This window comes from Eurosta solidaginis, chromosome 1 (genome assembly GCF_040869045.1).
Source record: "Eurosta solidaginis isolate ZX-2024a chromosome 1, ASM4086904v1, whole genome shotgun sequence".
Classification (NCBI taxonomy): Eukaryota; Metazoa; Arthropoda; class Insecta; order Diptera; family Tephritidae; genus Eurosta; species Eurosta solidaginis.
Window position 1 is genome coordinate 92,452,451 of NC_090319.1, and position 453,408 is coordinate 92,905,858.

The 453,408-nt window shown below is 37.6% G+C and overlaps 4 protein-coding genes, 2 long non-coding RNA genes and 2 pseudogenes across 13 annotated transcripts; 6 read left to right on the forward strand and 2 right to left on the reverse strand.

Annotated features, from left to right (window-relative positions):
• Positions 1–8,055: 8,055 nt before the first annotated feature.
• Positions 8,056–8,527, forward strand: LOC137236500 (uncharacterized). The gene is made up of 3 exons (XR_010948453.1): positions 8,056–8,129; positions 8,212–8,293; positions 8,385–8,527. It is a non-coding gene; the product is annotated as an uncharacterized lncRNA (long non-coding RNA).
• A 10,964-nt stretch (positions 8,528–19,491) lies between these two features.
• On the reverse strand, positions 19,492–280,019 carry spartin. Of its 6 annotated transcripts, XR_010948442.1 has the most exons (6): positions 243,125–243,246; positions 242,427–243,041; positions 238,912–239,849; positions 238,579–238,835; positions 22,810–23,005; positions 19,492–22,734 (listed from the first exon to the last, which is right to left on the reverse strand). XR_010948442.1 is itself a non-coding variant. In XM_067759130.1 (5 exons), exons 1-4 carry the CDS (start codon positions 243,149–243,151, stop codon positions 238,601–238,603), a joined length of 1,815 nt encoding a protein of 604 aa, XP_067615231.1. In that variant the 5' UTR covers positions 243,152–243,246; the 3' UTR covers positions 77,325–78,844; positions 238,579–238,600. The 6 variants fall into 6 exon arrangements, 5 of the variants coding, with proteins under 5 accessions (XP_067615231.1, XP_067615230.1, XP_067615229.1 ...); XM_067759130.1 differs by lacking the exons at positions 19,492–22,734; positions 22,810–23,005 and adding an exon at positions 77,325–78,844; XM_067759129.1 differs by lacking the exons at positions 19,492–22,734; positions 22,810–23,005 and adding an exon at positions 123,597–123,764.
• Positions 27,915–31,172, forward strand: LOC137236480 (uncharacterized). Its single transcript, XM_067759126.1, has 4 exons — positions 27,915–29,971; positions 30,030–30,283; positions 30,515–30,668; positions 30,732–31,172. Exons 1-4 carry the CDS (start codon positions 28,945–28,947, stop codon positions 30,848–30,850), a joined length of 1,554 nt encoding a protein of 517 aa, XP_067615227.1. The 5' UTR covers positions 27,915–28,944; the 3' UTR covers positions 30,851–31,172.
• On the forward strand, positions 124,483–128,366 carry LOC137236483 (uncharacterized). 2 transcript variants are annotated; one of them, XR_010948443.1, is made up of 3 exons: positions 124,483–124,688; positions 125,172–125,235; positions 128,039–128,366. It is a non-coding gene; the product is annotated as an uncharacterized lncRNA (long non-coding RNA). The 2 variants fall into 2 exon arrangements; XR_010948444.1 differs by having other exon boundaries at positions 124,483–124,684.
• On the forward strand, positions 216,035–218,449 carry LOC137237293 (uncharacterized; annotated as a pseudogene).
• Positions 218,457–227,542, forward strand: LOC137237301 (uncharacterized; annotated as a pseudogene).
• Positions 280,020–306,844: 26,825 nt separating the features above from the next.
• PIG-L (phosphatidylinositol glycan anchor biosynthesis class L) lies at positions 306,845–332,869 on the reverse strand. 2 transcript variants are annotated; one of them, XR_010948446.1, is made up of 5 exons: positions 331,963–332,860; positions 322,066–322,356; positions 321,726–321,819; positions 311,636–312,222; positions 306,845–307,555 (listed from the first exon to the last, which is right to left on the reverse strand). XR_010948446.1 is itself a non-coding variant. In XM_067759132.1 (5 exons), the coding sequence occupies exons 2-5, from the start codon at positions 332,420–332,422 to the stop codon at positions 312,039–312,041; spliced, it is 1,029 nt and encodes a 342-aa protein (XP_067615233.1). In that variant the 5' UTR covers positions 332,423–332,774; positions 332,842–332,869; the 3' UTR covers positions 306,845–312,038. The 2 variants fall into 2 exon arrangements, 1 of the variants encoding a protein (XP_067615233.1); XM_067759132.1 differs by having other exon boundaries at positions 306,845–312,222; positions 331,963–332,774; positions 332,842–332,869.
• Positions 332,870–351,732: 18,863 nt separating this feature from the next.
• Positions 351,733–435,756, forward strand: Pi4KIIalpha (phosphatidylinositol 4-kinase II alpha). The gene is made up of 8 exons (XM_067759135.1): positions 351,733–352,755; positions 355,628–356,600; positions 421,695–421,813; positions 424,430–424,560; positions 424,631–424,826; positions 424,906–425,574; positions 425,641–425,780; positions 430,328–435,756. Exons 1-8 carry the CDS (start codon positions 352,579–352,581, stop codon positions 430,404–430,406), a joined length of 2,484 nt encoding a protein of 827 aa, XP_067615236.1. The 5' UTR covers positions 351,733–352,578; the 3' UTR covers positions 430,407–435,756.
• The last annotated feature ends 17,652 nt before the right edge of the window (positions 435,757–453,408 follow it).

A 453,408-nucleotide genomic window follows, 5' to 3' on the forward strand; every position in this document is an offset into this window, starting at 1 on the left:
TTCGTTTCTGTTTGCTTTTTATTCTTTTTTTCAATTGGCTACATAAATTTCAAACTGACTGATGAAAAAAATACCCAAAAGGGACTATAGGGGATCAATTATACCCCAATGTGAACAAAAGAGGTCCATCGCAAACTGCTCTCTTCAGGGATATATCGCACGATTTTTTGCAGGGTACATATCAGTTCGTCTTAAAAGTATGTATGTATTTGATATAAAAAATCTATCATCAACTACGTTCCTTTGTGTTATAAAACACCTAGTTAGTATATAAAAATATACACACCTATACATATGTAACTCATCGTCATAAGACTTCCTGATTTTGGACATTTTTTTGTGGGCGTCGGACTGCTGTATGGTGAAAACTGGAAAAATATCATTGACGATGAATTGTGTCCAACAGGATATAAAAATGTAATTAAATGTGAGACCTTAAGAAAGCCGTTCGATTTTATCTATAGACTTAATATCTACATAGACAAGTACATTTATGCAATTCACAAAGGCTCTTATTGTCTTATGAAGTATTTTTTAACTACGACCCTTGTGAACACTACAATGAGTTCTATGTCGTATTTAAGTACATCCGTATGAAAACCCATGAGCAAAACGTATTAAAAAACCAACATTTTACTTTACTTTTCGTTGTTATTATTTACATTTTGTTACGAAAATGTATTTAAAATTTTTTAAAATTAATAAATAATTCGTTTGATAATAACTTGGGGCACTTGTATTGGAAAAATAACATCAAAGCACTTTTGAAACAGTATGAGTTCTTATGAATTGGCTAATTATTTTAATATAATTTTGCTCATCATTGACAATGCAATTTAAACTATTTGCAGAGGAACTCTTATATGCTTTGAGGTTTATTCGTTAACCCAAAAGGGGTTTATATGCAGAATTACATAAATTACCAAAAAAACTAACAGGCGAAGACGGAAGCATATTTGATCTTACGGGAATGGTATGCTACGAGGGTTCAGATTTCAAAAAGGGCCGGATGATATGGGCCATTATACGGCAATATGCCTAAGGGGTGGACAATATATACTTTACGATGATTTGCACGAAAAGGAGCAAAGGTTAGCCCAAACTTGTGCTTTATGTAAAAGTTAAATAAAACCATGAAATGTACCACTTAGTTAATTATTTGAGAGGTGAAGCACTACATTTATATGAAGTATGCCTCTTATCTACGGCAAATTTACGGCAAATTCACCTGCAAGAATTATTTTCCTAACTGGTGTCTAAGGTGGTTTTCGAAAAGTGGCACGCCAACTTCACATGAAGTTGGCGGTGCACCATAAAAAAAATTAGAATTTTCTTTTTCGAATTTATAAAATATCCCTCTTATCTACATCAAATTCGTATGTAAGAATTATTTTCTAATATTAAAAGGTAGCAGGATAGTAGTCCCTAAAAATTTAAGAAAGGAAATGTTAGGGTTGATTCATTTCAATCACATGAGAAAAGAAAAATGCAAACATAGGGCAAGAGAGATTCTGTTCTGGCCCTACATGAACAAAGAAATCGAAGAAATGGTAGATAATTGCGCTATTTGCAACAGGCACAGAAAGGCCAACGTCAAAGAATGTTAGGTGTAGACCCTTTTAACTATCAGGGTTCCGAATTTCTATTTACATGTAGAAGTTGCAAAGTTGAGGGACATGTCGAGCAGCTCAGTGATAGCTGTGTTAAAATCCCAGTTCGCAAGGTATGGAATACCATATACTGTATATTCAGCTTGGAAAAGTCGAAGTTTGCCAGGTACTGGGACTTCGCCTGGAAAACCTCCAGTGCAAAGTATTCACAATCAAATGGAATTGTAGAGAGACATATAGGCACAATCAACAGAATGTTTATGAAATGGATGAAAATCCAAGCAAGGATCCGAATCTGGCAATGTTAGAATACAGGAACACACCGATAGGCAAGGGCTTAAAATCTCCGAATGAGATCATGGTCGGCAGGAAGATTAGAGGACTTTTACCAAATAACAGAAGCCTTGAAAGAGAAAGTGAGAATAGAGAAACAAGAGAGAAATTGATTAAAATACAACTAAGGCAAAAAGAGCAATATGATAGGGGTGCACGTGAACGATTAAAAATAAATGATAAAATTCACGTAAAAAAAGAATTAATAAACCATTAGTTCCAGGTAGAATAAGCAATATTTGTAACAGACCCCGAACATATGAAGTAAGATTGGCAAATGGAAATAAGATAGAAAGAAATCGTAGACACCTATATGGTCCGATTGGTAGGAACAAAAATGAAAGTAATAAGCAAAATGTAGATCAAAAGGATAACACCTATGATCACAATAACGATAGGATGCAGCATGATGCTAACGATCCCATATATACAAACACTGAACATAGCTATCCTATCACCAACGCAAACGTATCGCACGGAGCGTATCATGCACAATACATGCGCACCGGTTCGGGTAGAGAGATAAGAAAACCTGACTATCTAGATGACTATGTCGAGTACTAAATCAAACTTAAGATTATAATGAAATTGTAAAACAACCAATTTAATTTAAGCTATTTCAGAGGGAAGATGTGACGGTTGTAATTAATGATAACTGCCAGCTCTATGTATTACATCGATATATTTACTATTACACTCATCTCTAGTATTATAGACATACATGTAAAACCATGACTTCAAATCGCGTGCTTTGAATAGAACAGACGTGTGATATTTGTGTCCTAGTGTGACTTCTTGGCGCCATTTGCATAAAATTCGAAGACTCTTGTGCTTTATTTCTTGAAGATGGATTCTGTCTTTCCTTTTTCAAAAAAATTTCTTTTTCGATTCATTTAAGGTTTTTTTAATAAAAAATTGTTTTCATTAAACTGCACATATTGGTAAGTATTTGCTGATATAGTAGTTGACTCTTTGTGGCTTTTTTTTATTTAAACTGTGTGTGAACTTCGTGGAAATCAGTGGTTTCGCGGCCATTTTGTAAAAAATGGGGACGCTTCGGCGTCAGGCATGGCAGGAGACGCCATGAAGGTTATAGAGGATAATTAAAAAAAGTGTTTGTTAGATCCGGGTCCTAGGAATGAATGGGAACCTAAGATGCGTAGACCCAAAGCAAGCAGATTAAAAGATGCAAATACGACTTTCAAAGCTCCACCAAGTAAAATCCCAAAAGAACTGCCGCCGATGCAAGGTGTTTTGATTCGTAGAAATACAACCAATACAACTAATAGCAATTTCGTTGTCGATTAAAGATTGACGGAATAAAAAAGGTGACAGCGTTGGGTAAAACATTTTTTTTTTTTTGAATCGGCCGTAGCGGCAAATGAATGTGTAAAAAATATAAAATTATTAGAAACGGGTGTTCTGCCCTTTACACCAAGGTCCGTCGTAGAAACCTATGGAGTCATACGGTTTATTCCAGAAGAATTTACAGAAGTAAAAATACGCAACAACTTAATCTCTGAGGTAAAGATTATGGGGGTATACAGAATCAAGCGAAGGGATAGAGATGATAAAGAGAAGTTTTGGGTTTGCTGGAGATGAGCTACCGGAAAATGTTCAGTTATGGTTTACGAACTGCAAAGTTCAACACTATTTTCCTCCTGCTAAACAATGCTATAATTGTGGAAGATTGGGACATACCAAAGCTAGTTGTAGGGCAAAGACAAGATGTATTTTGTGTGGATAAGAGGGTAACTGTGATCAGGGTTGCACTAATAAAAAATGTATATTGTGCGATGATCCAAATCATATGTCGTTAAACAAAAAGGTATGCCCAACGTGGCAAAAAGAAAAAAAGATTATTGAAGTGATGACCATAAAAAAGATAAGCAAAAAGGAGGCATATGATACATACACGCAAATCTACAGTCCTGAAAGACAAAATAAATTTGAAATATTAGCGAATTATTTCGAGACCCGAGAAATCAAGAACTCGGCTTCTCGAGTCTCGAAGTACTCGTAAGATGTATTAATGATGGGTCAAAAACCTTTTTTAGGACAACAAACCTAGCCATTGAGGGACCGTCCAGTGTGTTGGACTTACCTTTTCTCAGCTTTCAGGGTCATATCACATGGCAGTGTAAAAATTCCTTTGTAGGGGGAAGTCATCACTGTCCCATTGTGATAGATGTTAAAGATATTATGAAGAAGCCATATAAATTTGTTTCCAAAAATGTTTTATGTAAAAAAATGGGCGAGATCCAGGACATATGCAATGTTGATGACCTGTTTTATGCTTCTAAAGCTGCAAAAAAGAAGGCTTCAATGAATTTGGATGGGTTCCAACACACCCCTAAACCATGGTGGAGTAAGGAACTGGAAAAAAGTATAGACTTTTTAATGCTGCTAGAGGGAAGGCAAATAGAACAAACATGGTGGCGGATATGGAATATGCATGTTTACAGCAAGAGGATTGGAAAAAATCTGTCAAAGAGGCAAAGAGGGATAATTTCAATGAAGCTATCGAAAATTTGAATCAATCTCCAAATACTAAAAAAAAGCATGGTGCTTCATTAAAAATATGAAAAACTGTCAAAGGAGCTCCGAGTCACAATGGTGTGCTGAAAACAATTCCGACTATTTAGATTTCCTTAAACAGCAGGTAACAATACCGAATTCACCCACGGTTGAAGAGTTGTACACAAGGTTTGCGTTATGTCCGGAAACCCAACAAACTTCTTGCGAAATAGTGGAAAAAAACTACGAAGTCTTATAAGTGAAAAACAAGACACAGCGGGTGGTGATGACCATATAACGTACAAAATGTTGAAAATGTTGCCCTCGGACACAAGGACGGACCTTGAAAAAATTTTGCAACAACATATTAAAACAAACCAATTGTTGGATGAATGGCGTAAAATTAGAGTGGTGCCGATTCCCAAAAGGAACGGAAGTCTAGAGAACATTGAAAACTTTAGGCCTATCTCGCTTATTTCAGTTTTGGGTAAAAGTATGAATATGTGTGTTAAAGAAACATTGACACACTTAGAATCCAGGGAAATGATACCTGCCAGAAGTTTTGCATATAGAAAAAATAAGTCAGCACCGATGTGTCTGAATGAATGTTTACATGCAATTGAAACAACAAAAAGCAACAAAGACAAGGTTTTTGTATGTGTTCTGGATCTTTCCAAAGCATACAACTGCCAGATGACCCAGAAGCTTGGTTCGAGAAATTGGAATCAATTTTTCAAGTCAACAATATCAGAAGCGAAAATACAAAATTTCATTATGTTTTTGGTTATGCTCCACCTGAAGTCAATCCATAAACAACTAGTGTAAATAAAGAAACCATACCTGAGGGCAAAACCAAGTACTCGGTCCTACGTGAAAGATTCATTCAAGCTTTTTCTAGCTCCGACGAAACTACGCAAACTTTTCAAGGGTCAAATGTTGGGAAATCAACAACTCGGTCTTAAAATTTTTTTTTTTAGAACACCTGCCAGATTCCGTACGAGCCATTCTCGCTGTTAGCCCATCTGAAGACATCGACAGTTTGGCATTAATAGCCGACAAAATTATGGAAAATCAAGCCCCATCAAACGTCTTTGAAAGAAAACAAGGCCACCGTTCGTCATCGCCTAATACATTAAATAAATTGGTTGAAGATGTATCGGCTTTAACCAGCAAAGTTGAGGAACTTGCTTCTGCAGTCAAATCCATTCAAAGCTATCGTAAAAGTTCAAGAGCCCGCTGTAGGACCAGTGTAATAAGCAAGGAAAGGATACTGCTACTTCACGAAGATATAACGCATCAATCTGTTTCTTCCCCACAACAAGTTTGGCATCAAAGCCAAAAAGTGTATCAATCCATGTCTAATGGCTGAGGAAGTTACATCGGAAAACTAAAGAAACCATCACGCGTTCAGGCGGCACTTGGTGGAAAGCTACAAAACCGTCTGATAATAACTGACAAACGGTCCGGCTCAACGTTTCTTATAGATACCGGCGCTGAACTTTATCTTCTTCCGGCTTCATACTCAGTCAACCAGTCAACAGAACTCAAAGCAATTTCAAACTTTATGTGTGGACATTTCGTATCGCCGCTGTACTCTATGCAATTATAGCTGCTGATCTCCTTTCGCACTGCAACTTAATCATTGATCTTAAAGGCCAACTTCTCATTGACATGACTACTAAGCTAACGTCAAGAGGGGTCACTAGCCATACAGAGCAATTAAATATTTCTACAATCATCGATAGTAACGAGTTTATTAAAATTTTGAAAGGATTTTCCGGAATCACTGGTATATCGCGAAATCACGCACCTATCAAGTGTACAGTTGAGCATTCCATTCTGACTAAGGGTGCTCCTGTATTTCAACCAGCACGTCGACTCGATCCAGAGAAGTACAAGGCCGCCAAAGCCGAACTCGAATACTTAATGAAGCTGGGATGTATCCGACCCTCCAAAAGCCCATGGGCTAGTCCGATACATTTGGAAATCTGGAGATTGGACGGTGTGCTATGATTACAGATGGTTGAACAATGTCACTGTACCTGACAGATACTCAATACCCCATGCTCAGGACTTCACAAATAGTCTAAATGGGAAAACCATATTTTCAACACTGGACCTCGTACGAGCTTATCAGCAGATTCCAGTAGCTTAAGAAGATGTACCCAAAACTGCCTTTTTGAAAGTCTGGCCATGCCATTTGTTCTCCTTGGGGCAGCGCAAACATTTCAAAGGTAAATTGACATTTTTCGAGGATTACCTTTTGTTAAAACATACATCGATGACTTGTTAATTGCATCATCTTCAGCTGAAGAGCACAAACAACACATGACAGTGTTCCAACTTCTGCAAGACAATAATTTGAAAATCAATGTGGACAAATGCATTTTTGGAGCCAAAGAGGTAAAATTTTTAGGTTATAGCGTTTCCAGTGGGGGTATCACGCCTCTACCTGAGAAGGTGCAGGCAGTGCAAAGTTTTCCAAAACCTAAGACAGTGGTAGAGTTAAGGCGATTCGTAGGAATGATTAATTTTTACCACCGATCACTTCCGAAAGCAGCTATAGAGCAAGCCCCGCTCCACAAGTACTTGTCTGGTTCGCAAAAGAACGATCGAACGCCTACAGCTTGGACAACCGAGGCAGAATCTGCCTTTGAACAGTGTAAGGCCGGTTTATCTAGGGCGACACTTCTGGTGCATCCGTCGGCAGATGCAAAACTTCGCCCAATCACAGACGCCTCTGACACAGCGATGAGGGCGGTCGTCGAAAAACAAACGAAAGGTTCTACGTGGGAGCCATTTTCATTTTTTTTTCCAAAAAGTTCTCTCAAGCTCAATCAAGGTACAGCACCTATGATCGTGAGCTTACTGCAATTTACGAAAGCATAAAATATTTTCGGTATTACCTTGAAGGATGTAATTTTGCGATTCTCACTGACCATAAACCTTTAGTATATGCGTTCAAACAACGCATAGACAAAACATCAAATATGAAACGCGATATTGCTGGTTGGGCGCGTAATTGCACAGACTGTCAACAATCCAAAGTAAGCCGACATGTACAAAGGATACCGAACGTAATTCAGGCGCCAGATGGCCGTTTTGACCACGTGCCGCTCTGCCAAGGATACAGGTATTGTGTAACTTTTATTGATCGTTTTTCCAGGTGGCCAGAAGCGACACCCACAAAAGATCAAAGCGCAGACACCATCGCTACACGGAGAAAACTGTTGTGCATTATTAATGCACAAGCTGTTCATAACTATAAAATGTTTAGATACATTTTTGAATATGCAACTTTGCGCATAAATTATGCCTAATAATCAAAAATTCTGCACAATCTATTAAAATTGTGCATAAGTTATACCCAAAAAATGTGCACAGTTTGTGACCATTGTTCATAGCTTAATCATTTGAAAATCAAACACAATTGATCATAATATATGAACATTGTGCATAATATGTAACTATAAACAGTTATTGTTCCCAGTTGTGCCCATTTATGCATAGATTATGAACAATGCGTACACATGGATAATGAGTATGCATTAATTGCGACTTAGTTTCACTTGTGTTCTATGTGTCAAGAGTGCCGGTTTTTTCAAGTGTGTTTATATATCATTAATATTGTTTAGAAATATATAATTGTGCAAATTAAGAAAACCAGAGGTAAATGTTGAGTTATTATCATACATATATTATCACTGAAGTTATGACATTTAACGATGGTTTTTTTTTAATAACGAAATAGTGTACATACATTGAAGTGCTAAATATGGAAAACGTCGCATGTCAACAAAGCCGTGAATATATGTTTTCTACAAGTTTGGAAGGTATTAATTTGTATTTTAATTTAATTTGCTGTTATTTGTGCGATAGTTCAGAAATGTAGCATTCTGTTTAATTTTTTTCCTTTTAATTCAGATTTGTCAGGCGCTGACATTGTCGCTGTAAGAGAAGTAGACTCTGAATTTTTCAATCTATTAAATAAATATGGACTAGAAGAGTATTATTTGTCCTTAACAAATGCCAAAATAAATATCGACTGCTTCAAGGCCATGACAGAAGCTGACATTAAAGAGATTTTTAATGACGAAATTGGCACTCGCATAAAGTTTCGTGGTAGTCAATGAGTGGCGACTTGCAAATGTGAGAAAGCAAATTTTATATGAATTATAGTGTAATGTATTGAATTTTTTTAATCCCAGCAATTGGCCCCAATTTCAACATGTTGTTGTCAACGTACAGACCAATCTTCAGCTAGTGGCTCAATCAGTCAGTCGGACTCGATTTCTTCATTTTCAGAGTCGGGTAGCTCTACATACAAATTTGTATAACACTTTTTTCCTCTAAAAAAATATCGGATATATAACAAATTGTTAATATTTCAGAGTTTACAAAATTTCTTGGATTCCGCAGTTGGTATAAAAATTTGCGCTAATTACAACGCAAACAATGAATTGGGTGCATCAGACAGAGAGACTTTGATATCAAATATAGTCAGAGATCATTTAGAGAAAGACGTGCCCATGAATTATGCTATGTTCGATAATATAACAGGAGACATAGTAAAACGATTTGCATCAGAAAAAAAAGTACAAAACTAGGAAAAATACTTATACAACTGTTTGATCATATTTTATTGTTTACAGGATTATTATTTTCAAAAGGAAAAGCGGAACGGAAAACTGTACAACAAATACCGTTCGATGTCCAGAGCCTTCAGAAAATCTGGTTTTTTTAAAAAATATCTCCGCGTAAGAACAAATAATAAACTCGAATTGGAGAGTCGAGAAGTGAGTGCTATTTCGGTATCAGGGATCGATTCAGAAGATAAAATTTGGCTGAAAACAAGAAATTCGCATTGGGAGACGGTAGAATCGAAATGGAACTCCAGCTTTGCTCTTCGGCGCCAGGACATTAATATCCATCCGCTAAAATTTATACTTTCTGACTGGCCACTGTATGCGCATATTAACGGATATCGTTTGGTAGAAAATTTAAATTTATATAGGTAATATATAAATAAAAAGTTTATATTTTTATATTTAGATCGATATTGACTTCCATAATTTGTACCCGGAAAAGTAAAACTTATTTCTTAACAACTGGAATTCACTGAAGGATAATATCATAGCAGTATGCAAAAATATTGTTAAATTGCCAGCTGCTAAAAAAATTATAAATAATCTTCCAACAAACAAAGGTAAAATAACAATTTAAACTTATGAAATAAAGAACTAATTTAATTATAATTTTTTAATTTTCTTCCAGATTTAGAATTAATTGAAGTCTCGAAGGTGCTGGCAGTAATTTTTAAGCCTGTGGGAAGAAAAACAATTGAGAAACAGACGTGGAAGGTTAGCACAGGCGACGCTTGGAATTCCTTCGTCGTTGAAATAAACAGCGCTGCTGACATACAAAGCACTATAAACAAGCGCAAAGAATTTTGTGTGAGCAAGAACATAAATTTTCAACCATTTTTGATCATTCTTAAGGATCGAAATGATATCAGTTCATATCAATATGTTCTAATTGTGGAAAGTCTAGTTTATCTTTTTGCTGACGCTTTTAATGCTTTTGATATATATTTCAAGTGTTTTTTGTCTTCAACCTAGAATACCCGTTTGAAAACACAATTTTCTGGAACTTTGTTCAACATTTTTTTTATGATATACCAACCACTAAAATAAACTCACCAGAACTAGATATTTTCACACAGTTAAAACATAAATAATTTTAGAAAGAAATTTAAGTATTGTTGAAAAAAAAATTTATAATCATGAACTTCAACTGCTTTCTTTGCAATTCTTGCTTCAAGCAAGAAATCGATAGTTCTGTATTACATATATATAAAAAAAATCGAAGTACTTTAACGATGAAAAAAAGCGAATTTATTTTAATGCCTATAGAGCATCAAATTAAACTATTTTTTGAGCAAAAAAATGTTTTAAGAACGACTCTTAGCTACATAAATTCGTTAAGAAGTGTTAACGAAAATAAAATTACACATTTTGTGCAAGGTTCAGTATGGAATGATAATCTAACACATTTCGATCAAGGACAAATTTTTATACCAATAATTTTGTATTACGATGATATAGAAATGGGTAATGCCTTAGGAAGTCATCCTGAAAATCAATCCATTGCTGCATTTTACTATCATTTTCCGTCATTGCCTGAAAATTGTAATTCAGTAGATAATATCTTTGTTGCGATGCTAATGAAAACAGCTTATTTCAAAAAGTTTCCCCTCTCAAAAACTTTGACTCCATTCATTGACATAATGAGAACTTTAGAAAAGGGAATAGAGATAAATACAAAAGATGGAATTTTTAATGTTCATTTCGTAGTTGGACTTGTAATTGGCGATAACTTGGCGTTGAATAATCTTTTAGGATTTTCTGGATCTTTTAGCCATAATTTCAGTTGCAGAATATGTAAAATGTCTAAACTTGAGATGAATAATTCATTAGTAGAAAACAGTAGCCTTTTAAGAAATTTGGAAAATTATAATAAATATCTCCTTACAAATGATTATAGCAAAACTGGAGTAAAAACCAATTCACCATTAAATGATTTAACAATGTTCCATGTCACACAAAACTTGTATTCTGATTTTATGCATTGATTGATAGAAGGTTGTGTAAAATTCGGTTTAATAGAATCTCTAAAAAATTTTATATTAGAAAAAAATTTTTTTTCAATCAAATTGCTTACTAGCAATTGCTTATTAGCAAAAGCAATTGCTGAAAAGGCTATTGCTTGAACTAATAAGCAATTGCTAATTATTATATGAATAAGAATTTTAGGCACCGCTGCTTTTTCTACAAAGTTTAAGCTTTTACTTGAAGCTACACATATATATATGTTGAAACATTTTGGTAGATATCATTTACATCAGAAAGTGGCATAGAGCGGGTGTGACCATACGTGAAATCGATCATGTCGGACATTACCGAACTTTCGGAAAATGAGGAAGTCGATCAGCAACTCAATTTTGTAAGAGCACTAAAGGAACATAAGGTAATTTTTAACAAGTCACAAGTGCCGCAAATAAAAAATGAAAAGGAGTCTGCTTTACAAGCGCTAACTGCAAAATATGAAGTAATTTTCAATAACTCATTAACAACAAAGCAAGTAATGAAAAAAATTTCAAACATGAAAACAGAAGTGAAAAAAAAAATTTTGATTTATCACGCACTGGTAACAAGAGAATTTCTTACAAGCCTTGGGAAAAAATGCTCATCGATCTTTTGGATGCAGAAAAGGAGCCAGTGTTTGCGAAAATTCCAGGTAATAAACAAAAATTGGGAATTTTGAAATTTAGATTTTATTAACTTTATTGTTTCGTTTTTAGGTGCAAAATCCGCAGGAATTAACGAATTGTCATTACCTGAAAATCCTACTACCTCAAGTTCTGTGATGTCAAAGACAATACTGAAGCGTAAATCTTGCTCCTTGCCGGAAACAGATGAGACCAAAAATTTGAACAATTCCGAGTTGCAACGTTTAGTACTCCTTGAGCAACTGGAGCTGATACGGATCCAGAAACAGAGGGAAACTATGGAACTAGAAAAAGCCAAAAAAGAACTAGAAAAGGCTGAAGAACAGACAAGTGAAAAGAAAAATAAAGACTACGATTTTTTTTTAAATGAATTAATTTAAATAAATTAATTTTTGTTTGTACAAAGACTTTACTCACCTGTATCTAAGAAAGAGATCTCAAAAATGAATAAAAGTTTATTTAGTTATATTTGTTAAATTATTTATTTAATATATTTATATTAATTTTTATTTAACATTTTTGGTATACTGTTTTGTAGCCCAAACAATTATTAAATATTAGTAAATATTTCAAATTCCATCACAAAGTTGCTGCGTTAAAAGTTCTCGCTTTTGCAGACCCAATTGCCTCATCACGTTGTTATTCATAGGTTCGGATAGAACCTGTTCGAAGTAGTGGGGCTCTTCCGGCAGTTCAAAGGGTTAATCTTTTAAAAACTTTGCAATATTGTGCAAAACAATGCAACAAATTATAATTGAAGGGATTTTTTCAATCTTACTGCGAACTTTGTATTGCAAAATCGGAAACCTTGCTTTCAATTGTCCAAAACATCGTTCAATTACAACTCGTTCTCTGCAAAAAAATTTATTGTAGTGCCGCTGTTGAAGAGGTGTCATCAAAAAGGGAGATATACCATAACCATCATCTCCAAGAAGTAGCACGTTTTCTGATGAGTTTTGAAGTACATCATAAATGTCCGAATTTTAAAAAATCCTGCTGTCATGTACGGAGCCTGGCCACTGGCAATCTACACTTGTAAATATTTCTTTTTCATTACAAGTTGCCTGCACGTTTATGCTCGTAAAGCCCTTTCCGTTGACGTACTCGTTACCGAAAGCTTGTGATTTCGGAACTCGAACATGTGTGCAGTCTATCACTCCGATACAATTTGGAAAACAGTACACTTCCCTCCATCCATTTTTAGCAGCAATCATTTCCCCGCCAGACTTTGGAAATTGAATCCACACATGTGCCTTCTTTAAAACTTCACTCATTACTAAATTAAAAGTTTTGGATACTGTAGTTTGATGAGCTCCAACCTCTTCTGCTACGCTATTTTGATAGCCCGGATCGGAAATTGTGCGCAGGAAGATCTTCATCTTTTCAAATGCTGATAACGCACCTCCTCGTTTTTCGCAAGTTTCGTCCAAACAATAGGTGCTCCACCACTCTACGTTCTCACGATTTAATCGATATAGCTTCCGAAAGTCTTCATTATTACATTCCCTTCGCACATTATAGTGTTTTCTTATACGAATAGTCAAAAACTGCGCCATAGTTAAATGTTGCGCGAAGGAAAATCAAATAAAAACTAAATTACAAAAAATTTAGCATGGGGTAGAGCAGCCTTGAAAAATCGTAAGCAAATGCTACCTAAAAATACAAATGCTTTATTTATTCATTCGGAATTCAGGAATTGCTTATAGAAATAAGCAAATCCTAAATGAAAATAGCAATTGCTTTTAGAAATAGAAAATGCTTATAAAAAAAGCAATTTCTTGGATTTTTATTCATTGAAATTTAAGCAAAAGGTCAAAAAAAGCAATTGCTTTTTTTTATTCATCAGGGCCAATGTCTTAAATGACAAAATTAATACATTTGAATACGGTTCCACTGAGCTTCGAAGCAAGCCTCCTGGCAATATTAAATTAGAGCACTTAAAACAAAATAAACTTAATTTTTCAGCCAGAGAAACATTTTCTTTTTTGCGCTATTTTACTGTTTTCGTAGGCGAATTCGTTCCTCAAAAAAATAAAGTATGGCGGTATATTATCAAGTTGAAAGAGTTGATAGATTTTTTATTGAAAGATTCATTTAGTAACGCAGAACTTATAAGTTTGTCTTGCATTATATCTGAGCACCATAAAATGTATACGGATTGCTTTAAAACGAATTTAAAGCCAAAACACCATAACATAACACATTATTGCTCTATTATAAGAACAGTTGGCCCTTTGAAGGACTTATGGTGTATGAGACATGAAAGTAAAAACAAAATTTTAAAAGAATACTCCAAAGTTTCATATTCGAGAGTTAATTTAGAGCTATCAATAGCAAAAAAGTTCTGTGTAAAATTTTCAAATCAAATGCTTGTAAACAAGGATCCTTTCAATATCATTCAAATTAATAATATGAAAACAGTCACAACTCAAGAATATTCATTTAAACAATTACTACTACCATTCGAAACAAAAAAAGGACTAAATGTTTCAAATTCTATAAGTTACACAGGAACAATTTACAAAATTGGGTACTATATTTTTATGAAGCAGTGTGTTTATAGTATTGTCGATATAATTTTATTAGAAGACGGCATATATTTATTACTTAATGAATACCAAATTGAAAATTTTGATTTGCATTATTATGCTTATATTATTGGGGAAAGAACGGAAAATTATGTATTAAAATCCATTACAGATATTGAATTTCCTAAACCCTTTGAGCTTCATCCAATATTAAACACTAAACTATGTTTTATGATAAAAATTTTATAGAAATGTAAAAAAAATTAATGACTTTATAAATTATATAAAATGAACATGTTAATACTGAAGTATATGATTTATTTTATTTTAATATGTATATATATAATATTTGTTAGTAAGCAATTGTATTTTGAAATAAAGACATTTGAAAATAAAATGAAATTTTGTTTCTTTAATATTAGCAGGAAGTGTAAAATGTGTTCCTATTTGTTCACAATCTATGAAAGTGTTGTTCATAACCTATGCCCAGTTGTTCATAGTCTGTCCCAGTTGTTCAGAATATATGAAAATGCTGTCCATAATCTATGCCCAGTTGTTCATAGTCTTTTCCAGTTGTTCACAACCCATGAAAATGTTGTTCATAATCTATGCCCAGTTGTTCATAGTCTTTCCCAGTTGTTCCCAGTTTTGTTTCTTTAATATTAGCAGGAAGTGTAAAATGTGTTCCTATTTGTTCACAACCTATGAAAATGTTGTTCATAATCTATGCCCAGTTGTTCATAATATTTCCCAGTTGTTCAGAATCTATGAAAATGTTGTTCACAATCTATGCCCAGTTGTTCATAAAACATGTTCATAGTGCTGAACTTAAGTTATGAACAAGTGTGCATAGATTATGAACAACTGTTCTTGGTCATTTTTCGTGGACAATTTGTGCATAAGTTGTGCCCATACCGCATAGTTTCTGCACACAATTCTCTCCGTGTAGAGCATTCTATACTGGCTGGGTGTGCAGATTCGGCTCACCGAAATTATCAGGGTTAGCAGTTCGAGTCAGCTTTGTTCACTTCACTGCTCAAGTTTATTGGTACCCAACGTATTAGGACTACAGCTTATCACTCCGCGTCTAATGGTCTCATTGAGCGTTGGCACCGCTCCTTAAAATCGCCAATAATGTGTCATGAATCAAGGTTCAATTGGGTCGAATCTCTTCCAATGGTACTTCTGGGTCTTCGAACTTGTATACGAGAAGGGTTAAACGCATCTCCAGCCGAATATCTGTATGGCATGACATTACTGTAAGGATAAAATCCCCCAAACTAGCTTTTTATTCTTTCATCTAGCAACATCGCAATAGTGTCGCTCACAATGACGTATTTAATTATGAATACTACAAACAGAAAGAATAAAATACACCATAATACGTCATGAGCCATTGAAATATAGCATGTAAGAGAGAATACGATATATGTGGGGTGAAACATGAAAATGACGATTGGCAAGAGTGACATCGGCATTTTCATGTTTCACCGCCATCATTATAATTTTGGCAACTTGTAGCAGCGGACGCGTTCTTAAAATAAAGTAAAATTTATTTAAATATTAAATAAAACAAAAGTCTTTCTTCTGGTGCATAATGAAAACCTGGCGGAGAATGCCGCCACGTTAACCTCTTAATAAAGTTTGCTTAAAAATGGCCACAATCTGGAGGCGGCGCCCTCCAAGAACAATACACAGGTGATCGAGGGTGAGTTTAATGGGTCGGCTAGCGAAGCCGTACCTTATATTACGGGTTCCCGGAGAATTTTTCAGTCATGTCATCGCGCCTAATTCGCAGACGTTTCTCGGTGAATTTAAAAAAACATATGCGTGAGCTTAAACCGGTTCCAACAGCACATAACTACAAACGTAAACCATTTTGTTTCAAGGATTTGACGTCATGCACTCATGCTTTTCTTCGCAAGGAGAACACACGCTCTCTTGAAAGACCATACGAAGGGCCTTTTGCAGTCATTGGCCGACCTTCTGACCGTATTTATCAAATTTATCAGAATGGCAAATCTGTGAACGTTTCAGTTGAGCGACTCAAACCTGCTATTTGGAGCAAGTTGAACCAAACGAAACCTTTTCTAATCCAGCTACGCAAACACATACCGAGACAGCACCATATACAAAGCAATTAGCCAGCCGATTACGTGCTACGCGTCACCCATATGGTCGCCAAGCCTAAAAATTACCCACTGGAAGAAGCTACAGGCCTGCCAAAATACTGCTCTCAGAATTGCCGCGGGCTGTCTTCATATGTCCCCAGAACACCATCTGCATAATGAGGCGAGAATACTCCCCATCAGGGAGAGAAATGAGATGCTGACCAAACAGTTCCTGTTGTTCCCGGCACCTGAGAACCCAGCCGTATGAAGCGAAAAAACACAAGCAGGTCCTTGGTGAACTCCACAAACAGGCGTCGGACCTTTATGCCGGGAATTGCCCGGTGATCCCAGTACTCCAAGAAAAGTATCCAAAACTCGCGGAAGAGGAACGCATACTCCCCAGGGAAACGCGTGTCACTCTTGCTCAACTTCGTTCTGGATACTGTAACAGGTTAAACTCTTACCTATCCAGAATCAACCCCGACATACAAAATGTATGCCCCGCTTGCAATGTGTCCCCACATGACACCAACCATCTCTTTATTGTAATGTGGAACCAACGCCTCTAACACCCCCTTCCTTATGGTCCTCCCCTGTTGAAACAGCAAGTTTCCTTGGACTCCCGTTAGAGGATATTGATGACAATTTGTGATCGGTCGCGGCTGTTAGATGGGGCGAAGCATTGCTACAACAACAACAACAACCAGATAGTTTTGAGCAAGATTCATCACCGATGTTAACGGAACAAAATCATTCTGCTCTTCAACCAGTTGTGCAACCTCACAATCCTTACGCCGTTCGCAAGTACCATTGCTATGCCAAACCCAACAATTTGTTTTAGTTGAGGACCACAGCTATGCAAAGCAACAATCAACCAAACAGTCACAGGGTAATAATCCTACTGCAAAGAAAAAATCTGTAAAATTTTGTAAAATTAATATTAATTCTGTCAAATATTTTTCTATTTGAAAACTTTTCAATTTTTATTTTTCAATGTTCATACATACAGTAACCTTTGTAAAAATTGAAAGTTTAGGGGGGTGTCCTGTAGGTATTATCGATTCCTTTTCAATCTATTTGGTACGTTAAGTTGAATTTTATTTGTACTAGATTTTCTTGCGTTATCGAAAAGTTAGTTGGTGATCTCTCGATTTTGTGCAAAGGAGAAGTTTTAATTTGTATTGATTAAATATAGTATTTTATAAGAAATCAATGCATTCTTTTATTGTTAGGGAATAATTAACCCTACACGTGTGTATGTGCAACAACAAAGGTTTGCAGTAACATTCCGTGACATTGAAGAGACAATTAGGCCGTAAGATGGTAGTGAAAAAATACCAATTAAAATTTGGATAAACGAATTTGAAGAAGATGCAACACTTATGCAGTGGGATGATTTTCAGAAACTTATATTTGCAAAAAAACACTAAGAGGTATAGCAAAAGCTTATATAAATAGTGAAAGGGTTATTATTACGTGGGACAGTTTGAAAAAAGCTTTGTATGAAGAGTTCGAATCTTCGGTTAATAGTGCCATGCATAAGCAGTTAACAGAAAGGAAGATGAAAGAAAATGAAAACGTTCATGCATTTTTTATACAAATGAAAGAATTACCTGCCCGCAGCAATATCGAAGAAAGTGCGTTAATATCATATTTTATTGATGGCATTCAAGATTGAAGTGTAAATAAAGCAATTTTGTATGGCTCAGAAAATATACAACAGTTCAAAGAAAAGCTTAAGTGTTACGATATCACCAGTTCTATTCAATGTATATATAGCCAAGCTTCACGATTTAGAAGACAGTAACACTGACATTTTCCAATTTGCTGATGATTTTTTAATTATAGCAAGAGACAAAACTGCTGCAGGTGCATTAAATAGCCTTAGGAATAAAGTAGCAGAGTTTAGATCCAAATGCACACAATTGTGCCTTCATATAAATATTGAAAAACCCAGTTTTATGTATATGGCTAGGGGTAACTAACAAAAATTCGTTCAAACTTAATATAGGCGTTGACAGGATTAGACAAGTTGGTCAATTACAGTTTCTTGGAAGGATCAAAACTGCAGGTGTTATAATAAAAAAAATCACGTTCTGAAAATTAAAAAAGAAATTGTACCAGCTTCAAGAAACTGAAAGTGTGCGTGAATAATAGTATAAGAAGATGTATAGGTGTACCTCCAAAAGCGCCAGTACATTCGAAGTTTGCGCTTGCAGGTGAGTTGCCGCCGTTGTACAGGGCGGAATGGGTCACTGCAAAAGAATTAATAAATCAATGGTTTATTAACAGTCCGTTAAAGTCAAAGATTCAGTACGGACCGAATATAAATACAAGTTACAATGTAACTTACAATAAACACAAAACAATTTTTTATCAAATAAACACAAATGTAAAATTTGGTAAACATCCAAATTTGACAATCGAGAAATCAAAGCTTACCAGATCGAAGCAAAATTTCACAAATATTCAATTAATAGCCACTTACAGTGCCATAAAAGAAACACTGAGAAATGAAGATTTTTTCCTCCTAGCAACTCATGTCTCTTGTAGCAAGAACAGTGTAGGCTGGGCAGTTTATGATGTACAAAGAAATGTTTCCATTTTATTCAAAATATAAGAAAAGTTTACGTCAATGACAGGGGAGCTGATAGCGATACAAAAAGCAGTTCAATATGCAATAAAATGCAAAGAGGAAAATTGCCATTTTTCCCAGTTTATCAGCACTTAACAAAGAAGCAACAAATAACTACATTGTTGCTAACATACATAACACTTTATATAGAGAAAGGGCTTTATCGATAGAGTACGGATAATATGGGTTCCAAGTCATATTGGAAAGTCTTTCAGCGAAAAAGCAGATTTGACGGCTCGCACTGCTGTGACGATAGGTCAAAATATTTCTATGGAGCTAACGCCTTTTGAGGCGCAAATTAGGATTCAAAACTCGATATGGGAAAAGTGGGCGTTGAAATTTAAACAAATAAGTCAAATAAAAAAAAAAAAAAACAAAAAATATAAATAAACAAATATATACATATATGTATGTAAGTACATAATATGTATACAAAATAATATGTAAGTAAAGGCAAAACTATCCAGTTTCAAAATTTAATTTTTTATTTTGAGATTTTTTTTATACACAAATTGATGCACTTAATTCTCTACGTTTTTTTTAACATAAAAGGTCAAACCACAAAATATGACATAATCTGGCAACACACATTAAACATAAAAAAAAACCAGACTTCTTTCCACTTGTACATCTGAATGAATAAAGACGTAATCCTAAAAATACAACACCTGTATCTTATTGAATCCACAACAGTAATATTTTTCCACGTAAAAGTTGTCTTGCAAACTTCAGAGAGGTAGTCAGAACTGAGATCTCAGTTTAAGACGGCATATTAGCAACTATCATGTGAAAGAAGTGAGTTGCAATGTATGCAAACACAAGTTTAATGACATTCAAATGTTGATAACACATAAAGGTTTACAACATATACAACATAAACTATATTTTGTGATGTTTGTGCAATTAATATCGCAAAAAAACTGTGGTCATATCACATACGTACTGTAGCATTACTTGGAAATGGCCCTCATTCTGAATTCATTTACAATACAAAATACACACGCACTTGTAGAACACACAAAGAGCTAAATTTACCGACCCAAATATTTATGCATTCTCAGCGGGAGTTCACCAATGGGTTATTAATGCTTGCACATGCAATGCATATGCATTCACATTTGTCAACCCGTCACATTGACCAACACACTTATCGATCAGTCAATGGCCAATGTGACTGCCAAAATATTTATACGTATCTAACTGCATGTGTCCATAAATAGGTCACTATAGTAATAACATGCTGACTTAGCATATAGGCACTAGGAATGTAGGTACTTTTTAGTTTGTAAGTATTAGTGTAAATACGTATTTGTAATGTAAGAAATTTTGTATAAAAGAGAAAGCATTTTCAAATAAAGAATCAATAATTGTCAAACGCTAATACGGCCCATACACGACACAAAAGCCATGCGCAAATATAAAACGACGAAATTTGTGCAAAGGAGAATTTGGACATACACGGCTCAAAAACACTGCGCAATATTCATTTTTAAACTAGCGCAACAAACGAATCATGTGTTCTAATTGCATAAAGAAGGCAAGTGCGGCTTTACTTCTTTCGATTGCATTAAAAAGAAAGAAAAGAAAGCAAAAGGGTAAACGGATTTGGTCACAATTGTGGTATAAAAAACGAAATGTATTGGGACAGAAAAAATTACTTCGGGAACTTGAGTTTACGTCTCAACGTGACTTTAAAAATTATGTAAGAATGGATAAAGAAACATTTGAAGTACTTTTGTCTAAAGTAGCGCATCGAATTAATAAACGAGACACTGTGATGAGGAAAGCTATTCCTGCGCGTCATCGTTTAACTTTAACATTGCGTTTTTTGGCAAGCGGCAATAGTTTTGAGGACCTAAAATTCCTTACAGCAATTTCTCCACAAGCTATCGGCAAGATTGTAAGCGAGACTTGTGATGCTATAATAGAAGAGCTAAAAGACTACATAAAGGTATTTGTTACATATTTTAAACAATTAGTACATTTCAATCATCTTACAGTTGCCAACAAATGAAAACGAGTGGAAGATGGAAGCAAACGCCTTTAACCAGCGATGGAATTTTCCCCACTGCATCGGTGCGATTGCCGGCAAGCACGTTAACATAAAAAAACCACCTGGGTCGGGGTCGTTTTACTTTAATTATAAAAAGCATTTCTCTATTATTATGATGACTGTAGTAAACGCAAATTATGAATTTTTTATGGTCGATGTTGGTGCAAATGGAAGAGCTTCAGATGCTGGTTTATTTAGTCAAACCAAGTTTTTCAAGCAGCTTAAAGAAAATAAATTACGACTACCAAAACCTGAATTGCTTCCAGGATATAATGAAAAAATGCCATTTGTGTTTGTTGCTGACGACGCATTTCCACTAATGGAAAATATAATGAAACCTTTCGGCCACAACTCCCTCGAAAAGAGTGATATAATATTTAATTATAGGCTATCGCGCGCACGTGGATTGGTCGAAAATGTTTTCGGAATCTTGGTTTCGCGTTTTAGAATCCTTTTGAATACTTTAAATTTCTCGCCAGATAAATCCACAAAATTTGTTTTGGCGTGTTGTTATTTGCACAACTTCTTGCGTAAATCAAAATGTGAAACATATTTTACTGCTGAGCCCTGTTCAAATGTGGAAACCACAGAAGCTTTCGAAACACCTGGATCGTAAGAAAAGGGAGATGTCTTAGATTCTTTAAGTTCCACAGCAATTAGAAATGCATCCGCAAATGCAAAACATATGAGAAACAAATTTAGAATATATTTTAGTTCTGTTGGCACGGTTCCATGGCAAGATAAAGTGTATAATAAACTCGTAAACAAAAATGCCAATAGTAATAAGCAACTAATATAATATGTATTAACATTTGTATTTATGAGTCAAAATAAAAAAATGTATGAACCAACCAGTGGTTAATTATGAGTACCTCAAGTTCCCTTCCCTACCAGAAGTAGTTACCATAGCATCGTACGCCGGCGGGTGTACACAATGGTAACAGAAATAAAAAGGAAAAATAAAATTACTTTAGCGCAGGCAGTCGAAGTTATCTGAGTTTTTTTCTAATTGAAAACAGTTTAGATCCAGTACTCAGGGAACATTACCCAAAACTTGTGGAAGAGGAACGCATACTCCCCAGGGAAACACGAGTCACTCTGGCTCAACTTCGTTCTGGATACTGTAACAGGTTAAACTCTTACATATCCAGAATCAACCCCGACATACAAAATGTATGCCCCGCTTGCAATGTGTCCCCACATGACACCAACCATCTCTTTAATTGTAATGTGGAACCAACGCCTCTAACACCCCTTTCACTATGGTCCACCCCTGTCGAAAACTGTAACTTGGAATGCTTCATCTTCATGATAATCTGTATCTACAACAAATACATCAACCACTTTTTCTATAATATACTGTTCCTTTTGTAGTATATTTGTTAGTAGCAACGGACTAATTTTGATAAGTCCCAAACGCGCTGGACACACCGTAAGCGGAAATTCACGTTGTTCACCTGATGCTAATTTACCAATTGAAAACTCTGCAGCACCACTATAATCACAATTGAGTTCAAGTTGTGTTTCTAATTTGACGACTAAATCCATTGGACGTTCTGCAGTATTGGACAAACGACAAACAAACGTAAAAGCTTCACCTATTTTGACAATATTTTGTGCATCAATAACTTCGAGGCGCACATCTTTGTATTCAAAGGGCTGAAATATAAAACCAATGGTAAAATTAATATTGTTATTGAATCAACTATTTCAGTGTTCTTGATATGCACATACCAATCGTTGCAATTGACTCGTTTGCAAACGTCCTTTTTCGCCAAGATTCGAGCGCCATACAATATCTAATTTTCCAACAGTGTTCTCTAGTCGCAGGGTTTTAATGTATTAGATTGTAAATCGGCTTTAACAGTAACACCATCCACAGAATAGGTGGTGCAGTTATGCACACAAATGTAGCTAGCAAATGTTTCACCTGCAATAGAAAAAAGATCGCATTATCACCTACAAATGCTGCAGGACATCTGAAAATTTTACCTAAATATATGGAACCGAAAGATTGTGGCAATAAGATGAATTTTAGCTTTTTAGCGTTCTATTGCTGTAATCAGCACTCCTTATTTTCCACAGTGCTGGTAATTCACGATACAAGTAAAAAAACTGGCACCAGAAGCGTTTATTTTCCATTTTATTTATAATTACGCTTTTTCACTTTTATTGAATTCCTGGTACAAGCTAGATATGGTCTTTACGCCTTCGATAATAAAATTTTTAAGCGATGTTATGTTATCAGAAACCACAGGTAAACTGTATAACATTCACCACACACGAAGAAAAAAGCATGTGCAATTTTTGCAGCATGCGTAAATATCAAAATCGTTTTCATTTTAGCGCAGTTCTCTGCGCAAATAGCGCAAACACTGCACACACCGGGCAAATCCTTGTGCAAATTGGTAATTGGCACAAGGATACTTGTGCCGTGTAATTGGCGTATAAGCCACTCCGCGCGTTTTAATTACTTCATATTTCAGGACTAATACACACAAACAAAATGCTAGACAGGACTTCACTTCTAATTGTTGTAATATAACATTGTTATCCATAAATAAATTGAGAGATACGATTCCTATGGCAACACTGTGCACCTTTGCTTATTGTGAATTTGTGAATAAAGGCGTCTTCTTGGCAATCTACTCGACGTAGTAAGGCGTTCTTCTTATTTACTAAATAAATAAATACTTTTGCTTCAACATGTTATGGGACTTACTTATTCTGCGAAAATATAATAAAATATTTTATTAACAAGATAAATAAAGAAGTACTGTTGCGTTTTTTAGTGTTTTCTATTTACGGCCACGTGAAAATATATTTTTTGAGATTAAACCCTGCAAAAATCGTTGGATCATGTGGTCCACTGGAGTACTTATCATTATGCTCCACTGTAATGCAGCAAAGGACGAACTCATGTTTCTACAAGAACATATTATAAGCCGATCATTGCTCGTTTTTAACGATGGTAATCACTACACGATGTTTATTGGACTGTGAGTACTCCATGGATTACTCTGATGTAATGCGGAGCTGGTGTATATGGTCCAGTCATAGGAAGTCGCAATGTTAATTGGACCATATTTTTGTATGAATTGTGGTTAATTTTGGAGCACTCGGTTGGTCCATAGCGAGTACTCCATACATGCATGCATGGAGTACTTGCGATTTTTGCAGGGAATTTGCAATGGGTATTGACGAAATAGAAATGCTGAAGGGACGAGAAAATTATGATTCATGGAAATTTGCTGCAAAATCCCAACTTGTGCTTAAGGGTTACTGGCCATGCGTTGAGGGAACGGAGGGAGACTTCACTAAAAACCTGCATGCAATTTTAGCAATTGGACTGCTAATCGAAACATGTAATTATTCGTATGTGCAAAATTGTACGAAGGCAAAGGCAGCGTGGGATTCATTAGAAGCTGCATTTGAAGATAATAGCGGTTTACGTAGAATGGATCTACTAAAATATATAATGCGTTTAGAATTGAAATATTGTACATCACTGGAGGATTACGCCAACAAGATGATTTGCACTCAGCAAAAATTGGACAAATCTGGCACAAAATACCCGATGATATTGTTGCCCAGATTATGTTGAGTGGCTTGCCAGACGAATACGGTCCAATGGTTATGGCGCTTGCAAACAGTGGAAAAGCACTGACTACGGATTTGGTACGTACAAATTTGCTTCAAGAAATTAGACATGACCCAGCTGGCGGTGAAGCCATAGCACTTATTTCAAAGAAACACAAACATTTATCGTAAAAGTCAAATAAGAAGCGAACAGTTGTATATTTTTATTTGAGTGCAATGTAAAAGGGCATTATGTTAATAAATGTCCGACCAAATCTGTCAGGAACACACCTATCATCGGTTCAGGAACACACATACAATCGATTCACAATACACATTCCTATATATACATGTTACTGCACAACCACTTTATTATTGTACACACTTGAATATACATATTATTAAAGATTGTTCTAGGCACGAACTATAATAAAACACGTGCCTTCTCAATCGTTCTATTTTAATTAACAAAAGTAATTTGTACCAAAGTTAAGGTACATTACATGGTGCCGAAACCCGAATTAAAAATGCCAGAATCAGCAACTAATAGCGTAAAATAGGACCACAATATTAGACCACCAAAAAGTTTTGTCATCAACAATTACCAAAATGTGGCAAACGAGTGGAAATTGTGGCTTCAACAATTAGAGTGGTACGCGATCGCGACAGAACTGGATACTAAGAAACCAGAAGTGCAAGTCATTCAAATTTCCGACGATGACATTCAAGCAACGGATGCTGCTAGTCCATTAGCAATAGAAAGTAACTCTTATGAGCCATTAACCGTTCGAGAAGCGCTGGGTGGCGCAGATAGGAAAGAATGGCAGGATGCGATGACGCTTTAGCACAAAACGGTACTTGGGAGCTAACCGAACTGCCACCTGGAAAAAAAGCTATTGAATCCAAGTGGGTGTTCAAGGTGAACAAGAATTCAGATGGTGGTCAGCCGATACAAGGCACGTTTAGTAGCAAAAGGTTATTCGCAAGTTAGCGGCATCGAAAGAGGCCAAGTTTATGGCAATGGTAGCTGCCATACAAGACGCTCTTTGGTTAAGACGATTTGAAGCTGAACTATTTGTCGACGCATTAATTTCAATGCAACTATTGCGACAAGCAAGGAGCGATTAAACTAGCCTCAAACAACAATTATCACGCACGTACTAAACATATTGATGTCAAGAATTTTTTCATTCGTGAGAAACTTGCCGACAGCATAATTAAACTAAACTATGTAAGCGCAAATGAAATGATTGCGGATAATATGACTAAACCAGTAAACTATACAAAATTATCCAATTTTATTGAACAATATGGTTTAAACAAGAAATAGCTTTTAACAAATTTTTATGTATATTACTTATATTGTATACAATGCTGAATTGTTAAAATACTGTTACTGAACTTTTGTTTAATGATTTAAATTGAATGTTTTAATAATGAATTGAATCTCTAGTGAGGGTGTTGTAATATAACATTGCTATCCATAAATCATTTGAGAGATACAATTCATATGGCAACATTATGCACCTTTACTTATTGTGAGTTTTTGAATAAAGCCTTCTTCTTGGCAATCTACTCGACGTAGTAAGACGTTCTTCTTATTTACTAAGTAAATAAATACTTTTGCTTCAACACTTATGTTGAAAGCATTAAATCAGAGTTAAATAAGCGAATCGAAACATTTGTATTTGAAGATAATGCAAGAGGATTTGATTGTTCAACACTTTCTTGCAACAAAAAAAAGGAACTTTGTAAAATTTTAAGAGAAAAATTAACTCATTATCAAAACATTAAGTTTAATTGCGAGGTGTTTTGTAAATATATTTTGATTAAAGAAGTGTTTGATGGAATTGAAATCACATCAAACCAAAATGGTTTTACTTGACTCAACTTCTACGGAAAATGATATTGATCTGCTTTACGAGAACCAGTGTGCCATTTTATCTTCAAAAATGAGTGAATTTCACGAAAAAAATAGTGGTTGGTCACTTAATAAGAAATCACATCTAGAAGCGAAGCCTATTAAAGGCTCAAAATATATACCTTTACAACCAACAATTCAGAACAAACGTTCGTGTGTAAATATTCAAAACACAGATGAATACTGTTTCAAGTGGGCAATTATATCAGCTCTATATCCTAGAAGTTGTCACACAAATAGATGTTCATCATATGAAGTTGATGATATAAAAAAGATGTGATAGAACTGCGTAACAATATTACAATCAACTTCCAAAATCTAAATTTTCTACTTGCGGTTAAACAAATCAAAATATTTGAAGAGAACAATTCTGTCATTAGTGTCAACGTTTTCGGTCTGGATAATACCACTATAGTGGGCCAATATTATTTTACAAAAGAGGACCGAGAACATCATATAAATTTATTGTTGTTAGAGGACATTGACAACTTCCATTACGTTTGGATAAAGAACATTTCGAGGTAAGACACTAAAAAATCAAACTACTAACTAAATCAAACAAAATTCGTTAAAACAGTTTTTATTTTTATATAATTTAAGATTAATACTGTCATCCCTAGTTTTAAAATTCATTTCATTCCACTCATACATATATATTGTTCTCATTATTGTTCCATACTCACATTCATTTTACTCTGTACAACTCAAGCCAGTTTCATTTAAACTACCATTAAATATACACACTTAAATCTAATCGGTTGTCTGACAGAATTCAGAAGTGAGGTGATCTGTATTATACATACATACAGAAATAATTAATTACTTAAATATTGAAAATCGCGTTTAAAGTCGAAAATGGATTTAACAAAATTGAGTGTAGTGCAACTCAAGGCAGCTCTGGGTAAACTGGAGTTGAAAGTATCCGGTGTGGCATTACCACAATACAAGATGTTTGTATTCATGTACATGCCAGAATAAGTCCAGACTGTAAATGAATTTCACTTTTGACCACACACGAATGACTCAGCGGCACAGTCATAGCGGCATTGATAAGTTATATTGAACCCAGCGGGGAGCCGTATCCGTTTACAGTTGTTTAACCCATAAGCGTCACACTCACTAATATATTGATGCGTCATACCAAACTGCTCAAGCGGGAATTGTATTGACAATATGTAGGTCAATATAATAATTTGGTGACAAACCATTCCTCTCTATTGAGTCATGCACCTTTAGTATGTAAATATTAATGTAAGTATGTATATATGTATAGGTTACGAAATTTTGTATAAATAGTAATGAATTTCGTCAATAAAGAACAACTGATATCCAACGCGACTCATCAGCGTTCGTCTCTCAATCAGTTTTGTTTAACTTTCTTTACACCGGCAACAAGGTGGAGCTAATGCGACGCTTGCAGGAAGCCGACGCAGAAAAGGTAGCAGAGGTGGTTGGAGCAATCTTGGCAGATAATTTTACGGAGGAGGCAGCAGCAGCAGTGGTGGATGGTGAGAACAGTAGACTCAAGACACAGATAAGGGAGCAACAAGGCGTAGTGGAAGCCCTTAGTGCGGAGTTGAAAGCTCTTTGTACACGCACGTCCCCAAGCATGCCTGTCCATCCACAAGTCGCAAACAACGCACATTTACTTACGTCGCAGTCAACGCACATACCAACGCAAAACGCAGGCACAGCTTCGTTTCTAAATAATTCGCCATACAGCGCAGCAGCACAAGTACATGCGTCAATAGCATTCCAGCCAACGCCAGCGCAGAGTAACAGACAAGGTATTTCATCATCATATACCCAGAAGAAAAGTTGTCAAGCACTCCCAATAAGAAGGCATTAAAGAACAGCTTCCAAAAGAGAGCAATGCACGTTACCGCAGCGCTCCATAGTGATCGCTTCTTGTGCTCCTTCTTGAGAAGCGAGTTGATAAGGTGTGGAACAAAAAAAGCCGGCAAATGCTTTGTTTGTCTCAACAGTTACAGTTATGTATAACAGCACAAACTGAAAAGTGACGCGTCAATTTCAGCATTTATCATTATAAGTAAAATTTTTGTGACGAAAAGCCGCGTATTAATTTGTGTGGTGAGAAAATATTAATATAATTAAAAATGCATAAAAGAGGAACAAGTAGAAGTAACAAAAAACGAAAAATTGTGAAAGAAAAAAACAAATTAAGAGAATAACTTAAGAAAATCGAAGTAAATAGTGAAAGTGTGGAGTCTATCGAAGAAGTATGTAACAAAAGTGAAAATATAGTTTCCTACGAATTTAATATTTCTGCCGTAGATGCAGACAGACAGCCAGAGAGTCTAAATACTAAATTAAAAAACTTTTATTATGCTTTCAATCCCCCAAGGAATATGCTGAATGCCTTCTTAGGCATCTTAAATTCCGAGGGATTAATTGTGCCAATGACGCTCGCGGGGCTACTTAAAAGTACCAAGACGAAACCCATTATTAGAACTACAGCACCTGGAAAATATTTGCACATTGGGCTAGAGAAGCAGTTAAAAAAATTGCCACCATATGCGTTGCTTGGTTATGACGCAATCGTCCTCGATATAGATGTGGATGGATTGCCACTTTATAAAAGTAGCTCAGAAACTTTGTGGCCAATACTGGGAAGAGTTGTCAATATTTCAAAAATTGATGTGATTTTGATTGGAACGTATCTAGGTAAAAAAAAACCTTTCAATGTTGACACCTACCTTCACGACCTTACAATCGAAATTAAAGAATTGAAAGAACATGGGCTCATTTTGAATAGTAGGGAATTGAAAGTAGAGATAAGGGCATTCATATGCGATACACCGGCACGATCCTTCATGTGTGATATTATGGGTCATAATTCTTTAGTAGGCTGCTCTAAATGCTACCAGAAAGCAAAGCGGATCCATAACGTAACCACTTTCTCCACCACTGCGGCACGTTTGAGGACAGATGATGAATTTAGAGAAAGAAGACAACCGGAGTTTCATAAAGATTTTTATAGGTCTAGTCCGAGTGAACTGGAAAAGATTGGCATACAAATGATCACGCAGTTTCCGCTAGTGCCTATGCACTTATTGGACCTAGGCGTTACAAAAAGAATGCTTAATATCCTTCTGAATGGGATATCAAATTATAAGATCAGCGAAGAAAATAAAAGTTTGCTATCAACTAGGTTAATGTCGTTGGGTGCATACATTCCGAAAGATTTTCAGAGAAAACCTCGATCATTTGATGACATATGCCGATGGAAAGCCACAGAGTTTCGCCAATTTATTCTCTATACCGGACCAGTCGTACTGAAAAATATCATTCCTGTCGAAGTTTACAACGAGTTCTTATTGCTATTCGGATATAGATTGCTTTCAACACCTCACAATTTGGACTCAAATATTAATAGTAAGTATAAGTTTTCTACATAATATTTAAAAGATAATTACTTATTGACATTTTCTAGATATTGAATTAGAATTGAAGGCGTTAAAAGGTTTAGTAACTCAACAGAGTAACACCATTAAAACTTTAAAAGAAGACTTGTCCAATCGAGATGAAATTATTATAAAGGAATTAGCCTCTATCAATATATTTGTACGTGACATGGCATCTGAGAAGAAGGAAAATGCCGATATACTTCAAATCTTTCCTATTAAAAATATCGATGAGTTGCAGCGATTTGAAGATAATATACCTAACTTAGATGAACAAGCTTTGGTACGTTATATACTGATTGTAAATTCACGTAGATATCTTTATGTATTGCCGATTTAAAGTGTGGACCTGCTAAATATGAATTGTATGAATATAGTAAACTTTATTCGTTTTGTTTCGATCTTCTACAAATTCGACTTTTTCAGTTAGCAGGTTTCAACTCTAAGCCCCCATATCATAATGCTTTCTCTACATATGCTTAATATAACCAAACACCTTTTCTTCTGCTTTTAGCTTAATGCGATCAAAAAAATTATTCAAAGGGGAGGTATCGCAAAAAACCTACACCATTTATTAGGAAAGGACATTTTTCTTAATTTCAATTATGACGGGGTACAAACGAAACAAACGTTCAAACAATATATTAACATAAACGATATTTTATATAGTAAGTTGTAATAAAACTAATATTCAATCAAACTCTTTATTTGTCTTTTCTTTTAAATTGCAGAAGCTGTTTCTGAAGAAGTCGTAACAAAAGAAAACTTTATTTTCGAAATCAAAAAAGGCTTCAAAAATGCCAAGAACCGAGTACACAAGGCAACATGTCTAGCAAGAAAGCAAAAATAGTTTTTAAACAACAAATGCATATGTATATGTATGTATTACATTTCGTTTTGCGCTTAATTGATGTTTATTTAGACGTTTTTTAGTATATCAAATAACATAGCCTAATTGGTAAAAATGTTAAAAAAACACTTGAATGCAATCTTATTCTTATGTTCTTCTAAATGTATAAATACATATTTATTTAATATTAATTTCTACGTTTTTTTTCCGTATGGAATAACATATATGTTCATACATACATATAACATTTAATTTACGCTGAATTAATATTTAGTTTTACGTTTTTTTTCCTGTTGAACCAATAAACATGTGTACATACGTACGTAAGCACTCTAAATATTTAAATATTTCATTTATAAACTTATCCTTCGGAAGCGAAAAGGTAATGCCTTAGAACGACGCGTATATGGAGTGCTTGAGATGAACTCCTTCTATAAGACATTCCTCAGGAAGCGAGGCGGTAATGCCTTAGAACGAGGCGTATATGGAGTGTTTGAGACGAACTCCTTCTATAAGACATTCCTCAGGAAGCGAGGCGGTAATGCCTTAGAACGAGGCGTATATGGAGTGCTTGAGACGAACTGCTTCTAAAAGCCATTTCTTCGGAAGCGGGAAGGCAAGGGCTTGCAATTTGGCCCGTTTCATATAAAAAATAATTAAGGAATTCATCGAGATGGTAAGGCCCTCTAGACTCCGAAGAAGAGCTTCTGTAATTGCTTCTTACTCCTTCCTTTTTTACTGGGTACATATTCACCAGCACAAGCAATGGCACCAGCATCGTTTTGCACAAATCATGAGTACTTATACAAATATATTGCCACAATCACATGCATATGGGTCATTTTTTTACAAATCGAACAAATTTTGAGATTTCATAATTTTGATTCGGCTCAAACTTTTTTGAAGTTGCTCGCACGAAATAAGCAAATACCTGTATCAGGATTTCCTTGAAACATTTTTTTTTTCAGATATCTACATGTGCTCAGATTCGATGGGTACGCAAACTTGCCCACATTCAAAATGCTATATCTTTGGTTCCACTCGTCGTATCTTATTAATTTTTATTTTATTTTGAAGGTAACAATATTTACTTTATAACTGCGTTAAATATTTAATTTTATAAAATCAAAATAATGAATAAAAAATGAATTGCTTAAATAATTATTACATACTGTTTTCCCCCACGAATATTTTCGAAAAAATGTATATAATATGCGATACACTTTTATCTAAAAACCCTTTTTATTTTAAGTTGGACAATTTTGTGGTTCAAAAGATATTAACTCATTTCTGACCTGACCTCGAGCAACTTGCTTACATTTACTTGCAGCGGGTACGTGCTACAATTGTATACAACCAACGCCTGCCTGTGTATGCACGCATGGTGAACTTAACTGCAACATACATACATATATGTACTTGTAAATAAACCTAATAATCACTTAGCAGGTAGCTAGTTTTACGAAATTATTATTTATGTCAGAATAAGTATAAGCAGATGTAAGATTGTAAATAGAAAACAGAATTAAATTTTATTTCAATGTAGAAACATCGTTCATTTCCTTAATTCAGAAAGTTCTTGTTTTATTATTGCGTTTTTTAAATAAATATTATTAGGAAAATGCCGAAAGTTAAATGTTTTAATCCATTTGATTTGTCTCTGCACCCAAACAACAAAAAAAACTGATTGACGCTGGATATTTCTGTAACAAAAAAAGCGATGGAACAACGAATTTGCAACAAATGCCGACTGAAACTATCTAAAATCAACAAAGATAATGAGGTTTGTATATACTTGCACATATAATAATTGAATATACAAATTTAGAAACAATATATCTATTTATGGAACTCATATGTAAGACATTGGCAGCTGCCCTCATGTACACATATGGGTTTCCATATTTTAACTTCAATATTATTAAATTCGTCAAATATTAGGTACTTATCATACATTTATTCGTTTTTCCAGATGAAAGAATAAGATTATATTAATTTCAGCGAAGTACTCACTGAAACTGATAGCGACGCGAATTACGCTGCGGAATGTTCTACATCTGTATCATTGGAAAAAGACAGAGAATCAATGTTCGAGGGAACTAGTTTAATCAACAAAGGCTTAGAAATAATCGGAGTTTCACCAATTAAAAAAAAATGTTCATCAAAAACGCTATTAAACTGAAAAAAGGTTAGGCATCCTGCCTAAACATGCCGCCCTCTTGCGATACGCAACATCGTTTTCCACCAACGATCTCCGACCGCTGAAAAAGAACGAGAAAAAATGCCTTACAACTAAACTTAACCTAGATCGTGTATTCCGCCAACGTCGCCTATTACAGCATGCCACCTAAACAAGGAAGAAATGAACGGTTATGAAAAAGAGGTAAGTGAATATCTCTTGCCTTTTATTTAACACGCAATAAGTAGGGCTGACATATGTGGGAGGTTGGAAAGGACGCGATTCCAAGCGACCCATGAAATCATTACTATTTATTACTCTATTAATTAATCCACAGCGAGTATATATTTTTATACGGTAAAAGTATATCTGAATGAAACCACCAAGCATCTGAAATGCTTGTATAAAGTAAAAAGTCGATTGGGCTGGACGAAGAGGCCGAAGTCTCCGTCCCAGACTCACAAAAAATTTTTTTTTTTTTGGTTGGACGAAGAGGCGGAGGTCTCCGTTCCAGACTCGCAATTTTTTGGGGTTTGCCGGGTTGGACGAAGAGGCCGAGGTCTCCGTTCCAGCGTCTGACGCAACGTGTCGCTCTCAGGGCGACTGCTTATTTTTGTTCAACTAGGTGGGCAGGTGCTGGTGGCCGTGCGGTAGGTTGGGTTAAGTTTGTTCTCGCTATAGTGCGCGAAAACTACGCCAAAAATGCCTTTTGTGTGGCTGAAGTACTCGAAAATCTAAAGTCCTACTTGGCGGAAAATTTCTGACGTAAATTTTCAGATTTACGAAGCGTTCTCCACGACGGGTTCTATCTGCATGTACCCTTATGCGAAATGTTACGTTCAACCCTGTCGTATGGCTCTTTGTCAGTTAATAGCTGGTGTGGTGAGAATGAATATGTAGATTGTTTTTTCTCTTCATCGGCACTAATGACGTTTTGCTGGTTTTGTTGTGTGTACGTATGTAATGGGACTGCACGAGGCGTATGGATCAAAGAAAAAAGGGCCGATCCCGATTTTGTGTCTTGAGGGTTTTCGGTACCCGCATACACATTTTGTGCAGCACTACGTCGTGTGTGAAAGACAACGTATACAAACATCCATACATAATTATGCCAACGGTAAAGTACAAAAAAATGAACATTCAACCCGTGTAGAGAATGGAATTTTCAAATGAATTGAACTAAACGGTAAATAACTTTGCCGTTTTTTCATTCATTTCATTTTACGCGTGGCTGGAGTCAAAAGGGTAAGTGATAAAGTTTTGAATTAATTTCTATGGCTATTAATTACTTCTTTTACTTTTAGGTTCGGTTTACCAGAATAATTTTTGCATATTCTCACCAGTAAATTTTGCATAAAAGGTCAGTATTTGTTCCTCAATTCAATACTAATTGCAGTTCACATTCCACTTGAGAATTGGTGACTCCCCAAGTGGCTTGCATGAAGAAAAAAGAAACGATTATTCGCTGACTCATAAAATCGCCTGCAGGCAAGACGACCCGAAACTCCTCTCCAACTACCCTGCAAAAATCGTTGGATCACGTGGTCCACTGGAGTACTTACCATTATGCCCCACTGTAATGCAGCAATGGACGAACTCATGTTTCTACAAGAACATATTGTAAGCCGATCATTGCTCGTTTTTAACGATTGTAATCACTACACGATGTTTATTGGAATGTGGGTACTCCATGGATTACTCTGATGTAACGGAGTTGGAGTATATGATCCAGTCCTAGGACATCGCAATGTTAATTGGACCATATTTTTTGTATGAATTGTGGTTACATGAATACATGGAGTACTCGCGATTTTTGCAGGGTAGTGCTGAACGATTCCAGTAATCTAGATCGTACTATAAAACTGAAGTGTAACTTCTGCTATAATCGCCAAAAGGAGCTCACAGCAGGTAAGTGAATTTGGTTGATATGTATCAAAAAAAAAAAAAAACGAACCTCAACTCGTCGCCGGCTTCAGTGGCGATAGTTCTTCAGTATTAAGAATAATTACAATTAATTCATTCACATCAAGATGAAGGTGAAGTGACTACCTTTGGTGGTCGCACACTTATTAGTTGAATCAACCAATGCAAGATTTAAGCAGTGCCCGCCAATTACATGCACACTGTAACAAATTTATTTGCAAATCCTTTTATTTGCAACCTTCTGCTAAGTTCGAATCACTAAACTGTTGAATAAATAACTCCACTCTTCAGTAATGCAAAATGGCCTTTATTAAAGTACTTCAAAATAACACTTATGTTTCGCTTACTGATAACTTGCTTAACTCAAACTAACTCTACTATAGCCCGACAGATTGCGTGCTTAATCAAAACTGATTCTAGCGTCTCTATATATCGCTGCCTTTCATACTCTTTGATTTCCTCGTTCGCATCTTCTAGGCGCTTCCATTTCCAGAATCTACTAGTTTGCCATCAGCTATCAAATTTCTCAGCTGTAACTACAATTGCACGATTTTATAGCTTCTCTCATTGCATACTTTCGGGAGTATCTCAGATATATGCATGTGGTTGTGCGTTGCTCCTCAGCTGCGTATACGTACATATGTGTAGACATAATGATTGATTCGTTTATGTAGATACAAGTGACTGTCTGCTTTATTGTTGTTGTGACTTCATTTAATTAGCATCAAACTAGGGATGTGAGTATCACTTAGTGTCACTCATACTCGTCAACCTGCCCTCCACTTAAGTTTGATCGTCCCGATCAGACAAATCTCTCGATCTAGACGCTGCTAGCATCTCCAAATGTACCACTCTTCTACTCCGTGGTTTCCCAATGGTTTGTATGCGGTAGATGGTGTCACTGATCTTCTTCACAACTTTGTACGGGCCTTCCCAACTGCACCGAAATTTGGATGGAACACCTTTCCGCCGGTGAGGGTTGTATAACAGCACCAAATCTCCCGCCAAGTAACCTTCTGAATTATTGTTCTCATCGTACCTGTGTTTCATCATACTACTCATTACCCTGGTTCGTTCCTTCACACTCTGTTGTTTGGCCAATGAACTACTTCGTAGAGATTGCGCTTGACGGATTGGCTTCGCATAATCAGTATCGTTCCCACGTTTCACAACAGTGGTGCGCCCTGGCTTGAAACCACCCTTACATTAATTATGGAAAATTCCTTTAGTCGTTTTCGTGCGCCCCTTTGGTTCTGTCAATGCCAGTGGTTCTCTCGCAGGTATTTTTGATTTCGCTTTATTTGGCTCATTCGTTCCATCAACTTTTACCTTTGACTTTCGTGGTCTTCTTTGTCAACCCTTTCCCACCAGTACTCGATTACTGCTGAACCCCTTTTTTCAAACTGAAGTTAAGTGATATATCCTGGTTCTTATAGCGCATAATCTTTCTCCGCATATCGATCCTGATGTCATGGTCAACTAAGAAGTCCACTCCCAATATGACTTCATCAACAATCTCCGCCACAATGAATTTGTGTAGAAACATGACCTTTCCAATTAATACCTCACATACCACTTCTGTTGTTGTTGTTGTTGTAGCAATGCTCGCCCCACCTAATAGCCGCGACCGATCACAAATTGTAATCAATATCCTCTAACGGGAGTCCAAGGAAACTTGTCGTTTCAACAGGGGTGGACCATAAGGAAAGGGGTGTTAGAGGCGTTGGTTCCACATTACAATTAAAGAGATGGTTGGTGTCATGTGGGGACACATTGCAAGCGGGGCATACATTTTGTATGTCGGGGTTGATTCTGGATAGGTAAGAGTTTAACCTGTTACAGTATCCAGAACGAAGTTGAGCAAGAGTGACACGCGTTTCCCTGGGGAGTATGCGTTCCTCTTCCGCGAGTTCTGGATATTTTTCTTCAAGTACTGGATTCACCGGGCAATTCCCGACATAAAGGTCCGACGCCTGTCTATGGAGTTCACCAAGGACCTGCTTGTGTTTTTTCGCTTCATACGGCTGGGTTCTCAGGTGTCGTATTTCCTCAAAATGCTTACGGAGATGACTCCTTAGGCTCCTAGGCGGTGCTGGTTCGTCAATCAGATGTCTGTTGGGATGCCCAGGTTTCTGGGTATTCAACAGAAACTGTTTGGTCAGCATCTCATTTCTCTCCCTGATGGGGAGTATTCTCGCCTCATTATGCAGATGGTGTTCTGGGGACATAAGAAGACAGCCCGTGGCGATTCTGAGAGCAGTATTTTGGCAGGCCTGTAGTTTCTTCCAGTGGGTAGTTTTTAGGCTTGGCGACCATATGGGTGACGCGTAGCACGTAATCGGCTGGCTAATTGCTTTGTATGTGGTCATGAGCGTTTCTTTATCTTTTCCCCAGGTACTGCCAGCAAGGGATTTGAGGATTTTATTACGGCTCTGAATTCTCGGAACAATTGCGGTTGCGTGCGCACCAAAATGTAGATCCTGATCAAACGTCACTCCCAAGATCTTGGGGTGTAGGACAGTCGGTAGCGTAGTGCCATCGACGTGGATGTTCAATATGGTCGACATTTGGGGCGTCCATGTTGTAAATAAGGTCGCGGAAGATTTAGTCGGTGACAATGCCAGGTTTCGCGAGGCGAAAAAACTGGAGAGATCAGGGAGATAGCCGTTTATTTTATTGCATAGCTCATCGATCTCTGGGCCTGGGCCTGTGGCCATTATTGTGCAGTCATCGGCGTAGGAAACGATTGTGACTCCTTCCGGTGGTGAAGGTAGCTTAGATATGTAGAAATTAAACAAAAGTGGGGATAGGACACCACCCTGTGGCACCCCCTGTTTAATTCTCCTTGGTTTTGATGTTTCGTTTCTGAATTGCACCGATGCCTGCCGACCACCCAGATAATTTGCGGTCCACCTTTTAAGACATGGGGGAAGGGTAGACCCTTCCAGGTCTTGCAGTAATGAGCCATGGTTGACCGTATCAAAGGCTTTTGATAGGTCTAGCGCTACGAGTACTGTTCTATGGTGGGGGTATTGATTCAAACCGCAATTTATCTGGGTGCTAATGACATTTAGCGCGGAGGTAGTGCTATAAAGTTTTCTGAAGCCATGCTGATGAGGGGCTAGCTGCAACTGTGCTTGGAAATAAGGGAGAAAAATGGCTTCAAGCGTCTTTGCCACTGGCGATAGGAGAGATATCGGACGATATGACTCACCTACGTTAGCTGGTTTCCCAGGCTTTAGTAGCGGGACCACCTTGGCCATTTTCCATTTCTCGGGTATGGCAAAGGTGGAGAGAGACAGGTTGAAGACATGCGCTAAATATTTGAAACCCTCTTTCTCTAGGTTTTTAAGCATCGGCATGGCTATGCCGTCTGGGCCCACTGCTTTGGATGGTTTAGCGCGACCAATGGCGTCCTCAACCTCTCTAGCGGTGATGGTGATTGGTGACGCGCTGAATTTGTGTTTATGTGCGTGTCTATTGGCTCTCCGGCTATCTTTGTCGACCGTAGGATGCATTATATATTGTCGGCAGAAAGCGCTCGCGCATTATTCCGCATCCGACAGCACCTTATCGCCAAAGGCGATGGAAACTTTGTCTTTGTGCTTAGTCGGATTCGATAGGGACTTTACGGTGGACCAAAGTTTACCTACACCGGTAGAGAGGTTACAACCTCTTAGGTGCTCTTCCCATTTCGCCCGCTTGTGTTCGTCCACAAGCAATCTGATGCGTTGGTTTATATCCCTTATTTGGGGGTCGCCTGGATAAGCTGTGTTATAAGGTCGCGTTCCCTCGCTAAGCTCGCGGCCTCCGCCGGGAAGTGGGGCCGGATTTCGGGAATTCTCCCGGCGGGCATGAAATGTGCCGAGGCGGATTCAATGACCTTACGGAAGGCACGCTCCCCTTGGCGGGCATCAGTCGGGATAGGGAGGGCAGCAAAGCTGCTGTCTGTTGCAGATTTATATTCTTCCCACTTTCCTTTTTTGAAGTTTATGAAAGTGCGTTTTTCGGTGACGATGAAGTCGGCTGTACGCTCGAACGAAATAAGTATGGGCAGGTGGTCGGATGCCAATGTTACCATCGGCTGCCAGTTGACGCAGTTTACGAGTTCTGCGCTCACGATTGAGATATCTGGCGAGCTATGACAGCTTCCTACCATACGTGTGGGGGCGTCTCCGTTTATTGTGCAGAACGTCGTTTCTTCTATTTGATCCGCCAACATCTCACCCCTACTGTCCGCCCGCAAGTTTGAATGCCATAGGTCGTGATGGACATTGAAATCGCCTAAGATAATGCGATTGTTGCTAGTGAGTAAGGCCTCGATTTTAGGGCGGTATCCACTGGGGCAACAGGTGACAGGAGGGATGTAGATGTTGATGATTTCTAGATTTGCATGACCGGACAGATAGGCCTTGACGTTCTAAGACATTGTCCCTGCGGTCGATGCCAGGATCAAATATATGATATTGCACAGAGTGGTGTATAATAAACGCGAGGCCGCCTCCATTTCCGCTCTCGCGGTCCTTCCTGTGGACATTATACCCAGAGCAGGTCTGCAATGCAGATCTTGCTGTGAGTTTAGTCTCTTGAATCGCAGCAATGCGGATGTTGTGCCGCTTCATGAAATCGACTATCTCCGTAATCTTCCCAGTTAGTCCATTACAGTTTAACTGCAGAATTCTGAAGTGCATGAGGGGTGACGCCGCCACTCTAGGGGTAAGTGACGGGTGACTACGCCTAGGTTGTGGAAGGCCAGGACGCAATTACTGTTGTGGCCTTGGGACTGGGCGCCCTTGGGCAAGCATTGGGGTACCCGGATGATTTGGGTTTGCGACCTGGCAACATGGCGCGATGAAACCCGTCGAGGAGTTGCCGTCGCGGAGACCAGAACATCTAGGAAAGTGGCACCACCCAAGGCAGGAGCTGCATTGAGCGGATGTCGCAAACCTATATATTCTGTGCTGGCAGACGGTGCAAACGGAGGGAGGGACTAAGAGTCTGTTTCCCTGACCTGCACGATTGCTGCCAGAAAAGAGCGGGGCAGAAGAAGACGGGGGCAGGGGCTGATGCTCAGCATTGCTACCAGCTCTACTACGAAGGTAGTAGTTATGAGTGGTATCAGCTGTTTGAGTTGTTGGCGCCGTGGGGCGCGAGCAGCAGCGGGTACTTGTTGTGGCTTGCTGAGCAGCGAGGCTGCTGGAAGGTAGTGGAGGGGCACTTAGGCGTAGACTACGGGACGCCCTTGGGCGTGAGCAGCAAGGAGCCACAAAAGATTTATAAAAGTTACGTGGACGTCGGGTTTTGGGATCAAGCCCAGAACAACCTGTCCGATGCAACCATCCCTTGCACGAGACACACTGAACAGAGTATGACCGTCCTAAAAAGATTCTTTTCTGGCAAATGCAGCAAAACCATTTCCCAGGACCGGGGTCAGGAGACGGACCCGGATTGGGTTCGATACCTTCCCGGAGTAAGAGAATATGTAGCAGTCCTGCTGCAAGGAGCTGCTGGGAGGATGACAATTTGTGGGAGGGACGAAACAAATTAAATGGGGTCACACTGAAATGACAGTCCTTGGTCGGGAAAAATCCCGAGTCGCTCCGGTACATAGAACCGACTGCCTTGGGAAGCGACATACCACTTCTACTTGGACTTGGTTATACTCGCCAGTGACCGTACGCAACCTTGCTCCAGGTAACGGTTTTACTCTCCTGTTGACCAAGTCAGATCAGATTAAGGAATGAGATGCGCCCGTATCTACAGTCAGTACACGCCCCTTGCCATCCAGCTTTCCTTCGACTGCAAGACTGCTCGATTTTCTTCCAATTTTTGACACAGATATCACAGGACATTCAATAGCTGGGGCAAGTTTTCGTTCTTTACATATTACTCGCTCTTGCTCATCCCCACCAGCTTTGTTATTACGACCACCCATGCTGTTGAAACTACTAGGATCAAGATCGCAATGACGTACAATGTGACCGGGCTTCCCGCATTTGAAGCATTTGATAACTTTTTCACTCCGCTTTTGCGATCCTTTCAGCGCTCCAATATTGCGTCTACCTACTCTGGCCTTTCTACTTCCACACGGCGTGCTTTGAAAACTGGCTTACACAGAAGCGACGCTGTCTCCTGAATCAGAGCATGTGATATCGTTTCTGCGAAGGTTGGCTTTGGGTTTGCGTATGTAGCTCGCTTTGTTTCGACGTCCCGTATGCCATTTATAAAGCTCTGAATCTTTACCCTTTCAGTGTATTTCACGGGTGCGTCCGCATTTGCAAGATGTGCCAGCCTTTCAACATCCGACGCAAACTCTTGCAATGTTTCACCAGGCCTCTGGAAGCGGTTCAGTAACTCCATTTGGTATATCTGTCTCCTATGCCCAGTTCCGTATCGTCTTTCTAGAGCACCAATCAATGCTTCATAACAGTCCCGTTCGCCCTCTGGAATGGTTTGTAAAATCTCAGCTGCAGGCCGTTTCAATGCTATGAAAAGTGCAGCAACTTTATCTTCAGTATTCCAGTTGTTCGCTGCCGACGTCTTCTCAAATTGGAGCTTAAATACCTGGAAAGGAGCAGAACCATCAAACGTTGGCGATTTTACCTTCAGAGTAGGCGTTGACGTTATTGGACGGTTCAATTGTAACTCCTGAATACGATCTTTTAAAGCATCTATCTCGGTCTCCATTTTATCTTGTCGACCACTGAACCCTTCCTGAAACTGCGTTAGTTTCTCTTCCATACGCGATTCTAGTTGTGCAGAGATCTGCGATGATACCTGTGCTGAAATTTGTGTCGACATTTCTGATATACGTGCCTCTTGTGCTTCAATTTTAGATGTCATTTCTGACGACATTTCTGAGATACGTGTCTCCTGTGATTCAATCTTCGCTGTAATACGGTTCTCCTGCGATTCTAGTTGTTTTGCCATCTTGGATGGTTTGCGTGTCTCTTGCGATGCCAGTTGAGATGACATTTGTGACGACATTTCTGAAATGCGTGCCTCCATCTTGGATGTTAAACGTGTTTCCTGCGATTCCAGCTGAGATGCCACTGTCGATGTTTGAGCAGTTATTGCAGCCAATATCATGTTCAAGTCTGTGCTCGTAACTGTCTGCGATGTTTCGTTTTTCTCTTAAATTTTCGTTGTTGTCTCGTCGACATCAAGATGAGAGACATACTCTTCCACGTTAATTCCTTCTGCTTCCATTGTCTCTCGTAGTCGTGCCTGAAGTTCGAGTTCAATGCCGGTCGTATTCAATCCACGGCTCTCCAACACCTTCTTCAGTTGCTGGATCTTCAATTCACTAAACTTTGCCATGTCCTTGTGTCCTCTGGAGTTTATTCAACAATTCCTCTTCTGACACCAATTGTAACGAATTTACTTGCAAATTCTCTTTATTGCAACCTTCTGCTAAGTCCGAATCACTAAACTGTTGAATAAATAACTCCACTCTTCAGTAATGCAAAATGGCCTTTATTAAAGTACTTCAAAATAACACTTATATTTCGCTTACTGATAACTTGCTTAACTCAAACTAACTCTACTATAGCCCGACAGATTGCGTGCTTAATCAAAACTGATTCTATCACCTCTATCTGTCGCTGCCTTTTATACTCTTTCATTTCCTCGTTCACATCTTCTAGGCGCTTCCATTTCCAGAATCTACTAGTTGGCCATCAGCTATCAAATTTCTCAGCTGTAACTACAATTGCACGATTTTACAGCTTCTCTCATTGCATACTTTCGGGAGTATCTTAGATATATGCTATCAAATTTCTCAGCTGTAACTACAATTGCACGATTTAATAGCTTCTCTCATTGCATACTTTCGGGAGTATCTCAGATATATGCATGTGGTTGTGCGTTGCTTCTCAGCTGCGTATACGTACATATGTGTAGACATAATGATTGATTCGTTTATGTAGATACAAGTGACTGTCTGCTTTATTTTTGTTGTGACTTCATTTATTTAGCATCAAACTAGGGATGTGAGTATCACTTAGTGTCACTCATACTCGTCACAATACGTATAGATTTAAGTTAAACAAAGCCCGAGGGGACGATTTAATCTTGCCTTGGACAAGAAATAATTAAAACTCCATTGGCATTTTTGGTTGAAATGTATGGTAATGGTAATGGTATGATTAGTTTGAAACAGGCACTCGACCCATTTAACAGGCAACCAGTACTACAAGGATATTTGTTATTAATAATCAGCGTTTTGTCAAATCTCCATAGGGAATAGTGATTGTGATCGCGAAGAGGGGTTTGCAAATTAAGAAAGTGTAACCAAGTGATATGAACATAACGATACCCGCCGGGTAGCCTAGAATTTTGTGACAACAAGATATTTTTGGATGTGGGTGATTTGGAAATTTCGGGTGAGTGTGAACAGGAGTGGTTCACCGGTTATGTGTGTGTGAAACTTGTGACTTCTTATCATTTTTGGAGCCCCATTGTTTTTGTGCGGTATGGGTTTGCCATGGACGCCGGTGTCTCCCAACTCATGCAGATACTCGACCACGGCAGAAAACAATTTGTCTTGAATGTGCTCTTGGCTTGTAGGAGCAAGGCGTTGGCATTTTCAAATGCTTATTTTGCCGTGGAGTCTTATGCGAGGCCGATCAATTTGACCGACAGAGGTGATGAATATGGTGGCTGTTTGCATGATGGTGTTAACAGGTTTTTGTAAGGTGATTAACAAAACGGCTGTCAATTTCTACTAACATGTGACGCTGTAGGGGTTATTATATAATTTACATGGATTTTCATACATATGCCGGAGTAGCTTTAACATATCCCCCGAATATAAATACAACCGATGTGTACATAAATCAGGATATACTTCTAAGATTTTATTAGCATCATCAACCCTGTCATAACCGTTAAATGCGATTTATTATGACTTAGCTTCAAGCGTTTTTAGATCCAGAAGCTTGACTGCTGTCTAAATCATAATCATTTTCACCATGGCCTGTACATTTCTTGATAGCTAATGGGGTTTCAGGTCCATTATTGACAAGGCAACCTTCCATCTATTCAAAAAAAATAACGCTTCACTTTGCCTCCATAGTTCATAAGCATTCTGTGGCACCTATGCCTATTCAAATTTGAAGTGCATTTTCCATCGAATTTGTAAGCTTGATGAGTACTTTTCAAGACATTGGAATTATAAAGTTCCGAGCGGATTGCAATTGGCAAACTGTCAAAAATTCGATGCAGGTACGGATAGGAGCTTTCAATCTTCTGCACGATATTACCAAATATCCAACACATATGCTGTTGCAGGACACAACCGATGTTGTTTTGGAATTGGCACCCACTTTAGATGGCCACAAACGTTTGGTACAAAATGCTGCAAGACGTGCGTGTAGTACATGGTTCTTGGTGGGAGCAATTACTTAAATATGCATACCTTTCTGCACACAGCGTGGGAGAAAATTTGAATGTGCAGCTGAAGGGATGAATGCGTCCTAATTCATATTCTGTTTGTTTAGATTTATATACAACAAAAATTTGAATTTTCGACGCCGTGCCCTCTTTATCTACGACTATCGTTGTAAATCTATTTGCCCATTCCTCATAGGTGACAGATACGGACTTTCCGACCATGGAGATTCGTACTGAATGCGAGCGGGGGGGGGGGGGGGGGGGGGGGGATATGCTGTGGAGCGCATTGAGGCCAAGCGCATCCATAATGGGCGAACTGAATACCTCTTAAGGTGGGAGAATACCTGGGAGCCGAAGGAGAACCTGGCTTGCCCGGAGCTGGTCGCAGAATTTGAGCAGTCATAAGAAAAACTCAACTACTCCGCCGGTACAACTTGTTTATTTCCCTTTTCCTTTCTTTTTCTTCTTAAGTGGAACAAAAAAATGTTGGTGCGACGGGTTTCGATCGTGGGCTGGAATCCTCGGCAACCTTACGAGCCACTTTGACATCAGCAGGAGAAATACTGCTCATGATCCAGTGGAAAGGTGTCGATGAGGGTGAACTGGTGCCGGCTGAACGGGCAAATGTCGAATGTCCCCACTTAGTCATCCAATTTTACCAAGAGCGTCTAACATGGGAGTAAGTAGGGGTAAGGACAAAAATTTAAAACATATGAATTGTTATCATACTTTTTACCCCTGCTTCCCACAAGCCTCCCATGTGAGGAGCACTCGGAGGTATGAAATGCCATGCGAGAGTTTGATGGCTATATTTATTTATTGTGTCGTCCCTTGCTCCCCGCAGAAATGCCTTAAACTCAGATCGTAAAGATCACGAAGCTCCGACAAAGTTAGTACCATTGTCGGAGTAGACGTTTTTTTGGCATCCTCGTCTAGATACAAATCTGGCGAAAGCAGCAAGAAAGGACCCGGTACTGAGGTCGTTTGTCACTTCAAGATGAATAGCGTGCAGACTTTACAGTTCTGGATGACAGATTTTATGATGTTTTTAACACGCGGAATCCAGTACTGAGTGCGAATAAGGCGCAGCATCAGCTGGTTTTCTCCATGGAGGGAGATCTTATGCATAAATTCAACTAGGAGTCTGGTTAACTTACAGGTGTATCGAAGGATAATGGGGTGACGCTCATTGTAGGACATATCTTTGCATGCGCCAACCCTATAACCAGTTCTGATTATACCTTCAGTATCGATGAATGGGTTCAAGGGTAAAATCTCACTCTTCCCATGAATTAGTTTCCCTGACTTCAAATGTGGGTATTCTTCTTGATAATGTTGTCTTTGGCATATTGCTATCAATCGTTGTGTCGTTGTTTCTATTTCTTCAGGTGCTATTGAATGAGACTGCCTTTGAAAGAAACTTTAGTTTTTGGATGTGTTCTGCGGAAGAAACGAAAAATGTATGATATAACCCGCAACGCCCTTGAAAAGCCGGAGAACCTATCAAGGATGTTAGGGTTGTTATTTACTGACCTTGGATGAACCTCTACCCTCTCTTCCTCAATAGACGTGTTATATTCAGTGTATTCGGTGATTTCCTCTAACAGCACGGCTCCGCAAAGTTCCAAACGTGGAAGAGAAAGAGTTTTCACTGGGGCTACTCGGGTTTTCGCAAGTAGATTTATGCAGATGTCATCATCCGTTTTCACGCGCATGTAAACGGCTACCGCATAAGTCTTCTCGGATGCGTCACAAAATCCATGGATCTCGATGTCGGTTACTGGTGAAAAGTTGACCCATCTAGGTATCCTGATTTTATCGATCTCGTGGTATTGGTCGGTGAAGGTTTTCCATCGTTCCAGCGTACTGGTCGATACTGGTTCGTCCCAAGCGGTACCTTCTAACCATATACTCTGCATGAGTATTTTTGCCACAATTACCATTTGAGCCAACCAGCCTAAAGGGTCAAAAAGTTTGGCTATAGCGGATAGGATTGCTCGTTTGGTGATGTTTTCGCCACTCTCTAGGCTTCCTGCTTTGAAATAAAATACATCTGAGCGAGCGTTCCATCGTATCTGCTTTGGGGATGTCCCTTAGAATGTCCTCTGAATTGGATGTCCATTTGCGGAGTGGAAAACCCGCCGAGTGTATGACATGACTGGCTTTCATCTCTGGCTTTAATGGTCGATGTGATTGTATGTCCACCCGCTAATACGTCATCTACATATGTACATGCATTCTCGCAGTATGCTAGCCGCTGTAGGGTGTGCATTTGCTACGTCGTCCGCCAGTTGTAGGAGCGTTCTTATCGCGAGATATGGAGCGCAATTCACTCCGAAGGTAGCCGTCTTTAATTCGTAGAGACTAATAGGGTCATTCGGGGAAGTGGGATACACAATGCGTTGAAATTTGGTGTGATTTTCGTTCACCCAAATTTGTCGATACATCTTTTCGATGTCGCTATTGAAGACGAAACAGTATAGTCTCCATCGTAAGATTAATATGGGTAAATCCGCTTGTAGAACTGGGCCTGGGAGGAGTATGTCATTTAAACTAATGCCATTCGCCGTAGGGCTTGAGGCATTGAATACGACGCGTACCTTGGTAGTGGTACTTTCTGCTTTGGCACCACGCGGTGCAGGAAATAATTATCCGAATCGTCGGATGGGATATTGTTTTTTAATTTCCTCATATGTCCGAGCGTTTCATATTCAGACAACACTCGAACATACTCTTTACCTAAATCTGGGGTTTTTAATAGCCGCCCCTCATTCCGGAAGAATTGAGAGCCCTTCAGTGACGGTCCTAACTGAATATTATCAGGGTAATCCTGCCTGAATGGTAGCGCATCTGTATACCTCCCAGTTTCATCCCTTTTTGCTGTATTTTTAAATAATTGTTCCCAATACTTTTCCTCTTCATTTAATATATTATTTTTGGGCACAATTTCTAACTCCCAGAAAGCTTTTAGTTGGTTGTTTAACGCAACCTCATTGTAGAATGACATGATGCTCTTCGTTGGACTCGGTGCTTCGATTCGACCGGTTAATATCCAACCGAACACTGTCTCTTGGGCCAAAAGTGTGTTTAGTACATGCTTTTTCAGACCGCTCATTATAATTTGGGGATATATGTCTCCGCCAAGTACGAGATCTACGTCTTCGATGACGTAGAACCTCTTGTCTGCCAAAACTAAGTCTGGAAATACCTGCATAGTCATGGCATTGATATGGCAGGATGGAAGATTCCCAGTGAGTTTAGCTAGGGCCAGAACGGGTGTAGTTAGGCTGAAGCAGGGATCCACTGGCGAACGTAATTCAATGTTGGATGCTTTCATCTGAGCTGACCCCGCATTTGTGATGCCTGAAACCTGGGCATGCATTTTCCTTGCTGGCAAATTGATTCTAAGTTTCAGTCTTTCCGTTATTAAGGAACATTCAGACCCAGAATCAATTAATGTCCGCGCGGAGAAGTCGGTACCATTATGGTGAATGTGTACGCGAGCAGTTCCTAATAGCACACCTGTGCTGGAGTTGGTATGACAGGATTTTACATTCTGGGTCGTCGAAGAATATGGTTGCTCCTATTCCTGTCTTTTTCGCGCCTGTGCGAAGTTGACGGAATATTATCCGCGTCTTTGAAAGGATTGCGCACCGCAGTTTGCTGAAGTGTGGTGACGAGAGTGGCATTTGGAACAGTTGTAAGCACTGGTGCACCTCGTCTCTGTGTGTCCTGGGGATAAACTGTTTAGCCACTTGTGGACTTTGTGAATTTAATCCTTTCTACCGGGGTTAACTCGCAAAAGCGTGAACAGTTTCGTAGTCTGTGCTCAGGGGATATGCACATTTTACAAACTGATTTTGCTGTTTGCTTAGATACTTTTGTTTGAAAAGCACCAAGTGTTTTCGTAGGGGTTTCTGTCGATTGTCGCGATGCATTTGGTTTTTGCATTTTAGAAGTGACATGCCCTGTAAAGTCAGACACGGTTTCATGTGGCTGAAAACGGTTAGATAGTAATTTGTTCATATCCTCCCACTTGGATATGTCCGCTTTATGATCAATGCTCTGCTCGCATAGAGCCAACGTACTCTCAAGTAATTTTGTCGAGCATAAATAGGTTATAATCGCATCCAAATTTGAAACATCTATTTGATGGCTTTTTGGGGATGACAAACAATTACTTATGCCGCGCTGTAATGTTTTAGTAGAGCTGCCGCACTCGCTTTCTACCTTTTTTAAAATTAAACAAAATTTGAAGCTGTGAATTTACGAGAATCCGTTTATTCTCGTATCTCTCGCATAAGTATTTCCAGGCTGTCTCGTAGCCTTCATTTGTCAGGGGACATTTCTTGACGATGTCTTTTGCCTCCCCTTGGATTTTTTGGTTAAGGTGGAACAACTTTTCTACCGGGCTTAAGCGACTGTTGTTTCTGTTGATGGCCGTGAACAGGTCACGAAATGTTGACCAAGATAGGTAGTCGCCCCTGAATACCTCAGGCGGATGCTATGTTCCCGCGCGCGCTTTCCTTCGTGTCGAACCTCACTATCTTTTTCCTGCTTCAGTTTAGCTTCAAGTTCAGCCATATTGGACATGCATCGCAAGTATGCCGTTTTATGTTTGATCTTGACCGCTGAAATCTTTTTTGCTTCAAGCATGTCAGAGTCAAGTAACTCATCGAGGGCGGTCTCTGCTTTTGCCCACTTACCTTGCAACTCTTTTTGCTGTATTGCCCGAGTGTGTACTGTGTGCAGAGCCGCACTTATAGCCTCGAACTCGATTATTCGATCGGCCAATCTGATATAAGCTTCCATATTCATGCATGAAAAGTGGTGAGTGAATTAAACTGAGCGAATCACCCAACCAACAACAATTAAAATACGAGAAACTTTATAGATAATGTGTAACAAAATTTTTTTAAGAAAACTAGTGAAATTGAAGTGACGCGAAAAGAAAATGAAGCTTACCGCAATTGAATGGCGTGAAATTTTTTGTGAAAGTGAGGTTATGTGCACATCTTCTTTGTGCTGTGTCCGGAGAGCCTTGCCGGTGGTGGGGGGACAGACCAGGTGGTCACAAGGAATCTAAGACAACGTTAATGTTCCGCGTTTGCACTTATTTTTATTTTCGCCACTAAAATTGTTTACACTTTTCGCGATTACTCACAATCACTACGCGTGCAGCACTCAGAATATAGATTTTTTACACGATTATGTTTATTTTATTATAACCAAAAAAAAGTTGTGGCAAGAAATAGTTCACTTACTCTTATTTGGCGATTTGTGTTCTGGTGCTGATATGGCTAGATGACTTGCGGTGTTGCAGTTGGTTTGGCCGTAATGCTTGCTCAGTGTTTTTGACGCTGATATAAAATTTAACATAGCCTTCCAATTTTCCCGTGGTATAGCTAGAATTTCTCGTTATAATATGTATTTTTTATTGGGTAAATGTAAAATATACAGAGTAAGATATTACCTTTTCAATATGTGACTACGGCAGAGATCACTGGCGGCAGATGCGTGCAGGTTGGCGGTTAGAATCCAAGAGGCTGGTTGTATCGAAGGCGACAACCATTGACCCAAAAAATCCTCCGTTTCTGGGAGGGGAAGGGCACCCATACATAAACACCGACATGTATGTGCATGAGTGCTGACAAGAAGCACACACACTTGCATACACATGCATGTGGCGGTGATGGTGTGGGTGGCTCGAAATTAAATCTGGTATCGAGTTGCATTAGGGGGGGTCGCAATCAGATGCCGAAAAGTTAGGCATCCTGCCTAAACACCGATTAAATAATAGTCATACTCGAACACACCCACTTCAACTACTACTACCACACACACACCCACTGCAACTCCTACTAATACACGCAAACCCAGCCCTATTCCTTCCACTCGCACACTCACTGCAACTTATGCTCTCCCACCCCAATTCCAACTTCTCCCACTCGCACAACTACTCCAACACTTACTCTAATATCTTCAGTCCTACATGCATACTCCCACAAGCATTCCCACTGCAACTAATACTCACACCCACTCCATCTAATACTCTCACACTGCCACACCTTCTCCAACCTCTACCAATGAATATTAATTACAAAATTGTTTCAATAGAGTGTACTGAAAGCGGAGTCCTTAGCACAGTGTCAGGTTGTTCGGGAGTTCAAAGTCGCGATTAAAAAAGCGGAACAATCTGTTTTTCACATGAAGGGCGAAATCCGCGACAAAAATCTCGATGAGATGGCGAGCCTCTTTTCGATACAGTCAAAAACTGTGGTGACGGTCATCGAGGAAAAGCTACGCTTCCCCGAGTACGCCCTAGCTTTAACGACATACCTTGACAAAATAAAGGGGGTATCTGAAGACATCTCATATGTTCTGCGCTAGATTTTAACGGATGAACTTATGGAGGAATTCAATTGGGGAGGCAGGTGGGAAAGAAGGGCTTTATCGAATCTAACAATGTTTGATACAATTTTGCGAGGTAGGCATTAAACGAGATGGTATATATTTGATATTTGACCCCTAAACATATTTTTTTAAATTTTTATTAGACGTTTTTCAAAAGCAAGAAAATCAAGAATTCGAAAATTGTATAAGAAGGGCTGTTGAGCTAAGCCACTACAGAATGACCCAGAAAAAGTACGAAAAACGACCAAAATAAGAAATTTTAGATATTTAAAACCTAGTATATGCTTTATATGACTTCAGTTAGTTTATATGAATAGCTCTATAATATTATGTTTACAGCACGAACACGACAATAGTAGTGACAATTTTTATCAAATTTTGTAAATTAAATTTCTTTTATTTTTGATAATTTAAGGAAAAAATTCCTGGAATTTTTTAACTGAAACTATGCAAGCCAACCTCAAAAATCAACAATGAGAAATTTCACTAAAATTTTGAACTTTTTATTTATAATTTATTTAATAATTTGGGAAAAATTTAAACAACGTGACATCAGGACGGACAAGGCGACAGCTGTTTCGATTATACCTTGTAAATCTCTTCAAAGCCTTTTCTCCCGGGAGTGGGAGTCGAACTCGCACTCCTACGATAGTTGAAATTTTTTTTTTTATTTATAGTTTTGGGATTTTTTTTTTGAGTATTAAAGTACAATCAATTTTAGTCTAACAAAGTATAAGGTCTTTCAAAATTTGCATTGATTCTAGATCTTATAGTTTTATTTCTTTTTTTTTTTTGGAATTTTTCGGAAAAGGTTTTTGAGATTGGTTTGCATAGTTTCAGTTACACAATTCATCGAATTGTTTTCTTAAATTATCTAAAACAGAAAGAAATTTTGTTTACTAAATTTTATAAACATTGCCGCTGCTATTTCCGTGATAGCTGATTTATGTTCTATATTATATTCTGCATTATCGACATTTCCTAAAAGAGCAGTCGTAACTATACAGTTTGTTAAAAAAATATAATTATCGCACTGGCTTTTTACTCCAAGCATCAGTTAAAGGCGTTATAGGATGCGTTGATGGGACTCATGCCCGTTGTTACGGTCTGCTGCTACGGTATATGGCTGCGATCCACTTGGGAGCGTGTTCACGGGAACACACCTAGCGATGTGGCAAAGGTTGCGATGAAAAATATCGAAAAGGAAGGAAGAGACAGACCGGCGATCACTAGAAAAAATTTTTTCTTTTAGCATGAGGTTCCGGCCGTGGAAAAAGTGATCCAGCTCTCAATTTGCGACAAAATAAAACAAATACCCAAAAAACACGGACAACAACGGCCGCGGTCCCCTTTGCGTAAAGGCTTAAACGCATTGCAGCTGCAACGTGAAGTTACGTAATTTAACGACCCAGGAATATTCGCACTCGAATTCGCAACAATTGAACAAATAGGAAATATTGAACATTGGAAGCACAAGAACATCTGTACAAGCAGCCGTTTGCAAGGACGAAAGCCCAGTAGCAGGCATAAACGCAGAACAAAAATTCACACAAAATGCTCAGATTGCAAAGCTAAACACGCTTTTGCCACTTCTCCCACAACGTTTGTGCATAACTTAAACTTTCTTACGTCATTCTTGAGTTTCTGATTTCTTCCTGTGCTCCTATTAACTGCACGCTGCTTGCCGTTCAACGGAGACCCACATACTATCGAAACTCCCGTATTGAACAGTTTGGAATCTTCCATTTTTTTTTGCAATTTCCTGCGGACCATCACAATACAGGGTCAAGCGAATTACGAGAAGACTCGTAAACCAACACCTCCGCCTCCAGGGCCAGCAGTACGCGGCAGCGTAATACAACGGAAGCCGAATTTAGCGCCGAATCATTTCGAAGTTTCATTGCCACCAGGTACACTTGATCACCTCAGACCAAAGCGCAACCACCAACAACAGTGCCAACACCCACCTGCAACGACCACGACAACGGCAGAGCAATACGAAGGGCCTGCAACCTGACTTGGGTGAGTTCGTTCCAAACGAAAGTAATATTAATTACCAAACTAAACGCTTGCTCTTAGGCACAATAAATTAATTTTTAGATGATTACACTTTTTTTTCGGTAATACATTTATACTTAGAGTGTTTATAAGTTGTAACTAAACATTTAAATATGAATTTTAGTATTTAAGGAGCGGTGTTTTTTTTACTTTTAACACGCGCTCACAGTAACATTAACTTGTAGTTTCACTACATTAGGAATTGGTTTATATAGATGTATATAAAAGTAGTACATACATATAAAATTGTTGCACATTGTGGCGCGCGTAACGCATTTAGGATGCTACAGTCTTAACTCTACTAGAGCACAGTTCCAGTTGATTTATTTATTTACATACATTTGTTTTGCGTTTTCTTACTGCTAAATATTGTTGTTAAATTTGCCGAAAAGAAAAAAAGTTAGTAAATATGCTAAATCTTAGTACATTTTCACATTTCTAAAGCTTTCAAATATGAATTTTGTTCCGAATTCCCATTTCGGAAAGATTTGAACGAATTTCAACTAATTTTGGAAATGTTTAAAAGAATTTCAACTAATTTTAGAAATGTTTAAAAGAATTTCAACACATTTTGGAAAATGTTCGAATGCAGTTTATTGTAGCACATGCAAATGAAAATTTTAATCAGCTTGGAAACCTGCTGATATGAGAAAAGTATACTTAACTTAATTGAACACAATCTAATTAGATAATCGTAAATTAGGAAGTAGGAAACTAAAGTTGCAGATAGGTCGGAAATGAGAAAAGCAAAATTATTTAAGTTAATAAATTTAAACTGAAAGGAGGGAAAATAAGTAGAAACTTAAGTTTAAAATAGTTTAAAATAAGGCAGGTCTGACTATGTTAAACAAAGCCAAGGGTAGAGATAATTTTAATTAAAACTACCCTCACTTAACTGGATAAGAACGAAAGAAGGGGAGAATGAATTGAAATAAGGAGGAAATTTTTAATTAATAAGCAAAACTAGGGAAAGAGAAGAAAGGTATCAGTAGTTTTGCATTCGCTAGTTAGCGTGAACATCAAATATGGCTTTTTATTTCTATTGAGCCTTTGGCATATTTATACTTACCAGCAATTTGGATGGAAAAAGGTCAATTTTATTGAATTATTTTGAGGTTTTATTTTGAGGTTTTTATTGTTTAATAGGAACGTGTAGACAAAAATGTAAAATCACCGGTTAGGGTAACTTATAAACAAATGGAAAATGTTTCAATATTTTGTATTTTTATTGTTCCTATATCCTAGTAATGACGTGTGAATAAATTTTGTAATAAAATGGGAATGCTGACGTCACCATTTATTTAGAAGGCACTTAGGGAACCAGGTAAGGGGCCACCGAAATTTAGGTGCGTCGGTGGCCATGGTTATTTGAGGGTGGGACAAGCACCGGGCACGCAACAACACCCGCGGCGCCCCTATGTATATTCGGCCCTTTTATTTGTATTTTTATTTTTCAGCCTGTTTTTTTTCCGAGTTTGATTTTAACAGTTAGTAACCGGTCATCTCCGGCTCGGTAATTTTTTTTGCGTCAATTTCTTTTTGCGGTTAAATTTTATTTGAATTTTTAAATTTTGAATGTCAACGGTCTGTCCGTGACATTCGGTTCGGCCGGATGTTGTTTTATTTTGAATTTATAAGCGTTTTGAGTCGGTCTCTGCGCTTCTGTCGGTTTTTTTTGAATTTGACAGCTGCTGAGTTTGAAAGGCATGATAGGAACATTTCTCTGTTTATGGCGCAGGAACAGTAAGGTTGGCAAGGACCCGCCCCAGCCGACAATGACTAGCCACTGTGCACCAACACATCATGCCGACCGCCTTCCTTACTGCTTCCATTGTAAATGCGTGTCCATAACACCGTATTATATCCCCACCCGAAAATAAGCACTTTTATTATAACAGAAACAGGATTATTTCAGTTTAAATGTGTTATGTATGAAACGAGATGGCAGCGCCACGACAATCAATTTTTTATATATACATCTGGCAACTGTGTTGCCAGAACATTCTTTATCATTCTTTTTATTACTTTGTACTTTATCGATATAATTCGACGCATTAATTTTACAATGTAACAATTAACTCATTTTCATTAATTAAATAAACACTCATATATGTATAAAAGTGGTGTCAGAAGTGTATTTAAAAATGAGCCTTACACCGGAAGATTTAAAACAGTGTTGGATGCGCTAGCAGGAGTGATCCGAGGAGCTGTGGAGGAGGCTGCACAGAATGCTGCGGCAAATGCAAACGTAAATCGTTGGGTGTCACCGAAACTGCCACCGTTTAGTATTACAGAATACAAATCAGAAGATAAGTCCTAGATTGGGCATTACAGTTGAGCAAGGTCCCAGAAGCGGAACAGCACAAGTTCGTACGTGTACATATGGGGCAGAGCTTAATACAGCGCTTAGAATTCTTGTTAGCCCAAAAAATCCAGACTCGCTCAACTACAGCGAAATAAAAAATATCTTGACTCGCCATTTTGATGGCTGTAGAAATAAATATGCAGAAAGTATCAAGTTCCGGAAAAACAAACAAGAGAAGGGAGTGCCGATTTGCAAGTTCGCACTTCGGTTAAGAGAAGCGGCTGTAGACTGTGAGTATGGAGAATTCTTAGATAGAATGCTAGTAGAGCAATTTTTGTATGGGGTGGAATAACGAGTTATTTGTAATGAAGTTATTTTTTCAAGTCAAGCCAGGAAACTTTTGCTTCTGGGTAAAATACACTTTTCCGTTAAACAGACGCGATATGCGAAAACTAACGCACTAAAACTAGCAATTTCGGTTTTTGGTCGACGAAAAATAGCAACTTCGTTCAGGATTTAGAATTAAGGTTGGTATAGTATAAACCTAGTATCAGACCTGTAAAGAAAAAGTACCAGTACAAGTACAAGTGTCATTACCTCAGTACTTGGAAAAATGAGTGCAAGTATAAGTATCGAGGTACTTGTACCTGAATTGTTGAAGTACAAGTAAAGTACTTGTAAGTACTTTCGATGTACTTTGATAAGTATTGAACGGTTTTGAAGCGGACCAACCAGCACCCTTACGATCACCTAACTTTGACAAAATGGTTGAAGAAGAGTTTTACAGGTATCTTAATGATACATCAATAGATTTCAATATGCTTCAGAGTTATCCTCTTATGAAGGATGGATCTATCACTCAAAATGAATACGCCCTCAGCTTCCTCCGACCCAGTACAGCGTTTATTTTCCTTAGCAGGCATTGTTTATAGTCCTAAAAGGCAACCAATCACGGACTTTTCGTCTGAAAAGCTAGTACTAATGAAGGCAAACACAAAACTACTTTAATATTGTTAGCTGTTGTACAATTTATACTTATTTGATATGTAGTTTTACTTCTTGTTGCTTTCTAATATAAATTTTACTCATATTTTGATTTTCCATTTATGAATCAAACTGACATATTTTATCAGAAAAAGTCCTTTCGTGTACTTGGAAGTATTTCGTAAGTATATCTACTTGTACTTTCGGATTCAAAGTACAAGTACTGTAGTAATAATACTTTTTACTTAGATTTAAAGTAATTGAGTACTTATACTTTTTTTGTACTAGTACAAGTATGTACTCAGTACTTTACAGGTCTGCCTAGTATTATAATAGTTTAGGGTAACTGTATAACTTTGTGTATATGCAGTCAGCCTAAAGAATGTGCGGTGGCCTTATATTAAATACACACGATATCGATAACTTCTTACCATAATTAAAGGCACATTTTTATAGATATACATTTGCTTTAGAGAAAAGTTGTAACATACCTTTTGACAATAAAACGAGGTTAGCATACAATAAGCGTGTGCATTCTATATTCAAAATTATATCACTAACGGTATAAAAGTAACTCTAACAATAAGTTTATGTGCAAAACAGTTGGTGGTCTAATAAATAAAGCAAATGGCACTTTCGACAAACCAGAGAATAAAAAAAGTCGAGTTAACACGTTCGCCATTTAGCGTCACATATATGTGACGTGAAATTTTTTTATTTAAAAATATATACATATGTCGTACAATTATTAAAATGTACTGAGCTGTTATTTCATGAAAGTTTGTAGGAAGTAATTTTCTTGCATGTTTACTATCTGACAAGGTGTCAAATACATACGAAAGCTGCGGTTTGTGTATGGGCTAAGCCGCTTTTTTTAAATTTCGCTTTTTTAAAGGGTATTCCCCGAAGTTTTGCAATGTGTTGTTGTTTTAAAATGGAAAGATAAACGGGACGTACTCATGATATCTACAAAGCAGAATGCTGACATTATTAAAACAACATCGAAGAGAGAAGTAAGTATACTCAAACCGAACATGGTTCATGACTATAATAAAAATATGTCAGGTATCGATCGATCGGATAAAATGGTGTCGTATTGTGCGTGTCCCAGACGATCAATTCGCTGGTATATGAAGGTTATTTTTTCACCTAATAGATATATCGCTTTGAAATGCCTGCTGGATTTACAATAAAATAAATGTCGAAAATCCATTGACACTCCTGTCGTTTAGAGAAAAAGTTTTAAAAGCATATTTGGGTGAGCCTCCAAGACAAAGATTATCTGTTCGTGTAACAGTCAGTACATCTACTGCTGCTCATTTTCCAAATATGACCTCTTCAAGAAAACGATGTCGCCAGTGCAGTAAAAATAAAAAGAAGACCACAACTAAATACAGTTTGCAGAGACAAAGACGGTGATGTAATTGGATTATGCCCATATCTATGCTTTAGAGACTGGCATATCCAATAAAGTATACATATATAGAAAATGATTAAAATGTTTAATATATACTAAAAAAAATTCAGTTTATGTTTTATTGATAGAAATCGAGCTATTTAGTTACTCCCATATGTGATACAAGTACTTCCCAAAACTTATGACATTTATGTATGTCACAATTACGTGACACATAGTTTCTCTCAAGAAAATTTTTTAGAAAACTCATATCGTATTTATTTGACATATTATTTTTTGTTCGTGAGTTTGTTTTGAAAGCGCAAAAAATCAATGACTGGCGAACGTGTTATAAACAAAAGTTTTATTTTATCAGGTCAATCCGTAGAACACGTAGTATGAAGCACTAGCTTTTTATAGTAAGGATTTTGGTGAAAACAGAAATATACCATATGGCTGACATACATTCCAATATGAAAGACAAGCTAACGTAGACGCTAATAATTTGCAAACTACAGGTACAGTCGATAGTATTATACTGTATCCACGAAATTTTGGATGTATTTATTTTGTACTTGTTGAGTCTTCTTCATGCGAAGATCTAAGAGTGAAAAAGTCAAGAATGGCGTTACATAATCTAATTTAAAATAATAAAGTAAGGAATATTCAGCTAACATAGTTGGCAGTTAGAATTATCTTCAAAGTAAAAAATAGCCTCTTAAATAACAAAGAGAGAAAATGGTTTAAAATGCTTCATCCCATGCACTGCTTTGGGTTGCTTTAGATTCATTAGAGATATACCTTTGGAATTTTCGGAGATTACAATAAAGATAACACAATTTCTGCCATACCCATAAACTCTGTCATGCGGTTCATTTGGAAAAAAATACGACAGTCGCAAATGGGAACCCAATACTTCTTTAAAAATTAGTTTTTTGACTTGGCCATACGCAATGTAAGTCAAAAAAGCGCTGCTTAGCAGCAGACAAGATTACCTTTGTCAAGGCTATCCGTAAACTCTTCAGGAGACACGCCCTCGATACTTACTTTAATAATGATAATCACCTTAATATTTTGCCTTGGGGCGATGATGAGTTCCCTGCTCTCTCAAATTAAATCGAAAACCATAGAGATACGAGTTAAAAAAGTAAATAACAAAATTTGCAATGTTGGACATAATAATGCTGCCAAAAGATCAACGAGGGATGATGCCTGTTGGGTTCAAAACAAACTCCCATCATCATATAATAAAAACATAGTCATCACACCACTTCTATGCTGTATTCCCCAGCATACCTTAAAAACAAAGTTTCAGATTTAGAAAAAATAGTGTCTGAACTTTCCAACTTGTTTTCCAATAACACTTCTAATTCGTCGATTCGTGACTGGATCGGTGCAATTAAACAGCAATGAGATAACGTCAATTGTTGTCGACAAAATAAAAGTAGACATCTGGCACCACAATACTTTGGTACCATTTCTTGGCGGCCATCATAAATTCATATTCCATTGGATCATTCGATTTTGGCGCTAGACTAGAACAGACGCGTGCTTTTTGAACGGACAAATTTTACAAATTTGTGGTCTTAGCCAAGCAAAAAACTTGTTAAATCAGTGAAATTTAACTTAATTTAACTTTTTCTAAATACAGTTAACTAGCTAACTGTTGTGCTTTTATAATAAATTTTGTGGTGTAAAATTACCTACCTACACATGGAGGCAAGGCACACTGCAAAAAAAGAAAAAAGAGAAAGAGTAAAATCAGTGATAAATGCTCTAAAATAGGGCGGAATTTTCAGTCTGCTGTTAGTGCCACCTCTGCAGCTGCGCAAATCAATATGAAATCAAATATGTTAAATGCGATTAATGATGGAATGGGTGCAGTAGGTGGCATCACGGTTGCTGCGGAGGAGGCTGCTGGTACTGTCCCAGCTTTTGCTGCTCCGACTCCCTTTGCTACTTCTCCCGCTGTAGAGCAAATAAGGAAAAAAATTATGACCACGGCAAAGAAGGATCCATTTTTCTATGACTCCAATGACCAGGTAACCTTTATTGTATTTCTTGAAGTTCTACCGGATTCAAACGGTATTAGAAATATATTTTTTTCAAATTTATTTTTTATGGCTCTTATTGACGACCTCTCCCTTATTGGATTAAAAGATCTAACATCAATAGGCAATGATAGGGCTAAACTAATTTTTGATACAGCAACCAATGCAAACAACTTTATCAAAAATAATAATTTCGGGTCAAAAAACTTATCTGCGTACATTCCCAGATCACTCGTACATAAGTACGGTATCGGTAGGAGAGTCCCAGGGAAGTACACCGCTGACTTTATTATGAAAAATATTGAAAGCGAATACCCAATTGCGAAGATTAGTAGACTAACTAGGAAGAATGGTGACACCTACATATGTTGACACCACCTCGATAAATATACCTTTTAAAGACAACACAATTGCAAAGGAAGTAAAACTATGTAAGTACATACATATGTCAGGTAGATTATTTTGTCCCTGCCGTGAAACAGTGCATTTATACTTAAAGTGTAACTATTTCTATACCTAGGTTACTACTATACATATACTACTATTAATACTAATATTATAATCCAAGAAGTGCATAAGTAAACCAGGAAACCCTAGTTTAGTCATCGCATCGAAAGGTCATCACTCATTAAAAATAAAAGAAATCAGATTCATTCGTGAAGCCACAGTCCAAGTATTTGCATTTTCATATTATAACGGTGGGATGATAAAATGTATTCTCTGTGGTGCAACAAACCACGGTTCGCAAGAAAGACTTATCTTCCCCAGTCAAAACCAAAAGACAAGTCATTCAAAAAATCATGACAATTGAAAATTTATCTTTTAAAGAAATCAAAAACAAATATGGTTCCGAAAACAGATTTGTCCCTGCTAGAGACTGCTGCTGATGATTTCCCTGAAATTAATATTCAGGCTAACAGGAAGTTAAAAAAATTCTAACAAATCATTCGCAGGACGTAGTTCAAAAGCATCGTCGACTTCAAAAGGTCGCTTTTAAGAGGTGTAATACTCAACCAACCCTAAAAGATTTTCAAAGTTATTTTGATTGTAAACTAGTTTAAAATTTGTAATGTGCTTATATTTAATCTGTCATGTCACCCATTTTATTACACCATGCACTTCTGACAGATGGTAAATGTCACCTGCTGGCGGAAATGCAGCCAACTTCGTTTTTGCTCTGGGCCTTCTTCTTCCGGTGACAGCGAAACGCAGAGGTTGTTCAAATAAAATTAAAGCAAAAGAAATAAATCAAATCGTTTTAAATTAAAAGGAACAAATTGCATTCTCAGGTGTGGGGTGCTACCCTCTATTCGCATAAATAAATATTAGAAGAAAAACTCGAACCATTAAAAGAAAAAGTCACACGTTTTAATACATCAAGCGCATCGACAGTGGAGCAGAAATCTACAGGTACACAAAGAAAACCTAAGGTTTCTGAAAATAGCACCATCGTTGTACCTCCGCCTGCTCCTGGTGCTCCTGCTGCCTCTGCAATTTCATCGACCGCTATAACTAGTACTTTTGGCAATACATTGCCTGCTGCCACTACCTCTGCCCCTATGGCGCCTGTTGTCACCGCTGTTACTACATTTCCTGTTGTTACCGCTGCCTCCGCCCCTACATTGCCTTTTTTTAACGCTGTTGCTGCCACTACATTGCCTGTTGTTACTACTACTGCTGTACATCATAATTCACCCGCTGTTATGCTGTCCGATGCCTCTGGTGGGACCGTCGTAATGTCCAGTGAGAATACTAACAACGTTGCCTGGTATGGTTCCACTCAGCCTCATATGAATAAATCCGCTGCAAACTATGCCATAAGCCCAACTATTGCTTCTGATGTATCTGTTGGCCTTGAAGCCACACCATCAAGTGGAGAAATAAACCACCTTGGAGAGCAGTTAAGATTATTGAAGCTACGTAAAGAAGTAATGGAGCTCCAAGGTGTAGTCCAGCAATTGGAGTCTGGCCCGGTCGTGCGCATATGAAAGTACATCCATTTCGACGAACTTGATGCAGCAGTCCCGAAGTTTAGTGGCGAAAATCACTACGATATAAATCGGTGGTTTTTACAGTTTGAAGACTATGCTGATGCTAACAATTACAATGAAAGATATAAATACCTAGCATTGCGCCGATGCATGACTGGGACAGCGAAATAATTCGTTTTGAACCAATGCCTAACGGATTACTCCACGTTGAAGCTTTTATTATGTGCAATGTTCCGCCGTATTTGCTCTCGACAGGAGGTCTATTGCCAGCTATGGTTACGCAAACTAAAACCGTCAAAATCGAGTGTCAGTTATGTGGTGGCAATGCAATCAATCGCTGCCCAATCGGAGATAATGGAGCAGGAGTTGGTAGACATTATAGTGGACGGAATCCCAGACAGCAGCAACAATATAAGCATCTTGTATGGTGCTAATACTATAAGCGAACTCATACGCCAAATGGATCGTTACGAGCAACGTCGTCACAGCGTTGGTGTGCGCAAACCATTGAGCACAGAGGTATCAAATACCGCAGTAAAGGCAAGCACTACTGAAGATCTTTCCACTGTACGTTGTTTCAAATCCTCGCGATTCGGGCATTATCAGAGTGCCTGCCCAAAGCCGCAACGCCCAGCCGTTTCATGTTTTATTTGCCACCAACTAGGACATATGCATCGCAATTGTCCAAAAAAGAAAACCCAAACATCTCAAGTTGCAGCCGTATCCATGGATGACTATGTTCCTTTAGAATCTCAGCAAGAGGTAAGTGTGGCCTTTTACGATAAAAATCGGCTACTACAGGCCTGCCAAAATACTGCTCTCAGAATCGCCACGGGCTGTCTTCTTATGTCCCCAGAACACCATCTGCATAATGAGGCGAGAATACTCCCCATCAGGGACAGAAATGAGATGCTGACCAAACAGTTTCTGTTGAATACCCAGAAACCTGGGCATCCCAACAGACATCTGATTGACGAACCACCACCGCCTAGGGGCCTAAGGAGTCATCTCCGTAAGCATTTTGAGGAAATACGGCACCTGAGAACCCAGCCGTATGAAGCGGAAAAACACAAGCAGGTCCTTGGTGAACTCCATAAACAGGCGTCGGACCTTTATGTCGGGAATTGCCCGGTGAATCCAGTACTTGAAGAAAAATATCCAGAACTCGCAGAAGAGGAACGCATACTCCCCAGGGAAACGCGTGTCACTCTTGCTCAACTTCGTTCTGGATACTGTAATAGGTTAAACTCTTACCTATCCAGAATCAACCCCGACATACAAAATGTATGCCCTGCTTGCAATGTGTCCCCACATGACACCAACCATCTCTTTAATTGTAATGTGGAACCAACGCCTCTAACACCCCTTTCCTTATGGTCCACCCCTGTTGAAAGGGCAAGATTCCTTGGACTCCCGTTAGAGGATATTGATGAGAATTTGTGATCGGTCGCGGCTATTAGGTGGGGCGAGCATTGCTACAACAACAACAACAACGATAAAAATCGAAACAGATATACAGGTTTTCCAAATATCATCTCTCTTTTCGATTCCGGTAGCTCTATTAGCCTTATGCAAAGATCAGTTGCTGAAAAATTTGTTAAGCTGTCATTCCGGGCAAAGCCTACACAATTCGTTGGCGTTGGTAAAAGAAGGATATATTCTTTTGGCACAGCATTGTGTGCAATTCATTTTCGTAAAGTAATTGGAAACATTAATGTAATAATAGTTCCAGATGAAACTTTAACTCTTCCATTAATTCTTGGTCGAGATTTTTTGCGACAATTTAACATTAACTTAATACAATTAAATGAAATATCAAATGAATTTAATAAAAACGTAAAACAAAAGGTACCTTCTAGAAATACTGAATTAAATAAAGAAGATCCGAAAAAATATATATCTGATTCGATTATTAATAAATTTATTAATGGTGACTTAAGTGTTAAATTAGATGGTAATAAGCCTACATTAAGTGAAGTATATGACAGATGTGATCATAACAAACAGGACTCAAAAGAAATGGGCAATTACCTCTATGATATGACGGATCTGTTTGATTCAGCTGTGAAAGAGATAGGAGCAATAGATGAAAGCGTTTTTCAGTCGGAAATAGATATAGGGCCCAGTTTGGCTAAACGAGAAAGAGGGGTAGTAATAGAAGTGTTGTCTAGTGAATATTTATCGCCTACATCAATTGAAAAAAAAAACTATATGACTATAAAATGACAACACGAACAACGGATGATATACCTTTCTATGCTTTGCCAAGACGATTATCGTTTAAGGATAGGGAAGAGGTACAAAAGATCACTGATGATTTAATGAAACGCGAAATTATACGACCTAGTAACTCTCCTTGTGCTTCTGCGATTGTTCTGGTAAAAAAAAAAGAGTGGCGAAACTCGTATGTGCATCGATTACAGAGCTTTGAATAAGAAAACAGTACGCGACAATTTTCCATTGCCCCTAATAGACGATTGTATAGATTATATGTCGGGGAAAAAGTGGTTCACTCTCTTGGACTTGAAAGATGGGTTCAATCAGTTAGCAATGGATGAGGGATCTATTCCATTAACATATTTTGTCACACCACATGTGCAATTCGAGTACCTTAGAATGCCATTTGGGTTAAAGAATACACCGGCTAGTTTTCAGAGATTTGTCTATAACATCTTCCGAGACCTAATTGATTCAAAAAATCATTGTGTATATTGATGACATATTAATAGCGTCAAGTGATCTTGAAAGTCATATTAAGATCCTACGTAAAGTGCTTAGGACTTATGAAAAACATTTGGAACTTAAGCTTAGGAAGTGCAAGTTTTGCTACAACGTCATTGAGTATTTGGGTTATCAAGTTACTCCTTCAGGAATACAGCCTTCGAGGATCCATATTAAGGCATTTGCGAATTACCCAGTCCCAAAGAATCATAAAGAGCTCCGCTCTTGTATTGGTTTGTATTCTTATTTTCGAAAATTTGTCCCTTCTTTTTCTAAAATCGCTAAGCCACTCTTAGATTTACTACGCAAGGATGCTGAATTTAGGTTTTCAAGGGAATGTTTCAAGGCATTTGAGGAATTACGCAATATTTTAGTAAGTTCACCGCTGTTAGCAATATATGATCGCAAACGTGAAACACAACTTCATTGCGATGCAAGCAGTCAGGGCTTTGGTTCTATGCTTCTACAAAAGCAGGACGATGGGAAATTTCATCCAATAGCGTACTTTTCCAAAACAACGACACCAGCTGAGTCTAGATATCATAGCTTTGAGCTAGAAACCATATCAATCATTTATGCTCTCCGCAGATTTAGAATATATTTAGAAGGTGTGCCATTTAAAATCATAACAGATTGCAATTCACTCACTATGACCCTAAATCAGAAACAGATCAATCCAAGAATAGCTAGGTGGGCATTGGAGCTGGAAAATTTTGATTATTCTATTCAGCATCGGGTTGGAGCTAATCTGGGCCATGTAGACGCGTTAAGCCGGAGTCCGTTGTTGGAGAGAGAATACGATTCCATAAATTTCACTTCAAAATCCGACGAAGGCAATATTAGCAGTCGTCAGTATTCTCAACTTGTAGATTCGCAACCCTGGTCTGACGAAGTTGAAAGTGAGTTAGTGGCCGCTGTAGACTTGGATGATCTGGATGTTCAGATCCAAATTGCTCAGAACCGAGACGAGAAGCTTAGGGAGCTCATGACCAAACTGGAGAAAGAAGAAGTCATAGGGTATGAACTAGTGGACGGTTTAGTGTATAGGAGAATTGGCTAGAAGATTATGCTTTGTATACCTTCAGAGATGGAGGAAAATGTAATCCGCACAACTCACGAGAAATTTGGCCATTTAGGAACAGAGAAATGTTATAATCAAATACGCAAGACTTATTGGTTTGATGGTATTATAAGAATTGTCTTAAGTGTATTGTGTACTCTGCCCCAGCTCGTTCCAATGAGCATAACATGTTAAAAAAAAAAAAAACCAATACCATTTGACACCATTCACTTAGATCACTTCGGTCCCTTGCCAGCGATTAAATCAAAACGCAAACATATTTTAGTCGTGATTGACGCATTCACAAAATTTGTAAAATTATATCCGGTTAATTCCACGAACACAAAAGAAGTGTGCTGCTCACTAGATAACTATTTTTCTTACTATAGCCGCCCCAGACGTATCATAACTGACCGCGGAACTTGCTTTACGTCCCTCGAGTTTAGTGACTACTTATCGAAAAGAAATATAAGCCATGTGAAGCTCGCAGTAGCATCACCGCAGGCAAATGGACAGGTCGAGAGAATAAATCGTGTCCTCAAGACGATGTTGAGTAAACTTACTGAGTCCGTGGAAAACTCCGACTGGACTGCCAAGTTGCCTCAAATAGAATATGCTCTAAACAACAGTATTCATAGTACTACGAAAAACTCGCCTAACGTTTTACTCTTTGAGGTAAATCAAAGAGGTAGTATCGTGGATGAATTTACCGAATCTATGGAAGACAAACTAGTGGATGAAACCACTAGAGACCATGAGGAAAATAGGCAAAATGCACTTAGGAATATAGAATGTTCTCAAGAGTATAATTAATAATATTTTTTGAAACACAGTGTTCCGGCAAAAACCTATTCAGTAGGAGATTTTGTAGTCATTAGACACGTGGATACCACGGTAGGAACTAATAAGAAACTCGTTCAAAAGTATAGGGGCCCGTATGTTATACACAAAGTACTACCGAATGATCGTTATGTCATTAGGGATATAGATAACTGCCAGATGAGACATCTGCCATATGACGGCATTATTGAAGCTATGAAAATTCGTAAATGGTGCCTGCCTAATAACGACGAACAAGACCCACTTCAGTCACCAACTGCAACAGGTCACACAACCTCAGCTGATTGAGGTCAATCATTAAGTCAGATTGGCCAAGTTGTAATGTACTTATGTATATTTAATCTGTCATGTCACTCATTTTATTATACCATGCATTTCTGACAGATGGTAAATGTCACCTGCTGGCGGAAATGCACCCAACTTCGCTTTTGCTCCGGGGCCTTCTTCTTCCGGTGACAGCGAAACGCAGAGGTTGTTCAAATAAAAATAAAGCAAAAGAAATAAATCAAATCGTTTTAAATTAAAAGGAACAAATTGCAGATTAGTTTTGGTTTTATAATAGTTTAGAGTAACAGAGAATAAGAAAAGTCGTTAACAAGAATTTTTTTTATCACCGTCAGAGCGCCTACTATAAAACACTAGGTTTTTATAAAACCTCTCATTCAATCCAGAAAATTCCATAATAATGCACATCAGCAAAGGTCCAAATGAATATATTTCTATTCTCATAAATGGTACTTCTCCTTCTCAGGTAAATGAAGGTTCACTCCGCCATAAAGGACACCGGCAGAACCAAACATAACATTAAACTTTTCAAATATCTTACTAACGTCAAATCTGGTGTTCATCCACAAAAACTATTAAATATATACAAGTCACTCGTCATATCGAAAATAGAATAATCCAACAGTAAACAGCAAATTAAGCCAAACCATCAATCTATAAAATCTATTCTCTTTACATTCAGTTTCTAAGAAGATGCCTTATGTTAAGCTATCCACACCAATTCCAATTATGTATGCATTAGAAAACGAATTACAACCAGACGCGAGAACAACATGGCAACAACACCTGCCAAAGAACTCGTAAATATTTTGTCTTTAATGATAAAAAGCAAGCTCTTGTAAAGCTGTAAATCCAACATTGCGTAGCTCTTATGTAAATACAATGAACACATCCATGTAAATGCAACCATGTGTGCATGAAGAATAATGAATAAAGACGAAATGGGGAACTTCCGGTTAGGCAACCAAAATAATAAGCCGTGTTTCAATGAATTTGAAATTAATCTAAAAAGTATTATTCCATCTGCCACTAAATCTCGAAGGTGTGGGACCGATAACCCTTAGTAAATAAATAAGGCTAAATTTATTTAATTACCAAAATGGTTAATCCACGAATCGAGCTTGCAAATGCTCTTGTAATGGCACATGTGAACTGGCCTTAAGTTCACCAATCATCAATCACCACAACAAACATAAAACACAACCCTGCATCAGCTGGCGTTCCGATGGTCGAGCCGTGAGATGAGAGAAATGTTCACGGTTCGGCCATCTTGTTCAATTATACATTCGGATTTGAACTGAGAGGGTGTGCCGACAAAAATTGTATTTCATTGCGGGCTGCAATTCCCAATAAAAAATTCAACAAGTTTTTAAGTTCAATTTAAATAACCCAAAAGTGCGTATTTTATTGTTACAACGATATTTGAACGGTATGCAGCCTCCTGAATCCAGGAATCAGCCAGTTTGGCCACGCGCCACTTCAAGAAGGAAGCTACAGAAATTATAACACCAAATGAATGGTATGTAAGTATGTGTGTGTGTGTACCTACAGCACTGACTGACCTGAGGGACACCAGCTAAAAGATATTTAATCTTCACTTGCAAATAATAATGCAACACATGGCGACCGTGACAATGTGTCACAACTATTCAATATAGTTGAATTCATTTTCTTTAAACGTAGAAAATTTGGCAATCCACGTGCCCACATTACATTCTATATACATACCGGGTCCCAATAACGGACCCCTAATTCCCGTTACAAACACCACACGCCAACACGCACACAGGTAATGAATGAATGGTATGTAAGTTAAGTATGTGTGTGTGCGTGCCTACAGCACTGACTGGCCTGAGGGACACCAACTAAAATATATTTAATCTTCACTTGCAAATAATAATGCAATACATGGCGACCGTGACAATGTGTCACAACTATTCAATATAGTTGAATTCATTTTCTTTAAACGTAGAAAATTTGGCAATCCACGTGCCCACATTACATTCTATATACATACCGGGTCCCAATAACGGACCCCTAATTCCCGTTACAAACACCACACGCCAACACGCACACAGGCGAACACAACTTAAATACAAATTTCAATGCAATAAGGGTACATACGAAATAATGGGATGCGTTTCGAGCGAGATTGTGTAACTATAACTGCAGCTACAACGTGGACAAATTCCATTCGACAAATACTGGCAAAGGTGGTACACCTTGGAGGACGGCGCCGGAGCGCCAGGTGCGTTAGCAGAAAAGCTGTATGTATGAGTGTATGTATAAAGTAGGGTACATATGTAAATTTTTGCATGGAAATGGCCAAATTCATTTCATTAAAAAGATTCACGTTTTTTCAATACTGATTGTTCAATTTTGCCAAATTAAATTCCTTTTAACTAATTAAATTTAAAGTATATAGCATATACATTTTTTCGTTTTCCAATAATGCAAAATTTTTAAACCTTACGTATCATACATATATAAGCACATAAGTATACGCATATTTCGGTTGTCCTATAACTAAACATTTTTAAATCGCTTTCACATTTCTTGTACATTTTACATTATATATACATACAATACAAACTCGAACGCAATCACGTGTATTAACTTGCATGTGAAGACCCTAATGCATGATACCTTCCTTTGCATGGTAATTTCATATGTTTTCAGATGGCTTTTGCAAACGATACTTCTGGAATTTCGTAAGTTCAATCTTAACGTTTCTTTTTCCCTACCAGATACAATTAGGAAACCCTACCTCAGTTTAAATACAAATTCATATTTCATTAAACCGTTCATTTAGCCACAATTTCCAGATTGATATCCGCTATAACACTCCTTACAAATTCCTTATTAATTCCATCCTAATTGCTGACACACCTTATAAAACCCTTATTATATCATACATATTCAATTTACTTTATAAATCAATACATATGAGATTTTTTTTGAAATAAAGCGGTGGTTCCGTAAATAACCAAAGAGATTTTTTTTTTTGCGTAAACGGTGGTTCCGTGAAAAACCAATGAAATTTTTTAATCCCGGTGCGTCCGAGGACATTCATATTACAAGTTTGAAAAGATGCGATGCGCCCGTATCTATAAAAATAAAACCATACAATTTTAATAAAAACGGTGCGTCCGTAATAACACAAACACATTGAGATCTTTTTAATTAAGCGGTGCGTCCGTTATCAACAGCCAAGTCCTTTTTTTACCAAAATAAAATATTTTCCTTTGAAATCAAATTAAATTAATGTTAAGATCATATTACGTTGAAGTACCACGAGTCACTCTATGGTTTAGAATATTAAGATATATGAAGTACCCTGTTAGTAAAAGAAACAACTCTGATGAATTATATTAATTAGACAACCCACCCTGTGAAAAGCAACTCTGCAGCCGGATTTGGACAGCTGCCTTCTTTCCGGTTTGATCAAGAAGATAAATAACTGAGCTAGAAAATAAAATCAACGTTTTACTACTCAATCCTTTTTGCTTAAATTTGTTAAACTAGGGGAGATTAAAGCTTTCAGGTGTGGGGTTGGTATTCCACCAATCTCTTGCAGAAAAATATCGAAATAAATTGTTTGCGTACGAAAATATGCCTCTAACGCGTGGCTCAAGTAAGATGGATACGGCAAATAATTCTAATAAGACGCAATCCGCTGTTGCCTTGGTTACTATTGGAGTGAAGAAAATACCTACTGCTGAAAAACAAGTTTCTACAGGTGCCATCAATAAAACTGCCGCACTTGTCACTAATACGCAATTTGTACCAACGACGACCACTACCACCACCGCCAAATATGGTAGTATTACCACTGCTGTCGATAAAACCGCTGCTACTGCAACCATATCCAGTGTACCGGCTGCCATAGATAGTATCACCTCCGCACCAGTTGTTCTTGCTGCACTCGAAGAAACTATTGCTGCTGATGATCTTCCGAATGCTGAAAGTTTGATTGACGATGATATTGCTGTTTCTTCTAGCGCTGGTGTACATTTCACAGCTATAACCGATACAACTGTGTCCACTATGGCTAACTCACTTGATTCGATTGCCGTGTCCGCTGTCCCAGTTAATTTACTGACGAATACTCCATACAATGAGATGATGCAGCCTTTCGCTTCGCCCGAGTGTGTCGGTTCGTCCTTTGCTTCTGGTGAGGCTGAAAAACTAGAGGAGCAAATTAGAGTGTTGAAACTGAGGAGTGAGATGATTGAACTCCAAAACCGATTGCAGTATTTAGAAGATGACCACCAAGTATACGGAAGGAAGCACATCAATCTCGAAGAACTTGATTCAGCCGTTCCTAAATTCAATGGTGACAACCACTATGATGTAAACAGGTGGGTGATTCAATTTGAGGACTATATCGAAGCAAAAAAACTACAATGACAGAAGCAAGTGTTTGGCAATACGACGGTGTTTGATTGGAAAGGCCAAAGAATGCGTATTCAATCACGGTCTCGTTAAATATGCCGCTCTAAAATCCTTATTGCGTACAATGTTTCAGCGTACGACTACCAGACAAGAGGTCTATCGCCAGTTGCGGGCTCGCAAATTGAAGAGCTCGGAGTCGTGCATCAGCTATGCAGTGACCATGCAATCTATCGCATCCAAAGCTGACATTGAAGAGGGCGAATTGGTGGACATAATTATTGATAGCATCCAAGATAACAGCAACCAAATTGGAATATTGTATGGTGTAAAGACTATAATTGAACTCATCCGACTGATGGACCGTTATAAGCAACGAATATCAAGTGTGGCTAATAAACATGTTGCCACACCAATTGTCCGAAACGCACCACAAAAAAAGCTACCACCGCCGTTTCTAACGATCTAACCGCTGTCAGATGCTACAACTGTTCCCAATTTGGGCATTACCAGAGCAGCTGCCCAAAACCACCTAGGCCCTCAGGATCATGCTTCATTTGTGATCAATGGGTCACATTCACAATAATTGCCCGAAGAAACGAAATAGATCTGCTGTTGTTAGAGAAGTTTCCGAAAACATGCTGGATGAAGACGATTATGTAAACTTTAAACAAGCGGTAAGTGTGGCCTTTTGCAAACCAAATCCAGTTAGACTTACACGCTTTAGGGATATTTATTCTCTTTTTGATTCCGGTAGCCCAATTAGTTTGATACGAAAATCTTTAATTCCGCCTCATATTGCATTGTCAACTAAGTAACACCAACAAAGTTTATCGGTATTGGAAAACGAAGAATTTATTCGGTTGGCTCAATCTTATGTGAAATACGATTCCGAAATACAATAAAATACATTCCAGTAATAATAGTCCCAGATGGTACAATGAACACACCACTGATTCTTGGTCAAGATTTCATGAAAATTTCCAACATACATTTAATTAAAATTTATAAGCAGGCTGAAATTGAGAACAGCTGTATTGAAAATAAAAATGAATTGTCAAATTTAAGTTTTTATTCTAAAAATAAAACTAATAAACGTCATATTACTTCTAAAATAAAGCGTAGCGTCTCTGACTCGATGTTAATTAAATCGTTTGATGTTGATTGGAGTGAAAATTTGCGTGACTATAAAAATAACCGCGATGAAGTTATTGAAAGTGATCTTAATACGTCTTCGGTAAATGACAATAATGTAGATCTTGTAAGTAGTAAAGGAGGTGATAGCAATGGGAAATACGTTGATGCATTACGCGATCTCAATGCCATTGATTTCGCACCCGAATCTGATATAGACTTAGGACATCAGTTAGATAAGCAAAAACGAGAAGCGATAATGATTGTCGTAAGTAATTCGTACTTATCGCTTTCAGTTACCGAAAGAAACCCCTATGATTATAAACTGAAGATCCGTTTAACAGATGATACTCCTTTTTACTGTCTTACTAGACGATTATCGTTCCACCACAGAGCCGAAGTTGAAAGTATTACTAATGATTTTTTGAATAGGAATATTATACGGCCGAGTAACTCTCCTTATGCTTCCGCAATAGTTTTAGTAAAAAAAAAAGAATGGTGACACGCGCATGGGCGTCGACTATAGGGCTCTTAATAAAAAAAAAACAGTTCGCGATAATTTTCCGCTGCCCCTAATTGAGGATTGTATAGAATACATGTCTGGGAAAAGATGGTTTACCTTATTGGATTTAATCAACTGACCATGGATGAGGATTATATTCCTTTAACTTCATTCGTGAGTCCACATGGTCAGTTTGAATATATCCGAATGCCGTTCGGGTTGAATGCCCCAGCTAACTTCCAAAGGTTTATTTATAATACATTTCGTGATTTGATCGACTCAAAAGAGATTATAGTGTACATTGATGATATTTTGATCGCCTTTGCGAATTTTGAGTGTCATATCACTACAGTAGGTAAGGTGCTAAGGAGAATATATGAAAGGAATTTAAAACTTAAACTAAAGAAATGCAGGTTTGGACACGACAAAATAGAATACTTAGGATACGTAGTCACTCCTTCGGGAATACAACCCTCTGATGCTCACGTACGCGCAATAGCTAATTATCCGATTCCGAAGAATCAAAAGGAGCTCCGCTCCTGTATAGGCTTATTTGCATACTTCAGAAAGTTTGTTCCGTCCTTTTCAAGAATTGCTAAACCGCTGTTAGATCTGTTGCGCAAGGATGCGAAATTTGATTTAACGGATGATTGCCTGAACGCTTTCAAAGAGTTAAGAAGTCGGTTAATTGAATCCCCGGTGCTAGCCATATACGATCCTACGCGTGAAACAGAGCTGCATTGCGATGCTAGTAGCCATGGATTTGGATCTGTCCTTTTGCAAAAGCAGGACGATACGAATTTTCATCCAATTGCCTATTTTTCAAAAACAACTTCAGCAGCCGAATTCAAGTACCATAGTTTTGAATTAGAAACATTATCTATCATATACGACCTTAAAAGATTTAGAATTTATCTAGAAGGAATACAGTTTAAAATCATAACGGATTGCAATTCACTCACGATGACCCTCAACAAAAAGCAGGTTAACCCGCGAATAGCTCGATGGGCACTAGAACTCGACAATTTCAGTTACACTATTTAGCATCGGAAGGGGTTGAACCTTACTCATGCAGATGCATTAAGTCGTTACCCTTCGGAGGATGGAGAAACTTGTGCCGAGGGTACTTCGGAAAATAGAGGCTTGTTCGATGTAGATTCGGAGGATATTATGCTTGTTGGGGAGGATTATATATTACCGAGACCAAGCCTAGTAGAAGCTAATATGTTAAGGGAATCTTTGGATGAGCCTCCGGGTAACGCCAAATGCAATCTTGTGCTGCTGTGGATCCCGACGATTTGGATTTTCAGGTCCAAGCTACCCAAAGTAGGGACGCCGAATTGAAAAGGTTGGCAATAAAATTGGAAATGGAGGAGGTATCGGGCTATGAACTGGTGAATGGTCTGGTATTTCGTCGAATCGACCAAAAATTATTATTATGCGTACCGTTGGAGATGCAAGAGAACATAATCCGAATGGTACATGAGAAAATCGGTCACTTTGATGTAGGTAAATGTTACGATCAAATACGAAAACATTTCTGGTTTGATAAAATGAGGGACAAAATTTCCCGCTTTATTCAAAACTGCATAAAGTGTATTATATTTTTGGCACCCGCCCGATCTAATGAACACAATCTTTTCAACATTCCGAAGGCACCAATACCATTCGATAACATTCACTTAGACCACTTCGGCCCTCTACTAGCTATTAAGTCAAAACGTAAGCATATACTAGTAGCTATCGATGCATTTACTAAGTAAGTAAAGTTGTACCCTGTTAATTCTACTAGTACGAAAGAAGTCTGCTGTGCTTTAGAAAAATACTTTTCCTACTATAGTCGCCCACGGCGTATTATTACGGACCGAGGGACATGCTTTACTTCCTTAGATTTTGGTAATTTCCTTTTAAAGCGTAACATAGGTCATGTGAAGGTCGAAGCAGCTTCTCCGCAAGCGAACGGTCAGGTCGAAAGAGTGAACCGAATACTTAAGGCGATGCTAAGCAAACTCACTGAGTCTGCTGAACATCGTGATTGGGTTACTAAACTCCCCCAGGTGGAGTATGCCATCAACAACACTATTCACAGCGCAACTAGATATACGCCTAGCGAATTGCTGTTTAGTATGAGCCAACGTGGCTGTGTGGTGGACGAGTTGACTGAATTCCTAGAAGATAAGTAGTCGAACGATGGTCCTAGGAATCTAGTAAAAATGCGCGAAAATACAACCTAAATTACTTTCTTAAAAATAGCGTGCCAGCAAAACAATATTCGGTTGGTGACTTTGTAGTAATTAGACATGTTGACACATCTGTAGGAACAAATAAAAAGTTCATTCAGAAATATCGTGACCCTTACATAATATACAAGTCTTTACCGAATGATCGTTACGTGATTATAAATCAAAAATAAATGTAAGGCGCCATATTCTCCGAAGAGATCTAAGGCCGAGCTTCTCTTCCAATTTGCGTCGTGCTCCTCTTGATTTTCCCTACAAATTGGCCGGACGGGACCTATATGTTTTATGCCGACTCCGAACGGCATCTGCAAGGCAGATGAGTTTTCACTGAGAGCTTTTCATGGCAGAAATACACCCGGAGCGCTTGCCAAACACTGCCGGGGCGACCCCGCTTAGAAAAATTTTCTTCTAATTGAAAAACTTTATTTCTAAAATTTTGATGTTTCTTTGCCCGGGGTGTGAACCCAGTGCATACGGTGTGGTAGGCGGAGCACGTTACCATCACACCACGGTGGCCGCCACGTGATTAGGGACATTGAAAATTGTCAGTTGACACATCTACCCTATGATGGTGTTGTTGAATCTACAAAACTTCGGAAGTGAGTTTCGCCAATTCCAGAGAATGATCACCCGCTCCAGTCTTATCGCAAATAGGTCACACTGCCCAAACACCTAGCTGTAAGTCTTGACTGAGGCCAATCAAATTAGTCAGGATGGCCGAGCTGTAAAGATCATATTACGTTGATGTACCAGGAGTCACTCTATGGTTTAGAATAATAAGATATATGAAGTACCATGTTAGTAAAAGAAAAAACTCTGATGTATTATATTAATTAGACAAGTCACCATGTGAAAAGCAACCCTGCAGCCGGATTTGGAAAGAAGGCTTTCCGGTTTGATCAAGAAGAGGAGAAGACGAAAATAACGAAGCCAGAAAATAAAATCAACGTTTTACTACTCAATCCTTTTTGCTTAAATTTGTTAAACTAGGGGAGATTAAATTAAATTACTTCGATATGCATTCAATTTATCATTAAATATTCAGTCTTTCATTAAAAATTGCAGCTTTGCAAGTTAATAATAATAATTACACCGATTTTGCAAAACGCGCCGAGGATTTGTCTGATTTTCTAGAGCGTTCGCTCATTATCGAAGGGATTACTCAGGCCAAAGCCCATGAAAGTTTGACGATTGAACGCAAAAACAAGTTTAGTCAAATCAATCCTCGCTTCAACCAATTTTTCTGATTCCAAGGACGTAGTAGCCAAACTGATTGTAGAGCAATCAAATGAAATAAAAGAACGCCAAGTTTTAGCATTTAGGGCTCAGAACAATAACAATTTCAGAAATTTTCTAAGTAATAACCGAGGTCGAAATTTCCAAAATCAAAGTCGTAACTTTAACAGTTATAGACAAAATAGACCATCTTTTAGTAACAGCAACTATGGCAACAACTTCAATCGCGGCAATCAACGGCAAAATTTTCGTGCCGGAGGCGGAAATCGACATCAGTGTAATAATAATAATAGCAGCAATAGTCGTACTAGCAATAATAACGGTTCTAACACTTCCAACAACAGAAATAGAAATGCTAATGTCAGGGCTTTAAACGCGGAAGCCCCTCAGCAGCGAACACTGAGGGAGGAAGCGGCAGATTACTAACAGACTCTTAACAAAAATCTAATTATATATTTACTGTTTAAATTTAAATTTCTCTGACTTCATTCAAATTAACCTAAACGGTTCTAACAAACTTTGCACATTTCTTGTCGACACACAAGCCGACATCTCCTTAATCAAAATTTCTTGCATCAACAAAACTTCATCAGTTAATCATAATAATACAATTACTATAACGGGAGTTACTTCCGATACGGTTTCTACGCTAGGTACTTTTACAACCAAGCTACATTTTTCTAATTTTTTCATCAAACATACTAGCAGGAGAGCTGGTAAGCATTTTTGAGCAGGTATTTGAGGCACAATGAAAATTATGTACAATGCTTTTTTAATGGTATCTAAATATAGAAACGCAGAACTGGCTAAGGGGTGGCGGGGCTGAAACAAACCTTGAATATAACAAAACAATTAATTTTTGTATGCTAAAAATGTTTTTGAGGCACTTTGAAAATTAGATATGTTAAAATTTAATATTTGAAAAATATGAAAAGAAATAAGCCAGATTATTAGGTTGGGCCTAAAACTTTGCCAGGTCATTTTAAAATAATTTTTTTTTAGTTGAAAAAATGTTTTTGAGGCACTTTGAAAATTAGATATGTTAAAATTTAATATTTGAAAAATATAAAAAGAAATAAGCCAGATTATTAGGTTGGGCCTAAAACTTCGCCAGGCCATTGCAAAATAATTTTTTTTTTAAGTTGGAAAAAATATTCTTGAGGCACTTTGAAAATTAAATATGTTAAAATTTAATATTTGAAAAATATAAAAAGAAATAAGCCAGATTATTAGGTTGGGTCTAAAACTTTGCCAGGTCATTGCAAAATAATTTTTTTTTTTTAAATTGGAAAAAATATTCTTGAGGCACTTTGAAAATTAGATATGATAAAATTTAATATTTGAAAAATATAAAAAGAAATAAACCAGATTATTAGGTTTCGTCTAAAACTTTGCCAGGTCATTGCAAAATAATTTTTTTTTAAATTGGAAAAAATATTCTTGAGGCACTTTGAAAATTAAATATGTTAAAATTTAATATCTGAAAAATATAAGAAGAAATAAGCCAGATTATTTGGTGGGGTCTATTACTTTACCAGGTGATTGCAAAATAATTTTTTTTAATTAAAAAAATGTTTTTAAGGCACGTTGAAATTTTAATCAAATTGTTAAAAACTACTTTGCTTATTTATCACTTGGTAACAACATATAATATTTAACTTAGTTGTATTGGCTTACTAATTTCTGTCAGTGAATTAAAATATTGTAATAATTTTTCACAGTCGAAATTATACGTACATTGAAAACGATTTCGCTAACTCATAATTAAAATTATAGGCTAACGGAAAAAACAGCTATAGCAACGTAGGCCATCAGATGACTGCTGGGTTTAAAAGTTTGATGTGTATGTGCTTAATTTCTTATGTATAGTTAATATGTTTTTAAAATAAGTAATTACGTTGCATGTTAACTTAACTCTTTAGATTTCGAAGTACAGGTGTGATGATTTTAAAAATCTCAGATTGTGGATATGCTTTGAGGGCTGGGATTTGATAGCAGGGAATTTGGATTTTGGGTTAGTATAGTTGTGCGTTGGGCATGGAACATCCTGCAGTCGCTTAGGATGTGCTCGACATTAATTAGTGTGGTGCTATTGCAGTAGGGACATGTTTGAGATAAGTTGTTGTCGAATCTGTGCTGGTGTGTTAGTTTGGTGTGACCTAATCTGAGGTGAATGATTTTAGTTAGATCTAGTCTGTGCGGGTTATCTTTGTGGGCGAAGTTAAGGTATGTTTGGATGCATGGTTGTTTAACGGTCATGTTTTTATACCAGGCGGTTGTGTTGTGCATTTGTGATATGTGTATTTTAGTGAAGTGCGTTTTTATAAAGTTCTTGATGTCGTTGTGATTGTAATTTGCGGTCACAGTTAAAGGTGAGGAGGTAGCTTCTCTCGCTGTTTGGTCGGCAAATTCATTGCCAGGAATTTTAACGTGTCCTGGTATCCAGATAAGTTTCAGTCTAGGATGGAAGTCTATAAGAGTACTTCTGATCATGGAAGCATAGTGATTATGGTTATTTGTGTCGAGTGCTGAGAGTGAGTCGGTACAGACGGCGAAGTGTCCTCGTCTTTGTTTTGCTATGTTAAGGGCTTCTGCTATAGCGATTATTTCAGCTGTGAAAACTGAGGTGTAGTCCGTAAGGAGAGACGTTTTTAAGATTTCAGAAGAGGTTGTTATGCTGTAGGATACGCCACTGCGAGTTTTAGATCCGTCGGTATACAAAAATTTGTTGTTACCGAGTTTGCTTTGTATGTCAAGGAAACTACATCGGTATACTTCGGGGCGGTGGTTGATTTGTTGAATATACGAAAACTGGTATTTATGGATGTAGGATTTAAGAACCATGGCGGGCGTCTTTCTGCAGTAGTGTTTATCGGTAGAAATGGGATTCCTAAAAAAAATAAAAAAGATTGGGCTATATTAACAGTTTTATATAGTGCGGATTGTATTTTAGGAGCTGTTGTTGTTGTTGTTGTTGTAGCGATAAGGTTGCTCCCCGAAGGCTTTGGGGAGTGTTATCGATGTGATGGTCCTTTGCCGGATACAAATCCGGTACGCTCCGGTGCCATAGCACCATTAAGGTGCTAGCCCGACCATCTCGGGAACGATTTATGTGGCCACATTAAACCTTCAGGCCATTCCCTCCCTCCCTACCTCCAAGTTCCATGAGGAGCTTGGGGTCGCCAGAGCCTCGTCTGTTAGTGAAACAGGATTCGCCGCGGATAGGTGAGGTTGACAATTGGGTTTGGAGAAGCTATATATTGCGCTGGCAACCTGAAAGGTTGCGCTACACAGCCCCTTGAATCTGGTATTTTAGTCGCCTCTTACGACAGGCATACCTACCGCGGGTATATTCTGATCCCCTAACCCGCTGGGGCTATTTTAGGAGCTCGTTTGGCTTTATTGAGACGTTTGGTAATAGCAGAAATGGGACTATTTCTGTTATTTAGTATTTGCTTACTTAATTTTGCAATTGTTAAATCTCGGCGAATTTCTAGTGGTTTGATGTTGGCTTCGTGTAGTAGACTAGTCACTGGAGTAGTTCGAAAGGCACCTAACGAGGTTCGTATCGCCGAATGGTATATAGATTTAATTTTGTTTGTTTGAGATTTTGCGCTGTATCCATATAAAAATAGGGCGTAATCTATCTTCGACATAAGAAGGGCATTGACTACATTTATAAGTGTCGACGGGTTGGCATTGAATTTGTTGCTAGCCAGACATTTTATTATGTTGAGTCTCTTTGATAGTGATGCTTGCAGATTTTCTATGTGATTTAACCAAGTGTATCGATTGTTGACGAGTACACCTAAAATTTTTTAGGCTGTTACTGGTGTTAAAGTTAAAGTTATTGGCTATTAGTGTGCAAGTACAGTTTTTCTTCCGGCATATGTGGAGATGTTTGCACTTTTCTGTAGACAGGACTGCACCTGAGTAATTACACCAATTTTGAATGTCGCTAATTATATCACCAAGATTCACGACATGTTTTTGTTTTTGTTTAATTTGCGTATTATTTGGAAATCATCTGCATATGCACAGAACTCTACTTCTTTGTGAAGCGTGATAACGTCGCATTAGAAACAGTACGACTGAGAGGGGGGAGCCTTGTGGTATACCGTTATATAGGGGGCGGTTGTCTGAATATTGGTTGTTCACTTTGACTATTATTTTTCTATTTTCCATGTAGTGTATAATATAGTTGATGATTTTGTGACCAGCTCTCCATTCTACTAGTTGGTCGATGATGGTATGAATTCCCACATTGTCGAATGCTTTCGCGAAGTTGTTGTTGTTGTTGTAGCAATGCTCGCCCCACCTAATAGCAGCGACCGATCACAAATTGTCATCAATATCCTCTAACGGGAGTCCAAGGAAACTTGCCGTTTCAACAGGGGTGGACCATAAGGAAAGGGGTGTTAGAGGCGTTGGTTCCACATTACAATTAAAGAGATGGTTGGTGTCATGTGGGGACACATTGCAAGCGGGGCATACATTTTTTATGTCGGGGTTGTTTCTGGATAGGTAAGAGTTTAACCTGTTACAGTATCCAGAACGAAGTTGAGCAAGAGTGACACGCGTTTCCCTGGGGAGTATGCGTTCCTCTTCCGCGAGTTCTGGATATTTTTCTTCAAGTACTGGATTCACCGGGCGATTCCCTACATAAAGGTCCGACGCCTGTCTATGGAGTTCACCAAGGACCTGCTTGTGTTTTTTCGCTTCATACGGCTGGGTTCTCAAGTGCCGTATTTCCTCAAAATGCTTACGGAGATGACTCCTTAGGCCCCTAGGCGGTGCTGGTTCGTCAATCAGATGTCTGTTGGGATGCCCAGGTTTCTGGGTATTCAACAGAAACTGTTTGGTCAGCATCTCATTTCTCTCCCTGATGGGGAGTATTCTCGCCTCATTATGCAGATGGTGTTCTGGGGACATAAGAAGACAGCCCGTGGCGATTCTGAGAGCAGTATTTTGGCAGGCCTGTAGTTTCTTCCAGTGGGTAGTTTTTAGGCTTGGCGACCATATGGGTGACGCGTAGCACGTAATCGGCTGGCTAATTGCTTTGTATGTGGTCATGAGCGTTTCTTTATCTTTTCCCCAGGTACTGCCAGCAAGGGATTTGAGGATTTTATTACGGCTCTGAATTCTCGGAACAATTGCGGTTGCGTGCGCACCAAAATGTAGATCCTGATCAAACGTCACACCCAAGATTTTGGGGTGTAGGACAGTCGTTAGCGTAGTGCCATCGACGTGGATGTTCAATATGGTCGACATTTGGGGCGTCCATGTTGTAAATAAGGTCGCGGAAGATTTAGTCGGTGACAATGCCAGGTTTCGCGAGGCGAAAAAACTGGAGAGATCAGGGAGATAGCCGTTTATTTTATTGCATAGCTCATCGATCTCTGGGCCTGTGGCCATTATTGTGCAGTCATCGGCGTAGGAAACGATTGCGACTCCTTCCGGTGGTGAAGGTAGCTTAGATATGTAGAAATTAAACAAAAGTGGGGATAGGACACCACCCTGTGGCACCCCTTGTTTAATTCTCCTTGGTTTTGATGTTTCGTTTCTGAATTGCACCGATGCCTGCCGACCACCCAGATAATTTGCGGTCCACCTTTTAAGACATGGGGGAAGGGTAGACCCTTCCAGGTCTTGCAGTAATGAGCCATGGTTGACCGTATCAAAGCCTTTTGATAGGTCTAGCGCTACGAGTACTGTTCTATGGTGGGGGTATTGATTCAAACCGCAATTTATCTCGGTGCTAATGACATTTAGCGCGGAGGTAGTGCTATAGAGTTTTCTGAAGCCATGCTGATGAGGGGCAAGCTGCTAATGTGCTTGGAAATAAGGGAGCAAAATGGCTTCAAGCGTCTTTGCCACTGGCGATAGGAGAGATATCGGACGATATGACTCACCTACGTTAGCTGGTTTTCCAGGCTTTAGTAGCGGGACCACTTTGCCCATTTTCCATTTCTCGGGTATGGCAAAGGTGGAGAGAGACAGGTTGAAGACATGCGCTAAATATTTGAAACCCTCTTTCCCTAGGTTTTTAAGCATCGGCATGGCTATGCCGTCTGGGCCCACTGCTTTGGATGGTTTAGCGCGACCAATGGCGTCCTCAACCTCTCTAGCGGTGATGGTGATTGGTGACGCGCTGAATTTGTGTTTATGTGCGTGTCTATTGGCTCTCCGTCTATCTTTGTCGACCGTAGGATGCATTATATATAGTCGGCAGAAAGCGCTCGCGCATTTTTCCGCATCCGACAGCACCTTATCGCCAAAGGCGATGGAAACTTTGTCTTTGTGCTTAGTCGGATTCGATAGGGACTTTACGGTGGACCAAAGTTTACCTACACCGGTAGAGAGGTTACAACCTCTTAGGTGCTCTTTCCATTTCGCCCGCTTGTGTTCGTTCACAAGCAATCTGATGCGTTGGTTTATATCCCTTATTTGGGGGTCGCCTGGATCAAGCTGTCTTATAAGGTCGCGTTCCCTCGCTAAGCTCGCGGCCTCCGCCGGGAAGTGGGGCCGGATTTCGGGAATTCTCCCCGCAGGAATGAAATGTGCCGAGGCGGATTCAATGACCTTACGGAAGGCACGCTCCCCTTGGCGGGCATCAGTCGGGATAGGGAGGGCAGCAAAGCTGCTGTCTGTTGCAGATTTATATTCTTCCCACTTTCCTTTTTTGAAGTTTATGAAAGTGCGTTTTTCGGTGACGATGAAGTCGGCGGTACGCTCGAACGAAATAAGTATGGGCAGGTGGTCGGATGCCAATGTTACCATCGGCTGCCAGTTGACGCAGTTTACGAGTTCTGCGCTCACGATTGATATATCTGGCGAGCTATGACAGCTTCCTACCATACGTGTGGGGGCGTCTCCGTTTATTGTGCAGAATGTCGTTTCTTCTATTTGATGCGCCAACATCTCACCCCTACTGTCCGCCCGCAAGTTTGAATGCCATAGGTCGTGATGGGCATTGAAATCGCCTAAGATAATGCGATTGTTGCCAGTGAGTAAGGCCTCGATTTTAGGGCGGTATCCACTGGGGCAACAGGTGACAGGAGGGATGTAGATGTTGATGATTTCTAGATTTGCATCGCCTGACCTGACATACAGGCCTTGACGTTCTAAGACATTGTCCCTGCGGTTGATGCCAGGATCAAATATATGATATTGCACAGAGTGGTGTATAATAAACGCGAGGCCGCCTCCATTTCCGCTCTCGCGGTCCTTCCTGTGGACATTATATCCAGAGCAGGTCTGCAATGCAGATCTTGCTGTGAGTTTAGTCTCTTGAATCGCAGCAATGCGGATGTTGTGCCGCTTCATGAAATCGACTATCTCCGTAATCTTCCCAGTTAGTCCATTACAGTTTAACTGCAGAATTCTGAAGTGCATGAGGGGTGACGCCGCCACTCTAGGGGTAAGTGACGGGTGACTACGCCTAGGTTGTGGAAGGCCAGGACGCAATTGCTGTTGTGGCCTTGGGACTGGGCGCCCTTGGGCAAGCATTGGGGTACCCGGATGATTTAGGTTTGCGACCTGGCAACATGGCGCGATGAAACCCGTCGAGGGGTTGCCGTCGCGGAGACCAGAACATCTAGGAAAGTGGCACAACCCAAGGCAGGAACTGCATTGAGCGGATGTCGCAAACCTATATATTCTGTGCTGGCAGACGGTGCAAACGGAGGTAGGGACTAAGAGTCTGTTTCCCTGACCTGCACGATTGCTGCCAGAAAAGAGGGGGGGAGAAGAAGACGGGGGCAGGGGCTTATGCTCAGCATTGCTACCAGCTCTACTACGAAGGTAGTAGTTATGAGTGGTATCAGCTGTTTGATTTGTTGGCGCCGTGGGGCGCGAGCAGCAGCGGGTACTTGTTGTGGCTTGCTGAGCAGTGAGGTTGCTGGAAGGTAGTGGAGGGGCGCTTAGGCGTAGACTACGGGACGCCCTTGGGCGTGAGCAGCAAGGAGCCACAAAAGATTTATAAAAGTTACGTGGACGTCGGGTTTTGGGATCAAGCCCAGAACAACCTGTCCGATGCAACCATCCCTTGCACGAGACACACTGAACAGAGTGTGACCGTCCTAAAAAGATTCTTTTCTGGCAAATTCAGCAAAACCATTTCTCAGGACCGGGGTCAGGAGACGGACCCGGATTGGGTTCGATACCTTCCCGGAGTAAGAGAATATGTAGCAGTCCTGCTGCAAGGAGCTGCTGGGAGGATGACAATTTGTGGGAGGGACGAAACAAATTAAATGGGGTCACACTGAAATGACAGTCCTTGGTCGGGAAAAATCCCGAGTCGCTCCGGTACATAGAACCGACTGCCTTGGGAAGCGGCTTTCGCGAAGTCTAGCGAAAGTATTGAAATGTGGCCTTTTTTGGATAGGGTGCTTGTTATTTGGTGGTCCAGGTAGAGTAAGACGTCAGTTGTGGATTTGCCTTTTTTGAAGCCGAACTGTCGACTATTGAATAGGTTGCCCTTCGAAGCAAACCACCATAGTCTGTTGGCTATAATTTTGTCTAATAATTTTGAACAGCAGGGATTGAGTGATATGGGTCTGTAGGAAGCTATGTTAGTTTTGTTGCTATTTGGTTTTAATATAGGGATTATGGTACTATTTTTATACATCTGAGGGATATAGTTGTTAAAAATGTTGTTATATAGTTTTAAAAGTCTCAGTTTGACGGAATGGGCAGAGTTTTTAATCATGGGATATGATATTCTGTCGGATCCAGGAGTTTTCCCTTTTAGTTGGTTGAGTGCTGTTGTAAATTCGAGAAAGTTAATTTCTTTATTAATTATTTGGGTAGGCTCGCTGGTTTGTGTGGGACTTGTAGGAGGGAGAATGGTAATTCTAGATTTGGCTTGTAAAAAAGGCACCGGGTATTTTTCATCACTGGACAAGTTTGACCAGTATTTACAGAATTCGTTTGCCATTGCTGGCTGGTCTAAAATTTGCTGATCGGGGTTGTTGGCTGGGTTAATGCTATGTATGCTGTGGTGTGCCTTTAGTCCGCAAAATGTCTGGATGTTTTTCCAGATTTTGCCGGAGGACGACGTAGGGTTGATTTCAGAAGTAAATTGGTTTATTGATTTTCTTTTTTCTTTTTTAACTTCTCGTTTAAATATTGCGTTAGCTCTTTTGTAGTTCAATAAGTTTTGTTGTGCAATGTTACGTTTTAAGGTGTGCCAAAGTTGGTTTTTTGTTTTGCGTAGTTCTTGTAATTTTGAATTCCACCAGGGAACTTGTTGTTTGCGTGTGTATGTTGTCTGAGGGATGGATTAGTTGGCTGATTTTAAAAGGATCTTGTGTAGATTTCCTGCTTCTTGGTTAATGTTGTTGCTGATTGTTGTTTCGCTGTTGTGTTGGTCTGTGAGTGTTTGGTACAAGGGCCAGTTCGCTTTGTTCAAGTTGAATCGAGGTCTTTGTTATGCCAGCTGTTAAAGTCGCCTGCTGCTATGCATGCGGAATGGCAGTTGTGGAATACATCCTCAAGGTTTCTTAGATTGAAAGGTTTTTTTTGGTGGTATATATATAGAAAACACTGTGAATTTTACTTTCGAAAAGACTGTGGCAGCGACTGTACCAATTGCGCCGCGAATGTGTAGTGGGGTGTGTTGAATAGCCTTATGTATCAGAAGGGCGGTGCCACCGTATGAACTGCAGGAATTAGAAGCGTAGATATTGTAGTTAATTGGTATTGGTATATTCGAGACGGTTTGCAAATGTGTCTCTTGGAGTGCAATGATTGTTGGAGAATGAGTCTTTATTAGTATAAGGAGTTCGTTATAGTTATTGCTATAGCCTCGTATGTTCCATTGAATAAATTTTAATGACATGTGGTGAAAATATGGGACTTGGAGAGGGTTAAGGGTAATGGAGTGGGATATGTGTTTAGTTTCTTATAAATCTAACTAGCTTAAGTTAAAGTACCTCCATGTCGGAGGATTCTGTGCTATCGAAGTTGTGTGTATTGGTCTTTGATTTGTTATTCTTAAAACAATCATGAGTTTTCTGTTTTGCCTTGAGTTGCCTCTTTAGCCTATTTGAGGCGGTTCTCGGGAAAATTTGAGCGGCTTTTGGTGCGTTTTGAGTTATTTTATTTTTAATTGATTTTGTTGTTGACGGTTTACAGTCTTCGTTGGAGATTGTATGAATTGTTGGTTTGCTAGGCTTTGCGTTACTTGTGTCTCCCTGAGTAGTCGTTGATTGACAGGGTGTTGTGTTTTCGTTTTCGTATGTTATTTGATTGCGGCCAGCTGAATAGTTTGTGGTTTTTGCTTTAGTTGCTGATGCGTATGTAACGGAGTCGTGTTGATGGCGCTCGTAATAAATTTGTTTTGCTGTTTTGGTATCCACTCTTTGGAGTGTTTTAATGGCTTGTAATTCTTTTTGTGTGATGAATATTGGACAGCTTTTGTTGAGTACAAAGTGTTTAGTGTCGTACTGTTGGTGGTTTTCGCAGTTGAAGCAAACTGTTGTGTTGTTGCACTTTTCTTTGAGTTCTTCATTGGTATGAGCCATGAGACCACAGTTAATGCAACGCTTGGTGTTTTTACAAAACTTTGCGGTGTGTTCGAATTCCAAACAGTTTGTACAACGAAGTGGGAGAGGAATGTAGGGCCTTATGTTTATTGATTGGTAGCCAATATTGATGCGTTCGGGTAAGTTTATGGTGGAAAAAGTTAGGATTATAAAGCCTGTTTCCGTTAGGATGTCATTAGACTTCTTCATAATTTTTTTTGCTTCAATGACATTTTGTTGTTGGAGTTCGCTTTGAATTTCTTCTTCGCTTATTCCTCGGAGATCGTTAGAGTAAATGACACCTTTGCTAAAATTGAGCGATGTGTGCACACTAACCTCGACTCTTATATTTTCATTAATTGCTGATAGCTTAATAAGTTTCTCAGCTTCTTGTTGTGTTCTTGTTTTAACTAGAAGTGTACCGTTTCGAAGTTTTTTACAAGTTTCTATTTCTCCTCCACATACACTGTATATTGTTTTCTTTAATAGGAATGGTGACACATATGTTAAGGTTTGTTCGGAATCTATTCTGTTGATAATTAGATATTTAGGTCCGGGAGAGGCGATGTCTAATGTTTTCTCTTTGTTAGTTTGTATAAGCGGTTGGCTTCTTTTGATGCTCAATTGAGCATCAGGTGGTTCGTTCATTACTTTTATTTTTGTTTTGCTCAATTGTGAGCTTCTTTTTTGCTTTTATTAACAACCGTTTACAACAAGAGTGTGTGTGGTTCACGAGTAGAACAAGAGATAATCACTTTTACTTTTTGGAAGGTTGTCGCGATTAACACGGTGGTAGGTGTCGACCGATCAGTGGGATGTCTCGACAATGACTGTCATTGAAAACGAGTTTGTGTGTTTAGTATTCTTTCTACATTAATAAATCTCTGCTAACACAAATATTATTAATAATTTTAAAAAAATATTGTCAGAAAGAGTGTTTAGATGGGACTTTCTACCTGCCAGGTGTTCGTTATGCCTGCGTGTGAGTGTGAGTGAAATCGTATATCGGCAGCTCTCTGCGTCGAATAATGTTGGCTCTGGCGAATGCTCGTGATTTAAAGTTCCAATTCTGTTGGTAGTTGAAATTGTGGAGAAAAATTTTATGATTTTATGTCTAAAATTTTTTTAAAATAAATGTCATTTACAAACATCGAAATGGATAGCGAAAATTTAGTTTGTGTGATTTGTGGCAAAAGCAAAGATAAAGTTATCCCTTTTAATAAAAATAGCTTAAAAAAATGTTATGAAATATTGCTAATTCGGCAATTATATAAATTAAAATACAAAGACGTTGTTTTCCATTAAATCTTAACATCAAAGATGGGTATCATACACAGTGTCACAAAAATTTTTTTGCTGTAATGAAAAAATATTATGACAACACTCCAAGGGAATCAGACATACGTTAATCAAGTATTGTAATAATTAATATTTTTTTATAATCGTAATTCTTGATTTGTGTTGTTAAACACGTGAAACACTATGCTTCGTACATACTAGAAAACAAAAATCCTAAGAATTTAATATTTACATTACAAAGTTTTATTTATTGTTTTAATAATTTCTTTCGGTGGTTTCATGATTTTGTTAATTCATTTAAAAAAAGTTATTCAATTAAAGTTTTTTAATAGTAATAATAGTTTTAGACTTAAGCTAATAATCTGGCTTATTTCTTTTTATATTTTTCAAATATTAAATTTTTACATATTTAATTTTCAAAGTGCCTCAAGAATATTTTTTCCAATTAAAAAAAAAAACAAATTATTTTGCAATGACCTGGCAAAGTTTTAGGCCCAACCTAATAATCTGGCTTATTTCTTTTTATATTTTTCAAATATTAAATTTTAACATATCTAATTTTCAAAGTTCCTCAAAAACATTTTTAGCATGCAAAAATTAATTTTTTTGTTAAATTCAAGGGTTGTTTCAGCCCCGCCACCTCTTATCCAGTTCTGCGTTTCTATATTTAGATACCTTTAAAAAAGCATTGTACATAATTTTTATTGTGCCTCAAATACCTGCTCAGAAATGCTTACCAGCTCTTAGACTATACACTACACGTGGTAAATAACGATTTTAATATTCCGACAGACGGAAGATTTCTTAAAAGAAAACAAATGTAATATCAACTATAACTCAAATAGTATTTCTTTTTGGATAGGCAACGAAAAAATATCACTTCCAATCCTGCACGGACCGGAAGACGATACTTGCGTTATTCCACCTCGATGCGAAGTTTTTCGAATTTCTGATTTAAACAAATCACCAGAACCACTTTTCGTGGACTCACAAGAAATCACAGATGGTGTTTTTACAGCAAGATGTATCATAGATACAAGTAATCCTATTCTAAAAGCAATAAATACTACCAACAGCATAAAATATATAAAAAATTGTAACATCCGCACTGAACCTATTTCTAATTATAACGTTTATAACATCAACAAAACGTCAAAAGAAAATAATCGCATTAACGAGTTAAAGAGAATTTTAAAAAACCATATGCCTAAATACGCCGCAAGCAATTTACTAGACTTATGTTTAGAATATTCGGACATTTTTGCCCGTAACGATGACAAAATGACACTAAACAATTTCTACGAACAAAGATTAAGACTGAATGACACCACGCCGGTGTATATAAAAAAGTACCGCTTACCGCATTCGCAACGCGAAGAGATAAACAAACAGGTTAGCAAATTGTAAAACGATTTAATCGAAGAAAGTTATTCCAACTATAACAGTCCACTTATTATAGTTCAAAAAAAAGATACGAATGGGCAAAAGGCTTATAGGATGTGTGTAGATTTACGAGCGGTAAACAAAAAGCTCATCGCCGATAAATTCCCTCTCGCTAGAGTGGATGACATCCTTGATAACCTTGGCAGAGCGAAGTATTTTTCAACGCTAGATTTATTTTCCGGTTTTCATCAAATACCGTTACATCCCGACTCGCGAGATATAACATCCTTTAGTACCGATCGTGGATCATTAAGATGGAAAGTTTTACTTTTTGGCTTGAACATAGCGTCGAATTCATTCTCAAGAATGATGAATATAGATTTTTCTGGTATACCACCTAACGTAGCATTTTTATACGTTGACGACATTAACGTCATAGGTTGCAGCGAAGCGCATCATATTAAGAATTTATCACAAGTTTTCAGCACTTGTCGGAAATTTAACCTAAAATTAAATCCTAATAAATGCAATTTTCTTAGACCAGAAGTAACCTTTTTGGGTCACAAGTGTTCGGCAAAGGGCTTGTTGCCAGATTCGTCAAAAATTGAAGCAATTAATAAATATACAAAACCAACCGAAAAAGACGCTATGCGACGCTTCGTAGCATTTGCAAATTACTATCGAAGATTTATTCCTAATTTTGCTTCACTGGCAGCACCCTTAAATCGCTTGAATAGGAAAAAGATAGACTTTATTTGGGACAGTGCTTGTGAAAACGCATTTCAATCATTAAAATCCGCTTTAATGTCACCACATCTACTACAATATCCAGATTTCAAAAAACAGTTTTTAATTACAGTCGATGCGTCCAAAGCAGGTTGTGGTGCTATGCTCAGTCAAATCCATGAAGGTAACGACTTACCCATAGGCTTCGCGTCGAAATCAGTTAACAACGCAGAACAAAAGAAACCCATCTTGAGTTAGAGCTGCTAGCGATTTACTTTGCCATTAAGCATTTCAGGCCATATATTTACGGTACTCATTTTCTTGTTAAATCTGATCATAGGTGTTGAAATTATAGAATGTAGTTGCAAGATTAAATAGTATTTCCTACAGAGAACATATTTGGACCGAATAAGATGTATGTCACGCATGAGACAAATATGCATATACTCGCAACTATACATAAGCAACCATTTATTATTACATACATGAAATCAAATGTAACGAAAGTCTTTTAGTCCTCATTAAATGTTTCAACAGTACACAGGTGTTTTTTTTATTATACCGGACACTCGCGCAAATAGTCAGATTATTCTAACAATAGGCCACTTGTATATCTTTTTAATATGAAAGATCTAACATCGAAACTTGCGAGAATACGACTCGAGTTAGCAGAATACAATTTTGAAATAGAATACATTAAAGGAAAGTCAAAAGTTGGTGCCGATGCACTTTCACGTATCACTTTCAAGGAAATAAAGAGTCAACAAAAAACGTTTTGCCGGTACAAACTAGAGTGATGACAAAACAAAAAAACGACACAGACGTACAAAATAGCGATTAGACACAGAGAGTCCTTATAACGTAAAGGTTTACGACAAGTTTGCATACAAATACTCTAAAAAGGTTCCGCGTATCAGATCCATAATTTTTCACGATGATAAAAATAAAATTTCTAGAATACGTATCAGCGCGCATATGCGTCGTAAAAAGATCGAACTACTTAATATGGAGATTGCTAACGAAATAACAAACTTAGGAGAGTTACTTTTGAAGTTACAAGCAGTAGCTAACAAGCACCATATTAACAAAGTTGAATGGCCAAAAGATGATCTATTTTTCAAATATTGTACAATTTTAAACTTAAAACGATGCGGAAATAAAATTTTAAAAACATTAGAAATACTTCTTACAGACCCAGTCGAAAGCATAATAGACGACAATACAAAAATCAAAATCATGACAATTTATCACAATGACCCTATATCAGGCGGTCACTGCGGTGTTAAAAAGCTTTACGCGAAAATTCGTACTAAATACTATTGGAAAAGTATGACTCGCGACATTGCCAAATTTGTTAAGAATTTTCAACAATGTTTGTTGAACAAAGTCAAACCTAAAATCAAAGAAAATTTAGTACTGACTCCAACGCCGAGTAAACCATTTGATATAGTTGTTATTGATACAATCGGACCTTTAACACAATCAAGTTACGGTAACAAGTTCGCAGTTACCATTATATGCGATTTAAAAAAATACCTGGTAACAATAGCTGTGCCAGATAAAAGCGCCAAAACAATAGCTTCAACAATTTTCGAAAGTTTTATTTTGATATACCCATGAAATCCATCAAGTCAGATTTAGGTACCGAGTATAAGAATGAAATTCTTGCAGGACTTATGAAACTTTTAAATATCAAACACGACTTTTCAACAGCATATCATCACGAAACGGTAGGCTCAATAGAACGTAACCATAGGGTATTTAACGAATACCTACGGGCTTATCTTAATGATACATTTTCTGATTGGGATACATACTTATAGTATTTTACTTTCTTGCACAACACAACATCCAATACTGTGTTCGATAATAAATTCACTCCCTTTGAACTAACATTTGGTAGAAAACCAGTTTTACCAAATGAGCTAAAGAAAGAAACCATTGATCCAATATATAATATTGAGAATTACGCAAAAGAAGTAAAGTACCGCATGCAAAAAGAGCTCATAACTAAACATAAAGAACGTAATAAATTATATTACGACAGAAATACACGTCTTTCAAATATCGAAGTAAACGATATGGTTCTAATACAAAAAGAACCACGCAACATACATACATACAAGCATTTACGAGGGTCCACATGTAGTCGAACAAGTGGATGGCGTAAATGTAACAATCCTTGACAAAGAAACTAAAAAGCCAAAAACAATACACAAAAATAGATTACAAAAAGTAACTTAAAATCGTTTTTCGTTGTATATCATTGCATAAACACAAAAAGAAAAAAAAAGAAAAGTTTTGAATCTAAAATTTTCCTCATAAGCATTGCTACATACAAAGCAAACTTCATGAATTGTAAACAACCCTATACATAAGAACAAAAATAAAAATCAAAACTATTTTATAATTTTCATCGTTATTGTAACAAAACAAAAGATTCCTAAGGAAAACTAGAAATTAATGTACCAACACTTTAAACTAATGTACAAAGTACCTAGAAAAAAAAAACAGATTTGTCATACAAAATTTTCATATTAATCTATACTCAATATTTGTATACTGAAATACAAAAAAAAACCAACTACATTGTATAAATCGATTTAAGTAGTATAAAACTATACTAATTATACTAAATAAGGTTAACAACTAAATTACATAAGTTTAACAACCTTTGAAATTCATTGGAACACAAGTTGATGCCGGGTTAAATCTCTTTTATTCAAAATTATTTTGCATAAATGAACGAATTTAAAATTAAAAGGGAAGGAACATCCACTTATCAAAGTTAAATTCGTTCATCATTTCGCTACTCTGTGTCTTGAAAATGCACACTAAACTTCCTTAAAATTTTACCTAATAAATTGAGAAATTCTTCATTAAATTTTTCACTCTATTTTGGTCAAGAAGAAGCCGACAGACTTGATCACCCTTCCGACTTCTTCTTTGCCAAAGGAGGGTGATGTAATGGCACATGTGAACTGGCCTTAAGTTCACCAATCATCACTCACCACAACAAACATAAAACACAACCCTGACTCAGCTGGCGTTCCGATGGTCGAGCAGTGAGATGAGAGAAATGTTCACGATTCGGCCATCTTGTTCAATTATACATTCGGATTTGAACTGAGCGGTTGTGCCGACAAAAATTGTATTTCATTTCGGGCTGCAATTCCCAATCAAAAATTCAACAAGTTTTTAAGTTCAATGCAAATAACCCAAAAGTACGTGTTTTATTGTTACAACGATATTTGAACGGTATGCAGCCTCCTGAATCCAGGAATCAGCCAGTTTGGCCACGCGCCACTTCAAGAAGGAAGCTACAGAAATTATAACACCAAATGAATGGTATGTAAGTATGTGTGTGTGTGTACCTACAGCACTGACTGACCTGAGGGACACCAGCTAAAAGATATTTAATCTTCACTTGCAAATAATAATGCAACACACTCTCACCGAAGCAGGAGTGGAATTTCCACCATCAGCCACCACTCAACAGCTACGCAAACTACTACAAGGTGTCGTCCGAGTTGGATCAAACCACTGCTCTACCGCTCCAATAGATATTGCCGATAATTCTAAAACTGCCGCTGCCGAAAACACAGCTGGCTATTCTACCACCGATAATGGCACCGCTCCTAAAACTGCCGTTGCTGTTGCCACAGCCGTTCCGACTAGCAATGCTGACACCGCCAACGAACCAAATAAAGGCAACAACTAACGCCAAGATTTGCTGAGGAAGTTGTAGCCTTAAAGAAACGTCTCGAGATACTCACTCTAATGAAACATATAGAGGAACTTCAAAAACGAACTCCAATGAGGGGTACACGACATTTAGAATTTGGCGATATTGATTATGTGCTATAATTGCTCGCGAAGCGGGCACACAAAGCCCACTTGCCCATATCCATTACGCCCAGATGACTCATGTTTGGTGCTGGCGAATAGGCCACGACCATCGTTCTTGCCCGAATCCAGCGAAGATCCTGATCCGATGAGTTTCAACTTTTTGAGTATAACGCTTAAAGTAGATTTCGAATCAATATCTAATAGTGCTTTCTCTTTTTAACACCGGTAGTCCGGTTAGTTTTGTAAAGGAGTCACTGGTCCCAAAACAGCTGGTAAAGGGGCATGTTGGTACGATATCGAAATCTAAAGGCATTGGAGCTAAACATTTATTTTTAATTAAAAAAATAAAATGTAAAATTGAATTCATAAATAAAATAAATGAAATTTAATTAAATGTTATATCAGATGAATGCATGACTATACCAATTATATTGGGACGAGACTTTCTCCATTTATTTAACATTATATTAAGAAATATATCCTACTAAGGAATTATTAAAAATCAGAGGCAATGTTGAACCCATCATACATAATATTAATCGATTTGTAACTGGTTCAGATGCACATTCCGCCTTCACAAAGCTAAACAAAACTGTTGGTAAATATAACCAAAATGAAGCTATTGCCGATAACTTTCTAGAGTCTACTGACTCCCCTGCTACCAATTTACCTGACATTTTTAGCATTGTCATGAGAAATACATGACAAAAGCGACGTTAACATAGATCCTAACCTGCTAAAGCCCAATATGAAGCTTTGAAACAAATGATTGATTATGCCTACTGCACCTCTGACATAAAACCCGAGCCATTTATATATGAAATGAAAATCCATTTAACCGCTGACCTTCCCTTCCATTGTGCTCCGCGAAGACTCTCCTACTATCCAAGTGCAATCTATTATAGACGAGTTGCGCAAAGAGGCGATCATAAGACCCAGTGATTCTCCGTACACTTCCGCAATCGTATTGGTAAAAAAAGAAAAATACGAATGTGTGTCGACTATCGGGCACTAAACAAGTTAACCGTTAGGGATAATTACCCTGCAAAAATTGTTGGATTACGTGTTCCATTTTATTCTTGTTGGAGTACTCTAACAATACTCCTTTGCAATGGGTTTGCGGACCACCATCAGCCGATCATTGCTCGTGTTTTAACGACCGCGATCACGACACGATGACGATCGAACAGAGTTGCCAAAGGTAAAATATTGCATACAAATAACTGATAATAAAATTTTACTACGGCAACTCTGGCTTGGTCAGTGATAGCAGATGTAGGAAGTGCGGGTTGGAGGAGGAAACGATCGAGCACGTTCTGTGCTCGTGCCCTGCACTTGCCAGGCTAAGACTCCAGCTATTAGGAGTGATACAGCTGTCAGATCTAGAAGCAGCAAGTGGCTTAAGTCCTAGGAAGCTTCTAGTATTTGCCAAGAGGACGGAGTTATTTTATAACATAGGTCCTGGTTTTTAATAGGGTTTTTCAGTTTGGTCGTTAAAACAAACTTCTGGTAACACTACGGACTCAATCAGTCTATGTGAGGTCCTCATATTCAACCTACCTGCCTAACTCTGATAAAATGCAACCACGCAACTGGTTTTATGTATGTATACATACTATAGTATAGAGAAATATTCAAAGAGGAATTGTGTCGGAAAGAATTATCGGAATGAATTTAATTTAAGAGACGAACAATTTTATTGGTGAAAAATAAAATAATTATAACCAAATATATAAAGGTGAAATATGGAATACAGCGCACGTCACAAAAGACGTATTCAGAAAATGGAGGGAAAAGTTTGCGCGTAGATTGAAAAATGGAGAAAATGCGACGCTCCAAATTATGCCGCAGGATCAGAGCCCTGCAAAAATCGTTGGATCATGTGGTCCACTGGAGTACTTACCATTATACTCGACTGTAATGCAGCAATGGACAAACTCATGTTTCTACACGAACATATTGTAAGCCGATCATTGCTCGTTTTTAACGATTGTAGTCACTACACGATGTTTATTGGACTGTGGGTGCTCCATGGATTACTCTGATGTAATGCGGAGCGGGAGTATATGGTCCAGTCCTAGGACATCGCAATGTTAATTGGACCATATTTTTTGTATGAATTGTGCTTAATTTTGGAGCACTCGGTTGGTCCATAGCGAGTACTCCATACATGCATGCATGGGGTGCTCGCGATTTTTGCAGGGAGGTTATGGAATTGGTCAGCTCTCCTAGCATAGCACCAGAAGGCAATAATTTTTCGCCATCTTGGGAATTTAGTTTGGATGCATTTAGCATTTGCGTGAATAAAGAAACTAATATGATTTTTTTTTTTTAATTTTAAGCATATTAAAGTTATTGAATGTACAAGTAAATATTGTTGTTTACAGTAGCACATTTTTTTTTATTATTTTCGTTGTTCAAAAAGTTTTTAAAAATTTCTATAATTTTACTAAGAAAATCTTGTAGTCCAATCAATTTCAGACTAACAAAGTATAAGTTTTTCAAAATATGCATTTATATATATATGACTATTTTTTTTAAATGTTTTTCTTTGTTTTTATCAAAAGAACAAAACTTTACACTTCTTATAGTATACAAAGTTTTCGTTAAAATTTTTACATACTTCTCGCATTTTAGTATTTTACTTATTAAGTATGCATTTTAAAGTTAGTCCAGCTCACGTTAATACAGTAATTTAAAATACCTGTTTCTCCGTTTGGAAAGGAAGGCATTCCAAATTTAAACTAAAGTATATTTTCAATTAAAACTACAATTTTCTGCTTTCTTTTATGCAACCCGTTTGTATGACGTCAAACAATATTCTAATTTATTTAATTCTAATCATGCTTATTTATGCAGTTAATCGAAAGTATAAAAAAATTACCAACCAAATCATTATGGTACATTAATTAGACTTTTAAATTTACTGTCTTGCGTTTAATTCGTGTAATAACTGTGATTAATTGCAGAGGATTTCATACGACCGAAAAATATCGACGTACATACATATATATGAAATAATCAATTTCTATTAGTGAAAATCTAATAAGCCATAATAAAATAATGTTTTTGCTTATTTTACAATAAATAATTATTGACACATTTCGTCAGCACTACGGTATTTATTCAAATGGCTCTGCAACTTTTCTGCTGATGAAAATATTTTACCACAAATAACGCAGGACAGAACTTGTTTGCACTTAGCCAATTGTTTTGAGGGAGATGATTCTGAATCTGGCGAAGAATACCCCTTTTTCTTTATTTCAAACAAATTTTTTTGCTTTCTTAAACGCGGAGTTTTTAGTTTATCTTAAATCCGAATATGTAGCCCGAGTTTCACACTTTGATGATAGATGAATGGAATGAATCATGGTTACATGACCTTTCAATGATTCATAATATCCAAATGCCGCCGTGCAATAAAGACATTTATAAATATTTTCATCGTTTGAATCATGCTCATATTTAATATGCTCTTTGTATTCTTTTCTTTGCTTACATTCAAAATTACACTGCGAGCATATGAAACCCAAATCATTTTTAGATATAAGCTTTGCATTCATTTGATGAGGCGATAGGTTTTGCGTAGTAAGGAAAAAGTTGTCCATACTTTGTTTCTCGCTATAAATGTCAGCATTTGGTATTTCCCCCAATGTTGGGCCTAAACTTAATTTGCTACGCACTTTTTTTGTGACGTTTGAGATTATATTCGTTTTGTGCGTTTATTTAATGTTCTTCATCAGCTTGTGTATCCTGAAATTTTGGAAGTGTTGCTGGAAGATTTGCGCTTTTGTGTGCTTTGCCGTCTCTTCCTTTTTTCATCATGCTTACAAGCGATATGATTATCTAAGGCAGTTTTACGCACAAATCTAAGTGGACATTTTTTGCATTTGTAAATCTTAGCATCTTCCACAGAGTGTTTAATCTTTAAATGTGTTTCACCACTTGGGCGTCTGCAGATTCGTAGTCACATAAACTGCATTGGAATATGTCTGGCTCACTTGCTCTCTCCATCTGGTTATCATCTAAAAATGTGGCGTCTTAAAAAATTTCGCTTATTTCACTATCATTTATTGAGTTGTTATTTGATTGTTGTGTTTTCTGTCGCAGACGTGTCGGGCGTGGTTTATTGCCGTGTACACAATCTAAGTGAAATTTTATACCCATTAAACGTTGATATGATTTATTGCAATATGGACACTGATAAATGGGTGGATTTTTCAACTGATGCTTGGTGATTAGATGTCTTTTATACCATTTTGACTTGGTCGAAGTATATTCGCAATGTGTGCAAAAAAAAGTCCAATCCGAGAGCAGTGTATCTGAATTAAATTCTAAAAAAAAATGTTTAACGTCACAAAATCGCCACCATTATTATGTGATGATGTATTACTGATTCCGAAATCTTTTTCATTTTCTTCATCTATATGGTCCTTACGTCCACTCCTCCGGTTTTGCTTTGTTGGAGAACTAAATGCATCTTCGTCTTTCAGTATTACTACACGTAAACGTTTTAAGATTATTTCTGCTTGCAATAGGGCTAATGCACATTCGTTGCATATGAGAAAATTTGCCGGGAACACTACTGACTAAAGTTATGAGGAAGCTAATCAAACAAAAACTTTTTTTAATAATAACTACTTACTTGAACGGCTAATACATTTTTGACTACATTGAATAGCTCTGTATCAAGAATTTTAATTCCAAGTTTAAGTAACTTATTATTAAAATTTTTACATAAACTGCAAGCCATTATATTATAACCTTAATAAAAACATTAACTTTCTATTACGTAATGAAAAAATATGACAATATATTTTTTTGTTCAAAATTCAAAAAGCAAAGATTGCTTTAATTTCAACCATAGTAAACCAAATAGCGCAACTACCCTGCAGTCAAAAGCCAAAGTAGTCAGCGAACATCCTAGTTCATTGACTAGAATTTTGCGATGTTCATCATACTAGTCAGCTTTTGAGTAGTTCATTGACTATAATTTTGTGGTGTGATTCATACTAGTTTTTGTATGAGTAGTTAACTGACTAGAATTTCATGGCATTCATCGTATTAGTCAGTTTTAGAATAGTTTATTGACTATAACTTTGTGATGTTATTCATACTAGTCAGTATTTGAATGATTTAATCAACTAGAATTTGGTCCCAGACGGAATACCTATGCCGAAGCCAAAACACCTTGACCATGAGGGCATCTGCAGCCTCGCGCATTTTTTCTACTTATCGTTAAAAGTACTTGCCATTCAAAAATAACGGGGAATGGCAAGGATAAAACCCCTACCAAAAACCGGAAACCCAACCAGTATTTACCGATATTATCCCTTTAGTCAGTGACTCATTTAAACGAAAGTACATATCACTACTGAACTCCATTAACACTCATCATAGGACGGTGCTGGTGCTGCTTGGCCTGTCAACCACGACTGGCTCGTTCAAAAGCTTTTGATGCGGTCAACCACGGCACGTAAATGGAAGACCTAGAAGAGTCTCTCCTTCCCCCAAGTCTGTAAGTAAAATCAAACCAGAGAATTATTATACAAGGGGTGCCACTTTTGATTTACTTCTTCATATCACCACCAGAAGGAGTCACTATCGCTTCCTACGCCGATTACTGCAAAATAATGGCGACAGGTCCAGGCCTACAGATCGATGAGCTGTGCAACAGAATAAGCTACCTCCCTGATCTCTCCAGTTTTTTCGCCTCGTGAAACCTGGCATTATCACCGACTAAATCCTCCGCGACCTAATTTACAACTTGGACGACCCAAATGTCGACCATTTTGAACATCCACGTCGATGGCACTACGCTACCGACTGTCCTACACCCCAAAATCTTGGGTGTGACGTTTGATCAAGATCTATATTTTGGTGAGCATGTAGCCGCAATTGTACCGAAAATCCAGAGCCGTAATAAAATCCTCAAATCTCTTGCAGGCAGCACTTGGGGTAAAGATAAAGAAACGCCTTTTCATTTACAAAGCAATTGGCCGGCATGATATGCGTCCACGATATGGTCGCCAGGCTAAATAAAGGTTACTCACTGGAAGAAAATACAAGCCTTCCAAAATACTGCCCTCAGAACAACGGGCTGTCCTCTTATGTCCCTAGAACTCCATCTACACTATGAGTCGAGAGTACTCCCCATTAGGGAGAGAAATAAAATGCTAACCAAACAGTTTCTCTTAAATACCCATAAACCTGGGCATCCAAACAGACATCTGATTGATGAGACTACACCGCTCAGTGGCTATATCAGTAAGCATTATGAGGAAATACGGCACCTGAGAATACGGTCGTATGATGCAAAAAAGCACAAGCAGGTCCTAGGTGATATCCGCAAACAGCCGTCGGACCTCTATGCCAGGAGGTGCCAAATGCGGTACTCGAAGAAAAGTACTCAGAACTTGCAGAGGAGGAACGCGCTATCCGTAGGAAAACGTGCTTCACTCCAGCTCAACTTCAATCTGGATACTGTAACAGGATATATATTAACGTGGTATATTGTTTTTAATCTTATTAGTATTATATTAATAAGAAAAAAATTCGGGAAAACATCGAATATTGAAAAGGAAAAACTTGTGGCCTTTAATAAAGATACCAATTTATCAAAATGCCTTTTATGCGAAAAAGAGCTTAAAGGGTATATATTAGAAAACATTAAAAGACAGTACGAGGCCATACATAAACATAGCTTTGGTGAAGTGGAACCATCCACAAGTGCGAATAAGAACTCAAATCGTGTAAAATTAAATGAAACCGAGTTTGTAAAATGTTGTGTTGGACTGGTAACTGTAGAAAACATACTATTTCGAATTTTCGACGACGGACTATATTTTAAGCAAATGATTGCACCCTACGAAAAAAAGTTTAATTTTAATTTGAATTCTAAAAATATTGTTGAGCACGTGAACCTGCAGATAACATAAAAATATTTTGAAACACCACTTTTCCAAGAAAATGTTATCTTTAAAAATTGATATTGCTACAAGAATGGGAAAAAGTATATTGGGTATAAATATTCAATACATCAAAGATTTTAAAATTGTGATAAACACTATTGGTATGATACAACTGAAAAAGAGGCATACGGCACATTTCATAAAAGAGGAAATATTAAAATGCCTGCGGGAATATCAAATTGAACTGACACAAATTTATTCAACTATACCAGACAACGGGAGAAACATGATAAAAGTCTAACTACTCCAGCAGGAAATGTCAGACTTGCAAAATGATGAATTGGAGGTTCCTTCAGAAAACGAGGATGACGACTGCGAATCAGTACACGATCGCTTAAATTCAGTACTGGGTTATTTGGATGTGCTGCGCATACAATTCAACTTGCAGCTAGAGTTGCCATATGTCCCGTATTGGCCGGGACATCCCGTATTTTTCACATATTTTTTAAAGTGTCCCGTCGGGAAATGTTATGTCCCGACATTTTTACAATATCAAAATTAATAAATTATAATCTGCTACGAAACATGGCCATATTTGCGGGTTCGAATGTATTCAGGTCATTAGTATATTGCATGCAACTCTATAAAGAATTCATCCCTACTGTGGTTCTGTATATTGTCAATGTTTGACATTTCGCAGACTTAAATATTCATTTTGCAAGGCAAGCGTTGTGTTTTAAAAAAAACGTTTACAAAATGAATCCATAGAATATTGAATTCGCATTAAACACAGTAAACGTATTAATAGTTAGCCTGTTTAATAAAAATATTTGTTATAAATAAATGAGTTTAAAAAGTTTAGTTATTTTTAAAAATTATTTCGCCGAAATGAGCAACCCAAACAAATATGTAGGTGTTTCTTATTTTTCAAATGTCCCGGGAAATTTTTAAAAATCCCGGGAATTTCGCTCAATGTTGAAGTTTGCCCCGGGAACAGAGAAATAAAAATCTGGCAGCCCTACTTGCAGCTCATGATTCCTTCAAGCATATACAAGGAAAATTAGAAGATTGCAGAAAAATTGTGAAACTCCTAGGGCGAGCATTAGGCGTGGTCGTAGCTCTGTGGACATACGTATGCCACCTCTGGACATCACTCGCTGGAGCTCAACTATTGAAATGATGGAGTCCCTGTTGATTTTAAAAGATCATATACATAAATAGGAACGAGATCAAGTTTCCTGTTGACACTGAAATTGATTGGAGCTTTGTAGAAAGCTTTCTCAATGCATTCAAACCAATGGCGCAATGTACTAAGCAACTTCAAACTGAGCAATACATCATTGGTGATTTCTACAGAGATAGGCTAATATGTGAAGTAAAATTAAAAATAATGACTGGAAATGCTTTTACTGCCAAACTGTTAGAATATATGGAAAAGAGAAAAGAAATATTGCTGGACAACGTCACATTCCTTGCTGGTATATACCTCGTGTAATAAATATGATTATCATATATTTTATAGCTATGTTCAAATACCAAATGTAACTTAGCCCTAGCCAACTGCTTTATATTAACTAGCGTTATCGGTGATACATGTTTATCATCCCTAAAAAGAACGTTAGAATTTTATTCATTATCACAAGCACGCTTATGTAAGAAGGTTGTTGAAATAAAGTTGTCGTTTATAAAACTAATTATAACACAAGAATGGCATTCACTTTAAATTTGCGTTTACCACAACCGTTGGATTGCTCCGATTTAGCTAGAGAGTGGCCAAAATGGAAGCAAGCATTCATCATATACTTAATAGCACACAACAAAATGTCTGAATCTGAGCAAAATAAAATAGCTACATTTCTGTGGTTGATTGGCCACCGCGGAGTGGAAATATTTAACACATTATTCCCTAATAATGGGAGATGCGACAGTCTGTTCGGCAGCGTTGCTGAACAGGCAGAAAATCAAAACGGCGGTGGTGAAGGAAACACGCCACCTACAAATCAAATCATTCGTCCAATGGATAGTGTCATCAAAGCTTTTGACGAATTTTGTTTGCCAAAAAAAAAAAATACCACGATGGAAGCATTCAAGTTCAATTTAATATCGTAAAAAGAAAAACAACCATTTGCTGAATATGAAACTGCACTTCAAACACAAATGCAATTTTGTGAATTTGAATGTCAAAATTGTAAACCATCTTACGCTTATCGCATGCTGTTAGATCGAACGCTGCTTGTTGAGGTACTCCAGTACAAGCTCTTCGTTATTAGTAGTTAAAACGCATATTGTCATCCACGTATCTAGCATAAAATGACACGCCTAATATGGACTTCAGCTCCTGTATGTACTTTTCTTCCAGATTTTGCATGAAAACTTCCATAAGAATTGCTGATGTGGGGCTTCCCATTCCAAGACCATTTGTTTGTCTATGTATTTTATTGTTGAATGGAAAATAGCTTTGACGTAAAGTGGTTGTTAGCGTATTTGTGATTTGCAAACTTTTCACTTTGTTTTTTGTCGTCATCGGCATTCATGACAGAAAGTTACAACTAAAATTGCTTGACGCAAAACATGAATCGTTGTCATCAGTTATAGAGATATGCAAAATTTTTGAAGCGGCAGCAGAAGTTCAAATTAAATCTGTGGGGGAGAAACGTGAGATGGTTGCTGCAATTAAACAGCATTGCTGTAAATGATGTATATTGGAACGATTTTCCGTCATCCATTGTCAAATTTGGTTTTGAGACAAACCGGTTTCGGCGTTGTGCCATCATCAGTGTCGATTTTCGTTCTGATCTATTGTTGTCGTTTGTCCTGTATTTATAGTTCGTAGGTACATGAGCAGGTATTGTCAAAATTGATGCTTGTGTATATTTAGTTATGTGTATGTGCTGTGTGTTCATTCAGAACCGAGGGTGGTTTACTAATCGATTTGTTTACCAGCTTTATGGAATGTAAAGCTTTTATTATTATTTAATAAAAATTTTTATAAATTTTTTTATTATTTAATAAAACTGATGTACCCTGCAAAAATCGCGAGTACTCCATGCATGCATGTATGGAGTACTCGCTATGGACCAACCGAGTGCTCCAAAATTAACCACAATTCATACAAAAAACATGGTCCAATTAACATTGCGATGTCCTAGGACTGAACCATATACTCCAGCTCCGCATTACATCAGAGTAATCCATGGAGTACCCACAGTCCAATAAACATCGTGTAGTGCAGAGCCGGCCAAAAGTTGCACATTGTGCAATTTGAGTTCGTATTTTCACACAGACATTAACGATGTGCGATCACGATCGTTCGCTTTCGCTTGTCACTCACTAAAATCAACAGTGAATGCAAAAGGTAAAGTCCATGGTACTTTTTGGGCACATAATAAAAACAATATGATGCAATGTTAAAGTGACTTTTAATACGTTTTAGTTAGTATTATTAAGTTCCTTTGAACATACATATTAATATTCACAATTTAAATATTAATAATTAATTAATTATTAATAAATAATGACAATTTAATATAAGTAACTTTTTATACGTTCTACTTAGTTTTATTAATTTTTATACATTTTTTTTATTGAATAACTTTGTTTTGAAAATATATATTTCTATCTTTACATTTACTCTGTTTTGTAGTTCTTTCTTAATGAAAAAGTGATTTTTTTAAGTAAATTTTGCATTGAAGAAACACCATACCTTCTTTTATAAAAATTTTTATCTGCCTAGCTCGACCTCCACGTTCTTAGTTATATGAATATAAGTAAATATTGTTAGGATTAGCTTGAAATCAAATAACCAGAGTCGTTTTTAATTTCGAACTTCACAGTCCACATTTTCTTTTAGCACACTGTGGGGAGTTGTCACTCAATTTTTACACACACTTATGCAATTGTTTTAGAATTTGTGTGGCCGGCTCTGGCTTATGCATTTGTAGGCAATTTCGATTTCTCACGCGCGAGGAATGCCAAACACTCAATTTTAATTGAGCGATAAGTTGTTTGAGAGGTCGTATTTTGAGTGTTTTGAGCGTTCTCCGCACCCTGATATATTTCGAACATTTTACATGTGTCTGAATTGTCGGCGAATTTATTATCAGTATACAAAACAGTTCAGAACGGAAATACAATTGTTTTTAACAAAAACGGGTGTTCGATTTATGATCAAAATTTGGTAGAATTTGCGCATTGTAAGCCAGAAGGCGGTGTTTACAAATTAAAAACAACGGGTGAAGCATGCATGTTATCTTGCAAAGAACATAGTGATGCAATTACATGGCATCGGAGATTAGGCCATCTTAACTACGGAAGTTTATGTAAAATGCGTGTTGGCGTGGTCACTGGAATGCAATTTTCTAATCAAAAAATTGGATTGCCAAACTCGAGATATGCGCCGAGGGCTTAAGTTAAGCCAAAACCATAATACATTCTGACTTGGTAGGACCAATGGAAACAAAATCAATTGGAGGCGCAATGTACTTATTGTAGTGTATTAGTAATGGATTAATTTTATTAATTTTATTTAACTTTGTAAATTTATTACTTTGATTTTGTAACTTTCAATATGTATTCAAATGTTATTTTTCAATGTTGAATTGTATATATCAAAAAATTTTCATTCTTCCAAATTTGTTAAACAAAAAAAAGATTAAAAGATTTTAATAAAACTATAATCGAAATATTAAAAGAAAAAGAATTTTTCTTTGTAACTACAATTTGGCGATCCTGCCTGTACGCCTAAAAATGTGCTAATGTAAAATAATATAATTAATTAGTGCGCCTAAAATCAGGCAAAAGAACAGTGAAAAAAAAAAAAAACAAATATTAAATAATAATAAATGTACTATATATTGGTATATTTATATATAAATTGAACATTAACTTAATTTTCTCAGAATATTTTAAAATTATTAACTCCTTCTTGAGAGATTTTTAATTTTCATTAAATATGTATCATACAACACCACCCGACAGACATTTATCTACACTATCACATAATAGAAATGATTCACTTATTGACTCACAAGATCCTAATCTTCAAAATGATCTTGTAAATCCTTATGAGAATCAAAATAACATTGAGATTTTTCCACTTCGGTTAAGTTGCCTTAGTTTTGGACAAATTGTCCTGAAGCGTGGTTCATACACGCTGAAATGCAATTTAATAAGAAAAATATCAGTCAAGAAATAACCAAATATGACTATGTCATTACTGCACTTCCACAGGATGTCATTATGACAATTTTAGACTTCATTCAGAACCCTCCTGAAAATAATAAATCCTCTGCATTAAAGAAAATTTTATTTGAACGACATTCCTTGAAATAGAATGCCAAATTTGACAAGGTTTTATCAGATTCTGAGATGTGAGATCGTAAATCATCTGAATATTATCGGTGTTTGGTTGTTGTTGTTGTAGCAGTGCTTCGCCCCATCCAATAAGTGCGACCGATCACAAATTGTCATCAATATCCTCTAATGGAAGTCCAAGGAAACTTTATATCGGTGTTTGGTATTACTCTCTGGTACTAACTTCAGCCAAGAAGTTCTTAAGAAAGAGGAAACTGCCAAAGAATTTGAATGTAATTTTAGCTAGTTCAAATTCTAGTGATATAAACGAATTAATGAAATTAGCTGATAATATAGCGGAGGTAATCAATAAAAACGAAATCGCTTCTGTTAATAATTTTCAAAATTCAAAAAGCGAAAATACATTAATATCTAATTTGGTTCAAACGACTAGCCGTATGAGCAAAAATTTTGAAAAATTTTCTTTAGAATTATCAGAAATTAAGAAAGAATCAGAATTCAAAATTATTCAAGGTCTCGTTCTATAAGTAGGAATCGTTTTAGAATTCCTTCCAGATATAGATCCAATTCTCGTTAGAATCCAAATTGACTCTGTAAATATCACTATAAATTCGGGAACAGCGCTATAAAATGTGAACAACCAGCGACAAACAATCGAAATTTAGAAGTTTCAACTCGTCGTTTATTTATTTTTGACAAGGATAATAGGTTAAATTTTCTAATTTCCAGTGGTGCAGAAATTTCGGTACTTCTAGTTTCAAAATTTATAAGTAAAAAAATCTTCTGATATTATTTTGACAGCTGCTAATGGTACAACTATTTCTACATAGGGTAAAAGAACTTTTAATATTACTAGCTGAGGTTAAAACAGCGATAAATGCTACCCGGTCAAAATACGTAAATAACCCACGCATTTGTATCTCAAATAAGATGAAAATTTTCGAGGCAGCATGTAGGTCCATTATGTTTTATGGTGCGCAAGTCTGCAGTGTTGATAAGTTTTAGTGCGTAGAGAAACTCCTTCGCTTCTTTTTAAAAAAGTTAATTTTTTTACCAGCTAATACACCAAACTATATGTTACACCTTGAATCAGGTTTATCGTCGCTATTCAGTCACACCTTACGCATTCACATGCTTTACATTGCGCACTGTTTAAGTTTGGCAGCAAATAGACTGCCCGAAGTTGTAGCAGAGGAGACATTGAGACAGGGGTCGTACAGGGTCAAAAAGTGGAGAAACGTTTATGAAAGTGTCGACATGGTGCTGAATTTTCTTCCGCATCGCTTGATATGAGCATACCAATTTTACTAAAGAAATTAATTCAATAAGAGTTTGAAGACCATGCCGATAGTTCTTTTCAGTCGTTACATGATCTTTACTCCGACTTGCTCCCTATGTACTCTACCTATTTTAACGATGAGTATTCTGCGTACGCCATAAGTCTGATTTTCCGAGCAAGGGGTGGCTTGCTAAATCTTAATGCTCGATGTTTTAAAAATGATTTTTCCAAGAACTGTTCTATGTGCAATTTATGTGTAGCTGAAGACACCCATCATTTCATTGGGATATGCCCTATATATAAAGACATACAGTTTAATTGTTTTGGTGAGAAAGTTTTAGATCTGCAGAAGGTGGTAAATGTCCTTAAGGGTTATAACTATAACTCACTATTTGTTTATATAAGAAATTTTCTTAAGTATAGAGAATTTATTGTCAAAGAATTTTCCTAAATGAGTTGTTTAGTTATAAGTGATATTAAGACACACAACATTTATTGTTATTGTCTGGAATCTTTATTTATTTTTATATATTTATAGTTTTAATTCATTTTGCTTTACTTTTGTAATTACTAGTTGAAAGAAAATAAACAAATCACTACTCCTACTACTACTTTTAATATTAACTTAGGGTTAAAGGCGTGAACTTCCATTTACGTTTTTGATAGCCGATATCGCGAAACCAATCATAGGAGTTGATTTTTTTGTCTAAATATGGTCTACTAATCGATATAAGAAACAAACGTTTAGTTGACCCGTTGACGAGCCTTTCAGTCAACACCATCTCCCTTTTTAGGTTTTGTAATGTTCCTCTTCCGAAAATTTTATCAGTAGATAACAAATATTCAAAATTATTAAAAAATTGTCCATCATTGATATCTGAGCCAGATTAATCGAAACCAGTTAAGCATACTACGGTCCACAGACTTGTTACTGAAGGAAACCTTCCTTTTTCTAAGCACAGGCGCTTGAATCCAATTAAATTTAAAGTGGCCGAAACCGAGTTCGATTTTCTATTAAAAACTGGAGTTTGTAGACCCTCAAATACCTCAGTAATGCAAGGGAGATCATTTAGTACCAAAAAAAGGATGCTAACGACTGGCGACCTTGTGGTGATTTCCGTATATTGAATGTTATTACAGTACCTGATGGTTATCCTTTACCTCATATACATGATTTTAATATGAAATGATTTTCGAAACAAAAATATATTTTCTAAACTTGATTCAGTTAAAGCATATCATCAGATACCAATGGCCAAAAAGATATTTTCAAAACGGCAATAACAACACCTTTTGGTATGTTTGGATTAAGAAATTCATCACAAACCTTCCAGAGGCTTATTGACGAGATTGTTAACGGTCTAGATTTCGTATTTGCATACATTGATGACTTACTTATTGCGATTGAAAATGAGGAAGAACATTTAACACATCTACGTATACTTTTCGAACGACTATCCGAGTATGGGTTAAATATTAAACCTGCTAAATGTATTTTTGGTGTTAAAAATATTGACTTTTTAGGACACAATATTTCTAGTTCTGGAATTACCATCTGACGAGAAAACAGCAGCCATACGTAATTTTGAACGTCCGAAAACTATTAAACAGACTCACAAATTTCTAGGAATGGTAAACTATTACCATAGGTATATTCCAAATCTTGCTGAGTACACGAATATAATATATGATTCAATTAATAGAGCAAACAAAAACGCGATAAAACATTCATATGGGGCGATACATCAACTAAAAGCTTTGAATGTATTAAAGAAAAGTTTCCATCTAAGGTATTATTAAATCATTTTAATAAAGATGCAAAACTTTCTGTAAATGTTGATGCATCTAATACGGCAATTGGTGGTGTCATACAACAGCACTTTAATGGTACATCTGAGCCATTAGGTTTTTATTCGAAAAAAGCTTTCTCCACTGCAACTAATACTCAAACCCACTCCATCTAATACTCTCACACTGCCACCCCTTCTCCAACCCCTTCCACCGAATATTAATTACAAAATTTTTTCAATAGAGTGTACCAAAAGCGGAGTCCTTAGCACAGCGTCAGGTTTTTCGCGAGTGCAATGTTGCGATTAAAAAGGAGGAACAATCTGTTTGTCGCATAACTGGCGAAATCCGCGACAAAAATCTGGATGAGATTGCGAGCCTCTTTTCGACACAGTTAAAACTGTGGTGACGCTCGTGGAGGAAATGCTACGCGACCCCGAGTACACCCTAGCTTTAACGACATACCTTCACAAAATAACGGGGGTATCTCAAGACATCTCGTATGTTGTGCGCCAGATTTTTACGGATGAACTTATGGAGGAATTCAATTGGGGAATCAGTTGGGAAAGGAGGGCTTTATCGAATCTAACAATGTTTGATAAAATTTTGCGAGATAAGAATTAAACGAGATGGTATATATTTGATATTTGACCCCTAAAAATATTTTTTTTTATTTTTATTAGACGTTTTTCAAAAGCAAGAAAATCAAGAATTCGAAAATTGTATAAGAAGGGCTGTTGAGCTAAGCCACTACAGAATGACCCAGAAAAAGTACGAAAAACGACCAAAATAGCAAATTTTAGATATTTAAAACCTAATATATAGTTACATTATAACTTTATGTAAGCTTATACTTACTTAATTTAATCTTACTATCATATTTATTTTATCTATTAAGCTTACTCATATTTCAAAACTCTCTTTCATTACACCCACTATTTACATTCGTACATACATTACTTTCTCTTTTCTCAATAATTGTATTATCTAATTCGGTTTAAGATTTAAGTTACATATTTTTTGTATGATGAGTCAGTTAATGAAGTTCTTTGATACATGAAGACGTTTAACATTATTTCTGGCGCAGTCATAAGCGAAGCTAACGCACTGCAAATTAATTTAAAAAAACACATTAAATTTATGTGTAAATTTTAATAGAAGTAAAACTTTCGTTTTCATACATTTGATAACGCCACCGATGGCAAAATGAACACATAACGGGATAGAAATACCGTATACATAAATATACAGTAATTTACATATGACCATAAATCTTAATGATGAGGAGTTTTAAAAAAAATAAAAGAACAACAAAAAGTTAAATACACTTTGAACTGAAAATTCTATGCATATATAAGTGAACTTTAAACACAAGATAGATTAAATAACGCGCTATATTTCAGCGAAAATTCGTTTGCCGAAGTCACTAGTGAGAGTAATGCCTGAATAGCTTTAAATTCTTTTAAAAATGGTTTACACGAACCCGTAAAGAGTATAATAGTTAGCAGAAACCCGAAGAAGCATACGACATAATTAAATCAAACGGCGACTTAAAATATAAAAATCAGCAATTTAGTTTTCACAGATGCCAATATTCTAATAGAAACAATTTAGTACAGAGTGCAAGTAACATATCTAATTACGACAACCAACAACAACATAACAATACTAATAGAAATGAGCAGCAAGATCGTAACACAACGCAACAAATAATTCTTTACAGTCAAGGCAAACTGTTATCAGCAGCAATTATGCTAAACGAACGAAAGGTAATAGAATAAATTGTGAGGGCGAATTAACATGCCACAAATGCAAATAACATAGATACAGGCTAACAGCGAAACTAATGTCGAGAACATACGCTGGACCAACAGCCAGTAGCATTGCATATGTTGCTAAACATATTGTCACCAGCTGCAAATAACAGAATGAGACAAAAAAATAAGATTATTGAAATTGTATACGTTTGGTTATGTGTATATTCAAACTATTAGACTGTAATCGCGTGATTTTCTGTACCGAAAGAAGCAATGTACAGTCCGATTCGACCCAAAAACAAGTATAGAGGAAATTGGATAGTTCGAAAATAATCCCCCCTATTGCGAGTGTCGATCGGAATAGAATCGACAATTTGTCAAACTGTTACAGATAGAAATTAATATCAAATAGTTATGTACCGAGTACTTTAAACCTTTTCTTATATTCCTTAAAAATACGTACTTTATAAGCAACTCTGTTAATAGCCATTTTGTTTGTGCGCATCTGGTTCTTTCTTTGAAAAGAAACATTGGAAGGGCGCGAACAAGTAAGTCCTGAATTAATTCGATATAACCAATTTAATGTAATTAATGAATCCGTTTTTATCAGATATAAAAACATTACAAATAGTATTGTTACAAATATTCTCGTGCGTTTTATTCCAAAGTCTTGCCCTCTACAACATTCTTTTTATATTTGTTCATCGCGAATTGTACCGCATTCTATTTTATTTGCACTCGATGAAAAATTCATCACTAATAAAACAACAACATAGAACAAAAAAGCTTCCGAAGATATAATCTGCGCAACTATAAAAATACAATTATCGAAATGCCTAGTAGCAACGAAGTCAGTGACGACGAATCCAATCGCACAATTACACCATGCAAAAATGCCGAAGAAGAGCTTCGACAGCACGTAAAGCAACTGCAATTGGCGTTAGCTTCATCGGAGCAGGAAAAGGTCCACCTGCAAAATATAATTAGTAGCCTACAAAATGAAAATGTCCACAATGTCAGTAATGGACAAAGCACGGAAGCTGCATCCGCCAACATACCCGTCGTCAGCACAGTAGCTGACATAACCTCAACAACTGCCTCTTATGCCACTAGCTCGAAAAGCTCAACAATTTATAACACAATCACTTCAACGAATAATGCTGCCAGCGCTTACGTCAACAGCGCCGCCAATGGTATGTATGCAAATCAATATTCAATTTATTCACACGCCGCCCATGCCCTTGCATTTAACACCACTCATGCCAATGCTGGTATATGCCCAAACATTTTTGTCGCCTCATCCGGTAGTGCAGTTCAGTAAACACCGCCTAACACCACATTCGTCAATCCCACTTTCCCATACGTTGCCAATAACTCGAATCCTCCCTCAATAGCCACGCCATCAGTATACGCAGCTGGAACTCCTTACGTTTCCAGTCACGTTTCATCCATAAATCCAATTGTTAATTATAATCAGTTGCCAGCAAGCCTTGGGGTCCATCCACCCATACGCAAAGTACTCGATTTACCCGAATTCCATGGCTCGCCAGAAGAGTGGCCAATGTTTTCAGTAGCCTATAAGGAAGCCACTAGGTTATGTGCCTACACAGATTTGGAAAACTTGTTACGTCTACAGAAAGCGCTTAAAACTAAAGCGCGCCAACAAGTTGAATCACTTCTAATACATCCCGCGAATGTAAATAATGTAATAAGCACTTTGGAGCACCACTACGGGCGCCCAGAGTTACTCATTCGTAGCCAGATTGCAAAGGCACGTGCATACCCTACCATCAGTAGCATGAAGATATCTGACATTCTGAATTTCAGTACAATGGTTTCAAATTTAGCGGCTTTCCTTGAAAGTTCCGGCGCCGCCCCTCATTTAAACAATCCAATTTTATTGGATGAGTTACTGAGCAAGCTACCGTTTAGCAAAATAGAAGAGTGGACTCGCCACATACTAACTTTGCAGCAACCGTACCCATCTGTAAGAGATTTTGCGAACTGGCTTCAAACAGTTGCGTTGTATGTGTCAATGGCCACTGATGTTATGCCAGTGAAACAATCTTCTGCACATGAGCAATCGTTTACCAGAAATAAACTGCAAACAAGGCCAGTACTGTCTATAAACAAAGATGATAAAAAGTGTTCAATGTGTGCAGAAACCCACAATTTGTTTAAATGTCAAAAGTTTAAAGACGCTGAGTATTCGTGTCGATGGAATGTTGTGAAGAAAAACAATTTGTGTTTCTCTTGTTTGCAACCAGGCCATAATTTATATAGTTGCACAAAACGACGACAATGTGGAGTGCAAGGCTTGATAAATTCCACAACCGATTGTTGCACAAAGAAAATTCTAATAACAATACACATACAAATAATAAAGGCAAACAAGATAGCAAGCCAGTGGCCACGGTCAGTGAATTTCAAACTTCGCTGCATTCAGTTTATAAATCAGCTGACACAAAACAAACACTTCTGAAATATTTGCCTGTTAAATTAAAAGGGCCAAAGGGCGAAGTCACTGTAATTGCATTCATCGACGAAGGGGCGAAAATCTCATTGATAGAAGAAAGTATCGCAAACGCCATAGGAGTGAAGGGTAAAACTGACATGCTTCGCCTCAAATGTATAGGCAATCAAACGACGAGTGAACCATCGAAGAGAGTTTCATTTGAGATCGGCGATATTTTTTCAGAATCCACAAAATACCAAATGAGCGGTGTACAAACAACAACAAAAAATGTACTTGCACGAACAGTCTTTGCACTTAGGCGAATTTATACGTAAACACAAACAGCTTAGAGATAAAAATATTTTTGATTATTGCAATGCAGTTCCACAGTTATTGGTAGGCTTGCCACATACGCATTTAATTCGACCGACTAGCGTTTTAAATATTGATGAAGGTTTTGCGGCACATCAAACCAAATTAGGGTGGACAATTTTTGGATCAAATGAAGAAAGCGCTACTGATGTAATGGTGGGTCATGTAAACATTGAAGCAACAAATTTATATGAACTAAATCAGCAAATCGCCGAGTATTTCGTTGCTGATAATTTCGAAGTGAAATCAGTACCAATAGTCCGATCATATGCAGACATCCGAGCAGAAAAATTGCTCAGGGATACTACAAAATTTATAAACAATAGATACGAAACTGGCTTACTGTGGCGCAGTGATAATGTTAGCTTTCCGCAAAGCTTTGACACAGCTGTAAAGCGATTACAACAAGTCGAATCGAAAATGAATGCAGATGCCGAATATCGTGATTGGTATATACAAAAAATTGATGATTACGTTTACAAGGGTTATGCAAAAAAGTTATCAGTGTCTGAGATTGACAACGTTGATGATCGTACATGGTACTTGCCACACTTTGTAGCAACCAACCCAAACAAAGCAAATAAACGCCGTTTAGTTTTTGATGCTGCCGCAAAGATTAAAGACATGTCGCTAAATAGTGCTTTGTTGAAAGGTCCGTCTGAATACCAACCGAAATCATTGGTAAATATTTTATTTAATTTTCGACTACGAAAGGTAGCCGTATGTGGAGATATACGTGAAATGTTTCACATGGTATTGATTCGCGACGACGATCAAAATTCACAAGGTTTTCTATGGAGAGGAGGAAATTCTCTTCAGCCTCCAGATATATACATATGTAATGAGAGTTATGATATTTGGGTCAATTAGTTCGCCCTGTTCCGCCCAATACATTAAGAATCTAAACGCTGAAAGTTTTCGAGACATCTTTCCGAGGGCAGTCGAAGCTATCATTCAACGCCACTATGTCGACGACTATATGGATAGCTTCAACGACATTAAGGAAGCTATCGAGGTAACTAAGAAGGTGATAGAAATACACGCATGTGGGGGATTTGAACTGAGAAACGTAATCTCCAACTCTGAAGAGCTTATGCAATCTGTAGGGGACAGTTCAGCACCGCTTTCGCAAAGGGAAGTTAGCACCTGTAAGGGGGAAGGTACCACTGAAAAGGTACTTGGTATGCACTGGTGTCCGAAAAGAGACTACTTCTGTTCTAAGCTGTCGTTTGCTAGGGTACCAAAGGCGGTACTAGATGGTATGCGTAAACCCACAAAGGGGGAAATGCTTAGCGTATTAATGTCAATATTTGACCCTTTCGGTTTGCTTTGTAGCGCTATGGTTTCCGCTAAATTATTGCTACAACGGCTGTGGCAGCGGAACGTGGGTTGGCATGAGCATTATCAGTGATTTGCACCAGATGGCGCAACACTGAATAAATATAGTTGGTAAAAAGGAATAGAAGTAGCAAAATTTGCCAGTCAAACACACCACCGCTGTATAGCTAAATGGTTAGCGCAGCATGCCTAAAGCGTACTGATGATGAAGGCTTAGCACCCTTCGAAATGGATCTATCTGCGCAGCTATGGCAGGTTGTCTGAACAATTTTCTACTTACTATTCCAAAAACAAAATACAATTTTTCAAATTTAGAAAAATTAAAAAATAACAATAATTATCATTAGAAAAAAATTATTGTTCTGGCCTTGAGCTCGATTCGAACCTTGAATGATTTATCAATAGGCCGATAAAAACAAAAACAATTGTTAATAAACCATGAGCACTTGGGAATGTCAAACAAAGTAATTGACAATAAACAAAAATCCAGCATTATCAGTGATTTGCACCAGATGGCGCAACACTGAATAAATAAAGTTGGTAAAAAGGAATAGAAGTAGCAAAATTTGCCAGTCAAACACACCACCGCTGTATAGCTAAATGGTTAGCGCAGCATGCCTAAAGCGTACTGATGATGAAGGCTTAGCACCCTTCGAAATGGATCTATCTGCGCAGCTATGGCAGGTTGTCTGAACAATTTTCTACTTACTATTCCAAAAACAAAATACAATTTTTCAAATTTAGAAAAATTAAAAAATAACAATAATTATCATTAGAAAAAAATTATTGTTCTGGCCTTGAGCTCGATTCGAACCTTGAATGATTTATCAATAGGCCGATAAAAACAAAAACAATTGTTAATTTATTTTATTTCACTTTATTTTACTTTACTTTAATTTATTTTATTTCACTTTATTTAATTTAATTTTATTTTATTTTATTTTATTTTATTTCATTTTATTTTATTTTATTTTATTTTATTTCATTTCATTTCATTTTATTTTATTTTACCTTATTTATTTTATTTCGTTTTTTTTATTTTTTGTTTATTTATATTATTATTATTTTTTTTTATATATTATTTCTAGGTTGTCTTCAGAAGGAGGGATATGATCAGAAAACTTATGAAAACGATGTTCGCACTGCAATAAAGCTAGTAAAAGGACGCTACTTTAAAAAACAATGTATTATTAAAAAAAAAACAAGAAATTACAAGGTGATAAAAATATACGAGAAAACGTATGAATGAATAAATGTATATTTTTCTATTCAATAAAATTCAAATATTCTTAAAAAACTTATTTGGTATATTCAGCTCAACTTCGGTGACTTGGTAATTCGGTATTTGTTAACTGGATACATCGTTTAACTCCCGCTAAAATGAAATTTTAGTTAATATCGAATTTGTAAGTGCCGCACTTGAACTGAATACCCCTATTTTTATTTGGCATGTAAAGAAGTGAAATATACGCATTAATTTGGAATGCTTCTTGTAATGAACACCAATTCATACATGAATTCCTATACGAAACGGTAATGTGTCGCTTTGCCTTTTAAGCGACACATTACTTTCGTAGGACACGTGCTGTGTTAGGAGTCATGAATGCTGTAATGCGTACATAGTGCACGTGATAGATTACCTTATGCATTACCAAACATTACCATTTCCAACTGGGTATTTTAATACATCGGTATGTATATATGTGTGTGACAGGAGTTTGTATAATTAACCGGTGTTGGAGGGAAGTATAATTACATGGCGATCCTGCCAGGAGCACTATCTTAAATAGTTGAAACGATTTTAGTTAAACGTGGAAAATTGGTATTTTCAAAAAGAAAAAAACGGTAGTCCATGTGCCTACATTCCATTTCATATACATAACGGGTCCCAATAACGGGCCCCTAAGTCCTGTTATAAACACGCCACGCTAACACATACATGCGAATACAGTTTCAATACAACGTTCGCTGGCAATAAGGGTACATGCGAGTTAGTGCAACAGAAAATACACTACTGTACCGATAACATCATCCCATGTATGATATAGAATCAGTAGTTTACATAAAAAGTATGGTCCTCTTTAAACATTGTCTATCTATCTATTAACCATTATCAGAAACCAAAACATTGTAAGCAAAGATAAGATTTCTATTTAAACATAAACCAAATACAAACATAAACAAAACATAAACAAAACCAAATAAAATATTATCAGCGAACAAAAGATTCATATTCAACCATTGTAAGCATAGATAAGATTTCTACTTAAACATTATCAGCAAGATCCTTTTTTGAACATTATCAGCAGCCACTAAACAAAAGAAACCAGAGCATATAAATAGACGATTAAGCATAGAAATAAGTTAGTCTTCTATTACACTGAAGCATATGAACTTCAGTTTAGAATTCATTAAAGTACATATAGATACAAATAAAGTATATTGTTTTATTTAAAATCGAAAGTACATACTTAACTGGGGGCTCAATATGTGAATAAGTGAATAATAAAAGGAACTCCTAAAAAATCAAATTCCACACGTCCTGAAAAAGAGGACAAGGAGAACCAGAAAATAAAACTGGACCTCTTCCGCAAAAAACGATTACAAGTGTTTGACCAAAGCAGGGGAATCATTATGGAAGCAAGGTTAGTAACCTTGGAACAAGCTCATGCCGCTATAGAAGCACAATTAGCCCAGCTGCGGCAAGCGCAAGTACCTAATATCGAAGAATTCCAACCGATAAGTCCCAGGATAAACAATGCAAATGAAATAAATCTGAGACTATTCGAACGGCTACCAGTGTTCAACGGAGACACATCCAAATACAGGACATGGAGGGCAACCATTATATCAGCAATGAGTCCCATAGAAGCCTTTATTAATACCAAACCATATTACGATGCATTATTTATAATACGTCACACGAAGATCGAAGGAGAACCAGCAACTCTTCTACAGAATCATGGCACAGTGTTCCACTTACAAGCAATACTCAATCGCCTAGATTACAGCTACGCCGATACTAGAAGCTATAACGCCCTCATAGAGGAAATGAAAAGACAAATACAAGGAAAACAGACGCTATCCGAATTCCACAGCAAGATCTGTCAAATCTTTAATTTAGCAATGACTAAATGTGAAATTGATTACCCAGGGAATACTCACTCTCTACAGCAGGTCACAAAAGAAATGGCGATAGATTGCTTCCGCAATGGCATAAATGATGAATTTACTAAACACACATTATATGCAGCAAAACCAAGAGATTTAGAAAGTGCATACGCAATTGCCACGGAGATTCTTTATAAAAGGCAGAATAATCCGATACGACGAGAAGCGTATAACTACCCTAAACAGCCACAAAATGAAAGGAGGTATCAACCAGGAGTTCAACCTATTCCCCATATGGGAAGATCAAACCCGACACCAATGGACGTGGATACATCAATAGGAAGATTCCGGCAATCCACGAATAATCAGCATCAACAACAGCAATCGTATCAACAGAATCCTTTCAGAAACAACTATGAACGACAAAGAGCAGGATATGCACCTTTTAATCCCAATAGAGGAGAACCATTTAAACGAAACCACCAACCAACGTCATCAAGATATAATATAGTACCGCAGAAACTACAAAGGATCAATCAAATAACGGATAATAATAGTGATCAGTCATTAAAGGTAAATATAGATGAAAGTGAATTTGAAAATAGAGCTACTTTTTTAGACGAGTAAATAATCTGCCGTGTCTTCAGATTATTTTACATGATAATAAAAAACTTTTAGTTTTAATAGACACAGGCTCGACATTAAATTATATTAGGAAAAATATTCCAAATGGAAAGACCTTTCCAGTTAAACAATTTGTTAGTAGAACTCTGAATGGTTCAAACACAATAAACTCAGCTAAGAAGATAAGAATGCTAGGACAAGAATTAGTATTTTTTGAAATCGAAGAATTAAAAGAATTTGATATGATATTAGGAGAACAATCCTTGAGAGAAATGAAGGCTAAGATAGATCTGTTCGAATATAAAATGATGTATGTCAGGAGAACAGAGCAGAAGAAAAAAGAAATGGATGTCAGTCAAGTAAATTTCACAATAGATGAGAGCAAATATAAAAAAGAGGTTGAAGAAATTATGAGAATTAATGAGGAAACAAATCCTATTTTACCATTTACAACAACAATTGAAGCCACGATTCGCACTAAAACTGAAGAGCCAATATGGACGAAACAGTACCCTTACCCCTTTTCAGACAATAATTTCATAAATAAAGAAATAAATAAAATGCTAGAGAATAATATAATTAAACCCAGTAAGAGTCCCTATAACTCACCCGTTTGGACTGTACCAAAGAAAGGAACTGACGAGTTAGGAAACCCTAAGAGAAGAATGGTCATAGACTTCCAGAAATTGAATAGCGAAACCATTACCGATAGATATCCCATACCTGATGTCAACATGACAATACAGAATTTAGGTAAAGCAACTGTTTTTACAACCCTAGATTTGGAAGCAGGTTTCCATCAGATAAAAATCAAGGAGTCAGACACAGAAAAGACAGCCTTTAGCATAAACGGAGCAAAATATGAATTCTTAAGGCTGCCGTTTGGACTAAAGAATGCACCTTCAATATTTCAAAGATGCGTAGATGACATATTAAGAAATTACATAGGAAAATTCGTACATGTATATATAGACGATGTGTTAATATATTCATCCTCACATGATGAACATATGAAACACATAAGAATTGTTATAAATGCACTGCGTCAAGCAAATATGAAGATTTCATATTAAAAATCTCATTTTTTCAAAGACAGCACTGAATATTTAGGACATATTATTAAACATAACAGAATAACTGTAGACCCACAAAAAATTTAGACCATAAAAAACTACCCTGTGCCTATGAATCTGAAAGAATTAAGATCTTTTTAGGGCTAGCAGGATATTATAGAAAATTCATCAAAGACTACGCCAAGATTACCAAACCCCTAACATTGTTTTTAAGAGGAGAAAACGGTATCGTAAAGAAAAAGCAAAGTGAAAGAATGCAAATAAAATTAGATGAGGAAGCCATAAAAGCGACGAATATATTAAAAAAGGAATTACAGGCACAAGTCGAACTCTTTCAACCCGATTTCAATAAACCCTTTGATTTAACCACGGACGCAAGTAACTTTGCCATAGGAGCTGTGTTATCCCAAGGTAGAAATCCCATTTGCTTTATATCCAGAACACTAAGCGAGACGGAACAAAAATATAGCACAAACGAAAAAGAGTTATTAGCCATAATTTGGGCACTACAAAAACTCAGAAACTATTTATATGGACGATCAGACCTTACAATCTATACGGATCATCAGTCCTTAACCTACTCTATTTCAGAGAAGAACCCTAATAATAAACTAAAAAGGTGGAAAAACCAAATAGAAGAATACGGTGCCAAATTGGTATACAAACCAGGTTCTCAAAACATCGTTGCGGATGCACTAAGTCGGCAACAAATTAATCAATTAACCGACTCAGAATCGCAGCACTCTCAACTCAGCTCACCCACTGAAACCATAAGAAGGGTAGGCACTAGCTTAAACCATTTTAATAATCAAATTATTATCCAAACTAACAATGGATTAGTAAGAATAGAAAGTAAAAATATATTCGGAAAATTTAGACATACCATATACTTCACAACTATAGAACAATTGATAAGTGATATTAAAGGCGTACTACACCCAAACAATATTAACGCCATAATCACTACCGAAGAAATTCTATACAAAATAAAAACTACACTAGTACAAACTTTCCCAACCACTACTTTTGTAATAACAAATGCATTAGTCAGAGACATCACTGACGAAAATGAACAGAATGAGATAGTTGAACAAATACACAGAAGAGCACATAGAAATTATAGAAATAATATAAAAGAACTGTCTGAGAGCTATTACTGGCCTAACATGCGAGATATGGCAAAGAAGGCAGCACAAATATGTGAGATATGTAAAAAATGTAAATACGACAGACGTCCTAATAAATTACTTTACGGAAAAACACCAATACCAAATGAAGTAGGTACACATCTGCACATGGATACATTTTTTTTGGACAACCAAATATATATAACTACAGTAGATAGATACTCAAAATTCTGCTATATAAGAAAAATACCAGATAAGAAAAACTCATACATATATTTGAATGAAATACTATCCCAAATATTCCCATACGCAACGAACTTAACAACTGATAACGACCCGACATATGTTAATGTAGTAGCAAAATCCTTATACGATCGACTACATATACAGCACACAGCAGTGCCACCACAACATTCGACAACGAACGGTCAAGTAGAGCGGACGCACAGCACAATAGTGGAGCTAACTAACTTACTAGTAAAGGAAACCAAAGGTAAACACGAAGAGGTAATATTCGAAGCAGTACGACAGTACAATAAAACCATTCACTCGGTCACAGGACATAAACCCGAGGACGTTTTTTTCAACAGGGGAGGATACGACTATACAGTCATCAGAAACAGAATTCGTTATAAGCAAGAAAGAGATATCACCCAACAGAAGGCACCGAACAAACAAATTATTTACGAGAAAGGTGATATTATTTACGTTAAGAGAAGCCGAAGAAATAAAAAACACGATAGATTTATGAAAAAATAATTGAACAGGATAACGGTAAACCAGTCACAACAACTGATAAAAGAATAATACACAAAGATAACATCCGTACGAACTAGAAATGAATCTCACAATAATAATAATCTTGCTGTGCATAAACAGAATTAGTTCAGACACAAGTATTACAGACCTGAAAGGAAAAGATTATATATTAATAGAAACGAATCCAGCTTTTATATTTGATAGCTATGATTATTTATATCATATTACAAATTTAACTAGAATATTAACACCTTACCAAAATATATTAAACTCAAAATATAATTCAAATCCTGAAGTGAAAATATTACACCGAAAAACTGAAATATTAATAAAACAGATTAATCCAGTTAATAGATTTAAAAGAGGATTAAACGCTTTAGGGACAATATTAAAATGGATAACAGGTACACCAGACCACGATGATGAAGTAGAGATACAGACAAGAATCAATCAACTAATTGAGGGACACAATAAACAAAAAATAATAAATAGTAATTTCGAAAAAATGTTAAACAAATTAAACCCCAAGGATTTCTCTGAAAAATTAATACTCACAGAAGTCTACAATGAACTTAATACTCTCCTAACTACAATTAATTTAGCAAAAAATAACAACTTCCTGTCAACTTCATTGGACTTAGAAGAAATTACAGAAATCATTGCGAAAGAAAAAACAAATGTTTTAACCATAAATATTTTAGAATATGCAGAAATTAAAATTGTTAAATTCAAACAAAACTTTGTAACAGTTTACAAATACCCAAAAATCAAAGAAAAATGTGAACAATTCTACATCCACTCATTAGCTTCAAAAAAAGGAAAATTAGTTATGGATAAAAATATTGCTTTATGTAAAGGAAATCAATACGTAAGAATCAATAAATGTAAAGATTTTATAGATCAAACTATAAGTAAGCAGAATAAAAAGGACGGATGTACAATACAAATATTAGAGAAAAATAATGCTCAATGTAAAATGATAAAAGAAAAGAATCCACCCTTTATTAATTATGGTAACGGAAACATTATATTAGCGGATTGAATATATTAAACAACGAGATTTTAGATGGAGATTTTTCAATTTATTTCAAAACCAATATAACATTAAATAACGAAGTGTATATAAACATTAGGGAAACTATGGTAAAAATACTCCATAAAAAGCATAAAGAAAATCTAGATATATTAGAATACTTAGAATCTCAATCAGAATACAAGTTCAATAATCTAGACGAAATATTATCCATATTTGTACCAATTGAACAAAATCCAATCAAGACTACATTTATAACTATATTAATTATAACCCTATTAATCACAATAACCAAACTATTATTAGAATTTAGAGTAAGGAGAAGGAATATACTTTATCAAAGAGCACTAATAAAATGTCAAAAAGACCATGAAGAAAGAAAACAAAAATTACTAGAGTCCAAATTGTAAATGAGGACATTTAATTTTAAGAGGGAGGAGAGTTAGTGCAACAGAAAATACACTACTGTACCGATAACATCATCCCATGTATGATATAGAATCAGTAGTTTACATAAAAAGTATGGTCCTCTTTAAACATTGTCTATCTATATATTAACCATTATCAGAAATCAAAACATTGTAAGCAAAGATAAGATTTCTATTTAAACATAAACCAAATACAAACATAAACAAAACCAAATAAAATATTATCAGCGAACAAAAGATTCCTATTCAACCATTGTAAGCATAGATAAGATTTCTACTTAAACATTATCAGCAAGATCCTTGTTTGAACATTATCAGCAGCCACTAAACAAAAGAAACCAGAGCATATAAATAGACGATTAAGCATAGAAATAAGTTAGTCTTCTATTACACTGAAGCATATGAACTTCAGTTTAGAATTCATTAAAGTACATATAGATACAAATAAAGTATATTGTTTTATTTAAAATCGAAAGTACATACTTAACTTGCGCGTACATATGCAAATTATTGAATGCGTTTTGGTGAGTCCAAGTATTGTAAGCAGAACGTGCAGTAACATTTATCTGGCGGACTACAACAGTACAAACTGGCGTTTCTTCGGTGTGTCCAAGTATTATATGGCTTCAAATCGAGAATTGGTGCAACTATAACTGCAGCTGCAACGTGGAACATACATACATACATATAAGCACATAAGTATAGACATATTTCGGTTTTCCAATAATTTGACATTTCTAAATCGCTTTCAATAGTTTCCTAATTTTTCAAAACTTATATACTGTAAATTTTCCCAGCAAAAACTGCCTAACGCATTCACATATACAAATGCAAAATCTTCGGCTGTCATCTCCTCTACAACAAAAAAGTTTGTTCTGGCTATGGCGGAACTATGCCACGGTGACCGCTGATTTGTATTTTTTTAATGGGATTTGCTACATCAACTTCCGGCGCATTACGATTTTGACATTAGTCCATCGATTGACAAAAACAAAGTACGTGGAACTTTTATTTATGTTTGTAGCTATGTCACCATGCTACCATCTTGTATGGTTCCGCCATGGTTCTGGCTGAATGTCAGAGAGGGAAAGAGAGGTATCATTTTTGCATTATTGTCTAGCTAATGCGTTCCCACTCATTTGTTTTGCTTTCTTGCCAGATCAAAAAAAAATTATGTCACGCTGTCGGTATTGCCATGTTCGCTTTGTATAATAAACCAAAGTAACCGGTTATGCCAAAAAACCGTATGGAAGGTGATGTTTTACTTTAGGGTACAACTTCAAAAAACGCAAAAAAAATTTCGGGCACGTATTGGATGCAGCGTTTCGTTGTTATTATTGTTGATCCGATGCCAGAAAATAACCAATGTGTAATGCGTCATCAATGTTTGCAAAATTTTACTTATTTCAATCAACATTTTTAACTCCGCATTTTATCGTTTATGTGAAAAAATCCTGTAATAATTATATAATAAACCCAGGTGTTTGTACAAGACAGTAGAAAAAAATGTTGGAATCAGAGACGTATATCTGTAGAGAATAACCAAAGACGGACAGCAAGAGAAATTGTCAAGCTGGTGGTAGGTAATTCACCTCATTACCTACTTGAATATTAGCAGAAAACGCGGTATTTTCGTTGAAATTTCACAAAAAAAGTTAGTGAAAACCTTAAAAAATAGTTAAATTGTGTTTATTATATCAAAATAATAATTTTCTAGCGTTGGAATTGACGAATTTCATGTCACATTATTTTGACAGAAGCAATATTTTGAATTCCCGCTTTGGTATTATTGATACCGAGGTCAAAACGTGTATTTCGATACCGACTTTTTTACCCAAAGCCAATTTTTTGGTCGATTTTATGACGTTTAAACATCAATTGCTTTTTTACTTTGATTGAATCAAAGGGAAACGTAAAACTTAAAAAAATCTACCAAAAAATGTATTCGGGTGAAATGGTCATTAGCTGGATGTCAAACCCGGTTACTTTTAAAGACTCTTGCTTTACACGTATCTAAGTAAGAATTGACATCACTAATTTATATTGTGAAAATCTTTAAAAATTAGCTGCAGTAAATTGTGCGGACGAACAAAAAATTCGGGAAAAACACCTCAGAAGTGGAGAAAACAGGCAAGTAAACCTATAAATTTAATATTTGAGTGATTTAAAAATTGTATTTAGTGCCAAAATAAAAATGCGGTCATTTCGAAACGCCTTATTGAACGAAAAAAAAAATGTTGAGGTTAGTGCGGAAAAATATCCTAGGATAGGGGAATTTGCACGCGCAGGTGATGTAATTCCCGACGTTAGAAATGCGGAAAGTGTTGAAGTAGTGTCTTTGTTGCTCAGAGGGGAGCCGGGAAAGTGTTAGTTTGTGCAGTGAAAGAGAACAGCTTAATATAAGTGCGCCTCCAAACATAAATGCTACCTCTGTTGCGATTAAGCAGTGGGCAATAAGGAACAGCGTTTCACAGAACGCGGTGACTGATTTGTTGAAATCCTTGACAGGCGCTGGCATTAAGAACTTACCTCTTTGTGCCAAAACGCTTCTCGGAACAGGAAAAGAAAAAGTAGACATTCAGTCCATTCCAAGTGGTGAATTCATTTATGTTGGGATACAATCGCACTTTAATAAAAAGCATTTAAATTTTCTTGAGCTGATAGTGAAGTTGAAATAGATGTAGGCATTGATGGGCTTAGACTATATAAAATTTCCAATAAAGTTTTGTGGACAATTTTAGGCGCAATAGTCGGATATCCACAAGAAAGTCCTTTTATAATTGCGAGTTTTTGTGGGACTGAGAAGCCATGGAACATCAATGACTTCATGAAGGATTTTTGCGAGGAAGTGACTTTATTGCGAGAAGTAGGACTTAAAGTCGGTACAACTCAAGTCGTAAAGAACTTCAAAGTACGTTTATTCACTTGTGATTCGCCTGCTCGGTCTTTCGTAACTAGCACTCAAAGTCATAATGGTTATAGAGGCTGCCCCAAGTGTGTACAAGTAGGAAAACGTGACAAACGTCGAATGAGTTATTCAAAACAAGTTCATGAGTTGCGAACAAATTCCTTTTTTAAAGATAGACTTGATGTAGATCATCACAGCTTATCCTCTAGAGAACAACCAAATATTTTAGAAATACACGATTTCGGGATGGTGTCACAATTCCCTCTTGACCCAATGCACCTTATTGACTTGGGTGTAACGAAAAAACTGTTGTCATTATTTGTTCAGAAGGGAAATGTGACAAAAATGAATGAAAAAATTAATTTCGTCTCCACTATTATTCCTTCAGAGTTTGGTAGATCTTGCAGAAGTTTAGATGACCTCGGTAAATGGAAATCGACTGAATTCAGACAGTTCCTGTTATACTCAGGAATATTTGTTTTGAAGGATTGTATAGACCACGATATAAATCTATGTTGTAAGTTTTTTGTGTATATTTTAAAACTTCTGGAAAATTTGTAAACATTTTTGAAAAACTTTCAAACCTCTCAAATAAAAAATCTGAAAATAGGGGTTGCAGCCCATTCTTCTATTATAACAAGGTGCAAGTTTCATGTGGTTTAATAATCTCCATGAATTTTGACAATTTTTTTTTTTCAGAAATCATCCATTTTTATATATAAAATTGCGTTTTATGGCGGAAATGTCACAAAAAAATTCAAGGAGACTATTAAACCACTTGAAACTTGCTCCTTGTTATAATAGAAGAATGGGCTGCAACCCCTATTTTCAGATTTTTTATTTGAGAGGTTTGAAAGTTTTTCAAAAATGTTTACAAATTTTCCAGAAGTTTTAAAATATACACAAAAAACTTACAACATAGATTTATACCGATTTCAACTAAGATTTCTATGAGAAAAATATTGTAGTTAAAAGGAAATTATATAAATGTTTAAAACATGCATATTCTGGCGCGGTTATAAAAATGAAACAGAGTATATATGCACATTTCATACCGCACACTCACATTTTTGCATTAGATCCATGATAGATCTGCCATAATGGCACAAAGTCAATCACTGCGGGAATGCAAAGTGATTTTGGCGAAGCTACGACATTCTGTGGGCCGTTTGGTGGGAGAAGTCGAAAATACTATTCAAATCGAGATAGCGGCTCTATTGCCTATTTCCACTATAGACGCGTTACTTGATTTCGAAGACAAATTGAAGTCAAAAGAATATGCAAACGAAACGGTAGCTTTAGTAGACCTTTGTTGAATAAAATATTTAAAATTTTCAAAATTCACAGAAAATATATTTGTATAAAGTTAAAGGAGAAAATTCAACAATCGACCAGGTGTTCCGAAAAATAATTTCAGACGATGTCATAATTTTATTTAACCTAGACGGCAGAAAGCAAAAAAGAGCGGTTAATAAGTTGATGCTTGTTAACGAAATTTTATTTGGTATTTTTGTATGTTAAGATTCATATCGTCGGTTTTTGATGTAAGGCAGCTAAATTCGTTACTTTTTTGTAATCATTCCTTTAATTATTGTTGCCACTTGAAGGCGCTGTGTCCTGGAAGTAGTAACATAATTTCATCACATTTTGTGTAACTAACTTAATATTTAGTTTACTCTCAATATCATTTGTTTGTACACTCTAAGACGACGATATGTGCCTTATATATTATCCTTTTAATCACAATTCCATTCTCATATTTTTTCTTTCAGAAGTATACAGTACCGGGCATAGTGTTGGCACAGAATTTTTGCAGTTTTCATCAAGTTTTGCTTCCGTGAAAAATTATAATTAATATTAAGATATTACGTGTATATTGGCACATTTTTTTATAAACACGGGCGAAAATAATTTGAAAAAGCAAAACCTGGTGAATAGTGCAAAAAGTTCATTTTCCAATACTTATGTGTGGCACTGTATTTTATTATGAGTCTACTCTATTTCTTTCTTTATATATTTTTGTAGACGTATTTCAATTGGAAGGACGCCCTGCCTTTGACAAAGCCTTGAGAAAATGCATAGAACTGAGCCACAACAGGTGGCGACAAAAGCAATTATTTCTTCGCCGAGCTGCTGCCAACGAGTGAACGTTTCTTTCGTAAAGGCTTTAGACTAATTTATCATCAATTAATTACCTGTTTAACTTTATTATTTGTTTTCGTACTTGGCTTTAAAATGTTTGTTTTTTGAATGAATTAATTAATTTATAACCCATTTTATTAGTTGATAACTTAAATAATTAATTTCTTCATAATTCTAACGTAATTAATCAATTTTGACTTTCAAACCTTTTTAGTACCAAATTGCTATATATTTAAAACATAATGTAAATAATTTAACAGATTATTTATTAACTTTAATAATTTATTTATTAACTTTGAAAATGTAAACTTAATTTTACTATAATATTAAATATTGTTAATTTCATAAAAAATAGCTTAATCAATTAATCATCTTATCTCTGAAACTTTATTAAAAACCAAAGTGTAATTAATTATATTAACATTGAACGGTAAATTATAATTTGATTTTCATAATTAATCAACTAATTATATTATATTTTGAAGCTCAATTAAAATCTGTACTTGCAAACTATAAATAAAAATTTGAGTTTCATACTTGAATATTTTTAAAAATTCTTATTGAAAACTATTTTTAAAAATTATTATTGAAAACTATTTTTAAAAATTGTTATTGAAAACTAATAAATTCACACAAAGATAAGATAATTAATTTAACTAGCTTATAACTTCTAAAATATAAAATTTTTGATACGATGTCATAATTAATTACTTTTTATAAATATGACTTAATTAATTAAGTTGACTTGCACTTAATTATTAATTAACTTACGTTACAATTGGAAAGTATATCATAACTTATTTTAAATTTTTTTTAATTTTATTAATAACAACCCAATTAATTAAATATATTTTACCTAACTCTAATATATCGTATTTAATACTACGTTAAGTGCCAAAGATTAGACTTGTTAATAAACTAAGTAATGCTAACCGCATTTAAAAAAAAATTTCCTATAATTATTAAATCTTAATAACTACTAAACTATGAATTTAATAAAGTACTGTGCTATTTAAAATGTTCCTCCCTAACTGTCCATTTTCATCCAATTAACTTAATTTTTTTAATGTACTAAATATATAGAAATGCAAAAATTTATTAAAATATTGCTTTTATAATATAATAAAATAAAATATTCCTTTTTATATTTAATAAATTAAATACTAATCTTGTATTAAACGAAACAACAATTAATGATTTTAGTTATTACTTACTTTTCTTTATTATAACATTGTTTAGGCCACCAGCCTAAATATTTTTAAATTAACTTTTAGTTCACCCTAATACGGCCCGTATACTTAACCATTACCGGTAACTGTCCTTGCACAGCCGAGAACTAATTGAGTAGGGGAAAACTCGACGAAAGTTAGCAATCGGCGGGTGCCATGGACTCTTTCTTTCTTTTTCACTTTCACTTTTCTTTTGAACATCAGCAAGTGAGCTCCAGCAACCACACCGAAGGTAAGCATTCATTGTTTCAAGTGCGAATTCCAAACCATTAAATTAAAGTGATTTCCGAAATACTTCGTAATTTAATTTTTCCATTTACTTTGAATTATTGAATAAAGAAAGTTTGTTGTTAATTAGATTAGTGAAAGTGTTGGTTTTTAATAAGTCACTAACTAGTCCCTTTTCTTTTACATTTCTTTTTTGGTGTTACGTGCGAGCGAATCCCCATCGTCCCAAACCCCCATCGTAATCAAACATTATAACTTAATATAATAAAGAACAGAAATATATTACAAAATAAAATAATAATGTATTCCAAATTTTTAAATAAATATTAATTTTAATAAAAATTTTATGGTATAAAAAATTTAAGTGTTATTTTTTTCGTTATAGATGCGTTAGGACTATGGGATAAGTATAACAGCTAGATAATTTGTTATTTACTTCATTATATATGCATTAGGAATATCAGATAATTACAACAGCTAGATAATATGTTATTTATGCCATAACGCTAACGCATAGCTTTATGACATTCGTTGCTGTATAAATCATGTTATATATGGCATATGAATAGCATATTGAAAAGAGAAAAATATATGAACGCTTAATAGCAAAATTTAGTGAACATAAAAGAGAAGGCTGCTCACATGTATAGAAAAATATACGTCAGGATTTGTCACTGAGCCTTAACAAACTGATGGAAACTTTTTGAATTTCTCACGCATAGTTTTTGTAGCACTACGGATAGTTTAACGCATTATATATCAAGTAGCGTTCTAACTGGGTTATATTATATACATACATACAATACACACTCAAGCGCAATCACTTGTTTTAACTTGCATGTGAAGACCCTAATGCATGATACCCTCCCTTTGCATGAAAATTTCATACGTTTTTGCAGGTGACTTTTGCAAACGGTACTTCTGGAATTTCGTAAGTTCAATTTATTTATAAATATTTAAATCTTTACTTTACTTTTTCCATATCAGATATAATTAGGAAACCCTATCTCAGTTCAGTGTGTCCTTAACGTATACTACACTGACAGAAAATATGCATATAGTAAAAATTAATATTTTTTTACTTAATTGGCGTTTAAATGTGTTCGTGTTTAAAAATAATATGATCAGACAAAAGTTTAATACGTACGTATTTAAATCCTGTACAGAGAACCTTGAATCATAGATGTAAAGCTGCAGTTAAGCCGCAGTTACCCACGAACGCATGTACGTACAAAAACGTGTCAGCTGACACGACCTATCTTATGAATGTGCAATGTAAACGAAAACTCACCGACGTTCAAAGCACGTACGTAGCCCGGAACGTAGAAATCAAAACAATTTTGATTTTTTTCGTAAGAACGTGTCAGCTGATCGCTCTCTCACTAGACAAAGTTGCCTAGTAAACTTTTGTGCGCTAATTTTTGACCGTTTGCAGTTTTATGCAAAAACACCTAATTAAAGTTTGAAAAATTGTGGAAATAATTCGAAATAATTATGCAGATTATAAATATGTAATCTATTTATACTTATTTAATATTAATTCCAGCCTTTTACAACATCAGAAATTAAAATAGAAAAAGTTGATGTTTCCATAAGCATGCATTCAACCAGGTCGATGGCAACATTTTTTTTCGTTTCCACTACGTTCATAAATTTCGCTCAAATGTGTGTACGTACGGCATACGTATACGTACGTTACACGCGTCGGTGGGTAACTGCTGCTTAAGCATACCATATCATTTCCAGGTATTTAAGCTCCAATTTGAGAAGAAGAGCGAGAGCAAACAACTGGAATGCCGAAGATAAAGTTGCTGCATTGTTCGTAGCTTTAAAAGGACCAGCTGCTGAGATCTTGCAGACCATCCCAGAGTACGAACGTAACAGTTATGAAGCATTGATGGCTGCTGTAGAACGACGGTATGGAAGCGAACATAGGAAACAGATACATATATCAAATTGAGTTGCAAAATCGCTACCAGAAAGTGAATGAGACTTTGCAGGAGTTTGCGTCGGATGTCGAAAGGCTGGCCCATCTAGAAAATGTGGACGCACCCGTGGAATACACTGAGAGGGTAAAAATCCAGAGCTTCATAAATGGCATACGAGATGTGGAAACGAAACGAGCTACATATGCGAATCCAAAACTAACATTTGCTGAAACATTATCCCATGCACTGACCCAGGAAACAGCGTCACTGTTGAGTAAACCCGCATACAAAGCTCATCGCGTGGAAGTGGAAAGGCCAGATTGGGTGGACAAAATTTTGGAAGCTTTGAAAGGAACGCAGCAGAAGAACGATGGTACCGTCAAATGTTTTAAGTGTGGTAAGCCAGGGCACATTGCACGTTATTGCAGTACCAACCCTAACAGTTCCAACAATGTGGGTGGCCGTAAACGCAGAGCTGAAGGAGACTCGTATATATATATTGTAACGAATTTGCTCTTATTTGCAATCCTCTGCTAAGTTCGAATCACTAAACTGTTGAATAAATAACTCCAATATTGAATAATGGAAAAATGGCCTTTATTAAAGTACTTCACAATAACACTTATACTTTGCTACTCACTTATACTTTGCTACTCGCTGGCTTAATAACCAAACTGATTGATAACTCAAATCAAACTCTACTATTGGCCGCCAGATCGCGTGCTTAATCAAACTGATTGATAGTTCAACTCAAACTGAATTACAGCGCCTCTACATCTGTCGCCTTTTATACTCTTTAGTTTCCTCGTTCGCATTTTTCTAGAATCTACTAGCATTGTCCATGAGCTCTCAAACTTCTGAGCTATAACTAAAATTGCACAATTTTATACATCTTTTAGACGCTTCCAGAATCTACTAGCCCAGTAGCTCTCAAACTTCTCAGATATATGCATGTGTTAGTGCATTGACTCTCCGCTGCTCGTATACGTACTAGTGACGTGCATTATTACACTACAAAGTATTGTACAATGTAGTATAATTGATAAATACCTTGTATATGTTGTGCAAACGAAGAAGTTGTAAAGTAAATGTTGTGCTGTTGTCAAACAGATGGTTGTAGATGTTGTGTCGTTCTGGTTTGATCACTCTACACACAACATCGCATGTTCGTTCTACTATGTTGTATTGGGAACTACACAACATGCATTCATTTCTCTCTCTCATATACGCAAATACTTATTGTACTTATAGTGTGCTGGATCGTTGCAACGCGTGGCAAATTGTTTTGTGGAAAAGTAAAGTGTTTGTGGTAAAATTTCTGTGAAATTTTATATTATATTTGTGAAAAATGAATAACAATGACATTAAAGCTAAAATCCTGTCAGGTGTTTATAAAATAAATATAAAGCGAGGAAGAAGCAAAGTTTGGGATTATTTCGGCCATATTATTGACGATGGAAATAATGAAATCCCAAACTTTATTGCATGCAAAATATGCAATAGCGTTTACAAATACTCAAAGTATGCGCTGTCAAATATGTCGAAGCACAAGTGCTTCGTTGGAGCACAAAATGAAGAAGGAGTAATACAAGTTGAGGTGAATGGAGATACCAAGAAAAGATGCACAGAAGTTTTGGCAGAATGGGTGACGGGTGATATTCGCCCTTATGCGCTGGCTCAGGATCGTGGCCTTAAAGAATTTACCAAATTCATACTCGAGGTTGGACATAAACATGGATCTAATGTAAATGTGGAAAACCTCCTGCCGCACCCCACTACAATTTATAGAAATGTTGAGCAAAGGTTTAAAATACATTTTTCAATTTTAAAAACCGATGTAACAGCGGTAGCTGAGACTGGATATGCGCTAACAAGCGATATATGGACGGACAATTTCCTAAAAATGTCTTTCCTCGCCGTAACAATCCATTACATAAAGGACAGTTCATCGAAAAATAAGTTGCTTGGTATAAAATCCATGAAAGGCCTCGCTAATACAAGTAAGTTACTATATATTTAAGAATGCAAATGATAATAGAGCAAGTGTAGATATTTTATGAAAATTCATGTTTTTCGGGACATCATTAAAATATTTTTAAAAATATATTACACTGTGGAACATTTTTGATGTCATCGAGTACAAACTCCTTCTCGTGAGGAATTTCTTGAAGTTCTTATCGAAAGTAAACAAAACTCTATTTGGGTTTAGGCTATTTTATTTAAGAATATATTTCTTTATGTTTAAATACGCACCTCACCCCCCATATTTTTCATTAAAAACTAGCTCTATTAAAGACGAATACATAATAATTGAAAATATCATACAACTTACTCATTTACTATTATTAAATAGGTGCTAATATTAAAGAAAAGGTGGTTAGTTTGCTTTCCGAATTCAATTGTTCCTTAAACAGTAAGGTCGTAGTCGTGACTGACAGAGGAAGTAATATGATTGCTGCATTCAAAGAAGATAATAATATTCACTGCATTAGCCACTTGATTCACAACACTGTGGAAAAATGTATAAAGAAGACGCCGCAAATTGATGAACTCATTTCTTTATGTGCAAAGCTGGTAAAATATTTTAAAAAATCAGGCTTGAACGCAGAATTAGAGACATCTTTAAAAAGCTTTTGTACAACCCGATGGAATTCGGTATACTATACTATTTGCTCGATTGCTAAAAATTTTGCAGCCATTCAAGATAAATTATTAGAAAAGGATCTAGTAGAAAAATATAGTATCATAAAATTATACAATTTAGAGAATTTAATGAAAATTTTAAAGGTTTTCAAGGATGCCTCAGATGATCTTGAAGGTTCGCTATATCCAACTATACATTTAGTTTATGCGAATATAGAGCATTTGAAATCATCTCTTTCCATAGAAGACGATGATCCATCCCTAATAAAGGAATTTAAAATAAATTTACAGGAAACGATAACGTCCTTAATAGATCCAAATATCACAATGTACCACAAATTAGGATTATTTCTTTTCCCTCCTGCAAATAAATTAACCCAGTTCAGTTTAGATGAATCTGAGGAAATTATTAATTATTGTAAATCCCTTTTGACACCTTATGCAGACAATATTACTTTACCTGTAAATTCCACTGCAACAAATTCTTCCAGAATGTTTTCTTTATTTGGAAAGCACATAAGTCCTTCAGAAACAACTGCCAACTCAAGTGTTTCAGCAATTCATAGCGAAATATTAAAGTACAAAAACACTAATGTAACATTATATGATGACTTTAATATATTGCAGTGGTGGAATGAGCATAAAAATGAATTTCCTCTTTTGTTTACATTAAGTTGACGCATTCTAGCTATCCCTGCAAGTAGTGCACCCTCTGAAAGAGTATTTTCAATTGCTCGAACAATACTAACCGATAAAAGATCTCAAATGACAGCGAATTCAAAGTCATTTAATGAAATAATGTTTGTCAATATAAACTCAAAAGACTGATTAGACTATCATTTTTTTACGAATTTTATTTTAAGTTATTGACTAATTAATTAATATGAAAAAACAAATGTGTTACTTTTTTATATACAAAATATGTATCAAACTAATGTGAATCTTAGCGATTTATGAAATCAAGTTATATGTGTTATTTTTTGTTTGTTTATATGTACATTCAATGTACTACAATGTACTACATTGTGCAATGCACATACGTTTTTATATATTTTTATTAAAATGAAATACTTTTATTATATTATTTTATTATTACAGTTATTTATTAATTAATAACAAAATGTGATTTATGTTCCTTTTTTAATATTCGAAACATGTACCAATCTAAAGTGAATCAAAGCAATTTATGAAATCGAGTTATGTAAAATTTTTATTTATTTTTATGTTATGTTAAAATGAATACCTTTGAAAAATTAGTATTTTTTACTATTCACCTTTTCTGGTATAAATACAAAATTTTTCCATCCCAAAAACTAATAAATTTGTCTTTTTATTCTATTTTACTGCAGTCAGACAAAAATAGTATTCCACAAATACTCACAACATCTGTTTGAAATGAAATACTACTTTGTATTGTGCAACTTGTATGTAGTATTGTAAGTTGATACAACTCAACTTCACACAACCTACGAGAGTAGAGCACAACATCTACAAATACAACATAAATGAAAACACGCACTCAAACTTACTCAAAAACGAAATCATGACCAACTTGAACGATGTTGTGTACCAATGCACGTGTATAATACGTACATGGTACAAATATGTAGACGCAGTTATTGTTTCGTTTATGTAGATACATAATGATTGAATTATTGATGTGCATTCACGTCACTGCTTAGCATCGGCTTAGAGACGATAGCATCGCTCAGTGCTGCTAACATTCGTTACACTGCCCTCCACCTAAGTCTGATCGTCCCGATCAGACAAATCTCTCGATCTAAACGCTGCTAGCATCGCCAAATGCACCACTCTTCTACTCCGTGGTTTCTTAATGCTTTGTATGCGGTAGATGGTATCACTGATCTTCTTCACAACCTTGTACGGGCCTTCCCACATGCACCGAAATTTGGATGGAACACCTTTCCACCGGTGAGGGTTGTATAACAGTACCAAATCTCCCGCCAAGAAACCTTCCGAATTTTCTCTCGTTGTACCTGCGGTTCATCTTACTACTCATTATTCTCGATCGTTCCCTCGCACTCTGTTGTTTAGCCAATGAACTTCTTCGCAGAGCTTGCACTTGACAGATTGACTTTGCATCATCATTATCGTCTTGATGTTTCACAACAGTAGTGCGCGCTGGCTTGCATTCTTTCTGAAAAATTCTTTCAGTCGTTTTAGTGCGTTCATTAGGGTTTGTCGATGCCGGTCTTTTTCTCGCAGGTACTTTTAATTTCTCTTTATTTGGCCCATTCAATCCATCAACCTTTCCTTTTGACTTTCGTGGTCTTTGTCGAGCCTTCTCCACCATTACTCGATTACTACTGAACGCCTTCTCCAACTTGAAGCTAAGTGGTATATCCTTCTCTGCATATCGATCTTGATGTCATGGTCAACTAAGAAGTCCACTCCCAATATGACTTCTTCAACGATCTTCGCCCCAACGAATTTGTGATTTGTGACCTTTCCAATCAAGAATTCACATATCGCTTCTCCCTGGACTTGGTTGTACTCGCCAGTGACCCAGATGCCCCCGTATCTACAGTCAGTACACGTTCTTTACCATCCACATTCCCTCTGATTGTAAGACTGTTTGATTTCCTTCCAATCTGCGACACAGATATCACAGGACATTCAATAGCCGGGGCAAGTTTTCGTTCTTTACATCCGACACGCTCTTGCTCATTTCCGCCAGCTTTGCGTTTACGGCCACCCACATTGTTGGAACTATTAGGACCAAGATCGCAATGACGTGCAATGTGACCTGGGTTGCCGCACTTGAAACATTTAATAACTCCGGCATTCTTCTGTTGAGATCCCTTCAGTGCTTCCAAAATTGTGTCTACCCACTCTGGCCTTTCTACTTCCACACGGCGAGCTTTGAAAACTGGCTTACACAGAAGCGACCCTGTTTCCTGAATCAGAGCATGCGATACTGTTTCAGCAAATGTTAGTTTTGGATTCGCATATGTAGCCCGCTTCGTTTCCACATCTCGTATGCCATTTATAAAGCTCTGAATCTTTACCCTTTCAGTGTATTCTACGGGTGCATCCGCATTCGCTAAATGTGCTAGCCTTTCAATATTCGACGCAAACTCTTGCAATGTTTCATCAGGTCTCTGGAAGCGGTTCAGCAACTCCATTTGGTATATCTGTCTCCTATGCTCAGTTCCGTATCGTCTCTCTAGAGCAGCCATCAATGTTTCGTAGTTGTTCCGCTCTCCCTCGGGAATAGTCTGTAGGATTTCAGCAGCAAATACTTTCAATGCCACGAATAGTGCAGCAACTTTATCTTCCGCACTCCTGTTGTTCACTGCTGCGGTCTTCTCAAACTGTAGCTTAAAGACCTGGAAAGGAACGGAACCGTCGAAGGATGGTGTTTTTACCTTTGGATTACTCGCTGAAACTGCTGGACGATTTAGTTGTAACTGCTCGATACGTCTTCTCAAAGCATCCACCTCGGCCTCGATTTTATCCTGTCGACCACTGAAGCCTTCATGAAACTGGGTTAGTTTTTCTTCCATATGCGCTTCCAGTTTAGATGATATACGGGCTTCCTGCTCTTCTAGTTGTGTGGAGATCTGAGATAATATCTGTGCTGAAATGTGTGCTGACATTTCCGAAATACGCGTTTCTTGTGCTTCAATCTTTGATGTTATACGTGTCTCTTGGGATTCCATCTTAGATGTTATATCTGTCTTTTGCGATTCCAGTTGAGATGACATGTTGGTGGATATTTGTGATGACATTTCGGACATTTGTGCCGATATTGCAGCCAATATCATGTTCAAGTCTGTGTTCGCCATTGTCTGCGGTGTTTCATTTTTCTCCTCCAATTTTGTTGTCTCATCGCCATCAAGATGAAAGACATACCGGGTGGCTGATGAAAGCCGCTACCAAAAAAAAATTAAATAACTTTTTTTCTATTTAATGAATCTGGTAAATTTTTTTTTTATTTTGCAGATTGACTTTACATTTAACAAAAATGGATAACTGGGACACTGATACAAGAATTTCGATTGTCCGCCGCTATCACGCACTGGAGTCCGTAGTTTCGGTTCAAAGAGAGTATAGGCGCACGTTTGGTGGCAATCCTCCGAGCAGATGGACCATAATCAGACTTGTAAACAATTTTGCCGAGCATGGGGCAGTCAACAGAAGACCTTACCATCGAAACCCTTCAGTTCGAACGGAGGAAACAATCGCTGCTGTAGCTGCTGCCATACAAAACAATCCACGTGTTTCGACAAGAAGTTTATCTGCTCAAATGGGTGTAAGCAGACAGTCATTACAGTCAATTATGCACAAAGATTTGGACTTATTCCCATATAAAATTCAAATGGCCAACAAACTGAACGCTGCAGACTTGCCGATTCGCTTGGAATTTTGCCAGAAGATGCTTCAAATGGTCGAAGAGGATGGAAACATGTTGAACTGTCTTTTCATGTCTGGCGAGGCCCATTTCGATTTAAACGGCAACATAAACAAACAAAATTGTCGAATATGGAGTGCTTCCAACCCACAGATACTCCATGAGACGGAATTCCATCCACTTCGTGTCACAGTGTGGAGTGCAGTTTCATCACGCTGCATTATCGGGCCCTACTTCTTCGAAGAAAACGGTCACACCGTTGCGGTTACTGGAGACCGTTACTTGAGCATGTTGAGAGAGTTTTTCTATCCAGAATTACGCCGTATGAGAATTTCTTTCAACTCTGTGTGGTTTCAGCAAGATGGTGCAGGTCCTCACATAGCCCGACCTGTTATGACCGAATTGCGACGAAAATTTCCCAATAAGCTGATATCCAGAAACTCCACATTCCGTTGGCCACCCAGGTCGCCTGACCTTACTGCACCTGACTTTTTCTTGTGGGCTTTATTGCAAACAGGAAGTCTACGAAGCAAAACCAACAAATTTGAATGAACTAAGGCAATCCATTCGAGAAACAATTGCGGCTATTCCTGTCTCAACTCTCCAAGCAGTAATGAACAACTTTTTGGTAAGATGCCGCATATGCATCAACGAGCAGGGGGGGGGGGGGGGGGGGGGGCATTTAAAGTCCATTATGTTTAAAACTAATTAAGCTATATTAAATAAAATTGAATGAGCTTTAACATAAATAAAAGAAAAATGAATTCCATTCACTGAAAAAAAAATTATTTGAGTTTCTTAATGTAGCAAAATTCATCAGCCACCCTGTACTCTTCCACGTCAATTCCTTCTAATTTCAATGCCTCACGTAGTCGTGCCTGAAGTTCGAGTTTAATGCCGGTTGTATTCAATCCACGGTTCTCCAACTCCTTCTTGAGTTGCGGGATCTTCAATTCACTTAACTTTGCCATGTCCTTGTTGTCCAATTTATTCAACAATTCCTCTTCTGACACCAATTGTAACGAATTTGCTGCAAATCTTCTTATTTGCAATCCTCTGCTAAGTTCGAATCATTAACTGTTGAATAAATAACTCCAATATTGAATAATGGAAAAATGGCCTTTATTAAAGTACTTCACAATAACGCTTATACTTTGCGACTCGCTGGCTTAATAACCAAACTGATTGATAACTCAAATCAAACTCTACTATTGGCCGCCAGATCGCGTGCTTAATCAAACTGATTGATAGCTCAACTCAAACTGAATTACAGCGCCTCTACATCTGTCGCCTTTTATACTCTTTGGTTTCCTCGTTCACATTTTTCTAGAATCTACTAGCATTGTCCATGAGCTCTCAAACATCTCAGCTATAACTAAAATTGCACAATTTTATACATCTTTTAGGCGCTTCTAGAATCTACTAGTCCAGTAGCTCTCAAACTTCTCAGATATATGCATGTGTTAGTGCATTGACTCTCCGCTGCTCGTATACGTACATGGTACATATATGTAGACGCAGTTATTGTTTCGTTTATGTAGATACATAATGATTGAATTATTGATGTGCATTCACGTCACTGCTTAGCATCGGCTTAGAGACGATAGCATCGCTCAGTGCTGCTAACATTCGTTACAATATGTATAAGTTATCACACCCATACTCCCAATACCTACCAATGGCACACCCTTTACTCACGTTGCCGTGCATGTCAGTTTGTTGGCCGATATATGTAGAACTTTCGATGACGCAGTCCACGCGCAAGCGAATGGTAACACAACACGATCAACAACCCGTGAGAAATGCAGCATAGGCGATATTAACCTGCACGCGCAACTCATCGATTGCGAAATACTTGATGGTGGTGGGATCTGCAACGTTAGCATAAGTAGAGTAGAGTAAAAGGTTTGATGGGAAGAAGTAATTATGTTTAGAGTTAGTTATGATAGGGAGTGCCACCAGAGCACAATAAATTCGTCTTGTGAATTTCAATTGAATTCTTGTGTTTGATTAAACCATTGGCGAACTGCTGGTTCCCCACAACTTTAATTTTTTAAGGGTTTTTTTCAAAAAACTGTTATCGCCAACGTTTTTACAAACTTTTTTTTTTTTTAATTTTTTTTTTTGCATTTTGCGGGGGAGTGTTTTGGTCAAAAAATTTACCCTTTCGCCATTTTTTCCTATCGAAAAATCGATAGCGCGATATCGGTTAACTTTCGCCAATACAAATCGACCCAGGTTAATATACATATTTGCTATGTTACAGCACTCTCCACAATATTAAACTTCTACCTGTTTTCAGGAAGTCACGCAAAAAAAAGAATAATTTTAACCAAAATATTGAAACATATTATTACATTACCATTAAAATAATCCAAGTTTAGTGCGCAGTAGCATAATGTACGATTTGGCAACATTGCACGACATTAGCCGTGTTTTTTTTAGACGTAAACGTCTATACGCTTAAACTTTATATGGACTGCTAAGCGTCAAACTTTAAATACATCTCTGAAATTGCTGCGCATAATATGTGTACTACTAAATTTCAATGCGCATTATACTCAGATGTAACTGAAATATGTGTCTATGTTTCACCCTCTACACTAATTCCATGTATTCTGTGCGTGTCCACTATTCATCTCAACTGATTCAGCTATATGTTATACCCAAAAATACAACAGAGGGTTGTGTCTCCGCTTTTCGGTACACCCTGTGATGTAGCTAGTTGTTTAACCACTGCCGCTAGATGGGTCTCCTAAGCATTATCTAAACGAGGATAGGGGTTTTTTTTTTACGCGCAAACGTAAACGTATACGCGTGTATAAAAAAAACACGGCTATTATAATATTAGCTGTGTTTTTTTTCACCTCTATATACGTTTATGCTTAAACTTTATATGGACTGCTAAGCGACAAACTTTAAATACACCTCTGAAATTGCTACGCAAAAAATTAGTACTACTAAATTTCAATACGCATTATACTCAGATGTAACTGAAATATGTGTCTATGTTTCACCCTCTGCGCTAATTCTCCTCGTGTTCCAATGGTACATGAACCAGATACGGATATAGATTTAACATGCAAATGCAACAACAATGTGATCCATATGGTTCACATTGTAGTTGCATTTGAATGTTGAATCTCTATCCGTATCTAGTTCAAGTACCATTGGAAGACGAGGTATATGTATTCTATGCGCTTCCACTATTTATCACAACTGATTCAGCTGTATGTTATACACAGGGTTGTGTCCGCTTTTCGGTACACCCTGTGCTGTAGCTAGTTGTTTAACCACTGCTGCTAGATGGATCTCCTAAGCATTATCTAAGCGAGGATAGGCGTTTTTTTCACGCGCAAACGAAACGTATACGCGTGTAAAAAAACACGGCTACTGAGTAACTTTAAACCAGGGGGCCTACTCTGTATTGCGATGCGAAAGAAAAAATACGCGAAATCGCAAAATCGGTACTCTGTCTCTTGACATTCGCATGTATATTTTGACTTTCGCATTCAGATTTTGCCCATTCGCAATTTTTCTCCCTTTTCGCATTGCCGGCACTCTGTAAAGCGAAAGCGAATGTCAAACAGCATTCATTTTCGCATTTTTCTTGCTACAAGTAATAGGCATTCGCATTTTACAAATATGTAAGTATTAATTGATGATTTTATAAATTGATATCTTTATATTCATTTAAAAATATATAGGACAACTCAAAAAACAAAACAAACACAAAAGCAACAATTTGTAATCCTAGTGGACTTAAAATACATAAATAAATAACAATTAAATCGAAACCACTTTTTTATAAAGCATTTCTATTTGAAATCATGTCATTTTTTATTTGTTCTCTGATACAACTAGCAATATTTCCCATTCTATGATTTTCCACGTTTTCTGTATTTATCACGTTCACTTCTTCCAGTTCAATTTCTGAACTGGGAGGATTTCTTCATTTAAATCAATCCTTTCTTCATTTAAATCGTTCCATAATGCTACAGAATCCTTTTTTTAATTTGTTCAACAAAAATTAATCGTTTGCCGAAATTGTAATCGCCTTGTTTCTTTTGTTCTCTTTCTTTGAGTTTGGTCAGTGATGCATACTCAAGCAAAAAATTAGCGAAAAATAAAAAAGCGACATTGTTAGCGATGCGATAGCGCTACAGAGTTCCAATTACCTTTCGCATCGCAATTTATTTTCGCATCGCACTGCCTTTCGCATCGCAATACAGAGTAGGCCCCCAGGGTTTTACCTCCATCGCACGACGTTTATATTCGGATCGAGAGGGAGATGACTGATCGAGGCCCAAAAATGTCAGCAAAGCACATTTACACACATATATACAAAAATCGCTTGAAAACTAGGAGATTTGTGAGACAGTTTTACGGGTTCAATTTAACTGTGTACCTGATAACAGTGGCGATGATAACGAAGAATATGTAGAAGAAGGCGGAGATACAACTTTTGAAATTTCGAAGATGTTACACAAGGGTTTAATTTATTTCTATCTAAAGAACAGTGGATCAAAATAAACCCAGATTTAAAAAAAACAGCCAGTAGCTAAGAAACATGTTACATTCAATAATTCTTGGACCGATATTTTAGCAGCAGAATCGTGGGAACAAAAAAGTTTAGGTGTTGTTTTATTTTCAAACACGGTAGGGTAAATCATTTGTAGCCAATTGTAAAGAATGTGGCGCTAAACTAAAAAGGCGGTTGCTAGATAATTCCGAAATAGATAAAAGTATTCTCTTCAATTGCACGTTGAAGAATTACCGCTCAGATGCTCGTCATGTAAAGAAACGGCCATTAAAAGGTGCCTTCCGCAGCAAAATAGCTAGCAATTAACTAGAGGGCAGGAAACATGCAAGCACATGGAGAAACGAAGAAGCGCGAGGCATAATGAAGTTCAGAGATCCAATACCACTTACCATGTATAATTCCGACGTTTTACGCAAAGCGAAACAGGAAGAAGGAGATAAACGAATCCAGTTGTTGTACACAGAAGCAAGCAATCAGTAATTTACTCCTAGCTAAGCACTTTGGAAAAGAAAATGTTATTAGAAACCTTGGAACTGATCCCTTCTACTGCATATATTTTTCGTATGAACACATAAACCTTCACAAAAAAGTACACAAGCAAGATAAATCAGCAAGAGTAACCATTGATGCTACTGGACTTGGCAAAAAAGTCGACTACATGGATGGCCACTTTTCACCGCCTACATTTTGATATTAGATTCTTTGCGCTGACTAGAAAGTCAGTTTTCCCGTTTATCAGATGGTCTCATCTCGGCATGATGCTTGTCATATAGGCTATTTCTTTGACGAGACTGCGAAAGGGATTTTACCAAGTACATACATACGACTTGATGTTAGTCATTTTGTAAATATGATTGCTAAGTGGGATTGCTTTCGGTCGAAGGCAGCTACTGTCAAACATTTTTATTTGAGAGCCATGGCGTAGGCTTACCAAATGACCGATGTAATGGAACTTCAAAAGTTATTTGTTTCAATCATCGTGACTACTTTAAGTCCTGCACTTTTTCCCGATGATGAAGCGCACTCTCCTCCGGAGTCTCAGAAACATTTCTACAATGTAAAATCGATAATTAAAGGAATTTCATATGATGAAAGCCAAGCAGATGGAATGTTTTTTGAATCTGTCGACCCTGTGACCACAAAATATAAGTCAAAGTGGTCCAGATGGGCACGTCAATTATTTACCGTGGGTGAAAACATCGCTAAAAAGTGTACCACTGGGGCAAGCAGTGCATACTATAATTTAGAGCTGGCTAGAAAACTTAAGAGTTCTCTACTCTTATGCACCCCTGTGGGCTGCTGTTATGCTTTCACGGTTCAAACAGTCATCAAAAATTATTGCAACAACTGCAGCTGTTGAATCAGAATTTTCTCAAATAAAAAATAGGGAACTACCAGAGCATCGGTTTCAGCGAATAGGTAAGTGTATACTGAAACACACTTAATATATTGAGGGCAAGCTTCTTCTAAGCGAAGGCGCGAGATATGAAATGATGATGACCATAACGATTCATTGGAACAAGAAGAAAAGGTCACCGTAGATGATAGAAACATTGATTATGCAAGAAAAGGAAATGAAACTGTCAAAAATAGAAAAAGGAAAGGCTACGAGCTGAAGCAAAATGAAATTGAAGCCAAAATATTCAGAAGGGACAGTCATGAAAAATTCTTACAAACATTTCACATTATTCAACATAGACCATGATGGTTTCATGACCAAAACACTCTTAATTATATATCAAATCCGTGACGTTTTTTTTTACATAGCTAAGTCGCGTTAAGAAAATTGCGATATATTTATTTATTACTAAAAATCTAACAGCATCTTTAATAGCCTCTGTGACCATCTCTCTGTGAGCATATTTAATAGCCTCCTGACCAACGGTCACATTATTTATATATTCAACGCTTGTAGGAGCGTTGAATTTTGCTGCTGCGCTTACAAGCAGTTTTTACCACTTTGTGGAGGCATTGCCAAATTGTCTGAGAAAAAGTAAAAAAACGGCAAAAATTAGTGAAAAAACAAAAGGTTACTAATTTACATAAATTGAAGTTAAATAAAATGAAATTGACAAAAAACAAAATCCCTATTGACAAGTTTTTTTTTTGTTCAACTTGCTCTTCAATATTCAATGCACTGTTAAACAATAGGCTGGGTTTTGAATCAAAACAAGAGATTGAGCATAAGCAAAGAATTAATGTCTCCGTTTTTCGATGTGAGCCTCCAAAACATAGATTCTTCAAAGTTCAAAATTGACCCATCCATTCCTTTATTTATTGTGAATTGAAAGTAAAAAATATATGCTTCGCCTTTTTTTCTTATTTAAACTGTATACCCTATTCTTCTCTTTATCTTATATAACGCCGGAACTCCGTAGGCAGAGGTATTATAATGAAATATACCTTACAATTTAACTACACTGAAAGAAAAAGACTGGTAAAATCAACTGAAATACGGGTCAATTCCACTGAAATTTCTGGCAATTTTTATCCATCGCAACAAGATGTTGAATCAACTGCACACAAATCGTTGATTCGTAATTGACCGTTTTAGTAGACAAATGAACAAAAAAAGTTGTTGCGACAGTTTTGTACGAAAGTACCTATGTTGCGGCATTTGCAAAGCAGATGAGTTTTCACTGAGATCTTTTCATGGCAGAAATACACTCGGAGTGCTTGCCGAACAGTGCCGAGGCGACCGCGCTTAGGAAAATTTTCTTTTAATTGAAAAACCTTATTTCTAAAATTTTTATGTTGCTTTGCCCGGGTGTGAACCCAGGGCATACGGTGTGTTAGGCGGATCACGCTACCATCACACCACGGCGGCCGCCATGTACATACGTAAATATGTGCATACATATAGTACACAGCATACATTACAAAGTAGAGAGCGCAGTGAGCGTAAAATTCTCTTTGAAATTTGCCCATGTATTGACTGTTGATCGCTGTTGAAATGACCAGTGAGATCAGTTGTGTTAACAAAAAAATCAGTTAGATTGATTAGGAATCTGTCAATTTTACAGAATTTTGTTAACTTACGAGCGACAATTTCCCTTCTGTTGAAATGACTAAACTAATTTGTTCGCTTGACAAAGAACTCGGTCGAATTAACCATAATTCGATCAATTTCACCGAATCTCCGTTAAGTCAAAAACAACAGAACCGATTTGTTGATTTTACTAGTACCATTTCTTTCAGTGTACTTGTTTATATGTTAATGAAATGAAAATGAAGCTAACTACTGTATGCGATTGAAAATATTGTCAAATACTTGTTTTGTAGTAGGAGGCCGGGTGAAAAATTAAAAATAGATTGTGGAGTTTGTTTCGTGGTTTTATGCAATAAAGATCGTTCATTTTAAAAATTTAAAATATTTCCAAATAAATAAAATTGAGTTATTTTATGGCGTTGAAGAATTGGGTTTGAAGAATTGCAAAAATGAATTAATACTAATTAATAAATGTGTGTTGTGGCGTTAACAACAAAAAAAAAAAAAAAAAAAAAAAAAAAAAAACAGAAAAAAGCAGAAAAAATTAAAAAAAGTTGTCTAATATCGAAATACAAAATGAACTTTAAAACACGTTTTAGTAAATTTTTAAATATATATATATTCATATATTAAAAATTTTTTGCGGTACAAACTAGAGCGACGACGAAACAAAAAAACGACACACCCTGCAAAAATCGCGAGTACTCCATGCATGCATGTATGGAGTACTCGCTATGGACCAAGCGAGTGCTCCAAAATTAACCACAATTCATACAAAAAATATGGTCCAATTAACATTGCGATGTCCTAGGACCGGACCATACACTCCAGCTCCGCATTACATCAGAGTAATCCATGGAGTACCCACAGTCCAATAAACATCGTGTAGTGATTACAATCGTTAAAAACCAGCAATGATCGGCTTACAACATGTTCGTGTAGAAACATGAGTTGGTCCATCGCTGCATTACAGTGGAGTAGAATTGTAAGTACTCCAGTAGACCACATGGTCCAACGATTTTTGCAGGGCAGACGTACAATACAGCGATAATGACACAGACAGTTCAGATAACGTAAAGGTTCTGCGTATAGGAACCACAATTTTTCATGATGATCAAAGTCAAATTTCTAGAATACATATCAGCGCACATATGCGACTTAAGATCAAATTACTTAATATAGAGATTGCTAACGAAATAACAAACGTAGGAGAGTTACTTTCGAAGTTACAAGCAGTAGTTAACAATCACCATATTAACAAAGTTGAATGGCCAAAAGATGATCTATTTTTCAAATATTATACTATTGCAAATTTAAAACAATGCGGAAATAACATTTTAAAAACATTACAAATACTACTTACAGACCTACTCGAAACTATAACAGACGACAATACAAAAATTAAAATCATGACAATTTATCACAATGACCCTATATCAGGCGGTCATTGCGGTGTTAAAAAGCTTTACGCAAAAATTCGTACTAAATACTATTGGAAAAGTATGACTCGTTAAGAATTGTCAAAAATGTTTATTAAACAAAGTCAAACCTAAAATCAAAGAAATACTAGTACTGACTCCAACGCCGAGTAAACCATTTGATATAGTTGTTATTGATACAATCGGACCTTTACAACAATCGAGTTACGGTAACAAGTTCGCAGTTACCATTATAACAAAATATTTGGTAACAATAGCAGTGCCAGATAAAAGCGCCAAAACAATACCTTCAGCAATTTTCGAGAGTTTTATTTTGATATATGGTCCTATGAAATCCATCAAGTCAGATTTAGGTACCGAGTATAAGAATGAAATTCTTGCAGAACCTACGAAACTTTTATATATCAAACATGACTTTTCAACAGCATATAATCACGAAACTGTAGGCTCAATTGTACGTAACCATAGAGTATTTAACGAGTACCTACGGGCATATCTTAATGATACATTTTCTGATTGGGATAATACGTAAATTATTTTACTTTCTTTCACAACACAACATCCAATACTGTGTTCGATAATAAATTCACTCCCTTTGAACTAACATTTGGTAGAAACCCAGCTGTGTGTGTGTGTTTCATAGTAGCAGGTAGTGAAAAATTTAGGCTTTTGTTAACTGAGGAATTGACATTTTTGGAATTTGTTTATGGAAAGATGTATATTGACTTATTTTGTTTTGTTGATTTTCCGACAGGGTGGATAAATGATGTATATAGGAACGATTTTATGTCATCCCTTGCCAAATTTGGTTTTGAGACAAACCGGTTTCATTTGTTGTGCCATCATCAGTGTCGATTTTCGTTCTGATCTGTTGTTGTCATTTGTCCTGTATTTATAGTTCGTAGGTACATGACCAGGTATTGTCAAAATTGATGCTTGTGTATATTTAGTTATGTGTATGTGCTGTGTGTTCATTCAGAACCGAGCGGAGAAAGCTTCGACGAGCCACGCAATAGTTTGAGTGAAAAGTAAAATTTTAGTTTAGTATTGTTTGATCGCTAATAGTTACGCTTCATAGTTAAATAAAATAATAATTCAAATGCGTTTTTTCAAAACGTATAAAAAGCAAAAAAAAATTAAAAAAGTTGTAATAAATATATTTGTAAATTAAAAGAGTGCTAAAACGGAATATTAATTAGTTATATAAAATAAGCTTTTTTAAGGAAATTGATTCGTGTTCTTTTTTTGTCTTGAAAAATCAAACGCGTTTTTTTTTCAAAACGTTAAAAAAAAGTTTTAAGAAATATATGTATTTATCAAAGGAGTGATTTGTGTTGTTTGGCGTTATTATCAACATCGTGAGGAAGAAGTCAAACACCATTAAAAAAGCTTACAGCGCGGACGAAGGAAGAACGCAATTACCACCATCACCAGAAAATCCCTAAAATTTATTGGTTACATTAATACATATTTTTCATAAACCATCCCTAGACTAAGAAGAAAATCTGGTAATCTGAGACACGTCGCAGCTAGGAGAGGAATGCATGCTTTTCGTAGAGACGAAGAATGTAGACAACATTAACAAACACAAAATACGTTACACCACATAATCCGCCGGGAAAATTCCCAAATACGCTCTGCAGAGCAAAGTCGTAATACCTCATGAGATTCGCGCCGCTGAGCAAAAAATCAATACTCGGCAACATAGAGTCCGTCGCGGAAACTCAGTAATTCGCTGTGCAGAGCAAAGTCGTGATACTTCCGAACATGGGTCTCGCCGTGGCAATCCTGAGATTCGCGCCGCTGAGCGAACAATCAATACACGGCAACATATATCTTGACGTGGAAATCTGGAGATTCTCTCTGCAGAGCAATGTCGAAATACCGCTGAACGTAGGTCTCGCCGTTACAATCCAGAGATTCGCGCCGCTGAGCAAATAATCAATACTCGGCTACATAGAGTCCGTCGCGGAAACTCAGAAATTCGCTCTGCAGAGCAAAGTCGTAATACCTCCGAACATAGGCCTCGCCGTGACAATCCCGAGATTCGCACCGATGACCGAATAATCAATACACGGCAACATAGATCACGCCGCGAGAGCTCCTCCAATCGCTCTATCGAGCAAAGTAGAAATATTTGTGAGCACCGATCCCGCCGTAGTAATCCAGGGAATAGACACCGAGAACAACTTAGAAATACTCTTGTTCGTAGAACAGTCTGTAGAAGAGCTCGTGTAGAAAACTCTAGACAAAGACGTCAAAGTCAATTCCGATTACATCGTCATAGAGTAAATTTTAAATAGAAGAAATGAAAATGGAAGGCAGGCTGAGAGAAATCGCTCAATGAGAGAAAATGAGGGTCGGGAGAACGAAGATATATTAAATGAATTAGGATTACCAGATTTTCGACAAACATATTTTAGGAATATTAAGAAGGGCCAACAGAGGTTTGCATTTTCTGTGGTGGGCTATGGTTTCCGTACCAAGTACAGTCCTTAAATTTCATTTTAATTTCTCAAAGTCATACAGATGTTACATCTGCCTTTTATTTATCTGATAAATTTCCCCCTGAAGATGGTAGCTATAAATTCTGTGTTACTTGCCGATACGCAGTTAAAAGGAGCACTCTTCCAAAGATATGCTTGTCTAATGGTTTAAATCTTACGCCTTTAGAGGAACGCTTAATATTGCCCAGATTACCTTTTATGACTATTCGTCCTTTGGGATACCAAGGACAGAGCTCATTAAGGGGGGGCTGTAGTAAACATTCCTATTTCAGTCAACGAAATTGTTACTTCCCTCCCAAGATCATTCGATCAGCCCATGTGATTCAAATCCATTTAAGACGACGTATGGAGTGTAATCATGACTATATGACTGATACCATACGGCCTGCGAAAATTATGGAAGCCTTGCGATATTTAGTGAATACCTCATTACATCAAGAGCACAATATACAAATTAACGAAGAGTGTGTTGCAGGTTTTAGAGATAATGAAGAAATTCCGTTTATTGCATCTATTGTAGATGTACCCGTGCTTCAAAGTTTTCGAAATTGTCCAGGAGAGAATAATCCCCCTAGAACCTGCAATTGAAGAAATAAATCCAGGTGACCTTCAGACTCTTCTAGATAATGTTCCAGTAGAAAATTTAGACATAAATCGCCTTATTATTGCACCAGGAGAAGGCCAAAGACCCCTGGATATCATTCAAGATAACAACTCTGAGGAACCTGTCATTCACAAGCATTTACGCTGGACAGAAGCGAACTTGTACAAAGACATACAGCAAGATTGTTCGATTTGAGATCGTCGCTACGATAGAAGGGCTTTTACTAATCCTAAGCTTTTCTATAATTACAAGAAGCTAGAATTTCTTAAGATTAAGAATAGTACGTCGATTTGCCTACGTCAATTTTCTGGAAGCAATCAAGTTATTTTAAATGAAAATTTTGTTCAAAAATTGATACAGCATGACGATGGATATAGGGTTCTTAAAGGTGTAAGATCTTCCCCAGCTCACTGGGAGGCAGAAAAAAAAAGCAATTGCCATGATTCGCCAATTCGGTCTCCCAACCTTTTTTATAACGTTGTCTGCCGCTGAATCTCATTGGATAGAATTACTGGTTATTTTGGCTAAAACTGTGGACTCAAGAAGTATTTCTGAAGAAGAGGCCAATAATTTACCTACACAAGAACGATATCGTCTGATTCGATCTGATGCAGTCACATGCGCTAGATATTTCGATTATCGTTATCGCCAGTTGCTTAAACTTTTTAAAGAAAATGGAGGTATCTTCGACGAGAATTTTGTTGAGCACTTTTACTGGCGAATTGAATTCCAACAAAGGGGCTCACCTGACGTGAATGGCATGTATTGGCTCAAGAATGCTCCTAAGATCGATCTTAGCGAACCTGAGTCTTTTCCAAATGCTATTAGTTTCATTGACAAATATGTCTCTACAGATGGATCCATAAGTCATTTGGAAAACTTCATTGAGTACCAAAGACATAACCATAGTCGGTCCTGTACCAGGGAAATAAGAGGATATCTGCCCATGCCTTCCACGCAAACATTATTGCCACTTCCAGATGATATTGAAAAAATAGGAACACATAGGGAAAACTACTCAAAGATTAAAAATCTTTTAAATGCTAATTTAACTTCCTCAGATATTTCCTGTTTAAATGATTTTGAGACTTCTCTCTGATACGAGGGTAAATTTGTCATTCGATGTATATTTACTTGCTCTCAGATCAAGTTTAACCAAGCCTAAAGTTTTCCTTAAAAAAAGGTTCCAAGAACGTCTAGGCTTTTAAATGAGGCAAGGGTAGAAGTTTATGCAGGAAACCACACTGTCAAGCAGAAAGTTTAGCATATAGGTCACAAATTTATTTCCGGAACAGAAATTTCCGCCCAAGAGGCAGTTTATTGCTGCATTGGTCTTCATCTTTCGGAAGCTAGCAATGCAGAAATATATATTAATAACTCTCGACCTGAAGAACGAGTGGGAATGGTGAAACCCAGAGCACAACTTCAGAATCTTTCTGAAGGTTCTACCGATATTTTTGTGTTAGAGCATTATGCTGAAATGCCTACTCTTCTCGAGAATGTTTATCTAGCTGATTTTGCAGCTATGTTTACATTTGTAAAATCAGCTATAACGGCACAAAGTAGCTCCGATAATGAAGAAGATATATAAGGCGACAATTCTTTAGTTAGAGGAGTAGCAATTCCATTGATGGATGGTAGTGGTTATGTAAGGAAACGTACCAAACTGTGAGTAGTTCGGTCAAGAAGGTTTAGTCCAGACACTGCCAGAGATGATTATTTCAGAGATATGGTGATGCTCTACCAACCGTGGCGGGATGAACAAGTTATTATTATAATAATAATGAGCAAACCGACGTAGAAAATCGAATTCCTATAGAGGAAAATCGAAAAAAATATGAGATGTTTGAACAGAGGGAGCTCGAAAATGTTATGAATAGATTAAGGGAGGAGGAAGTTTTCATACCAGCTGAAATAGATAGGCCGGATATTGTTGACAATAAATTCAGGGTACTGGTCCTTCCTGGAATAAACTCTGACATAAATTTATTGCACCTTCTGTAATGTGTCTATACACATTAGTCGTAAGTAGGCGTTTTACGTGTACCTACACATTAGCCTTAAGTATGAATTCATGTAAATCAGCACATTAGCCTCAAGTATGAATTAAAAAAAGGGCGATGGTAACACTGAGCCACGGCCATTCCAATTCAATATACTTGAAGAATACACACCTGTAAGACGTGAATAAAACACTTAATAAATATATCTTATAACGTTAAACTTGTTTGGTTTTATTTACAATAAATTATTCAAAAAAGTCCTTTAATTGCGGCAAGCGCGTGCACAGTTTCGTAAGGAACTAACATAAAACATGGTGTCAGAATAAAGCGAACAAATAAGCGAAAACTCACAACGTTCTAAGTGTGTCGCTGTTATAACGTGCTGCTTGGCATTGGCAATTAGCAATTTAATCCGGAAAAATCTCAATTTACGGCCCGATTCTTAGCGTTACCGGTAAAATAGTGCCCAGAACATTATGTAACCGAAAATCGTTACCAGTTCTTTTATTCGCGATTCTGGCCAAAGTGGTAACGCTGTCATCACCGAAAAACTCACCAGTGTCTGTGGTGAAATTTAAAAGTTGGTTTTCTTCGCTTTACCCATGGCGGAACGATACAAGGTGGCAGCGTGGGACAGCTGAATAAAAACTTTTTTATTTAATTTGATACATCAACTTCCGGCGCAGTACGATTTTGACATTTGTCCATCGAGTTTACAAAAACGAAGTACATGGAATCTTTATTTATGTTTGTAGGTATGTCACCATGCTGCCACCGTGTATGGTTCCGCCATGGCTTTACCGACGATGTGTCACTCGTAGATACGATGTTAACAAATAAACGGGAAGATGTGTATATACATATGTGCATACATGCATACGTTTTTACATAGCTATATTGTAATATATACTGTGAAAGTACATGGAAACAAATATGTATAGCAAGAGGCAACACTTTTTTACTATTATGTCTACTTATTTGCGCTCACAATTCTTTGTGGTTACATCGATGTTACCACCTATTTTAGTGGGTAACCAATTATCCGGCTACTTTCGTGGGCAGAATACCAAAAGGGTACACAATTTACCACATGAAGAAAGTTGCCGTGGTGAAGAAAGTTGTTACCACATTAGAATCAGGCTATTAATAAAAACATCGAACAACAAAAAACCATTAATCGGAATAAAACCTCGCAAAAAGAAGTTGAATAATAAAAAATTTCACGTTTTCACTTCAGTAGTCGGATATTTTAATCACATTTTCTTTAACCACATACAAAATGGCGGATACAAGGAGGGACTTAAGGGAATTGAACTGCTCATACTTATCAGTGGAGTGGAAAAGCTGGAAACGCGACTTTGTAGTGTACATGATTGCGAAAGACAATAATTCGCAGTCGGAATCAACAAAAATTGCAATTTTTCTGTGGCTTGTGGGTACAAAGGCGCTAACATCTACAATACCTTATTTCCAAATGATGGATTTCAAAAGTCGTTATTGAGCACAATTACAACGCGTCGTACAATACCAGCTACAGCTACCGAAGCTGAACTGACAGTTACAGAAATAAAACAACGATCGCTGGATGAGGTGTTAAAAACGTTTGACATGCATTGCCTGCCGCAGAAAAATGTAACAATGGAATCTTATAACCAACTAGAAAGGTGTGAATACAATTGCACATGTGGAGTGTCATACGAAAATCGAATGTTACGTGATCGTATCATAACAGGAGTTTTTGACAAGAAGCTTCAATTGAAATTGCTTGACGGGCGTGATGAGAACCTAGAAAAAGTGGTAGAAATGTGCAAGATATTTGAAGCAGTAAGCGTGAATAAGGAAATTTTGGCAACAAAGCAATCAGTCGCAGCTGTAACATCAATATTGGACAAAGAAAAAGAGGAGGTAAAGGCCATCAGCGTAGCAGGCAGGCGTTTTTGTTTCAATTTTGGCAATGATTGGAATGGGGATCACAAAGGGAAATGTCCGGCAAGGGAGTTCATAAAAAGTCAATAGAATATGAAGATGCTTTAATTAAAAGCTATAACGAAATTCTAAAACAAGTAAATTCATATTTTGAAAATCGAGATAAGCCTAGTTCAATAATCGAAAGTTTGTCACGGTGCAGAAAACAACTCAGTAAATGTTTTTTCTAGAATTAACTGTATTAAAAAAATACCCAAATATCTTTTTGAATTAATACAAGAAAGCGAATCAAGCTCTGATTTTGACACTGAGGAAGAATTCTCTGACGCACCGACACATTCAGCATACGAAGCTAGTATTATTAGAAAAATTACTGCATGTTTTCTTGAGGATTTCGCTGGATTTACCAATTCAGTTAACATTAATAAATTAGAAACAATTAGCGAAGAACAACCAACAATGGCAACTGCAGAGCAAAAGAAAAACTTTATTACTATGTGTGCCTCTATAATCAGGGAAAACTACAGCGGCGATCCGCTTTCACTTGCATCCTTTACAGATAAAATAATTTTGATAGAAGATTTGATGGAGGAAAATTTGCCAAATACTTTCATTTCGTTTATAAAATCCAAGCTAGAAGGGAAAGTGCGTGAGGCAATTCCAAATGAAGTAACAACAATTCAACAAATAAAAGATGCGTTAAAAGGTAGAACAAAACCTGACAACTCGAAAGTTGTTGCAGGAAAAATTGCATCTTTAAAAGTTTTTAATAATAATCACACTGAATTCGCCAAACGTGTTTAGCAGCTTTCCGATGCTTTAGAACGATCATTAGTTATAGAAGGAATGACGTAGGAAAAAGCGCACGAGATGGCAGTCGAACAAACTGTCAACGTTTGTCGGCTTAACACTCGCTCAGACCTAGTGAAATTAATTTTAGCGTCAAATACATTTACTGACTCTAAGGATGTAGTTGCGAAAATGATCGTAGAACAGAATAACCAAGCTAGTGAAAGGCAAGTGTTAGCGTTAAGATCGCGGTATAGCAGGCAAAATAATAGTTTTAGATTTCCTCTGAGGTCAAATCAGTATAATAGGAACAACTTTTCAAGGTACAACAATTTTAGCAGAAACAACAATAACAGTTATAGGAACAACACCAACAATAATTATGGCTCGCGAGATAATGACAATTTTATTAACCAAGCTAGTGAAAGGCAAGTGTTAGCGTTTAGATCGCGGTATAGCAGGCAAAATAATAGTTTTAGATTTCCTCTGAGGTCAAATCAGTATAATAGGAACAACTTTTCAAGGTACAACAATTTTAGCAGAAACAACAATAACAGTTATAGGAACAATACCAACAATAATTATGGCTCGCGAGATAATGGCAATTTTCGTAATAACAATAATAACAGGCCCGCAAACAGAAACAATAATACCAACAATAACACCAACAATCGACGTTCAAATACCACAAATAACGTTAGAGTTCGGACTTTAAACGCCAACGGCCCTCAGGCGCGAACACTGAATTAAATAACGTCTGAATCTGAATTAAATAACGTTTTTCAAAATAAATCAATTTATTGTCTAAATCTGAACTACTCAGACATTATCGAATTGAATTGCAATGACTCTTAAAACATGCACTTTCTTAGTAGATACACAGGCTGATATCTCCATTATAAAACTTTCATGTTTAAAACAAAATATTTCCATAAATAACAACAATATCATAAATTTAACGGGCGTTACGACAGATACAGTTCAACATTGGGTACCATTAAAACAAAACTTTTTTATTCGAATTTTTCAATTCCACATACTCTAAATGTAGTAGATGACAAATTCAACATACCGTCAGATGGTATTTTAGGCAAAGACTTTTTGAAAAAATACAATTGCATAATAGACTATGCAAACGAGAGCATACCATCGGCATTGGCAAAAATATTCATAAAATTTCAATTTTACACAGTACAACCGATAACACTTTGGTAATTCCTCCTAGATGCGAAGTTTATCGCTTATTTAAGCTGAAAAAATCTAAATATCCAGTTTTTATAGACGCACAGGAAATTTGTAGTGGTGTGTTCACCGCAAAGTGTATCGTTGACACTAATAATCCGATAATAACAGTTTTAGACGTCACCTATGAGGTAAAATACATTAGAAATTGTAACATAGTTACGGATGAAATCACCAACTATAACGTGTACAAAATCAACGATATTTGAAAAGGTTCGGAAAGGTCAGAGGAATTAAAGTCAATTTTAGAAAAACAAATGCCAAATTATGCCAAAACAAAAATTCTCGATTTATGTCTAAAATGTGATGACGTGTTTGCGCTAAAGACCGACCGTATGACGCTTAACAACTTTTATGACCAGAAACTACGATTGACAGATAAAAATCCTGTTTACATAAAAAATTACCGCTTACCATATTGTCAGAGAGAGGAAATCAATAAATAAGGTGATAATTTATTACAAAATGATCTTATAGAACACAATTATTCTAACTATAATAGCCCATTGATACTTGTGCCAAAGAAAAACCCAAATGGACAGAAATCCTACCGCATGTGTGTCGACTTTAGAGCCGTAAACAAAAAATTGATAGCAGACAAATTCCCACCCGCACGAATAAACGATATTCTGGATAGTCTAGGCAGAGCCAAATATTTTTCTACATTGGATTTGTATTCAGGTTTTCACCAAATCCCATTAAATAAAGAGACATCACCTCATTCAGCACTGATCGTGGTGCTTTTCGATGGAAAGTTTTACCATTCGGTTTAAACGTAGCTCCAAACTCATTCTCAGGAATGATGTCAATACCCGTTTCAGGAATTTCTCCCAACCAAGCCTTGTTATATGTCGATGATCTTATAGTCATTGGGTGTAGCGAAGCTCACCATCTCAAAAATTTAGAACAAGTCTTTCAAACATGCAAACAATTTAATTTGCATCTAAAACCCGAAAAATTCAACTTCATTCGTTCAGAAGTCACTTTCCCAGACACAAATGCTCATCCAAAATAATTGCACTAAAGAAATATCCGAAACCTTGTGATAAAGATGCAGTAAGACGCTTCCGTGGCATTCGTCAATTACTATCGAAGGTTTATACCAAATTTTGCTTCAATAGCAGCACCTTTAAATAAACTTAGCAGGAAAAGAGTAGAATTTAAATGGGATGAGTCATGTGATATAGCATTTGAAAAACTTCGAAAATCTTCAATTTCTCCTCAAATTCTCCAATACCCAGTCTTCAAAAAGGAATTTATAATTACAGTCGACGCTTCATGCCATTTTAAGTCAAAATAAAGATGGCATTGACTTACCAATTTTCTTCGCGTCCAAATCATTTAATAATTCAGAACAAAAGAAATCAATAATTGAATCAGAACTTTTGGCTATATTTTTTTTAATAAAACAATTCAGACCATACGTATATGGCACACACTTTACCGTCAAGTCCGATCATCGTCCATTAGTTTACTTGTTTAATATGAAAGACCCCTCTTCAAAACTTTCACGTACTAGACTTGACACATAAAAGGAAAAACGAACGTAGGCGCAGATGCACTCTCTCGCATCACAATAGAAGAAATTAAAAATTCAGGAAAATCAATTTTAGTGGTACAGACAAGATCACAGGCAAGAACAATTAACGCAACAACAAATAGGCAAAGAAGAAAAAGTAAAGGAAAACATAAAATTACAAGTTTATGACAATTTTTCAAACAAATTTTCAAAGAAAATAACCAGATTAAAATCCCAAATAAGTTATGATAAAAGTGGTAAAATCACAAATTTTGAGATAAATGCGCATTTAAAACACAAAAAAATTGAGTTAACTAAGGTTGCGTGTGCTAACAAAATAATACATTTAGATGAATTACTTTTGTAGCTCTAAAAAGAAGCTGGCAAGCGCAATATTAATATAATTTAATTACAAAAAATGGTAATCTTTTTAAATATTTTTCGATATCAGATCTGAAAACCACTGGGAATAAAATTTTAAAACATTTAGAAATCATTCTAACCGAATCGTAGAAACAGTGACAGATGAAGACAAAAAACAAAAACTTATAACAATTTACCATACCGACCCATTTTATGAGGACATTTCGGTAGCAAAAAAGTTAATGCAAAACTCAGAACCAAATATTATTGGAAAGGCGTGACGCGCGATATAGCGAAATTTGTTAAAAACTGCGAAAAATGTCTTCTGAATAAAGTAAAGCCTAAAACAAAAGAACCTTTAGTATTAACCGAATCACCACCATGTAAGCCATTCGACATTGTTGTTATTGACACTATAGGGGGCCTCTACCACAATCCGATAATGGTAACAAGTTCGCTGTCACTATTATATGCGATCTCAGCAAATACTTAGTAACGATTGCGATACCTGATAAAAGTGCAAAAACGGTAGCATCAGCTATTTTTGAAAATTTCATAGTAATATATGGCATTATGAAAACAATTAAAACTGGCTTAGGCACGGAATACAAAAATTAAATATTTTCAGAGTTAACAAAATTATTAAAAATAGAACATACATTTTTCACAGCGTACCATCATGAAACTCTTGGCACAGTAGAGCGAAACCACAGAGTTTTCAATGAATATTTAAGATCTTATCTAAATCCTAATTTTTCCGACTGGGATGTTTACTTGAAATATTTCACTTTTCTTCATAACATAACAACAAACACAGTATTCGATAATAAATTCTCACCATATGAATTAATCTTTGGCAAAGCAGCTAATTTACCAAATGAATTGCAAACCGATAAAATAGACCCGATTTAGAACATAGAAAACTATTCGAAAGAAGTTAAATTTCGTTTTCAAAAAACTCACGCATTAGCAAAAAAAAGGCGTTATACTATGTTCAAACAGAAAAATAAATTGAGGAAATTTCGATTTGAATTGAGTGCTCTTCATACAACTCGATTTAGCCTACACAATAGTAATTTGATAGCTAGTTGGCTCATCTCTACAGCAAGAACATACCTTTGTTCAGACTGTTAAAATGAACACGCACATTATTAGGCGAATGAAATGGAATGAAAACATAAAACTTTGAAATTTTTGTGTGTTGTAAGAAAATGTGTTCAATGTTTTGGTTTCATTTTGATTTTGCCATCTTCTTTTCACAATCCCTACTCCAGTGAAATGAAAGACATAAAATCAGCTGATGAGATGAGCCAACCTATAGTTCAGCCATGCGTAACTGACGTTTAAATATACTCAATAAACACACTTTATAATGTTGCATTTGCAGTTTGAAACAATTTATTACGCAATTTTTTTTAAATTGGCAATTTATTATTACAATTTATTATATGACAAATTGCGTAATAAATTGCCCAAATAATATAAATTACCAATTTGGTGTGTGTTTGAACCTAGTATTACAGAACACAAATTAAAAAATCAAACCGTATCTAACAAAAGTTCACAACCAATATCTGTCAAAAAAGAACTCCGCGACAAGCATAGTAGTATCTACATTGGTCCTTATACCGTAATATGTATTGACGGTGTTAACGTCACGTTAATTAATGAGGAAACGAAAAAGGAAAAAATAGTCCATAAAAACAGAATAAGAAAACTGAATTAAAATTCATCAAATTATTTACATTCAAAGTTAATTTAAAGTTAATTTCTATTGTTAAATTAGAAATAATAATTGAAATCAAATAAATTTAAACAACCATTAAAACTTAAGAACTTAATTCATACATTAGAATTAAAACAAAAAAAAACAAAAAAAAATTTTTTTTTTAATTACAAAAAATAAATTTAAGTCTTACTTTAGAACTAGACTTTAGAATTTAATTATTAATTTAGATCTAAACATAGATGTAGATTTAAATTTTAAAAGACTGTTAAACTTTTTAAGATAAATTACATCGCTTTTGGGACAGACGAATTTGGCCAATTCTTCTTTTCCAAAGGGGCATGATGTAAGGTAACCCTTATGTTAAAGTGTTGTTGAACATAAATGTCAAACGATGCTTATTAAACACACCTAATATTCACAAAAGGGTTACCTCACGAAATGTCAAAATGAATGACGGCAGATTTTTACGCGCTTTCAACCCGAACGGTCATCTAATTTTGCTAGTCGTATCGTGTACGCTAAAAATTATAAAAATATAAGCAGTTCACAGTATAAATTTAATTGATATAAATAAAACTATAAATTTATTATAAGTGTAGAAGTTTCATTTTTCTTTTATTTGCGACCATCGGATTCCTACAGTCAGTGTAATTAAAATACGTGCATGCAAACGAGTACATACAAGCAACAGCACCTGCATATAAATTTGCACGATTCAGTATTGGAAGACACATGGCGACCATCTTGGCCAAGCCAGAAATGGTCGTCTTACAGCAGAGAATATACTTAACTCATTTGCTACAGAATTTTAAAAAGGATCAGCCATTTTATGACTTTGTAGATGGTGGGGCAGGCGTTGGAAAAAGCCGGCTTATATCATCAATATATCACTCTCAATTACCGTTTTAATTGCATACCTGGATCAAATCCAAGCTCTTTGAAGGTGCTTCTTTGTGCTCCTACGGGAAAAGCAGCATTTGGGATAGGCGGTTTGACACTGCATTCTATATTTTCACTACCTGTGAATCAGTCCAATAGAGAATTACGGCCGCTTAGCAACGATATTATCAACGCAATGTATACTAGACTATGTGATTTGAAGTTGATAATTATAGATGAAATTTCAAGGGTGGCGCTCGAGTGTTTAGCCTTATTGACGCCAAACTAAAGCAGATTTTCAAAAGTAATATTCCATTTGGTGGTATACCTGTTATTGTTTTTGGTGACTTGAAACAATTGTCTCCTGTAGGCGATAGATGTATTTTGTCACCGAATCCGAGCGATTATTACAGCGTCTTAGTCGGTTCGCCATTATGGGAGCTCTTAAAATATTATGAATTGAATGAAATAATGAGAGAGCGTGGAGATCAACCGTTTGCTATTCCTTTGAATAATATGACCTCCGGGGCTATGACCAATGATTACAGGTAGGCTGACCAGGTTCCTGACGAAGCAATCCATTTATTTTGATCAAATGAGGAATCTGCCAACTATAATGCCCTTAAACTGAGTCAAATTCCTTCTACAGCAATTTTCTCAACTGTGAAAGATGTGGTTAAAGGAATTGCCGTTAGTGGCCAAAATGCTAATATCTTAGAACGGGTCAGACTATTCAAAACTTCGGAAACGCAGGGTCTTATGTATAGCTTAACACTAAAAAACACGGCCAAATATATGATGACAGTGCATATCAACACAGGCGACGGTTTGGTCAATGGTGCAACTGGCCAGCTTGTGCGGATAGATTTAGATTCATCGGTTTCAATAACATTGTGTATACAATTTTTGGAACCTTCTGTTGGTTTGATGGCTAGATCGAAAAGACCCATCCTAACGAACCTTCGTGGACACCCATTGAGAAGACTGTTAGAGCCTTTTAATATAAAAGAAATTAGCAGATAACAATTGAAAGAAACCAGTTTCCAATTGTCCCTGCTGAGGGATTAACAAATTCACAAAAGTCAGGGTGCTACGTATAACAAAGTGGTTGTTCACACCCGACCTAGAATGCCTAGATCATCTTTATATGTAGCCTGCAGTCGAGCTACTAGTGCTGATGGTCTATTTATATTAGGCAAGAATTCATTGCACCCAATAATCCCTTTTGTGAATCTGATCCTGTTTTTAGGCAGTTGACTGATTTGACCACAACAAAAGCTTTGGCCCCAACATTGAACTTTATGCTTTCTCGAACATCGAGGCTTCAAATTATATTTCATAATGTCCAGAGTCTTCATGCCCACATAGATGATATAAATAACGACATCCTGATGCTATCCTCGGATATCCTGTGCTTTGTCGAGACATGGAGTTATAAGTGTTCATATGTATAAATTCCTGGGTTTATTTCACTAAATGCCTTACGGATAGACAGCACCGAAACGGAAAACAGAGATAAGCGAGGCGTTGTAGTGTAACATTGCTTCCGCAATCGAATTATGTAAGGTAAAAAAATTTGCTCTGGTCGCAAGGTTTTAGAAATCGTTGTATTCAAATGCAAAGATTATCACATATTGGTGCTTTATAGGAATTCCACATTCCCCATCAGGCATTTTGAATCAGAACTGCGAGAAATTCTCACGCCAGATCTGCATGAAAAAAATTTCTTAATTTTGGGTGACTTTAATCTATGCCTTAAGTCTAGAGATAATAGAATCCAACATCTGCTGAGAGATAATAACTTTAATTCACTGCTAGACCACCAGTATTTCACCACACCTGTAGGTACCCAAATTGAATGGGCATTTTCAAATATTGACACAACCTATGTTAAAGCTACCACTTACGAAACAGTATATGTGACCCGGTCTATGAAAGGGTGGCTTATGACTCAAAAAAATTGGTCCACTTTTATCTGGTTTCGATAGTTTTTGAGACGCTCTTTCACGTGGTGAAAACTAGAAAGTCCTAACTTGCTTAGAATTGTACTAAAAATGTAGAGAAAGAAGCGCACAAATGAAAGACGATGAAGCCTTTGGTTCCTTCGATGCCACTTTGGTGAAGCATCCTCAGATTTTTTTGATAGCATTTTTTTCGATGGCAATGGAGCCAAAATATCGGTCAGAAACTCGTTTGTGCTTTGCCTTTTGGGCATGATTGTTCATAATGCAAAAGAAAAACTACTAATAAACTGAAGAAATGCATTGCTTATCTTTAACAGCTGTTTCTCGCAATTTATTTTTTGAGTCATAAGTCACCTTTTTAATAGGCCGGGTCACATATAGCTACCACGATAGCATCGGCGTCTCTTTTTATGAAAAGATCGAAACTAACTAAGACAGTTTAAGATATTTATATACTGTAGCTAATTAGGTACATATTTTTCTGATTCTTAAGATGTATTATATTATCAATATTATTAATTTATACAAATAAGAGAAGTCTTAGTTTTAAGTAAATATAAACTTATTAATCGAAATCAAAGCTTAAAGTGTATTGTATTGAAAAAAAAAATTTACTAACTAGTGATTACAAAATATTAAAGGTGGACTTTCATAATAAGATTTAACAAACATCGCAGTGATGAAATTAGCATGTATGCTGACTTACATACATAAATTGGTCCGAATGTTTCTTTTCTTTGCACGTCATCTAATATACCAAGGTTAATAATTAAATATATACACATGAACCGCGACTGCTTTCCGAAATAAAATATTTTCTGTTCCTATTAATAAGGAAAGTGATTCGACTTTTTTCCATTTTAATATTGTATAATATAATTTCATTGTTCAATATCAATAAAATTTTGGATTTTTAAATGAGTGTAGTTTTTAACCGACTCATTTCTAACTCTCAAACTTTCTTTAGTCGGCAATTAAAGGTTTTTATGAAGCTATTATCTATATTTCGTCTTTAAATAGCACCCATATCAAATCTGTGAAAAACGCAGTTTCGAAAAATGTGTTGTGAGTTAAGGTGACACTGTGGATATCAATCAAAAGGTATTGAAGAAGGTATCAATATGGGAGGGTTATTATTTCAAAAACCCACTAAGGTTTGGGGATATTGGCCTAAATTTTTACCATAGAATGTGTTTATACAATATAGGCGTTTGACACGTATTGTATTGGCGGAGATATAAATATAGGATGCTATTACTTTCAATAAATCATTTGCTTGAGCAGGGGATTTAGGATGGAACAAATAATTACAAAAAAAGGCAGGGTTATCAACGAAAATTTCCAACCTTTACTAGAAATAGCTTATTACCTGCATCTACGCACTTTTACAAAATCTTTTATATAAAAAAAGGCGATTTAACCGATTTAGTCCATTTATACTGAAACTATTTTCTGTTAAAAGGCATACACGTGCACCAAATTTTTCGTCGAGTTATGGCTCCAGAAATGTTGGGAAATGTATTGTAAGAAAGGGGCAGTGCCACGCTCATTTTTCAGATTAGAATTTTTTCCCATTTCTTGTTATAATGGCACAAAATACGATTGGTACAAAACTATTTTTCGCTAAGATTTAACTTATTATTTTTGCCTACGTCCCTTTTTAAAGTTATTTATATAAATGTGGGCGTGGTTCTTAACCAATCTTATCCATTTTTACTAGAAATATTTCCTGCTATAAGGAAAATATGTGTTCCCAATTTTGTTACGATATGTAAATTTTTCTTCGAGTTATGGCTCCCGAAACAGAAAATTGCTTAGTCCTAAAAGGGGCGGTGCCACGCAAATTTTTTTAAATTTGAAGTTTTTGCTATTTATTGTTATAAATCCACTTGGGAAATGACATACCTTTGATATAAAGCTCTTTTTTGCAAAGATATAGCTTATTGTACTCGTCCACGACCCTTTCAAAAATCTTTTATATAAAAGTGGGCGTGGTCCTTAACCGATTTAGTTAATTTTTCTTAAAAGTATTCCTTATTGTAAAGGCAACCTCTCTGCCGAATTTTGTTACGATAGGTTTAACGATTTCTGATTAATAATATTTGTAAAATTGATTTTATCACAAGTGGGCGGTGCTACGCCCATTTAAAACATTTTTCCAAATTTTTATCAAGAGTCTCAATATCAGTCCACACGTCAAATTTCAACATTGTAGGTGTATTATTTACTAAATAATCAGATTGTTTGTGTTTTCCAAAATGTTATATATATAAAAAGTGGGCGTGGTTATCATCCGATTTCGCACATTTTCAATACCAATCTATTCTGGGTCCAGATAAGTTAAACAACTTTTAAAATTCATTGGAACACAAGTTGATGCTGGGTTAAATATCTTTCATTTAAAATTATTTTGCATTAACGAACGATTTTAAAATTAAAAGGGAAGGAACATCCACATATCAAAGTTAAATTCGTTGATCATTTCGCTACTTTAACTTCGTTTTGAAAATTCAACCTAAACTTCCTTAAAATTTGACCTAATAAATTTAGAAATGTTTCAACCTATTTTGGTCAAGAAGAAGCCGGAAGATTTGATCACCCTGCCAACTTCTTCTTTTCCAAAGGAGGGTTATGTAATGGCACGTGTGAATTGGCCTTAAGGCCATCAATCAGGCACAATCAATTCACCATATCAAACAGGAGTACAACTCTGCATCAGCTGGCGTTCCGATGGTCGAGCCGTTGAGATGAGAATAAATGGGCTCTGCCATCTCAATTATATTCGAAAATTTTAACATCGCGGTTGAGTCTTTTTAACAAGTGTAAAAAGTTGTATTCTCTAGTGGCAACAAGTTGCTCAATAAAATTTATAAGTAAATTTGTAAAATCAAAAGTGCGTGTTTTTGAATTGCTATCACCATTTGACGATATGAGGCTACATGGAAGCAGGCACCAGCCAATACGGCTACAGGCTCCACCTGGGAGACAGCGGCATCACCTTTAAACTATTTTAATATGTATGTATGTGTGTGAAAAGGATTTGTATAATTAACCGGCGTTTGAGGGAAGTATAATTACAAGGCCATAGCCGAAACAGATAGAAGCACTCAACAGGAAGTTAAAAAATTGTAACAAATCGTTCGAAGGACGTAGTTCAAAAGCATAGTAGATTTCAAAAGGTTGCTTTTAAAATGTGTAAGACTCAACCAACCCCAGAAGATTTTCAAAGTTATTTTGACTATATATTTGTCGTCCACCAACAGTGCCCGCATCAGTTCTTCATTGACGGTGGACGTTGGAGGACGTCGTAGGATTTTAAAATCTCTTCTCTTTTATAATACCTTTTTTAAAGTGCATTTATTATATGTTAAAGTGGTGGTACACTCATAAACCAATAGTGCAACAAGTACGTAAAAAACCAATAAGAAAAGTTAAAAAAATACCAACGTATCACTACCTTGCATGTCAGTGCTACTTTTGTGCGACAATTACGAAGAAAACAATAGCAATGGAAGAAACCAATACAACTCAGAGCCAAGCAGTACCTCTGACACAGATACTGAATACATCCACACAAGATATAATAGAAAGCGACAACGAATCGAATCATTCTCGTCACAGTCTACAGAAACGGAAAGCAGCACGAGCTCTAGTGATATCAGAAGCATCCGAAAGCGAGTCAGAAGAAGACGAAGAAAAACAAGAAAACAGCGAACCAGCCCACAGCAGCGACGAAGATCAAGAAGAATTACAAACACCGAAACAGTTGAGGAACAAAATCCAACAGCTTTCCAAATATATTGCGACTACATCCAGTCAAAAGAAACTAGAAAAAGCATATCTCGATCTGAAATACTACAAGAATCAATTGAACAACTACAATTATCCGAAAGAGAAGAAAATGAAAATTGGGAAATCATCGACAATGCAAGAGACAAAAATAACGAAATTAGATCAAGAAAAACTGACAGGAACATTCCTCTCATTTCTATTAATAATATGGGACAATCATCAAACAATGAACATCATCGAAAAAGTTTTACAGAAAGCAGGACAGATAGCAATAGAACAGAAACTATGGGATTTCAAAAAGATGATATACATGTACCAACACACGATCGAGCAAATATCAGCACGTTACAAAAAAGTAATAAATTATACAAATTGTTCTTTCATGCATTTCAAGAAACTCCTCCAAGACGGAGGATACTACACTATATTTACCAACGAAAAATTGACGGAACAACAGACAGAATTATTAGTAAATGCTTGGCAACAGCATACCACGGAAGCATCTTCATCGTCGCACAACACGAAGATCACTACCACGTATTTAATATTGCGAAATTGGATGAGTCCAATTATCACTCGTGGAGCATCCAGCTCAAGAGTGTATTAATACATCAAGAAGTGTGGGCAGTAACTTCTGGTATGTAACTTGAGTATGGAAATTGATCGTGAGGGGGAAACAGAACCTATATGTATTGGACAAAAATCACATATACGTAAATTGTTGAGCGATATGGAATGAATGATTGCAGGCCAATTGCAGTTTCATTAGATGTAGGGCATCAAGTTAATTGTCACAAAATTGAGTGTCAGGAGGCTGATCAAACAAAATATCAGTCGTTAGTAGGGTCATTGAAGTACTTAGCCATATGTACACGGCCGGATATTTTACACTCAGTATGTAAACTTGCACAACGTAACAACGATCCACATTCAGAGCATATGGCAGCAGTGAAACGAATCTTGCGTTATCTAAACACTACGCAAGACAAACAGCTAAGATAATATAGCACCGGCAAAGATATAGAAGGTTTTGTAGATGCAGATTGGGGCGGCGATGGCAGCGACCGAAAATCTTATACTGGTTACGCATTTTTCTTCTCTGGTTGCGTATTTTCGTATGAGTCGAAAAAACAAGCAACGGTAGCATTGAAGCGGAGTATATGGCTTTAACAGCTGCGGCAAAGGAGGCAGTTTATTTAAAGCAGCTATTGAATGAAATGAACATCCAATGTCCTAAAGCGATAGTAGTACATGGTGACAACTTAAGCGCCATGAATCTTGTTAAGAACCCGGTATACCATTCAAGGAGCAAACATATTTATATCAAGTATCACTATGTTCGAAATATCTATCGAGGAGGCGGAATTGAATTAAAAGTATTTTTGCAGTAGCAACATGGTAGCAGATATATTAACTAAGAATTTGGCTAGATTTAGTCACGATAAGCTGACTTAATTCTTAGATTTGTGTGTATTGATTTAAATTGAATTTTAATGCATTTTTATGACCGTTGAGGAGGCGTGTTGAAGTATATTACACGGCACACTTGTATACAACGTCCATATTCATGCAACACAGTTTTTTTTTATTATGTCCTTTGTACACATTCAACTTGTAAAATGAAATCGTAAGTGACTTCCTTTTTACTGTAAACATCTCAATAAATATATTATAACTAAACTTGTTTTTTCTCCCTTGGGTACCAGAAGCAAGTGTGGTATAGAAAGTGTTCTAGTAAATCCAAAGATATCTCTTAAATATAACAATATTATATCACAAGTATAATTTCAAGAGTCTAACACCTGCATTCTATACAATAATCAAGGCCACTCAGCCAAAGATAGAAATATATGCCCACAATGGGAAAAAGAGGCAAAGGAAGCACTGGATCTGTACTACCCTCGAAGTGGCAACAGATTTGAAATGCTTGAAATTGAGGAAACTGACTTCCCTGCATTGGAAAATTAATACTCAAATATCGTTGATAAGGACACTGAAATAAATAGAAACTTCACCAAAAAACAATACAGCCATGTGGCCAAAAACGGCAATGAAAGATACATGACCCCACCTACCAGAGAATCTCCTCCCAAAATTGTTAGAAAAAAAATCCAATTAATTCTGTTTTCAACTCTCCAGAATACCAATTTGAAAAATTCTTAAGCCAACTGATTAAAATCACCCAAAAAATATCTCTAGAGCATAACAACTGCAATGTTCTTGAAGAAATTCAACGCCTCAAAAGCCGATTTGAAGCAATCATTGCTCAAAAAGATACTTTACATATTCAACAATCAAACCCTTTTACAAATCATGAAAATAATACAACATAATGGTCAACCATTAAAAGCTAATTTAAACACAATCACCCTTATCGCGAGTTTTATTTTCACCCGAAAATATTCACAGTTTTTGTTCACCGAGGGTGGCGAAAAAATTTTTCGTGTTCGAAAAAGATGTCACCCTATCGGCAACTCTTTGTTCGGGGAAACCCAATTTTGTTCACTTATATTTTACAGGCGAACGAGAGGAAAAGAAAATGTAAGTAATTTTTTTTTTTAATTTGATACTCTTATATGTACTTTTATTATTAGAAATAAATCAATAAATAATGCACAATAGGAAGCTGAGTGAAAAAAAGTGAAATTCCTGTATTGCTAAGTATGTAAATTCTATTTGTTATGACAACGTATCAGTCGGCCAAGTTATCCATTGTGGACAAAGCGACGGTTCCAAGATGTTGAGCACTTCACTGAAATAAGATTGGCTAAAGCCCACTTCATGGTCCTTTCCAACGGCTTTTCCCTATGCGAAAAAGCGAAGCATGTACTCAACTTTACAGTTGGTGGAACTCCAAATGTTTGCCTCAATGGTGGCAAGGAGTTGGTAAGAATATCTAGCAAATATTAGTACGCCGGCTTGTTTAGCCTGTAATAATATTGGCGAAAACCACTTGAAAAAAAATGAACTTGTTATTCAAAAGTGCTGACAATAGTAATTTTTAGCTTACAGTGAATCACTTAGCTTCAAATGGTTAGAACTGTCCCTTAATTGCCTCCAAATCGCTTTCACATTTATGTATATTCTCCTCGCACTCAATCAATACCAACCTAAGTGCAATACTAAACATTATTTTATAAATTTTTTATTTCTATTTTTGTTGTATTTTAAGGAAATATATGCTTGGTTACAAAATTTACACAATTGTAAGTAAATTATTTGTTCACTGCTAATTCCAAATAGAGAGCATCAGCTGTTTCGAAGTGAACTTTTGTTCGCCCGAAATTGCCGATAGGCGGAAAAAGTTCACCCGAACAAAAAAAGTGAAGGCGAAAACTTTTCCGTGTGAACTTCGCGATAAGGGTGAATATAATTTTACCTAAACAAATACAATTTCGACTTCGCTTGCGAAAGTATTCCAATGATGTTTTAATCATACATACAAACAAAAAGCTTAAGTCCAAACATAATAATTTGCAGTTGTATTTCCCTCCAAGTCTTAATACCAATAACTTTACCATTGAAATTTCTACATTTTTTAATTTCTTAGAACGGTAAAATAATGTGTTTTTAATTGGTGACTTTAATGCAAGATCCACTGCTTGGGGTGACACATGTAAGGGAAAGCATTTAAAGCACCTCATACAACAATCCAACTTTACAAACATAAATGATGGCACCTACAACTTTAAAAGTGGCATCCGTACAAAGAGCGGATCAGTCCTCGACTTATGCTTCGTTAATAAAAATTTAAGATGCAATTTTTCTGTAGATCTAACCAGAATTGGAGGTAGCAATGACTTTCCTATAACAATTATAACAATAGAAACCAACAATGTCAGCACATACATCACTAAATCTCTGGAAACAGATAGTGAATTGTATTAGATTAGGTACTAGATTAAGAAATGTATGATATTGAAGATTAATGCAACTGTGTAAAAGAAGAATAAATGGTCAACTTCCGGTTGTTATATATATTGATTGTGAACAAAGAAAAGTGTGGTTGTATTAACTCGGTTGCATCTCCTCTAAAATAAGGAAATATATTGGTCAAGTTTTACATCTGGAGTTCCCTACTACTGCAACAACAGCACAATTACGCCGCCTAATGATGATTATATTGGGCATAAAAGACGACAATAATTCAAATATAGGAAATACAAGCAATTCTATTGACAAATTTTCTGCTGCATCCAACAAAATAACCTCCATTGGTAACACGAGGAAGTAATGGAATCATCAGGTGTTGACGAGCGATTTAAATTGTTGGCCCTTCGCCGCTGCCTTACGGGAACAGCAAAAGTTTGTCTATCAACAACAAAGGCATTGAGCTATAATGATTTGAAAAAAGCTCTGTTAACCGAATTCGACGTGCCGGTGCAGAGATACGAAATATATAAAATGTTAGCAAAGCGTAAATGGGACAAAAAGAAAGAATCCTTACACTACTATGTCCTTTCGATTCAGGCGATGGCCAAACGGGCAAACATAGAGGAGACAGAGACCATTGATTTCATTATTGATGGCATAGGAAATGCTGTGTCATATGCCCACGTACTTTTACCGGCTAGGACATTAGACGATCTAAAGATATTGGTGAGCCGCTTTCAACGCAAATATTTTCCAATAGAATCGGCAAACGTAGTAAAACAGGTGTCTACGGTGAAAACAGTGAACGAAAATAAAATAAAATATTACAACTGCTCCAAAGATGGGCACATCAAGCCACATTTCCGTACCCGTTACGGCATAATGGAGCCTGTTTTCGGTGTTGGCGTATGGGCCATGATCATCGCTCATGTCCAAATCCAGCAAAAATTCTCAAACCTCGCAACGAGATTGCAGCTGCAGGCGAGGATGACGATAACCACTCGGGTAGCGGTGCAATAAATGCATTCAATTTCGTAAGTATCACCTTCAAGATAGATAATAAGTTTATGTCTGACAATTTTTGTCTTTATTTGATACCGGTAGTCCGGTTAGTTTTATTCGGGAAACACATGTTCCAAAACAATTGCTGGAAAATTAAGTCGGAAGATATCCACAAATTTTATGCGCTGCAATTTCAGAGGTGTATTTAAATTTTTTCGCTTAGCAGTCCATATAAAGTTTAGGCGTAAACGTATATAGAAGAATAAAAAAACAAAGCTAATGACAATTTCATATTAACGTTGAATTTTGATTTTCTATGTAAGTTCTAAGTGACGTTTACATTTTGAGATGCCATTTGTTTGTTTCCATTTCATTTTGTCATACAAATTGACATTTATTTAAAAATGAATTTCAAAGTTGATTATGATGCCAGATTGTATGCGCTAAGTGGAGTATAATCGTGGCTAAGTTGCCAAGTTTACGCCAAGTCAAGTCAAGTCTATGCTAAGTATCAGTAATGGGCCCTTAACATGTAAGTGCTCTTATAACCTCAGAACGTCTATATATATACATATATGTGTAGGTAATTTCTTAGTGAGAAGGAAAGTAACATGAAAACGGAATGCATATTTGTGCACATTATTGGAGTGATCATGTTGCTCTCTTTCAGTTTTACATAATTTTCCGTATTTATGCTTTACTTGAGAGTTATTGTGGTTGCCACTGTAAAATTTTAATTAACCTTATTAAAAGGTTTAGATTCTAATTAGAATCCTTTTGTTTGAAATTTTCCTTCTTAACCTTGTCATTGCCCTTATAAATGTATTTCAATCAAATTAGAAAATAGATAGAAGGTTGTTGAATTTGAAGTATGTTTGGCATTAGGGATGTTCTTAAACGCAAATTATAGATACATTTTGCGATAAAATTGGAACATTTTGCTTTTTCTTAGTTTCGAATTTCTTCTTTAATCTTTTAATCAATAACATATGTGTATATAGGCAATTATTTAATTGTATGGTATAGGTTAAACTGAAATTTAAAGCTATGAAATTTAAAGCTAGTTTATGAATTATTTGCAAATTAAGTTTATCGGAGTTCGAAGAAGCGTGTGCAGTTATATCTATGTCACTAGGAAGGCGTTATGAAAAGATAAAAAATAATCATGACTTGATTGTGCACAGTAAAAGACAGCGAAGAGCACCTTTCGAATTGATTGGGTCAATTTATAACATGCTATTTGGATCCATTAATCCATTAATGACAGTGAAGAAGAAATGGAGTCTAATCTTAAAATTTTGCTGAAAAACCAGGGTAACATGTGTAATGTGAATGAAGTGAATTTACAGTTCATGAAAAAAAACACCCAAATTAATAGATTTCAGTCAGAAATAATAAAAAATATCAACAGGGATAAAATGGCCTCCAGTTTCAAATGTCAGTGACTCAAGTCACAATTTTATTAAACGAATGCGAGAATATTCAAAAATCCATAATTGAGCTGTTAATAGATCTGAATCATGGACGAATTAATCCAGCACTTATAACTCCTACACAACTAAACAAGGAGTTAATACTTATGAGGGACAAAACTACAAATACCTGGCCAACAATACAACACTCAACTGCGTGATGTGTACAACTTAATGACAGCGCATGGACTTGTAATCGACAAAAATTTGGTAATTAAAGCAGAAATACCAATTATGCAAAGTGAAGCATCAGATATACTATACAAGCTGATACCCATTCCATTTGAGCATAAAGAAAAAGTCATAAAAATTAAACTTAAAAAAGTTTAAACAATCATCTAATATGCAAAGGAAAAACACCACACAACCAGCTCTTGATCAAACATGCGAACTGACACCACCCTTAAAAAATAGTCACGCGGATTGCAATTATGAAGAAACAAAGAAAGTTACATTATGTACAGAACTATTCCAAGACAATAAATGGACTTACAAAATATTCCATAATTCTACTATTCATTTGGATTGTGGAAATGGTAAAACAGAAATAATGGATATTCCAGCTCAAGGTATTCTTTCCATCAAATCCGGTTGCACAGCCAGGCATGAAGGTATCACGTTATCAGGTTTTCAAATATTCAAGATGCATACAATTAGCTCAGCACAAGATCCAGTAGCCACAGCCATTCACGAAATTTCTGAGGACAAGATCATTCCCCTACAAACCAGCAAAATAAGTTACAGCAAGGAATTGGAGAAACTTAGAAGGGATGTTGAAAAAATAGCAAACAACGACTTAGAGACAAGTAATTTAAATTTAAAAAATCATAGCGGGCACTTTTCCTTAATATTAATCGTTTTACTAGCAATATGCATTTTAATATTCTATGTCATACACAAATGTAAATCAAAAGATAAAATTACTATACAACTTTCTGGCCGCCCGCAAAATGTTCATGCATGAACATAAATAAAAAAAATAAATATTGTAGCAGCATTGCCAACAAACAAGTCCAATTTTCACATCCATTCTGCAACAGATGTCGCAGTGTTGTGAATATCAATTGGCACGAACCAGAATAGAAGTAGGATTAATGAAGACAAACAAAAAACCGCTGTGATGGCTGAATGGTTATAGCAGCGGCGCCTAAACGTTGCCGATGAAGGAATTTAGCAGTTCCCGAAATGGATTTATACAACCAGTTATGGCTGTTGTCTAAATTTTTTCTTTCTTCTATTCTAATTTAAAAATTTTTTCAATTAAGAAAACATTTATCATAACAATAATAATGATAAAAAATTATTGTTAGGCCTTGAGCTCGATTCGAACCCGCGATATTGTAAAGATAGCAAATTGGAAACGTACTGTAAACATATGGTAGCTCTAACAAAAGCTAAATATTGTATTACATTCATAGATAATAAGTACCGATAACCACAGCCAACTTGACAAATGATGAGGATGAGCAATAAAAGAAAAGAGGAAGAGTCACTTCCGGTTGAACATTTAACAGAGTAAAACATCTTTTATTTAAGAAATGAATAATATCCCTCATAATCCACGTTGAATACTAATAAATTTGGAAATTGTATAACTCAGGTGTGGGGTTCAACCACATACCCATTTGGAAAAATTTATATTTATTGTACAACTAAAATGGCCAACCCAAAACAAAAATTGACGAATGCATTACAAGAAGCCGGGGTGGAATTTCCCCCATCAGCCATGACGCAACAGTTGCGCAACTTATTGCAGAGCGTAGTGGGAGTTGGAGCAAATATAATAGCCTCTGCCCCTGGAAATGCTACAGATTCTGACGAAACTAGCGATGCCTTCGATATTGCCGACGCCGACGCCGCCAATATAGCAGATGCTAATGCTGCCGTTGCCGACCCTAGTATTACCAGAGACAATATAATATAGACATTGCAGGGACGAAAAATCGTAGTAGGTCACTTTCACCACAGCAAAAAATTGTTCACCATAGATTTTTCTGTTAATATTTTAACATAAATTGAGCGAGAGCTTATAAGTCTTTTTTGTATGTTAAGCCTTATATACTTTTTCAGGTGTTTTTTGTTTTGATAAAGGGTTATATACTTATAAATATATTAGGTAATTCAAATTTTGTGCCAAAAATTGAAGAATTCAAAGAAATCAGCGATCTGATTTTCGATTTCGGTGCGATAAAATTTCTCAAAGTTTATTTTAAAATTAATATAAGACAAATAAGATGCCTAAATTGCGAAAGTGCTGTGTTAAGGGTTGTGCCAACGATAGTGAAATTTTACGAATGTTTTCCTTTCCACAGGACGACGCTGAAGCCGCCAAGTGGAAGAAAAACTTGTAAATTTCACTATGCAGATGCTATCACGTTCGCGAAACTTAACGTGAGATGGGAAACACCATTTTACGAAGAAGAAAAGGAATTAATACTTAATTTAAATTATTTGTCCCCAAAAACATACACATTCATGCGAGACGACCTGAAATTCTATCTCCCTCAAAAATCTACAATTTGGAGTGTTTTACCTGAGGTTGATGAAAATGTTGTGACGAACTTGAAAAAAGTGTCCGATACAGAAAAAATGTGTCATTTTATTCGACGAAATCTGTATCCCGGCAGGCTTAGCAACAAACCCCGAGATATAATTGATGGCTTTGTGGACAATAGTGGCGGCGAGAGAACAATGCTGGTTTTTTATGATTAAGGGAATGTGTTCGAAATGGAAGTACGTCCTTTCGTACTACATTTCCAAAGGCGGCGTAAGCGGGTCTAACCTCAAAAATTTTTTCCTAGAAACCGTATCCACCCTAACGAATATTGGGCTTAATATTAAAGGTGTTGTATGCGACGGGGGCTCTTCGAATATCACTTTATATAATATGTTGGGTTTCGTCGAGTAGGCCTTATTATGAGCACAATGGCTCCAAAATTTTTTGTATGTACGACTATTGCCACCTCATTAAGAATATACGCAATATGTTCATAAAATATAATGTTGATACAGTAGATGGAACTACTAGCTTCAAAGTAATCACGGACATATATGAAATGGACAAAGCGAACCCAAACTTCAAAATTTGTCCCAAAATAACAGAACTACACTTTTATCCCAAATCCTTCGATAAGATGAGTGTTTCACGCGCAACTCAGCTTCTGAGTCATTCGGTTGCTGCTGCCATTGATATGGCCAGGAATCAAAAAATTTTCAAAAATGTGGACGCTTACAAGTATGCAACAGCTACCCAGTTATTCGTTCAACGAATGAACGATTTATTCGACGAGCTTGACGCTAAACGTTTTAATGATTTTAACCCACTAAAATGCCCTTTTAAGACGCATCTTGATTTTTTACGCTCAATAAGTCCACCACATCAGAACATTAAATGCGTTGAAGGTTTCATTTTAACAATCACCTCAATGATTGAATTAAGTCAGGAACTTTTTGAGCGTAATGAAGAAATTTCTTTCCTTTTTCCTGGCAAATTAAATCAGGATGCGTTGGAAAACTACTTTTACCGAGTCCGTGCTGGTCAAGCCCTTAAGGGCATCCCACAGCGCACGAAATTCAATATATTGTGGCACGCTTATTGACTTTAAATATAATGCGGCGCAGATTTGTAAAAAAAGGCAACAACTGCGAAGACGATGATGACCAAATCCTAGACTGGGCTTTATCTGCCGGCGATAATATTTTAAATATCTCTGAGAGTTACAATGCTGAATTTGACAACAGTCTCAGCACCACCGAAGAAAGTACAAATGAATCCGGTGAAACAATTTTACATATTTCTATGGATGATATCAATGTTCCAGATGGAAATTTTGCCACAGGAAATTCCGCCCGCCTACAAGTGCAACGATATCTGACAGGCTATGGTGTTTACAAAAATATGGCTAAAAAATTATGTTGTCAAAAATGTAAGGATGTCTTTACTAAGACTAAAGGCGAGCTAGATTTGTATTCCGTAGCCCTAATTAAGTCCCGAAGCTACAAGGATGCCAGCGACTTACGGCTTATAAACCCGAGTGATATGGTCTTTGCCGTGTGTCAAAGGCAGATGGACTGGTATGCCCAGCTTTTTTCGAAGTGTGCGCATATCCCGAATGTTAAGTCATATACTATCATTAATTGTTAAATAGACTGAAGAAGTTTTCCCAAAAAGGTTGTCTGAAGTCCCTGAATGTAAAGATCACCGTATTAAGCTATTGGACTTTTTAATAACGGTGCTTCTTTACAAGAATTCGAAGTGGATAGCACAAGAAGAAATGTTGAAAGCAAATTGCAAAGCCGAAGCAATAAATGGACCAAGGACAAGTACCATATATCACATTGTGCCTTTTATCACGTTGTACCTATTTCTTCAGCATATCGCACGTTTTATTGTAATTATTGTGTAGATGCAAATGAAAATTTTCATAATTCCAGATTTTCTGATACCTTAAAATACTAAGTATTTGGATTTATTCTGTTTACAATAAAACGTGCGATATGTTTGTAATTAATTTTTGAGTTGTGTTCTTTATATGTTTTTGTTCAGTTTAAATATATCCTTTCTTCCCAGGTAACCTAGGGTTTACATCAGAGCCTAGTTTTAAAAATATTTCCATTAAAAAAATAATAATAGGAGATATATTTAAAACAGGTGAAAACAATATGTTTGCATTTTGGGAAACAACCTACGTACATATATAATAAAAAATTAAATAACAGTAAGACTCCATTTCGGTTGTTTTTCAAATGAAACAGGTTTGATTTAATCATTTGATTAAATCGTGAGAGGAAGTACCATTGCACTAAAAGGTATTTTCGAAAATCTTGTTTATGATTGCTTGCCTCGAATAAATTAGCAAATTTGATTATTTGATCATTTGTAACATTTTTCATTAAAGGTTCTAATGTGGAATAAATATAAATGATTAAAAACAGAACCTATTAGCTTTCTCATTTGAAATATATATAGGAAAAACACAATGTAATTCCAAAAAAGAGTCCCAAACACGGTTGACACACCATTTTTTAATTTGGGATCAAAATTCATCGAAAAATCCTCACTAAAGTATCCTAATCTTAGCGGACCGTTCCGGGCAAAGGATCATCAAAAAACTATGGCATTCCTGAAAAACTTCGGGGTGTGTCTTTATTGCTACAGCAAGAACCACACGAAACCTTCGCCTGCTAAATAAACAGGATTATCCACTGTTAGGTGAGGCTGATAATTGGGTTGGAGGAGCTATAAGTGAGTTTGCAAATCTTTGCAATTATGTTGTTTCCAAAAACGTGAAAAATCTAGACAGTAAGAAATTATTCAGTTGAGACAGCAAATAAACACCTACTAAGTAGAATGATTTTAAATGTAAAGAGTTCTAGGTCGAACTTGACCTTGCCCAACCTTCCAACTGAACTATAGAGCATTTTTAAAGTAAGGACTGGTACAGAGTTCTGCAAATTAATAACATGTTCATAAAATAGTAACACTTATTTTTCTTTTACTTTTGTTATTATTAGCATGTAAAAGAAATTTTCTCAATTTATTCCATTAAGATACTTAGTATTCTAAATAATGTACACTGAACTTTTTTAAATACCAATATTTGAATATAATAATAATACCTAAAATTACTCAGAATGTGCTTTCATATTGATGGTATAATAGCGACAGACAAACTTTTTCCGGTTGAACTCTCTATCCAGGTTACAGGACCTGGCCCTTCAGTTGATGAATTAGTTTCTAAAATAAATAGCTATCTCCTTGACCTTCCGATTCCTTTACCTCGTACAAGGAATTGGCCGGCCGCGCGTCACCAGTACTGGAAGAGGCTGCAGGCCTGTCAAAATGCTGCAATCAGAACTGCCACCGGATGTCTCCTCATGACTCCCGAACACCATCTACATAGTGAGGCCAAAGAGCACAACGAAATGCTGAACAAGCAGTTTTAGCTTAATTGTCACAAACCAGGACATCCTAGCAAAGAACTGCTCTATCCAGCACCGCCTCCACGGGGATTAAGGGAACATCTCCATAAGCACTTTAAGCATTGCAAGCCGGAAAAACGTATATATAAATATTTAATGCCGTAACTGATATTGAATTTGAAAGTTGCATAGAAGATATGCCATTAACTTCTAGACGCAAAGATTTTAAATATAGCCGTATCGTATGAGGCGCATGCAAGAAGACACTTTCCAGTGTGAGCCAAAGAGTAAAATAAATGCCTAGTATCTTGCGTGGCTTAACACCACAATAATCTTAGGATTCATTAAACTCATTAATTTTCTTGGTAATAATATACGGCAGGATGACACTGCTAATACGCGTCCAAACGACGTGTCTTGACATCAGTATTAATAATCCTAAACCGGAAAATAAAAATTTTAACTCGTTCAAAAGATATTAACGGAAATCCGAAAAATTACCCGCGGGTCCCTCCGCAACCGGGGGTGGTATCAATAGTATTTTTACGCAGAACACGTTTCTGCATTGGCGGCCTTCGGCCGCGCTTATAAAAAATTACCCTGGGTGGGTCCAACACCGGTTTGGAGACCAAAACTATATCCGCGCAAAACACTTATGTTCACAATTTTTTTTGTCGTACCCCAACATTACCACAACCACATGAGAATCGAACATCTCCGGACAGATATAATTTTTATTTTCCGCTTTCGGATTATTGTTGTCGAGATTAATACGCGTCTTTTGACACCTCTTTCGGTATTTTTGGACCCGTATTAGTAGTGTCATGCTGTCGTATAGAATTACCATTTTCTTTGGGTCTTTGGCCTGTGTGCGAAAAATTTACATATCGGCTTTGGGATCCAACACTTTCAAAATTATTACATTTTTTACTTCTTCGTAAAATTTTTTTAAGGGTCATTTTTTGTTTGGCGTGTCGATATATTGTTTCACAATCTCTGAATACCTACCGGTATGCTTGCACGCATAACTTCAACTTAAATAAAATATATTATTGATATAAAATATATTATTGATTGATTTGATTTAGATTTCAATTCAATTTTGAAGAATCCGTGGTTCCAAAACAAGTCTTTTCCAAAAAAAAATTTATAGTTGCTTATGCATATAGATATTTTGAGCTCTTTCAAGGCAGTAAATAAGGCTGTATGGAAAAGGGAGAATATGAGAATGAGTATACATAAAAATGTTAAAAATTCTGTTAAATTTTGCGGTGTGGTGGAAGTAACCTACAAGAATTTTGTTACGCTCCGCTGCTTTCCACCGAAATTTGCGCCTGCAACATCTTTATTCTCGATAATCTCTGGTATTACTAACGCCACTCTTACTGCCGATACCGGGAATATAGTAGACGCTAATGCTGCCGATGCCGCCAATATAGCAGATGCCATTGCCGCCTCTAGTATTACCCACGCCACTCTTACTGCCGATGCCGCCAATATCAATAATACCCCCGAAAATGCCGCTACAGCAGCTACAGCCACTACCAACAACAGTGCTAGAGGCCAACGAGCCATACCAAGCATTAGCAACCTAGACGAAGAGGTCGTAGCATTAAAGAAGAGGCTTGAAATTTTGACACTAATCAAGAGAATCGAAGATCTTGAAGGTCGGGTCTCCATCAAGAATAAGCGACGTCTAGACTTTGGAGATATCGAGCACGCTCTCCCTAAATTCAACGGAGATGACGTGTCATACTCAGTACTTAATTTCTTACGTGATTTCGAGGAAATAACGGATTCCTCAGGAGCGGACGATAGCTTCAAGCTTCTGGCTCTCCGCAGTTCGCTAACAGGGACAGCACGAGTCTTTCTATCAACAACAACTGCACAAAATTACGAAACCCCAAAGAAGGAGCTGACTGCCGAATTTGACAAAGCAATCACCCGGCAGGAAATTTATAAGATGTTAGCACAGCGCAAGTGGAAGAGAAAAGACGAGTCAATTCACTGCTATATACTACACATGCAGGCTTTGGCAAAGTGTGCCATTATTGCCGAAACTGAACTAATAGATTTCATCATCGACGGTATGGGGAACTCGGTTCCGAACATTCAGCTCTTGATGACGGCACGCACCCTTGACGAATTGAAGACATTGGTAAGTCGCTACCAACAAAATTTTACTGCGACCAACGTCACTGGAATTACTCCCAAGCAGCCCATCACAGCAAACTTAAAACAACAATCAACAATATACACTGGACAACGAACAACGAAACGGAAGGTAGATTCGACGCTATGTTTTCATTGCTCGCGACGTGGGCACATAAAGCCCAACTGCCCGTATCCATTACGCCCAGATGGGGCATACTTCCGCTGTTGGCACATGGGCCATGACCATCGTTCTTGCCCGAATCCGGCTGAAGTTTTGAAACCACGGGATGACGTGGCTTTTGTTGCAGACGAAGCAGACCTAGAGGGAGACGCAATTAACGCATTTAATTTTGTAAGTATAAGATTTAAATTGGCTAAGGAAACAAGATGTGATAAAGTACTTTCTTTATTTGACACCGGCAGTCCGGTTAGCTTTATAAAGGCGTCACTTGTCCCAAAAGAGTTGGTAGGAGAGCATTTCGATGGAGTAATATCCAATTACAAAGGCATTGGAGGAAATAATTTAATTATAAAAAAAAGGTGAAATGTAAAATACGGTTTTTAAATAAATTACAACGAAATTTAATTAAATATTATACCAAATGAGAGTATGAACATACCAGTTATTTTGGGACGTGACTTTCTTTATACTTTCAATATTAAATTAAAAACTAGCATAAGGAAATATACCAAGGTTAAATTGTTAGAAATAAGAGATAGTTATGAACCTAGTAAGTCTATGATAGTTCAGCCCGCAGTTAGTTCCGATGAACACCCTGCCGTTATACCGATACATCCTGTCGATGAACTCCACCAAAGTAAACAAAATTCCTATAAACCTCAGGAGCCAACTGATTACACTGCTTTTGAAGTGCCCGATATTTTCAGCATCGACATTTCTCACGATGCTAAAGACGTTGACATAGACACCAAGCTGCCCAAATGTCAGCGGGACGAGTTAATACGAATCATTGACCTTAACAATAACTTAATACCTGAGCCACTGAACTATGAAATGAAGATACATTTGACTAGTGGTGTTCCCTTTCATTGCGTCCCCCGTAGGCTCTCTTACGCCGAGCGAAGCCAGGTGCAATCTATCTTAGACGAATTGCGCCACGATGCGATAATAAGACCCAGTGACTCGCCGTACGCTTCGCTAGTACAATTAGTCAAAAAGAAGAACGGCAAAATACGATTGTGTGTGGACTATCGTGCATTAAATAAAGTAACCGTGAGGGATAACTACCCATTACCCCTGATAGACGACTGCATCGGCTACTTGGAGAACAAGAAGTTCTTCTCGCTACTCGATCTGAAGAGCGGATACCACCATGTGCAGATGGCCCCTGAGTCCATCAAGCTCACCGCATTCGTGACTCCAAATGGCCAATACGAGTATCTAAAAATGCCCTTTGGCCTGAAAAACTCGCCCGCAGTATTCCAACGTTTCATAAATAGCATTTTTCGAGATATGATTGACGATAAAAAGATCATCATCTGCATGGACGACATTCTTCTTGCAACTGAAAAATTCGAAGAGCACAAAGATTTATTGAAATCTGTACTAGAACGACTCGCTCTACGGAATTTGACTACTTAGGCATTACTGTGACACGTACGGGAATACTACCAAATAGCTCCCATATAAGAAGCATACAGAATTTCCCGATACCTACTAATCCAAAACAACTGCAATCATGTATTGGCTTATTTTCATACTTCCGTCGCTTTGTACCGCCCTTCTCTCAGATCGCCAAACCATTGCAAAACCTGCTTAGAAGAAATTCAAACTTTGACTTTGACGAAAAATGCATCGATGCCTTTCACGAGCTTAGGTCTAGGTTACTAAAAAGCCCAGTCCTGGCTATATATCATCCAGAACGGGAAACGGAACTTCATTGTGATGCTAGTAGCATAGGTTTTGGCTCTGTCTTGCTGCAACGTCAAGATGACAAGAAGTTTCACTCTATTTCATCTAGCGCCGAATCAAAGTACCATAGCTTCGAGCTGGAAACCTTATCTATAATATACGCACTAAGAAGATTTAGGCCATACTTGGAGGGCATACCCTTCACAATAGTTACCGACTGCAATTCACTGACAATGACTCTGGAGAAAAAACAACTAAACCCACGAATCGCTAGATGGGCTCTTGAGCTTGAAAATTATAATTACAAGATAAAGCATAGCCAGGGAGCTTCCATAAGCCATTTTGACGCGCTTAGCAGACGACAAATTGCCTATGCTATAAATGCAGACGACGTTGAGTTCCAACTACAGATTGCCCAAAAGCGCGACAAAGTAATTGAATCAATGAGAAGTCGCCTAGAAATTGAAGATTTGAAAGACTACGTTTTAGTGGATATATAAGAAAAATTCAGATGACAAGAGAGCACTGTACGTACCTTACGAAATGGAGAATAACGTTATACAACTGATACATGAGAAGTTGGATCATCTATCAGTTGAGAAAACCCTCAATAAACTATGCCTATATTACTGGTTTCCGAACATGCGAACGAAAACAGAAAAATTAATCAGAAACTGCCTAAAATGCATCATGAATGCTACACCTCCGCAAGCTAGGGAAAGAACCTTACATACCATCCCTAAAACTCCACTACAATTCGACACTATCCACGTAGACCACTTCGGACCACTACCATCGATTAGATCAAAACGAAAACATATTTTAGTAGTAGTTGACGCCTTTACGAATTTCGTCAAACTTTACCCAACCAATTCCACCAGTACTCGAGAAGTTATAGCCGCCCTTGAGAAATACTTCAGTTATTACAGTCGACCGAGACGGATCATAAGTGACAGAGGGACCTGTTTCACGTCTATGGAATTCGGTTCTTTCTTGACGAGGCAAAACATAAGTCATGTGAAGGTCGCTGTTGCCTCTCCGCAAGCCAACGGGCAAGTGGAAAGAGTAAACAGAATATTAAAATCCATGTTAGAGAAGTTAACAAACGAAATAAACAACGATGAATGGGTTAAAAAACTACTTGAAGTTGAGTATGCTATAAACAACTCAACCCATAGCACCTGCCGGGATACACCCAGTCGCCTTTTGTTCGGTGTTGAGCAGAGATGAGTCGTCGTAGACGAATTCACTGAATTCTTTCAGAACAAAATATGTCCAGATGATGGACGGGATTTAGAAAAGATACGCAAAAACGCATCGAATTCCATCCAAGCTAAGCAGGAATATGATAACAAACGCTTCGGCAATGACCATTCCGGGACTAAGACATACAATATAGAAATGTCGATACAACAGTCGGGAGTAATAAGAAACTTATACCACAATATAAAGGCCCCTATGTGGTCCATAAAATATTAGGAAACGATAGATATGTCATTAGAGATATTGTAACGACACCGTAAGAGCAACTCACCACATCAACCATACATCAGCTGATGTATGTACTAGTTGACCGAACACGCTCGCACGGGCGAATGCAACCCGGCGCATGAGTGGCTCGGCGATTATAATTTTGGCACAAAAAACGTAAGAACAACTTAGCTAAGATATTTGTGTAAAACTTTGAAAATCAAAGATCTTCAAACCAAATAAAAAACTAAAAATTAAATTGATAAACATAAAGTTTATAGTTTATTCATTATTGGATGCGCTCTATTGGAAGCCCTCCAAGATCCTCATTACACATTTTTACAAAAGACGTAAGTAGAGTTCACATGGCGACCGTGGCATCGAAACCACGCCACGCGAAATACAAAATGGTGGCATTACCTGATTTGCTAGGTTATGAAGAGGTAACCAAAATTAGATTGGCCTGGCAAAGGATAATCCAAATTTGCCAATAAGTTTTACGTGGTAGAGTCAGTCGCGACACCACTTCACAATTTCACAATATCATCAATACGCTGAATATCACCATTTCATAAAATTTAACTCAAATTCATGCTACATTCATTCTGCCAAACATTTTTTGGGATGCCGATTTTAGTCCATACGACTACAACACAGTAAGTGGCATATTTTCAATGTACAAGCACCAGTAGGAACCGGCAAAGACCAGCAGCAGAAAATATTTATATAATATGTATGTATGTATTACAACTGTTCTTAATTTTTGACCATATGTGCTCAACCCAGCAAACACAAATATTATAAATTGGTCCATCTATAAACATAAAACTTATAAATCGGCGAGCAAATCCGAGACAAAAATCCAACAATCAACCATAAACATGAAACAATTCTTTAGACACATCAGAACAAACTACAATGAACAAATACAATACACCATCAAACAATTCAATAAAAAATCTAAAAACATTGCGAAACAAAAAGAAAGACTGAAGTTTCTGCTCAAATGCAAAAGCTATGGAATCACACCACCGCACTTACGAGGTAAGACAAAATATCTGTCACACTGCTTCACAAACCAGTCTACCCGTCATCAACTATAAAAAATTGGAAACGGGCTTTCTACAAAAAATACTGAATTTGGAAATAAAGGAAACAAACATAAACATTAAAATAATTGATAAAGACTTGAAACAAATAACGAAAACACTAATGGAGAGATTAGAAGTGAAAGAATATGAAACTTTGGTGGAAAAACAACACCATTTTTCGAAGCACATTAGCACTATCACAGAAAAAATTCACCAAAAAAAGCTGCAAGCTCAAATAACACAAAACAGTGACAAGTTTGGAATAAGGTTTAATGAAGATTGGTTCATCAACAAAACCAACATTGAAGTACCACATGAAAGCCGTTGTTTACTCTCGTTTGGAACAAAATTTGCATTACCAGTAACAAAAGGTAATTTTTCCCCCATACATCTAATCGCATAATTGGAACAAGGGATACAAGATATCGAGGATGACAGAAGTAAAGACGCGATAAGAAGCAACATAGCCATAAAAATTAGCAGCTACCAAAGAAAAATAAATAACAATCCGAAAGAAAAATATATAATTCAAATGTTTGAAAACACAAAGAAATTTCTACGACAGCACAAGGGCAGTGTGGTGATGATGATGGTGGTGTTCTGATGAACAAAACCGAGTATGAGCAAAAAATGAGTGATCTACTTAACGACAGAAAGGTATACAAAACAATAAGAAAAGATCCAACGCAACAACTAATGCGAAAAAATAACGCAATTGTTAATGATTTATTTAAAGAAAACAAAATCAACATAAGAGAAAAATTTCAACTAGCTAGTACAGCAGCCGTCGCGCCAAGATTATACGATCTTCCTAAAATCCACAAAGAACATATGCCACTAAGACCAATCTCATCATCTACAAAGGTACCTTGTTACAAATTGTCCAAACATATTGGTGCGGTACTAAAAAACATAATATCGGAAGATTTCAACATAAAAAATGCCTTTCAACTAAAAGACAGATTAAAGATTATTAAAATAGAAGATGATGAAACACTCATATCGTTCGACGTGATTTCACTATTTACAAACATTCCAACACACTTAGCAATACAGACGATAATGAAACAATGGTCACAATTGGAAAAACACACAAATATCTCAAAAAAACAGTTCCAAAATATATTAAGAGTTTTGTTTACGAGAAAACAATTATTTTATGTACAACTTGAGGTTGTACCAACAAACGTACGGGATGCCAATGGGGAATCCCTTATCTCCGACTATAGCAGATATAGTATTGGACAAAATACTTGACGACAGCATAGCTGAATTAAAAGAAAAGGACATATACATCAAATACATCAATAAGTATGTAGATGATGTCTTCGCAATCATAAAAACCAAGGACGCGGAATACATCTTAAAAATATTAAATGCGCAAGATACAAGCATAAAATTCACTATGGAAAAAGAAAAGGAAAATAAAATAGCCTTCCTAGATGTAGAAGTAGGTAGAAAAAACAAGCGGTTAGTAATGACTTGGTATACTAAATCCATCGCATCGGAACGACTAATTAATTATCACTCAAACCACCCATGGAAGCAAAAAATTAATACGGCAACAAGTATGATTAGAAAAGTAGCGCTACTCAGTGATGAACAGTACATTGAGGAAAACATGAAGAAAATAAAAAATATATTATTCAAAAATAGCTATCCAAGCACCCTCATTGATAGACTAATTCAAAACACAAACAGAATTAGTCAAAAACGCGACAATTTACCGCCGGACAGCACCAACAAAAAATACATCGGTGTAACATACATACCGGGTCTTACAGACAATAAAATACTACTAAAACAATAAACAACAAAAACATTAATTACGCACACAAGCCGAACAACACACTTAATTACATTTTTACAAAAATTAAAGACCCAATCCCAAAAGATCAACAAAACGATGTGGTTTACAAAATAACATGCAATGGTCGCGATGATGATAAATGTTGAAAATGTTATATTGGCACAACCAAACGACAACTGGGTATACGTATTAATGAACACAGAAAAGACGCAGCAAACAAAAAAACGAACACCGGTTTAGCCCATCACTTAACAAGGAGCAACCACGTAGCGGACTTTTCAAATGTTGAAATATTAGATATCGAAAAAAGAGAAAAAACGAGAATGTCTCTTGAAAGCAATACAACAACAAATACACAACACACTAAATTTCAAAGAAGACTTTGACAATATCAGCAGCGTCTACTCAGCTGTTATTCAGAGATGTAAATCAAAGTAAACAAAAATGCAAGTGCGAACTGTTTATGTATATTTGTTAAAATAAAGTGCAATAGTGAATTTAATTATAATACAATTAATGTAAGTAAATAAAAAATTTTTATGATGTGTCAGTTTCATGTTAATTGTTAGAAAGTGTTAGAAAAAAGTATCAAAATGTTAATATGTATATTATTTCTGCATATTTATCATTAAAGAAATCCCCAGAAGATGACATGAAAAAAGAACGTCGAAACGCGTCGGGAAAAAGCAACAACAACTGTTTTTAATTTTTGACCATATGTGCTCAACCCAGCAAACACAAATATTATAAATTGGTCCATCTATAAACATTACATTTTTTACTTACATCTTTTTATTAAACACATATGTATGTGTACGAAATATTGCAATCTTTATTAAATGCGGTGCGTTCGCATAATATATTTTTGATTTTGATTACAACGGTGCGTCTGTTAATAAAACACCTGGATTTTTTTACTAAAACGATGCGTGCATCTAAATTCTAAACTTAACCCCTAATACTTCGGCAGTTTTCAACAAGTTTTAAAATTTTCGAACCATTTTATAAGTATCAACATTTTCAAGTCTGGAATTTTTATTTTGCCTCAAATTTTTCAACTCATTTTTACAAATTTACATTTTGTTCAAATTTTTCATATTTTCAAATTTCTAATTTCATTTTAAAAATTTTCATATTTTCAAGCTTCCATCATCATCTCACAAATCTTCCATTTAAAATTTCTCTTACTCCAGGTAGAATTTCTTCAATACACTCATTTTTCAACAAAATATCACAGACTGAGTGAACTATATAAACAGTCTGCAAATACCCTATAAAATTGAAAATTTTTTCGATATATACGGTGGTTCCGTTAAAAACCAATTACATTTTTTTTAATATATGCGGTGGTTCCGTTAAAAACCAATTAAGATTTTTTTTTGATATAAACGGTGGTTCCGTGAAAAGCCAAGTGAGATTTTTTTTATAAAGCGGTGCGTCCATGAATATAAATGGATTTTTGAACAGTTTACCACAATTTTGAGATTTTTACCAATTCATACCTATATACTTTTGTGCAAATTATAAATTCAATTACTTCTTGCAGATTTTGCATACAAGTATACTGCAGTTTCAATTAACTCTTCCAATAAATTGTTAAATATTTCTTTAGCGACTATTCACCTGTAAATCAGTTCCCTTTTACAAAATTTTTTTTCTCTCTTTTTCCTCAACAATGCAGCTTCAAATATAAATTCAGACATTCAAACAAGTGCTTCATTAATTTCATAGTTTGTACTGAATTCTTTTTGCTATTCTGATAACTACATATGTACCTTAGAAGTGGTAAGCAAGTGCAAAAAAATTCAGACTCAGAATCCGATTCCGATAATTCAGCCTCAAGCTACGAAAGTTTAGCTTCATCTTCGACCGAAGAAGTCACAAACCAGGAAAATAGATTATCTATGTCAACAGATTTTCCAGGCTTCGAAGATTCTTCCAGTAAAAATTTAACTTCTAATTTAGATTCAAATCTTACCGATTCAAATAGTGCAAAATTAACTTCAACTTCTTCCACTTTAAAATTAGATCTTAACGACTCAAATAGTACAACCTAAGTTAACCTTTCCTCTGACGTAAACCCAGATCTTTACGATCCAATTAGTACAAACGTGGCCTCACCTCCTTTTAATTCAGCTTCAGATCTTAACGATCAAATATGACAACACCTGAGGAAAAGAGAATTTTCATTAACACATGTGCTAATTCTATTAGAGAAAACTACAGTGGTGATCCTCTAGCACTTGAAACTTTTATAGACAAAATTGAATTACTTGAACAGTTCGCTACTGCAGATTTAACTAATACCTTTATAGCGTTTTTAAAATCAAAACTTGAGGGTAAAGCCCGGGAAGCGATACCAAGACAAGTAAATTCAGTTAACGAAATTAAAACTCTACGTAATAGGATCAAACCGGACAACTCGAAAGTTGTAGCAGGGAGAATTGCAGCGTTGCGCGTTAGCAATAACAATTACACAGATTTTGCAAAAAAAGTTGAAGATTTAGCTGACTCACTTGAGCGGTCTCTTATTATTGAAGGGATCACTCAAGCGAAAGCTCATGAAGTGGCAGTCGAACAAACTGTTAACGTGTGTCGTTTAAATGCAAAATCAAATTTAGTAAATACCATTTTAGCCTCAACGGCATTTACTGATCCGAAAGACGCAGTAGCGAAATTAATTGTAGAACAAAACAACGAAGTAACAGAGCGTCAGGTTCTAGCTTTTCGATCACGTGGTAACAATACATTCAGAAATTCACGTGGTAGTTATCGTGGTTTTTACCCAAATCACAGCTACACTGGTTATAGAAATAACAGTTCATTTTCGTACAATAGCAACGTTAACGGTAACAATAGTCAGCGATATCGATAATAGTAACAATAGCAATACACGTGCAAATTCAAATACAAATAATAGTAGCAATAGAAGCAACAATTCAAGACCTTCAAACGGTAGAGGTCGAAACGCAAACGTTCGCGCTTTAAACGCCAGCTCCCCTCAGGAGCGAACACTGGGGTAGGACGAACTAAGCCAGTAAGCGAACTTCCCTCACCAATAGGCATCTATTGTTTAAATTTAAATTACTCTGATTTCATTGAATTACAACTTAACGAGTCACAAAAATTTTGTTCTTTCCTAGTACACTCAAGCGGACATTTCTTTAATAAAGATATCATGTTTAGACAGAAATATTTCCTTAAATACGAACGACATTATTAACATTACCGGTGTCACTTCTAATTCAGTTTCCACTTTAGGTAAAATTACCGCAAATTTAAAATTTTCAAACTTTTCTCTTAAACATACTTTACATGTAGTAAATGAAGACTTTAACATTCCATCCGATGGCATACTGGGTAAAGATTTTCTGAAAATTAACAAATGCATTATTAATTATAGGGCCTATTACGGTATACAACTCAACTTAGTTGGGTTGTAATTAAAACAACTCAACTCCTGTTTGGTATTACTAATTAAAACTTCAGTTGAAGTTGAATTGGTGCTGCCAAGCTAAGAAAGTGATGATATGAAAGATAAATGAACAGCTGATCAATTTGTGGTTAAAATTTAAGCATTTGCAAGTGATTTTTTTATTAATAACAAAATGGATATTAGCATAGAATTATTTTATGATGATGAAAATAATGGTGAAAAAATTGATATGCAGCGAATAAGAAAACATTTACGCGATCACTCTAATCCCTTGGAATTACCAAGCACCAAGTAAGAAAACGTTCAAGTGACACTTGATAGGTTCTAGTGTAGTTATTTTGCAGATTTGTAAGCTATTTTCGGTTAAGTATGGAAGCATTTTGCTCCTTACTAAACGAAATGAAGGGCCATTTCCGCAAACGCGTTCGAGGGACGGCTGTACCTCCTATTTTAAAATTATGCGCTACACTCCGATTCCTTGCTGACGGCAGCTACCAAAAATGCAGTGGAAATGATTTTAGTGTTGGACTGGCACAACCTACAACATCTATAGTTATCAAAGAGGTTTTAGATATTATTGAGGAGCATATTTGTGCGAAGTGGATTAAAACTCAAATGACTGCAGAGGAGCAAAGCGCTTCAAAGATCGCGTTTTATTCTAAAACAGGATTCCCAGGAGTAGTGGGTTGTATCGATGGGACTCACGTTGGCATAATTTCACCAATAAAAGAAATGTAACATTTATATCTAAATAGGAAAGGCTACTATAGCTTAAACGTCATGATTGTAAGTAAAAATGAACACGCAAATAATAATTTTGAACCAAATTATTGACAAACTTATTTTCAGCTTTGCGATTACAAAATGTCCATCCGGTATGTGGATGCCAGGCATCCAGGCGCTAATCACGACTCATTTGTTTTTAATGTAAGTGACTTAAAGGTGCATTTTGAGAGAAACGTACATAGTAACTCTTGGATCTTGGATAAGACTGGTTATTAAATATACAAATAAATATTTTAAAATCCATTGTTTAAGGCGATGCTGGTTACCCTCTGAAAACTTATTTAATGACTCCTTTTCGCATGCAGATTCTGCCATTCTCTACATTCTGCCATTCCAATCTGTTCTCCGCAATCTCGCTACAATACCGTACACTCAAAGGCCCGAAATATTATAGAGAACAATTGGAGTAGTAAAGAGCAGATTTCGTTCTTTTATCAGCGCGTGGCTTACATTATTCACCTGAAAAGGCCAAACAAATTATGAATTGTTGTTGCGCTTTGCATAATATTTGCCAACACTTTCGAGATATACCACCTACTTTTGATGCGGACATAAGCAATGAACATCTTAGTGTGGAAAGAGGAACCGAGGATACCGCCAGAATGATTCGAAATAATATTATGTTATATTTAATCAAATTGTAATTCATTCAGTCTTTTATTTAAAAAGTTTTGGCTAAAATAAATACTCATAACAAAAATATCACTTCATGGCTCTTAAAACTAAATGACCTTTTTTCATTCAGGTTTGCGTTATTTAAATGTTCCTAAAACTTATTATAAATGTAAAGTAAAATATCACTTCATGTCATGTAAACTAGAACTAGAAACTAAAATATCTTTTCATTAAGAACTTTAAACTAAAAATATTTCTGCTAAAAATAAAAACAACTGTTCATCGTGAAAAAATAACTAAAATATTTACATATTTGTTGAGCGGCTCAATTTTTTAATTTTTAGCTTTACAGTTTCTGCCTTCAGCGCACATAGTTCGCTTGCTTCCTGTGCTTGCTTCTTGTAAAGCAAATATTTTTTTGCTTAATCTCCAGCAAATTTTTCGTTGACTTTATGCATTTTGTGTGCTGTCCTCTCCAGCCCATCAATTTTTTTTAAAAGTTTTTTTTGCGACATCGCGGAATGAAAAAACTTTACGCAAAATCACGAACCAAATTTTATTGGAAAGATATGACTCGTGATATATCGAAATATATCAAAAATTGTAATGATTGTGTTTTAAACAAGGTTAAACCTAAAACAAAAAAAAAAACTTGTTTTAACTCCAACTCCTTGTAAACCATTCGATATACTAGTATTTGACACAATAGGACCCCTACCTGAGTCCAAATATGATAACAAGTTCGCACTTACCATGATTTGCGACATGACTAAATACCTGGTAACAGTCGCTGTGCCAGACAAATCAGCAAAAACAATCGATTAAGCAATTTTTGAAACATTCATTTTAACATACGGCACAATGAATGCCATAAAATCAGATTTAGGTACAGAATTTAAAAATGAATTATTTGAAGAATTAACTAAACTTCTAAATATTACACAAAATTTTTCAACTGCATACCATCACGAAACTGTTGGTACAATCGAACGTAATCATAGAGTTTTTAATGAATAATTACGTGCATATTTGAAAGATACCTTTTCTGATTGGGATGTTTATTTAAAATACGAGTAGCACAGCTTTCGACAATCAGTTTTCTCCTTTCGAGTTAGGTTTTGGGAAAAAGGCAACTTTGCCTAATGAATTAACAAAAGAAAAAATTTACCCAATTTATAGTGTCGAAAACTATGCCAAAGAAGTTAAGTTCAGGATGCAGAAAGCACACAAAATGGCACAAAACCTAATAAATAAAAATAAGTTACAAAGCAAAAACCTTTACGATAAAACGGCTCGTCCGTTAATTGTCAAAATCAGAGATAAAGTACTTTTACGGAAAGGACCCCATCACAAACATGAGAATATTTTTCAAGGTCCGTTTACTATAACTAAAATTAACGAACCTAATGTAACTATTGTAGCAAGTTGGCTTGTGTATATATAGATTTACTTATGTATAGCTTCTTAAACTCGCTCTTCAAAGATACCTATTTGTTTATAGTTGTATTTCTTTTCATTGTTAAATTATTATTTATTGTAAATCAAGTAGTTTTACTATTCATGTAACCGTTTTTTACGTTTGTGAAGTTATTTTTGAAATGAGATATATGGATTCATTATTAAAGAACTCTCGAGCGAAGCAGACGTATTCTTAATTTTGTCGGCATCCTACAGCTCAGAAGTGGGATTGTCAGACATTTTTATTTTCCTACAAGCTGAAAAATTTCAATCGCATAGAACTGAAATAAACTGTCAAATTTAAATCAAATTTTTTCTTGAAATTTTGGAAATACGATTTTCAATTTTAATTTTGAATTGGTTCAATGAATATGAACATTATTTCTGGATTTGGATTACTAAAACGAGTGGATACTAGTCAGCTTCAAGGATTTGGTGTACAAAAAGTTTGCGCATACTAATAGCGTTTCACGGTTTTGGATAATGAAAATGAGTGGATACTAACAGCGTTTCAAGGATTCGAATTATAAAAATGAGTGGATTTGGATTTCAAAAAATGTGCGGATACTAAATAGCGTTTCAAGGATTTTCGTTACAAAGATTGTGGAGATACTAAGCAGAATTTCAAGGATTTGGATTACAAAGTGTGGATACTAATCAGGATTCGGACTAAAATTTTCGATAAAAACAACGTTTCTAGGAGCTGCTTTAAGAAAGGTAGTAGATATTAATAGTTTTTTTTTTCCCAAGCGTTTCTGGGTGCCAAAATAAAGAAGATATTAAATATATTAACGAGAACATATTAAGATAAAAAGTGCTAATGATTATACATTGGTACAACTTCGTGCGTGGTTGCAGCAGCTTCAGTTGCCAACATCGGGTACAAAAAATACGTTGGCTTGCGCATAAGTGAGGTACCGGTTGAGATGCGTGGTAGTTGTCCTACTGAAATTCTTGAGTTGGGTGGAAGTCCATTGCTGAATGAGGTTAACTCTTCAAACATTGAAAAGATAGTTGGTGTACCCTGTGAGAATGATTCATCTAATTCTGTTGTTAACGTTGCATATGTCCAACGAGAAGCAGATCTTTTAAAACGGGAGAAAGAGCTTTTGGAGAGGGAAAATGAATTTTTGCGTACAGTGCCTAATACGCAGACTAATTTGCAAGCAACGCATGTTAAAAAAAAAAAACAAACATTTCGGTTGATGTTTTAAAAAGCTTGGTGCCAGATTACAGTGGTGACAGCAATATAGATATTCGGATATCGCAAGTTGAAAATGTTAAGGTGGTGTATTTAGTTGATGAAAGCACTATGAGTTTACTTATTTAGAAAACTCAAGGCACAACGGTGGCTATTCTGAAAACCAGATTTTGTGGTCGAAAGTTTTATCATCTGATTTTTGAGTTAAAGGAAATTTTTGGTACGAAAGAAAGCACTTTGGTACGGAAGATAGCACGCAAATGGCAACAAAATGAAGGATTTGTGGAATATTTTAATGATAAGGTTGAGCTAGCAAATTCGTTAAAGATGTCAGAGAAAGAGTTAGTAGAGTATATTATTGATGGTATTATGGATGAGCAGCTGCGAGTACAAGCATACTTACAATGTTTTTCAACTAAATCGCAGTTGTTGCAAGCATTTGTAAAAATTAGACAGAAGTTAGTTACAGTAACCACGTCAAAGGTAATAGTGGATAAAACAACTGTGAGATGTTATAATTGCAACTCGATGGGTCATTACGCGTCTGAATGCAAAAAACCTGTAAGGGAAAAAGGAGCTTGTTATGGATGTGGGAGCAAAACACATAGAGTTGGCGAATGTCAAGACCGAAAGAAGACTGTTATGTGTGTCGAAGAAAATGATTATGTGTGTCGAAGAAAATGATTACGTTATGACTCCTGCCCATGGTATTAGGGGTATATCCAAAAAATAGATAACAATACAATACGTTTTGTAATAGATTCGGGTGCGACCGAACATTTAATTCAAAGCAAATATATAAAATATGTAACAAATATAGAATGTTTAGAAAGCGAAATAAAAATATTTGTAGCAAATGTCCAACATTTAGCAGCTAAGAAAAAGGGCAACCTAATAGCAAAATATAACAATACAAATGTAAAAATCAGCGGATTAATTGTCGAAGGGCTAGCACACAACCTACTGTCTGTTCAAAAATTGATAGACAATAAATATAATGTAAAATTTTCAAACAATTCCGTAAGCATTTATAATGAAAGGTACAAGATGAATGGAAAAATGATCGGAAAATTATATACCATTTATTTCAATCTAGACTTTCAGCACTCAATGTTAGGTAGGGCAAAAGGCCGATTAGTGACAACAATAATTTGTGGTACCGACGTCTGGGACATGCAAATAGAAAACATATCCAAATATTAAATCTGCCATACTCAAACGATGTATGCAATTCGTGTATGGAGGGAAAGGCGTCGCGCTTACCATTTAAAGAAATAATTAAACCAAAGTCCAGGTACGTTGGTGAGCAGTTACATACAGACCTGTCAGGACCCGTCAATATTCCAACCATAAATGGTGATACTTATTTTCATACAATTATTGATGACTACAGCCATTTTAGTGTAGTATACCTACTCGCCAAGAAAAGTGAAGCCACTGACAACATTATTAAGTATATAAAATATTTAGAGACTCAAACAGGCAGCAAAGTTAAGAAGATTAGATGTGATAACGGAGGCGAATTCAAATACAGAATCCAGCAATATTTCTGCGATGATAAGGACATACAATTACAATTCACAAATGCATATTCACCACAGACGAACGGCGTAGCTGAACGAATGAATCGGACAATTTACAACAAAGCAAGAACCCAAATGATAGAAATAGGATTACCAAAACAATTGTGGGGCGAAGCAGTCAGATGTGCAGTGTATCAGAACAACAGGTGTCCATCATCTTCAATAAACTTTAAGATACCTGCGGAGTTACGATATGGAAAGTATGACATCTCAAATCTCAAAATATTCGGCTCTAAGGCATGGGTCGTACAATTACCCAAAGGCAATAAATTTGACCAAAGAACAAATGAAATGAGATTTGTTGGCTACTCGATGAACGGATATCGGTTGTTGGATCCTAAAGAATATAAAATAATCTGCTCATGAGATGAGGAAGGGTATAAGATAATAGAAAAAGACGAACGGCGAAACAGATCTGTTACCACAGATGAAACAAAACAAGTTTGTCAAAACGAAGAAAAAGAAAATGAAGAGACAGGAAACGAAGACAACGCAAGTCAAGGAGAAACTGAAATCGAAGTTAACAAAAAGTAATTAAAAAAAAAATCGGGAAGAGAAGTAAAGCGTCCGAAATATTTAGAGCAGAATTATGCTATAGAAGAAAACAATGCTGAGGAACATATGAACATCGCCTATTGCCTATTAGCCGAAGAACCATAAAACTCTGAAGAAGCACAAAAGAGTCACGAATGGAAGAAAGCAAATAAAGTTTAACTAAATGCTAATATAAAATTAGAAACGTGGAAAGAAGCAACTCCACAAGGAGCAAAAGCAATAGACACGAAATGGATTTTCAGAGAAAAGCAAGATGGAACGAAAAAGGCAAGAATAGTTGCGAAAGGTTTCCAGCAAAATTGCCAACAAGGGTACGACTCACAAGTTGCAAGAGCAACAACAATTATAACATTATTAAGCCACGCAATTCAAGAAAATCTCAGCTTAAAACAACTTGACGTACCAACTGCATTCTTAAATGGTATCTTGGACAAAGAGGTATATATAAAATGTCCAAAAGGGGTACAGTTGAAGAAAGAAAATAATGTATTAAAACTTAACAAAGCACTATATGGACTGAAAGAATCACCCAAATGCTGGAACTTGAGATTTCACGATTCCATGATTGCAAATGGATTTCAACAATCAAAACATGATTTCTGCCTTTACATAAGCAATAGTACGTCGATACTAATATATGTTGATGACATATGGATTTTAGAAGATACGCAAATACATTCGAAGTTGAAACACGAATTTAAAGTCAAAGACCTAGGCGATATTCGAGAATACTTGGGCCTCGAAATATCAAGGCATAATAATATCATAGAAATCAAACAAGAACGTATGATACAAAAGATTTTGGAAAAATTCAATATGCTAAACTGCAAAGGAGCATCAACACCAATGGAATGTAATTTTTCATACGAAAATACTGGAGAAATCATGATGTTTATTATATGTACATTTCAACAAATAGTAGACCAGACATAACATATGAGGTATCATACCTAAGTCGATACTTAGACAAACCAACGTCGAGCTTATGGAAAGCCGTTAAAAGAATTTTGCGGTACCTAAAGGCCACTAGTAACAAGGGTCTAATTTATATGAAATCAAACAAACAAATTGAACTATTGGCGTACGCGGATGCAGACTGGGCAGGCGACAAATCAGACAGGAAAAGTACAAGCGGATGTGTGATTTTTCACTGTGGAAACCCGGTTAAATGGTACTCGAAGAAGCAGACGGCAGTTGCCTTATCCACCGCTGAAGCTGAATACATTGCAGGGGCAATGACCACAAGCGAACTTTTATATTTAAAGGGAATTGTAACAGCCCTGGTTCCACAAGTTAGGGTTGAAGCTAATCTACTGGTTGACAATCAAAGTGCTATACGAAGATTGAAAGTTTTGAAAACAGCAAACGATCCAAACATATTCATATCAAAGCCCACTTTATAAAAGACTAGCTTTACCAGGCGCATGTTGCAACGCCCGAGATCGAATGGATGTTGCGTTATTTTTTCTGTTTTGTTTGTTGATAATTTAATTTATTGTTCTACAAATAAATTTACAATTGTTAATAAACCATGAGCACTTGGGAATGTCAAACAAAGTAATTGACAATAAACAAAAATCCAGCATTATCAGTGCTTTGCACCAGATGGCGCAACACTGAATAAATATAGTTGGTAAAAAGGAATAGAAGTAGCAAATTTGCCAGTCAAACAAACCACCGCTGTATAGCTAAATGGTTAGCGCAGCATGCCTAAAGCGTACTGATGATGAAGGCTTAGCACCCTTCGAAATGGATCTATCTGCGCAGCTATGGCAGTTTGTCTGAAAAATTTTCTACTTACTATTCCAAAAACAAAATTCAATTTTTCAAATTTAGAAAAATTAAAAAAAAATAACAATAATTATCATTAGAAAAAAATTATTGTTCTGGCCTTGAGCTCGATTCGAACCTTGAATGATTTATCAATAGGCCGATAAAAACAAAAACAATTGTTAATAAACCATGAGCACTTGGGAATGTCAAACAAAGTAATTGACAATAAACAAAAATCCAGCATTATCAGTGCTTTGCACCAGATGGCGCAACACTGAATAAATATAGTTGGTAAAAAGGAATAGAAGTAGCAAATTTGCCAGTCAAACAAACCACCGCTGTATAGCTAAATGGTTAGCGCAGCATGCCTAAAGCGTACTGATGATGAAGGCTTAGCACCCTTCGAAATGGATCTATCTGCGCAGCTATGGCAGTTTGTCTGAAAAATTTTCTACTTACTATTCCAAAAACAAAATTCAATTTTTCAAATTTAGAAAAATTAAAAAAAATAACAATAATTATCATTAGAAAAAAATTATTGTTCTGGCCTTGAGCTCGATTCGAACCTTGAATGATTTATCAATAGGCCGATAAAAACAAAAACAATTGTTAATAAACCATGAGCACTTGGGAATGTCAAACAAAGTAATTGACAATAAACAAAAATCCAGCATTATCAGTGCTTTGCACCAGATGGCGCAACACTGAATAAATATAGTTGGTAAAAAGGAATAGAAGTAGCAAATTTGCCAGTCAAACAAACCACCGCTGTATAGCTAAATGGTTAGCGCAGCATGCCTAAAGCGTACTGATGATGAAGGCTTAGCACCCTTCGAAATGGATCTATCTGCGCAGCTATGGCAGTTTGTCTGAAAAATTTTCTACTTACTATTCCAAAAACAAAATTCAATTTTTCAAATTTAGAAAAATTAAAAAAAATAACAATAATTATCATTAGAAAAAAATTATTGTTCTGGCCTTGAGCTCGATTCGAACCTTGAATGATTTATCAATAGGCCGATAAAAACAAAAACAATTGTTAATAAACCATGAGCACTTGGGAATGTCAAACAAAGTAATTGACAATAAACAAAAATCCAGCATTATCAGTGCTTTGCACCAGATGGCGCAACACTGAATAAATATAGTTGGTAAAAAGGAATAGAAGTAGCAAATTTGCCAGTCAAACAAACCACCGCTGTATAGCTAAATGGTTAGCGCAGCATGCCTAAAGCGTACTGATGATGAAGGCTTAGCACCCTTCGAAATGGATCTATCTGCGCAGCTATGGCAGTTTGTCTGAAAAATTTTCTACTTACTATTCCAAAAACAAAATTCAATTTTTCAAATTTAGAAAAATTAAAAAAAATAACAATAATTATCATTAGAAAAAAATTATTGTTCTGGCCTTGAGCTCGATTCGAACCTTGAATGATTTATCAATAGGCCGATAAAAACAAAAACAATTGTTAATAAACCATGAGCACTTGGGAATGTCAAACAAAGTAATTGACAATAAACAAAAATCAAGCATTATCAGTGCTTTGCACCAGATGGCGCAACACTGAATAAATATAGTTGGTAAAAAGGAATAGAAGTAGCAAATTTGCCAGTCAAACAAACCACCGCTGTATAGCTAAATGGTTAGCGCAGCATGCCTAAAGCGTACTGATGATGAAGGCTTAGCACCCTTCGAAATGGATCTATCTGCGCAGCTATGGCAGTTTGTCTGAAAAATTTTCTACTTACTATTCCAAAAACAAAATTCAATTTTTCAAATTTAGAAAAATTAAAAAAAATAACAATAATTATCATTAGAAAAAAATTATTGTTCTGGCCTTGAGCTCGATTCGAACCTTGAATGATTTATCAATAGGCCGATAAAAACAAAAACAATTGTTAATAAACCATGAGCACTTGGGAATGTCAAACAAAGTAATTGACAATAAACAAAAATCCAGCATTATCAGTGCTTTGCACCAGATGGCGCAACACTGAATAAATATAGTTGGTAAAAAGGAATAGAAGTAGCAAATTTGCCAGTCAAACAAACCACCGCTGTATAGCTAAATGGTTAGCGCAGCATGCCTAAAGCGTACTGATGATGAAGGCTTAGCACCCTTCGAAATGGATCTATCTGCGCAGCTATGGCAGTTTGTCTGAAAAATTTTCTACTTACTATTCCAAAAACAAAATTCAATTTTTCAAATTTAGAAAAATTAAAAAAAATAACAATAATTATCATTAGAAAAAAATTATTGTTCTGGCCTTGAGCTCGATTCGAACCTTGAATAATTTATTGTTCTGTAAATTGAATTGAATTTTGTACGCATATTTGGTGAAATTTTCTGTTAAAACATTTTATTCTTGCATCTTATTGTATCTTATTTTATATTATTGTACTGCTTTTACCGCTGATGATTGTTGCTTTGATTACATTCCGAAGAAGCATGACTGGTGAGCCAATTTTCAAAGTTGATATATGCGCAGGCATTCCTTTTGGTTCTAAGGAGTATAGAAATTCATTTGGATAATTCACAATTTTATCTTCATCTGTAACTGTGTCGATCGATTTATATTTCGTCACTTCACCAGGAAATTGATTTTGAAAGCGATCATTGATTTTGTTAACATGATCATTTTTGGGAGCTAAGATAGTTCTTTCGCATAGCCAAAAAACAAAAACATTTAAATTTAAAATTCTTAATTCTGAAATATGAAAAACTTTCGTCTTGATCGAAGGAACCTCGAGCCAAAATTTGGTGATGATCGAAGTATAGCAAACACGTTTTCATAGGGAACACACACACAGAATTTGATTTTTATAGATGTAGATAGACTGAAGCTAAACAATTTTTTTAACAGCAGCAGATTACTAAACGTCAAAAAGGCATAACAGCTAAACTCAACAATGCAGTCAAACTTTAGGTGTTAAAATAACTTAAGTTTGTACGACACCCATAGTTTTTCCCCATTCCACATTTTACTGGAGGTTTGAGGATTTAACGTCACATAGCTCCTTACCAATTTTAATTATCCTACCATTACGACATCCAGATATATGCAGTGTAATATATTCCATTTGTATGGGAGGTGCGACGCCCCCTTTTTCCCAATTCCATATTTTCTTGGTGGTGTTAAGGATCGACCTCAAATAACTCCTTACTGAATTTCAATGTTCTGGCATGTATACCTTCAAAGTTATGCAGTATCAAAGATTCCATTTGAATGGGAGGTTCCACGCCCCCTTTTCCCCAATTCCGCCTTTTCTTGGTGGTGTTAGGGATTGACCTCATATAACTCCTGAATTTCAATGTTCTGGCATGTATACCTTCAAAGTTATGCATTACTAAAGATTCCATTTGTATGGGAGGTGCCACGCCCCCTTTCTCCAATTTTCCGCATTTTCTTGGTGGTGTTAGGGATTGACCTCATATAACTCCTCATTGAATTTCAATATTCTGGCATGTATACCTTCAAAAGTATGCAGTACCAAAGATTCCATTTGTATGGGAGGTGCCACGCCCCTTTTATATATCGAAATTATTTTTAGCCTAAAACCTTCCCGTTGATCGAAGGAACCCATAACCAATTGGTGATGATTGATGTGTGGGAAATACGTTTCCATAGCGAACCCACACACACACAGAATTTGATTTTTATATATGTATATATGGCTAAACCGATTTGGGATTTCAAAATCAACTAACCATCATCTCTCCTTCCTGTATATTTCCTAAAAATTCCATGGCAATCTGTTGAGCCGTTCTCGAGTTATGGAGTGACAATCAAAATGTACACTTCTTTTTATATATATAGATATTGTAAGGAAAAATATAATTTCAATAGCATATGTATCAACGGAGAAAAATCTCTCAGACATATTTACAAAACCATAAGGAGTCAATAAACACAAATTCTTTGTAGATGAATTAGGAATAGAATAAGTAACAATTAATACGAAACTACAACAAAGAAACTTGTTTTGAATTTATATAAGTTTAATTGTTTTAAAAGCCATAATCAATTATAGTACACATTAATTTTTATATTCATATGCAAACGCTTAAATGCAACAATTTCGTAATACATAAAATATTTGTAAAATAGAAGTTATCATTCCAAAATTGAGGAGGGGTGTTGAATATTGTGAACTCAGACTTCCGCATAAAAGACAATGACCACATCCAAGCTATTGGAAGAACGGTATACAAAATTATTTTTAAAAGTACATATCATGCCAATAACTTTGTTCTAGACCAACGTGTCACCCAAAGAGGTGTGAAACCATTCATTCCAAGAACTGCCTTGGAAATATATGGAATTGTTAAAGGAGTCCCACTTTGTTTCTCTGACCCTATCACTGAAAATTATATACCGACTATGACTTTAAAAAATTGATTTTTCAGGAAATAACATTCCCACACTCATTATTTACAATTATACCAAGCTAAATGTTGAATTTGTCATCCCTCCCCGCAGACAGTGTGACAATTGTGGCAGAATTGGTCACACAAAGATGTCTTGCTAAACTAAGCCACGTTGCCTAATATGTGGCAAAGCTGAATGCTGAAACCTAAAATGCGTGTCTAACACCTGCATTCTATGTAATAATCAAGGCCACTCAGCCAAAGGTAGAAATATATGCCCACAATGGGAAAAAGAAGCAAAGATTGCCCGCGTCAGGGCACGGATCAGTCCTCGACTTATGCTTCGTTAATAAAAATTTTACATGCTATTTTTATGTAGATCCAACCAGAATTGGAGGTAGCCATCACTTTCCTATGACAATAGAAACAAACAATGTCAGCACGTACATCACTAAATTCATTTTCAAAAAAAAAAAAAACTCATTAAGTCATTAAATTAACTTGAATGCGACTCATCTTTAGGTGTTTTTGAAGAAAAAATCAAAAATGAAATCAAATATGCTACATATGTTGCTAAGAATAACCGAACCCCCAAATCTTGGTGGAACAAGGAAATAAAAAAATCATACAGACTTGTAATTGTTGCTTTCAAGAAGAATGTTGAGCGACCAAGTACCAATTAACTCTTTAACTACCACTGAGGTAGAACCAAACCAAATCCAATTAGTTATGGCCATTAAAAAAAGCATTCTGCTGCTGGAATTGACGTCATCTCATACAATCACCCCTATTCTGCATTTCGATTACGTTCCCGTTCTACGCTCCGCTTTAATCGAAGTTGGGTATTCTGCATTACGACGGAATCGAAACGAGAAGAGGAAGAGCAAATGATTTTTCGAAATCAGCTGTTTGTACGGAATGTGTGAACATTGGAACAAAATAAATTAAAGAAAATTTTTAAAAAATACTGAAAAATGTTTATATTTTATTATCCACGCCATTTTGTACAAAAAAAAGCAATAGAATATATTGCCGCAGTGTTATGTTTTTTTGAGTGAAGTGCTTTCATAATTGTAAGTGTGTTTTTGTCGTTCTTTTGACCAATTCCCTGCCGTGGCCACCAAGTTTAGTTAAAAGGGATTCCTGCACGAATATAGTTGACATTTTGTGTATTTTATGGATGCTAATTTCATTGCACTGGCCTAAAATACTTTATAAAGGTTTATTTATTCTTTCCGCAAGGATTGTTTACGTTTTCGCTTTACCTTCCTCTAATCCGGTAGCTTGTTTTGCAATATAACTGGACCCACCGAACAGACACGAATCATAGCTGTCTATTATAATGGAATCAATAGTCGCGGCATTATTTGTGGAGTTGGAAAGCAACGCATACGAAAATGGCCAGGCGAGAATAGAAAGGCAAATATTGCGAGATTTGTGTAATCCATTTGAGATAAGTCACGAATTGTAAGAAATTGAACTTAAAAGTAGTAAATTTTAATGACTTATTTTCTTATTTAGGTTCAAAAAAACTTTCAACTTAATAAGGATGCTTTCAAGTATGTGTTAGATACTTTTGCGGGGCAAATACGTCCAAGGACTTCGACATCGACATGTTGTTTTTGACCTGGAAACATATAAAAAACAATCACCATCAATCCTTCTACGTTTCTTAACAAGTTTTACTTACATTTTTGTTAAAATTCTGTTATAAATTAACAAAAAAATAAAAAGAAAATATTTTTCCGCCAATCAATTTGCTACTTATAAAAACGGAACTACGACCGAAATCCAGAATACACAAAATCGAAAGATTCGAAGTTGGATCGAAAGAGATTGGAACACAGAATACCAAAATTTCCAAATCGAAAAAATTCCAATCCAAGTCGAAATGCAGAATAGGGCTGAATATGATTAAAGCTTTACCATAGCTGACACTAAATAATTTAAAAACAATATTAAATGACTTTTTCTCAAATCGAATTCCTGACCATTGGAGAGCAATTAAAGTAGTTTCGATTCCAAAAAAAGATGCTGATCTCAGCCAATATTTAAAAATTTCAGACCAATTTCCTTAATACCTGTACTCCTAAAAATTATTAATTTGTAAGATTATAAATGATTCTGATGCATCAGGACATTATGACGCATCATGGTGGTATGATGCATCATAGTATTAATAACGAGATGCTGTGGTTATTACAACCCTGAGTCCATGTATAATCCTCGTGTTCCAGATACGGATAGAGATTTAACATGCAAATGCAACAACAATGTGACCCATATGGTCCAATTTGTTTTTGCATTTGCAGAGACTTCCGATTGATCATCTGAAACTAAAAGTTTTTAATTACTATGTAAAGATAGCAAATTGTAAACGTACTGTAAACATATGGTAGCTCTAACAAAAGCTAAATATTGTATTACGTTCATAGATAATAAGTATCGATAACCACAGCCAACTTGACAAGTGATGAGGGTGAGCAATAAAAGAAAAGAGGAAGTCACTTCCGGTTGAACATTTAACAGAGTAACACGTCTTTCATTTAAGAAAGGAATAATATCCCTGATAATCCACGTTGAATACTCATAAATTTGGAAATTTTATAACTCTGGTGTGTGGTTCAACCACATACCCATTTGGAAAAATGTATATGTATTGTACAACTAAAATGGCCAACCCAAAACAAAAATTGACGAATGCATTACAAGAAGCCGGGGTGGAATTTCCCCCATCAGCCACGACGCAACAGTTGCGCAACTTATTGCAGAGCGTAGTGGGAGTTGGAGAAAATATAATAGCCTCTGCCCCTGGAAACGCTACAGATTCTGACGAAACTAGCGATGCCTTCGATATTGATGCCACTAATGCTGCCGATGCCGCCAATATAGCAGATGCTAATACTGCCGTTGCCGATCCTAGTATTACTAACGCCACTCTTACTGCCGATGCCGGGAACATAGTAGACGCTAATGCTGCCGATGCCGCCAATATAGCAGATGCCATTGCCGACTCTAGTATTACCCACGCCACTCTTACTGCCGATGCCGCCAATATCAATAATACCCCCGAAAATGCCGCTACAGCAGCTACAGCCACTGTCATCAACAGTGCTAGAGGCCAACGAGCCATACAAAGCATTAGCAACCTAGACGAAGAGGTCGTAGCATTAAAGAAGAGGCTTGAAATTTTGACACTAATCAAGAGAATCGAAAATCTTGAATGTTGGGTCCCCATTAAGAATAAGCGACGTCTAGACTTTGGAGATATCGGCACGCTCTCCCTAAATTCAACGGAGATGACGTGTCATACTCAGTACTTAATTTCGTACGTGATTTCGAGGAAATTATAGATTCCTCAGGAGAGGATGATAGCTTCAAGCTTCTGGCTCTCCGCCGTTCGCTAACAGGGACAGCACGAGTCTTGCTATCAACAACAACTGCACTAAATTACGACACCCTAAAGAAGGCGCTGACTGCCGAATTTGAAAGCAATCACCCGGCAGGAAATTTATAGGATGTTAGCACAGCGCAAGTGGAAGAGAAAAGACGAGTCAATTCACTGCTATGTACTACACATTAGGCCGGGTCGATTTGTGGGAAGGCAAAAAAATCGCCCATTGCTCTGTGAAAATCATATTCTAGGGATCAAAATAAGAAACTTTGCCGAAGGAACCATACCTCTAACACGAATTCTGATGTCCCCCCTTTGGGTCGTGGGGGCAAATTTTGAAAAATCCCACTTTGAAATGCCTATGTTTTTTCTTTTTGGAGTTTATTTTTCTCTTTAGAAATTTATTTAGTCAGAACATATGTAAATGAAAAAATTAATTTTACTTAGTAATAGAAAAGAAATTAAAAAAAATTATTAGAAATTAGCGTTTTTACAACCCCCTTTTAAAACCAAGGCATCACTGTGATGCATTTGCATGTCGTAAACATAGTTGTGTGGGTTTTTTATTCAACCGTTTTAAAAAATGAAGGTATCACTGTGACACAATTGGAGATCGTAAAATTGCTTGTGTTGTTTTTTTTAAGCCACCACAGGACACAGCAGGTAGAATTGAAATTGCCCCCACCCAAAAGTTCGACCCAAAGGGGGGGACATCAGAGTTCGTTTTAGAGGTATGGTTCCTTCGGCAAAGTTTCTTATTTTGATTTCTAGAATACGATTTTCACAGAGCAATGAGCGATTTTCAAATGGACCCGCCCTACTACACATGCAGGCTTTGGCAAAGCGTGCCAATATTGTCGAACCTGAGCTAATAGATTTCATCATCGACGGTATGGGGAACTCGGTTCCGAACATTCAGTTCTTGATGACGGCACGCACCGTTGACGAATTGAAGACATTGGTAAGTCGCTACCAACAAAAATTTACTGCGACCAACGTCACTGGAATTACTCCCAAGCAGCCCATCACAGCAAACTTAAAACAACAATCAACAATAAACACTGGACAACGAACAACGAAACCGAAGGTAGATTCGACGCTATGTTTTAATTGCTCGCAACGTGGGCATATAAAGCCCAACTGCCCGTATCCATTACGCCCAGATGGGGCATGCCTCCTCTGTTGACCATCGTTCTTGCCCGAATCCGGCTAAAGGTTTGGAAACCACCGGATGACGTGGCTTTTGTTGCAGACGAAGCAGACCTAGAGGGAGACGCAATTAGCGCATTTAATTTTGTAAGTATAACATTTAAATTGGCTAAGGAAACAAGATGTGATAAAGTACTTTCTTTATTTGACACCGGCAGTCGGGTTAGCTTTATAAAGGCGTCACTTGTCCCAAAAGAGTTGGTAGGAGAGCATTCCGATTGGGTAATATCCAATTACAAAGGCATTGGAGGAAATAATTTAATTATAAAAAAAAGGTGAAATGTAAAATACGGTTTTTAAATAAATTAAATGAAATTGAATTAAATATTATACCAAATGAGAGTATGAACATACCAGTTATTTTGGGACGTGACTTTCTGTATACTTTCAATATTAAATTAAAACTAGCGTAAGGAAATATACCAAGGAAAAATTATTATAAATAAGAGATAGTTATGAACCTAGTAAGTCCATGATAGCTCAACCCGCAATTAGTTCCGATGTACACCCTGCCGTTATACCGATACATCCTGTCGATGAACTCCACCAAAGTAAACAAAATTCCTATAAACCTCAGGAGCCAACTGACTCCACTGCTTTTGAAGTGCCCGATATTTTCAGCATCGACATTTCTCACGATGCTAAAGACGTTGACATAGACACCAAGCTGCCCAAATGTCAGCGGGACGAGTTAATACGAATCATTGACGATATTTACCTTAACAATAACTTAATACCTGAGCCACTGAACTATGAAATGAAGATACATTTGACTAATGATGTTCCCTTTCATTGCGCCCCCTGTAGGCTCTCTTACGCCGAGCGAAGGCAGGTGCAATCTATCGTAGACGAATTGCGCAACGATGGGATAATAAGACCCAGTGACTCGACGTACGCTTCGGCTATTGTACTAGTCAAAAAGAATAACGGCAAAATACGATTGTGTGTGGACTATCGTACATTAAATAAAGTAACCGTGAGGGATAACTACCCTCTACCCCTGATAGACGACTGCATCGACTACTTGGAGAACAAGAAGTTCTTCTCGCTATTCGATCTGAAGAGCGGAGTCCACCAGGTGCAGATGGCCCCCGAGTCACTCAAGTTCACCGCATTCGTGACTCCAAATGGCCAACACGAGTATCTAAAAATGCCTTTTGGCCTGAAAAACTCGCCCGCAGTATTCCAACGTTTCATAAATAGCATTTTTCGAGATATGATTGACGGTAAAAAGATCATCATCTACATGGACGACATTCTTCTTGCAACTGAAAAATTCGAACAGCACAAAGATTTATTGAAATCTGTACTAAAACGACTCGCTCTACGGAATTTGAAACTCAATGTAGAGAAATGCAAATTCGGATACGATGAAATTGACTACTTAGGCTATACTGTGACTCGTACGGGAATACTACCAAATAGCTCCCATATAAGAAGCATACAGAATTTCCCGATACCTACTAATCCAAAACAACTGCAATCATGTATTGGCTTATTTTCATACTTCCGTCGCTTTGTGCCGCCCTTCTCTCAGATCACCAAACCATTGCAAAACCTGCTTAGAAGAAATTCAAACTTTGACTTTGACGAAAAATCCATCGATGCCTTTCACGAGCTTAAGTCTAGGTTAGTAAAAAGCCCAGTCCTGGCTATATATCATCCAGAACGGGAAACGGAACTTTATTGTGATGCTAGTAGCATAGGTTTTGGCTCTGTCTTGCTGCAACGTCTAGATGACAAGAAGTTTCACCCTATTTCATACTTTTCCAAGACTGCTTCTAGCGCCGAATCAAAGTACCATAGCTTCGAGCTGGAAACCTTATCTATAATATACGCACTAAGAAGATTTAGGCCATACTTCGAGGGCATACCCTTCACAATAGTTACCGACTGCAATTCACTGACAATGACTCTAGAGAAAAAACAACTAAACCCACGAGCTCTTGAGCTTGAAAATTATAATTACAAAATAAAGCATAGACGGGGAGCTTCCATGAGCCACGTTGACGCGCTTAGCAGACGACAAATTGCCTATGCTATAAATGCAGACGACGTTGAGTTCCAACTACAGATTGCCCAAGAGCGCGACAAAGTAATTGAATCAATAAGAAGTCGCCCAGATATTGAAGATTTGAAAGACTACGATTTAGTAGACGGACTTATATATAAGAAAAATTCAGATGGCAAGAGAACACTGTACGTACCTTACGAAATGGAGAATGTTACGGTCTGCTGTTATGGTCTACGGTTACGGTCCACTTGGGAGCGTTTTCGTGCGAACACACCTAGTGACTAGTGATGGGACCAAAAAGTTGCGATGCAAAAGTATCGAAACAAGAAAGAAAAGATCTGCGATCACTAGCGAAAAAGAAAGAGGAAGAGATCCACGAGTTTCCGGAAAAAGTGACTTTTTTTGGATTACGTTTGGGGCAATACCACCGTTCTTAACTTAAAAATATCACTTAAATCATAAATTGTGATAGCAAAATAATTGGCTTACAACAATCCAATTAGTTTTATTCCGCGATACAATTCCATATCGATCGGTTACTAGTAAGATGCTTCCTAGGTGGTAAAATACGCGAAAGTTACAAACTATATAAGCAACATTTGCTATACTATATAAGCAACATCGTACAAATATAAAAATTCGCGCATGGAGGAACAAATGGCTGGCGCTAAAACGAGCAACACAATCTCTGCGCTAGATTTCTAACAAGTTACAACAAGTCAGGAAGGAATTGCATAATAGATGAAATATTACCGACAAGCCGCAAGGAAATATAGCCCCAAAGAGAACGGTGGTAACCACAACCAACAGGGCCGATTCATATAGGCCGCTGCAATAACATCCACTTGGGTAACCACAACCTACAGGGCCGATTCATATAGACCGCTGCATTAACATCTACTTTGGGTAACCACGACCAACAGGGCCGACTCGTATAGGCCAGCTGCGACATCACCTACTTGGACCACAACAGCAGGGCCTCGAACACCGGCCTGCTGCAACGAACCTCGTATAGGCACGCTACAACCGCGGCCACCACCACAGGAATAACCACTACGGCACCGCGGTGAGTTTGTTCCAATTACAATAAAACCACAAACTTTAAAAAGACACGAGTATATTTAGCTTTATGTATTACGGTTTTGGATTAGCTAAAACTAGCCACCAATAGCGAAAATTCCATGTATAAGAATTACATACTTTACATTAAATTTGCATATTTGTCACTCCATTTTGACGATTTTATACGTATGTATTTATACATTTTCAATTATATATACACCTGCGAGAACAAAAAAAGCAGCAAAAAATTTATTTGCAGAATTCATTAGTTAGGTTCTTAATTTTGTCTTGTCGTAAAATTAAGTGACGAAAAAAACAACCAATTTAACAGTTATAATGTAAAGCGCATTCAAAAACGAATACGAATTATTTATTAGACTAAAATGAAGCAAAATGTAAAAATGCATGCTTGAACCAATTAATTCGGAAATTTTCACTAAGGTTTTTTTTTTGAAATTCCAGCATTCTGGATATTTGGTTTGGAAATCGTTTTCGAAACGAGTATACACAGTTTTCGTTATACAAATCTGTATTTTTTTTTTTGAAATGAACGAAATAATTGGTAGAATTGCAAATCATTGCTGCTAGATAGTTTTCTTCCTCGCAGGCGCTCCCACATGGCGTTGTTATTGTGTGGGAAAATAAATCTTTTTCCATAGAGAAAATTCAGAATTAGAAACTAAGATTTGAAATTGATTCTATATGGGGGGGGGGGGGGGGGGGGGGGGGGGGGGGAAATAATTGAACCATAAAAACAAATATTTAAAATTCCTTTGCAAAATAGATATATATATTAATATGAATATGTGGACCAATTCATAAACATAGGTAAAATCGAATACAATAAAATTACGCTAAAATTTCCAAGAATAAAAAAACTATAATAAAATAAAATTTAACCACATTAATAAGGATTATAAATAGTAATAGTAACAACCCGATCAAATAGAATAAAACTCAATAACTTTTTAAATAAATATACCAAAAACAAAGTAACTCATAATAAACTAAAATTCGATAAAATAATAAAGATCATAAATACTAATAATAAAAATACAAAATGAAATAAACTAAAATAAAATTAAATACAATACCAATATAAACCAAGTATACCACTAATTGAATTATAACTAGGACGAATAGCTATACTTACCACTGAGCGTATAATTAAAATCTACAGCCTAAAACTTCCAATAAAATGTTAAAATTTTGGCGGTTGCCAACATTTACTCTTCTGTTAGAGGGTAAATGAGTAATAACGTAAGAAAATGAATTTTGTACTATTTTTATTCATAATGCCTTGTCAATAAATATCTTGTAATTTAAAATGGGAATGCTGATATTCTTACTTATTTAGAAGGCACTTAGGAAACAGGTAAGGGGCCACCGAAATTTAGGTGCGTCGGTGGCCATGGATTTGAGGGTGGGACAATGCACCGGGCGTCGCAACAACACTCGCGGCGCCCCTCTATATATTCGGCCCTTTTCTTCTTTTGTTTTAATTTTCAACCTTTTTTTGGTTCTTTTGATTTTCAGTTTGGTAACCGGTCGTTTCCGGTTCGGTGATTTTTTTTGGCGTTAGTTTTTTTTTGAATTTTAAATTTTTGAATATGTCAACGGTCTGTCCGTGGCATCCGGTTCGACCAGATGTCGTTTTAATTGGTATTGATAAGCGTTTTGAGTCGGTCTCTGCGCTTCTGTCGGTTTTTTTTTTTTTGAATTTGACGGCTGAGTTTCTTAAGGCATGATATGACTTTTTTTCTGATTATGGCGCAGGAACAGTAAGGTTGGCAAGGACCCGCCAGCCGACAATGACTACCCACTGTACACCACCACATCATGCCGACCGCCTTCCTTACTGCTTCCATCGTAGATGCGATTCCATAACAAGAATAACGTTATACAACTGATACATAAGAAGTTGGGTCATCTATCAGTTGAGAAAAGCCTCAATAAACTATGCCCATATTACTGGTTTCCGAACATGCGAACGAAAACAGAAAAATTCATCAGAAACTGCCTAAAATGCATCATGTATGCTACTCCTCCGCAAGCTAGGGAAAGAACCTTACATACCATCCCTAAAACTCCACTACCATTCGACACTATCCACATAGACCACTTCGGGCCACTACCATCGATTAGATGAAAATGAAAACATATTTTAGTAGTAGTTGACGCCTTTACGAAATTCGTCAAACTATATCCAACCAACTCCAGCAGTACTCGAGAAGTTATAGCCGCCCTTGAGAAATACTTCAGCTATTACAGTCAACCGAGACAGACAGACATAAGTGACAGAGGGACCTGTTTCACGTCTATGGAGTTCGGTGCTTTCTTGACGAGGCAAAACATAGGTGATGTGAAGGTCGCTGTTGCCTCTCCGCAAGCCAACGGGCAAGTGGAAAGAGTAAACAGAATATTAAAATCCATGTTAGGGAAGTTAAAAATAAAAAAAAAAATGTAAGGCGCGATAACCTCCGAAGAGATCTAAGGCCGAGCTTCTCTTCCAATTTGCGTCGTGCTCCTCTTGATTTTCCCTACAAATTGGTCGGACGGGACCTACATGTTTTATGCCGACTCCGAACGGCATCTGCAAGGCAGATGAATTTTCACTGAGAGCTTTTCATGGCAGAAATACAATCGGAGCGCTTGCCAGTCACTGCCGAGGGGCGACCCCGCTTAGAAAAATTTTCTTCTAATTGAAAAACCTTATTTCTAAAATTTTGATGTTGCTTTGCCCGGGAGTTGAACCCAGGGCATACGGTGTGATAGGCGGAGCACGCTACCATCACACCACGGTGGCCGCCACTTAGGGAAGTTAACAAACGAAATAAACCATGATGACTGGGTTAAATGACTACTCGAAGTTGAGTATGCTATAAACAACTCAACCCATAGCACCTGCCGGGTACACCCAGTCGCCGTTTGTTCGGTTTTGAGCAGAGAGGAGTCGTCGTAGACAAATTCACTGAATTCTTTCAGAACAAAATCTGTCCAGATGATGGACGGGATTTAGAAAATATATGCAGAAACGCATCGAATTCCATCCAAGCTAAGCAGGAATATGATAACAAACGCTTCGGCAATGGCCATTCCGAGACTAAGACATACAGTATAGGTGACTACGTTGTCGTGAGAAATGTCGATACAACAGTCGGGAGTAATAAGAAACTTATATCACAATATCAGGGCCCCTATGTGATCCATAAAATATTAGGAAACGATATGTCATTAGAGACATAAATAATTGCCAGCTAACCCAACTACCTTACGACGGGGTGATTGAAGCTCACCGGATAAAGCGATGGCGGCAAGTACCCGGAGGGTGTACTGACGAACCAGAGCATGATCCCCTGCGGATTGACTAGTTTCTTTAAATCTTCTTTGATCGAGGTCGATCCTCTGTGAGAATTGGCCGAGTTGTAAAGATAGCAAATTGTAAACGTACTGTAAACATATGGTAGCTCTAACAAAAGCTAAATATTGTATTACGTTCATAGATAATAAGTATCGATAACCACAGCCAACTTGACAAATGATGAGGATTAGCAATAAAAGAAAAGAGGAAGAGTCACTTCCGGTTGAACATTTAACAGAGTAACACGTATTTCATTTAAGAAAGAAATAATATCCCTCATAATCCACGTTGAATACTCATACATTTGGAAATTTTATAACTAGGAAACTATAATCTGTTCCCATCCTACAAAGGAAGTAAGAAATAGCCAAAGTTAAAAATTCATGTATAAAAAACAGATTATACAATTTTCTAGAAACCAACAATTGCTTTCCTGAATGCTCTGTATGTCTAAATCACATCCTGCACAATATCAGTGTATCCCAAAATGAGAAAAAACACGTAATTCTTTGGTCCACCGACATATCCAACGCATACAACTGCGTCGACATAGGCGCTCTTAAAGATATGTTTTTTGAACTACAAATTGACCAACTATACATTGAATGGATAATAAATTTCCTATCCCTCAGAACTTTCAACTTAGGTAAGGAGGTCATTAACATCTACAATGGAATTCCCCAAGGTAGCTGTTTATCATCCATCCTTTTTAACATTTATACATCCAAATTTCATGATACTACAAACATCATTAGGCGTTAGTTGCTTCTACAGTGTGGACATATTTGGCTTCTGCGAAGAGTGTTTCTTTTTGTGAAAGGTGGTAGGTCTTTAAAGTGACTGAGTGTTATTTGACAAATTGTGAAAGAGTTTGTAAAATTGTTTTTATAGTACTGTGGTGGTAAAATTTATAAATTTAAAGGTTTTAAGGAATAGCATAGTGAGTGGAAAGACGGCATTATCAAACTTTTGCGTTGTAAAGTTGTTTTCTGAAATCGGTGTTCCTGGTAAGGCATAAAAAATGGCCAATGCCATGGCGTCGGAGGAAGTGGTTAGGGAGAAGGAGGACGTAACTGACATGGAGACTGACTCGGACGGGGACTTAGATAAAACATTTTTAGACTACAGAAATCGAAATAGACAAACTAGTTACAGAAGTCGGACAAATAAGGACAGAAGTATTGCAAAACTTAAGAGATCGAAAAGAAAAAAAAGAAAAAAAAAAAATAACGGAACTTTCATCCCGTTACAGGGCATGGTGGTGCCGAAGGGGTTTTTTTCTAATATAATATGGAAACGAAGTGAAAATGAAACAAGCGTACAAACGAACGTAACAGATGAAAAATATACGGACACAGTGTGTAATAATGCAAATGCGACAATAAAAAATATTGAGGTATTGAATGTGGTAGATATGCAAAAGTGTGTGAACGTGCAAGTCACTGATCAGTATAAAGAAAAGGAAGCGGGCATTGTGAATGATAACTAAGTGTGATATCTTATCTGTCAAATGCCTGACAGGATGTTCAATATGGCAACTTTTTAGCGTTTTGACAGGGTGTTCAATATGGCGGCGCCTATCTTCAGCGGGTGATAGAAAGAGATGCAGAATGAGACAGCGATATCAAATACAAATCAGGTGATCCAATCACTTTGGAATTTTGACGTCTATGCAGATGATATCACACTTAGTTATCATTCACAATGGAAGCGGGGGCGCTCAGCGCACAAGAAATTGATTTGAAAGGCAGCACTAATGATGCAAAAGCATCGAATGAGATTAATAATATTGAAAATGAGACACGTAGTGAGTTTTATACAGAAAGTCACCGTGGGGACTTCTGTGTTTTGGTGGACACAACAAACAGTAATTTGTTTAATAATGAAAGGGTCAGCAATGACCTGTTCCTTTGGGAAAAAATAAGAAAGTTTAATATTCCGGGTGTAAAAAATATTAAATCTATTGGCAGGTCGTTATATAAGATATACTTTGAAAGCTACAAATATGCGAATGATTGTGTACGTGATGTGAATTTAAGAGAGGCAAAGCTTAGGCCGTTTATCCCAAAAAAGTTTGTGGAGACAGTGGGGGTGGTTAGAAACATTCCATTAAACTTCTCGGACGAAGAAATTAAAAATAATATTGGTACGGATGTACCGGTGAGGTCAGTGATGAGAATCACCAGAAGGGATCCCAATAACAAGGAGAAATTTATTCCGACATATACAGTAAAAATAACGTTTGAAGGGCACGAACTTCCTGAGGAAATAAACATTTACTTTGTGAAATTTAGGGTTTCTCACTACATACCCAAGATTAGGCAGTGCTGCAACTGCGGTAGGCTAGGACATACACGGTTGGGATGCAAAGCTAAATCGAGATGTATTTTGTGTGGAAAAGAAGAAGGTTGTGGCAAGGATTGTAGACAACCAAACAAGTGTATTTTGTGTGGTAGTGGCGAGCATTGTGCTTTGAACAGTGCAACTAATAGGAAACTTATGCAAAAATCAAGTGAGTGAGAGGCTAAATAAACCAAACCTAAATCATGACTATGACCCTAGTAAAAATCTTGCAGTATAATATTGAAAGCCTGAAAGCTCAAAGCTCATGTAGATTTTTTCAGTCACAAATATAAAATTGATATTGTTTGTTTGCAAGAAATATTTTCTCACGATATTCAGAAGTGTAACCATAACTTAATTGGATTTAATTTATTAAGATTAGATTAAGAAATTTACAACTTCAAAATTGGCGTTTGCAAAATAATGTAAGTAAATAGTTGTTTACTTTTGTTTTTGTTTTTTAATATACGTTTACATATTCCTAGTTTGATATGCTTACATGCTGCAGTGGTGCAAGCACAATGCAAAAAATTTCCCCACCTCACAACCGGCTGAGCACTAGTACACCACCGATTTCACTGGGCCATCAACCCAACTTGGAGAATATTTTGAAAGATACCGTCGATGGTAATGATATTGTTAAGAAATACGAAAACTTGAATTGCCTCCAAGAGCCTGAGCAATCCACAATAGTGCGTATTGTTGTAGATAATTACATTAAACGCGATATCAAAATGACTCCGGGTACAATGAAAAATGTAACAAACCAGATTGTCAAGCTCTTTCCAACCGAACAGGAATCGGTGTACTATATACCCAGAATAAACAAAAAAAAAACGCTACCGGAAAACTATATGATAGATATTTTAATAGCTTGCATAAGCGAAAGTCTCAGCAGAAAAATGACACTACATCAAAAATTAGCAAAACTGTTGTTATAAGCAATGAGGGTCCGGAAAAATCGGATGCAACTAAACAATGTTTACAACATAATATCCCTGAAGATATATGTGAATTGTGGAAAGAAACTTCAGAAGAGAGAATGAAAGAACATACAAGTGGTATACAAAATTTATTAAAGGAATGGCCACGATATTGCGATTCCAATGGATACCAACTGATTGATATTGATTTTGACACAATGTTTCCTGGTAAATCAGATCTGATGTTTAACAAAATTGACAGCATGCAGAAAACAATAAATTAAGTATTTTTTACTTCATCAATAAAAGATAAACTGAACCAAACTTATTACGACGCTATGCTTGGTGCAAATGACGCAAGTATGTAAATTTTTCAGTTGTGTGATTTTTGCTTTATTTCCGTTTTTATTTTAGATTGCAGACATTATTATTTCTTTAATTTATTACATGCAGTAATAACACCGCCAAGGGTAAATAAAAACTTTAAACCCTCTATCACAGATGCGCAAATGGATATGATAACACATATTTTAAATATTAACAACTTGCAACGAAAACTTGATGAACTGAATAATGCTGCCAACAAACAGGGATTTACATTGCAACCCAGGGTGTTTGTTGTTGGTGAGAGTCCCCAAAATTTAAACGAATTCTATGTCTGTGTTGACAACGTTAAATACAAAGTAAACAGCTTAGTGAGGGCTACAGATTTAGTTATAAAAATTTGTTTTGTATTCAACATCGAATATTCCGCAATGAGCAAATATGTATGGGTTTTTTTTTTTTTCAAAGATATGTTTATGACATTCCAAATCAGGAAAAATTTCCAAAAATTTAAAATATTTTAAACTAACTATATAATGTCGAATAAAGCGCAGTTACAGAAAGACCCACACATACTTGCTCTATATGCGAAAATAATTTCGTATTATTTGAAAATCTTTTTAACCATTTGAAGGACGTACATCGATGTCCTGTTACTTTTAAGTACTTATGCCTTTATCAGAATTGTAATAGATACTTTCAAAACTTGTATAAGTTTCGAAATCACGCAAGGAAGCATGATTTTAGTTCTAATGTTTGTGAGAGCACGAATGTTTCACAAACCAAATTACCGAAAAATGATACAAGTTCCACCCAAAATATAAGAGAACTCGCTACAAGTCAAGAATGCTTACAGCTTCATCCAGATTTGCCCCCTATTCCAGATAACGCCAATGAAATTGATAAACTAAACATTATTGAAATCAAAAAGTTGATAGAGAAAAATGTAATAAGTCATGCTTTACAGCTTCACTGCAAACCGAATAGTTTGAGAAAAGATATACCAGTAGCTCAAAAATCAATCACTGAATTGATAATTGATCCAATTGTAACTTCTTTTGAAAAATTCACAGAGTACGTTGCTCTTGAGAAACAAATCGAATTTGAAGAATTAATTACCTATGCAAAGCAATCTTTTAAGAATATTTCTTTAGAATACAAATTACTACAAAAACTCGAAAATATTGGTCTTCATAAGCCACCACAATTATTTACAATATCTAGGCAACTCGATGAAGTATTTGCTTCTAGTTTCCCAACCTTAAAAGAAAATATAATTGAGGGCTGTCTCTGTGACATAAAGCATCAATTAAAGAAATACTTTGAAGAGCCAAACATTTGAAAATATTGAAAAAATAAAGTCTTTGAATACTCTTAACCATTTTATAATGGGCAATCTTTGGAAGAGTATAACTAGTTGTTTCGGAAGTAAATCTGTTTTCCCTATTTTTCTATACTTTGATGCACTCCAAATTAATAACACTTTGGGAACGCATACGCATTCAGTTTGTGGCATATATTTTACAATACCTGTCATCCCGTCACACCAAATATCTCATTTACGCAATATTTTTGTAGCAGGAACGCGAAAGATATGAGTTATTTCGGTAATGAATTAACACTTAACAGACTTGTTGAGGTTCTTGAAGACCTATCTCTAAATGGAATAAATGTAGTCGTTGAGAATACCCGATTTAAGATTTATTTTTATCTCGGCCAGATATTGGGTGATAACTTGGGCTTAAATGAAGTATTGGGTTATCATACTAGTTTTAACAGCAAATTTTTTTGCCGCCTTTGTTCGTTATCCAAAGAAGAGTGTCAATCAGCATTAATCGAAGATTTGTAAAGAGTACGTAATAAAGAATGTTATACCATGGAATTGCAGTGCTGTAGCAAAGAACTTAATGCTGTCAAAGAAAATTCTATTTGGAACAAACTACCCCTTTTTCATGTTACAGATAATAAAGCTTGTGATTTGATGCACGACGTGTTTTTAGGAGTAGCGAGATATAACGTTCCAAACGTTGTAGATTACTTTATTTATCAGAAAAAAAATATTTTCGTTGGAAGTGTTTAACTATAGAAAACAATTGTTTGCTTACGGTCCAGCTCACGTAAGAAGTTTAAGTAATCCCATTACAAGGGCTCAAATTAAGACTAATAACATCAAAATGAACGCTTCGGAAATGAAACTTTTTTTGAATACTATTTTACTAATTATTGGCGACTTAGTAGACGAATTTGATTTAGTATATAAATTTTTAATAACATTTATTAAAATTGTTGATATTATAATGGCTGAGGAATTTAGTGATATTATTTTACATGAACTACGTTCTTTAATTTCCGATCATCACACATTTTATATTACAGGCTTTAGAGAGAAGCTAAAGCCAAAAAACCATTTTATGATTCTGTACATCAACTCTATCAAAGAACTTGGCCCACTTAAATTTTTGTGGTGTTTTAGATTCGAAGGAAAACACGCTCAATTTAAAAAATACGCCAATAATATAACATCTCGTAAAAATATTCCGCTGACTCTGGCAACTAAGAGTATTGTTTCCAGTTGTTATAAATACACCTACATACTAGCCTTAAGTATTAAACTCGATACTATTAATAAGCATAATAATCCATACTAGCATTGAACTGTTATCTCTATTATTGAAATAAAGTAAGTGATTATACAGCATTACAACAAAGTGGCGACGAGGAATTACACGTGGATATATCCAATTATTGTCCATATTTTTTCTAACCACCGCTACTCGGACAAATCGAAATTTATTTCCTACATCATTATACAAAATTAAAATGACTCAATCACAGCAAAGTCCTATAAATGGTTGACAACACGAGGAAGTCAGCATTTTTCAATTCGAGGAATTTGACAAGGAAAAAATACAATGGAGTCGTTGGAAAAAACGCTTAGAAAGCGCGTTTGCTATACATGAAACACAGGAAAGCAAAAAAGTTCATTTGCTGCTACGTCACATCGGCTATGCAACGTACAATACATTGTGCGACAAGTTAGCGCTAGAAATCGTGGAAAATTATCGTTTCCACCTAAGCCGGCAACATGACCATCAGTCGGTGGACGAATTTTTGATTGAACTGAAGAAAATGGCTACGCATTGCAATTTCGGTTCATATCTCGAGACAGCCTTAAGAAACCAACTAGTTTTCGGGTTGAAAAGCAAAGTTATACGAAATCGGTTGCTAGAAAAAACGGATTTAACACTCGAGAACACATTAAAGACAGCACGTGCAATGGAACTGTCTGAAAAAGGTAATGCCGAAATGACACATAACCTCAAAGATGTTGGGCAAGTATCACTCAAGGAAAAAACAAATCGTGCATCGGGAGGAAATCGGTCGAAGAATACCAATAAAATAAAAAACTAAGGAAAAGAATCGAAAAAAAAGTTGTTACCGTTGTGGCGGAGCACATATTTCGCGACAATGTACAGAAAAAAATGTATACTGTACGGAATGCCGCATATCCGGACACACAAAAAAAGTTTGCATCAAAACGAAACGGGAGCAGAAGGACCAAACGGAGGCTAACTACGCTGAGTATCGTTAAGTGGAGGAGATCTGCCATATCATCGGAAACAAAGCTAAGCACACACCGAGGGAAAAATTTTGGATTACAATGCATGTAAACTCTTTCTTTATAGATTTTGAAATTGACAGCGGCGCACCGGTCGCAATTATGAGCAAACTCGATTACAATCAGCAAATTGGACGCATTGAAGAACAACAACTACACGAACCTGACATAGACCTGGTCAGCTACGCTGGAAATAATATCAAAGTATTCGGTTTCGTGTATGTCAAAGTCGCTTCTAAGGAGAAAATGTATGAGCTACGATTATACATTGTCGAATCAAAACGCCATCCATTATTGGGGCGTGAGTGGCTAAACCTATTGCCGTTGGACTGGAACAAAGTTTTTCGTGGCGAGCATTCACTCGCGAAAATCGATGCCAAAATATCGTTAGAGACATTGAGGCACAAGTATCCACGAGTGTTCGACACAACGTCAATGGGCAAGCTAACCGGGTTGAAAGCACGTATTCACTTGAAACCTAACGTAACACCAATTTGCAAGAAAGCAAGGCGACCAGCGTTATCAATGGGAGCACGAATCGTAAAAGAAATTGACGTATTAAAAAAGTTAGAATGGCGTATTAAAAAAGTTAGAATTTGCGGCGATTATAAGATCACCATAAACCCTTGCATTCTCATCGACGAACATCCATTGCCGTCTATCGAAGAATTGTTTTCACAAATGTCTGGTGGTGAGAAATTCACGAAAATCGACCTCACCAAAGCGTATCTTCAAATGGAAGTGCACGAAGATTAAAGGATTCTCACACTTTCAACACATAAAGGACTATACCAGCCGACTAGAGGGCGAATTTCAATAAATGTGAGTTCATGGCAGACTCTATCACATATTGCGGTTATAAGATCGGTCGTTACGGCATCCACAAAATAAAAGAAAAAATGGACGCAATACAACAGATGAAAGAGCCAACAAACAAGGATGAGGTACGTTCCTTTATCGGTTTAGTAATGTTATGGAAGCGCATCTTTGTTGGAAGCAGTAAGGAAGGCGGTCGGCATGATGTGGTGGTGCACAGTGGCTAGTCATTGTCGGCTGGGGCGGGTCCTTGCCAACCTTACTGTTCCTGCGCCATAATCAGAAAAAAAGTCATATCATGCTGTCAAATTTAAAATAAACTGACAGAAGCGCAGAGACCGACTCAAAACGCTTATAACTTTAAAATGAAATGACATCGGAACCGGATGCCACGGACAGACCGTTAACATTCAAAAAAATTTTAAATTCTTTTCTTTCTTTTCTTTCCTTTTACTTTTGCTCGTAATACTTCAAGTTATACATATATTTAGGTCTCCCCCTTTTTTTATTTTTTTGACAATCGTTATAAACGCTTTGTGTGAAAAAAAATATGTAATTAAATGTACTTATGTACAGTAATTATACTACATACAACGTAAGAATTTGGTCGAGTACCCCTTTTCTGTTTTCCCTTCACAAAACATATTTTAGGGCTATAAAGTTGGGATACAAATTCCGATAATTGGGGCTCTCTTACAAAATTATTATGTTGTTGTAGTAGAACTTATTTTTGAGTTTAACAAAATATCAATTTGGTATAACGCTTAGTATAATGACACTAACATGTAATATGTACCAAGAAAACTTGTTATAAAAGCAATAAAGATTAAATTTGTATAGCGCTATGTATTATATGCACGTATATTATTTGCTTCTGGTTGTTCGACCGATATTGCTAGCAATAGTGAGTCATATGTATAGATATATATATATATATATTGTATTTGAATGATATAAGAAAAGAAAGTTTAAATCTTCTAGCCAATTCGTGCATAAATTTTTTTCTAACAACCCACGGTTGAGCTCCAAAAATGGATCGTTAAAACGTTTCACGTGATAAGGACGGCTTATTATCAATGAAATTTATAGAACTAGCTTCAAACATTTTAAAGCGACAAAATATATTATTAAAGTGATATAAAAAAAGGATGTATGCCCTTTGCTGTAAAGCTAACAATTTCAAGTATTCAATAATAGAATTTTACGGGAAAAATCGACCCTTGTTAAATGGTTCAACCGGACTGTATAAACCCCCTAAGCATTACTTAGAAGTTCCTTAACTACCCTGCAAAAAACGCTCTCGTCATTCCACGTCATTGGACTAGTCACTTTACAGTCATAGGTTATATTCATAGTCACGTTTGTATGGCCGTGGGTAAGTTTTATGACCAAATTTTTTGTAGGGTAACTATTTTTAAGTCTATACAAGGCTGATACTTACATGGCCGCCAGAGTACGTACCATGGGCCTCTGCCGGCGTGGTTACTGGTGATGTTGACCTTGCCGGTGAAGCCGACGCTGTTGTTGGTTGTGGTGCGCGGTCTTGGGCGCGCCGTGTCGGTACTGTTGGTGGTTGTTGCGCTCTGGTCCGAGGTGATCGAGTGAAGCTGGCGGCAATAAAACTTCGTGTTGACTTTTACGACCTGGATGACTTGGTGCTAATTGGGCGTTCGTTGTATTACGCTGCAGCGTACTGCTGGCCCTGGAGGCGGAGATGGTGCCGGACGCTGTTCCAAAGGTGGTAGTGTACTTCGTAGACGTAGAGAAGGGGGTTTATCTTCGGATACCAAGGGTTCTCATCACAATTAGTTTAGTGCCGTCTGAATCCGAATCGGAATCACTAGTACTTTCCTCACTAGGTGTGACTGTGAAACGCCGACCTACTTCAACTGGATATTCTATACGTTGAGTTTGTGCCAACACAACACAACACAACCGTTGTAATGTTTATTACCACCCAAAATAGACGAGTAGAAAAGAGGTTTGTCGGAATGGACTTTGCGCTATCGACTTTTCCTAGTTTCTGGGCATTTACCTGTTTGTTCTTTTAGTAGTTGGGTTAAGGAATCGGCCTGCAATTCCTCGTTGCAGTGTTTTGGTTCATCAACAATACTCACTTGAATACGTGCACAGCCGGCGAGGGTGTTTTGCGCTTAGTTGAGTATAGTTGGGGATGCGCAGTTGATGTGAGCAATAAAGTTAGTGAAGCAGTATCGGTGCTTGACGCCTTTGCTGTAGATGTTACACGATCCTTTTGTATAATCGCAGGGCTGCCAAAAATTAGGCTGAAGCAAATCCAAATCGTTCCACCAAATTCCGAGAATTAACGGAAGAAACACATGTTCTGTTATTCTAAGCTTCCATAAATTTAGTGACTTTCAAACGACCTTCTCGTTTGTATAACGGCTTCTTCGAGAGTTTTTTTCCTTTCTTTCTTCTCTCAATGTGTAAATTCGTTTTTCGTTGGCCGGAAACTCATGGCAATTTTTCGCTAGTGATCGCCGGTCTTTGTTTCTTGTTTTTCGATACTTTTGTATCGCAACTTTCGCCCCATCACCAGTCACTAGGTGTGTTCGCACGAAAACGCTCCCAAATGGACCGTAACCGTAGACCATAACAGCAGACCGTAACAGTAAATTATTACGGCAGATTTTTTGAAAATTTAAGCACGGTACTGTATCCGCTAAATAACTTACTCAAAGACAAAGTGCCATTCGTTTGGGATGACAAATGCAAATTATCTTTTAATACGGTCAAACAAAAAATGCCATGTCCAAGTTATTACTACAAGTACATTATAATCCAAAGTTACCTTTAGTACTGGCAACAGACGCAAGCCCGGTAGGAGTTGGGGCGGTTTTAAGTCACATTTACCCAGACGGTACCGAACGACCAATACAATTCGCCTCGCAAACTCGTGACAGCTACGCAACAACGTTACAGCCAGTTCGACAAAAAGGCATATGCTATAGTGTACGTCGTAAAGAAATTTTACCAGTACGTCTATGCCAGACACTTCATTCTATAATGTGGCAACAAACCAGTTACACAGATTTTTTCACCACAAAAGGGTCTCCCTATATTATCAGCAACACGGATGCAACATTACGCAATTTTTTTGTCTTCGTTCGACTACGAAATCAAGTACCGAAAATCAGCCGAGCATAGCAATGCAGACGCATTCTCCCGGTTACCACGAGCACAATCGGTAGCAACAATTTCCGAAATTGATAGTATAGAATTAAACTGCATACATAATATGCCTGTCACAGTGGACGATTTGGCTAGAGCTATAAAAGACGACAAAATAGTAAGCAAACTTGTGCGGGGATTAGAAACAGGAAAAACAGTTGCTAAAGAACACCGATTTGGAATAGACCAACATGAATTTGCACTTCAAGAAGGATGTTTGTTGAGGGGGACACGCGTTTACATTCCACCACTACTGGGAAAAGATGTGCTTGAGGAACTACATCAGGCACATTTTGGTACATCAAAAATGAAAACACTGGCACGTAGCTACATTTGGTGGCCTGGGTTAGGTTTGGATGTTGAAAACATCACTCTAAACTGTAGCTCACGCCAACAAAATCGGAAAAATCCTAGCAAAATTTCAACACACGTTTGGGATCCACCATCAAGTGTCTTTGAAAGAGTTCACATTGATTTTGCAGGACCGTTTATGGGGAAGTATTTCTTCATTCTGGTAGACGCATACAGCAAATGGCCAGAAATACATATAATGAATAATATCACAACATAGGCGACAATCAAAGTTTGCCGCCAAATTTTCGCAACGTTTGGAATTCCGAAAGTATTAGTCAGCGACAACGGGACACAACTCACGTCGAATGAGTTTTGGCAATTTTTGCGAAGCAATGGTATTACACGTAAACGAAGTGCACCATTTCATCCGGAGACAAACGGACAGGCCGAAAGGTATGTGCAGACGCTGAAAGATAAGCTCAAAGCTATGCACAGCAGTACGAAATACCTAGACACAAAATTGGCACACATTTTAATGTGTTACCGTCGAATGGTAAATACATCCACAGGCGTATCGCCAGCACAGCGAATGTTTAACAGGCAGATTCGTTCAAGATTGGATTTGCTATTGCCAGTAGCACAAGAAGACCGAGAAAAACAAATTAAACCGGCGAGTCGGAAGTTGTACGAAGGGGAACGTGTATCAGTGCGAGACTACTACGATAAAAAGTATAAGTCGTATTTTCAGAAAACTTGGGGAATTGCACTACAACGTCCTCTTGGATGATGGCAGAATATGGAAACGACACATCAACCAAATTCATCGAATCGGCGACAGTATTCCCGAACATAGAAATGGTCATTATGGTGAGCTACCAGATGAAGCAATCGCAGCTGAAAGACCATCTTTTTCAACCACGGCTCAAGATACCAATACTCAAGCTGAGGTAGAAGAACCACCGACATCGTCAGAAAATGAAAGTACTACTGAGGAGCAGACAGTATCGGAGCCCAGACGGTCACAACGTCAGCGCGTTCCAAAACAACTTCTAACGTACGATGAAAATTTTCAGTCCTACGAAGAATAGATAAACTGAAAACTATATTCATCTCAACGTAATTTCGAAGTATTCTTCTCTGAGGGGGGAAAGTTGTTATAAATGCACCTACATACTAGCCTTAAGTATTAAACTCGATACTATTAATAAGCATAATAATCGATACTAGCATTGAACTGTTATCTCTATTATTGAAATAATATAAGTGATTCTACAGCATTACAACACTGCTCTAATTTATTAGAAAGTAATTTTTTTGAAAACGATCATGTACAATGCAGAAATGTTCTACCAATAGATCTTACAGAACTTGAATTTTATCAAAATTTATGTACACCTTTTAGAACCGGTTATGAAACTTCAAGTGTAAGTTACAAAGGAGTGTTGTATGAAAAAAATTACTACGTAAAATCAAATAATACAATTTTGCATATTATAAAAATATTTTTTGAATTAGAGAATGAAACATTTTTAATTTTCCAAGAATGCAAAACTTCTTTTTTGGAAAAATATCAATCGTATGAAATTTTAGGCTCTAATAATGCCTTTTACTTAAAAAAAAGTCGATCTCATTTCGATACCAGCCAAATTATATACTTTAAATGATGGAAAGTGTTGTAAGATTTTTTTGACAATATTGTAGAAAATTACTATCCACTAGATTTTTGACGCTGGTTTTTATCTACATACAGAAATATATAAATATTTCCTGAAATTTCAATGTATTATATTTGTAAGTATGTATTTATCTTTATGTTAAATAAATAAGATTTTCATTGAAAAGTTAATTCAAATTCCAATTTTTATTTCCCATGGTAGAGATGCGCATATTGCTTAAATTCTGAGTTTACTCGTAGTAACAAAACTATGTATGTTACGGTCTGATGTTATGGTCTACGGTTACGGTCCACTTGGGAGCGTTTTCGTCGGAACGTTCTAGTGGCTGGGGATGGGACCTAAAAGTTGCGATGAAAAGTATCGAAACAAAAAAAAAAGTCGGCGATCGCTAGTATGAAAAAAACCACGAGTTTCCGGGAAATCGAGGCAGAGAAAGGGTTCTTTTTTGGCACGCTGACGAGAAGGTCAAACAAAAACACGTCATTGTTAATAAAATAATGAACAAAAAATAATTATTAAATCGTTTTCGATAAATATTTGCTGGTTATGGCGTATAATTCTTTCTTGGTCGTTTTGGTGCAGTTTTTCCCACAGCAATAGTTTGATTTTCGCACATTTCTTGAGGCACTTTCGAAGTCTTGCAAATCATTGCGTTAATAATAGCTTGATAAATATGCTTTAAGCTCTCAACCAAAGCAGTCTAGAAAAGTGTTATCACAGTCATTGATATTTTACGATAACCCAAAGAGTTTTAATGCATTGAATGCAGTGGCTAAAGCTACTTCATCTGGGGTCTTATTCATGAATGCAGCTATCATTTCTACTATGGCAGTCTTAACATGTTGCGGTAACTTGGAAGCTCTTGTATTTGGATACATGAATGGCGAATCCGTTTCAACGAGCAGTCTATCAATAGGAAGTGTTCCATTTTCTAAAAGTTTGCGTACTCCACTATCTGATTTGTCCTGTTATGAAAGAGCCGGCAACTAAAATTACCAGCAAGAACCATAATAGCCGGCAACTAAATTAACAGCAAGAACCATAATAGCCGGCAACTAAAATTACCAGCAAAAACCATAATAGCCGGCAACTAAAATTACCAGCAAGAACCATAATAACCGGCAACGACACATAACCGGCATTAACACATAACCGGTAAGAACAACTACCATCAACCACATCATCAGGAGGTACACCAGCAGATGCCGCCGGACGGTCTTTTCCGCTAAGTAGGTACCGGCCTACTGGGTGAGTCCGTTCTGGAATAACAACAACCACCAGATACGACAACAACTACAGGCATGCAGCAACAACAGCGACAAACACCTCACCAGCAACAACAAGAACAACAACATTATCAGGAAACACGCCGGCAGAAGCCCACACTACAGCCTCTTACCGGCTAACTAAGTACCAGCATACCGGGTGAGTCGCTGCCAACGTAGTTAGAAACTAGCTATTTAGTTATGTACCAGAATTATAAATTAAACACTATTCATACAAATTATACAGACACTTAATTTAAAGATAACACCCAACAAGCATCTCTCTAAATAATTTTAGGAATAACTTTAAGTGAGTTTACAAAAAGAGCGAAGCAAATGTTTTCAATATTAAAAAACAAATTTCTAATTTTCTTCATTAATCTTTGTGTAAGCGTTGAGACCAAACGTGGTTTAATGATTTAGCTATATAAACATAATTCAATGGTATTGCTCTCTTTAAAATTTTATGTAGGCTCGCATTTTTGAGCTCTTAACTAACGTTCCGCTTCGCTTAACGTTTTTTTTTTTCAAAATGTGTTTGTCAACGAAAAGAACCAGCGTTTTATCGCCATACGACTTACTTTGAAGAACACAAATTTAGTTTAACTAAGGATTATCAATGTATACATATATATATAGCCTTTTTTTGATAAAGCGAATGTCCGTATTATTAGTAAGGATATTTCAATATGCCATCTAGAACAGATTTGAGCATGCTTTTTTTTTTGAGTTACCTAAATATCGTATGTAAATCACTTAAAACAAAACAAAAACGCAACAGAAGCCAAAAGGAAACCACATGTATTTGAGTATAGATAGAAGAAAAATGTGCATACAAAGTATGCAGTTTCAAATAGAAAACTTTAAATTTTATTAGCAATAACATTTTTTCTTAATAATCAAAGACATAACTAATGAAAGGTGATGTGTATGACCCATAGAACCAAATGAAAGAAAAAAATGGTTATGAGTCATGGTCAAATTAGTTATGTGCTTGTTTGTTCATATCCAGGTATGCACACAAATGTACTATGTACCTATGTCCGAATTTATTTTTATATACAATACCTAATATCTAACCAAAACAATTGACAGACATTTGAGCGTTTGCATTTTTTTTCTGGAGTGGGAATTATTTAGGAGTTGCGATAAATTTGAATGTGAGTAGGCCTGCTGCACAAATTTCATTTTTACATACAAACTCCGCGTATTTATATTTTTTTTTTCTTTTTTTTTTCCAAGTTATGTATGTACGTATATGAAGAGAAAATCATAGTACAACTAAGCATTGTTGCATCCTAATGCCACGGTTATTATAAGCCTGAAATTTAAATAAAACAATACTACTAAGGAATATTTAATAGTACGTACAACCGAACAGGAATTTGGTAATTTTTCCTTGTAAATTTGTTTATTCATTATTATATTGTAACGAATTTTCTGCAAATCCTCTTATTTGCCCCTTTTGCTAGGTTCGTATCGCTAAACTGTTGAATAAATAACTCCAATATTGAATAATGGAAAAATGGCCTTTATTAAAATGCTTCACAATAACACTCAAACTGTGCAACGAATAGCTTAATAACCAAACTGATAGCTCAAATGAAACTCCACTAATCAAAATAATACTGGTATTGCTCGCTAGATATCTTCTTAGTCGTAACTGCTGATCAACTCAAATCAAACTGAATTACTTCTTACTCGCCTGCACTGCTTTTATAGTTTACGCTGCATACTTCTAGGCTCTTCGATTTCCAGAAGTTACTAGTTGTTTCGGCTACAAAATCGCCAGCCACAACTACGTGCACAAATTATTGCTCTCTCTTGTGACAACTCAGATAAGATATATGCATGTATTTGTGCATTGCCGCTCAGATGTTCGTATACGTACATATGTGTAGACGCAATTATTTATTCGTTTATGTAGATACATAATGATGAATTATTGATGTGCATTCACGTCACTGGTTAGCATCGCTTAGAGACGATAGCATCGCTCAGTGCTGCTAACATTCGTTACACTGCCCTCCACCTAAGTCTGATCGTCCCGATCAGACAAATCTCTCGATCTAAACGCCGCTAGCATCTCCAAATGAACCACCTTTCTATTTCGTGGTTTCCCAATGGTTTGTATGCGGTAGATGGAATTACTGATCTTCTTCACAACCTTGTACGGGCCTTCCCAAATGCACCGAATTTTGGCTGGAACACCTTTCCGCCGGAGAGGGTTGTTTAACAGTACCAAATCTCCCTCCAAGAACCCTTCCGAATTATTGTTCTCATTGTACCTGCGTTTGATCTTACTACTCATTATCCTTAGTCGTTTCCTCACACTCTGTTGTTTGACCAATGAACTACTTCGCAGAGCTTGCGCTTGACGGATTGGCTTGACAGTATCGTTCCGCCGTTTCCCAACAGAAGTGCGCGATGGCTTGAAACCACCCTTGCATGCTTCCTGCAAAATTCTTGCAGTCGTTTTAGTGCGTCCATTAGGGTTTGTCAATGCCGGTGTTTTTGTCGCAGGTACTTTTGATTTCGCTTTGTTTGGCCCATTCGTTTCATCAACCTTTACCTTTGACTTTCGTGGCCTTTGTCGACTTTTCTCCACCAGTACTCGATTACTGCTGAAACCTTTTTCCAAACTGAAGTTAATTGGCACATCCTGGTTCTTATAAAGCATCACCCTTTTCTGCATATCGATCTTGATGTCATGGTCAACCAAGAAGTCCACTCCCAATATGACTTCATCAACGATCTTCGCCACAACGAATTTGTGTAAAACCATGACCTTCCCAATCAGTACTTCACATATCACTTCTCCCTGGACTTGGTTATACTCGCCTGTGACCGTACGCAACCTTGCTCCAGGTAACGGTTTAACTCTCCTGTTGACTAATTCAGATCGAATCAAGGAATGAGATGCCCCCGTATCTACAGTCAGTACACGCTCTTCACCATCCACATTCCCTCTGACGGTAAGACTGCTTGATTTCCTTCCAATTTGCGACACAGATATCACAGGACATTCAATAGCCGGGGCAAGTTTTCGTTCTTTACATTCGACACGCTCTTGCTCATTTCCGCCAGCTTTGCGTTTACGGCCACCCACATTGTTGGAACTATTAGCACCAAGATCGCAATGACGTGCAATGTGACCTGGGTTGCCGCACTTGAAACATTTAATAACTCCGGCATTCTTCTGTTGAGATCCCTTCAGTGCTTCCAAAATTGGGTCTACCCACTCTGGCCTTTCTACTTCCACACGGCGTGCTTTGAAAACTGGATTACACAGAAGCGACGCTGTTTCCTGAATCAGAGCTTGTGACACCGTTTCTGCGAATGTTGGCTTTGGGTTTGCGTATGTAGCTCGCTTCGTTTCCACGTCCCGTATGCCATTTATGAAACTCTGGATTTTTACCCTTTCAGTGTATTCCACGGGTGCGTCCGCATTTGCAAGATGAGCCAATCTTTCAATATCTGAAGCAAACTCCTGCAATGTCTCATTTGCTTTTTGGTAGCGGTTTTGCAACTCAATTTGGAATATCTGTTTCCTATGCTCGCTTCCATAACGTCGTTCTACAGCAGCCATCAATGCTTCATAATTGTTCCGCTCTCCTTCGGGAATCGTCTGTAGAATTTCCGCTGCTGGCCCCTTCAATGCCACGAATAGTGCAGCAACTTTATCTTCCGCATTCCAGTTGTTCACTGCTGCGGTCTTCTCAAACTGTAGCTTAAAGACCTGGAAAGGAACAGAACCGTCAAAGGATGGTGTTTTTACCTTTGAATTACTCGCTGAAACTGCTGGACGATTTAATTGTAACTGCTCCATACGACCCTTCAAATCATCGACTTCTGCCTGAAATTGAGCGATTTTTGCATCCTGCGCTTCCAGCTTTGATGTTACCCTTGCTTCCTGTGCTTCTAACTGTGAAGACATTTGTGCCACCTGCAATGATAAGCGCTCCTCTTGTTCTTCCATCTTTGATGTTATGCGTGTCTCCTGCGATTCCAGTTGGGATGCCATATATGTCTTCTGTTCTTCCAATTGCATTTCCATCTTGGATGTAATCTGTGTCGACATTTCTGACATTCGCGTTTCTTGTGCTTCAATCTTCGATGTTATTCGTGTCTCTTGGGATTCCATCTGTGATGACATATACGTTTTCTGTTCTTCTAGTTGAGATGCCAGTTGAGATGTTTGAGCAGATATTGCAGCCAAAATCATGTTCAAATCTGTGCTGGTAACCGTCTGCGATGTTTCGTTTTTCTCTTCAATTTTTGTTGTCTCCTCCCCATCAAGGTGAAAGACATACTCTTCCACATCAATTCCTTCTGCTTCCATTGCCTCCCGTAGCCGTGCCTGAAGTTCAAGTTTAACGCCGCTTGTATTCAATCCACGGGTCTCCAACTCCTTCTTTAGTTGCTGGATCTTCAATTCACCGAACTTTGCCATGTCCTTGTTGTCCTTTGGAATTTATTCAACAATTCCTCTTCTGACACCAATTGTAACGAATTTTCTGCAAATCCTCTTATTTGCCCCTTTTGCTAGGTTCGTATCGCTAAACTGTTGAATAAATAACTCCAATATTGAATAATGGAAAAATGGCCTTTATTAAAATGCTTCACAATAACACTCAAACTGTGCAACGAATAGCTTAATAACCAAACTGATAGCTCAAATGAAACTCCACTAATCAAAATAATACTGGTATTGCTCGCTAGATATCTTCTTAGTCGTAACTGCTGATCAACTCAAATCAAACTGAATTACTTCTTACTCGCCTGCACTGCTTTTATAGTTTACGCTGCATACTTCTAGGCTCTTCGATTTCCAGAAGTTACTAGTTGTTTCGGCTACAAAATCGCCAGCCACAACTACGTGCACAAATTATTGCTCTCTCTTGTGACAACTCAGATAAGATATATGCATGTATTTGTGCATTGCCGCTCAGATGTTCGTATACGTACATATGTGTAGACGCAATTATTTATTCGTTTATGTAGATACATAATGATGAATTATTGATGTGCATTCACGTCACTGGTTAGCATCGCTTAGAGACGATAGCATCGCTCAGTGCTGCTAACATTCGTTACAATATATACACCCGCGGCGCCCCCATGTCTATTCGGCCTATTTTCCTTTTCTTTTTCAGCTTTTTTTTTTAATTTTAATTTTCAGCTTTTTTTCATTTTGGTTTTCAGTAGTAGTAACCGGTCATTTCCAGTTCGGCTAAGTTTTTTTGAATTTCTGTCTTTTTTTGAATTTTAAATTTTTGAATGTTAACGGTCTGTCCGTGACATCCGGTTCGACCGGATGCTGTTTTACTTTAAATTTATAAGCGTTTTGAATTCGTTCTGCGCTTTTTGACGTTTTTTTTTAAAGGCATGATAGGAACTTTTTTCTGTTTATGGCGCAGGAACAGTAAGGTTGGCAAGGACCCCGCCCAGCTGACATGACTAGCCACTGTGCACCACAACATCATGCCGACTGCCTTCCTTACTGCTTCCATCAACGATGCGAATCCATAACATTTATGATTGCACTCAAAATTTAGTGCAATATGCCCATCGCTGGTCCATTGTGAAGTGTGCTGAGTTTGGGGGTGGCGGGAGTGAACCATAAAAGAACAAATGCTGCAACAGTGCTCAGCATTTCGATTAAAAGTTTTCGAGTGTTAATTTAAAAATGCCGCGTGTTTGCCGCGACAAGTGCTCGCGCTTTTAAAACGAATGCGAAAGGTATGTGGGCACGATTCTACTGCAAAAATATTTGTGGCAAATGTAAAAATATTTGGATTTACTACTTTTTTTCAGAGCAAGGCTGGGAAAGATCTGGAGGATTTTTAAAATCTATAGACCTATATCGCTTCTGTCGGTGATCGTAAAATGCCTTAATATGATGGTTAAAGATAAGTTAACTGAGTACACGGAGGAAAATAAGATTGTTCCAAACGGAAGTTTTGCATACAGAAAAAGTCGGTCAGCCACCATGTGTCTCAACGAAGCACTGCATTATATTGCGGAAGTTAAAGCTCGCAAACAAAGGTATTCATATGCATCTTAGATATATCTAACGCCTGCAATTGTGTTGACTTAAATATTCTGCATAGCACTCTAGTACAAGAAAACATTGACGTAAACATTGCTAACTGGATATACAATCTATTTTCAAGCAGAACACTTAAACTAGGAAAGTATGCAATACAAATAGAAAACGGCCTACCGCAAGGTAGTTGTCTATCACCAATTCTTTTTAATATTTACACTGCAAAGTTGCATGTAATCAATGATGAGACAACACAAATGTTCCAGTACGCGGATAACATTGCAATAATATGCCATGGTAAAACGGTTGAGGAAGCACTGGCGAAGTTAACAACAAAGTCAGCAAGATTAAAGCAAAGCTGTGATGAAATTAACCTTGACTTCAATGCAGAAAAAACGAATTTCATGTATATAAACACGATTAGAAAGAATTTCAAATTGTAGGTAAATGGTGTTGACATACAGTAGGTAGACAAAATTGGGTGGCTGTGTAGAGCAGTAAGTGCCAATCTGACCATAAAGGAACATATACAAAACATTAAAAAACGGTGCATGCAAAAAATCTCATCAGCAAGTTGACAACTATTAATATGCAAACACCACGTTTGCTAACGTACCTAAGGGATATGGTAAACAACTAAAAACTTTGGTCAATGAAACTTTAAGGCGCTGCTTATGGGTTCCGCCAAACACACCAACGTATGCACGATATGCCTTGGCCTACGAGCTTCCTCCATTGTTGATCACAGCACAACTGGATGTGCAGTGTATGACATAGAAACAATGTATCGTACTTATACAAGATCAATGATAAAATCTCGTCAACCTTCGGAGAGTTAGTTGCGATTAAAGAAGCAGTTAAACTGGCAGTAAAGTATAAAAGGAAAAAAGTAGCAATCTTCATGAACAGTATTGGGGCGATGAGCAATCTTGACTGCGACAACACTTCTAACTACCTAGTGGCGGAAATACATAACCAACTGTACAAATCGGAAATTGAAATAATTAAAATAATCTGGGTACCCAGCTATATTGGCATTACATTTAATGAAAAGGCCGATGAGGCGGCTAAAAAAGCTATTGATGTAGGACAACTTAGGAATCCTCGCTTGACCCCAAGTGAAGCACTGCTAAAAATTGGGAGGGAAATATGGGCAAATACGGTGGCAGAAATAAAAGATAAATGTCCAAAATTGATGTAGGGATTATAGATTTGATAGCGCAAAAGGAAAAAAATCCATGGTTTAAAAACAAAAAAATCACCTTCAATACATATGACACTAAGTTACTGAACAGACTGATACTGGGATACACGTACGGCAAGGCGTACTTACAAAAGTTTAGGTCAAATATCTCTGACCACTGCCATGTCTGTAACGTGGTAGAAACACCACAGCATGCGGTCTTTGATTGCAGCAGATACAGCGATTTAAGAAAATTCACCATTTTTGAAAAATTTCATAATTTAAAAGATCTCTTTATAACAAATAATCATACATTCTATGGAGAGCTAATTAACTTTCTCCATAATGCCAATATTGCCAAGTCACTTTAATCAAAAAAAAAAAAAAAGTAGACCAAAATAATTGCCTGTAAAGTTGAGGAAAAAAAAAGATAATCAAATGTATATTAAAAGGAAAAAAATAAAAATATAATTGTTAACATGTACATGCATATATATAAGCGTAGCCACCTTTCTGATACAAGTACCTTTTACATTGTACACAAATGGTATTAATACTTAGTTAAAAAAAAAAATAAAATAAAAAAAAATGTATATAAACTTACATGTTATACTATACTGTTATAAACATACATGAAAAGATTATAAAAAAAAAGCATTGTCGTTAGTTTGTAATATTTTTATTTAAAATATGTACACAACTTATAGATTTGTATTAAACATGTAAACCTACCACCAATGATAGGGATGTTGTTGTTGATAAGGATCTGAAGAATGTATTTAAGCCGAATAAAGTAACGCAATACAACACTGTGGACATGGAAGCACATGATGTCTACATTTTGACGATGCACAAAACGAATTTTAAACAAGAGTAAATAAAATAACTCTCCACCAAATCGAGCTGAATGTGCGGCAGCCTCATAGCACAAAAAAAAAAAAAAAAACTACTACAAACACCAACACTCAGATACATATGTAGCCCGGTATATGAAAAGGTGGCTTATGACTCAAAAAAGAATTTGCGAGAAACAGCTGTTAAAGATAAACAATGCATTTCTTCAGTTTTTTAGTAGTAGTAATTTTTTTTGGGTCATAAGCCACCTTTTCATAGACTGGGTCACATATATCAATTCGCAGACGACTTTTTTCTTTTGTCTTCTGGTGAAACCTTAGATGCGGCCAAGATAAATCTGCAATATACCTTAAACCGGTTTGCAGACAAGTGCTCTGATCTCAACCTAAGCTTCAATTCTAGTGAAACAAAAATTATGCACCTAAAAAGAGGCCCGATGAAAAATATTTGGGTAGAATCATAAATAGCTCCCTCACAATTAAACATCATTATGATTCCGTAATAAGAAAATCAGCCAACAACATTCGTTTTTTCAAATATCTCACTAATATTAAATCAGGTGTTTAGGAGCCACCCCTTCCACCCCCATTCCCTTGCTTTGCCCAATTGCTAATGAACTTCCTGCCTCTGAGCGTGCCACATGGGTGAAAGCTAAAAAGCTGGTGTAAATTTTTGCATATGATGATCCTATCAAATACTCAATTTCCAACAATTTTAATCTCAATTCCAGCTACTCAAAAACCTACAATCTTTTCTCTGCGATTCTTGACAGCCTTGACGTGATCAATCGTCATATACCCTGTCCTATTTCTAACCAGATGGTTCTTGACAAACATGAGAACTGAAAGTGTTCAGGCAAACTTCTTGAACATTCTTAATGACTACGAGGCCAATCCATTTCACATAATGTTCACCGATGCATCTCTTTCACATAGAAGCTAGAATGACAGTTCACAGCAACAGAAGATTATCGAACTGATATTTAAAAAGCTAAACAAACAGAAATTTTTGCTTAAAAAAATGTTAAGCATTTATTCCTTGCAAGTGAAATTGTACTGTACTGCCACAACAACAACATCTGCCCCCATTTTACGCTAAATTTGTTAGAAAATTCACGAGTAGTATCTACAATTTTGTATGTATGTATATACTGCTCTCTATAAAAGACTGACGTCAGAAAAACGCTACGAATTCTTTTGAAAGAGCAGTATCTGCGTAAATACGTTGTTTTTGTTTGAGAAACATGTTGTAATTTCATTTGGTTTCATATTAAAGGTGTAGATAAAGCTGCCCTTCGTAGATACCCATACTTTTTATTAGAACGGCAGTATGAACACTAAATTTTTCACTGTCCGAAATTCAATTAATTACGTATGGAGTTTCAAAAATTATGCGCCAACTTATGCTCGAAAAAAGCATGCAACAAATTTTCAAAGTTGAAAAAATATCGCGGAGTTATGAGTTTCTGAATATCAGTGATACGTTACAAAGCCGTATTTTTCTTTTCTCGAACGCTATTTTTATGGTTTCATCCCGTCGAAACAAGATGCCTGAGTATTAAAAAGTGAGATTTTTTTCTAGACATAATGTCATAACTAGAAATACATAACAAAAAACTAACACTTAAAATATCGACTATTTCTACGAATGTCATATTTGGCCTTAAACACTAGATTATTAATAAGAGAAAAAATCGATGCAATCCTCACCCAGCACTTCCAGCATTTCACTTTATTCCTCCTTAAGCGTACGTAAATCCGGATAAAGCGCCCCTGCGAGCACAAAATTTGTCTCTGTATTGCGTACTTTGGTTTTATAATCATCGATTACTGCTTTCCCTGTATTCTTGGCCATTTTCTTTGCCAAACCTTTTGGTGTTATATAGTTCACATTTTGACTAACATTGAACGCATTTCCGATAGTGTCAAAAGTACCAGCGGCTACACCGCCAGCTGAAGAGCCATATCTGTAAAAAAAAAAACAATATTTACATGAATCAATGTTTTTTGTATAATTTCACTAGCTCTATTTATTACACCTACCGATGCTCAATAATTTTCACAGAGTTTTCGCTCAAATTGGTACCCAATATTTTCGCTGATTTTTCTAATCCATTGTAAACAGTTGAAAAGCCCTCGACCGCACCAGCAGCTATTGTCATAGCGCCCTCCATTTTACTATGCGCTTCATTGGTATCATATCCAAAGCCTTTTTGTAGTAATGTTGAGCCAGCACTCTGGACATGTGGCGCCAAGTAGCGCCCGATAGCCATCGAGGCGGATCCCACTTTGCCGGCTATCCAACCGGTGACTCCAGCTGCTGCATACGTAACATCACGTGCCACAGATACAGATGTCTGTACGGTCGACGAGACTGGCGGCGCATCTGGTGGCGCTGGTTTCATTTTTGATATAATATACGGCGTAGTCTTGACCATTAACTCGCCCGTCTTCTCAGCGCCAAGCACCAGGTTGCGCGCTATGAAATCGGCGGCCGTAACGATATGACGTGAGACTTGTTCGCTGGTGTCGCGTGGTGCAAGTGGTGTCGCTAAAGGTTGTTGTAATAATTCAACACGGTCAGATAGTACCGCCTCAAGTAGATCCAAGAAGAATTGTTGTAAATCGCTTAGTTCTTTTAGTTCCTCTGGCTGTACGGCCGCCTGCTCTGCGTCATCAATGGTGATATCATGTTCGATAAGCATTAGACCGAAAGCATGTCCTGGCTCATCCATTTCCAAATCAGGCAAAATAAAGGCACCATAATTTGTACGATAGCATGTGGTGATTGTAGGTAGTAGAGCGTAGATCCAAATCATTTGTGGTGACTCCTTTGTGGGTACTTCAATGTGTTCAGCATCGTTTTTGATAGATGATGCATTGTTGGGAATTGTGCATTGCACAAATGAAATGCCATTTAAATGATTCCATCGGTCATTGCTGGGTGTGGTACACATAACTAGCGACATGGAGGTTTCACCCTGTGAAAAGCCGATATCAAAAATTTCAAATCGATCCCAAATTGTATCGTTCATAAATCGTATTACAAAAATGGAGCTCGCTGCACACTCCTCACGTAAGGCAGTTTGGAATAGATTACACTATGCAGCGAACTGAATACCCTACAGATAAATAGATCTATGGTGAGGTAATTCACCACGACCATTACGTTTATTGTTTCGTTATTGCCTTGCCAGTACCTCGTCCAGGCCGAGGACCCACAGGAAGCCCAGAATGGTGCGCGGATTTTGGAAACGTATGCCTATTTTCTAACTTTAGCGGTCAGGATCTTTATTTTATTTTTTTTGCTGTCGCAGAGCCGACTACTAGACCATATGCCCAGCCTGCAGAGGCCGGTGAGTAACCTTCGTCACATTCGTCTTGGGAATTGTACCCCCTTACAGGTGCCTTTGCATGCCTTATCTTGCGCTTTCAAACCAGTGTTTTTCTCTGAGATCTACGTCATCTTGCCTAAGATCTTCTCTAATTGTGTGGGATGCTATTACCACGATGTCTTCGGGCCTCATGGACCTCACGGCAGCAGCATTTTGGAGCGGATTGTTCGCTTGTTCTTTACTATCCCCCTCTGTGTTCGAGGCCTCAGGCTAAACGGACGGTTAAACTAAGTTGCTCAGTCTCTCCACGAACGCGATTACTATTGAGGTTGTAATACAAAATAAAAATATTGGCATTGGCGCGACATGACTGTCCCTAATCATTCGAGTAGCTTCGTTGCTGATTAATATCTGTATGGAAAATGTGCGGATCCCCTGGCTTCTTCTAGTCATGCATGTACCATATGAGTGTGCGCTTCCCAGTCTCATGCCCCTAGTAGCTTGGCCTTCCAACTCGTATTTTGAAGCTCTTTTAGAATAAAATTCACAAGAGCGTAGTGAAGCTCAATAAGCTTCAAGAAAGTTGATTTTAATTGTTTTTATGCACCAAATTTTCGAACTAAAAACAAAATTTCCATTTGTCAGAAAAAAATAAAGAAAAAACTGCCGAATGTCAAAAAAACCTATCGAAAAACAAACTGACTCGTTCGTTTTTAGTGAACTAGGTTGTATTTTTCTTGTATTTCGTTAGTTTTTTGAAATATAGTTTACACACACCAGTACAGAAGCCGTAATAGGAGGGAGTGCGACAAAAAATTGAAGATAAAATACAAGAAAAAATACACGAAAATAAAGTAGTGTCATATAGGTATAACTTATAAATTATTTTATATATTTTTAGCAAGTTTTAAATTGAACAAGTTATCAAGAAAATATGAACACTACAGTAGTAATAAAGGTAAAGTCCAAAGTTTTTAGTTATATCCATGGTTTCCACTATAAAATTTGGTTTAAACATAGCACATACCTTATGAATTGCCTAAATGAGGTTTTAATGTCGCCTCAGGGGAGCTTAAGGACCCCAGCGGGTTAGGGGGTCAGAATATACCAGCGGTAGGCAAGCCTGTCGTAAGAGGCGACACAAATAACAGATTCAAGGGCTGTGTAGCGCAATCCTTCAGGTTGCCAGCGCAATATATAGCTTCTCCAAACCCAATTGTGAACCTCACCTATCAGCGGCGAATCATGTTTCATTAACAGACGAGGCACAGGCGACCCCAAGCTCCTCATGGAACTTGTGGGTGGGGAGGGAGGGATGGCCTGAAGGTTTAATGTGGCCATATAAATCGTTCCCGAGATGGTCGGGCTAGCACCTTAATGGTGATGTGTTACCGGAGCGTACCGGATCTGTATCCGGCAAAGGACCATCACATCGATAACAGTCCCAAAGCCTTCGGGGAGTAACCTTATCGCTACAACAACAACAGTGGTATCTGCTCTCTCAATTCTTCTTTATTTTGATACGGAACCACTTTGCCTCTGCCAAAGCCCTAGCTATGTTTGCCAGAATACACCTGGCTACCTGCTCAATTACAAAGTCCGACTTCGAGGCACATGCGAAAAAAATTTTCGTGCTATCGAAAATATACACTAAGACGGTATGCTATGTTCATGTGTATTTTCATTGGATTTGTGAAAAAATTGCGTATCTTGAAAATCTTGTCGATAGTGGTCTGAGGCCTTTTACTCTTCATGTCTTTCTTCCTCTATAACATTTCTTGTAGAACGGTGAACATGTTCTCTGAACCATATTTCAAGTTTCAAATATCTGAACCAACAAAAAGGTATTTTTGAATTTTTCGATAAATGCGACACCAACGGATTTTTCTTCTTTTGCATTGTTGCTGCATTTTTAATCTTTGACCATGGTTCGGGCTATTTTCTGTTCTATCCTATTTTCTGTCCTATTTCACTGGGAAGTTGACTAACTTAAAACTGAAGTTGAAGTAACTTGAAACTTTCTAAACACCCCGATTCGTGCACAATCTGGCGGAAGTTGTTTTCCTCTTAATTTATATTGCATTGCCATCAATTTCTGAACTATGGTTCCTCATTTAAACATCTCCAATTGTCAAACATTGCATTGAAATAGGCGCAACACAAGTAAGCGCTCTACACAAAATAAAGCTTTTTGTAATATACATATATATACTTTATACAAACCATAGTGACGACCACACCATTCGGCTGAATCTTATATAGCTTCGCTTGTGATTGAAAAAGTGTATCAAAGAGTATGCCCACATCAGAGGTATCGGCAATAACATGTCGCAAATCAGCCAACACTTGACGAAAATGAGCTGTTACACTTTTGCCGGCGATGCGAATATCACTAGCACCCCCATGTGTGACCGGATTTTCAAGTAAAAGTGATTTTTTGTTTGGTGAAGGACCAGCATCTGCATTATCGTCACAATCTGTCGTTCTATCTTTTTCCTTTGCCTCAATTGCTTCGCTGTCGATGGGTGCATTTTCAGCATGTAAAACCTTCAAACGATAGTTAACTTCTACTTTGGCGCCTTTTAATTTTTGTACTATAGCACAAGCATCACTCCATTCAGCTGCTACAGCATCAACATTATCTGGTAGTCCCACTGAGATGCCAAATATTTCATCAATTTGTTTCAAACAATGTTCATAAGCGGTAATTGCTTCTAAAAGTCGTCCATGCTCTTCATGGCTAATAGCCGTATCAATACAGGCAAGTACACGTTTATTGGAGGATTTTATACGCTCATAAGCGCCAAGAAATTCTGATTCCGTAGACATGATACGCAGCTGCAAGTAGGAGACGAATGGATTTCATTAATATTTGCCAGAATAATATAGAATACATATACTAAATATGTATTTGATTTTACTTTATTAAAGTCCATGCTAAGGTTCATTATGAGTAACGTAATTTGTTACTTTGTATTGGAATTAATAACAATGATCTGAATAATACGCGTTTGAACTTTTCTTAACCAACGCTAAAAACCACTGATGACAAACTAAATAAAGTTCAGCCAAAGACAGTCGACAAAACGGTTGCCACACCATGTTTTCATTTGGGACCAAAATTCATCGAAAAAAAGGACCAAAGCCAAAAGAAATGGACCAAATTTTTGTAGTTTTAATTGGCTTACAAACAATTCGGCAATTCGCGAATGTGTCGAATTCTTTGTAAAATCTTTGATTTCAGGTTGTGGTAAAGTACAAAGTCACACACACTTTCATTCTAACAAAAAGCCTTATACATATCGAGCCTTTCCCGCAATTTAAGTGTAACCAACAAAAATACAGATATTAGTTTTTTGCTGAAAACCGATAGTTTTGCATGATTTGAATCATCTCACAAATTTTTATAATAGAGAATAGTTCCGTTATCAAGCTAAATCAAAAAGAAATTTTAGTTTAAGTGAATTTTGAGGTTTGTTTACTTTTTTGTGACCGCAAATTGCTACTTACCTCAAAAGTGCTTCTCTGTGGTATCTTACGAGTAATGTTGATTTTCACTTTTATCGTGTATATTTATATTGTTCGCAAAAGCACTTGTTGCAATTATCTATATATAAAAAGAAGTGCACATTTTGATTGTCACTCCATAACTCGAGAACGGATAGAAAGATTGCCATGAAATTTTTAGGAAAGATACAGGAAGGAGAGATGATGGTTAGTTGATTTTGAAATCCCAAATCGGTTTAGCCATTCTTGAGTTATGATTTTTTTTAGGCCAAAACGTGGACCCGGGCACCCCCAGAATGTGTTTATAGAATATGGATATCAAATGAAAGCTGTTGGTGAGTGCTTTAGTAGAGGGTAATTTTAATACCCCTGGGTGAATAGGGTCTCGAGATATAGGCCAAAACGTGGACCCGGGTACCCCTAGAATGTGTTTATAGAATGTGGATATAAAATGAAAGCGGTTGATGAGTGCTTTATTAGAGCGTAATTTTCATACCCCTGGGTGACTAGGGTCTCTCGAGATATAGGCCAAAACGTGGACCCGGGCACCCCTAGAATGTGTTTATAGAATGTGGATATAAAATGAAAGCGGTTGATGAGTGCTTTATTAGAGCGTAATTTTCATACCCCTGGGTGACTAGGGTCTCTCGAGATATAGGCCAAAACGTGGACCCGGGTACCCCTAGAATGTGTTTATACAATATGGATATCAAATGAAAGCTGTTGATGAGTGCTTTAGTACAGAGTAATATATTATCCAGAGACGGACTGGGACTGGGTTAGGACTAGGACTGGGACTGAGACTCGGAATGGGATTGGGACTGGGACTGGAATAAAATACATACCACCTTCTAGGACAGGCAATAAGGGATGCAGAAGAATGAGAAGAAATTGAGAGAAGAGAAAAGAGAGAAGGAGATTGAGAAAGAGATAGAATGAGACGAAGATGGAGATAGATGAAGCGAAAAAGACGGAGGGAGGAGTGAATAAAACGATTAGGAAAAAGTGAAGAGGGGGAGGGCAGAGTCAGACGGAAAAAGCTTATTAAAATGTATGCAGATAGGCCAAATTTAGGGCAGGACAACGTTTGACGGGTCTTCAAGTAATATATATGATAATTTTTTAAAAATAAACGTGAGCACACAAAGAAATCTATTCGTACTATGGCACTATTGTAAACATTTGATTTGAACTAACACTGCATTACCGGCAGCGCAAGCGGATGTAAGCTTATAAATGCTGGATTGATAACCGGCAGTTGCTAACATTCGCCAGATGGCAGCGCAAGTGCATGTAAGTTTATAGATGTTTGATTGATAGAACAGCTGATCTCTGTTGATATTTGATATTGTAACGATTTTACTGCAAATCCTCTTATTTGCAACCTTCTGCTAAGTTCGAATCACTAAACTGTTGAATAAATAACTCTAATATTTAATTATGCAAAATGGCCTTTATTAAAGTACTTCACAAGAAATAACTCTACTATTGCCGAGATATGCGTTGGAGCAAGAGGGTACAAGAAGAAACGAAAACTTCCTAAAAGAACAAGTGTTGTGAAAAGCTTAGTGAGCAAGATCGGTTGGTGCTAAATTAACACTTTTGGGGCTTAGGCAACCAGATACTACAAAGAGATTGGCTTCTATCGTGCATGACCCGGAAATGCGTTCAAAGGACAACATCAGATAGCCATAAAATACAGTGGAGCTATGCATATTTCATTACCTATAACGAAAAGCGTTTTAAAGTTTGTCAGCAGTTTTTACTGAAAACACTTAATATTTCCCAACACACGTTAATATGTGTTACAAAAAAAAAAAAAACACAACACTTCAAATACCTCTTGCCTTATCAAAAAACCTCCTCCCCAAAATAAGTCTGACGAAATAAATGAGGCTCTTTTGAAATCATTCATTGAACACCTACCAGCAGTTCCTTCCCACTATTGTAGGAACAGAAGTACTAAGTTATATCTTCCACAGTACTTTCGAAACGTGCCAACTTTGTATAGGTGTTACACGCAGCACTTGATAAATACAAATCAGGAGCAAGCTAAGTTATCCTTAAGAGTTTTTCGTACCATTTTCAAAAATTAATACCATATAGGCTTCCATGTGCCAAAAAAGGACAAATGCATTATTTGTGAAAAGTATAAGAATTCGGACAGAGAAGCTCAAAACCTTTTACAACAAACTGAGGAACATAAAATGCACATACGGAACAGAGATATATCAAAAGAAATTTTCTTAGAGGACCAAAGAAAAAGCAAAGAGAATGGGACGTATATCTGCGGCAGCTTCGACCTTCAGAAAGTATTGAATACACCACACGGAAAAAACGTAAACCTTTTCTATTCAAGAAAATGTGCTTTTTATAATGAAAGCGTTTACGAAAACGGCAGAAGAAACGGTTATTGCTTTTTATGGGGTGAATCGGATGGAAAACGTGGATGTAACGAAATTTCCAGTGCAATTTTCCAATACTTAAATATCGTGGATGAAAGGGGAACTCATTCTGATATGTTTATATTGTGATATTTGTGTTGGGCAGAGCAGGAACAGAGCTATGCAAGCAAAGTTAATATATTTCTTAGAGAAGGCTGCTAACATAAAACACATTAAATTAACTTACCTGTTGCCTGGGTATACCATGATGCCCGTGGACTCCATACATAGCACTATTGAGTCTTTTATTCGCGATAGAAATGTTTGGGCTCCAAGTGAATGGTATACAATTATTTCGAACGCAAGAACTATACCAGAAAATTATACATGCATTTCAATTCATAATTCGGATTTTAAAGATTGGAAAACCTTTTCTCAAGCTTTGCTTCCAGCTTCAGTTAAAATATCATTACGTCTTTGCGTTGCGCTATCTTCGAAAAAAATTCTCCATTGGTTAAACTAACTATGGTTATTTTGACGATAGCGAAAAAAAGGTATACGATCTCAGTACAATTGTGCGGTCAAGACGAAATGCTCTCATACTTAGTAAGGGTCCTATTACCTTGTATGCTCACTTCTTACACAGTCATCTTCAAAATATAACGACCTAAAAGCTCTTTGCGAAAAGAATATCATACCAAAACAATTTCACTATGAATATATTAGCTTATCCCATACTGGAAAGATAATAGATACATCGCCTGAGACAGACGAAGATGACTGAATTATTTTGTTTACAACAATAATGTTTAATATATTGTGTTCAAATTTGGAATTGTATAAGTTTCCTTTAATTTCAAATGTATGTATGTACTAAAAAAATACAACAAATACGCCTTTAATGTGCCCCTATGTAATCTGAAAAATATAATTGAATAACTTAAAATTTAAGGTAACCAACAAAATAGTTTTACATAGTTACGTAGTGTTAATAGTGATAACAGGACTTTCGGCACAGTGTGGTCAAAAACCGAAGTCTTAATTGTAGGCCCACAATTGTAGGTATACACATACCAAATTTCATGATAGTAGCTATTTTTTGTCAGAAGATAATTACAAAAAACCTTCTACTGTAAAATTTACTTTTTGTTGGTTACACTTAAATTGCGGGAAGGGCTAGATATAATTGTTTTCACAAAAAAACTTAGAGCAAACCCGTGCCGCAAGCCAAAATAGTTCTGTTTTATTTACATAAAAAACGTGTTTTTAAACTAAATTTCTCTAGGGCTCGGTTATATCAATTTTATTTAAGTTAAAAAAATTGTTTCCAATAGCTGGCTGCTCCACTTTTTTTTAATTTAATTCTTTACTCTTCCGTTTACCAGTGCACCCTCACGATTCAATATTCCCATCTATAGCCTAGATTCAGTAAGTACTGGTTTTGAAATGTACATTATATCCATGTAATTTGTGTTAGAGAAAAATGTACATTTCAAACTCACATTAATAGAATCTAGCCACAGTCCTCAGATTTACTATTGAGAAGTCTTAGAAGTTTCAACTGTGTAGTAATGGTCGAATTTCCATTTGACGATGTACGAGAAATTAATTATTAATAACAATGTTATTATTAAAGTTTCTGGGGTTCTGCTCTCCAACGGAAATAATTTGGCATAAAGCGTTTATATCAGATCTACGTTGAGCATTTGTTAAGTTATCGCTTTCCATAAATATTCCTGCCTTACTTCCAATAAAAATATTCCTTGGGTTAAGATACTTAGTACTCTAAATTATGTATGTACACTGACATTTTTTAAATGTCCAATATTTTGATATAATCATTGCACATAATTAACTCATAATTACTCATATTGATGGAATAATACCAGCAGACTAAATTTTTCTGATTGAACTCTTTAGCGCAGGTCGGAAATACATAGAAACTTTTAATTCTGTAACTGATATTCAATTTGACGGTTGTATAGCAGAAATGCTATTAACTTCCAGACACAAAAATAGAAAATATAGCCGCATCGTGAAGAACATAGTAGCCTTGGAATTCCTAAAACTGATCAATTTGTTTTGTGCTGTGTGAGAAAAATTAAAAAACTCATTACCTATCGAAGCATATCGCATAACTTGAACATAAAACAGTGGTATGTGCATTTAATATAAAACAAATTAGTCTCATTAATTTATTTAGTTTTCAATACAAGAATGTCTTCATCATTGGAAAACTCCGTTAAATTACTTTGTGATGTACGTGTATTTGCAACAACTTTTTGAAGAAAAGAAATCCATTGCGGTAAAATATAAATTATATAAGGGTTAATGAAGGTGTGGAAAATTTTGTGGGCAGTGTTGAAAATTTTTTCCTCGGTGAAAACAAACAATCTTGATTACAGCCTAAAAATGACCAAAATTGGAAAAAAGGAACCAGCGGACCAAATGGGGTTGGGAAGGACCATTTTTGGTCCAAATGGATCAAAAGTGGCAACTGTGGTCGACAAGCAAATCTCTGTAATTTCTCCCTTAATTTATAAAATTAAATATTACTCAACGCTCTCGGTTGCTCTATGATTTCACAAACGATAGGCACAGGGCCGGCTTTAAATAATAGATTGCACGAGCGATTCATGCATTAGCGCCCCTTTAAAAACATCAACGAAAAAATTTTTCCATTGTATTATTGCCCCTATTACGGTGAACAACTCAACTTAGTTGGGTTGTAATTAAAACAACCAAGCACCAAGTAAGAAAATGTTTAAGTGACAAATGATCAGCTTTTCATGAAGTTATTTTGCAGATTTTAAAGGAAGCATTTTGCTCATTACTAAACAAAATTAAGGACCATTTCTGCATACGCCTTCGTATTTTAAAATTATGTGCCACACTCCGATTCCTTGCTGACGGCAGCTATCAAATATGCTGTGGAAATGATTTTGGTGTTGGACTGGTTTTAGATATTATTGAGGAGCATATTTGTGCGAAGTGGATTAAAACCCAAACAGCAACAATTGTATTTTACTCTAAAACAGGATTCCCAAGAGTAGTAATTAGTATCAATGGGACTCATTTTCGCATTATTTCACCTATTTTGGCTGCATCCGAACTGCGGCCAGCCTCGTCCAACTACGGAATGTCGCTCCATTGAGTAAAAAAATTATTCAATGTAATCCTTCGTTTAAACGTTGTTTTTTCCATACAAAATTGTTGTTTATTGTTTGATTAAAAAAGGTTTAACTATCGGCTTTCAATTTTTTGTTTTTATTAGGTAACGTTTTATGAGACCGTGCACCATTTAACTCTTATCAAAAGTGGTACCAAAATACCCGTTTTTAGGATTCGAAAGCGGAAATTAAAAATTTTATTTCTGTCGAAAGATGTTTACAAAAACTCACAATATGGCCCTAGAGGTTCCGAAATATGAGCCCCGATGCACAGTTTTTTTGCACAGTCCATCTTTCTGCGTTGGCGGCCTTTGCCCGCGATTTGTAAAAATAACCCTGGGTAGATCCAACGCCTTTCTGCATTAGTGTGTACAAAAAATCTGGCATAATACAACAACCACATGAAAATTTGAACCGAAATGATATGACAGAAATAAAAGTTTTAATTTTTGTTTTCGGATTCTTAAATCGGAGGTCGAAACGTGTCTTTTGATACCAACTTTGAACATTTTTGTTAAAAATTAGGTGGTGAACCGTCTTCTAAAACGTAACATTTTTTCAAAACAACTGCAAAATTGTATGAGACAACTGCTAGTAATCAGTTGTAAGATTTTGACGTCTTTGACAACTACACCAACACAAGGTTGTAAACGGTAATGCCACAAAAAGTTGTTAGACTAGACAACTCAACCGACATTTTTTTGACAGGTGAGTTGTAATCCGTAATACCAAATTGCGAAATTTCAACCCAATCAGAGTTGAGTTGTAAACGGTAATAGGGGCATATACTTCATATTATCATGCTTAAGAGAGTGAAAAGGGAAGGGAAACTTTTTAATATATATGGTCAGTATTTTGACAAAATTTTATTTACGGGTACTTCCACGACCGCTTATCGTACGTTCGCACGCGTTTGAAACTCAAAAAACAAAGGAAATTTACTTTCATTCTATTTTGTATTTAATGATTCGTTAGCATTTTGATTGGCCTATTTTTGGTGCAAACGGATGAGTTTCACCCATTTATATTTTTCAATATGTAAGCAATAATAATGTGGTCGCGAGTGTACGAATAATGGAAGTTGCTTTTGGGTGCTGCCACAAACCTTTTGTTGCTTTGTCACGGTGAAGTTTTTAGCTCAATGAGAAGTTAGTTAAAAATCGATCGAAGGAGCTATGTTCAAAGCTTCAGGTCCATGGTTATCGGAAAGTGACATAAGCTCTAAAGCAAACCTTGTTTCGGACGATTTTCTTAAATTCCGCAACCCCTGCGCCAACTAGCGAAAGTTGTCATGTAGCATTGTTATCGCGTTCCGAAGTATGCTCAAAGTTTCAATACTATTTCCAGGGAAAGCTGTTTAATCGATTAAAAATAAATAAATCACTTTCAGGTTCAAGTCAGTTTTTTTTAAAAAAAATTACTAAGCAAAATTCCAAAAGATATAACTTACTAATATTTTAGCCATTTTTGCTTAACTGTTCGAAAAAAATGTTAATTTTACTAGCTTATTAGTTTTACATTTTGGTTTACCATTTTACATATTGTTGCAAATTTCAGGAAATTCTCGTATATTTTTTATTTTATTTATTTATTTACAGTCTATGGTGTTTCAGGCCTTACATACTATTTAACAGATTTTAGCTTTGCTAATGATAAACTAAGAAAATTACAAACCACTTGTACTACAATAAAATTACAGATTACACAGAGCAAATATCACTGAGTATTGATTTAAAAGTGTGCTTTGGCAAAGAAAAATCGATGGTTACAGAATTTGAGAATAGATTAAACTCGGTCATGGCTCTAAAGAAATGTGCATTATAGGCATAGAGGGTCCTGACATTGTCCGTATAAAAAGTAACTCTGTTACGCCTTTTGCGCCTTCTGTTTTCGTTTGAGTCACTGAAACATCGAATAAATAACTTCAATATTTGTATATAAAAAGCTCTTTATGAACAGCACTACTGTGGGGGTAGATCTTCACAATTTAATATAATCACGTACTTCACTTATAGCGTTTTAAAATCAAACTAATTGACTATTTCCTAGATTGCGATCCTTTCATACTATTATTTGGTCCCTTTACAACTCTTCTTCAGAGCCTAGACCCTTCTCGAACAGTCTTCCCGAATAGTTGCTTATTTACTTCTCGTTTCTGTATCTCATATTGAATGTGGCTATGTGTGTCTGTAGTTTATATGATGTCATATGCGTTCTTTATTGCTGTATATACAATAGAATAAATAATGATCTAAAAATAAGCTGAGCAAAATTTCTCTAGAATTGGATAACTCTTAGAACTGCCACGATGCATTTGAAAATTTTTAAAACCACATGCATTCAGGGTGCAGCAGTCCTATAAAATAATTGATAATCGCTAGTTGGTTAATCATTTTATTAACTTTTATTTTCAATTGTTTTTTTTTTGTTCTGCGACCGAAACTAGTTTCGGGAATGGTGTTTCGGAATAGTGTGCTCCGTAAGAATTAACATAATGTAAATTTAGCGTTAGGTTATTATTAGGGTCTGCAAATAATTATTACGAGCCGGACCCGTGCGCATCTTGCGCAACAAATATAAAAGTATCATATTGTTACGAATATTAGCAACACTAAGGGGTACTGCCATCTCTAAGCCGATGCTAAGCAGTGACTTGCTTGCACATCAATAATTCAATCATTAGGTCTACACATCCACAACGCACAAACACATGCAGATATCTTATCTGAGATATGCAATTATAATTGGGGAAGTGTCGCTCACAAACACACGCGCATATCAGAGCTATACACGTACATCTGTAGTTATATTTATAACAGATAACCAACTAGTAGATTCTAGAACAGAAGCGCCTAGAAGATGCAACGAGTAAATCAAAGAGTATAAAAGGCAGTAATAGTAGAGGCTCTACAATCAGTTTCGATTAAGCACGCTATCTGTCGGGCAATAGTGGAGTTATTTATTGTGAAGTACTTTAATAAAGGCCATTTTGCATTATTAAATATTGGAGTTATTTATTCAACAGTTTAGTGATTCGAACTTAGCAGAGGATTGCAAATAAGAGGATTTGCAAGTAAATTCGTTACAATTGGTGTCAGAAGAGGAATTGTTGAATAAATTCCGAAGATTGGGAATATAACTTGGACATGGCAAAGTTCAGTGAATTGAAGATCCAGCAACTGAAAAAGGAGTTGGAGAACCGTGGATTAAATACAACCGGCAATAAGATCGAACTTCAAGCACTGCTACGAGAGGTAATGGAGTCGCAAGGAATTGATGTGGACGAGTTTGTCTTTTATCCTTATGGGGACGAAACAACAACAAAAATAGAAGAGAAAAACGAAACGTCGCAGACGGTTACCAGCACAGACTTGAACATGATATTGGCTGCAATATTTGCACAAACATCGACAGTAGCATCAATGTCGTCGCAATTGGCATCCCAACTGGAAGCGCAAGAGGCACGTATAACAGAAATGTCATCGCAAATATCCACCAACATGTCATCTCAGCTGGAATCGCAGGAGACACGCATAACATCGAAGATTGAAGCACAAGAAACGCGTATGTCAGAAATGTCGACACAGATTACATCCGAGATGGAAACACAGCTCGAACAACAGAAGACATATATCGCATCCCAACTGGAATCACAGGAGGCACGTATTTCAGAAATGACGTCGCAAGTGTCATCTCAACTGGAAGACCAAAAGACATATATAGCATCTCAATTGGAAGCGCAAGAGGCACGTATATCTGAAATGTCGGCAGAAATTTTGGAACAGGTATCATCAAAACTGGAAGCGCAGGATGCAAAAATGGCTCAATTTCAGGCAGAAGTAGATGATTTAAAAGGTCGTATGGAGCAGTTACAACTAAATCGCCTAGCTGTTTCAGCAAGCAATCCAAAGGTAAAAACACCATCCTTTGACGGTTCTGTTCCTTTCCAGGTGTTTAAGATTCAGTTTGAGAAGACCGCAGCAGTGAACAACTGGAATGCTGAAGATAAAGTTGCTGCATTGTTCATGGCGTTGAAAGGGCCTGCAGCTGAGATTTTACAAACCATTCCAGAGGGCGAACGGAACTGTTATGAAACATTGATGGGCGCTCTAGAGAGACGATACGGAACTGAACATAGGAAACAGATATACCAAATGGAGTTGCTGAACCGCTTCCAGAGGCCTGGTGAAACATTGCAAGAGTTTGCGTCGGATATTGAAAGGCTAGCACATTTAGCGAATGCGGACGCACCCGTGGAATACACTGAAAGGGTAAAGAATCAGAGCTTTATAAATACATACGCAAACCCAAAGCCAACAATCGCAGAAACGGTATCACATGCTCTGATTCAGGAAACAGCGTCGCTTCTGTGTAAGCCAGTTTTCAAAGCACGCCGTGTGGAAGTAGAAAGGCCAGAGTGGGTAGACGCCATTTTGGAAGCACTGAAGGGATCTCAACAGAAGAATGCCGGAGTTATTAAATGTTTCAAGTGCGGCAACCCAGGTCACATTGCACGTCATTTCGATCTTGGTCCTAATAGTTCCAACAATGTGGGTGGCCGTAAACGCAAAGCTGGCGGAAATGAGCAAGAGCGTGTCGGATGTAAAGAACGAAAACTTGCCCCGGCTATTGAATGTCCTGTGATATCTGTGTGGCAAATTGGAAGGAAATCAAGCAGTCTTACCGTCAGAGGGAATGTGGTTGGTAAAGAACGTGTACTGACTGTAGATACGGGCGCATCTCATTCCTTGATCCGATATGACTTGGTCAACAGGAGAATAAAACCGTTACCTGGAGCAAAGTTGCGTACGGTCACTGGCGAGTATAACCAAGTTCAGGGAAAAGTGATATGTGAAGTCTTGATTGGAAAGGTCACGGTTCTACACAAATTCGTTGTGGCGAAGATCGTTGAAGAAGTCATATTGGAAGTGGACTTCTTGATTGACCATGACATCAAGATCGATATGCAGAGAAGGGTGATGCGTTATGAGAACCAGGATATACCACTTAACTTCAAGTTGGAGAAAGGGTTCAGTAGTAATCGAGTACTGGTGGAAAAGACTCGACAAAAACCATGGAAGTCAAAGGCAAAGGTTAATAGGTCGAATGGGTCAAATAAAGCAAAATCAAAAGTACCTGCGGGAGAAGCACTGGCATTGACAAAACCTAAAAGACGCAGGAAAACGAAGCAACGAATTTCCGAGAAAGAATGCGAGGGTAGTTTCAAGCCGGAGCGCACTACTGCTGTGAAACGTGGGAACGATACTGATTATGCGAAGCCAATCCGTCAAGCGCAAGCTCTACGAAGTAGTTCATTGGCCAAGCAACAAAGTGCGAGGGAACGATCCAGGATAATGAGTAGTAAGATGAAACACAGGTACGACAAGGGAAATAATTTGGAAGGTTTCCGGGAGGGAGATTTGGTACTGCTATACAACCCTTACCGGCGGAAAGGTGTTCCATCCAAAAATCGGTGCAGTTGGGAAGGCCCGTACAGAGTTGTGAAGACGATCAGTGAGGTCATCTACCGCATACAAGCAATTGGGAAATCACGAAATAGAAGAGTGGTACATTTGGCGATGCTAGCAGCGTTTAGATCGAGAGATTTGTCTGATCGGGACGATCAGACTTATGTGGAGGGCAGTGTTACGAATATTAGCAAAACTAAGGGGTGCTGCTATCTCTAAGCCGATGCTAAGCAGTGACGCGAATTCACATCAATAATTCAATCATTATGTATCTACATAAACGTAACAATAATTGCGTCTACACATATGTACCATGTAAGTATACGAGCAGCGGAGAGTCAATGCACAAACACATGCATATATCTGAGATACTCCTATAAGTATGCAATGAGAAAAACTATAATATAAACTATAAAGTTTGAGAGCTGCTGGACTAGTAGATTCTGGAAGCGCCTAGAAGATGCGAAGGTTGAAATCAAAGAGTATAAAAGGCGACAATTGTAGAGGCGCTGGAATTCAGTTTGATTTGAGTTGTCAAGCAGTTTCGACTCAGACGCTATCTAGCGAGCAAGAGCAGTATTATTTTGAATAGTAGGGTTTCATTTGAGCTATCAATCAGTTTGGTTATTAAGCAAGATATTCGTTGCACAGTTTGAGTGTTATTGTGAAGTACTTTAATAAAGGCCATTTTGCATTATTACAATTTGGAGTTATTTATTCAACAGTTTAGTGATTCGAACTTAGCAGAGGATTGCAAATAAGAGGATTTGCAAGTAAATTGGTTACAATATTGTTACGAATATTAGCAACACTAAGGGGTACTGCCATCTCTAAGCAGTGACTTGCTTGCACATCAATAATTCAATCATTAGGTCTACACATACACAACGCACAAACACATGCAGATATCTTATCTGAGATATGCAATTATAATTGTGGAAGTGTCGCTCACAAACACACGCGCATATCAGAGCTATACACGTACATCTGTAGTTATATTTATAACAGATAACCAACTAGTAGATTATAGAACAGAAGCGCCTAGAAGATGCAACGAGGAAATCAAAGAGTATAAAAGGCAGTAATAGTAGAGGCGCTACAATCAGTTTCGATTAAGCACGCTATCTGTCGGGCAATATTAGAGTTATTTATTGTGAAGTACTTTAATAAAGGCCATTTTGCATTATTAAATATTGGAGTTATTTATTCAACAGTTTAGTGATTCGAACTTAGCAGAAGGTTGCAAATAAGAGCATTTGCAGTAAATTCGTTACAATTGGTGTCAGAAGAGGAATTGTTGAATAAATTCCGAAGATTGGGAATATAACTTGGACATGGCAAAGTTCAGTGAATTGAAGATCCAGCAACTGAAAAAGGAGTTGGAGAGCCGTGGATTGAATACAACCGGCAATAAGATCAACGTCAATCACGGCTACGAGAGGTAATGGAGTCGCAAGGAATTGATGTGGACGAGTATGTCTTTTATCCTGATGGGGACGAGACAACAACAAAAATTGAAGAGAAAAAAGAAACATCTCAGACAGTTACGAGCACAGACTTGAACATGATTTTGGCTGCAATATCTGCACAAACATCGACAGTAACATCAATGTCGTCGCAAATGTCAGAAATGTCGCACAGATTACATCCAAGATTGAAACTCAACTGGAAGAACAGAAAACACACATGGCGTCACAAATTGCAGAACAATTAAAAGAGCAAGAGGCACGCATAACATTATAACTCGAAGCACAGGAAGAGCGTATCTCAACGAAGCTGGAGGCACAGGAAACAAAAGTCTCATCGCAGCTGGAGGCTTTTAGTGAACGACAAGATACAATGAAGGCCGAAATGGATGCTTTGAAAGATCGTATACAGGAGTTGCATCAAAATGCCCAGCAGTTTCAACGAGTAATCCAAAGGTAAAAACACCATCCTTTGAGGGTTCTGTTCCTTTCCAGGTCTTTAAGCTACAATTTGAGAAGACCGCAACAGTGAACAATTGGAATGCTGAAGATAAAGTTGCTGCATTCCTCGTAGCATTGAAAGGACCAGCTGCCGAAATCTTACAGACTATTCCAGAGTACGAACGGAACAGCTAAGAAGCATTGATCGCCGCTGTCGAGAGACGTAGCGAGCATAAAAAACAGATATTCCAAATTGAGTTGCAAAACCGTCACCAAAGAGAGAATGAGACTTTGCAGGAGTTTGCCTCGGATGTTGAAAGGTTGGCACATTTGGCAAATGCGGACGCACCCGTGGAGTAACCGAGAGGGTAAAAATCCAGAGTTTTATAAATGGCATACGGGACGTAGAAACGAAGCGAGCGACATATGCAAACCCAAAACCCACATTCGTAGAAACGGTATCCCATGCACTGACTCAAGAAACAGCGTCGCTTTTGAGTAAGCCCGCATACAAAGCTCATCGCGTGGAAGTGGAAATGCCAGACTGGGTAGACACAATTTTGGAAGCATTGAAGGGTACGCAGCAGAAGAATAATGATGCAGTCAAATGCTTTAAGTGTGGAAAGCCAGGGCACATTGCGCGTTATTGCAACACCAACCTTAACAGTTCTAACAATGTGGGTGGTCGTAAACGCAGAGCTGAAGGAGATGAGCAGATCTCCAAGACCAATCAATCGTTAAACTAAAGCGAGTCAGCCGCAAGGGGCAACAGCTGGCTCCCTCAATTGAATGCCCCATAATCTCTTATCTCACAAATTGGAAGAAGCTCAAGCAATCTTACTGTCGGAGGACATGTGGATGGAAAGGAACGTTTATTGGCTGTTGATACGGGTGCATCTCATTCCATCATTCGAGTGGATTTAGTCCTCAAGAAGATAAGACCATTACATGGAGCAAGATTGCGTACAGCCACTGGAGAAGACAGCACGGTTCTAGGAGAAGTTGCATGGGAAGTCGCAATTGGGAACGTCACGGTAGTACACAATGTTGATGGAGATTGTCGGACAAACAAATTGTGGGTTGTAGTAGTTATTAACTGTGAAAAGCTCCAGGAACACGTTTCTTTTAGTAATACTCATCTTTCAAATGACATCACGGTATGGACACAGGGGCTAGAGGAAGCATATCAGAGTAAGGCAAAACAACTGCTCCTAAAGTACGCGAACATATTTGACCAGGATGGTTCCAAACCAGGCCGCACCAACGTTGTGAAACATCAAATTGACACTGGAGATGCGAGGCCGATCCGTCAAGCTCCACGTAGTGTTCCATTGGCGAAGCGGGAAGTTGTGAGTCAAATCATACAAGAAATGAGCGATAGCGGCGTCATCGAACCATCAGCTAGTCCATGGAGCTCACCGGTAGTACTTGTAAAGAAGAAGGATGGAAAAATGAGGTTTTGCGTGGACTACTGGAAGTTGAATGACGTAACGAAAAAGGACAGCTACCCACTGCTAAGAATTGACGACACTCTGGACTCGCTATCTGGTATGAAATGGTTTTCCACGCTGGACTTGAAAAGCGGCAACTGCCAAGTTGAGGTGAAGGAGGAAGATAAAAAGAAAACAGCCTTCAGTGTCGGTGATGGTCTTTGGCAATTTACAGTGATGCCTTTGGGCTTTGTAATACACCAGCTACTTTTGAGAGACTCATGGGCCAGGTACTGAAAGGACTACATTGGAAAACATGCTTGGTGTACCTGGACGACATCATCGTATTGGGCAAGAACTTTGATGAACATCTTAAGAATTTGGAGGAAGTTTTTCAGAGAATAGCTGGCGCTGGTCTGAAGTTAAGTCCCAAAAAGTGTGCGCTGTTTAAAAAGGAAGTAAAATATATGGGTCACAAGGTAACGACAGAGGGCATCTGCACTGCGAACGAAAAGATAGAGGCTGTAAAGGATTGGCCAAGACCACAGAACCTACATGTATTGAGAAGTTTCTTTGGGCTGTGCACATATTACCGCCGATTTGTACCAAATTTTTCCAACGTAGCCCATAGCCTCCATGAGCTTACAAGAAAAAATAAAGCTTTTGAATGGAAGAAGGAGCAAGAAGTGGCTTTCCAAACATTGAAGGAGCGTTTGTGCACTGCCCCAATGTTAGCATATCCGATTCCAGGAGCAACATTTATTCTAGACACAGATGCGAGGGGATATGCTATAGGAGGCGTTTTATCACAACTGGTCGATGGACAGGAGAAGTTAGTTGCATACTACAGCCGTTCGATTGGAAAAGCAGAGAGGAACTATTGCGTTACAAGGAGAGAGCTGTTGGCATTGGTAGAATGCATTAAACATTTTCACAAATACCTCTACGGCCAGCGATTCCACGTCAGAACAGATCACGCAGCGTTGAAATGGCTTCTGCAGTTCCGTAATCCAGAAGGACAATTGGCACGGTGGATCGAGCGGCTACAAAGCTATGACTTTTCCATTGAGCATCGGAAAGGTAGTACCCATGGGAATGCCGATGCAATTTCACGAAGACCATGTAGTTTGGAATGCAAGCACTGTTCAAAGGCCGAGGCTAAAGAAGACATTATAGATGTCCGCCTAATGACTATAACGTGTGCGGATGAATGGGACAAGGAACAACTAAGGAAGTGTCAGCTAGAAGATACAGATCTGTCACATGTTATGCAAGGGCTCGAACGAAACGAAAGACCAAATAGAGAGGAGATGTCAGCAGCGAGTCCCATTGCGAAGTCATATTGGGCACAGTGGAACAGTTTAGAATTGATATCCGGTTGCTTGCATCGAGTATGAGAAAGTGAGGATGGTCAATGCAAGAAGAAACTGATGGTTGTTCCCAGAAAGAGGATTTCTGACGTGCTCAGCGAGCTGCATAATGGTCCAAGCGGAGGTCATCTTGGAATCACGAAGACGCTCGAGAAGATTAAACAGATTCTATTGGGTTGGTTGCCGTCAGTCGGTCACTGAGTGGATTGCGAACTGCGAGGTTTGCGGCAGAGCAAAAGGGCCCAAAACCCGAAGTCATTGCCAGATATAGCAATATAACTCAGGTGCGCTATTTGAAAGGATCGCTATGGATGTCGCAGATCCATTTCCTACTAGCAACTGCGGAAACAAATATGTACTGGTGGTTATGGATTATTTCAGCAAATGGCCAGAGGTATACCCAATCCCAAATCAAGAAGCGGAAACAGTAGCAGAAGTGTTTATAACCAATTGGGTTGCAGGGTATGGTGTACCAATGGAGTTACATTCTGACCAAGGCAGGAATTTCGAATCAGCTGTGTTCCAGGAAATGTGTAAATCATTGGGCATTCGAAAAACACGGACAACTACATTACAACCTCAGTCCGATGGTATGGTGGAACGTTTCAATAGAACATTGGAAGAGCATTTAAGGAAAGTAGTAGACAAGTACCATAAGGAGTGGGATACCCGCATACCATTATTCTTGATGGCTTACCGATCAGCAGTGCATGAAAAAACAGGCCAAACCCCTGCAAAAGTAATTTTTGGCAATGACCTTCGACTGCCAGCTAATTTGAAGTTTGGGATAGATGCCGATGCGGAGAGAAATGTCAAGAAATCCAATGGTGTTTTGGAAGAAGAGCTGAGGGAGATACACGATCTGGTAAGGCAACGAGCAAAGATTATGAGTGACAAGATGAAAGCAAGATACGATAAAGCAATTAATTCGGAAGGGTTTCAGGAAGGAGATTTGGTGCTGTTATACAACCTACAACGAAAAAAAGGTTTGTCCCCGAAATTGCAGTGTAATTGGGAAGGCCCATACAAAGTTGTCGGATCAACGATGTAGTGTACCGCATACAAACCATTGGCAAACCACGAACCAAAATGAAAGTGGTACATTTGGAGAGGCTAGCAGCGTTTAGATCGAGAGATTTGTCTGCTCGGGACGATCAGACTTAGGTGGAGGGCAGTGTTACGAATATTAGCAACACTAAGGGGTACTGCCATATCTAAGCCGATGCTAAGCAGTGACTTGCTTGCACATCAATAATTCAATCATTAGGTCTACACATACACAACGCACAAACACATGCAGATATCTTATCTGAGATATGCAATTATAATTGTGGAAGTGTCGCTCACAAACACACGCGCATATCAGAGCTATACACGTACATCTGTAGTTATAATTATAACAGATAACCAACTAGTAGATTCTAGAACAGAAGCGCCTAGAAGATGCAACGAGGAAATCAAAGAGTATAAAAGGCAGTAATAGTAGAGGCGCTACAATCAGTTTCGATTAAGCACGCTATCTGTCGGGCAATAGTAGTTATTTCTTGTGAAGTACTTTAATAAAGGCCATTTTGCATAATTAAATATTAGAGTTATTTATTCAACAGTTTAGTGATTCGAACTTAGCAGAAGGTTGCAAATAAGAGGATTTGCAGTAAAATCGTTACAATATCAAATATCAACAGAGATCAGCTGTTCTATCAATCAAACATCTATAAACTTACATGCACTTGCGCTGCCATCTGGCGAATGTTAGCAACTGCCGGTTATCAATCCAGCATCTATAAGCTTACATCCGCTTGCGCTGCCGGTAATGCAGTGTTAGTTCAAATCAAATGTTCACAATAGTGCCATAGTACGAATAGATTTCTTTGTGTGCTCACGTTTATTTTTAAAAAATTATCATATATATTACTTGAAGACCCGGCAAACGTTGTCCTGCCCTAAATTTGGCCTATCTGCATACATTTTAATAAGCTTTTTCCGTCTGACTCTGCCCTCCCGCCCTCTTCACTTTTCCCTAATAATTTTATTCACTCCTCCCAACGTCTTTTTCGCTTCATCTATCTCCATCTTCGTCTCATCCTATCTCTTTATCAATCTCCTTTTTTTTCTCTTCTCTCAATTCCTTCTCATTCTTCTGCATCCCTTATTGCCTGTCCCAGAGGGTGGTATGTATTTTATTCCAGTCCCACTCCGAGTCTCAGTCCCAGTCCTAGTCCTAATCCCAGTCCCAGTCCGTCTCTGGATAATATATTACTCTGTACTAAAGCACTCATCAACAGCTTTCATTTGATATCCCTTTTTTGTATAAACACTGTCTAGGCATTCACTGGCCCACGTTTTGGCCTATATCTCCAGACCCTAGTCACCCAGGGGTATGAAAATTACCCTCTACACAACTAAAGACTCTCCTGAATTAAAAAAAATGTCAAAGTACCTCTAAATCGCGGGCCCCTTCAGAAACCCCTTCCACCCACCCTCTCGGCGGGCCTGGTGATGTGCTATACTTGATATCATTCGATATAATATTTTTTATTGATAAGCAGGTTGTTTAATTAAACACCAAGCAATTACACGGAAGTATATCCGCACCACCTGAAAATATGAGTGCCACTGCGTATACGTAACATTTTATTATTACGTATAAACAAATAAAAAAATTTGCAATAAAATAATATTGCGACTATAAATTGAGATATAACCTATCCTATCTCTCAAGTTAGATCAAACTACACACGGGGTGCAAAACAAATTCAAAATCGGTCAGTAGTTTAGGAGTCCATCGCGCCCAAAAATGTTGTGACACGTGTTTTTTATATATTAAGATTTCAAATTGCTGTTTTTATGTACGGGTCCCTGTTGGGACCCTGTTATTTGGAATCCAAACCTATAAATAAAGTTTTGGTTGTAAAGATGGAGACTCGGGCTATTAGCGAGCTTTGGGCAATTTTGGTCGTAGTGCTTTTGTTTAGATATATTTTATTGAAATAATTTGTTAAAAATAAACGGTTGTGAGCACACAAAGAAATCTATTTGTACTATGGCACTATTGTGAATATTTTCATTACATTACCGGCAGTTGCTATTGTACGCTAGATAGCAGCGAAAGCTGTACGTTTTAATTGATTGGCGGCAGTTGCTATTATACGCTAGATGGCAGCGTAAGCTGTAAGTTAATAGAACAGCTTTCTGTTGATGTTTGATAAGAGATTTGTATATTGGTTGCGCAAGATGCGCACGGGTCAGGTTCGCTTTAATAAAATATAGCTAAACAAAAGCACTACGACTAATAATGCCCAAAGCTCGCTAATAGCACGAATCCCCATCTTTACAACCAAAACTTTATTTATAGATTTGGATTCCAAATAAGAGCGAAAAAGGGACCTGTACATAAAAATAGCAATTAGAAATAATATGATTCCTCAAAATTTAAAGCGGACGTAGTAGGGGTACCGATCGTATATTTTCCAGATCACGTAAGAACCATTTCCAGGAACAATTTTTGATAATTTCTGCATATTTTGTGATCATTCCGAAGTTTATTGTAGCAATGTTGAGATCATTTCAGGACTATTTAGTGATCACTTCAGGGTTGTTTAAGGTACTACTATTTACAAATTAATTTAGGATTGTTGGGGAGCATTTCGGTACTATTTGCATGATTATTTCGGGACTATTTTGATATCGTTATGGAATCTTTTTAAGCTCATTCCGGAAACATTTCGAAATAATATAATAGCATCGTTCGCAAAAATGTATTTATTAATACGAAAATTGTTGGACTATTATTATAATCGAAGAGTGATCGGCATATGATTTTGTTAGCGACTTGCTCTCAATAACAACTGCTCTCGAAGATTTATCAGTATGTTACCCATGAAATACCGACGGGTTGTCCCTTTATTGACGTAAATTTATCGAAAAAATATCGATTTGTTATCGTAAAAATATCGGAAAGTTAACGATTTGTTATTAAAAAAATAGCGTTTATCCGCATAGCGAGATCTTGCAAGCAAAGCCTTTGGGCTTTTTTCGTTACACTACGTACATATCTGCGTAAAGATCATACAGCTCATCATTATACCTCCCGTCGGCATCACAGATAATACCCAAAAACTTCCGACAGCAAATCGTTAACTTGTCGAAAACAAATTGGTAACATCGATATTTTTTCGATGACATATAGATATTTTTCAAAAAGAAATCCTTATTTTTTCGATAAAAAATCGATTATATTTCCATAACAAATCGATATGCTTTGATAAGAACTCCTTAACATTTCGTTAACAAATTGGAAGCGAATCGAAATTTTTTCCGACTGTTTGGTCAGGTTCAGCCCACTGTGCCAGCGCATCATACTTACTTTCATATTTACATACATCATCTCTAATTTAATAACACCTGGTTTACAGCCAAAATGCACCAGAGACGTCATTATGAAATTCCTACGTAAAATCACCCCCTGATTTCGCAAATCAAGGTTATTTTTAATTTTATGGTAATGTTTTTGAGATATTTACAAATAACAGTTTTTTCAAAACAAAAAAAAAATTGGGTCCACTTAATCATATATATCTCAAGAACGAATTGAGCAATTCCAAAACGGTTTGAAGCTTTTAAAGGTAATAAAATTTTCTATAAACTGTGCATACAATTTTTGTTAGGCCCTGCAGATTCAAAGATAACGAACAATCATTACGGATTTTTTAAATATAGAAAAATTTGTACTTTGCGATGAAGGATCTCGAAAACTTTTTATTTTTTTGCAGATTTGTAATTTTTCCCTCTAAGCTATGTTTTATTACAAAAAAAAAACTTTCATTCAATAAAATCGATGGACTAATACAAAATTTATAAGCATTCATGTAAATATATCCATTTAATACTTAAGTACCCTACTGGTACATATGTGTGCGTATTCGTATATCAGTTACTATGCGCGTGTGTTTGTGAGCGACACTTCCACAATTAAAATTGCATATCTCAGATAAGATATCTACATGTGTTTGTGCGTTGCTTCTCCGCTACGTGTACGTACATATGTGTAGACATAATGTTTGAATTATTGATGTGCATTCACATCACTGCTTATCATCGGTTTAGAGATGACAGTACCCCTTAGTGTTGCTAATATTCGTAACACTGCCCTCCACCTAAGTCTGATCGTCCCGATCAGACAATCTCTCGATCTAAACGCTGCTAGCCTCTCCAAATGTACCACTCTTCTACTTCGTGGTTTCCCAATGGTTTGTATGCGGAAGATGGTATCACTGATCTTCTTCACAACTTTGTACGGGCCTTCCCAACTGCACCGAAAATTGGATGGTACACCTTTCCGCCGGTGAGGGTTGTATATCAGTACCAAATCCTCCTCCAAGAAACCTTCCGAATTATTGTTCTTGTCGTGCCTGTGTTTCATCCTACTTCTCATTATCATGGACCGTTCCTTCACACTCTGTTTTTTGGCCAATGAACTACTTCGTAGGGCTTGATCTTGACGGATTGACTTTGCATCATCAGTATCGTCTTGACGTTTCACAACAGTAGTGCGCGCTGGCTTGAAACCATCCTGGAAAATTCCTTCAGTCGTTTTAGTGCGTCCTTTAGGTTTTGTCAATGCCAGTGTTTTTCTCGCAAGTACCTTTGGTTTAGCTTTATTTGGCCCATTCGATCCATCAACCTTTGCCTTTGACTTTCGTGGTCTTTGTCGAGTCTTCTCCATCAGTACTCGATTACTACTGAACCCCTTCGCCAAACTGAATTTAAGTGGTATATCCTGGTCCTTATAACGCATAATCCTTCTCTGCATGTCGATCCTGACGTCATGGTCAACTAAGAAGTCCACTCCCAATATAACTTCATCAATAACCTCCGCTACAAGGAATTTGTGTAGAACCATGACCTCCCCAATTAAGACTTCACATACCACTTCTCCCTGGACTTGGTTATACTCGCCAGTAATCGTACGCAATCTTGCTCCAGGTAATGGCTTTACTCTCCTGTTGACCAAATCGGATCGGATTAAAGAATGAGATGCGCCCGTATCTACAGTCAGTACACGCTCATTGCCATCCACATTTCCTTTGACGGTAAGACTGCTCGATTTCCTTCCAGTTTGCGAAATAGGTATCACACGACATTCAATAGCTGGCGCAAGTTCTCGATCTTTACATTTGACTCGCTCTTGCTTATCTCATCCAGCTTTGCGTTTACGACCACCCACATTGTTGGAACTGTTAAGGTTGGTGTTGCATTAACGCGCAATGTGCCCTTGCTTTCCACACTTAAAGCATTTGACTGCATCATTATTCTTCTGCTGCGTACCCTTCAATGCTTCCAAAATTGTGTCTACCCACTCTGGTCTTTCTACTTCCACACGATGAGCCTTATATGCTGGTTTACTCAAAAGGGAGGCAATTTCCTGAGTCAATGCATGTGATACCGTTTCAGCAAATGTCTGCTTTGGGTTTGCGCATGTAGCTCGCTTCGTTTCCACGTCCCCGTTTCCACGTCGATGTATTCCACGGGTGCGTCTGCATTTGCGAGATGAGCCAATCTTTCAAAATCCGAGGCAAACTCCTGCAAAGTCTCATTCGCTCTTTGGTGACGGTTTTGCAATTCTATTTGATATATCTGTTTCCTGTGTTCGCTTCCGTACCTTCGTTCTACAGCAGCCATCAATGCGTCTAACTGTTCCGTTCGTACTCTGGAATAGTCTGTAAGATTTCGGCAGCTGGTCCTTTCAATGCTACGAAGAGTGCAGCAACTTTATCTTCAGCATTCCAGTTGTTCACTGTTGCAGTCTTGTCAAATTGTAGCTTAAACACCTGGAAAGGATCAGAACCATCAAAGGATTGTGTTTTTACCTTTGGATTACTCGCTAAAACTGCTGGGCGATTTAGTTGCAACTCCTGTATACCATCTTTCAACGCATCCATCTCGGCCTCTATTTTATCTTGTCGTGCACTAAAAGCCTCCAGCTGCGATGAGACTTTTGTTTCGTGTGCCTCCAGCTTCGTTGAGATAAGCTCTTCCTGGGCTTCGAGTTGTAATGTTATGCGTGCCTCTTGCTCTTTTAATTGTTCTGCAATTTGTGACGCCATGTGTGTTTTCTGTTCATCCAATTGTGCTTCAACCTTCGCTGTTATACGGTTCTCCTGCGATTCCAGCTGAGATGACATTTGCGACGACATTTCGGATATACGTGTCTCCTGGGCTTCCATCTTGGATGTTATACGTGTCTCCTGCGATTCCAGTTGAGATGTTATATCTGTCTTTTGTACTTCGAGCTGTGTTGACATATCGGTTGATATTTGTGACGACATTTGCTTCAGCACTGCTAGTATCGCGTTAGTGTCTACACTCGCCAATGTATTCGGAGTCTCTATCTTCTCCTCCAATTTAGTCGCTGGCTCTTCCACATCAGGATAAAAGACATACTCGTCCACACGGCTCTCCAACTCGTTCTTCAGTTGCTGGATTCTCAATTCACTCAACTTTGCCATGTCCAAGTTGTATTCGCAATCTTCGGAATTTATTCAACAATACCTCTTCTGACACCAATTGTAACGAATTTACTGCAAATTCTCTTATTTGCAACCTTCTGCTAAGTTCGAATCACTAAACTGTTGAATAAATAACTCCAATATTTAATAATGCAAAATGGCCTTTATTAAAGTACTTCACAATAAATAACTCTACTGTTGCTCGACAGATAGCGTGCTTAATCAAAACTGATTGTAGCGCATCTACCGTTGCTGCCTTTTATACTCTTTCATTTCCTCGTTGCATCTTCTAGGCGCTTCTGTTCTAGAATCTACTAGTTGGTTATCTGTTATAATTATAACTACAGATGTACGTGTATAGCTGTTGTTGTTGTTGTTGTAGCGATTAGTTACTCCCCGAAGGCTTTGGGGAGTGTTATCGATGTGATGGTCCTTTGTCGGATACAGATCCGATACGCTCCGGTAACACAGCACCATTAAGGTGCTGGCCCGACCATCTCGGGAACGATTTATATGGCCACATTAAACCTTCAGGCCATCCCTCCCTCCCCACCCCCAAGTTCCATGAGGAGCTTGGGGTCGCCAGAGCCTCGTCTGTTAGTGAAACGGGATTCGCCGCTCGAAGGTGAGGTTGACAATTGGGTTGGAGAAGCTATATATTGCGCTACACAACCCCTTGAATCCCTACGTGTATAGCTCTCATATGCGCGTGTGTTTGTGAGCGACACTTCCACAATTATAACTGCATATCTCAGATAAGATATCTGCATGTGTTTGTGCGTTGCTTCTCCGCTACGTGTACGTACATATGTGTAGACATAATGATTGAATTATTGATGTGCATTCACGTCACTGCTTAGCATCGGCTTAGTGATGACAGTACCCCTTAGTGTTGCTAATATTCGTAACAATATGATTAAGTGGACCCAATTTTTTTTTTAACCGTTATTCGTAAATATCTCAAAAACGGTACCATAGAATTAAAAACAACCTTGATTTTCGAATTTGAATTTGTGATCCAGTGTAATTTACTTACGCTGGCTAATTACATAAGTATGCTCAATCGCTCTCATATCACCATATATGTACTTGCATTTATTTTAACTGGCCTACTTTGTGTGTCACCAAAAAATTTACTCGCATTGTATTTATATTAATATGTCGATATGTGATTGCGGGCAACAAAGCATTGTGATTTAGTAGGCATTGAACGGTTATCGAACCATATTACGGTGTATTTTTATACTCGGCGTGCGTTGCACACAGAGTATATTAACTTTGATTGGATAACGGTTGGTTGTACAGGTTTAAAGGAATCGGGATAGATATATCAAAATCATCAGTGTCGAAAAAAAATTGATTGAGCCATGTCCGTCGGTCCGTCCGTCTGTCCGTTAACACGATAGATTGAGTAAATATTGAGATATCTTCACCAAATTTGGTACACGAGCTTAGCTGGACCCAGAATGAATAGGTATTGAAAATGAGCGAAATCGGATGATAACCACGCCCACTTTTTATATATACAACATTTTAGAAAACATAAAAAATCAGATTATTTAGTAAATAATACACCTAGAATGTTGAAATTTGACGTGTGGACCGATATTGACTCTTGATAAAAATTTGAAAAAAAATTTTAAATGGGCGTGGCACCCCCTACTTGTGGCAAAATCAATTTTACAAATATTATTAATCATAAATTAAAAAACGTTAAACCTATCGTAACAAAATTCGGCAGAGAGGTTTCCTTTACTATAAGGAATGCTTTGGAGAAAAATTAACGAAATCGATTAAGAACCACGCCCACTTTTTTATAAGTCTTTTAAAAGGGTCGTGGACGAATAAAATAAGCTATATCTTTGCAAAAAAGGGCTTTATAACGTTTTTTGATTTATAATTAATAACATTTGTAAAATAGATTTTATCACAAGTTGGGGTACCACGCCCATTTAAAATTTTTTTTTTTCAAATTTTTATCAGGAGTCTATATCTTTCCACACGTCAAATTTCAACATTCTAGGTGTATTATTTACTAAATAATCAGGTTCAAAATGTTATACATATATGTAAGTTACACGCATAGGTACCATAATACGGCGCACCCTACGATCACGTTGCTAAGCATGTGACTTATTTAGTTCAATAAGATAAAGTCGGTGACGCGGCACACGCGCAACCATCGATCAGGTCACCTTACGTTAGTTATGGGAATCGCACGCTAAGCAATTCCTGTCTACAGGCGCGAGCAGTTCTGGGTAAAGCATGGGAACTGCAATGTAAACATTTTAGTTAGACTAAGAAGTTATTTAAGTAAGTTGCAACGTATGTTTAGAGCAGTAGTTAATTAGCGTGCAAGTGGCACGAATAAAGAAGTTGTGACGTTAATCTGAAATCGTTCCTTGTTTCATTTCACAAGTATCGGAGGACAGTGAGTTCCTCCGCATCTTTAATTTTTTTAAATCTCCCACGAGACGGGAGATAACTTGTATATAAAAAGTGGGCGTGGTTATCATCCGATTTCGCTCAGTTTCAATACATATCCATTCTGGGTCCAGATAAGCTCGTGTACCAAATTTGGTGAAGATATCCCAATATTTACTCAATTTATCGTGTTAACGGACAGACGGACGGACGGACGGACATGGCTTAATCATTTTTTTTTTTCGATACTGATGATTTTGATATATGGAAGTCTATATCTATCTCGATTCCTTTATACCTGTACAACCAACCGTTATCCAATCAAAGTTAATATACTCTGTATGCAACGCACGCTGAGTATAAAAATACACCGTAATATGGTTCGATGCCCTTTCAATGCCTACTAAATCACAATGCTTTGTTGCCTGCAATATATATACATACATACTACATATCGACATATTAATATAAATACAATGCGAGTAAATTTGTAGGTGACACAAACAGCGTTGACAGATTGACGACGTCGTCGTCATTTTGACGATTTTGAACTAGAATGATGCTTGGACGATTTTGTAATGAAAAATGACGATTTAAGCCTGCTTTCTATGTAAGATTTATTTTAAATATTCAAATACCAAGAAATAGATCCAATAATGTTGATTTTAAATGGACATTACAGTAATAAATATTGAAGTGATGAACTTAGCTCGTGAAAACGGAGTGGTGATGATATCATTGCCTCCACATTCTACTCATAAAATGCAACTGCTAGACAGAGCAGTCATGAGCCCACTCAACACTTATTACAGTAACGAATTAAAGCGTTTTATGAGAGAAAATGGACGAAAAGTTAATCAATTCGATTTAGTTGGTCTCTTTTCCAAAACGTATTATAAGGTTCAGACTGGCCAGGTTGCAGTTAACGGTTTCATATGTACTGGTATATACCCATTCGATCGAAATATTTTTACTGACGCAGACTATATTACTGCAAATGATATGTATGAGCACGTAACTGCCGAAAACTCTGAAGTTTCCGAGCAAAATAATGCAACTTCGCAGACTGGACGTACTCTTACTTCACCGACATCTTATACAAATCGAGTGATGTCTCCAGAACCTGCGGAATCAACCAGTAAATGAGTCGTTTCACCATGGCGGATTTTACCATTGCCAAAGATTAGAAAGCCAGTTGCTACCGGAAGAGGAAGAAAGTCAAAAGCGACAGTATTAAAAAAATCACCATATATGTAAGAATCAGTTGGAAGAAAGTATTCGGAAGATCCGGAAAAAAGTGAAGCCAAGAATTAAAAAAGAAAAGGAACCTTCAAAAAACCAGCAGCGAAAGCTAGAAAAGCTGAATGTGAAGAATTAACCAGTGACTCGGAGTAAGCATCGTCTACGCAGAAACTAACCAAGGGGATTTTGTTGGAATGCCTTCAGGGGAGCAATTTGCTCCTTTTGTGAAAAGTTATAGAAGGACGAAAGAAATATATCAGAATGGAGTGCGATACGGTTTGGGCTACAAACGCCTGCATTCCCAAAAAAAATCCAATTTTTATTTGCGAGTCTTGCACAGATTGAAGTTTTTAAGCAATTTTGATATTTCCAATAACTTATTCATTTTTAATATCAACGAGCCAAGGAGGCAATCTTATTTTATCTTTTGAGAAGCTATTAACTTTTATTAATAAATTGGTAAATTTTAAAAGAAGTTATTTAATATTTTCTTCAGTTAAACTGATCTGGTTATTATTCGGGTTAAATGGTGTATTTTACCAAATTAGCCTACGTTTGCGTACCACATTTTTGGGGAAGTGGCATTTCGGGCTCACCCGAATTTCGTCTTATAAATTGTAAACTGTTAGTGGTATACAACTTTTGATAAAGTACGCTATAGATGATATTTCACCAAACAAAATGTGATGAAAAAGAGGTGAATTGGACTTTTGGTTAGGCCAAAATTACCCAAAAACTAAACGCTATATCATATTCCTCTATTTTGAATACATTTCTAAGGTTCCTCCACAAGTTTTTTGGAAAACTACTTCTACTATCAAAAGAGCTGACTCTACATACGCTTTTTCTAATTTATGTGCATTCGTTGCAGATCTAATGTGCTTGCCACACTCTTCAGCGAATGTAGAACGATTTTTTTTCTAAAATAAATTTAAACAAAACAAAAATCCGAAACCGTCTGGAAACTGATACATTAAAAGGAATACAAGATTATTTAAAATTGAATAACTTTCCTGTCATAATATTGAATCGTAAATAAATATGCTAAAAAAATGAACGCGAAGATGTATCACTAAGAAACTAAAATGATATAGGAGGTTCGATTCGAGCTCAAATAAAACAAAAAAAATAATAATTGTTAAAATTACTGAAAACAAGTACCTTTTGTATGTAATACAAAATTTATCTTTTAAGACGTTTTTGTTATATATAAAATAAAACGAAATGAATTGAAAACGATTTTATATGTTGTATGTGGCAACAAAAAATAACAATCAAAAACAATTTTCAGAAAAGCGCTTTCAAAGTTAATACTGTTGAATGAAATCCGGCGAATTCAATCGTATGTCCCCTTGTAATAATCCAACTTCGTCCTAACTCAACTTTGGTTGTTATTGGTTGTTGCCATAGATATGACGAATTTGACGATTTTTTGTGCGGCGTCTGACGACTTTGAAAAAAAAAATATATGGCAACGCTGGATACAAAGTAGGCAGTATGTAAATAATGATGTGTATATTTGTTGAGTATATTTTTTATTCAAATTATTTCATATTACGAGATGTTGTTGTTGTAACATTGCTTCGTATATTACGGGATCACTTTTTATGATACAGAAAACCAGAGCCTTAAGCAATTAGCAATAAGAGGAAATCACTTGAATAAATGAAATTGCCAATTGAACATCGCGAAGTGTGTTTTTCTTTGGCTGCAGCACCGACAACAGATTGAAAATTTGTTGTGTTTTTTGTTTTAGTTAATTTGTGATTATGGGCTATTTTGGCTATTTTCATATCTCATATGAAAACTTGTTTTTTTTCACTTGCACTAAAAGGAGCCAAAATGTCATACAATCACAAAATAAATCGATATTTTTTCGACTACAATTTGGTAAAAAATCGACTTTTTTCGATAACATATCGATAATTTTTCCATAACGTAATTTTTACATAGAAAATCTATAGCTTTTCGATAATAAATCGATATTTTACCGATAACAAAACGATAAGTCCTTGACCATTCTTCGATAACAAATTGCTAACTTGTCTATACCTCGCCGAAAACATATTGGCGCATAATCATAGTTAAAATAAAATAGATTTTAAAGTTAGTTGCAGCTTTTTGACATAACTTTCTATGAGCTATCTGTCAAAAAAGCTGAAACTAAATTTAAAACCTATTTAACTTTGACTATGATTATACGCCATTGTTAACAAACCGATAGATAACTTAACCATACCAAATGTATAACACGCCCACAAGGGTTGTTACTGTTTTCTTTCTTTTCCTTTCCTTTCTTCTCCTTTTGTGTTTTTTTTTTTTTTTTTTGTTTTTTTCTTTTCTTGAGTTTACGTTTATTTTCTTTTCCTTCAATTCCACGTATCAAAAAATAATGCCTATTCTGTAAAGAGGAAAATTTGATCTCCCTTGGAGCTCCAAATTCCCGAAACAGGGATAGCTGACCTGAATTGTTACGAAACGAGGATGAAGTGGAAGTTAGCAGGGTCTTCTGCTATTATATTTTATACAACTTACAATCTGATATAGATGTTATATGTATTTCCGAAACCTGGTTTTCTTCATGTCACAAAAATGATTTGGTGCAACTAAACGGATATCAACTTTTCAGGGCTGATAGACGTGGTCATGGTGGTGGTGTTGCTATATATGTTAAAAGTAGTTTATCCTGTAAACTTTGCTGCAGTGCTAGTCCAAGTGATTTTGTCGAATATTTGTTCGTAGACGTGTTCTCTGTAAATAATGAAAGGCTTCTTATCGGCTGTGCATACAGACCTAATCGTGGAGTTGACTTCTCTGGCTTTATTGAATTTCTCGAGCCTCTACTTATAAGCTATGATAATATAATCATCGCTGGGGATTTCAACTCCAACCTTCTCGTCGACTCAACTCTAAAGCTAAGTATGGAGTCTCTTGGACTTTTTCCCATCAATTTAACTTCACCTACACACTTTACTGACTCAAAGGGGGATTCAAGGGGTTGTGTAGCGCAATATATAGCTTCTCCAACCCAATTGTCAACCTCACCTTCGAGCGGCGAATCCCGTTTCACTAACAGACGAGGCTCTGGCGACCCCAAACTCCTCATGGAACTTGGGGGTGGGGAGGGAGGGATGGCCTGAAGGTTTAATGTGGCCATATAAATCGTTCCCGAGATGGTCGGGCCAGCACCTTAATGGTGCTGTGTTACCGGATCTGTATCCGACAAAGGACCATCACATCGATAACACTCCCCAAAGCCTTCGGGGAGTAACCTAATCGCTACAACAACAACAACAACACTGACTCAAATTCTTCTTTGCTGGATTTATTTTTTGTGAATGATCCCCTGAAATTGCTCCACTACGATCAATTGTCGGCATCTTGCTTTTCAAAACACGATCTGATATTTCTTAGTTACAACTTTCAAACGTCACACATACAATGTTCCTTTACATATCGTGATTTTAGAAGCATAGATTACAGTTCCCTTAATGCAGCGGTGGAGTCGGTTAAGTGGAGCTTGATTCGTACACTGACATCGGTCGATGATTCCTACAGAACCATATTATTAGGCTTTTCGACAACTATGTGCCAGTGAAACTCAAAGCTGCTACACACAATAATACCCCTTGGTTTAGTGCCAATCTAAAACGCTTAATTCACCAGCGTAACCTTGCTTACTCACGATGGAAAAGAGACAAAACCCTGGAGGCTCACAACTGCTTCAAAACAGCTAGGATCGCTGCAAACAAAGCCATTAGGTCAGCTAAGCAGAAATTTTATAACAACAAGTTTAGTGCTGCTTTGAGTTCGAAGGAAACCTGGAAGTCGATTAAACATATTGGTATCGGAAAATCCAAATGTGATATTTCTGTCCTCCCTGATGTAGACATTAATGAGATAAATATAAATTTTGTAAATCTGCCAATCTCAACTGACAATATATGTGCTGATAATTATTGTATTCGCGCTAATGTTGATTTTGGTCCTCTTGAGTTTGCTAGTGTCGATGATTGTGATGTCGTTCAAGCCATTCTTTCAGTAAAGTCTAATGCTATGGGGTTCGATGGTATATGTCCGAAATTTTTAAAAATAATTCTTCCTAAAATCCTTCCTCACTTAACCTACTTGGTTAACTCTGTGCTGACGTCCTGTGTATTTCCCAAATGTTGGAAAGTTGCTAAGGTAATCTCAATCCCCAAGCAAAACAAGGAGTATAGGCCTATAGCTATTCTGCCTTTCCTTTCCAAGGTCGTTGAACGAATTTTGCACTGCCAGATAAATACTTATGTGCAGAATAATAACCTTCTCACAGATTCCCAGTCTGGATTCAGGTCAAATCGTAGCTGTAAAACGGCGCTCCTATCGGTGATAGATGATATTCGAGAACAAGTTGACAAAAATTTTACTGCTTTCCTAACTCTTCTCGACCATTCAAAAGCGTTTGACTCGGTCGACCACACCGTTCTCTGCAAGAAGCTGGACAACCTATTTAATTTCTCCAACTGTGCAACAGCCCTAATCAGATCGTATTTGGCCGACCGAACTCAGGCAGTAAGTGTTGGTAGCAGAAAGTCTGACTTCGTCAGTGTTTTAAGAGGAGTCCCACAAGGCTCAATCCTTGTTGTTGTTGTTGTTGTAGCGATTAGTTACTCCACGAAGGCTTTGGGGAGTGTTATCGATGTGATGGTCCTTTGTCGGATACAGATCCGATGCGCTCCGGTAACACAGCACCATTAAGGTGCTGGCCCGACCATCTCGGGAACGATTTATATGGCCACATTAAACCTTCAGGCCATCCCTCCCTCCCCACCCTCAAGTTCCATGAGGAGCTTGGGGTCGCCAGAGCCTCGTCTGTTAGTGAAACGGGATTCGCCGCTCGAAGGTGAGGTTGACAATTGGGTTGGAGAAGCTATATATTGCGCTACACAACCCCTTGAATCACAGGCTCAATCCTTGGTCCCCTGTTATTTGTTTTGTATATAAACGATTTGCCTGGTGTTCTCAAGTATTGTAATATTCACATTTATGCTGACGACGTACAATTGTATATGTGCTGTCCTAGTGATCGTACCAGTTCATGTATTAATAACTTAAATTACGATTTGTGTCAAATTGGTACGTGGGCTTCTATGAACGGCTTATGTCTTAACCCTAAGAAGTCGAAATGTATAGTCATTCATAGAAGGTCACTAGATAAAAGCGGAATGGAAAATTTAATTTTAGACAACACTATTATAGAATACGTTGACACGGCAAAAAATCTAGGTATAGTTTTTAACAAAACCCTGACATGGAAAGATCACATCTTCCGCACAGTGGGAAAAGTGTATGGGATGCTTCGTACACTCTGGCTTACACAATATTTTACTCCGTTACATATTCGTCTACTAATATATCATTCCTTTATTTATCTATTTACTATTTATTAAATATATTATTTGTTGTAACCTTTTCCTAGCCATAGTCATTAGCTTTAAGTTTCAAGATTAGATTGTTCCTATTTTATGCTTTTTACCGACTAGCACTGTAAAATAATTTTTATCAAATTGTTGTGCTGGGATGAATTGCCTAATAAATACAAATACAATATGATCTCCGAAGAAAACTACTTATAATTTTCGCAATGCGCCCTGACAGTCGGGCACCTTGAGTCACCTTACCATAAAGTCGCTACTGGCTACTCAGATCAGCTGAGTACATTTGTTGCTAGTGTAACACAAGGACACTGTCAAGGGTGACGTACCAATTGACGCTTCACAAGGCAGTCGGTTCTATGTACCGGAGCGACTCGGGATTTTTCCCGACCAAGGACTGTCATTCCAGTGTGACCCCATCTAATTTGTTTCGTCCCTCCGTCCGGAACTTAATGGTCGAAAGCGTCATATTGAAGGAGCTATGCTGAGATCCACGTAGAATTGGCTTCCATGAGAGATCCAAGGACAACACTGCCATAATCGTAGTTAAACACACAAAAATCAATAAAGAATCAATCAAAGATATCAAAGTTACCAAGAAGGTAGAAATAGAAATATGTATGTGCGCTTACTAAGTCTTTAGTCATTGCATTTGTAACTACTAAATATGGAGCGATTTCTGGATATATTGCGAGCAAAATAAAGAAAACAACTTGGCGTTTATAACCATTGAAGAATGCGGGTTTGCGAAATGCAGTTATCATATGTTCATGTACATTAGAGTGCTCGAACACAAAAAAGTACCAGCGCAATTTATAGTTTTTCCAATCAAATTGTCAACCTCACCTACCCGTCAATCTTTTTTATTTAGCAATCGATTCTGTGACGACTCCAAGTTCTTCATGGAAGGAGGGCCTGGATCGTTCCTGTGATGGTCGGGTTGGTACCTGAATGGTGCTATTTTCCGCATCGTACCTGGTCGATAAAACTTTTTAAAGCCTTCGGGGATTATTCTTATTGCTATTAGAATAATCTGTTTAGAATATTCTTGCAGTAGGACATGCTTGTCGTAAGAGTCGACTGAAATCCGCAGACACAGGGGGTTCGAGAGGGAAAAAAAAACTTTCCACTGTCAGGTGTTAGTACCAGAGCATATCGGATTCATATCCCGCAAAGGACTATCGACATCCTTAATTCCGAACGAACTAGTCTGGGAACACTCCACTAAAACAGGTTAGTGGTTTCCTACGCCGTTGACTGCACGAAAATGGCAACAGGTCCTGGCACTTCCATTGATGAGGTATGCTACAAAAGAATATTAGCAGTTTCAATAAGGTTAGGCCAAAGAGACATGGGTGTTTATAGGCGTTAGTTGCATTATGCAATTGAATAGATTGTAGGAGAATTGGACATACAATATGTTTGTCGGGGTGGATTCTGGATAAGTTACAGTTTAACCTTTTACAGGATCCAGTTGTTGTTGTTGTATTAACAGTGCTTCGCCCCATTCAATGGGTACGACCACTCATAAATTGTCATCAAATTCCTCTAACGGGAGTCCAAGGAAACTGGCTGTTTCAACAGGGGCGGACCATATGGAGATAGGTGTCAGAGGCATGAGTTCCACATTACAATTGAAAAGATGGTTGGTGTCATGTGGGACACATCGCATGCAGGACATACTTACGTATGTCGGGGTTGATTCTGGACAAGTAAGAGTTTAACTTGTTACAGTTTCCACGGTGACTCGTGTCTCCCTCGGTAGTGTGCTTTCTTCTTCTGCAAGGATGGGATATTGCATATTAATAAGGGGGTTCACCGAGCGAGTCCTGGCAAAGGGATTCAACGATTCTGTGTGGATTTGGCTTAGGGCCTGCTTATGCTTGTATGTATCAAACCGCTGTGTTGGCAGGTGCCGCATCCCGTCATAGTGCTTATGGAGATGTTCCCTTAATCCCGGTGGAGGCGGTGCTAGAACAAGCAGTTGTTTGCTGGGGTATCCTGGTTTGTGACAATTAAGCAAAAACTGATTGTTCAACATTTCGTTGTGCTCTTTAATATTGAGCTCTTTGGCCTGTCGGTGGTGTTCTGGGGTCATAAGGAGCCATCCGCTAGCAGTTCTGATTGCAGCATTTTGACAGGCATGTAGCCTTTTCCAGTGGGTATTTTTAAGGCCAGGCGACCAAACTGGTGACGCGTAGCTAATGAGCGGCGGGCCCATTGCTTTGTACGTGGTTAGCAACGTTTCTTTATCTTTTCCCCAGGTGCTGCCGGCAAGCGACTTGAGGATTTTGTTGCGACTTTGTACTTTAGATATAATTTCGGTGGCATGAGCCTTTAAGGTTAGATTATTATCGGACGTTACCCCTAAGATCTTTGGGTGACTGACAGTCGGTAAACAGTGGCCGTGGATTTTTTCGGTGATAATGCCAGGTTGAGCGAGGTGAAGAAACTGGAAAGATCTGGGAGTTAGCTGTTTATTTCAGAAACTATTTCATCAATTGAAGGGCTGCTTAAATCTCTGTGGGGGTGATGGTAATGGAGGCACGCCGCGTTTATATTTATGAGCTGGTCTGTTAGCACGACGCCTGTATTTGTCTACAGAAGAATGTTTTATAAATTGTCGGTAAAGGGCGCACGCGCATTTCGTAGTCAGACAAAGTTTTGTCGCCGAATGCTATGGATACTTTATCGTTGTGTTGAGTTCGATTAGACAAGGATTTGACGGTTGACAACAATCCCCCAACACCCGCTTGCTACGCGTCTCCTATTGGTCGCCAAGCCTAAAAATAACTCACTGGAATAAGCTACAGGCCTGTCCAAATACTGCGCTCAGAACCGCCACGGGCTGTCTTCTTATGTCCCCAGAACACCATCTACATGAGGCGAGAATACTCCCCATCAGGGAGAGAAATGAGATGGTAACCAAACAGTTCCTGTTGAATACCCAGAAACCTGGGCATCCCCACAGACATCTGATTGATGAGCCAACACCGCCTAGGGACTTAAGGAGTCATCTCCGTAAACATTTTGAGGAAATACGGCACCTGAGAACTCAGCCGTATGAAGCAAAAAAACACAAGCAGGTCCTTGGTGAACTCCACAAACAGGCGTCGGACCGTTATGCCAGGAAATGCCCGGTGAATCCAGTACTCAGGGAACAGTACCCAAAACTTGCGGAGGAACGCATACTCCCCAGGGAAACGCGAGCACCCTGGCTCAACTTCGTTCTGGATACTGTAACAGGTTAAACTCTTACATATCCAGAATCAACCCCGGCATAGAAAACGTATGGCCGTACCGTTTATGTTCATTTACCAGCCGCATAATATCCAAGTTGACTCCTAATATGGGGGTCTCGAGGGTTGAGATGTCTCACTAGGTCACGTTCTCTTGCTAAATTTGTGGCTTCGGCCGCGAAATGCGGTATTCTACCGGCCAGAATGGAGCGTGCAGAAGCTGAAGCGATGACATTGTGGAATGCACGCTCGCCAGCCGGACATCAGTCCGAACGGGAAGAGCAGCAAAAGATCGATTTGTAAATGTTGTGTAATCTTCCAAATTAGCTTTTTTTTAAATTAATAAAGGTCCGCTTTTCAGAATTGATGAAATTGGCAGGTCACTCATTTGAAAGAAGTATAGGCAGGTGATCAGAAGCTAAATAAGCATCGGCTGCCATTCAACGCAATTTATAACATCAGTACTACTTTACAAGTATAAATGCATATATGTACATATTATTTATAGGCTTACCTCTGAATTGATGCGAAAAGTTTATTTTTTGTCATTTGGTTTTATTTCACACATCATTTAAATCTGTATGTGTGCGCCACGCGGTTTACTTAAATTCAATTTTCTTGTTCAGAAATTATTTTATTGCATACTGCTTAACATAACAATTACGTATAGCCATAGATAATAAAGTGCACTTTTGTTTTATCGGCACATTTTGCTTAATTCAGTCTTTTTTCATTTGCAAGGGCGGGACATAGTGTACCTATACCAAGTGTGTTCACTAAGCGATAAACGTCAAAACTACAAACAGCCTCGCTCACCTGATGGAAATCTCAGGTCTAGAGTCGCATTTTTGGTCTCAACGACAACATTTTTGACTACCAATCGTATCGACTTTTTCAATTTTTCAATCATTCGGCGCACTCGGTAATGGTATCCATTTTGAATTCGCTGTCATTCCGAATCCAGCGAGTGCCTGTCAGAATGCTTGACAGATAAGTCAACACACTTGTACTTGTACACTATGGGGCGGGAAGCAAGGTAGAGCTGGATTTCGATTCGATTTTTAATCGATTTAATCGATCATTTTTCGTAGAATGAGAAATCGATTTTTATTGTATTAGGCAATTATTAAGCGCCAAATACACGACACGAAAATTTCCGCGAACATTCCGCAATCTTGTTCGCTGGGAGTCATTGGTGCCGTATGTCGTATCGCTGTAGTCGTATCCCTAACGTAATCAGCTGTTTATCGTTACGACGGCAAACCAAAAACCAATTGTTTGGCTAAGATACGGTTACGACCTTAGCAGCACCAATAATCGATTGCATTGATTCCCATAAGGTTGGTCGAAACAGCTGTTATAAGGTTACCGATATGGTTACCGATAAAGCACCACGAACATTTCGGCGAACATTCCGCAATCTTGTTCGCAGCTTTGGCCATACACCATACGAACTTTTGGCCGAACATTAGTTATCTTTCAGAGAGCGATGAATACGGACAACAATTGTGCTGAAGCAATATTGCTCGCTGTGGCAATTAAGCGTAAAAAAAAGAGAAGATCGCAAAAAAAGAATTTGGTGCAAAGAATGGTTTAAAAAACGAGCAGTTCTTGGACAAAGTGAGCTTATTAAAAACTGGAATTCACGTCATAAAATGATTTTAAAAATTACGTTGGTATGAGCAAGGCAACATTTGACCAACTTTTAAAAAAAATTTTGCCACTCATAACGAAAAACGGTAATAATCTAGTTGAGGGGTCGACTGCTAATACGCTACCAAAAATATCGAGAGAGGTGTCAAACGACGCGTATTAATCTCGAGAACAAAAAATTGTATCTCTGTCCGGAGATATTTGCATTTGAAGTTGGCGATTTCCATGTGGTTGTTGTAGTGTTGGTACCCCCAAAAAAAATTTTGCATCACCGTGGCGGTAGCCACGACCCCCAGTTTCGGAGGTACCCGCGGGTCTTTTTTCGGGTTTTCGTTAATATCTTTTAAACGCGTTAAAATTTTTATTTTCCGCCTTTGGATTATTAATACTGATGTCGTGTATTTGGCGCTTTAGTAAACCTGCAGACATTGGTGATTTATCGGTAACGGTATCGGTAAAGCGCCAAATACACGACACGAACATATCCGCGAACATTCCCGTTATGTCATGTTTCTGCGACATTTTCTGTCGTGTATGGTGGTGTTTGCCAGTTCGCGCAAATTTTCGCCAAAAATCAAAATATTTTAATGTTTGGCGAACATTTGCGCGAACTGTTCGTGAGTGTACGACGAAATAGCTCATAATCGTAGTAATTTCTGAACGGAAGAGACGTGCGCGGAAAAGTAAAATGGACAATAAAAATTTTCTAAGTGAATTTATTGAAATGTATAAATCTTTGCCATCATTGTGGCTAGTAAAAAGCAAAGATTATTTTAATAGAATTAAAAAGAATAATGATTATGCGACTTTAACCGAAAAATTAGAAGTAGATCCTGATGCCACAAAGGATACAGTTAAAAAAAAATAAGTAGTTTTTCGTTATGAGTGGCATAATTTTTTGTAAAAGTTGGTCAAATGTTGCCTTGCTCATACGAACGTAATTTTTAAAATCGTTTTGTGACGTGAATTCCAGTTCTTTAATAAGCTCACTTTGTCCAAGAACTGCTCGTTTTTTAAGCCATTCTTTGCACCAAATTCTTTTTTTGCGATCTTCTCTCTTTTTTGACGCTTAATTGCCACAGCGAGCAATATTGCTGCAGCACAATTGTTGTCCGTATTCATCGCTGTCTGAAAGAGAACTAATGTTCGGCCAAAAGTTCGTATGGTGTATGGCCAAAGCTGCGAACAAGATTGCGGAATGTTCGCGGAAATGTTCGTGGTGCTTTATCGGTAACCATATCGGTAACCTTATAACAGCTGTTTCGACCAACCTTATGGGAATCAATGCAATCGATTATTGGTGCTGCTAAGGTCGTAACCGTATCGTAGCCAAACAATTGGTTTTTGGTTTGCCGTCGTAACGATAAACAGCTGATTACGTTAGGGATACGACTACAGCGATACGACATACGGCACCAATGACTCCCGCTTAACACAACCGTACGGTAAAGAGGAACGTATGACGACATACGTAAACACTTTTATGTGAAAATGAACTTCCAGCATTTACCATCAAAATATTATTGTATATTTATTTATTTATTGTATATAAATATATAAAGTTTATTTTGGGACTAGGCAACTAAGGCCATATTGACCCGAGGAAAACTAATTGTTATGGTATCGCATTTTCGATGGAAGCAGTAAGGAAGGCGATCTGCATGATGTGGTGGTGCACAGTGGCTAGTCATTGTCGGCTGGGGCTGGTCCTTGCCAACCTTACTGTTCCTGCGCCATAATCAGAAAAAAGTTCCTATCATGCCTTAAAAAAAACTCAGCTGTCAGATTCAAAAAAACCTGACAGAAGCGCAGAGACCGACTCAAAACGCTTGAAATTCAAAGAAAACGACATCCGGCCACGGACAGACCGTTAAACATTTAAACTTGAAATTCAAAAAAACCGAAAATTTAAAAAAAAAAATGTTCAAAAAAAAACTAACCGAACCGGAAACGACCGGTTACTAACCGCTGAAATTAAAAAAAAGCTGAACATTAAAATGAAAAAGAAAAGGGCCGAATATATATAGGGGGCGCCGCGGGTATTGATGCGACGCCCGGTGCTTATCCCAACCTCAAAAACCATGGCCACCGACGCACCTATTTTTCGGTGGCCCCTTACCTGGTAACCCTACGTGCCTTCTAAATAAATGGCGACGCCAGCATTCCCATATTATTTACAAGTTTATTCAAATTTCATTTTTACTAACGTATGTATGCTATAAAAGAAATATTTAAAGCTATACCTATATTTATGTCACCCCCTTTTTCTTGACAAGGTTTATAAGCGCTTGGTGTGAACAAAAATTGTAAATAAATTTGCTTATGAATAGTAGATATATTACATACAAAGTAAAAATTTGGTTAAATGCCCGTTTTCGTTTCATTCACAAACCTATTCTAGGGCTATACAGTTTGGATACAAATTCCGATAATTGGGGCCCCCTTACAAAATTAATATGTTGTTGTAGTAGAACTTATTTTTGAGTTTAACAAAATATCAATTCGGTATAACGCATAGTATAATGACACTAATATGTAATATGTACTAAGAAAATTTGTTATAAATGCAATTAAGATTAAATTTGGGGTAAATCATACTCCTCGACGAAATTGTTTCACATATTCAAGTAAAACATAACTTTTAAATTTATAGGAAAGTTAACGGAATCGTTTTACATGTTCAGGTAAAACGGGTACTTTTAAATTCATAGAAAAATTAACGAAATCGTTTACATGTTCGGGTAAAACGTGAACTTTTAAATTTATAGTAAAATTAATGAAATCGTTTTACATGTTCAGGTAAAACGCATTTACCAGTCAGTGCTGGTATTGTTTGTTTTTTTTTTTCTTGCTTCTAAGTTAATTAAACCTATCTACTTAACTTTACGTTACGTCTAATTTTTTTTTTTTGCATGGTATAATAAGTTAACTTTACTACAAGTGGATGCATCTTGCTCTCTTTAACTTAGATATATGCATGTATGTATGTATTACGTGTTAAGATTCTATACTAGGGTGATAGCCTTGAATTTGAATATGTCTGTATATTAACAATATATGTTGTTGCAGTCAAAAAAAAAAATTTAAGAACAAGGTTGAGACTACAAATACGTATATTTAGTTCAGTATTGGAACGAACTCACCGCTTTAACCGCTGATATTCGTTGTCGCAATTGGGATGGCCGCAGGCCTGTGTTCGCTGCCCTGTGGTTGTTATTGTAGCTGGTATTGTTGTAGTCCGTACGGTCGAAGCTGATACGTTTGCGCTAGCATTGTTATAGCCGGTATAGTCGTAGCTGATAAGGATGCTTCTAGTATTGTTGTAGCCGTTATGGTCGTAGCTTGGGTTCCGCTAGCATTGTCATAGCCGGTATAGTCGTAGCTGATAAGGATGCGGCTAGTATTGTTGTAGCCGTTATGGTCGTAGCTGATAAGGTTGCGGCTAATATTGTTGCCGGTGGTGCCCGTGATAATAGTAGGCGCCGTTGGTGGTGGTTGGCGCTTTGGGTCGAGGTAACCGAGTGAACCGGGTGGCGATAAAGCTTCGTGCTACTCTTTATGAGCCGGATGACTTGGCTCTTTGACGTTGATTGTATTACGCGGCAGCGTACTGCTGGCCCTGGAGGCAGAGGTGGTGTCGGACGCTTTTCCGCAGATGGTAGGGTTCTTCGTAAACGTAGAGGAAGGGGTTTATCTCACTAGGTGTGACTGCGAACGCCGACCTACTTCAACTGGATCTTGTGTCCACGCAACACAACCGGTGCAAGGTTTATTACCACCCAAAATAGACGCGTAGAAACGAGATTTGTCGGAAAGAACGGTTTCGGTGCTTTGCGCTATCGACTCTTTCCTAGTTTCTGGACAATCACCTGCTTACGCGCACAGCCGGCGAGGATGTTTTGTGATTAGTTGAGTATCGTTGGGGATGCGAAGTGAGCAATAAGGTTACTAAAGCAGTATATTAGCGGAACTTGACGCCCTTGCTGCTGAAGTTATGCCCCTACATGTTATATAACCCGTTTGTATAATTGTAGGGTCGCCAAAAAATCGCTCACACAATTTTTCACCTTTTCCCTTTTTCTTCTTGCCGGAAACTCATGGCAATTTTCGCTAGTTATGACCCGTCTGTTCTTTTTTCCTTGTTTTTCGATACTTTTTATCGAAACTTTCGACCCATCACTAGGTGTGTTCGCGCGAATACGCTCCCAAGTGGATCGTAGCCGTAGACCGTAGCAGCAGACCGTAACATAATATACTCTTCATGAAGTAAGCTATGTACATTTGGTGCATCCTTGAGAAATATCATAATGTTTTCTTGGCTGCACCAAAGAGGATAAATATAATAAGAGCCGTCACTCGTTATTTTTGAGGCATTTACTCGATGTAAACTGTGAGGTAGTCGCTACTTTTGTTTTATGAGGGACATTTTTGAATTGCCCTCCATTTATCCATGCAGTGTTCTCACTTTATGCAAACGTGTTTTTTTGGAAAGAGAATTAAATAATTAATTAAATACAGTCGGAAAAATAAACACAAATACCCCATGAAAATGTATAGAAGACATTTATAAACATCTCGATCAAAAAAAAGTAGCGACTACCTCACAGTTTACATCGAGTAAATGCCTAAACAATAACGAGTGACGGCTCTTATTTGCCAAAGCAAAGAGGATAAATACAATAAGAGCCGTCACTCGTTATTTTGTGGCGAGTATCTCGCTGGAAAGTGAAAAAATTGATGCCGAATGTTTTCTGAGAGGGACATTTTTAATTGTCTCACATTTATACATGCCGTGTAGGCCCCTTGTGCAACTGTGATTTTTGGAAAGAGAATTAATTAAGTTAGTTAAATACAGTTGGAAAATTAAACACAAATACCCCACGAAAATGTATAGAAGACATTTATAAACATCTCGCCCAAAAAAAAGTAGCGACTACCTCTCAGTATACATCGAGTAAATGCCTAAAAAATAACGAGTGCCGGCTCTTATTTTATTTATCCTCTTTGCTTTGGCAAAGAGGATAAATACAATAAGAGCCGTCACTCGTTATTTTGTGGCGAGTATCTCGCTGGAAAGTGAAAAAATTGATGTCGAATGTTTTCTGAGAGGGACATTTTTAATTGTCTCGCATTTATCCATGCCGTGTAGGCCCCTTGTGCAACTGTGATTTTTGGAAAGAGAATTAAATTAATTAATTAAATACAGTTGAAAAATAAACACAAATACCCCACGAAAATGTATAAAAGACATTTATAAACATCTCGCCCAAAAAAAAAGTAGCGACTACCTCTCAGTATACATCGAGTAAATGCCAAAAATATAACGAGTGCCGCCTCTTATTGTATTTATCCTCTTTGGCTTTTGCTGCACTCTAAAGCTTTTGTTATATTTGCCGTCATCCAGTAAGTTTTACAGCTCCGACTCACGCTCAATTCTCACGGGAATGCTCTGGATCATTGAGAGACTTGAGAAGCAAATGTCGTGATATTTTCGCACACGTGAAATGTGATAGGCAGAGTCACCGCTGTTTTTCATGCAACACATACGACGAAAGGCTAAGCAACATCTATTTTTGAAAAAGTAGGTTTATTAAAGGCAGCGTTGCCAAACTAAAGACAAGTAATTAACAAATTATCTGGCTAACAAATTGAACCTGACTTCTATCTGGATTTATCTGGCTCAAATCGTTGTTTTTGCATTTACATGCAAAATTATTTATCTGGCTCAGGCTCTTTGCGACCGGATGATGGCTACTGATATTTGGGTCTCCTGATACCGTGGAAAATTTGAGTACCATGCGCATTTTCTTGGCCTTGACTGTAGAATGTGGTGCTCTGACGAGAACTTTGTTACGCCGACCCTTATGCGAGCTATAGTGATGTAGTCGCTCCTGGTGAAGTTTTCATTGTATTTTGGATCATAGATCATCTATGTTTTGGATAATCGATGTTGCTGTTATGTTTATTTAAAAAAAAATCTGATAGGGACCACTTTTTAATTACTTTCTCTTTACTGGATTTTTTTTTTAAGTTTATAATGATCGTTCTTATCGTACAGATCGTTATTTCTTCTATTTGGTCTGCCAACATCTAGCCCCTGCTGTCCACCTGTAGGTTAGAATGCCATAGATCGTGGTGGGCATTGAAATCTCCTAAGATAATTCAATTATCGCCAGTGATGGCAGGGCATTATCCACTGGGGCAACAGGTGACAGGAGGGTTGTAGATGTAAATTTGCAATGCATGGCCGCTGTTGCGCCGCTTCATAAAATCAACTATCTCCGTGATCTTCCCAGTTAACCCATTACAGTTTACCTGCAGTATTCTGAAGTGCAACGGGGGTGACGTCGTCACTTTGAGTGTAAGTGAAGTGTGAATACGCTTGAGTTTAGGAGGCCAGTACGCAAGTGCTAATGTGGCTCTGGAACTGACGTCCTTGAGTAAGCATTGGAGTACCCGGTGTAATTGGGTGTGCACCCAGGCAGCATGGCTCGATGAAACCCATTTGGGGTTTGCCGTCGCTTATACCAGAACATTTAAGAAAGTGTCACCGTCCAAGGTAGGAACTGCGTGTCGCAAACATACATATATATACTGTGCTGGCAAGGTTAGGTTAGGTTGCAAGGGCTGAGCTCAAAGAGGACCCCTACCCTGCCTAAAGCGGGTCTAACCACCTCGTGGAAATTATATATTTTGCTAGAGCCTTTACTTCATAGCTAGATACCTCAGAGAGGTCATGTAGAAAAGGTTTACCAAGGATGGCCAACCTACGCCTACTAAGCGCTGGACAATGACAGAGAAGGTGCTGGACACTCTCTTCCTCTTCTGTACATCTGCAGCTGCGACAATAGTCGAAGGTCGTTACTCCCATTCTAGCACCATGCGTGCCTATTAAGCAATGCCCTGTTAGAACCTTTATCAGGGACGATAGAACTGATTTGTTTTAAAATCAGAAGCGCTTCTGTGCGCCCCTTGTCATATGAGGGCCATGTTTGCCTGGATGTCTCACACGATGATATGGCTGACCATAGTCCATTTGCAATTCTTATAGTGCTTGTGTTCACACGAAGCCTGAAAGTGGCCATGGGTATACTTACCGAATCATTTCCCGGAAGGATATGGTCGGTGGTGCCTCTTCTGGCCAGCTCGTCTGCTCTGCAACTACCTTCAATATCCCTGTGCCCAGGTACCCATATAAGGCTGATACTGAAGTGCTGAGCCATCTCGTTAAGAGATCTGCGGCATTCAGTGAGCGACTTTGCGTTGTCGACGAATGAGTCCAGGGCCTTTAATGCGGCCTGGCTGTCTGAGAAAATAAACATCCGTTTACCATCCTTAGGCATAGACCCGAGATGGTTCACAGCCCTGTGTATTGCCAGCATTTCCACTTGATAAACACTACAGTGATCTGGTAGGCGAAAAAATACCTCTAGACCCAGATGCGGCTAAAAGAGGGCTGCTCCCACCTTCCAGTCAAGCTTAGAACCATCCGTGAATATGTTGATGGCACCCGGTACCATATGTTGTCTGGTATTCCAGCCCTGTCGCGATGGTATATATATACTATAGTTTTTAATGAAGACGTTCTTTGGCGTGCAGTAGTCAGTGCGCACCGGTATTGGGACTGGGGCGTTCGAGCCCAGGATTGTTGCGTGTCCACTAGATCCATTTGACCAGAGACCTGTTTCCCTTATGCGTAGAGCGGCGATGACCGCTATTTCCTTCTCCACCAGGTCAAGAGGTGGAAGGTATAGCATTGTGTTGAGTGCTTCAGATGGAGTGGAGCCGAGAGCCCCGGTGATGCAGAGCTCCGAACTCCGTTGCACCTTTTGAAGCGTTTTAAGATAGGTAGTTTTAGCTAGTGCAGGCCACCAGACCAAAGCACCATAAAGAAGAATCGGGCGCACAATGGCTGTATAAATCCAGTATGTCGCCTTAGGAGAGAATCCCCCGGAGGTGCCAATTGCCCTCTTGCAGGTGAACAGCGCTGCTGCTGCCTTCTTGTATGGCTTCCTATCCAGAATGACTCCCAAATACTTGACTTGATCGCTAAACGCTAAAAACGTACCCCCAATTCTTGGCGGTGTTAGATTTGGTACTTTGTACCTCCTCGTGAAGAGGACAAGCTCGGTTTTATTCGGATTAACTTCCAAACCTGTGGCTGTGGCCCAGTGCGAAATTTTGGATAGTGACCCTTCCATTAGGTTGCAAAGAGTTTGCGGAAATTTCCCCCGCATGGTGACGCAGATGTCATCTGAATACGCGATCACTTGGTGACCTTCTGATTCCATGAGGCGTAGTAGTTGGTTGACGGTAACCACCCAAAGTAGGGGAGAGAGAACACCTCCCTGCGGAGTGCCTCTGCAGACCGGTCTGCGGATCACGCATCCACCTAGCTCAGTTTTAATCTGCCTACGCGTAAGCAGATTGTATATAAACTCCACCAGGCACGCGTCCACCCCCAGATCGGTCAGCGCCGAGGAGATGGCCTCCAGGAGAACGTTGTTGAAGGCACCCGCTATATCTAGAAATGCCACCAATGTGTATTCCTTGAGGTCTAGTGACCTTTCGATAACGAATACCAGTGAGTGCAAGGCCGTGTCAGTTGACCTGCCCTTAGTATGGGCATGCTGAGCTTGCGAAAGAAGCGACGGCTCAATCCTCCTCCTGATGTAGTCCTCTAGGAGTCTTTCGAGTGCTTTGAGCAGAAAAGAAGATAAGCTCATAGGCCTATAATCATTTGGTTTAGAGTGGGAGGGTTTCCCTGCCTTGGGGATAAAGACCACATTGACTTCCCTCCACGATACTGGTACGTAATTGAGCCTAAGACAACCTATAAACATCCCTTTAATCCAGGGCCTTATAAGTTCAGCAGTATACTGTAGCTAAGCCGGAAAAAGCCCATCCGGCCCGGCGATTTATAGGGCTTGAAGGTCTCTAAAGCCCAATCTATCCTTTTATCATCTGTGATTTCGCTTATCAGCTGATCATTAGGTGACCCTATGCTGACAATACTTGAAGACACGACCGAACTTGCTGGGAAGTGCGTATCCATTAGCAAGTTTATGGTATCAGCGCTGGAGTCCGTCCAGTGCCCATCCGGATTTTGGACGTAACTTAGCTGGGTCGGAGATTTCGATAGCACCTTCCTTAACCGGGAGGCCGCGGATGTGGATTCAATCCTGCCGCAGAAATCCCTCCAGGAGGATCGCTTTCCATTTCGGATTGCTTTTTTATATATATTTATTTTCGCTTTATAAGCAGCCCATGAGGATTCATGTCCATCATGCTTTGCTTTATTAAAGGCCGCCCTACATGACTTCCTAAGCTTATCAAGATCGGACGACCACCATGGTGGTTTGTGAGTTTCCAAAACCCTTTTAGTCGGGCAAGCCCTATCTAAAGCATTCCTACATTTTTGACTGCAATTATTTACAAACACGTCTAGCTCCTCCTCGCTTTCTGAGGCTTCTTCTTATAGTAGCCCCAGTTCGTTCTTCTAATATTTTGTATGTACTTAGGACTTGTGTGCGCCTGTGATATAGAAAAGCTTATATATCTATGGTCATAAAAGGAGTGCTCCTTTAGAACTCTCCATGAAACGATCAGGTCACTGAAGGAGTCTGTGATCAGGGTTATGTCAAGGACTTCTTCGCGGTTCCTCGTAATGAAAGTGGGATCATTTCCCCTATTACATATACTTAGATTAGTGCCTAACAGATAGTTAAATAAAGGCTCACCTCGGTCATTTGTATCACTGCTGCCCCACTGGGCGTGATGAGCATTGGCGTCGCCTCCGAGTAGGATGAAATCGTTTCGTGGATTCAACCACCTCCGTCCTTATAAACCTTAAGGCTTATATTCTTGAAGCCGTAGCTTACCCTGAAATCCTGCCTTTTCAACGCTTCGACGCTTGCGCTGTTGAGCAGCAGGACTATCTGCATCGTGGCCCGTTCAGTCTTCTCCACGTTAACCACCTTCCAGTTTTGGGTCGGTAGACCCGGGTTGTACTCCTGGAGCAGCTCCAGGATATCAGCGGAGTCCGTTGGCGTCACTGGAACCCAAGCTCTCGCCCTTGGTCGTGAGGGGATATCACACGCCTCCACTACCTTGAGGCGCGCGCCCGGATACACCTCCCCTATCAGCGAGACGGCAACTTTGTAAAGCTTCGCCGACCTGGCGTCGTCACACGCAATTAGTTTGGTATTGCCCTGGAACCACCCCGCATCGGTATAAGGCGGCGGACCAGGGTTATATTTTTTGACCTCAACGGCCACAGTAGCGAGCGCTGCCTCAATCCATTTCCACTGCTGTTTCCGGATCCTGCCATCTTCGCTGCTGTGCTGGCAAACGGTGCACAAACTTGTAGGGACTATGAGTCTGTTTCCCTAACCTGCTCGGGTGCTAGTGCCGGAAAGAAGACGGTTGCAGGGGAGACGAAGACGGTTGCAAGGCTGATGGTCGGCATTGCTACCTACTCTGCTACGAATTTTTGTTGTTGTTTTATTAACGATAAAGGCACTCCCCGAAGGCTTTGGGGAGTATTATCGATATTTTAGGTCCTCTGCCGGATATAGAGCCGGTACGTTCCGGTAACAAAGCACCATTACGATACTAACCCGACCATCTCGTGAACGATTTATATGACCACATTAAACCTTGTAGGCCATTCCACCCTCACCACCCCCATAGTTCGATGAGGAACTTGGGTTCACCAGAGCCTCGGCTGTTAATGAAACAGGATTCGCCACGAATAGCTGAGGTTGTCAATTGGGTTGGAGAAGCTATATATTGCGCTGGCCCTTGAATCAATTTGATATTTTAGTCGCCTCTTACGACAGGCATACCTACCTCGGGTATATTCTAAGCCTCCCAATGAGTAGGAGCGGCCGTATAAATGGGGGAGCCGTGGGGCGCGAGCAGCAGCGGGTTGTTGTTGTGACTTGCTGAGCAGCGGAGCTGCTAGAGGGTAGAGGGGGACGCTAAGTCGCAGACTACGGGACGCTCTTGGGCGTGAACAGCAAGATGCCCTAAAAGATTTTCGATACCGATATTCGTCTCTGCGATCGTTGTGTTTTAAGACTTTTTCCAGCTTAAAAATACATCTCATCTGCTTCCAAAGTACTAGAATCTCCAGGTTTTTTTGCACTGCCATGGCTCTCCTTAGTGAGTATATTAACGTGTAACCCAGGGATGCACCTTAACGTTAAGCTAATCGTTTATCAAAAAATTTCCACCGTTTCCGTTGAAACACTTCGAAATATTATCGATAAAGAAATTATCAAGATAAATTGTATCTCGTTTTTAACCGAAACGAAAAGCTTTCGTTAACGTTAAAAACGTTAACGAAAACGTCATACTTTATGTTTGAATTGTGCTGGCAATGCTATAGCCATGGTGAAGCCGTAAGGTGGCAACAACGAGCGCACATACACACACAAACTCTATGTAATTTGTTTGTGTAATTCGTTGGTGGTAATGTCAAAAATACTCTGAGAAATGTTCGTACTGTCAAAATTCATGAGAAAAGTTGCAATCAGCTTGGATAATGCTTTCACCTTTAATGACTCCGCCATCAATCAGCTTTGCCAGCATAGTTTGAAATTAATAATCAACATAAACGATTTCATTTCGTTTTGATATGGCAGAAAACGAAACGAAATCATTTCGTTAATTTGACGATCTTAACGTTAATAAACGAAACGAAATGACTTCGTTTCGTTTATTAACGTTGATTATCGTAACGAAATGATATCGTTTCGTTGGTTAAGCATGCCTGGTGTAACCCCTGTACAGTGGTAAAATAATCAGGTTGCCCTAGTTTCGTATCTTAAAGTTTTTGACCGGTCCACCTTTTGGAAAAAGAAAACATTTGAAATTAGCCACTAAAACATAGTTATGAGCTTTGTAGATTTGTATTTTCATACCTCGCAGTATATTTTAATTTTTTTTTGTGTGTTCAAAAACTTGCAAAAAATAATTAGCTTCGTTTTTCGAAACATAGGTTTTCGCTTTCACCATTACCCATTCTAATATATTATTTTATTGTGTTTAAAACAACAGCTCACATAAAACGAAGTAGGCGTGTCTGCTAATGCGAAACACACATGCATTTCCATGCTATTTGATGCACTGAATCCGCCACTAGAATTGGCTTACTTGGTCTTAGTCAGCGTTACGAAATCTTTTTTATCTAGTATTTCAATCAATCGCTTATTACTTTTTTGAAGTTCTGGCTTTGGTCCTCATAATACTTGTTTTTTAAGCTTGATAAAAAACAAGAAGGTATATATTCAAATAATGCCCTGTTGTTGTTGTTGTTGTTGTAGCAGTGGAATAATGAAATCTAAAGTGTGGCTCAAATAGTGCCCTCATTTTTACTTTAAAAATTTTAAATAAATACGATAAAAAAGATCAAGAAATAAGAAAGGAATCAAATGTCGAACTTCGAAAGCCAATATCTTTTCTAGGCTAACTTCGAAAAAATTTGGTTTGGCCCAATCCCCAGAAACAAAAATATTATTCTTATAACTTTAAACGAGCAATTCTTGTATATTTGTATATTTGTATGTTTGTATAGCCGAACGAACTCAGAATGTCTCACAAGGTTGCCACCTATTCGAAATAAAAAAAAATTGCATGAGATATGCCGATATGGGTATGAAACGAAAGGTATTTCACTCCGCATTACAATAGGGAAATTTTTGAGTAGGGTTGCCATTTAGGAATGAGGTAGTTAGACGAAATAGTACTCTACTTACTCATATTCTATTAAAGCTTTAAAGGAGAACATTAAAGTTAAAAATCTTCGTAAAAAAATCTTACACATGATTCCATTAATTTTCTTAATTTCGCACACGCTAATAAAATTGAAATACAATATCAAGGCACCGTGGCAAATTCTAGCAAAATATATTTAAATTTTTGGCAAATATGAAATGAATTTCTCACAGATTACTATTAGAAAGATTTCTCACCATAGCAAAAAGATATCTCACCATGGTAATTTGCTACCGTTGAACACTAGAGGCATATGTTCAATTGGAAAACGCCATCTAACCATTTAACTACTTACCAACAGATGGCGCTTACGGAAGTAAGTTGACATTTAATTAAACAAACTGATAGTTGTCATTCGTGAAATTTACAAGTTTTTGGAATGTAGTAAAATTGTGAGACTTTCATAGTGTATAACTAAAAAAATGTTTGAAATTAATAATTCGGCGCATGAAGATACTCGGCCTAAATAACTTAGTTCTCGATTTCACTAATTGTCATAACAATCCATTATACTATAGGCTGGAATTACACATTTCATATTTTTCATTCCAGTTCATTTTGCGGTTAGTGTTTGAAATCTATTTTTAAGGAAATCAAATATTGGTAAGTAAATATATATAATATATGTACATATAAAAAAGTTGAGTTTGATTAATGATGACATGTTGAACAAAGTATGTTATGCGGCATACTCAAAGATTGCCGAGCAAAGCTCGGTCGCCCAGGTACTGTCGTATGGTGTTATGGATCACGCTACTATAAGAAATACAATAAAAATAAATTATGAAAAGGGACATCACTCCTTACTCGCAGCCATTTGCTCAACATTTTCTAAGAGGTAGTCTCTGGTTTTTTTTTTGGGCGAAATGCGCATAAAATGTGTTCTATACATTTTAGTGGGGTATTTGGGTTTATTTTTCCGACCGTATTTAGTTAATTAATTTTTTATCTTTACAAAAATCAGTTGCCCAAGGTGCCTACACCGCATGGATAAATGCGAGACAATTCAAAAATGTCCCTCTTACGCCCCGATTCTAGTGTGGTAACAACATTCTTCACCACGGTAACGAAATCATGTGGCAACTTTTGCACCCTTTTGGTATTTTATCCGCGAAAGTAGCCGGATAATTTTTTACCCACAAAAGTAGGTGGTTACATCGAAATAACCACACAACAGCTGTTGTTTAGAAAAAGGAAAAAATTAAAAATAAAGAATTGTAAACGCAAATAAGTAAAGAAAATAGTAAAAAGTGTTGCCTCTTGCTATACATATTTGTTTACATTATGTACTTTCACAGAATAAATTACAATATACCTTTGTAGAAACTTATCATGCATATACACATCGTCCCGTTTATTCGTTAACCTCGTATCCACAAGTGAGACATATGCGGTTGGCATACCATGTTTTCATTTGGGACCAAAATTCATCGAAAAAAAGCACCAAATTTTTGTTTTATTTTATTAGTATAAAATACAAGATTTTAGGATGTTTCCATATAAAATTTTACTAAACATAGTGAAGACTTCCTTTAATTCAAGCTGAACAAACAAATATATGTGCATGCAACCAAAAATGGTACTACATTTTGACATAGGATAAGTCTATGTCTTTCACCAACCAAACGTTGTGAACCTAGTTTTGGTCATCAAGTTCTAGCATTATGTTGTGGATTGCAATGAAATAAAATGTATAGTTCAGTTAGGTTTTAATAAGAAACGGTTCAAAATTTACGTTTTGGTGGAAAACTCAGTAAATCATAAATGAAACTAGGCAATTTTGTTAGTGCTATTTTTATAGATGCTTACTTTTTCCCCTAACGTTTAAACTCCATATCAGACCCTAGATTCAGTAAGTGTGAGTTTTGGTCCCAGGCCGCAGGGGTTCTGCTAGCACCTACGGGAATTATTTTGTACAAAACATTTCTTCCGAAATCAAATCTCTTTTGCATTTGCTTCCTTCTGTCTTCGAGTTAAAATATTTCTTGTGCCAAGATACTTAGTTTTCAATTACCTTTCTCGCGTAACACCACAATAGTCCTGGAATTCCTTGACTCATTGAGCTGGGTGAGAAAGATTTAAATATCAACGTGCCAAACGAGAAGTAACACATAGGATTTCTTTGTGAAATTTTTGAAAGTGTTAGGCTCACAGAAGAGTGCTCGCTATAAGCTATGCTAGGCGAGAAGCAATTTTTATTTTCATATATTTTACGTAGTGTTGTATAACCGATCGAAATATCTAGCCGTTATTAATATTTTTATAAAACAAAGGTTTTTTTATTAGTCGCTTATTTCATCAACAATTAACGACAATGTGTTTGCCAATACTTTTCTTTTTAATGCCTGGGATAAATTAATCCTAGGTGAAATTTTATTGTTCTGGTACATTTTATTGACTGAGCAATTTTTTATGGTGAGAGTTCCATGCAAATAAATTCAAAATTATATGGGGGCTAACGAAAGTGTGGCGAATTTTTGGGCAATATTGTGAATTTTTACCTGAGTGAAAAAGAAAGAAAAGTACCAATCGTGGCTAATGTCTAAAATGGACCAGCGGACCAAATGGGGTTGGAAGGGACCATTTTTGGTCCAAGCGGACCAAAGTGGCAACCGTGAAAGCGAAGAAAACTACCTTTCATATTTCTCCACAGACACTGGTGAGTTTTTCGGTGATGACAGCGTTACCACTTGGGCCAGAATCGCGAATAAAAGAACTGGTAACGATATTCGGTTACATAATGTTCTGGGTACTATTTTACCGGTAACGCTCAGAATCGGGGCGTTAGAAAACATTTGGCATCATTTTTTTTGATTTCCAGCGAGTTACTCGCCACTCGCAACAGACTGGTGGCTCTTATTATATTTATCCTCTTTGACGTAATTTGATTTAATAAATACATAAAGAAAAGTAGTATTAATAAATTGCACTTGTTTTTTTTTTTTTAGCACAACTATTTTATATTTTCATAAATTAAATTATTTAGTATTATTCATTTTACATTTTGATACTTTCACCTCGGTAGTTTGTTGTTTATTTTTTAAGCTTTTTATTATATAGAATTTGTTCGGCACAAACAAATCTCAAATTAATTTAAATATTTGTTTAACTATTTATTCGGCAATTTAAATTCAGCCTCGAGCTATAAAAAAGCAAAACAATAGAAATAACAAAAAAAAAACTAATAATAATAATAAATAAATTATGCACATTGCTTCGCTGTGTCAACATATTTTTGCTGCAGGTGAGAATGGTACACTAACAACAATAAAAGTAACCAAATTAACAGAAATTTTATGTAGTATTTGTAAACAAACGTTAAGAAATATAATTCACTTAATGAATATACACAATAAAGTTATGTATATGTATGTATGTATGTATGTACATTTAACAGATATTTTTTAAATTTTAATATAAGTATATATATATATATATATATATATAATTTTATGGTATGTATATGCTTCGCTGTTGTTACAACTAATGTGTACTATTATGTAATATATTATGTACAAACATACAAATAAATAAATCAGAATTATTAGAGGACTAAGTTCATACCTTTGGACAAAAAAATTGCATAAGAAAAATATGTATTAGTTACAATAAAAATCTATTACCTGGCTTAAACTACAAAATATATACATACATAGTATATAGAATAATACATAATACAATACATAATTGTATGAATAGATAAAAGTCTATTAATAAATGTTAATACATATGCATATGGGGTATTCCATCCCATTTCGACCAATTTTGAACCCGACCCCTTTAGAATTGGCTGACAGTTTTTCTTCTTTTTCTAGCTTACGAAAGACGTTTTTCAGAATTTTTTAAAATTTTTTCATCCAACTCACAAAAAGTTATGAATTTAAAAAAAAAACACCGTTTTTGTTTTCAAAATGCTATAACTTTTTCAAAAATTTACCGCTTGGGATTTTTTTTTTAATTTGTTTTTAAATGTACTTTTCGGAAAAAATACAAAAAAATTTTTAAAGTTTTTTTTTTAATTTTTCAGTTTTTCGAGATTTTTCGAATTTCGCCATTTTTTTCTCATAAAAAACTTCAATCAATTCTGCAATCATCCCCACTAATCCCGGAGTGGGCCGATTTTTTTTTATATTTTTTTTATTTAATTAAAAAAAAAAAAAATTTGAAAAATAAAAAAAAAAAATTTTTTTTGTCAAGTTTATTTATATAACAAAACAATGTAAGAAAATGATTTTTAAGTATTCTTTTCTGATTCTAAGTATTGATTTCTGATTTTTAAGTATTCTTTTCATTAATCCTGGTTATTATAATCGTAGATTACCATAATATATAAAGAAAAGAATACTTAAAAACCATTTTCTTACATTTTTTTGTTATATAAATAAAATTGATAAAAAAAAATTTATATTTTTGAAAATTTTTTTTCAATTAAATTTAAAAAAAATATAAAAAAAAAATCGGCCCACTCCGGGATTAGTGGGGATGATTGCAGAATTGATTGAAGTTTTTTATGAGAAAAAAAATGGCGAAATTCGAAAAATCTCGAAAAACTGAAAAATTAAAAAAAAAACTTTAAAAATTTGTTTGTATTTTTTCCGAAAAGTACATTTAAAAACAAATTTAAAAAAAGATCCCAAACGGTAAATTTTTGAAAAAGTTATAGCATTTTGAAAACAAAAACGGTGTTTTTTTTTAAATTCATAACTTTTTTGAGTTGGATGAAAAAATTTGAAAAAATTCTGAAAAACGTCTTTCGTAAGCTAGAAAAAGAAGAAAAACTTTCAGCCAATTCTAAAGGGGTCGGGTTCAAAATTAGTCGAAATGGGATGGAATACCCCATATATATATGTATGTAAGTATACATATGTGAAAACATTAATTAACGGTGTGACTGACTGTATTTGTGTTTTTTTTTTGTTCTTTTAATAATAATTAAAATGTTCCATGAACCGCTTGGCATTATTAAACCTAATTTGTTAATAAACATCAATTAAATTACATGTTTTTCTATTGAATATAAATTAAGAAAATAAAAGGGACGTATAAAGATGTACTTATTTATGTGTTTGTATATTCCAATGCAAGGCAACTTAAATAGGAACACTAAACAAAATAGGGTTTCGGATATGTTTCGCCTCTGTTTTTTTGTTTATACTTGCCTTCTTCTTTCCCCTACAACACAGTGCAATGACTGGAGCTTGAAATATGGAAATTAGCAGTAATTAACCCACATATGTAAATTTACGCATACAAACAAGCTTCCAACTATCAGACCAAGTATGACAATTTAAAAGATATTGTAACGAATTTGCTGCAAATCCTCTTATTTGCCCTTTTGCTAGGTTCGTATCGCTAAACTGTTGAATAAATAACTCCAATATTGAATAATGGAAAAATGGCACTCAAACTGTGCAACGAATAGCTTAATAACCAAACTGATAGCTCAAATGAAACTCCACTATTTAAAATAATACTGCTATTGCTCGCTAGATATCGTCTTAATCGAAACTCAAATCAAACTGAACTACTTTTTACTCGCTTGTGCCGCTTTTATAGTTTACGCTGCATACAGCTGGAGACATTGGTGCTTTATCGGTAACCGTATCGGTAACCTTTTAACAGCTGATTCGACCAACCTTATGAGAATCAATGCAATCGATTATTGGTGCCGCTAAGGTCGTAACCGTATCGTAGCCAACCAATTGGGTTTTGGTTTACCGTCGTAACGATAAACAGCTGATTACGTTAGGGATACGACTACAGCGATACGACAAACGTCACCAATGACTCCAGCTTACATCTACGCTCTTCTATTTCCAGAACTTACCAACTATTTCGAGTGTTTATAGTTCTCATATAGTTTCTACTTGTTTACAATTTTCTACTTTTCATCGTCTCTCAGATGTATGTGAGTTTGTAGTTTACAGTCTCTCGCACACACATAGGCGTATATGTAAATGCATCTGTGTGTGACATCTCTCGGCTGCCTTATATATGTGTATACATGATTTGATTATTGACGTAAACACCGCTTAGCATCGCCTTAGTGATGGTATAGCTTAGTGATGCTAATATCCGTGACACTGCCCTCCACCTAAGTCTGATCGTCCCGATCAGACAAATCTCTCCATCTAAACGCTGCTAATCTCTCCAAATGTACCACTCTTCTACTCCGTGGTTTCTCAATGCTTTGTATGCGGTAGATGGTATCGCTGATCCTCTTCACAACCTTGTACGGGCCTTCCCACCTGCACCGAAATTTGGATGGAACACCTTTCCGCCGGTGAGGGTTGTATAACAGTACCAAATCTCCCGCCAAGAAACTTTTCGAATTATTGTTCTCATGGTACCTGTGTTTCATCGTACCACTCAATACCCTGGTTCGTTCCTTCACACTCTGTTGTTTGGCCGATGAACTACTTCGTAGAGCTTGCGCTGGACAGATTTGCTTTGCATAATCAGTATCGTTCCCACGTTTCCCCATAGTAGTGCGCTCTGGCTTGAAACTACCCTCGAATTCTTTCTCGGAAATTCGTTGCTTCGTTTTCCTGCGTTTTTTAGGTTTTGTCAATGCCAGTGTTTCTCTCGCAGGTACTTTTGATTTATTTGGCCCATTCGATCTATCAACCTTTGCCTTTGACTTTCGTGGTCTTTGTCGAGTCTTTTCCACCAGTACCCGATTACTGCTGAAGCCTTTTTCCAAACAGAAGTTAAGTGGCACATCTTGGTTCTCATAATGCATCACCCTTCTTTGCATATCGATCTTGATGTCATGGTCAACCAAGAAATCCACTCCCAATATAACTTCATCAACAATCTCCGCCACAACGAATTTGTGTAAAACCATGACCTTCCCAATTAAGACTTCACAGATCACTTCTCCTCGGACTTGGTTATACTCGCCAGTGACCGTACGCAACCTCGCTCCAGGTAACGGGTTTACTCTCCTGTTGACCAAGTCAGATCGGATCAAGGAATGAGATGCGCCCGTATCTACAGTCAGTACACGCTCTTTGCCATCCCTCTGACGGTAAGACTGCTTGATTTCCTTCCAATTTGCGACACAGATATCACAGGGCATTCAATAGCTGGATATAGCTCTCGATCTCTACCTCTTACTCGCTCTTGCTCATCTCCTCCAGCTTTGCGTTTACGGCCACCCACATTGTTGGAACTATTAGGACCAAGATCGCAATGACGTGCAATGTGACCGGACTTCCCGCATTTGAAGCATTCGATAACTTTTTCACTCCGCTTTTGCGATCCTTTCAGCGCCTCCAATATTGCGTCTACCCACTCTGGCCTTTCTACTTCCACACGGCGTGCTTTGAAAACTGGCTTACACAGAAGCGACGCTGTTTCCTGAATCAGAGCTTGTGACACCGTTTCTGCGAATGTTGGCTTTGGGTTTGCGTATGTAGCTCGCTTTTTTTCGACGTCCCGTATGCCATTTATAAAGCTCTGAATCTTTACCCGTTCAGTGTATTCCACGGGTGCGTCCGCATTCGCTAAATGTGCTATCCTTTCAATATCCGACGCAAACTCTTGCAATGTTTCACCAGGCCTCTGGAAGCGGTTCAGCAACTCCATTTGGTATATCTGTCTCCTATGCTCAGTTCCGTATCGTCTCTCTAGAGCGCCCATCAATGCTTCATAACAGTTCCGTTCGCCCTCTGGAATGGTTTGTAAAATCTCAGCTGCAGGCCCTTTCAACGCCATGAATAGTGCAGCAACTTTATCTTCCGCATTCCAGTTGTTCACTGTTGCGGTCTTCTCAAATTGTAGCTTAAAGACCTGGAAAGGAACAGAACCGTCAAAGGATGGTGTTTTTACCTTTGGATTGCTTGCTGAAATAGCTGGGCGGTTTAATTGCAACTCTTGTATACGACCTCTCAAAGCATCCACCTCGGCTTCGATTTTTTCCTCAAACTGCGTTATTTTCTCGTCCATACGCTTGTTGTTGTAGCAATGCTCGCCCCACCTAATAGCCGCGACCGATCACAAATTGTCATCAATAGCCTCTAACGGGAGTCCAAGGAAACTTGCCGTTTCAACAGGGGTGGACCATAAGGAAAGGGGTGTTAGAGGCGTTGGTTCCACATTACAATTAAAAAGATGGTTGGTGTCATGTGGGGACACATTGCAAGCAGGGCATACATTTTGTATGTCGGGGTTGATTCTGGATAGGTAAGAGTTTAACCTGTTACAGTATCCAGAACGAAGTTGAGCAAGAGTGACACGCGTTTCCCTGGGGAGTATGCGTTCCTCTTCTGCGAGTTCTGGATATTTTTCTTCAAGTACTGGATTCACCGGGCAATTCTCGACATAATGCTCCGACGCCTGTCTATGGAGTTCACCAAGGACCTGCTTGTGTTTTTCCGCTTCATACGGCTGGGTTCTCAGGTGCCGTATTTCCTCAAAATGCTTACGGAGATGACTCCTTAGGCCCCTAGGCGGTGCTGGTTCGTCAATCAGATGTCTGTTGGGATGCCCAGGTTTCTGGGTATTCAACAGAAACTGTTTGGTCAGCATCTCATTTCTCTCCCTGATGGGGAGTATTCTCGCCTCATTATGCAGATGGTGTTCTGGGGACATAAGAAGACAGCCCGTGGCGATTCTGAGAGCAGTATTTTGGCAGGCCTGTAGTTTCTTCCAGTGGGTGGTTTTTAGGCTTGGCGACCATATGGGTGACGCGTAGCACGTAATCGGCTGGCTAATTGCTTTGTATGTGGTCAAGAGCGTTTCTTTATCTTTTCCCCAGGTACTGCCAGCAAGGGATTTGAGGATTTTATTACGGCTCTGAATTCTTGGAACAATTGCGGTTGCGTGCGCACCAAAATGTAGATCCTGATCAAACGTCACACCCAAGATTTTGGGGTGTAGGACAGTCGGTAGCGTAGTGCCATCGACGTGGATGTTCAATATGGTCGACATTTGGGGCGTCCATGTTGTAAATAAGGTCGCGGAAGATTTAGTCGGTGACAATGCCAGGTTTCGCGAGGCGAAAAAACTGGAGAGATCAGGGAGATAGCCGTTTATTTTATTGCATAGCTCATCGATCTTTGGGCCTGGGCCTGTGGCCATTATTGTGCAGTCATCGGCGTAGGAAACGATTGTGACTCCTTCCGGTGGTGAAGGTAGCTTAGATATGTAGAAATTAAACAAAAGCGGGGATAGGACACCACCCTGTGGCACCCCTTGTTTAATTCTCCTTTGTTTTGATGTTTCGTTTCTGAATTGCACCGATGCCTGCCGACCACCCAGATAATTTGCGGTCCACCTTTTAAGACATGGGGGAAGGGTAGACCCTTCCAGGTCTTGCAGTAACGAGCCATGGTTGACCGTATCAAAAGCTTTTGATAGGTCTAACGCTACGAGTACTGTTCTATGGTGGGGATATTGATTCAAACCGCAATTTATCTGGGTGCTAATGACATTTAGCGCGGAGGTAGTGCTATGGAGTTTTCTGAAGCCATGCTGATGAGGGGCTAGCTGCAAATGTGCTTGGAAATAAGGGAGCAAAATGGCTTCAAGCGTCTTTGCCACTGGCGATAGGAGAGATATCGGACGATATGACTCACCTACGTTAGCTGGTTTCCCAGGCTTTAGTAGCGGGACCACCTTGGCCATTTTCCATTTCTCGGGTATGACAAAGGTGGAAAGAGACAGGTTGAAGACATGCGCTAAATATTTGAAACCCTCTTTCCCTAGGTTTTTAAGCATCGGCATGGCTATGCCGTCTGGGCCCACTGCTTTGGATGGTTTAGCGCGACCAATGGCGTCCTCAACCTCTCTAGCGGTGATGGTAATTGGTGACGCGCTGAGTTTGTGTTTATGTGCGTGTCTATTGGCTCTCCGTCTATCTTTGTCGACCGTAGGATGCATTATATATTGTCGGCAGAAAGCGCTCGCGCATTTTTTCGCATCCGACAGCACCTTATCGCCAAAGGCGATGGAAACTTTGTCTTTGTGCTTGGTCTGATTCGATAGGGACTTTACGGTGGACCAAAGTTTACCTACACCGGTAGAGAGGTTACAACCTCTTAGGTGCTCTTCCCATTTCGCCCGCTTGTGTTCGTCCACAAGCAATCTGATGCGTTGGTTTATATCCCTTATTTGGGGGTCGCCTGGATCAAGCTGTCTTATAAGGTCGCGTTCCCTCGCTAAACTCGCGGCCTCCGCCGGGAAGTGGGGCCGGATTTCGGGAATTCTCCCGGCGGGAATGAAATGTGCCGAGGCGGATTCAATGACCTTACGGAAGGCACGCTCCCCTTGGCGGTCATCAGTCGGGATAGGGAGGGCAGCAAAGCTGCTGTCTGTTGCAGATTTATATTCTTCCCACTTTCCTTTTTTGAAGTTTATGAAAGTGCGTTTTTCGGTGACGATGAAGTCGGCGGTACGCTCGAACGAAATAAGTATGGGCAGGTGGTCGGATGCCAATGTTACCATCGGCTGCCAGTTGACGCAGTTTACGAGTTCTGCGCTCACGATTGAGATATCTGGCGAGCTATGACATTTTCCTACCATACGTGTGGGGGCGTCTCCGTTTATTGTGCAGAACGTCGTTTCGTCTATTTGATCCGCCAACATCTCACCCCTACTGTCCGCCCGCAAGTTTGAATGCCATAGGTCGTGATGGGCATTGAAATCGCCTAAGATAATGCGATTGTTGCCAGTGAGTAAGGCCTCGATATTAGGGCGGTATCCACTGGGGCAACAGGTGACAGGAGGGATGTAGATGTTGATGATTTCTAGATTTGCATCGCCTGACCGGACAGATAGGCCTTGACGTTCTAAGACATTGTCACTGCGGTCGATGCCAGGATCAAATATATGATATTGCACAGAGTGGTGTATAATAAACGCGAGGCCGCCTCCATTTCCGCTCTCGCGGTCTTTCCTGTGGACATTATAACCAGAGCAAGTCTGCAATGCAGATCTTGCTGTGAGTTTAGTCTCTTGAATCGCAGCAATGCGGATGTTGTGCCGCTTCATGAAATCGACTATCTCCGTAATCTTCCCAGTTAGTCCATTACAGTTGAACTGCAGAATTCTGAAGTGCATGAGGGGTGACGCCGCCACTCTAGGGGTAAGTGAGGGGTGACTACGCCTAGGTTGTGGAAGGCCAGGACGCAATTGCTGTTGTGGCCTTGGGACTGGGCGCCCTTGGGCAAGCATTGGGGTACCCGGATGATTTGGGTTTGCGACCTGGCAACATGGCGCGATGAAACCCGTCGAGGGGTTGCCGTCGTGGAGACCAGAACATCTAGGAAAGTGGCACCACCCAAGGCAGGAGCTGCATTGAGCGGATGTCGCAAACCTATATATTCTGTGCTGGCAGACGGTGCAAACGGAGGCAGGGACTAAGAGTCTGTTTCCCTGACCTGCACGATTGCTGCCAGAAAAGAGGGGGGGGAGAAGAAGACGGAGGCAGGGGCTGATGCTCAGCATTGCTACCAGCTCTACTACGAAGGTAGTAGTTATGAGTGGTATCAGCTGTTTGAGTTGTTGGCGCCGTGGGGCGCGAGCAGCAGCGGGTACTTGTTGTGGCTTGCTGAGCAGCGAGGTTGCTGGAAGGTAGTGGAGGGGCGCTTAGGCGTAGACTACGGGACGCCCTTGGGCGTGAGCAGCAAGGAGCCACAAAAGATTTATAAAAGTTACGTGGACGTCGGGTTTTGGGATCAAGCCCAGAACAACCTGTCCGATGCAACCATCCCTTGCACGAGACACACTGAACAGAGTATGACCGTCCTAAAAAGATTCTTTTCTGGCAAATGCAGCAAAACCATTTCTCAGCACCGGGGTCAGGAGACGGACCCGGATTGGGTTCGATACCTTCCCGGAGTAAGAGAATATGTAGCAGTCCTGCTGCAAGGAGCTGCTGGGAGGATGACAATTTGTGGGAGGGACGAAACAAATTAAATGGGGTCACACTGAAATGACAGTCCTTGGTCGGGAAAAATCCCGAGTCGCTCCGGTACATAGAACCGACTGCCTTGGGAAGCGCCTCTTGCGCTTCGAGTTGTACTGTTATGCGTGTCTCTTGTTCTTTCAGTTGTGTCTCCATCTTTTATGTAATCTGTGTCGACATTTCTGCCATACGCGTTTCTTGTGCTTCAAACTTCGATGTAATCTGTGTCGACATTTCTGACATACGCGTTTCTTGTGCTTCAATCTTCGATGTAATCTCTGACGACATTTCTTTTACTGTCGATGTTTGTGCAAGCCAAAATCATGCTCAAGTCTGTGCTCGTAACTGACTGCGATGTTTCGTTTTTCTCTTCAATATTTGTTGTTGTCTCGTCCCCATCAGGATAAAAGACATACTCATCCACATCAATTCCTTCTGCTTCCATTGCTTCTCGTAGCCGTGCCTGAAGTTCGAGTTTAACGCCGCTTGTATTCAATCCACGGTTCTCCAACTCCTTCTTCAGTTGCTGGATCTTCAATTCACTGAACTTCGCCATATCCTTGTTGTCCTCTGGAATTTATTCAACAATTCCTCTTCTGACACCAATTGTAACGAATTTGCTGCAAATCCTCTTATTTGCCCTTTTGCTAGGTTCGTATCGCTAAACTGTTGAATAAATAACTCCAATATTGAATAATGGAAAAATGGCCTTTATTAAAATACTTCACAATAACACTCAAACTGTGCAACGAATAGCTTAATAACCAAACTGATAGCTCAAATGAAACTCCACTATTTAAAATATAACTGCTATTTCTCGCTAGATATCGTCTTAATCGAAACTCAAATCAAACTGAACTACTTTTTACTCGCTTGTGCGGCTTTTATAGTTTACGCTGCATACATCTACGCTCTTCTATTTCCAGAACTTACCAACTATTTCGAGTGTTTATAGTTCTCATATAGTTTCTACTTGTTCCGTGACAATATTTTCTATCCAACTTCAACTATAAGCCTACTTCGAGTTTGCAACTCGGCTACAAAATATCTTAACTCCTGTCTGAAAATATGAATAATGAAATTAAACGCCGAAATTATTCTTGAAAGCATTTGAACCCTTTACCGTCTTTGTAATTCTTTCTTATTACCCGTATCTACAGTGGTTTTAGGTCCACTTATACCATTTTCACACAGAAAATTAATCGAGTCACAATTTTATTTAATGAAATAATTAAGTTTCCCTTTTCATGCAGAGCCTTTTGCTTCATTAAGCAAACATCTGTCAGCAGCCTCAAAAAATATTCCGTGTTTACAAAAAATAGTTAAATCAGCCGCTTCCTTCTTAACAATAAATACAATGAAAATAAAATGCATGCGCAACTACCCATAGATGTTGCACCTAACGAAATATGTGCCTATTTTCAAAAAAGTCATATTATCTTTTGCAGCAAATGCAGCGAAAATTAAATTTAGAGTTTTTTTGTGTTTTTTCTATTTTTCGTAAATTATTAAAAATAATTTATTTTTGATTGTCATTTATTGCATTGACAATAAAAATAGAAGCACCAAGCAGAGCCGACTAGATTTTTTACTCGATAAAGCAATAATGACATAATTAAGAATTTGTATTTTGTATGGAATATGGAGTTCAATTAGGGCTTTAATGTAGCAAACTTGACTAACTGTTTCATTAAGCCTCTGGGTGAAATTGACATTCCAGAACGGCACGTTATCTTTTTAACTCAGAGCTAACTTCACATGAGGGATTAAACCAATACATTTTAGACACATTTTTTTTATTAACTCTGAGCTTAAACAAATAACCTGCCGTTCTGCAAGTGGGCATTAGTGGGTAGAACTTGAATGGCTGAGTTTAAAAAATCTGCATTCCAGATATTATTGCACTGTGTTGCGTAGCCATTCCTCAATATTTACGCGCGAACTACAATATAAAGATTAAAATGTATTTTTGTTTACATATTATACAAATATTTGTGTATATACAGTACAACAACGACTCATTACAACCAAGCAAAAAATAGTCGCATAACGCTTGGATGCACTAAGATTAAACTTTTTAATTATGCAGTTTGCTGGGTCTTGGATAAATTCCCTTTTCTTTTTAAAGAGATTGATCCACAAGCAAGAAAGTAATTTCTCCATTTTTCGAAGTTAACCTCAAAACATAGGTAACAAGTATCAAAGTTCGAAATTGAAGACTTTGTAATATATATATATTTTTTTGATTGTACGTAAAACCAAAAAAAGGGTGCTCTGACCTTTTTAATTTGAATGTTTATATAACAGATAAAAACACATTTAGAAATACATATATTTTAATATTTTCGAAGATCTGATATTTAACATTATTATTATTAATAGGTCTGGAAGCACTGCGATCTTTGTGCAGATCTATTTTCAAGACCTTTCAGCCTAATTTTGTATCTGGAGGCTCTTGATGTATCTAAGTACCTCTTCAGGCATACCATCTATGCCCAATACGTAAGCTTGTAGTAAAATTTGATGTTGCTAGCTGTTAAAATGAGGCAGAAATGGGGCAGAAATGGCGAAAACCCTCTTATTGAACAATCGATTGTATGGGAGGTTTATACTATAGTGGTCCGATCCGGTCGATTCCGACAAATGTCAAATCCCCATCAAAATATGCCAAATTTCATCAAGATATCTCAAAAATTGAGGGACTAGTTTGCGTTCAAACAAACGGACAGACGGACGGACGGACAGACGGACATGGCTAAATCCACTTAGCTCGTCTCGTGATCATTTTGGTATACTTATTGGTGGGTCTAACGGAAACATATACATAAAAATGATTTGAAGCCATGAAAATGAAAAAAATCAGTTTCGACCAAAATCAGTCCCAAAAACCAAAAAAAAAATTTTTTAAAAAACTGTCAATGCCAACTTTTTATCGCATAATTTTAAGTGGGATAGGAACTATGAGACAAATTCGTTTTCATCGGCAACACTTTTGCACGTTTCTGAAGAAACCCTTAAAAAAATGGCGAAAAAATAAATTTTTTCACCAAAACACTCCTCAAAACCCAAAAAATATATTTTTTTTTTTCAAAAAACTGTTACCGCCAAAGTTTTTAGCGGACAATTTTGAGTCGGTCAGGGTATACATGAAAATTTTAAAATCAAATGAAAATTTTTTAAGTATGTCATGAAAAAAACCTTAAAAATCAAAGAAAAAAAGTCAAAAAACTCAAATTTTGCAGGGCGAAAATTATTTTTTTGGGTATGTTTAGTGGAACTTTCTTTTCCTGAGCCCAAAACCTATCGAAAAATCGATGGCGCGATATAAGTTAATAAATCGACCCAGCTTAATAACCAGAGAGAATAATATAATAAGAGGCGTCAGTTCGTACTTTTTGCGTTATTTATTCCCAATGTACCAACTTGGCGGATATTGGAAAATTGCCTGCAACACATTTTTAAGACATTTATATTAATATAAGTATATTGTGATTGTAGGAAAGAGGATAAATTGTTTTCTTAATACAAACAAAAATACCTCATGAAAATGTGTAGCAGCAATCAAAACGGCGGCCACCGTGGTGTGATGGTAGCGTGCTCCGCCTACCACACCGTATGCCCTGGGTTCGCACCCCGGGCAAAGCAACATCAAAATTTTAGAAATAAGGTTTTTAAATTAGAAGAAAATTTTTCTAAGCGGGGTCGCCCCTCGGCAGTGTTTGGCAAGCGCTCCGGGTGTATTTCTGCCATGAAAAGCTCTCAGTGAAAACACATCTGCCTTGCAGATGCCGTTCGGAGTCGGCTTAAAACATGTAGGTCCCGTCCGGCCAATTTGTAGGGAAAATCAAGAGGAGCACGACGCAAATTGGAAGAGAAGCTCGGCCTTAGATCTCTTCGGAGGTTATCGCGCCTTACATTTATTTTTTTTATTTTAATCTTAAATTACCCCGCAAGTGGTACATTACAAATGAATTTGGCAGAGAGTACAAACTTATGATTTCTATCCTCTTTGGTATAACTCCTGTTATGTAAAAATAGTAATCAAATAAAAAAATATGCAATTACGCTCATTTTCTTTTCTTTTTGTTCTTGCAAAACGTTAAAAAAACTGCGATAAAAAACTTTTTTCCAATTCGAAAAAAAAACACATTTTTTTGTAACTTTGAAAGCCTTTACTATGTTTTTGAAGCTATTTTTTTTGTTCTTGTAAAACTTAAAAAAAAAAAGATTTTTTAATACTATACTATGTTTTTGAAGCTGACTTCGAAAAACATTTTAAAAAATGATTTCATCTAAAACCCAAAAAAGTATCGATGGATTGATGTTACAAATATGTGTCATATTGCGCAAATCTCAAAAACTCTTCCAAACATTCTTTATATGGAAAACATAACGCAGGTTCTGTTGTTAAAAATGAACAAAGTTGCGTAAACACTGAAGATTTGCACGTTATCACACGAAAATTTAATCAGCTGCACAGCAAATTTTCAAATTATAAGGCTTCTATTGCATTTGATATACATTTCCATACAAAAAAATATAATTTAATAAACAAAACTCAATGTGACTGTTTTTGCTTGTTTCCAATAAGCCGGCGGGTGCTGTATTTTTGTAGAGGTTTACTTGTTGTTATTCTATACTGTTATTTTTACACGCTCCCACATGGCTTAACGTTCTCTGGCGTCTTCTTAAATGTTTAGTTATTGATTTGGCTATGGCATCAACCACTCATGGTATTCCCCAACAACACCGTCGCATTGTGGGACATTTGGTATAAATTTGTCTTAGAATCAAATACCTCAGCAATGAATGAATTTTTTGCAATAAGTCAAAAGCCGTTTTGGAGTACGAACATTTGCACATATAGTAGAAAAAGGCAATAGCAACAACACTCACAAAAAGTTATATTGGAAATCTTTGCGGCAATTTGCAATTTTTCATTTTTTGATTGCTGGAACTGTTTTAAATAAAAATTTCAAATTAATAAAAAAATATTCAGCAAACCTAGCAAAAATTCCAAAAAAAAAAAAAAACTAAGAAAAACTCAAATTTTTTTTAGAATTTGGACATATTTTTTTTAAGTTTTTTTTTTTTTAACTTAAAAAGGAGCGAAAATCGTCAAAATGAAACAATTAAGAAAAAAGTGAATATTCTTCCGAAATTTGGTTTTCTTTTCAGCAACGATTCTGCTACGTGAAAATTTAGGTGAAAATTGCGAACATTCGAAGAATTTTCAAAAATTATTGACAAGTTCAAAAAAAAAACACATAAGTAAAATTAAATTTTTTGTTGGGTTTTTTAAGAACTGAAAAATTAATAGAAATTGAAAAAAAAATTGTTTAATTTTGTTTGGAGTTTTAAAAACGGTATATGGTACTTAAAAATTGTTTTCCCAAAAATAAATAGAAATTTCGAAAACAGCAAAGAATTTATAAAAATTGTAGAAATATATAGATAGTTGTAATTTTGTCGGGCTGTTAGTTACCAAAATTTTGTTATGCTAAATATTTTCACAATTGAAACATTGAAACATGCTCCAAAAGTGTATGATTCAAAATAGGAAACTGTATCGCAGAATAAATAAATACCCAAATTTTTCAAAAAAAAAAAAAAAAACTCCATAATAAATTTTTTTTTAACTTAAAATCAGTTTAGCCAGCCAACGTTTCCGAACTCTTAAAATTCGGTCTTACACGAAAACGTTAACATTTGATTACTTTCATGTATGCAACAATGCGTAACCGTTTGATCTATTGCAAACTCTATTCCTTGCTCAGATACATGATTATAAAAGCGGATTTACATAAAGCTAATGTCGCTTAAAAGTACAGAATAACGCGACCAAAACGTTTATGTAAATCCGCTTTAAACAAAAGTTGCGTATACATTTTCTCCTATGCGTCACTAGACCACCCCACCTCTTCACTCTTATCACCATCATATGTTGTTTGGCAGCAGTAATGCTTGCGCGTCCTCGCACTTTTATTGATAATACTGCATGTTTTTATTTGTTTATACTTACAAAAAATTTTGTGGACGCATTTTGGATATGCTCTTAGCCGGCAAAGACATCTCACAACATATCTTTTTTTGATATTCATCCATGCACAATGTTTTCCTTTTCGTTTCCTTTTCGATCTGTGTTTTCTTCCTAGTTTTTATTATTTTTCAATGCCATGGCATGCCTTTTGTGTATTTTCAAATTTTATTACATTTCCATTTGTTTGTTGCTTTAGCTACATGTATGTACATATGTGTGTAACAAAGTTGCCCACCGTCTAATTTGTCTAATTTTATTTTTAGCTCCAATTCATTTCATTGATTTGTTGTTGTTGTGTATTTTTGTTTTCCTATTAACTTTTGTTTTGGTTGGCTGATTTACAGTGATGGCATTATTTAAAGCTTATACGTCATTTATACAAATATCAGAATGTATTGTCATCTATTTGCATTTCCAATTCAATATCCGATAAATTAACTTCACGCATTGAATTTATGAACATATAACGCGAGAAGTAGATATACAACCAGCGGAACCATTTCATTTGTGATTTATGTTCGCGCATAGCGCGTCGAATTTGCGCAGCCTCATCCCAGCCTAATATGCACCTGAAAATGAGAAGGAAATGGGTTTCTTTAATATATCTGCTAAGTTTATTTAATATAACCCCATAAGGAATCAATAGTCGGATTTTTGTAAAAATTATAATATTTCGCGAATCGTAAATTCTAGGTATGATACTGTCACGGATATTACCATCACTAAGTTATCCCATCGCTAAGGCGATGCTGAAGGCTCCATTACTGATACTTAGCATAGACTTGACTTGACTTGGTGTAAACTTGGCAACTTAGACACGATTATACTCCACTTGGCGCATAAAATCTGGCATCATAATCAGCGTTGAAATTTATTTTTAAATAAATGTCAATTTGTATGACAAAATGTCAAAATGAAATGGAAACAAACAAATGGCATCTCAAAATGTAAACGTCACTTAGAACTTACATAGAAAATCAAAATTCAACAGACTTCAAAGTCAAGTAAAGTCTTGAGTAATCAGAAACATGCAATGTTAATTTAACAGAACTGTAAGTGACAGTTCGCAAGCCAAGTCAAGTCTGTGCTAAGTATCAGTAATGGAGCCTTAAGGCCATGCCAAGCAGTAGTTACGTTAATAATCAAATCAAGTATACACATATATAAGGCAGCCCAGAGAGATGTCACACACAGATGCATTTACTTATACGCCTATGTGCGCGCGAGAGACTGTAAACTACAAACATTCACATCAATAATTCAATCTTTATGTATCTACATAAACGAATAAATAATTGCGTCTACACATATGTACGTATACGAGCAGCGGAGCGGCAATGCACAAACACATGCATATATCTTATCTCAGTGGTCACAAGAGAGGGCAATAATTTGTGCACGTAGTTGCGGCTGGCGATTTTGTAGCCGAAACAACTAGTAAGTTCTGGAAATCGAAGAGCCTAGAAGTATGCAGCGTAAACTATAAAAGCGGGGCAAGCGAGTAAGAAGTAATTCAGTTTGAGTTGAGCTATCAATCAGTTTGCTTAAGCACGCGATCTGGCGGCCAATAGTAGAGTTTCATTTGAGTTAATAATCAGTTTGGTTATTAAGCCAGCGAGTAGCAAAGTATAAGTGTTATTGTGAAGTACTTTAATAAAGGCCATTTTTCTATCATTCAATATTGGAGTTATTTATTCAACAGTTTAGTGATTCGAACTTAGCAGAGGATTGCAAATAAGAGGATTTGCAGCAAATTCGTTACAATTGGTGTCAGAAGAGGAATTGTTGAATAAATTCCAGAAGACAACAAGGATATGGCAAAGTTCAGTGAATTAAAGATCCAGCAACTGAAGAAGGAGTTGGAGAGCCGTGGATTGAATACAAGCGGCGTTAAACTCGAACTTCAGGCACGGCTACGAGAGGCAATGGAAGTAGAAGGAATTGATGTGGAAGAGTATGTCTTTCACCTTGATGGCGAGGAGACAACAAAAATTGAAGAGAAAAACGAAACATCGCAGACGGTTACCAGCACAGACTTGAACATGATTTTGGCTGCAATATCTGCTCAAACATCGACATGGCTTCTCAACTGGAATCGCAAAAGACAGATATAACATCTCAACTGGCATCTCAACTAGAAGAACAGAAAACGTATATGTCATCACAGATGGAATCCCAAGAGACACGAATAACATCGAAGATTGAAGCACAAGAAACACGTATTTCAGAAATGTCGACACAAATTTCTTCACAACTGGAATCGCAGGAAACCCGTATAACATTAAAGATGGAAGAACAAGAGGAGCGCTTATCATTGCAGGTGGCACAAATGTCTTCACAGTTAGAAGCACAGGAAGCAAGGGTAACATCAAAGCTGGAAGCGCAGGATGCAAAAATCGCTCAATTTCAGGCAGAAGTCGATGATTTGAAGGGTCGTATGGAGCAGTTACAATTAAATCGTCCAGCAGTTTCAGCGAGTAATCCAAAGGTAAAAACACCATCCTTTGACGGTTCTGTTCCTTTCCAGGTCTTTAAGCTACAGTTTGAGAAGACCGCAGCAGTGAACAACTGGAATGCGGAAGATAAAGTTGCTGCACTGTTCGTGGCATTGAAAGGGCCTGCAGCGGAAATCTTACAGACGATTCCAGAGTACGAACGGAACAGTTATGAAACATTGATGGCTGCTGTAGAACGACGTTATGGAAGCGAGCATAGGAAACAGATATTCCAAATTGAGTTGCAAAACCGCTACCAAAAAGCAAATGAGACATTGCAGGAGTTTGCTTCAGATATTGAAAGATTGGCTCATCTTGCAAATGCGGACGCACCCGTGGAATACACTGAAAGGGTAAAAATCCAGAGCTACATAAATGGCATACGAGATGTGGAAACGAAGCGGGCTACATATGCGAATGCAAAACTAACGTTTGCTGAAACGGTATCCCATGCATTGACCCAGGAAACGGCGTCATTATTGAGTAAACCAGCATACAAAGCTCATCGTGTGGAAGTAGAAAGGCCGGAGTGGGTAGATACAATTTTGGAAGCTCTGAAGGGATCACAACAGAAAAATCCCGGAGTTATGAAATGTTTCAAGTGCGGTAACCCAGGTCACATTGCACGTCATTGCAGTAGCAATTCCAATAGTTCCAACAATGTGGGTGGCCGTAAACGCAGAGCTGAAGGAGACGAGCAAATCTCCAAATCCACTCAATCGTTAAACTAAAGCGAGTCAGCCGCAAGGGGCGACAGCTGGCTCCCTCAATTGAATGCCCCATAATCTCTATCTCGCAAATTGGAAGAAGGTCAAGCAATCTTACTGTTGGAGGACATGTGGACGGAAAGGAACGGTTACTGACTGTAGATACGGGTGCATCTCATTCCATCATTCGAGCGGATTTAGTCAACAAGAAGATAAGACCATTGCTTGGAGCAAGATTACGTACAGCCACGGGAGAGGACACCCAGGTAATTGGAGAAGTAGAATGTGAAGTAGCAATTGGGAACGTCACGGTACTTCACAATTTTATAGTGGCAGGTATTGTTGATGAAATCATAATTGGAGTGGACTTCTTAATCAACCAAGGCATCAAGATCGATATGCAAAGCAAGACGATGCGATATAAGAACATGGATGTGCCACTTAATTTCGGCTACGAGAGAGGCTACAGCAGTAAACGAGTGCTGGTGGAAGAGAGTCAGCAAATACCACCAAAATCAGAAGCAGTCATCTGGGCAAAGGTAGATGGAGATTGTGGGACAAACAAATTGTGGGTTGTCGAAGCAGCAAATAAAACAGCACTGAACATACTTGTAGGAAAAACCCTGGCTATGACAAAACAAGATGGACGTATTCCGGTAAGAGTACTCAATGAGTTCAAGTCACCATTCAATTTGACCAAAGGAGCTATTTTGGGAAGATGCCAAGAGGCCGAAGTAGTTATTAACTGTGAACAGCTCCAGGAATACGTTTCATCTAGTAATACTGATCTTTCAAATGATATCACGGCATGGACGCATGGGCTAGAGGACCCCTATCAGAGTAAGGCAAAACAACTGCTCCTAAGGTACGCGAACATATTTGACCAGGATGATTCTAAACCAGGCCGCACCAACGTTGTGAAACACCAAATTGACACTGGAGATGCGAGGCCGATCCGTCAAGCTCCACGTAGTGTTCCACTGGCGAAGCGGGAAGTTGTGAGTCAAATCATTCAAGAAATGAGCGACAGCGGCGTCATCGAACCATCAGCTAGTCCATGGAGCTCACCGGTAGTACTTGTAAAAAAGAAGGATGGAAAAATGAGGTATTGCGTGGACTATCGGAAGTTGAATAACGTAACGAAAAAGGATAGCTACCCATTGCCAAGAATTGACGACACTCTGGACTCGCTATCTGGTACGAAATGGTTTTCCACGCTGGACTTGAAAAGCGGCTACTGGCAAGTGGAGGTGAAGGAGGAAGATAAAGAGAAAACAGCCTTTAGTGTCGGTGATGGTCTTTGGCAATTTACAGTGATGCCTTTTGGACTTTGTAATGCACCAGCTACTTTTGAGAGACTCATGGACCAGGTACTGAAAGGACTACATTGGAAAACATGCTTGATGTACCTGGACGACATCATCGTATTGGGCAAGAACTTTGATGAACATCTTAAGAACTTGGAGGAAGTTTTCCAGAGAATAGCTGGCGCTGGTCTGAAGTTAAGTCCCAAAAAGTGTGCGCTGTTTAAAAAGGAAGTCAATTATTTGGGTTACAAGGTAACGACAGAGGGCATCTGCACTGCGAACGAAAAAATATAGGCTGTAAAGGATTGGCCAAGACCACAGAACCTACATGAATTGAGAAGTTTTCTTGGGCTGTGCACATATTACCGCCGATTTGTACCAAATTTTTCCAGCGTAGCCCATAGCCTCCATGAGCTTACAAGAAAAAACAAAGCTTTTGAATGGAAGAAGGAGCAAGAAGTGGCTTTCCAAACATTGAAGGAGCGTTTGTGCACTGCCCCAATGTTAGCATATCCGATTCCAGGAGCAACATTTATTCTGGATACAGATGCGAGTGGATAGGCTATAGGAGGCGTTTTATCACAACTGGTCGATGGACAGGAGAAGGTAGTTGCATATTACAGCCGTTCGATTGGAAAACCAGAGAGGGACTACTGTGTTACGCGGAGAGAGCTGTTGGCATTGGTAGACTGCATTAAACATTTTCACAAATACCTCTACGGCCAGCGATTCCGTGTCAGGACAGATCACGCAGCGTTGAAATGGCTTCTGCAGTTCCGTAATCCGGAAGGACAATTGGCACGGTCGATCGAGTGACTACAAAGCTACGACTTTTCCATTGAGCATCGAAAAGGTAGTACCCATGGAAATGCTGATGCAATGTCACGAAGACCATGTAGTTTGGAATGCAAGCACTGTTCAAAAGCCGAGGCTAAAGAAGACATTATAGATGTCCGGCTAATGAATATAACATGTACAGATGAATGGGACAAGGAACAGCTAAGAAAGTGCCAGCTAGAAGATGCAGATCTGTCACGTGTTATGCAAGGGCTCGAACGAAATGAAAGACCAAACAGAGAAGAGATGTCAGCAGAGAGTCCCATTGCGAAGTCATATTGGGCACAGTGGAACAGTTTAGAATTGATATCCGGTTGCCTTCATCGACTATGGGAGAGTGAGGATGGTAAATACAAGAATAAACTGATAGTTGTTCCCAGAAAGAGGATTCCTGACGTGCTCAGCGAGCTGCATAATGGTCCAAGCGGAGGTCATCTTGGAATCACGAAGACGCTCGAGAAGATTAAGCAGAGATTCTATTGGGTTGGTTGCCGTCAGTCGGTCACTGAGTGGATTGCGAACTGCGAGGTTTGCAGCAGAGCGAAAGGGCCCAGAACACGAAGTCATGGCCAGATGAAGCAATATAACTCAGGTGCGCCATTTGAAAGGATCGCCATGGATGTCGCAGGTCCATTTCCTACTAGTAACCGCGGAAACAAATACGCACTGGTGGTTATGGATTATTTCAGTAAATAGCCAGAGGTATACCCAATCCCAAACCAAGAAGCAGAAACAGTAGCAGAAGTGGTTAAAAACGAATGGGTTGCAAGGTATGGTGTACCAATGGAGTTACATTCTGACCAAGGCAGGAATTTCGAATCAGCTGTGTTCCAGGAAATGTGTAAGTCATTGGGCATTCGAAAAACACGGACAACTGCATTGCATCCTCAATCCGATGGTATGGTAGAACGATTCAATCGAACATTGGAGGAGCACTTAAGGAAAGTAGTAGACAAGTACCATAAAGAATGGGATACCCGCATCCCATTATTCTTGATGGCTTACCGATCAGCAGTGCATGAGACAACGGGCCAAACCCCTGCAAAAGTAATTTTCGGCAATGACCTTAGACTGCCAGCTGATTTGAAGTTTGGGATAGATGCCAATGCGGAGAGAAATGTCAGGAAATCCACTAGTGATTTGGAAGAAGAGCTAAGAGAAATACATGATCTGATAAGGCAAAGAACAAAGATTATGAGTGACAAGATGAAAGCCAGATACGACAAAGCAATTAATTCAGAAGGTTTTCAGGAAGGAGATTTGGTGCTGTTATACAACCCACAACGTAAAAAAGGTTTGTCCCCGAAATTGCAGTGTAATTGGGAAGGCCCATACAAAGTTGTAAAACGGATCAACGATGTAGTGTACCGCATACAAACCATCGGTAAACCACGAACCAAAATGAAAGTGGTCCATTTGGAAAGGCTGGCAACGTTTAGATCGAGAGATTTGTCTGATCGGGACGATCAGACTTAGGTAGAGGGCAGTGTCACGGATATTACCATCACTAAGTTATCCCATCGCTAAGGCGATGCTAAGGCCATGCCAAGCAGTAGTTACGTTAATAATCAAATCAAGTATACACATATATAAGGCAGCCCAGAGAGATGTCACACACAGATGCATTTACTTATACGCCTATGTGCGCGCGAGAGACTGTAAACTACAAACATTCACATCAATAATTCAATCTTTATGTATCTACATAAACGAATAAATAATTGCGTCTACACATATGTACGTATACGAGCAGCGGAGCGGCAATGCACAAACACATGCATATATCTTATCTCAGTGGTCACAAGAGAGGGCAATAATTTGTGCACGTAGTTGCGGCTGGCGATTTTGTAGCCGAAACAACTAGTAAGTTCTGGAAATCGAAGAGCCTAGAAGTATGCAGCGTAAACTATAAAAGCGGGGCAAGCGAGTAAGAAGTAATTCAGTTTGAGTTGAGCTATCAATCAGTTTGCTTAAGCACGCGATCTGGCGGCCAATAGTAGAGTTTCATTTGAGTTATTAATCAGTTTGGTTATTAAGCCAGCGAGTAGCAAAGTATAAGTGTTATTGTGAAGTACTTTAATAAAGGCCATTTTTCTATCATTCAATATTGGAGTTATTTATTCAACAGTTTAGTGATTCGAACTTAGCAGAGGATTGCAAATAAGAGGATTTGCAGCAAATTCGTTACAATACGATAGCTCGGTCTTCCCCACAAAGTTGAAAATTTCCCTGGCTTTAAAAGGGTACCAGCCCCACAGTTTCCAACTTTAAGTAAATACAAGATTGAGCAAAGAGTATATGGGGACCTTGTTTATGACGATAGAATGTGGATGCTTTGTTGTTGTTGTTATTGTAGCGATAAGGACACACCCCGAAGGCCTTGGGGAGTGTTATCGATGGCCATGTTCCTTTGCCGGATGCATATCCGGTACGTTCCGGTAACAAGCACCAATTTAAAACTTGGTTGTGTCCACCCAAATGAGCAGTATGAATTACTTAATTGGCGCTTAACCGTCTAAACGGTTATGGCCGTCCAACAAGGCACACCAGTCGCTCCTTCGGTCCGCCAACCGGCGCCAATTGGTCACACCAAGGGAGTTTAAATCGTTTTCCACCTGGTCCTTCCAACGGAGTGGGGGCCGCCCTCTACCTCTGCTTCCATAGGCAGGTTCCGATGGAAACACTTTCTTGGCAGGAACATCATCTTTCATTCGCATAACATGGCCTAGCCAGCGCAGCCGCTGCGTTTTAATTCGCTGCGTATAGCTCGTACAGCTCATCATTAAATCTTCTTCGGTACTCGCCATCGCCAACGCGTAGAGGTCCATAAATCTTTCGAAGAACTTTTCTCTCGAACACTCCCAAAGCCGCTTCATCTGCTGTTGTCATGGTCCATGCTTCTGCCCCATATAGCAGGACGGGTACGATAAGTGACTTGTAGAGTATTAGAGTTGGGTCGTTTCGTTCTGAACTTGTTCAATTGACCGGGTCTCTCAACTGAACAAGTGAACTAGATCTTCGATTTCGGTTCTTTTTGTTCTTTTAGTTCATTTGTTCTTTTAGTTCGTTTTATCTAATGTTATTCTTTCTCTCTTCTCGTTCGCGAACATTGTAAATTCACACATACATACGCAGAAATTCTGAGCACGAATGTCGATGATGCCACTTACACTAAAGATATGTGTGGTCATCTTTGTGTGTGGCACTGCTACAACAATATACATATTATGCATGGACTATTTATGAAAAACATCCTATGTAAAACTAATTATTACATTTATTAAACATATTTACAATTTGTGTCTGTACTCTTTCAATTTCCTGGATCTTCCGAAATTTGTAACATTTTTTGAAGTTAATTATACATATATATTAACTTATTTATTCATTACTCATTTAAATATACCTACACAAAGCATTGCTGCATACACACCCCCATCTATACTTGTTGGCTTTTTTCGCGGGTGCGAGCAGCAGTGATCAAATTTGCTTGAAAAAAAAGAACAGATGAACAAAAAGAACAATTTGTTCGTTCATCAGAAAAAGAACTAAAGATTCGAATCTCTGAAATGAACGAAAAAGCACTACTCTATAGAGTATGATTTTCGTTCGCCGAGAGAGGACTTTACTTTTCAATTGCCTACCTAGTCCAAAGTAGCATTTATTGGCAAGATTGATTCTTCGCTGTATTTCAGTGCTGATGTTGTTGTTGTGTTGATGCTGGTTCCCAAATAAACGAAGTCTTTTACTATTTCGAAATTATGGCTCCCAACAGTATCGTGGTTGCCAAGGCGCGTATGCGCTGACTCTTTGCTGAATGACAACAGGTACTTCGTTTTGTCCTCATTCCCCATCAAACCATCTTTACCGCTTCTTTTTCCAGTTTGGAGTAAGCAGAACTAACAGCGTGGGTGTTTTGGCCGATGATATGCGTAGTTCAAGCCATGAACAAAGGCAAGAAATGAGATAAGAATTTGCGGCGAAGCAGCAGCTAAAAGTAATGCTTCGCAGTTATTTTTAACAAGCAGGGAGAAAGTACATTGTCTAGTATGCGATTTTGAAGTTACTAGTACTACGTATATTTAACGTGATCGGCTTTGGTTGCAGATCGGGTAGAGTAATTCCAAATTCAGGCATACACAATTCAAGATGTATCCTGCTAAAGACGAGGTGAACCATCATTTTTGTTAAGAGATAAACATTTTGTAGACAAATTTGTTTACAATTGCTGCACTTCTTCTTTGTTCAAGAATTTCTTCACACAATAGTATATACGTATTTATAACAATATTGTGTTATCTTGAAGTATATAAATTTTACTATTCCGTACAGACTTGTAAATTCATATGTGTGCATGTATATGTTTTAGACAATTTATCTAACACTGTTTGCCCTTGTAGCATCAAAGAGGCAGCAATTCACGCATATGTACATACATATATAGATTCAAATTAATTTTTCAAGATATTGAAGTGTGCTTCAAGCACTCGATTATTGCATAAAACGAATATGATATGGCTGAAAGGCGCTACTAAATTACAACATTTACGATAGCCTTCAATAAATAAACAACTAAATTTACTTCTCAGCATAAATAGATAAATGGGAAACTATTGCTACGCCATTTCATTCGCAACTTTTACTTCGTTTGTCAGCTAAGTAAATGAAATATGAATATGAATGATAAAACTTTATAACGCCTGAATATATTCGTTTCAACACTTACCAATAAGTTGATATGCAGCAAGTGCAAAGTAAATCAAATATTGAAATATATTTTCTTAAAATATTTATGGAGTCCAGCGTATAAAATTTACAATCTGCAAAGGCAACAAATAAATTATATTACCTAATCATCAAAAGCTTTAAATAAAATGAAATATTCATGACACGTTTACATATATATAGCGCCACATGTCCAATTACATAATTCATTTAAACCTTGGCAGTGCTCAAGCCGAACTGAAGTGTTGAATGACAAGTACAGCAAGCGTACACCTCATTCATCAATACCACTTCTCCGTCGCACCGCTCACAAGAAAGCGATTTTTAATATGTAAACTTACCTTTTGGTAATAAATTGGTTAAGCACAATGATGCTGCTGCAAAATATACAGCACTATGATTCGGATGTTGACTCACACCGTCACGATCGAATGTACAAATTGCTTGAATATCAAGACTTTCCACTGTGTGTAATATAAGGTTTGCAACCACTGGCGCCTTCCACTCCACGTTTGGATCATCGGGCAAATTCGTTGCGTTCACCATAATAATATTAGCTGCTGGAACGCCAAGCATTTCACACGAACGCCATAGTTCTTCACGTCTTAATTCTGCTTGCTTTTCGAAATTACCTAAAAGTATTTCAATTGTTTAATTGAATGTACGTATGTAGAACGACTATTCCAAACATAAATTTATTTCGGGTAAGACTGAAATATATGCGAAAAAATGCAATACCCAAAAATATTTGGAAATATCACCTGCGCCTAAAAGCATGCAATATTTACGCCGGTATCATATTTACTCATTTTATCTATTTAGCATATTGTAATGAATTTACGGAAATTCCTCTTATTTGCAACCTTCTACTAATGTTCGAATCACTAAACCGTTGAATAAATAACTCCAATATTGAATAATGCAAAAATGGTCTTTATTAGACTACTTGGAAATAACACTTATTTTTCGCAACTAATATCTTGCTTAAATCAAACTGATTGTCGTGACTCTACTGTTGCTGCCTTTTATACTGTCTGGTTTCCTCGTTGCATATTTCTAGGCTTTTCTATTCTAGAATTTACTAGTTAGTTATCAGCTATAACTACGTTTATAGCTTCTCATATGCGCGTGTATATGTGACTGATACTTGCACAAATTATTGCCTTCTTTTGTGAGCGTCCCAGATAAGATATATGCATGTGTTTGTGCGTCTCTTCTCCGCTGTTCGCATGAACATATGGGTAGACATAATTATTGATTTAATGATGTGCATACAAGTCACTGCTTAGCATCGGCTTAGAGATGATAGTATCCCTTAGTGTTGCTAATATTCGTCACACTGCCCTCCACCTAAGTCTGATCGTCCCGATCAGACAAATCTCTCGATCTAAATGCTGCCAGTCTTTCCAAATGAACCACTTTCACTTTGGTTCGTGGTTTGCCAATGGTTTGTATGCGGTACCTACATCGTTGATCCGTTTTACAACTTTGTATGGGCCTTCCCAATTACATTGCAATTTCGGGGACAAACCTTTTTTCTTCGTTGTGGGTTGTATAACAGCACCAAATCTCCTTCCTGAAACCCTTCCGAATTAATTGTTTTATCGTATCTGGCTTTCATCTTGTCACTCATAATCTTTGCTCGTTGCCTTACCAGATCGTGTATCTCTCTCAGCTCTTCTTCCAAGACACCAGTGGATTTCTTGACATTTCTCTCCGCATCGGCATCTATCCCATACTTCAAATCAGCTGGCAGTCGAAGATCATTGCCAAAAATTACCTTTGCCGGAGTTTGGCCCGTTGTCTCATGTACTGCCGATCGGTAAGCCATCAAGAATAATGATATGTGTGTATCCCACTCCTTATGGTACTTGTTTACTAATTTCCTTAAATGCTCCTCCAATGTTCTATTGAAACGTTCCACCATACCATCGGACTGCGGATGCAATGCAGTTGTCCGTGTTTATGTATGTAAATGTAAATCTTAAAACTAAAGAAAAGTAATTAATAAATATTAAAAGACAGCAGTAGTGATGATAACCTTTGGCTGGTTATAGATTGAATAGTATTTAACAAATAAAGAAAGAAGACACAGAGAAAGGAAAAGGACTTAGAAATGAACATTTTAACAACACCAATTTGAGATCCAGTTTAAGAGTTGTTAAAAAATGATGTTAGCTCTTTTTTGAAGTGCAGAGCATTACTTAAGAGTCCAAGACTTGTAGGTTGGGAGTTCCAAAGACGTATTGCAGTAACAAAGAATTGGCGCTCAGAGGTTAGCGTGCGGTATCTAATGTGCTTAAGAAGAAGCACCGATCTTGATGATTAAGCTTACGATATAGATGGTCAGGTTCCTTCGTGTGTATCAATTTATGGAGGAAGGACAGTGTTTTGACTTTTAAAAGATTTTCGAAAGAAATGTTTAGCAACCTTTCAGCATGTTGTGATACGTGGTCAAGTCTTTTCAACCCATAAACATATCTAAAATATTGTTGTAAACAACATTTAGTTTGTTCTTGCACAGATAGTCACAGTTTGAGTAAATCACACAACCATGGAGTAGCGTAGGTATTAAGTACGCTTTAGCCAGAAGTAGTCTTATGTGCAAAGGCGTGAAATACTGTGTTAACCATAGTGTACGAAGCATTCCATACACATTTCCAACCGTTCTAAAAATATGGTCTTTCCATGTCAATGTTTTGTTAAAAAGTACACCTAAGTTTTTCGCCGTATCTACGTATTCTATAACGGAATTGTCGAACACTACATTCTGTTGTTGTTGTAGCGATAAGGTTGCTCCCCGAAGGCTTTGGGGAGTGTTATCGATGTGATGGTCCTTTGCCGGATACAAATCCGGTACGCTCCGGTACCATAGCACCATTAAGGTGCTAGCCCGACCATCTCGGGAACGATTTATGTGGCCACATTAAACCTTCAGGCCATTCTCTAAATCATTAGTGGGAAAAGACCTTCTATGAATAACAATACATTTTGACTTATTCGGGTTTATACATAAGCCATTCATATTAGCCCATTATATTTGATTCAAATCGTGGTTTAAGTTACTTATGCACAAGCTAGTTTGATCACGAGGACAACACGTAAACAATTGCGCATCATCAGCGTAGATATGAACATTACAATACTTAAGGACATCGGGTAAGTCATTGGTATACAGAACAAATAACAGAGGACCCAGGATAGAGCCTTGAGGGACGCCTCTTAAGACATGTAGGAAGTCAGACTTTTCACCATCTATACATACTGCTTGAATCCTATCGCCAAGATATGATCTTATAAGGGCAACTGCATGACCAGAGAAGTTAAATAAGTTTACCAGCTTCCTACAGAGCAGAGTGTGGTCTACAGAATCAAAAGCTTTAGAGTGGTCAAGAAGTGTTAAGAAGGCAATGTAACTTTCATCCACTCGCTCACGAATTTCTTCTGTCACAGATAATAGTGCCGTTGTACAGCTCCGCTTTGACCTGAAACCGGACTGACTGTCTGACAAGAGCTTGTATTCATGTACATATGATACGATTTGCCCATGTAGAATACGTTCAACGACCTTAGAGAGGAAAGAGAGTATGGCTATTGGTCGATACTCATTATTTTGTTTACGGATTGGAATAACTTTTGCAGCTTTCCAGTATATTGGGAAGACACCGGTCGTCAAAATTGAGTTGACCAAGTAAGTAATGTGGGGAAGGATTTTGGGAAGAATTACTTTTAAGAACTTTGAACATATACCATCAAGCCCCATTGCGTTAGACTTCGCAGAAAGTATGGCTTGGACAACATCACAATTATCGACACAAACAAACTCGAAAGGGCTAGTGTCAACATTAACACGCACGGAGTAGTTATCAATACACACATTGTCGGCTGAGTTTGGTACTCGTACAAAAGTATTATTTATTTCGTTGATGTCGACATCAGGGGGATGAGACAGGTCACTTTTGGGCTTACCAATTCCTATTTGTTTGATTTTGTTCCACTTTTCTTTTGTATTCAAAGCAGAACTAAACTTATACTTAAAATAATTTGCCTTGGCCAGCCATATGGCTTTGTTTGCAGTAAGCCGAGCTGTTATGCGCTTCGAGCAGCTATGCGCTTCGACTGTTTTGTACCTTTTCCACCGTGAGTAGGCTTGGTTGCGAAGGTGGATAAGGTGTTTTAATGTAGCATTGAACCAAGGGCTATTCTTGTATTTAGGTGTTTTTATTTTTAAGGGAACGTGATCATCGAATAACTTATTTATATTATCCTGCAGAAACTTTGTCTGGTCATCAACCGATGTTAACGTACGAATCAAGCTCCATTCAACCGACTCAACGGACTCAGCAAGAGAATAATAATCTATACTTCTGTAATCGCGATACGCGAACGAACTTGGCCTACATGATGTTTGGAAGTTGTAGTTTAGGAATTTGGAACTACTTCTGCTACTGTTTCCGCTTCTTGGTTTGGGATTGGGTATATCTCTGGCCATTTACTGAAATAACCCATAATCACCAGTACGTATTTGTTTCCGCGGTTGCTAGTAGGAAATGGACCTGCGACATCCATGGCGATCCTTTCAAATGATGCACCTGCAATATACTGCTTCATCTGGCCATGACTTCGTGTTTTGGGCCTTTTCGCTCTCTTGCAAACCTCGCAGTTGGCAATCCACTTGGTGACCGACTGACGGCAACCAACCCAATAGAATATCTGCTTAATTTTCTCGAGCGTCTTCGTGATTCCAAGATGACCTCCACTTGGACCATTATGAAGCTCGCTGAGCATGTCAGGAATCCTCTTTCTGGGAACAACTATCAGTTTCTTCTTGCATTGATCATCCTCACTCTCCCATACTCGATGAAGGCAACCGGATATCAATTCTAAACTGTTCCACTGTGCCCAATAAGACATCGCAATGGGACTCTCTGCTGACATCTCTCTGTTTGGTCTTTCGTTTCGTTCGAGCCCTTGCATAACATGTGACAGATCTGTATCTTCTAGCTGACACTTTCTTAGTTGTTCCTTGTCCCATTCATCCGTACACGTTATAGTCAGCCGGGCATTTATAATGTCTTCGCGACATTGCATCTGCATTTCCATGGGTACTACCTTTTCGATGCTCAATGGAAAAGTCTTAACTTTGTAGTCGCTCGATCCACCGTGCCAATTGTCCTTCCGGATTACGGAACTGCAGAAGCAATTTCAACGCTGCGTGATCTGTCCTGACGCGGAATCGCTGGCCGTAGACGTATTTGTGCAAATGTTTAATACACTCTACCAATGCCTACAGCTCTCTCCGTGTAACGCAATAGTTCCTCTCTGGTTTTCCAATCGAACGGCTGTAATATGCAACTACCTTCTCCTGTCCATCGACCAGTTGTGATAAAACGCCTCCTATAGCATATCAACTCGTATCTGTATCTAGAATAAATGTTGCTCCTGGAATCGGATATGCCAATATTGCGGCAGTGCGCAACGCTCCTTCAATGTTTGAAAAGCCACTTCTTGCTCCTTCTTCCATTCAAAAGCTTTATTTTTTCTTGTAAGCTCATAGAGGCTATGGGATACGCTGGAAAAGTTTGGTACAAATCGGCGGTAATATGTGCACAGCCCAAGGAAACTTCTTAATTCATGCAAGTTCTGTGGTCTTGGCCAATCCTTTAATGCCTCTATCTTTTCATTCGCTGTACAGATACCTTCTGTCGTTACCTTGTAACCCAAATAATTTACTTCCTTTTTAAACAGCGAACACTTTTTGAGACTTAACTTCAGTCCAGCTCCAGCTATTCTCTGGAAAACTTCCTCCAAATTCTTAAGATGTTCATCAAAGTTCTTGCCCATTACGATGATGGCGTCCAGGTACACCAAGCATGTTTTCCAATGTAGTCCTTTCAGTACCTGATCCAAGAGTCTCTCAAAAGTAGCTGGTGCATTACAAAGTACAAAAGGCAAAGACCATCACCGACACTGAAGGCTGTTTTCTCTTTATCTTCCTCCTTCAACTCAACTTGCCAGTAGCCGCTTTTCAAGTCCAGTGTGGAAAACCATTTCGTACCAGATAGCGAGTCCAGAGTATCGTCAATTCTTGGCAATGGGTAGCTATCCTTTTTCGTGACGTCGTTCAACTTGCGGTAGTGCACGCAAAACCTCATTTTCCCATCCTTCTTCTTCACAAGTACCACCGGTGAGCTCCATGGACTAGCTGATGGTTCGATGACGCCGCTGTCGCTCATTTCTTATACGATTTGACTCACATTCCCGCTTCGCCAGTGGAACACTACGAGGAGCTTGACGTATCGACCTCGCGTCTCCAGTGTCAATTTGATGATTCACAACATTGGTGCGGCCTGGTTTGGAAACATCCTGGTCAAAATTGTTTGCGTACTTTAGGAGCAGTTGCTTTGCCTTACTCTGATAATCTTGATCTAGCCCCTCCGTCCATGCCGTGATGTCATTTGAAAGATCAGTCTTGGTAGTTGAAACGTGTTCCTGGAGCTGTTCACAGTTAATAACTATTTCAGCCTCTTCGCATCTTCCCAATATAGCTCCTTTTGTCAGTTTGAGTGGTGACTTGAACTCATTGAGTACTCTTAAGGGAATACGTCCATCTTGTTTTGTCATAGCCAGGGTTTTTCCTCCCAAGTATGTTCGGTGTTGATTTGTTTGCTGCCTCGACAACCCAAAATTTGTTTGTCCTACAATCTCCATCTACCTTTGCCCAGATGACTGCTTCTGATTTTGGTGGTATTTGCTGACTCTCTTCCACCAGCACTCGTTTACTGCTGTAGCCTCGTTCGTAGCCGAAATTAAGTGGCACATCCATGTTCTTATATCTCATCATCTTGCTTTGCATATCGATCTTGATGCCTTGGTCGATTAAGAAGTCCACTTCAATTATGATTTCATCAACAATCTCTGCCACTATAAAATTGTGTAGTACCGTGGCGTTCCCTATTGCTACTTCACATGCTACTTCTCCAATTACCTGGGTGTCCTCTCCCGAGGCTGTACGTAATCTCGCTCCATGCAATGGTCTTATCTTCTTGTTGACTAAATCCGCTCGAATGATGGAATGAGATGCACCCGTATCTACAGTCAGTAAACGTTCCTTTCCATCCACATGTCCTCCGACAGTAAGATTGTTTGACCTTCTTCCAATTTGTGAGATAGAGATTATGGGGCATTCGATTACGGGAGCCAGCTGTTGCCCCTTTCGGCTGACTCTCTTTAGTTTAACGATTGAGTAGATTTGGAGATTTGCTCATCTCCTTCAGCTCTGCGTTTACGGCCACCCACATTGTTGGAACTATTAGAACCGGTGCTGCAATGACGTGCAATGTGACCTGGGTTGCCGCACTTGAAACATTTCATAACTCCAGAATTTTTCTGTTGTGACCCCTTCAGTGCTTCCAAAATTGTGTCTACCCAGTCTGGTCTTCCACCTTCCACGCGATGAGCTTTGTACGCTGGCTTACTCAAAAGTGAGGCTGTTTCCTGAGTCAGTGCATGCGATACCGTTTCAGCAAATGTTAGTTTTGGATTCGCATATGTAGCTCGTTTCGTTTCCACATCTCGTATGCGATTTATGAAGCTCTGGATTTTTACCCTCTCGGAGTATTCCACGGGTGCGTCCGCATTTGCTAGATGGGCCAGTTTTTCGACATCCGACGCAAACTCCTGCAAAGTTTCATTCGCTTTTTGGTAGCGATTTTGCAACTCAATTTGATATATCTGTTTCCTATGCTCGCTTCCGTAACGTCTCTCGACAGCGGCCGTCAATGCTTCATAACTGTTCCTTTCGTACTCTGGAATAGTCTGTAAGATTTCAGCTGCAGGCCCTTTCAATGCCACGAACAGTGCAGCAACTTTATATTCAGCATTCCAGTTGTTCACTGCTGATGTCTTCTCAAACTGAAGCTTAAAAACCTGGAAAGGAACAGATCCGTCAAAAGATGGAGTTTTTAAATTCGGATTGCTTGTTGAAACAGCTGGGCGATTTAGTTGCAACTCCTGTATACGACCTCTCAAAGCATCCACCTCAGCCTCAATTTTTTCCTCAAACTGCGTTATTTTCTCGTCCATACGCGCTTCGAGTTTTGATGATATACGTGACTCTTGCGCTTCGAGTTGTACTGTTATGCGTGTCTCTTGTTCTTTCAGATGTGCTTCCATCTTTGATGTAATCTGTGTCGACATTTCTGAAATACGCGTCTCTTGTGCTTCAATCTTCGATGTTATTTCTGACGACATTTCTTCAATACGTGTCTCCTGTGATTCCATCTTGGATGCCATATATGTCTTCTGTTCTTCCATCTTGGATGTTATACGGTTCTCCTGGGATTCTAGTTGAGATGACATTTGCGACGACATTGATGTTACTGTCGATGTTTGTGCAGATATTGCAGCCAATATAATGTTCAAGTCTGTGCTCGTAACTGTCTGCGATGTTTCATTTTTCTCTTCAATTTTTATTGTCTCCTCGCCCTCAAGAGGAAAGACATACTCTTCCACGTTAATTCCCTCTAATTCCATTACCTTTCGTAGTCGTGCCTGAAGTTCGAGTTATTGCGGTTGTATTCAATCCACGGCTCTCCAACTTCTTCTTCAGTTGCTGGATCTTCAATTCACTCCGCTTTGCTATGTCCAAGTTGTATTCGAAGTCTTCGGAATTTATTCAACAATTCCTCTTCTGACACCAATTGTAACGAATTTACGGAAATTCCTCTTATTTGCAACCTCCTACTAATGTTCGAATCACTAAACTGTTGAATAAATAACTCCAATATTGAATAATGCAAAAATGGTCTTTATTAGACTACTTGGAAATAACACTTATTTTTCGCAACTAATAGCTTGCTTAAATCAAACTGATTGTCGTGCCTCTACCATAGTGTACCTATACCAAGTGTGTTCACTAAGCGATAAACGTCAAAACTACAAACAGCCTCGCTCACCTGATGGAAATCTCAGGTCTAGAGTCGCATTTTTGGTCTCAACGACAACATTTTTGACTACCAATCGTATCGACTTTTTCAATTTTTCAATCATTCGGCGCACTCGGTAATGGTATCCATTTTGAATTCGCTGTCATTCCGAATCCAGCGAGTGCCTGTCAGAATGCTTGACAGATAAGTCAACACACTTGTACTTGTACACTATGCTCTACTGTTGCTGCCTTTTATACTGCCTGGTTTCCTCTTTGCATATTTCTAGGCTTTTCTATTCTAGAATTTACTAGTTAGTTATCAGCTATAAATTACCAGCTATAACTACGTTTATAGCTTCTCATATGCGCGTGTATATGTGACTGATACTTGCACAAATTATTGCCTTCTTTTGTGAGCATCTCAGATAAGATATATGCATGTATTTGTGCGTCTCTTCTCCGCTGCGTGTACGTACATATGTGTAGACATAATGATTGAATTAATGATTGTGCATACAAGTCACTGCTTAGCATCGGATTAGAGATGATAGTATCCCTTAGTGTTGCTAATATGCGTCACAATATTTTTGACCATCCTTAAAAAAAGTTTTAAATCCTTACCCGATACCAGAGATACCGAAAAGCAGGGGAGATGTGAATTACCTTCGATTGTCTCCTCTCTACTCTGACGGGGCGAAATGGCTTTAAAATTTCACCGTAGTTGTTGTTTTTGTTGCAGTGCTTCGCTGTGGTCATATCAAATCGCTTTAAAGCAGGTCGGGGAGTACCTTAAAGGTGCTTGTTACCGGAACGTACCGAATGTATATCCGGCAAAGGACCATCAACATCGATAACACTTCGCGAACCCTTCGGCGAGTGTCTTCACCGCAACAATAACTTCATAATTACATGCCAAACAAGTAGTGGCTGTTGTATTGTCATAGTAGCTGAAGCCCTATACCCACCTACCTCGAGCTATAACTTTTATTATCAGTTTAGGCTCACCGCGAATCCAACTCGTTTAACACTACTATCGCGTTTGTTACGTTCTGCTGAAAAGTAAGCTTAGCAGGACCTCGGTAACAATTAACCTACTTATCCACACTAAATACCTTCATGAGACAACCCTGAAAAAGAACTTGCTTCCTAAGTCGACCAATGCTACCTGCGGCATTTCAGTGCGCAATTGCGCTAACACTTATATCAATTTCGACTTTGAAAACCAATATAAATGAACGATATCAGTAATTATTGCACCTGCGTGCTGCATAGTTGAGTGTACAAATAAAGTAATATTATTAATACGTACCATTAGACAGACACAACACATACACCTGGCAGCTAGAGCGATGTGTCAATGTGTAGATTAAAGGTCCAAAGAACATACACTCATCGTCGGGATGTGATGTCACAAGTAGGATACGCTGCAATTTGTGCGCTATTGGAAAACGTACATTGCTGATCAATTTGCACCAACGCCACAAAGGACTTTTGCTGCGTGTTGTTAAGAAAATGCCCAGGCATACTAACAAGTACACCAGACACGCGTAAATGATATGCTCCAGGGCTTCGATTGCTGTCGAACTGAAGCGTCGATATGAGAGTGCCACCCAATGTAAGATGCTAGTACGCCAGGATTCTTGTAATACAAACAATGCTTGCGTTTGATTGCTAACCAAATGATGTAAAAAACGACCACTATCTTCGTATACTTGCAGTGTACTTGCACTAATCAATTCAAGTACTTGATTTAGCCAGGACAATTTCATTTCATTTCAAATGCAGCGCGCAATGCGTTTTACGGTAATTGTGGATGGATTTTCGTTTTCGGATCAGAGCCGCTGAGTCTATGGTGATTTCTCGTTGTTGCTAGTAACTGTAGATATTATGGCTATTTATAGTTTGATATTTCTCTTGCATTAATTGCTTCTTTGCACGATTTTTTTCTTTTCAGCAAGTGTTTGTTTTCACGGGGGTAGCCAACAATACAAATGTTTCCAATTATGGTATTCGACTTTTTTAATTTTTTTTCGTTGGCGTTCTAGTTTAGCTTACACTCTATTTTAGTAAAGCCATTCTCCATATACAAAAGAGTGGTTTAGAGCACGTTTAATATTTTAGCTACAAATTACAATATTTTAAAGTTTTATTTCCTTTAACCGCGTACCTGAGTTTCCACATTTGCTACCTGAGATTTTTTAGGTGGTCGATCGGATCCTTTGGCAATTGCTCAGAACAGAGCAGCTGATTTTGTTTTTGATAAGAGCGCTGCCAGGTGCTTTTTAAAGTGACCTGTCAAGTAGTCTAATAGACGATCGAAAAAACCGATTGGAAATTTACAGCCCATTTACATTGGGCGATACCGATATAAGTATGCATGTAGGGTTGAATTTTATATAAGGTGCCACGATTTTCAAACTTTTGTTAATTTGTAGGGTAGAGGGGGTCCTAAAAATCACAAAATTATCATCCGCAACTCTAGGAAACTCTTAGTTTATGAAATATAAGCTTTTTAATTTCCAAATTTAGTAAAATTTCAACTTAAGTCCTGCACTTAAAATTCGGGTCGCACATGTCGATAGCAGTACCAAAAGACGCGTATTTGCGTCAAGATCCAGAATCCGAAAGCAGAAACTACATTTTTTATTTCGTTTAAAAGTTATTCGCGGAAAACCCGTCGGTACTATTGTCGCTTTTTTCGTTGTTGCAATTAAACAAATGACGGTGGTGAATAGTGTTGCCAGCTCCGCAACAATATCTCTTTATCTTGGTAGAACATTATAAGGTGGTGGCACGTCGACATAAATGCAAACAAACATACACTATTAATGTATTTTGTTTTTGTAAAACACTTTTAATATTTGTAGTCTAATACTGTTTGGGGTGCTGCGCAGAAGGGTGTACTACGCAGAAGGACATCACCGTGGCGGTAGCCACGGTTATACCACACAACCGGACTTGGCATGGCGTAGCCCATGGTTATTTTTTATAAGCGCGGCCGAAGGCCGCCTATGCAGAAAGGTGTTCTACGCAGAATTACCGTTGGAATTAGCATAAAAATCTCTATAAAGTCCAATTTTTTATTTTTTTTTACAAATGTATGTATCTGCACTTGTGCCAATTAAATACATTAATTTCAATTATTCAGAGAATTACAAAACAAAATACATTGATAGTGTATGTTTGTTTGCATTTATGTCGACGTGTCACCACCTTATAATCTTTTACCAAGTTAAAAAAGATATTGTTGCGGAGCTGGCAACACTATTCACCACCTTCATTTGTTTTCGTTTGTTTAATTGCAACAACGAAAAAAGCGACAATAGTACCGACGGGTTTTCCTCGAATAACTTTTAAACGAGATAAAAAATGTAGTTTCTGCTTTCGGATTCTGAATCTTGACGCAAATACGCGTCTTTTGATATCGCTATCGACATGTGCGACCCGAATTTTAAGTGCAGGACTTAAGTTGAAATTTTACTAAATTTAGAAATTAAAAGGCTTATATTTCATAAACTAATGCCCCTATTACGGTATACAACTCAACTTAGTTGGGTTGTAATTAAAACAGAGATGCACCTTAACGTTAAGCTAATCATTTATCAAAAAATTTCCACCGTTTCCGTTGAAACACTTCGAAATATTATCGATAAAGAAATTATCAAGATAAATTGTATCTCGTTTTTAACCGAAACGAAAAGCTTTCGTTAACGTTAAAAACGTTAACAAAAACGTGATACTTTATGTTTGAATTGTGCTGGCAATGCTATAGCCATGGTGAAGCCGTAAGGTGGCAACAACGAGCGCACATACACACACAAACTCTATGTAATTTGTTTGTGTAATTCGTTGGTGGTAATGTCAAAAATACTCTGAGAAATGTTTGTACTGTCAAAATTCATGAGAAAAGTTGCAATCAGCTTGGCTAATGCTTTCACCTTTAATGACTCCGCCATCAATCAGCTTTGCCAGCATAGTTTGAAATTAATAATCAACATAAACGATTTGATTTCGTTTTGATATGGCAGAAAACGAAACGAAATCATTTCGTTAATTTGACGATCTTAACGTTAATAAACGAAACGAAGTCATTTCGTCCGTTTATTAACGTTGATTATCGTAACGAAATGATATCGTTTCGTTGGTTAAGCATGCCTGAATTAAAACAACTCAACTTTCAGACAACTCAACTCCTGTTTGGTATTACGAATTACAACTTATTTCAGTTGAAGTTGAATTGGTGCTGCCAACCTAAGAAAGTGATGATTTGACAGATAATTGAACAGCTGATCAATTTGTGGCGAAAATTTAAGCATTTGCAAAAGTGATTTTGTTATTACAAGATATTATATGATATGAAATCTATTTTATAATGGCGAAAATGTTGGTGATTAACATGTTGCGAATACGGAAAACATTTGCGTGATCATTCCAATCCCTTGGAAGTTCCTAGCAGCAAGTAAGAAAATGTTTAAGTGACAAATGATGAGCTTCAAATGAAGTTTGAAGATTTGAAATGGAGCTTTTTGCTCAACACTAAACAAAATTAAGGACCATTTCCGCAAACGCTTTCGAGGAAAGGCTGTACCCCTATTTCAAAATTATGCGCCACACTCAGATTCTTTTCTGATGGCAGCTATCAAAAATGCAGTGGAAATGATTTTGGTGTTGGACTGGTTTTAGATATTATTGAGGAGCATGTTTGTGCGGGGTGGATTAAAACCCAAACAGCAAAAATTGTATTTTACCCTAAAACAGGATTCCCAGGATTAGTGATTAGTACCAATGGGACACGTTCGCATAATTCCACCTATTTTGGCTGCATCCGAACTGCGGCCAGCCTCGTCCAACTTCGGAATGTCGCTCCATAAAGTCAAAAAGTGATTCAATGTAATCCTTCGTTTAAACGTTGTTTTTCTATAAATGTCTACAAAATTGTTGATTATTGTTTGATTAGAAAAGGTTAAACTACCAGCTTTAATTTTTTAGCTTTTTTTTTTGGTAACGTTTTATGAGCCCGTGCACCATCTAACTCTTATCAAAGGTGGTATCAAAAGACGCGTTCCATTTTTAGGATTCGAAAGCGGAAATTAAAAATTTTATTTCTGTCGAAAAATATTCACAAAAACCCACAAAATGGCCCGAAGGTCCGAAATATGAGGCCCGATCCATAGTTTTTTGCGCACAGAATACCTTTCTGCGTTGGCGGCCTTTGGCCGCGATTTGTAAAAATAACTCTGGATGGGTCCAACACCTTTCTGCATGAAATGAATGTTTTCGACTTCTTAAATCGGAGGTCGAAACGCGTCTTTTGAAACCAATTTTGAAAATTTTTGTTAAAAATTAGGTGGTGAACCGTCTTCAAAACGTTACATTTTTTCAAAACAGCTGCAAAATTGTATGAGACAACTGCTAGTAATCAGTTGTAAGATTTTGACGTCTTTGACAACTACACCAACACAAGGTTGTAAACGGTAATGCCACAAAAAGTTGTTAAGACTAGACAACTCAACCGAAATTTTTTTTTGACAGGTTGAGTTGTAATCTGTAATACCAAATTGCGAAATTTCAACCCAACCAGAGTTGAGTTGTAAACGGTAATAGGGGCATAAGAGTTTCCTAGAGTTGCGGATGATAATTTTGTGATTTTTAGGACCCCCGCCACCCCTCGAAAAAAAGAAAAGTTGGAAAATCGTGGCACCTTATTCTAAATATTCCCCGTGTTCGCTAAAAGCACCCATTATTTCAGGGTTTAATACGTCTCCGGTTAGCACGCAGCCATTTACACACACATACATATATCGCATTTTTTTCTCTTCCAGGGGCCCTATTCAGTAACTGTGTGTTTTAAAATGTACACTTTTTCTTAATATAATTTTTATGAAAGAAAAATGTACATTTCAAAACTCATAGTTACTGAATAGGGCGTCGTCGACACGAAGACAGATTCACAGTGGGAACGATGGGTTTTACAAACTATTCCCAACTCAACCGTATATCTATTTTCTTTGGTTGTATAAGAGACGTCAGTTCGTACTTTTTGTGATATCGCAGTACTAATTTTATCGCAGCAATTTCAGAACATTAGATAAAGTTTGGCGCTTTGTAGTCCATATAAAGTTTAAGCTTAAACGAATATAGATGTAATAAAATAATTTAAAAAAATTCAAGTTAAACGGTTTTATTGAAAACAATACTTACAAGAAGTAATAATAATACTGAAAGCTAGAAAATAATTAGGTAGGTCCTAGGTACTAGTCATCACACTCCTCATTAATCTAGGGCGTTGATCAGACAATTAAATAAAAGCGTTCGGCGCGTGAAATTTCTCAAAATGTGAGGCGTAGCATGACCTGATTAAGGTTCAGTTGGTCTTATATATGACTATCAATAGAAATTTGACGCGTCCAACGCTTTTATTTAATTGTCTGGTCAACGACCTAGACTGATGAGGAGTATGATGACTTGTACCTAGGACCTACCTAATTATTTTCTAAATTTTAGTATTATTATTACATCATGTAAGTATTGTTTTCAATAAAACCGTTTAACTTAAAATTTTTTTAAATTATTTTATTTTCAAGTTTTTAGTCTTTATTTAATTGCCTATTATTTCTCATTCTATTTAGTTCATTTAATGAATCATTATTAAAAGGAGTCTTTCCTGACAATTTGTTACAATCTAAGTCCACAATACATAATCCTTCCAAAGACTTTACTCGACTCTGCGCCACGTATGTTTGTCCCTCCTCCAACTCCAAAATATTTTGATGCCACTTCTACCGGAATATATGTAATATTTGTTCCAAATATGAGCCAAATCGGCCATCATAGGTCGCTTTCTATTCATGTATGTATTATATGTTCCAAATATTGATCAAATCGGCCAACAAATACGATTTTTCTGAATATCTCGATCTTTGCGCCACCTAGCGGCGATTTTTTTCATTTGTCGCTTTCTATTCTATGTGTTCCAAATAGGAGCCACATCAGACCACAAATACGATTTTTTTGAATATCTCGATTCTATCGCCACCTAGCGTCGATTTTTTTCATATATCGCTTTTCCTTCATGTATGTATTATGTGTTCCAAATATGACCCAAATCGGACCACAAATACGATTTTTGTGAATATCTCGATCCTTGCGCCACCTAGCGGCTCATAGGTTGCTTTCTATTCTTGTATGTATTATGTGTTCCAAATATGAGCCCAATCGGACCACAAATACGGTTTTTTGAATATCTTGTTTGGTTGATTTTCCGACAGGGTGGATAAATGATGTATATTGGAATGATTTTCCGTCATCCCTTGTCAAATTGGGTTTTGAGACAAACCGGTTTCGGCGTTGTGCCATCATCAGTGTCGATTTTCGTTCTGATCTGTTGTTGTCATTTGTCCTGTATTTATAGTTCGTAGGTATATGAGCAGGTATTGTCAAATTGATGCTTGTGTATATTTAGTTATGTGTATGTGCTGTGTGTTCGTTCAGAACCGAGGGTGGTTTACTAATCGATTTGTGTGGCTGACTGGGGTAGGTAGAAATCTGTGATTTTAGTCGTTTGACCTTCTTTGTCGGTTTTTTGTTTTGGTGTGTTAATTGTTTTGTGTTTATTTGTTGTTGTGTGTTTGTCTGTTGTACCTGTGTTATTAAGTCGTTTCCTGTAAACAAGTTTTAAAGGCTCGAATATTGTGTCAGAAATTGTGTTTATCTGTTCGTTTATTATTCTACCGTCGAATGTTTTCTGTTTGTAGATTTCCATGTTTTCGAGTACGTTGAGACGTCGGCCCTTTTCTTGTATGTGAAGAACCCTAACTGTTTTATTGATGTTTGCTGGGGAACATTCATTCTCGACCATATGATTCGCGAAGTTAGACTCGGGTATAATGTTTGGATTCCGTATTTTTTTGTTGTAATCTCTAATATGTTCTCTGAACCTCATTCTTATTTGCCGTCCTGTTTGTCCTATGTAACCATGCTGACATCCGCAGGTAAGCTTGTATACGGCGTGGCTGCTAAACGGATCCTCTAAGTCAATGTTAGTTCTTAGTTTTCGCCCTAGATTGTTCGATGTTTTGAATGCTGTGTTAATGTTGTATTTTTTAAAGAAGTTTGCCAATTTATATGTTGCTTTTCCAGTATATGTCATGGTCGTCCAGCTATTATTTTCCTTTTCATTATTTCTTTTTGGTTCTCCATTTGTCCTTCTGAGCTTATCTACTAGTGCTTTTTTATATCCGTTGTTTGCAGCGATATTATATATGACCTCAAGTTCTTTCTTATATGCCTCTTGTGTAAGAGGTGTTCTTTCAAGTCTATGTACCAAGTGCCTTAATGCTGCATTTTTATGATGTTGAGGGTGATTTGAGGTATTGTGTATTATTGTGTCGGTGGCCGTTGACTTTCTATATATGTCATAGTTAAATCTTTTGGCTTCTTTATCAATATTTATCGTGAGGTCTAGATAGTTGATTCCTCCGTCTATTTCGGTTTCCATTGTAAATTTTATATTGCCGTGCTGTTTGTTGAGGTACTCCAGTACGAGCTCTTCGTTATTAGTAGTTAAAACGCATATTATGTCATCCACGTATCTAGCATAAAATGACACGCCTAATTTGGACTTCAGCTCCTGTATGTACTTTTCTTCCAGATTTTGCATGAACACTTCCATAAGAATTGCTGACGTGGGGCTTCCCATTCCAAGACCGTTTGTTTGTCTATATATTTTATTGTTGAATTTAAAATAGTTTTGACGTAAAGTGGTTCTTAGCGTATTTGTGATTTGCATACTTTTCACTTTGTTTTTTGTGTTATGAACTATTGTTGAGCTAACTATGTCCAAAGTCTCCGATAGTGGTATAGATGGGTATGAATCTTTTATGTCAAAAGATACCAATTTGCTGTTTCTTGTTAGCTCTGCGGTCTCGAGTCTCTCTATTAGTTCTGTTGTGTTAGCTATAGAATATTCGTTCCTTAGCTCCAGAGTATCTATCAATATCGTTTTTAAATATTTGGACAGTTTGTAACATGGTGCCGATTTGAAATTAATGATGGGCCTCATTGGCGTGTCCGGCTTGTGGATTTTTGGTAGCGCAACCAGTGGAGGAGCCGAAGGGTTCATTTGGACCAATCTATGTGCCATGTTAGAATCTACTATATATATATAATGAAAAGGAAAATAATAGCTGGACGACTATGACATATACTGGAAAAGCAACATATAAATTGGCAAACTTCTTTAAAAAATACAACATTAACACAGCATTCAAAACATCGAACAATCTAGGGCGAAAACTAAGAACTAACATTAACTCAGAGGATCCGTTTAGCAGCCGCGGCGTATACAAGCTTAACTGCGGATGCCAGCATGGTTACATAGGACAAACAGGACGGCAAATAAGAATGAGGTTCAGAGAACATATTAGAGATTACAACAAAAAAATACGGAATCCAAACATTATACCCGAGTCTAACTTCGCGAATCACATTGTCGAGAATGAATGTTCCCCAGCAAACATCAATAAAACAGTTAGGGTTCTTCACATACAAGAAAAGGGCCGACGTCTCAACGTACTCGAAAACATGGAAATCTACAAACAGAAAACATTCGACGGTAGAATAATAAACGAACAGATAAACACAATTTCTGACACAATATTCGAGCCTTTAAAACTTGTTTACAGGAAACGACTTAATAACACAGGTACAACAGACAAACACACAACAACAAATAAACACAAAACAATTAACACACCAAAACAAAAAACCGACAAAGAAGGTCAAACGACTAAAATCACAGATTTCTACCTACCCCAGTCAGCCACACAAATCGATTAGTAAACCACCCTCGGTTCTGAACGAACACACAGCACATACACATAACTAAATATACACAAGCATCAATTTGACAATACCTGCTCATATACCTACGAACTATAAATACAGGACAAATGACAACAACAGATCAGAACGAAAATCGACACTGATGATGGCACAACGCCGAAACCGGTTTGTCTCAAAACCAAATTTGACAAGGGATGACGGAAAATCGTTCCAATATACATCATTTTTTGAATATCTCGATCCCTGCGCCACCTAGCGGCGGTTTTTTCATAGGTCGCTTTCTATTCTTGTATGTATTATGTGTTCTAAATATTAGCCAAATCGGACCACAAATACGATTTTTGTGAATATCTCGATCCTTGCGCCACCTAGTGGCGATTTTTTTCTTATTATTGCATTGTCATCGGGTTCTGAACTATATTCCAAGTTTCAAGCTTGTGGCTTATCGGGAAGTTACTTACATTTCAATTACAAAATTCGTGCCAGCCAGCCAACCAGCCATCCAACTAACCAGCCTGTCAAGTCAAGCTAAATAAAACCGTTTAAAAAAACATTGCTTATGTACCACATGCAGGGTAACTTTAAAGGTAATTCTGTACGACAGCATAACACTGCTAATACGCGTCCAAACCTATCAATAGAGGTATCAAAAGACGAGTTTTTGGATCCAGCATCGCGAATCCGAAAGCGGAGGTCAAAAATGTTGGGCCTGTCAAGATATATTTGCGAAAGAAATTGAAAATTTTTATGTGGTTGTTGTAATTTTGATGATTTTGTCATACCCACAAAAAAACTGTGAGTAAAAGTGTTTTGCGCGGATATAGTTTTGGTCTCCAAACCAGTGTTGGACCCACTTAAGGTAATTTTTTATAAGCGCTGCCCAAGGCCGCCGATGCAGACAGGTGTGCTGTGCAAAAATACTATGGTCATGCTAAACCATCCAAAGCAGTGGGCCCAGACGGCATAGCCATGACGATGCTTAAAAGCCTAGGGAAAGAGGGTTTCAAATATTTAGCACATGTCTTCAACCTGTCTCTTTCCACCTTTGTCATACCCGAAAAAGGAAAATGGCCAAGGTGGTCCCGCTACTAAAGCCTGGGAAACCAGCTAACATAGGAGAGTCGTATCGCCCGATATCTCTCCTATCGTCAGTAGCCAAGACGCTTGAAGCCATTTTGCTCCCCTACTTCAAAGCAAATTTGCAACTAGCCTGTCATCAGCATGGCTTCAGAAAACTCTATAGCACCACCACCGCGCTAAATGCCATGAACACCCAGACAAATTGCCGTTTAAAGCAAAAACCCCACCACAGAACAGTACTCGTTGCGCTTGACCTATCAAAAGCTTTTGATACGGTCAACCATGACACGTTACTGCAAGACCTGGAAGGGTCTACCCTTCCACCATGTCTTAAAAGGAGGACCGCAAATTATCTGGGTGGTCGGCAGTCATCGGTGCAATTTAGAAATGAAGCATCAAAACCAAGAAAAATTAAACAAGGGGTGCCACAGAGTGGTGTCCTATCCCCACTTTTGTTTAATTTCCACATATCTAAGCTACCTTCGCCACCAGAAAGAGTTACTATCGTTTCCTACGCCGATGACTGCACAATAATGGCCACAGGCCCGGGCCCACAGATCGATGAGTTTTGCAACAGAATAAACGGCTACCTCCCTGATCTCTCCAGTTTTTTCGCCTCGCGAAACCTGGCATTATCACCGACTAAATCCTCCGCGACCTTATTTACAACATGGACGTTCCAAATGTCGACAATTTGGAACTTTCACGTCGACGGCACTACGCTACCGACTGTCCTACACCCCAAAATCTTGGGTGTGACGTTTGATCAAGATCTACATTTTGGTGAGCACGCAGCCGCAAATGTTCCGAAAATCCAGAGCCGTAATAAAATCCTCAAATCCCTTGTGGCAGTACTTGGGGAAAAGACAAAGAAATGCTCATTACCACATACAAAGCAATTGGCCAGCCGATTGCGTGCTACGCGTTCCCTATATGGTCGCCAAGCCTAAAAACTACCTACTGGAAGAAGCTAAAGGCCTGCCAAAATACTGCTCTCAGAATCGCCACGGGCTGTCTTCTTATGTCCCCAGAACACCATCTACATAATGAGGTGAGAATACTCCCCATCAGGGAAAGAAATGAGATGCTAAACAAACAGTTCCTGTTGAATACCCAGAAACCCGGGCATCCCAACAGACATCTGATTGATGAGCCAACACCGCCTAGGGTCTTAAGGAGTCATCTACGTAAGCATTTCGAGGAAATACGGCACCTGAGAACTCAGCCGTATGAAGCAAAAAAACACAAACAGGTCCTTGGTGAACTCCACAAACAGGCGTCGGACCTTTATGCCAGGAATTGCCCGGTGAATCCAGTACTCAACAACAGTACCCAAAACTTGCGGAGGAGGAACGCATACTCCCCAGGGAAACGCGAGTCACTCTAGCTCAACTTTGTTCTGGATACTGTAACAGGTTAAACTCTTACCTATCCAGAATTAACCCCGACATACAAAATGTATGCCCCGCTTGCAATGTGACCCCACATGACACCAACCATCTCTTTAGCTGTAATGAGGAACCAACGTCTCTATCACCCCTTTCATTATGGTCCACCCCTGTTGAAACAGCATGTTTCCTGGGACTCACGTTATAGGATATTGATAACAATTTGTGATCGGTCGCAGCTGTTAAGTGGGGCGAAGCACTGCTACAACAACAACAACAACCATGGACTCCCTCCCCGCCCCCCACCTGTTACGGAGCACTCAAGTGCCATTTATCGGTTTTTTGGAAATATCCTTTGAACGAGCTAAAATTTGTATTTTCCGTCTCGGATAATTGATTTCGGGGTCAATACGCTTCTTTTGACATCTCTCTCGATATTTTTTCACGCGTAATAGCAGTGTCATGATAAAATGTTGGGTCTGTCGTATGGAATTAATACTTTAAATTGCTTCTACACATTTCATGAGGTATTTTGGTTTGTTTTAAGGGATAGAATTAATTAAACAACTCATTATCTTTCCAACAATCACAATATATATTATTTCATTTCATTTATTTAATGATAAACATTATTAGTACAATAAGATTTGAGGTCTTTTATAGTACAACATGAAAGGAAAGATAGTTATAAGTAGTACTACAAAAAGAAAATAAACAGTTACATGATACTGGTATAAACAGATATATATATAAATGTATTGTAAGCCTATCCATAAAAGCTAAATTGGAATTTATTGTAGTATCGTAATCAAATACACGGTCAGTCTATATACTATTATCAGAAAAATAGTTATAGACAACATTCTTATACTTGCTCTGCTTATACTATTTCTTATAGCAGTGGGAATAGAATTCCAGGTACGTATAGTGTTCACGAAGAATAGTCTAGTCGACGCAACAGATTTAAATGTAGGTACTATAAGGTCGTTTGAACGAGCGGATCATGTGAAAGAAAGCTTATTATAAAGATATAAAGACGTATTAGTGAGCATGAAGCGGAGAAGGAAAATACAGCTCCTGGCTTTGAACTAGTCGGATATTTGGCATCCCAGAAGGCTAGATTTCCAACGGGATATGTGGTCGAACTTCGAAAGCCCATACACATAGCGTGTTATATGGTTAAAGACCACGTCTGACCTATGAGCCGAGTGCGAATCTAGCTTATTATATATCAACTCGGAATATGTAAAATAAGGTAAAATTAGTTGGACAGCCACTCCCTCCCTCCCCACCCCCAAGTTCCATGAGGAGCTTGGGGTCGCCAGAGCCTCGTCTGTTAGTGAAACAAGGATTCGCCACGGATAGGTGAGGTTGACAATTGGGTTTGAAGAAGCTATATATTGCGCTGGCAACCTGAAAGTGTTGCGCTACACATCCCCTTGAATCTGATATTTTTTATTTGAGATTGAGAATTGCCTACAAGTATGTTGAATGTACCTTATCCAGAGTAAGAGTAAGGGATTCCGGTAACTGAACTATCCACATGTCTTTCATTGAGAATATATTAACCACAAAGATTTTGGGATAATTATTTGCTGAACATGATTCTGGAAAGGTTAGGTTCTTTCCCTAGTGTCGTATTGTTAACACCGATGGTGTCAATGTAGTGACATACGCCAGTAATTGCAGTCTCTGTAGTTTGTATAATTTTGTTCAGCCTAAAAATAGGGAAATAGCACGAAAAGTGGTCGTCAGAAATCTCACACAGGTTCGAAGGTGAAGAAAAGACCTTCCCAATTCTGACTTAGGTGGTGCTGTTGTTCGACGTCTATATCGACAATATATAAGACTTGTATGTTTTGTGAAGAGTAAATATGCCGATAGCCTCAGATTTCGCATTGCGTCATACACCCTTCCTATAGCCTGGTTAACGTGGTCAACACAAGTCAAACTGGAGTTGACTACAAAGCCGAGGTTTGTAATTTTACTCATCAGTTTAATTTGGTTGGTACCAATACAAATCGGTGGAATACCCGTCTCAGCCAACTTTCTCTTTGATATAAGCAAGACGTAAAGTTTTATTTGCGTTAAGACGAAGCCCTTGTTATTAGCCCAATGGAAAATTTCTGAGATGTCAGCATTAACTTTAGAACAGAGATCATCGACGTCATCAATATAAATTTCATAAAAATGTGTAATAGCCTCCAACTCTACAAGAATACTGACTATCATCTGATTGTCAGCAATGTCAACCTAACGATCAGCGCCTCATACAAACTTTCTATCACAAACCAAAGAGGATAAATACAATAAGAGCCGTCACTCGTTATTTTTTTGGCATTTACTCGATGTATACTGAGAGGTAGTCGCTACTTTTTTTTGGGCGAGATGTTTATAAATGTCTTCTATACATTTTCGTGGGGTATTTGTGTGTATTTTTCGACTGTATTTAATTAATTTATTTAATTCTCTTTCCAAAAATCACAGTTGCACAAGGGGCCTACACTGCATGGATAAATGCGAGACAATTAAAAATGTCCCTCTCAGAAAACATTCAGCATCAATTTTTTCAATTTTCAGCGAGATACTCGCCACAAAATAACGAGTGACGGCTCTTATTGTATTTATCCTTTTTGCACAAACTTAAGGGGACTTGCGCAAATGTTATGTAAACAACTGTGTACGTGTGACTTTTTGTCTCCTTCTTATACACCAACATGGCCTACTGATTCAGTATATAGCCGTACTGCTCACTCACATTCATTTTCCTGGATCAGTGCTGACACTCTAACTATCAAAAAGTGTCATAAATGATAGTTTACTGTAGATATCAGGTTTGACTGTTCATGTGATCATAAATGACCATTCTTATATTCCGCCAAAAATGAAACAATGCTTTTTGCTTTTTATTTACTTTATTCCATTACGTTTTTAATTTTGTACGTGATAAAAGTATACGTGTTTCTTATTTGTTTAAAATAAATAGTTTTATAAGAATTCGAGTTCAAAATGTTCAATTTAAATTCAGAAAATAACAAAACAACAGAAGATCGCTTTCCTCATGTGGAAACACGTTTAAAAATGAATCACCACTAACCACTATTATTTTTCGCGTATCAATTTTTTGACAGCTTTTGGTGTTTTTTAATATTATTTTCGATTTTTTTTCTTTTAGCATGGAGCTTTGAAATGCTCTCTTTTTCATTTTTTAAACTTATATTTTATATGGTTTTCGTCGGTTGAAAATGGCGGAATTTAAAAAATAACAAAACAACCGTGATAATCATTTGATTGTCATATCAAAGAGGATAAATATAAAGTATTTATCCTCTTTGGTCATATGACAGTCAGTAGTGACAACATGATTAAATCGGATAAACTGTTCTCGCATACATAAAATTCCGTTAAGAATTATGTTCTGTCTCACATGCATAAAGGTAAGGCCACATTAGGCTGCACTACGCAGCACTGCACTGCACTACAAAATATTCTTTGCATGTATTTTTATGAGGCAATTCACACCTAGCGTCAGCAGCACTGCGCGACCTGTCACAGCGCGGCAAATTTGATCAACTAGGCAAAAAAGCCGCGTTGGGAAGTGTCGCGCAGTGCTGCTGCCGCTAGGTGTGAATTACCTCATAAGAATACATGCAAAGAATTTTGCACCATCTTTTTTCAATCTGGGCAAAATCTTATATCTTGAGGATGAGATGTCTTGGACCCATAGCCACGACCTTTTTCTTTTCCTTTCCTCTTCTTCGCACAAAAATGAAATAATTACAGCTTCAAAAACTGTGTCGTCCATTTTGCAAACAAAAATGAACACAAACTTTTGCCGCAATGTGTCGCTCGATTGCCGCTTAATGCGAATTGCCAAAATATGTCGCTCTGTGAGGCGCCGCTGCCGCTACGTGTCGCGCAGCGTAATGAGCGCGTATCTTAATGGTATCTGCTGTATGTTCTTTTGTTCTGTACCAGGTTCCGAAGCTTTCCCAGTTTGAGTTCTTTTTCATAATTATAGGCTGTCGTTGGGTACATGCGGACATGCGTGAGCGAACAAAGGAACATACGTTTCGCTTCCCATGGCAGTCGGTTCTATGTACCGGAGCGACTCGGGATTTTTCCCGACCAAGGACTGTCATTTCAGTGTGACCCCATCTAATTTGTTTCGTCCCTCCCACAAATTGTCACCCTCCCAGCAGCTCCTTGCAGCAGGACTGCTCCATATTCTCTTACTCCAGGAAGGCATCGAATCCAATCCGGGTCCGTCTCCTGACCCCGGTCCTGAGAAATGGTTCTGCTGCATCTGCCGGAAAAGAATCTTTCTAGGACGATCATACTCTGTTCAGTGTGTCTCGTGCAAGGGATGGTTGCATCGGACAGGTTGTTCTGGGCTTGATCCCAAAACCCGACGTCCACGTAACTTTTATAAATCTTTTGTGGCTCCTTGCTGTTCACGTCCAAGGGTGTCCCGTAGTCTACGTCTAAGCGCCTGCCACTACCTTCCAGCAGCCCCGCTGCTCAGCAAGCCACAACAAGTACCCGCTGCTGCTCGCGCCCCACGGTGCCAACAACTCAAACAGCTGCTTCCACTCATAACTACAATCTTCGTTGTAGAGTCGGAAGCAATGCTGAGCAACAGCCCCTGCCCCCGTCTTCCCCCCCCCCCCCCCCTCTTTTCCGGCAGCAATCGTGTAAGTCAGGGAAACAGACTCTTAGTCCCTACCTCCGTTTGCACCGTTTGCCAGCACAGAATATATATGTTTGCGACATCCGCCCAATGCAGCTCCTGCCTTGGGTGGTGCCACTTCCCTAGATGTTCTGGTCTCCGCGACGGCAACCCCCCGACGGGTTTCATCGCGCCATGTTGCCAGGCCGCAAACCCAAATCATCCGGGTACCCCAATGCTTGCCCAAGGACGCCCAGTCCTAGGGCCACAACAGCAATTGCGTCCTGGCCTTCCCCAACCCAGGCGTAGTCACCCGTCACTTACCCCCAGAGTGGCGACGTCTCCCCTTATGCACTTCAGAATTCTGCAGTTAAACTGTAATGGACTAACTGGGAAGATTACGGAGATAGTCGATTTCATGAAGCGGCACAACATCCGCATTGCTGCGATTCAAGAGACTAAACTCACAGCGAGATCTGCATTGCAGACCTGCTCTGGGTATAACGTCCACAGGAAAGACCGTGAGAGCAGAAATGGAGGCGGTCTCGCGTTTATCATACACCACTCTGTGCAATATTGTATATTTGATCCTGGTATCGACCGCAGGGACAATGTCTTAGAACGTTAAGGCCTATCTGTCCGGTCAGGCGATGCAAACCTAGAAATCATCAACATCTACATCCCTCCTGCCACCTGTTGCCCCAGTGGATACCGCCCTAATATCAGGGCCTTACTCACTGGCAACAACCGCATTATCTTAGGCGATTTCAATGCCCATCATGATCTATGGCATTCAAACTTGCGGGCGGACAGTAGGGGTGAGATGTTGGCGGATCAAATAGAAGAAACGACGTTCTGCACAATAAACGGAGACGCCCCCACACGTATGGTAGGAAGCTGTCAGAGCTCGCCAGATATCTCAATCGTGAGCGCAGAACTCGTAAACTGCGTCAACTGGCAGCCGATGGTAACATTGGCATCCGACCACCTGCCCATACTTATTTCGCTTGAGCGTAACGCCGACTTCATCGTCACTGAAAAACGCACTTTCATAAACTTCAAAAAAGGAAAGTGGGAAGAATATAAATCCTTTACAGACAGCCGCCTAGCTGCCCTCCCTATCCCGACTGATGCCCGCCAAGGGGAGCGTGCCTTCCGTAAGGTCATTAAATCCGCCTCGGCACATTTCATTCCCGATGGGAGAATTCCCGAAATCCGGCCCCACTTCCCGGCGGAGGCCGCAAACTTAGCGAGAGAACGTGACCTTATAAGACAGCTTGACCCGGCGACCCCAAAGCGGGCGAAATGGGAGGAGCACCTAAGAGGTTGTAACCTCTCTACCGGTGTGGGTAAACTTTGGTCCACCATAAAGTCCCTATCGAATCCGACTAAGCACAAAGACAAAGTTTCCATCGCCTTTGGCGACAAAGTGCTGTCGGACGCGAAAAAATGCGCGAGCGCTTTCTGCCGACAATATATAATGCATCCTACGGTCGACAAAGATAGACGGAGAGCCAATAGACGCGCACATAAACACAAATTCAGCGCGTCACCAATCACCATCACCGCTAAAGACGTTGAGCACGCCATTGGTCGTGCTAAACCATCCAAAGCAGTGGGCCCAGACGGCATAGCCATGCCGATGCTTAAAAACCTAGGGAAAGAGGGGTTCAAATATTTAGCACATGTCTTCAATCTGTCTCTTTCCACCTTTGTCATACCTGAGAAATGGAAAATGGCCCAGGTGGTCCCGCTACTAAAGCCTGGGAAACCAGCTAACATAGGTGAGTCGTATCGTCCGATATATCTCCTATCGCCAGTGGCAAAGACGCTTGAAGCCATTCTGCTCCCTTATTTCCAAGCAAATTTGCAGCTAGCCCCTCATCAGCATGGCTTCAGAAAACTCCATAGCACTACCACCGCGCTGAATGCCATTAGCACCCAGATAAATTGCGGTTTAAATCAATACCCCCATGTCGATGGCACTACGCTACCGACTGTCCGACACCCCAAAATCTTGGGTGTGACGGTTGATCAGGATCTAAATTTTGGTGAGCACGCAGCCGCAATTGTTCCGAGAATTCAGAGCCGTAACAAAATCCTCAAATCCCTCACTGGCAGTACTTGGGGAAAAGATAAAGAAACGCTCATGACTACATACAAAGCAATTGGCCAGCCGATTACGTGCTACGCGTCACCCATATGGTCGCCAAGCCTAAAAATTACCCACTGGAAGAAACTACAGGCCTGCCAAAATACTGCTCTCAGAATCGCCAAGGGCTGTCTTCTTATGTCCCCAGAACACCATCTGCATGAGGCGAGAATACTCCCCATCAGGGAGAGAAATGAGATGCTGACCAACAAGTTCCTGTTGAATACCCAGAAACCTGGGCATCCCAACAGACATCTGATTGATGAACCAGCACCGCCTAGGGGCTTAAGGAGTCATCTCCGTAAGCATTTTCAGGAAATACGGCACCTGAGAACCAAGCCGTATGAAGTGAAAAAACAGAAGCAGGTCCTTGGTGAACTCCATAAACAAGCGTCGGACCTTTATGAAGCTTATTTTTTTTATTTAGCTGAAATTAATGATAGCATTGAAATAATTCCAATTGCGGCAGAAACAAGTGTAAATAATGCAATTGAAACTTTTCAATTCACCGACGTAGAGTTAGATGATATAATGAACATTACTAAATCTTTTAGAAACAAATATGGTGGAAAAAAGCTTTTGTCGGAGGGCGTATTTAAAGATGCCATGATTTGGCACCGCTATTGTTTACAATATATATTAACGATATTAAAGAATGCTTGAAATATTGCAATATTCGACTATTTGCGGATGATGCATTGATAACCATTAGTGAAAGAAGTGCGGGCTTTGCGGTATCGAAAATGCAAGAAGACTTAGACTCCCTTTACAAATGGCTATGCCATAGAAAGTTGAAAGTGAACGTGGATAAAACCAAAAGTATGATATTTTGCAAAAATCAAAGCATTATGGGTCCCAATAACATTAGCAATATTACTCTGAAGATAAGAAATGTTGAAATTCAGCAAGTAGACAAGATCAAATACCTAGGAGTCTGGATCGACAAAAACCTTAGATTTGGAGAACACATAAGTTATTTAGAAAACAAAATTGCAAAAAAAATTGGTTTTATGTACAGAACTTGTAAATATATTAGTCAACGACACAAATTATTAGTGTATCGATCAATTATTGAACCGCACTTTATCTATTGTCCAACAATCCTGCTATTAGCAAATGACACACAAATAAAAAAACTGCAGATACAACAAAACAAGGCAATGCGATTAATTTTAAAATGTTCGCTTAGAACACCAAAAACTACAATGCTAAATATGTTAAACTGGCTCAGTGGAAAATAGTCGATATATTATTTCACATTGAAATTTATACATCATATGAAATTAGGAATAACACCGAATTATCTCAACGGGAGAATACATTTTAATCATGAAATACATAACTATGGAATTGAAGCAGCGGAAATATAAGACTGCCTAGAGTAAGAACGGAGTTCGCGAAGAAGACTTTAGAATATATAGGTTATAAAATGTACAATGAATTACCAAATGCGATAAAAGACTGTAAAAATATTAATAAGTTTAAAGCAAAATTATTTTTATACTGTAAGTCATTAAGCATGTAATGTATACAATTTATTTATATGTATATATATATATATATTTTTTTTTTTTTTACCTTGAACTAGGTCTTAAAGACCGTAAATAAATAAAATTATTATTATGAACCCCGACATACAAATGTATGCCCCGCTTGCAATGTGTCCCCACATGACACCAACTATCTCTTCAATTGTAATGTGGAACCAACGCCTCTAACACCCATTTCCTTATGGTCCACCCCTGTTGAAACGGCAAGTTTCCTTGGACTCCCGTTAGAGGATATTGATGACAATTTGTGATCGGTCGCGGCTATTAGGTGGGGCGAGTATTGCTACAACAACAACAACAACAACATACGTAAATTTGAGTATCAATGTTTACGTCATCGCAGGATCAGCATTGTCAATTACAAGTGTGAGTGTATTAGTAAAACTATCAGCGTTTCTTGTAGGGAAGTAGATGAATATCGCAAAAATTATAAACTGACCTATTATTTTTATCATCTTTATAAGGCCTCAAAAACTTCGCCAAAAGATGGCACAAGGGTTTTAAAAATTTCAAAGAATATGGCAGGGGAGGTTCCCAACTGATTTTGACAACAGCTGTCATTTTGTAATTATGCTAATTTTTTCTACGTTTCTAATCATTTCATACAGTAAGGAAGAACTTTTCTGAGTAATTTGGTACTTTACTCTTTATCATAATTTATTAAATAGTGTTTTTCATTAATTTAATAAGAATTATATGGATTTGTGATGAAGTGATTTATTTGATAAGTGTGAGACTTTGTTCGGTGCCAGTTAGTGGTAGAATACAGTTTTCAATGTACATACAAACATTCATCCCAAAGTTCTAGCAAAGCTGGAAAGATAAGAAAAGATAGCAACAAAAACAACTGCTGATGTGGAAAACAAAGGCAGAATTTGCAGAGGGAAGCAAATAAGAAATCAATAAATTTGACTAGACATCCTCGGAAAATAGATATACGTGTTTTGATTTGAAAATCGCAAATAAATATTTGAAAAAAGTAAAGAACGAAAATAGGCAGGTGATTAACACTTAACTCGAGCTACATATGCCTGCGAATGCGCCAGCTTCCGCAACACAAAACGAAGAGTCCAATATACTAAGGCAGCTGGTGGCAAAGTCCCTGTGCAGTTAGCTTGACGTTTGGAGACTGGCACACAAGCAGTAAATAGTCCGAGGTGTTTGTAAGGAACCAACTTTGTTGTTCTTAACGCCGCCAGTGCATACTAATACACATTGCAAACAACGTATATATATAGCGCAGATGTCATCTACTAACAATCAATCGTTGGTACAAGTTGAAAATGTCGACTTAATCAGTACGCTATCTGAAGATGAAGCTGTAGCAGCAGCAGCCGCTGCAGTTGCAGCAACGAATATTCAGGATTTTGGTACATCAGTAGGTTCAATGAACGTCAACAAGCTCGTAACACAAGTAGAGGTAAGATTATTATTGATAATTAAAAAATGCAAGCACATTTATATAAACATATCTATCCATGTATTAGTGTATGTGTATGTCAATGGTTTTGTTCATCCAACCTTCCTTGTTTCCTCACTTTGTTAGATTTTATTTCATCACAAACTTAGTCCAGCGTCTTCGCCCTTGGAAGCCTCTGTTGTTGTGTTGACAGTGCTTTGCTCCATTCAATGGGGGCGACTACTCACAAATGGTCATCAAAGTCCTTTAACGGGAGTCAATGAAAGTAGCAGTTTCAACAGAAGTAGGGAGATTGGTGTTAGAGGCGTAGGTTCAGCATTACAATTGAAAGGATGGTTGGTGCATGTGGGGACACATCGCATGCAGGACATACGTATGTCGGAGTGTAAGTAAGAGTGTCTATTACAATATCCTGAACGAAGTGGTGGCAGTGTGATTCATATCTCCTTTGGTTGTTGTTCTTGTTGGTACTCTCCTTACTTCTACTGCAAGAGTACGATAGTGTATATTGATAACGGGGCTAACCACGAGCGTCCAGGCAAATGCGTTTTCAGAAACTGAAGATTTTGCCTAGGGCCTGAACGTGAGAGTATTATAGACTGTTACCCTAAGATTTTTGGGAGACTAACAGTCGGTAATGCAACACCATCGACGTGAACGACGTCCAAGTCGTGAACAGAGTGGCAGTGAATGCAGGTGATAAGATGTTTATTTCAGAAACTAGTTCGTCTATTGAAGGGCCAGGTCCCGTTGCCACTATCGTGCAGTCGTCGGCGTCGGAAGCGATAGTAACTCCTTCTGGGGCGAAAGGAGTGTCGATATGTAGAAATTAACCCCATGTAATTTCTGGAAGCCCCTAATTTTATTTGAGATACAGAATTGCGTAAACGTATGGTGAAATGAGTTGACACAGCTAATTCCTTCCTTATCCAGTCTAAGTTTAAGGCATTCCGGTAAGTGAACTATCCACATCTCCTTGATTGTTTAGTGAAGAAAACTCGTCTAACGTCAACATCACTGGGGCTCAACCTTATTGAAACTGTCAGTTCACGTGGCTTCCATGAAAGTTATTTATGTCCATCCAATCTGTGACCTCGTTGTTGTTGTCAACTCTCCGCTGAGAATATCGTAACCCCAAAGCCTTTGGGATAATCATTTGCTGAATATGATTCTGGAAAGGTTAGGTTCTTTCCCAAGTGTCGTATTGTTAAGACCGATGGTGTCAATGTAGTGGCATACGCCAGTAATTGCAGTCTCTGTAGTTTGTATAATTTTATTCAGCCTAAAAATAAGGAAATAGCACGAAAAGTGGTCGTCAGAAATTTCACACAGTTTCGAAGGTGAAGAAAAGTCCTTCCCAATTTTGACTTAGCTGGTGCTGTTGTTCGACGTCTTTCCAACAATATACAAGACTTGTTTGTTTTGTGAAACGGGACCCAGTTCGCAGTTTTCATTCTTACAGGCACTACTTCCGGCTAAAGTCCTCGTTCTGTCAAAATTTTTTAAAATAACATTTGCAGGCTAATATAGCTCAATCCTTTCGCATTTTAATGGTTGTTGTTGTTGCAGCGATAAGGTTACTCCCCGAAGGCTTTGGGGAGTGTTGTCGATGTGATAGTCCTTTGCCGGATACAGATCCATTACGCTCCGGTAACACAGCACCATTAAGGTGCTAACCCGACCATCTCGGGAACGATTTATACGGCCACAATAAACTTTCAGGCCAACTCTCCCTCCCCACCCCCAAGTTCTATGAGGAGTTTGGGGTCGCCAGAGCCTCGTCTGTTAGTGAAACAGGATTCGCCACGGATAGGTAAGGTTGACGATTTGGTTTTGGAGAAGCTATATATTGCGCTGGCAACCTGAAAGTGTTGCGTTACACATCCCCTTGAATCTGGTATTTTAGTCGCCTCTTATGACAGGCATACCTACCGCGGGTATATTGTGACTCCCTAACCCGCTGGGGCCATTTTAATGGTCTTAATTACAAATTTCGCCCATAGCATCTCTTGGATTGTGGTAATATCAGCCTTTTCTTTCAAAAAGTTGCCAAGCGGGCAACGGCGCCATGAACCACATAAATGGTCAGGGCCTCAGGTTCATGCCCCCACATGCTCGTGGTAGAACTTCAAATATTTGCAATGATTGCATAAAGGTCTCGTTATTCTATCCTCTTCAAGGTTTTCATTGCAGTAGGGTCTTACAAGATGGGTTTCAAACCAGACGCACAGGTTTTAGAGTGGCCCTTAGAAAAATATCCTCGCTGCCTAAAGTGCCTGTACAAAAACCGACCTAAGGATCAGAAGCTTTCCCCATCTGCGTGAGCTTCCATCCCCAACATCGCGACCAAGGTTTTCTCCGCTAAAAGCTTAGAATGCACATAAGGCGGCTGCTGTAGGACATACAAGCTTGCCGACTTTAGTGCTAGAATGAACACTAGCTTCCAGTTTTACCTAAAAATGGAAAAAAAAAAAATATTTGTCAATGTTGACCGCAAAAATTTCTATTCTGGATCTGCGCTGGATATGGTTTCAGCCAATTGATAATTTAATTGAAAATTCAGCAAGATTACCTTTTCGTTTACGGAGAAGCTCTTTGATGATTTTAAGTATAGCGTTCATCTTAAATAATTTCATTTTGAAATATTTATCCTTGGAAGATTTGCGTTTATTACTTAATGGGTCTGTACTTTTCATTTTAGGACAATTCCGCTCGAAAAATTCCTTTGCATTGTGCTATAAAGATAATATGATTAAAGGATTTGAAGAGATTAAATAATGAAAAGATAAAGAAAATACATACTGTTATATTTAAAAACATGCTTCCAAATGCAAATATTCACATTTGTATTTGTTTTCTTTTTAATCCATAGATAAACACAATAGGACTGAACAAAACAAAAAAGAAAAAGAGAAAACCAAAGAAAAAGTCACGACGAGAGCAAATTTTGCTATCAGTCGACGATGAAGACGACGAGCACACCAATGATACCAACGATGATGATAATGATGAACAAAGTAATGCGGTGGATGTATCTGTTGAGGATGGGGCAAGCGCCAACAGACATATTACACATGCTCGTGGCAAAACAGTTGCTCGCTATACCGATTCCGATGGTGACGATGAAGCTGATAATGAAGTTGCGAGCAGCAATGGCGTTGCAAATATTGAGAGTGACTTTTTTAATTCGCTCAATGGGCACTCGCAATATAATCAAGCAAGCTATTGCAATCAACAACAAAACCAGCAACAGCTTCTGTTATTAGAAGAAAACACAATGACGCACAATAATAGCAACAATTACATTTCACTCTCACCACCCAATACACCATCACTAGCCCTAGCGCTGAGTAATGGACTCGACTGTAACAAAACTGCTCAGCATCAACCTACAATGAGTAGTGACGGCAGTCAAAGTGGTACAGGGAATGTCAGTAGCACTAGTAGTAGCGCGAGTAGCGTTAGCGTTAGTGGGAGTAATCTTAGCACACGCAGTACACCGAAATATGACAGTCAAACAACATCTCCAGTACATCAAGCAAATTTATATCGACATACGTTGTCATCATCATCGACACCACCACCACCCGTAGCGACTACAGTGACATCGCGTAATTTTAAACAAACGAAATCAAATCAGCTGGTAGCTTCATCAATACAACATCGGCAGTACGACAGCGGAGATGATGGTGATGAGATTTGTTTAGTGCCAGAAGTTGATTTTGAAAGTGGTTCCATTATGGATACGTGCAGTGATAATCGAGAGTCACAACCGTTGCTAGGGGGGCATGGGCATAGTAGTGGCAGTGGAGCTCATCATGAACAGGCGGTTAATATATTTATGGGTAAGTGTACATAATTAAAAATAAAAATAAATAGAAAATCATTATTCTGCACATTATGTGAAATCCGCCCTAAAAAATTTATATATACATGCACATATAGAGATAGGCATTGTGTGTCAGCATTACACTGCACATTAATATGAGCATACGATTATTATATTTGTTTGCTTTTACCATAAGTGTAATAGATTGTAGTTATCTGTGTACATTCAACTGTATTGTTGTTTTTTTTTTTTTTTTTTGCATTGTGGCTTCGTTTTGACCTACATACGTCACATCGCAGGGCTCCATTTACCGACGTTTGAAATAAATATATGCACTTTTTCGCGCATGGCTGAGAACTTTTGTGCTATCTATGGCTTCTCAACGTCAAAGTTGGAATTCCCCTTGGCTTCTCGTATCCATTCAGTAAAACTTTTGTTGTAAAGTTTTGCCACTGCCCATGTACTTTGGTGATTTTTGTACCACTCGCTATTTTTTTGTATTCCTACTACATTTGTCACTGCATAGAATGAGTCACTGTAATTGTTTATTTTTTTGTTATTAAATAAAATTCAACTTGTGAGTCGTCTTTTTTAATGATATAGACTTTTAAAATGATATAGACTGTGCTCTAATTGGCACTTAAATGTCTACATTTTCCTACCTAATGTACAACACCTAGTTTTTTCTTTATGATAAACAGACAGACTCAACTGATAACTGGCAATAAGCAACGACCTACAGCTTCTCAAATCCCATTGTAAACCTCACCTACTGGGGTCGAATCCCATTTATCTAGCAGATAAGGCTCTGACGACCCGAAATCGTTTCCAAGATGGTCGGGCTGTTACCTTAACATTGCTAGTGAGGACATTGTTGTGACTTTGTTGCTTAAATCTTCGGATTCATCTCCCTGATGACATCCTTAACTTCTAAACGAAAATTGCGTTGAAGGAGCCCACTCATAAAAGTTATTGTATTTCGCAGAGCTTGGATAATATCCGACTAACTATGGCCGTTAAGCCGCTCTTTAAAAAAAAGTAGCTCACCCCAAGTGCTTATATAATAAGGAGCTGAAATTACAGCTTAAAAATTCCTTTTTGGTATTTTGAGCTCTTTTTTGAGTGTTACTTGCACAAATTATTGCCTACTTTTGAGCGCATCTCAGATAAGATATATGCATTTGTTTGTGCGTTTTCTCTCCGCTGCGTGTACGTACATATGTGTAGACATAATGATTGATTCGTTTATGTAGATACAAGTGACTGTCTGCTTTATTGTTGTTGTGACTTCATTTACTTAGCATCAGACTAGGGATGTGAGTATTGTAGGGATTTACTACACGTTGTTATGAAATACTTGTTATTGTTAAAAACTTTAATTTTTCTTTAAAAAACGAGTTTCAAGTTTTTATATTTCATGTTATTTTTTGATGTGAAAAATATATATATGGTTTTTGAATTGATTATTGAACGAATATAATTATTAAAAATATATCGTGATTATTTAATTATAAAAACTTATTGCACAAATATAGATGAATTGAATATCCATAATATATTCATAAAATGTGGTGGTTTCTGCCAAAACTTTACGATTTCATGTGATTGGTCTGAAGATAAAGTAACACCGGAAAGCCTTCTAGAAATATTGATTGTATGGATTGCTGGCCGTTTGTTGTATATGTATATCTAATATTCCGTTTTGAGTAAAAATTTCAGCTTAAATGCGCAAGGATTACGTTTAGAAATATTGATTGTATGAATTGCTGGCCGTTTGTTGTATATATCTAATATTCCGCTTTGAGTAAAATTTCCGCTTTGAGTAAAATTTCAGCAGGATTACGCTCTTCGGCTCCTGGCGGGGTCGCCAAATTTTATGAATATACTATGGATATTCAATTCATCTATATTTGTTCAATAAGTTTTTATAATTAAATAATCACGATATATTTTTAATAATTATATTCGTTCAATAATCAATTCAAAAACCATATATATATTTTTCACATCAAAAAATAAAATGAAATATAAAAACTTGAAACTCGATTTTTAAAGAAAGATTAAAGTTTTTAACAATAACAAGTATTTCATAACAACGTGTAGTAAATCCCTACACTACTCCCCTCTTCCAAACTGTTCCATATTTAACAAATTAAATGTAACTCTTTTTGTTTTATTCAAACAACTATAGTTACTCGCATCCAAATATGCAGGTTTAATTCTGTCTATAGAAATATTCATGAATTTATTATAATAATTAATTTTGAACCACTTTGGTGTTTTCTCTATTACCTCAAATGGTCCTTCATATGGCTCTTGTAAACCGGTTCTCTTTCTATCAACTCTAACTAATACAAACTTGCAATCATTTAAATATTTTGGAACATAAACTAGTGAATTTTTATGATGAGATATGTTTGATGCACAATTCTTTAAATTTTGTTTTAATTTTAACAGAACATCAGATGAGTCAAAGTTATTTTCAGATCGAACTACCATTTGCGAAGGAAGTCTTAGATTTTCCCCATATACCATCTCTGCAGCTGTAGATTGAATGTCTTCTTTATAGGATGATCGCAAACCTAACAACACTATAGGTAACTCCTCATACCATTCAGCTGCACTTCCACTTGCCATAATTGAAGCTTTAAGTTGCCTATGAAAGCGTTCAACTATTCCATTAGCTTGCGGATGATAAGCAGTGGTTATGATTTTATGACTTTCTAATAGTTTTGAGACCTCTGTAAAAACCTGCGATGTAAATTGCGATCCCTGATCAGTTGTAATTGTCAACGGAACTCCAAATCGTGATATATACTCACGAAAGAAAGTTTCTGCCACATTTTTCGCGGAAATATTTTGAAGAGGATATGCTTCCGGCCAACGAGAATTCCTATCTATTAAAGTTAATATAAATCTAAAATCATGTGATGGAGGAAGAGGTCCACCGATATCTAAATGTACACGTTCAAAACGCCCTTTTGGAATTGGTATTTTCGAAACTTGCGATTTTGTATGTCTATAAATTTTACTTTTTTGACAATTAATGCATTCTTTCGCCCACTGGTTTACATCTTTATTCATTCCTGGCCAAAAATATCTATTAGTGATTAACCGGCGTGTTGCTTTAATACCAACGTGGGCTATACCATGTAATTTCTCAAACACTAATTTTCTTAACACTTGAGGTTTATATGGCCTTGTTAAATTAAGTGATGTCACACACCAAATTTGAATATTTAAAAATGGAACTGATATTAGTTCTAATTTATGTCTACAATTTAGATTTTCTACTAATGATTTTATTTCATCATCTTTTCCTTGTTCAATAAATAACTCTTTTAAATTTACATAAATGGTTTCTAACGTTAAAACTTCGGGTATCCTTGACAACGCATCCCCTAATTCCCCTTTTATGTATTTAATGTCACTAGTAAATTGGGATATGAACTCCAAATGTCTTGTCTGTCTGGGACTTCGATCTACCTTTGAATTCAATGCAAATGTAAGTGGCTTGTGATCCGTATAAACCGTAAAAGATCTACCTTCCAACCAATGTTTAAAGTGTTTAATAGTTAAATAAATAGCGAGTAACTCTCTATCAAAAGTACTATATTTACATTCAGACGGACTAAGTTTCTTAGAGAAGAAAGCTAACGGTTCTTTAGTATTGTTGATTTCCTGTTGAAGAACTCCTCCAATAGCCCTATTTGATGCGTCTACAGCAACAGAGAGAATTGCTTCACTGTTGAAATGTGTTAACAATGTTTTCTTAGCAAAACTCTCTTTTACTTTCTCAAATGCCTGCAATGTTTCATCAGACCAATCAAGTACCTTATCTTTGCTCTTCGATGCCTTTGTTATCATGATGTGTATTGGGCCTAGCATTTCAGCAAGCTTTGGTATATACCTATGGTAAAAATTAACCATTCCCACAAACTTTTGCATTTGTTTGATTGACATTGGCCGTCCAAAATCAAGAATTGATTGAATTTTCTCCGCTGATGGTTGAATACCTTCAGACGATATGTTGTAACCTAGTAAATTAATTTTACCTACTCCAAAAACCCACTTAGATGGCTTGATATTCAATCCGTACTTATCTAAACGTTGAAATAGTATATTAGAATGTTGTAAATGTTCTGATTCATCTTTACTAGCTATCGGTATGTCGTCCAAATAAACAAATATAAAATCTAAATCGCGTAACACTCCATTTATAAACCTTTGGAATGTTTGCGCTGAATTTCGTAATCCAAAAGGCATTCTGACGAATTCGAACATTCCAAAAGGTGTGGTTATGGCAGTCTTATGAATGTCTTCTTCCGCAACAGGTATCTGATGATAAGCCCTAACCAAATCTATCTTTGAAAATATTGTTTTATTTTTTTTTTTTCTTTTTTTTTTGTTTTTTTGTGAACCTTTTTCAAAATGTTTCATTCTCCGCGTGAAACGGGCGCGGGAGATAGACAAAACAGGTCTCTTATAGATATAGAGGATCCATGTGAGTTCTTTTCAGAAAATATACCCAATCCTTACGATAGGAATGAAATTTGTGCCACTTCGGTAAAATTACCGCAAAACAAAAAAAAAAAAAAAAAAAGTGTAGTGATTTACTACACGTTGTTATGAAATACTTGTTATTGTTAAAAACTTTAATTTTTCTTTAAAAATCGAGTTTCAAGTTTTTATATTTCATGTTATTTTTTGATGTGAAAAATATATATATGGTTTTTGAATTGATTATTGAACGAATATAATTATTAAAAATATATCGTGATTATTTAATTATAAAAACTTATTGAACAAATATAGACGAATTGAATATCCATAATATATTCATAAAAAGTATCACTTAGTGTCACTAATATTCGTCACAATACATATTTAGATTGTGAATAAGATTTATGCTATTTTTTATTAGCTTACTAATTTAAACTCTCTATTGCTTAGAAGCGAAGTTGTGCATGGCTGAAGCTCTTATGTCGTACTTTTTGATTTTTATTGATTCATTTAAATATTTATTGCCCATTAGAATTCGACCAGTGGTCATTCATCCGCCGAGAAAAATTCTCAATTTAATTTCACTTATTTTTTTTATCACTTTCATCTTCTTAATGTTATTTGAAAAGTATAGTTTGTATGGGGTGTGTCCTCCCCTTTCTTCTAAAATCCCTAACGTCTTGTTTTCAGTAGGAATATATTGATGACATAAGCAATTCATATGCGATGTAAAGTTGTAAGTTGTAAGTTGTTTTGAAGGTATAACACACAATTTTCCTATAGATATCTGTTCGAAACTTCAGTAACGTAGCGTACAGATTCCATTTTTTTGAGATGTGCCACGCAGTTTCTAGTTTGTTGGAAGGTGCCACACCCACTGTCTATTTTTAGTAAACATTTTTATAATGAACAATTTTGCGGGGGAGATATGCGATACAAGAAGACCTGGACTCGCTATACAAATGGTTATGCCTTAGAAAACTGAAATTAAATGTCGAAAAAACTAAGTTCATGATATTTTGTAAAAACACTAATATCATAAGTAACAATAGTTTAAATAATATTACGCTGAAGGTAAAAAACGTGGAAATCCAAAGAGTAGACAAAATTAAGTATTTAGGAGTTTTGATTGATGATAATCTAAATTTTGGGGAGCATGTAACTTATCTGGAAAGGAAAATTGCACAGAAAATAGGCTTCATGTATAGAACATGTAAACATATCAGTCAAAGTCATAAAATATTGGTATATCGTTCAATTATTGAACCACACTTTATTTATTGTCCTACTATTCTGCTATTAAGTAATGATATATATATTAAGAAACTTCAAATACAGCAAAACAAGGCAATGCGATTTATTTTAAAATGTCCTCCAAGAACGCCAAAAATTGTAATGCTCAATAGATTAAACTGGCTTAGTATTAAACAGTCAGTTAGTTATTTCACATTGAAATTTATACACCAACTTAGGTTAGGAATGTTACCGAATTACCTGAGTAGTAAAATACATTATAATCATGAAATCCACAATTATGGAACAAGAAATTGCAATAATATAAGACTGCCTAGAATAAGAACTGAGTTCGCCAAAAGGTCTCTTGAATATTTAGGGTATAAAATGTATAATGAGTTACCTTCTGATTTGAAAGACTGTGAAAATATTAGTAAGTTCAAAGAAAAATTATTTTTATATTGTACGTCACTAAATGTGACATGAGTATTTATGTTTAATCTCTTATTTTAACCTAAACTAGGTCTTAAAGACCGTAATAATAAATAAATAAATAAATAAAATAAATAAAATAAAATTTCAGTAGTTTGAAATTGATAACATAAAAACTTGTTCTGAGCTTCACTAATTTTGTGAGAGCAGCTCCAGACACATACGATTTAGTTTGTAAGTTTGTCGATAATATCGTCGCTCCCAATGAAAATTAGAATATTTCAAATTCCCAGTGGAAGACTGGCATGTTTGACTATTTTCGTGAAAAACGAGAACAGTTTGTTATTCGCGTCGAAAACTAGGGAAAATATGTAATAGAGGTTGTATCATGCATTATAATTTTGTCCAATTCGGTGTTGTATGTATTTTATTGAATCATAACCTATACCCTCGGCGCAGTCCGCATGGATAAAATACAACATAATGTAGAAAAAGTTCCGAAATGATTCCGAACATAGTCTCTAACTGGCCCAAACAGTCCCGAATTTATCCCAAAAATCCTCTCGAAATGAGCCTGAAATAGCCACAATATCACGACGACGAAACAACCCAAATGAATTCGTGAAGTGATCCGCAAATGGCGTATGCGGAAATAGTCCCGAAATTATCCTGTAAGAAGCCTGAATATTGGCAACTTTTCTGCAAGTTATGTATGGATATATGGATTATTCCATATCGAGATGACCAGCTGTTGCCTTTCTGACTCAATCACACCAGGACGGCATTCTTTAGAACTTGGCTCGCAGATAGCTTATACTCAAGAAGGATATACTGGGAAAATTTTTTTAATGCGGGAGTCTTAAAATTAAATTATTCCGAAATTTATACCAAGAAGTCGCGGAAAGATCCTTAACCAATCCCGTAATAAATGATGTATATTGGAACGATTTTCCGTCATCCATTGTCAAATTTGGTTTTGAGACAAACCGGTTTCGGCGTTGTGCCATCACCAAATTCGCTAAAATAACAATAAAGGAAAATACCAAATCTAGCAGGCAAACAGTTAGAAAAGCGGAAAGGGATTTTTAAAATATGAGTTGGAAAGCTTATACTCGAAGAAGGATGAGACAAAAGCCGAGTTATTATCTATCCATTTAATATTGTCAGAACAACTACCTACGACTGAATTAATGTAATGTTTCGACCACATTAAGACAGAGGTCGATCATGAGCTAGAACAAAAATACAGGTCGATGAACCGAAAATTGAACAAGCTGGCAGGACGACGAGAGGGTAACCAAAACCAAAAAACACCAGTTTCATGACAAGTTCGTTAACCTCACAACAGTGGCCATTACGAAGGATGAGGCACAACTTCTCGAAACGGGCCTGAAGCACAATATCATTGACCAAAATACAGTAAAAAAAACGAAGCAAGCGATTGTAGATGCGGAGATCGCAATATCATTGATACCACAGGAAGAACAGGAGCGCGCAAGACACATGTGCAGGGAAATCATAAAAAAGGAGGTGAAAGTACAGGAAGGACAAAAATCTAATACAGAGGAGAAAACAATAAAGAATCTACGGCATAATCTAACGAAAAACAATATTGTCACAACGAAAGCGGACAAAGGAATCACCACTGTGCTAATCGAAAAAGAGAGATATATATCCAAAACCGAAGATCTCATAGAGGAGATGAAACGTCGTCGAATGAGAGGATCCCACAGATGAATACCAAAAACAAATCAAAGTTGCTATAAAAAATGCAACAAATATAGTAGATTCTAACATGGCACATAGATTGGTCGAAATGAACCCTTCGGCTCCTCCACTGATTGCGTTACCAAAAATCCACAAGCTGGACACGCCAATGAGGCCCATAACTAATTTTAAATCGGCACCATGTTACAAACTGTCCAAATATTTAAAAACGATGTTGAAAGATACTCTGGAGCTAAGGAACGACTTTGCAATAGCTAACACAACAGAACTAATAGAGAGAATCAACTATCTAGACCTCACAATAAATATTGATAAAGAAGCCAACAGATTTAACTATGACATATATAGAAAACCAGCGGCGACCGACACAATAATACATAATACCTCAAATCACCCCAACAGCATAAAAATGCATCATTAAGGCACTTGGTACATAGACTTGAAAGAACACAAGAGGAATGTTCCCCAGCAAACATCAATAAAACAGTTAGGGTTCTTCACATACAAGCAAAAGGCCGACGTCTCAACGTACTCAAAAACATGGAAATCTACAAACAGAAAACATTCGACGGTAGAATAATAAACAAACAGATAAACACAATTTCTGACACAATATTCGAGCCTTTAAAACTTGTTTACAAGAAACAAAGTAATCACACAGGTACAACAGACAAACACACAACAACAAATAAGCACAAAACAATTAACACACCAAAACAACAAACCCATAAAGAAGGTCAAACGACAAAAATTACGGATTTTTACCTACCCCAGTCAGCCATACAAATCGATTAGTAAACCACCCTCGGTTCTGAATGAACACACAGCACATACACATAACTAAATATACACAAGCATCAATTTTGACAATACCTGCGCATGTACCGACGAACAGGACAAACGACGACAACAGATCAGAACGAAAATTGACACTGATGTAGGCACAACGCCGAAACCGGTTTGTCTCAAAACCAAATTTGACAAGGGATGACGGAAAATCGTTCCAATATACATCATTTATCCACCCTGTCGGAAAATGAATAAAACAAGATAAGTCAATCCCGTAATAGTTCCGGATTGATCTCGAAAAAGTTCAAAAATAGTCCCGACATAGCCCTCAATTCAATTTCGAAATTATCGCAAAAATAATGTCGAAATGATCCGAAGATATCCTGTAAAAGTACAGATACAGAGAAATTTCCGTTGTGATCCTTAAAAATTTGCGCAGTCATCCAAAAATAGCTCCCAAATAATCATATCATATTGGTGAGAATTAAAGTTATTCATAAAAGGGTGAAAGGGAGCTTGCAGGGGGAGGGACCGTGGCGCGTCAGTGCTTACCTTTCGTAAATTTCTATACCATATGAACACGTTCTAAACTGGTTCAGTTGTAGATTGTTCTGATATAGTCACAGCCTTTGATTAATAAATATAAAAATCTATCGCTGTCTCCTATTTTTACTGCAGCGAACTTAGCGCTGGGCGAATAAAATTAATGTACAGAGAAACCTCTCCTGTTGTTGTTGTAGCAGTGCTTCGCCCCATCCAATAGGTGCGACCGATCAAAATTTGTCATGTCTAACGGGAGTCCAAGGAAACTTGCTGTTTCAACAGGGGCGGACCATAATGAGAGGGGTGTTAGAGGCGGTGGTAGAAACCTCTCCTAACGGGCACCTATATTATGCAGACAACTCCCCTGGTCGGACCATATGCGCTCAATCAAGTTTAAGAAGCGTCACAGTGTGATGCGCATAGAATGCGATTGTCCAATTCCATAGTCCTACGATGAGGACCAAACTCAAAAATCGCTTCAAGAACCGTTGGCCGATGTTACAAAATAACTATATCGTCTTCGAAAATACTAGAAGTTTTCAGGGACCCATCACACTATTTGCTTCTAGACCTGAAAATGTGATTTGACATGATTTTTGACAGCTCGCAGCTCAACGCTTAGATAAACATATTTCCTGCTTCCTATTCCAGCCTCACCGCCTGGTTGTGAATAAAATAGTTTAAGCTACTGCATTTTGCGCAGCTTTCTTTGAGGATATCTTGGTTTGGTCACGGATTCGACTTTCGCTTGAAATACACTTTACTGATATGCCAGCTTGTACCATTTCCTTGTTGCCGGGTCGACACAGTATACCATAGACCAGTGTGCTTCCATCGGAGTATACGTGTTTTGTACGACATTCCCACCTTTCTACCTCTATTGGGGCTCTAAAATCTAAAGCTGTGTTCTTGAAATAGAAGACATGTGAGTAACAACAATTTTAAAATAGCTACCCACACCCATGAGCGGACACATCTCTTGGACGGACACGAGTTGGTTGACGATTAGTGTCTGCCTAAGGGAGGTTTCACCATACTCTATGTGGGATGCACAGTTAGTATTCTAACGAATTTTGGGGAGATTCCGCTTATTTGAAACCTGCTAACGTTCGAATCGCTAAACTGTTAAATAAATCACTTCAATATTCAGTATTGCACACTTGTCTTTATTTAGATTACTTTGGGATTAGTGCTTCACAATTTTACTTCACAACCAATAGCGTGCTTAAATCAAAACTGATCAATCATTCCTCAGGTTGCGCTGCTTTTATACTCTCTGTTGCCTCGTCCGCATATTTCTAGTAAGGTCTAGACATTTCGCCTTCTAGAACTGCTGTATCTCCTGCCCCAGCCAGCATTTTTTGAAATTTTTGATTATAAAATATTCAAATATCATACCTCAAGATGATTAAAAACGTTCAAATTTAAAAGTATTTTCTATTCGGAAGTTAATGTATCGTCGGGAGAAAAATGTACCATAAATGTGATTATTCTTGAATAATAATTTTTGATTCATGTCTCGAAACGCTTTTTATACATATTTGTTATCATTGAAAAATTGAACTTTAATTGTTTTAGAGTAATATTTAACTGCTTTTCACAGTCATTTTCTGATCATATTCGTGAACATATTTCAATCGTTTTGGTTGAGATTTTTGAATCATTTTTGAATACGATTATCATGATTTATTCTTCATATCTCATACAAAATAAGATACTACATGATAAACATATTTCATCAGGGGAAGAAAGCATGCGGAAGTGAGCTATTTGAACCAAAGGTAATTGGAAAATAAACTTGACTGATATCTGCGACTACAACATCCAACATCAGCTATGATCGTCAATATCTTAAAAAACGATAAGGTACGGTATGTTGAAGCCGTATTCAGGTATGTCAAGAGAGTTTCACTTACCTGGGGTTCAAATATCTCACAACCTTTGTATTTCCCAACCATTATGTATTTTCTAGGAAGCAGAAGGTGGAGCAATGATTGGGGACATCTTCGGTTACGAGCAGCATTTACAATATCTTTTGTATAAATAAAAAAAATTATATATTTTTTCTAACTTCATGATTGAAAAAATGTGTGCACATGAAAAAAATAAGATTTTCAATAAAAAGTAAAGATAGTCGGAAAAGATTCAGAAAGCTGATTGAAAAATGATTATAAATTTTTGGTCACCTAAAGTAAACACATTTGATTCAAATGTGATTCCAAAATGTGATTGAAAAATAACATTCAGTTTTTGATCATCAAAAGTATTCATATTTGATTATTCTTTTTGTTAATTTTTATGAAATATTAAAATTTAATCATCAAAGGACTTCAAAAATGATTCCAAAAAGTGATCGAAAAATGATTTTCAGTTTTTGATCATCAAAAGTATTTGTTCAATTGTATGATAACTCATTATTTAGTCAGAAAGAGTAATCAAATTGTACTGATATGTAGGAAAATTCAAAATTTAATCACCTTAATGCTGAGTGGGGCTTGGTACTTGAGCTACATATACGCATGTGTATGTGTGACAACTTCGGCTGCTGACTACATCTGTGTGTGTGAGGTATCTCTTTGTTGCCTTGTACATAAGAGTGGCTGCTTCATGTTTTTGTTGTTGCGTGATTATTAACTAGCATAGTGATGTCAACATTCGCCACAGTATAAAAAAATATTCCTTCACAACTTAACACGGATTCATCGTTCTTGTCAGAGATTAGGAAAGGAACTAGTAAAATATTGTAACGATTTTACTTGCAAATCCTCTTATTTACAATCCTCTGCTAAGTTCGAATCACTAAACTGTTGAATAAATAACTCCAATATTGAATAATGGAAAAATGGCCTTTATTAAAGTACTTCACAATACACTTATACTTTGCTACTCGCTGGCTTAATAACCAAACTGATTGATAACGCAAATGAAACTCTACTATTGGCCGCCAGATCGCGTGCTTAATCAAACTGATTGATAGCTCAACTCAAACTGAATTACTTCTTACTCGGCTGCCCCGCTTTTATAGTTTACGCTGCATACTTCTAGGCTCTTTGATTTCCAGAACTTACTAGTTTGTTTCGGCTACAAAATCGCCAGCCACAACTACGTGCACAAATTATTGCTCTCTCTTGTGACAACTCAGATAAGATATATGCATGTGTTTGTGCATTGCCGCTCCGCTGCTCGTATACGTACATATGTGTAGACGCAATTATTTATTCGTTTATGTAGATACATAATGATTGAGTTATTGATGTGAATGTTTGTAGTTTACAGTCTCTCGCGCATACATAGGCGTATTAGTAAATGCATCTGTGTGTGACTTATTTCGGCTGCCTTATATATGTGTATACATGATTTGATTATTGACGTAAATACTGCTTATCGTGGCCTTAGCATCGCCTTAGTGATGGGATAACTTAGTGATACTAATATCCGTGACACTGCCCTCCACCTAAGTCTGATCGTCCCGGTCAGACAAATCTCTCGATCTAAACGTTGCCAGCCTTTCCAAATGGACCACTTTCATTTTGGTTCGTGGTTTATCGATGGTTTGTATGCGGTACACTACATCGTTGATCCGTTTTACAACTTTGTATGGGCCTTCCCAATTACACTGCAATTTCGGGGACAAACCTTTTTTACGTTGTAGGTTGTATAACAGCACCAAATCTCCTTCCTGAAACCCTTCCGAATTAATTGCTTTATCGTATCTTGCTTTCATCTTGTCACTCATAATCTTTGCTCGTTGCCTTACCAGATCGTGTATCTCCCTCAGCTCTTCTTCCAAAACACCATTGGATTTCCTGACAACTTCAAATCAGCTGGCAGTCTAAGGCCATTGCCAAAAATTACTTTTGCAGGGGTTTGGCCCGTTGTCTCATGCACTGCTGATCGGTCAGCCATCAAGAATAATGGTATGCGGGTATCCCATTCTTTATGGTACTTGTCTACTACTTTCCTTAAGTGCTCCTCCAATGTTCTATTGAATCGTTCTACCATACCATCGGATTGAGGATGCAATGCAGTTGTCCGTGTTTTTCGAATGCCCAATGACTTACACATTTCTTGGAACACAGCTGATTCGAAATTCCTGCCTTGGTCAGAATGTAACTCCATTGGTACGCCATACCTTGCAACCCATTCGTTTTTAACCACTTCTGCTACTGTTTCTGCTTCTTGGTTTGGGATTGGGTATACCTCTGGCCATTTACTGAAATAATCCATAACCACCAGTACGTATTTGTTTCCGCGGTTGCTAGTAGGAAATGGACCTGCGACATCCATGGCGATCCTTTCAAATGGCGCACCTGAGTTATATTGCTTCATCTGGCCATGACTTCGTGTTCTGGGCCCTTTCGCTCTGCTGCAAACCCCGCAGTTCGCAATCCACTCAGTGACCGACTGACGGCAACCAACCCAATAGAATCTCTGTTTAATCTTCTCGAGCGTCTTCGTGATTCCAAGATGACCTCCGCTTGGACCATTATGCAGCTCGCTGAGCACGTCAGGAATCCTCTTTCTGGGAACAACTATCAGTTTATTCTTGTATTTACCATCCTCACTCTCCCATACTCGATGAAGGCAACCGGATATCAATTCTAAACTGTTCCCCCCAATATGATTTCGCAATGGAACTCTCTGCTGACATCTCTTCTCTGTTTGGTCTTTCATTTCGTTCGAGCCCTTGCATAACACGTGACAGATCTGCATCTTCTAGCTGGCACTTTCTTAGCTGTTCCTTGTCCCATTCATCTGTACATGTTATATTCATTAGCCGGACATCTATAATGTGTTCTTTAGCCTCGGCTGTTGAACAGTGCTTGCATTCCAAACTACATGGTCTTCGTGACATTGCATCAGCATTTTCATGGGTACTACCTTTTCGATGCTCAATGGAAAAGTCGTAGCTTTGTAGTCGCTCGATCCACCGTGCCAATTGTCCTTCCGGATTACGGAACTGCAGAAGCCATTTCAACGCTGCGTGATCTGTCCTGACACGGAATCGCTGGCCGTAGAGGTATTTGTGAAAATGTTTAATGTACTCTACCAATGCCAACAGCTCTCTCCGCGTAACACAGTAGTTCCTCTCTGGTTTTCCAATCGAACGGCTGTAATATGCAACTACCTTCTCCTGTCCATCGACCAGTTGTGATAAAACGCCTCCTATAGCATATCCACTCGCATCTGTATCTAGAATAAATGTTGCTCCTGGAATCGGATATGCTAACATTGGGGCAGTGCATAAACGCTCCTTCAATGTTCGGAAAGCCACTTCTTGCTCCTTCTTCCATTCAAAAGCTTTGTTTTTTCTTGTAAGCTCATGGAGGCTATGGGCTACGCTGGAAAAATTTGGTAAAAATCGGCGGTAATATGTGCACAGCCCAAGAAAACTTCTCAATTCATGTAGGTTCTGTGGTCTTGGCCAATCCTTTACTGCCTCTATCTTTTCATTCGCTGTACAGACACCTTCTGTAGTTACTGTGTGGCCCAAATAATTTACTTCCTTTTTAAACAGCGTACACTTTTTGGGACTTAACTTCAGACCAGCGCCAGCTATTCTCTGGAAAACTTCCTCCAAGTTCTTAAGATGTTCATCAAAACTCTTGACCAATACGATGATGTCGTCCAGGTACACCAAGTATGTTTTCCAATGTTGTCCTTTCAGTACCTGGTCCATGAGTCTCTCAAAAGTAGCTGTTGCATTACAAAGTCCAAAAGGCATCACTGTAAATTGCCAAAGACCATCACCGACACTGAAGGCTGTTTTCTCTTTATCTTCCTCCTTCACCTCAACTTGCCAATAGCCGCTTTTCAAGTCCAGTGTATCGGCCTCGCGTCTCCAGTGTCAATTTGATGTTTCACAACATTGGTGCGGCCTGGTTTGGAACCATCCTGGTCAAATATGTTCGCGTATTTTATGAGCAGTTGTTTTGCCTTACTCTGATAGGCTTCCTCTAGCTCTTGCGTCCATGCCGTGATATCATTTGAAAGATCAGTATTACTAGATGAAACGTGTTCCTGGAGCTGTTCACAGTTAATAACTACTTCGGCCTCTTGGCATCTTCCCAAAATAGCTCCTTTGGTCAAATTGAATGGTGACTTGAACTCATTGAGTACTCTTACCGGAATACGTCCATCTTGTTTTGTCATAGCCAGGGTTTTTCCTACAAATATGTTCAGTGCTGATTTATTTGCTGCTTCGACAACCCACAATTTGTTTGTCCCACAATCTCCATCAACCTTTGCCCAGATGACTGCTTCTGATTTTGGTGGTATTTGCTGACTCTCTTCCACCAGCACTCGTTTACTACTGTAGCCTCTCTCGTAGCCGAAATTAAGTGCCACATCCATGTTCTTATATCGCATCGTCTTGCTTTGCATATCGATTGAGATGCCTTGGTTGATTAAGAAGTCCACTCCAATTATGATTTCATCAACAATTGCCACTATAAAATTGTGTAGTACCGTGACGTTCCCAATTGCTACTTCACATTCTACTTCTCCAATTACCTGGGTGTCTTCTCCAGTGGCTGTACGCAATATTGCTCCGTGCAATGGTCTTATCTTCTTGTTGACTAAATCCGCTCGAATGATGGAATGAGATGCACCCGTATCTACAGTCAGTAAACGTTCCTTTCCATCCACATGTCCTCCGACAGTAAGATTGCTCGACCTTCTTCCAATTTGTGAGATAGAGATTATGGGGCATTCAATTGAGGGAGTCAGCTGCCGCCCCTTGCTGCTGACTCGCTTTAGTTTAACGATTGATTTGTCTTGGAGATTTACTCATCTCCTTCTGCTCTGCGTTTACGACCACCCACATTGTTGGAACTGTTAGGGTTGGTGTTGCAATAACGCGCAATATGCCCTGTCTTTCCACACTTGAAGCATTTGACTGCATCATTATTCTTCTGCTGCGTACCCTTCAATGCTTCCAAAATTGCGTCTACCCAGTCTGGCTTTTCCACTTCCACGCGATGAGCTTTGTACGCTGGCTTACTCAAAAGTGAGGCTATTTCCTGAGTCAGTGCATGCGATACCGTTTCAGCAAACGTTAGTTTTGAATTCGCATATGTAGCCCGCTTCGTTTCCACGTCCCGTATGCCATTTATGAAACTCTGGATTTTTACCCTTTCAGTGTATTCCACGGGGGCGTCCGCATTTGCAAGATGAGCCAATCTTTCAATATCTGAAGCAAACTCCTGCAATGTCTCATTTGCTTTTTGGTAGCGGTTTTGCAACTCAATTTGGAATATCTGTTTTCTATGCTCGCTTCCATAACGTCGTTCTACAGCAGCCATCAATGCTTCATAATTGTTCCGCTCTCCTTCGGGAATCGTCTGTAGGATTTCCGCTGCTGGCCCCTTCAATGCCACGAACAGTGCAGCAACTTTATCTTCCGCATTCCAGTTGTTCACTGCTGCGGTCTTCTCAAACTGTAGCTTGAAGACCTGGAAAGAAACAGAACCGTCAAATGATGGTGTTTTTACCTTTGGATTGCTTGCTGAAACAGCTGGGCGGTTTAGTTGTAATTGCTCCATACGACCTTTTAACACTTCTATTTCGGCATCAATTTTGTCCTCGAGTTGTAAAATTTTTGCATCCTGCTCTTCCAGTTTCACAAAGAGCTGCGATGATACCTGTTCCGAAATTTGTGCCGACATTTCAGATATACGTGCCTCTTGCGCTTCCAGTTGAGATGCCAAGTATGTCTTCTGTTCTTCCAATTGTGATGTTATACGGGTTTCCTGCGATTCTAGTTGGGATACCATATACGTCTTCTGTTCTTCCAGTTGTGAAGAAATTTGTGTTTCCTGTGCTTCAATCTTCGATGTTATTCGTGTCTCTTGGGATTCCATCTGTGATGACATATACGTTTTCTGTTCTTCTAGTTGAGATGACATGTTGGTGGATATTTGCGATGACATTTCTGTTATACGTGCCTCTTGCGCTTCTAGTTGGGATGTCAATTGCGACGACATTGATGCTACTGTCGATGTTTGTGCAGATATTGCAGCCAATATCATGTTCAAGTCTGTGCTGGTAACCGTCTGGAATGTTTCGTTTTTCTCTTCAATTTTTGTTGTCTCCTCGCCATCAAGGTGAAAGACATACTCTTCTACATCAATTCCTTCTGCTTCCATTGCCTCTCGTAGCCGTGCCTGAAGTTCGAGTTTAACGCCGCTTGTATTCAATCCACGGCTCTCCAACTCCTTCTTCAGTTGCTGGATCTTTAATTCACTGAACTTTGCCATGTCCTTGTTGTCTTCTAGAATTTATTCAACAATTCCTCTTCTGACACCAATTGTAACGATTTTACTTGCAAATCCTCTTATTTACAATCCTCTGCTAAGTTCGAATCACTAAACTGTTGAATAAATAACTCCAATATTGAATAATGGAAAAATGGCCTTTATTAAAGTACTTCACAATACACTTATACTTTGCTACTCGCTGGCTTAATAACCAAACCGATTGATAACTCAAATGAAACTCTACTATTGGCCGCCAGATCGCGTGCTTAATCAAACTGATTGATAGCTCAACTCAAACTGAATTACTTCTTACTCGCCTGTCCCGCTTTTATAGTTTACGCTGCATACTTCTAGGCTCTTCGATTTCCAGAACTTACTAGTTTGTTTCGGCTACAAAATCGCCAGCCACAACTACGTGCACAAATTATTGCTCTCTCTTGTGACAACTCAGATAAGATATATGCATGTGTTTGTGCATTGCCGCTCCGCTGCTCGTATACGTACATATGTGTAGACGCAATTATTTATTCGTTTATGTAGATACATAATGATTGAATTATTGATGTGAATGTTTGTAGTTTACAGTCTCTCGCGCATACATAGGCGTATAAGTAAATGCATCTGTGTGTGACTTATTTCGGCTGCCTTATATATGTGTATACATGATTTGATTATTGACGTAAATACTGCTTATCGTGGCCTTAGCATCGCCTTAGTGATGGGATAACTTAGTGATGCTAATATCCGTGACAATATTGTAACGAATTTACTGCAAATTCTCTTATTTGCAACCTTCTGCTAAGTTCGAATCACTAAACTGTTGAATAAATAACTCCAATATTTAATAATGCAAAATGGCCTTTATTCAAGTACTTTCAAAATAACACTTCTATTGCTCGACAGATAGCGTGCTCAATCGAAACAGATTCTCGCGCCTCTACTGTTGCTGCCTTTTATACTCTCTGATTTCCTCATTCGCATCTTCTAGGCGCTTCCATTTCCAGAATCTACTAGTTGGCCATCAGCTATCAAATTTCTCAGCTGTAACAACAGATGCACGATTTTATAGCTTCTCTCATTGCATACTTTCGGGAGTATCTCAGATATATGCATTTTGTTGTGCGTTCCTTCTCCGCTGCTTGTACGTACATATGTGTAGACATAATGATTGATTCGTTTATGTAGATACAAGTGACGGTCTGCTTTATTGTTGTTGTGACTTCATTTACTTAGCATCAGACTAGGGATGTGAGTATCACTTAGTGTCACTAATATTCGTCACACTGCCCTCCACCTAAGTCTGATCTTCCCGATAAGGCAAATCTCTCGATCTAACCGCTGCTAGCCTCTCCAAATGAACCACCCTTCCATTTCATGGTTTCCCATTTGTTTGTATGCGGTAGATGACATCACTGATCCTCTTCACAACTCTGTACGGGCCTTCCCAACTGCACCGAAATTTGGATGGAACACATTTCCGCCGGTGAGGGTTGTATAACAGTACCAAATCTCCCGCCAAGAAACCTTCCGAATTATTGTTCTCATCGTACCAGTGTTTCATCTTACTACTCATTACCCTGGGCCGTTCCCTCACACTCTGTTCTTTGTCCAATGAAGAACTACTTCGCAGAGCTTGATCTTGACGGATTGACTTTGTATCATCAGTATCGTATTGACGTTTCACAACAGTATTGTGCACTGGCTTGAAACCACCTTTGCTTTCTTTCTGGAAAGTTCGTTCCTTCGTTTTTGTGCGTCCATTTGTTTTTGTCAATGCAAGAGTTTCTCTCGCAGGTACTTTTGATTTCGCTTTATTTGGCCCATTCGATCCATCAACCTTTGCCTTTGACTTTCGTGGTCTTTGTCGAGTCTTCTCCACCAGTACTCGATTACTACTGAACCCTTTCGCCATACTGAAGTTTAAGTGGTATATCCTGGTTCTTATAACGCATAATCCTTCTCTGCATGTCGATCCTGATGTCATGGTCAATTAAAAAGTCCACTCCCAATATGACTTCATCAATAATCTCCGCTACAACGAATTTGTGTAGAACCATGACCTCCCCAGTTATGACTTCACATACCACTTCTCCCTGTACTTGGTTATACTCGCCAGTAATCTTACGCAATCTTGCTCCAGGTAATGGCTTTACTCTCCTGTTGACCAAATCGGATCGGATTAAAGAATGACATGCGCCCGTATCTACAGTCATAACACGCTCCTTACCATCCACATTCCCTTTGACGGTAATACTGCTCGATTTCCTGCCAGTTTGCGAGGTAGGTATCACACGACATTCAATATCTGGGGCAAGTTCTCGATCTTTACTTTTGACTCGATCTTGCTTATCTCCTCCAGCTTTGCGTTTACGACCAGCCAAGTTGGAACTACCATGACGTCCAATGTAACTTGGGTTACCGCACTTGAAAAACTTCATAACTCCGGCATTTTTTTGTTGTAATCCCTTCAGTGCTTCCATAATTGTGTCTACCCAATCTTGCCTTTCCACTTCCACGCGATGAGCTTTGTATGCCGGCTTACTCAAAAGTGACGCTGTTTCCTGAGTCAGTGCATGGGATACCGTTTCAACAAATGCTGGTTTGGGTTCGCATATGTAGCTCGTTTCGTTTCGGCATCCCGTATTCCATTTATAAAGCTCTGAATTTTAACCCTCTCGGTGTATTCCTCGGGTGCGTCTCATTTGCGAGATGAGCCAATGTTTCAACATCCGACGCAAACTCCTGCAAAGTCTCATTCGCCTTTTGGTAACGATTTTGCAACTCAATTTGATATATCTGTTTCCTATGCTCGCTTCCGTAACGTCTCTCTAGAGCGCTCATCAATGTTTCATAGTTATTCCGTTCGTACTCTGGAATTGTCTGTAAGATTTCAGCTGCAGGCCCTTTCAATGCCACGAACAGTGCAGCAACTTTATCTTCAGCATTCCAGTTGTTCACTGCTGACGTCTTCTCAAATTGAAGCTTGAATACCTCGAAAGGAACAGAGCCGTCAAAAGATGGAGTTTTTACCTTCGGATTGCTCGCTGGAACAGATGGGCGATTTAGTTGTAACTGTTGCATAAGACCTTTCAACGCTTCTATCTCGGCATCAATTTTGTCCTCGAGTTGTAAAATTGTTGCATCCTGCTCTTCCAGTTTCGCAAAGAGCTGCGATGATTCCTGTTCCGAAATTTTTGTCGACATTCCAGATATACGTGCCTCTTGCGCTTCCAGTTGAGATGACATATATGTCTTCTGTTCTTCCAATTGAGGTGACATTTGCGATGCCATTGTCGATGTTTGTGCAGATATTGTGCTCGTCACTGTCTGCGGTGTTTCGTTTTTTTCTTCCATTTTTGTTGTTGTTTTCTCTCTATCATAATGAAAGACATACTCCTCAGCATTAATTCCTTCAAATACCATAGCTACACTTAGTCGTCTTTGTAGCTGGGATTTATCGCCAAAAGTAGCCAATCCACGGACTTCCAACTCCTCCTTCAGTTGCTGGATCGTCAATTCACTCAACTTTGCCATGTCCAAGTTGTATTCGAAGTCTTCGGAATTTATTCAACAATTCCTCTTCTGATACCAATTGCAACGAATTTACTGCAAATTCTCTTATTTGCAACCTTCTGCTAAGTTCGAATCACTAAACTGTTGAACAAATAAATCAAATATTTAATAATGCAAAATGGCCTTTATCAAGTACTTTCAAAATAACACTTCTATTGCTCGACAGATAGCGTGCTTAATCGAAACTGATTCTAGCGCCTCTACTGTTGCTGCCTTTTATACTCTCTTATTTCCTCGTTCGCATCTTCTAGGCGCTTCCATTTCCAGAATCTACTATTTGTCCATCAGCTATCAAATTTCTCAGCTGTAACTACAGATGCTCGATTTTATAGCTTCTCTCATTGCATACTTTCGGGAGTATCTCAGATATATGCATTTTGTTGTGCGTTGCTTCTCCGCTGCGTGTACGTACATATGTGTAGACATAATGATTGATTTGTTTATGTTGATACAAGTGACTGTCTGCTTTATTGTTGTTGTGACTTCATTTACTTAGCATCAGACTAGGGATGTGAATATCACTTAGTTTCACTAATATTCGCCACAATATAAACAAGAAATGTGTCCGGGACATGAATATTGAATGTGGTTTTAAAACTCTTCAACTATACTCTATGGTGAATATGTTATGTAACGAATTTTTCCTGTTTGTGAATCTAATTTTATTCTCTTTTAAAATTTGTTTATTTTTGTATTGCGAAAATGTTTTGCTTTTGCTTTTCAAAAAATTTTCGGTGTCAAAAATTTATAATTAAAATAAAATAAGGAAACTGAAATAGAAATACCAATTTGAAAGTGAGTTAATCAAACAGCAATAAAACACATTCAACCAAATATTTAGCTGCAACGGTAATAAAATATCCAACGAAAACGTATGGCGGCTAAAGCTAAAGCGTCATTGTCGTCCTTAAGGCGAAGTTTGTCATTTGGACGTTCAAATAAAAGTGAAGTCAATGCTAATACTCCACGTTGTCAGTGCCAGAATGTAAGCTGCCAAGACACGTCTGGCCCATATTTGGAAAGAGACAGTGAGGAGGATATCATTAATCATATTGAACGTGTACAAAAATATCAAAAAAGGATACGCCGATCAAAAGATGGTCTTAGCAGTAGCAGTGATTCTGCGTATAAAATTGAAGTTGCAGTTTGTCAATGTGTTAATTGTCCGTTAAAACGATGGTGTAAGTTTATTTATGTAGATGCATGTATGTATGTAAACGCGACTATTGCCACTTCGGGTTTCGTGAAAGACTAGAACAGCGGTCTATTGCTAAAACACGTCCAAAACTGTTGGAGGGATGTCAAAAGACGCGTTTTGAACTCAGTATCAAAAATCTAAAGCCTGAAAAAAAAACTTTGCTTGTACCCCTCCCGATATTTTTGGACACCTATTAGTAGTCGACCGCTAGTCTAGATTATTACCCTTGTTCTTTGGTTTCCATTTATTGCGCTGGTCCTGGCTTTCTATCTAAATGGAATCAGGGATGTGTACAAAGACAAGTATCTGGACATCCAAACTCTCGAAGCTATGATTTTGATTTGGAAACTTGAAAATTTTCCTTCTTAAATTTATGGACCTGCTTGTTGTTGTGTTAACAGGGCTTCGCCCCATTCAATAGGTGCGACTACTCACAAATTGTCAACAAAGTACTCTAGCGGGAGTCCAAGTCCACTAGCAGTTTCAATAGGGTTGGACCATAGCATACAGGACACACATTACGTATGTCGGGCTAGATTCTGAACAAGTAAGTGTTTAACTTGTTACAGTATCTAGAACAAAGTTGAGTCAGAGTGACTCGTGTCTTCTTTGGTGGTCTGCTTTTTTCTTCTGCAAGGACCGTGTATGTTGATAACGGGGTTCACCAGGCGCGACCCAGTTTACCGATTATGTGTGGATTGGGCTTAGGGCCTCCTTATGCTCATCTGAATCAAACGGCTGCGTATACAGTTGCGGGATATCACAGTGCTTACGGAGATGTGTCCATATCCCTCTAGGAGCCGATACCAAAAACTGTATGTTCAGCATTTCGTTATTCTCTTTAGTGTTGCGCTCTTTTACTTCACTATGTAGATGATGTTGAGGGGTCATAAGAAGACATCCCGGGGCAGTTCTGAGTGCAGCATTTTGGCAGGTCTGCAGCCTTTTCCAGTGTGTGTTTTACCATGCGACCAGACTAGCACATAAGCGGCAAACTAACTGCTTTGTAATTTGTTAGCAGCATTTCTCTATCTTTCCCCCGAGTGCTGCCAGCTAGCGACTTGAGGGTTTTGTTGCGGCATTGTACTTTTGATACAATTTCGGGGGCCTCCGCCTTGGGGGTGAGGGTGTTATCGAACGTTACCTCTAAAATCGTTGGATGACTGACAATCGGTAGCGTAACACCATCGACGTCATTGGTGGGTGATAATACCAGGTCGCGCGAGTGCAATAAACCAGAAAGACTGGGAAGATAAAAAACAATAATACTTGGTTAGGGGCTGTGCTTCTATCCATACTACGTAGTTTAAAATGATGGGTAGGCGCCGCAACAGCGGGCAGTTGATGTGGCCTCCTGGGCAGCGTTCCTGCTAGAAGGTGGCGGAGGCACGGTTAAGCGTGAACCGCGAGACGCCCTTGGACGTGAACAGCAGATATACACAAAAGTTGTGTATAAATTTGGGGCTTAACGAATTTTGGGCTCTAGCCCAGAACATCACGAACGATCCAACTATCCTTTGCACGTGACACACTGACTAGAGTATGAACGCCTGAAGTATATTATTTTCCGGCATATGCAGCAGAACCGCTATAGGGCCGGGGTTGGGTTCAATATCTGCCGGGGTAGGAGGGTACACTGAAGTCCATCTGCAAGAAGATACTCCGAGAATGACAATTTATGGAAGGGACGCAACAGATTAAATGGGGTGACACTACAAATCCCGAGTCCCGGTACATAGTACCGGCAGCCGTATGAACCGACCTGTCAATAAGGACAAACGCTTCGTGTTCTCTACCTGTCCTGAGCTGGCGAAAACGAACCACTACAACACAAAATACTTGCTACTATTACAAGAAAAGCAATAATCGGCGCCTTGGCAGCAACTTTTTATCTTTGGAAACTAAAGCAAACAGCGAAAACTGTTTTTGCCTACAAATTTTAATCAGTCTTGTCAACAAGTGCTCTGAGATTACCCTTGTAGTTATCCTTCCCGTTGGTAAAACGGTGTAAACTTATTTGGGATAAAAACAATTAAATCATTGGTAAAAAATGTTGCTCCTTAAACAAAAATTACATTGGACTCAAATGCGCGCTTCCGAATGAGTCATTTGAAAGTGTCTCATTCGCATTTCTCTTAACCTTCCCTGCAAGACTCGACTGCCAGGACACAAATATATCACCTGAAAATGCACACAGTACGATAAAAAAAGAAATAAGATAAATAAATTTTAAGTACTTCCTTTATATAAACAGACCAGAAGAAACGAAAAATGTCTTTTTATACAAAGACATAATCTTGTTTAACTTTGATATTCAAATTGTTATGTTAAACATTAAACTGTCAAAATTTTTATGTGGAACAAAAATATAAAGTTGGGGCGCACATTTCCAAACAGAGATAAAGACTTTATCGAAAGTCTAGCAAAGCTTTTTTTCCTTCATCTTAAATTGTCATCGGGTTCCAATGAGTGTTCCCAGTTTCGAGCTCTCCAGGAAGTTACTCAAAAATTTGTATGGAAATAGGCGGAAAACATCAAACGAAACTAATATAAATGAAGTTAAAACATTGTAGTTCCTGGTATAATTGTCAGTTTGGGTTTAAAAAACTGGTGGAAACTGCTATTAATAACTCTAGTAGAGCACTTAGATTATATACGTCGTTTAGCGATTATGTTCTTGCAGGGTTTCTTTTAGTAAGGAAATGCCAAAGGCTTGTGTGCATCGCATGAACGAATGGCATTTGCGATGAAATACGATCACATTAGTCATTTCGGAATTGCGATTCGTACAGTGGAATTTTTCACCCAAAATTACGAATTTGGTGCAGTGTAAAGGTTACATTGTTTTGTAGTTTAAGTCCTTTTTCATAATGAGTTTTCGTATGGCACAATGATAAAAAATATTCCAAAATTCTCTCAACAATATTTAGATATGTTACTCATACGATCCGTACCCCTAGATGTTATCATATTTATTTACATTTTGATTCGTTGAAAGCATATTTGGGGATAGTGCACTAAATTTTGTTTGCCTGCAGTGTGGCTACTTGTTCATGTCACATAACGCCAGTGTCGCTCAGTCTACCGTTCTCCATAAAAATACGTGCAATCTACTCATAATACATACATAAGATTGAGTTAAACGCATCTATATGAAAAACTGCTTATGTGACGGGGCTTTTACTCTCCATCGTTCAGTCGTTAGCGAGACAGCAACGAATTCACACTGCACCCGGCTGTTGTACAAATGTTAAGAATCCACATGAAAAATATTATGAAGTCCTCTTCACTGGTAACGCGGCATTTCCATAGTTAAATGGCCACCTAAGTTTTTCATTCTGTACTAAAAAAAAAATGGAAAAACTTAAACTTCAGCTCGGCAAAAAGTTTGCAGAATATTTATGTTGGTTTGTTTAATGGCGCGTTCAATTTATACTTATTATTAAGAATTCAAGAGCTTAATACCGGCTTATAATATTTGAATATTCAATTATTATGTTTTTCTAAGAGAAACTGAAAAGAAAGAAAGATACATTTACTGGCGATGGTACCATTTCGAAAACCGCCACGTAATCATCATCAGGTAATTTCGTAATGTTATCAAATGTTTCGCCGAGATTCGAACCGTGAATCACACGGTGAAACTGCAGTTGCCTTAACCACTAGGATATCCTGCAAGGTTTGTGCATGTGAACGACGTCGCTCTATTCGCTCGCCACCCCCCACTGTCAGTGCTACATCAACAAAACACACAACTGAAAATACAGTAATTGATTTATCTGCGCTGTGCAATGACACTCAATTGTCGATACTGTAAACAATGAAAATGAGCGAAGTGTTAATAATGTTAATATTGGACAAACACTAGTATCTTTAGTGAGTGAAATTGGCCTGCTTAAGGCTAATGCGGCAGTTACCCACCGACGTGTGCCGTACGTAAGGACGTTTGTCGTACGAAGCACGTTTGACCGAACTCTCAAGCCCGTAGGAATCAATGTGTGCGTCTGTGTACATGTACATAACATATTTGTGTGTGTATTGTTTACAGATAAGCACTGTTGCCATTGACCATTTTGCATGTATGCTTATGGAAACATCAACTTTTTCCAATTTAATTTTTGATATTGTAAAAGGCCGGGATACATATTAAATAAGTATAAATAGATAAAATATTTATAATCAGCACTTTTACATAATTATTTCGAATTATTTTCACAATTTTTCAAACTTTAATTAGGCGTTTTTGCATAAAATTGCAAACGGTCAAAAATTAGCGTACAAAAGTTTACTAGGCAACTCTGTCTATTGAGAGAGCGATCAGCTGACACGTTCTTACGGAAAAAATCAAAATTGTTTTGATTTCTACGTTCCGGGCTACGTACGTACGGGCGTTGCACGTCGGTGAGCAGTTATGCGGCAGTTACTCACGAACGTACGTACCAAAAACGTGTCAGCTGACACGACCTATCTTATGAGTGTGCAATGTAAACGAAAACTCACTGACGTGCAACGCCCGTACGTACGTAGCCCGGAACGTAGAAATCAAAACAATTTTAATTTTTTCCGTAAGAACGTGTCAGCTGATCGTTCTCTCACTAGACAGAGTTGCCTAGTAAACTTTTGTGCGTTAATTTTTGACCGTTTGCAGTTTCATGCAAAAACACCTAATTCAAGTTTGAAAAATTGTGAAAATAATTCGAAATAATTTTGTAAAAGCGCAGATTATAAGTATGTAATCTATTTATATTTATTTAATATTAATTCCAGCCTTTTACAACATCAAAAATTAAATTGGAAAAAGTTAATGTTTGCATAAGCATGCATGTAAAATGGTCAATGGCAACAGTGCTTATCTGTAAACAATACACACACACAAATATGTACATGTACACAGACGCACACATTGATTCCTACGGGCTTGAGGGTTCGGCCAAACGTGTTTCGTACGACAAACGTCCGTACGTACGGCACACGTCGGTGGGTAGTGGTAGGTAATGACACTATTTTTTGAGTGTTAACACAGTAGCACAGACACACTTTGCAGTGTTAACACATTGTGTTGACACAATTGTGTTATAACTGATTATCGAAAGTCGATATGAGTGTTGGCACAATATCAGAGCACAGTACTGTGTTACTTACCTCTAGCGCCACGTTTGACGCCATTTATAAAAGTAAATCATGGCAACATTTATCTTCTTTCATACCCCATGTTTAGGGAATCTACGTTATATAACCACAACTTTTGTTTAAATAGAACATTTTCAACTTAGAGTATACATTTTGTGCCCACATCTTTTAAACGTAATACACAGGCAAGATTATGAGTACAATCAACACACAAGCAAAACACAGGCGATCTGAGTGTCATTCTCTGTGCTATAGAAACAGCTTTGTGCCATCGAGTGTGCCACTGTGTTATAAATTCATCGATAAGTGTGCGTGTGCGTGCCGCACATTGCTGAGTGTTAACACAATAACACAGCACAGTGCTGTGTTACTCAGCCTTATCGGTGGGTAATTGCCGCTTAAAGCGGTGGTCAACAGCACTGGTCGCGCTAAAGCTTCTTGTTTAGTTAAAAATAATAATAACAATGACACGCACAACAAAACCACAAACAATACTACATCAAAAACCAATAACACAAAGTATGCTGTTGAGTCACAGTATGTTGATGAGGGTAATAAAGGCAAAAACGTACAGGTGTAAGCAAACGTCGTAAGAAGTCGACCACAGTGGGTTCGTCAGCTGCATCTACGTCAACTTCTGCATCTAAATTTACTTCTGCATCTAAATTAACTTCTGCATCTACATCAACTTCAACATCAATTTATGCTTCGACAGTGGGCTCATCACCTGCATCTACGTCAACTTCTGCATCTACATCAACTTCAACATCAATTTATGCTTCGACAGTGGGCTCATCACCTGCATCTACTTCAACTTCTGCACCTACATCAACATCTATTTCTGCTTCGACAGTTTCCGTGGTGCAACCTGTTGGTCCTAGGGAGGTGACTGCCGTTCCGCCTCGCAGAGTAATTTTTGTTTCTCGGTTGCATGCTTCATTGACTTTCGACGATATTTCAAATTATATATGCTCTAAACTTAATATTAATAATTCTAGTGTAGAAGTTTTCAAATTTAACTTTAAATATGAAAGGGAAATTTCATCTTGTAAAATAACTCTGCCACACCTTTATGTTGATAGTGTTCTTGACAGTTCTTTTTGGCCGGAGCATTCTGTGGTGCATTTGTACAAGAAAAATACCAATATAGTGCCAAAAAACTCTATGACCTTCACCGCGGGTACAGCAAAAAAGTAGTCACCGACTCACTATCTATAGTCGTTCATTACCAAAATGTTCGTGGGTTACGATCTAAATTAAATACCTTTTTTCTTGACAGTTTCGCTTTTACAGCGCAGGTTGTTGCTTTCACCGAGACCTGGTTAAAACCTGACAATTTTAACGCTGAGCTTTTTTCAAGTTACTACGTCGTTTACCGGCGTGATCGTATATCTAGAGCAGGCTGTGTTCTTATTGCTGTGGACTCAAGCCTTTCATCCGAGTTGCTGTTGTCGGACAACGCATTTGATATTGAGTTTATAGCAGTAAAGATTTCACTGCGATGTTTTAGCTTATATATTTGTTGCTCATATATTCCGCCCGGTCGGATATGTATGTTTACAATTGCCATAATTTAGCTATTCGAAACTTGTACTCTCAGTTGCGAGACAAATATCGCTTAGTCGTTCTTGGTGATTTCAACTTACCATAGGTAAATTGAATTAGCTTGAGCGACTCAAACACTTTGACTCCAAACTGTCAGCATGATTTCGTTAAGAATATTTTAGATACATCTCTCGTACAGATCAACAATGCTTTAAATTGTAAAAACAAGATTCTTGACCTGGTATTTGTGGATGAATCAGTGGGTATTGCTCTCAATTGTATTTCTCCTTTATCTTTTCCAGAAGATCCCTTACATCCTACGCTTGAAATAGCAATTGATATTGTTCAGCCTCCTAAGGAACTGTGCTTTACACAATTAAAATCTCAGTCCCGCTCAAGATGTTTTTATAAGGCGGACTTCATAAAGCTCAACGAATTGATTGCTACTCATGACTGGTCTGATCTTTATTCGAGTAATGACGTCGACTCAGCGACTTCATTATTTTACGGTATTCTTGATGGCTTCTTTGAAATCTGTGTTCCCCTTTGATGTGTTAGTGCTGGAACAAGTAAACCACCTTGGTTCACAAGACAACTTATAAGACTCAATAATGTTAAATCTAGGTTTTATAAACGTTTCAAGAGATCAGGATCTTCTGCCGATTTTTCTAAATATTCGGTTGCTCGTTGCAACTTTTATTGTCTAAACCAACAATGTTATAAGTTGTACTTAAGCAGTTGTAAATTTCAATTTTTCAACAATCCGAAAAGATTTTACAGTTTTGTTAATTCCAAGAGGAAAACATTTGGTTTTCCAGCTACCTTTTCTTTTGGTTGCAAGAATGCTAGTTCTGATAATGATATTGCGGAATTATTTGGAGAATTCTTCAAGTCGACCTACTCATCTAAACGTTTTCAACCCGGTCAACACTCCTACAACTTGGAAAATTTTAATTGCATTCCTAATGCAGTAATTGATAAGAATACTGTTCTTCAGAGCCTTCTCGGTTTGAAACCGATTTTTTTTCCGGGTCCAGATGGTGTTCCTAGTTGTGTACTCAAATACTGTGCAGTTAACTTATCTGAACCGATACATAAATTATTCCAATTATCTGTGGAATCTGCCACTTTTCCATTGATTTGGAAGAAATCATTTATTATACCTTTGCACAAAAAAGGTAGTAGGTCTAGTATTGAGAACTATAGAGGTATAGCTAAGCTTTCAGCTATTCCCAAAACATTTGAGCGAATAATTACATGTCAACTTCAACACATGTGTAGCTCCATATTATCGCTCTGCCAGCATGGTTTTGTGCCGCGTAGATCAACTACTACCAACTTGCTAGAGTTTACTTCTTTTGTAATGGATGGATTTTTAAACAATAGGCAAACGGATGTGATATATACCGACTTCAGTAAAGCGTTTGACTCTGTCAATCATGAGCTTTTAGTTTACAAACTCAGAAATTTACTTGGATTTCCGAAGCATTTACTTGCATGGCTCGAAAGCTATCTCGCGAATCGGACTCAACAAGTTTTGTTTAAAAACAGTCTTTCTAGGTTGTTTGATGTAACGTCTGGTGTGCCTCAGGGTAGTCATTTGGGTCCATTACTTTTTACCTTGTTTATAAATGACTTACCACAAACTCTCATACATTCTCGAACTCTTATGTATGCGGATGATGTTAAACTTTGTTACTCATACTTGCCCTGGGAGTCTTCCCGTGTGGAGTTTCTTCAGGCAGACTTGGACTCATTTCAATGCTGGTGTACTGCAAATTTACTAGTCTTGAATTGCTCGAAGTGCAAACTAATGACATTTCACCTAGTGAAGCCAAGTTTGACATCCTCGTTTTCCGAGTTACATAATTCAATACTGTCACGTCTGGCCTGATATTTTGTACTTTCTTTCATATATGTATATGGTTGAATTTAATTATTTTTATACTCAGTTGAGCAGAGCTCACAGAGTATATTAACTTTGATTGGATAACGGTTGGTTGTACAGGTATAAAGGAATCGAGATAGATATAGACTTCCATATATCAAAATCATCAGGATGGAAAAAAAATTTGATTTAGCCATGTCCGTCCGTCCGTCCGTCCGTTAACACGATAACTTGAGTAAATTTTGAGGTATCTTGAAGAAATTTGGTATGTAGGTTCCTGAGCACTCATCTCAGATCGCTATTTAAAATGAACAATATCAGACTATAACCACGCCCACTTTTTCGATATCGAAAATTTCGAAAAATCGAAAAAGTGCGATAATTCATTACCAAAGACGAACAAAGCGATGAAACTTGGTAGGTGTGTTGAACTTATGACGCAGAATAGAAAATTAGTAAAATTTTGGGCAATGGGCGTGGCACCGCCCACTTTTAAAAGAAGGTAATTTAAAACTTTTGCAAGCTGTAATTTGGCAGTCGTTGAAGATATCATGATGAAATTTGGCAGGAACCTTACTCCTATTACTATATGTATGCTTAATAAAAATTAGCAAAATCGGAGAACGACCACGCCCACTTAAAAAAAAAATTTTTTTTAAGTCAAATTTTAACAAAAAATTTAATATCTTTACAGTATATAAGTAAATTATGTCAACATTCAACTCCAGTAATGATATGGTGCAACAAAATGCAAAAATAAAAGAAAATTTCAAAATGGGCGTGGCTCCGCCCTTTTTCATTTAATTTGTCTAGGATACTTTTAATGCCATAAGTCGAATAAAAATTTACCAATCCTTGTGAAATTTGGTAGGGGCTTAGATTCTAGGACGATAACTTATTTCTGTGAAGAAGGGCGAAATCGGTTGAAGCCACTCCCAGTTTTTATACACAGTCGACCGTCTGTCCTTCCGCTCGGCCTTTAACACAATAACTTGAGCAAAAATCGATATATCTTTACTAAACTCAGTTCACGTACTTATCTGAACTCACTTTGTATTGGTATAAAAAATGGTCAAAATCGGACTATGACCACGCCCACTTTCGATATCGAAAATTACGAAAAATGAAAAAAATGCCATAATTCTATACCAAATACGAAAAAAGGGATGAAACATGGTAATTGGATTGGTTTATTGACGCAAAATATAACTTTAGAAAAAAACTTTGTAAAATGGGTGTGACACCTACCATATTAAGTAGAATGGAATGAAAAAGTTCTGCAGGGCGAAATAAAAAACCCTTGAAATCTTGGCAGGAATACTGTTCGTGGTATTATATATGTAAATAAATTAGCGGTATCCAACAGATGATGTTCTGGGTCACCCTGGTCCACATTTTGGTCGATATCTGGAAAACGCCTTCACATATACAACTACCACCACTCCCTTTTAAAAGCCTCATTAATACCTTTAATTTGATGCCCATATCGTACAAACTTATTCTAGAGTCAACCCTGGTCCACCTTTATGGCGATATCTCGAAAAGGCGTCCACATATAGAACTAAGCTCCACGCCCTTTTAAAATACTCATTAACACCTTTCATTTGATACCCATATCGTACCAACATATTCTAGAGTCACCCCTGGTCCACCTTTATAGCTATATCTCGAGAAGGCGTCCATCCATAAAGCTAAGGCCCACTCCCTTTTAAAATACTCATTAATACCTTTCGTTTGATACCCATATTGTACAAACGCATTCTAGAGTCACCCCTGGTCCACCTTTATGCCAATATCTCGAAAAGGCGACCACCTATACAACTACCACCACTCCCTTTCAAAACCCTCATTAATACCTTTAATTTGATACCCATATCGTACAAACACTATAACCGCACTGCGTTACGCAACAAAACACACCCCTGCGTGCAAGTGGCATCGCCGTCAGCTGTTGCTGAACAGCAATGCCAATTGCACTCAGCAGTGGCAATTGCATTCAGCTATATGGAAAAATGGCAACGCAGCGTGGATACAATTTTTTAGAGTTGAGATAGAACCGGCAAATTAGAGACACGCGAAAAAAATTGATAAAAATTTGCGACTAGAAACTAAAATCAAAGTTAAAGAATAAACTAGAAACTAAGAACTAAAACGTGTAAACAAAGTTTTCTAAATAAGACAATTCAACTTAACAACATTAAAACAAACATTTATTGAACTAAAAGAAAAACGTAAGTGTGTGTGTGCGGCATATTTTTGGTGTCCAAGATGGACACCTTTCATGGCGACCGTGGGCCGAAGGCCTGCATTTATGGCGAGTGGCCAAAAGGAGGCAAACCTCCCAACAGGCGTGGGTGTACCACCGATTAAGTGAAAAAAAAACCACAAAAGATTACACAAAATTGAAATGAAATACTAACAAAATACACATACACAAAAAGAAAAAAGTTACAAAAAAAGTTTAAAATTAAAAAAATCTACAAAAAAAAAAAAACATAAAATCAAAAAAAAATCCAAAAAAAATATAAACATGTAAAAATTTTACACAAAAATTTAAAAATTCCAAAAACTATACAAAAAAAATGTTCTTTAAAAAACTATAAAAATTACAAAAAAAAAAAAAAAAATACAAAATTTGGGCAAACCCTAAAAAAAAAAAAAAATTTAAGCATTCAAAACCCCATACAAAAAAATTTTTAAAAACATGAAAAACTACAAAAATATACGAATATTCAAAAATTTTACAAAACAAAATTGCGGAAAGGCAACTAAATTAAATAGAAATAATTTTTCTCTGCAAAAACTTTTAATGGTTACACATAGGGTGGTATTTGGAGTGCAAATAATAATATGTAAAACTAATCTATTCGGAGAAAATAAAAATAAGCGAAATAACTACATAACTTTTTTGTAAAGAAAAACACAGAAGATCTACAAATACAACATAATCTAGAAAACTAACAACAACAGAGGTAAACTACAAATTATTAAAAATGGAAAAATCGACAAATTTAATACATAACGGAGTTAATTTATACATACATACGGTAATAATTTGCAAAATTGATAAATCCTAAAATAATATAAAACCTAAAACTACAAAAGGGGTACTGTACCTCAAATACCACATAACGGTCATAGTGAGAACACGCCACAAACAATTACGGCTATATGTACAGCTATACCTATACATAACGCCGAAAACTACAGCAAACATCAGCAGCAGCAGAACGCTAGCAGAGGTGGTTATTATATAACAGAAGAGGGTATCATATGGCAGGCTAGCACCGGCAGAGATGATTATATTATTCGACTGGCAACGAATAGCGGCTTCAGAAAAATTTGCAGTACGGGTATGGCGCACAGTGTGCACAAAACAAAAGTAGACTATTAAAATTTTCTTTCAACTTGTTTCTTTAAAAAAGATTGTAGTTTTGAATTTTCATAATTTCCTATCACGGCCACCGTGGTGTGATGGTAGCGTGCTCCGCCTATCACTCCGTATGCCCTGGGTTCAACTCCCGGGCAAAGCAACATCAAAATTTTAGAAATAAGATTTTTCAATTAGAAGAAAATTTTTCTAAGCGGGGTCGCCCCTCGGCAGTGTCTGGCAAGCGCTCCGATTGTATTTCTGCCATGAAAAGCTCTCAGTGAAAACTCTTCTGCCTTGCAGATGCCGTTCGGAGTCGGCATAAAACATGTAGGTCCCGTCCGGCCAATTTGTTGGGAAAAATCAAGAGGAGCACGACGCAAATTGGAAGAGAAGCTCGGCCTTAGATCTCTTCGGAGGTTATCGCGCCTTACATTTATTTTTTTTTTTTTATAATTAATTGTTCCTATAAATACCAAACATCAACATCACCTATGTAATCACTATTACTATTTTCAAACAAAATTTATTATTAGTAAAACATTACAAAAAATACAAAAAAAAAGAGAAATGCACAACACAAATACATTTATAAAAATTTTCTATGAACTTTTTTTAAATAATATGGGTCACAGTTGGACAAAACCAAACCTAAAATTTTCCAATTAATGCATCTAATCAAATAAGATTCCTTTTTCGACTTTTTCACATTCAGTATATTTCAACTGTCTTAATCACAACTTCATAAATATATAAAAATTTAATCTCGTTGATTATAATCCAATTTATGAATATTTTAATCATTGTAAACTTTTACAAAAACATAACATTGTAACATTTTCATTATAAACACTTTTTTTGGTTTTTGCCCAACTACCCCATATACGTACTTACGTTTCAAGTGTAACAATTTATTTCGCCAACCTCTCATGGCAACACAAATATGAGATTTTGATTTTTTTTGGAAATACGGTGCGTCCGTAAACAAACATACATAATCTTTTTGCATAAAGCGGTGATTCCGTAAATAACCAAAAAGATTTTTTTTGCGTAAACGGTGGTTCCGTACAAAACCAATGCAATTTTTTTAATCCCGGTGCGTCCGAGGATATTCGTATTACAAATTTGAAAAGATGCGGTGCGCCCGTATCTATAAAAATAAAACCATACAATTTTAATAAAAACGGTGCGTCCGTAATAGCACAAACACATTGAGATCTTTTTAATAAAGCGGTGCGTCCGTTATCAACAGCCAAGTCCTTATACCAAAATAAAATACTTTCCTTTGAAATCAAATTAAATTAAATTACTTCAAGATACATTCAATTTATCATTAAAAATTCAGCCTTTCATTAAATTGCCGGATAATTCTTTCAACTTCACACCAACATTCAATTCAATTTCAATTTCTGTTAAATTTTCGTAAGCAATTTCTACAAATTCGACTTTAATCCATTTAGCTATTTCTCCTTAGCTTCCTACTACATATGTTCCTTAGAAACCAAAAAGTAGTTCCCAGAATTTCAGAACAAGACTCAGATTCCGAAAATTCCGAAAATTCCAAAAAGTCAGATTCCAATTCCAAAATTTTAATTCCGAAAGTTCCGATTCCGAAAATCTTGATTTTAAAAGCCCAGTTTTCGAAGGCTCAACCACATATTCGCCCAGTACAATCAAAAACCTTGTTGTTAGACTTTCTTTGTCCGGAGAATTTCACGGATTTGAGGAATTGCCCGAAACAAATATTTCAAATCCTCTTAATTCCGATACAAATATGGCGACTCCTGAAGAAAAAAGGACGTTTATCAGCATGTGTGCTGGTATTATGCGTGAAAATTATAGCGGCGAGCCCCTAGGTCTCGAATCTTTCATTAATAAAATTGAGTTAATCGAACAATTTGTCGACGAAAATTTAACTGGCATTTGTATTTCATATATTACATCCAAACTCGATGGTAAAGCTCGAGAAGCAATACCAACTCAAATACTCTCAGTTAATGATATAAAAATAGCACTACGTAACCGTATAAAACCCGACAACTCCAAAGTTGTGGCCGGAAAAATTGCAGCTTTGCAAGTTAATAATAATAATTACACCGATTTCGCAAAACGCGTCGAGGAATTGTCTGATGCTTTAGAGCGTTCGCTCATTATCGAAGGGATTCCTCAGGCCAAAGCCCATGAAATGGCCATCGAGCAAACAGTTAACGTTTGCCGATTGAACGCAAAAACCAGTTTAGTCAAATCAATCCTCGCTTCAACCAATTTTTCTGATTCCAAGGACGTAGTAGCCAAACTGATTGTAGAGCAATCAAATGAAATAAAAGAACGCCAAGTTTTAGCATTTAGGGCGCGGAACAACAACAATTTTAGAAATTTTCAAAGTAATAACCGAGGTCGAAACTTCCAAAATCAAAGTCGAAACTTTAACAATTATAGACAAAATAGACCATCCTTTAGTAACAGTAACTATGGCAACAACTTCAATCGCGGCAATCAAAGGCAAAATTTCCGTTCCGGCGGCGGAAATCGGAATCAGCCTAATAATAATAATAACAGCAGCAATAGTCGTACTAGCAATAATAACGGTTCTAACACTTCCAATAATAGAGGTAGAAATGCAAGCGTCCGCGCTTTAAACAGGGAAGCCCCTCAGGAGCTAACACTGAGGGAGGACGAGACAAATTACTAACTGATTCAGCTCACAATTTTTGTTCTAAAAACGTTTATTGTCTTAACTTAAATTATTCCGATTTTATACAAATAAATATTACTGGCTCGAACAAATTTTGTACATTTCTAGTCGATACACAAGCCGACATTTCGTTAATTAAAATTTCTTCTCTTAATAAAAATTTGTCTATTAATAACAATGATACAATTAATATTACTGGAGTAACTACAGATACAGTTTCTACATTAGGTACTTTTACAACTAACTTACACTTTTAAAATTTTTATATCAAACATACGTTGCACGTGGTAGACAATGATTTCAACATTCCATCAGATGGAATACTTTGTAAGGATTTCCTAAAAACAAATAAATGCGATATCAGCTATGCAACAAATTGCATTTCCTTCTGGATAGGCAATGAAAAGATCGCACTTCCCATCCTTCACGGAATGGAAATCGATACATTTGTTATTCCACCTCGTTGCGAAGTTTATAGAATTTTCGCCTTGGAAAAAGACTCAGAACCACTTTTCGTGGATTCTCAAGAGATTTCTGACGGTGTTTTCACAGCGAAATGTATATTTGATACTAGTAATCCGATCATTAAAGTAATAAACACCACAAATAGCGTAAAATACGTAAATAACTGCAACATTCAAACAGAAAAACTTAGTCGTATCAAAGAACTTACAATGATAAAATGACAATAAACAATTTTTATGAACAAAAACTAAGACTAAACGATACGACGCCAGTATACATTAAAAATTATCGCCTACCGTATTCTCAACGCGAAGAAATAAATAAACAGGTTAATAAATTATTGGAAAACGATCTGATCGAAAATAGTTGTTCGAATTATAACAGTCCCTTGATTTTGGTACAGAAAAAAGACCTAAATGGCCAAAAATCGTATAGAATGTGCGTTGACTTTAGGGCTGTAAATAAAAAGTTAATTGCCGATAAATTTTCTTTGGCACGTGTAGACGATATTTTGGATAACCTTGGCCGTGCGAAATTCTTTTCTACTTTAGATCTTTTTTCGGGTTTTCACCAAATTTCACTTCACAAAGATTCAAGAGACATAACATCTTTGAGTACTGACCGCGGAGCTTTCCGATGGAAGGTGTTACCATTTGGTCTAAACGTGACTCCAAATTCATTTTCAAGAATGATGTCAATTGCATTTTCTGGTATTTCACCCAACCAAGCCTTTATGTATGTACACGATATAATAGTAATTGGATGTAGCGAAGCACATCATCTCTATTTTATAAAAAATTTTTCGAAACCTGTAGGAAGTTCAAATTGCGACTTAACCCAAAAAAATTTAATTTTCTTCGACCTGAAGTAACTTTCTTAGGGCATAAATGCTCAGCAAATGGTTTGCTACCAGACTATTCAAAAATTGAAGCAATTAAAAGGTATCCTAAGCCACGCGATAAAGATGCTGTCCGAAGATTCGTGGCATTTGCAAATTATTATAGGAGATGCATTCCACATTTCGCTTCTTTAGCAGCTCCATTGAATCGTTTAAGTAGAAAAAAGGTTGAATTTAATTGGGATACGGCATGTGAGTTAGCTTTCGAAAAACTAAGAAAAAGTCTGATTTCTCCAAAACTATTACAATATCCAGATTTCACAAACGAATTTTTAATTACGGTTGATGCTTCAAAGTTAGGTTGTGGTGCGATACTGAGTCAAAATCATAACGGTAACAACTTGCCAATTTGTTTTGAATTAGAACTTTTGGCAATATATTTTGCAATAAAGCAATTTCGTGCATATATTTATGGCACTCACTTCAAAGTTAAATCAGATCATCGTCCACTAGTTTATCTATTTAATATGAAAGATCCGTCGTCGAAAATTTCCAGAATCCGTTTGGAATTGTCCGAATATGATTTTACTCTGGAATATATTAAAGGAAAATCTAACGTAGGTGCAGACGCATTATCGCGAATTTCAATTCAAGAACTTAAAAATTCCAATAATCAAATTTTAGCAGTACAGACGAGGTCTATGACGAAACGTCACGAACAATTACAACAATCGGCTGAAGACATAAACGAAGAAAATGTCAAATTACAGGTATTCGACAAATTTTCATATAATTTTTCCAAGAAAATCCATAAGATAAAAAGCCAAATTTGTCATGACAATGATAATGATAAAATCAATTTAAAAATATATGCGCATTTAAAACATAAAAAACTCGAGTTACTTAATATTGTGTGTACTAACAAAATAATGCAATTAGATGAATTACTTTTGAAGCTTGAAAAAGAAGCTGGTAAACACAGTATTAAGCAAGCAGAATGGCAAAAAGATGATCAAATATTTAAATATTTCTCTATTTCAAATTTTAAAAGTACAGGGAATTCAATTTTAAAAAATTTAAAGATACTATTAATAGAACCTGTCGAAACAGTTACGGACAACGACAAAAAACTTAAATTAATGGAAATTTACCACAATGACCCGATATCAGGAGGTCACTGCGGAAATAAAAAGCTTTACGCAAAAATACGTACAAAATATTATTGGAAAGGTATGACCCGTGACATTGCCACATACGTCAAAAATTGCAAAAAGTGCCTTATGCATAAAGTCAAGCCAAAAACCAAAGAAAATTTGGTGCTTACACCAACACCCTGCAAACCTTTCGATGTCGTAGTTATAGATACAATAGGACCTATGCCTGAGTCGAATAATGGGAATAGGTTCGCGGTTACCATTATGTGCGACTTAAGCAAATACCTAGTTACAATATCAACCCCTGATAAGACTGCAAAAACAATTGCAACTGCCATTTTTGAAGGCTTCATCCTCATTTATGGCATAATGAAGTCAATTAAAACCGGTTAGCTTATTAACTTATGTTTACAATATTCCGATATTTTTGCGCTAGACAATGATAAAATGACAATAAACAATTTTTATGAACAAAAACTAAGACTAAACGATACGACGCCAGTATACATTAAAAATTATCGCCTACCGTATTCTCAACGCGAAGAAATAAATAAACAGGTTAATAAATTATTGGAAAACGATCTGATCGAAAATAGTTGTTCGAATTATAACAGTCCCTTGATTTTGGTACAGAAAAAAGACCTAAATGGCCAAAAATCGTATAGAATGTGCGTTGACTTTAGGGCTGTAAATAAAAAGTTAATTGCCGATAAATTTCCTTTGGCACGTGTAGACGATATTTTGGATAACCTTGGCCGTGCGAAATTCTTTTCTACTTTAGATCTTTTTTCGGGTTTTCACCAAATTTCACTTCACAAAGATTCAAGAGACATAACATCTTTGAGTACTGACCGCGGAGCTTTCCGATGGAAGGTGTTACCATTTGGTCTAAACGTGACTCCAAATTCATTTTCAAGAATGATGTCAATTGCATTTTCTGGTATTTCACCCAACCAAGCCTTTATGTATGTACACGATATAATAGTAATTGGATGTAGCGAAGCACATCATCTCTATTTTATAAAAAATTTTTCGAAACCTGTAGGAAGTTCAAATTGCGACTTAACCCAAAAAAATTTAATTTTCTTCGACCTGAAGTAACTTTCTTAGGGCATAAATGCTCAGCAAATGGTTTCCTATCAGACTATTCAAAAATTGAAGCAATTAAAAGGTATCCTAAGCCACGCGATAAAGATGCTGTCCGAAGATTCGTGGCATTTGCAAATTATTATAGGAGATGCATTCCACATTTCGCTTCTTTAGCAGCTCCATTGAATCGTTTAAGTAGAAAAAAGGTTGAATTTAATTGGGATACGGCATGTGAGTTAGCTTTCGAAAAACTAAGAAAAAGTCTGATTTCTCCAAAACTATTACAATATCCAGATTTCACAAACGAATTTTTAATTACGGTTGATGCTTCAAAGTTAGGTTGTGGTGCGATACTGAGTCAAAATCATAACGGTAACAACTTGCCAATTTGTTTTGAATTAGAACTTTTGGCAATATATTTTGCAATAAAGCAATTTCGTGCATATATTTATGGCACTCACTTCAAAGTTAAATCAGATCATCGTCCACTAGTTTATCTATTTAATATGAAAGATCCGTCGTCGAAAATTTCCAGAATCCGTTTGGAATTGTCCGAATATGATTTTACTCTGGAATATATTAAAGGAAAATCTAACGTAGGTGCAGACGCATTATCGCGAATTTCAATTCAAGAACTTAAAAATTCCAATAATCAAATTTTAGCAGTACAGACGAGGTCTATGACGAAACGTCACGAACAATTACAACAATCGGCTGAAGACATAAACGAAGAAAATGTCAAATTACAGGTATTCGACAAATTTTCATATAATTTTTCCAAGAAAATCCATAAGATAAAAAGCCAAATTTGTCATGACAATGATAATGATAAAATCAATTTAAAAATATATGCGCATTTAAAACATAAAAAACTCGAGTTACTTAATATTGTGTGTACTAACAAAATAATGCAATTAGATGAATTACTTTTGAAGCTTGAAAAAGAAGCTGGTAAACACAGTATTAAGCAAGCAGAATGGCAAAAAGATGATCAAATATTTAAATATTTCTCTATTTCAAATTTTAAAAGTACAGGGAATTCAATTTTAAAAAATTTAAAGATACTATTAATAGAACCTGTCGAAACAGTTACGGACAACGACAAAAAACTTAAATTAATGGAAATTTACCACAATGACCCGATATCAGGAGGTCACTGCGGAAATAAAAAGCTTTACGCAAAAATACGTACAAAATATTATTGGAAAGGTATGACCCGTGACATTGCCACATACGTCAAAAATTGCAAAAAGTGCCTTATGCATAAAGTCAAGCCAAAAACCAAAGAAAATTTGGTGCTTACACCAACACCCTGCAAACCTTTCGATGTCGTAGTTATAGATACAATAGGACCTATGCCTGAGTCGAATAATGGGAATAGGTTCGCGGTTACCATTATGTGCGACTTAAGCAAATACCTAGTTACAATATCAACCCCTGATAAGACTGCAAAAACAATTGCAACTGCCATTTTTGAAGGCTTCATCCTCATTTATGGCATAATGAAGTCAATTAAAACCGATTTAGGAACCGAATATAAAAATGAAATTTTCTCTGAATTAACTAAACTCCTAAAAATCGAACATAATTTTTCTACAGCTTACCATCATGAAACCCTAGGTATAATTGAAAGAAATCATCGAGTGTTTAATGAATATTTACGAGCTTTTCTAAATGATAACTTCCCCGAATGGGACGTTTATTTGAAATATTTTACATTTTTGCATAATACAACTCCTAGTACAGTTTTTGATAATGGATTTACTCCATACGAATTAGTATTCGGTAGAAATGTTACCTTACCAAATGAAGTTCAAAAGGAACAAATCGATCCAACTTACAATGTTGAAAATTATTCAAAAGAAGTAAAATATTGACTACAAAAAACGCATAAAATAGCAAAAGATTTAATTAATAAACATAAAATTAAAAATAAGGATCTATATGATAAGAGGGCGCGTCCGTTAGCAATTAATATAAACGATAAGGTAGTAGTACAAAAAGAACCTAGAAATAAACACGAAAGCATTTACCAAGGACCATATATAGTCACAAAAATTGATGGAGTTAATGTCACGGTTTTAGATGAAATGAATAAAAAGGAAAAAACCGTCCACAAAAACCGAATCAATAAGGTAAACTAAACTTTTCTTCATTCAAATTTACAAACTAGCTTGTAACTAATTTTAAATTTTCACTACTCTGTTATTGAAGCATGAAATCTCAAATTAAAATTTATATTAATATACGACAACAAAAATTTCAATTTGCATGTAAATAAAACCAAATATTAATATGTACGCACTATTTGTAATAAATATATATAATACATTAATTTAGTGCAATAGAAATTAGAAAACAAATTACATGTAAGTAATTGAATTAATGTTAACAAAATTTCATATGTAAAAGGAAAAATTGTTCTGATTGAACGAATGAGAAAAAAGGGGAGGAACACCCTAATATCATACATTCATTCAACCAAAACAATTTGAAAGTCATGACAACAAGAAGAATATGACAAATCTGATCAACTTGGCAGATTCTTCTTTTTCTAAGAAAGGGTGGTATAACCGCACTGCGTTACCCGCCTTTACGCAACAAAACACACCCCTGCGTGCCTCAAAAACCCCCAGTTCGTTCAATAATTTTCAGGAGTAGCTCTTTGCGGAGGGATTGTCCCTCGTTCACTTACTCCAGGGAGGCTTTGAACCTAACCCCGGTCTTTGGAAGGTACTGCTACGTCTGCTGAAAAGAAATAGAGATACATAAAATAAGCACACTTTTGTCTGTATATCTCGTGCAAAGCGTAGTTTCACCTGGGGTTAACTCCTAATAATCGTGGCGAACACAATTTCTTTAAATCATTTGTGGCTCCTTGCCGGTCACGCACAAAGGCGACTTACGGTTGCTATTAATGGTCTATTAATACTCATGTTTACATATACACTTCTATTAATACCCAGTTTTTTCGAGCTACCCAATCGCTACCACGCCTCCTGACCCTCACACCATATGCCAGCACAGAAGCTATAGGACTGCGACTTCTAACTCATATGTACGTCGTCGACGTCACTTTCCTAGAAGCTGTAGGTGTAGTTCCGAAGACTTTCTAACTGATGTTTTTGTCGCGCTATGCTGCCGAGCTACACCAGAGAAACATCTTCAAACGTTAGGGAGTGACTATTCGGCCAAGGATGCGGCCCTCTAAATCATAAGCACTCTAAGTGGATGTCATTGCGTAACTCATGGGTGAAAATCGTATAATCCTCGGCGCATCTACATAATTAAAATTTTACAAGGACCCTGGATACAATTTTTAAAATGTAGACCAAAGTTTGCAGACGTTTGTGTTCACAACATTGATTTCAATAGTCTTCGTTAAATCAAAACGATATTTTAGAAAGGATGACCGCGTAGCTTCAGTTTTCAGACTAGTTCGACTGTCCACTACGTTAGGGTAGTAGCACACACGGTCATTGGTTCGACTGTCTTGGAACACCTTTTGCTTCACCACTTTGGGTGTTCTTGCGAAGGACAAAGCCTCGCCTGGTAAATATATGTGCCTACGTATTCACATTTGTAAAAGGAGCCGTAACGTGTAGGTTATATTTAAACTTGGTTGGTAGGCTATAAACAATGTAATTCACTCCAAGGGACTAGTTTTGGATAGGGCCGCCAACCTTAGGAAATGTCAAACCAGGAGACTTGGGTGTTGAAGGAAGAAGACGCTTTGTATAGTTTCGCAAATAAAGAACAGGTTTTTAAATGCAAGCCCGAGTGATTTTTCAAACCCTTCTCAGACGTACATATAGCCTCAACTTAAGTATGAGGTAAGAATCATTTCAAAAGAGTGTTTATGCCCCTAGAACCTACTAAATGATTTTGCATCACTGATTTCGCTTATTCCTTCAGCCAATCGCAGAGTAATTTTTTTTTTTTTAAATCGGCACCTTTTTTGGGTAATTTGCTTTTTTTAATAACTGTATTATAAAACTTTTCTTTTAGTGTTTTGTTTTAATAACTTGGTGAATTGGGTGATGCAAAGTCTGTGTTAAGCTGACATCGAAGTAGCAGTGAAGCGCATCCGTTGATACCACCTTCGACCATATCCGACCAATTTTCGACCATATCCGACCAAATTTCGACATTAACAATAAATGGCCTAAACATTCTTAAACGAGGAGAAAATATAGTAACGCGCCGGACGCCGCCGACGTGCCGATATTTTTGACATTCGGCAGCGGCGTGCGAAAAACGACTAAAATCGGCGGCGGCGGCGGCGTTTATCGGCGGCGTATATCTCTAGCGTGCAAGTGGCATCGCCGTCAGCTGTTGCTGAATAGCAATGCCAATTGCACTCAGCAGTGGCAATTGCATTCAGCTATATGGAAAAATGGCAACGCAGCGTGGATACATTTTTTTAGAGTTGAGATAGAACCGGCAAATTAGAGACACGCGAATAAAATTGATAAAAATTTGCGACTAGAAACTAAAATCAAAGTTATAAAAAATAATATAAATAAAACAATTCAACTTAACAACATTAAAACAACCATTTATTGAACTAAAAAAAAAAACGTAAGTGTGTGTGTGCGGCATATTTTTGGTGTCCAAGATGGACACCTTTCAACACATTCTAGAGTCACCCCTGGTCCATCTTTATGGCGATATCTCGAAAAGGCGTCCACCTATAGAACTAAGGCCCACGCCCTTTTAAAATACTCATTAACACCTTTCGTTTGATACCCATATTGTACAAACGCATTCTAGAGTAACCCCTGGTCCACCTTTATGCCAATATCTCGAAAAGGCGATCACCTATACAACTACCACCACTCCCTTTTAAAACCCTCATTAATACCTTTAGTTTGATACCCATATCGTACAAACACATTCTAGAGTCACCCCTGGTCCACCTTTATGGCGATATCTCGAAAAGGCGTCCACATATAGAACTAAGCCCCACGCCCTTTTAAAATACTCATTAACACCTTTCGTTTGATAGCCATATTGTACAAACACATTCTAGAGTCACCCCTGGTCCACCTTTATGGCGATATCTCGAAAAGGCGTCCACCTATAGAACTAAGCCCCACGCCCTTTTAAAATACTCATTAACACCTTTCCTTTGATAGCCATATTGTACAAACACATTCTAGAGTCACCCCTGGTCCACCTTTATGGCGATATCTCGAAAAGGCGTCCACCTATAGAACTAAGCCCCACGCCCTTTTAAAATACTCATTAACACCTTTCGTTTGATGCCCATATTGTACAAACGCATTCTAGAGTCACCCCTGGTCCATCTTTATGCCGATATCTCGAAAAGGCGACCACCTATACAACTACCACCACTCCCTTTTAAAACCCTCATTAATACTTTTAATTTAATACCCACATCGTACAAACACATTCTAGAGTCACCCCTGGTCCACCTTTATGGCGATATCTCGAAAAGGCGTCCACCTATAGAACTAAGCCCCACGCCCTTTTAAAATACTCATTAACACCTTTCGTTTGATACCCATATTGTACAAACGCATTCTAGAGTCACCCCTGGTCCACCTTTATGGCGATATCTCGAAAAGGCATCCACCTGTAGAACTAAACCCCATGCCCTTTTGAAATACTCATTAACACCTTTTGTTTGATACCCATATTGTACAAACGCATTCTAGAGTCACCCCTGGTCCACCTTTATGGCGATATCTCGAAAAGGCGTCCACCTATAGAAGTAAGGCCCACTCCCTTTTAAAATGTTCATTAACCCCTTTCATTTGATACCCATATCGTACAAACAAATTCTAGGGTCACCCCTGGTCCACCTTTATGGCCATATCTCGAAACGGCGTCCACCTATGGAAATAAGGATCACTCCCTTCTAAAATACTCATTAACACCTTTCATTTGATTCCCATATCGTACAACCCTGATCCACCTTTATGGCGATATCCCTAAATGGCGTCCACCTATAGAACTATGGTCCACTTCCTCTTAAAATACTCTTTAATACTTTCATTTGATACACATGTCATATAAACACATTCCAGGGTTACCCTCGGTTCATTTTCCTACATGGTTATTTTCCCTTATGTTGCCACCATAGCTCTCAACTGAGTATGTAATGTTCGGTTACACCCGAACTTAACCTTCCTTACTTGTTAATTGTAACGTTAATTTTATATTTTATATATTTTATTAGTCGACCGCATTGTGTCTGTGTCGACTTTTATCCATATAAGTTAAATTAAGAAAATTTTGCCAATGTGTTGGTTTCATTTTGAGTTTGCCATCTCCTTTTGACAATCCCATCGACCATGAAATGAAAGAAATAAAATCAGCTGATGAGATGAGCCAACCATATAATTGAGCCATCAATTTAAATTTGGAAAATATTTCAGCAACAGAAAAAAGCAAAGCAAACAAATTTGTTTTTTTTTTTTTTATTTTACTTCAGATGTAACTTGAATGCATGCGAGCTGTCGTCGTCAGGTAAAAAAAAACTTGAATATTTTACTGTGTTATGATATTCATTGACTGAGTGTGCGATAGGCACATTCACGGACAAAAGAGCAACAGTGCTTGTGGCAAGCTGCGATGACCACGGCGTGCGCACTGGCATTTAGGCCCGGAGCTTCTGCTTCGTGGATTCTTATACATGATCATCACACAGCACTGCTTTCCCCAGTTAATGGTCAAACAGGATAATTTATTTTGCACACTGGGGATATTCAACCAAAAAGAAAATATACAACAAAAAAATCAAACGCACTTGCTTGCCACACTTCGCCAACCCGATACACCCTATACCTCAACTTCCCTTAAAAAAACGAGAGTACTCCATAAATAGTTTAAGGAATACTCCTTTAGGAGTATAGGAGTGTTCCAAAACTAATTCATACAAAAAATGTGCTCCAATTAACATTGCGATGTCCTAGGAGAGGAGTAGGTGATCCCACTCTCGCTTTGTTTGTGAGTATGTGGTGGTCCGCAAATGCAGAGTACTCCAACATGAAGAAAATGGAACACGTAATCTAACAATTTTTGCAGGGTTACCTTTATGCTTGCCAGGTAGTTGTTGCACGTTTGGTGGCTGCCTCTACCCGCCCTACCATTGGCCTCATGGATGTTATTGCGGCCCGTTATATTATCACTAACCTCTCATGTCACAAACATATATAGTACTTCTATATCAATACCTTCCTATCTTCCTAATGTGCAAATTTTCTGTCAATCATTATTTGCTGAAACTGTGCAAATGTATGTTCTGCGCATGCGCGAGCTTTGTTAGTGTTAGTGAATTGTAGTAGCGTGTGTCAAAAAAGTATTAAAGGGGCGAAACGGGTTACTATCCCTTTTACCCAACTTCTGCATACTAATTGTTATAAAATCTCAGTTTAGTCGATTAAATAATGAAAAGGCCAACAAATACAATACAAGGCTTGATGTATTTATTATTTAAGCATGGGCTGCAGCCATACAAAGTAAATTATTTACATAATTAGTAAAAAAAAAGAACAAGGCGGAGAATTCATATTTTTGAAATGAAAAAAATTCAAATATACATGTATAAAAATATACTTATACATACATCCCAACAAGCAACGTTTAAAAAAAATTAAAGTGAATTAGCCCGAACAAACGATATATAAACGTTTTCAAAATTTTAGTTATTTTGAGTTTTTTAATGAAGTAAATTTTTGATAAAGTAAACAAAATATGAGTACTGGGCTGGCTGCTATTGGTGTTGAAATAATATTAATTTTGTCTTACGACCGCTAACAAGATTTGTTTTTAATTTATGCCATTCGTGGCGCCTACGCACATTTTGTAACTGTTAATTCTGTGCATGAGAAATTCGTAGTTGTTAGTTGGCATTATTTGCGTTTTTTGTCGCTTTTTGGTCACTAAGGGCTCATTTACATATGTATATCTGCACACTCAGCACAAATCGGTAATGCTATTCTGCGGAGTTCTTAAATTAATAAAAATTTTATAATACTAATGGAAAACAAAAGCTCACTTTTTCATTTGAAGAACGAAATAGCCTAATGTACAATATTGATAGAAGCAAGACGGCTTGTTGAAATATACATATATTTAAGCCCCTCTTTTACAAAAATTTAACGACAGCCTTAAGATTTTTGCCGTCTTTCAGTGAGTTTTACAGCTCCGGATCACGCTCAATTCTCACGGGAATGCTCTGGATCATGCATTTTGACCAACTTTTCGAAGTTGGATAACTTAAGCTATAATGGGTCGTAATAATAAAGGGCCTAAATCTCCTTAAGGTTTTCTTTAAGTCTAGCTGCTAGTATAACAATACTAGTGATTTCATTAACTTTTATAAAATTAATTCTAGTTTCCCTGCAACATTTTATGTATCCAAATTTTATGTTTCTAAACCTAAACTAACGAAGAAGAAGAACTCGTTTCTTCGAGTTTGAGTTGAAACTTTTAAAAGATTTACATTATATATATGTTATATGTATGTATACTAAAAATCTAATTTTTAAATTTAGTTTAATAATTCAAATTTCCTTATATCGTTTGTGGTTTTAAAGACTCCATCGATGATGAAACGTATATTAGACGAGATTTTATGTACGGCCTAGATGAAGATCAGGGGCATGCAGATTTTCAGGAACTGTAGATGACTTGAAGCTTATCACCGTGGAAGCGGAATGCGGGTGAAGCAAAAGGGGGTTGCTTGCGATTTGCACAAGCAACCCACATGCATATGATGCAAAAATATGCTGGCAAGTCAATTTTCGGAAAAATGTGGTCTTTTTTTCGTGCAGAAAGGATCTGCGGAAGAAACCGATACCGGTCTATTAGAAATTTTAATTTTATTTTTAACACCACACAATTTAATATTAAACAAGGGGTAAAAAGGGTTTAATTCTTGAAAAAAAAAACATAAAGACTTACCACAGACATGCATGTTCTTCTGCTCAAGGTGGCTTTGATATGCTGACGACAGGAACGTTATACGCCAATTACACGACTCAAGTATCCTTGTGCCAATTACCAATTTGCACAAGGATTTGCCCGGTGTGTGCACTGGTTGCGCTATTTGCGCAGAGAACTGCGCTAAAATGAAAACGATTTTGATATTTACGCATGTCTGCAAATATTGCACATGCTTTTTTCTTCGTGTGTGGTGAATGTTACACAGTTTACCCGTTGTTTCTGATAATATAACATCAGTAATTGTTGCTTAAAAATGTTAATATCGAAGGCATAAGGACAATCTTAGCTTGCAACAGGAATTCACACAAATTCAATAATACATAATAATTTTTTATACAATGCTAAGTTCGAATCACTAAATTGTTGAATAAATAACTCCAATATTGAGTAATGGAAAAATGGCCTTTATTAAAGTACTTCACAATAACACTTATACTTTGCAACTAGCTGACTTAATAACCAAACTGATTCATAACTCAAATTAAACTCTACTATTGGCCGCCAGATCGCGTGCTTAATCAATAACTCATTGATTGCTCAACTCAAACTGAATTACTTCTTACTCGCCTGCCCCGCTTTTATAGTTTACGCTGCATACTTCTAGGCTCTTCGATTTCCAGAAGTTACTAGTTAGTTTCGGCTACAAAATCGCCAGCCACAACTACGTGCACAAATTATTGCTCTCTATTGTGACAACTCAGATAAGATATATGCATGTGTTTACGCATTGACTCTCCGCTGCTCGTATTCGTACATGGTACATATGTGTAGACGCAATTATTTATTCGTTTATGTAGATACATAAAGATTGAATTATTGATGTGAATGTTTGTAGTTTACAGTCTCTCGCGCGCACATAGGCGTATAAGTAAATGCATCTGTGTATGACATCTCTCTGGGCTGCCTTATATGTGTATACTTGATTTGATTATTAACGTAAATACTGCTTGGCATGGCCTTAGCATCGCCTTAGTGATGGGATAACTTAGTGATGATAATATCCGTGACACTGCCCTCCACCTAAGTCTGATCGTCCCGATCAGACAAATCCCTCGATCTAACTGCCGCTAGCATCTCCAAATGTACCACTCTTCTAATCCGTGGTTTCCCAGTGGTTTGTATGCGGTAGATGGTATCACTGATCTTCTTCACAACTTTGTACGGGCCTTCCCAATTGCACCGAAATTTAGCTGGAACACCTTTCCGCCCGTGAGGGCTGTTTAACAGTACCAAATCTCCCGCCAAGAAACCTTCCGAATTAAAGTTCTTGTCATGCCAGTGTTTCATCTTACTACTCATTATCCTGGGCCGTTCCTTCACACTCTGTTGTTTGGTCAATGAACCACTTCGTAGAGCTTGCGCTGGACGAATTTCCTTTGCATAATCGGTATCGTTCCCACATTTTACAACAGTAGTGCGCTCCGGCTTGAAACTACCCTCGCATTCTTTCTCGGAAATTCGTTGCTTCGTTTTCCTGCGTCTTTTAGGTTTTGTCAATGCCAGTGTTTCTCTCGCAGGTACTTTTGATTTTGATTTATTTGGCCCATTCGATCTATCAACCTTTACCTTTGAATTTCGTGGCCTTCGTCGAATATTCTCCACCAGTACCCGATTACTGCTGAACCCTTTTTCCAAACTAAAGTTAAGTGGCACATCTTGGTTCTCATAACGCATCACCCTTCTCTGCATATCGATCTTGATGTCATGGTCAACCAAGAAATCCACTCCCAATATAACTTCATCAACAATCTCCGCCACAACAAATTTGTGTAGAACCATGACCTTCCCAATCAATACTTCACATATCACTTCTGAACTTGGTTATACTCGCCAGTGACCGTACGCAACTTTGCTCCAGGTAACGGTTTTACTCTCCTGTTGACCAAGTCAGATCGGATCAAGGAATGAGATGCGCCCGTATCTACAGTCAGTACTCGTTCTTTGCCATCCACATTCCCTCTGACGGTAAGACTGCTCGATTTTCTACCAATTTACGACACAGATATCACAGGGCATTCAATAGCTGGATCTAGCTCTCTACCTCTTACTCGCTCTTGCTCATCTCCTCCAGCTTTGCGTTTACGGCCACCCACATTGTTGGAACTGTTAGGGTTGTTGTTGCAATAACGCGCAATATGCCCTGGCTTTCCACACTTAAAGCATTCGACTGCATCATTATTCTTCTGCTGCGTACCCTTCAATGCTTCCAAAATTGCGTCTACCCAGTCTGGCTTTTCCACTTCCACGCGATGAGCTTTGTACGCTGGCTTACTCAAAAGTGAGGCTGTTTCCTGAGTCAGTGCATGCGATACCGTTTCAGCAAACGTTAGTTTTGGATTCGCATATGTAGCCCGCTTCGTTTCCACATCTCGTATGCCATTTATGAAGCTCTGGATTTTTACCCTTTCAGTGTATTCCACGGGTGCGTCTGCATTTGCAAGATGAGCCAATCTTTCAATATCTGAAGCAAACTCCTGCAATGTCTCATTTGCTTTTTGGTAGCGGTTTTGCAACTCAATTTGGAATATCTGTTTCCTATGCTCGCTTCCGTAACGTCTCTAAAGCGCTCATAAATGTTTCGTAGTGGTTCCGATCGTACTCTGGGATGGTCTGTAAGATTTCCGCGGCAGGCCCTTTCAGTGCCACGAACAGAGCTGCAACTTTATCTTCAGCATTCCATTGGTTCACTGCTGCGGTCTTCTCAAACTGTAGCTTAAAGACCTGAAAAGAAACAGAACCGTCAAAGGATGGTGTCTTTACCTTTGGATTACTCGCTGAAACAGCTGGGCGGTTTAGTTGTAACTGCTCCATACGACCTTTTAACGCTTCTATTTCGGCATCAATTTTGTCCTCGAGTTGTAAAATTTTTGCATCCTGCTCTTCCAGTTTCACAAAGAGCTGCGATGATACCTGTTCCGAAATTTGTGCCGACATTTCGGATATACGTGCCTCTTGTGCTTCCAGTTGAGATGCCAAATATGCTTCTGTTCTTCCAATTGTGATGTTATACGGGTTTCCTGCGATTCCAGTTGGGATACCATATACGTCTTCTGTTCTTCAAGTTGTGAAGAAATTTGTGTTTCCTGTGCTTCAATCTTCGATGTTATTCGTGTCTCTTGGGATTCCATCTGTGATGACATATACGTTTTCTGTTCTTCTAGTTGTGATGACATGTTGGTGGATATTTGTGATGACATTTCGTTATACGTGCCTCTTGCGCTTCCATCTTGGATGTTACTGTCGATGTTTGAGCAGTTATTGCAGCCAATATCATGTTCAAGTCTGTGCTGGTAATTGTCTGCGATGTTTCGTTTTTCTCTTCAATTTTTGTTGTTGTCCCGTCCCCATCAGGATAAAAGACATACTCGTCCACATCAATTCCTTCTGCTTCCATTGCCTCTCGTAGCCGTGCCTGAAGTTCGAGTTTAACGCCGCTTGTATTCAATCCACGGTTCTCCAACTCCTTCAGTTGCTAGATCTTCAATTCACTGAACTTTGCCATGTCCTTGTTGTCCTCCGGAATTTATTCAACAATTCCTCTTCTGACACCAATTGTAACGAATTTACTTGCAAATCCTCTTATTTGCCCTTCTGCTAAGTTCGAATCACTAAATTGTTGAATAAATAACTCCAATATTGAGTAATGGAAAAATGGCCTTTATTAAAGTACTTCACAATAACACTTATACTTTGCAACTAGCTGACTTAATAACCCAACTGATTCATAACTCAAATTAAACTCTACTATTGGCCGCCAGATCGCGTGCTTAATCAATAACTCATTGATTGCTCAACTCAAACTGAATTACTTCTTACTCGCCTGCCCCGCTTTTATAGTTTACGCTGCATACTTCTAGGCTCTTCGATTTCCAGAAGTTACTAGTTAGTTTCGGCTACAAAATCGCCAGCCACAACTACGTGCACAAATTATTGCTCTCTATTGTGACAACTCAGATAAGATATATGCATGTGTTTGCGCATTGACTCTCCGCTGCTCGTATTCGTACATGGTACATATGTGTAGACGCAATTATTTATTCGTTTATGTAGATACATAAAGATTGAATTATTGATGTGAATGTTTGTAGTTTACAGTCTCTCGCGCGCACATAGGCGTATAAGTAAATGCATCTGTGTGTGACATCTCTCTGGGCTGCCTTATATGTGTATACTTGATTTGATTATTAACGTAAATACTGCTTGGCATGGCCTTAGCATCGCCTTAGTGATGGGATAACTTAGTGATGATAATATCCGTGACAATACTATGGAAAATAAACGCTTCTGGTGCGAGTTTTTCCACTTATACTGTGAATTACCAGCACTGTGGAAAATAAATAGTGGCACTAATTGTATGCCTTTTTTATACAATTAAAACACATGTTTCATTTGTTGCGCTACATTAAAAATGAATATTGCGCAGTGTTTTTGAGCCGTGTATGTCAAAATTTTCATTTGCACAAATTCCGTCGTTGTATATTTGCGCATGGCTTTTGTGTCATGTATGGGCCGTCTTAGTAAAATTAAAAATGTGTATTAAGTCGTACGGGTTTGCCGAATTAACCGATTCAATCGAACACAAAAAAACTTCAGGTTTTATATCAAATAAAGCTTAGTGGATATTTATATATATCACACAACTTCACTTTTATTAAATATTTAGACTTTTATAAGTCTATTATTAAATTCACTCCGATTTACTAAAATATCAATAAAAACTAAAAGCAGCTATAAATCAAAGTGAAAAAAAAAATGGAATTATATTTGCGGCTTAGTACTACGGTACAACTGTACTTTGAACCTATAAGTAATTCATGTCTCAATTATGTGGTTGGCTCATCTCATCAGCTGATTTTATTTTTATAATTGCGTGGTCGATGGGATTGTCAAAAGAGATGGCAAACTCAAAATGAAACCAACACATTGACAACATTTTCTTACCCCACACAAAAACTGCTATGTTTTATGTTTTCATTTCATTCCATTCTCCTAATACCAGTAAACAGATTTTGACAATTTGAACAGACATAATTTGTTGCTTTACAGATGAGCCAGCCATATGGTTGAACCATGAAGTATTTCATGATCAATTATTTTTTAGTAAACATTTTTCAGTTTTTTAACAGCCGAAATTCTGGTTTCGAATTACTTGCTGAAAATAAGTAAAAGGTTTTTTTTTTACTGTTTCAGTGGCCTTCATCTACCAGTAGGTATCTCTTTTTTATGTTGTTTTAACACCCGACACACATATACATATACGCATGCTTCTTCTGAAAAAAAGACAAATACGTACGTACAAAATCTGCACCTCTACCGGTAGCTTGGTATACATATGTATTGGAGTAATTCGGGGTTTTTTCCGGGGGGTGGAAAGGGCGGAATGGCCTAGTAGGTTTAATGTGGTTCTTGTTGTTGTAGCGATAAGGTTGCTCCCCGAAGGTTTTGGGGAGTGTTATCGATGTGATGGTCCTTTGCCGGATACAGATCCGGTACGCTCCGGTAACAGCACTATTAAGGTGCTAGCCCGACCATCTCGGGAACGATTTATATGGCCACATTAAACCTTCAGGCCATCCCTCCCTCCCCACCCCCAAGTTCCATGAGGAGCTTGGGGTCACCAGAGCCTCGTCTGTTAGTGAAAATGGATTCGCCGCGGATAGGTGAGGTTGACAATTGGGTTTGGAGAAGCTGTATATTGCGCTGGCAGCCTGAAGCGTTGCGCTACACAGCCCCTTGAATCTGGTATTTTAGTCGCCTCTTACGACAGGCATACCTACCGCGGGTATATTCTGACCCCCTAACCCGCTGGCGAGTTTAATGTGGTCATATTAATCGTTCCCGAGATGGTCGCGCTAGTACCTTAATGGTGCTTTGTTACCGGAACGTACCGGATCTATATCCGGCAAAGGACCATCAACATCTTTAGCACTCCCCAAAGCCTTCGGGGAGTGTCTTTATCGTTGACATACGGTGCACACGGTCTGAGTCATCTTATGATCTTGTCTCACATGAATGTTTGTGCCGGAAATGTTGGTCGAGCTTGTGAGATTGTATCTCTTAACTTCAGGCGCCTTTTAGCGCTAGCAAAAAACGAGAATTTTGTCTGGCTATCAGACCAGCTTTGGTGCTAATAGATGCTGAAGGAACGGAGGTGTGCTCAAACGCGGCGTGAATCGCTCTTGGTTGTGAATAAAAAGGAGCCATACATGTTTTAAAGAAATCGCGTCGGCAACAAGTATTAGGGGTTAGCCTAAAACATCGCGTTTTGCATGTGACATATATGCATGTGCCCGTTTTAAAAATATGTAAATATGTATTTCTTCGGTTGACGCGGCAGTGCTAGTCTCTAGGACCGAATGAAGGACAGTCTCTGAACGATCCGCGAGAAATTGCGCCATGCTACATAGAAATGCCATGCTTTGGTCCCGAAAAAAAAACCGCGAATGACTCCAGTACATATACCAAGCTACCGGTGGAGGTGCAGATTTTGTACGTACGTATTTGTCTTTTTTTTCAGTAGAAGCATGCTTATATGTATATGTGTGTCGGGTATTAAAAAAACATAAAAAAGGAGATACCTACTCGTAGATGAAGGCTACTAAAATAGTAAAAAAAAACTTTTACTTATTTTCAGCAAGTGATTCGAAACCAGAATTTCGGCTGTTAAAAAACTGAAAAATGTTTACTTAAAAATAATTGATCATGAAATACTTATAGCTTCAAAGCACAGTAAAATATTCAAGTTTTTTTTCTGCTGACGACGACAGCTCGCATCAATTCAAGTTACATCTGAACTAAAAGGAAAAAAAACAAATTTGTTTGCTTTGCTTTTTTTTGTTGCTGAAATATTTTTCAAATACAAATTTAAGCTCCATGATGTAATAATAAAGGTGATGTCAACAACATAACCTCACTTTTTCGGTACCTCTATTCTCCAGTATTTACCTGTATTACAAAAGTATTAAATTTTGATTGCTTAATTTTTCGTACAAAATTTCTATATTCTTTTGGGGAACACAAAGGTACGTTAATCTTTTTGGCTAAACAATTCTAGTAACGGCTTATATAGTTATAATATTTCTAAACGTATAGTAAAATCTACTCCGATCGTAGTAGAACTCAAAGGTAGTTCTGTATGATAGACAACCCTCTAAAATATGCATGCCGAACTTGTCAGAATAAGGGAAAACGTCAACGGGATGAGAACACCTGAATATTAATTTCATCATGGTAAGCTGTATACGAAAATTCCAAACCGACAAAAAACTCATTGCTGGTAAAGCCAAAAATTTGTAAATTTTACTATTTTTCAGTAAGCAATTCAAACCCTGGTTTTAGGCACTTATACCTGATGCGGCATCAGTGATGCCTATAGATATGGTTAAGTAAACTCGGTCTTAACGCTGTATGGCTAGTCAAGTTTGCCACTGGCTTAAAGAATTCTAAGTACAACTCGGGACAGTTTTTAAGCGTTATGTTAGGTCCAATTTTTTTTTTGTTGGGCATTTGCCCCCACTGCTTTTTATCTGTTGATACCGAATTGTGTCACTGTTACATTTTATGTTTACCTTTATTCACTCTGCTTCATATCGCCTACAAGAACAGTGGAAAATATACATAGAACAAGTAAGGAAGGCTAAGTTCGGGTGTAACCGAGCATTACATACTCAGCTGAGAGCTTTGGAGACAAAATAAGGGAACCACTTCGTTTTGTAACGTCGTCGTGTCAAGTTGGTTTTTCCCCGCAACTCAACCGCGTGCTATAAAAGAACGCTATTCATGTGGTTGAGTATAAAATGTCGGATAGTGCGGGAATCGAAATGACAAAAATTGAATTAAAAACGTTTGAAAAACAAAAGATTATCGTACTTGGTGTAAACCATTAAATCGGAATGTATCTAAATATATAATATCCTCAATTACGCAGAAACCTACGCACATGGTTCTGGCCTTAGTGTATTACCTGTGTGTTGGTGGAGCAACTGTACAGCAATCTAAAGAAAGCAAACTTCTGAGAAATATCTCACAAAATAAGAATTAGTTATGCCGTTATAGCTTCTAAGTAAGCCGGGCCAAGGTAGTCTTTCATTCAAATAAATGAATGGAAGCAACTTAAAACTACAAACAAACAAACAAATAAGGGAAAATCACCATGTAGGAAAATTAACCTAGGGTAACCCTGGAATGTGTTTGTATGACATGGGTATCAAATGGAAGGTATAAAAGAGTATTTTAAAAGGGAGTGGGCCATAGTTCTATAGGTGGACGCCATTTCGGGGTATCGCCATAAAGGTTGACCAGGGGTGACTCTAGAATGTGTTTGTATGATATGGGTATCAAATGAAAGGTGTTAATGAGTATTTTGAAAGGGAGTGGGCCATAGTTCTTTAGGTGGACACCTTTTCGAGATATCGCCATAAAGGTGAATCAGGGGTGACTCTAGAATGTGTTTGTACGATATGGGTATCAAATGAAAGGCGTTAATGAGTATTTTGAAAGGGAGTGGGCCATAGTTCTATAGGTGAACGCCTTTTCGAGATATCGCCATAAAGGTGGACCAGGGGTGACTCTAGAATGTGTTTGTACGATATCAAATGAAAGGTGTTAATGAGTATTGTGACGAATAATAGTAACACTAAGTGATACTCACATCACTATTCTGTTACTAAGTAAATAAAGCCACAACAACAATAAAGTAAGCTGCCACACTTGTATGTACGTAAACAAATTAATCATCATGTACACACATACATATCAGCAACAGAGAGATTCTCACAAACGCATGTCATCATCAGCTACTACTTCGCTCACAAATACACACGCATATGGTTACACACTACAAATACACGCGATTATGGCTAGTGACCAGGTAGGGGGATTATAGAAGAAGAAACGTCTAGAAATTTGGGCAGAGAGTATAAAAGCAGCAGAAGCTGAGTAGTCCTTAATCAGTTTGATTTAAGCAAGCTATTAGTTGTGAAGTATCAGTGTTATTGTGAAGTACTTTAGTAAAGGCCATTTTGCATTATTGAATATTAGAGTTATTTGTTCAACAGTTTAGCGATACGAACGTTAGTAGAATGTGTAAAATAAGCGAAGTTTCAGTAAATTCGTTATAGTATTTTAAAAAGGAGTGGGCCTTAGTTCTATAGGTGAACGCCTTTTCGAGATATCGCTATAAAGGTGGACCAGGGGTGACTCTAGAACGCGTTTGTACTTTATGGGTATCAAATGAAAGGTGTTAATTATTATTTAAAAGGGAGTGGGCCTTAGTTCTATAGGTGCACGTCTTTTCAAGATATCGCCATAAAGGTGGACCAGTGGTGACTATAATGCGTTTGTACGATATGGGTATCAAATTAATGGTATTAATAGGCTTTTAAAGGGGAGTGGTGGTTATCTGTATATGTGAAGGCCTTTTCGAGATATCGACCAAAATGTGGAGTAGGGTGACCCAGAACATCATCTGTCGGGTACCGCTAATTTATTTATATATGTAATACCACGAACAGTATTCCTGGCAAGATTCCAAGGGCTTTTGATTTAACCCTGCAGAACTTTTTCATTTTCTTCTACTTAATATGGTAGGTGTCACACCCATTTTACCAAGTTTTTTTCTAAAGTTATATTTTGCGTCAATAGACCAATACAATTACCATGTTTCATCCCTTTTTTCGTATTTGTTATATAATTATGGCATTTTTTCATTTTTCGTAATTTTTGTATCGAAAAAGTGGGCGTGGTCATAGTCGGATTTCGGCCATTTTTTATACCAATACAAAGTGAGTTCAGATAAGTACATGAACTGAGTTTAGTAAAGATATATCGATTTTTGCTCAAGTTATCGTGTTAACGGCCGAGCGGAAGGACAGACGGTCGGTCGACTGTGTATAAAAACTAGGCGTGGCTTCAACCGATTTCGCCCCTTTTCATAAAAAACAGTTATCGTCATAGGATATATGCCTCTACCAAATTCGACAAGGATTGGTAAATTTTTGTTCGACTTATGGCATTAAAAGTACTCTAGACAAATTAAATGAAAAAGAGCGGAGCCACGCCCATTTTGAAGTTTTCTTATATTTTTGTATTTTGTTGCACCAAATCATTACTGGAGTTGAATGTTGATATAATTTACTTATATACTGTAAAGATATTAAATTTTTTGTTAAAATTTGACTTTAACATTTTTTTTGAAAGTGGGCGTGCTCATCATCCGATTTTGCTAATTTTTATTTAGCACACATACAGTAATGGGAGTAACGTTCCTGCCAAACTTCATCATGATATCTTCAACGACTGCCAAATTACAGCTTGCAAAACTTTTAAATTACCTTATTTAAAAGTGGGCGGTGCCACGCCCATTGTCCAAAATTTTACTAATCTTCTATTCTGCGTTATAAGGTCAACCCATCTACCAAGCTTCATCGCTTTATCCGTCTTTGGTAATGAATTATCGCACTTCTTCGGTTTTTCTAAATTTTCGATGTCGAAAAACTGGGCGTGGTTATAGTCCGATTTCGTTCATTTTAACTAGCGATCTGAGATGAGTGCCCAGGAACCTACAAACCAAATTTCATCAAGATACCTCAAACATTTCAGAAGTTATCGTGTTAACGGACAGACGGACGGACGGACATGGCTAAATGAATTTTTTTTTCGCCCAGATCATTTTGATATATAGAAGTCTATATCTATCTCGATAAGTTTATGCCGTTACGGGGTACCGTTATGCGAACAAAATTAATAAACTCTGTGGGCTCTGCTCAGCTGAGTATAAAAAGGAAATTGAAGTGCTGCGTTGACGTCGTATTTGATTATGTGAAAACAGGAGGCGTTCGTGTTATCTACCGAACTGCATAACTTACATAAGTTACATACATACATACGTACAGTAAATATTCAATGGGCCAAACTGCCAGTTTTTCATTGTCGTCGCAAAATAAAGATATTTTTACTATTTCATTTTTAAAGTATCGGCTCTATAGTGTCCAGTAGATTAAATAAAATTGCGGAATATTACCCGACTTCTCTAATAAAAATGTCCACATCCACGCTAAATTATGAGCTGTTTGAGGATTACATTTTGACAATGCATCATTTCCACCAATGGAATGCATCGCGTTTAAAGGGTAAATTCATCTAACTGCAAAATATGCGACAAGTGTGTAGCCGTATGAGTGTTTGTTTGCAAAGATTTTACTCTCTGCAATATGGCCAAGTTTAAAGTGAGATTTTGTCTTAAATTTTTTTTTTCCTAAATAAAAAAAAAAAAACAGTCTCCGTACATAATTTGAGGGAATGAACGACCTTGACCCCAAAAACGCGTTTGTTGACCTTCACGCCAGCGTGGGCAAAGTTGAACTAGTTCAATAGTCGGAAATTTCTGCGTCCGCAAAGAACTAGCCTGATGGCTCCCTGTCAAAAACCGCGAAGCCAAAGTCGAGATCGACGGGAGGCATAGCTCCAGCTCCCTGGTTGTACGCTTTCTACGGGGTACCAATATGGACTCAAACCATCATTTTCTGACATGCGCGATACGAAGCACAGAAAGAACACACAACAACACAAGGAAAGTTTTCCATTGAAAATCAGCCCACGAAACTGAGTCTGTGAAAGAAAACTTTAGATTTAGCGATGTAGGAACACCCGGCACGATGGGGAGTGCTCAACGCCTCGAAACATAAACGCTACCTACAGAGTTAAGTTAGTTACAGGCGAAGTTCTCGGTGTAAACGAGTTCTAGAGAGACACCTAGTGCAAACAGATTGAAATGCCAGCCAAAAAGAATAATGATTAAAAATTCTAACAGAAAATTTGGTGGATGACAAAATATTTCAAGATCAGGGCGAATTCCTGTAGTTAAAATAATGGCTACAGACTAATACACCTCTTCAGTGCGGCTTCAAACCTGCTAAGTCTACTATCGATTATCTGCACAATACGCCAAGCTCTAGAGAATGATAATGAAAAAGGGGAATATACTAAAGCAGCTTTTGAGAGTCGGAAAGGGAGCTTTCTGAATGCAGTTATGTTTAATTTAGTGAAGACGGATTTGCCAAATGACTTTGAACAACACAAACATCATCGTCAGGATTTCCAAGGACTACCCCGAACCATTCGAAATTGTTCGATTTCTTTAACCTCATCTTGAAGAAGATAGTTCGAGCACCAGAACTGTAACGCAACATAAGAAAATCGAAAAATGTGGGTTATGCGTTGAGCAGGTGGTACTTTGGTAAGTAAACTCCCGTCGAACAAAGATCCCGCTCTATATGTAAGTCTGTACTGTCCTAATGTATGGCTTGGAATAATAGGCTTCTCGCTAGAAGATGGAACTCCCTGAAATTATTCCAATGAAAAGTTTTTAGGAAGATATTTGGGCCTACCCGTGATGCCAATGACTTGAATTGAAGGAAATATAATATGGCTGAAGGCAGAGTGCAGAGATATATATAAATATATACAGCAGCGAACTCCATGTGGAAGAGAGCGAAGAAAGCCTCCGGCGTACTGTATGCATGGAAGAGGATGCTAGGATGCAGGTGGGGCCCATCGCCCATACTCTGTTATTAGGTATTTAAGAGAATTTCCAAGCCCATACTGTACTATGGGGTCCTGGTTTGGTGGCCACCCAGACAAAAGCGTACGTGTACAAAGAAGCTAGAGATTATCAACGATCAAATTAACGGGAGCCCTAAATACTATCCCGACAGCAGCATTGCATGTCATTCTACACATCCCGTCTGACAACCTAACAGCTAAAATATAGCGTTAGCAACTTCCACAAGGCCTAAGGCCCCTCGCAAGGGGTTGCCAGCGCAATATATAGCTTCTCCAACCCAATTGTCAACCTATCCGTGGCGAATCCTTTTTCATTAACAGCCGAGGCTCTGGCGACCCCAAGTTCCTCATGAAACTAGGGGGTGGGGAGGGCGGGATGGCCTAGAAGGTTTAATGTGGTCACATAAATCGTTCCCGAGATGGTCGGGCTAGTACCTTAATGGTGCTTTGTTACCGGAACGTATCGGATCTATATCCGGCAAAGGACCCATCAACATGGATAACAGCGAAGCCTTCGGGGAGTGTCTTTATCGTTAATGCAACAACATCATAAGGCCAACAGAGTACATGGTCCCGTGGCTGAACTTCAAAAGAGAATTAGGGCCACAGTAGCGCCCAACCGTTGGCGCAGGGATGTAGAAATGGCAGAACATACTATACACGTCTATACAGATTGCTCTAAATTAACGGCAGCTGCCAGATCACTGGAGTGTCGTCCCAGGCAAAAATTGTAGCCGGGAAGAGAGCAACAGAAGTTCTGGAGAAAGCGTGCTTTGGCTGGAGTATATTTATAGTTAGGCGGCGATTAAGGCAATAATATTTCAAATAGTATTTCATGTCCTGGAATGCAAAGAAGCATTGGAGAGAGGCGGCTTTACTGCGTTTCCGGTCATAATAGGATAGATAGAAAGTAACGAAAAGGCCGATGAGTTGACAAAGGAGGGTGCAGCACTCAAATAGTCCACGCTAGACGACCGAAGCCGCTTGGGCGAAATCTAAATAAGACAGGAGTTCAATATGGATCATATCAAAGAAGAGTGGCTTGGAAAGAAGCGCGTGCTGCGAAATTTGTAAAATCATGTGCAAATCCTACTATATTAGACTTGCAAAGCTGCTCATATCTGTTGTTGTAGCGATAAGGACACTCCCCGAAGGCCTCGCCACTGATAGGTGAGGTTGACTTTGGGTTGGAGAAGCTATATTTTGCGCTGGCAACACCCTGAAAGGGTTTTGCTACACAACCCCTTGAATATATTTTTTTATTTTAGTCGCCTCTTACGACAGGCATACCTACCGCGGTTATATTCTAAACCCCTAACCCGCCGGGGGCTGCTCATATCCCCAAGGCAGGGGTATGCATTCCATAGCACAATTGTGCTCTCATTGTGTATGCGAAAGGGCAATCACGAGCTGCTAAAAAACTTCTAGTATTTGCAAAGAGGTCGGAGTTAGTCCCTAACATATGTAAGTGCTGGTACCTGATTGGGGACGTCAAACGAATTCTGGTAACATAATGGGCACACTAAGTTTATGTGACGTCTTTATTGACCATCCAGTTCAATCTAACCTAAGCATTTCGAAAAAGAAGGATGGTCATAATGTCAATATCATTGACATTGTTACCATTTCAAATTTTACGTTGTGGTCATTTCATATAGTTATTAGGTTAGGATGCAGTGGCTGCCAGAGCACACACCTACACTAGTAACATTAGGCCTGTTGTGATACCATGAAAAGACACCACTACGTTTCCTCTTCGAACCATTTGGAGGACCTGGTAAAGGCTAACAAGTCCTTGATGTCATACTCCGCTAACTGGCGCAAATAATCTAGAAAGGGAACTCCCAGAAAGGCGCCTTGTGCCTCCTGCATGGATCTTTTAGGGCCCCATTTTGGCCAGGTTTTCTTCTATGTTCGTCACCCCAGTGTTTGTAGCCATCTTTTGTCGGCGTGACGGTGGATGTGCTCTTTTAGCTTGCATGTGACAAGGTGTATATTTAAGCGTTCTTAGTCAGGAAGAATCTGCCTGGTCGTACCCTGTCTAGAGTACGTCTGAAATGTAGTTTCCCTCGATGTTCTGTGCCCAGGGACCTACCTCGGGTGTTCATGGTTTTGTTGGGCCATCTCTTGAAGAGATCGTCGACAGTTTAGTGTTAGTTCAGAATTGAATGAATAAAGAGGCAAGAGATTTTATAGCAGCCTGGCTGTTAATGAAAATAAAGATTTCATTGGCGATATTGTGTGTGCCTATCCTAACTGCGAAATGTTTGCCATAAAGTTGCTTCCCTCAACTGTTGTGGTCGCCCAGCGATCCGTTTTAGGAGGAATAAAACTGTGATTGTTCAGTATGCTAGAGTGTTCTATGTTTTTATTGTTCCAATTGGACAACCCTCTTATACTCAGGGCAGACGTTGTCGCTGCTCAATAACCAGCCAGATCCAATGCTAGGATGTTAAGAACGATCTGAAGAGCTTCGCTAGGCGTTGTTCTAAGAGCACCACTTATGCTGAGCATACTAGATCTGCTCCAGGCGGGCCACCATACGTACGACTATCCCATATAGCAGTATGGCTCGTATAAATCCATCTGCATATATTGGAGGTGAGTCTCAATTGTTTGCTAATGGCTCTTTTACACGCAGTCAGTTAACTTTTATGACCGTTTGAAGTGGTCATAAGGTCCCCTCCAAAAAATACATGTTTTTCATTTCATCTTTTCCCATATTCAACGTAAATATTGAACGAATTTTTACTTAACCCAATATATGTATGTATGTCTGAAAAAATGTCAATACCTTTCACTATGTCTGTTTGTATAACCCACCAATTATAATTTCTGGTCATTTAATAGACATTTGATTGCTTTGATTTAGCCTTCCGCCTACACATATGCTCAGTTTAATTCGATGAGTGTTCGATTGAGTTTTCCCGATGTGTTGTGCTTGGTGGTGGCGCACTTTGCGACAATGTCCTGTTTCGACCGCACATTTGTCAACTTGTCGGCGGATTCCACAAAAACGCGCTTGTTGCGTCATGGTCTTGCGTACTAATTTAATTTGTAAATAAATGCATGTCCATATTTCTTATATCTTTTATAAGAAAATCTTAACTAATTAAATTTTCTTCTTTTCATCTGCTTTTAGATGATCCTGCCTTCAATGAAATTGTGATACAAGTAGAGAACGCCATAACGGCGGGCGTTATGCCAGAACGAATTTATCAGGGTAGCAGTGGGTCATATTTTGTGAAAAATGCTGAAGGTGTAAGTGAAATATTAGCGATATACTTTTAATGTGCTGTGATATGAAATAGATGAATAAGCCTTTTGGAGTTACAACTCCTTTTAATAGATAAACGTTAGTGTAGCCTAATGATCCTTATATGGATGCAAACGATGATAGTAAGACAAATCATAGTGTATGGAGCAGTTGTTTGGGCACCAATAGCAACTCTAAGGACAATAGAGAAATCACTTGCCAAGTTCCAACGCCTTGCGTGTGTCTGCATTGCGGGAGGCATGCGTCTATATTGGAGGTGCTGCTCGAGCTAACGCCGCTACACGAAGTGATTGAGCAGGCAATAAAGCACACGCTGGTAAATATTGCTAAGGAAGGCTCTTGCAAGGACAAGGGCTAAAACCATGATGTAACTCCCAAAATGCAGCCTTAGAACTTTTACAGGCATACACACAGATCACTGCGGACTAATTGAAAAAACTTGTTTCTAAAATTTTGGTGTTGCTTTGCACGGGGCGTGAACCGAGGATCTGAGCTGTGGTAGGTGTAATACGCTACCACCACACCACGGCGGCCGCCAATTGAATACATAGGTGTCGGTATAAGCTACGAATATGATGCCTTTCAACCAATCTCTTGCTTTCCTCCACGCTAGGTGACACTGTTAAGCTTAGCCGACGAGAATGTTCGAGAGGCAAACAGGCGGTACCTTAGTGGAGTAAATCAATGGCAAAAGACTCGTTACGAACCATAATTTTGGCGATTGCATAGCAGCTTGTCAGAGTACGAAATATAACTGCTATAGTCAGATTTGGGCTGCTCGCTTTCAGACAAGAACCGGCTCAAAGTTCCATAAAAATAATAGTTTTCACAAAACCAACTGGTTTTAAAAAGCACTTGGTTACAAAAAAAAAAAAATAGGAGGTTCAACAAAAGGAAACTGGCTAAAAAATACGAGGCTGTACAAACGAAACTTTTCCAAAACATACGAAGATCTACAAACAAAAAGCAGTTTCTAAAAAAGAAGAGATTTCACAAAAGGAAATCGATTCCAAGAAAGAAACAAGTTCCAAAACATAAACCGGCGTGGATAACAGGCTGCAAAAAAGAAATCACTGACAAGTTATTAACCGTTTCAAAAACTAAATTGTTAATCAAACCTGTAATCGGTTCTTAAAAAAAAATTATCCGATTCCAAAAACGTAGCCGCTTTCAAAAAAGTCATCGGTTAAAAAAAAAGTAACCGCTTCCAACAAGAGAAAAATGTTCCGTTTCTAAAAAAGGAGCTGGTTCCAAAGAGTAACTGATTCTAAAGAAGTAACTGGTTTCAAAAAATATACCAGGCTCGAAAAAGTAGAACCTACAGATTGCCGCTCCAAAAACAAGGTTTTCAAAAAAGTATGGACTATTGAAGTAACATTAAGTTAGCGGCGGATCAAAAAAATAATAGGTCGTTATTTTGTTGCAAATTATCCGCTAATTAGTTGCGAAGAGAATTTTTGTTTGCGCTTTCCTAGGGCATTTGTTGGGTGCTTCGCTAGCCTCTCTTGGGGAAACTTACTTACATTTGACTGACCGAGATGCGACCTATCTGGTATTTTGCCGCGTATTAATTGCGTAAAGAAAATGTATTGTGGTGTACATCTATTCTCGAACTTAAGTTATGTCATAATAATTATATTGGCTTACAAAATCCAACAAGCGTTGCAATCTACTAGACACTATGGACTCATTCAGTCTATGAGAGATATTCACGGACCAGAAAGTTCAACCTACTACAATAGACTAAGTAGGCAAATGTGAAGCAAAGCCTTCTCCCGACTAACGCCACGCCCTATAAGAAAGAAAGAAACCTAGCAATGAAATGTACGAGCTTTACGCAGCTATGGCTTGGATCATGTTGTTAGAATGGATGAAGATGCTCCGGTCTAAAAGGCATTCCTATCTTTCGCCTTTGTCAACATAGAGAAAAAGAGGTCCCTACTTAGTTGGGAAACCAGGTGGAGAATGACTTGAAAAGTGTTGGTGTTTTTTGATTGGTTTCCATTATCGCAACGAGGGGTTGACGGATGCTTTTTTACGCGATGGCCAAAATAGCATAGGGGTGTAATATAAACGAACAATTTAGTTTTGGGTGTTAAATATAATTCGGTCAATGTGACGGATTGACAAATGTAAACAAACTCATGCTGAGTTGAAGTGATTATTTGGGTCAGTAAAATTTGACTACTTGTGTGGTCTATAAGTGTGTGTATATTTTGTATCGATAAATGCATTCAAAGTGAGATGCATTCCAAAAACACTACAGGGGGTTAAGCGTTAATAGATTTCAAACATATTTAGTCCCCGAATTTGGATTAAATACTATTACAACTATTGCATTTAATTAAAAGCATCTTTGCGTCCGTTTGTCTATGTAGTTATCATTTAGCTTTGAACAGCTACGTAGACATATCAGCTAATTTAATAGCTGACGCTATAGTAAATGACTTCTTTACGGGGAAATTCCACAATTAAGATTGGATTTGTACGAATTTTTGGTAGCAAGTCATACAATTGAAAACAACTCAGAATTCTCGTATTTGTTAACTTTTTTGTGTTACTATTTATAACTTACTTTAAAATGCACTTTTTGTTTGCAGAAAATCTTAGGTGTCTTTAAACCTAAAGATGAAGAGCCATATGGACGACTCAATCCGAAATGGACAAAATGGATGCATAAATTATGTTGTCCTTGCTGCTTTGGACGCGCCTGCCTAATACCAAATCAAGGGTAACTAAATCTATGATTCAGTAAATGCTAGTCAATATGGTAATCAAATTTGTTATTCCTCAACTTACAGGTATCTGTCAGAGGCAGGCGCTAGCTTAGTAGATCGTAAACTTAATCTGAATATTGTACCAAAGACGCGCGTTGTACGTTTAGTCGCTGAGACATTCAATTATGCACGCATAGATCGCCAAAAGGCGAAACTAAAGCGTCGCATCAAAGAGCATTACCCGTCAGCGCATTTCAATCGTATGAGTCTACCACTCAAGGTAATGTATAGTTAACACGCCTAATGTACTTCAAAATATATACGTTTATAACTTCTCAATTTCTATCTCATGCATATAGACTGGTTCATTTCAACTTTTCGTTGAAGGCTATAAAGATGCCGATTATTGGTTACGTCGCTTTGAACATGATCCGCTCAGTCCAAACCTTTCCGATACATTTCAATTACAATTCGAACGTCTTGTTGTACTCGATTATATTATACGTAATACAGATCGTGGTAATGATAATTGGTTGATACGTTATGTGCGTCCAAAGGGCTCTGGTGAGGCAGGTTCCTACAGAGGTAGTATGCGTGGCATACATTTACTTTCACCGCACAAAGGATCACAGCGTGTGTCAGAAGAACAAAAGATACCACAAGTTAATGGAGGTCCAGCAATGGAAACACAGCAAACCGAAACGATTGCAAAAACTGAAGCAATTAACGCTGACAATACTAAAAACGCCCAAAATGCTGTAAAATTTGCCGATAATGAAGGTGATAAAGCAAATATAGCGTCAACTACTCAACCGACGGATGGCGAGATAATGATTGCGGCAATCGATAATGGTTTAGCATTTCCATTTAAGCATCCAGATTCATGGCGTGCTTATCCCTATCATTGGGCGTGGTTGCCACAAGCAAAAGTGCCATTTAGTGAAGAAACAAAAAATCATGTGCTGCCATTGCTCTCCGATATGAATTATGTGGAGGAAATTTGCACTGATTTGTTTTATTTATTTCAGGTGTGTATATAATGTGTATACATACATATGTATATATTTACATAAATACGCTTTTTTCTCTTACAGCAAGATAAAGGTTTTGATAGGCGACTTTTTGAACGTCAAATGTCTGTGATGCGTGGACAAATTTTGAATTTAACACAAGCGTTAAAGGATGGCAAATCGCCGGTGCAATTGGTTCAAATGCCTGCGGTAGTCGTGGAAAGGTAAAATATATATTTGGTGAATGAAAAAAAAAAAAAAAATGGTGTACCCCAAAATTTCAATTTCAATTTCAATTTATTATTTATACACAAGTAAGACTGTCTTTTATAATGTTATACATATAAAGTGATAACATTAACTTATTTTGATTTAATAATGAATTTATAACATTAACAACATTTTTAAATCACTTATAAAATAAAATAAATAGATGCACACATAGAAGATTAGAGATCATTGTTGTAGTAACAGGTGAAAAGATTTAGGAAGAAAATATAGAGAAGTGTTTGAGATTAGATTCCATTTTTAATTTATTGAGATTAGATTCCATTTTTAATTTATTGGGTAAATTCCACAACTGTACAGCTCTAACGAAAAACATTCTTAACGTTGTAGAATACTTAAAGTATGGTCCAATTATGTTGCAGGTACGGTCTGATTGTGCAAATTTTAGTTTAGAATAAAGGTAATTCGGGCATCGGCTGTGGATTAATTAAAACATAAACAAAATATAACGACGATCAAAATATAAGGCTAAGCTGCAACCAAGAATATTATTTGAAAATTGTGAAATGTGATCAAATTTTTTCTTTGAATATACATATCATGCGGCGTTATTAATTAAGAGCTGCAATTTACCAATCAAAGCTTTGTCAGGGAAGCAATATATCAATTCTTGATATGACAGTATTGGCACTTATAGAGTTTTAACTAGCTTGAGTTTAATCTCTCGAGGAATATAAGTTGAGGTTCTCCATAGCTGCCTTAGCACAAAATACATTTTACTAATTGCAGAGCTAACATGATCAGTACACGTGAGATTTGTATTTACTTTGAAGCCAAGAGTTTTAACAGCTTTCTTGTATTTAACAACACTCCAATTCAACATGACTGGCGGCAAATTATTAGCATTATAAGGCAAATAGGACATCATAATTGTCTGCGTTTTCGACACATTCAGATTAAGTCTATTAGACTTCGACCATAGAGAGATTGACTCTATGTCTTCGTTTACTCTACAAATGAGGTCCTCAGAAAGTCCTAAAGGTGCAGAAAGATATATTTGTGCGTCATCGGCATAGAGATGTAAAGACACGTTTTTAAAACAACTTTCAAGGTCGTTAATATATAGGGTGAATAAAACCGGACCGAGGAACGAACCTTACGGTACACCACACACTACTGGCAATAGTCTCGAGCAGTTTTCCTTAGACACAACCCTCTGTTTCCTATTTGTTAAATAGCTACCTAATAATTTACTGGCATTGTCGCTGAATCCGAAATATGATTCCAGTTTCTGGAGAAGAATTCTGTGGCTAACAGTATCAAATGCTTTTGAGAAATCTAAAAGCGTTAGTACAGTGAGATCACCTCTATCAAAGTATGGGCATATGTCCTACATTACTTTGAGCATAGTAGTAGAACAGCTATGCCCCCGACGGTATCCAGATTGGTTTTGGGAAATGAGACACTTATCTGTCAATTACTTTATCATTTGATTCAACAGTAGTTTTTCGAAAACCTTCGATAATGATGGCAGAATACTTATTGGTCGAAAATTTGCTGGTACCACTGAGTTGTTTCTTTTCGCAATAGGTGTTATATTGGCCACTTTCCAAGCATCAGGAAATTTTAATGACTTCAACGCAAGATTGAAAATATGACTCAAGTGTGATAGAATGTAGGGTAAAATAAGCTTGAGAAATCTAAAACTTATTCTATCATCGCCAATCGCGTTCGATTTTATTGAAAAAATGCAACTAATTATATCAGTACGCAAATATATTGTACGAAAATTTAATTGTTTGCTGAAGTTACGGGCGAGCTCGTCACCAAGTATAAAGGTACATTCTTCCTCAGATGGTTTTACGAAAAAGAACTCATTCATTTTATCAACATCAATAGTGCAGCTAACCTTCGATTTTCCCAAAGCACTTTAGGCGGGAGATCTACATCAAGTTTGCTTTGAAAATATGCTTTTTTAACCTTTCTAGGCTAAGCTAGGCTTACAATGCGGACCAAAACGAGTAGGAAAGTTGTTAACTACGCCCGACGCTGGACAAATTATCAAGCAAATTCTTCGATCGCTCATTTTCCATAAGCAAATCAATGTTTAAATCACCGCAAAGCACTATATGTTCATCAAGACACCGTTGAAAATTATTATAAAATTCAATCATCAGAAACTGTACTTGATCATTAGGATCTGATTTGGCTGCCATTTTATGTTGCAGTTCCTTCTTAAAATATATTGCAATACCACCACCCTTTTTGCCGTACTGCCTATCATTCATTATCACAAAAAATTCACATAATTTGTCGTTATGGCCTTCCCTGAACCAAGTCTCTGTCACACAAATTACATCAATGCATACCGTATTAAATATATAATTTAGGTACTAGAGTTTTGACTGAGTTAAACTTTTCGAATTAAAGTGGCAAATTTGAAAGCCGGGATGAAAGTCAGTCACTATTTTTAGTAAGGTTTTCAAATGTAGATCGTTAGAACTGGAATTAATGTTAGATGCAATCGTATATAAAACTAAACATTACAAATTGGCAGCAAAGATATATAAGAATGTAGGAAAAGAGGTAACAAATAGAAACTATTGAAGTTTTTTGGGAAAAAACAGAACGTTTTAAGCCTAACTTACATTCTAAGCTAATGCATATAAGAAAAGTATAAAATATCAACGAACACTTTTTTCGTTTCATTATTGTGTTAAATTATTGGCCATGCTTATAAGAGAATCCACGTCCGCTCTAGTTTGCACTAATTTAGCCTCTTCATTAGGTCTCAGTCGCACATAAACTTTGCCACGGTTGGAGAATGCTGACACTAGCAACTTTTTCCTCTTCAGCTGTGAAGCATACGACATCACATCACGAAGTATCTTTGGCAAACTCTCAAATAAATATATATTTCCGTACCCTGGCTCATCGATGTCAGAGAGCACAAGTGATCTCTTATTGCGCTTGCAAAACACAGCAACAGATGCTAAAAAAACTTAGAAAATTGTTGAACATGCTTGCCATTCATCTGCCCACTCAGTCGTTTCAACCAGATAAATCAAACAAATCAACACAGAATCATTTAACACCTTCGCTAGATCACGCCCGGTGAACCCCGCTATCAATATGCACTATCCAACCCTTGCAGGAGAAGAAAGAAGACTACCAAGTGAGACACGAGTCAGGTATGCCTGTCGTAAGAGGAGACTAAAATACCGTATTCAAGGGGTTTGTGTAGCGCAGCCCTTTCAGGTTGCCAGCGCAATACATTTGCTCCTGTCTGGTATTATCCTAGTTTTGTGGGACCACAATGCTAAGTTGGGCTCATTACACTTCTCACACGGTTTGGATTAACGCAGTTGGTTGGCACTAAGTCTAACGATATTGTGGTTTTAAGATATACATAACTCTGGGCGCATACGAAGAATGCTTGGGTGCTGTCCCCGGAAAATTTAGATATTTGTAGTGGCGTTTCAGATTCATCCTCCATTGCCTTATGGTCAGGCCGGAAGTAAACGACGAAAACGTCTGGTTTAGATTGCAGCTGTGAACTCTGTAAACATTCCATCAGGATTTATACTCTGACCCTGGAAAGCTCCATAAGTGTTAGCTGCTCTTTCAACATTTTTTCAAGGTGCGTTTAGGCTCCGGTAATGCAGATGACAAGCCTTAAAGCTTTGAACTTTCTACCATCACATCAGGGTTTATCGAGCTGCCCAGGCAACCGATGGCTGTATAGGTGGGAATCTCTCCCTCAACATAAGCCAATCACCTTTCGCAATGTTGTTGTTGTAGCGATAAGGTTACTCCCCGAAGGCTTTTGGGAGTGTTATCGATGTGATGTTCCTTTGCCAGATCCGGTACGCTCCGGTAACACAGCACCATTAAGGTGCTAGCCCGGCAATCTCGGGAACGATTTATATGGCCACATTAAATCTTCAGACCATCCCTCGCTCCCCACCCCCAAGTTCCATAAGGAGTTTGGGGTCGCCAGAGCCTCGTCTGTTAGTGAAACAGGATTCGCCACGGATAGGTGAGGTTGAAAATTGGGATTGGAGAAGCTAATATTGCGCTGGCGACCTGAAAGGGTTGCGCTTCACAGCCCCTTGAATTTGGTATTTTAGTTGTTGTTGTTGTAGCGATAAGGTTGCTCCCCGAAGGATTTGGGGATAGTGTTATCGATGTGATGGTCCTTTGCCGGATACAGATCCGGTACGCTCCGGTACCACAGCACCATTAAGGTGCTAGCCCAACCACATTAAACCGCAATCGAAAGCACTGGATTTTTTTGGTCAGTTGAACGGTACAGTATCGGTCAAGCTTTACTAGATGTGTCGGGCTGTTGAAACCTGAATGCACGAATAGGTATATGGATAGAGAGAGATAAATTCAAGATAGATTTTCAGACATTAAATAACTAGAAAGAGAAATAGAAAGAGATAGTGATATGCAGTCGAAAAGAGAATTAAGGATAATCTAGAATGCCAACAATGAATTTGTTCACAGTAAATAATGCATCTCCTCCTTTATTTTGCAGATCACGTGGTCAAAATAGTCGTTTCTTTTCGTTTACACAACGCTTTCAAAATAAGAGTCCCTTCTTCTCGTGGTGCTAACATGAATGCAACAACATCAATAATAATAACAATAATGATTACATTCAAAGCAGACGAAATTATAAGAAAGTGAAGTGAATTTATGCATCACTACATATTCATTCGCACATGGAGCTTAAGGTCAAAAAGGCGAAGAAGTATTGGAAAACATGAAAAGTGACTATCGTATTGTTTTACTTTAGACATCTGTGTCAAGTTATAATCTGCCTTTGACAGTATAGCATCACCGCAACACTGCGGTTTTTGTAGGAACCTCATTCAGCCTTATACCGTATGCGTTTGCTTAAATTAATGACGCTTTTCAATGCTTTAATGGGTTGGCTTCTTTTAATGAAATAAAATGGTTCAAAATGTATTTAAATGTAGATCAAGATTTAAGAAATCAGCGTATATTTATGCATACCTTACCATAATTATGTTGTAATAGTTATAATATTTTTCTATATAAATAATATCGTCGATGCAAATGCAAAACTCTTAACGTTCAATTACAAAACCGACTACATTTATGATGTCGTAACAAGGACTTGTTTTAGATGTTTTAAATGCTAGCGTTTATTTGTTAATCAATCGCACGTTCGTCGCTTTTGTTAGTTAGTTTTGCAATTGGTCTTTGGATAGTTTTGCAAAAGCATGTGGACGATGTGTATAATAAAACTATGTGTAAAGCAAAACATTTTTCCAAACAAACTTTTGTTCGCCTTCACATTCAGCCTTTTCGTCAACTTTACATTAACAAATTGTTCTGATAAATGTACGTGCGAAACAAAAAAAAAGTTTTTTGCGAATTTATTTAAATACGTAGTTAGTTATATGAAGTTGGCGATAATGCTGTTTATGTACATACTTAAATTATTACCTACCACATAATTCGATTTTGGAATTGTTGCCTTTGTTCGTAGCTTAAAAAGTTTTGTATATACAATACGAAAACACATATGTGACCTGGAATCATTATACGACCCTATTGTGGGAAAATACCGTTCTTCACTTTTTGAGTAATTCTTATAGGATATTTAATGCTCTTTCCAATGGAACAACTTCTAACTTTCTCAGTTTTTTCACAAAATATTTCGATCCATGCGCCACCTATCGGAGTTTTTCTCTTATTATTGCATTGTCATCGGGTTCTGGACTATATTGCAAATTTCAAGCTTGTAGCTTATCGGGAAGTTGCTTAAATTTTAATTACAAAATTCGTTCACAACGGCCGGCCGCTACACAAAGTCAAGCTAAACAAAAACTTTAAATATGTTTCTCGAAAACTTGTTTTCGCACAATAGGGTCGTTTCATGATTCCAGGTCACATATAGATCTACGTATATATTGCATAATGTTAATAAAATATTAACAAGACAAAATAAAATTATACGTACATACCGTTAGTTTATTTCACAAAGGCCCTAACCAAAAAATATAAAATTTTACATGAGAAGTGAAAAAACATTTTAAAGCATTAATGTAAATGTGAATTTTTCAAAGCGGCAAGACTACAGCTATCATCCGGTGGCAAAATCCTGAGCCAGATAAATAATTTTGCATGTAAATGCAACAACAACGATTTGAGCTAGATAAATCCAGATAGAAGTCTGGTTCAATTTGTGAGCCAGATAATTTCTTAATTACTTCTTTTTAGGTTGGAAACGCGGCCTTTAATATACCTACTTTTTCAAAAATAGATGTCGCTGCTTAGCCTTTCGCCGTATGCGTTAAATGAAAAACAGCGGCGACATCTGCCTATCACATTTCACGTGTGCGAAAATTTCACGACATCTGCTTCTCAAGTCTCTCAATGATCCAGAGCATTCCGGTGAGAATTAAGCGTGAGCCGGAGCTGTAAAACTCACTGTAAGACGGCATACGTTGTTTTTGGTCCTACAAAGATCCATGAAAACGCAGTTTCGAAAAACATATTGGTTAGGATATTTGCGAATTAAGCTAACGATATATGTATAAAGCAGTCATGCACTCGAGAGCTCTGGAAAACTATTCGGCGTACACGTATATGTCGTGTGAGCGCAACGACAGAGAATCAGTAAAGCAAGCAGTCAATCAGTTTTATCTTCTACTTCAAGCAGTAAAAATCATATGCGTGAATTTCATGCTCAAACCTTCTGCATGTTAACACATACTACTGTAAAAAAAATTGCACATGTATTCGAAGCTCTGTTGGCGTTGCGCACTACTGGTATAAAGTTATATTCTGATTTTTGGAAAATTAAGCAAGAGTCAGCCTTTAAAAATTTTTAAATTCAAATTTTGTTAAGTGATGATAAGTACTTATTGTATGGAATAATGTTATTGGGAGGAAATATTATTGTAATTATTCAGTGATCCATTTATTGAATATGATATTGTAATAATTAATAGTAAAAGACAAAATTACAAATCGATTTTCCTCTGTTTTTGAGTGAATCGGCCAATGATTTATTCCACTGTGATATCAATATTTCTATTGATACTTAATAGGGCAAGTCCATTCAGCCTATCTTCTCCTGTTGAATTCCTTATCCAATTTTCAAACGCCTCAATGTTAAAAAACTTCGTTCACTGCTGACAATGGTTACAGCTAACGTGGCTCCAATCTTCAAAAACTTGAAAACGTGTGGAAAAAGTTCTTCATTGCAAAGATTTAATGCGGCGATGAATGTCTTTGGGCGATCTTCTGCTCCAACCCAACGTTGTCTCCATAGAGGGACTTCATTTTTCACCATAGATACCCCTGTTCCAGTAAGTGCTGGCCACTGATCCATTATTATTTCGACAGTCTCAGAAACGTTTTCACCTACTTTTCTGACCAATTTATGGGGAATGACATTTTCAATTATGGACAATGTGTTTTTATGCTTGATGAATCTATTACACACTGAAGATATGAAGTGATCGACGAAAGGGATGCATATTAATTTGCGCAAATATTCTTCTGCTGAGCAGTTTTCTCGATTTTTTTGACGACTCACAATCTTAGGAACTTCAATCTTCTCTCCGATAGATTCAGCTAATTCTTTAGCATCAAGAAACATTTCTTTGAACTTTGACTTAGCCTTTTCCCTCATTTCTTTCAACAAAACAGCCAGATCATCAGCCGCTGAAACTGCTGCAGAAAGATCAACACTTTTCCCTTGAAGGTAAGAGGTTAATGGTTGAGCCAAAGAAAAAATTTCATCAATAACAACCATTGCCACAATGAATCCTCCAGTCCTCAAAGTGTGTAGATAACTGAGAGCATTTCTAAAACTTTCAGCGTTTCCACAGTCATGAATTTTTCCTAAACGGAAATAAATGGGAGCAAACATTTCTTTGAAGCAGATCACAGCATCTAGTCTTTCCGTCTATCTTGTTTCACACAATCGCTTCAAACGTTCTTTCTTTGGATAATTCAAAGTTTCGACGGCATCCTTGAGAATAGCTTCGCGTTTTGCTGAAGGTCTTAAGAAAGAAATTATCTGCTTTATGGACCCAATGCAGTTTCTTATGAGAGAAATGGAGCACGCTTCACCAACCGCCAAATTCAAGGAATGTCTTGAGCAATGAACATAAAGTGCAGACGGATACTTCTCCATCACTGCAGCAGCACAACCATTCCATTCTCCACTCATTGCAGCTGTGCCGTCGTATTCTTGAGAAACCAAAAACACCAGGTTGATCTTCAGCTTCTTTGAAATGTTTATCAATGACGAAGCATGTCCTCTACCAGTGCAATCTTCGATCGGGATGAACTGTAGAAAATCTTCTCTCAAAATTATACCATCTGCAGTTTTTTCAGTACAACGGAAACATAGTGAGTATTGTTCCACGCCACTAATGTCGGTTGTCCCATCTGCGAGTATAGTGCAGCATTCACTTGTGTTGATTTTTGCAACAATCTTTTCAAGAATTATGTGCCCGCAAATTTCGTTCAGTGCATTCTGAATCTGTGGACTCGTGTAAGAACCAGAATCACGATGTTCTCTTGAAGCTATTTCTTGCCTGCCGATGAAAATTATTGTTTCGACGATGGAGCGAAAGATTTCTCGATTCCGTTGAAATTGAAATGTATATCAAATGAATTTTTTACGAAACTACTAATATTTAGGGGGTTTGTCCCCTGCCCCCTCCGGTACTACGCCACTGATTTCAACAATATTGAAAAGTGATGTAAAATGTCTGTATTGTAGAAGCTGGCTTCAAAGCAAAAAAAGAATTAAAACATTCGGACAAACCTTGAGATTCCCCATTAACTTAAATAGCTGGTGAACTCGCAAACAAATATACATACATACTAAGCATAAGGCATAACAAAATTGTATTAATTTTCATACATATATACTAACCAAAAACACAATAGATGTATAAAATTAAAATTATAATTAACATATGTGACCCGGCCTATGAAAAGTTGGCTTATGACTCAAACAAATTTTTCCAATTTTTTTTCTGGTTCCGATAGTTTTTGAGACGGTCTTTCACGTGGTGAAAACTAGAAAGTCCTAACTTGCTTGGAAGTGTTCTGGAGATGATATTTTCATCCACTTCCATTTGACGTTCACCTTGAAACAATGCTTGTAGTTCGTCCTCGTAATTGATACCAACATCATCATTCTCTTCGTTTTCACAGAAATATGTTTGAAAACCCTCGTTAAATTCTTCTTCGACAGACATTATTCACAAGCGACACACGTCCTACTCGTTCAGCATTGCTTTTAAATCTGAGCACTCACACAATTTTTTTTCGGTCAGGAACAGGTTTGTGCTTTGCATTGAAAAAAACATCGCTCTTTATATACACACACGAACTTATCTCATTTATGCTCTTTTGCCTTTCTTGGTTGCCTTTTGGGCATGATTGTTCATAATGCAAAAGAAAAACTACTAATAAACTGAAGAAATGCATTGCTTATCTTTAACAGCTGTTTCTCGCAATTTCTTTTTTGAGTCATAAGCCACCTTTTCATAGGCCGGGTCACATATATGTATTAAATTTAATAGAAATATGAATATGTAATACAATGTAAAGCAAACCAATCTATTCAAAGATGTAATCGAGTACACCGATATAATTTACGATGTTTATAAGGTCGCAGATGAAAAGTTACAACAAAGGAAAAAAAGTTTTAGGTAGGCAAACAAGAAAATTTTCAAATATATTGTATTAGCCTTGCGAACACCTGTAAATATGTAAAATATAACCAAATACACAATCGAGTGAATTTATGTATATATGTTTGCTTATTTATTAGCTAAACCTATTCAATATATAACTTAAACATGCCCAATTAAATAAAATAAATTCAAATATGTATGTATTGCAAAGTGAAATTAAATAAATTAATAAGATACATGCATACATAAATATATATACATATAATAACTGTTTAAATAACCCAAGCCATTAGGAACTTTATCTGAATTATACATCGTTTGATAAACGACATTAGTTTTATTTAATACATACATCTTAATATATAAAAAACACGTGTCATAACATTTTTGGCCGCGATGGACTCCTAAACTACTGAACCGATTTTGAATTTGTTTTGCACCACCGTGTATAGTTTGATCTAACTTGAGAGATAGGATAGGTTATATCTCAGTTTATAGTCGCAATATTATTTTATTGCAATTTTTTTTATTTGTTTATACGTAATAATAAAATGTTACGTATACGCAGTGGCACTCATATTTTCAGGTGGTGCGGATATACTTCCGTGTAATTGCTTGGTGTTTAATTAAACAACCTGCTTATCAATAAAAAATATTATAGCGAATGATATGAAGTATAGCACATCACCAGGCCCGCCGAGAGGGGGGTTTCTGAAGAGGCCCGCTATTTAGAGGTACTATGGCATTTTTTTTAATTCAGGAGAGTATTTAGTTGTGTAGAGGGTAATTTTCATACCCCTGGGTGACTAGGGTCTCGAGATATAGGCCAAAACGTGGGCCAGTGAATGCCTAGACAGTGTTTATACAATACGGATATCAAATGAAGGCTGTTGATGAGTGCTTTAGTACACAGTAATATATTATCCAGAGACGGACTGGGATTAGGACTAGGACTGGGACTGGGACTGGAATAAAATACATACCACCCTCTGGGACAGGCAATAAGGGATGCAGAAGAATGAGAAGAAATTGAGAGAAGAGAAAAGATAGAAGGAGAAGGAGATTGAGAAAGAGATAGAATGAGACGAAGATGGAGATAGATGAAGCGAAAACGGAGGGAGGAGTTAATAAAAGGATTAGGAAAAAGTGAAGAGGGGGAGGGCAGAGTCAGACGGAAAAAGCTTATTAAAATGTATGCAGATAGGCCAAATTTAGGGCAGGACAACGTCTGCCGGGTCTTCTAGTACATAAATAAAAAAACTATGAATCAGTGATGGAATTGGCACTGAGTGGTATGGTTGTTGTTTTTGTTGTTGTTGTTGTAGCAGTGCTTCGCCCCACCCACTAGGTGTGACCGATCACAAATTGTCATCAATATCCTCTAACGGGAGTCCAAGGAAACTTGCAGTTTCAACAGGGGGACCATAATGAGAGGGGTGTTGGAGGCGTTGGTTCCACATTACAATTAAAGAGGTGGCTGGTGTCATGTGGGGACACATTGCAAGCGGGGCATAGGGATTCTGGATAGGTAAGAGTTTTACCTGTTACAATATCCAGATCGAAGTTGAGCTAGAGTGACTCGCGTTTCCTTGCGGAGTATGCGTTCCTCTTCCGCTAGTTTTGGGTACTGTTCTTTGAGTACTAGATTCACCGGGCAATTTCTAACATAAAGGTCCGACGCCTGTTTGTGGAGTTCGCTGAGCACCTGCTTGCGTTTTTTACGGAGATGACTCCTTAAGCCCCTGGGCGGTGTTGGCTCATCAATCAGATGTCTGTTGGGGTGCCCAGGTTTCTGGGTATTCAACAGGAACTGTTTGGTTAGCATCTCATTTCTCTCCCTGATAGGTAGTATTCACGCCTCATTATGTAGGTGGTGAGTGGTATGGTCTAACATAGCACTGAGATTAATAGGGTTGTAAGCCTCATCAAAAGCCAAATATGCTTCAGTGACGAATATGAATGTCATACTTTTCCAATGCAAGTTCTTTGTGTAATTAGACATTTTGTATAAATATACAGCAAGCAGCTCAAAAACTATTTGAGTTAGGGATTGCTCCATGGTACAACAATCTGCGTGTTTCGAACACGTTTCCCATATATTCCCACCATTTGCATATTCGATACTCAAAACATTACACAGCCACAAAAAAGTAGACAGATCTGGTAAGCCGACACATGTATTCCTATGAACGTACTGCAACCGAGTCAGCCATTAGAATTTCTTTTAAAGTGTCGAGATTCACCTCGGCAGTGGCGTAGTAAGGGGGGGGGGGGGAGGGTTTGAGGATAACCGAAGCATAATCGTTAGCTCAACAAACTTGAACAGGTCGTCGCTAAAAAGGTACTTAAGCGTGATAGTTTTCTTAGAACATTAACTAGAATTATCAAAGTGAATAGTGCTTAATAAATAAAGTGTTAAAGTGTTGTTAAAACTAAATAGTGTTTTATTTGTGAAAAGTGAAGCAGTTTCCAGGCACCTTATAGCCTAAAATGGACAAGTGGTTGATAAAGCGGTCGAAACTTTCCAACGAGGAAACATGTGAAAAAATTGATAACCAGTCATGTTCTACAAGCAGCTTCAACGATAATGAAGAGAATAAATGTGTTTCAATAACGCGTGATGCCAACCCAGCCGTCCATATGGGTAAAATCATGTTTTCAGGAATAAACTCTTGCATCCTAAGTGCCTCGATTTTCTGTAAATAATATAGATAGAACGCATGTTATAATTATATAAATATTAACCCACAGAATCCGATGAAGACAGAGATTTTGACTCAAGAGATATTGCTATTCATTTTGAAGAAAAATTAATGGATGAAGAAAAGTACCTTTTGTTGAAAAATCGTTGGAAACCTAAAAATTTACACGAGTTCCCAGCCAGTGGTCGTCGAAAAAATCTAAAGTTTCAAGGAAAATGGTTCGATGAATTTTATTGGCTCGCGTATTCCGAAAAGAAGGATGGTGCTTTTTGCAATTATTGTACTCTATTCAGTCAAAAATATGTTGGGAAAGGAAGTCACTCGTCCGCTCCATCTCTGGTTATACTTCCGTTTAGGCGATGGAAAAATGCCAAGGAACACTTTCGAACTCACCAACATCCAGAGTATCACAAGGACGCAGTTGTTTGCGTAATTCTGCTGCGGCCAACGTCGCATGCTTCGGTGACTCTGCTGTGGCCAACGTCGTATGTTGGCGTGACTGCTGTGGCCAACGTTGTATGCTCGTGTAATTCTGCTGCGGCCAACGTCGTATGCTTGCGTGACTGCTGTGGCCAACGTCGTGTGTTAGTGTAACTCTGCTGTGACCAACGTCGTATGTTTGCGTAGCTCTGCCGCGGCCAACGCCGTATGTTTGCGCAGGCTATTTCTGCCGAGGCTTACGGCGGTGATGCGCGGATTCGTGACGCTTTGAGCCTTCGCTTAGCAGGGAGCGAGCGTGGTCTAAAGCGTTGTAGAGCGACTAAACCAGGTTACCCACAATCCTCATCCCACGGCTCTCTCCTATGAAACGCACTGTCTGGCGATGGTTAAAACCGAAACGCCTTTCAGATGCCCTTCAATTGCTGCTCAGGTGACGATCGCACTTCGCGTCCCGTTAGGTGAGATCCGTTAGCCTCGGTACAGACACGTTTGACGCTTCACTTCTACTGCGTTTGCCGCGGTTATCGTTTGGCTGAGTGCGGGATCACGATGAGGTGGTGGACGTTTGCTTACGAGGGAGCGAGCGTGGTCTAAAGCGCTGTAAAGCGGTTAAAACCAGCTTACCCACAATTCTCAGCCCACGACTTTCTCCTATGAAATGCACTGGCTTGCAATGGTTAAAACCGATATGCCTTCCAGAACGCTTCAGTAATAGCTCCGGTCGCAACCACAACTGCGTGCTGACTTTTTACGGTGTTGCCATGTTTACGGTGTTGCTGTGGCGTGTAGCGGCAACTTGTAGCGCTGGTGATGTTTCAGAGGCTTGTTTGTGTTTCGTGTTGTGTTGGCTATGTTGCTGATCGTGTTCTTATGTAGAGTTTTATTTGTGTTGCGTTGTCTGTGTTACTGATCCTGTATTGTGGGGCGGTGATTTTTAATCGTTTATATTTGGTCCTCACACCATGGTACGAAAAACATCCCCAAACCATTATTTTTGCTCCTCCATGATTTATTGTCTTTATTGTAAACTGAGGCCGATTAGCTGTATTTTGTGGTCTTCTTATATACTCCGAATCGCCTCCAAAACTAAGGTTATGGAACCTCACAAACCACCATGGTGGCCGTCCGATCTTGATAAGCTTAGGAAGTCATGTAGGGCGGCCTTTAATAAAGCAAAACAGGATGGACATGAATCCTCACGGGCTGCTTATAAAACGAAAATAAATATATATAAAAAAGCAGTCCGAAATGAAAAGCGATCCTCTTGGAGGCATTTCTGCGGCAGGATTGAATCCACATCCGCGGCCTCCCGGTTTAGGAAGGTGCTATCGAAATCTCCAACTCAGCTAAGTTACGTTCAAAAGCCGAATGGAGGGAAGTCAACGTGGTCTTTATCCCCAAGGCGGGGAAAACCTCTCACTATAAACCAAATTATTATAGGCCTATAAGCTTATCTTCTTTTCTGTTTAAAGCACTTGAAAGACTCCTAGAGGACTACATGAGGAGGACGATTGAGCCATCGCTTCTTTCGCAAGCTCAACATGCCTATACTAAGGGCAGGTCAACTGGCACAGCCTTGCACTCACTGGTATCCGTTATCGAAAGGTCACTGGACCTCAAGGAATACATACTGGCGGCATTTGTAGATATAGCGGGTGCCTTCAACAACGTTCTCCCGGAGGCCATCACCTCGGCGCTGACCGATCTAGGGGTCGACGCGTGCCTGGTGGAGTTTGTATACAATCTGCTTACGCGTAGGCAGATTAAAACTGAGCTAGGTGGATGCGTGATCCGCAGACCGGTCGGCAGAGGCACTCCGCAGGGAGGCGTTCTCTCTCCGCTACTTTGGGTGGTTACCGTCAACCAACTACTACGCCTCATGGAATCAGAAGGTCACCAAGTGATCGTTTATGCAGATGACATCTGCGTCACCATGCGGGGAAATTTCCGCAAACTCTTTGCAACCTAATGGAAGGGGCACTATCCAAAATTTCGCACTGGGCCACAGCAACAGGTTTGGAAGCCAACCCGGATAAGATCGAGCTTGTCCTCTTCACGAGGAGGTACAAAGTAACAAATCCAACACCGCCAAGAATTGGAGGTACGTTTTTAGCGTTTAGCGATCAAGTCAAGTATTTGGGAGTCATTCTGGATAGGAAGCTATTATGAAGTGACCATATATCGGAGCGATCCAAGAAGGCAGCAGCAGCGCTGTTCACCTACAAGAGGGCAATTGGCACCTCCTGGGGATTTTCCCCTAAGGTGGTCTACTGGATTTACACAGCCATTGTGCGCCTGGTTCTTCTTTATGGTGCATTGGTCAGGTGGCATGCTCTAGCTAAAACTACTTGACTTAAAATGCTTCAAAAGGTGCAAGAGAGTTCCGAGCTCTACATCACCGGGGCTCTCGGCTCCACTCTGTCTGAAGCACTCAACACAATGCTATATATACCTTCCACCTCTTGACCTGGTGGCGAAGGAAATAGCGGCCATCGCCGCTCTACGCTTAAGGGAAACAGGTCTCTGGTCAAATGGATCTAGTGGATACGCAACAATCCTGGGCACGAACGCCCCAGTCCCAATACCGGTGCGCACTGACTACTGCACGCCAAAGAACGTCTTCGTTAAAAACTATAGTATATATATATACCATCGCGACAAGACTGGAATACCAGACAACATACAGTAACGGGTGCCATCAACATATTCACGGATGGTTCTAAGTTTGACGGGATGATGGGAGCAGGCCTCTTTTCACCGGATCTGGGTCTAGAGGTCTCTTTTTGACTACCAGATCACTGTAGTGTTTACCAAGAGGAAATGCTGGCAATACACAGGACTGTGAATCATCTCGGGTCTATGCCTAAGGATGGCAGGTCGCATTAAAGGGCCTGGACTCATTCGTCGACAACGCAAAGTCGGTCACTGAATGCCGCAGATCTCTTAACGAGATGGCTCAGCACTTCAGTATCAGACTTATATGGGTACCTGGGCACTGGGATATTGAAGGCAACTGCAGAGCAGACGAGCTGGCCAGAAGAGGCACCACCGACCATATCCTTCCGGGAAATGATTCGGTAGGTATACCCATGGCCACTTTCAGGCTTCGGGTGAACACAAGCACTATAAGAATTACAAATGGACTATGGTCAGCCATATCATCGTGTGAGACATCCAGGCTAAACTGGCCCTTATATGACAAGGGGCGCACAGGAGCGCTTCTGATTTTAAACAAATCTGTTCTATCGTCCCTGATAAGGGTTCTAACAGGACATTTTTAATAGGCACGCATGGTGCTAGAATGGGGGCAACGACCTTCGACTATTGTCGCAGCTGCAGATGTACAGAAGAGGAGGAGAGTGTCCAGCACTTTCTCTGTCATTGTCCAGCGCTTATTAGGCGTAGGTTGGCCATCCTTGGTAAACCTTTTCTACATGACCTTGGTGAGGTCTCTAGCTATGAAGTCAAGGCTCTAGCAAAATATATAATTTTAACGAAGTGGTTTGACTCGCTTTAGGCAGGGTAGGGGTCTTCTTTGAGACCGTATGGGGTATTACAATGGGCCCATTGGTGGCCTAAGTAGTGAGCTGTTACCATAGTGTCCAGCTGAGCCCTTGCAACCTAACCTAACCTATATACTGCCGCCGACCTTTGGAACCAAAAGTCACCACCTTACTTTCATCTGTCCATAAAATATTTCGCCATTTTGAAGCTGGCCAGCTTATATGGTTTCTAGCGAATTGTAGTCTGTTTTTCAATTGACATTTGGTCAAAAGTGGTACCTTCCGAGAGCTGTGGGCCTTCAATTTCGCTTCCAATAACCGTCTGCGCGTTGTCACTGCACTCACTTCAAGTTTAAGGTCTTCCTTTATTTTCCGGGAACCAATATTTGGCTGGCGTCTTACCAAATTTACGATTTTTCGATCCGTTTTTTCATCGGTTAGTCGTTTCCGGCCGAGAGTTTCAGGACGATCAGGACGATGGGGGGATATAAAGCACGACGTTGATAAAAAAAACCGTCCAATGCAAAGTTATTGTGGGAAGTAGTGAAATTAGCTTGGGCAAATATACCAGTGGACCGATGTAAGCGCTTAGTGGACTCCGTGCCTCGTAGATGTGCCGCCGTCATCCGAAAGGGGGTTATACAACGAAATATTAGTCAACTATTTGTGTTTTTTTTTTAGTTAATTCACTATATATCTTTAGTTATAATGACTTTTAAATACAAATCTTTTCAAACTGCTATTTTGATGAACATTCTTTTCTGACACTTGTGTAATCTTTTTCAAATTTACAACAACTTGGCGTGATGTAGAAAAAATATTTTTTGCTCTTTATATATTAAGCCTTAATGCGTTATTACATAACGCAAACGTTTTTAAATTTGGTTGGATTTACTTTAGATAAATCCACTTTATTGCGGTTCTAAGAAAGCACTGCTATTAATATGAACATAACTGTAAATATGTATGTATTAAAAAGTATTTCCTAAATATTATTTTTTTAAATAGAAAAATCAAATTTCTTAAGTTACGCCGGCGTATGCCGTCGCCCCGCCGGTATATAACAGTGCCTACGCCGCCGCTGCCGATAAAGTGATCGGCGTAAACCTCTAGTCAAGAAGCATGAAGGTTAAAAAAAATAAGCTTCGTCTTCTCATTTGACGATCCTAGTGCTCTAGCCTAGCAAATACCAATAAATGGTAATATAAGCCGATTTGCTATTAACAATTCACTATAGAAATATCGTATGGGCTATAGAACTGTTTTTGTAGTCTTTGAAAAACGATTACTGATTTACGAAAACGCTTTTGCAAAGAAGGTTGTTTTTAAGTTTATTTTTTTTTACGACGGCTGAGTGAAATATCGCCCTATATCAGCTGCTTGGAAAACCCTGATCCCATAATTTTTTACAAAACTCCTCTCAGCTAAACATGTATTAAATTAATGCAGATGATAAGACATTTTCAAATCAACCTTCGAAAATCGAATTCAACGGCTTTCAAATACTTTAAGAATAGGAAACCCTCAAATGAAAGGGTGATTAGGCATATTTAAAGAACTATCTTTTATTCTTATTTCTAAAGTTTTTACTAATTTATCGCATGTGCCGACAAGCTCTTTATTTATTATGTTTTTTGAATTACTGCATAATTTTTACTCGTTGAAATTGAAATAGATTTCTTCGAAAATTCCCACAGTGCGCCATAAAAAACTATTATAATAAACACCAGTCATACATACATAAACATTTGCACGTGCACAAACATAAATATGCATCGTGAATCTGTTAATATAAAGTACGATCATGTGCGGATTAACTTTTAAATAAATATATGATTAAAATCGAAAAAATACATACTGTGACGAATATTAGCATCACTAAGCAACAATAAAAAACATGAAGCAGCTACTCATATATACATGAACACATCAATCATCATTTACACACATATATAAAATGCAATGAAGATATAACTCAAACACAGATGTAGTCATCAGCCGAAGTTGTTACTCACACATACACACGCACATATGTATCTCAATTACCAAGCAGGAGATACAGCAGTTCTAGAAGGCGAAACGTCCAGACTTTAGTAGAAATAAGCGAATGAAGCAACGGAGAGTATAAAAGCAGCGCAAGGGAAAGAATGACTAATCAGTTTGTTTTAAACACGCAATTAGTTGTGAAGTATAAGTGTTATTGTGAAGTACTTCTAAAGTAGTCTAATAAAGACCGTTTTGCATTATTGAATATTGGAGTTATTTATTCAACAGTTTAGCGATTCGAACTTTAGCAGAAGGTTTGGAATAAGCGGTATTTCCCAAAATTCGTTACAATACATACATCGAGTTTTTCTGTTAAGTTACTAGTGAGTTACTAGCATTGAGCTTATCCTGCAGGTTAGGTTAAGCCGGAAAATAAAGCCTGAGTACCTGCGTTCCAATGAGGCCTGATCCAGATCCCGATACAAAATTTAACAGACAAATGCAACAACAACGTCATCCTGTTTTTTACTTGGATCAATTTCGGAACTTACAGGCATATGCACAAGGTGTCCCCTATTTACCAACTTTTTTCCACTTAACACCACATACATACATGTTTATTTTAAGTTTTATATATTGCACCGAATTTAGGGAAATTCCGCTTATTACAATTCTTCTGCTAACGTTCGAATCGCTAAACTGTTGAATAAATAACTCCAATATTCAATAATGCAAATTTGGTCTTTATTAGACAACTTGAAAGTACTTCACAATAACACTTCAATAGCGTGCTTAAATCAAACTGATTGCTGACTCATATTTCGCTCCTTTTATACTCTCTGCTGTCTCGTTCGCATACTTCGAAGCGTTTCTTTTTCTAGAATTTACTACTTAGTTACCAGTTATAAACTTACTAGCTACAAACTACATATGCCATATGCGCGTGTATATGTGAATAATACTTCCACCGATGATTGCATACTTTTGTGAGTATGTCAGATATATGCATGTGTATATGTGAGAACTACTTTGCTGATGATTGCATACTTTTGTGAGTATCTCTCCGGTGCGAGTATGTACATATGTGTATACATAATAAACAAGTAAGGAAGGCTAAGTTCGGGTGTAACCGAACATTACATACTCAGTTGAGAGCTATGGAGACAAAATAAGGAAAATCACCATGTAGGAAAATGAACCTAGGGTAACCCTGGAATGTGGTTGTATGGCATGTGTATCAAATGGAAGGTATTAAAGAGTATTTTAAGAGAGAGTAGGCCATAGTTCTATGGATGGACGCCATTTAGGGATATCGCCATAAAGGTGGACCAGGGCTGACTCTAGAATGTGTTTGTACGATATGGGTATCAAATGAAAGGTGATAATGAGTATTTTAAAAGGGAATGGGCTTTAGTTCTATAGGTGAACGCCTTTTCGAGAAATCGCCATAAAGGTGGACCAGGGGTGACTCTAGAATATGTTTGTACGATATGGGTATCAAATGAAAGCTGTTAATGAGTATTTTGAAAAGGAGTGATCCTTTGTTCCATAGGTGGACGCCGTTTCGAGATATCGCCATAAAGGTGGACCAGGGGTGTCTCTAGTTGTACGATATGGGAATCAAATGAAAGGTGTTACTGAGCATTTTAAGAGGGAGTGGGCATTAGGTCTATAGGTGGACACCTTTTCGAGATATCGCCATTAGGGTGGGCCAGGGGTGACTCTAGAATGGTTTTGTACGATATGGGTATCAAATGAAAGGTGGTAATGAGTATTTTAAAAGGGAGTAATCCTTAGTTCTATAGGTGGACGCCTTTTCGAAATGTCGCCATTAGGGTGGGCCAGGGGTGACTCTAGAATGTGTTTGTATGATATGGGTATCAAATGAAAGATGGTAAAGAGTATTTTAAAAGGGAGTAATCCTTAGTTCTATAGGTGGACGCCTTTTCGAAATGTCGCCATTAGGGTGGGCCAGGGGTGACTCTAGAATGTGCTTGTACGATATGGGTATCAAACGAAAGGTATTACTGAGCATTTTAAGAGGGAGTGGGCATTAGGTCTATAGGTGGACGCCTTTTCGAGATATCGCCATTAGGGTGGGCCAGGGGTGACTCTAGAATGTTTGTACGATATGGGTATCAAACGAAAGGTGTTACTGAGCATTTTAAGAGGGAGTGGGCATTAGGTCTATAGGTGGACGCCTTTTCGAGATATCGCCATTAGGGTGGGCGAGGGGTGACTCTAGAATGTTTTTGTACGATATGGGTATCAAATGAAAGGTGGTAATTAGTATTCTAAAAGGGAGTAATCCTTAGTTCTATAGGTGGACGCCTTTTCGAGATATCGCCATAAAGGTGGACCAAGGGTGACTCTAGAATGTTTGTACGATATGGGTATCAAACGAAAGGTGTTACTGAGCATTTTAAGAGGGAGTGGGCATTAGGTCTATAGGTGGACGCCTTTTCGAGATATCGCCATTAGGGTGGGCCAGGGGTGACTCTAGAATGTTTGTACGATATGGGTATCAAACGAAAGGTGTTACTGAGCATTTTAAGAGGGAGTGGGCATTAGGTCTATAGGTGGACACCTTTTCGAGATATCGCCATTAGGGTGGGCCAGGGTGACTCTAGAATGTGTTTGTACGATATGGGTATCAAATGAAAGGTGGTAATGAGTATTTTAAAAGGGAGTAATCCTTAGTTCTATAGGTGGACGCCTTTTCGAGATATCGCCATAAAGGTGGACCAAGGGTGACTCTAGAATGTTTGTACGATATGGGTATCAAACGAAAGGTGTTACTGAGCATTTTAAGAGGGAGTGGGCATTAGGTCTATAGGTGGACGCCTTTTCGAGATATCGCCATTAGGGTGGGCCAGGGGTGACTCTAGAATGTTTGTACGATATGGGTATCAAACGAAAGGTGTTACTGAGCATTTTAAGAGGGAGTGGACATTTGGTATATAGGTGGACGCCTTTCCGAGATATCGCCATTAGGGAGGGCCAGGGGTGACTGTAGAATGTTTGTACGATATGGGTATCAAACGAAAAGTGTTACTGAGCATTTTAAGAGGGAGTGGGCATTAGGTCTATTGGTGGACGCCTTTTCGAGATATGGCCATTAGGGTGGGCCAGGGTGACTCTAGAATGTGTTTGTACGATATGGATATCAAATTAAAAGTATTAATGAGGGTTTTAAAAGCGAGTGGCCCTTAGATGTATATGTGAAGGCGTTCTCGCGATATTGACCAAAATGTGGACCAGGTGATCCAGAAAATCATCTGTCGGGTACTGCTAATTTATTTATATATGCAATACCACTAACAGTATTCCTGCCAAGATTCCAAGGGCTGTTGATTTCGCCTTGTAGAACTTTTTCATTTTCTTCTACTTAATATGGTAGGTGTCACACCCATTTTACAAAGTTTTTTCCAAAGTTATATTTTGCGTCAATAAACCAATCCAGTTACCATGTTTCATCCCTTTTTTCGTAGTTGGTATAGAATTATGGCATTTTTTCATTTTTCGTAATTTTCGATATCGATAAAGTGGGCGTGGTCATAGTCGGATTTCGGCCATTTTTTACACCAATACAAAGTGAGTTCAGATGAGTACGTGAACTGAGTTTCGTAAAGATATATCGGTTTTTGCTCAATTTATTGTGTTAACGGCCGAGCGGAAGGACAGACGGTGGACTGTGTATAAAAACTGGGCGTGGCTTCCACCGATTTCGCCCATTTTCACAGAGAACAGTTACCGTCACAGAATCTAGGCTCCTACCAAATTTGAGAAGGATTGGTAAATTTTTGTTCGACTTATGGCATTAAAAGTATTCTAGACAAACTAAATGAAAATGGGCGGAGCCATGCCCATTTTGAAATTTTCTTTTATTTTTGTATTTTGTTGCATCATATCATTACTGGAGTTGAATTTTGACTTAATTTACTTATATATAGTAAAGATATTAAATTTTTTGTTAAAATTTGAATTAAAAAAAATTTTATTTAAAAAGTGGACGTGTTCTTCATCCAATTTTGCTAATTTTTATTTAGCACATATATAGTAATAGTAGTAACGTTCCTGCCAAATTTCATCATGATATCTTCAACGACTGCCAAATTACAGCTTGCAAAACTTTTAAATTACCTTCTTGTAAAAGTGGGCGGTGCCACGCCCATTGTCCAAAATCTTACTAATTTTCTATTTTGCGTCATAACGTCAACCCATCTACCAAGTTTCATCGCTTTAACCGCCTTTGGCAATGAATTATCGCATTTTTTCGGTTTTTCGAAATTTTCGATATCGAAAAAGTGGGCGTGGTTATAGTCCGATATCGTTCATTTTAAATAGCGATCTGAGATGAGTGCTCAGGAACCTACATACCAAATTTCATCAAGATACCTCAAAATTTACTCAAGTTATCGTGTTAACGGACGGACGGACGGACGGACATGGCTCAATCAAATTTTTTTTCGATCCTGATTATTTTGATATATGGAAGTCTATATCTATCTCGATTCCTTTATATATGTACAACCAACCGTTATCCAATCAAGCTTAATATACTCTGTGAGCTCTGCTCAACTGAGTATAAAAATACAAGTGACTGATTAGTATCGGCTTAGAGATGATAGTATCCCTTAGTGTTGCTAATATTCGTCAAAATATGTTTCAATCCATGCTGAATTATCAGTTTTCCTAGAAATTTCAATTTACAGCGATGAGCTACACAATCTAATCAGAAATCAAGCACTTCCCCAAAAGGTTTTAAGTCAAAACTGACGCGTTTTTTTATACCTCCCGCGACCTTTTTGGACGTGCTTTAACTGCTGACCCCCGTTGTTAATAGTAGTCTTGTTTTTCTTCAGTGCAAATTCTTGTATAATTTTGTATAGAAAATATATCACATTTACACTGTTATTAGTTTGATAATTTGTTTTTGAGTTTAAAACTAAAGTTTTAGAGGCGATTCGGCAAAAATTGTTTGTAAATAACAGGTATCCTGTCATATATACACATCAGTTAAGTGCTGCCAACTCTCATAGAACTGATTCAGATCGTTACGGTGGGATTTGATCGTGATCTAGAGTTGAATGGCTCATTGGAACTAAACTAATGTGCCCATAGTGTTACCAGAATTTGTTAGAAGACTAAACAAAAAAACTCAACTGGATACCGGGACTTACGTTATAAAATAACTCCGCCCTCTTGGCTAATACTAGAAGTTTTTTAAGACCTAACTTAATTGCTGTCTCGATATGTGGCAACTCTACCCCTCCTAGTAGCAAGCGCAGTATATGGCCAAAGAACGTACGCAACTGTTTCCCACTTCAGATTGCTCTTCCTAAGTCTGATGTTACTGACAAGCCATAACTTATGAGCATATGACGTCAGAAGGCAGTGCCCAGTTAGAATGCCCATAATGAGCATGAGGTTTCCTTTCTTTAATGATATGAGGAACTTTGTAAGTCTAAGATTGTAAACTTGCATTTGATTTTTGGAATTTTGCAGTCCCTCGCTTCTGTGAAAGCCTTTTCTGCTTGATGGATTATATGCAGCTCCTGTCTCCTTTTGATTCTTCACAAGCCGGATTGGGACGTTTATGTTCGATTCATCGTGTACTGCACCCTTTGCCTACTCATCGGCAAGGTAATGAAAACTTTATATTCCATTATGACCGGGAACCCACTATAGATGTATGGTACGACTTGACGAGGTCTCTCCATTAATTATTTGCATTCAAAGACATTTCTTGATAACGTACTGTGTGAGGTTATTGTTTTATCTATCAAAAATAATGCAAAAAATTTGGTTGATTTCGTGTTTTTGTATTTCATAACACGATTTTCTGTTGTTGTTGTTGTTGTAGCGATAAAGTTGCTCCCCGAAGGCTTTGGGGCGTGTTATCGATGTGATCGTCTTTTGCCGGATACAGATCCGGCACGCTCCGGTTACACAGTACCGTTAAGGTGCTAGCCCAACCATCTCGGGAACGATTTATATGGCCACAATAAACCTTCAGGCCATCTCTCCCTCCCCACTCCCACGTTCCATGAGAAGCTTGGGGTCGCCAAAGCCTCGTCTGTTAATAAAACAGGATTCGCCGCGGATAGGTGAGGTTGATAATTGGGTTTGGAGAAGCTATATATTGCGCTGGCAACCTGGAACGGTTGCGCTACATAGCCCCTTGAATCTGGTATTTCAGTCGCCTCTTACGACAGGCATACCTACCGCGGGTGTATTCTGACCCCCTAACCCGCTGGGGGGAACTCAACTTTCTCCTTTATAATTCTAATTCCGAGTAGTAAACAATGGAAAAACTTTAATTTGAGCGATTTCCCTCACACCGCTGGTTTGATTATAATCTTGATTCAATTTCCCTTAGCCTATTACTTTTGTTGTTGGTATTCTTCGAAGCATATATTTTGCACTTAGGCGGAAGTCTCCGAAACCGAGGGAGATTTCAAAGTGGGAAAATTATTTAAATGGCGCTTGACCGACAGATCAGTTTTAGGCATTCAACAATGTGCAGTCCATAGGCAGTTGACGGTCCCTCTTGGGATGAAATATCGTACTTGATCACGTTCTATCGAAAGGGCTTTTTCTTTCGGTGGAGAATTCGAGTAGACTTTAGCTACCGGTCAGGGAATGTTCACCTAGAAATAATTTACTTCTATATTCTTCCTGTCACCTGCTACGAAGCCCTGTTAACCCTTTCGACCCTCCAGGGACGCTATTGTCCCACGAAAAGTTTGTAAGTTCCTAAATCTTTTATAAGTTATTTAAAGTAGCGCAAAAATGTCCCAAACATTAGTTTATGGGTAATTTATATTTTACCCTTATAAACATGAACGTTATTAGGCGTTTTTTTTATTTTTCTCATTAATTTGTCGACAGTTGTCAAAGAAACTCGTGCTAATTGTGTTCTTGTGCTTAAAATAATTGTTCAAAATCGTTTATTCGTTACTCTTTTCAAATCGGAACCTGTATTTAATTACGGTAAGCTACAAAATATATAAATATATATATATTTCATGACACCAAAGTAATTATTCTGTCGTTTTTAAATCCGATTCCGACAACAATTGGATTCCATGACAGCCCTGATTTATGTTGGTTATTTTCAAAGATTTTGGATTTTTATATACTTTGGGACGCGTATGTCCCTACAATATTTTTTGATGGGACATTAATGTCCCAGTAGATAGTTTTCGACCCTATATACATATGTTTAATGTTAATTTCTTTTAAGAACTGTAAATTGCAACAAAACTAAGTGAAAATGAAATCGCAGATATCCTGGAAGACGAACAGAACGAGGATATTTCAGGTACAGATTTTAGTAGTGCAAGTGATAGCCTTTACAATCCCTCAGAAGGTAACAGTGACATTGAAGTTTACTCAAGTGACTCAGAACAAGGCTTCTCGGATGAGGATGTTAACCGGAATGATCAGCATGAGACAGCAGTTGTACCTAATGTCACTAGTCCCGAAGTTATTATTTGGAGCTCTCCTAGTGACTCTTTCCTACAAAGAAAATTGGTCACCAATAGCCGTAATTGCAAAATCGCAGAGAGCATGTCATGCCTTGTAACACCATATAATATATTTCGTAAAATCTTTCCAAAAAGTGCACAAAGAATAGCTTGAACAAATGCTGGTGAAATTGATATAGTGATTGGATGCGTTTTTGAAATGGCATTTACATATATTGATCGTAGGTCAACCAAATGGTGGAAGAAAGTGTTTTATCGCGTTGTAATGATGGGTGTTGAGAAAGCGTGGGTTATTCACTGGGAGGTGCATCGAAAAAAACTTCCTTTTCTAGACTTTATAGTACAACTTGCTAAGTCCTTTGTTGCAAAAGGTAGAGAGACCACCTACAAAAGATCTCGTCGGCAGGAAAGGCGATCAAACAGCTTGATGAATATGAAAAACGTTAGCGAACATTTGCCGATCTAAGGAACTACGAGACGTCGATTTGCCTCATGTGCCCAAAGGAAATTTGAAAAAAGAACGAAAACTATTTGCAAAACTTCCAATTTGGCTTTTTGTAAAAGCTGTTTCGCTTCTGCTCATTCATAAATTATTTTGCGCTTTCTGCATTTAATTTTGAAATGCTATGTATGAAGTTATGTACAAAATGAAACATTTTACGTTTTTATACTAAATTCAATAAAAAACTGCATAAATAATACTTTTATTGTTTAAAAAATGGGTTGTGTAGCGCAATATAGGTATAGTTTCTCCAACCCAATTGTCAACCTCACATTCGAGCGGCGAATCCCGTTTCACTAACAGACGAGGCTCTGGTGACCCCAAGCTCCTCTTGGAACTTGGGGGTGGGGAGAGAGGGATGGCCTGAAGGTTTAATGTGGCCATATAAATCGTTCCCGAGATGGTCGGGCCGTTGCGCTAGACCTATCAAAAGCTTTTGATACGGTCAACCATGGCACGTTAAGGCAAGACCTGGAAGGGTCTACCCTTCCCCCATGTCTTAAAAGGTGGACCGCAAATTATCTGGGTGGTCGGCAGACATCGGTGCAATTTAGAAATGAAACATCAAAACCAAGAAAAATTAAACAGGGGGTGCCACAGGGTGGTGTCCTATCCCCACTTTTGTTTAATTTCTACATATCTAAACTACCTTCGCCACCAGAAGGAGTTACTATCGTTTCCTACGCCGATGACTGCACAATAATGGCCACAGGCCCAGGCCCAAAGATCGATGAGCTTTGCAACAGAATAAATGGCTACCTCCCTGATCTCTCCAGTTTTTTCGCCTGGCGAATCTGGCATTATCACCGACTAAATCCTCCGCGACCTTATTTCCAACATGGACTTCCCGAATGTCGACCATTGAACATCCACTTCGATGGCACTACGCTACCGACTGTCCTACACCCCAAAATCTTGGGTGTGGCGTTTGATCAGGATCTACATTTTGGTGAGCACGTAGCCGCAATTGTACCGAAAATCGAGAGCCTTAATAAAATCCTCAAATCCCTTGCTGGCAGTACTTGGGGTAAAGACAAAGAAACGCTCATTACCACATACAAAGCAATTGGCCAGCCAATTGCATGCTACGCGTCCCCTATATGGTCGCCAAGCCTAAAAATTACCCACTGGAAGAAGCTACAGGCCTGCTCTCAGAACCGCCACGGGCTGTCTTCATATGTCCCCAGAACACCGTCTGCACCATCTACATAATGAGGCGAGAATACACCCCATCAGGGAGAGAAATGAGATGCTAACCAAACAGTTCCTGTTGAATACCCAGAAACCGGTGCA

What these genes read in the sequence shown, in the direction of transcription:
- Pi4KIIalpha (XM_067759135.1), top strand. Translation starts at nt 352,579, where the DNA reads ATGTCATCTACTAACAATCAATCGTTGGTACAAGTTGAAAATGTCGAC. An exon ending in ATTTGTTTTATTTATTTCAG is followed by an intron (nt 425,575 to 425,640) that starts GTGTGTATATAA and finishes TTTCTCTTACAG; the next exon opens with CAAGATAAAGGTTTTGATAG. An exon ending in CCTGCGGTAGTCGTGGAAAG is followed by an intron (nt 425,781 to 430,327) that starts GTAAAATATATA and finishes TTTATTTTGCAG; the next exon opens with ATCACGTGGTCAAAATAGTC.
- PIG-L (XM_067759132.1), bottom strand. Translation starts at nt 332,422, where the DNA reads ATGAAATTGTCCTGGCTAAATCAAGTACTTGAATTGATTAGTGCAAGT. An exon ending in AACCAATTTATTACCAAAAG is followed by an intron (nt 321,820 to 322,065) that starts GTAAGTTTACAT and finishes TTGCCTTTGCAG; the next exon opens with ATTGTAAATTTTATACGCTG. An exon ending in TGCTGCATATCAACTTATTG is followed by an intron (nt 312,223 to 321,725) that starts GTAAGTGTTGAA and finishes TCTCATTTTCAG; the next exon opens with GTGCATATTAGGCTGGGATG.
- spartin (XM_067759130.1), bottom strand. Translation starts at nt 243,151, where the DNA reads ATGAACCTTAGCATGGACTTTAATAAA. An exon ending in TTAGCATGGACTTTAATAAA is followed by an intron (nt 243,042 to 243,124) that starts GTAAAATCAAAT and finishes TCCTACTTGCAG; the next exon opens with CTGCGTATCATGTCTACGGA. An exon ending in ATGGTGTGGTCGTCACTATG is followed by an intron (nt 239,850 to 242,426) that starts GTTTGTATAAAG and finishes GGCTTTTCACAG; the next exon opens with GGTGAAACCTCCATGTCGCT.
- LOC137236480 (XM_067759126.1), top strand. Translation starts at nt 28,945, where the DNA reads ATGCTGAATGCCTTCTTAGGCATCTTAAATTCCGAGGGATTAATTGTG. An exon ending in TTTGGACTCAAATATTAATA is followed by an intron (nt 29,972 to 30,029) that starts GTAAGTATAAGT and finishes GACATTTTCTAG; the next exon opens with ATATTGAATTAGAATTGAAG. An exon ending in ACTTAGATGAACAAGCTTTG is followed by an intron (nt 30,284 to 30,514) that starts GTACGTTATATA and finishes TTCTGCTTTTAG; the next exon opens with CTTAATGCGATCAAAAAAAT.